Below are 473,515 nucleotides of genomic sequence, written 5' to 3'. Positions count from 1 at the left end.
TGACCTGTTAAGATATTTTTGATTGAAATAGCTTAAAAAAAAAAAACAACCTGCTGCAAATTCATCAAATGACTAGTTGCAGTTCTTTACACTCCATAAAAGGTATTACAATTTCAAACAATGCAAATTAACAAAAAGTACGTTTTTATTTTTATTTTTTTATTTTAGAGAATAAAAAAAAATAAGAATGAAAAACATGCATCAAGAGAGAAGACATCATTTGCATAATAAGGAGGAAATCCGCATACAACCACACTTGGAACGTCACTGGTTCACTATCTCGGCGGCTAACATGACCATCACGTTTTAGGAGTAATTAAAGCAGAAATCCAAGTAATTCAAAAGAATTCCGATTATTTTTCTCGTACTCTATCTTCCTCTTAATGTTCTCTTATCGCCCTCACTCAACCCTGTTCCTCCACACGACACATTCACGTCTGTCACCTCAAACCTCCACAAACACAGTCAGAGGCCAACAAAAACAGCTGAGCTCTGTCAGCAGACGTGATAACAGCCAGTGCCGCCGAGTGGGCGCAGCAAAGTGCAGAAACTGGCTTTTTCTTCTTGTGTCGGCACCAAAAGACAAGACCTCTGCTATCAGTTGTAGTGAGCCCTCAGCTGGTGCTCATCGCCCACGCAGCTCTGTCGACATTGTCACACGTTCAGCTGGAAATGAAAGGAACACTGATGCACTTTCTCTGAGCTCTGACTTCAAAAGAAAATCTGCCGCATTTTGCTTTCGCCTCCGGTTTAAACTTTTGCTCGACTCACTTAAGTGCATAGGGTTGAGGACTCTCCCGCAAAGCTGTCCATTTCATTCTCAAGGCTCAACAACTAAAAAGAACGAGTTGAATCACTACAAGATAATGGGAGTCCGTTGGGAGCTGTCCCTGGTGCTGAAATCTTCCCGAAACCGTAATTCAATGTTTTGGGTCTGACTCCAACATTTGCAGCTTTAAAGCACATACCTCAGGTAAAAAAAAAATAGCACTTGCGTTTGTAGTGTATGAATGAACCTGACGTTGAGAGCAATCTTCAGAGCAATTGACTCCATGACAGGGTTTCTTTACTTTTACCCCGTTATGTAGATTTTTACAGAAGGGACTGCACGTTATCTTTTCCCATCGTCAACACGTGTGTTTATGTTCAACCAGTCTCCATGTTTTTTTTCCTGCATAAAAAACGGCAGTCCTTCAAATTTCCTCTGGAATGTAGACAATTGCATGGCTGCTGGGAATAGCTTGCACAATACTGCCCCCTGAAGGCAGTATGGCCACATTGCAACAAGAACCGCAAGGCAATCAGACGACAGATACGCAAAATTTGAAAGGGGAATTAGACAGATGTATTGTCCCTTTCCAAAACAATAGTTTTTTCCTGTGTAATAAAAGCTTTGTTTTTAACTAAATAGGCAAAGATTACACATTGAGCCAGTAAATTTGAGAGTAAATGAAGTTGTTACTATACATAGTCGCTGTTTAGTTTATGGGAAAAAATTCATTTGGAGAACCTATCCACTGTCATTTCTTGAAATAGCGGCCTATTCACCGTTTTGCGCTCATCTTGCGACACCTTGGTGCCAATGAACTAGGTGGAAGTGAGCAGAGGAGCTTCATATATAGTACAGGGGAGAGGTTAAAAAAATCTAAATGGTGGTTGTAAGTGGTGGGCAACTGCACACATGGACAATGTGGTGTGTCAATATGCAAAAGGGCTCAACAACAATTATCAAATTAGTTGACAATTTGAATAGTCGACATGTCGTATATCAATATTGTTCATTATTTGGTTCATGATATGGTTCATTATTGTGTTTTCTCTGAAAAATGTGCTGTCTGCCGCTGGCTGTATGCAACCCACATGCACAGAAGTGGTGTCATCTGGATCGTCCATGATATAAAACTGAAGCATTGTGGGTAATTGAGTTTCATGGCTAACCTGTGTTAGCGTTAGCAACAGAGTCCGAAAGTCCAGATACATTTCACAAAATTACTCAGTATGGTGTAACGTGACACGTCCTTTTCTTAGCAGCACAGCAGTGATAAACGAGCACCTAAAAAGCAGCACGTTGTGGGTGATACTCATTTCTGTGTCGTTGGAAACTAGCTAAAGTTAGCACAATCAGGGTTCCATGTGCGTCTGATCATGGAACAACACACGCATGTCCTGTTGAGTTAATATTTGCAGCATCTAATGTGGATTATGGCAGCATTAATCAGATAACTCACGTTTATTAAAAAACGAAACACACTTTCTGTTTACCAACAATAGAAGAGCAAAAGCACGTGTTACCTCTTGGCCACTCTCGAGCTCGATCGCGCACGGGGTAATGCTTTTATGAACTCGGACATCTTGGTCCTCAAAGTAACAAACACAACATGACCTATTTGTCACAGGACCTTTACCGATACACAAAAGACAAACTAACTAGATCGTTAGAATATACTTTTTTTATTAACAGTGCTAAAAAATTATGTTCCCCCTAATCTTCAATGTTTTTTTTTCAGTCCAGGTGCATGCCAGTTGGAATGTTTAGACCAAATTATGCAAACTGGAGAAGCGAGACAAAATGTTTTGAATAAAGGGTAATTGAAAACAAAATGAAAAACCAATACAAGTTTTTATTTTAGTTTACTTTAGCACAGTGCATTTCACTAATTTTACTCAAATGATTTCACTCCATACAAAAAAAGGATTGGCGCCCAAGTAGAGTGAAACGTTTTTAAGTATTTGTTTTTTTTATTTATCCACAGATAGTTTCAGTATTCAAGTAACTCAGCATATTTTATAGTTTTTGGTTAGATTAATGCACTAAACATTTAGAGCTCATAATTTTAAGGCTACACTATTGCCTTCAATTTAAGTTGCTCCCATCATTTATAAACACGTGAGAAAGGCTGGTGAAAGCTGCTAAGTTTAATCAAAGTTGAATGTACTATCCTCTTAATCGTCTATATTCATGTTTCACCTGAACGAATTCTAGCTTTAAGCAACAAACAATGTCTATTCTCATCAGTTCAAGTTATTTCAGTGATGATTGTGGATTTTTCATTCTTTAACAAAAGCCTGCCTGTGCTGTGTGTGCACAGGAAAGAACACTACCTAACAGCAGGCTCAGACACATTGTGGTCGCTTGGCTAAAAAGCAAAATCTCAAGACATTTGTGCTGCCCAATGCGAAGAGACAAACTAAAAAGTAAGATAAGAAAAAGAGTCCGGCTATAAATACTACTGGACATTTGTGAAAGAAAGTAAAACATCTGCAGGAGGCACCCTTCAAAACTTGAGGCAGTTGGAGTCTTTTGCTTTTGACTATTGGGCCAAAATATCGGTCAAGACATGCTAAAATGCTTACTGAGAGTTACAAAAGCCATTTGAGTGCAGACATTTCCTGAAAAGCAAGTAAATATTAAGTCACAGGCACCATCATTCCTGTCAGAGTCAGAATCTGTCCTGAGTATTTTCAAGGTAATTCTGTTGGTGGGACATAAAAATAAAACTGCTTCATTTTCCTTGGTTCATTTTCAGTAAACTTTTATTTATTATTAGTTTTGTCAGTGTCAAGATATTTTGTGATCATTGTGGTTATTCATTTCTGTTTTGTGGAGTGCCATGAGAGATTTTTACCATGTAAAGTGAGTTAAAATGGCTCAGTGAAGGTTAGGAAACAGCACACAAGGTTAAACAGCAAAAACACACTTATGGCACATTTGGCTTGCGTACGGGACACAGGGAAACCATGCGCATGACATTCCTCAGAAGGGAGCACGGCTTTAAGTCCTCCAGTGGGAAAACCACATGCTTCAAGATTTCGTTTTCGAGCTGTTCTAGGTGAGCCTGGGAATACTGCAATGAACCGGACGAAGCTACGGAATTGTGAAAACTGGCATCGGGTACAGAGTCACTGTCAGACACGCTCAAGTCGTGGTCATCCGACATTGGACGAGCATGAGTCCCATTACACGCGGACGCCGTCACCTTTCCAGTGGTGCGTCGCCACGGCGTTAGGCAGTCGCCGGTGTTCTGCAGGATTTTCAAAGGGCTGAAATTGCTCTGGCTGAGTTGACTGAATGGCACCCGTTGCGCTGTCAAAAGCTCTTCCGGAACGGTGTGCACGAGGTTGAACTTCCATGTGTCCAAGGTTTCTCTGCGGCTTTCGTAAGGGGTTAGCTCCTCGCTGGATTCTGCCAGGTTGGAATCAACACCATCTAAGTCCATCTCCTCTTCCTGAGAAGAAGAAGAAGAAGAAGAAGAAGAAGAAGAAGAAGAAGAAGAATCATGATCCAGACACTCCCTGGGTTTCTTGCTTGAACTCCCAGGAGAGCTAAACACCACTCCTTTAGGCACAAGCGGTCGGACATATCGACGCCGAAGCTTGGCTGATGATTTTTGATAGTTTTCCGGCAGCCTCCTCATGTACTGTTGCACCGATTCAGGCACCAGGACTTCGTGCCTTTTGCTGGGTAATAAGGTGCAGAGGCTTGCTGGGATGCCGTTGCCAACAATGGGCAATAGGGATGAAGGTTTGAGTCCAGAGACAAAGTCCACCAGCTCTTGATAAGACGAGTGGTCCGAGTAGGGCACCACGTGGAGTTTGGGGTGGAAGAGGGTGAGAGGCCTGCTGGTGGGATAGATGGCCAAAGTGGGTTGTTCGCGGTTCCACTGGCACATGGCGGCAAAAGAGATCTCTCTCTGCTCCACAACGCGGATACGACCAACATCTGGTTCCGTGGCAAAGACGTCGGGCAGCCCGAGCACTTGGAGGGTCTCCATCCTGTCGAAACTCACCTCGATCCAGGTTTGAAACTCCATAGCCAGTTCCACCAACAGAGACTCCTTACCAAGGGTATAGAGACCTACAAGAAAGCAGAAGATCGCAACACACTTGGTCACTAGACCTTAGGGCCGGACAATTCATCGAGTCGAACAATTTATTTGAGTTTAGGGCTGCAGCTATTGAATATATTTAAAACCGAGTATTTTAATGATTATCGTATTAAATAATCAAATAAAAATAGACTGTGCTTCATGAAATGCGCTACATAAATAAATTTGTACTGTATTGTATTAAACAATACCACCACACAATAGCAAAACATTTATGTGAGGTGCATCTGGCTGTTGACTGGCTAACTGTGTGTGACCTGGCAGTCTGTGTGGGTAAATAATCCCTGCGAAGCATCCAGGCAAAAATTTTGCGATGACCTTTTTTGCACTCCATTTATTTGATTGATTGTTTCAAGGTTGCATACCTTTCAATGGAATTTATGAGAATGAAAGGTACATACCAATAATATACCAAATTGAAGTCAGGGTCCTAATAGGACATTTGAATACGGTGGGGGAAAAATACATTTTGATCTTGATTCCGTCTAACAACAACCAGATTTCATGCAAGTAGTCAAGTAACCATTCTATTCCTGATAGCACTGCTTACCGAAGGGCTATTGAGGCCACGCCGCCTACATACAGTATACTGTGCATTCCCCCGTTCTATGGAGAGATTGTCACTAGTATTTATATTAGATTTCTGTTATTTTCATTGAATATTTTTAATGGCTTTCATTATTATTTGTGGATAGGAAAGGGTGCAATTTTGTTCATTTTTGATTAGGATGGAACGAGGGAGTGAACGAGTCAATGGTGTTCAGTCAGTGCGCCAGAAAATTTTTGAAATTGTGTTCTTGTTTGGTATTGGGAGAAATAAACCAAATCACAGAAGGGGTAAATAACATCACTGCCATTTGCTTTTTAAATAAGAATTTAAACAATTCTAATGACTAAATGATTTGTGGCATTGAAAGAAGCAGTGTAAAAAAGTTACCCAAGACAACACGGTGGTCCGGGTGGCTGCGGATGATTTCCTTGATTTGTTGTGTGGCTTGCTTTCTTGAGGGGATGCTGCGGTTGGGGTCACAGTTGGTGTTGTCCAAGTACAGGACATCGATCGTGGCGTTGGTCGCCAAGCACAGCTCACGCAGCATTGATGGGGAATATCTGAAGTCACCTGAAATTTTGAAGGAGGGGATGATTAAAAATGCACCAGACAAACACTTTTTTGTGCGTCTCTGTGTTATACAGATGAAACCATACAAAAATTTCATAGCACGATCACGCCAAAAATTCCCGATATTACTTCCATCCATTATCTAAGCCGCTTCTCCTCACGAAGGTCGCGACGTCGCAGAGCCTATCCCAGCTGTCTTTGTGCAGTAGGCAGAGTACACCCTGAACTGGTTGCCAGCCAATCACAGGAAATACAAATGTTAAGCGCCACCAATGCTAATTTAGAATGGACAGTTGGATTTCTTTGCCCAAAAACACACCAAGACGTGACGATGGCGGGAATGAGAGCGAACCTGAAGTACTCGCGTTGCCACCCCTTCCTATAAACACTGATGTCGAGCTGCACACTGAAGTAAGCATTCACGCTTGGAGGGTGAGCTGCAGGAGCTATGGAGCACATGGAGCAAAACCAGTATTAAGACAGGTGGGTAACTCTGCTTTATGAGCTCTTTAGTTGCAATAGTTACCTGTCTAGGCATAAATGTTTTACTTCATTGCCCAGCTTAGTTAGTGCTCATATTTATCAGTCCATATCAATAGTGTTGGGCCAATACCTTAAAAATGGTAATTTTTCAGGGGACCCCAAAAATGTCAAGTTTGTTCAACAATTAGAACTGCACACATACAAACAACAGCACAAATCTCAGTCAAGTTTTTCATTTGATCTCTGTTGCATACCTGTAATATTGTAAGCAGTGAAATCTGATGATTAATTATAAAGGAAAGATAATAATTATTTAATAACCGTTTGGACATACCTTTGGAACATACGTTCTGAGAACCACCCCAATACGAACTCTTCCATACGCAAATACACAATACAGTTGCATTCCTAGTGTGCTGAGACACTCACCGGTGTAAAGTATGGTGCCAAAGTAACCCTCGAAGAGGAACATGACTGCGCCTGGACAGTGGTTGGCGTCGATCAGTGTGACCGTCATGTTTTCTTTGCCAATATCATCCAGGGGCAGGAGGTATGAGTCACCCAGCTCCAATGGGTGGATCCACTTCTCCTTCACCTACACACAAGAAAAAAATAACAGCAGGATTAACAATAATAAACTAATAACCACAATAATCTTTCAGTGGATATAAAAAGTGTACACGCCCATGCTCATATGTTGGGTTGCGATAAACGTGCCTATACACACACACACACACACACACACACAGGCGAAATGCTGGGTTTTAATGATGTAAAAAAAAATTAGACCAAGATAAATAATTTCAAAACTTAGTGAACCATTTTTGACCCAGAATCTCTGCAACTCAACAAACAATACTTTCAGAAGGGAGGTAAATATAAACGACTTAGATTATATGATTGCTTAAGTATGCACACCCGCTTCAAACTGGGGAAGTGCTTGTGTTGAAAACACACAAATTACATTCAAACTTGTGTGAAATGGAAATTAGCATAAACCTGCCACCATTTAAAATGCCTCAGACGAACTTCAAATATAGTTCAACTGTTCTAGTATGTGTTCTCTTCGATTGTTATTGTCAAGAGATCTTAAAGCACAGTTCTGTTTTTTTAACGTATAAGTAAGGAGATGAACACAAAAGACTTGAAATATACAGTAGAACACAATGAATATCAATGTTGACCCGCAAAGCTGCACACATCTGCAATTGCACACTTCTCACACCCTTTCAGCACACATTAAATGTAGTCAGCATATAGAAATTGTCAAACCTGAACTATAACGGCATTTTCATATTCACCTCATCCAACGTTTATTTGGCACATATGGTTGATGGAGTGGGAATAACAATGTGTTGTTAAAAAAAAAAAAGTTAAAGTATGGAAGAATTTCAGACTGAAATGTGTACCACGTTGTGCATTCATTGTCACTAGGTTCAGTTTACCTAGCCTTGGGTCTTATAGGTGGCTTCTTTACTGAAATATCAATGTTGATTTACCTTATTAATATTACCCCTGCGATATTGGTCTCTGTTATATGACTACTGTCAAGTCGTGGCTTGTGTATGACCACGGTGACAACTGCAGTTAAGTCATCACACTTATTGCTCCTCTCCAAAATTGTTAGAAAGATTGTCAACCTAACGACAGCCAGGTTTGCATTGTCTCAACGTTATGTGGGGAAGTGAGATCCGCCCCTAAAAGGAGCTAATTTCATCATGGCAATTTTTTTATTAAAGCTTTGCACAAACAAATCATTAAGAGGCATGGTAACTGTTTTAAATTTGGGATGGGTGGATTGTTAAGCGTCTCATTTAAAGCAAGTACTTAAGCCCACGTGTGACCACCATCCATCATAAATGAAAGAGATTCCTCACCTGCAGCTTGACTTTGAGCAACGAAGCGGTTACCGGGGAGCAGTAAATCGGTCGGTCCGTCCATGTGGACGTCAGACCGACTGTGTGGTCGCTGTGCATGTGCGACAAGAAGAAGAGCCTGCTCTCTGGACATCTGCGAACATGCCAGAAGTCTACGGCCAGAGGAGTGTTGGCGATGATCTTGCCATTGGACATCGTCCCATCCGACGTTGCAGGCGCACCCTGCCGTTAAACGAGTAAAAATCGTTTGTGATCACTCGCTTACTGGTCTCGGGTCATGTAGTGGCTCGTTTGAGGCCTGGTGGGCTAATTATGTCTAGTTTCGCGGCGCCATGTTTTAGCGTCCTGAAAATGTTCAATGAAAGGCCCAGTAGAAAAGCAAACGACTGATTTCTCCCTTCGGTCAAGGCACCAAGCAATCTCTTCCCGCGCCACGATATTTTCAATTTAGCTTCAACGTCACGCCCCTTCGCTCCCACAAGACCGTCGTCTTTTGATTGCGTCACCAAGCATTTCACGCTTACAGAAAGAAATACTCGATTTCAAAGAAATAATGGACAGATAAGCAAGGATTAATTCACCTTTTAAACAAATTATTTTTTATTTACTATCCTCACGTGTTAAATGAAAAAGAACACCGTCGGCTCTAAATTACGTTAGCCTTACGTCACATCCAGGTGTCGACTCATGCGGCATCCAATTCTTACATAATCTGAAAACAGAGCACGCTGGCAACTTTGTAGTGGTTTGCTGGGCTACATTATGATTGTTTATAATCGGCGTGTTTTTCGCGTTCTGAAAATGTTCCGCAAAAGGCTCATTAAGAAAAGTGAGCCGGTTTACTTTTTCAAAACATTCGAAACTGTTTGCCACCACCAGCGCCATGTTTTTCTTCTTCTTCGTCTATTTATAGGCGGGTGAGGACTGATGCACAAAGCGCATTACCGCCACCTACCGTGCCGGAGTCTGGGTCAGCGTTCACTTGCTGCTTTCACATATTTGACAGTAGCAATTAAAAAAAAAGATCCATGTTTCCCAAACGAAATTATCGATCCATTTAATCCTGTATACCCTAATCTTAATATATATATAATTATTTGTTTTTAATATTTCCACTGACTCACTACATTCATCCCACCCACCTTTTGCTAAAGCTTATATCTATGGTGCCCTGTACGGCCGCCGCACCAAAATTACTTTAATTCCCCTTAAACTATATTCGTTATGTAGGTTTACTGTACCCTGGCCTCACTTATGCCAAGATACACTCTTAACCCTTGACCATTAGTAAGTGCTTGTTTCGCTGTTTTTTTAATGATTTTATTGTCCACACGATGGCAGTAGATGAGAAGGCAAGATATGTAGGGCGGTTGCTTTATTTATTTATTTATTTATGTTCGTATCAGACAGAATGACAACGTAGCTGTTTTCATTATTTAATATCTTGGCTCTATTTTCATAGTGTTTTTCTTGGCACTATGCTATGCATAATAAATTACAATCTTTGAGATTACTGATTCAATTGTAGTTTCCTTTTCAAGAATATGTTTAAAATATAATACAGTACACGGGTGTTTTAAAACTGTATTTTAATTGTATATGTGTGAAGATTGAATCTCGATTTGCACAGTCTTCAGTTCTTTTCTAAAGAGAGGGAGAGGAAAGGTAGTCCAAAATACGTATTTTCAATTTCGTTAGTTGGAGCGGAGGTTACAACCAAATGGGGGCGTTACTATGGTGACGGCACCTCACAGTAGTCGCCCCCCCCGCTCCCTTTTACAGTTACTTCCACAGGACTACTCACATGTGAGGATTACACCTGCCACTTTCTCTCTTACTGCAGCGCGTGTCTCCTGCTTCTGCCCCCAAAGCACATGCATCACCGCCAGCTTTACTGCTAATTATTTGACTCGCACTCCACACTGCACTCACACAAGAGGATGGCGTGGGGAGCGCGGGGGTTTGGAAGCTTGTTACCGTTCACATCTAAGACTTGCTGAGAAGCCATACGGAGCAGCCGGGTGCCATTTAGATTAGCAGCACACCGAGTGCGGTCTTGCGCTGTAGTCGGTGGAGAAATGATGATGAAATGGGGATATAGTTGGAGGAGTAATCAGGCATAACTGCACTGTATTCTTTAGTTGGTCACGCATCATTTCCTTTAACTACAAAAATAAAAGAAACAAATACTTGCAGCTTCTGCTTTTTGAAAGAAAGGAGGTGAAAATTGGACATTATAGGAACTGTTGTGTTTTCGAAAATAAAAAAGGGTGGTGACTTAATCAAAGTAATTTTCCCATTGAAATTAATTGAAAACACACACACACACGCACACGCACGCACACGCCCACCCCCACACACCCACACACGCACACACACAGAAAACTATCAGTTTTACCGTTTAGCTGCAAATCATTTGGGTTCTCCTTTCGGACACACTCACCAGCAATATGGGCGATGGGTACGTTCCCCAAGTCTTGAGTGATTTTTTTTTTTTTAATAAATTAATATTATGCAAGTAAAATTTAATCCCAAACTCTCCTTGTAAAAATTGCTTTAGTGAATGTCGCTGCAATTTCTTTTCAGTGTAGTTTACTTCTTTTTAGAGTAAAATGAATTCTGCGAATTCTTTTGTCAGCGATGACAGAACATTGAAATTGGATTTGTCTTAGAACATAGAGAATCATTAATAGGAGGGTGTTCTCTGTATGATTATTTTTGAACTATTGACTTCATCCATGATGAGAATAATGAGTGCATGCTGATAAGCGTGTCAATGCTTGAATGGGAAAGATGCTGAGGTCAGACCTGCCTGCCTCCTCGCTATTACATTTGCATGCAGAACCGAAGAAGCAGAAGCGCTGTCAGACAGCAGCGGTGACAGCAAAGCAAATGGCTCCTGTCACTATTCTTCATGCCGTTCGCAGCTGCCTTCCTCTTTGATGTAATGACAAGCAACGAGAACCGACGATTTGTCAGACTTTTGGATTGTTCTATATTCCGCTTGATTTCTAGAGCTTCCGTTGTTGGAAGCCGACATGCTTTTTTTAGACTAAACCGAGGGGAGCTAGATTAGAAAAGCAGAATGTTGACAACGTTGTCATGACTTTTTTGACCACTCTTGGAATGATTTTTCAAAAATTATCAAGAAACTTCAATTCACTCGAAGAAGCAAGCAACACGAGCAGCATGTCAATTGTGCTAAAAACTGCCAACGAAATGATTTATGCGTTGCAAAAGAAGTGATTTAGCCTCATGTTGGAAACTTGGAGGTACAGTACTTGTAGAAATCTATGTGTGTGTTTCTATGTGTGTGAATTTATTTTCAGGCCATGACTCAGCTGTACATTCAATTGCTTTCCTTTAAATATAATCCTCCCATGCTGCTGTACATCGATCTTGGATGAATGACGAGCAGATTATACGTATTAGCGCCATTCATCCGAGCCAACACATTGCCATGCTCAGAGGTGATGGCAGCTTTATTTCCCTTCAGGGATAATGCAGCGGTGCTGTTTGCACGCTCCTTGTCGAGATATTTATGGGCATGTGTGAGAAGCCAAAGATGTCCCTCGGGGGTGAAGAGCTCGTTGCCGGGTAGAACGTGCTGGTGGAAGATGGATTTCTCACTCGTCCTCCTGCCATCTCTCTGTCATTCACTTATTGTTGCCTTCAGCGGCTTTCTGCTGACCAAACTCAATCCAAACAGGGCCACAAAATACTCGGCGCTACGTTTGATTTGATTAGACCCAGTTGTTTAGCCGTTGAGAAGTGACATATAAGAGGAAGCGGGCTACGTGATACATCACAGCACCGCATCGCTTTCAGCGTGAAGTGTGACTAATTGAGTTAAGAAAGAACCAGGCTGAGGTTCCGCACCAATAAGTATGTTGTTTATCTTGGAGCTGACAAAAGTGCGAATGTTGATTTAAAACCTTTTTTAGGGCTTTTAAGCCACATTTGATTGCTAAATCGGGCAGTTGCTCGTATTATTCTACATTGGTTTAATAAATGAAGCAGTTATTTTTAATTATACAAGAATAAAGGTTGCTCATTTTTAAAGAAACACCAAGCAAGGTTTTTCAACCTTTATGAATTATTTCATAACTCCTCTGATGAAGGATCAAGTTACAACTGCTTGAATGGTACGTTTGTCATGGACTGCATCACTTTTACTGGCATTAAGCAACTTTGAGGAAGGAGGCAGGAACCCTGCCGCATAAAATATGACCAATGTGCTGACTGCCTCACATCATACGTCACTTCCACCATTCCCCAGCCGTAATCATTTCTAACGTCTTCATGCGATTGCCGGTGACAAGATAGAAGCTGAAAAAACACCGACAATAAATTGTATTTCATTTACTCCTTCTATTTCAACAGAGTCAATAATAATTTTGATTTAATGTTTAATTTTACTGGAGCCAAACATTATAAACATCATCTTATTTGAATTCAAAGCCAATTCATTTTTTATTTTACCGAACCAGTTTTTAACAAATTGAATTCAATTTTCAAAGTAGTCAGAAGCGGCTTGAGATTTTCTCCACAACAATATAATGTTGTGTATCATCAGCCTATAGGATTTTTAAAGTACTTTAGATCACAGATATAGTATATATATATATATATATGTATATCACATGAACAATTTGGAACCAAGCAGAGACCCTTGGGGAACCCCGTGAGTTATCTGCAATTGGTTTAATTTTACGTGGTTTAATTGCACATACTGATTTCTATCTAGGTAACTTTTTATCCATTTATATGCCAAACCACTTATACCATATCCCTCTATTTATCCATTAATATATTATGATGAATATTATGAAGCTTTTTTTTTTTAGGTCAATGACAATCCCAATAGTAAATTCTTTTTAATTCTTCCACAAGTTCCATTACTGCCATAGAGGTGGATGTTTTTTCTCCGAAATCATATTTTGCCTCTTAAAAGATTTTGCTTTTCACTTAAGTTATCGAATCCGCAGGAAAAAAAGTTTTTCGAGAATTTTTGAGAACTGTTTCAGCAGTGATAATGGTCTATGGTTTGTGAACAGATGTTCATCTCCACGTCATTCTGTCACAGACAGACACCTGTTTTGCTAGTGAATGACTAATAATGGGAAAGTTAAAAAACTCTATGGACTATGCGTGAATGGAAATGGTTTTTCATCCATCACTGGAATTGTCACTAACCGTCTCAGTACTGTCAGACTTTCTCAGTCCGTCACTGTCGGTCTGCTGTTTTTTTTCGTGGGTGTGAATATGCACCCGTGTTGAGTGGACTACATTGACAATAGGTTTACCTAAGTCAGGGGTGGGCAAACTTTTTGATTGGTGGGCTACAATGTGTTCTAAAATTTCACAGAAGGGCCGAACCAGGAGCAGATGGATGGATTGTTTCGGTAACCTCACCTCATCGGAGGAAAAAAAGACATTTAATTTTAAATGAAAGTGAACCAAAGCATTGCAACAATATATATGTCTTTGACACACCACAGTATTTAGAAAATAAAACAATAAGGTTTATTCATTTAATTTTTTTCAAATTCGGCGGGCCGGATTAAAACGCAGAACGGGCTGCATGTGGCCCCCGGGCCTTAGTTTGCCCACGCCTGATCTGAGTCCCCTTGTGTTATGTGTCTCATTTCCAGATACATTTTCAGGAATAATCCCCCACCAAAAAAAAAGTTTTGGCTGTTTAATTTCACACTTGACAGGTGTGTAGGCGCTCCAGAAACTAAACAATTTCTATGCAAGACATTCAAAAGTCCCCTTTAATAGTACCCGGAGGGCCTGGAATTGTGTAAATTGAAACACAATGTAATATCATGTAATATGCGTTAAAAGCACTGCAGAAAAAAATAATTTTAATGTTGGACATGGAGCGCAAAGTTCTATTTAAGGGATTTCATCGACAAGTGTATGTCCGTATCAGGGGGCGATACAGTACACTTAACAGTGATGAAATGGACTATGCATAATGGATCACAAAGGCCCAACAGAGCATGCTCCACAGGGCTGAGATATGCTTCAGCATTGCCATGTGCATGACAAATGATGTGCATTATGCATGTGTGGAACTGGAAAGCAAATGGCAGCATTTAGAGCAGGGCAGCTGCACGAAGTCCTCACATTGCTGGCCGCCCTTTCCTGCATCACGCAGGCCTTGAAATATTGCCCGGTTGGGATGTTACTGGGTTAAGGTGCTGCTGCTGGGGTGGGTGAGAAGGTTCATTCGCTGGAAGCGACCTCCATGTGAGTTAGCGTCAGGCAGCAGTAGGGGGTGAAAATGGCCAAATTTGGTTTTACGCTGTTTCAGGCAACTTGAGGACATGCATGCGCTCAAGCTCAGCAGCGCCAGAGTCAATTCATCTTGCTATGTTTGGTTTTTATTTTTTTGTGGTTAGCTGGACATAAATAGTATACACAAATGCAGAATTTCCGTGATGTCAAAAGAGTCCAAGATAATTAATTTCAAAACTGTTTCAACGTTAATGTGGTCTATCACCTGTGCAACTCAATAAAAAAAATTGCAACGTGTTTGAGAAAGTAATAGGTGACTTAAATAAAAGAAGTGGCTTTGTTCACAATCCAACTCATGTTAAAATAGAAGTCAGCATGCACATCCTACCATTTAAAGTGTCTCTGAATATTCCCAAATATATTTCCGAGGTTGTAATATTTTTTTCCCCTGACATTTTTCCTGCTCTCTTGCAGAAGCCTGAAGCTTTTTAGCTGACATGGATTGCTCGTTCTAACTGCTTAGAATTCCCTCCACCTTGTCTCGGGCTCCAGTTCCAGCTGAAGAAAAACAGCCCTGAAGTAAAAGGCTCCCAGAACTATGCTTCACTGCAAGGATGCTTTTCTTTTGATGATGATGAGCAATGTTGTTTGTTGCAAACATATCTTTCAGGATTATCGCCAAAGAGTTCAACCTTGGGATAATCGGACAATGACGAACCTTCTCAAACACATAAGTGAAAACGTGTTCATCAAAGCAAACAGAGAAGAACTCGTTTCCAAAAGCTCAATCGTAGCAAATATTTTATCACCCCTCATGACTATTTTTCGGGAAAAGCAACTTGTGAGTTGAATAGCTGCTAAGAAACATACAACGTGAGCGTAATAATTTTTTACATTTTTTGTGCGTATGACAGGAAAGGAAGCTTGGTGGAAGGCAATTCCTAGAAGCGGGGTGAAAAGGAAACTCATGATTTTGAGAAAAAGAAAAATGAGGCAATTTTTGTCGTTTTCCCATTAAACGAGTATGTTCATCGCATACAAGGGCCGATTTGTGGGCCGGACTAAAATCAACTTCCGGCCTTTGTTTTTAATTTGTCACCCCTCGCCCCAAAAATGGGAGGATCGTTCCACCCCGTGATGGACTGCCCAACTCTGTCTACTGGCATGTCAATCATGCAAAAGCAAAAATAAAGTAATGAAATTTGAAAAATGGAATAAAAATGATGCGCCACTCACTTAGACGACATGGGATGAGCTCGTGCTCAGCTGCCAGTAGATTTGAAAATGAGGGAGGCGAGAGAGTGTGGTCAAGATTGAGTGTTATCGTAGTACATGAGCGATAAATTGTGTCCTGTTGCAACTCCGTTTAGGATGAGATAGCTGGGAGCTATTTTAAATGAGTGATGGCCCAAATAAAACAAGCAAACTCCGATGAGCCTTTTCTTTTTTTTCACGAACCAACTTCTTGAGGACGTATATGATTAACACAAATTTGGATTCCAACCATGCAGCGGAAAGTGATTGATGCTTCTTCATGCTGCTCCAGTTGGGCTGACATAAAAGACGCTTCTTAGTCTTTTTTTCTCGAGGATGCTGCTTCCCGCAACTCTTCTGTTGTGATTTCCAACCCCTTTTCATCTGCCTTTGAGCTTTTGTTGCCTTTAAAACCACTCGGTCCTGTGTGCTGTCTGCAAGGTTGCGTTAGGAAGATTACATGTACGTGAAATATTCGGCAAGGTTCTTCAAAGTCTGGATTCCATGGCAGGTGATGTGCTGGTCACTTGTAAAGGGACAGAGCGGAAACTTGCTATCTGTTATTCAGGGAATTGACTTTCCCATCCAGCAACTATTTTAATAAGCTACTTTTGTTCTCTCTGTGCTGCAAATGTCTTCAGTTGCTTTTTTGATGATGTTTTGATTTTGCCCTGTGCATGATATGTTCTCTAATTAAAGTTGCCTTGCTTTGCCTTGCCTGGGAATTGAGCTTGAGGTCACTATTTTACACGTAACCTAAAGACACAATTTGTTTAAAAAAATAAAATAAAATATTCCAACATATATAATCAAACAAATGTGACACACACACTAGTTACACAAACACACATTTTGACAAGGATTAACATCCTTATAACTTTATTAATTGTAATTCACAAAGGTATTGCGCTACGCAGCATTCTAAGAACCGTCATAGAAACAATAGATAAAGTGATGACGCCTTAGCCGACGATAGGGAACACTCCGTCTGTTTCTACCTAATGGTTCATATTGTGTAACCTCAATGTGAAATGTCCCGGATGAAGCTTCTGAGAAATCTGGAAGTGTTCTTCTGGACCATATCCCTCCCAGTCCACGATGTAGTGAAATTCCCAACCTTGGCACTCAACCGCCAAGATCTTGTTCACTGTGAATCTCACGTGACCATCGCTAATTTAGAAGGGAGGGGGGGTTTGCGTAGAGGTCTGAGTTCACCGAATGACATTTGTAACGAGGGCTATAGCCCTAATATGACCACAGTGGGGTTAACGACTTTCTCAATCTCAAAAGGTCCGATAAAGCGTGGGGTGATTTTACATGATTCAGTCTGAAGGGAAAGGTCACTGGCGGAGAGCCAGACTCGTTGCCCAGGGCGGTATTAGTGGGTGGGGGATCCATGGAGGTCCACTAGACGTTCATGAGGGAATGTCACCAAAACAAGCCCAGAGTGGGGTAGCGAGCACCCTTAAAAGATTCCTTTGAATTTTCCTTGGTGAAATCAGCGCTTCAAAAACATGGCGCCCTAGTGCACTTTGGAAATCGGCCTTGTTCAGGCTACTATTATTATTATTATTATCCATCCATCCATCCATCTTCTGTACCGCTTCTCCTCACTAGGGTTGCGGGGGATGCTGGAGCTTTTCCCAGCTATCTTCGGGCAGTAGGCGGTGGACACCCTGAACTGGTTGCCATCCAATCGCAGGGCACACAGAGACGAACAATTGTTATTATTATTAATATTATTATTATTATTATTATTATTATTAGTTGTTGTTACAGTATTATATTTTTCAATGAAGTCAGATCTTCAAGTTCGACTGTCCATTCATCAGCAGCATTCAAGTTTTTCCCCTCTATCAGAACATAATAATAATAACTTGGTTACTTTTTTTTTTGTAAGAAAACGCAGACTGGCCAGTCATGTCACAGCACAGAACACAAGAGAGTTCTGTCGAATTCAAAGATTAAACTTCTGAAACTGGATGTATATTGAGTTAATTCCTTGTGTTTTCTGTGGTAGTGGTGTGAATGGAAAAGGCTCTTTATTTCCTCTTATGGCCACTTTTCTGCACTCCAAGGACATGCTGGCATGTAATACTAATGGACGGTCTGCAAGGGATCAATTTCAGTGTGTCGGAAGTGCAGGAAAACGGCCGCTTGTGGGGAGAAGTGACAGAGGCAGCTCATCCTATATTCTTTAATGTCGTCTGCAGACAGAGGAAAGATATGTAATCAGCACAATGTGTTGTACATTACTGCTGGACCTTGAATTTCACGATGGCACATTCTATACGAGGGGTGGGCGAAGTTTTGTGCCTCAGGGCCACGTTTGATTTCGTAAATGGACAGATGGGTCAGCTCATTTCAAGACAAAGAGGGGGCGGGGGATTAAAATAAGTTTTATTGTAAAATGCAGTGAAAAGTCCAAGTCACATCATTTGATTTCACGAACCGACAGTTTGAAACCACACAGCAACCACAAAGCAAAGTGCTGCTCCGCTTTTCAATGCCATGACTGCCGACACTTGGTCAGAGTGCTAAAAGCACACAACATCAGTGATTTCCGATAATGAGGAGAACCAGAAGGCCTTTGGCATTCTGATTACCTGTCTGCTTTCACAGACTACTACAGCACGTTAATATACTGCCTAATCCTTTAATACCGGAACAGAGCACATGGGGATCGTTCCAAATACAGACTTAGAAAAATTAACGATAAAAATAGACAGTGTGTATACAGTTACAAGAACGTGTGAATGAATCATTTGAAATGACACAGCAGGTTTGAGTTTTCTTTTCACAAGAAACAGTCCTCATTTTAGAACTTGCATGAGGTTTCAAAGGCTCAGTGTCACTCAAGCCTTTGCTTGGTGATCATCAGTTTGCGGTAAGACACATTATCTAGAAATGGAGAATGTTCAGCATTGTTGCTACTCTACCGAGAAGTGTTTGCCTTGTAAAGATGACTAAAGAGTGCAGCACAGAATGCTCAATGAGGTGGAGAAGAATCCTTGCGTCAGCGAAATCCATTTTCCATCCTGCACTTTGATCTTTTTGCGTTCTGTTCAGTAACAATATGGAATATTCATATTTGCATAAACATATGTTGTCTTTTGTCGTGATTTCAGTTAAGACCCAATCACGTTTTAAGATGAAATCCAGGTCATTCTCATTATTTTTCACATACTTTCCGATTTCACATCCAAACTCTAAAGCACATGCAGCGTCTGAGTGAACAGCAGGCTCTTTGGTTTACACAGGTGGCACTAAAGTCCTTGTCTTCTTTGACTGAGTTTTAAATGATTGGTGTTGTTTACATTCTTCCATCCTCCAGCTGTTCTTCTACTACTCATTTCCTCATGTGAGTCTTGCACAAGGCCTGTTGCAAAAAAGGATTCTCATTTGCACTCTTGCTGTACCAGATGTTACATTGAACGCCTGGATTTGGACTGCAAGGCAAAAAGAAAAAGTGGCTTTTATTTCCATACATGCAAATACATGCTGAAGAAAAATAAATAATCTTGTGATGAGAATATCTTTTTTTTTTTTTCAAACATTAAATGCATAAATGCCATGATTTAAACCATAACTGTCGGTTCCATAGCCCATGACACGCTTTGAGCTAGTTAAATGTTTAATAATTAAAAAAGCAATTCCCCAAAGCATTGCTTATATTTATGACTAATCATTTCAATCAATACACCAGAGGTGTGCGCATCAGTAAATTTTGAAGTCTGTAATCGCTCATCATCAGTCCTTCTCTCTCACTGTAATTATTGTTTTAACCACGCGTCCGTCAGCGCTAAATTACAGTCTCTCACCGCAATTTTAGGACCATCAGTAAAAAAGATGACAAAGTTCACAAAATTAACAGCAGTGCTCGGCCCATCAGTGAATTTTGAATGGTGTTCATTTGTTGTCCAAGTATTGCGCGACATGCAGGTGCAGCCCAAGCAGACACACTGCCCAATAAAGTTTAAAACACACGCACATGCACACAGCGGGGGGAGGTGGGTGAAATAAAAACAATATGGGACAATGTCATTGCGGTCTGAGGGACTGAAAAGTATCCTTGTACAACACAGCTAGCTTCATTTAGTCGCCAGTCTGAATAGCGATGTTCCATTTATTTATATATATTTTATTTCTGTCGGTAGAGAAGGCGCCACTGCTCTGCTTGACTCGAAGCAACCCCGGCGTAATCACCCACGTGGACAAACACATGAAACATTGTTAGTTGTCAGCGAAACGGGAGTCCGTCAGTCATTCACTGACCTTACGCTACTTAGTTGTTTATGTGCATCTTGCGAGAGTCTCCTTAAACAAAGTCAACGGATTATTGAGGATGGTGTTTGTTGCGAAGGATGTAGAAGTCATTTAATATCTGGCAAGTACACTTGATTTCAACTGCGGCTCATTTGGACAAATTGAATTTCTGAAACTTGCTCAAAATCGTGGCTTTGATCCACCATGGTGTGCAATTTCTGGCATGATTCCTTCAGTGATTTATTCTTGTGTTTTTTTTTTATGATAGACATATCCACAATGTTCATTTGGTGAAACTGAATGGGGCATTTTGTTTCAGATTTTTTGAAAATCCTCAAACGGGATAATTCAACTGTGACACCTTGCTCTCCCAACATTTAATGGCGTAGGCAAATAAGAAATTAGGCAATTTTGCATCCTCCATCCGTCCAGGACGGAGGTGGCCAAGTCCGGTCTTCGAGAGCCCTTTGACAAGCTTTGCAGAAGCCTGATAATGATCCTGAGTCCGTTATTGGAGGAGGGAAACATCTAGGAGCTCTCGAGGGTCAAACTTGGGGACCCAAGGTCTCGGACATGCATTGAGCCCTCACTATCAATAGCAAAAATCCACAAATAAATTACTTTTTGCAAATAATTTTTTTCAAACTATCCCATATTATTGGCAAACAGTTTATTTTTAAATCTACTAGCTCACGTATTCACTTTTTTTTTTTTACCTGATCCTCTGCTTATTCCTTCTTTTTTTCTGATATTTTCATGGCAATGATAAGGGCGTGTCAATGACTTTCACTTCGCAGTTCGCTCGGTCTCGATCGCTTCTGAATAGCGGAGTTCCACAAGATGGGGGCAACATACTTAAAAGGGAGAAGACCATAAAGCATCAACACCATACAGTTCATACAACATTAACACAATCATGAACTCATGTTATAAAGGAGTAGTTACATTTTTAAACTCAAATAAACCACCTTCACATGAGGTCCATTCATAGTATTAGCTAGCTTTCACTTTCACTTGTATGTGAATTCAAGGGCCACCAACACAACAGTGTAATGTAAAAATGCAGACCAAAAAAAAAAACAAAATGCAATATATGTGAAATACCAAACGACAAACTGCAAATATGCAGGGGTTCACTACGTAGCGTGTTGCACTGCAGATTTTGTTCAATTAGTGGGTATTGTTTAAGATCCACTTTGCATATTCTGAAAAGACATTATTTGTCTCCGTTAACGATGCCAATTCGTCCCCTAATGGGTTATTGACAGTTAGTGTTTGTTGTCGTGAAGGGGAAGGTAACCAGGGGTAACCAGGGCTTCACTCCTTCCAATTCAAAGGCCAATACACAAACACCTGAGCCAGGCTGCTTCTTGCTGATGCATTCTGGGTATAAAAAAAAAAATTGAACATTTTTTTTTTAACAATGTTCAGTCTTCCGTGCCTAAGCCAAGCTGTGTTTAAACAGTGCTCATGCATTATCCTGTGCCAACATTTACAGATTTCCATGTGTAATTAAAATCCCCGTTCCACTGCATGGACTTATTTGGATCATCACAGCTGCGCTTGGCTTTGTTCGCCTCAGTAGTTGCAGGAAACCGCTCTGATGTCATTTACGCGTCGTTTCAATCGAATGAAAACATTGTAGGACAAGTTTTTCATCAGTGTTCAAATGCCCTGTTGAACAATTTGGAGAAGTACACCCCAAACATAAAGTTTGGAAGTCACTGGTGGTGTCGTGGCACATTTGCCAGACTGGTGTGTGAGCAGCGTGGGATCGGTTCCCACTCAGTGACAACGGTGTCCGTGTGTGTCCTGTGACTGGCTGCCGACCAGTTCAGGGTGTAGTGTCCCTTTCGCCCAAAGTTAACTGGGTCAGGCTCCTGCACTTCCAATCCACAATCATTAATTATGTTAAATTTAAAGAAGTAAAAGTTTAAAAAAATTTCAGTTAAAGCTACAAACGGAGATAAACGGGCTCTCCCTTTTTCATGGACATTAATTGAAATGACCATCAAACTGTGACACCATGCCCAATCCACATTAAAGGCAAATCTTGGCATTTTAGTGTCACCCATCTGTCTGGTCTACTTGCTTCCAATTGGGGCTCATTTGGGCCATTTGCCTAGTAAGAGTTTATCAAAGAACACTTTTTGGAATTTGTCCAAGATGGTGGCTTAAACCAAAATGGCAGACTTCCTGTTCACCTTTGTGCATGGATCTTGCAGACTATTGCTTTCAACGCGTCATGATGGACATGTCTGCCCAATTTTGTTCTGATTGGTGAAACTGGGGCTCATATATGTGTGTGTGTGTTTTGAACTTTGGCTGCCAGGCTTCTCCCGCATTAAATAGCTCCTCAGGCAATTTAGTTTTCCATCAATGTCAGATTTTGCTCACTCTGAGCATTCAGGTTCCACTTAAACATATTTCAAAAGTGGACTATTTATCATCCCAGTCTTTGTTTTAACTCTGAAGTCAGGTCAAATTTAGTTACGGTAATTGATCCGAGTAGTTAAGGTGAACAAGCCAGCTGAAATGAAATGAGCAGCACTTGGCAGACTGCCATCTTGTTGTACCACCGAGGCCAACCAAGTAAGCACCTCCACGGGTCAAATGGAGTAAATAATGGATGGCCTGGACTGCCAGCTACAAAGAGGAAGTCTTCTTAATGGAAAACTTTTTACGAAACACTAGAAGCACGAAACAGGATAAAGTGACAAAAAGCAAGGAGAACTGAATGAGTCTCAGTGGGGAGAGGTTGGTTTGGAATAAATATTTTATTCCTCTCCGTCCACTCTGCTGCTTTTCACATCTTCCTGTTCCAGATCATATTTTTCTTTGCCGAGGTTTTCTAATCTGGATGACCAATGTTTGCAAAGTATCGCATGTAGCAGTTATTCATGTTTCTATCTATTCTATTTCTATTCTATTAACTCGTCAGTTTAATGTTTATTCCAGTAACAGTTGCTACATGTTCTTGTTTTTCAGTTCAAGTTTCTGTCTGTATTATTCTGTTTTTCTTTGATGCCTTGAATGTATGTCACTAAGCTCTCTCTCTTTCTGCACCTTTGTCGCAGCATCCCGTGCTGGAGAAAACAACTGCGTAGCAAGGAAGTAAACAAGCAAACTGGATCAAAAGACAAAAATTGGTCCCTACCGTTAAACTACACCAGGGTTCCTCAGACGTTTTGGATTCAGAGACCCTATAGGACAGGGGTGGGCAAACTTTTTGATTGGTGGGCCACAATGGGTTCTAATATTTGACAGAGGGGCCGGACCAGGAGCAGAGTGTTTTGGTAACCTCTCCTCATTGGAGAAAAAAAAAATACATTTAATTTTAAATGAAAATAAACCAAAACACTAAAACAAAATATCTGTGTTTGATATACCAGAGTATTTAGGAAATAAAACATTAACAAGGTACAATCATTACATTTTTTTCAAGTTTGGCTGGCCAGATTAAAACGTTTAACGGGCCACATGTAGCCCCCAGGCCGAAGTTTGCCCATGCCTGCTATAGGAGATATGTTTTATCAATGACCTTGCATATTCCAAACGATAATGAAACAAAACGACCATGTGTACACATAAATGCGACTGGAATTAAAAATCTGCACATTTTTTAGGAAAAACTCTCAATGTTTCGAGAGCAAATTCATATGATTAACACAGAAATACAAGTTGTAGTAATAGGAGAATAATCATATTTAAGAAAAACAAAAAAACAACAACAGAATTATGTTGCATCTTTGCCAGGAAAAAAATTTGCATTTTGAACAAGAAAGAATGAAGTTGTATTTTTCACAAATAGTGACAACATTATGATATTACATTCAAAGTTTTAACAAGTGAATTTCAAAAACTTTACGCTTATAGTATTTCAGCCTTTAATATGAAAATATGCCTATAATTGTAATTGCTTGTAGGTGTTGTCTCTGCTCGCGTGAAGCACATTGAGTTGCCTTGTGTGTGAAATGTGATATATTTGCCTTGCCTTACCTTTCTTCTCTTTAAAAATGGGACTTTTCTCAACAACAACTTTCTTCCTGCAAAAACATGCCTAAAGAAATATCATCCTGGGATGTCAGGTTTATAGTGTATATAAGAAATCTACATCCCCTTTTCGAATGCCAGTTTTTAATGATAAAAAAAAAATAACAGCAAGATAAATCCACTCAAACCTTTTCCACCATTAATAGGAGCTTTAAGCTGCTCCTCTGAGACCTTTCCTGGCCTCAGCTGCATCACTTTTGTCTTGGAGAGTCGCCTGGCTTACAAAAATGGATGCGTGTGCGTGTACAACAGGGAAACATAACGGCGATAATGACTCACCATCGCTGCCTCGTTTCCCTCATCTAGATTGTAGCCACTGCGACCAGTTGCATCTTGTCTCCTTTGTGTTTTAGGTTTCATACAGACACATGTGCGCAAACTTTGAAGCTCACGGGCGAAATTTGATCATTCAAATGGACAGATGGATCAGTTCATTTCCTATGGACATTCCAAAAACAGTGGGCGGACCAGATACATTGCTGTAAGTGTTTTAGCACAAGTGTCCACATGAGGTGTTGATGGAGGTCCGTACTTAAAATCAGTGGCACGGTTCAGTGGTGCCTCCAGATATGAGTATCTCAAAACCGGAAATGGACATAGTATGGCCAAAATCAAGTCCCAAGTGCGGGAGAGGCGGCTGTGATAAATGTCCAGAAGGGAGGGAGAGACATGGATGACCTTTTCAGCTGTTCTCATCATAAAAGGTTCTCTAATTTAGTGCATTTCATTGAAGCGCAGTCAGACAGATTCGGAGCTCCGCGGACGTGCATGGTGGACCTCATGGTATTTTAGTCATAATATGAAACCAGCGTGGGCCAATCCTTCTGAATCATTGAAGAAATCACTTCAGTTACTGAATTAGAATTATTACCATCTTAAAAATATTATAATAGCAGCGCCTTCAATATTGTGTGGGGGTCACACACGGGCGCTCAATCTGAGGTGCGAAGCGGACTCCAATTTCCTACGTCACACACACAGCTGACCACATCATCCAAAAGGGGAGATTACAGTTTGCGTGCCAATGTCATGCGTAAACTCCAGTGAATCTAATTTCTGTTTCCGCATGTCTAGCATGGCGTACTCAGCCGCGGGCGACCTACCACCCTGATTTTGATGCAAATTACGAATGCGGAGATGATTGGTAGGGAAAAAAACATTATGTTCCATCACACTATGGCTCACAAAGGTGCAAACGCCCCACTACAACCATTTTTACCAGCAAAGTTGTGCAAAATACCAAAAGAAAATGAGTTAACGAGTTCCAAAAGAAGAGTCTGATTCCAGTCTCAAGTATTTAGTGGTCGAGATGTATCACAAAATAGTGACTTAAGGTGCACACGGGGCAGAGTCGGAGGGTGTCCCCATCTCTGCTTAAAACACTCGTATCTCAAATCGACTTTTCTCATTGAAATGAATAGAAATGCAATTATCTGTTACAGCCTCCTTCAAAACCCCAATAAAATGTTTGTGTTTTTTTTAAACAAGTAAAATAAAACTGTATGATCTTGTACTTATAATGAAAACAGAGCAATAATATAATTATATAGAATGTAAAGAATTAAGTGACACTGGGAGCAATATTGTCATATAGGCAAATGAAGAAAAGTCACAGCGACGTTCAGTTTCTCAATAAGTTTTAATAATTGTTGATGTTTTTTTTTTCTGCATATGATTGTGAATATTATGATATCTGTCAAAATGTCTTTTTCCACAGTTTGTGTTTAAATATCCATTACTTTAAAGGGCTATAACGCCACCAGTCTCGATGCTAATCATTAGCCAGCCATTGGCTTTTTCAATTACATTGCTCGATAGGCATTTATAGATTAAAGAACCAGCGGGGCTCTCGTTTGCCAATCCATCCATCCATCCATGTATTTTCCAAATTGCTTCTCCTGTTCAGGCTTACAGGGAGCTTGAGTCTATCCAAGCTGACATCTGGCGATAGACTGCACCCGGAATGGTCAACAGTCAGTCACAGGCCACATATAGTGACAGACAACCGTTCACAATCCCAATCACAGCCAGTGGCCCTACTTTGCTCACCCATGGTCTAATACCTCAGAGTGATGATTGCTGTTTGATTGTTATTTCTGGAAGCAAGCATTCAAATTCAACATCTGAGTGGAAGGCACTTGATGACATGAATAATTAATGAGTGCTCATGCTGTTCTCAAAATAGGTTGCTCTAGACATGGCAGTTGTGATATTGGCTATTGGATTGCATCTCATGTTGCTCAAATCGATACCTGACAAACCATCATCCGTTAGGGGAGGAAGCAGACACACAAAAATGAAATAATCAAATAAACACTACAGCACGGCCAAATGTAGCTTCTGAACCCTACCAGTGCGATGACGAGCATACGGTTCCTTAAAAAAATATTTTGCCTTAAATAAGACAAAATGTATATTAAAATTATTAACATCTGGTGTTAACAAAAAGGCTTGTATCTTGAGTGCCAGCAGTCTTGCAAGTGTCTAATTAAACAACCCAGTCAATATTTTGTTATAGCTTTGGACCATTTCTGTTATGGATGGCCTTAGAGCCAGAGAATGAATGGATCACCACACAGACTTAAGGGTTTGAGAGCAGTGACACCGGCTTTATTCAGACCAGTCAATTTGAGCACAAAAAGAACAATAACACAAAACATCATCGCAAGAGCAAAAAAATACACACTAACTAATAATAGTGGACTGAGCCACGAAAGAAAGTAGGGAACAACCAAGGGATCCAAAAGACTATTTACAAAAACTAAAAAAAAAGCAGTTAAAAGAAACACATTAAGTACTCCTGGTACGTGGACTAGTATTAAAACAGAAACACAAAATCACTGGAATGAATCCAATTGACACTACATGAGCAAATGCAGGATTGTCAAGCAGCATGCAGCAGGGCAGCACGCAAAACGCAGCACTACAAGAAAAGCACTCCGACACCTTCCTTTGCTTGGGGCTGAACCTAAATACTATACACTGCTGATTAGCACTAGGTGGATCTAACTCAGCGGTGTCAAACTCATTTTTGTGGATGGGCCAGATCATACTTATGGTTTCCCTCAGAGGGCTGTTATGACGTTACCGCGTACCGAAGCAAACTGATGGGTTAGCGAGTTTTGAAATCAGAAGCCAGGAAGTAATTGTTTGTTCAACAATTTATTTTAAAGGGGGAGTATTGCTAACAAATGAACGACAATATCTCAGATCTCAATGTTGTTAAAAGCGAAATAAATGTGTTAGAAACAGGAAGTTGACACACATGATTTCCCCTTTGCGGGCCACATAAAATCAGGTCGCGGGCCAGATTTGGCCCCCGGGCCTTGAGTTTGACACCTGTGATCTAACTGATTGCAAATGCTGCCGCTTTGTGACTCCGCCCACCACTCAACCAGGATCGACTGTGGGTGGAGAGAACACATTAAGCATGAGGCAAACAAAACCGGACATGACACTTTTTTAAAAATGTCTCTGTGGGAGCAATTTGCTAATTTACATAATATTCCCCCCACCCTGAATTTGAAAAAGACACAGTTTGCCTTCTACAATAGTTGGCCTAAGAATAGAATAGAATAGAATAGAATAGAAGACGATGTGTAAAGAGACACACGTATATTCTGCAACTGTTAACCTTCCTGGTATGTTGATTTCGGAATAGCAGTCAGTCTGATCCGGGGCATATGGAATATTATTACTTATATATAAAGTACTCATTTTTTGTTTTGTTCGTCAAAACGGAAAAAATCAGCACCCTGAATCAGCCTAATGCAATTAGTTCCTGCGCCAAAGTGAACATTTTTTATTTTTTTTGCATACCTGCCGGCGGATACAATCGAACCTCCTGCTGCAAAAGTGACGAAAGCTCTACAGTACATGATTTCAGAAACCTCTCTGTCACTCACCTCCTACAAAAACATATCAAGGAAATTTCATGTTTAATGTCAAGCATGGGCTGACTTTTTCCACCACCTCAATTACACAATTACTTTGCAGTGATTCAAATGGCGCGAGGCAGAATGAAGCAGAATCCGTTTGGTGATTTGCTGATCGCTTCCTGAGATTCAGAAATGAGAAATGTGGGTGGCTAATTTGTTTGAACAGGATGAAGTGAAGTTGACATCCGAAATTAAAAAAAAAAAAAAAAAAGCTCAAAATGACTTTGTCTTAATGCGAGGATTTTGAAAGTAAACTTTGTAAAAAGACAAACTAAATCAGAGCTGCAAGATGCTATCAGTGCCACAGGAAAATTCCCTTGTACGGAATTCTGCTGAGCTGCAGCATCAGCCTGCGATAAAACGACAAAAAAGTTCTGGGGCAAATTATTGAATCCTGCTTTTTTCCGTCCAGTCCTCCAAAATTCTGAATGTATATCCCACTCTGCCAACTTTATGAAATCGTTTTCAGAAGCCAACTGCCTGCCGACGATGGCATAGACACAGCGGACCCACCCGAGATGCTTAATTTGCTCATCATGGGCCGGATTTACTCAGATCCCAAATAGCGGAAGCTAAATTGCATTTTCACTCCCTCTACCAGATGCACATGTAGTTGTTGGCAACGGGTGTAAAAGTGATAGAATTTGTCATGTTTAGGAAGGTTTTGTACTTTGATGGAAATTTAGGGAAGAAGCAAACAAGAAACCTATTGGTGCGATCATTTTGCGCAATCCAGGAACCACATAAAAGTAATGTTTTGTTTCATATTGATCTATGTTGCGTCGACTTTTTAGATTCAAGTTTTCCTGCAATTTTCCCCTGTGCCTTTTTTGTCCCCATGTCTTGTCTTGCTCGTTAGGTTTTTTTGGTCCACCTTGTTCACATCAGCCTGGTCCCTGAAGTCCACCTATCAGCTCCCGCCAGGTGCACCTCGTTGTCTCTGTTTGCTTCTATTAAGTTGCCTGGTTTCTTTTCGTCTGTGTCGGTTCATTGTTTCTTTGGCATGTCGTGCATCAGTCACGACGCTCAGAGTATTTTCTTGTTGCCCATTGTGGTGAAAGGTGAGTTTATTTCCCATTTTGGTTTGTTACTTTAATTATTTGGATTTATGTTCTATTAATGTTTTTGATTGTTCCAAAATGCCTTGTTTCCTGTTTTTTCTTTTCTTTTTTTTTTTTTTTAATTTAAACAACTTTTTGGGAGATTACTCCTTCTTCCCAGTCTTACCTCCCTTCTTGCCTGCACTTGGGTCATCCACACTCCAACACGCACACCTCAAACCGTGACCCATATAACTCACCCCAAGTGAATGGAAATTGGGTCTATCTGCCTATTGAAAAATTGAAAATCTTCTCTGGGGGAAGACCGCCAGCATTTGTCACAGTGCGCTGAAATACAAGGAACGACAGAGTGTGAAGGAGTTTTGTCATAGGTGATACAGATGTGTGACTCCTTTTTGTGACGGGCTTCAAGACAGCCTTGAGGTTATCCTTTAAGTTTCTAAATTAAATAAGAGGTCATTTAGGCCCGTCCCCTCCTCTTCCTGGTTATGTACAGCAGTTGTTTGCAACTGCCTTTCAGACGCAATATTTGAAGATGGAGTGCAATTAATCGCAGGTTTCATATATCACACTGCGTGCGCAAAATTTATTTATTTGCATCTACTCTTCCCAGGATGCACAAAATGAACGGCAATTTACCCCATTATGCAGACGCGATAGGTATGCCAAGTGAATCGCACAGTTAGACCTTCTCTCATGTTCATATCGTTTCAATTTTGCACACAAAGGGTTAAATCCTATGTATGCTCTGGCTTGTCCCCCCAGATTTGTTTGTAAAGGTTATCTACTGTTTGTCATCAGTATGCATGGAAGCAAAAATCAAGACGTCCTGCCCTTGGTTAATGGCGAGAAGGTTACCAATGCTCCTTTAGAGCAAATTGATGGAGAACCTTGACCTTGACTTGCATTATTCATGAGTGTTGACAACAGGAGCACTTCTCAACACCATGATGTATTTCAAATGGGGATTAAAGGAAGAGAGTACAAATGGGACGAGGATCCTTCAATTGCAGCTCGAGAAAGAATAATAGATGGAATAAGGTTTATTTCATTTGTGAAGCCGTTAATGGATTTGAATGCGTGCTTATAGATTCGTCATCTGTGAAATCAGTAAGTCAAAAATGTTGGGGACTCACGCATGCAACAGAAATGCAGCCAGAGTTGGTTGGAGCAATTCAAATATAATGTCTACGTGTGCTGTTTCTCTATGTAATCTATGCGTCCTCTGGGATGACTGGCAATCCATAAAACGCCTCATAGATCTTCTTTGCTTGTCTCTGCGGGGCAGAAGTGTGGCTCCAAATTGTTCACATTTACAGTCTTTATCTATTTTGTTTACCTTTAATGTTGAAAGTAGGACAATGGCAATTGTTTTAGCGTTTGGCAAAATGTCTGCTGCATGCACCACATACACAGATCCCCAACATTAATTGAATGTATGAAATGCTGACTTCAATGAGTGAAAATGCGTGCAATGTTTTTACGAGTGCTCACTTTTTGTGCTTCCCTGAGTGTAAGCTGCTTGCTCTTGCCCCACTCATCATGGGGAAAAAAAGCAATTCTTGGTATTGGTCTCGCACAAAGTGGCCATGGGGACCACTTGCTCATTTTTGCGACTTTCTGGTGAATGTGCTGTAATCCTCATACACGTTCTCAAGATGCCAGGGAACTATTTGAATTAGTGAACACATGCATAACGTGTTTTTTTTTTTTTTTTTTTTTTTTTAAGGGCAAAGGAGTGCACGCACCTTTGATAGTAACTAGTAAATAAGACTAAGTCACATATTCCTTTCCTGCGTCCGATACATGTCCTGATATCTTGATCCTGCACTCCAGTACATTTTCTTGCCTTTTTTTTTTTTTGCAATTTAATATGCATTTCGATAAAATCCTGCACTGCTGCCTCGACTATGCGTATGACCACAAAGTTTTAGCCAAAACCTGCACTATGCCATTTAAATTGAATTACTGAAAAGTGCATAGACAAAAGTATGTACATTATAATATCATGCAGTTCATTTTCGCATCTATGTCTTAAGAGCACCACATGAGAATCTAAATGCCGTAATTAAATATTCATCTCAAAGCGTCATTATATGGGAAATGATCAATGTTGTAGTACATTATGGATTGAATCTTGAGCTTCTCCCATGCCTCCAAAGGCGCTCTTGTGATTTTGAGCGTGAAATATTTCGCAAGGGATTCGTTTGCCAGCATTTGTTACCTGACCTGGTAGGTAAAGTGACTCTATAGCTAATGTTTCATCTGTTTTGTTATTCCTCTCTGTAGGTGCACAGTGACCTGTGTGCGGTCAGAGCTGGTATGAAGTCAATGCTTTTCAAGGAAATGACCTCTCCTGGGATGTTTGTCCACTTAAGCCTTACATGTCAACTGCCACATGAGGTGCACCGTCAAACTAAACATTCAGTCCATCCATCCATCCTTTATCTGAACCGCTTCTCCTCACGTGGGCTGCGGGTAGCAGTAGGCAGGATACACCCTGAACTCGTTGCCAGCCCATCGCAGGATACCGGAAATTCCCCATTGTCATTAAGAAACATCTTTTCAAGTGAGTTCAGGAGAAGAGGCAGCAACAAACACAATCGTAAAAAATACAAAATATTACAAACACATTATGACAAACAAGGGCAGATTGTAGAGTTTGTCTCATATGCTCTGTTTGGTGTTAAAAAAAATTTAATCAATTAACGTCCATCCATTTTGTGGCATTTTCCTGCATAAGGAGCAGAGTAAAAAAAAAAAAAGATCTCTCACCCAAATCCGTATGAGCACAAAATCAATCAATCAACCATCCATCCATTACCTGAGCTGCTGATGCAGTCAATCAAAAAACTGGAAATTGGCTCTTGTTGGGTGGTCAGAAGGAAGGCTTAGAACTAGTGATGGGTAGATGAGGCATCCTGTATCGTTTCGACACAGTGACACACTATATTGACACTGTGTTGACACTGTGTTGCTGAATACTGACACCTGGTGGACTTGCAGGAAACATTTGACAGGGTCATCTGACACTGATCTGTCAAACTAATTTTATCCAATTCCATTGATTAGGCATTTGCGTTTACATTATTTTTACATACACGCAATTTCATAAAAAAATCTTTGATATTCGAGACGCAGTTGATAAATTAAGTGAACATCTGTCTGAATGCCCAAGTAAAAGTGTTGTGAATGACAATGGACTTAAAAAAAATTCGTTTCTCCAGCGTTTTGTTATTCAGTCTATTTCTTTTTTTTTTTTAGGCACAACGGTGTGCACAACGCCAGTGTGGCGAATATAAATAGGTGAAGGAACGTTGCCTCCATGGACTTCCAGTATAAGAGCGGGTCTTCCGTACGTGCGACGTGTCCTGCTGACATATAGCGCTGCACCTCTGAGTGCGCATCAACAGTGACGTCTTCCATCTTGCGGATCTTTAACGCAAAGTAACGCGCCAATAACTCGATGCTTGTTTTGAGCGTCCATCCTGTTGACAGATGCGCTTCCTTATGAACACAGTTTGGCGCGCGGCCGCTGTGTCGACACGGTTCCGGTAGTGGTCACGTGACTTTCTTAAAGCGGTACGCGCACCGACACGGGGTTTGCCCTGGAAGCTCGGCGCGCGCATCGACGCCTCTGTGTCGCTGGACCCATCACTACTTAGGACGTTCCTGGTCCGGTGGGTGCGATGTTGCTCAGCCAAGCATGATGCTCTGGGCCGTTCAGTGTGGGCTTTAAGGACCTCGTTGGCGCCACCTGATAGTTCTGAGAGCCCTGCTACCAAAACCATCTATTCTGGCGACCAGAGTCTTGTTTAAAGGACATGTTTCTGAGCCATACAGCAGGATGAAGAGTATGGCAGAATAGTAAATCCAGGAGCTTCGTCTTGCGTGAGATGGCGTGGTGCAGTCAGAGTGGTTTCCAAAGAGAGTGCGGAGATGATGCTGCCAGGCCTGTTCTGCAAATAATCTCTGGTTTTAGATCCCCATTGTCTGCCACTAAGGACCCCCGATACACGTAGCTCTTGACACTATCTACAATGTTTTTGCCAAGCTGTGGGAAGGAAGTTTGGTTCAGTTCGCTTGGTCGGCAATTTTCTCGGACTCTCCACTGGAATCAGCGCATCTCTCGGCTGGCTGTAAGATGTGCTAAGCAGGATGGTGTCGCCAACAAACTCCAGGTCGATCATGTGGGAGCTGCAGAAGGACACTCCAGGGACCCGCTCACATACCCTGAACTTGAGATTGTCATTGATAGAGTTGAAGAGGTCGGGAGCGGCCACGCAGCCCTGGCAAACGCCCCTGGAGATGGGCAACTTGTCAGAGTCTCTGCTGTTAACTCAGACACGGCGCTCTGCATTGCTCCATTGAGAGGACCGAAAGCAACAAATACTTTTGTGACAGAAGGCAACTTTCAGAGTAATTAAGGCACAAATATATGAAGGTATTTGTCCCAATATTGCCTAATAAATTAGCGAGTCTGTCAGTGGCGCTTCGAAATGGTCAGAGCAGGCCATCCTACTCGAGAGTATAATTGTGGTGACTGGACACTTACGGTTTGTAATTAAGCACCAAGAAGCGTTTTAAAGAGGTGTTTTAAATATAAACCGCCCAATTAAACAGCAGTATTCCTATCTAGAAGAATATCCAAAATCCTAAACAGATAAAAATGTTTCAGCAACAAGATGCTTTTTTCCAGCATGTTTCAAAAAAAAAAAAAAAAAAGGCCAGTTTTAGTTTGAGCTACTTCATAAGATTTTCTACAACCCCTGGCAAAAATTATGGAATCATCAGTCCATCTCGGAGGATTTTCATTGAGTTGTTTAATTTTGTAGAAAAAAACAGACATGACACAAAACTAAAGTCATTTCAAATGGCAACTTTCTGGCAAAACTATGGAAATGAATATGAAATCACGAAAATTCAAAACAATGACAAAAGGTCATTTCAACACACCACAGGGACTTTATTACACCACCTCTGTTTTTTTACAACAGGCAGCTTCAGAGGCATGGACTCAATGTCAGGTAAAAATTACTCTTCATCAATCTGGTTCCAAGTTTCTCTGATTGCTTTTGCTCAACCAACTTTGCAGGTTGGAGCCTTGTCATTGACTTTTTTCTTCAATTTCCATCAACGATTTTCAATTGGATTGAGATCCGGACTATTTGTAAGCCATGACATTGAGCTCACGTGTCATGGCATGTTTTGACCGTTTTTGCTCTATGGCTGCATCATCATCAGCATCATATTGAAAAATAATTTCACATTGACTGCTCTTTCCTTCCCATTTGTTTCTCATTTGTTTTGCAGTGCATTTTCTGTTGTCAAGGCATTGCTTTAAGTTTTCTGTCTCTACTCTTTCTGATCGCTTCCTTGGTCTAGGCAAACAGCCAACATATTTTGCAACATTGTGTGATGATTCTGTGATCTGTGAGTTAACATATATAATAGTTACGGAAGCAACACTTATAGTCTTCCATTCATGACTGTTTGTCTTCTTGTACAACTGCCATGACACTGAAACACTTTGGACAAAATTCCTCACGGCCTCTTTTTTTAGCCCGTCAACCAGTGAAATGTTCCGAGACTTTGCCTCACGGGGTAGCACAAAGTCAGGTGCGTCCGCTACATTGTGTGCAACGGAATCAATTCCTCTCCATGAATATGCAAATAGAGCTGCAAGATGCCACTGGCTGTTTCCTGGACGATGTCAGCTTTAAAAACGTCGAGGCTGTCAGCAGAGTCGACACTGACTGGCACTGAGGCAAAGAGTGGCCTGTCTGGATGTGCTGCAGGAAATATACATATTTCTATCTTGAAAATAATTACCTTTTTTTTTCTAGAACATCTGTCGCAATTTTTGCTCAAGATATGGTCATTTTTAACGATGGTTTGATAGATGTCTTTTTTTCAAGCAAGCATTTAATGTGAATTCAGCACAGCCACTGAAAGTGTTTACATGCATCACTACACATCACTCGCTCATGTTTCCGCCAACAGGAAATGAAATGGAAGCATATTAGTTCCCACATTGATGTCGGTTTCCATAGAAACATAGTCCCACATGGCACGTGGTGGATGATGAAGACCAAGGAATGTAGAGCAAAACAACAACTGACACTGAGCACGACGCAAGCTCTGGAACTCACCTGAATAAATTGCTCATAAATATGCAAAGCCATGAAGCAATCATCTCAGGAAACCTAACCTAACCTTATAGCATGCACAGCTGTACTTAATATTGTGGGTCCACATTTGGGCTTTTGTCATTTTAACGACGCGCTGTCTGGAACACGCAGTTTTGAACTTCACATACCAGCATGTGCTGTGGAGTTCATTTGAAATGCTTTCTATTCCAGCGCCGGCAAGCAACATCAAAGTCAGCTCAGTCGGTCAGACCGGAACGTAGAAACTTCACTTCCACTGTTTTGACCCACTTTACCTTAACCACTGCTATATTTTGACATTTGCTACACACAATTTAGTAATATGGATAGCATTCATATTGCTCATAAGTCACATTGTATTGTTGATAACACAATCAATACAGGACACGCTGCTTCCTCATCGTCACTGGAATCTCTCTCTCTCTCTCTCTCTCTCTCTCTCTCTCTCTCTCTACCACTTGCTGTATCCCTCCTTTTATTCTCTCTCTCTCTCTCTCTCTCTCTCTCTACTGTCCTCGCTCTCTCTGTCCCTCCATCCCTCTTCCTTTCTCTCAGTCCCCTTTTTATTGTGCCCTCTATCACTCTCTCTCCGTTGCTCTTTGTTTCTATCTCGCCCTCTATTGTACTCTTCCTATTCTTTTTATTTCTTTAGCTCCCTCTCTCCTTTCTTATTGCTCTTTCTCTCTCTTTATTGCTCCCTCAATCTCTATCACCTACTTTTATCTCTGCACCTTGTGTTTTCCTCCCTTTGCCCCTCACTATTGTCACTCTTTCTCTCTTGCTCACTTTATACCACTCTTTGCCTCCATCTCTCCCCTTTCTCTACGCTGCCTCTCCTCTTTCTTTCCCAGAATTCACCGCACCTTCCTTTCCTACCTCCCTCTATGGCTCTCTTTCGCTTCAGCTCTCCTTTCCTCCATGAACATGGGGATTTAGCTTTATAGATGTTTTAATTATCCTATTCCCTGAACTGAAAATAGTCTTAAACATGTTTCTGCAATAATAGGCACTGAATATAATTGTATGCAGTCCCAGCACATTTGCAACCAGTCAGCACCAAGTGTTGAACTGTCGGGTCACGTGGAGGTTGAAGAAAAGCAGGACCCAAAGAAAGCAGGGAAGCGAGGCAGGGGAAACTTAAAGGGTATTCAATTGATGAAAATAAAAGGCAAACAAGAAAATTGGAAAAAACTAAAATGTGTAAAGGTGCAAATCAACAGTGACCAACAAAACACAACGACTTGACAAAGCTTAACTAAACTGGGCGAGACAGGCAGGAAGAAAGAAAAACGGACATGGACATGTGCAAGAACGACTGACAAGGGCGATGCACCAACAAGAACTGAACGAAAACAGGGAACTAAATACAAACAAATTGACGAGACAACGAGGAGCACCTGGACAAGAGACAGCGGGTTGAAAGGATCTGAGTAAACGAACGCAGGTGGACACAATAAACATGACGAGACGGAAGACACAGGAACACAAGGCAAAACATTAAACTTAAGTTGAAAACCTAAAGATCCAAAAAGACATGACATGAGCGAGTTACTTCACTAAAATGTACGTATTATATAACTAATTATTGTCCGTATCATCTTGTACGACTTTGACTGCACAAAGAGTCATGTCATGCCTTCTGTCTGTTTGATTGCTTTTCCTAGTAAGCTGTGCTTTCTTGAATATCAAATTAGAGGCGTAAGATTGTTTTCCTCATACATCTGTTCAAATATTGGGGGTAAAAATGTCAAATGTTTCCTTTAAGATTTGCTGAGAAATCGTCAGGCATGTTGCAGGAAATGGCTCAATTTCACTTGAATGATCTGACAATAATTAATTTCTAAAAAAATGAATCTTTGGTCATCTCACCATGCCAGTGATTAGTGACTGGCAGAACAACAAAATTCTTTTCCACCGAATTGCAGATGGCATGTTGCTATTTATTCAGCAGAATAATAGCTTTGTTTTCAACAGGCCACAATTTCACACCAAGTACATTTGTATTTCATTTCAGTGTACGTATACATATATGTATATACGCACATATATGTGCTTTTTATGACATTTTATTTTGCACCTTAAACGATTTTTCCCAAATAAAACATTTGACATGGCTCAATACAGGATGGGAAATAGTAGATATAGTACAACTCTGAGTAATAAGACACTTGGTCATTTGATAACCAGGCCTGTCTGTGAACTTCATGGGCGGTCTCTGAGGACATCCAGGTCAGACAGCAGCCGCCTTTATTAGATCTGACACAGACTTTCCCTCTCCTTTAGGGAAACTGTTTAGCCATCTCAAACAAGAGTGGTCGCTCTCGAAAAGAAGAATTATCATCAGGGACACTCGGCAAACAGAAACAACATGAGATGAAAAGCCTCATCGCTCATCGGGCCGCGGATGGAGATGCCTTGTGTGCTAGGTCACTTGAGCAGTTTGTCAGCATACGGGCAGGACCAAGAAATTCGTAGTGAGGACATTTTATAGAATGATGTTTTTATCAGTGTGATATTTGGCAATGGAAGAAGGAGCATTGGGATTTGAAAACTTCCCTGGGGGAATATATTTTGTCGCAAAATAATTGAGGGAAGGGGAAAAATCCACTTTACGGAAAAATTAAAAAAGTATGGGCAGCCCAGTGAGTGAGTGGTTAGCACAGCTGCCTCGTGGTCAATTTGAATCTGAGCTTTGCAAAAGTGTTAACATAATAATATGATGAAGTGATTCTACTGCACATTTATGTGATTTTCCCAGTCATAGCGGCCCTCTGAGGGAAACCAAAACTACGTGATGAGCCACAATGAAAATGAGTTTGACACCTCTGACTTAGCACATTACTGAAAGTCAAAGTTGTCATTTGTAAGCTGGAAAATCCTTATGCTGACTTAAATGCTTGGGAAAAGTAATAGATTGTGTCGTTAAAAATGGCAATAAACAGAGTTGTGGTCTGCGTTGCCAGATGGATGCACCAGAACATCTCGCCCGATCCTGACCTACAATGTATACAATACACACACACACACACACACCCCGTCCCCAATATGTGGCTTATACAAACACACCTACGCTCACACACGCATGCACACACACAATTAGCCATGCAGCACATCCATCTTCGCAACAGAGGGTGCTCTGATAGCCAACCAAAAGCATTTCACTCAATCACAACTGCAGCAGCCGCCGATAAGCTTTTTCTTCAAGACCGTGTGAAGTGAATACAGAGATTTGTTTCTAAATACGTTACACATGTTTGAAAAATAATAACTGAAAATGTGCAAAGCCTGAGCACTATGTAGTACTCATTTGCGGAAATAGAACATAAAACTGTTTTTCACTATTTCAGTTTTCCTGATTTTTTGGGGGGGGCCAAGGCTAAAACAGACACACTTGGGCATCACGACTCCCTCACCGTAAAAGAACTTGAGCGACTTCATTTGCATCGCAATTATCTGGTGAAACTGCCATGTGCATTTAGAAATCGGCATCTTCCCTTCAGATAGTCCCGTTAGCGTTGACGCTTTACAGTGTCTCGTCATTGGCCGAGAGTAAGCGCACGTCACTTAGAGAAAGTTAAATGTGCGAGGAGGGGGAGATTTTTCACACTGCTGTGAGCGCTTTAGAGCGCTTCGTTGTCACGACATGGAAAAGCCCCACGGCGAACCTGTCCTCTAGCCACCGGCGGTGGGCTTTAAATAGATATATTTTTGCTGCTCAAACATTTAGTTATGTGTAGCGTGCGAAAGATGCTACAAGAAAAAGCATCCAGTGAACATGCCCACAGTGCCGACAACACTCTTCTATGTGGTGTGTCAACTTTGTAAGACATTTCATTTTTACTTTCCAGGGATCTTAGAAAGGGACTGTGTGTAGAATTCAGTGTCTCCTAGTGGTGAACTAATAGAATGCAACGACCTAATTTCTAAGCACGTGCCTTGAAGCGTGCGCTCCACTGTGCCTCAGAAAGACCACACTTCGCAGGCCTACCTCTAATTACTTCAGCAGAGGTGCAAGAAAAATGTCATGGCAAACGACTTCTAGTATTCCCTCAAGTGACGTGGTAAGCGAATTGCATTTGTTACACATGCTGTAGTCATTGATCCAGCAATCCATCAGGCGATAGTCTCCTTTGGGTCTCTGTCGAGAGACATCTCAATGTCCAGTACAGGCGCCTCCGATCTAATATAATATAATATGTAAATTGATGTGATAGAACATATTTTTTTTCATGATAGTGAATACAATCCAGCTTTATTATTGAAAATAATAATTGTTATTTTTTTGAAATATCAAAATGTTGTACACACTGTCCTTTTAAAGCATCCAGCAGGTAAAAAGTAAGGCATTTAATAAAATAAACAAAGTAGCGTATATAAAATTACTGAACATTTATTTTAAATTGTATTTAAAATTACATTTAAAAGTGAATGAATTATATATGATGTTGTTGTGATTCCTTAAGTCTTTTTTTTTTTTGAGATTCACTTTTCTCTTCAAGTACTGAGCTGTTTGAGAACAAGTAGCTCCTCGCCTAGTTGCGATGCCCTCTCACTCCCAGGAACGAAAGCCATGGCACATGTTGTCGACGTAAACCGCGGCTCATTTTTGTGAGACAGAACCGCCACTCCATAGCTGTAAGATTTGATTTCATTTCTATCCATTCTCAACTTAACACAACTGTATTTATAGAACTTTGATGATTTTGATCAAAGAATGTGAAAGAGCATAATTTTTTAACACTCCTAGGAAATCTTACATTGTGGGGGGGGGGGGGGCAATTCCCTTTTCAAGTTTGTCCAGGTTTTTAATCATTTGGATCACAACTGTTTATTGAGTGTCACACTGGCGTTGGGTTAACATAGAACAAACTGCATGTTGTATGTCCAAATGCAACCAGAAAGTCAACCAATGTGACATGTTGGAAACCTTTGGAGGGTATTTTATAAAAGGTGATTCCCCACAGTGGCTTTTGGTCTCGTCCACTCCAAGATGGAAAGCAAAGCCAAACCGCAGACTCCTTCATGCAGCTGCGCCCACGTCGTCTAACGCCAGCACTGAAAGCGATGACTTTGCAGAAAACGCAGAGCCGCTGAAATGTTCCGCTCTATCCCCCCCATCAACACATCTATAAAAATACAAATAAAAATGACAGCATTAAGTGCTACTCAGGTATATATACACATCCCCACCTGCACCCTGAGGATGACTCCCGCAGATGTTTTAAACAGGAAACAGCCTGTCTGCTATTAGGCCCACAAGCTGAAATTGTGTCAGTAAACATGTGAAGTCCATTCAGGAGGGGAGGGGGGAGTGATGGGTTATTCTTGACGGCCTCGCTACAGTATATGACATATATATATATATATATATATATATATATATATACAAATTTTATTTAAAAAAATGTAACTCATTACTTTTCTAATGTGATACCCCCAACACCGACTGCATCTAACATCTGCCTTGAAACGATTTTTTTATCCAAGCTGAATGGTGTCCTCATCCCGGTGTGAGGACCTTATGGTTGCTTTCTTCCTTCATTCGAGCACATTGGCTTAACCTCCATGGCTCATGCTGAGCACTCACGCGGCTGTGCAGATGGGTCGTGTCTTCAGACTGCTGTCCTGTCCCCACAAGCACCACAGACAAAATATGGCCTTAATTCCTGAGTGGAAAGATGGAGGCAAGTTAGTGATTCAATTGCTATATGTTGACCAGTTTATTGTCTTTTGCCCTTCCAGAAAAGGTCTGTAATGGCTTGCTGAAAACTTAGTTTATAAGAAATGGCAAACGTATTCACACACACACACTTGGGTGTAACTATAGATGGTGAAAGAAGAAATGCAACTTTTTTGCTTAAGTCGGAGTAAAATCAGCAAAGACACTTGACTGTACTTTGTACAAAAGTCCAAATGAATTCTTACTGTCAATTACATACAATTCCCGTTTTTGATAACTTGACACATTGGCACCCGGGCAAAATTTAATCCTTGTAGCTGTCCTTCATCTTAATGAACAGGTGACATTTTTTTTTATCCTGGTGCTTCCATTTTTTTCCCATCCTTTTCCGTCCAAGACATCAGGTTTGTTTTTTCTTTCTGTAGCTTTGGACTGTCATGAACATTGTCTTGAGATTGAGGACTTGTTTTTTTTTCTGCTTTGTGTCCTGAAGCTCCACTTTGCAATGTTAGAGAACTTGTTTCTCCCCAGGACCGCTTCTTTCAATTTGGTGTGACAAAGGGTTTGCTAATAGTTTTGTAACAGGGAAAAAAAATATTAAAGACTCCAACATTGGCTTAACCACACTGGGTTGTATTTAGTATTAGTAAGCAATGAAAGTATATTTACAACATTTAGTCACAATATAAAAATATGTTGTTTTTATTGATTACATTCTTTGTTGCATCACCCAGATCAAATCTCCTAGTGTTCATCCAAAGGTTGAGAAGGCTGCTTTTGCTTTCGCTTTCAGTCAACTGAATCCACCCCCTCGGCACGTCACTGCCCCATAATACATAAGTGAGCAGAGGTAATGTCGACCCTGTCACGGTTGCCAATGCCGCCCTCGGGTGCAATTGAACTCTGAACCTCAGTATGTCAACGCAAGACGTTGCTGCCACGCGAGTGTACCTGAGACAATGGCAGCTTAAGGGTCACTGTGTGTTCTTTTAGATGTGACACAATGGTTGAGGTGGGCGTGTCATTGAAAATGCTGCTCCCTGATGGTCAAAGTCAGACTCATAAAAATGGCTCCTCCTACACGGGATTGTTAAAGATGCTGCTTGGAAGCCTCCATCACAGAGGGGCTGGATTTCAAGTCTTGATTCTCTGCAGGGTTCAGTGTTGGCCATTTGTGTCCGACTTCACATTTTTATAGTCGTAGTTTCTAAAAGAGGATTTTTGATGGCCTAGTTAAGCATGCATACGAATTACATTTTAATTTAAAAAGTGGAAGCTCCCTCTGCTTATAGAAAAAATAAAATCTGCTCTGGTGGTACCTTGTGATACAAGGGACCCATTTTACAGTTTTTTTTTTTTTTTTTAGATACAAGTTGTCAGTGGATGAATTCTTTGTCTGGGCTTGCCAGCAAAAAAAGATAAATGGAATGCAAGGAAATGGAATGTCCTGTTTGGTGTCAGTAAAATTGACTTATCTCACTTTACAACAAACAGCAGTTTTGCGTGGTCATTTCGCATCTCCGGTTTGTCTTGGATACCTGCTTCCGCACTTTGACTAACCAAAATGGCTGACTTCCAGTTTCACTTAAGAGCGCATGTGTAGTTGAGACATTTTGTTTGTCTTGTTATGGTAGACATGTCCACACAATTTTGTGTGGATTCATGAAACGGGTGTCGAGGGCTGTTTTTTTTTCTTTTTAATGTTCTAGGAAGTGCTACTGTGTGAGATTTTCAGGTTGCAATGTGAGAGACCCCTAAACTACATGAACGTTCACGAGTATCACATTTATTAGCATCCCAAAGGCCATTCATTGCATTTTTGATAAAGCTAATGTAAGATATCATTAAGCTGTGCAGGTGTGCCTTTATCTGCGTTATTTGTTGTCCTCTCCCCTTATCGACGCCGTTAGCAAGAGTACAAGGTCCAAATCTCTGCACTCCTCTGTTAAAGACGTATCGGTCCCACGAAGGATGCCGCTTGGCTTTGACCATGCTGGCAAATCGAACGTGGCTGTGATCGCTGAATTTCTGCCTTTTGTTCCGCAAAATCCCCTTGTGATGACTACGATACGTTTTTGGTAAGCAAATTGTAAAAATAGTTTTAAATCACCACAGCGGTACCTTAATTTCTCAGTTGAATTTGTTCATGACGAAGCTAAGTGTACTTGTGTTACAAATCAATTTTATACCCATTGAAATGAATTGCCATTAATAGTACAAATCAAAACACCATCATTTTCAGTCGGGCCAGACCAGTATGGATTCATTTAGGCTGATGCATATTCTGATATTTGGCGGAATGAAATACAAATAATTGAGTATGCCGCATCTTTAATTAGAGAAGAAGAAAAAAATCTTAAATTACAGACATAAAATAGGGCCAGAAACAGCTGCCTTTTTTTTTGTTACAGATCATATTTATCATGTAAGTCATAAAGGAAAATGTGATTTTTCAAAAACTGCTAAATCATTGTTCCACTGTCCCTGCGAAAATACGCTTTCTATTTTGTCTGAAAAAGTATTAATGATTAATCTTTGCTTTATTACTGTTGGACATCAATGAATACATTTTTAAATGATCTGTAGTTAACAATCCGATATAGGCAATTATTATGAGGATATTCTTGACTCAGCCCAACATCGAACACGTGTGAATGGAAGGTGAACAGCGTGTAAGGGAAACTGACACCGTTTCCCACGTTCGAATTTTGGGACGATGTACCGATAGCCTATCAAGTAGTCAGTAGTGAATTCGGACGAGGTTTGTACCCACAAAATATTATTACTTGTAAGCAACAACACGAAAGCAGTGGGGGTCGGAAGAAAATGATGTGCGTGTTGGCGCACCCGCACGCAGTTGGACGGCTTCTCGCGTAGCCTTACTTGCTGAAAGCTCCTCTTTTGTTCAGTCGCGGAGTCCCCCCAGCCCCCACCCACCACTTCCATGCTCTTGTCCCGCGCGCATGCACGGCGAAAATGATGCTCCTCTCCTCCTCTTTTCTGAAGGAGGTGCAGCCAAGTGGAAGCAGCGCGCATCGGCGCCGGGGACGCACGAACCTCCGCACCTGCCCCCGGACACACTGAGAAAAAATACGCGTGTGTCAAACTCAAGAGGGATTTTTTTCATTTTTTTTTTCTTGGGTTGTTTCCTCCCCCGACGTGATCCTCTTCAAGGATGCCCGGAGCACTGCTGTCCTCCCGGTCCCTCTACATCGGCATGGAGGTGGCGATCGCGGTGGCTTCCGTGGTGGGCAACGTGATGGTGGTGTGGGCGGTGAGGATCAACAAATCCCTGCGGGACACCACCTTCTGTTTCATCGTGTCGCTAGCGTTGGCCGACATCGCGGTGGGGGCTCTGGTCATCCCGCTGGCCATCACCATCAGCATCGGGCTGCAGACGCACTTCTTCAGCTGCTTGATGGTCGCCTGCACTGTTCTGGTTCTCACGCAAAGTTCCATCCTGGCGCTGCTCGCCATTGCCATTGACCGATACCTGAGAGTCAAGATCCCCACCAGGTAACACTGTACTATAGGATCAATATTGTCCCTGGGGGCTACATGTGCTACATTTACTCTAAAATGGTGTGCTAACATAATGCCGCAAAATAAAAGAGACAAAGATGCAGGGCAAACTTTGGTGCTCAAGGCATGAAAGCCGAGCCTAATTGCAACATTTCCTTTCGCTTCAGGCGAGGTGTGCACAAATGTCAGAAGGCTGCATTTACAACCGCACGTCCAAGCTAATGCTTTCCATTAAATGTTTTTATCCTATTTTGTCACGATGGTGTCTTAATTGTACATTCCAGAGATACATAGCCCATATGATTGTGCGTGTATTCTTAGAGCACATGAAACAATATCTGGATCAATATCAGAACGTCGAAGTGCCTTTGCTGATGTCATCAAGATAACTTGGTCATCATGTAAATGTAGCAGAATAATAAAACTCTGAGGTCTTATTACTGAATAAGTGGCCAAACAATGACAAGGCGAATTAAATATTCTTAAAGTATATTTTCTTAATTGCCTACCATTTCCTTTAATGTTTACTGCACTTGCAGTTTCCTCCAGGTACTCCGGTTTCTTCCCACATTCCAAAAGCATGCATGGCAGGTTGATTGGAAACTCTAAATTGCCCCTCGGTAAGCCCGTCTCTGTGTGCCCCGCGATTGGCTGGCAACCAGTTCAGGGTGTTCCCCGCCTACTGCTCGAAGATAGCTGGGATAGGCTCCAGCACCCCCCGTGATCCTAGTGAGGAGAAGTGGTACAGATAATGTATATATATATATATATATATATATATATATATATATATATATATATACATATATATATATATATATATATATATATGTATATATATATATATATATTCTTTTGCTCTGCGATCTAAGTTGTTGTTCCTCATTCACTTTGTGTACAGCCTCACGATGTTGGACTTGTGGATTTGGAACCCTACGTGCATTGTAAGGAACTTTCTGGTCTTGATATCAGCATCTCTTCCAGTTGCCAGGGAAATATATCAGCAAGGTATCTGATTACTGGCAAGGCATAGGTCGTAATCTTATCCTTGCCGTGTTGCGGAATATTCCGGATCTGCCTCACCCTATGTAGATATTTGGTACTGGCTACCTTCCACGATGCCCCCTCATGATTGCTATTTGCCTGTGGAATGCCAAGTCATTTGTAGCTGTCCTGCATATCTGCTATGATGCCTTCAGGTAGTGCAATCCCTTCAGTTGAGACCGTCTTCCCTCACTTTGACATCATTCGCCCCCACTTATCAAATGCGAATGAAATTCGGATTTCATTTCTGTATATCCTTAAGGGGTAAATCAGGGAGTTGATGTAACGCTTGTCCTTAGCATACAGATGGATGTCATCCATGTCGAGGAGGTGGCTAATTGTTGCCTCCACTTTTGAACCGGTACCCAAAAATCATTCCGGGTTATGATCTGACTGCTTGACATCAGTGCTACGCTTATGCTTCCTCTCTGTTGGCTCCTGCAGGTACAAGCAGGTGGTGACGCCCCGACGAGCGGGCGTGGCCGTGGTGGTGTGCTGGACGGTGGCTTTTGTGGTGGGCCTCACTCCCATGCTGGGCTGGAACAACCTCGGGCGTCTGCAGCAGAACGGTTCCATCGGCTCCGACTTGGTCATCACCTGCCAGTTCGAGAACGTCATTAGCATGGACTACATGGTCTACTTTAATTTTTTCGGCTGGGTGCTGCCACCCCTCGTGTTCATGCTGCTGATTTACGCCGAGATCTTCTATATGATCCACAAGCAACTCAACAGCAAGAAGCTAACCGGCAGCCACACCGACCCCAACAAGTACTACGACAAGGAGCTTAATCTGGCCAAATCCTTGGCGCTGGTCCTCTTTCTCTTTGCCGTCAGCTGGCTGCCCCTACACATCATCAACTGCGTGACGCTCTTCTGCCCCGACTGCCAGAAACCCATCGTCCTCCTCTACATCGCCATCCTGCTCACCCACGGCAACTCTGCCGTCAACCCCATCGTCTACGCCTTCCGCATCAAGAAGTTCCGCTTGGCCTTCCGCAAGATCTGGCAGCAGTATTTCTGCTGCAAGGACACTCCGGCTCTGGAGATCCAGCCCAGTGACAGGAAGTGGCAAAGCGTCAATCCCGAGCTGGGTCGGGTGTTGGCCCCGAGGCAGGAGGGCGGCCGGATGCCTGACGCCCTGCAGCCTCAGAAGGAGAGCAGTGAACCCCTGCAGCTGAAAGAACACCCGCCCTTATTGGAGCAGAATGCCATTTAACACGAGGAATGCAGCCTTTTGGGAGTTAACCGTCAAAGCACAAGAATCCTGGGGCTGAATGTGGTCCAATGAGGGGCACCACCTCACATTAGGTATTCCTGGGAGGTGACCAAGACTGTCCTTCCAAACCGTAGCAAAAGGACTAGGCTTCACTCAGAAGGAGCGCGCTGATATGAACCCTAAGACCATGACGTCAGAGGTACTTCTGGGTGACAAAATCTCAAGCGATTGAGAAAACAGGGTAAATGGCTTGAATTATGATTTTAGCCTTATTTTAATCGCTGTAGCATAAATGTGTGAAGTGTCAGTCATAAAGAAGACGTTACATGAGATGAACAACTTAAAAGGGAGACGCAATGGTGGAACTCGATTTAAAAATAGACCTGGTAGAAACTGGCAACTCGACTGACTTCTGTTTCTCAGATAACTGGTGCAAATGTGCTTTTTTGACAGAGGAATTGCTCACTCTGTAAGAGCTGATGTTAGCTAGCAACTTCGTCATGATTTTTTGCCACATTACGCAAGGACTACCCAATCAAACATTTTTACATATCTGGGAAAAATTGCAATCCTTAAACCTGATGACGAAGTTTAGACGTGGATACTCCATCATCAGGCAGTCTTGCCATCTTCTCTGTACAACAATTTACAACCGAAACTTGATTTATCCTCTTCACAGTTTACGGTGGATTCATTTTGATTATCCTTTTGAAGGACTTTCATTTTCCATCGACAATATCTGAACCTTTTGGGGTTTATCCGGGAGTGTAACGAGTTTATTAGAATCGTAATCGCTACAATACAACTAAATTTGTGAATGAAATTCATCTTTCTCAGATCAATGTAGCGGTATCACATTTCTGCCACACGCATATGCCCTGGCGCCTACGTTTACAAAAAAAAAAAATGTCTATGAACTTGCAATAATTTAATATTATGACAGTGAGCTGGTGACAGTTGTAGTGTGGTACAAGTGACACCTCACAGAATAAATTTAAAAAATGCTTATTTTCAGGGAAAACAGTTTTATTGGTACTGTAAATTATTTTTTGTTTGATAAAAAAAATTGTTGTAATGTTTTGAGAATTAACACATTTTTTCAAGAACAAAGATACCTTTATTCGGGAAAAAATTTTTTTTGTTCTTGAAAAGAATACAATTTTCATCCTTTTGTTCTAAAGAAAATTATTTCTTAATTTTTTTCTTTTATTATTATTTTTTTTTCTGATCACTTGCTTTTTTGATATTTCACAATCATATCAGAGCTTTTAATTGGGCCAAAGCTAGGGTAATGAGAAGTACTTTTATTATGTTTGTTTTTCTGGCATGCCGGCCTCCATATTTTATTGCCACAACATAATATATTGCAAAATATTTTCCAGCCTTCCGTGTGGACCATAATTTGAGAACCACTGGCGTAAGAGACAGGAAGCTTAAAGCCGTTTACTCCATTTTGTCTGCGTCGTTTGGTGTAGAACATGGAAATGTATGTGAATCAAGAGGAACGAAATCAAGAGGGAATGTTGTTTTTCTGTCTAAACGGCTGGATTTACACTGCATCTATCATGTGGAACAATTCGGCTTTGCATCAACGCAGAGAAAATGCAAATCAGACATCCTCAGGGTTGAAGAGACGTTTACATCGACTGAACACCCGAAGCAGAGGCCCTCGCGCCCGTGACGGACGTTAGCATTTCAGCGCCCACACTTTTGCCTAACGGGTGTCAAACCAGTGAAAATGGAAGTTTTGTTGTGACTCAGTCCGGGTGTAATTATTTTTGAGAATTGTTGGAAATTAAAAGACCCTGCGAAATGAAAAGAGAGATTTGTTTTCTAAATCGCATATTTGACAATTGCTGACTTGCAAAGACCCAGAACTAAGTAGAACTGAATTGTGGGGCGACTGTGTTCGACAGATTTTCACCATTTCAGCTCGAGGCTTTAAGCCAGGGCTGTCCAACTTCAGTCCTCCAACACACCTGATTTAAATGATCAGCTCATCAGCAAGCTCTTCAGAAGCCTGATAATGATCCTGATCGTTTCAATCAGGTGTGTTGGAGGAGGCAAGCATCTAAGTCATGCAGAAAAAGGGCCCCCGAGGACATGCGTTGGACGCGTCTGCTTTCAGGGATATAGTTTCACGCCGCCAACATTTGACGTTCATTTGGAGGATTGGTCTTGAAAAAGGGGGTGTGGTTGTTTACCTCTGCTCGCAGGCTTAATTATTGTTCACTTGATCGTCCTCGCTGCTCAAATTGGCTGGTGTAGTTATTCAGGACTTGAAAGCACACTGAACTGCTGTGTAAATCCAGCCTTTTATCGCTGTTTTGACGCTTTAATACGTGAATGTAGTGAGTGTAAATACCACATGAGGGCAGCTCAGCTGGGATCTCGTGACATTTTCAGGGTCTTCATTGCACAACAGCAACGCACAGTTTGCGGCGCAACGGGGCAATATTTGGCACAAAGACGTGTATGTGCGGAATCAAGTTCTCATCCCCCCTCATGGTCGCTGATGAAGTTGAGATGAACGACCTTCAACACACAGATAGTGCACCATCCTCTCCCTCCTTCCCCCCCAGACAAACTTTAATGTGGATATATGGGTAAAAATGTCCTCTGTATCAGTTTCCTTCTGGAATTTAAACATAAAACAAAGACCCATTTGAAAGAACATTGTAATGTAGTGTCATAGAAAGAGACTGACAGTAACTGTAATTTATTTTGTACGTCGTTATTTTATTTATTTCATTTTTTTCAAGAAAGACTTCAACCATTTTGTTTGGTGAATGTTCAATTTATTAGAACGAAAAACCTTCAGTCATGTGCACCTCCCAATGTGGGAATCCCTGAATTCTAAGAAGTGGAGGGATGCAGTTTGAAGCCAGTTTCCTCTGCTTCTAGGAAGACTGTATGAGATCTTGGAGTGTGGCTGTGGGGAGGTTTGGCCTGCCATCTTTGTTCTGTTCTAGTATGTGAGACCTTGAACCACAACCAAGGTTAGCCTTGAACAAAGAAGTGAACCCCAGCCTTTATAAAAGCCTAGATTTTTTTTAAGAGTGGTGGAAGTTGCTAATAAGCTACAGTGTGTAGATATTAAACTGCTTGCAATATATGTAGAGTGGTGCCTTGAGATATGAGCTAACGAACGTTTTTGATGAGAGACAAAAATGTTCGCAGATTTCTAAGTTACCCCACTGTCATCCTAAGCATATAACAAAGAGAATTAAATTATGTATTTAAAACAAACACTCCTTTGGCTGAAGTCTGCTTAATGCAAAACGCCATAAATAGGCTAACAAATAGTTCCTATATGGTGGTGTTATAACCAGAGATGGGAAACTCAAGTCATATATCTCTCTTATCTCAAGTCAAACTCGAGTTGTTATTTTTAGGACTCGCAACTTGCTTGCAAAAAAATTCTGAGAAACCTAGCTTGGAACTTGGCATTTCATTGACTTGACTTAGCTTAGACTTGAACGACATGACTCGACAAGTCATCTTTTTAATTTGAGATCTGCATTTTAACACAGTTTGCAAAACACGCTCCCCTCCAGTTACTTTCCGAACGCAACCTGTCAGGGATGGCTGCAGGACCTCTGGTTATAAGGCTTTTCTTTTTTTTTTTTTTTTTTTTAAGAGCAACTGGAATGAACAGCATTCCCATTCATTATAATACAGAATGATTAGAGAAGACCAGTGTTTTGAGTGTGATCACAGATCAAATTTCACTTCTATTTCAGGGCACCACAGTATATAAAAAAAAAAGGTTTAGCGAACTCCTGGCCATTAGTGTTTCTTTTTTTGTGCTATAGTCCTGCTGACGTTAATGCTAAAGTCCTGGCTATTAGTTGGTAGTAATTGTGTCATAGAAGTATTGTTGAAGTGATAATTTTTGACTGAGGGGGTAGGATCACAGATGACAACGTACATTTTGGCCACATAAGCCATGCTCCGGTACCCCCCCCAAAAAAACATTAATTTAACCATGCGGCCGGGTCCCAAATATGGACCAGTTGTTGGTGGCCACAGGCGTAACATACTAATGTAGACAATTCTACACATTTGAGGTGGGAGTCAATAACTTGGGGGCTGTACATCATTGTTTTTGGGGGGGTTTCTGCCACCAAATGTTTGTAATTTCCTGTAGGTGCCACAAGATGGCAGTAAAGCACTTCCCATGTTAGACAAAGCTATGTCCTGACTAAATGAAACTCCTCTTCTCAGTTCAACGTAGATGCTCTTAACCAAGATGCTACCAGATGGCGGCAAAGCAATATTTTTCTCTCAGACATGATTTTGCTCGGTCGGTTCCCCGCTTAAAAGTTTGCAAATAGGCAAAGTTGCGAATGGCTAACTATGCGGGGGGTTCACTGTATTATGTTGAAAACGCTAAAACGTCCAATGACGCCTTGAAACACGACTGACCTAACAATGTGACTCACTGGTGGGATGTGGCGGTCATTTGAGTTCCATCCCCACCCAAGAAAATACCTCCAACCCAGTCATGTTCTGGTGCTGACTTGATCAGGGATTGCAGCGCGCCTCAATGGACCTTTGCTTTGCGCATCCTGGGGACATCAAATGTCTTTCTTCCTCAAAAAGACTTAACTGTACAATCATCCAAAAGGACAAGCGGAAAGCATTAAGAACCGGATCTCAATAATGGAGGAAGAGGTGTATCCTAATGACTTTTGTCTTCATCGTGCCACCGGATGATTGTGGGAGTGTCTTTACTACTCTGTAAGATTACTATTTTGCATCAAGTTTCATTAAATTACATTCAATAACACTGGCAAAAAAAAAAAAAAGAGATCAAAAATCCACGCGTGACTACTGTCGTTTATTTTCATGGGACTTGGTTGAGGTTACCAGGCACCAATAACTGCTGATCACCACAGAGGCTTGCCTGGTGCGTAGGTTATTTCACATTTTCCCCTATTTTAATTTTACAGAAAATCTAATAATTTCAAGCAGAAAATAACAAAATGAAACGCAGTAATACAAATGCTACATTCAAACCTTGGAGAATGAAATAAAGTTTGAATTAAGGACACAAAGGACTATAAGGGCATCAGTATGTGTTGCCCTTTGAGAACATCGGTTCTACAACTTTTACAAGTTCTGCATTGTTGAATTATTGCAAGCCACTGTAACATTATGCACAGTTTGAACATGAACACTGCTTTACCGGAATGTAAAGAAAAATAAGTATGTTGAGGAGTCATTAAAAATAAAATAGTATTAGTATTGTATGTTTAGTGTTGCCCATGGACAAATAAATTGTACCATGAAAATATTTAAAACAAACATTTGTTGACGATTAAATGCACATATATTGTACTAAAAAGTTAAATACAACTAAACTGTACGAAGTATTTGGGTCATAATTCTTTTAACAGAAGAGGAAGCCCACAAACCATTTTGAAAACCCCTGGAGTGATCAAACAGAAGAAACGGAATTTGTCCACTCGTGAGCTGACAGCTAGGCTGGGTGAAGATCCACCATTTTAAAGTGACTAGAGAGAAGTACTTCACTGCCAAAGGTAAGAAGAGCTGCAGTTCACAGGTGTCAAACTCCGGTCCAGGAGGGCCGCTTTCCTGCATGGTTTCCATCTTTCCCGACTGTAACACACCTGATTCAAATGAGCAGGGTATTTATCAGGCTTCTTCAGAACTTGCTGATGAGCTGATCATTTGAATCAGGTGTGTTGAGGCCCGGAGAGATTGAAAGCTGACACAGATGATAGACTAGCATTAGCTAGCATTAGCTAACAGCAGGCATGTACTCGAATATTCAGCAAATTTGTCAACGTGGGGAAAAGGGGGGTGTCTGTTTGGCAGTGTGTAGTTGGGTGTCTTGGTGGCGAAGTGCTGCTTCCGCCTGGGAAAATTGATGACATTCGCCTTATGGGTAAAATTATATTATATATACGTATAAACACCGTATCGCCCAAGCTTTACCCAGTCGCCATGGTAACGAAAGCCTAAGTTCCATGAGACACAACCAGAGTTCCAAGTGGTCTTTGCAGAACTTTTATTTAGACACTTGGGGACCAGGACGGAGAATCAAAGTCAAGCCGGTTCACTATTCATTCCTTGTCTTTTGTTTGCAGTGCATCCTCGGGTGCTGAGGTGTAATTACCCCTCAAGTTTTCCTATGAAGCTCCTGCAGTGCTGTCACACTTCATCATTAGCAGCTTTGCATCACACGGCTTTGGATGCCTTGATTCGTTCCCTATTATTTTGTGAATGCTTCAAGATTCCAAGTGGAGAAACCAGAGTGCAATGTAATTCTTGCTTTGCTTTGTGGATGCCAACATAATGTAACATATGAAAAGATAAAAGGCCATTAGTGATACAAAGCACACAAAAATACAAAGGATGTATTACTATTACTAAAACAACAGAATATACCTAGATTTGGAACCAGTTCATCACAACCAAGCCCCCTCAGAAGAGAGAGGAGAAGCAGCAGTGAAATAGGAAAGAAATCCAGATCTATCTATTAAATTTCGATGTATGTGTTTTATTGGATCAGATTACAATTACTGAGTTATTCCAATTTCAACAGAGCTGCAGGTTAGTGCAAACTGGAGATACATTGCAGCAATCAATGCGCTCCATCGATAATATGTTTATTTTTACATCACTATTGAAGCAGTGGAGTTATTGTTATCATGCTGCCGTGGTTTCCTGGACAGATACCGATGGTGGATATCAAGTTCACGTGATAAAAGTAAACCTTTCGAAGGTGGCGTTTCGTGTTTGTAACCTTGCCTTGCAACTGCCCTTTGGGCTCATGTGGGTGTGGCCATCATCAAACCTTTATCAAAGTAACATTTTAACATCTATGTAACATACCGTCATGGTGAAATTGTCTTTTTATTGCCAAGGTAAAGCATTACTTCTTGTGTGTACACAAATACTGTGACATTTATGTCACACAAAGTAGCTTCCCTTGACGAGCACGTTGACCCACCGCAAGCCACTGATCAGGTGTCATGAATATTTAAGAGTGTTGTGTCCGTGGATCCACTACGTAGCGTGACTACATTGCTCTAATGGATGTCATGGCAGGAAAACTACACGGGGTCTTTGGCCTGGGTGATGTTTCCGGTTTCACAAAATCTTCTCTAATCTATAATCTGCTCTAATCCATTTCTGATTTCAAAAAGTGAGTGAGTGAGTGACTGAATGAATGAATGAATGAGTGACTGATATTAAAGTTACGGTGAGAATGGGTTAAATAATGTTTGCTATTAGATTACGAGTTAAAATTTATATGGGGCATTTGCAAATTTAAAACATTAAATAATAATTCTAATAAATAAATAAAAACATTTTTGAGAACAAAAAGAAGGCCAGCGTAAGAGGTTTTGCCACTTATGATTAAGAGTTATTTAAATTGTTCTCAACTTTAAAATGGATCAGTTTGAGCCAAAAGTTAACAGAAGGCTCAAAGAGTGTTTTCCTTTATCACATACCTGCATGCTCTTTTTTTTCAATTGCCAGTCAGCCAAACTCACCTCGTTAGCCAGCCACAGTGCTCACCTGAGTGCACATGTGCTTCAAATCAGTAATCAACCGCTATCTTTGTTGGATGCTTCTTCCACTGTCATGACAAGACTCTCCAGATGTCTTCCTTGGATTGTTCTCCAGTTTTTGACTGTCTGTTTCTGGCTTTCCTTCCTCGTCATTTTACAGGTAATCCCTAGGGCCAGATGGATCGGGATTTTTTTTTAACCTGTTCTGATATTTGGCAGCATACATTTCTGCTCACTGATTAATTGTTTGATTGGTTAAGACAAGTGATGGGTAGATGAGGCATCCTGTATCGTTTTGACACAGTGACACTGTGTTGACACTGTGTTGCTGAATACTGACACCTGGTGGACTTGCAGGAAACATTTGACAGGGTCATCTGACACTGATCTGTCAAACTAATTTTATCCAATTCCATTGATTAGCGACGTGATGTGTTTTTATATATCCTATTTCGTATTACTTTCCATCGCACTAATTATTCTCTTATCTAATTCATATATTTAACTGAATTATTGTTGTATTGCACTGGAGAGGGGAGCTCTCTAATCTCGTTGCACACTTGAGTACAATGACAAAGGGATTTCTGATTCTGATTAGGCATTTGCTTTCACATTATTTTTACATACACGCAATTTCATAAAAAAAAATCTTTGATATTCGAGACGCAGTTGATAAATTAAGAGAACATCTGTCTGAATGCCCAAGTAAAAGTGTTGTGAATGACAATGGACTCATTGTAATTAAAGATTTTTATTCCAAAAAATTAGTTTCTCCAGCGTTTTGTTATTCAGTCTATTTCTTTTTTTGAGGCAATTTCCCCCGCCTTTGAGAAAATCCTCTCACAAGGCACTGAAGAGGCCGGTGTGCACAACGCCAGTGTGGCTAATATAAATAGGTGAGGGAACGTTGCCTCCATGGACTTCCAGTATAAGAGCGGGTCTTCCGTACGTGCGACGTGTCCTGCTGACATATAGCGCTGCACCTCTGAGTGCGCATCAACAGTGACGTCTTCCATCTTGCGGATCTTTAACGCAAAGTAACGCGCCAATAACTCGATGCTTGTTTTGAGCGTCCATCCTGTTGACAGATGCGCTTCCTTATGAACACAGTTTGGCGCGCGACCGCTGTGTCGACACGATTCTGGTAGTGGTCACGTGACTTTCTCAAAGCAGTACGCGCACCGACACGGGGTTTGCCCTGGAAGCTCGGCGCGCGCATCGACGCCTCGGTGTCGTTGGACCCATCACTACTGTTCTGATATTTGGCAGAATACATTTCTGCTCACTGATTAATTGTTTGATTGGTTAAGACATATTTTGGATTACGTAATTTATTTTGCGACTAGACTTAAAATAAATATATTATCGACAGATAATTTGACTGTTTTAAAATTTTTTGGTTTTAGAATTGGTTCAATTTACAAAAGCCCTATCTTATCTCAATGTGTATTTGTGTTTTTTTAAAAAAAAATGTTGCCAATGCAATCGGCCGGCTGATTAAAGGGGGAGTCAACTAAATACTAATTCATTGTACTTTGTGCTCATTGTACAAACATCACGACCAAACCCAGAAAATACGTTTTGCGGCACCACTCTATCATTATGTACAAGTTCCACCTTTAAGTTACTGATTCTGATTTTGCCTACCACGAGGGGAAGCCCTTGTACCGCGTGTGGTACACATACCACACTTTGCGACCGACCTACTGCCTCAACACGTTGCTTTTTATTTGAGTTTTTATGATGGGTTCGGCTGTATTATTCCAAATAGCTCTCAATAGGAAATGCTGTTTGTAAAGTGGCTCAGCCTTTACGCATGTATGTCAACGTCTAGGCAGTTAATCCTGGACTGGCATAGTTTTAACATGTCATCCCACTGAGAAGCAATCAATGATTAAAAAAAAAACAAAAAACGAGGCCATCGAGGCTGACAGCCCGTTTGTCGCATCTCATCTTATGTGTAACGTGAAAACCTGGCACTGACTGACACTAATGATCCATCTGATTAGCATAAAAACAAGTGAGAGTCACATTTGCATTCGATGGAAAATGCCGATACGGTGAAGTCGACTAACGTTAGGCATCATAATTACAGTTAATGAACACTTGAACTCGTTCTGTTTTCTGTGCCCAGGTCGCTACTCTGGATTTCGCCAAATAAATTTGAGAGTGAATTTGAGTGCTTGTTTGTCTATTGTATCTGTATGTGTCCTGACATTGGCTGGCGACTAGTCTTTTTTTTTTATTATTTAGTGAATTATAGAGGTGCAGCGATTAATCGGCATCTTATCGTTTTAGCAAATTCATCAAAAATAATTTTTGAAAATTGATTCATCTTTAAGGCACATTAAATGGTCCAAATCTTCAGAATTTTCAGCCTCTCAAGATTTAGTATTCACATATTTCTGTAGTCCTCCACGAAAGGAGACTGATTAGCTCTGTGTTTTATTGAAATAAGACGTTTGCAAAACATTGTTTTTACTTTGGAAAACAATAATCAAAATTTTTGCCTGTTTTTCCGACATGTTATGGACCAAAATCTGATTAATCGAATAATGACAAAATAATCGACAAATTAATCTCATTATTTTCAGTAGCAAGTCTATTTAATAGCAAATCCCTGGTTATTCAATATTTTTCCCCAATGCATTTGTAATGACCATTAATTATTAGTAGATTTTCAATATTTGCAAGCTGTCCCCCATGACGAGCGATGGTCCAAAACGGGATCGAATGAATAAAGGAAGCCTTACCCTAGACGTAAAGATCTGCTTCAAACATCAGGTCAAAAAATGACCTACTATTTTTCGAACTGAGTGGTTCACCCCTGTGGACTGACTCATTAAAATTCACATTTGATCACCACTTGGTGATTTAATGCGTGACCTCTTGATGCTTTAAATGTTTATATATGTTGTACTTTTAATCATGTAAAACACATTGAGCTATCTTGTGTATGAAATGTCTATATTATAAATATACAGGCTGCCATGCCACTTTTGCTCATTCGTAAATCCGTCTCACCATGCGTGAATCACATCACACGTCACCGTTCTAAAACACAGCTTCTCAGCGGGGTCGTGACCCATTTTGGCATCTGGTAAAAAATATAATAACATGCATTTGTCATCTGAACAGTACAATGGTGTACCAAGTTCCCACAAAGAACATACAATATTGGGTAAGCGTCCGGAAATAATACTCTCTTGTGTTCCTGTCACTAGCTAGTCTGTAAAAAACACAGTGCCGCTCAGCTTTTGGCTAGCAAACATCACAGCTAGCAATTGGTGGTATGTTAAACTCATTTGAAACAGTGTTCCAAAATGGAACCAATTGTACATATATTTTCAGAGGCGATTTTGAAACAAACAAAAAAAGGTTTATTGTTCTGAACATCTATAAACTGGATCACAACGTACGTTGTAACACTAGGATGACAAGACTATGGTGACAGATATGCGAACCACTGGTCTAAATGACCCCCTGACTTGAGCTTTTGACCAGTTTATTGTTGGTTGGGCGGGCATTAGGACCATGCCTCTCACCCAGCAGGCATCCCGTTTGGGGGCGTATTCATGTGAATGTTTTTTGGCGCGAATTTGTGATCGTGCAGTATTCTGTTGTTGGCAGTCTTGCAATAAAGACCCGTTCACAGTCAGTCGTGTGTGCTCATTTCAACTGCCACATGGTCTTCATTTGCCCTGCCACTGACTTGTGATCAGTCCAGTGTGTGCACCCTTCATGCAAGATCAATCGGCATCGGCTCCAACTCACCTGGTGGAATTGGATGGATGGGAGCGTTATCTTTTTTTTTCTCTTTTTTAAATCATACAGAAAAGTGCGTCTTTTCGTCACATAGTGAGATAAAACGGGGATGAAAGTAGAGTATGTGTCAGTCATTACCTCGCCTGACTGCTTAGAAGCTAGTGCCACCTGCTGGTCAATTGTGTCACACAATAAAACATGACATCATGCTGTTTTGTACTGCAAGTCACATGTTACACTTCGACGTTGACAACTCAGTCAAGAGAATTATACTTAGTTAAAATTAAACATAAATTAAAAATAATAATCATTAATAGATAAATTTGAGGGCATTATTATTGAAAAATGTCATTTGCATTTGATAAGGATGACTAAAAAAACCTTCAAGTTGGTAGCTGAGAGGTAAACTAAAACCATGTTATAGACCGGGCCATGTTTTATTTCTTTATTTCTTTATTTTGATTTATGACTCTAGAGGCAAAAAAAAATGCCTCCATCAAATTGATCCAGGAACATTATTGCTGTTAAACTATTTTAAAATGTCCACATTATAGAAGTTGATCAAAGCACTCAGATGGCATTAATAAAGTTGATATTTAGTTACATATTCCGTTACTAATACTAAATAAATAAATGTAAATATCTACAAATGTTGTTGTGTAACATTGAAAAAAACTTTTCTCATTCAAAATATCATCTAATTGTTATATTTAGGCCCCTTAGGTCTTTACGTGCCGCCAACAGGAAGTACGGTGGCCTTTAAGGGAAATCAGCCACATGCATAGTGAGTTAGTTGGTATTTATGTCGTCTGGAACACATCACAAAATTGAGATTCTCTGTATTCGGATGCAACAAATTCAAAAGTGACTTTTATATCATGTCCCTTTTAAGTCTGCTATTAAATATCCCGTAAATGTTCAGCAAATAGACCGCCGCCCAGCTTCTGCACTGCATGCATCACTTAGCAGCGCGGCGACACTCAGGAGGAGTCATAGACGGATGCATGACCGCAAAAACGCTAATGTCAGGATTCAAGCAAGAAAATGACACGCTGTGTACACAGTGGTCCATCAACTTTTTCACCCGCAAGAGAAACGTTGCATTTATCCTGAGTTCCCCCCAGCATGGCTTGCATATTGCCAACAGAGTCGCCAAACACACATTAGTGGGAGGCATACAGTATGTGCCTGCCTCAACAAGTGCTGCAGCCACTGACTCACTTCCCCTCTGCTATCAGCTGTTTGCCCTTGATCAACACAGGGAAATTCCCATGCCTTATTCTTATTTCGCGAAGGCGTTGAAAAAAACCTGCCAAATTGACTCACGACGTTGGAGGCCACTGCTGTTGTCGCTGTTCCTCGGCTCAATGAGTAGGCAAGATGGTTTCATATATTGTTTTGCACACCAGTTCCGCCAACAAAATTAAAAGTGGCTGGTGATGTTTATCATATTATGACGTACATAAAAAGTCTCAAAGACCCATGCCATAAATAGAATGGGAAATCAGCCATTTTGGCGTGAAGGAACCAGTTTGGGCAAATTCCAACAATATTCCCCCGTGGGAAGATTTGGAAAATCAGCCCTTTACCCCAGTTTCACAGATGAACACTGAGTCTATTATTACACAACACACCAAAAAGTCTCTTGGAACCATAATCAAAACTACAGAGAAAGTCATCCATTTTGTTTTGAACCATCCAATTTAATTGTGCCCCCTAGAAAGTTTTATAATATCAGCCACTGCCACCAGTTGCACCGAGTGACATGAAATTGGGTGGGCATGTTTTTCATAAATGGATGCAAAAAAAGTCAGAGGCTCCATGGCAACTTTGAAGAGGAAACCAGCCATTTTGAGTGAATTCCAGAGCTTCTACTTTGGTGAGCGCATTTGTTAGAAGACCCAATGAGAAGCAAATACATGATACAGATGTGTGATGGCCCGAAGGTGAGTGGAGCATGGCTTTAAATTTTGAGGATCAGCTGGGGGATTGTGCATGACAAAGGGGGTCCAGCTTCTTAATAATTCAAACACAAATGTTTTTATTTAAGCAGAAGAAAAGAAATAAATAAAAAATAACAGACATTTTCAGTGACACGCGCACTTTTGAAGAACAGTGTCTGTATACAAACAGTTCTTTGTGGTGGACAGAAATGTAGAAAATATTAAAGGCCTAGTAGTTGTTCTGTTTTAAACACAATAAAATGACTTTGTACATGGAATGTTGCCTCAGTGATGCTGCCACTGCTTTGTGGTTGTCCTTTGGAGGCGAGGGGGTGACGCGCCCATAAAGGCGACCCCTCATGACTGGCAGTAATAAGCTCCTAAGCATGACCGTCAAACAACAGGCCGTCCGTAAAGTCAACACGCCTCCCTGGAGTTGATGTGAACGTCGGCTCTCGCCACAGCAGACGTACTTGGCGCGTGTGGCTGCCAGCCAAAGCCACACTCGGCTTCCCGCCGCTATTTATAGCAACGTGTACATTTTGGAAATCGAGTCAAATACTGTATAAAGGAGGACCTAACAAAGTTACGCAGCAGAGCCTCTGTAGATGCTTTCAAGCTGGGGTCAATGTTGTTTAGTATTTTTGTCCTGTGAAGGTCTGGCGACCGGTCCCAGGTGTGATTTAAAGTGGCCCTTCAAATCACAGCAATGAATGGCCGTCTATGTACGCGGGACGCTTTGATTCCTTGGCTCAATCCAAGCATAACAAAGCAATCCAAGCCTCCGAGGTTTGGCTCAGTGTGTTGAGTAAATGTGCACACGTACACACCCATACGCTAACTTTTCGGTCATATTCCACCAACTGTGTATGTCATGTTGTCCATGGTGTTTTGCGTGTTTTATGCGTGTGTGAGTGAAATGTGGAGTTTCCCCAACTTTCTCGAATTCAAGTGTCTACTCCAAGTGGGGCCTCAATCTGTCTGTTCCATGACACGAGTCACACTTAAATCAAAATAAAATTTCTTATTGATTTGAATTTTATTTGAAAGAATTAATCCCGAGCACACCATTCACCATCATAAAACCTTTATTAACTGTACAGGCAGCGATATAAATTTTTCACATTAGTTGTTTACCGGGAGGGATTGAAAGTAGCTGAGTATTTTCAAACACAGACCTTTACATAAATATTCGTTGCAATTTTTTCCGAGTTTTTTTTTTTTTGTATTTATGAATTTTTACAACAAATGGATATGAGAAGGGGGCGGCACGGTCGACGACTGGTTAGCACGATGGCCTCGCAGTGCAGAGGTGGTGGGTTCTCCGGCCTTCCTGTGTGGAGTTTGCATATTTTCCCCGTGCCTGCGTGGGTTTTCTCCGGGTACTCCGGTTTCCTCCCACATTCCTAAAACATGCATGGCAGGATGATTGGACACTTCAAATTGTCCCGAGGTGTGAGTGAGAGCGCGAATGGTTGTTCGTCTCTGTGTTGCCTGTGATTGGCTGGCGACCAGTTCAGGGGAGTCCCCTGCCTGCTGCCCGAAGATAACTGGGATAGGCTCCAGCATGCCGTGACCCTAGTGAGGAGAACAGACCATGGATGGATATGAGAAGTAAGCGTTTTGCATGAGGTTTCACTTAAAATTTGATATGGGCATCATAATTCACTTCCATCTTCTTGAGAGGCCAAAATTCCCAGAGGAACTCTTTTGGGATTGAAGACATTTCATTTCCTGTTGAAACTATCGCCGTAAAGTACCTTGTTTGGAGCCGAGCAAGTCTCTATGTTTAATGCGGGCATGAAAAATAAGGCCTGATGCACTATCATACATCTCATATTTGATTGGAAAGCAATATTTTGCATTTCGGTTTTGCTCACCAGTGGTTTACTCCAGGGGAACATGAGTCACAAGTGTGCTGCCCAATGAAAACCGTCTCACTCACGGATTTATTCTTGTCAAACTGGAGGATTTATGACTCATGACACAACGTCGGCCATACCAACGATACTAAAGTGCACTGTGTGGTTTACGCCCAATTTATGGCCGCTTACCCTCGGCCAAAAAAAAAAAAAATCATGTTTTCATTGCTGTTTGTCTGTGAGTGGGATTATTCACAAAATACTTAACCAGGGTAAACACCCCCCAAAACGTCATATTTTGCTTCGGATTGGGACACGTTGTAGACTGCCGTCGTTGTTTCCATGCATTTTGGGCATGTGAGGGCATGCCAGTTGTTTCAGGTGTTCAACAGTGATACTGGAAGTGGGTCATTTGAAAAGCCATCAATCATGATTTGAATGCAGGCGCCATGTTCAGTTCAAGTGGAGGCCTTTTTATTTGCATAGCAGCGTTTCACAACAAAAGTTTTCTGAAGGCACGTTCAAAATGGAGCCAGTCTAGAATCTGCTTTAAAGAACCGGGTGATCCCCGAATGAGAAGCCACTCGTCCAAAGAGCCCAGGAAAAACTCAAACCTCTAATGACCAAATATTCAGTGTGGAGTGACCGTCTGTTTTAAGATTGTCTTTATCTCTCCATTGTTCGTCTTTAACCAGGTACGGCAATTGAGAGCAGTTTCTCATTTATATTGCAAACCTGGGAGCAATTTCAAATTCAATATCCTGTCCAAGGAAACTTCAGCAATGGGCAGTCTGAGTCGTTATTGGAAGCCTTCGGTCACTTGACGACCCGCTCTAGCAACTCAGCCACAGCCACCCCATTATATGAGAGTATAATCTTGGCCGCTTGTCCTGCAGCTCACATTCAGGGTCAGCCATCATTATGTGGAGCAACAATTGTTTTTTTTTTCTTCCCCAGATCCTCGAAGACTTCTTTACAACAAGGTGCCAAAATAAACTTGTAGCGACTAGTATGAGAGTCATAAAAATGAATTCAAGAACATGAAACCTGGCTCAAGTCGGCCATTTTTATTTACAGGTGTACTCATTTTTTTTTGCCAGAGGTTTGACTTGTTATACATGATAGCAAGGTGTTTTTTTGTGTTTTTTTTTTTTTTGTCATGAAATGATATTTACAAAAATGTGAGGGTATCGGGGAGAGACCGAGACAAGCAAGATCACCTAAAAGCCAAATGGTCAGCAGAGCTGCAGTGGCTCGTTTATGAAGTGCTGCCACCACCAGAGAAAATCCAATCCGGTTTTTGCGGGTTCTCTTTTTTCTTCACACTCCATGCTAGTAGTGGCCCTCGCCTACAGTCGCTATTGTGCAAGGCGGTGGGGTGAGCAATGGCTGTTTTTGCATGTATCAAGAACCCCCCCCCCTTTCAAAACAGAGTGATTTCATACGGGGTGTTCCAAGTGGATGTCAAGTGTGCTGTCATTTTTTATCCTTTGTGGATTTTGAATGAAAAAAATGTCTTTCATTAAGCCCTGGGCGCTCTTTTATAATGTGAACAAATATGCATAAAAACTCTTTATTGGTAAGAAGTCTGTCTTTGAAGACATATTATAAATGACAAATGTAGGGGTTGTAACCTCGTATATTTTTGTAGTCGACTATAATGTGATGAAAGTCGAGACAAGTCAATTCATCGTTGACGTCATTTATTGATTTATTTTTTTGGTAGTATAGTCGACTCATCCATTAGTTAATCCAATCACTTAATCGTCCAACAAAACAAGTATTATAGCAAACAAAGACAGAATGTACTGGAAGGCAAGAAGAAATGTTTCCCCGAACACAAAGTCAGCATGTGAAATAGCAAACGGGCTAATATTGGCTCCACATCAAACCCAGTTATGCTGGTGCGTGCGTGCGTGTGTGCGTGCGTGCGTTTGAGTGGCTATGTTGGTCCCTGATTCCCACCACAAATTCAGCATGATGAAAAAGGCATTGCTGAGGAAGACCGTTTGCAAACAGGAAGTGACTTTGGCCTTCTTTCAGTGCTTCATAGAAACACAGCAGAACAATTTTCTAGCCAACTAAGTGTGAACACAGTAGACGTGAGGATGAAAACCATGACCATTTATTTTGGTAGTGGGAATGGTGAGAGTACAAAGTCAACCGTTTTGTTTTCTTCATTTGGCGTATCTGTTGTTGCTCTGTCGGGCTTGGTCTGATTAATATTAGTCACTGTTGACAATAAGCAACTTTTTGGACCCCTCGGGAAGATTCTTTTTGATAACTGCAAAGTAATAGCTGCTCAGGAATGGCCCACATGAGCACGATCATTGGCTCATATGTAACATTATTTTGAATTATGTCATTTTCATTTGCTTTTTGTAGAGGTGATGGGTGAAAAACAATGATTATAATCTGAAATCGGATGTCTTATTTAATCGGCCCTATTTCATGCACGTAAATGGATCGGATTTTGCCCACAAGGCTTTTGAGGAACTAACCCCTCTGCCGTGACACTATCCAGCTCTGTTATGACCTGGTTGTCCGCCTACCGCTATGTGCATGTGTGTGTTATGACTGAAGCCAAATTTAGGAAGAATGCCCTGGAATTTGTATTTGTCTTTTTCAAGCTTGCGTTTCAGACGTATTTTGGGGAGCTGAAAGGCAAAATCCAGATGACTTTGTTGACATGGAGCCGCATTCATTAAGCCTTTGACGCCGCGTCAAATTAGAGTCAGATGTTTTTTAAAGCAGGGCCCGCCTTGCGTGGATGCTGCACGTTGCCACATATAAACCAAAACTGTCCCTGCCGAAGCGGAACCAGTATGATGAATAACAAAGAGCTCAAGATGGAACTGAAAAGTTCTTAGCCTATTATGATTCAAGCCTTGACGCAATTTGAATTCAAGTAAAATCTTTTTTTAAATTTTTTTTTTTGGGGGGGGGGGAAGTGACCCAAGGACTCCTCCAAAACAACAAAATACATTTCTAAGCAGAACGCTTAGCTGCAAAAGAAAATAAGTGGAAAGGTAGTTGTGCCCTTGAGAACGGAGTCATATGTGTTACTGTTTCCTCAAAATTGTCAGCCATGAATCGTTTTCAAACTAAAAGGAAACAATAAAATTATAGAATAATGTTGGATAAATTATATAATCATGTTAATAATCTTTTGCTACTCGCGTCCTTTCCAGCCAGACACAAAACAAAGCCTAGTAAAACATCACTCCAATGAATCAGATCATTAAAGGCAAACAAATCACAACACAAGATTTCGTCACCCATGCTGTTTTCCTGGTGAGCAATCACGAAGGAGAAGTACTGAACGAGTGAAGATGATGACATTTTTCAGCCGTGCGAACAATCTTTTATAACAGGCTGATGAGTGACGCTCGAGTACTGTGTCCAAATGAGAGATCAACCGCACCAGGAAATTGAAATATAAGGAAGGATATCACGCCCATCCAACCACAACCATGATACGCTTTTCTCACAGGACATTGCAGGTACACTTGTTCTTACCATATAAGGTCACAACTTCATGCAGGAATGCTTCAAATGTTAAAAGCACAATTTGGAGTTCCAAGAAAATCTCTGTGAAAATAGGCCCTAAAGTCACTGAATACAGAGAAAGGTGAAAAATCATTATCAAAGTGCTTTCACATTTTTTTAAGTTATATTGCGTTAGCATACCAACTATTAGCATTTTAATGATTTGCGCATTCATACAAAGTTTGGAATACGGGCAAAGATGAACGACTGGCAGGAGAGCATTTGTTACTTTGGTTCATATTGTGCTTTACCAACTGTTAGTATTTTAATAGTGTGACAATGAGGTAAACAAAATGAAAAATGTAAACCCATTAACATTTGGTCACAACATTTTTTGTTTTATAACTAGAACATTACTATTATTAATAGCCTTTTAGCAAGTCTCATTGGAGCCAGTACCTAAAAATAGGACAAAATGCACTTTCATGACTTGGGATGCTATCATGCTTTCAAGCATGCTATATGTCATCAGATCAATTGTTGGCCTTTTAGCGATGGAGCCATTTTCATTGTGCAGTAAACCCAGTTTTTTTAAATCTAATAAAAAAGAAAATACTCCCATAACTGCAGATTGTCCCAATATATGATTCCCAAGAGCATATATAAATATATTCTGTAGTTTTTAATCCCTTTCACACCGACAACTGCATTTTAATGTATTCTTTTAAAGGATGAGCAACTGTGCAATGAACCAGGACCAGGAGCAGATGGACAGAGTGTTTTGGTAACATCAACTTCAGCGGAAAAAAAAAATACATTTAATTCTAGATGAAAGTGAACAAAAGCATTACAACCCAATATATGTCTTTGAAAAACAACAGTATTTAGAAAATAAAACATTAACAAGGTTTGTTCATTTAATTTTTTTCAAGTTCGGCGGGCCGGATTAAAATGTTTAACGGGCCACATGTGGCCCCCGGGCCGCAGTTTGCCCACGCCTGTCCTCACGCAAAGAATCACACTAGTGCCATCTGATAATATGAACATTCACCCAAAATTATGAATAACTTTACGTCCTGAAAAAAAAAAAAAAATTACTCGTGTGTATTTTCATTGCTCCTCTGACAGTGACAACATTCAGTTCTATATCATATGACCTATGGACTAAGTGTTCACGTGGGGTCCACTGACATATGGCTGCAGTACCCTTGAGCAAGACACAAATATCCCGGGAGTTTCAGCAGCCCCTTGCTCCAGTCTGTGTCCCTAACTGAGTTTTGTTGACGGAAGAGAGATCAAATTCCGACGACTCGCTTTGTTTTCTTCACTTTAGTGTCAGCTCTTCTGCATTTAGTTTTGAAGTTGCAAAAATAATTCATGTCAATGTTTTGATGTTGAAGCGGCACCACAGAACGACGGCTAGATGGAGAGCTCAAAGATGTCAGCGGTGCACTCAAAGGGAAAATGTCATCTGCTGCTTTGGTGAGTCATACTTTTGTACACACGCTTGGATGCGAACACAACAACAGTTCGGCAGTAAAAACAGTGGTGCATGGACTGGTCACCAGTCAACAACTGGGCAGCAATAAACAGAAGACTGGTCACCAGTCAATGTCAGGATACATGCAGACAAGCAAGCTTAATAACCACCCATGGTTTATTTCTTCAGTTTATCATGCAAGAGTCCAGGTTTGAACACGGAAGACCTTGACTGAGAGGCAGACGTTCTCACCACTAGCCCACCATGCTGCCCCATCGTGCAGAAAGAGTGAAAAAATATTACAAAAAGTCTTTCTTTCGACCAAATGAGGTAAGTGTGTTGTGGCAGCTTGTGTCACTCTGGTGAGGAAGTCAGGGGACATGTTGCATCAATGTAATGATGAAGCTCATCGTTACAAATGATTTACGCAGAAAGAGGAAGGATTGCATGAGTTATCTGTAAGACATGAAAAAAAAAAAAAACATTAGCCCATGCAAACAAATCAACAAATGTTGTTTTGGAATATTTGACAAATTTGATTTTGGTTGATCTTAGTTTTAACATTTCTCTTTTCCTATCCAACTTTAGCTCAGTCGGAAATTCATTTCTATTTATGAAAAAAGCGAAGTGAATTTAAAAAAAAATCACGACTTGTGATCCGGACGTGGCATGATAAATGTCTTCTTATAATCGGACAAAAAATGTTTCTGGGAAATGAAAGTGTGTCAGAGGGGCACAATTTGCGTGCCCTCACACACATACACACTATATCAGGCGCCGGCAAACTACGGCCTGGGGGCCACATGCGGCCCATTAAACGTTTTAATCCGGCCCGCCGAACTTGAAAAAAAAATTAAATGAACAAACCTTGTTCATGTTTTATTTACTAAATATTGTGGTTTTTCAAAGACATATATATTGTTGTAATGCTTTTGTTCACTTTCATTTAGATTAAATGTTTTTATTTTCCCCGATTTCTCCTGGTCCGGCCCCTTTGTCTAATTTTAGAACGCATTGTGGCCCGCCCGCCAATCAAAAAGTTTGCCCACCCCTAAGCTATATTGTTATAATTGCTTCTTGATGGTATTTATTAACAGTATTAATCGTCTTAGTCTAATGCCACTGTTACATCATATGTCAAATCAGCAAGTGATACACTCATGACACAATTTACCACCATTTGAGAGGCTTGGCACAAAGTTAAGGGGGCACAGCCCCCCTGATGTTCACCAGGAACGTCACTGGAAAAGAACGGAAAATGATGTCCATTAAATTTGGTTTTGTTCAACTTTAATCATGTGTAACCAATATACGTATGATAGTTTTCAGTGTAGTTGTCCGCAAGGGTCCACTTACTACTCCTAACAAATGCCATCCTCTTATGTTGTTGTCGTAAAGTCAAATGTGAATATTTTGGAAATTCCCTCTGGAGTCAATTGAACTGATAGCATGTGTTCAGTGCTTGGAGTGGGAGGGTTGTGGTTGCTTGAGGGAGGAGAATGAGGTCAAGTGACTAAGAAGCAAAGTTGCATAAAAAGCGCAGCAAATCTAAACAAGGACACAAGAGCGGCAAGACGCCAACAAGAGGACGCTCGACGGATTGCGCATTTCAAACTAGATTTTTTTTTTTTCCACACAGACGGCAGACAGCTTGGCCATGAGATCCTGCACTTTGCTCGTGTGTCTGCTCTGGGGCTTCAGCACCGTGAGGGAAGGATGGAGCCTTCCCCTCAAGTCGGTCCATGTCACGTTTCCAGGAGACATCATCAAAAATATGACTGATATGGAGCTGGCGCAAGTGAGTAGCAGATGGTGCTTGTTGTCTTGATAAGAGAGCTTTCACAAAGCTGTCAAGCTGTGGAGGGAAGTGGAAGTGGAAACTCATCACCTGGCGCTTGGACTGAGCAATCTGGGCATAAAATCAAATCTCACATTTATTTTTCCACAAAAACCTTATTTTTAATTTAAAATAATTGTTTTCTCCTTACAGAAAAATCAAATGACTACTGTGTTATACAAAAGACTTTTTACTTTTTGTCCCTCTCTTTTGGGATTTGCATTGGAGAAAAACAAATGGAAATGTTGGATTTTCAACTATTTCCAAATTGAGCCATCCAACCGCAAGGCTCAGCTTGTCCGTGTGGAAGAGTAAGACTAAATTTGCACCTCCTCCAGCTCTGTCACACTCTTGTGCAGGTGAAGCAAAGCACTTTTGGCAAACTATTTGCTGCTTGGACGGCAAGGCAAGGAAAGTATATTTATATAGTACTCAGGTAAAAATATGGAACAGATACAGAGGCAACGGAATAACTTTCAGAAACAATTGAAATAGAGATAACATGAAAAGCATTAAAACAAAACACTAACATGACCAAAAGAATTTTGAAATTGCAAAATGACAGCAAGGACTAGTTTGTGAAAAGAAAAAAAAAACTTATGAAAAAAGCAGCAGTGAACAATAAACGTCAAGCACATAACTAGGAGTATTTTTTTTAATTAAAACTGCTTTAGAATGGGTACCGTGTCTTCGGCAATGTTGACTGATATTAACTCAGTGATTGTTTTCCACCAGGCTCATTCCTTGTCGTACAAGCAAATGTGAATGTTCTTTGTTTCTTAGCAGATTTTAACTATCTAGTCTCATTTTATAGCATTCTGTAGGGGTCAGAAAAGTTGCTGAGTCGTCAATACTTATTGCGCTTTCTTCAACAAGCTCTTTTTTTTCTTAGCCACGTTTTTAGTGTAAGCCGTGCACGTCAGTGCAGATGCACTTTGAACTACAACAACTGCTTGAAGAAAATCAATGAAATAATACAAAGCAATAAAAAAAAAAAATGTCTCGAGAGAGAGAGTGCATTCAATGCACACAACCCTTTGCATTTTTTTTTACTTTTCTTCTTGTATTTTTATATAACAGCAGTGCCTTGAAATAAGAGTGACCCGAATCGCGAGTTTTTTTTTATGCGTGTCCATTGTATTGAAGCAAAAAAAAATTTTTTTTCAAAAACCATTAATTTTCCTTACCTTCCATTTAGTGAAGTCACTACTGTATGTTTTTGTATATTACAATTTTTATTAGAAATGAGCTATTTTCTATTTCTATCCATAATTTCAATTTTTTTCCTTTTACAAGAAAACTGTTGGTGTTTTCCTTTGGACTGGAATAGATTAATGACATTTCCATTCATTTCAGCATTCCTTTCATTTAGTTTTTGATGATAACAGTCCGAAGGAAGTATAAAATTCTAATATTGTACTTTTTTTCTATTGGTTGTCTATGAGTTAAAAGAAAATTGTCCTGACATATAACCTGCAATTAATCGCTAAAATGGATGAATCACCACTTGGACTCGTTCCACAGAGTTACCTGACCAAGTTTGGCTACATGGAGAACCTGAAGCGCAGCGGCTTCCAGTCCATGGTGTCCACCACCAAGGCCCTGAAGAAGATGCAGCATCATATGGGTCTGGAGGAAACGGGTCAACTGGACTCGGCCACCCTGGAGGCCATGAAGCAGCCGCGCTGTGGCCTTCCCGACGTGGCTAACTACAAAACATTCGACGGAGACCTCAAATGGGACCACAATGATGTCACTTACAGGTGAGTCGAGGGACCGCTGTGGATGAACACTTGGGCTTCCGTGCTGCTCTTTTTAGAATGTTGTTCATGATAGTACTTGGAGAGAAGTTTTTTTGAGGTGGTAGTGGAGGTACTCGGATACTATAAATGTAGACTTCCTTTGTCTAAAGTATAACCATATTTGTTGAATCCACTGAGAGAAAAGTCGTGTTCTATTTCCACAACAGGATCTTGAACTACTCTCCAGATTTGGACATCTCCGTGACTGATGAAGCATTTGCCAGAGCTTTCAAAGTTTGGAGTGACGTCACCCCGCTGACGTTCACTCGCCTCTACGAAGGGACGGCGGACATCATGGTGTCGTTTGGAAAAGGCGGTACGTGACACAGGATGACACTGGCTGCAGCTTTGGGGGAATTACGGGATAAATTGTTGGTCAGATTTGTATTCATTGCAATAATCGGAGGTGGGTAAAGTATGAGTAGCAGGCTACGTTTGTCAGTTCTTTACCCCAGCTCACTGAATACTTTCATGATCGAGAGTCCTGGAATAGAGCCTGTCAATATAAGGACACACGGTATATAGACAAACAGTGGGCTCGTCTCCATCCAAAGTTTTGCCAAAACATAACTGGTGCGACAAGGAAAGCAGAAATGTGTCATTTAAGATGGTTAAACATGCAACGGGTCACATTGACAAAAAAAAAAAAATGACATTCCAGACCACGGAGACCCTTACCCCTTTGACGGCAAGGATGGCCTCTTGGCACACGCATACCCCCCCGGGAAGGGGATACAGGGAGATGCCCACTTTGATGACGATGAAAACTGGACGCTGGGAAAAGGAGCAGGTAGTTGTCGGCTTACCTGTGTGGCCTCACTCTGTTGCCACTCTCGTCTGAATTTCACTCTCTCCTGTCTCCCAAAAGTGGTGAAGACTCGCTTTGGGAATGCCGAGGGTGACTTTTGTCGCTTCCCCTTCACTTTTGAGGGGAAATCCTACACGACTTGCACCACTGACGGCCGCACGGACAACCTCCCGTGGTGCGCCACCACTTCGGATTTTGGCCGGGACAAAAAATATGGCTTCTGTCCCAGTGAACGTGAGTTTGACAATCTGGTAGTTTGATATTTGGAATCCAAGATGATGCAAAACACATGCGCTCACCCACATTGTTCCTTCCAAAATGGCAGTTCTGTACACTTTTGGAGGGAACGCCGACGCCGCCCCCTGCGTCTTCCCGTTCGTCTTCCAGGGGACGGAGTACAGCAGCTGCACCACGGAGGGCCGTGAAGACAGCTACCGCTGGTGTGCTACTACAGACAACTTCGACCAGGATAAGACATACGGATTCTGTCCCAGTCGAGGTGTGTGTCGATTTGAGCAAATCTGTTTTTTGGGGTGAAAACTTAATTTTAAGGCCATGTCACCAAACCTTATGTCACGTCTTACTGATGTTTGTGTCTCCTCTTGAGCAGACACTGCCGTATCCGGTGGCAACGCAGAGGGAGAGCCGTGTCACTTCCCGTTTACCTTCCAGGGTCGGGAATACGACGCGTGCTCCAGCGAGGGCCGTAGTGACGGCAAGCTGTGGTGCGCCACCACCGCCAGCTACGACGACGACAGCAAATGGGGCTTCTGTCGTGATCAAGGTGAGGAATTAAAGCACTTTTTTTTTCACAATTTAATACATCATCATCAATCATGTTTGAACATCTTTGAGGTTTGGAGTTCAAATCTCAGCTCAAAATACGCAAAGAATAGAGAAATGCCACACACACACCGGCCTACGGGTACTTGTATTACTCTTAGAATTGTGCATCTCTCCATTTAAAGACGATCCGGTTTGGTTAAATCAATTCAATTTTCCGATTAAAAACTTTTTTCGTTACACCCATAATTACTCGAGTTGAAATCTTTCAATTCAATTCAAACGTTTCAATTTGGAGGCCAGTTATGTTTTATGCAAATGAGTCACTGTTAATCCCGCCTCTCCGTTCTACGGCGGCCAATGGGCAACTATTTGGATAGAACACGTTAGAAGCTCCCTTTTTTTAATCATTAGTTGTTTCCTCCACAAACCTTGCAGGTTACAGCCTGTTCCTGGTGGCCGCTCACGAGTTTGGACACGCGCTTGGTCTGGATCACTCCAACATTCGACAGGCACTCATGTACCCAATGTACACTTACGTGGAGAACTTCTCCCTGCACAAAGACGACATTGCGGGCATTCAGTATCTCTACGGTAAGGCACCATCTAAGAATGTTTATCATTCAAAATGTTGTATTATCTCTCGATTGAAATACGTGCTATCGTTTTCAGGCCGCAGGCAAGGCCCAGATCCCACACCCCCTAGGCCCACCACCACCACCACGACCCCAGTTGTCCCAACTACCACAACCCCAACACCTGTCGACCCGACAACCAAAGACGTTTGCAAAATCAACAACTTTGACAGCATCACCGTCATTAAAAAGCATTTATATTTCTTCAGTGACGGGTAAGAAAAACAACCTGGTGTCACATTTGAGTCACGCCAGTGACACATGTGCTCATGTCTTCATGTGTTTTGCTCATTAGGTATTACTGGAAGAAATCCAGCAGCGGTAATAATGGCGAGGTCAAAGGTCCATTCCGAGTTTCTGAGCGCTGGCCAGCACTGCCGAAAATCATCGACGCTGCCTTTGAAGATCTGCTCACTGGGAAACTGTACTTCTTCTCTGGTATGTGAGCTAAGACACAAAGATGAACTAACATCGACCTTATCTGGGATATCAATTCAAATTTTCAGACCGATTTGGTGAGATGGCATCACAAAACATGTCCATTTAAACAATTAATGGCCTTTTTAGGACGCCAGTTCTGGGTGTACACGGGACAGAGCGTTCTGGGCCCACGCAGCATCGAGAAGCTTGGTCTCCCAGCCAGCGTGAGGACGGTACAAGGAGCGCTGCAGAAGGGAAAATACAAAGTTCTGCTTTTCAGTGGAGAGAAATATTGGAGGTGAGTCATAAAGTTGACCCAACTTTAAAACTATTATTAGAGTTATTACTATTATCCTTACTATAATTGTTGTTGTGTGTCAAATACAGGCTCGATTTGAAGACGCAGATGGTTGAAAGGGGCTACCCACGATACATACACAACGCCTTTGGCGGCGTGCCCAGTGAGCCTCACGATGTTTTCCAGTTCAACGGTAAATGCCATGCTCACTTAAAAGCGGTGATTGGCGTCTAGTGGTCAATGTTGCACGTTGCTACGCACTACTTACTCAGTTAAATGTGCCTCACTGTTACAGACAAACACATTTTAATAGATTTGAATGTGTCTTTGTGTGACAATAATAATTGTCTTTGAATAGGTTTAATCAAATCTCCTGTCATCTAAACAAATTTGTTTTTATAATATATTATTTAAATGGTTTTCACTTTTGAAATTAGTCGTACTCAACTAATGAATTCGCTTTCAAACGGTTTAATTGAGATTACCATTTAAATCTTCTTTTAAAATGGTCTTAATGCACTTCAAAACTAATTTCAATCTAGTTTATAACGGTTCTTAATCACATTTCATCTTCTTTTAAGTGTGCCTTTTATACAATGAAACTTGTTTTACCCTGATCTGAAACCTGTAGAATCTATTTTCAAACAAGTCTTAAACCACATTGAAACTAGTTTTAATCTACTTTGAAAAAATTAGTCTACTCTGAATCTGGTTTGGATGTAGTTCAGGGCAAGTTATTTTCTTTACTCCAAACTACTTTCAACGTACTTTAACATGGTTTTGTCTACTATAAGATAAATTAAATACAGTTAAGGTTTGTCTTGACCTCCTTTGAAAGTAGTTTAAAAAATATTACTCTAATCCAAACCAATCAAAAGAAAATTTCTAAAATATTCTGTAACAGGTTTCAATCTATATCTGGATCTGATTTTCTGAATGTTTTATTCTGTATTTATTTTGTATGTTACACTACTGATTAAAGAATTGTAAACCTTGCTTTCTAATGTTTCAATTGAAACGTGTGTGCTTTAGGTTACACCTACTTCTACTGGGACCGCTTCTACTGGCGCATGACGCCTAGCAAGCAAGTGGACCGCGTGGGCTACGTCAAATACGACCTGCTGACATGCTCCGACTCATGAAGCGTGTGCGCGCTCTCTGGGGATTGGATCGGAACGCGCTTGGAATCAGGGAGAGCGTAAATCAGCATTTACGTGCAGAGCCTGATGACTTCCTGGATTATTCTTGGGCGGTCCGTTGCTGGTGTGACACAACATTGCATTGGTCCTTAAACGCATGTAAACAGCACAGCCCTCGATGTGATCATATGTGAAATTACTACATAATAATGGCCAGCATCGGAGGCCAATCATTTAAGACCCTGTTTGGGTCAAATTCCAGGTTGTTTGAATAATTTATACAGCAAGTGTCTGACAGGTGCAGACCTTTAACAGTATTTGATTGTTTTGCCATCTATAGTATTATATAATATTTAGTTTTTTTAAGAGTGGTCTTTCTTTGTTTAATGGCTTTGAAGCCAGTATTTGCACTGAATTACAATGCATGGCTCTTTTACTTTAAATTATTTTTGTGTTTTCTTAACTTTGCATTCAATAAACATTCAGCTCAACACCAAAAGTGATATTAATTCTTCATTTCGTTATGAAACGGTTTCATCAGGGTTTTGTTTTTTTTGTCACTTTTGCTTGTTTGAGGGGGATTGTACTGAATTGTCAAATTAAAAAGCAAATACTGTGTTTTCCAGACTACAACTCACTTTGGAGTGTAAATCGAACCGGCTCAAAAATGCATAATGTGCTTGAAAAAACATACACAAGTCGCACTGGAGGATAAGTTGCATTTGTTGGGGGTAATTCATTTTACAAAATAGTACAAGTCGCTCCAGAGTATAAATCGCAGCCAACCTAAGAAAAAAAAGCGACTTAGTGTTGAAAATATGGTAAATCAAAACGTCTGAACAACTTTGTTTTCAACTTATTAACAAATAACATTTGTGATGCAAAGATTAATTTACAAGATTCACCTGAACTTGATGCCATGACTAAAACAGATCCTAATTTACTTTCAAACAAACTTGACAAGTACTTTCAAACTTGTTTTTATCTACTTTTAAACTTGCCTTGAGCTACTGACTTTGAAAGTCGTTTATTTTCTCTTTATCTTTAATTTCAAAGTATCTCAAAATAAATGATTTAATTGTTGATTCATTCATGTGTGTGTCCTATAAGGAAATGGGACAGTGCTTCAGCCTATCTCATCTGATTTCAAGCAAATGCCAGATTAGACCATGAACTGGTCGCCAGACAGTCGCAGGGCACACACAGACACCATCACTGAGTGGGAGTTGACTGCACACAAGTCAGGCGAGTGGACCACAACACCACTAATTTAGTCAATCGTCAATTAAATCTTAGCCGGTGTTCACTTGTGCTGCATTGCCATCTTGTGGCATAACCTCATCCTGCACGTCAGTTCAAATTGATTTTCACAAGGCAGGATGACACGAAACATCGAGTACGGCAAAAATGCTTTAGTTAGAGATTTGTGAGGCTCCACGTGAACAATAAACAAAAAACATTTGTATTATTGGAACAGACAAAAAAGATGAAAATGGCTCATGTGAGTGATTAAATTGGGTATACAACTGAAGATAAACAAGTGCAACTTAATTAATATATTCAACTACTGTATCTTAATTCATATTAATTTATATAGCACTTTCACAAATTATTAAAAAAAAGTCTTGAAAGAACGTTTTTTTTCTATTCTCCTAAGTGACACCCTTATAACAATTTACACAATCCTTTACATAATCAGTCCACGTGGTGGCGGCAATGCATTTTAAAGATGCTTTCAACTAAGCACTACTGAAGAAGAACAGGTGCAGTAGAAGTACAAATCTAGACGACGGCCGAATGATTCTTCTTAATCTTGATGTAGCAATCTGATAAGGACAAGCGACATCTCATATGGACATCAAAACAGGCAAAACACCTCAGAGTCCATCAGCACACTCTTCTTCCTGCTACTGAAACTCACGTACACTCTGACCTTAATCCCTTTGATGCCCAAAGTACACTTTCGCATATCTTGAGTTTTGCTTTTTGTTTTTTCCCTGTCTTGGATTTAGAAGGGGAATATGTTCAATGTCGATTAAGCAATGAAAGTGTTTTTGTTGTTGTTGTTGTTGCTGGTGGTATTTTTTTAAATTAGGTTCGACATTAATATTGTGTTTTTAATAAGATAGGTTATCTTATTTAAAAAGAAATGGATGACGCAGAAACACGTTTTTCGCCGAAACGTCCACTGAGTGGCAGCATTAAACAGCCGTTTGGAAATGCTGTCACACTCGGACCATTCGGAAACTCAGAGAGTTGATCAAACGTGCTGTTCGTTTATTCGGTGTCCAAAAAAGGAGTGTCGGGGAGACATTTAAGCGCTCCAACTGAGGTTAGGGTTCGTCTAATGCGTCAGACAGTCCAGATGGAAACAGTTCAAGCACTGGAGAGGAGCAAGATCTGCTCTTTGCCAACACGCACGCACACACACACAAACATATTGTGGTGTCAGGTGTGTAATTTCCCAGTGTGTGGACTGTTTCAAGTACACTTGAACGTCTCACAGCTGTTGCGACTCATAGTAATAAAGTGGCCGGAAATGGTCATAAAAGACATCCTGTGTCTCTCCATATTGATAAGAGCCACAGTTTATTTTGTTGTATTAGTTACTTTAGTCCGCGTGGAGGCACATATATGAGCAAATGACAGCTGAAATAGCGCAAAAGTGCAACTTTTTCATTTTTGGTCAGTCTAGTAGTGCATTCGTGCGTTGCGTTCAAATTGAAGGACGTAAAAGGCTGATGGCGGTACGACGTGAAGGTTACGCAACACTGCTGCCTTCTAGTGGACAAGTATTTTTAAATGCCGTCGCTGTATGCCGCTGACATTTGGTTCGTTGTCATCCTCATGGTTCGGAGGACATGATACAGAGAAACCTTGTATATTTTCTGTTACCTTTTGAAAAACGAATCTGTTTTTTCTTGCAACAAAAGTATTGCTTGAGACCAGACAATAAATGCTATTGCTCTGGCGCCATCCTGCGGCACCTCTGTGCCAGGAAAATATTTTGAAGTGAGTTTTACGTTGAGTTTATTTGGACAAAATGAATGCTTTACTGCCATCACGTGTCATCTTGGTGCTGGGGAGGGATGCTGAAGTGAATTCATGTGAGTAATTTGGACAAAAGTAGTGCATTGCGTATGATGATCATGTGGCATCTTGTTGTTGAGAAACTATATACTGAAGTTAATCGAGTAGCTGCATTTAGGCCAGGGGTGTCTAACTCATTTTTGTGGACGGGCCACATCATAGGTATGGTTCCCCTCAGAGGGCCGTCATGACTGTGAACCCATACAAATGTGTTATCATGTTACGTTATCACATACACACAACAAATTGATGGAAAGCCAGTCAGTAATTCTTCAATTTATTTTAAATGGGGGGGGGGGAGTGACGGTAACAAATAGATGGCAATATAATAATAATAATAATAATAATAATATTCCCTTTATTAGTCCCACAATGGGGAAATTCCAGATTCGAACCCAGGCCTCCTGGGGAGACTGGGTCCGGAACGCGGCGCCTTAGACCACTCGGCCATCCTGGCAGCCATATCTCACATCTCAATGTTGTTAAAAGCAAAGAAAGTGTGCTAGAAACAGGAAGTTGACACATGATTTACCGTGGCGGGCCGTATAAAATGAGATTGGGGGCCAGATCTGGCCCCCGGGCCTTGAGTTTGACACATGTGATTTAGACAAACGTTCTTGGTGTCAGACTATGTCAGAGTTTGGTTGAGGAGCTTCATTTGGTTAGTTAGTGCTTTGCTGACATCTTCAGACTGCTGTGTTGAGGATCAAAAATTGTGTTTTGCTGCCACATTGCAGTCTATTAGCTGTTTGAAACATTTTTGAACATGGTTCGGTATGCATCGCTGTGAATAGAAGGTGAAAGGGAATCCGGTCTAATTTAAAGGTAGATGCGTGCATCACATATTAAATAAATTATTATAATGTGTGTAATTATTGCATATGTTAATTATACTTAAATTGTGTCCAACATGACTTGTTCCGTTAAGGGAGTGGTTGCATGGCGAGCCAGCAGTCAAAGAGTTAAAGCTGAGCCTGTTTGTCAAGCTGCGTGGCGTCTGGTCGCTGTGGGAGGAAGAAGCGCATCGCATCAGCAGCGATTGCCTGTCGGAAAACTGGCGCACATCTGCTCCAACTGTTGAATGTCTCCAAGTTGCACAAGCCCGAGGTTTCAAACGAAGAGGAAAAGGAAGGGGATCCGAGGTTTCGCAAGGCGCGCCGATCACGCGCCAGGTGCGGTCGGCGCGCAGGACTTAAAGTGAGCTGAGCTCGGTGGGCAAACAAGTGGTTTCGCTGCGCTTCGGAGCTGCGATGAGGGCGCGCGAGCTGTTTTGACACAAGGAGCAGCCTGTCATCATCCATCGCGCCGATTTGACGATGATCAGCTCCGTGTGCGTTTCGTCTTACCGAGGACGCAAGTCCGGCAACAAGCCTCCGTCCAAATCATGCCTGAAGGAGGACATGTCCAGAGGCGAAGACTCGGATAAGATCATCATCAACGTGGGCGGCACCCGGCACGAGACCTACAAGAGCACCCTGCGCACCTTGCCGGGCACCCGCCTGGCGTGGCTGGCCCACCCGGAGCCGCAGGCGGGCTCCGAGGACTCGTGCAACTCGCCGCCGCCCAGCAGCAGCGCCGGTGGGGAGTTGTTCTTTGACCGCCACCCGGGCATTTTCGCCTACGTGCTCAACTACTACCGCACGGGCAAGCTGCACTGCCCGGCCGACGTGTGCGGGCCGCTCTTTGAGGAGGAGCTGGCCTTCTGGGGCATCGACGAGACGGACGTGGAGCCGTGCTGCTGGATGACTTATCGGCAGCACCGCGATGCCGAGGAGGCCCTGGAGACCTTTGAGCCGCCCGAGCCGGACGACAACGCCGATGACGACGGCGACACGCCGCGCCGCTTCGGCATCGAGGAGTGCCCGGACAGGTCCAGGGGCTGCTGCGAAGTTTGGCAGCCCAAGATCTGGGCCCTGTTTGACGACCCCTACTCGTCTAAAGCGGCCAGGGTGAGTTTGGGGAGAGGCACATGTTGCTGAACAACAGGTAGTTTTGCTTTCTCAGGATCAGCAATAATGATAACGACCATTTGTAATTCTGTTATAAGAACTATTTTCTCAAGTAAAACACTTTTCTTTTTTTTTTTTTTTTGATCCGACTTTAGAACTTTACCTAAATCAAAATAGGCAGCCTTAATTATATAGTATATCTTATTATAGGTCTCATGTTGCTCAAACAACAGATGCAACTTTTGTTTGACAAGAACAGCAATGTCTCATGGTCAATTTGACCTGAGGTAGGTGCAATTATCCAAAAATGTCAATTAATAGGAATTATAATACCAGCTAACATTGTTTATATCTCATTATTAATCCTATTATAAGATGTTTAATATCAGGGGAAAGTTATTATTATTATTACCGTTTCTTCACTTTTAAATTTTGTCTTGGTTTTAAATTTGGTTTGTTTTAGTCGCGATGCACAGATATGGGAGCTTGTCAATCAGTCACTCTGTCAGGCGTTTTTATCTCCCGGGGCAAAGGCGGGGCTTGACCGGTATGTGTGGAGGCTGAGGGGAAAAAATTATTTTTTTATGGTTTCCCAGTTCTCATGTTTTTTTTCACTAAAGTATGATAAACACAACAAGTATGTACGCAAGTGTGGAACTGTCAACATGGAGTAATTTGGTTTGAACACATTTGCATAGTATGTTTGAATGCTTTGATAAAATATAAAAATGTTAAAATCAGCATTTTTCCCATAATACCACAATATTGACTTGCGCATGCGCAAGTAAAGAAAAAAAACAGAAGCTGTTTTTAGTATTTATCCTTCATAATTCCAATATGTTCGGAAATTACAACTATTAGTATTTTCATTGGTTTCATTATGATGTCAGTAGTGCATAATTTCTGTTCAGCATTCCCATAATACCATGGGCTAATGACATGCGGATGAGCAAGTCAATGCCCTGTGGCATTATGGGAAATATTCTATTTTTTAATTTTTTTTAATTTTAGCATTTAACCTACATTTTATCAATACATTCGGACTTGTCTAGAAACACGTTTAAATATGTACTAACTCTAACCTACTGCGCAAGTAACTGAAAGATTCACGCTACCACTCCCTGATCGATCGCTTGATTGATCGATCGATCGGTCGATTGATTGATTGATTGATGAGAGGGACGACAGAGTTCTGACGGGGCTATAGTATATGTAGTGCTATGCATTTTGTGCACATGTGCAAGATGTTTTGTTTCCAACTCCCCCTTTTAAATAAATGAAAAATAGTTCATCATTTACTGGCTTCTGATTTCAAAACGAGCTGTCCATCAATTTATTGTGTATATGTGATCATTTAAGGCAATATTTAATACATTGGGTTCACAGTCATAGGGCAACCATATTTACAATGTGGCCCACAACAAGAATCAGTTTGACACCCGTGGTCTATATGCACCCTGCTGTTGACTGGTGACCCGTCTGATGATGTGTTCTGACTCCTGACATAAGCAGGTGATTAGTCCAGGCTATAACCCACCTGTCGCCCCAAAGTCCGCAAAGACTTTTCCCTAATGAGGATAAGTGCGTTTGAAAATGGATGGAAGGAAAATATTTAATTATTTCTATTTTTTTTAATCCTTGTGATATTGAGAAAAAAACATATCAAAAATAGATGAGGAGCTTTTTTTAAAATGTGAAAAGCAAATTGCGCAATATGTCTCCTTTACCGCTGGCTTGAGCTGAGCTTCGGCTGTCATAATTTTATTAGCGGATTCAGCAAAAAGGAAACAGTGATTTTAGAGTGCAGAGAAAAGGCTCAAGTTCTTGTTGCACTTTTATGGTGGATACATTCTTGTGTAAGTAGCATTTAATGTGCACGCTAATGGCAGAAGAGCTATGCAAGCTTTAAGTGGACTTCTTCTTCGTCAGCAACCTTGAACTTGTTCACATTTTGGGCGTCGCCTTTTAAAGCCCAATGATACAGAAAAAAGAACGTTGGATGACATATAAGCAAATGATTTCATATTAAAATCACAAATGAAAAAACGTTTACCTTTAAACAAAAAATGACACGTATACTGTGTGTCAGCTTGCGAGAAGCTAACATGAAGTCGACATACGCAATCATCAGTCCGTGTACCAACTGTGTCGCATATTTACACCATATTTAATGGCCTCTGTACCTCTAATGTAGCATACAGTAAGTACATCTTGTGACTAGAGTGATGTACTTTTGATGTTTGACAAGAAGGAGCCCTGAGTGCACACGGCGACTGGCACGTTACGTTCTCAGGCTTGCCGCCAAATATTTGTCACTTGTGCTCAAAAGCTACAGTGATGCGAATAGGGTATTCATATTGTATCTGCGATTTGAACGCAGCAAGTGTATGTTGAAGCACTTCTGCATCAGATCACAAGCCCAGCAGACAAATGGAAAGAGCTCTGTGTGTGTGTATGTGTGTGAGTGTGTGCGTGTGTTTGAGTGTGTGGTGGCAACAACGCTCCACGGTGGTCATCCTAATAAATCTCTTCAACATGTTTAAAGTTTCCACGGGTGAAGTTGTGATCACTCTCTCTCTTTCACTCACACGTACACACATCTGCACACAGCAGACCCGCGGTCAGGGGAGGCGGGCCTCACCTACACTTGCAGAGTAAAAAAAAAAACAGATATAATAATCACTACATATAATTCCATTTCAGTTCTCTGATCGGCACTTTATATATTTTTTTCTTTTGATATCCAATAATGGCAATAACTCAATCATTAGAATGGCTGAATTTGCATATTTTCTGCTGAACTAGCCGTGTGAGACCGGAGGTGGGGCAGCAAGCAGCCAGCCTCACTTTAGATTGTTCGAGAAATAGCATGGTTTCCAATATAATGTTTTCAGACACATCATGATAAAAATGGGCATTTTGATTTTCCATAGCCAGACTGATGTACTTCAAATTTTGTGACATATTTAGTTTTCCTGATTGCTTATTACTAAAGCCAAAGTGCGACAGGAGGCAGAAAGGATTCTGCCTCCACTTCATAATCTTGATTTGGAAGGACTTTCATCGAAAAGTTACAAAAATACCTCAATTGACAATAAAACAAATAATCCCAAATTTAAAAAAAAACTTTCACTTATTCAGTTGTTGAACGTTGTGAACTTCAAATATTGCAGTATTATTATGAAACCGTTTCAAACTAGATTATATTTCCATATAGGCCTAAATTCACTTTTGTTTTTGTCACGTTTAGCAATTGCTTAGCACACATTTGCACACTTTACCTAACTTGACTCGAAAGCGGTGGTAGCATTTCGTCCTAAAAGGGAGATGAGTTGCTACACGATGTGTAAACACATTCATGGAATACACACACACAAACACACACACACACAGTAGACCTATTTATCCAGCTGTGGGATTATTTATTTAGCGATGACGATATAATTTGTTTAACCTTTTAGTAAACAATCAAGACAGGCTGCTTACGATGTAAAGGCAAACGCATCCATTCAGTCTTCTGACTGTCCGCCATATTGTTCATTGAAAAAGGGTCGGTCTGACTTTGTTTCTCATTGTTTGCATGATGTTACACACTGATTGGCAGTGTTCGCTTTCCTCACTGTATGACTAATAATATAGTTGGACCGGAGAAAAGTATGATGTAATAATCAAATGTGCACCTCTAACACAACATGTTTATGTTATATGTAATTGTCCACCCACCTTTTGACCATGACGTCACACGTAATTCACCAGCTGTATACAAATCCTCCCATGTCATTTGGCTAAGTCATAGTGATGGAGAAAAAATGGTTTGAATGAATGAACAGTTGTAGCTTTCTTCTCTAACCAAAATACAATTCATATTTTATGTTTTAACAAGTGACTTGATTCAAAAATAGAGGTGGTTGAAATTGTGACATTAATCATCGAGCCCATATCTCAAGAGATCTGGCTAATAAATGGACTTTTCTGTGTTTTGTATTAATGACACAAACATGCTTTTCGGAGGTGAAAATAGACGACTGATTTTAGGAAGCAGGCTAGACATTACATTTGGCAAACGCAACTTGCCTCAAGATTCTCAAGCCTGTACATGCATGAAAAGTGCTTGCATTAGTGAGAATTTTTTTCCCCGAATATATTTATAGTCCCTATGATGAGGCAACATTCAATTCAGTGAATTCCTGCCTGTAATTCACAAAAGAAAAAAATATCCCATTAAATTCAAGACAAAGTTTTTAACTTTCAAAATTCACGGAATTTTGCAACCCTGGTGGGAGTCAGTCACTCTCTGCCACCTGGAAGTACCCTGGCCAGCGGCATTTTCTGAACCCCTTAGGGTTTCCAGGTGAGAAGGACCATGGAGCCCCCTCCCCAAACCCCATAGTTTATATGGACCAATATTTTCCGTCACGACCTTTCACCTGTAGTCAGCTGGGAGCCTGTTCAGGATTAGTGGATATAATGGCATATCGGTCATCACTTAAGAACCACTCTGAACGTCAATAGTATGCTTAAATATATGAGAAAAATCTATATGAAAAATTGGACCTAAAAAAAATTCAAACAAATAATTCTCAAAAATATAACTCATTTACTGCCATTGACGTCAAAGATCTTTTTTTTTTTTTTTTAACTGGGCTGGTAGTGAATGAGTTAAACGTTAAATACAACTGAACTGGATAAGTGATATTTTGGCAAACCAGACGTGCTACTATTGTATTTGCTGCATCTCTGACCCTTCCCTCTATTATTTTCAAAGATTCTGAACTCTAATCTGATGTTTTCTCACCAGGGAGTGGCGCTAGCGTCCCTATTCTTCATCCTGGTTTCCATCACCACCTTCTGCCTGGAGACCCATGAGGCCTTCAATGAGCTCCAGAACCGCACGGAGGTGGTGCTGGTGGGCAACGTGACACGATCCGAGGAGCGCTTGGAAATGGTGACCAAGCCCGTCCTCACCTTGGTGGAGGGCGTGTGCGTGCTGTGGTTTACTTTTGAGTTCCTGGTGCGGATTGCGTGCTGCCCGGACAAGCTGCTCTTTGTCAAGAACTCGCTGAACATCATCGACTTTGTTGCCATCCTGCCGTTCTACTTGGAGATGGGTCTGAGCGGTCTGTCGTCCAAGGCGGCCAACGACGTCCTGGGTTTCCTGCGCGTGGTCCGCTTCGTGCGCATCCTTCGGATCTTCAAGCTGACCCGGCACTTTGTGGGTCTACGTGTGCTCGGTCACACGCTAAGGGCGAGCATCAACGAGTTCCTGCTGCTCATCATCTTCTTGGCTTTGGGAGTTCTTATCTTTGCCACCATGATTTACTACGCCGAGCGGATTGGAGCCAGCCCGCACGACCCCACAGGCGCCCACCATACTCACTTCAAGAACATCCCCATCAGCTTCTGGTGGGCCGTGGTGACCATGACCACACTTGGCTACGGAGACATGTACCCGCAGACGTGGCTGGGCATGATGGTGGGGGCCTTGTGCGCCTTGGCTGGGGTGCTGACCATTGCCATGCCCGTGCCGGTCATCGTCAACAACTTTGGGATGTACTACTCACTGGCCATGGCTAAACAGAAGTTGCCCAAGAAAAAGAATAAACACAACCCCAATCCCGAGGCTCAGACCGACTCGGCGTCCCTCGGGAAGTCGGATAGCAACTCGTGCAGGGAAAGCACTCAGAGCGACACGTTTCCTCTGGCGGCCGACGACAGCCGAGCAGGTCAGACCGCCGCTCTCCGTGAGGAGGTGTGCAGATATCATATTTTTCAGCGCACCGGATTATTAGGCACAATATCTTCCCAGTCAATCTGACATTGAAATTGTTCAATGTCATTCAAGAGGAGAAGTGAAGGGCTTCCTCCCCCTGTCGAAAATACGTCACTTGTCAATCTGGTGACCGGTGGTTGTGTTTTTACTCCCTCTCGGTGTTACAGACCGCAATGATATTTTCCCACATTGTAATATTGAAAGAGCGCCGCTCGTGTTCCGTCTGGCCACAATATTAGGCTAGTAAGACTGCATTTCCCAAAACTCATAGATACAGAAGTAGGAAGTCATTCTAGTCCCAGTATGACAAACGCTTAAGCACGCTAGTGATTAGAAGCGTGAGAGTAAATAAGAGGAAATTTTAATTAAGGACGACAAACTGAAAGCTTACATGGAACGCTGCTAACGATCATTATATATATGATCTAAATATGCTACCTTAAAGGTGCATTGTAAATTACATAGACGCACCGAACATTAAATCTTACTTATGGTAGCCATATTGTCGACGTGAAAAAAAACATGAAATAAGACAAATATTGTACAGAGTAGGTGTACTAACATTTACAGAAGCTGTTACATGACTCCATTTTCATTTTCATTAGAGGTGTACAAACCATTAAACATAAAATAAATTCAGTATGATTTTAAAATATAATCAAATTAGATCAATTGTTGAACACCGACAGAGAGTTTCACCGACCATGCAAATGAGAAGTAAATATAAGATAGTAAAAGTGCACAAATATGACATCAATATGCTACATAGAAGTGTTCTCAATATGTTGCAGAAAGACATTTGCTCTCAGACAGGTCTCATGCAATACTCACTTGTTGTCGGGCCCCGCGTGGGCAGTGGCTAAAAGCATTGGCATTCATCTTTTTTTTTTTTTTTTTTTTTGTGGTGCTGTCAGACTCCAAACAGAACGGCGACGCAAACGTGGCTCTTTCCGAGGAGGAAGGCTGCAGCCTGACCCAGCCGTTGTCCCCGAGTGAAAAATGGTCCCTTCGCTGCCCCCGGGGAAGAGATCGGACTAAGAAAGAAGCCACCTGCTTTTTGCTCACCCCTGGAGAGCCCAGCGTCCACTATGGTGAATTACTGCACCACACAGCACAAATCCTGAGAGGTGATACAAGAATCACCTTCATATTTCACATCAGATTATCGTTGTGACACACTAAAACTCCACAAACATTTGGTCTATCAGGGGTGTCAAGATCCAGTCCTGGAGGGCCGCTTTCCTGCATGCTTTCAATCTCTCCCGGCTGCAACCCACCTGATTCAAATGATCAGCTCATCAGCAAGCTCTGAAGAAGCCTGATAAGTATCCTGCTCATTTGAATCAGGTGGGTTGCAGCTGGGAGAGATGGAAAACATGCAGGACACCGGCCCTCGAGGACTGGAGTTTGACACCCCTGGACTCTAAATTGTTAACAAGAGGTCATGGAAATTTCATGAAAATACACAGCATTTGAGGCAAACAGACCATTACATACTGGGTTCTATTGCGTGGGTGGATGTTGTATGGCTGCGGAGGCACATTAGACCCGATGTGTATAATTTCGCAGATACACGCATGCCAGCGAGAGGGAGGGCTGCGGTGCTGTGGGAGTGGTCGCACCTGACTTCACTCATGCCCAGTCAACTCAGCTCCTTTTCTTTCACTTTAAATGCATTGTGACAGTTGTGCACTAGCGTCTCGATATGGTGCTTTGTAGTGGGTACTGACAGACTGACCTGTTACCCCCAATCATTTGTGTGCCCTCACCATAACTCCGTGCAATGATTTATAAAATATCGCACAATAATCAAGACTGTTCCGTTGTTAAATTTGGTCCAAGCAGGCATAATGTTTTGATGAACTTTCTGCCACCAAATTCAATTGTCACTCAGCCATGCGCATCTCCAAAACATTCCTTCTGCTGTGCCGGCCTGACCAATTTACTGGAGACTATTCTGCCAAATTGGCAAAAAGAGAACCTTGCGCTGATATAAAAATCCGTATCCACCGACATTGGTGCCACAGCACAAATGCTCTGTCAATGAAAATAGACCCAATCCTCTAAAATGTTACAGTGGAGGTGCACAAACTATTACTTAAGGTTGAATCATTTTGCACGAGAGCTGCAAAGATCATTATTTATGTTCTTGAATGTAACACGAGAGGTGCACGTATCATTAAATAATGCATAAATATTGTACACAAGAGGTGCTCAGACCATTAAATGCATCGTGTTGGCAATCCAATAAAAAGTCGGTACTGAAGTGCTTTCCCCACTTCCCTCCCCCCAAAAATGCTCGTGGGTAGAAGCTTTATATTTGGCTACCACTGCAGACTTTCCCAGCTCCAGCCGGACCACTCGACACAGTCCGCCAAGTCATTTCACTGCAAAACTGTACTTGGTCGAGATAATTTTCCTCGTGAAGCTCATTAAATTGTTAAGGAAAATCAACAACACACAAATGGTCATTTACTGTCATTTGACTCTGGTGAGACTTCTTAAGTTCCAAAAGATTTTTTTTCCCTATTTGTCTTTACCCTTATAGCTTATTACAGAGTCAATGCTTTCTAAAAGCAATAATAAAAAAAGACCTCCGTGACATATTTGTCATAAACATGCTCACAAGCAAAAGCCACCGAAAGCAGAGCAATAGCACAACATCTGACAACTCAATCTTAGCGAGAGGGAGGAGGGGCTAATTCAATTCTGAGCCATGTGCGCGCCGTCCATGATCCCCATTATAGTCAGTGTTGAGAGTAACGCGCTACAAAAGTAATACAATTATGACGCCATTTCTGAGAGAGCTATTCATCCAACTATTTTCTTGTCGTTATTCAGGGCTTGATTAATAATTGTTGGAGAACATGCAAATTCCACAAAGGAAGAAGCGTAGCCAGAATCGAACCCTGCACCTCTGAACTGTGACGAGGACATGCTAACCAATCATCCTCCGTGCCCCCCTCAAATAAATATGTATTACTAAAATATTTTTAGAATGAATTATAATTACTAATGCACCAAAGTATTTAAGAAAATAAAGACTGTATTATATTTATTAGTAAATTTGTCTATTTTATTATTTATTTATTTTATTGTTGAATTGACTAACCAATTGGTCAAACTTGTTTTTTTAAAACCAAGATAAGGACTAAGTCATTCTTAGATGAGGTAAAAAAAAACTGCGAGTAAAATACTGTCGTTTTATTTTCATAATTTAATACAAATTCAGAAAACTTGTTTTGCGTTATTAATAAGAATCTAATTACAATAAATTCAACTATGTAAAAAAAATCTAGCAAAATGCGGAATGTAATTCTAAAAATATTTGAGTTTGTTCAAAAGGTTTTAACTCATTAATTTAATTTCAATAAACTAATAAATTATTTAGTTTTGTTTAAAAACCTGTCAGAGGCGTAGGGTTTGGTCCTGGGCACTGGACTTCCTGTGCGGAGTTTTCATGTTCTCCCGTGCCTGGGTGGGTTTTCTCCTGGTGCTCAAGTTTCCTCGCAACTTCCAAAAACATGCATGTTAGGTTAATGGTACACTCTTAATTGCCTCTACGTGTGAGTGTGAGCGCAGATGGTGGTTTGTCAATGTGTGCCCTGTGATTGGCTTGCAACCAGTTCAGGGTGTACCCCGCCTACTGGACAAAGACAGCTGGGATAGGCACCAGCATGCCCGCGACCGAGGAGAAGCAGCTCAGATAATGGATGGATGGACGAAATGTTTAAAAATGGGTTTTAAATGAATATTGATTGACCAAATTTTACAACAAAAAAATATATACAATGATTGCTCCGGATATTACAGGCTTCTACATAATCCTAAAGATTGGTGGACTGGTTTAATGTTTCAAAATTTCATTTTTTTATATTTACAGGAAGTCAGTTAACCAATTATTTAAAAATAAAATTAATAACAAACTGAAAAAAGGACAAAGATAAATCAAGGCAAGAAATAAAGGATGACACAATAATGCCCAGTAGGCTGGATTAAAGGACAGAGTAGAGCTGTTTGTGGGCTGTGGGTCAAACCTTGGAATTGGAATTGTGGAATTGTGTAAACGCGCACAAAAGCCAACCTGTTGTTGGCTGAAAGAAGCTCTTATTATTTGTGTGAATGGACAACCGACCATCTTGTTTCCTAACAAAAGACATCATGGCTGGCGTGCTCTCGAGTGTTGCTAAGAGCCGCGCCAACCTCAACGACTTTCCATATCCTCAAGCGACCACGCTCGCATGATTGCCACTAAAAGGTCTTCATTAACAGAATTGAGGGGAAATGCTGCCTTTTAGATTCATTTCTATCATTTTTCCACAGCTGCTGACTAAAGGGCAAAATCCTTCTCAATCTGTCATTGTGTTTTTGATTTCTTGTTTCTATGCTGTTACATCTTAGCATATATTTGCTGTCATGTTAGCATTTCATCAAGTAAAATTAAAACACATTTTGTTGTCTTTATGCATTTTAGCACGTGCCATTTACTACAATTTTTGTCCTTGTGTTGCTATCTTGATACATGTTAGCGAGCAATTTGTTAGCATTTTACCAAGTACCAGTAAACTTTTTTTGTTCTTGTGTTGCTATCTTGCTATGTTTCAGTTTAACATTTTTAGCAATTTTTTCAAGTTGACCTACTATTTAAAATAGAACCCGACTGTAATACATGAGCAACCTAATCAATCTGTGTGGGGCACTTTTTGTACAAAGGTTGCTATCTTATTAGCATACCATTTGTTAGCAGTTTATAGTTTTATCAAGGACGATATGACATATTTTTGTGCTCATGTTCCCATCTTCCTGCGTGTTAGCATACCATTAGGACACAGGTTAGCATTTTGTGACGTACCACTGAGTAATATTTTTTTATACTTATGTTGCAATCTATCTACATATTAGCGTAACATCTCCAAGCCGGCTAGCATTTGCTGTAGTACCATTAAAAAAAAACGTTTTGTTCTTTTGTTATCATTTGTTTGCGTTTAATCAACTTTAACTTGAATGGAGCCCGACTACACAACATGACTACCGTAACACTTTCTGTTGCCAGGTTGTTATCTTGGTACATGTTAGCATATCGTTTGTGAGCATTATGTCAAATTTTCTTTGCACTGCTGTATTATCTGACTACAAGGTATGATCTAAAACCCTTATCAATCTACGTTAGTATAAGTCTTTATTTTTCTTTTTTATGCTGAACCGCTATGTTAGCCCAGCATTTATGAGCTGTCTTGCTCAAATATGTTCTTTTTTTTGTCCTAACAGAGACTTGTAAAGACAAGAAGGCAACCCCTGCAAACTGCACTAAACCGGATGTCACCTCACTAACTGGATGCTGATTAATTTGGATAAAGGGAAAATAAAGCATGTACTCAACACCCTCCCTCCCGGCCCATTTCTGAAGGATTCTCGATTCAATTCTTCAGGTTTTTGTTCCCCACCATACATACTAAGGTGAATATGAGTTGCATCTTTTACCATGTAAATAGCATGTATTGCATGATCTAGTGTTATATGAGCTGGTCATTATTTTAGTAATGTAGCAACTTTTGAATTTAATAGTACATGCTACATTTATGTTTTCCTACCTCTGCTTTCGTCTTTTTTGTTTTTTTTAACTATGCAGCTATTTTCCCCATATGGATTACAGCAATTCTCAATACATCATCTATGACTGCAACGACAACAACTCAAAATACAAACAATAAATCAAATGCAATACTGTTTTGAATTCAACGTAGTGACGCTGCCCAGTGCTGTGCTGTGATTGGCCAGTGAGCGTTTTTGTACAGCGTGTCAGTAACTGTGAACTAGGTTTAGCTGAAAGTATGGTTTTATCTTTAGGGTTTAAGGTTAGGATTAGGGAATACCGTTGTTGTCATGCGCAACGCAGCATTTGTAAAGTCATCCCCTTTTTACACTTTGATTTGACTCAAGAAAAAAAAAACTAATGTGGTGCAATATTGTTTGCCTTTGACATTCACTGTACCAACGCTGGTTGAGTCAGGACCAAATGTGTACTCATGCGGCAGAAAATAGCAACCCCAAGGTTGGATTCACACTGCATGTTTCAAGTTCAGTGACAATTCTCATGTTTTGCATGCAAGTGGCAACAATGCAAGGCAATGCGTCATGGCAACGTAAAAAGAGAAGAAAAAAAGAATTGATTATTTTCCAATCAGAATCAGGCATCTTTACGTTGGATAATACTAATGAACACATTGAGATCAACCGAATATAAATCCAATTTATCACATAAGCATCAACATCTAAATATAGTCATAATACAATGGGTAAAAAAGTCTACACACCCCAGTTCAAATTCCATTTTTTGTGATGTAAAAATTTGATCAAGATAACAAATTTCAGAACTATGCATTTTTATTACTTTCTTCCATGTTGTAACTGCCCAGTTTTAGATGCCATTTATTTCATATGTTCCGTCACTGCAAACAGTCATACGGGACACTGAATAACCTGAATCACCAAATAACGCAAAAAAAAAAAAAAAAAAGATAAGACATGCATTGAAGCAATGTGGTGTAAATCCAGCCTTTGCGTCCATTCGTACGCTCGTTCCATTGCAGTCCTCCCGACGGGTAATGCAGCTGGAGTTTGCGCTGCTACGCAATTGGATTACTTCCTGTGTCGAAACCAGCTGTTGTTGACAATTGCATTACACATTGTATACAGTAGTCCTCCTCACAGTCTACCATAGTGGCCTTATGTTTATTACAAGTTCATTTCAATCCATTGTTTATAATAAGCACTGTTGTACTCTTTGTACAGTATGTAGCGCAGTCCCATATTCTTTATCTTTTTTGTTATTCTTTATATATGACACATGTATGTACCATGAATGAAGAATGTATAATTTTGATAATGACAAAAAAAGCACATCTGTTGTTGTACGGCGCGCGTGTGTGTGTGGGTGTGCGCGGATATTGTAGTCTTGTGTGTCTATGCACATATGAACTAAATAGACTCCCCTTTAAGCGCAGTGTCGCATTTCAAAATAAAAGGAATGTTTTCTTTCCGTATGGCATCAAATGAATGTTGTCATTTTTTTTCAGCAGACACACACATCTATGGCGATACAGTGGTGCTTTGAGACCGAATCTATCTTACTTATTCTATCGTATCCCTTTGAAATGAATGAAAATGCAATGGAATCTGTTCCAGACCCCCCGAAGAAAATTACGAAAATTTGCACGTTGCAGTTTGTATTGTGCTGTATAAAAACACACACCTGAGCATGTGGGATTGTGCAGCGAATGTGTAGAAGGTGTCCGGAGGACATCGCCATGGAGATTTGAAATTGCAGGCAACACTAATTACTGCTCACACGCAATCGGACAAATCATGGTCTCATTTCAAACCTGAAGCCACAAAGCAGCAATGAATACGTTTCCTCTCAATTCATTTGATAATGTCACTAAATTAATTTAGAGGACGTCTAATCTGTTTTCTTACCGACATGTGGCGGTGTAATTCATGCAAGTGTGTGTGTGCGTGCGCACACTTTAGTACAATACAATACGATTAATACAATGGAGATGAATGCCATTTGGCATCAGCAGAGCACAGGGAGTGAGTGTGGCTTTTGTCTTGTGCTGCTTCATGAGTTTTGAATCAAAAGATAAGATGGCATTTACATGCTACAAGCTGAGTTACCGTTTTTCTTTTTTTTTTATTTGCTTTGAAGCCGTTTAATTGATCACAGTTTAAGGCTGAAAATGTTTACCAATCAAAGCAAAATGAAAAAAAAAAATAATTCCACCTTTGTGAAAATTGTTTCATATCGTGTTCACAACATCCACTGTGCTCATTTGTTATATTAGCGGAGCGGACAGGACAACCTTTTGTGTGAATTTCCCGAGCCTCCGTCCACATGGCTGTCTATCGATCATCTCATCCAACCATTTATGATGCTCCCTTTCATCTGTCATCCACCCATCCACTCATCATCCATGGACCGATCAAACATCATCCATCTATTATGCTTGCATCCATCAATCATCATCTATGTATCATCCATCCATTCATCCATCCAAGATAGAGTGAGGACTTTGTGTTCACTCTAGTTTTTGCAAAACTATGTCCTCGAAGTGGCACCTTTGTCACATTCCGTGTTGTGATTGTCCCATTGGGACTTCGTTTCTTGAATGAAATGTATAGCGAAATGAGAATAATAGTGTCGTTTTAGTATCTAAATTATAAAAGAAAGCAGCCGCTCCCAAATGACAGGGATGATTCTTAAAATCAGAGCTCAGGAAGACGAGCAGGAAGAGGAAGAGGATTGCGCGAGGGCTTGAACTGTCAACCTTGATTACGCTCTCTTATTGTTTTACCCTCTTTTCACAGCTTTGTGCTTTTCTTCCCGGTTGACGGTTGTCATGACGATAGGGAACACAGTTTCCATGGTGAGGGGCTCAGCCCGAGCCGCGGCGCCGTTCGCTCCATGAGTGTCACGCCGCTTGTGAAAAAAGGACCATTATGACTTCTCCTGAATTTTTTTCCCCTTTATGGCTTCATGAGGAGAGGATTCAAAGCAGCCGTTCTCAAGTCACAATAATAACATGCATCTGTCCATTTTCCATAAAGAGCACTTAAAGACCGACATTGGACTTGTCACCAGTCAATGTCACGGCACATGTAGATGAACAAAAGACTGGTCGCCAGTCAGGCAAACCAATATTCTGGACCCGGGGGGGCATTCTCCTAGTACCCACTTGACAGCGTACATGTTTTGTGCACAACACACGCTGGTTGCCAATCAATTTCAATTTGGATCATTTCTTGAACAGAAATGACATTCTTAATGTCAAACAGCTTTAGCAGTGTTCACAATGAGAGCAGCCTCCAAAATCTGACGTCTCACACACACTCCACTCATACAGCAACAAATATCAAGCCTACAGTGCTGTAAGTAAAGTTTCACAACTACAATAACACATTCACTGGTCGTGGTTGTCGCACTCCATCTTCTGGCCACCATCCTCATCCCCCTGACAGTTAGGCTGAAGATTTTTGTCCTCATTGCAGCAGATATTTTCCGTTGCCATGCAGAGAGGGAAGAACGCATAAATGCCTCAACACATCCCGAACGCTGATCGCCAGGGACCGTCATTTCTGAGCCTGATTTTCATACAGGTCCACCTCCAAGCGAAAAAAATAAAATAATAAAATAATTTCTGCCAAGCCAATTGAGAAAAACTGTCATAGCATGCAAGATAAATAACAAGGTTTTATCAACGTCAATCAAAAGTGAACCGTGATTCAAAGCGCTATTAGGGCGATGTCTCCTCCTTTCAACCATCTTGTGGTTTATTAAAGGTTCTATTTAGTGATAACACCCCTGACACACACACACACGCGCGCACACACACACGCAAAATGCTGCTCCACTTTAATCTGTAATCAAACACGCGTTTAATACCAGCGGGGCAAACAAAATCAACATAGTTCACAACAGGCTGCAAGCATGCTGCCAGAGTACTTCACAATGAGCTAAAAAGCCCGTTGACCATCATAACAAGTGAAGGCAAAATCAAAAAAGAAAATAAATCAATGTGGCTGTGTGAGTGGTAATGGAGATGTAACGATCTGAATTATTCCTCACTGGACATTTAACCGAAAGGGAGCTCCCCACCACCGCCACCACAAAAGCATCATATGCTGTTTGGAAGGCTAATGGACGCCTCTTCCCGTGTGTGTACGTGTGTGTGTGTGTCTGTGTGTGTGTTGTTTCATTGCATGATGGCTTTAGCATCGGCATTTAGCACTACCCATGTGTGTACCAGTTTGGTGTACATCCTAATAAGGGGACATTACTGTGTCTGTCTGTCCGTCTATTTATCAGTGGAGTATCTCTGTCTGTTTTTTAGGACAAAAAGGAAAAGCGATGACACGATCTTCATTCTGGAATCATTTGGAAAGTATGCACATCTGGATTATGGGACGTGGAATTTAGAATGACGCGCTTGCATGTTTTCCAAAAGCTCATTTCTAATGGTACAAGTGGAAAAAGCCAGACTAGAAATCAAAGGAGCAAACACCCATGCAGTTTAAATTAAAGAAAATGAAAAAAAAAAAAAAATCCAATTAAATATAAACATGTTGCCCGTAATGCAGTGGCACCCCGCATACTTGCAGCACCTGCGGATTCACAGATTTTTGTTTCAATATTTTTTTAATTTATTTATTTATTTATTATACTTATTTGACTTTTTTTGTTCTGGAAAAATCGACATTTTTCACAAAAAGTATATTTGGGAGGTGCATCATGTCCTAGTGTAGCAGCCGTACTTAGCGACCTTCTATGCATGCGCCGCAGTTCATGCAGGAGCTGCAAATTGCGCAAATAATGGAACCATAATTGCCGTCGACAGGAAGAATGAGCCAGAGTTTTTTCTTTACTGCTACTTTATTGATGTTTTAATAATTTTTTTTAGCTACAAAACTGTCTAAACAACTACAGGTGGTGCCTGGTTTGATGACGCAGATCCCACAAAGTGGCGCAAGTTGACGATGTACTGCAACAGGCATGGTCCCAATTCTGCTATTTTTGTACGATTGTAACATGGACTTTTGAACACTACCTGCACTTACACTTCAATGAGGACTGTAAAGTGTAGTGTGGGTATTAGGATTGGGCCTTAGAATGACATGCAGGACAAAAACAGTACTATGTTTTTAAAATTTTGAGTGAGGTAATTTTTGTGATCAAATGCATAAAATGAGTTTTTGCATGTTGGTTTGCTGCTCAGAAGTGTCATGCCATCCTTGAATGGTAATCTTGATCCGCAAGAGCCCTTTGCACTCTGAAAAAAGTCACAGTATGTGGTTGCTTTCTGATTGTTCAAATTTTGGTATTATTGTTGAAGGCTGTACATTTTATACATGCACGTATCATGAAGAATGTACGCTAAAAAATTAGATATATTAATTAGATATATTATGATACTGTGATATACGTTGGTGCGATTAAAAAACAAAACAAAACAAAAAAAACTTGCATTTTGTCCATATTTAAAACAGAATTTTTGTAATACATTGAGTTAGCAAGTGTGGCTCACCAATAAAATTGTGTAATAAATTGTGGTTCCCATTTAAGTTGCCTATCTCAAAGGGATACATTTGACTGCTGTTGAGGCACTTATGCCTCAACAAGTTATAATACTGCTGTGATGCACTGAAGTTGAATACAAAAGGATTCTGCTGAGCTCTTGGCCACCATTTAGTGAAGTCTTATTAGCGAGCACCAAGGCGGCCTTCTGTCGAGAGAGAGCAAGAGAGCGCTCGGCCATTACGAGTGAGCCAGCAAATAAACCGACCATTAGCACGCACATTTTCCTCTGCCTCTGAAGTCCCTGAAATAGTACCTCGTCCATTTGGACGCTCACTTCCTGACACGTTGAAAGGAATCAATTAAAAACGGATAAGGCACATGAACAGCTCATGAATATTAATCAGCTCTATTTGGGTTCTGTCAGGAACTCCTCTTGATCTGCAGAAAACTGGAAAAACTGCAACTTCCTTTCACCATAACTCTTGTTCAGTCTACCATCATGAACAGTGACAGGAGTTACATAGCATTTACAAAAGTTGCAACCACACCAACTACGGTAGTGCCAAATACTGTGGCTCCTTGAGATTCGAGTGACACTACTTTTGAGTTTTTCCATGATGCAAGTTGATGAGTTGATTGTTTTGTCTTAAATTGTGTGCTAAACACTATTATAAGATATGAGTTTTGTATGATGCGATGAACTCAACTTCACAACAAGCATCAGTTTGGCAGCTAGCTTAATGCTAATACACAATGTAAAAGACCATATATGGGCGAATGAAGGGAATTTGTGTCACAGAATAATAACCCTTTAATGAATCGATGTTTGAACACAAATACAATATAAAAATTTACATAGGCATATATTTTTTATCCTCGGCACAAAACTGAAATGTTCACAATCACATTTTTTACAGGCCCCAAACCAGGGCTCATATTGCTAGCTAAACTGACGTTAGCTTACCTGTCTGTGAGTTGTATAATGATGAAGGAAGTTTGACATTGTCGTCATTGTCTTCATTCCGTTGAGGTATAAAAAGGACCTATTTTTGCCAACACCATCAACAAAATAATCCATTCATTGAAATTAATGACCCTCAGATTTGCTTTTATCGTTTGGTCGCCAATTCACACCAACAAGTGACACGGACTGGGTTGCAAGGTTGGTGTGAACGAAACAAAAAAAAAATATCTATTTTGATCTATTTAATCTACAATAACTAATCTCTTTTCTTTCTTGCTTTCCTTCCCCAAAAAAAGCAAACCATGTCAATATGCAGATTTTAAACTATAAACAAGATGACCTTTCAGGTCATATAAGGTTTTGGGAATAGCACCCTGAGTCTTGCTTCAGTCATATGAGTCGAGTTCCCCATCTCTGCACAATTTTTTCTGAATAACTTGTAAGTAACATAATTTTTTTAATGAGTAATGGATTATATTGGGGAAGTAACTTTCCCAATGTTAATAATGAAGTCCAATCAGAACAATGCAGGCTTAAAGAAGGACTACAACATGACTGCTTATGACCTTTGGTCCATTGGCGCAATCATCTTTGGGGCCATTAAACTGCGAATGCATTAATAATAAGACCCACCCCGCCCTCCATCCTCACCCCCGCACAACCACTGTCAGTCCCAACCATTTTTACCACAGGTGGGTGGGAAATCAGTCAGGTGCCAAGCCAACGCTGTTCAGCAAGGAATGATCTACTGTACTAACTTCAGCCGCACTATAGAGACCACGTTCTTGTTAAATATTTAAAACGGCTTCCTAAATGCAGCTCAATCAACTAACCACCGTCATCCCATCCGTGTGCCTTTAGTAGTCGAACTTGAAAAATGTTGGCATAAATACTGCAAGGTATGATGGACTATAATAATATGTGACCCACCACAGTGACTCAAATTTAAAAAATGTGCTTCTGGCATAATAAAAAAAGAGAGAATGATCTCAGCAATAATAAATTGGCCTCAAAGTTCAGAGGTGCAGTGTTTGATTACGGCTCCGGCCTTCCTGCGTGGAGTTTGCATGTTCTCCCTGTGCTGGCGTGGGTTTTCTCCGGGTAGTCCAGTTTCCTCCCTCATTCCAAAACATGCATGGGAGGTTAAAGGGGCACTCTAAATTGCCCCTAGGTGTGAATGTGAGTGCGAGTGGTTGTTCGTCTTTGAGTGCCCTGTGATTGGCTGGCAACTCGTTCAGGCTGTACCCCACCTGCCTCCCAAAGACAGCTGGGATAGGCTCCAGCATGCCCGCAATGATGGATGGATGAACCAAAAAAAATGAAAATGTGAATTATTTTCATTTGAACAAAAATTTTGAAAAATTAAAATAGATTTTTTGGGGGGGATAAAATATTCCAATGTAATTCAACAATTAAAATGATGTAAAGCGGATCCTTTTGGTATTAGTTGTCCCACACAAGCATGAAACGGCGGGGGAAGTTTCCAGCAGTTCATTTTTGTCACTTTCTTTATCCGCGATGTGGTTTGCTGCCACAAGGCAGGTTATGGCCAACGCAGCAGCGGTGCAAAATTCTTGCATGTTCCTAAACAAGCCTCGTAGGCACAGCAGTTCTTCTGCTCTGCTCCTCAGTCGGAAAATTCCTTGTAGAAAACACAATATGGATGATCAGCATCAAACCTGGAAAGTCAAACTTATGATCCACGATGAGTTTTAACGACGCAATTTCTTCACAAGCTGTTCATGTTTAGTTTAAGTCCGTCCATTTGGTTTGGCTGGATAGGGTGTGGTGGGCGGTTGGCGCTTTAAAAGAAGATGAAGGACAGGGACAGAGGACAATTATTTTTATGATTCAGGTCGGAGGGACGATGACAGAAAGGAGACAAAGGGCAGCGGACAAATTGGCAAAATAAGGGAAAGTACCTGTCAGGTTTATCTCACCCAACACCTACAAGAAAATAAAATTTTTATGAATAAGGCCGGTGGGTCGAGGCCGAAGCGGTACCTAGGTCGCGGCCGGAGGGCGGGGGACTGATCGGCATAAAAAGCTTAAGTGCCCAGCTCTGGAAAAAAAAAAACACAAAAGATTGACAACGCTTTTTTGTTTTCTCAAAAGGAGAATGTATAGACTGTTAGCAGTTCTACCACCTTCTGAAACAGTCTATCCGTTGCCCCTTGTATCTGTTTCCTTCGGGAAATCCCTAAATTACAATCACAATCATGATAAGGGAAAAACATGAGGGGTTATGAAACTGACACTTGGTTAGGTGTTAATGCGCTAAGCAGTTTTGTGGTTTCTTTTCCCAGCGCGTCTGGGTATCGGTTCTTCTTTGCGCTTCCTGCAGTTGGTTGCAGGATAAAGTCAACTGTCGGATCGGCGGCAGGTCAACGAGAGAACTTCCTTTTCTTAGTAAACGAGCAGGAGCAGTTCACCAACATACTAACAGTAATCAAAATACTAATGTAAGCTAAGCAAATAAATGATATACGCAGTTTTCATTGAAAAGGCAGACAATGGAATTATCATCTTCAGAAAACATGTTGCGAATCATGCAATTTAATTTGGGACACATAAAAGTAAAGACATTTTCGCATTTTAAGTTTAAAAAAGAATTGCCTCAGTATATTTTCTTTTCTTTTCTTTGAAACAATTGCTACAGTTTGAATGATCACAACTAACTTTAATTCCAATACTCAAATCCAGATGTGTTCTTTTTCTGCTTGTGGTTTGCCTACTTTCTGGTTACCTTTGCATATTTACTGCAATATGATCGTGTAACGCATCAGCTTGGCCGTGCTGCATGGCTCAGGTAGAGTGCACGGTTGTCCCCCACCTCAAAAGTTAGAAGTTCAATTTTTAGTCCATGTTCACCTCAATTTTAATGAGTAATTTAGTTGAAGTAAACTTTATTCCGTTTCTGGAAGTAAATTTTGCCAAAATCTGTCATCCCAATGTACCAATTCAAGCAATGTCATATTCTTACCATACATTTATTGGGTCGAGGTTGTTTTTTTCCAGTGTTAGTGTGGGGGTGGTGGGAACCTTGACTACGAGCTGACCGGCGTCTCACACCGGTCGTTCCATCCAAGGCGCTTGCTCCCCGGCCAAAGAAGGAAAATGTGGAGCAATATTTATGGGTCATGGACAAAAACATTAAATCCAAGTAGATGACTGATGTTCATTTTAGCAGCTCCTGTCTGGACTCCATCCCTGGCACAAGTCGTCAGAGTGAAGTAAGGGCGACAAATGTGATGGGTTCTAAAAATTGGAAGTAGCCTATATTTCTTTATTTATAAATGAGTAATCGATAGATAGATAGATGGATCAATGCTTTGCTTACTCAGGGCATGAAGAGGGAGGCATGGCACATAAAGTGTGGAAAAGTAAACATTGATTGGAGGATGAGCCGCTTTGCAGCTGCTCTCATCCCACCATCTGCTCATGAGCGTGGCTTGAAACATTTGAAATGATTTTTTCACATCATGTCGTCCTAATAATTGACAAATAAGCGTTTTATACTCTCATCATGTACTGACTGACCGTCAAACGCAGCTTTCCCCGTCAACACGCCTCCCATTCAGATGCAAATGCAATTTCTTTGATTGGTTTTCTCTCAAAGCTGACTGCGAAAGAAAGCTTGGCTTCGCTGTGAATAAGCAGATGCGTATGCTGAAGGACGTCATTGTTAATGAAACAAAAGAGTTTTGTGAAACATTAACCCTAGTTTGAAACCCCAATCCCGCACGAACTACCTTGATGGTTTCAATTTGTGTCAACTTTGTAATTTTGGTCATGAAACATTGATTGTATCCAAACAACATTGCAATGCACTTACCTGGTTGCGACTGTGCTCGCTGTTGTAGATCTGTATTGATTTTATAAAATATTTATTGATCTAATTTATTTTTTTTTACTTTAAGAAGAATCCCTCCTGTGGGTTCAATAAATGTTGAAATGTTCATGTCATGTTTAGTTGTATAATGTTGACTCGCATAACATTATACAACCTGTATTGTCTGCTTACGGGAAGTTCGACGCCGGAGCACCTCAAACGTACAACAGAGGAAGAAAGCGAATCTTCTTTATTATCATGAACATGAACATTTTCATGAAATGTGTCCATTTTGTACAGCAACCCTAACACAAACCGCAGCTCTCAGTTGCGTATCAGGTTATATTAGTTAAAGCAATTTGACACTTTATTGATTTGAGGACAGCCTACAGGAATGGAACCAGATTAAATCCACTGCTCAGCAAAAGTGAGAGTGCAAAAGGCGTGTATCTGGTAATGAGACGAGGGTTCAGTTCGGTGTTGTGTGTGAGTGCTGAACACCCTGACCTATGTCACAGCTGTCTACAGGCCATAAGTCGATTACTGCTTTTAATCTGCTACGTTGTTGGACAATTAGACCCATGAAAAAAAAGTCAATTTATAGTATGAAGTCTCTTCTGCCTGGCTTAATAAGTAGTCTCAAAATGGTTACTAATGGAGTTCATGATGTTTAAACAATGTTTATCTGGACTACTTCTGGGTTTCACACACTTTGGGATAAACAGAACCCGGGTCAAATTGACACAATTGCTGTTTCTGAGAAATGAACACGACGGGAGGATTTATTGCATTTAATAAAAAATGCCATTAAGAGACCCGTTGACCAACCATTATGTGGGTTGCTACCTTTAGTTCTGAGAGGATGCTATATCAAGAAATTGGAAAAGGAAAAAAAAACTTTACATAACTATTAATATTTACTTGCGATGAAGAGAATTTTTTGCTATTCTTTCAATTTGCTCCCTTTATTATTCTGTGAAGATCCATGGTTTTCCCGTGTTAATAAGGCCAAGGCCACATAAACAAGTGTGATTGTTATGCCACATGCAGCTTTGAGTGTAACCGTTTTGACAACACAAAAACATGATTGTTATGGCATTCACTGCTTTGGGAGATATTGTTTTACTACACAATGTGATTCTTTTGCACTCATCAATTTGCGAGTGATTGTTCTGATAATACAAAAGTGACTAATATGGCATACATAGCTTTTTTGATTACCGAGGTGTCTATGATTGTTAGGCACATATGAGTGTGAGTGGCTGTTTTGACTCCATGTTCATGTGATTGTTATGCCACATACATTATCTTTGTAATTGTCTTGACGACACGAGCATGTGATTGTTGTGAAGATTGAAGTGAAAGTGCAGATTAAAATGGGGGTACAAACATTGGAAATTATATACATATGAGTAAATGAAGTACATGATTTAAAAAAAAAAACAAATGCATTTAATTCAATATGAAAAGGTCCTAAAATTAACAGAAAATGTAATTGAACACATTTTTAAAAATAACGAAATACATAATTGGGGGAAAAAAAATTAAAATAATCACACCCTAATCATAAATAAAAAAATACATAACAATAAGACAATACATAAATACATTTTTAAAAATCATTAAAGTAACAAATTAATCATGAATAAAATAGATTGAAAATTAATGACATAAATACATCAATTGGAAAAGTCCTGAAATGAATCACTCAAAATAAAAAGCTTGTAAACCTTTCAACACAAGTTACATTCCTAAAAATTGCAAACATGAACATCCCAAAACAATGAGACCACAACAATGACTTTTTAATCAAAGCGATCCTTTTATTTTTCATACACGCTTGTACAGTTCGGCTCTCCCAAAAATAAGAGATAATCTAAACTTTCTATCTCACTGATACTTTCTTATTGTTGCCAGTGTGAAACCCAAACACGCTGATCGCTTACACATCACGAGTGTACGTCTCGTGAACACACTACTGCACTTCAACACCACAAAAACCGACACAAATTGGACACAATTTACTGTACGCCCAGACACACAGTCACACACACACACACACACGCAATCACACAGACACACACTGACAGGCAGCGAAGCGACAGTAAATGATCTACTGTACATCAAAAAATAGTTGAAAATATACAATTATTATTTACAGCTCAAGTTTACACTGATACACATTGCAAATTGATCAAAATGTACATCGAGATTTACAGTTTTAATACAATAAATAGAAGAACTATGCTTTGCTCACATCAAGACTAAACCGTCCAGTTGATTAATTTTCGCTTTCGCTAAGACGCGCACCACACTTACAGAGAACCCCCCATTCAGGGGATTTAGGGACAGAGGGACCTGCTGTGAATAGCAGAAACTATAATAACATTTCTAAAACACTTATTTCAGTCAAATTCAGGTGAAGTGCAAAGACGGTGGTGCAGGTGTGACTGCTTCATAAAACATAAAACTATCAATGACTACTTTCCAAAAAGCCATTTTCTAACCATTTGGGACTTCTACTGAAATCTTTCATCACAATGCTGTTTGCAGTGAGATGGCACTTCATTGGTAGCGACTTGATGAGAAGGAGCACGACATTTTGGCAGGGTTCCAGAAAGAAAACAAAAATATGGAGAGGTCAATAGGTGAATGTGTGTCAATAGAGGGCTTCACTCTAGCGAATAATTGTTTTCCGACTAGCTTTACATAAAAGGCCAATACAAAAATTGCAACTATGAGCCTTTTGCTAGCCCCGTTAGCTTAGCGCCACAGCTAATGCCAATGGGGCCTCATGAGTGGTGACTAACATTAGCATGTTGGTTATAAAAGCTGACAAACAGCGTATTGTTATTTTATATTCAGTGCTGTAGTTCATTTTGAGCAGCTGCTGGTTCATTTTTGAGAGATTCAAATGACAAGGCTAGCTTTAGCCAAAGCCTGCATTAATTAAAAAAAAAAAATCCCCAAATAAATCATGAAATAAGCCACTGAATTCAATGGAGTACCAAGCATCGGCCTTTCTGTTCAATGCCGCGCCATGATTGGTCGCTCTGCCTTTTGGGGGTGTGGCTTAGCGAAAGCTCAATTGAAGCTATAGATATGGCTCAAAACGCAATACAAATTTACCACAAACAACACAACAGACAAGACGAACAGATCCTGGAGTAGAAACTGTAGGCATAAGCATGGACAAAAGTACTGAGACAGCTCCATATTCAATCAATCAGTTAATCAGAGTTTGGCACTTTTGACCATACGCTGTAATGTGCCAAGAGTGGAAACTGTGCAGAATGGTGGTAAAATACTTAGAGTGGATACAAAATATTGTGCATCACATTTGAACAACCAAGACGTCAACAACGTTTTCATATGTTCATTGTGAATTCATTTAGCATTCGTTTTTTGTTTTTTTGTTTTCCCCTTTTTCAATAGGCAATCAAAAGTCAAGTGTCAGGTAAAACGCTAGATAACATTTGAAACACATTTGTCCTTGATACAAAATGGCTGATGGATCATCTGATGGTTTGTCGTCATGGTCCAGACTGATTGTGGTGACTAGCAAGCTAATGGATCTTCACTAATGCTCTTCACGAATCATCAAGGTCTAATAAACCAGAGCAGTTAAATGTTCCAATCAAATTCAATCCATTGTATTTTTGATTGGAGGTCCAGATTATTGTGCCTAGCAAACCAAATGATTTCAGTGTGCTTTCAGCCTTGTTCCTCGGGCCAAGACGAACAGCTGACATGATCTATCTGTTTCTTTACCTAATTCATTCTGACTGGCTGGCTGGCCGGTCGGTTGATTGGTTGGTCATATTTTTAGCTCGCCGGCTGCTGGAGCTCATCGCTCAGCAGCAAGACGCAGCTGCTGCTTTGTGCTCACGCAAATGTGCTTTTGCTCAAATGTGCTTGGTCTCATATAGACGACATGATGACGTCATGTTAAACTTTTCCTTATACAGGTGACTCTCAAAGTTGGGTAGCTCTCTAGTGGTTTGCAAAAGCACCATAGCCGAAGAGCCGTTCAGTTGCATTTCACTTTTAAGTTTAAGAAATTTGTATTGAATTAAAACAAACCTTTTTTAAACATTAATTTAGGTAAAAAATGTTATTCAAATTTCATGTGCAATACAATGTAATTATAAAAGCAAAGGTTTTTGATTGTTTTCCCAATATTTAAGTGTAGTTGTAGATAATAAAACTATAGATAATATTACATTGGGTTACAACAATATTGAATATGATTTTTCAGAATAAACTGCTTGCTTTTAAGGAAAGCTTTCGCTTAGATTAATATTGGTGGAATTTGGAGAGCTTCATGTTTTTTTTAGGTGGCGCCTTATGTAAAATGTTTGAAAACCACTGAGTACTTTATACGAACAACTGCATACACTCAAACAGTGGCCTCGTCTCTACTCAATCTCCAAAAACGTGTCTGAGAACAAGCCCTTGTGAATTTTGCACTGATGTGATGGTCAATTCACGTAACAACTCGGCAGCAAGGCCAACATTTGACATTTTAGAACAAGGGACACTACACCGAAGCGCTATCATGTTGGCCAAAAAAGAAGCAGTACTGCAATGTTAGCATAGATTAGCATTAGCTAACGGTGTAAAATTTGATAGCCAGGAGATACTAAAAGGTTTAGTGACGTTATCGATGTTTGGGGCTTGGTGATGGTGCTACCTCCACCACTGAAAATATTATATTTTTAAAATATATTTAAAACATTATAACAAAGGCCAATTTGCTGCACTTGCTCTGCCACAATGGTAACAAACGCATAAGCAGCTCAAAACAGATTAATTTCAGCAAGACATGAAATAGATTTGTGAAGTATGCAATAATTGTTGATCATTGTTTTTTGTTTTTTTTGGGGGGGGGTTATCTCGACTAACCATCTTATTATTTGTCAATTGAACAAAAGTGTCTTTTTTAATAGGACACATATAAAGAGGAGATTGATGTGCTATAACTGCATGTTGATTATTTTGGACGAAATATGACGACATTCATTCACTCCGATTAGCAGATTTTACAAACATTCAATATGGGAGACGTAGACGGAAGCAACTGAAGGATATCATCAAGATCATCATCATCATCATCTTTAAGTAGGAGCTATCGTAAGGCAACAAGACACCTGATCACTCTCAAACTTTGGACCTCCAGAGAGGCCACGTGAAGGCTGCTTTGCTCGCCAGCAGAGACATCTAGTGGTCACAATTGGTTATTGCAACGAAAAGCACAGCAAGCTTCATTGTCCGAAGTACTCTACTCCCCAAAACGTATAGATATTTAGTTTCCGATTGAAATTTGACAATCAACATACAACGAACTATAAACAGATTATATTTTGAATGCACCTGCCCAGTTGTTGAATTTTTCTATGATTTCAGCACAGCTGCAAAAAAATGTGAATTTTGCCATTCAACTCCTTGTTCGGGAACAGTAATTTGTGCAAAATGTACTGAAGCCTATTGTTAGTCGTGTGCATTCAAAAGTTGAGAGAAGGTTAAATTAGGTTCCCCTGCCTTTGAAGGTTATAGTTCAGCTTGGTGTAATCCAAAAGCCAAAATTGTTGTCAGTACTGTAGATTTCCATATTCATTTCCAATCCCAGATCAAATCCATCACCTAATCAGCCTTCTTCCACTGCCCAATCACTTGTGGTCTGGACAACTGCAATTAAGTACAAGGTGCGAAGCAAGGTGCCTGGACAGAACTCCAGCACCCGCAGCATCATGCACTTTCACAGACTCCCCAGAAAGTTCCGAAAGTCCTCAAAATTCAAAATCACACTAACTATTCAATTGCAAGTTCAAGTGGCGATCAAGGCGCTTCCTGTAGTAGACTACAAGATTGCAAACATTGGCATTAAGGTTTGAGAGGTTATATGGGTCAAGATCCTATATAACAGGTTCTAGTGGTGATCAAGAAGGTTCTGTTTTTTTAAAACAAGCTTGTGAAGTCCAGATTTTTGAATGTGACAGGCCTCTGGAACACTCTCCCTGCTAAAATGTTCACAAACACAAACAAATAAAAGCTTCCTGGGGACCCTTGAAACGTTCTGTAAAACATCTGCGCTATTCTTATTTACGGAAGGAGTCAGTGATGCTGAATCAAATTGAGTAAAGCGTCTCATCTATTGCCGAGCAAAGAGGTGCGCAGGCGACAACACGCTCCTGATGTGCATGGTATCTAAGCGCGTTGCCAAAGCGGCACCTGGGCAACACGGCTCTATTTTTACACGACGAGGGTTCACCAGGGTCTCTCTCACACAAAAGACAAAAGTCACACCTCTAATTCCCACACCTAGCCAATCAAACAGAAACCCCCGCACATCATTAAATGCATAAGGGGTGCGGGGGGAGCCTTGTCGAGTGTATGGTGTCATGAAAGAGAAGTAGGAAAAGGATACATAATATGGAAAATTGAATTTTGAATGTCTTCCATAAAAATACTTGCTGTGTCGAGAGTACTTTGTCAGTAATATTCGCGCATATTGTTTGATGGGATGTTGTACTGTCACTAATCTTTTAATTAACTTCATGAAGAGAAGGTTCTTAAGAGAGACGGTTGAAATATTGATATAGTGATATTAATTTTATGATTAAAATTTTTTTTACAGGAACATTGGTAGCATAATTTGGGATTCAGGTTGATGAGTTAACAATAGCATAGCATCATTTGACGTATAATAAACATGGCCTATCTTGCAGCAGACAAATCTAATAATAATATTGATAATAATACCACAATTTATTTTATATCTACACTGAAGGTGTGCTTTTTGAACCGATTCTCGCCCTCCAGTTGGTTAAAAATGCCGCCGTTCACATCTTCACTGCAACACGTAAGAGGGAGCACATGACTCTAATTCTGATCTACTTCCTCTGGCTGCCTGTGCACTCAAGAGTCCATTTTCAGATTCTATTTTTTTGTTTTGAAATCTAAAAATAGTCTTGCACTACCTTACTTTGTTGAGCTCTTCCTTCCCTACACTCTTGCTTGGTGCCGGAAGGGCTGGAATGTTCTCCTAATTCCATTTGGATTGTCTGGCGTTTAACACAACGTGAGACTTGAGGTCTTAGCTTAGTGTCTTATTTATTTATGATTTTAACTTTGTCAATGATTTATGTTTTGGGATTTTGTTGTGTTCAAATTGACTTACAAGATATGCTCCATTTTTCTTTAAAAAAAACTTTTAGCTGTGGTTGTTTTTAAACTGTGTCAATAAAATTGAGTTGAGATTCAATTGATGCCATCCAAAATTGACATTAATTCTAAAATAAGAGAACAAAACGTGTCCAAAACTTGGGGAAAAAAATGTGTCATACGACGATCAAGCGTTGGAGCTCTGTTTTGTGCTCTGCCGTGATTGGCCAGTCTGTGTTTCTGGGGTGTGGCTCACAGAAAAGTCACATATGGATACATGAGAAGCAATTCTTCAGCATGTCTTTCTGTAAAGTATTAATCATGTAAATGTAAAACCTTGTGACTGAGATTGTGCTCTTTTCCACATTATTGTTAAGTATTATTATTATGATCCGGCCCCCTTGGACCACTGTACAGTATTAATTATTATTCTTCCGACAAATGAGCCGCCGTTTTGGAAATTAAAAAATATTTGTGCGTACGTAGTGTGTGTATCCTTTGGAAAATGTAGGTCAGTATTTTAGGGACTCCAACATAACTCCCCAAAACTCACTTAGTAGCGTCGGATAGGGGAAAAAAAACAACCTCCCGGCACCAGTTTGGGCATGTCTCATGGACCCATTCCCTGAACGGGACTGGACGGTGGCCGGTTGGTTCGTAGCAACCTTTTTGAGCTAATTCCAAGGCTCGTACTTTGACATCAAAATAAGACCCAATTGAAGCGCCACCATTTTTGGTCGAGGTCTTCTCATGCAGGTTGAGTCAAAGTTTGATAATTGGCCAAGACAAAGGGCATGGGACGGCCCCTTCATTGCTGCTTACAGCTTTAATTCGTATTTCTATTCAGGACATAAAGCTAATGAGCAGTGGACATATCTGGACCTGATCCACTGGATGGGTAAAGGTGGGATGAAAACAAAATTGTAAATGGGACCTCTTTGCAAAACGCAATGAGCTCGGCGCATTATAGCTCAGACTCCGGTGAGCCGATGTTCTGGTAGCCCGTCTTGGTGCTGGTGCCGTAGTTAGTGTTGGTCATCTCTTGCGTGCCGCCGGGCCCCAGGTAGGCGCGTTGGGCCGGCGCGGGGGAGGGCGCCTGCCGGGGGTTCTTGCTGAGGATGAAGCGTTGCTCGTCCTGCTCCTCCAGGTTGGACATGTCCTTCATCATGCCTTTGCGGTAGGACACGGACAGCTTGTTGGAACCATCCGAGAGCAGATTGAAGTGACGAGCTACGAAGACCACGGGCAAGGGTAACATGGCCACCACGATGAGAGAGTAGGCCATGGCAGAAGCCCAAGGAGGGTAGCTGAGGAAACGCTCGGAGCCCTGAACAGGTGGAGAAAAAGAGTGACTTAGATTGTACGGAGCAACCACGCCGCCTTCCTGCACAGTAAATTCAAGAGTTCCACTTTGTGTGGGCAATTGTCCTGGAATAAATGGGATACTTTTGTGTAAAATTCAAGCCTATACCTCTGACTCCACCCAGGCGTTGTAGCCGGCGGGGCTGATGACCATCTCGATGACAGTAGCCACGATGAGCAGCACCAGAACGGCTGGTGACACGTACCTCCACATGTAGTAATAGAAAGAGTACGGCCGGAAGCCCAACATGTCCTCAAGGTCCTGCATGAACCTGCAAGGCGAAGCAATCGGCGGGAAAGTTGGAGACGGAGCAACAAATTTTCTGTTGGAAAGTTGGAAATATATGGGCTGAGATATGTGCCTCCAGAAACTGAATTGAAATCATTTATATTTTAATTTTAATCGCTAAAATTGAACAATTGCATTGCTTTTGTATTCGTTTGTAAGTGAAGTCTAATGAACTTGAACTTGAATTTAAAATTAAGAGATATATTTCAGTTTCTCTAAAACTGTATTTGATTCTAATTGAAAATTCAATTTTGTTTGTTTTTTTTTTCAATACAAATTTCGTTTTCGCAATACAGACAACCATGTACTCCAAACTGGTCGACTGTTATTTAGCCATGGGGCACCTTTTGGTTCCGTATATCCAGGCCACAGAGATGTTCTCCAGGATCACCACCACCGTGAGCGGCAAGCCCGCCGAGTAGTCATCAAACATGGTGACAAAGTAGTTTCCTGAGCGCTGCACAAACAGCAGACCCAACAGGAAGGCTATGACACAGCAAACCACTGAGGGACACAAACAGGCGGTCAGAACTTTGACCAATTTGAATTTGTTGAAGAGGAAAAAAAAAAAAGGAAAAAAAAAGCTCACCGCAGAGGATCTCTTTGCGTATCTTGAAGGCATCGAGGATGGGTGTGGTGATGCCCGTCATGGTACCGATCATGCTTCCCAGGCCCAAATTAATGAGCATGAAGAAGAACATGACTGACCATAAGGGACTGGCCGGAAAGTGCGTCATGGCTTCTGTGAAGGCGATGAAGGCCAGACCGGTTCCCTGCACCGCCTGCATGAAGATGACGATAATGATGTCATCAACATCTACGACTGTTACGTTGTGCCCATTTAATGAGAACAAGCTTTAGTCTTGACTTGAACAAAAGTCGACAAATGTGATCATTTTATGCATTTTTGTCACAACCATTAAAAGCTCACTTTTCATGTTGGACCCTCCCAGATGCCGATCCAATTAATTGATGTGTCACGGCAAGCGCGCGGTGCATGTCACGCAAAATGTTGGATTAGTCTCTATTTGGTTCTGAATGTCGAGTTGTTGAATGCCTTGTGGGACACGGGGTTGCGGCCCAGCCCAAAATCATGAACAATGCCAAATGGTTTCAATAATATTATAAGAAATAATAATAATAATAAATAAAACCGCTAAAATAACAATTTTACATAATTGCTTGATGAATTGGTTTTAAGATGTTTAATCAAGTAAAGTTGGAGAATGTGCGGTCATTACTGCTTTCGATTTATATGAAAGTCACCCTCGGAGGAAGAATTTGGAGACCACCTGCTCTAGAAAATGGAAGGATGGGACGTCTCCTTCAAAGAAAGTGTCCCTCACCTTGTTGAGTTCGTCCTCCAGCACACAAGGATCGAGGCCCAGCTCAGCAAAGTTTTCCTCTTTGACCGTCTTAATGACCCCGTACATTTCCGCATAGTCTTGCGTGGTCAGATGCGAGAAGTTGATGTGAGGAGGAATGAGCTCTTTGCTCAGCACGCTAGTGTTGAGGTACACCAAGATCTTTTCCGCATTCCTGCACATGAATAGGAATTAAAACAATGTCCAAACGTAAAAAAATTCATAAAAATATGCTGCGCGCAAGTGTTTGTGTCTAAATAAAGAGACAAAGCGAAACAATGGCAGGGGCGACGGCATACTCACTCCACGACACACTTTTCGTTCATGATGTTCGCCTTGAAGCCAAGGACGGCAAACACGACCAGCGTGGCCAGGATGGATGTGACAAAGTTGATGATGGAGACCAACGCGGCATCAAAGTGGCAATTGTTGTCCCGCTTGTTATAGCTGGAGAAGGCGATGACGCCGCCGAAGCCGAGGCCCAATGCAAAAAAGACCTGCGTGGCCGCCTCTCGCCAAACCTGCGGCTCCAGCATCTTCTCCAGCTGAAATTTCACACGCCATATTTGTCACAACTTCTCACAGCATTTAACTTCCATGTCTCATGATTTCGGACTCTGTGAAACGCTTACAAAGTTGCAGTGCTACCAAAAAGGGGACACTGATCCATCTTTTCGGTTTATGCTCATTTGAGTCATGGCTTCTCCAAGCTGATCTGGGCCGAGAGGGGGCGTATACCCTGGACGAATCACCAGTATCAGGGCAAGCTTCTGTTTGGTCGCAGATCAATGGTAGGCCACCTAGAGGCCCGTCTCAGTACTGCCACTTCCACCCTTGTGCGCCCCAATTGCACGTTCCCATCATGGGTGCGGGTGAGTAGGGTGTCCCATTTCTCCAAAGTGCTCTGTCACCCCGTCCCTTTTGCACCCCTGTTCCACACTTCAGCAGAACCTGAGTCCATGATCTCGCAGCCAAAGGATATTACCCACAATTCATTGCAGATTTGATGAATTTTTGGTTATCCCAGAATCTTGTCAGTCTTTTTGTTTGAATTAAACTGTTCCATATTTGCATTCCTGCCTCACTGCGTTTAGATCCTCTTCCACGTCGAATCGTGAGAGTTTACGAACATTGGAGTAAACGGAATAGTGTTAATAGCTTCTTTTACTAACAATGTTCTAGTAATGTTCAGATAAGGCGTCGATGGGTAGTGATGGGAAAATGAAGCTTCAAATTTGCTTCATGAACCAGCTGTTGTATTTTTGAGTCCTGTAGATGGCACTGTTGGTTTAAATAAAGGGTTTTAAAAATGGCAAGTCAGTGTGCTTTCAGCCCAATGTTGAACAGAGAGTGTCATCTACTGGAGTTCAAAAATACTACAACTGGTTCAAGAAGCAAATTTGAAGCTTTATTTACCCATCACTTGTGTTGGGGCTGGCGCACTGCATGACACAGATCCGTCTCCAAAACCACCGAATTTTACCATACTAAGAAATATGCTGCGGTGTTTTTGAACGATTGATTGACTTGCCTCTTTGTATTGCTATACCTCCACGTTTTAAAGTCCCACAGGTGGCGCCTCACCTTTGGTGTAAACATGTGTGCGATGCCATCCACTGCGCCCTTCAGCAGCAAACCTCTCACCAGGAAGCAGAAGAGGACCACGTAAGGGAAGAGAGAGCTGAAGTACATCACCTGAAGGAGACACGGAAGTCACATTGGACGGAGTTGCTATGGAGATACACGCACACACAGATACAATCGCATGGATTGAATGCTCTCATGGTCGGTGATTGGGAAAGCAGGACGCGGCGTCACATCGAAGAACGGAGTGTGCCACCCTCTGTTCTTTAATCGAGCCTAACAACCATTTATATTATCAGCAGTCGTACACTTGTATTTTGTAGGTTTTGTTGTCTCGGACTTGCTGCTGAAAGCCGTCCATCCGAGCACTGGCGCAAGCCCGGTGTCCTTCCCATGACGCGTGGTTGTGAGGAGAAGCAGCTTGGATGATGGACGGATGGGTAAAAGTTGTGCATAAATTTACTTAAAGTAAACTTTATTTGAAAATGTACATTTTTAAATAATTAAATACTTGGTTAGTGATGTATAATTACATGCAGAATAATTTTTAAAATGAGCATGAAAATTAAACTGGCTGTTCGAAATGGTTGATTAATGCATTTGCCCCAACAGTAGAATTTTGTCATTTGGTTTGTTTTCTTGGCTGTTGTTGAAAATAATGGAAAAAAACACTATAAAAATGAGCATGCAATATTAGTTGACTATTACAAGTCACTGTTAAATTTATATCTTTATTTATATCGTGCCCCATGAGCGCAACACATTTTCTAAGCCTGTCATAGAGGAAGAGCGGTTGACAGTTGAGGCTGCAAGACGTGAGTCAAACAAGCCTTCTGCCTTTGGGGACTCATCCTGATGATAATGATTAGATTATGTTTTTTAAAAAGTGCTCATGCCATTTATGATGGGCTCTGTGGATGCTGCACTGAGGTGGACGACTGGCTCATTACTAGATGGAGATGACTGCATACTGTCACATTTTCCATCAATTTGCTTGATTCCATTGCGAGTTAATTAATGAACACTCATGTAATTAATTATTATTATTAAGAGTCCACATTCACATATGACTACAGCAAGATTTCCTTTTTTTCCATTTTAACTTTTTTTTTCTTCCATTTTTGTGGGAAAACATGATGTGAATGCATGACGGACGGGACCATGCTACTAAGATGTCCGTCTTTGACACTCAACTGAAGCGCAGCACTTAATCAAAATGTTGAAAAAGCTTTGAAATAAATCATTACTGTGTAACATTGTGAAATGGTGAGAAGTTCTGTGAAATTGAAAGAGTCCACGCGACACAGAATAAAGGGATCAGAATATATTACTCCAGTCCGATACTGGTCTGTAAATCACTGAACGGTTAAGGCCCTGAATGCATTAGATAAATACACAATGCTTCTTCCCATTAAAATTTTTCTAAAAATTTTTAAAATACCCTTTTCCAAACTGTTATTCTTGCCACGTTCGTTGTTTTCGTAATTTGAGGAAGCTACTTTTTATTTCTTTACTTAAATGTCATTAACTATTTTCTTTGTTAATGCTTTGAAATGTTGTACTTTTATTACTTGTAACATACGTATGAGCTCATTAATGTTACATAAACTCTGCTCTCCATTGTAAGACGCCTTGCCTTGAGGCTAAAGATAACCGCTCTCCAATTGTCACAATGCAGAGCTAATTTGATATGTCAGAGCCAGCCAGAGAGAGGTTTAACCACTTGAAATGAGGTTGCTGAGAATATTGAAAATGCAGTTGTCATAAACGTAATAATTGACACTCGCTTCTTACGTTTATCACTATTATATACATATACGCGTGCACACACGTGTAAAACACATGAGAAGCTGGTGCAGAAACTGACCACAAAGCACGGCAAACTGAGTATTAAAAAAAACCAAATTATTGTCTATTTTAAATTATAATATTAATTTATATCTTATTATATGTTAGTAATAACTTTCTGAGTTATAACTTTATGAAACATTTTGGTAGCTAAAAAAATTTGTCAAATTACAAAAACTGTTAAACATGCTTAAAGGCATTTAAACAAAGTCAAGTGGTGACATTATTCTTATTTATTTATTTTTTTTCAAAATTTTGACACCATTTTCTCCCTATTTTTTCTCCAAATGAATTCAAATGTTGGGTATTGGACTCCTTGACTATTATTAATTGGTATCAGTATCGGTCTTATATATATATATATATATATATATATATATATATATATATATATATATATATTTATATTTGTTTGAAATATGTTTAAGAAAAAAATCTTCCGTGCCATTTGAGCCAATCAAAAGGAAGAAGAAAGTTATTTCGGGAAAAGAGTGAATGAATGGTGAGTAGCACACCTTCCCAGACGACTGGATGCCCTTGATGACAGCCAAGCACACCAAGATCCAAGCCACCAGCAGGGAGAGAGTCATCTTCCAGTTGAGGCCGCCCGTGTCGTCGATGCTGCTGGTGATGTTGAGGGTCTGACGGTACCAAAAGTAAGTTGTGGCCGAACTCTTCTCGCACTCAGGCTCCACGACTGGAACAAACAAATAAACGTGGCAGTCTTTCAGGCAGGCTAAGCATTTTTTTAGAAAAAATCAAGACAGTCTTTCAAGACTCCACTTAAACATCAGCACTTTTCCTTTGATAAAATAAAGACAATCTGTTTCGACCGGACTTATTTAATTGCTGTATGGCAAAATTAACATTTGAGTCGACAAAATAGTCATTAAATATACAACATTTAAATCTCTTTTGTTTTTTGTCAGTTTTACAGTAAACCGGGAGTGTCAAATAAACAGCTTGAAGCAAACACACTCGGCTTCCTATTTGGAGATCTGTGCATCTTTTTTAAAACATTATTTTTCATTCGGTATCTCGACAGTGATATCACAAATTGCAGCTAGGTTTTGTATTCAACACCATAAACGGAGGTTTATTGTATATGTCTAGTTCTGCTTGAAACACATTTTTTTTTTCATTTTTGTTTTGGTCACTTACTGGCTTGGGTTCCGTTGATTTGGACCGGGCATTCGGCCCACGGGAGCGGGTACTGGAAGGACTGGAAGAAGTAGAAGATGCTCCATCCGATGATCACGTTGTAGTAGAGGCCCACAAAGCCGCAAACCTGCCACGGAGTAAACAGCAGCGCATTTGTATCATGTGTCGCACAGAAACTAATGGGATCACCTGACTCTTTATGGATCGACACAGAACAGCAAGATCAATTTGAACAAATATAAAACAAATACACATTAACCTGGGTGATCAAAACTAAATCTCAGGTCGGGCAGAATTCTTGACTCAATTTTAGTCAAATTTCTAAATATGCTCCTATTCTATTTATTTGTATTTATTTATTAATATGCCACACAACCTATTGAATTTCATTCTCCCGCACACCAAAAAGAGTCACATGATGAATAATACAAAAACTCTCGTACTAACAGAAGAAACTGTCATACGCACTTCCCCAAGAAAGAACAATGACCAAAAAACTACCACTCACATCAAAACTGTCACCCACCAAGAATCCTTTCATGTGCACCAAAATACATTTGTCAAAATAATAAAAAAAAATACTTTCTCTAAACTTGTACCAATGCCAGCTAGCCAGGCAGTTTGCCAGTCCTGCTAACTGACAGCGTTAAAAAAACAAAAAAACATTTTCCATCATGTTGCGCACACACACGCACACACACTAATATAATACATACAGGGGAGGTATACAATGAAACGAAAAGAACAAATACAATACATATAAGGGAAAGACACGTGTGTGATTGTGACGGTGTATGCGGTTTCATCAAATTTGTCCTGTGAAATCTCGTGGGGCAGGAGATGCTGACTCTATGTCACATTAACTCTGAGTGCCAATGAATTATTGAGCTGTTTGCTCTCAGCAGCCCTGGGTGAGGCGCTATTTATAACTGCCCAATGAGTCAACGACGTGCACCCCACTCAGCCTCACCAAGGTCAGATCTGTCTCCTTCCTCCCTGTTAGCCAAGATGAATGGAGTCTCTTTTTTCGCACAAAAAATAGCAAGCAACCTGTGCCCTTTTTTTTTTGGTGAAACATTTGTGTAAGAGTTTTTTGAAAGATGAGAACATTTTACATATGAGAGGAGTTTTGGGGTGTTAGTTGATGAATTGAGTTTTTGAGGAGAGTGGTCTGTGATTATAAGAGGTTTTCGTGTTAGTGGGAGGCTTTTTCGCAAGCCTGACTTTTTTCTTTTCAATGTTTGTGAGACAGGCCTGAAGCCCAGGGGCCTACGGTAGTATCGGCAAGTGGGCGTCGTCAGTCCGTCATCAAGTTTCCGTCAGTATTTTAGGCCAAGAGTGCACTATATTCCTATTTACCGAAATTGATGAATCGCATAAATCAGTGCATGTGCTGATCTGTTTGTCAATGTTGAAAAATTGAAAAATTAGTCGAGCATCTCAGTAAGAGTTGGTGAGGGGGGTTTGAGAGGTTGTGGACTGCATGTGAAAGAAATTTGTACGCGTGTGAGAGACTTTTGAGTGTGAGATTTTCCTGCAAGTGTGAAAGGGAAATGTTATTTCTGGTGTATACTACAAACTCCTACTGGGTAATTTATCCAAACAAGAAGGCCCAATGGTTTTTTTTTTTTTGTAAGATTTATGTCAAATGCTAAAATATGTATATCTCGGGGCGCCAATCATTTGAGCCCTGATTGCTGACTCATTGAACAGATGAGTGAGATAAGAAGATGCGAGGAAGCTACTGAGCGAGTTTATGCTGCAGGCTGCAACTTTCCCTTGTCGCTAAGGCAACCGAGCGCATTCACTAGATCCTCGTGATTGTCCAACTCCAACTGTGATCCCAGCAGGAAGTCAAAAAGATGAACAATGAGAGGAGGCCATTTATTTCCTTAGTCATTGACGCAAGAATGTGTGAGTTTAAATTCAAAACTACATCTGAATTTCCCCTACATATAATTATAAATCAACCGTGCTTCTGTCCTTCACAACACAAACTAAAAAGCCTATTGAAGGTTATAGGTGTTTTATTTTGGATTTAATTAGTATTACTTGGGAGCATTTTGACACAATAATGTTTCCGCTTTTATCCATTCCATGAAGAAGGTCATACAGTTACCATCAGACTAGAGACCCCAATGCCTCCCAGGCGGGGGTACACGTAATTCCACACGCCAATGCTGCCGCGTCTGATCCTCTGACCGACAGCCAGCTCCAGGAAGAACAGTGGGATGCCGATGAGGAGGAGGAGGATGAAGTAGGGCACCAGGTAGGCACCTACGAAACAGGAGAGAACAATGTGGTGCGGTGGAATTTCATGCCATGTTTAATTTTGCTGCAAAAACAGTGTGCATATTTATTTATTCAGTTTGCATTTCATCTACAGGTACGTAAGAAATTACACATATATATATATATATACCATTTTGTTTCGGAAGTCCAAATGGGATCTGGACCTCAAAACAACGACCAAAATCACATTCAATGGTTCACCTACCTCCACCATTCTTTTGGCACAGGTATGGGAACCTCCAGACGTTCCCGAGGCCCACCGAGAACCCCACCTGCGCCAGGATGTACTCCAGCTTGTTGTTCCAGGCGGGCCTCCCATCCTCAGCGTCGGGGTCAGGGGAGGGCAGAAGGGCTCGTACTGGGGCGGTGGAGCCCGGACTGAGCCCCATGCTCATCTGACTGCTCTTGTAGTCCATGGGGTGTTCCAGAGACAGCAGGTCGGCCACGGACTCGGTGACCGGCTCACTGCTGTGCTCCAGCTGGGTTACTCGGGTGTTGTTTGGCATGATTGGGCACACGCGTGGGAGCTCGAGCCAAGGAGGCTGCACGTGGGCGGGTCAAGTGAGGGGTGGGGACTGGCAGGTGTCTGGTTGGGAGCTTAAGAGGCAGTGGAAAGAAGTTGTGCTTCTGCAAAGACAAAATGGTTGGAGAGTCAGGCTGTCTGCACTGATGGTCTTTCTCAAGTCTCAACAAACTACAAAAGATGCGTACAGTAAAAACGTTGTCATTTTGAATTCTTTGGATTCTGCCATTCACAAATCTTTTTCAGAAAATATCCTTTATTTGCAGAAAACTTGCCTCGTCGCTGTCCAGTGAATTATTTTGGTTTGTTTTTAACACTATTTGGGTTTCCGCATTACAGGCATCTCATTAAAGTGATTTTTTTTTAATTACAATATTGGACATAAGTGTTTTTGACACATCAGCTATGATATGCATTTTATGCAGGCTACAATAAATGTTTTTCCTTTGGCGCCACCTAGTGGCGTCTTGCTGAATTCATTGGAGTTCCTTCATTTGCGTGAGATTCTTTTACTGTTTTGTTAGCAGTCCATGAATGCACCTCTGCAGGCGAAGCCAAAGTAAAAGTTATAGAGCATTTTCTTTTTTCTCCTCTATAATTTATACTACTTTATTTATAAGTGTGCAAATGCCAAAATGTGTATTTTAATGAGACAATTATTTGTATACAACATAAAAAAGTCACTTTGACTTCTCGTAAATGGGGTGCAAATATCAGAATTGTCCTCTGTCGTGCAAAAAAACAGTCGTACCACTGCAGCTCGGAGTCACTAATCCACTTCATTACAGCAGCCAGTTCCCTCTCAGTGCAGCTTATTATTGCAAAGTTGAGTCATGTGACAATCATGGGCAGCTGGACAGCGTTTATTTGTGAGACGACCCATCTGACGCAATCCTAAACAAAGTCATGCGAGTACTATCAAGACAGCGAATAGATCGTGAAAACAAAAACACATTGTGCAAACCTACCAAAACAAAAGCAAGGCCCTCAAGTTAATTAGCCGTCACCTCCAAAACTCAAAAACTCCTCACCACAGTTAAATAATCCTCAAATCCCCCAACCGGAGTAACTAATTGTTTGAAACACCTATCAGAATTCATGTTGCAATTAAGTGTGTGCATATTTCGAAGCCCCAACACCATTTAATGAAACATTGCTGTCATGGCACGTTTAATTAGCGTTTAATAATGCACCAGAACGAGGACTACATCTCAATGAATGACTTGTTGTCTTTATTGTCATTGTAATAAAACAAAATTGAAGTGCATGATAAAAACCACATCATAATACAAAAAGGCTGCTCCAAAGGCCTACCGACTGTGTTTCATCAAGCCAACAGCAACAGAGCAATGGAAAAATCATACACACATCAAACATTTTTTTTTGTTTGGCATAAGAGACAAGCTAACCAAACGGTGGCGAACAAATTGGAAGCTTTACATAGAAATTTCTGGGAATTAACAGTTAAGGGTGATTTTATGAAAAACAATCACTTTCAAGCACAAATTTAAGCATTTTATTTTGGCATAAGCAGACACTTTTTCAATTATTATTATTTTTTAGTCACATTACCACTGTAGCTGCATGAAGTCTGGTTGTGAAGATCATAATAAAATATATTTTCCCAATTTCTATATAAGTTCCCTAAGAACCAAACTTCAATGTTTTAAATTTGATAACATTTGTTTATTCCTGTAAATGTATGTTAATTGTAATGAAAATAAAAAAATAAATAAAAAAAAGAAAGAAAATTCCATCATCTCCAACTATCATGACACTTAAAACACACTGGGCAAAAGCATTTGGACACCATTAGAGTTTTTTTCTATTTTCAAACTTCCTGACCATTCGTCTCAAACCACCATTGTCCATCTGGAGAAAAAAAAGTCACGCAAAAAGCCTCAGAAAGCTAAATTAAAAAAAAAAAAATAAAATACAAATCAAAAGCAGAGCACATGGAGCAAATCCTTTGTTGTTTGGTTGAAACGATATTCAGTGATCTGAAGCGGAAATGGTCGAAAAAAATTAATAACCTCACTGAGCTATAGTGCGTCCTCATCACTGCTGCCTGAAAGACGCCATGAAAGGATTTGACTCATCAGAAACACTCAGCATGGCTGCCATCAATGTGCTGCTTAAATATTACATGAAAACATTGTGAGACAATGAGACGACTGTGCAAAAGGCTCAGATAAATCTCACAGTCACAATGCATAATGCAGCTTGATTGGGGACGGCCAAACTACTGCTGCAGCGCAACACTCCAAACCAAAGGAGTTCCACAAAAAGTCACAGGTGAATGTGAATCAAATGAATGTTTTCAAAAGACAATTTCTAAGAGTTTCCAGGTATCTCAATAATATGTCTATATCGTCCTTTAGTCAAAACATCCCAAGGATAAAAAAAAAAAAAGACATTTTTACAGCATTGCTTTTTTCAACACGGTGAAATTAGCTTGATTTATTGTTTTTCAAGCTAGCAAAGGTTAAGTTAGCTGGTAACTGAAAGAATTTAGTCACTCAGATGATTTAATTGCATTATTTTACAATACAATGGATGACGTCCAAAGTCTGGGATCATTTCACACTTCAAAAAAAAGAAGATAATGTGCAATGTGTGGACTAGTACATAGAACAAACTAACATACCACAACAGCCCGCCTACGATTACCAACACAAAGTTGAACATTAGATAATTTGATGAAGCCAACGACCAGCTAGTTTCGAATGTACAATACTTTATACAAAATCAACCACAAGTGGTCAAGGATCGGCACAGCTGCCAGTCCACTCTCTCAATGGCTTTATTGAACAAATGGGAACAAAATAAACATATGAAAGCAGACACAAGCGCAAAGGCAGTTTGACATCAATTTCAGTTGACAGCAGTGGGCGATAGTGGACAAAATGGCTTCCCCCCCCAAAAAAAGATGAAAATGGATGGATTCATCTGCTCATTTCCTATTCCACGAATGCAATATTCATCTGAATACCATGTTTAGGCTAGTGGAACACAACAACAACATATTCTAACAATTATTTAGTTCTCCTTTAACAGACACACACACACACTCAAAGACACCATTATTGAACCTGAGACAAACAATAATACCTGCACTTCACATGCACATTTTATTGTTAAATAATGCAAAATCATTTTTTAGCCAAAAGAATCGATGGGATTGTGAGTAGAATAATTGATTCTCGACATATTTAATGATTGAACCCTCACTGGTCAGATGATGCTAATCTGTGCTATCGCTGCAGCCTTGCTTATCGTTTCCCATTAACGTCATAGTTTCAACCAAAGTGCCTTTTTTTTCACTCTGGCACTTCCTCCAGCCTAGCTGCCAAGTCATTGGATGAGAAACTTGGTGTTGGCTTTGTTACTGTTAATTACCCCACATTTCAGTAACAGTGGTAAGAAGATGCAGCAGCAGGGCGCGCTTACAGGCACATTTTCAGAATTTCTCATGTAACTAAAGACTGACTTGGTTGCTTTATTTCACACATGATGCGTAGGCAAACACCAAAGATGGACAATCTTTGTATATAAAGTTTTTGGTTGGTTTTTTTTTTTTACATATAACGTCCCCTTGAAATTATAAGGACTGAATACTGCTGCCAACCGAGCAGACGAGCAGCCCACCCGTTGAGGCCCCACCGGTATCACGCACGTGGCATTCCTCACAAGCCCTTAAAACCCAGCAGTCACGACACCAAGCAGCAGTACTGACCTTTTTACAAAACATGGAGGCGCACACTGAACAAGATCTGCGTTGCTTTACCCCACTGATGCTAACAAGCAGGGGAAAGTGGGGAGCGATTCGTGGAATGAGAATTAAAATATTTATATCTGTTTGAATGTTTTTACATTTGAATTTAAATACTAATTTGCTTGCCTCAATAAAAAGAGTTACTCAGATACAGTGTTCCCTTGCCACGTCACGCTTCACTCTTGCAGCTATAGTGCTTTTCCAAAATATTCAGCAAAAAAAAAAAAACGGAAAAAAATATTTTGATACTTGACAAAGCCATGAATTCTGCAGAATTTTATGTAAATGCAAATCTATTTTCATATCCTCACAAGCTTTGTGAAAATAGTTTTCTTTTACTTTGCTATTGGCAAATGAAATAAATAAATAGGATGAGTGAGTAAAAAGTGGATGGCTTAAGAATAGCCAAGTGCATCTGCAGATTTAAACCCTATAGAGCATGTATTATACTCGCCAAAGTGTAACTGCCTACATATCAAATCAAGCAGCTGAAGGAGACTGTGCAAGAAAGGAATCGCAAAAAGAACACATTTGCAATGTAACTAATATTTGGAATAAAGCTAAAAAACAAAAAAAATCCACTATAGTCTGATGCATGTAGGTCAAACTGGTGGGCGGATTGATCCAAATATCAATACGTACTGACAAAGTGCATGTGTTCTCAGTTTCATCTTTGAACAAGAGACTTTGGGGATTGTGTAATTATTTGTTTATTTTGTATGGTTTTCATCACATGTTCAAAAACATGTGAGAACAGCACCCTCGTGTTTTCAAGGGTGCGCTAACACAGACAGAACGGCCTTGACACACATCCTAAATCATTTTCATCATTTGTTGTCACATGACCAACCGGAAATTATGTGACAAAGGCACTACAACTGATGTAACATATACCATGAAAACCGCAAAACAACTGTGTCCTCCAAAGTCAAGCAAAGCATGAAAGCACCGGTTCAAGCGGTTTCTCTCACGGTCCATGTCTGTTGGACTTTCTTCTAGTCTGGTTGCTAGGCAATGGCTCATCCGGCAAAATGGAGATGCAGCCTCAGCGGTCGCCTGTTTCTCCTCTCGCCATCGCAAACAGACTCGACATCCACTTGAGGGGAGGGATGCAAATCTGGAGGTGGCGAGGGGGTCTGGCACACGCTGTGGCAGGGGCGGAGGTGATTGTTGTGCTGCCTGTCGTGATGACGCTCAAGCAAAGCGGCCAGCAAAGGCAGAGTGACACATTCCCTCGGGTCACATTTCAAGGGATGCTCTGCTGGTTTAGCAAATGCACCCAAATTGCCACTTGCAAACTCACCTACTCTCATTTTTATTTTCTGTAGAAAATGTCGTATAAGTTAGACAAAATGCAACCATACATTCATCCAGCGCAAATGCCCTGCTACTTCTAAGCTGCCATGTTAGCTCAGGAGAAGCTCTTGTTTGCCACCGGCTGATAGCCTTGACTCTAGAAGAGGTCCAACAGGCATGCCATGCACCACTTTTCAAGATGACTTGGCACTTCGGTTAGGAGGAAATCCACCATTTTCAAGCAACAGCTAGCCTACACAGTGTGAAACATTATCAGGTCAAAACCAGAAGATAAGCAGAGCTGCAACTGGAACTATTAAAAATTCCATTCATTTTTGATACCACATTACCAAAAAATACAAAATATGCCACCTTTAAAGCAGACTCTTTCAATTTTAATGAGTTTTACATGATGTACAATGATGAACAGAATGAAGAATTTCCGCCAAAATTTATTGTTTTAGAACTTAATGTGCGCTTTGCCAGACAAAAAAATAACAGAATGGTCGCAGAAATTCAGGGCACCTACAAACGGTGCTCAGGAGCCTGACGACCATCAGGAATTTCAGGAAAATATATGCATTTTGGTTGGCTGGTGTATTTACGTCAAGCTGATGTGTACAGAGCATCAAAAAGATCAACCATTATTGATAGGTTTAGATGAATAACGCTCAAAATACTGACTATTACAATAGCAAGAACATGTTGATTTTATTTTCATTATTTATGAAATTTATGCTGGCCCACTGAGGCCAGCAAGCATCACTGAGCTTCAGGTGGCCCGACACATTCACAAAGTGGTTCTGGGCCTGCGGGCCGCAGCTAATGTAGAACCCTGCATACATATTTTTTGAAAGTGGGAGGAAGCCAGGGTACCTGGAGAAAACCCCACACAAACGTCGCACCGCAATCCAAGAGCCAAGATTCAAACCCTCAACCTAGTTGTGCTAACCACTCCTCTAAGTGGCACATGATGTAACAGAAAGATTCTGTTTTTGGCGGCGGATGGAGTCATGGAATTTAAATTTTAGTGGTGCACTTGATTGATCGATTGATTGATTCCCATAAATTGAGTTAGGAGCTTAATCACAGAATGAATTCAACTCGTAAGTCAAGGTATCTCTCTCACACTCTCTCACTATATATATATATATATATATATATATAAATATATATATATATATATATATATATATATATATATATATATATATATATATATATATATATATATATATATATGTATGCCAAAACACACGTAGAGACAACCTCAACATGCGAGTCCTATAACGCATGGCCATCTGCCCTCTATTAACGTGTGAAGGTCACATGCATGTATGAGTCACCAAAGCGCGGCAAAAGGTGCCTATAGCTGCTCCATCTTGCCCGGTGAGGAGGAGACATTGAAGCGATCGCAGACGACGTTTCAAGACGCGCGCCAGGTGTGAGGGGATAAAAATGGAAGTGTCCGGTGTAGTACGTGTAGAGGTGCGCCACACAACGACGATTAGCACATAAAATGGAAGGTTAGGATGACGCACGTACCTCGGGTGGGTTTTAGGGGTGTTACGATGCGACTCGGAGGCTCTTCATGGGTGAGGCGCGGCGGCGTCCGTGTGCTGCATCCCGGCCACGCTCACGGGTGGGCGCGCGACACGCGAAAAGTGCGCGTGGAACATCTACAAGAACATCGAAGAGGAGGAGCTGCGCCGCGCTGACTGCTGAGCTCTTTGCTGCTTTCCACGTGCTTGTGCGCAAATCCCCCCCCCCCCCCGACATTGGATGGTCACAGAAGAAAGGGGGAAAACATTACTATGGCAAGTCACGACGATGCGTGACGCAGGTTTGACTCATCCGCTAATGTGCTCGCGTCAGCAGACGAGGTGAACAACAAACACACAGCTAACTCCCAAAAACAGTTTGTTGGTAAACATTTGGATTGTCATTAATTCATTCATTGAGCTGCAAAAATTCAGAGAAAAATAATGTAAAATAATTATAATTTTGTCCATTTTTTAGGTCGATGTAAAATGACCATTATTGTTTACTGACAACACATGCAAATAAAAAAATAAAAATGGTCAAAATACCCAACCATGTTTTCTAGTTCAACTTCTTCGTAGGCATGAATGTGAGTGTGAATGGTCAGTTTGTCTGCATGTGCCCTACAATTGGCTGGCAACGACCAGTTCAGAGTGCACCGTCGCCCAAAAATCAGCTGGGATAGACTCCAGCTCACCGGTGATTCGAGTGAGTATTAAGCACCAGACGAAATGGATGGATGGTCTCAGGGGCTTTTTTTTCAATCTAACCTTTTGGGGTCATTGTCAAATTCAACATCATGCTCCACATATGTTAGACCGATGGAATGTCACACTTAGGGACAATTAGTCTGTATACGTATACACACGCACCCAAACAAAATTGTTCCCGTTCGGTTTCACTTGTGATTCATTGAAACTTTCAATGCGTCGGGTAATTATGGACTGCCATCAACCCAATTTCGATTGATTAAAGTAGGCTAATTTCTGTAACTTCGATGACCATGATTCATGATTTCCAACTGTCACCATCATGTCACCTTTATTAGCTGTACTGGCAATGTTTAAAGTGACATTTGAACAGTTGCCGGACATGTTGTACAAAAGCACAAGTTAAACAATCAAATAAACTAACTGTAATGAAGAAGTCTATAAATGCTTCAGCGCTGCTTCATGTCAAACATTGGATGTTAATTCCGTTGATGCAGGCCGAAATGAGGTCTACGAGTTGTTACATGAGTGAAACTGAATGTGTAATTATTTGTCATAAATGGAGCATTTAAAGATGCTAATTTGACGCATCAATCTAAATATTGGAGGCTCCTATATGATTTCTTTGAGGCGGCGATTGTGGTTTTTATAGCCATCCAATTCCATCAAACAAATGGAAAGGACATTTTCTTACACACGCTTGCACTCTCACAAAACACACACAAACGTACTGCGTCATCCTACAACAAGTATGCGCAGTGTGTTTCCTGTCTCCTTCAATCCACTCATGTGACTCACTTTCTAAGGGCTGACTGCTGGGATCAGTTTCCATAGCAACCACAGCTCATATGATGGCTATTCACCCTGTGAATGTTGCGTGCGTGTTTCTTTTTGTTCACCCCCCCAACACTCACATGCACGCACACACACTGCTTGGCTGTGAATGGGTCACTGTACCATTGTCTTTTATCAAATATTTTCTCAGCCACTAAAATCAGCCGGACACCAACTAAGACAACGTAGATGTTACATCCAATCAAAATGTCAGGTTATATCACACAATCATTCAAACGGAAAAAAAGAAAACGGATGACATTTGCGAGTGTCAAGTGAGATCCAGCCCAGCGTCGCCAAGCTGTACAAATGTACGGAGGCACCTTGACTTCTGTAGATAATTTATTAAAAATGAAAAATGGTTAAAATACCAAAAAGGGACAATGCCCCCAATTTAGCCCAAGATAGAAAAACATCTGGAGCCATCACTGATTAACTGTATGAGTTTTTTCAAATTAGATTAGAATATTTTTGAATGATGCAATTCTCTGAAATAAGGCACTGGAATATCTTGCTTCTCTGGATCATCGTCATCAGTGCTCCCTCTTTCACGTTCCTCCATGTCATATGAGATCGCAAAATCTCAATCAATCAAGAGATCAAACTTACATTACATCTGCAGAAGTTTGAAAAAAAGTAGCGAGCCTATTAAAAATAGTAAAAAAAATGAACATACCGATATGTGTTTTCAAAGTAAAAAGTCATCAAAAAAATACAAATATTCACGTAAAGCAAAGACATCTGAAAAATCTACTTTGGTGCGATAATTAAGTATTTTTCCAGCATTTCTTTCCACCACTGTGTGCGCGTGTGTGTCTGTGTGTGTGTGTGTTTGTGCTGTATTTTCTCTCCTCTCATGACGCTGTACAGTCTCCATCTGCAAAGGCAGGTTGCCAGGTCACAAATTAAACAAGCTGACGAGCACCCAGGGGCCAAAACCCGATCCATTTCTCGAGGGGCGTCTGTCTGTGTGCAGCTGAGCTCCACTGGTCCTCGCCTTCTCATTAGAGAACATGATCACAAAAACAAACTAAATTTACTGCATTATCCTTCAAATTAAAAGGCTTACAGGTGATTTGATTTTGAAAAATAAACTGGAAGTGACGTGAGCGCAAACATGCACGTGTAACGAACACTGGCTAACTTCAACTACCAACCCAGTGTTAAACTTAGCTCCACCCCGACTTACCAAGATCTTAGTCTCTCATTTGAGGTGTATAACTTCAATACTTCCTTGACACTATTTTCCTACAAGACAGAGCTTTGGTGCCATCTTGTGGCATTTTAGGGTGTTTCAGAAGAGCACAAATACACAAAAAAAGTTTGTCAGTAAATGAGTAAGGATAGGTTTCACAGAAAAAAAATAATAGTTGAGAAATTACTGAAATGTACCCAAAATTATCATCCCAAAACTATTTTTATTTAATTTCACTCATCTCACAATGTCATCCTTAAAAATGAATGACATAAAAAATATTTCATTTAATAAATAAAAAATAATGAAAAAAATACCAATTACTGCTTTCCTATTCGGCACATTTAATATTTTTCCATATATATCACATAGACTCTATTTTCACTGACGTTAAGCAGCTTGTCGTTAGCAACTGAGATGTTAACTTCCATCACTACCAATAGCAATTCAGATCTTTCTCTGCATCATCTTGAGAAGTTTACCACCCTGCTTTCTATGAGCTGTCTGTACTAGAATCTTCAATCTTACTGCAGTTTTCTGTAAAGCTGTTAATTGAAGGCCAATGCTTACTATTCCGCTGACATGTCATCTCAGAAGTAGGAGGGCATCTTTTGGCATTCCAGGGCCTTACAGAAAGAACACAAGCAGTATAGGTAAATGTTGCAGCAAATAGACAAAGGTCAGCCTGCTCAGAAAGGTCAATCGCTGAATTTGTCGACGACGGGTTGCACTGCATGTGAGCTGCATGCGAGTGCATACGGAGTCTGGGGAAGCTACTCTAAATAGATTAGACAATATGTCCTGTAATCAGATTATATTCATTTCGTCACTCGTTAGTCATCAGCTGCTGTGATGCAAATGCAGTGATGCTTTCAGCATGCGTCAAGGCACCTGCACCCGAGATCCTCCGGGAGCCGCCATTTCCAGATTGTTTCTGCGAATGATGAGAGAGTGATATATTTTCTTGAACATCCAGATGAATATTGTAATACATGCATTGGGCCGCTAATCCACGAGAGAGCAGTGAATCATATACCAGATGGCGTTGCAGCAATGCTGAAAGATGGCCACAATAAAAGCACCTGTGTGAATTATTGTAGTCTTGAGACAATGTTACTTGCTGTAGAAAAAGTAATACATGAAAATAATAATTATGTGAAATATCAAATAGCTCGTAAGCACCCCCTAAAAAATTTTTTTTCTCCTGTGCACCCTACTTTATGACCAATTTACGCAGTGAATACAAAAGATAAAATGAGTTTCGAACCCTCTTTTCTTGGCCTGATTTTTTTTATTGTTAAAATATATTGTTTTATGACAGAAAATGTTTAAATATTAGTCATTATGCTTTTTCCTTCGGCGGGAAAACGACTTTTCTGTCCATTTTTTTTCGTACTTTAGTCTCCACAAGGTTAATCTCTCGTAACATTGTCTGAGCAGTGGATGCCAGTTTTAGCGACTGGTGGGGCCTGCAATTGAAGTTAAGACGGCGACTGCTTGGAGTTACCATTGGAGAGGAAGATCCCTACATATGTACTCAAATGGTTACACATAATAGCTGGAGTGAGGAGAACGGTGTTCCTATTCCACCATATGTGTTGGTCCTGAGTGTTTGAAATCCAAGATGGAGGGGAGGGAATGAGAGGGTGTGTGAGTGTTTGTCTGGGGATGTAACAGTGTCTCCCAGGATACCTAATACTTTGCATGCTCCAGGGCTGGCGAGAAGAAAAAGAGCACAATTAGATTAGATATCCAAATAGGCCGGGTATTTGTTTTAATCAGTCTGGTGACACAGGGAGAGCTTGAAAGCATGAAGTCCACAAGCAGGCCCGAAGAGAGGAGAAGCCACAAGAGATGCTCAGAGGAGGCAGACGGTGAAAGGGAGAGATGGGCGAGGGCAGCCGGGGTGATTGGTCCCCGGGCTATGGCTGTATAATGGAGGCTGTCTATGGGCGGGGGCGGGGCCAGTATTCCTTCAAGAGTTCACTGTCAGGTCTTCAAATCAAGGGCAGCCTGGTCACTTCCACCCGACAAAGCAGCATTGATTACAATTACCTTTACACATGCACAACACCGTAATCAGATCACTTTGAGAACAGAAAGCTTGGATTTAAAAATGAATATATGTATTTCTATTTCCGTTGGCTCATTTCGTTTGACTTCTTTAAAACTGGAGTCTTTGCTGGTGCTTCTGATCATTTAAAGAACAGATGCCATCTAGTTAATAAATTACTGCCCACTAGTGGATCAACTGCACATTGCATGTATTTCACAGCATGTCCAGCAGGCGTGCCCAAGTCCAGGCCTCAAGAGCCCCTCTCCAGTCTGTTTTAGGTGCATCTCTATTCCAACGAGGCTGATTGAAATGATCAGCCCATTATCAATGTTTGGAAAAGGCTTATGCCTATCCTGACGATTTGAATCAGGTGTGTTGTAGTAGAGATGGAGCCATAGCAGGCTCGATGAGGGATCTCGAGGACCGGACTTGGGCACGCCTGGAGTACAGTCATCAAATTTTTCATGAAAATTAAAATCACTCTAATGATGCTGAGGCCTAAAAAAATCTCAGGTATCACGTATGATACTTTTGGCAGTATATTTACAATCTGCCTGAGTAATTAAATACAAATCTTCTCCCAGTTCAAGCAGTATAATCCAGTCCAGTATATTTTTTTTTTCCTAATTTTACTTCATTAAAAATGGTGATAGACTTTCTAGAACACGGGTCGCTAGCATTGTGTCTGAATGTGGACACTAGATTATCCCACGGGGCTGTTCTGAAAATAGCATAACCTTGATGAGATATTGTGATTTCCAAGGAATGTTGTATGAGTGATTATTTTTTTTGAAAATGCAAGAGATTTATAGAAATTGATTGTCATATATCATAAAATCAAAAAGTAAACATTTCTAGGATCAAAAAGTAAAATGGAAAACATGGTCAGTGTCGCGACATAGATTATTAAAATTAATTAATAACAATGATTTACAATTAAAGGTAATTTTAGCAAAATTATTTCAGCTGTGTGTTTATCAAAATAGTAGCACTCTCAGTTTCTAAAACGTTGACACCAGTTCTAGAAAGTAAAAGTGGAAAAATGAAGGTCCGTAATTCCAGAGTTACTCTCACAGCCACAACAGAAATTTCAATTTGTATTACAATGATCAGAGAACAATTCAGTCGATAAAATATGAGTACATCTGAACATTTCAATATGATGAGTGAGTTACAGAAGTGTGCGTGGACCAGTGTTACAGTCATTTCTATGAAAGACTTTAGCTAGCGTGTGTGAGAGAACTAGCACTAATGTGTGAGAGCATTTAGTGTGTGAGAGCATTATGTGTTGTGTGTGAACACATTTCAGCATTGTTAGACAGTGTTTCAGTTGTGTGTGAGGGCATTTCAGTCGTGAATGTGCGAAAAAGAAACTTTTTCATACATCTCTCCATTTCAGCTTTAAAAGTGCACATCTGTGCAACAGAAAAGTCATTGATTTAGCCGGTGCCTCCAACATACCTGTTGAAATGTGATTTACAGCTGGCATTCTGTCTCTACCAAACACAAGCAAGCAGAGAGAACATGAAAGTTCCACCCATGAAGGCCAGAGCCAAAAAGTCGATCTGTATACTTCAGAACTACCAGGCTGTTTAAAATGTCGGAGGTACAGTATAGGACTGATGTGTCTGATGGAAGTTTTTCTCAAGAATCCAACAGGGTACATTCAAATTTCCGCAGCTGCTTTCTATTGCTCGATATGCAGAGTCCTTCCAAACAGTTTATTTTCTATCCTCCACTTTAGCCTCAAGGTTGTTTGCTTTTTCCTCTTTATAAACAGCCCCTATTCTCACATGTTCTTTCTTGGTGGAAATGCACTCCGTCTAATTCGTTATGCTGCTCTGTTATTCCCCCGGCGGAGACATGCCACTCGCACTCAGATGTGTAAAAGAGTATGGCGCGCGGCTTCACGCCTGTGGAAGTGACTTGAAGTGACAGAAAAATAAAACAAATAACTCACAGTCATCCGTCTGGCATATGAAGCGGAAAAGATCCACTCGATGTCCTTCACTCTCACTCTGGGTGAAGGGCAACATTATGACCAAAGTCTGGGTGGCTGTTCGGAGGCGAGGTGGGGTCACGCTCTGCATGCCCGGGCCCTCGGGGCACCCACCAGTAGCAGGATGAGCTTGAGCATCCGCTGGGAGGATGACCCCAGATCTCTGCCTCCCATGGGCTTTGGATTGTACAGCTGTACCATATTGGAGCGTAACAAAGTTCTGCACGGCACATTTGCATGTGGGGAGACAATGGATCTATCTATCTATCTATCTATCACGAATTATTAACTGTAAAAAAACAGATCAATTTTATTTCCATGAAAATCACAATGTCCCATCATCTGTGAGTTTTTTTTTTTGTTTTTTTTTGTTTTTTTTTTTTTTACAGGACTTCCGGCTGCTCACATGGTACTCGGTCCCGAGGGACACAATCTTGGTGACCCCTGGTGTATGGTACTCCATTTTTGGTCATTAAAACGTATTCTAAATCATTTCAAAATAATGTACTTCTGTTTTATTGCTGCAATATATACAACCAAACTAATTTAAGGAAGTAGGTAAGTAAAAGCATTTATAGTTGCATTTATACAACTATATGTCTACAAATATTTATTTCTTACTTTTTCATATTGTCCGAGGTATGTGTTTCAAATGTCTTACACTATGAAGTTTCATTCAATAAAATAATTCAGTCGTTTGAAATAGTCATTATTTTTGATAAATATAATAAATGATGCTGACGATTTGGAAATGGAATGAAACAGACTGATTTTAATTCCCTTAAAACATTTGTGAACAGAGGGTTGGTATGTATTTTCAATAGCAGGAAATATGATTTTTTGACAAATTGGTCACGTAATATTAGTTCATTTGTGGCTAAAATTTGTCAACAAATAGTTCATGTAATTTAATTAATTTTAGTCCATCCGATTAAATGCCTCCTAATTTATTAAACCAGCGTGATTGTGGGGGCTACTCGCTTTCATGTGGGCTAAATTTGTTTTTCATTTATGAACAAACAAAACATTTGACGTGAAACCAAAGGCTTAAATTTGACAAAATAAACGTGCTATTTTTGACCAACTATATCCAACTAAGGAGAACGGCCCGTCGCCATTTGTTCCTCCCGCATTGTTGCTTGTTTGCTTGAAACCCCCGACGCGTGCACAAAGCGACTCATTGCCAAGTTTTTGTAAATGTCTGTTTGCAGAGTCCTGGTGTGTTTCCCGAGCAAGGCTGTCCTGCATTTTGGGCCAAAGAAGAGCAACTGCCTTCGGGTCAACGTTATCCAACGAGACGACGTACCGAGTTCTCCTCTGGCTCCTTCCCCAGTGTTGACGTCTCTCGGCCGGCTTCCGTGTCAAGCAGGGCGCCTGCTGTTCCGGTAATTGATTTAAAACAACATCTCTGTGAGCACACGTGCTGTTGTTTAACATCACGATATTCCTCTGCTTATTTTCATTCATTTATTTCTGTTAAGTCACGCAACAGGTTAATTCCAAAGGATGATGCGATTGGCTGGCAACCAGACCAGGATGTATACTGCCTAAGTTTTATTTTATTGCATTGTATTACGAAGAGTCCTGTTGTATTTTTTTGGGCATATATTTTTCTTTTAATTGGTTAATTTAATATTTTGAATTATAATAAAAGTTATGTTGTAATTGTTTTTTTTCCCGCATCAAATATCAGTTATTTGATTTATTTAAAATAATAAAATGAAAAAATATTCAAATAAGCAATATTACATGCAAACTTATTTTGCAATTGTATTAAATAATTATGATTTAATTTATAAAAAGAATAGTGAGTTAATTTGCATACACAGTTAACACTTTTTCACCTTACCTAGGAATGACATTGAAAGAAAATCTAATATGGACTTTGAGCTCAAAAGTCTTCCCACCCCTGAACTAGACAGTATTTCTACAAGCTGAATCAGGTTTAGACAATTACAAAAATTGTGAATTTTGCTATCGTTAGTCCAAATATATCTACAAGCAACAAGATAGTTTGGTATGTCAATGTCAAATGTCCAAATGTTTAAAAAGCTCGGAAAAGATGGCATTTTGGGTCCAGTTCGAAGCATGTCTGACTTTGCGTCAACACAGGTTCCTCTGACCCGCCTTTTCTGTGACACCCCACGCATGTGAGGTGACACAGAGGACAGCCCCTGTCCTGCTTCCCCCAGAAAACCAGCTTAATCTTCCCAAAACGCACCCCTCTAACCGACTAACCCCGGGGTCACCGGCTGTCAATCAGTGCCTCAGCTGCTTGTGAGGCTTCTGGATGTGGCGTAGAAGATGTGAAGAAGGTCTCTTGAGAGAATCCCCTGGCTCTGGGTCTGGGACCATCTCTGTGCATTCATGGCGGCTAATTCAATTAGTCATCCTTCTCTTATTCTAATGCAAACCTCAGGTTGAATTGCCACCCTGTATATGTGAAAGGAAAGGCCCCGGGCCACGATGGCCAGACAAAGATGGGTCAGCTGTACCAAGTATAGAGATCTTGTTCATGCAAGCTTACAGCTGCATTTATCTAGCAGGTTGCACTCATTGTTGCTCGGGTGGGAATCACAAAACTCATGGGTAAAAATATAGATATGATTACAAATCATCACTGTCTCCTAATGTGAAAATACATGAGGGCATTTTTTATTATAATACAGATTCATTTATTGCTTGTGTTTTTTAAAAACAAAATTTTGGAAAGGACCTTAAAAAATAATTGCATATTAAAAAATAATCACAAGATTGAGGGGGAAAATAAATAAATAAATATATTAGTGCTGTCAAGTGATTCATTTTTTTAACTAATTAATCACGAAAAATTCCATGATTAATCACCATTAATCACATTTTTCAACTACTATTTTTCGCAAAGCTTGTAACAGATATTTACTTGAATAATATCTTGTAATTGATGCAAAATCTCCAAATATGAAGTATATTTAATTCAGAGACTGTTCTAATAGTTTTCTTGGATTCTTGAATACAATCTAAATGGAGACATCTTAACAGGCATTTTTCTTCGAAACATTTCCCAAAACTGCCCACAAGCGCCACACTCTAGCAGTGTTGGTTTGCAAGGCCCAGTGGTAACATCAACTATATATATGTATATATATATATATATATATATATACATATATATATATATATATACTTCAAAAATAATTTGCATACTTTACCAATATTGTGCCATATTAGCTGCACATCTTTAGCACGTCTCAGAACAAAACACCGCATTCAAGTTCCCACTGGGCCTTGCAAACCAACACTGCTGGAGTGTGTCGCTTGCGGGCAGTTTTGAAAAATGTTTTGAAGAAAAATGCCTGTAAAGTTGTCTCCATTTATATCGTATTATAGAATCAAAGAAAGCTATTACAACAGTCTTTGAATTAAATGTACTTCATATTTGGTGATTTTGCATCAATTCCAAGATATTGTTCAAGTAAATATCTGTAACAGGCTTTGCAAAAAATAGTACTTGAAAAATGTGATTAATCGCGATTAATCATGGAATTTTTTTGTGATTAATTAGTTTAAAAAATTAATTGATTTGACTCTTGTTCGATCGATGACAATGTTCAATTACAATAAATCATAAAAGGCAATTGGCTATTTTGTTTTTGGTGGTGTTTTTTTTATTTGTTTCTCCACAGATTATAATTGAATTTAATTTTAATGGAAGAGGTTATTTAGTAATTAAATTTGGAATTTTCTGGGAATTAATCATGAGGATTTTATGTTCTTTTTTTCAAAGAAAGAGATGCAGCAAATAATTGAATCTACATTAATTTCATTCTATTTTCAATGATTGTGAACCAAGTAACTGTCATATTGATTTCACATATCTGGGAATCGTCAAAAATATCAATAAAATGCAGTTTCATGTAAAATGGTATCAACATTTATTTTTGGGGTGTGGTCTGTGTGCACACGCGTCACATCACAAATGGGTTGCGTTCACGTTAGAAGTCTTTTTTATCATGTGAACGAGTACATAAAAAGATCGGATTTAACAAAAAAAAAAAAACCTGAATTGGGCACCATGCGCTGCAATGTGAAAGTTGCCTACTGCGTGGTATGAGTATAACTACAAAAGTACACTTTTCTACCATACAAACAATATAGTATATAATCTTAGTATGATACATGCTATACAAATTTGACAGCCACAACATTGATATTTGATTCAGTTGTACTGACGCCTCGATTGACAGTTGCTGTAGCTGTACACTCACCAGATATGCCAACTTCCTCGCTCCCCATTCTCCATGCTTGCTCCTTTTTATACCGCAATTATATTGTTCTATTGTCTACATTGTTTTTATTTCACCACGCTGTGTGTCCGTAAGAAGTAAAAAAAGCAACACTACAAGGTAGTTGCATGAATAGCCAGCTGAAGCTCGCTGCTAGCTAGCTAGCGACTCGAGTCTTGACCTCAGACTACCCGCAAGAGGTGTGGTGAGAGACGCACGTGCGCACAGCCAAGCGGAACATTTTGGGACCGCGGTTGACTCTCAGTTTTGCAAAGAGTTTTGATATGGTACGATTTGCAAATTTTGTCTCCCAAACTGGGATGAAAAAAACACTCATTTCGTGCTTTGTTATATATTATAAAATTTACACATTTTCTAATTAAACCAATGGTAATAAAGCACTTCACAGAACTATGAAGTATAATTAATTTTACAAATGAGAAATAAAGGATTATAGTTGTTCAGGTTACTGTAAAAAGAAGTTTGTAAACAAGAAATGCTGCAATATTTGTCTTTATTAAATGTGACGCTTGGATATTTCAACAAGAATCATAGAAATTGATGCACAACATTTGCTTTCAGGCCCACACAAAATGCATGTGATCTGACTGGCCAGATATGGGCACCAGGCCAGAGTTTAACACCTGAGCCGTATAGTAAAGCAAAGTAACATGATACATTTTATTGATATTTTTTTTTACATGAGGAGAAACAAATAGAAGCGAGGCAGGCTTGGGAAGGATGTTGTCCGAAAGAAACGGGCCCGCATGTGAGGTGCTGCAGGGTCACCTTTAGCCACGCAGCTTGTGCCCAGAGCGTAGGGGGTGTCTACACCGGGAAGCTCAACAGGCTGAACTGATTTCCTGTGCGGGGTCACACTTCGGACATACTTGGAAGATATGACGGGGAACATGGAGGAGGTTGGGCTTTGCCATACATTTGCCGATTTTGTCAAGTTGATGATTTCTTTTTGTTTTTTTTGGTGCAGCATTCATGCTTGAAAGTGTTGCCAAATTCTGACCTCTTAAGAGTGCAACATTTTTTAAAGGCACTAATAACTTTAATCCCTTCTACAATAGTGTCAAAATGAGCAAATAATTTCCACTTCGATTTTGCTTTTGAGAAGAAATTAACCTGGTGGAAGACGGCATTGCCAATGTTTCGGTGCCCATTTATTCTGTATGTTACAAGACAGTGAGAAAACAGTGTAAGGGATCCATGCCATTTAATGTAAGTTAAACCATAAAAGAAAGAAATAAAATCCCAGAATTGGAAAAAGTGAGTGGGCCAAATCCTAAAAATCAGCAACTGGACAGAAAAATAAAATCTGAGATTTTATTTGAAAGCAAATTCTTCCAGCCACAAAGTGTTTGAGTAGTTGTGTGATATAACAGTCCGACTTTAAGGTTCTTATTTGAAGCCGTTAGTCATTAACCCCACATCATTTTGTTGCCCTTTTGCCTGAAGATCTTTGATATGAACGCCGATGGATTCCCAAATTGAATCAAATGGGGCTTACCGGGCTTCTCAGCCCAAATGGACCTCCTGTTTACACACTTGTCCATCAGCTGAGTGGTGGCGTACGGCCTCACGTATCCGGTGAGATATGTTGAGACGTCTGCGAGAGCAACCGTGCCGAGGCCTCGGTAAGTGCGCCGTGTTTGGACAAACTTTGTCCAGATTGCAGATAATATGTCAGAAAATCAGTCGGCTTTTATGTGGTAAGCTTGTTGTGTATCTTCAGGCCAAGATGCAAAGTAAAATGGCTTTTATTGTTATTATTATTTTGAATTTAAACATGCCCCTCAACTTTAGGCCTTTGAGTGAAAAATATTTGGACCAAGAAAAATCAATCAGGAGGAGGAATAGTATCGCCTATAAATGAAGGAAAATATGATCAGCAGTAAAATGTTTCCTTTAGTTGTTTATTGTGCACAGCAACTGGTTAAAAATGTTATTTCTAGGAAATAAAACTCATGTGGTTTATGATTATCATGACTCTTATTATGACCATGTTATTTTTCACAATCATTTAATTGGTTCTTTAAGTTCAAGTGTTAAGTTAGTCTCATTTCTTCTTTATTAAAAGTGTAAAAGTTTTGTTTTGAGGAATATTTGCAAATTATTGTTTGTTAAATGTGCTTTGTGTTTGCAATCAAGAAGGAAAACGTGCTTATTTGATGCTGGGGTGGGGTTAGTAAAATAGTAATATTGTTGACTTACAAGGTTCTTTGACAAACAAGGCCAAGCAGACACTTATACAATAAGAACGGGTGATTGAGCAAAATGAATAAAAAAAGGACAACATGAAACATTAAAATATCTTGAATGGTTCCCTTGAAAGGTGACGTGAAGATAAAAGGTATTATGAATAAGAATAACAGAGGAATCAGAAAATCGTGGATCGAATCATAAAATTTTGGGGATGAGAAATTGAGTTCGTAAATTGTCACGATTGAAAGAGTTGAACAGTTTGCAGATTAAATTGGAAAGATGGCTGGGAACCTTTCCGTTGTTTTGTTGAACATCTCATTCATTTAAAGTGTCTTTGGGGAAATGTGTGATTGTACAAAAATGGTCATTGCATTTGTTGAATTAATCTTGTGAATGGTTTGAAAAGGTGGGGAAACGTGGAGGGAGATAAAAACAGACCAGAGCTTTTATTTTGGGGAGTGCAGAAAGACATGCGAACGCTCGACAGCATTTTTTTTTCGATAAACACACGATTCACCTGGATATGATAATGTGTTTGAAAAGAGGCCCGTGTAGTCAAACATGACTGTTGTTCGGTCCCATTTTGGAGACCGTGGCCATCACGTCATCTGAAGTGGGAATTAAATGCCAAATTGGAGAGACAGAACGCACGTGTGATTGAATATTTAGTGCATTATATCATACGTGTGCACGCGCACACACAAACACACACAGTTTCACGGCTTTTAGTGTGTGATCACTTAAATCCCACCCACCCACTTACTCAAAGTTTTTGGGAAAAAAAAAAGAGGAACTTGCTCTGGCGTCCTCAGCCTCCCCGCGAGCGAGCAGTCGTTGGATGCAAGATGGAGACAGAGCCGTGTTTGTCTTTCAGGCGGACGCCGCCAACTTCTACGGCCCCGACCCTGAGCAGCTCCCCGTCGCAGGGCTCCTTCCTGCCGTGCAACGAGCTGCGCAAAAGCGGCGCTTCACACCGCCCCGGTGCTGCGGTGCGCGGCGGGGGGGACGCGTACTCTGCAACCGCCGTGCTGCACCGCAACTTCGGAGACTTCTCGCCGAATCCCCCCGACTCGCCGCCGGAGAAACACGGCAAGTTCTTGGAGAGCTTAAATCAGGAGCACAAGGCCAGCGCTATAAGCGGCAAGGCCCCCTTCTACAACCAAAGTAAGTTGGCATTATTGAGTCGTATTCCTTTTTTCCCCATTCTCATCGCAATAGCTTGGAAATCATGCTTACAAACTTTAAAAAAAAAAACATTTTCACCCAGGTGAGATAAGATGTCATTCTAAACCTGGTAATGCAGTATATTTTTTTTGGGAAGCATCCACAACTCCTTCAATTCTGAAGCAACAGCAATGTCCAAATTAATGTACAATTAAAGTACGCCACTGGTTCAGACAGTTTAGTTTTTGGGAAAGTGAATGGGAATAAGAGAACCTGCAAAAGTCAATTAAGGTTTCACAATGTATCTAATTTTTTTAATGCACAAAATGAGTTTTTTCTTCTTCTGTCTCCATCATGCACAAGCTGCAGATGAACATGAGAGCTTGCATAAAAGTCAAATGAGTTCATCTAAATTATAAATAATAAAGCCACAAAAGGAGACATTTTACTTCTGTCTGCACCGAGGACATATTTCGGATAAACAAGAAAACTTTCAAACCAATTCAATAAGGCCCCAAAGTGAGATTTCACTTCTATGTCTCCAAATCTCGTTGCACACTTGAGTACAATGACAATAAAGGGATTTCTATTCTATTCTATTAAGCACAAACTGAGTTTGAACAGGACAACTTGTACAAAAGCTTAATCAATTAATTATTCTAAATTGGTAATTTGACATAATAAGACACATGACTTGTATGTCTTCATTGAACACAAACTGAGGACAGACTGGACAACTTTATAAAAGACAAAACGATTTCAAGAAAACCACAATGTGAGACGTTTCCCTTCTACATCAACAATTATAAGATGAACAGGACAACTTGTAAAAAAATAAAATACAAATTAAATTGTCCCACAAAATTAGACATTTCACTTAACCAGCTGGGGAAGAACAGAACCCGTGTCAGAAATTACAAAGGACTTGACTACTCGTACTGTCGTTTTTGTTCCCTTTTATCTGTAATTGACATTTTAGAATGTGTACCATATCGAAAATCAGTGCAAACACGTTTTAAGGATAAAATGCTGCTGGAATGATCGTTAAATTTTCCACTTTACAATTTGACTTTGTTTACTGGTTAAATCTCAAATTGAATCTTGTAATATGTTGGCGTTGTTTTTTTTTTTTTAACCTTGCAATAAATTTCAATTTATACTCATCATGTTAAAACCTTATTCTCATCCATCCATCCATTATCTGTATCGCTTCTCATCATAAGGGTCGCGGGGCATGCTGGAGCCTATCTTCAGGCAGTAGAAGTAGCTATCTTCAGGGCGCACCCTGAACTGGTTGCCAGCCAATCGCAGCCTTATTTTCATAATGTCCTTATTTTGTGTGGTTCTTATATGTATGCTGTACGGAACTGAGAAAAAAGGCTTATTTGTCTTACAAATGGATCATAACCCCCACATAGTTCCCTCAACAGAAATTAAAGACATTAAATGTTCCATTTTTTGAAAAATACAAATTTCTCTCATCATTTTATTGCTTATTTTCCAATTACTGTGTGTTTTTTGCATTCGACAAAATTAGTCACATCAGCTATAAATATGTGTATCGAAGCCGGATCACACTAATGCAAGGTATTTCGTCGAAATGTATAGCTATAATTTCATAACATTTAGTCTGATGTGTGTGTACACAAAGGAAATAATGTCCTCCGGTGTTGCCGTTTGTACTTATCGCTCACAATAATATACAACAATGTTATTCAATTCACTGGCAATGCAAGCAAATGACTCCTCCCCACCCTGTATTTACGGTAGTCAAAATAAGTGTCTCCTGTATCACAATGTTTTAATAAGACATTGTGTATTTGTCCATTCCAAAAACATTTATTCACACGTTGGAAAATTCTGACTTGTAGTACGTGCTCCTAATGGTCTAACGTTTGGCCAAGGTTGCTTTGCCTCATCTGTACAACTATGCATGCGGAAAAAAGCGTGAGGGAGTTGGAGGGGATGCCGCATTACTTTATGGCAACAAAGATATGGACCAGTCGAGCTTTCATTTACTTAGGTTTGCGTTTACAACCTGTACATAGACAGGGGGGGGGGAAGCACTTCTGTATGTTCTGTAAGGAAGAAAAATGGTCGGGAAAACAAAAAAAACAAGTAAAATTTATTGGCTGTTCATTCATTTGTTTCAATAAGTGAAGATGGGAAATATTTTTTGTGGAAAAAGAAAATATGACATTTTGCTGTTCCTTTCAGGCTATAAGAGTGTATGTTCTGAACTACTCTGTTTTGACAAGAGTTCATGGGCCTCCTGTCTTGTTTGCTCGTATGTTATTATCTTTTGTCACCAAAAAATAGCTTCTTTTTTTTAACTAATTAAATTCTTTAAAATAGTATTCCTGAAAAAAGATAATAAAACACAATTCCTCGCTGGGAAAAAAACAGCAAGACAGAAGAACTAACAAAAAAAGTTATTAAAAAAATTGATATGACTAAATATAAATAAATAAATAAAACTTTAAATACGTTTTGATAGTTTTCATCCATCATACTGTTGTATTTTACAGTACCGGTAAATGTATGCTGCTATCAGTTGGCTACTTCGAGGAGAAAACTGTAAATGTAATTTCACAAGACTTTTTTTTTTTTCAAAAGTATCTCATGTTTAATGTGTCAACCAAAAGTGTCCTCTTTCTCAGAGTGTCTTGTGCACTTTTCTTCCACAGTGTTTCACATAACTGTCCCATGATAAGTGATGCTATGAAGAGCTACGATATACATCGTAAGAAAACTTGGTCAGCTTCCAAATAAATAAATTCCCCTTTTTTTTTTTTTTTAAATGAACATTTCACGATGACCGCAGTAGTGCAGGTGAGATGTGTCCAATTATTGTTGTCATTGTTGCCCAGCTAAATGGTTGAGGAAAACACATTGGCTCAATGGAAGGGGAATATTTATGTTGTGAAACGCGACATGAAGTTGGAAATGAAGGCTGCGACCAAATTGAATTAAGAGGCAAACTCGAGTTGAGGACAGCCTGCAGATAAATGCAGGCGGGTTTTGTTTTGCAGCTCAGGGAAATGAATTTGTTTCATGTGGTAAGGCAGAAAATACTGCAACACAAAATTGCGATCGTGCAAGATAGGGTTTTAAGATACAAAAAAAAATAATTAATTTCCCCCTTTTGCTGATAGAAAAAGCAAATGACAATTGACAACTTTTTTTCTTTTTTTGTTCCCTATCTGGAATTTTCTTTTTTTTTTTTCCTTCATTTTTTTTTGGGGGGGGGGGGCTTTTTTCCCCTCACCATTCCCAGCAACTTACATCAACTTTTACAGAAATAATGGATTTTACAATTAAAAGAGATTTGAAAATAAGTGTGTCATCAAAGATGTCATTTTTCTCCAAACATGTATCCAAAAACGTGACTTTAATCATTAAACGTTTGAAATGTACAACATTTTACCATCCTAAAATGAGCCGTCAAACCTCGGGCTCATCTTTTGTGGTTATCGATGAATCGCCCGGGCATATCACAATATTGTTTAGTTTTCTCTCAAGATAAAGTATCTACATTATTATTAACTCAACCAAAAATAATGTTTATATTTAATTATCGAGGGGCGGATGGGCTAAAACTCTTTGGGTGCATGTCGTATTAACACAAACAAACGTCCGATCGTGCTGCATGTCCAGAAACATTTCATTTTTTTTCAAACAGCATCAATTGCAACTAAAGTTCTCCGTAAATCAGATCAATTTTCCACTCTTCTCCAAATCAAAACACAATGCAAGGAACACGGTCAAAAAAAATGATATGCCTCTGCCAAGTCACACACCTGTCACTCATTACTTGGAGCTTTAACCTTTTCTGGGGCATATGCACCAACATGTTTAAGAATCTAAGAATTGCATTTCAAAAAAGAAAAAATTGAATATAGCTACAACAATTATTTCTGATGATGTATTGCATATCGAACGAGCTTTCAGGTTTTCATCCATATTCTAAGCCGCTTCTCCTCACGAGGGTGGCGGGCGTGATGGAGCCTATCCCTGCTGTCAGCGGGGGACACCCTCAACTGGTTGCCAACCAATTGCAGGGCACACAAAGACAAACAATCATCCTTACAATCACACCTAGGGACAATTTAGAGGGGGTCAATCAACCTAATATTGTGTTGCCATTGCTATCATCTCCAAAATTGTGACCTTGCAATCGTTTCACAGTTCCTTTGTGATTCCGATCCCCTGCTAGGTACGTATCATCCAATGAGATCTAATATCAAATTCATTGCTTTTGCGCTAACAATACCATCCATTAATCAGGCGTCTCAAACTAGTGGCCTGCAGCCTGCATGATGATATTTTGCAGCACCTTACAACATTAATTTCTGTTCTTTTTTTTATTATTGTAAAACAACAAGTTACTGTGAGAAAGAAAAATAAACAAACCAAAATCTATGAATGCTGTGAATAGAATTCAGAGATATCCAATCAAGGTGTTGTGTCAAACTAGGGTGACATGAGAGATCATCAGCGGTGTGGTTGCAAAGGGTCCAATTTCACAAAATTTGCGTGAAAATGAGCGTTCATCAATTACAATTGCTAGCGGCTTCTAGTGACAGGCAGAACAATGAAATGCTCTTTTATGAGTTGCCATTGTCACAGTTGAATCAGTTACGGCCGTATAAGAGGTCCAGATTTTATATTTAGTCCCCATTTTTTTACTAAAATGAGATGAGATCCAATTATAGTATTCATACTATTTGTGCCATTTTTGTTTGCCGGTGTATAGTGAGATTTCTTTCTTTTTTATGTAAAATGTGCAACTTGACTTAAACATTACGTAGATGAGGAGGTGGGGAGATGACATTTATGCGTTTGAAAAACTAATGAATGCAAATTGTAATGATAGTGGGCTTAATAATAGCAATATTTATTAAGTTATGCTGTTGATTATATAATAGAGTAAAATAAAAAGGTGCACAAATGTTTGACAAAAAAACCACACAAAATAATGAGTTTTGTTTTTGGTTTGTTTTTTGCACGCCTCAGTCCGTGAGAAAGGCGCTCTCAAAAGCCTGGGCTACTCCAGCTTGGGCGCCGACTGCTTCGGCAAGCTGAAGGAGGCGGGTGGCGGGCTGTCCGCCGGCGACTCCATCGCTGACTCCATCGACCTGTCGGGCAAGAACAAGAAGCGGCGCAATCGCACCACATTCAGCACATTCCAACTGGAGGAGCTGGAGAAGGTCTTTCAGAAGACGCACTACCCGGACGTCTACGCTCGCGAACAGCTGGCCCTGAGGACCGAACTCACGGAGGCCCGAGTACAGGTGTGTTCCATTTTTGAAAAAAAACAACAAAAAAAACAGACATGTTTTTCATACATAAAACTCTTTAAGTCTTGTATTTCACTTTCTAGAGGCAAACCGAGGATTTTATTTCCTGGGATTTCATTCATTTCACCAGATACCAAACAAGCTTTAAAAGCAGGAAAATATATTTTTCTTCACAGCTAATGTATAAATATCTGCCTAAAAAAAATTCAAATAGTCAACACAATTCTGAACAAATTAATTATGTTAAATTTTTCTTAAATTGACTCTTTAATTGGCACCGCTGGGCTGGCCGATGTGTTTGTTGTCCACGAGTAAGGCCGCAACTTCTCCATCTTTCTCAGGTTTTTTTCTCCGTCAAGGGAGCATGTTCCTCGGGTCAGACGTTTCCAACATGGATAAATGACTCCTTTCCGACATATAAATGAGCCTCTTGTCTTTGGCAGTGTTCAGTGCCATCGACTCTGTGATTGCCTACAACCGGCTTCCTTTCTTGTCAGACAGAAAACAATGTGGAAATGATTCTGCTGTCTTCTTTTTCAGTATATTCTTTTTATCAGAATTAAAACCCATAAGCAATTTTTTTTAATTACTTATTGCAATTAGAAAAGCCCATAATTTGTCAGTACTCACTGTGATTTCGTAAACTTTATCCACTCTGTTTGCAGTCATGTTGTTAGTTGTAAGCAGTGCAAGTCAGCAGAGACACGATTTGAACTGCTTTAAAAAGGAAACGATTTGAACAAGAAAATTGTCCTGATTAACGCAATAATTGAATAATTCAGGCCTGGGGCCACGATGGCACTGTCGAGCCACCACGTACCTTACAGAACCTGGCCCCTGTGGGCCAGTAGACATTGCATAAGTATGATGATGAAATCAACACATTCTTGCTTTTTTATATGCAAAACAACTTGACTACACAGAAATAATATCTTCTTAAAGTCCTAAATGAATCCGTATAAAGAAGTCACTGAAACATGTCATCTTACCCCATGAATATATGGGCCAGTACTGATTCTGAAAGTCCCACCACCGCATGGTTGATTGTGGCCCAAAAGGGCCGCCACTCTAAAAGGCTTAATGTCTTTGTCATGGCTTTAAAATCATAATTGCCCAGCCCAAGCACACAGGGAAAAGGAAAACCACATTCAATGACTACATTTACACACACAAAGGAATCAGGTTACGCACATTGTTTGATCCGTCCGCCTTTTCACACAATCCCACATTGTTTATGGATCTTGGTTGAATTTGGTCACTACTAGCTAACTGGTGATGGTGATGACTTTACAACTCTTTACAGCTTGCACAAAGTTTTTAATCAAATGAGATCTGCCATGGTTAAGAAGCAATCCATCCAGCCATTGATTCCACCGCATATCTTGTTAAGGGTCGCGTGATGCTGGAGCGTATCCCGGCAGACTTTAGGCAAGACGAACACTACGACCTGAAATGGTCGTCAGTCAGTCAGTTGCAGGGGCACATACAGAGACCGGCAAACCGTCAGACTTGCATTCGTATCGTCACTGAGTGGGAAGTGAATCCACATCGACTGCACCCATCTCAGTGGAATGAACTACTACATCATCAGTATCTAGTCCTAGAACGAACATAGTGTAATTATGCTTCGATAGTGTACAATTTTTTTTATTTATGAATAATAACTCCGAATGGGACTTCTATTGCACATGACCTTGAGAGAAATTAGAAGCATTAAAATACTAAAATGGAAATGTGCTAATAATAGTTGCAGATTCTATGGTCCCATTTGAACAACGACTGCAAATTGAGAGGTACAAATGATTATTTTAAATAAGATGTATGTTAATATGCATAATATTGATTGTACATATACCGGTAGGTTTGGTTTCAGAACCGTAGAGCCAAGTGGAGGAAGCGGGAACGCTATGGGAAGATTCAGGAAGTCCGCAACCACTTCACCTCTGCCTATGATATTTCCCTCCTCCCACGCCATGACACCTACCAGGTACGGTTCAAATCATCTGATTCATCTTGTTGAGTTTTTCAATCATTTAAACGTTAGCCTGAGAAAATGCACCAGCATGATAAACGGACATGCTGTACTGTGGGTAACCCGATAATGACGTTCTACACATTACACCCGCACATCCCAACAAACACCTGCAATGTCTAAACTACAGCCAAAGCATAAACTCAACAAAAATGTTGGTAAGTAAACTTTAGTTATATTGCACAGGTCATTGAATTCAAAGTGCTTTGCAATATCGTGCGCATACAGAAATGGCAAAAATAAGAAAACAAAAATGAACAAATCAAGAAATGATAAAACTTGGTTGCTAATTTGTCAGTGCACATACAGACAAACAATGAATTGGTCACCTGCCAATCAACCAGTTGCAAATACCGTATGGACCAGAGGTCAGCAACCTTTTTGAAACAGTGAGCTACTTGTGCACTGATTAATGTGAATGGCGACAGATGAAACCTGATGGTCATAAAAAAACGCGGGGAGACGGGATGGGCAAACTTGGCTGGCCATGATTGCCTTGGATGCAGAGCAAGATCTTTCAAATGTCAAAACGCTTGCAACGGAAGCCACGTTGCAGATGAGAAAACTAGACGGCCCAAGTGCAGATATAGAATGGCGTCAATGTAACAATACCGGACACTTATGTTCAATAGTCATTATGGTGCTCCGTGTTTCCTGTGTGCGCAACTTGGCCATGTGGGGACGGGATAATACAGACATGGGGATATACTGAACAAGGACACAGAGGTGACGTCACACCTCCTCACCAGTAATAATAGTTGTACTTTGCCAAGAATAAAGCATATATGGCGTTTACTGTTATATCTTCTGTCTACATGAGTTGCTCCAACATTTGTGTTCAATTATCTATTACTTAATGCAAGTGTAATAACACAGCTTATGCTATTCATGAGCACACTCTATGGCATGTACATGTTTGCATTAAACGATTGGACTTAAAGGCTAGGTGTGTGTGTGTGTGCGCATGTGTGTGTGCGTCTGATACCCAGATGCAGGGCAATCTGTGGCCGGCGGCTTCAGGAGTCGTCGGTGGTGCATCAGCTCCTGGCTGTGTCCTTGGACCCGAATCCTTACCCTCCTCCTGCATGGGTGCTTACACTCACCCACACAGCAACCTGCAGGGCTTCATGGGCATCCCCTCGTCCCCCAGCCACACCCACCACCACCACCACGCTTCACACCATCCGGCCATCAACGGCCTGTACTCCCTCCACAGCTTCCCCAGCGTGGAGGCTCCGGATAACGACTACAAGCCGACGGGCCTGATGGCACTGCGAATGAAAGCCAAAGAGCCAGGCAGCCTTCTCTCGTGGCCGACCTGACGGCCATGTTGCCTGTCAACTTCCCCACCGCCCCCACATCCTCCCCGCAGAATCAGGCCACTGACGGAGCCTTAAAATATTACATTCCTGCCGTGTATAAAGTGAACCGCTGATATTCGCAGGGGTTAGGGACTAAGCCCCGCAGCAAATAGTGAAACTCAAAGATTAATTGGATATCAGTACAAAACACTTTTATGTGATTTCAAACTCATCAGCAATCAAAACACGCTTTTTTTTTGTAGGAGAAATGCAACAAAAGTACTGGTGTGTATGTGGCTAATTCACAGCCTGTAAAAATACCAGGCGCTAAGGTTCTGTTAGCCATCGAATTACATTTTTGACTTTGTGAGACATATATGTACCAGGGAAGGGCGCTTTTGCCTACTACTACTATGTTGAAATCGGTTTACACGAAGCCCAGAAAAATATGCTAATTTTCAGCAAATACATAATAGTGAGGTTCCAGAGAAAAATCGAAATTAGATACATTTTCAATTATGGTATTTCCACTGTATACTGTCCACACAGTTGCAAGCGTACACACCCCTCTTAATGTTTCACTTGGAGACATCTCGGTTGAAAAATCATGAAGGCAAATCAAAGCATGAGTTGGACTTGGATCCCAAAAAAATAGAATCTTAATAAATGTTTCTGATTCATTGCAGTTATCACATTAATGAGACCAAAGGACATGGTAGCAACGGCTTTAATTATTATTGTTTTATTTCTTGTTTGATGTATGTGGTGCATTATAGCATGACCCAAAATAAAGGCTTGGTCTGTCTACATCAGCTGCCTTGTGTTGAATAGATGTAGAAAAAAATAACAGAGCGTATTGTTTGTACAATTAGTGATAAAACAGCAAACAGTTAACCCTTCATCTTCCTCCAAATATACTCTACAATATCATTCGATATTTCGCTAATAATGACAAACATAATTGTAAATACTGTACATTGTACTCACAAATCCAGGTTGTCTGAGTATTTCTTGAAAAGTCTGCTTTGAAAATTCATTCGTAACTGTGTGTGAAATTCGGCCTCCTCTTTCACCCATTGTGCACATTCGCTAGACTGTTAAGCGCAACCAATCAGTGGATGGAAAAACACCCACAACACCCCAAACCAGCGTGAAACCAAGAGTGGTGAATCGGAAATCAGATTTTTTTTTCTTTTTTTAATGCTTTCGCAATGGGTCATGTGTAATGGCCAAGCACTCTGGATTGTGAAGGCAGTATTACATTTGTATGGAAACATGTGGATTCGGAAAAAGTCTTATTGGACAAAAAACATCAAACATACACACTCAGTTGGGCAGCCATGACACATGCTATGAAATAACTGTTAGAAACAAATGAATAGAATTTCATCTATTTTATAAATTGCGTCGTCTAATGGTGTTTAGGTCCAGCTGAGAGGGCCTCGCTGGCCCGGAATCCACACCACCGGTGCCTAGCCTGCTTTAGAAACTAAATTTGTGGTTAGGTATTTACTTATTGGATAGCTGTTAGTGACATGAAAGGGCTTGATGGCGTCCATGATGGCAGCGTGCGTTAGCAGCCACTTTCCCCAGTTACACTAACATGTGTTTCCAATAGAAATGCTCTTCCGCATACACGCCGCTTCAAATTGCAGCCCGTGGGCCCTGGCTGGGGGAGCAGGACGGCAGCTCTTAACTGCAGCTACGTTAGACCCCACGGCCCCTCAGCCCCTTCTGATTAAATCCGAGATTGAGTGGAGGAGATAAGAAGACTTGTCAGTAGGGATAAGGGATTGAAGAGATGGCCATCTGAAAAAAAAGCTAAAGAATGGTGGCGTGAGTCTGGTTTATTTTGACACAGGATTCTCGGAAAAGCCAACATGATGTGTCTTTAAATAACAATAAATAATGTGCTTAATTTCTCCACTCAACAGTATTTATAAAGAACTTTAAGACAACCAATGCTGTTTACAAAGTGCTTTACAAAAGTAAGTCATACAACAATAAATGATACAATTAATACTGAAGACAGTAAAAAACACAAAAACAGTCAAACCAAAACCAAGTCTGATGCAGTGTAAAAAGCCCCAAAATTATAATAACAATTTGTTTTAACACATGATTTAAAGACGGGAAGCAAGTGGACTTGCCCGACATTTAGCAGGAGGTTGAGACCATGTAAGATTTGTAAACGAAAAATAGAATCTTAAAAAAAAATTGTCAGTCCAATTTAAAATCACTGTCTAGTTTTAGACCCAAGTTTGAGACTGGTGGCTTCAAATAAGGAGCTTGGGAGCCCAAGTCAGCAGGAATAGCAAGTACAAGGGACACCAGGTCCAAACATCATATCTGTTTTGTTTTCATTTAAATTCAAGAAATTAAGTGCCATCCAGGACATGACTTCCTCCAGACAGTACCAAAGTGCCCTCAATGGAAAAGTGACTTTTTTGCTCAACCGGACATCAATCTGACAGTCATACGCATAGCAGTGGAAGGAAATACAGTGTTTCCTTAAGATGGAACCCAAAGGGCAGCAGAGACAATGAAAAGAGCCAAGGGAAGCAGTGTGGGACTCAGAACAACTAAGGCGAACACAAAAAGTTCTGTCAGCCAAAAAGGACGTAAACCACTCAATGGCGCTACCACTAATGCCCACCTGGTGCTGCAAATGAGCCAACAGACTGTGATCCACCATCAAATGCTACAGTGAAATCCAACTAAAGTGTCGTTTGCCAGGAGGATGTCATTAAAAACTCGTAACAGCGATGACTCTGTACTATGCATCATCTTGAGACCTGACTGGAAAACCTCCATGACGTTATGTTCATCCAAGAAGTATTTTAGGTCTAAGTATGATGAACTGCATGTGTACCACTTTTTTCCCGATTTTTTTAAACGAAAGCCAGCTTGGAAATGGGTCTAAAATTTGACAGTAGCTCTTAATGTTTGGCCAAAAAGTAGTATCAATGCAACACCAACAATAATAATAATAATAATAATAATTATAATAATAATAATAATAATGTTATAAATTATGTTACGTTCATGATTTATTTTGGAGAACAGAACTGTACTATGACCCCAAATGAGGACACTTATGTTGCTAATTATTTTATGTGCTCAAGTCTTTATAATTAAGGTAATAATTTATTTCTTTTTTATCTTTATTTTAACAATATTTCTAATAGTTCTAGAGATGCCTCAACAAATGGATGATTCAAAGTTTGATGGCACGCACTCTGTTTCAAGTCTTTTGTTTGTTTTTTATTCAAAAGTGCTTTATAATTGCGCTGACTGCGGCGTACTTCGTTGAAAAAAAAACATTTCTCTAATTGAAAAGGGGATGAGAACCTCTGGTCTCGAATGTATTTCAGCTGGGACACTGCCATCGTGTGGTAAAAAACGAGCACTGCCCCTCCTGCAGTGCCATATTGCAACATTAATTTAGAGCAGTGTGGGCAAACTACGGCCCAGGGGCCACATGCGGCCCGTTAAACTTTTAATCCGGCCCGCCAAACTAACGAATTAAATGAATAAACAATGTTAATGTTTTATTTTCTAAATAGTGTGGTGTGTCAAATAGAGATATTTTGTTGTAATGCTTTTGATTATTTTAATTTAAAATTGAATGTATTTTATTTCTCTGATGAGGTGAGGTTACCAAAACACTCCAGCCAACTGCTCCTGGTCCGGCCCCTCTGTCAAATTTTAGAACCCATTTTAGCCCACCAATCAAGAGGACCAATTTCAGATAGGAGCTTTATGCACTGTCCACAAACGAAAGAAAGGGATTGTTAAATATAATTTAATTGCAATAAATAATCATGAAATTCCACTGACGAATGCAAATCATTCATTGAGTCAGTGATATCTGTGAAAGACATATTTATTTTGCATTTATAGTATATTTTTCTGCTTTATTTTATGTTGACGTAGACTAGTATAAGACGCTTATCATTTTTGCTTCGTATGATTTTGATTGACGTTCGCGTTCATGTCTTCCGCCCACTTTTCCGACCAATCACGTGTCGGGAGGCGGGGCAGGAATCAACTCTTGACAAAATGGCGACCGTTGTTGTCTTGCCGCAGGGTCAGTGAATAACACGAATATCTTTCGACAAAATTCTGCGGTCACACGCAGGATTGTCGCAACCAAAAGCCCCAGGCGCCCAAAGGGTCGGCTGCGCGTGGACCGAAATGAAAGGTAAAGAGCGGTCGCCGCTGAAAAAACGCTCCCGGGCCTTGGACGACATTCGCGATCGGGGAGGATGCCACCCGAGCAGCAAGAAAATGGGCTCGCTGTCCCTGTCCGGCGGGAGTAACAATAATGGCAAAAGTGACGGCGGGTCGACGAGGAGGAGTCTGCTCGGCGACAAACGGGACCGGGACTTCGAAGGACACGGTCGGCTCGGTAACAACCACAGCTGTCAGCCTGGCGCCGTCGGCTCCTTAAGCAAGAACCACAGCAGTCTGAGCCTCTCGTTGGATTTGGCCGCGGCGAGGAGCACGTCGCGCGGGGAGCAGCGCCTGCCTGCTCTCACCGTCGAGGGTGAGTACAAAACCCTGAAAATCAGCGACCTGGGCAGCCAGTTGAGCGACGAGGACGTCGAGGACGGACTTTTTCACGAATTCAAAAAATTCGGTGACGTGAGCGTCAAGCTGAGCCGCAGCAACGACGAGCGGATCGCCTTCGTCAACTTTCGGAAGCCGGAGGACGCCCGGGCGGCCAAGCACGCCAGGGGCCGGCTGGTGCTTTACGACAGGCCGCTGAAAATAGAGGCGGTGTACATTAACCGCAGGAGGAGCCGCTCGCCGGTCGAGAGAGACCTCTATGGCGCTGCGCCGAGCCACAGACACTTGCAGAGGCCCCTGTCGCCCTCCGGCCTGGGATACAGAGACTACCGCCTGCAGCAGCTTGCCTTGGGTCGGCTGCCCCCTCCACCCCCGCCACCCCTGCCCCGGGAGCTGGAGCGGGACCGTGAATTTGCGCTCTTCGAGGCCCGGGCCCGGCCGTCTTTCATCGCAGACCGGGCTGCCTTCCGCGAGGAGGATTTTGTATCGCCAGAGGACGACCAAAGAGCCAACCGTACCTTGTTTCTGGGCAACCTGGACACAGAGGTCACTGAGGCTGACCTGAGGAGAGCCTTCAACAGGTTTGGCGTCATCACAGAGGTGGACATCAAGCGGCCCATACGGGACCAGACCAGCACTTATGGCTTTTTGAAATTTGAGAATTTGGACATGGCTCACCGTGCTAAGCTCAGCATGTCTGGCAAAATAGTGGGCTGCAACCCCATCAAGATAGGCTACGGAAAAGCCACGCCCACGACACGTCTGTGGGTGGGGGGCCTTGGACACTGGGTGCCCTTGGCCGCCCTCGCCAGAGAATTTGATCGTTTTGGCACCATCAGGACTATAGACTACAGGAAGGGGGACACCTGGGCCTATATTCAGTATGAAAGTCTGGATGCAGCGCAGGCGGCTTGCACGCACATGCGGGGCTTCCCTCTGGGTGGCCCCGAGAGGAGACTCCGAGTGGACTTTGCTGACACGGAGCATCGTTACCAGCAGAACTTTTTGCAACCTCTCCCGATCACCCCCTTTGACATGGTGACTGAGTCATTTGTCCACCGTACTGCACCGGAGCCTCTAAGAGTCAGAGAACGGACTCCCCCGCCGCTTCACTTCAGGGACAGGGAGCTCTTTCCTGGCGCTGAGTGGCCTAATCCTGCGGCTCTCCGAGAGCGTGTGCGGGCCTCCCCCTTCGAGCCCCTCGAACACTTGGAACGCGATCGGCGGGCACGCGAGCCTTGGTCTCTGGAGCGGGAGCTACACGGGCGAGACGTGCATGGGCGAGAGCCTGCACGCAAGCGGCGCCTCATGGAGGATGGGCGCCACCTCGACCACTCGCCCGAGAGCTCTGACAGGACAGTAAGGCGTCGGCGCCCTTCTCCGGACGGCAGCCCTGGAGGCAGCAGCAGAGACGGGGGGCGATTCAGCGATTCTGAGCGCCCTCCGCGGGGCAACAGACCTTCCCCTGCACGAGAGCGCCATGGCAGCCTGGAGCGAGGCGGGACCGAGCGGAGACTCAAGGGCCTCTCTGACAAGGGTCTGTCAGGCGGCAACTTTTCACTAACCATAGAGCGTAAACGGAAATCCGGTGATGGCGGCAAAGGGCCGTCGAAGAGAGAACGCTCCGATGGGTCCTCCAGAGGTGCACCCCCCTCCAAATCGGATGGCACCAAGCTGCCTCTGGCCTGGCAGGGAATGCTCCTGCTCAAAAACAGCAACTTCCCGGCCAACATGCACCTGCTACAGGGCGACCACAGCGTCGCCAGCAACCTGCTCGCGGACGGCACCACCGGCAAGCAGGTGTTCGAGCTCAAGATCACTCAACGACTCCGCCTGGACCAGCCCAAGCTCGACGAGGTCTCCCGACGCATCAAGGCGGCGGGCCCCGGGGGCTACGCCGTTCTCATGGCCGTTCCCGGCACCGCTGAGGATTCGTCATCCGACCCAGCTGTCTCCACCCAGCGGCCACTCCGTAACCTGGTGTCCTACCTCAACCAAAAGCAGGCGGCGGGCGTCATCGGCCTGCCCGTGGGCGGGAGCCGTGATAAGGACACCGCGGGGGTTCTCCATGCTTTCCCTCCCTGTGATTTCTCCCAGCAGTTCTTGGATTCCTCTGCCAAAGCTCTGGCCAAAAGCGAAGAAGACTATCTGGTCATGATTATTGTGCGAGTTGTATCTTAAAAGAAACAGCAATGCAAACAAACAGCTAATGAGTCAGAGAGTGTTAAAAAAAAAAGAAAATAACATCAACTGCTGTATTCCAGTAACCATTGCATGCCGTGTGTTTTGCATTTTGGGCTACACTAGTATGGTTCTTGGATGTTATTTGTTGCCATGTTATCCACTAAAACCGCAGGTGGCTCCTTTCCCCCACTACAAACAAAAAAGGCGTGCAATTTCCTCAAATTTGCTGGGGTTTCAAATCCTAAACAAACATTCGGAATACTTTATTTGTTTCAGAGGAGAGTACACAAATTGGAGCCATGCAAGAAGTGGACACAATAACATCTCTAAAACAAATGTGACTTGTAGATAACTAGCTAAATTATTCCAAATGAACTAAATCTTAAGTGATCTGGCCTGCACATGTTGTTATTGTGTCTAATGCTCCACACAAAGGGCACTGTGTCATTTCAATCCCGGGATGAAGAACGAGTGAATGCAAAAGTATGCGCATATTCTACAATTTCAATTCTGTTACAAAAAAGAAGGGAAAAAAAAGGAATTTGCTACAATAATACAACAATCATTCGTGTCATGCTGCCTCTCCCCACAGTGCCACCTTTCCTTGAACTTTTTTTTAATTTATTTTTTTTATGTTCAACCAAGGAGCAATTGTGTAATGACACACAGAGGATGACGGGTGGCGCACTGGGGCGGGGTTGTGACATGTTTGACGTTCTGGTACTTTTGGGTAACCTTTTTTTCCTTGTTCAAGAATTGACAAACATTTGTTTGTGTGCAATCTCAATGTTAGACCACAGCCAGGCCAGAAGACCACATACATTACGAATACTCGTTTGTGGAAGTCTGCTTTTACCAAGATGGTAATGATGATGGGCGTCCTCGGTTTAATCTTAATTCGTACGTGCGTGCGTTGTCGTATGAATACTAACTGACACTAAGGCAATAGTCAAGCCAAAACATGCCACTGCACTGTACGCCACTCAATTTTGTAAGCTCTTAATTGCCGTCTGTATTGTAATTCAGGTATTTGGCATTTTAGAGAGAATGGACCCACGAACTGTAATTTGGTTTATTGATACAGCTTTTAAGAAAAATTAAGAAACTGCTGCAATATGGCCAGTTTATCAGATTTTCATTTTTATTCATATATGTTTGAGTTAAATTATTGTTTTGTTTATTTTAGCATATCTAACAACTGATCTGTGAAGTCTCAAATTGCAAATATTCACAATATGCAGTTTGTTTGTTTTGGGTTTTTTTTTGCTCTTAATTTTTGTTCAAAGCTGTATATACAATATTGTGATTTCAATACCGAGCCCCTCAAACCTTTCTAATAAGTCAATGATTACACTTGCCTGAAGTTTAATTGCAGTCTGTTCCTGAATCCTCCCTGGCACATTAGTTTTTCAGGAACAATCAGTAATATTCCTGGGTCAAGTTTAATCATTCAAAGGTGTCAGAAATGTAAAATGAATCAGTGGTTCCAGGGGGAGAATTCACACTTGTTCTTAAACGTAAAACTGCATTCTTTAAAATGGGTCAAAGTGACCTTCGAGCTGACAGGTGGGCTTAACCTGCAGATAGTCTGATGAGGACTTATTTGATGGCAACAAACTCAAGCAAGCGCTTATTATTACCATTATTTTTATTGTCTTGGTGAAGACAGACAAACTCATGAGCGGCATGAGTTGTCATGTTGGTGCTCTCACAATAACAAATACTAATTTGTTTTTGTTCCATGTTTTAGTTGGATGTTTTTGTTTTGTTTAATAGGACTGGCTGTGTAGTCTATGGAGCAGGGGAAAAAAGAGAAAAAAAAATAGTGTTTACATTTTGACTGAAATAACAAAATGGTCCTTAAAACAACCAGTAAGTAGGGCTGTGTCATTTTATTTCATAATTACGTTTTGAATTGACACTTTAAGAAATCTATAACGTGACACCGAGGCCTACTTATTGTACCTGTTTGTACAGTGTATAAAAAGTCTACACCCCCGTATTCAAATGCAATTTTTGTCTGATAAATGGCACCAAGTTTAATCTTTTCAAATGTTTTTTTGTACCATTATCATCACCTGTAACCAGTACAATTAAAATTAATCTTTTTTGTCTTAGTTTAAGATAAAATGTAAAAAAAAAATATATTTAGTTGTACATTGTCGATAATGGTAAAAAAGAAAATTGAAAAGATATATATTGGTCTCATTTAACTTATTATTTTTTGCATTACACCCGCTTGGCATTTCAACTGAGATGTGTAGACTTTTTATACGCACTGTATGTGTGAAATCACCGCTGCTCTGAAATGTATTGACGCACGAGGACTCCACCCTCAACGACGACCACGACGGGTTTAAGTTGTGTAGCCCCCCCCCACACACAGCTCTGCGCCGTTTGCTGACTTCCGTGTAACGTTTGTACGCGCCGATGTCACGGGGGGAAGAAGGAAAGCGAGCTGTTGACATACTCGCAAAAAAAGTGCATCAATAAATTGTTCATTTGAAGGAGAAAGCTTCCAAGTTTCTTGGATGGAAGTGAATTGAGGAAAACGAGGAAATGCTTGTGTTTCCCAGGAAGCTGAAGTGAAATATTCGGAGAGAGGGAGGGCGCGAGAGAAAGAGAAGAAAAAAAGGGAGCCCACTCGCTGTTTTGCATAGAGTTTGCACAACGTAAATTACTTCCAGCGAGCACGGAGGAGCCGCAAAGCCGCCGGGCAGGAGTCCACACCAAGCATTCCTCTTGGGTGATTCCTGTCAAGTTGCCATAGCGACCCCTGAGGCCTGGCCCTGTCAGGGGTGCTTTGTGTGGTTTTGCTTGAGGAGGAGGATGTTCCGCCGTGGGAATATTATTTGCAACAACAAGCTCCATCCTCCTCCTCGTCTTCGTCTGCTGTTTTTTTTTTCCTGTGACGCCCCCGGAAGGAATCCATACTGAGGAACCCTGCAAACACACTCCCCCCACCTCCAAGCCCTCCATCTTAGTCGTGTTAGCGTGTAAAGAAGAAGGAGTCAAGATGGAGCCCATGTGGAGGATCTTAACGCCATCCATCCGTCTGTCCGGTCATCTTCTCTGCTTGGATGCTGGGGTGAGTACGAAGGAGGACAACAAGGCTGCCCTGCTAGCTCTGTATCACTAGCTCAGGCAGCAGCGGTAAGTAGTGCAGTGGTTGTCATGGTAACGCATCCCACGACACATGCACAATCTCAAGAAATCCAAAATAAGGTCTACAAATTATTATAATGCTCACCTTTGATTGGTGACGTGGCAAACGTTCAAACGGGCCATTTTCACACGGATTCTGAGAATTGTGTTTCGCAACCTTTATTGAGCCAAGGCACGAATAGTCAATCACTTTCATTCGAGGTTCAAGCATAGACAAGCAAGATAAACAATACATGCAATAACATACAAACGCCTAGATACACCAAATAAGTACAAAATATTTACTTGCATACTGCAATAGGATCACGAAAGGAATCTGGCAGATAAATGTGTGCGTTACCTTTCGTAGTATGGCCGGCAAAAGGTTTGTAATAGTGTCCCTGGATCTCAATAGTAAACTGTCAGGAGACAGAACTATGGGGGTTTGTATGTGACAAATAAAGCAAATTTTAAGATAAGAAAACATCATGAGTAAAAAATAACATTTTCTTATAATCTGAAAACTATTAATGATGTAAATCCCTAAATTTTAATTAAAAATACAGTATTGTCATCTAGAAAATATAATCTAGTTGTCAGATGTTTTTGTCTCTTAATTAGTTTGAGAGCTGTATAAAAAAAACAATCTAAGATTAAAAAAAACTTTTGGCTCATTTTTTGCACTTGTGCTGCTTGGGCCTGCAAGGTCCACTTGCTCAGTGCAAAAAGAACCGAAAGGCATGACATCACAGTTTCCGCGCGCCACTGGAAAGAAGACAACCAAAGCAATAGGATACAGAACGAGCCGGACAAAGTTCCATACAAGTGTTGCCAATTCGAGAAATGCATGGCAGCGCAGGCTATCTATATTTGGGATGTGACACAGTGACATCAAGTCTACGGCAGGGATCGGCAACCTAGGGCCCACAGGCTGCGTGTATAAGGACTGCTGTTTCAAAACAAACATTTCAAATCCAAACCACCCCTCTTTAAATGATTCCCTATGCAATCCAACACACTTTCCCAGCATTCTCTGCCACACATTCATGCATATGAATGATCGTACGCCACTTCTTCGTAACGGCCATTTTGTTGTCATCCCCGTCATCTTGATGAATACATGTCAGTGTCCATTAATCAAACGTGAGCTAGGTACATTTTCAGCCCTCATGACGAACATAGAAACAAAAACCCCAACATACAATACGATAACAAAACACGTTTGTGTGTGTTTCTTTTGTCAGGCTCCCATGAGAGGAGGTTGCTTCGTCCACAGGCCACTGAATGCACCACCAATGCCGGTCTGCTGTAAGTAATCTTTTTGTTTTACTCTTAAAGTATGTTTGTTTGTTTTTTTACCCCTGTGTGTGTACAAAATAAATTCTTATATACTTCTGGGTGGCAAAAACTCTGATTGCACCACTAGTAAACACTTTCTAAAATTCGGCAGAGTGATTGAGAAAAAGAAAATGGCTTTAATGATGATTTTAGCTGTTCTTTATCTACCGCCTTTGTTTGAAAGTGTGATGGGTCAAGCTGCGGCGTAATTTACATTTCAATGGGTACGTTGATTCAAAAATAGATGTGGTGGAAATTCAGACATTGTCAAAATCATCATTGAGAAATTAGCTCATTAATTTGCTATTCGAATTAAGAGCACTGATACACTCGTGATGGCTGGACAGACTGACCAAAGGTTTTATACATACCTGTGAAAAAAATGATCAAAAACCCTATGATGGAGGTTTTGTTCCCAGTCTTGCCAATCTTAAAAAAAAAAAAAAAACATTTTGTGGTATATCTGTTGTCACAACACCAAACACTTTGTTTGCATCATCATTTTCAGTGTAGCTTAGTGATTGGCAATCACTTTTCTGCTACCCAGAAGTACACTTGTGCCTGTTATGAACAAACATGAAAAAGTCTACATCACTGCTTGTATTGTATCTGAAATAATTTCAATAAAAAATTGAATTCAATTCAACATTGTCCTGATTCATTCGCGTTGGAATAAAACACACAAGAACAGTCACTTGTCAGTTTTATTTCAGCTGGCGTGTGTGCCTTTAAAAATGAACCAACAAAAACAACAGAATACCCTTGATTGGTTAAAAGCACAAAGTTTTCTACACTCTCGATCAGTTAGCCAGAATAAAACACAGTTGAAATCAACTGTGAAGCAAAAGAAAATGCTATCAACATAATAAGCAAATAAATCCCAATCAAACGCAACATAAAACGCTTTAGAAAATGCGGCTTGGCCCTTGAACGCAACTCGTGAGAAAGAGAGGGGGGGGGCTTTTGTACATTGTGACTGCTGCGGTGATTGCAACAGCAACACAAAAAGGCTTCAGGGCTCAGTGCAGCATTGTGCAAGTGACTTGAGGGGGAAGAACAAGAACTCATTGAGCTGACATTCTTGTAGTAGGAGCCCTCGTCTGCCACTAGAGGGGGGTGTAACAAAACCTATAGTATGTAAAAATAATAGGAAGACCAGTAATAATGTTTCTCACATGTCTTTGGCTGACATCACATGAAGTAGTGCTGTAGTGTTTTCGCTAAGGCAAACGGTGTTGAAAAAGCAAAGTACAAAAACAGCCCGAACGAAGTCTTGCATAATAATCCCAAGCGTTGCCATTCGATGACATCTCACCTCGAGACAACTCGCAGTCATTGCGGAAATAAAGCTCAAAAGCTGAGCCTTTGACCTAATGAATATGTGTGCGTGTATGCGCGCGCGTGCGTGTGCGCATGTGAATGCGTGTGTCCGTACGCGAGCGAGGTAGGCCGAGAAGTGGTGCTGATGCTGCAAAGTGGCGTCATTGTAAAGATCAATATTGTTGTCAAAAATGTAGAAGAAGACATCAGGAACACAGGTTACAATCGCTTGCGACGCACATTCGAATAAAAGGATCAAAGCGAATTAATTAACACTCACCTAGCGGCCAATTTTGCTGTGGGGACATAACTACCACTATTGGTTGAGATTTTTGGGCTCTTTTTCAGCTGCTCCTTTTAAAAATAAGGTTCTGACGGCGGACGTAAAGCTTCTGATGCTCAAGGGAGGAAAAAGCGACGCAAGAGTAAAGAAAAACAAAGAAATATGTCTTCTAGTCACCACCTAGACGTACAATCATCCATGCATCCATTTCCTGTTACGCTTATCCTTTTTAGGGTTAGCAGGAGTCCCATCTGACTTCGGTTGGGAAGCATCCTGGACTGTTCATTGCCAAATACCGTGCATGTAAAGAAAAGTATTTACACTCCCATTAAGTAGCGTACACTGACACCTTAGGGCAGGGGTGGGCAAACTGTTTGATTGGCGGGCCAAAATGGGTTTTAAAATTTGACAGAGGGGCCGGGCCAGGAGCAGATGGATGGAGTGTTTTGGTCACCTCACCTCATCGGAGAAAGAAAAAAAAACCATTTAATTTTAAATGAAAGTGAACAAAAGCATGACAACAATATATGTCTTTGACATTCCACAGTATTTAAAAAATAAAACATGAACAAGGTTTATTCATTAAAATTTTTTTCACGATCAGCGGGCCGGATTAAAACGTTTAACGGGCCGCATGTGGCCCCCGGACCGTAGTTTGCCCACGTCTGCCTTAAAACATCTAACATGCATGTTTTTGGATTGCACGATAAAACTCAGAGTATCTGGAGCTGGAGCCAGATTTAAAGATAAAAGATTTGAAAAATTGAAAGGGTGAATTTTCAATTTAAAAAAATGGCCAAAAGATCTGCTGGAGCCAGAAAACAAAAAAAAAATTGAAGTCATTATTGCTGGAAAAAAATGTTTTGCAAAGTTCACTCCATGATTATACATAAGAGTGTCAGTCCATATGTGCGCTTGGCATCAGCCCACAGTTCGATGATGGACTCTATGGTGGTTTTGTGGCTGCATGTCTTAAAAACTCGGGTGAAAAGAGGGGCGGAGCTGTTGGGGAAGATGCCAGTCCGACCTGGCACACCCAAACGTATTGTGAGCGTCTGCTGGGAACATCTAGCAGTTTCTTGTCAGAAGGAGTTTCAACTCCAAGTCCTATTAGGCTTTTTATCCTTTGGGACTCTGGAGGCAGCTGATTTGAAAACACGAAACTTCAGCTTTAGTGGGCATTGAGGTAAACGCAAATGTGTGGTAGGATTTTGGTGGCCAAAATGAATTTTCTCTACAGGGTGTCCGGGCTCTCGGTCAACCGAGAGGAACTTCCCATCTTTAGGTTGCTGCGTTCGCATCTTGACCCCAGATAAGCGGAAGAAAATGAATGGATGGATTAATTAAACTGACCCCTTTTGAAGTTTAAAAAAAATATAGAAAAATATTGTTAAAATATAAATAAAAACAGGTTGTTACTTTTGCTGGGGATTTTTTTTAAATGTAAAAAACAATGGGGTTACATTTCTGCTGGAGTTTTTTTTTTTCCCCCCCACACATTCTATCTGTGGGTAAACGGACACATGTCGGTGTATGTAAAACTTATGTATACACCATTGCAGCCTGCAGCCCATTGTGTCTGTCCACGTTGTCATGCAGCATGTTCCAATGTGGCCCCAAAGTGCTTCATTGCGTGCGTAACATCTTTTTAACGGCGTGTGCTTGTGGTGAAAAGCAAGTTTTTGCATAGCTTATTTTCAACAAGGCAAGAGTCGGCTATAATGTATGTTGCTACTATCCATAATGTGCTGGATGTCATGTGCCTCTGATACAAACGAGGGATTATATAATATACTATATTTCTATACACTATAATTTTGGCTTTTCGACATTCTGTCCATCAGTCTTATGAATCCTTGGGGGATGCTTGAAGGACAGAAGGGCTACACGGGGGCCCGACCATGCTGGGTGGCTCTTACACGACGCCATTGTGCGGGCGGTCTGGGGCGAAGCAGCCGTTGGTCCTGCAGCCGCTCTGCGCCGTCTTGGCCCGGCTCGCTTTGCTCTGCCGGGCTTTCCAGCGTTGGGCCAGCGGCTCCATGAAGAGCGACAGGGAGGAGAGCAAGTAGCAGAGGCCCGCCAGGTAGAAGGAGCAGTCGTAGGTCTGCGTGTAGTCATACAGGAAACCTGGCCATAGAAATTAAAAGAAAAAAAGAAATCACATTCAATCGTCAGCAGTGCCATTTTTTGGGGGGTGCAAAAATACATTAATGTATTTGGTCAAGGAACCCGGAAGAGAAATTATGAAGCAGATGCGCTCAAAATAATACCTGCATGCACCTCACATGAATATTTTGCGATGGTTTGATGTTTAAAGTGTTAAAATATATATAAATAATGAAAAAACAAGTGGTTTCAAGCAGAGTGTGGATGATAAGTGACTAATAATTCTTAATTTCACATCATTTATGTTTTCGGGCTCAAGAATATGAACGAGCTTTCACTAAGACATGTTGTCACTAAGCGGAATTCATGAAGCACAACACATTCAAGAGGTTGGCATACGCACATCAGCTGACTGCCCGAGAAAGGTAGAAAATGAGGGCAAGAAAAACAGCACTATTGACAATCAGTCATGGCCAAAAAGGCCAGCCAACATTTACCTGCATTTCCATCAATACAGCAAGGCCCATCCCGTTCTTTAAGTCAACACACACTGCATTTACATTATTTTGAAGATCCTTGCTGCATTTTATCCACTTAAATTTGGTAAACTAAAATGAATTTTTAGATCTAAATATTGTAAGAAATAATTTGTTAAGAACTTGCATTCGTTATAAATAATAGCAACATGGAAAATGGATTATTATTGAAAAGGAACTATTTTACATAGTTCACACCCACATTTTTACAGTTTTTTTTTTTTTTTTTTTTAAGAATGAGCTGGCCTGTTCTAAAAATCAAATATGACCGTTAAGTGACAAGTTTGCCCTGCCCAACTCTCTGGAGACAACGCAGAGTAAACAGCGCGGTCAGGCATGTGCAAACAAGAATCTGCTTCAAGTTCGTTGTCTGTCAAACGGTAAGGTCATTTTCTTGATGAGATGCGCACGATTTACATACTGCCCCTGAAGGAGTCATTCGTTACATTTCAACTGGCGTGTGGGCCTGATTGGCTGGCTGACACGAAAGAAACTTCTTGGTGGCTGTAAATATATATATATATATATATATATATGCATTTATTATATCTATATTTTTTTAATGGACTGGTTACCAGACAGCGAGGATGTGGGAGAGGTCTGTTGAGTGACTTACCTGCCAGAGGAGGACCTGTAAGGCAGCCCAAGCCCACAAAGAACATGGAGAAGCCCATGGAGTTGTTGAGTTTTTCTGCCCCCACCAGATCCACCTGCAGGGAAGGAACAGCCAAAAAGATACGTGACTTCACCTTAAGGAGCAGCAATTTTTAAACACTCATACAGTTGATAAATGTTCTCAAATTCACTTTACATCATTCCCTTGAGGACATTTGATATATTGTAATGTTTATTTTAGTTGTAGTAGTATAAAGATGGGCAGGACAGCGGCTGACTGGTTCACACGTTCAGAGGTGCGAGGTTCGCCTTCCTGATCAGAGATTGCATGTTCTCCCCGTGCCTGCGTGGGTTTTCTTCGGGTACTCCGGTGTCCGCCCACATTCCAAAAACATGCATATTAGGTTGATTGAACTCGCTAAATGGTCCCTAGGTGTGATCATAAGCGCGGATGGTTGTTTGTCTTTGTGTGCCCTGCAATTGGTAGTCAACCAGTTGAGACCCCGCCTACTGCCTGAAGACAACTGGGATAGGCTCCAGCACGCCCGCCACCCTTGTGAGGAGAAGCAGATCAGATAACGGATGGATGGATAGTATTAAGATGATGGATGACACATGCTGCAATGTGGCTACTTCATATTGACAAAGTTCAAAAGTTGCTAAATCGCAGCATGTGCGTGAATCAGGCAGATTAGAAGCTTTGATAATGAACCCGTGCATGATAACTTTCTCCATGCTAAGCTGATAATGGTCTGAACATGGCGCCTATTTCGGACTTCTTGTCACTTCATTGTAAACGTGCACAGTAGCGTGGCATTTAATCTTTCAACAGTCGACAAGTGAAATTCCTTAATTCCATTCGCCCTGCACTCTGTACACAACATATTTTTGTTGAGATTATTGTAGGACGACAAGACTTAACCAGTTTTGTCGACTGACATGGATTTTGGTGGGCATGCCTATCATAACATACACACCCAAAAGTCTCTAAGACCCGCGGCTGAAAATTGAAGATGGCCCTTTTAGCTTGAAAGAGCCATTTGAGTGAAATTCAGAGCTTGTAATTGAAATCTCCGAGTCGAGGATGAGATTCTGCCCCAAGTGGAGGACTTCAAGTATGCTGGGGTTTTGTTCACGAGTGAGGGGAGATTGGAGCGCGAGATTGACTGACAGGTCAGTGCAGCCACCGCGACCCAACTCCGGAAAAGCGGCAGATAATGGATGGATGGCTAACACTCCACATGTTTCCAAAGTTGCTGTCTTACCAGAACAGGTAGCAGCAGAGCCATATAACCGCCACAAAAGATGGCAAAGAAGATGGCGTAGACCATGAGCAGGATGTAGGAGGTGGCCAGTGGAGAGAGCAGGTTGACCAGGCCGCAGAGGATCAGGTAAGCCTTGTGGTAGTGATACTTGTGGAACAGATTCCGGTCTGTCACCCAGCCCGAGGCCAGCTGGGCGATGGTCTCTGTGATGCCTGCAAAAAAAAAAACAAAAAAAAAATGAAAGCGATTTTGAACTGCACAAAAGGCACTGAAGATCAAATTATATCATATGAAACATCAAATTCGTATTTGACAACTGTACAACATCAGGTTATGCGTCGTATCAAAACACATGGATATAGGCTATGCGTGAAGATTAGAATTGTGGATAAGATAAGCCGTACGAGAGGCTCCAGACATCGCTTGACTGATTCCCGCGTGAATTTTTTAGGCAGCCAAGCTGACAGGACCGTAGTGGCGGCAGTTTATTAATTAATATCCTCTGCAGCTTTCCATATTGCACACAACAGAAACCAGAATTTTAAGTGTCCTTGCTCAACCCCAAATAAAGTTCAGAAGTTCTAGTAGGTTTGAACTTTATTCTGTATTTGTTGCTTTTTAGCAGACGCCTGGAGGTCTTGTGAATATGCTGAGCTGTTTGTAATTCTCTCTTTCAGATAAATGTGAAAAACGTGTTATGTTACAATGAAACCAAAGTTGATTTTTTTGGTCATAATTTCAAGACGTTTGGCACAAAGAGAACGCTACTCATGCCTTATCTGTTGATCCCGATTTCTGCTTTTTAAATGGCAAATGTTCTGCCTGGGAATCACGGGAAAGCAGATACTGCTATTGTTATCTGTTTTTTGTAAAGTGTCTTGGAGTGTCTAGAAAAGTGCTCCATAAATTGGATGAATTATTATTATTATTTTTATAATCACCGGGAATGATAAAGCAGACTCGCTAAATTAAGGTGACAACAGGATATCGTGGTTGAACTTGATATACAACGCAGGAAGTGACTTGTCTACCAGAATAGACCCCTCCTCGATCGATTTCTATTTTTTATTTGTTTATTTTTTTTGGAGCCGTCACACAAAAGCATTCAAAAATAAAGAGTGATGTCATAGCTGCTCTTCATCCGACCATTGCTGTAAGCCATGTGCTACCGTCGAGAGTGATTGAGTGCAGTTCGTTTGATGACTCAGCAGATATGCGGCCGCAGTGCACAATCTGCAGCCTGTGGTATCGGCTGTTGCAGAGATAGCTTCGAGCTCGATGGATCAATGAAGGCGACACGTTGCATACACAGCAGCTGCATCGGAGAGATGGAATAACAAAACAGGAGACTGGGGCTGGGCGACGTTTTGTGCAAACGGCGGATGGGCCAGTCACCATCAAGCAGTTCAACGTTTATTTCATGTGATGAATCATTTCAAAAAATAACTATCGATATGTGCCTTGACATGGCGTGGCGACCAATCTTGTCTTGGCTCATGGGCCAGCTCGGTTCCTAACGTGTCAAAAGAGCGATGTAAAAGACTGTTGTTACATAACGAACGTCTGCAGCGAGGTCACAGAGGATTGGCAAGGCAGCTGTGTCGTGTTTACGTTTCTTCGTCGCCGTGTCCCGACCCGAGATGTTGTTGCGGTGCGTCTCCAGCTTTCACCCGCACGTTTGTTTGTGTGCTTTGGCCGCGGCGGGTTGGCGCCCGCCCGCAGTGCTTCCTGTTCAAACTGGGATGAAATACATACAAGCGCCGCTTTAAATTGATCGTAATTGGGACTCTTCGTAGGCATGAGGCGCGGAACTCGGAGGAAAGATCGGTGGCTTATGGAAGGGGTGTGAAGCATCAGAAAATTTGCATCACCATGCAAGGCATTAAAAAAATGAAGAGTGCTAAAATGGATTAGATCCTACTGGAGGAAAGGAGCTACTTTATCACCTTTGGAACTTTAGAGTCTGATTGAATCACCAAAGGTCAGTCCGTGGACCTTGTTCAGTCTTTCTATGCTTCCCATGTTGGCTCTCATGGCGATGCAGATAACACACGGTTACATTTATCAATGTCCCCAAATGGCAGAAGTTCAATTAACGCGTTGTGTCACTGTCTAGAGCAAGGGTGGGCAAACTTTTTGATTGGCGAGCCACAATGGGTGCTAAAATTTGACAGAAGGGCCGAACCAGGAGCAGATGGATGGAGTGTTTTGGTAACCTCACCTCATCAGAGAAATAAAATACATTCAATTTTAAATTTAAATGAACAAAAGCATTCAAACAAAATATATTTCTTTGAAAAACCACAGTATTTAGAAAATAAAACATTAACAAGGTTTATTTAGAATTTTTTTCAAGTTCGGCGGGCCGGATTAAAACGTTTAACGGACCGCATGTGGCCACCAGGTCGTAGTTTGCCCACGCCTGGTCTAGAGCAAATTAACAACGAGTCGAGTCTGATCCCCACTCATCGGAAAATTGGCGAGTCGTCATTTTTGCGCAGAAGGCAATGGTTTAGTTCGGGGGGTTTGTGAATTTAGTGGACACATTACGCTTCACTTGCCTTTTCTGGATCGCCCCGGGCGCAACTGCCAATTAGTTTTCAAAACGTAGATTACATCATGGCCTAACTCTGTGTGCTGGTGATCGAACGCGATTTCGGTGGAGATCATCAAAGCGCAGGCAGACAAATTCAGCAACGCCGCGAATGTGTGCGCTGGACGTCAAAGGATTTCATTCATAATTATGACACCAGTGTGGGACAATTCCTCTGACAGCCTGAAAAATATATCCAGAAAGAATTGTTTCATGCCTGAAGCAGACCAGGTGACGCTTGTCCACGCTTTTATCTCTTGACTTGATTATTGTAAAAATTTTCTGACTGGACTGCCTCCCATTAAGCAGCTCATTCAGAACGCTGCAGCTCGGGTTATGACCAGAACAAAGAAATCAGAACATATTATGCCAATCCCAAAGACTGGCCTCGACCCTCCAGCCTTATTCATAAAAATTGTCGGCCCCCGACATAAAAAGTTTGGGGTAGGGTGCATAGCATCAAAAAACTAGAATAGGACGCAAGGCATGAAAAGGTTGAAGGGTGAATTGAGGCAAGGCATCAAAGAATTAGGAATGATATGAGGTGAGGCATCAAAAGGTGTCCTTCCTGCCGCTCCCCTCCCTGACGAATGTGCAATCACGAGATGAAAGCTGGACATAATAAGTGTCCGCTGTTGGTTTTTCCCAGCTTGGCCGAGGAACTTGGCTGCATCGTCGGCTCCGCCGGCCAGCCTCTTTTGTGCATGCTGCCGCCTCAGTGCTCTTCAGCAAAGTGTCTGCCGCTTGGCCTCGCACGAAGCGAGCGAGCCCCACTCGTTACCAGCAACTTTCCTCATCCCGACGTTGCTTAGCGACTAGCAGCTAACTCAAAAGGGGCTTGAGGCACCGGCCCAACCGGACCTTCCTTCTATTGAGTGAATGTGCCTCTATGACAACCGTCGGGGAGGGGGGAGAAAAGAGGGCCCAGCAGGATGCAGGGATGTCGCTTTTGTGGCGCGGGTGGCACTCCGTCACTCTCATTACGAGCGCACATGAGCTCCGAACGTGACAGGACAAACAGACCACAATCAAAAGAGTCGGGTGCTCGTCACACACTACAGTCATTCCCAACTACTGCGCCATGAGAATTCATCAGGTGTGTCATTTGTCTGAATTTCAGTTGGTCTCAGCTCTTCTTTAAAAATATACATTTCTATCTGATTTTTTCATTTATTTATCTAGGTTAGTCCGACAAGTTGTTGTATTTGTTGAGTTTCTTTTTTCCAAGTTCATACTGTGTCCCCTCTTAAAGAAGCAAAATTTGAGCATTTTTCCCGCCTCCGCCTTCTTCCGGTTTACCTTTTTATTTTTTCCTTTCAAAATATGGCGACGCTGACGCGAGCAACTACCAGTCTTCCTGTACTGTCTCCCTCTGATGGTCAATGATTTTTTTTTCCCACAAGTTTCTTGGACAGATTGCGACATTTGTTTATTCTGTTGCTCCGTGCTTCTGTGCATGTGTCACGGCAGTAAAATCAATCGATCAATCAATCAAAGTTCAGTGCTTAAGAAATGTGCTCCACATGTGAATTAATTGCTTGTGTTTATTGGAAATGACATGGTAGGATGACCTTGAAAAAAATAAGATCGAGATTAAGTAATTCCAGAAACGGCCAACTGGAATCAAAGCAAAGTAATTCAACATCATACAAAGCATGAAAAGCTCGACAAAGTCATCATACATGTACGAGCGAGTTGCTCAGGATGCCGAAAATGTTGTGCCCCAACGACCGGACATGGAGTGGAGACGGGGGAGAATGGTATGATATGTGGGCTGCGGTCATTAGCCTTAATTATTATTTGAAATTCGATGCTGTGCCGTGTTGTAAATTAGTCATGATGTTGGTCGGTCCATTTATTCTGCTAGAGAGCACACGACAAAGTCGGTTGGTGTCCTGCATCGTCAAATTAGCAATTTTGGCACATTTTGGTTGTACTAGTAATACTGTATATTTAATAAATGATCAAATGCATGTGAATTCACAGTAACTTGTCTTGTGATTGGCACATTTGCAAGAGGACATGTGTGGCATGTTCATTCATCAAACTAATTCGAAGACGCCACACATTTTCCAAATTGATTGTATCACACCTTTTGCAAACCCTTTAGCATGATCAAATCGCTTGAGAAAACACAATAACAATTGCAAAGAGCAGCTCACCGGACAATCAATAATGCGGTACAATGGCTGACTGGCGAGAGGCCACTCGGCCTTCTTTAAATGACGTCACTCGTCAACAATTACCGTATTTTCCGGAGTATAAGCCGCTACTTTGTTCCGAGATTTGGAACCGTGCGGCTAATACAATAGTGCAGCTTTTCTGTGGATTTTTCTTTCACGAGTAGAGGCGCTCTATAGTTCAGAAAATACGCTCAATAAAATGCGATTTTTTTTCTCTTGGGTCTGTTCTGTTTTAATTAGCAAAGTTGTTGCCATGTTAAAAGGCACTGTTTTAACAATCTGTTGTGCATTCACAGTACAAAATCGATCTGTATGCATGCAGTAAACAACTCGTTTTTTTTTTCAGCATAGAAAACTGCGGCTTATAGCCTGCTGCGGCTTGTATATCTTTTTTTTTGTTTTGTTTTTTTGGTCTTTAACTCGATGGCAGAAAGTACATTTAACAAGTATGGCGATCTGTTCTATTAAAAAGGACGAGATTTCCCACTTTACATTCTCTTTAATTCTGTTTTTATATTTTTACAGTACCAATTTTTTTTATTACACTTTTTTCTGTATGAGTATTTCAGTATTTCACTTTTTCCTCATATTGTTGTTGTTGTATTCTGCAATTTTTTAAATGTGAATATTTATTCCAAAAGTAAACGACTTGTATTTTCTGAAATATGCATCATTTAAATTGTTTGCTTTTTTGAACAAAAAATTTAAAATTCTCCTCACACTGCAGAGGTTGTGGGTTTCAATCAAGCCTTCCTGTGTGGAGTTTGCATGTTCTCCCAGTGCCTCTGTGGGTTTTCTCCGGGTACTCCGCTTTCCTTCCACATTCCATAAACATGCATGGCAGGTTATCTGAACACTCTAAATTGTCCTTTTTATTTTAAAATATTTGCCCATTTATACAGTATATTGTTTTCAGCAATACATTTAACCCTCACCGATTCCCAAAGCACAATGCCTACTATTTTTACATTTTTGCTATGTACAGCGAGTCTGACATTGTCAACTTGGTGGTCGGGGTGTGTGTGTTTTAGGATTGACCTCACATAAAATCATTATTTTGCCGGACACTTTGCACATTCAAACTACAGTGGTGGAGAAAAAGACAAAATCACCATTTCACCATAGTTTTGTTTTTTTGTCAAGTTGCTCGCCTAATTGACAGAAGGATTTACAAGTAGTGGAACCCAGCTACTTTTATTGATCTTAATAGGAAGTGTAGTTTTGTAAATGGAAGTTTAACAGAAACACTTGCGGTTGGACCAGGGAGTTGCAGTGCAACAGCAGTTGTGTTGTTGCTTCGTGAGGCTGGTGTGCGTCATGCGTTCACTCTATTGATTTCCTGCCTGCAGCTTAAGAGAGTTATGATTCCATGTGTGCTCAGCTCAAAAAGTGCCTTGGAAGAAGCACATGTTTATTACAAGGCAAATGTAAGGATTGACGTGACTGCACCTTTCAGGACGTGACCTTTGATTTTTTTTTTTTTTAAACAGACGTGAAAGTTAAAATGTAAAATATGTCAAATAATATATTTGAAAGGGCGGCACGGTGGATGTCTGATTAGCACGATGGCCTCACAGTTCAGAGGTGCGGGGTTCGATTCGGCTCTGGCCTTCCTGCGTGGAGTTTTCCCCACGCCTGTGTGGGTTTTCTCCGGGTACTCCAGTTTCCTCCCACATTCCAAAAACATGCATGGTAAGTTGACTGAACACTCCAAACTGTCCCTAGGTGTGATTGAAAGTGTGAACCTTTTTTTTGTCTGTGTGCTACTCTGGCAACCATTTGAGGGTGTACCCTGCCTACTGCCCGAAGACAGCTGGGATGGGCTCCAGCATGCCCGTGACCCAAGTGAAGAGAAACGGCTCGATGGATGGATATAGTTTAATAATGAAATAAGAGTAATTAACCCAACAATTGGCTGGCAACCAGTTCAGGGTATATTCCCGCGTACTGCCTGAAGACAGACTGGATAGGCTCCAGCATGCTCGCGACACTCGTGAGGAGAAGCGGCTCAAATAATGGATGCATAAAAGTAATTAATTCTATTTTTTAATGCTTTTGTTTATAATTAATCAAATTATCTAATTAAATTATTTAACCACGTTAATTTTGTTTTACTCTTATTTATTTTTATTATTTATTCTGAATTGATTGACCAGATGTTTAATGAGTATTGAAAAAAATAATTAATACATCTTAATTAACCAATTTTAAGAAGCTAAAGAAAAGATGGACGCAATATCATAGAACTCTTGATAATGTAAACGGACGGTGGACTGTCTGGATTCAGCGACCGTTTGTCTATCAGTGTAGTGATGATTCAAGTTTGATTTGCCCCATGACCACACTTGTAACTTAACTCATCACTGAAATGATTGTTGCAGCCTTTTCCAAAAATATTTTTAATGTTTATTAAATATGATAAAAAGCAATACGTAAGATTGGACTGTAATGAGCGATTTCAATAGAATGTAAGGAATGAAACCAGATTGGTGTATATTTCTTGTCAATTCAAAAGGGCATTGTTTTGCTCCCTCAGGTGTGCGCACCTTGGCTACTTGAAGGCAGAAAAGAGAAATACTGAGATCCTGCACACGGAGTCAATCTCAGCTCCTCAATAAGCAACAGTAATATTAATCATTATTTGCAGAGGATAAAGAATATATGCCTGTCTACATATGTTGCTCCACCGTTTGTGTTCAAATGTCCGTTGCTATCACAGTGATAACTGTGACACCAATGCTGTTCGTTAGCTCGTCGACAGGGTTCTGGGCGTTTATGGACTTGATTAAAACTCCAGCTCACTCACAAGCCGAATGAGGAAAAGGCCTATATAGAATGGATGGATGGAGCCAATGATTGACTCTGGCGACTGAAAGACAGACAGGAACATGGCGTTCATGATCATGCATCCTCGTTGAATAGTTAACAGCGGAGCATGTTGAGGAGGCGCCCTTGAAGAATGAATGCGTGCAACTGGTCCCAATGCACATGTTGTTTTCACAAAATAGTGTGAGCGTGAACCCACCCGCCCTGACCACTAGACCAAAGTTCAGCTTTTATGTAAGCGCATTCATTGCATAATACTGCAGCGTCTGAGCAGCTCACGAATAATTCATGGCCACCAAGTTGATGGGGGACTTGATGAAGTCGTTCTTGTAGCGCCTACTTCCAGCACATAAACGTCAACTGTACACCTTTTCAATGCTGCTCATCCTTTTCTATCTGATGACGCAATTGAGTCTGTGTGTTCACATCACTGGAGAAGCGTTATCAAGTTCGTTATCGTGATTAACACACGTGTAGTAACGGCCTCGTTTCATCCCCATTGTTGAATGAAATGCGACTTCGTTGCATGTTTTGCTGTTTAAAACAATTTTTTAAAAATGAGGCCAAGTTCTCGCTTGAAGATGTTTCTCACCGCTCCCCGTTGGAGTTTACTGTCAAATTAAAAATAACATTTTGAATTGCACCTTGTGTATTTAATCATATCAAGTTTGCCTGACGAAAGATGGCTCGCGTAATGATAACACAGAATGAGAAATGCCATAGAGGGGCGAACAAAAATAGCATTGATATAGCCGTAGATTGAAAATTTCTCTAGTCTCTTTGAACCGGAATGTTTCAGAAATTTGAAAAACGACTAATATTACTACATCTTAGTTGTAAAGTATTTTTTTCTGTGTACCATCACTGAATATATGTATAGTATAGTCTCGGTCTTTATGGATTATATTTCTCCCTGATGGACAAGACACACACCAGATACATGATGCCTGTTGAAATAATGGCTTAAATGATGATTCAAAAACTGATTAATTATTTCCATGATATAAAATCATGCTGTTACTCTATGGCCTAGTGATGTCACGGGCCGAAGTCGAGGTCGTGTCTTACAAGATTTTTTTTTCTAGATTTTTAAATATTTTGGGTTGGGGTTGTTTGTTTTTTCTTTTCCTCTCCATTTACCTTTTTTATACAGTTGGTGAAATTTGTGGTGACAGTTTGGACTATTTAAATTAATTTAGTTCAAGATACAAGTTTTTTTGAAGGTGGACCAAATAAATATTGGTCAGGAGGTAGCGAAAGGATAGACCATAGGTCACAGGATACTTCATAGAATGAGAGTGACTGCCGCTGACTTGAACTGAAACACTGACAAAAACATGTTTTGGGGGCTGCCCTGCCAAATATAGGCCCTACCCCGAAAAAGGTTGTTTTATTTTTTTGTTCTCTTTTTGAGCCAACCTCAGCATGTCTGGCTGCCAGCTCATGCAGCCAGAAGCCATTTTCACACTGAGTCAGATATGTCGATGATGATGTCATTAACAACCGTTATTGTGCTTAGTCAGTCCAAATCCATACCACACGCCAGATTTATAACATCTATGGTGAAATTCCGATTTAAGTGAGCAGTGAGAAGAAAGAATGTTCAGTTTGGGTCTTACCTGCCACAGAGATGATAAAGGACGCATCCATGGGGTCGATGCCGAGGGTTCTGGCTCGGGCAGACAGGTGGAAGTAGGGGATGAAGTATGCCAGCTGGCTGAAGATCACAGACCACGTGTAGATGCAAAAGAACGGGTCCTTGAGTAAGGAAAAATCGAGTACTTTGGCTTTCGGGGGGCTCTCCTCACTTGACATGCCGGCATGGACGGAGGGAACTCCAACCGGTGTGGACCCATTCGTGGTGCCGTTGCGCTCCAGGGAGCCATCGTCAGTGGGCTTACACAGACCCACGTCTTGGTGGATCTCGTGGCCATTGAGAACCAGTCTGTTCAGTTCAAGGTTCTCCAACTGCTCCTTGGTTCCCTGAGTGCAATCCAGCTCCTCAAGAGGAGGATGAGGAGGGGATGGAAGTGAGTCCGATTTGGAGATGCCGTTGGATAAATGCGAGGAGCCATTCTGGCAACTTTTGCTGTTGTCCTTCTCTGAGGAACTCTTAAGGGACGCGGCTGGGCTCTTTTGGCTGGGGGAAGCGCAGCTGGGTGAGATGGGGGGTTTCACTTGGATGGGGCGCAGGAGCATCCCGGTGGCCACCAGGTTGAGCATCAGGCCACCAAGGATCAGCAATGCGCCTGCCGGCCACACACGGAGGTGCCAAAATGCCAAATATAGCCAATACGTTGAAATCAATACAATGCATTTGTACCGCCTACCTTGCCAAGCATATTGGTCCAAAAGCAGCTGAGTGAACGGAGCCAGGGCGAATGTCAAACCCATGCCAGAGCGTCCAATTGAATACGCCGTCGCTAACCTCTTCCGGAAGTAGAGTGCCGTGACCACGGAGAAGGATTGGTACAGTAGTGCGAAACCAATTCCTGCATGGAGGAAACTTACTGAGCATTGGTTCTCAAAACCTGCAAGCTGTAGTTTTGGGATCTGCTAAATAATTTGCAATAAATGATTATGTTGTATCATTATTGTTTTTTTGTTTTTTTTTTACATGCACACATAGTAGTAATTTTTAAGAGGGGGTCCCAGAGTCATGACAAAAATCCACAGGAGGATATTTACTGCTCACCTACGATGACTCCCATGCTGATGTAAAGAAACGCCACGCTGTTGGCAAAAATACTAATGAGGAAGCCGCCGCTGACCAGCAAGGCCCCCGTAATGGACGTCACCCTGGTTCCTAACTTGGCGCAGGCCACCGAGGCGATGGGCGCTGATGGGTGACAGCAAAGAGAGGAAGCGTGAAGAGACAGGCACACACACAAAACGCCTGACGAAACAATCACAGCACAGGACACATTTCGGGATTTTTTTTTAATATAGTTTAACGCTTTTCAAATTTCTTTTGTTTTATTTCTTTCTTTAACCTTCAGAACAGATAAGTTTGACATACACAATTGTAATCGTTGGATATTTCATGGAAAATGCAGTCTGACTGAATGAGTGTTGAGAGGTTACAGATGGGGAGAAACGACAGAACAGAGGAAAAAAAAAAGGGAACAGCACAAGACACACCCTGTCAGGAAGTGATGCGACACATAGTATGCATGACAGGACAAGACAAGATGGTGCTGTCAAACCTCCAGAGAGACGCAAACTGGACATGATGGAACCGATCCAGCTGATGCTTTCTGCTGTGCCCCCAAACTCGTCTTGGAATGCCAAGAAGAAGATCCCAAAGGTCTTCAATGTTCCCATCACCAGGACGTTAACCTAGAAACCAAACGAAAATGAGAGAAAGAGCACAGAAAGGTGCTGTTTTTGCTCCGCCTTCCACTTTTTCTTGTTGTTTCAATGCTTTTCCGATCGTTCATCTCCACATTACCAGGAAGCAATGCAGCACTATGAGCCAGCCCCATCCCCCATCTGGCGGCTCCTCGTACTCCTCGTCCTTTTTCGTGGCGATATCGTCCTTCCTGAAGAGCTTCATGGCTGCCCTGCCAGGAGGGAACAAAACAAGTGGACTTTAAATTTGTGAAATTTAAAATGCAGACTAATCTTAAGCAATATTGAGATGTACAGGTAAGTTAAATCGTTTCAAAAGGGTTTTTTTTTACAACCTAATCATTTTAGTTGGACTTAGTTCCTCTGGCACATTTCTACACATCGGCTAGTCAAGAACCTCTCGTCTTTTTGGTTTCTTGCATGAATTTCGACGGTGTCCCAGTTCACATTGATTCTGAGTCCTTTTTGTGCTCTTTTTCAGGCCGAGGCTCGAAATCAGGGGGGCGCAAACATTTTGATTGGCGGGCCACAGTGGGTTTTAAAATTTGACAGAGAGATGGATGGAGTGTTTTGGTAACCTCACCTCATCGGAGAAAAAAAAAATACATTTAATTCTAAATGAAAGTGAACAAAAGCATTACAACAAAATATATGTCTTTGACACACCACAGTATTTAGAAAATAAAACATTTCCAAGCTTAATTCATTTCATTTTTTTCAAGTTCGGCGGGCCGGATTAAAACATTTAATGGGCCGCATGTGGCCCCCAGGCCGTAGTTTGCCCACACCGGCTCTAAATAATGCGCCTTTGCATTGCAGTTTGCGAGGGAAAATGTATTTTGCGCCTCATTCATACATATATAAGCAGCTGGCGAGCCACAGCTTCAGGTGGCTTCTAGTGCACCAAAACACATAGTGGAGTTGCTCCTAAATCAGTAATCATCGACTACGTGGTGCCGAATAAGCGACATTTCTGACAGGTGTCATACTCTCGAAGGGATGACGAGAAAAGATGAAGAAGCCATGCTAAATGCTAATCTAATCTAAAATTGACACGGCTAGTGCGCAATAAATTGCTTGGGTGATTCTTTACATTTTTCACACTTGTCTGACTGCAACTGTGGTAAAACATCAACATGAAACTCTGAAAAGCAAAATATCAGGGAAATTAATAAATTGGATTCTGGAGAGAAAATCTTAAAGTCTAACTTACTTCAGTTACGGTGTACATCAGCCAGGTGGAATGGCCTAATTCATCAGAAATTTCAGTTGTTGTTTTTTTTTTTACTACGTTTGAGTTCCACACAAATGTACTCAAAATTACATTACAGCATAATTTTTTTGTAATCAATTTAGCGTTGCTTCTATAAAACAAAAATACAGTTTGATGCTATACATAATGTGAATTTTATAAATAAAAATTGTTGATTCTATAAAGAAAAATAAAATAAGACTATTTTTTCAATCATTATATTGTCATATTTTTTTTAATAAAACCCTTATCACAGTTCTGTGGGTTAACCCAAAAAAATAAATTCTTTGCAATCTTATAGCGTTAATCCTCAAATTAAGTCACTGATTTGTAAATCTGTTCCGCAAAGGGAATTAAAATGTTTCGAAAGTTGAGGTCCTTCTTAAATGCTCTTTTCCAGTTGGTTCTTGGTGGGCCTTGTTTTATTTTCCCATCTTGGGGTGTTCGAGTCATTGCTGTTTTTGAATTTGTAGCAGTCCCAAGATGTTTCCTGCTAATTTAAGGTGACGGATTGTGATTATTTTGTGGAGTGCTCTGACGTTAGCTATTTGCAGCATCGCTTCATTTATTACATGATCTCTGTAACACACTTTCAATATTCTTCAAAGGTATCGGTGGTGTGTTCGTAGTGGAAGCAACACTTGTGCTCACTCCTCATCACTCTTGGCCATCATCTATCATGACGCAGGAGAAATGATGCACAAAGCTAAAGACATGTCAAAACTCACAAAGTTAATCCTGTCCCATACCGAAGATGGTTTGAGGATTGTTCTATGTCACCGAGGCTATGACAGATGTGTCGAGTCTGCGTGAAATACAGCAGAAAACGATTCCTCCTGTCCCGCTTGAGAAATAGAACAGTAACTATTAAACTGAAGTATTTGTAAGGAGAGCCATCGGATCTTCATTCCGAGAAAACGTTTTTGTTTCTATTTTGACAGATGATGGTGATACAAGGTCCAAAATAACACAAAGCAGCTCGTGATGGATACACATGGTCAAAAACGGTGACGTTCTCTCGAGTCCTCATCCCTAAAGTTGACTTATTGCAACTTTCACTGCGAAGGAGTTTTAACGTCAAGACATAAAGTCCAAAGTTGCGAATCAATAATACCTGCCTTGGGACCTCTCACACAACCGATAACGCGCACGCAGCCGCCGGAGGAAGGTCTGCAGCTCAGCAGCAGATGATCATCTGCAACTTCTCAGTGGGGAAGCTATACATAAACGCAATGCTGTTGACAGAGAGTCAGATATTTGCTCCAATTCCAAAGATAACAGCGCCAATACATTATGGCCGCCGTACACAGTGGGCCAGACCACAAAAATGAACAACCAGGCTTGCTCATCAGACGATCTGGCGTCGCAGTATCGTCCGCGCCAATAAAAGTCTGACGGTCCCACGTGGACTGTTAGTGTTTTTTGCCTTGTTTTGCAGCTTGCTGAGTCCCACCCATTACCCTGTAGGCTTGCCTTGCTTGCTCCTCACATCTGCCTTTCATCAGCCCTGCCCTGTCATTCAGCAGTCCCTTTTAGACACATTACACAACAATGACATTTAAAAAAAAAAAAAAAAAAAAAAGGGGCCCTGAATTATGCAGCTTTTACTTCACGGACATGGCGTACTGCCGCCTCACTGTGGGATTTTTACAAGTCTTTCTGTAACACGTGTGACGTGTAACACAATAGTGCTGGAATGCACAATGAGCTGCAGTGGTGTGAGCAAAAACCTCACAATGACCTTGGGATTGCATCTTTTCGCTCTGTAACAGGAGTATCCTTGCATACTGTAATACGAAACAGGATTTCAACAAGAAATTCCTGCTCCTCAGGTCCACTCTCCTGGTCCCAACACTACTAAATAATACATGTGATAAATTCAAGCCAATGGCAATCAATTAAAGGAGAGTTTGCAATTTTCTAGAAAATCATATTTTGTTACATTTTTATTTTTTAAAACCGTTGGAATTACATAAGTGCATGAATAAAGTGATGTGTTTAAAAAAAATAGTTGCCCTGTCTGGCCACAATACCCAAGAAAAAAAACAACTGAGAAGGTTTCAATCATGCTTGTGCATTCACAGGCACACATTGAGCTACAGGAACTATTGCTGAAACTATGGCGGAATATCCAGCACAGCCGCGTCTTTTTGCCATTAACGGCATATGACTAGCAGACAAAAACGGAGAGAAGGGACCTCAGGCATCCGACGGGATTTAGAAATGGGATGGAATTTGCAATATTTCTGCTTGACAGGTAAGATTAGTACGTCGTTTTAATCAGGGGTTTGCTGGACATTGGTCATTTTGGGAAAATGTGTTGGCTTTCCCGAAATGTTGGCCGGTTGAACCACGTGAAACTGATGCATTTTAAGGGTCTTCATTAAATGGTCGTGTTGGCACGTCACGATGAAGAAGTTTTCCCCCAGTCCAAAAAATAAGGTGGTTTATTTTATCTGCCCAGCCTTGTTAGCAGAATTGTAAGCAGAACTTTCTGGTGATAAATTGTAAACAGAAAAAAATATTGACTCTCGAAGTGGGTCAACGTTTGAACATTCCGCAGGAACGTGCTTTCTTCGAGCCACCCACATGTTTAAAGTTGTTACATTTATTTTACAAAAAATGTGGGCTGCTTGGTTATAATTGAACTAATTATAAAACATGACATATAACATGTTTTTAAAATAAACAATTTCTTATGGTTTACATAATTTATTTATTTATTTATTTAAACGCATCTGTAAACCATCTGTCACATGATTAAAAATCAAATGTAGCCCATGAGCACAAATGTTTCCACAACCCCGATGTAGACTTTTATTTTGGACTCTGGAATGAATGATTCCAAATGTTATTGATCTCTATGGGGAAATTTTGTTTGGAAGGTCAAGCAAATGGAAGCCATGGAATGCATTGTGTTGGAACTTTAAGGCAGCACTGTATCTTGTTTAGAGTTAGTGGCCTGACTCAATATAAGTGACTTGTATAAGAAAGCGAGACGCCTTTAGGCAGAGAGCGCAGAGCGGATTAAAAGAGGAATGAATTGGACCAGTGTACCGCTGGGGAAATATTTGCCTCCCATGTGCTTTTCATAAGTTGTCCGCCGAGCATGCCTGAGTGCATATTTGGGAATGTGCCGAGGGTCTGCGGGTTCGAGCGACGGGGGTTGTCGAACGGCACCTCGCGGCGAGGGTTTAACCGCCTCGTGTTTGGGCACGCTTCCACGAGGACGTACAACACGCCCACACTCCTGCTTCAATAGTTTACACATGATGGACGGCCCCTGGCCACTTCATTAGGTACACCTGTACACCCTAAACAGGTCATTTTTAAACTATTTAGATTTTTTTACTCTTTCAAGATTCCCCCATGATCCTTCAAAGGCGCACATTATTGCGGCAACCTGGGAAAATGTCTTCATACAGTTTTTGTTTCCAACTCCCCCATAAACACTGTCTGACTTGGACTGTTTTACTAATTGAAGATTCCGCGCCATGACCCTTCAAAGTCCAGCTGGTGCATCTTTCTGCGGGAAAATGTCTAAATGTGGCGGTAATACAGACAAATGTTTCACTGTTGCCCACGTCGCATAAAAAATACTCCCATTTATGACACGGACAGTTTCACAATTGGACAAAAAATGGACACCATTACCACCATTGTCCTTAACTTGATAAGAGACACCTTGCACTTATGATGCAAATGGTCTTTACTATCATCAAATATTGTTCAAAAACACAAAATCTTTTCGTGAACATGGCATACTTTTTAGAGGAACAATTTGTAATTATTCACATGTTAACATCCAACTGCATGTTTTTCCTACCGTCTTGCCACACATCTCAATTAGTGCTGTCAAGCGATTACATTTTTGTAACTAATTAATCGCAAAAGATTCCATAATTATTTGCGGTAAATCGCATTTTTCTACTACAATTTTTTTGTGAAGCTTTTAACGGGTATTTACTTGAAAAATATCTTGTAATTAATGTACAATCACCAAATATCAATTTAATATATATTTTCAGATATATTTTAAATCAAAGACTGTTCTAATACCTTTCTGCGATCCTTGAATACGATCTGAATGGAGTCATCTTTACAGGATTTTTTCTTAGAAACAATTCAAAAAAATTATACAGTACTTTGATGTAAGCACCACACTGCAGCATTGATGGTTTGCAAGGCCCAGTGGTAACTTAAGCAGGGTGTTTTGTTCTGAGATGATGCGCTAATGATGTACAGCTAATATGGCATCGTGTTTGAATTTGGCTTTTGGAAGATATGCAAATTAATTTTGAAGTTAATAAAACTGAGTTAATTGATCTAAAATGTTTAATTGCGTAAATTATTTTAAAATTAATCTTTAGGTAACGCTTTCATTTCGACAGCCCTAATAAATATGTATAAATATATATCCTGCAATATAAGGCATTTTAGTTTTGTGGCGTCTCAGTCTGAGAGCAAGATCAGAGCGTTTGTTTCCAGTCTGAGTACAGTCCTGGCATTCCTAATTTTAACCTTGTGATGGCCAGACACTGTACTTGTCATGAGGCGTAAATGAATGACTTCTTTTACTCAATGCTTGTTAAGCTCCCAAAAAAGTTCACTTCTAAAGTCCCAGCGTTGCGAATAATTTACTAGAAAAATCATGATGATTACCTGTTACAGGTTAAAGGTTTTGGTAAAGAGACACTTATATTGTTTTAGAACACGTTACTTTCAAAAGGTTACGCATTTTGGAATGAACACAATTGCATAAATAAGCACAATGTCAAGCTATGAGGATTGTGCAGCTGTATCTCATGTTGAGGCCAGACAGTGTTTTGGTGTTTGCGGGTGCTATTAAAAAACTCCACGTCGGAGGTTTGGACTAACTCAACCCAAACCACGGCTCACGTTACAGGGCGAGGGTCTCTTCAGTGTGTTCTCGCATATGATTTCACAATCCTCCAAAAGGGGATGCGACCATTTCTTTACCTTGACGTCAGCCAAGCGTCTCCCCGGCCTGAAATGTTAACCCTAGCCTCCCGTTTTAAGTGGGCCAGATCGCCTCAGAATTTAACTTTGGTCAACTGTTTTTCTTACTTTGCTCGTATGGTCTCGGCCACACTTTGACATGAAGTTTCAACCCGCTTTTTGCCTGCCATCTTTTTAAACATAAATACAGCGGAGTGCCGTACATAAAGTGCCTTTCAGGACCCGCTGTCATACAGCCAGATTTTTTTCTTAGCAGCAATCTTCACGGGTCACTGTGACCCACGGTTTGTTTGGTCATTTAAAAAAAACATATTCATTACATGAAGATGTGCTGACATGCATATTAGTCAATCTCCCACACTTTTTTTTACGAAAATAATTTATATGTAATGCCCAGTTAGCAAGCTGACTGGGTACCGGTTAACAAAAACATTTCACATTTCTGAAAGGTGCCCTGCGATTGGCTGGCAACCAGTTCAGGGTCTACCCTGCCTACTGCCCGAAGACAGCTGGGATAGGCTGCAGCACCCCCCGCGACCCTTGTGAAGAGAAGCAGCTTAGCTAACGGATGGATAGATAGCAACTAGCCACTGTTTCGGCCTCCATTGAAGAAAGATAAAAATGATGGTATTACTGTGACTGATAAAAATTGTAGAGTTTCTAAAAAAAAGGGGCAGCTTCTCGAGAATGACAGGGTGGACAACTATTCATTGTTCAGCTGTTCATTGTGATCATGAAAACAGAATATGCATGATCAAAATGACTTGTTTTATCAAATAACTTGTTGTGTAAAACTCAACCAACTAATTTAATTGAATTTATTTAATGAGTTTAAGTTCATTTTAAAAGTGCGGTATGTGGGATATACCAAAGTAATGCACCTTGTACATGCATTTAAAAAAAATTTATAAAATGAAGCAAACATATTTTAAGAAACTGCAAATCTCAGAGTCTCATTATTCTGCTACATTTTTATGATAGATGACTGATTCTGATCACCATTCTACAGTCTCATCGTCTCGACTGGTACAGACTTTACATTTGGTTGTGGACACATATGATCAAGTTTTTTTTTTTTTTGACGCCCTGGAGGTAAGGGAACAAAACTCCCGATGTGTCATTATATAAGTTGCACTCTAAGCCGAACTGTCTTTTTTTTTTTTTTGCTGGACCTCATATACCCTGCCTTGTGCTAGCATACACAAACGAATCTATTAGTTTTGTTATTCCAGCTGTCAGAAGGATTATGGCAAAGCAAACAATAACGAAGCAAATTGCATAGACCACTATGAGCTAATACGAGGGAAAGCGCCAATTGAAACCATGGAATAGAAACTATATACGATACGTTTTGGATGCTAACAAACAGGAATTAAACCTTTGACACCATGCTCCACCGATATGTGATATGATACGGATATTGACAGAACTCCGAATTGTTGCACTTTGGGAGTGCTCCAATTCCAAAGTTAGGGTAGTGTGAGCGCATTTTTCACAATTATTAAAGAATACGTAAAATAACTAAATCAAATCACTAAAGCTAAAATTCACCCCAAAATTCTGTAACGGAATATAATAAATAGCGCTTTTCTACCTTCGATACTCAAAGGGCTTTAACAATGATTCCTCATTTACCTACTGATGTGATGACGCAGCATCAAGGGCAACTGGTGGTTCAGTATCTTGCTCAAGGAGACTTTGACATGGTGACAAGGGTTGGGAATTGAACGCACAACCTTTGGTTTGGGAGACAATTACTTTACCACTGAGCTGCTACTGAGCCATGCCAGACCCGAAAATAGAATAAGAATTCTTAAAAAAAAAAATAAATAAATAAAAATTATAGACACATACACATATGTATATATATTTTTTTTTTTAAGTAAAACTAATACCAAAACAAATTTCAACTCAACAAATATGTTAAAAAATAATAATAAAAATGAACTCCTGAAACTAATACAAATGAGAATTCTAAACAAAATAAGAAATAACTCGAATGAAAAAATCCTATTATAAAAAACTAGTATAACCCTGGCACTTAGACACTCATTTGGCAGCAACACATAAAGTGGGTTTAATGGTGGTTAGCACCTGCAGCTACTGTACATTGTCTGCTAATTATCATTTCCCCGCTTAGATGCTCTGTGATTTTTCTCCTGGTTCACCCTGAAGGATTTTGCTTTCATCATGGAAGTAACCAATGTTGGGTGTCAGGGGGAACTGAGTGTCATGGGGGGTGGTAGTGGGGGATGAGGTGTGTGTGTGGGTGTGTGTGTGTGGGGGGGGGGGGGTGTGGGGACCAGGTCCACTGTTCACATTCTGCGCTCAATATATGACACGCTGGCAGTTGAGGCTCCACTCATAAATTGATGCTTTTTTGGGGATCTCTCGCAACTGTAGCTCAGCATATGAAGCATACTACAACGCTACGACACTAATACACTACAACACCACTGCATTATGACGCAACTACACTATAATACACACGACAGACACTACAACACCAGATCACAACATTACCACACGATGACACCGTACAACATTTTCACTACAACACTACAACACCACAAAACAACAATACAGCACCACACTCCATCACTACAATACTAAAATACCACGATTGCACGTTACAATTCCAAGAAACTCCTCAACTAAAACACTATTACACGATGGCTCTTCTACACTCTAAAACTATTATGCTACTACAATACAACACTACTGGGATGAAACACTACTGCACTACTACATTCCAACAGTATGACTCCACAACACTATGACACTATGACCCAGCAATACTTTACAATATTATGATACGGCAACACAACTACCTTTGAAATTATGACACTGACTCTACAACACTCCCACACTATGACACTACGAAGCAACAACACTATGAAACTATTACACAAACACTGCAGCATAATCGCATTGGCAATCGATGGCTGTGTAAAAAGTCACAGTGTCCGACTTCTGAAGGCCGCATTTTTGTCACTTCCGGGGCAACTCGACCGCATCTGGTTTCCAAATTCGAAAAGGGCAATTCACAGGCTGGGTCTTTTGACGTCGTCAAGTATTCTTCCTCATGCAGCCTCTGTGGATTTTCAATTTGGACAGGCTAATTGTAAATTTAGACACCACGTGCAGTCGAGTCATGCCGAAAGTAGCGTCATGCGACCAAAAATGCGGCCTTCGGAGGACCTCGGCTGTGCATTTGAACACACACTGACACTAGAAGACGACTACACTATGAAACTACAACACAACTACATCATTAAACTACAGACACTGACACTGAAACCCAACTACACAATGAAACTATGACACAACAAGATTTTGACGCTACACAACTACAATAGAAGTATACTGCATTACATTATTGCTTTTAGCAGTTGTGTTTTCTTTGAAGGAGACAAAATCGGAGTGAGAAACACGCAGGATTAGTTTGACAAGTAGGAAGTCAACTTTCTGGACTGTCCTCTCATTTGCAAACAGAATTCTTTACAGGTGTTTTGGTACTGTCTGGCTCACTACTTCTGTCCTGTCATGTACCATTGCAACTTGTCACATCATTCCTCACAGTATGTCAATGTGGCACAGTTTAAAAGGGAATGACCCACCAACCAAACAAGAGAGTTTTTTTTTTTAAAGGGCAAAAAGAAAATAGTTTCACCTGTTGTGCTGGTTTGCTTTGGAACGAAGGTCAAAAGTCATCTTCTCTGCGCGACATTCTCAGCTCGAGCGCTTCAGACTTGACACCTGCAGCAAAATAATGAAGCAAGTTTAACATGTCACAAATATCATGCCGACAATGGTAATGCTGTTGGCTTCCTTCAGGTAAGCGTATGGACAGTACATAGCCCACAGAGGTAGAGGCGATATAAAATCTGGGCTGGGACGCCAAATTGGCTCTGTGAAAAAGCGTAGTACTTTGATGAAATTTACCAGATTGAAGCAGAAGAAGTTGATAAAGTCCAGTCAGGAGTGTTAAAATCATTTCTAAGCGGCAAACTGTTGAAACTGAGGAAAGCGTGGTGAAAATGCAAAAAATAAAAAAACGTGAAGATGAATTCGGTAACAAGAATAACGGCGTTTTATTTTATTATTTTACTGCATTATATTTTTAATGCAATATATTTTTCATTAAGATACTCCATATGGCACTACCAATTATATTTGTAAAGTAGGTTTTTCAACGGATAGATGCGGAAAAAAGTCTCACCCAGCTCATCTGTGAAATTCAAGCTCTGACATAACTGTACTGACCAACAAACGGCAGTCAATGGTGCCGTTGTATCTCTTTGGATTTGAGATCATGTCGGCTTGACAAATTTACCAAGTACATTTGGGGCACCCAAAAACCTTAATGGGTCAATTTTATCTGCTGCATGTTTTAAGAGACACTTCGATGATCTTAACATTGGCACTTATATAATAGGTTTGCGTGCCAAAATGACGTTAGTACTAAAATGCTACCCCTTAAAAGACTCTGTAGTGATTTAAGGTTTTTTTTTCATGTGATGAGATTTACAACAAATTATCACGTCCCCTTTTGGAGCTCGGCTAGTTATTTTTTTCCGGTTTCAGGGTCTACTTAACAGCAGGGAGAAGCTATGAATAGTCAGTGAATTAGCTGTGAATGTTGCTTGAATTGTGAGTTCTGTTGTCCAAAACAGTGATCAAAAGCCACCAAAATTCAAATGCACATTACTGCTTTTTTTCCAGTTCAACTGGTGAAAGTGGAAAAGCGTTCTGCACAATAGTTTGGATTTATTGACATCAAACTTAAGATCATGTGATCATCTCACATAATCAAAAATACGGTGCACTTATTACCTTATTTCTCCAAAATGAATTGATAAAAAAGAAAATGATAACTGATTTCAGTATGCTGATCAAAAAAAAACATAAACTGAGCTTGTTAGTGAAAAATGGGCCATCTTGGCTGGAAAGATACTTTAAAACTCCAAAACCTTCATGGGTCAGTTTTTGCATGTTTAAAACCCACAAAAATGTTAACAGATCATATTGACCTACTGGCTAGATATCCATACATCTTCTGTACCGCTTCTCCTCACTAGGGTCGCGGGGGTGCTGGAGCCTATCCCAGCTATCTTCAGGCAGTAGGCGGGGGACACCCTGAACTGGTTGCCAGCCAATTGCAGGGCACACAAAGACGAACAACCATCCGCGCTCACACTCATACCTAGGGGCAATTTAGAGTGTTCAAACTGCCTACAATGCATGTTTTTGGAATGTGGGAGGAAACCGGAGTACCCGGAGGAAACCCACGCAGGCACGGGGAGAACATGCAAACTCCACACAGGATGGCCTCACTGTGAGGCCATCGTGCTAACCAGTCTTCCACCGTGCCGCCCTCTGGCTAGATATTTAACACCGAAACATGTTAATGGGTAAATTTGACTCATGTTTTTTTTTTTGTGATAAATATGCAACCAAAATATGAATGGTCAATTTTACTGGTTGTATGTTTAAAATGAAATGTTAACGGATAGATTTGATCTATTGCATGCTTAAAACCCCCAAAAATGTCAACAGGTCAAATTTACTCCCTGTACGTTTAACACGGAAATGTTAGCGGGTCAATACCCATTGCATTTTTAGAACAAATAAATGTTAATGTTTGAATTTTTGTAAAAAAAAAAAATTAAATACTGTTGGTGTTTTGGGACATTTAGAACATAATAACGGCTTTTCTATTCATTTCAGTAGAGAAAGTCGATCTGAGATACGAGTAGTCTCAGGTATGGCAGCGGCACGAAATCAATTCGTGACTCAAGGCACCACTCGCTGCACATTGCTGCAGACTTGCAGTGCAGTGCAAAGCAGACATTACTGTGCTGAGGAAGGGAGCGATTACAGTCTATAGTGAACGCCGAGTTTGAGCGCTTTACACGCAAGACGCATTATTATCGCACGGGGTGCGAAAAGGGGGGCTTACCTCATGCAGTAGCTGCCAGTTGTTATCTCCGGAGCGCAGCCGGGTTGCATGGTGGTAGCGTCGGTGTGGTGCCCCCTCTACTCACAGCCGTCCTCTTCTTCCTCCCAGCGGACGCAGAGTGACACTTAGTCAGCGCATGTCATCGTCATCTGCAGGCCACCTGTGAGGAGAGCGAACGAGGGTGAGAGGGGGGGGGGGGGCGTCGAGGAGAGGGCGGGGGGGAGACGCACTTTTAAAGCCAGAAATAACTTATTATATTTTTAGAAAAGCCAAAGCAAATAGTCGATAGTCGTGTGAAAAGAAGATTATAGAGAGAATTAAGGAACCCCAAACCTGCAAGGCGCGCCATTGGGGACTCTTCTACTCCTGCGGCCATAACTTTGCACTTTTGGAGATTGGGGGCCTGGGGAGAAGGGTGTAGTGGTGGTGTTGGGGCTCTGCCTCGTGCCCGGGATCTTGCTTGTACCTCTACACACGGCGGCCGCGTCCACTCTGCATCCTCTGACCTTCTGTTCCAAGACTGCGAGCTTGCAAGTCAATCAGAGGGGCCGGGGGAGGGGGGACTGGATGGAGGGTGATTTGGCAACATGGGGCTGAAGTGGGGTTGGTTTAGCGGCACTCGTTCACGTGATAGAGACACCACAGATTGGTCGTATTTAAACCTTCCGATCCCCGTTTATTATTATTATTATTATTATTATTATTATTACTATTATTATTATTATTATTATTATTATTATCATCATCATCATCATCATCATCATTATTATTATTACAATTTGACCTCATCCTAGAACCGTCACTGTTGATAGAAGTAATTTAGAATTAATTCTAAATAAATTTGAGTGGCGTCTGAGCACCCATACATACAACTTGAGACCACCAACTGGCCGCCGGCGGTGTAGCAGGCGGCCAAAGGATTGTGACAGCTGCGGTTCATCTGTTCCAACCTCCTAAAAACGAAATGACATTTTTTGTATTTTTTTATGCACTATATAATATTGCAATATATAAAAAAACGCATCGTCATGATTTAATTGAAAGGAATATAAAGAGTGAAATAGTTTCTTAGCCATTTTCTTACTTCATGCAATGGATACTGTGCTACAACTTCAGGTGTCCACGCCTTGGTCAACAGGCGGAAGTATAAATGCTGATATAAAACACCTATACATATAATGTACAGCCTGTCACAAGTTACCCCTCCGGAAACAACAGTAATATTAGTCAATATTTGGTTCCTCTCAACCGACACAGCAAAAGTGACGCAAAAAAATTCAAAGACACATTTGAATGGGTCGCAGTCTATTGTCTCTCTTTTACAAAAGGCTACCGAAAGAAATCATTTAGTGCATCCAGCACTCGAACTCGTCCCACCGAGGATCGAGTGAAGTGAGGTTTGACTAAAAATACATTTGCAAAGCCAAGTTGCATGTCATCCGATACATTTTGCATAACAGAACGGAACAGACTTAAAGGGACACTTATATTATCTTCAAATTGGCACCTATATATTAGGTTTGAATGTAAAAATGAAATCAGCACTAAAATCCCCACCCCAAAAGACTCTGTTGTTTGTGTGTGTTTGTGTGTGTGTGATGAGATTTACACGAATTGGCACGCCACTTTTTGGAGATAGGCTTATTTGTTTTTCCGGTCACAGCGTCAACATCACAGCACGGAGACTAGCGTTGTAATATTGATTGCTTAGTCAGTTCTGTCGTCTAAAACGGCGACCGATCGCCATCAAAATGCAAATGCACATTACTACTCGTGTCCACTTCAACCTGTGAAAGTATAAAAGCTTTCCATTGGAGAGTTTGTAATCGGTCCCTTCAATGACTCACAGTATGGGGAGAACGGAAGGGGGCGTGGCCATATTTCTCATTAAAAGGAGGCGCTTCAAATCCTCACTTATTTCCTAATTTCTCCAAAATTAATGGATAAAAAAGAAAATGATAACTAATTCCAGTTTCCTGTTAAAAATAAATGTACGCAAACTGAGTTATTGAAAAATGGGCCATCTTGGCTGGACAGATACTTGAACTAATCTTTGATGTTGAATTTGACAGTAAACTTCAACTGGGTATGACGATAAACACCCTAAAAGATATCTTCTGACAAACTTCTGCTTATCGGGTGTTGAATTCAACGCCCCCAAACAGCGGCAATATCTGAAAATATAAAATTACTGCAGTATATTTTAATTAAGAAAAAAATAATAATACGTAGTATGTTCAATAGGTTAAGCTCGTCGTTACAGCTAAGGTTGTTTAAAATTGCTCAAGCAATAAAATAGTTAACAAATTAAATTTAGTGGGAAAAATAATATTCTTTTGCTTTTGACTCAACATGAGACTGTCACTGTTCTGCTATTATTCTGCTATCTATTTTAAATGTGTTTGTGTTTTAATTTGTGTTCTAATTACCTGCTAATTTATATGACGGCATATTGAAAGCACTGTTTTGCAGCTCCAGCTGTTGTGAAATGCACTATATAAATAAAATTGTATTGTATATATATTTTTAATGTCATTACACAAACGCTTATAACTTCTGCTTAGTCGCCAATAACACCGAAATGAGAATGTTGATTTTCTTTTTTGTATTATCCCTAGTGTTAAAAAAAAAAAATAATTAATTAATTTAAAAAAAAAGCTATATTATGTTTTTTTAACCATGCTAAGCAGACAGATGCACTTTCAAGTCTTTATGTCCAATGATGACTTCAAAAATGACACGTGTCATGATCAAGGTTATAATTCTGAAAGAAGGCGCATCCTCGTAACTGCACTTCTGTACATATCATGAAAATAATTACAGAATTACACACTCAAGGGGACAAACAAATATGTTTGGGACAGACAAACATTGCAGGATTTTCTGTACAGTTTCTTTTCAAGTTGTTTTCAGGAGGAAATCTTGTGAACGGCAACAGTGACAGTCCCATGACTCCTCACCAAAATATTCCTAAAATATACACAGGAAGAAAGCACAAATGCATATTTTTTTTTAAATCATCCTGGTAACAGCGCAATGTAAAGCATTGCAATTCACTATACATTTAGAACATGATAAATATTTAGTCTAAATGTCACGACTCAAAATGCATCATGACAGACATTTATTAAATAAAACAAACATGAAAACACTGGACAAAATTCTGTTCTAGGGGCACCACAAATGTTATTAAAGATTCCAAAAAGTAAACATCACTGGAAATTGAGGGAGTTGCCACTAGGTGGCAGTTTAGCCACACAAACAAAATTCAATCCATGTTGCAGTTCATACACTTTTATTCATCCACATCTCCAAAAGGCTGATGCTCGCAAAGAAGTTCAATCATTTGTGTCAGTCATTTCAGACAGACTAACAAAATTAGTGCTGGCGCTCACCCGGAGTCGGACTCCAGGCATACGGTGGGCGTGTCCGTCGGGTCTCTGGTGAGAGCAGCAGCCTGTTTAGCCAAAACCGACACCACACCCCCATGCTCATCTGACAGCGAACCGCGGCCTGATTGGGGGTCAAGGAAAGGCAACAAATGTCGACAACACATCAGTCAGAAATACACAACTGGAACACTCTAACACATTATTCTTACTTCAAAGCTTGTATATACTATTAAATGCTCTCACACAATAGAGCTGGACGATATAAAATACATTATATGTAGAAGACGATATATCGCAAAGGCAGTAAAAAGTCTATCATGTCACTTCTCTAATAATGTCTATCATCATTTGTCATCTGCATTGCCACCTACAACGGTAAAATAAGAGGTTTCATTTAAGGGGAAAAGCTTTCCTTTAGCTTTTGACTCAACATGAGACTCTCCCTGTTCTGCTGTTCTTCTGGAATCTATTGTAAATGTGTTTGTGTTTTAATTTGTGTTCTTATTACCTGCTAATTTATGTTACACCATATGGAAAGCGCTTTGTTACAGCTCCATCTGTTGTGAAATGCGCGATAAAAATAAAATTGTATTGATTGGTTGGCAACCAATTCAGGGTGGACCCCGCCTACGGCCCGAAGACAGCTGGGAAAGGCTCCAGCACCCAACTGTTTATTTTCTACTCGCACACAAATCAAAAACAATCTTACATTGACTCATGATTTTTTTCAGTCTCATTCAAAACAAGTACTCACACAATATGATTTTTTCCACTATCTCTCACACACGCGCACACACCCCCACACGCGCGCACACCCCCACACACAGACGCACACACAGTACTAGGGCTGAGCGATAATTCAGTATGTATAGTGATTGACACGTGACCGATATCAATGGAAAATGCCGTTGCAAAACATTTTTCGATCGAAAGAAAAAAAATTAATAAATCAGAGCAAACCCGACCCCAGAATTGCGCATGTCGTAGGCAGCATGCAGCCGCCTCCAAACACAGGTAAACCAATGAAGAAGCTGCCACATCGTTAATTTAGCCCAGTGCTTCTCAAATTGTTGGGGGGGGGGGCTGGAGGGGCATGGAACAATGCTGAGGGGGGGTGCGTGTGACCATGTGGAACATGTTTTTTTCTCGCCGTACTACAATAAAGTGTTATTGCACATCCACTCCAGTAGTTGGCAGTGGAGCTCTCCTTGCCCATTGAGCGCAGCGAGTATTAACTCTACGGTGTAGGTTTGTTTCGCAACGAAAATGCTATTAATTAAAGTTGCGGCAGAGAGTGGGTGGTGGGGGTGCAATTTTTTTTTCTTCTTGGTGGGGGGCGTAACAAAATAATTGAGAAGCATTGCGTTAACCTCTTATTAACTGTTAAGTATTGTGTTAAAACATATTAATCTAAAGCCAGCCCTTTTCTCCAGTTTGTTATTTTCAATAGTATAAAAAAATGAAAGAAAATTCAATATAAATAGGTATCGATCTATTGGAAATACTTATAATGTCATATAATTTTCAGTCATATTGCCCAGGTCTGCACTGTGCAGTTTTTTTTTGTACTCACACATGTAACTGACTTGTTTTTGCTCATATTCAATACTGAAACGTTTATACTTTTACACTGAAATTGTTCTCACACTGCTCACTTCATTTCGCTCTCATTCAGCACAGAAATGTTTCCCTTTTCGAATCAAAAAGTTACCATTTTTTTTAGAATAATGAACTAGTGACGTATTTAGTGAAATACACTTTGGGATTTCATGATATGTGTTCGGTACTTTATGTGACAGTTGTTTTGGCAATGGTGTGCTCGAAGAAGTTCGATAACCCAGCCTTAAGTTATACAAGTTCCTGGAAAAATCTGAAATCTATTTTTGAGCTGAGCCGAGAAAAAAATGACTTGTGACATGAAAGTTGACTTACATGCCAGGTTGTGTCCTTGCTCGTCCGTACAAAGAACCCCAACCACTGCTGGATTCTTCATGCTGCGAACCAAGCGGCGGAAGAGAATAAATAAAAATGATGTTTTCTTGCGTAAATACTAAACATACAAAACCAGAGAGGGACTATTAATGTCTTACGTGTCGTCGAGGTGTTGCTCCAGTGTAGATTCCATTGCAATGAATCAAATAAGAGAAATATGGAAGAAAATTGGGCGACTTGTTGATATTTTGTTGCTTTTCCGGTGAGAAGTCAGCTGACTGCAGGTCACGTGCTCAACACTACGAATCGCCACGCGGGCTGAAGAAAATGAAGAAACGCGTTTTAACAAAGGTCAGCACAACCACGACCGCAAACGAACAACACGAAAATGGAAAAAATATTTCCAAATGTTATGGTGCAAATACTGTTCCTGCTGCAGAATGTATGCACAATATACATGTTCTAAATATTAGACTGTTAAACGTACTCACACCACGGGTTAATATATGAATGGACGAGTGCTGCATTCGAGGAAAGTCGGAAGTCGGACGAGGAAATGTGCTCAAGAACGCTCGTTTAAATTGGGAGGCCCGTTGCGAAGTCGGGTGGAAAAAAGGATTCCAAGTTAACCAAGCGATTTCAATGTGATGTCACTCGACAATGGCGACGCGAGGGAGACACAGACCGTGAATGGCAAAACATAAGTGGCAAGATAATAAACAAACATAGCTTTAGTTATTTATCTTTCAAATTAATTTCGAGATTCAAACTTATTTTATGTAACACGTTATTTTGTACTAGGGACGATCCAGGAAGTACTAGTTGGATTGTCGCAGTGTCTAAAGCAGTCCCATTGTTTTGTCATTGATATGGACAAATGTCAGCCGTCTTTCAGGAGGGCTCCCTTCACATCCGACCCTTGGCAATTGCCTACAACAGGTTGAATAAGAGTCATATTCTATTACAGTATAGTGACTCTCAAAGTATGGTACTCTACACTTGTGCTATGTGGGGCCTTTCTTGTAGTATTCAAAATAATCACTGAATTAAAAAATAATAATTTAAAAGACGAGATACAATCTATCATTAAAATGAAGCTTGGAGCTTGCTTAAATGCTTTTTTCCCCATAAATTCAGCACAGTACATTTTTTTTACCTTTTAAATATGGTACATTTTGCAATTATGTTGTATTTACTTTTAGCGACAATATATTTGTATTTAATTGTTAAGAACTACCTTTTTTGGAACATTTATTTAAGTAAGATTTAGAAATTTTACCTGCAATACATTTAATTTAACCATTAATTAAAGAGTGTTTTACTTTCCAATCTTTAAGATCAGCGTCAATATTCAAACAGTACATAATGTTACAGTGGCTAACAATAATACTGTTTTAAACATACATTACAGCAATAAAACCATTGCCTTACCATATTTGTAATTGGTTATGATGGTAGAATTTGAAGAGCTATGATTTTTTGGGGGGTAGGGGAAGTCCTACTATGTGAAAAAAGTTTGAGCACCACTTCTCTAAGACATCCTCATGAAAATGTCGAACTATTGCTCACATGAGGCATTGTATTGATCATAAGATATGACGTAAATGTGATGGGCATAAACCCAGAGCGTTTTATTTGTATAGCATTATTTTGATGGATTCTGATGATTAGTCAGCCCTAAGACAGGCGAGCCTCAGAGGCGGCGCTGCTGACGGGGCAGAAATAACTCGATATGATTATGTGCCTGGTACATTGGATGAATCCATCAGCGGAACTGCGGCAGGTTTGCATCCTAATAATGCTCATGAAACCTATACACTCAATCAAAACCAGACACACACACACACACTCACACACTTCCTCTGTGACATAGCGTTGTTTGGTTGCATGCAGCCACATCCCAACCTTGCAAAATCAACCAAAAGAGTCAAATCCCAAATGGAGATTGGACCCATAATTTGGTGGTATGCGGACTGAAATTCATGGCTAAAATAATGTGATGACATAAGTGTGCACACCCTCTTACAACTGGAGTGTGGCTGTGTTCAGAATTAACCACTCACATTCAAACTGACGTTAAATGGAAGTTGGCACACACCTATCTCCATTTCAAATGATTCTGATTCAGCCCAAATAAAGTTCTGATTTTCTAGTAGGCTTTTGATGATTTTTTTTTTGTTTGTCTTTGAGCAGAAGCCCGAATATTTTGTGCTAACACTGACTGCTATTTTGAGATGTTCATGATTCCCTCGAGTTTGTCGGAGGCCCCAACTGAAGAAAAGCAGCCCAGAAGCATGATGTTTGCCACCACCATGCTTCACTGTTGCATTCGTGATGAGCAGTAATGTCCCAAATGTACCTTGTGAATTATGGGCAAGAAGATCAACCGTGGCAGATTTTGTTCAAATCTGGTGAAATCATGTTTGGAAATTCACGGTAGTTTGATGTAGAAATCAATGTTAATTAACACAGAAGTTTAAGCTTTCTAATTTAAAGAGAAACTTGATATCATGACAAGCCTATGTAAACATCTGAACTTTATTTTGGGGTGAATCAGAGGCATTTTAAACGGCGGCATGTGTTTGCTGACCCCATTTAACGTCTTTGAATGTGATTGGCTCAATCTGAACACAGCCACATCCGATTTATAAGAGAGTGCGCACACTTGTGCAACCACTTTATCTCTGGTGTCTATTTTCACTTCACCTCTTAAAAACATTTTGAAAATAAATTCAATTAAATTCCACAGTTTATTTGATAGGCACAGTTTTCTTCCCACCTCAAAACCTTGGTATTTGAACAGGGGTGTGTAGACTTTATTTGTAGAACTTTCCCATATTTATTCCAGTTTTCTTTGAATCAGCTGAGTCACAGAAACAGACGTTTGAAAACCTCACGCAAGAAGCAAAGACCAAGGAACCTCCGTCCAGCAGCTTGTGGATTTAATGCATTTAATGAATCGGCCGTGGGGGTACCTCACACAGGGAGTGGGTGGGAGGTGATCTGAAGTGAGGTGAGGGAGCCCGAGTGGATAAAGCGAGCCGGTAGGGCAGCGTGAGTGACTGCGGGAAAGCTTCACAAGAGGATCTATTGTCATCATGAGCTTCCAAGTGGTGCTGCTGTCTTTCCTCCTTGCATCTGTGAGCTGGTCCAGAGGAGCCGTCATCACAGGAGTGAGTTATTAACATATTTATTATTTTTATGTTTATTTCAGATTGGTATGTTTTTGAAAATCTGTTAAATTGATTGGCAGTTGTTATCATTCAAACTCTTATAATTGTTGACAAGAATGTCATTCTAAAGTTATTTTTCAAACTTTTAATGGCCAGAAATGTCCCTGCACAAAGATTTTCACTAGTTTTAAATTGCAGCTTTGCGATGCGTAGGCTGTTTCTCATATTGTTTAATGTGCTTTTTCCATGAAAACTAAAGCAAATGCATCTTATTCATTACTGGTTTAATTACAACGGTTGTGAAACACTTCTTCATTTGTGACTGCATGAATGTATTATACTGCCGCCCTAGTGGCCATGTCGCACACACCAGCATGAGCCGCAATGAATTTATAATGATAAAGATGCACAAACTGTATATTTACATTTACGATACATATTCATAAATGGCAATATTAGCAGGCGTGGGCAAACTATGGCCCGGGGGCCACATGCGGCCCATTTTAATCCGGCCCACCAAACTTGAAAAAAAATTTAATGAATAAAGCTTGTTAATGTGACTGTAGAAAAAACTCAAAATTTCAAGGCAACAAACCAAATTTGGAGTTGGGCAGTACAACACAAATTATTGGATTAAAATGGCTTTCCCACATTTCACAACAAAGAAATAAGAATTTACAGACCTAATTGTCCTATGTATTGTACCCAACTTAAAAGTATGAGTAAAAACAACTTAACAAATGGTCTTGGAACAAATAAAAACTTTTTTTTTGTACTATCGAACAATGTAGCCATTAATATAAAAATGATGACTATTTAAATTTTTTAATGTTCCAACTTAAACAACTGTTTTAGCCCCCCAAAATACAAGTTGTGTTTTTTTAGTAGCATTACTGTTGGCAGAGAGTAACTACGCAGCAGTAGTATCGCGTCCAACTATTTTCAGGATCAGCAAACCAGAATTTCTGTATTGACAGAGGAATAACTACACACAACCTGTCTCGTCTGACAGTGTGGAAGAAGTGAAGACTTTATTATGAGGCGACAAAGGATGAAAGGAACGTTACATCATAAGCATGCATGTAACAAAGTATGACATCATAAACATATACCTAACAAAGTAAGGACTTTGAGAGCACATCTTTCACAATTACTAACTACGATCCTTTACTCCACCTGAAAAAATGAATTAATTATTGGATACATTTGTCAGGCAATCCTGGTTTTGTTCATTGACAGGCAAATCCATACTTAAACTCTATGCTGTCCTACATTGGTGCAAATTTGTCAACTTTATTCAAGCGCAATCACCATGCCCATGATATTTATCCACTAGAATTATTTGATCCGCTTCAGCACAAACTAAAGCCAAGCTCATGTGCTGTATTCCAATGCAAAAGATGTCTTGCGATATAAAGTGAAAAGTGATTATGCATGACAGCGTGGAGACCACATCCTCCTCCTCCTTCACATCCACCGGAGGGAACGATATCCTGGCTGGAATTGATAGCCGCTTGTAAATAGATCAGAGCGATGAAACAGTACAAAATGTGCGTGGGCGCATGGAAGTCCAAATGCAATTCCACCAAAACAGCTTTCATCATGTCATGGAGAGAAGATAGAGAGTTCTAGAGTACTGGAGCCCAAAAAGAGAATGCGCTCGAAACCGCTACCTTCTTCTTTTCACCTTCTTACATTAATTGTCTGTATCAAATTGTGAACGGTGGATCGAAGTATATTTATACATAAGAAATGGATGATTGCTCCTTAATTAAAGTTTGACACGCCTGATTTAGAGTCTCCAATGAATTTAAGATGCACATTTTAGGAATGTGGGAGGAAACCAGAGTATAGGAGCAAATCATGCAAATTTTGGGAGCCATAATTTATCAAAATAAAATACAACCCCTTCTTGGTTGTCTTTTTTTCACTGTGGTTGAGAGTGGATTAATGACTACTCATCCATTATCTGAGCTGCTTTTCCTTCCGGAGCCAAACCCTGCACCTCTCGACTGTGAGGCGGACAAGCTAACGAGTCATCCACCCATGCCGCATGACTCTTTATCTGAATTTTTTTTAAATGCAAAAGATCAATACAAAAAATTCATAAAAATGTTCCTAAAGGAATGTGTTGAGAGTCCAAATGTATGTAAGGCATTTTAACTGTTTATATGTTGAATTTGAGTCACAATTGCTTCAAAATACATGCTAGAGCGAGGGCACGATTAAAGAAGCATTTGGCATTTGTGAGTGACTAAGGTGTGTCGCCTACAGGCTTGCGAGCGAGACTTGCAGTGTGGCTTGGGTCTGTGCTGTGCTGTCAGTCTGTGGCTGAGGGGCCTGAGGATGTGCGTCCCGAGGGGTACGGAAGGTGACCTATGCCACCCGCTGAGCCACAAGGTGGGACATGCAAACATCCACATCATGTAACGTATTTAATAATTGCCGCACATCATTCTGTTTTTTTGGGGGGTTTTTCCCTGAGGGCGCGGGGGTTATTGGGTTGCAATTTGACCCATTTCGCAGGATAGCAATTCAGTAAATTGAGACAAAAGTTTTGGAATAAAGAAAAAAAAAGTAGAATAATTTCGGTGTCACAGTGAAGCACCGGTTAGCACATTCGCCTCAGAGTTCAGAGGCGCCGGGTTTGATTCCAGGCTCCAGCCTTACTGTGTGGAGTTTGCGTGATCTCCCCTAAAATGTTCTCTAAAAAAATTAGTCCAGCCACCTTTTTAATCAAAGTATTTCTTATTATATGTATTTATTTTTTTATTTGATGATTTTCTAATTACAGTAGAGTCATTAAATAAATGCAATTGTTTTAAATGCATTTTTTATTCATATTTTGATGAATTGTAATTCTAATCTTTAATACTATTTTTAATTTTTTGTAAATCAATCAAAAAATAAGGCCAGCAGACAAATTAGAACGGTATTATTTCTTGGATTTATTTTTTAGATGAGCCGCCAGTAAGTGCAGAGGTCATTGATAGTCGGCGGCGACAAATCATCACTGAATGAAGAGCTGTTCACCCTTCCTCCTTTCTTGCCCCTGCGCAGGTTCCCTATCCGGGCAAACGGCAGCACCACACATGCCCCTGCCTCCCCCATTTGGTGTGCACCCGCTATGCTGGAAGCAAGTACAGATGCACCGAAGACTACAAGAACATAGAATTTCAATAAAGAGCCAGATGGATCCTTTGAAAGACTTTTGGGGATGAAAAACACATCCAGGTGATTCTGTATTTAATGCAGTGTTGGGAAAAATATGACCCGTCCATCCATTTTCCAAATCCAAAATGTTACGTCAGTTGGACAATAAATGTCACATGCCAAAGGGAATCACGTGGCCGTGCACCAAAAACAAGTTACGGAAAGGACGTCAGGCATTTTCAAGCGTTTTGTGACTCATTAATGTATTTGTTGTACTGAATGTTGTTAATTACTGACACTGCTGTTGCCATTAAAAGATGTGATGACACGCTCAAGACCAGTTGTCGCTCGATTTACTTTTACATCATTCACATTTACATCTCTTGAATGGCCAACGTACTTATCAAACATAACATTGAGAATAAGTTTAAAATGAGCTACTTTTTATATTTTGTTGATATGCCCTAAAGCTGTGTGTGTCTTAATATCCACTCAAGCTTTACCCTGCCTACAGTCCGAAAACAGATGGGATATGCTCCGGCATGTCCACGACCCTTGTGAGGAAAAGCGGTTCGGTTAAGAGATGGATGGATGACTTATGTTAAGTTATAGAAAATCACATATAGGTGAATTGCAAGTTTTGACTGCAAAGATGCACAGGTTCACTTTTTGGTATGTATATTAGTGCGGCATAATCCGATGTTTGTATTGTGAAAATAATCCCATTCAAAGCTATGTGTAGCAGATCAATCACACCCTTTTGTAGTAAAAAAAAAAAATCAAAAGTTATTGCAACACTCATTGTCAAAACAATCACCGTCAATGCTACATACCTGTGACATTAAAATCACACAATTGTGCTGTCAAAACAATCATTGTGAAAGCTACCAAATGGTCTAACAATCACACCCTCGTGTCATTAAACAGTCATTCTCAACATGTGGTTTAACAATCAAACGCTCACGTAGCTCTCAAAATGATGTGCGGCATAACAATCAGCGGTAGGAGATTGGACAAGAAAGGGTCACTCCATTTGTGTCATGGTGTCATGCAATGTGGCGGCTTTTATCAATGTTGGCAAAATGTGATTTTTATCTTGCTTGTCGTTGCTGCACTCAAATGTCAGATTTAACGCTCAATCCAGTATAAAACCTTCTGGGATTTTGAAAGACAAGCAAAAGCGTGGACTAAGAGGAAAATATCAAGCGGCCTCCTTTGAGTCTGCGACCAGACGGAGCCTCAAAAGAAGCAAAAAGATGACACGATAGCGGACCGTAGACTGTGAAAAGGTCTCAGAGTGAAAAATAAGAGCACAAATGAAATCTTTAGCCTTTATGCTGGAATTAGCCTGCTAAAGTCAATTCATCCAAAAAATTTTAGCCTCAAACTAAGTCAGATATGAGATAAACTTAAATAAAAACAGAATAGTGGTAAAGTGAAAACATGCCTCAAAACACACACAAACATGTTCATGGCAAGTGATTTTTGTGTTGATTGATGGCAGTTAATTTGAGTAGTTGAGGCCCTATTATTAATCAAATGATTGTTTATCTGGTTTTCATGAACCAATTTCTGGGGGAAAAAATGCTAAACGAATGCAACAAATATTACAAGTCTCTTGATGAACGCTATCAGAAACCAACGCTGGTGATGCTATTAATTAAAGATGAGCTGCGCTAACACTTTGGGTCAATTAGCCGCACTTTGGGGAAATGTTAAGGTAACAAAGAATTGACTTGGTTGTTTAAATTCACACTTGGTGGGTTGGTGCTCAACCTCTTGGATTCAATACATTCAAAAGTCAATTTTACATATAATGATCTCGTTAAAACTACACAATTTCAAGTCCTAGCTTTGCTCCTTGCGGTTACTCCAAGCAACCACACTCACTGGTGGACGGCCAATACGGAGTACTCCACTCCATCCGCATCAGGTGCTCCTGTGGCGTCTGACTCGGTTCGGAAATCGACCGTCGTGTAGATGACGCTGGATGTCTCCTAGGAGCGCAGACAAACAATGAGCTTGTTCCATGTTCTTGTTTTTTTTAAAGGGAAATAAAAGTGAGTCAGTGGGATTGTGTTCCTCTTTTAACACCTACTGTAGCCTCTTCTTTAGCTGACTTTGGACGAGTTTTTCCACATGTGTCTACAATGAAAAATGCAGTGGATTCATACAATCCCCCAGCAATTTGAGTACCTAACAGCTGACTTGACTCGTCTTTAAGACTGGTGACTGTCGTTGTGGTGTTTATATTGTCGTCACAAACTGTTGTTACTGACGTCACAATACAACATTGTCCTGAAATCAAGTTAAGGATGTTTAAAAAAAATGACTTAATTACACTGATATTTTATTACACGTCGGCTATTGCCAGTGTTAGTTAGCTGCTCCAGCGGTAGTGGCTAACAACACCAACGACTCGCAGCTAATTGCTGAGCAGGTGCCCCATATAAGCTAGCAAGAGCCGTCGGAATACTTTTCAGGACAGTAGCGTATAATACAACATAGACGAAAATAGCTCTGCACATTTTTAATTCTGTTACCCATACACAGTTGACTTACTCAAATGCACTGTTTAAACCAGCAAAATTGCTCGTCTACTGTGGTTGGAGAGAGATTTGTCTAAAATCTCACGATGGTTTCTAGAGGAAAATAGTGTGTTGCAAATCACTGTTTTATTTTAAGGAAAAAGTTGATCTTTTAAAAACTTAAAACTAGTCGGTCGTTCATTTTTAAGGGGAAATGTATTTTTTTTCTGTGTTTAGAATTGTTCTTTAACGAAGAAAAATATGTATTTTTTATTTTTTATCTGAATACTTGATGATTCAAATTCACAGTAGGATAATCCCCTTTTTTTTTTAACTGATTTTGTCGAATGTCAGCCGGTTTTGGGTCAGGCCTTCCATTGTGAAGTTCACACGTTCCCATCTTTTCTTTTCTTTTTCCCACTCACATTACAAAAAAATGTTAGCATGTTAGCATCAGTGAAGATGACAGACATTTTATTGATTGATTTGACGATTGATTGAACTGACCAATCAATGCTTTATCCATATGTGTTATGTGATTGGCTGGCAATTGGCACATTGTTCGTCTACATGTGCCCTGGCACTGGCTGGCTTGATCAAACTGGTTGGTGACTGCTGGTCGCCAGTCAAAATCATAGACAGTGCATATAGACAAATAATGGATTGGTCGCCAGCCAATATCGAGACAAATTAGCATTCCCATTCAAAGTCATAACATTTAGAGTCATTTGAAATTATGGAAATGATATTAAACACAAAGCTTACCCAAGTGTTTGTGTTTGGTCTTGCCTCTCAAGCAAAATGCTCCAATTACTGAGGCAACAACAACAATGATCACAGTGATAGCGGCGAGCGTGCCAGAAGTCCAAAGAGTTCTGCTTTTAAAAGGGACAAAGCATCCATCTGGTTAGAATGACTATTAATAAAACACACAGATGTGAAAGTAAAAAGACAAGTACTGTACATACGTGAAAGGCTTAGTGGTCTCCTGCGCCACTTCAGTGCCGGTCCACTCCGGGCTCTGAGTTCTGGTCAAAAGGGGGACCCGGGGCCATTCGTCCTTGGCATCTGGGGTCCCTGACAAGAACATGAATATATAGCTCATCAACATGTCGAGAAAGAACTGAACCAACTTGGGCACCCGAACTGTATATGATGTGAATTCAAGCCAATAGTGAAAAAAAGTGCTCCACTAGCGGATATATGCAACCATCACGCCCCACTTCTTTGTCCCGTCTCTAAATTCCCCACAACATTCAGCACATTTTTTAAGGAGAAAAAAAATAACAGAATGATTTGTAGGGTATATCTGCTACTCCAAAGGCAACAAGCTTTTGTTATAATTTTCAGCTCAGGTCAATAGTAATCAATCACTTTCTGCCATCTAAAAGCACCTCTATAGTTTACAATCATCATGAAAATGTATCTGGAGTGAAAGCTTACCAAAGACATAAAATTGATGATCCGCAAAAATGTAGATGGGAGTGCCCAGCAGCACACATCTGTAGTAGCCTCCATCTCCCGTCCGTGCCCGAGCCACTTTGAACTCAATCCAGCTGTTAGTCTCCGTGAAGCTCACTCTTCCTCTCAGGAAGTTGGCAGTGTAGCCCGTGCTGTCCAGGAGAGTTTGACACCCACTCGGGGACACCTTGCAGCATGACTTGATGTGTCCTCTGTAAAGCGGCGGGAACTCAAGTCTCAAGGAAATGTCGTCAAACTCTTCCACCATTTTCAGGCCGATGGAGCCGGGAATGTCTAGGGAATAAGTGATACGAGTCAAAAAGCAGAGAACAACAGAAAACAGCAACAATGTCCCAGCCTTACCTAATAAAAGAAAGACAACAAATGGCAGCTTCATTTTAAGTGCCATATTACAGGAACAATTGTGTCTTTTTCCTCTTCTCTTTTGTCTTTGCAAACAGAAAAAGCAAGTTCTCCATTTAGTTGAGCAGCACAGCAACTACAAAGACTTCCCTTATAAGCATTTAGTCAGATTTAAAGGGAACATGGGACCATTTAATGTGTTGGGTCCAAATTGTTCTATTGGAAATTTCATATTTGATGTTGTGTTACTGGTATAAGTGTCTTACTTTCGATGTCTGTGTTTTGAAAATGTGTGAATACAAATGTAAGTCTGAGACCTCTTCTTGGCCAGAGGACCTTCGAGACAATGTCCCAATTTTCTGTCCTCTTTCTACATGGTACACCCAGTGGGAATCTAGGTTCACCGGACAATTACATTTGTACATTAATGCCAAAAGGTAAGCGGAGCTGCAGTGTTTTTGTATGCCCAGATTAGCATTAGCTTCTAATTAGTCGGACATAAAGTTCGGTTCTGTTTGGTATTGTGTCCGACGCATGCGCAAATCACATAATTGGGCAGTGTGGTGATGAAGTGCTGCCACTCACAGTGAAAATACAATCCAGGCTTTTTTGGTCTCTACTCCCCTATTCTTCAAATTCTGGGCTGCCACATTCCTTGACCAAAGAATTTCAGAGCCTTTAGTAGACACCTGGGAGCTTTTTATTTCACATTCCTTAAAACTATTAAAATTCTTTAAAATCTTATGTTATGCATCCTTATACAGTACAAGCTTAATAAAAAAACACAAATACATCTCAATTCGTTGCAATGGGAAAAGTTGATCAAATCAGTTCATCAGAAATAATGACATGATTAAAAAGAAAACCATGATTGCATATGTCCAGCACTGTGAAGAAATAGACAACTGCAAAATGATCAGTTTCTCCATTTTTGCTAATTTTAGGTTTCTTTGAGTAGAATTATTAGCATGACTTTCAAATTCCAAATGTAAATGTTAATATTTGCAGAAAATGAAAAATGTTAAAACACCAAAATTTTTTTTTAATTTATTTTGGGCTTTCTTTTCCCAGAGCTGTATAGTCTCAAATCAATGTAACAAAACGTCTCCTTAATCTAAAGAAAATGTTTTATTTGGCGTCAGCAATTAGCTTATTTAACACTTGAGATTCACCAGAAGAAAAAAAAAGGAATCAAAGCTATGTACAACTTTTTCTATAAACATTTTTTTGGCATTCTAAAAATGAATAAACTTAATAAATAGATGAGTCATTTTTCTCCCCCAAAAGAAAACATTCATTAAATCTGCTCCGTATACTTTGCAAATCCTTCTTGGGGGACAACAATGTCGAGCTCATTTAAATGAAGATGAACTGCTTGATAAAGCAGCTAAGTGGCGCTGTAGAGCTACTCGACTGTGAAGGTGATGACGTCATAGTGGACGCCTTGCTGCTGCTGCTGTAGTTGCTCCAGCTGCTCGGGCGTTGCTTCTGTATAGACCTCTTGGATCTTGATCTGCGTCTGCGCCTGCGCCTGCGCCTGCGCCTGAGCCATCACCGCCGCGTCTGCCACTGCTACAATGGTGGAAAAATGCATCGCACTTAAATCTGGACCGCCATTAGTCACAACTTAAGTTAGTTAGATTTAGTTGTGGGGCTCATTAGAGTGTGCAGGTGTTTTTAATGTTGAGGCTCGAGGCACACAGCTAGGAGTAAATCAATAAATCCGTCCAATTAGAGTGCAGACCTGTGACAGCAGTTTGGGCAGCGGCCTCCAGGTCTTGCTGTTCTGAGGCAGCAGCGGGCAGGTACTGGATCGGACTGTCAGTGCTGACTGCTATCTAAAAAGAGATAAAAGGAAGGAAGCACCGTTGTTGTAATGAAACCAGCTGTTGTGCTACAGGTTATATTGGCCAGGACAAACATGCATAACTTAAAGATTTGATCTAATTTTTTTTCAAGTTTTCAAATTTATCCTGCTAGCCATCATTTTATTGAATTTCCATAGAGTATGTGAATATTTGCAGAAGAGTTCAAATCTAAATGAGAAAGATTTTAATAATTAAATTATAATGAATTCTCATTTTTAATTCAATAAATGGTAGATAATGTACAGTAAACTCATTCACTGCCAGTGACGGATAAAGACGTCAAAGGTGAAATGAGTATTTTTTAGCAGGTTTGTTTCATTATTTATAATAAATGGGTGAATGGATTTTACAACCTAATATATTTTTTTAATCATTTATTATCTTTTATTAATATTTTTAAATAACTGATTATGGTAATAAACACATTTGAAAATGATTATTTCCATTATTTAAGTAGAGAAATTAGTCCAATATAAATGAATGAATTTTAATGTACTGGTTTTAGAGGGGAAATAGTAAACAAATTTAACAAATATACAAAAATATGTCACATTGATATGTTTGGCAGTTTTTACACCACATGCCCTTTCCGATGTAGTGGTACTTGCAAGGTATAGTATAAATGGTCTTGCTTAGTGACCAATCCGGAAGTTCGAGGCTTGAATTTTAACCCCCCACTCCCGTGTCCAAAATTACTCGATTATATCCGGAGGAATAATCAACAGGATAATCCATTCTAAAAAGAGTCAAACATGCCAGCCCTACTTGAAATTTTTCGGGAGTGATTACGATTACGGGGCCTTAAGTGGCCCAACCCTGCTTTATCGTGTCACCTGCTGCTCCTGCAGAAAGACTCCTTCATGCTCGTACTGGATGATCTGACCTTCTGGTATCTGAGGGACATTAGCAGAAGGTAAGCCTCACGTCCATCACGCACAACCCTCGGTCAACCGTGACAGGCACTTACCTCAATGTGATTGCCTTCTGCTAGCACCACATACTCCTGCGGGAATAAGTGCTGCACCCCATCCTGGGAGATGATGTACTGCACCTGAACACAGCACCAGGTGTCCAGTCAAAATTGAGATTATCACTTGGACACAGAAAAATACTTTTGCACTGCCATTACATCATATCTTATCCTCTCAATCGCTTCCAGGGTGTGTAAGAAGACATACAAATCAATGTTGAATAAGAAATTTTGAGTTGCTAACACTGGGGTATGCTAAGGAGACAAATTTAGCAGTTACAGAGACGTATTCATGACAATGTGAATGAGTGTTAATTTTCCATTCATTTTTTTCAGTGCTTGTCCACATGAGGACAGTGATGAGCTTGTGTTTATCCCTGTTGACTTTGGATGGGAGGTAGTGTATATCTAGAATTGGTCGCACATATATGCAAACAACGGACTGGTCACCAGCCAATGTCAGGTCGCATACAGACAAATGAGAGACTGTTTGCCGGAGGACATCAGGGATCGCGCTACAAAGGGGAGAAGGGGTGCTTGAGCCCCATTGGAAATCTGTGTGGCACCATTTAAGGCCCTCCAGTGTTTTATTTATAATGATAATAATTATTTTTATAATTATTTTGAATAATAATTTATGATATAATTTATAATTGATATCCTAAAATATATTTAGAAATTATTTTCTCAGAACCCCCATCGGTCAAGCCCCCCTTTCAGCCTGGGAGAGCAAAAAAAAAAAAAAATTGAGAGATTGGGAGAAGAGAAATCAAGAGAGAAAGGGAGAGAGACAAAGAGAAAGAGAGAACCACCACTGAGGAATACATAGTGACACTAGAAACATGGTAAACTAACTTTATCCAGAAAAAGAATCCAGATATTTCTGGACGTTAACTTGCACGCGAATTCAACTTGTTTGAGAGTATGTTAGCGTCTGTACTGCCAGGAAGCGTTCAGAGTCAAGTGGAAGATGTCCAGCTCTTCATTTCAGTAACCTGATTGTCTCCCGTCATGAGGTGTTGGACCGTCTGCCCATCAATGGTGGTGATCTGCTGGATGTACGCGCCTTCCTCCTGACGGTCGCAAACAAAGATGTTGTCATACGATGCGCAGCTTTGAGTGAATACTTGGTTGCGCTACCTGGTCTATTTGAGACTGATCTGGAGCCACAATGATGTGCTCTTGACCTAGAGCCTGCAGCTGATCTGGACTGATGACTGTCTGGTGGCCCTGCAGGGCTGCAATGCACATCAATGTTTTTAGGGCACATGTGACTGAAAACGGACATTTAAATATGTAGTATGCAAATAGTTGTGTGTCTTGCGTGTCCACTTATGTCTTACACTGCAGCGTGGCCAGTGCCTCCTCATCACTGTTGACTATGATGGTCTGCTGGGACGTGGCAGCGCGGGTCTTGCGCGTGGTGGTCTGTTCCTGGTTGTGGAGACGTTCCATGTGGAACTTGAGGTGGCCGTTGCGATTGAAGCTGGGAAAACATGCTCATCAGATGACAATAATAAAGTAAGGTGAGACAAGACAATTTATTGTCTTGAATCAATTCATTTGGATGTTGTTTTTTTTTTTTTAAATCATTTTTTTGCAGCTTTAGAAAATTAAAGAATCCCATCCCCATGCACCAAAGTAGCGAAAAATTCCCTTTGTGTTTTTGCATACTTAGCCTGTACTATTTGGCAACCATTTGAACGTTAGGATAATTGTATAGCTTTGTGACCAATCATGTGATCGCATGGCAATATCCCTAGTCTAAATTGAAATCATTTTCTCCATACACACCAAACCACTGCTTTGTTCCTACCTTTGATTACAAAGTTTGCAACCAAATGGCTTTTCGTTGGTGTGTGTCAGCAGGTGTCTACGCAGGTCCTTCTTGTTTTTGGAGGCGAAGCTGCAGCTGGAGCACTTATGAGGCCGCAAGTACGAGTGCAGTTCCATGTGAACCTGAATCAAACAAAGACCCATTATGTAAGTTAGCATTTTGTAGTTACCCAAAGTGCATTCGGAAACATCTGCTGTGAACTCCAAAATTCCCCAGCTTAACCTCCCAGGGAGATTCGTTAGAAACTCTCAGGAAATGTACTGGAAATGTTCAACCCACCAACAGGTTGAAGCAAGTGAGCCAAATTTATCTCACTGAAGTTTGTCCAAGAGTGTTTGACATACAATTTGCAGATTTAGGCCCATGTGCGTATTTGGATATAGCAACAAAACCTTCTGTACCAACCTTAACCTCAGGCCAGGATCTTGAGGTAAAGTCACAGTCTGGACACTTAAAGGTGTTGGGATCCACGTGTGCCCGCTTGTGGTTTTCCATGTCTGAGCGGCCGTGGAAAGACTCCATGCATATGCGACAGGAGAACTTTTTGGCGTTGACACTGGGCGTGCTCGCCGCAGAGGGAGAGGCAGGAGCTTCGCTGCTTAGCTAAGAGCAAACGCAAACGTACAACTGTAAGACATACTCAATGTGAACTCGTCTTTGTGAAAAAACAATGCTGTTACCTCCACTTGTTGTAGAACACCATCGGCCAACCCAGAAGCTAAGTAGAACTTGTCACTTTTTGGGCTTTGCGCCTCGGACACTTCTGCAGCTTGAACCTGGGTCTTCTTCTCATTGCTACAAAAAAATGATATACTCATTATAAAATGCATCATTTCATGAATTATTTGCACAAAACATTATTTTGGTTGTAGCTATGTGGGCATGGCGGCAGTTGGGAAATTCAGGAAATGTCCCAAACAGCTGGTCCAGCCATCATGTGCAACTAGTGTATATATTTTCAAAATAAGTAAATCCAAAACTGAGAAACAGAGGAAAACTTTCAAATATCATGTTTTATGATGTATAGTGAGACTGGTACGAGAGCTTTAAGAACATGAAATTGCACATGGGAGACCAGGGGCGTATTCTACACAGGCTTTTACCGTAATTCTAATAATGGTGTTAAATAATTATTATTGATAATAATAAATTGATAATATTGTTGATAATTGAATAATATTCAATCATTATTGCTCCAATTATTGTAACTGTGTGACTAATTTTTCAATAGTCTCACTTTAGGACAACTTTTAAAATCTCAACTTTTGGGAATTTCAGGAGTTTACCTGTCAAAAATACATGTGGTAGGCATGTCTATCATGAGCAGACCCACGTATAAATCTTACAAAGTCATGCCCGAAAAGACACAGGATTTTTTTTGATTTGCAGTCACTCCATTACCTGCACACAGCGCTTTGGACTTCTTCGGTCACTTGCTCCACCACACTGAACTCCCCTTCGTCCGTGTAGGTTTCCATGGCGATTTCTCCCGTCTCTGCCTCAAATGCCTGCTGCAAAACAGTGTCGCCGTTCTCGGAAACGTGGACAGTGACGACCTTGTGGGCCTGTCCCGGTGCCGCTGACACAGCGCTCCACGTTTCCTTCTCAAGAGCTTTGACTTCTGTACTGCCGTCTGACTTGAGCACGGCCACCTGCGGAGTACAATCAGCATCGGGTTGGTGAATGATTTTTATTTTCAGAAGTAAAGTTGCCATTTGAGCACTTTCACTAACTTGTAAGGAGTCTCCAACCAACTCCCGGGCGTTGCTCATATTAAGCAGCAGGCTCAGGGCATTCTGGGCGGAGAGCTCACTGGATTCAGCTAGGGAGCAGACGCAAACATTGCTTTCAGTTTTTCTCTTCAGTAGCGTGACCAACATGAAGTTACTTCATTTGTTCCTTGGTAGGTAAAATTAACTCTCCTGTTTTGTGGCGGGTCAAATTCACCCATTCTTTGTTTTAGCACAGTGGCACCGTGGTTAGCGCGTCTGCGTCATGCATTCAATCTCAATAGTTCGATTTCAGTAGTTCTCTATGAAAGCATCATCTCTGTATTGAATCATAAGAATCAATTTGCAAACATCTGCCTTTACTTTGAAAAACAATCTTTTCTGAATCTTTATTGATTTGTGGAGGTGAATTCTCTGCGCTGTCAATTTGAAATAATGTCGTATAATAAAGGGATGGTGATTCCAATTTTTTTTTTTTATCTGATTCGTCAACAAAATAAAACAACAGAGAAATCAATTATTAAAGTAATTCCGGCGCCCATTCCAACATTTGACTATGTGCAGCCCTCCCTGACATTGGCCGACAACCAGTCCAATGTATACCCTATGAGTCACCCAGTCAGCTCACCGACAGTCCTCATGAGGACAAACAAACAAATGAATGCTGAAAAGGAAATGTTTGGCGTTAAATCTATACGATGAAAATTGCTCATCTCACATATTTGTTTGCAAAAGAACATGGCGTGCATTTTTTCAGTGAGCCATGGACTGTGAGAAGTGAAACAAGTATAATAATAAGTTTCCTCAACGTGTCCAACCTTGTTCATAGATGATGGTGGTGTTTCCCAGTGCATCCTGGGACACTGAAGCATTCCCCATCCCCTGTATAGCCTCAAGAGCAATAGGGTCCACTGAAACCTGACAGAAGAGAAAACATAAATGAATTGTTGTCCATTTCCCTCATGACTTAAAATCAAAGGTAACGTGGTCACTTGGACTCACGATAGCATTTGGCACAACTTGCGCGCCATCCTCGTCTTGCTGTTTTTGCTCCTCGACATGCTGCAGGGTAAAAAACGGCTTGCGACGTGTCTTGGTCTCCGTCGCCGGGTGAGAAACAGACCACTCCTCGAAAGCTTCCGGATGGCGACACTGCACATGTAGCCGAAGATTCTTGCGGTGTTTGGTCCCGAAGTGACACATGGAGCAGGCAAAGGGCTTGTCTCCTAAATCCAAAACATATTTGGAGCAAAGTCCAAATGACTGTGGGTCCAAATGTTCACTCACTTATTGTCTGTTTACATGTAATGTAAACATATACACATCTTATTTCTATTGTAACCCATTAAATAGAACCCATTAATTTTACATTTGAAATACATGATAAAATATGATGTAAATATGATACATGAGAGGTGCATGAATCACTAAATGCATAAAATGTTGAAAGTGACTTTATATTTATCATGGTCTGTCCACCATTTAATGAAGTTCACATCATCTTTCATGATCCTTCTTGCAATGGTACATATTTACATCGAACTGACCTGTATGTTTAATTGCCAGATGTGACACGAGGAAGTCCTCTTTGGAGGTAGTGTATTTACAGTGGTCACATTTGAAAGGTCGGTCACTGGTGTGGGATAGCTGGTGGTTGAGAAGCAACTTCTTGTTGGCGCAAGTGTAGTCACAAAATTCGCACTTGAACCTGATGAATACACACTCTGGCTTAGTCCCGACACGCTGAGCAAAACCTATGTAGAAATTGTTGACGTCGTGTGAAAAAAAAAAAAAAAATTCCTTAAGAAAACTGAGGATGTTTATAAGTCACCGTAAAACTTTTGAATGGCCGCGTACAGAATATATAAAAAGTTAAACAGAAATTGTCAAATTGAATGCTAGTGTATACAGACCGTTCATGGTGAAAAATTAATTTGTAATCTTTTTAAAATATGTATCACCTTGTATATAAAAAAATAAGAGGTATACAAAACGTTTGTTACTGACGTGCTGTCTCCCACACTCTGAAGGTGTGTCAGGAGGTGCATTTTGAATGTGTAGCGCTTCTTGAAGGATTTGCCACACTGAAAGAACAGATAGAAAGAATCAGATTACATGTTTAAAATTGGACTTCAAAAACCTGAGCAGTGCCAACTGTGCATTAATGGCCACTATGCTACATTTGGCCGTTGCTAACTAGCTACGATGACATTTTGACTAGCCGAACCTTATCACACATGTGCGGCTTCTCGGCGCTGTGGGTTTTCAAGTGCTGAGTCAGCCTCTTCTGCATGGGGTAAACTTTGTGACAGACAGGACACGGGAACTGGGTTACCGTCACCACCGTCTAAAAGCAAAGGACAAAATTTGACTCATCAAGGGTTCAAAAATGGACTGCTGCCATTTTGCTTAACGTGATGGAAAATTGACTGTTGTGTATTTGGAGCACCTGCCCAGCCATCAAGCGTAAAATGAAACAACCAGGTCAAGTTTTAGGTCATTCCGCTGCAGTCACGTCAAAAACATTGCAAAACATTCGATCATTTGTGTCGCTTCAGAAGCCAATCCACTGTAAAATAATGCTAATTTGCACTAAAATTGCAGCTCAGCTTACCATTTGGACTTGACATAAGAGTGCTTGACTACGGCCCCACCTACAGTATATGCCACATCATTGGCAAATAAACTTTGTGTGGGAGCAGAATTATCATCATTGAGCCAAATGAATAAATCCAAAACTATTTTGGGAATGGTTGACTTGGTTGTGTAATTTCACACTTGATATGTGAAAAGTCAAAAGTCTTTACATATTAAGGCCCCTTAAATGGCAAGTACTTACCACTTCTGTCTTTTTTTTCCTGGTGGGTGCAATGATAAATACAGTTAGAAATTGTCAAACACATTTTCATGTATGGCATTCTGTCAACCAGGGGTGAGCAAACTTTAGTTCTCAAGCCAACTCATTTCAAGATGAGATTAAAATTTGTCAAAACATAGTTTAATAAATATACCCCTGTTTTAATTATAATTAATTAATCCATAATTGAATGAATTTATGAATACAAAAGTATAATATGTTTATGTGTAATCTGTCTAGAAATGGATGGAAATAGTTTTTATTTGTTTCCCCTAGTTATTTTTAAATTTCATAATTTACAAAAATAAATACTTAATCAATGCAATAAATGGTACATAATTAATTAATTTTACTTAACCAGATTTAGGGGAGATAAACGACTAAAATAATGAAACTCTTATGACAGGACTCTTGAAAATGTAAATGCTTTGCCAATCCCTGGTGCACACTGATCGACGAACCTTACTTTTCTTTGTTGTGAACCGCAGAGTGACGAATGACATCTTTCCTGTAAACACTCGAGTAATCGCACTTCTCACACTTGAAAGGCTTCGTACCTTCATGGTTGAACATGTGTTCCTGCAAAACGCATACACACACACACACACACGTAAGCAACGTTACACGCACAAAAACAGCGCTGAGCAACTGCAGACCTTTAGTGAGGACCAGCGCTTGCAGTGGTAGTTGCACTGGAGGCATTTGAAGAGCTCCGGCTCGTTGCCCTCGTGGGAGTCCACGTGGAAGCGAAGATCTTCCTGCGTGAGGAAGCGCGAGCCGCAGATCCAGCAGCTGTGAGGCCTCAGGAGCGGCTTGAGGGATTTGTAGTAGCGACTAAAAGAGGAAATTTTGCGTGAACAGTGGGGATGTTAAACGTATTATTCAGGAAGTGCAATTAATCAATGTTATTGATTATCGCAAATCAATTTTATTTTGTCTATCAAGTTTTTTTTTTTTTTTAATAATCAATTTGTTAGGCGGGGTCTTCCATAGTTCAGAGTGCATCCCCGCTGATGTGCGCTGTTTACACTAACAACATGGTTACAAACAGAAAATCTAATTTACATAAGCGCAGTTAGTGTTGCTAAACCAGGCGATTAGGTTGACGCATTGAGCCACATTGAGCAATTATTTATCAAAAGAAAAAAAATGGAAATTTGAATTCCCGCCAAGACACATACAACAGAATAGAAATCATTTTCACATTATTTTACGAAAGGTAAAAAAAGTAATCAAAGTCATGACATGGTGCCCATTTAGTTGTGCAAAAGCAGACAAACTTTTTTTTTTTTAATCTATTAGAGTTGTTAATTTAAAGGCCATACCGCCCAGCTCAACATCAATGGTTAATTTTATACTCTTGTGATAGTTCATGTGTAAAAAGAAATAAATAAATAAATATTTAAATAATAATAATAATAGGCAGCACGACTGGTTAGCCCGATGGTGCATCGGGCGTGGGTTCGATTCTGGCTCTAGCATTCCTGTGCGGAGTTTGCATGTTCTCCCCGTGCCTGCGTGCGTTTCCTCCGGGTGTTCCAGTTTTCTCCCACATTCCAAAAACATGTATGGTAGGTTGATTGGACACTCTAAATTGCCCCTAGGTATGAACGTGAGTGTGAATGGTTGTTCGTCTCTGTCTGCCCTGCGAGTGGCTGGCAACCAGTTCAGGGTGTCCCCCGCCTACTGCCCGAAGACTGCTGGAATAGGATCCAGTACGCCCGCGACCGTCGTGAGGAGAAGCAGCTTTGATAAAGGATGGAATAAATAAAAATGTTTATCAGCCCTCCTCATTTGTCATTTAAGTGAAAGAGAAACAAGTAGTTTGTTTTCAAAAGGCTAATAATAAGAATGGTTACATTCTCTTCATATTTGAATCACTACAAAGTTTAAATGTTCTTTCAACCACTTTCAGTGCAGTTGATTAAAGATTTGGTGACAGTTTGGACTCTGGAATAAATTATTCAAAATGTAGTTGAGCTTTCAAGGTCAAAGAAATGAAAGTTTAACAAGTGTCAGGAATGGGTGGATTTAGAATTGCTGCCCACCCTAGCACTCAGGTGTCATTGCTGGGTCAACATTGTTGGTCCATTGTTTGGCGTTGCATAAACTGAAGACTTGACAACGTACCGACAGACAACATGAATGTCTGCATAAATTGTGTCCTGAGAAACTGCATTCACCACGTGTCGGTCCCAGTTATAAACGTAAGATTGCTGCATATTAATCCTTCAATAAGGGCAGCGAAAGACTTTAATTGATTTCCAATAATTTTTGTATCCCAGAAATTCCACACAAAAATGTGGAATTTATTTACGTTTGTTTCTCCTTTCGGCTGAAAACCAGATCGAATGACAGCTCAAAATGGAAAAAAAGAGAAATGGCGCTTACTTGCGACTTAAATGCTTCTTGTACTTTTTGCGAAGGAAGCACTTGGAGGGGCGGCCTCGTTTCCTCTCAAAGAATTCTCCTTGCTGCGAGTTGGACGAGGGGTCTTTGTTCTCTGAGTCGGACTGGCTCACCACCACCTCCACCTCATCCCCGTTGATTGCCGAAGCGCTGCCGTCATTGTCCAAGCCCGAAGAGCTCGCCTCATCCGCTGCGCGTGGGTCGGCATTCACTCTTGGCTTCTTCGCTAAACTCTCCGCCTCTAAAGGAAGGGATCAACACAATGTAAACGAATGGGGTCACGTGAGTTTGCTAAAACCAATTTCAGGACTTGAAATTCGGCTCCAACTTCAGAAAGACTTGACTTGATATATGACTACCGTTACTCAAGTAATTCCCTGACTCGACTTGCTTGATTTTTGCCACAGTTACATCAAGGACATGCGTGAATATTAATCACACATCTTTGGGAAACGGACCACCCACCTTGGCTGTCATCTTCTTCCAGAAGATAGTATTTCCTCGGACGGCCAACTCTACGCTGAGGACGAGCTTGAGAGGAGGAAGAGATGGGAGGAGTTTGTTTTTTCAAAATGGCAGGTAGTCTACCACGAGAGTCCTCTTCAGCTGGGTTGTAGTTACTGTCCTCTGAGGAACAAATGAGAAGGGATGAAATTACAGATGAAACAATGATTGCATCTATGTTCATAATTATTGCAAAGATCATGATGTTGTAAAAATAAATATAAACACCACAGATACACTCCAAAACCAAATTATCATTTCAGAAGCCCTCTGTACTATTTGAAACCAAAAGTGTGTCTGGTGACCAGTCCAGGATACACAGAGCTGCTCTCACCCAAAATGAAGATCAAGTTAAGGTTCCCAAATCAACCCTGACCCCAACACTGACCTTCAGAATCATCAATTGCGCCAGCATCTGGAACTTGGTCTTCCTGATCCTCATCCTCTTGCGCTTGATGAGATGCGGATACCTTCGCCTTTGTTGCTCGCCACTCCTCCGCCGCCTCCTTCTTCTCTGGGTCTGCCTCCTGAGGAGCCGGCACGGCGATTTTGGGAGGTCGGCCACGTTTGCGCTTCGTTTGGAAACCCCCTGAACACAGAACAGTTGTAGTCAATTAACATAACATAAAAACATAAAATAAACCACTCCTAAATGCCAGTCTTTAATGAAAATATGTTTTAGATGGTAAATTGTATATGTTATTGTTATTGAGGAATCAAGTGGATGTCGTAAGTAAATACAGAGAAGTTCCCAAGACTGCCTGGTGGCGTAGTAGTCCATTCTAGAGGGACAAACCAGGGATCAAATCTCAGTTGTTGAGTTTTTGGAAGACATTTTCTCACAGGTACGTCTAAAACCACATGTTGCTGGAGGTACAGAGAACCAAGCGCAGCCTTAGGGGGGGGGGCGGGTTGCGCCTTTTCTGTTGCTGGTCCTTCCCTATGGAATGAGCTCCCATTAAATGTGAGGCATGCCCCCTCTCTGTCCACCTTTAAAACTCGTTCGAAGACACATTTTTATTCTTTAGCTTTCGACTCAACATGAGACTGTCGCTGTTTCTGCTGTTCTTCTGGTATCTATCGTTTGTGTTTTAATTTGTGTTCAAATTTCCCGCGAATTTATATTACACCGAATGGAAAGTGCTTTGCAGCTGTTGTGAAAAGCGCCAAATAAATGAAGTTGTATTTTATTGTATAAAACATTTGACTGTGTTCTTGAGTAAATTAGCAAAACATTATGGCGATCTTAATAACGGCAGCTCCTAAGCACGCTATTTCATTTGACTGTCAAAAGAGCATACCTGGGTATTCAATTTGAACAATGGAAAAGTCAATCAGTCATTCAATTACCATGTAAACTGTCTGAATTTTCACCTTGCCGTTAGCTAGCAGTGGGTCTCGTGCGACATCGTCTTTCTGACTAACTCCAGCAGTAAAAACTTGTCAAGTCATGTGAAAAGTTCTTTTGAAGATATTCAACCATGCTAACCTACCTGCCGGTTTGAAGTGTTTGTCCCTCATGTGGTTAATCAGCGTGTCTTTGGAGACACTCTTATACGGACACATTTTGCACTTGAACTGCTGCACAATCACAATTTCCATCATTTCCTCCAGCTCAGCCAGGTTGGGCGGCCGATCTCCGGAGCCTTCAGCCACAGCCGACGCGTCCACTTCCTGACCTGGGGTGGCTTCCTCCTGCCGAGCGTCAGAGCAATGCGGTGCCGCGGCGGGCTTGCTGTTGGACGTGTAGGTGCCACTGCTGCTGATGTAGAGCCCTGGTTGGCTCTGGCTGCACTCCGCCGCCTCTGGGACCCCCCCTGAATCTGCCGTGTCGGCGACAGCGTGGTCTGACGAGGAGCTGTCGTCCGTATAGAGGGACACGTCGGGGCCATTGCTGTTCTCCGTGTAACAAAAATGTTGGGGTTGCCGCTGAGGCTGATCGGGATCCTGGTTCTGCTCGTCGTCATCGTCGTCACCTGCCCGGTAACGGGAACACTCGGGTTGCTCTGAATCGGCAGCGGCAACATCGGCATACTCGGCGGTGTACTGCCGGCTCGTGTGTGTCTTGTGATCCGCGCTGCTGTCGATGTAGGCGCGCGAATGATGTGGCTGCTCTCCATCATCCACGGCGCACAGATACCCGGCACTACACTCCACCACGTAGTTCCCCCGGCTGGTGGCGTTTGAATCCGCCCTGCTGCATTCAACATATCCGGGCAGGTCCTGGTCGCTGTTGTCGCCACTGTAGTCGGGGAATCCTGACTGGGAGCGCGTCTGGTCAGGTTCTTCAGAACACTCCGCGTAGGAAGGTGAAGACTCCCCTGTTTGGTCTGGGCCATCTGCACTGCAGTCCATGTACTGGGAAGGGTGAGAGTGTTGGGGCTGATCAGGATGACTGCTGCTGTCTTCTGGGTAGCCAGAGTGTCCGGGCTGGTCGGGCTCCTGGCTCCTCTGCATGTCTCCCTGGTCCAGGCAGGTGGATGTGGGACCCTCGGAAAGGGCCTCGATGGCTATACGATTGGACAAGGCCGATGAGGACATATGGGATACCACAGGAGCACCTAAAGAAGACGGACATATGAAAACCAGATCGAATGACAGCGGATGTGCTGTTCAAATTAGTTTGCACATCTTTGCATGGTTGCTACATATGGCTTGACTGTTGCAGTTTGAGGGAATGACAACCAAACTGTGGCCATTAATGATAAGTTTGCCTAAACTTTCTCCCCGACCGCCTGAGGGCCCCACAGACTACTGATACTTTTAAACGGGATCTTAAGCCTTTTCTTGCTACCAAAGCTTTCTATAGACCATTCCTTTCTGTCTTTCTTCTTTTTGAAAATATATTTTACTCTTTGGGCAATGATTCGGAAAAAAAGGTCTTGTGTACTGGAAACACAGGAATTGGTACACTGTTACACTATTTTTACAATATTTAATATTATTATTTTTTACACTATCCATTGCGCTTTTGGCTCGCTCTCAATACATGAAATGTTTTTGAATGTGTTTGTATTATTTTAACATGTAAAGACCTTCAAATTTAAGTTCCATAAATGCTATAAAAGCATGTTTAGGGAGTACTTAAATTAGGCATTTCTATATTGAACATTTCACTTAATGCAGGGCCGGTCTAGAACATAACCCCCGTGATGGAGGTTGATTTACACTTTCTCTATTGAATCTTTTAATTTAGGGGTGTCAAAACCTTTTCTTCCACGAGCCGCATAGTGAAAAATCTAAGGGTTCAAAGGCCACTGATATTCTTCATCTTTAATTGATTTACAGTAAAATGCTGAAAATTAATCTATCCATGTAGGTAAATATACGCTATGCTATTATATCGTTTTTAAATAGCATCATTAGTATTTATCTAAAAAAACATTTAAGCAACAGAGGAAAAGTCTAGATTTTTTCTGGATTTTGGGGCTGCTTGTGGCCCTCTGTCGTACTTGAGTAGAGCCTGCCCCTGACATGACAAAAGAAGAATCACAAGACAAAACTGCTGAGGGAGTGGAGGAAATCATCGCAATTAACGCTCTAACTGAATATTATTTATTCATCTGGACATTATGATAAGACAATTTACTATTTTAGTAATTCTGTAAATCTACAAAAGCTCTATGTAGTTTAACCAATGTATTATTAGTAGAGGTAATAATATGAGTAGTAGGCAAGGGTGTCACACAAAAACAGATGCGTGATACGGGCCGTGTCAATTGTTAAATTATATTATATGCCACGGGTGGCGAAATTACAGATGGTGTGCTGTAAATATCCAATAGGATGGGATTTGAACACCCTTGTTTTAAAGGATCCGTGGACATACACACTATTAACACATAATATCTGCACCTTGTAGTATGAGATATTGAGTTGGTTCTGCATCTCTGTCTTCTGCACTGGTTACGTCTATGCACCCTTTGGGGGAAAGTAGTGGAAAAAAAAAAAACATATTTGCCTTTTCTAGCAACCCAAACAAAACAATTTAATTTGTCCAGTCTGTGGTAAGATAGAAACGTTGAGATACCATTCATGATGTCAGGGCCGATGGTGGACTCGATGATCTTATCGATGGCTGAGCCCAGGTCGGATGAGGTAGAGGCAGTGGAGTCGGACACCATCATGGCTCCTTCAGACGCGGCTGCGCTGGAGTGAACGAGCACTTGGGCCGACTCCGACACCAGCACCGATTGAGTCACCGTGGACACGCTGGAAACGCTGGTGGACTGGGCAACCGAGGAGGAGTCCGGGAGGTGAACTGAGGACACTCGAACGTCCGTGCTGGAGCTGGTCTCGGGGATGAAGACCTTGACAAGTATACAGGTGACGTCATCGGTTAGTAAGCTCAACACACAGAGAAAGTATATTAGGGTTTGTTTTCTCATTCTAAAACTGTTCCAAGATGTTTCTATATAAATCGTTGACATTCTTTGGTTAGAATCAATGCAGGACAAAGAATTACAGTATATTTATCACCCTTTTGCCGTACTTCAGCCAGTTCTGTCTGAGTTTAATGAGTTAGTGGATGGACTTTTGTTACCATGCAAACCAGGGGGAGGATTAAAGTGTTGCAGCTAAGCAAAAGGTTTCTTGTTTTCAAACAGCAAAGAATGTGAAGAGCACAGAAAGCAAGATTTTCACTTGTGGAGCCGAGCAGCCCAGTTTTTGGAAATGAGAGTAGCGTGGTGTTTCCCAACATTTATTAAGCCAAGGCACATAAAATGTAAAGAAATGACATGTGGTTATTGGTACTGAATTATAAATAGTCGTAGTGGGTTTCATTATTAATATTAGTTGCTTGTGTTTCCATAGTCTAATAGTACTGTAATTGTGTGTGTTTTAGTTATTGTGCATCATTTTAATTTTTTTACATTTGTACATGTACAGTACTTTCAATGTGTTGTGTAGTGACCCTCTGTCCGTTTATCACTTTTGATTTAGTTTTGCTTTCACTACTAGTTATTGGACTTATAAATAAAGTACTGCTGTCAAGTGATTATTAACTAATTAATCACAAAAAATTCCATGATTAATCATGATTAATCACATTTTTCAACTACTATATTTTGCGAAGCTTATAACAGATATTTACTTGAATAATATCTTGGAATTGATGCAAAATCACCAAATATGAAATATATTTAATTCAAAGACCGTTCTAGTAGCTTTCTTGGATTCTTGAAAACGATCTAAATGGAGACATCTTTGCAGACATTTATTTTCGAAACATTTCTCACAACTGCCCACAAGCGCCCACCAGCAGTGTTGGTTTGCAAGGCCCAGTGGTAACTTGAACACAGTGTTTTGTTCGGAGACGTGCTAAAGACAGCTAATATGGCACAATATTGGCAAAGTATGCAAATTATTTTTCAAGAAAATCAAACTGAGTTAAAATATCTAACTGAGTTACATTTTTTGGGGATTAATCACCTGAGTTAATGCTTTAATTTTGACAGCCCTAAAATAAAGTTGTATTGTATTGTAATGTAGTCAATACATGAACAGATTATACAACATTGCAACAACACAATTGAAAGCAACAAGTGCAAATCCAAACATTTTTCCCAAAAAGCTACTCAATTCAATGTAGTGTCTCACAAGCAACACGGAGAGAACATGCAAATTTCACACAGAAGTTACGATTCAAACCCAGAACCTCTGAAAGTGAGAGGCAGAAATTCTTAAATTCTCACCCATCGTGGTTCCCCTGATGAAATTATTTGCAATATCTTACCACAAATCCCTCTGAGCTCTGTCCAACATGACAATCAGACTCAGGAGGTTGTGCGTGAGAGGAGGCAGCGTCGCTGCTGTCAGCCGACATGGCCTCGGACGACTCCATGCCCATGCCACTTTCCGACGGCTCCTCCATGCCAGAGGGGCCTGCATCGCTGCTGCTTTCCACCTCATTCTCCTCGGAATCCATCAGTACTGTACAAGAAAGTATGAGATCAGTTTCTGCACAGGCAAGTAATAATAGTCCTAATTAATAAAAATATGGGTACTGCAAATGTTTGCGAGCCTGGCTTTTTCTGATGGTATGTTGCAATCCGAATTATGGTAAACAATTCCTTCATGTGAGGGTATCACCTTCACAAACATAATGATGCTGTTTGGATTGACCCTGACAGGACATTATCATTCTAAAAATATTATTTTTAATATGTGGGTCGGGCGAATAACCCCATAATTATTACCTCAATTTGCACGAGTCCAAATATTAGAAACAAAGAGTCCCTTTGTGATTACAGAGATTTCATATAAATTGTTCAGAAAATGTGATCTTATGGTTATAAAAATCACAATAGACAAACATGGCACACAAAATCAAATTTATGCTGTCGTGCTTTTATTGGAAACACGTAAACATTCATAGTGCACAGTGGGGAAAAGTATGAGAGTCCAAAGCTAAATGACTTCTTGAGTAAATCAAAGATGGGAGCCCGCAAATCCATTCAATGTGATGAGATTGGCGGGCTTGGTTTAAGTTGCCCTGCCTTTTAAAAATATTTTTTTCTTTAAATCCAGTACATTATATTGAAGTGCAGTTTTGTGGAATGTAACTTAAGAGCAATATATTCTCAAATTAATCTTTGAGGACTGTTTGTAAGAGTTGCTAACTTTTTGGGGGGATAAAAACCTGACCGGTTTTGATAAACAATTGGGCCGAACCACTTTAATGTTGGTCATGATGGTAGTACTTGGAGAGCCAAGTGCTTTTTTTTTTTAGGTGGCACATGGTGTAATAGTCTGAAACCCACTGAATTAAAGCGTTTGTCATCGTGTTTCTGTGGTAAGGGAAGCACAACCATGGACATTGTGCAGGAGTTTCACTGCACAGGTAACGTTAAGTCGTTGACGAATCTTTGAGGGTTTTTTTAAAAAGGCAATGACAACACAACAAATAGATAAAATTGATATGTTGGGAGTTTAACGACTCATTGGACTCCAACTTGGCTCGACTTCCTTGTCTATTTCATAGTCAGCATTAACCTCGTACACCGTTTAGGGGTGATGTTCAAACAATATACAGTAATGCCCAACTACAGTTAAAGGCTGTCAGACATTAACTCAACCGAACACATTTTCCGGACTCGACAAAGTGCGCGTTTGGGCACAACAATAGCCAAAACTGGAGTATTGTTCTTAAGTACTTTAGCACGCAGTAGCTTATGGCCTAGCTGCCCTTGATCCTGCCTGCGCTGCGTCGCCATTTTCCAACAGGCGGACGTCTTTTTACATCAGGCATTCTCGGAAGCTCAACTGGGGACCTCGAGGGCCTCAAGCCGTGCCAGACCGCCCAAATGCTCTCCCTGAACAAAATAAAAATACGTAACCTACCTAGCGAATGTTTGTTATTTTTTTCTTACCGTTTATTTGCGACCGGATACGTGTCCTTACGCGTAACGGCGCTAAATAGTACAGGCATCGGTAAGAGGTAATTGTGGCATCATTCTAGTCGGGCGCCATGAGAATCTCCTCACTTCCTGTTCGTGCGGACAGATCTTATTTATTGTTTCTATCAAACCCATTCGTATCACATATACTGACATACTAACAAATTTAGGTGATTGATAGTTACACAATGCAAGCTGTTTTGTTTGCGTTTGATGATTATTAAGGGTATTATTTTAAGTAAACCGACGCACTATTGCTTTTAGTCCGAGGCGTATCACGCCCGTTCGCGCGGAGGGGTTTGTGTCGTTTTGCCGACGTCGCCCCCCTCCCCCAGCCAGTCGCTGAGCTAATTTTAGAAAACGAATCGAAACCTTTGAAAGCACACTTTGTGTGACTTATTTGAATTTGTGTGACTTATTTGAATTTGTCGCATCTGTTTAGTTTTTGTAATGTTGTGTTATGGATTAACACTAGAGGCTGCATCTAAAGTTAGGTCCCAAAGGGAGTAAGTCTTTTCTTGCACTCGTTAGGATGAACAAGGAACTGAACATGAATTTTTCGTCCGTCTAAAGACGACATCCTGGACTGGTCTCTAGTCAGTTAGAGCACATGAACAAACAGGGGACTGATAGCCAATGAAGCTACAGCCGTCACATCAAAGTGGTTCCTCCACTTTGGAACTCCGCCCAGTCACGCTTCCAAGTCATTGGCTAACATACTGTGTGTGAGGACGTTTTTATGATAATTAATTAGTTCTCTGAATTGAAGCTTGAAATCGCAGAAAAAACATAGGCGTGGTGTTTGTCAATTTGGCGAATCAATATGAGCATAATTTTACGATACTGATATATAGCAAATACAACACCCCTTGAGTGACGTGAAATGGAGCAATTAAGCTACTGCAATGCCTTAGCATGTGGGCAAGGAGAGTCATAGTCGCTGATGCACATGTAGATATTGATTTAAAATACACAAACATAAAATGAGAACATTCGCAAAGAGCTACACTATGCCACAAGACACGTCCAGAAACGTACATGAAGAATAACAACCTCCTTTCTGATGTCCCTCACTTGGCCACGCCCCTTAAAGGCAAGTTCACCACTACAGGTTCTTTTTTTAAATTATTTTTTAAGGGTTTTAAGCAACACAGTGCTATCATACTTTATTTTATTTTTTTTTTAATTTAAAAGAGGTTATTTAGGGTTTTAATGAATTAATGGCATTTTGATTCATCTAAATACAAACAAATACAACTTTATTTATAGAGCGCATTTCACAACAGCTGAAACTGTAACTAAGCGCTTTCCATATGGGGGGATACTGATTTGAAAGTCTCTGTTTCATTCAGGTTCATAATTGTTGTTTCACAGTAATGCTAAGTAGCTAGCTAGCTAGCTATGACGTGTTAAAAACATTCAGATTCAGTACATGAGGTCGGCGGCACCCCCGCTTGGATCCGAGGTTTTTCCCCGGAACATAGGGAAGTTCATCCCCGCCAGTCGGATCACCGCCGCGTTGAGCATGTGCAAGAAGAAAACAAGGAGGAAGATCCAGAAGCAAATGTCAAAGCGCTCGGCGTGCGTCTGGAACACAAAGGTCATTTCCTCAAAGTTGGCGATGCGCTCCGACAGACGCTCAATCTTCACCTCGGATGCAAACAGAACCACGACCAGGAAGCTGCATACACCTGAAGGAGGCGGAGTCCAAAGACGAATGGCAGTTTTAACACAATGTCTGAAAATTATTTATTTACCACAAATAATACCAATTTTAATGATGCCACGTGTCATTTTTGTCTTTAATGGATGCATAAAAATCCTAAATCAGCTTAAAATAGCTGCTTCAGACCAGCATTGCTGACTTCCTGTGTTTTTTTACGCATGGCTTCTTGAGACTTTTTGTGGGTGTATTCATGATTCACAAGCCTACTAAATATGATGCCGGTAAAACCGTACATAACTAATGATCTAAATAATACTTTTAAAATGAATAGTGTGTGTTAGTGTCTTGACATTATTACAGTAATAGCTTTTATTGGTATTGTGGCATTTTCTGTCACGTTTGTAAATGTCACTGTACTTTTTAAAGAAAATCGCAAATCAAATCAAAATTGCACTATCTGTCAGAAAAATCGTAGTACAATTTTTTCTTAAAATCGTTCAGGCCTAGTTGTGTGTTTAGCCACCAAAAGCTAATTGCTGCCCTGAGCAGTGCTATTAATTTACCAATAAATATTATATATCAATTTCGGAGAAGGGTGAAGTGAAGACACACACCAAGTCACTAGATGACAATATTAACTTAGTCAACTTGAATGCGTAGAACTATAATAATCATAATTGCTCACAGCAGATGGACGTCCACAAGTAAAGTCCCAGAGGGCCGTGCAGCGTCTCGTAAGGACGACCAAAAGCGTTGAAGAAGAAGAAGCCACTGGACACGGATGAGAAGATGATCAGTGCGCTGCAGAAGAAGATGATGGTCACGTGGAGACCTGCTGGGATGGCATCCAGCAACTCTGAAAAAACTGTTGCACAAAAATTACACAACTTTACACATATAATGGGGACATTTAAAGATTCAATAAAGACATTTGCAGACAGAGAGGGCACATAAACAGTAAGGACATGATTAAAGACACACAATTGGGAACATTAGTGTGGAGACCTGATAGGTTTAGTGAACTGTGAGGCACAGCAAACAAGCAGCGAAGCAGAAACGCGAAAGGCCATTGAGAACTTTTTAGTGCTGGATCACTGCTCTCTTATAAATTGAGACAATAAACTTGCCTAACTGTCCACTCGTGTCCACAAGTTGTCCTCTTGTCAAGTATGAAGCGAGCAAGACAAAATACCAAGCTTCTTTGAAACTAAGCAAGGACTTTCACAAATAAAAATATGGTCATGAAATTGCATTTCATCCATTTTCTACACTCTGTTACACAATTACAAAAACATTATATGTAAATGATATCAATGTCTTAATGTCAACAAGTTTTTGAATAATTGAAGAAGCCTCTGCTGTCATTTATTATTGATGAGGTGAAACTTTATCACGGACGTGTTTAACACTGAAATACAAACATATACATACAGTGTGCGGTACACATGTAGGTCATACATACGGTATATAAAATACAGTACATCATCGCTGTTCTGTGAAAAACACTGTCCATTGTTTACCTTTTTTTTATTTTATGTTAATGGAGTTTCCGCATAACAGACTTCTCATAAGACAATTAAAAAAAAAAATGACAAAATTGGACATCCGTGTTTTTCCACAGGACAGCAACCACATGTACATGAGCATCACAATATATAAGAATGTGTAAAATTAAAGTTCATGAAAACCTGATTTACTCCCTCAAGATATTATACGTCTAAGCAATCCAAATTATTTTTTGAGCAGCAATTGGCCTTCTGAAAAGTTTATATGTTTGAGAATCTATGGGTCATTCCAGAAATAGTGGAAAATGTAGGCACCAATGTTTCTGTGAAATAGACCATTTATTATGTAAGAAAACATGGTAACAAAGCCTCATATAATGACATAAATTACAAAAATTTTTAGGAGATATTTAATATGTTGTATCATATATTTTGCTGTTTGGCACAACTCTGTTACTAATACCCAGGTATCTACAAAATATATATGACGAAATAACATTACATTTTATGTGAATGCAAATTTAGTTTTCGTTTTACTATAATTACCATGACAAGGTTGCTTCGCAATGCTACTATTAAAGATTTTTTGCCAAGACTACTGTACTTGCTAGTCGTGTTAGTTATGCAAATTGGTCAAGAAGAAACTTAAAAATTAGGCTATATAATGGTATATAAATAAACCCCTGATATGTCCTTATCTGAACACGAGTTACAGATTGCATTGGTTTGAGTGTCACTACATTATTGTTCTAAAAAAAAAAAAATCGAAATAGATTTCACTTTTCTTATTAGTTTGACGACGTCATGTCTCCTGATTCATATAGCTCACTTTTAATTTGTCTTTCTTTATAAAAAAAAAAGACATACAAAGCTGGTTTTGTGTAAATTATAAGAAGAGATGCAAACAAAATCAAACCCCAAAAACATTATTTAAAACTGCTGTTGAACATTTTATGCACGTTGCTCAAAGACAAAAAAAACGGGGGGGGGGGGCGGTTATCATTAGCTCTACATTTGTCATCGAATGTTATGAATAAATTTTAAACTCATTAGCATGAATTACGTGAAATTTAATAGGGAACAAAAATGTCTTCATGTTCTGGGATGACCCATAAGCAATATATACAATGTTAAATGTACTCTTATTATTTACGCATATTACTTGAAAATCGTGAGGTCCGACCGCCCAAGCCGCAACTCTTGACTCTCTCTCCGTGGAACAGTCCATAGGCAAGTCGTCCCACGAACTTGTCGAGTTCGTTACCGGTGGCGTTGACAAGGTCTGCTCCGGTTCTGCACAGGACAAACCCGTCCAGCCAGCGAGGAAGTCCGGCGCACACCGCGGCTGCCAGCGCGCAGGACGCCGCCAGCGCGCCGCCGATGCTCAGCAGAAGACGCTTGTGTCGCCGCGCGGCTGCCATGGTCGCCCTGCCGCTCCACCAACCCTCCCTCCAATCCCACCGCGTCTCCATGGCGACCGCGCCGCTCCTGGCCAGGGGCGGAGCCAGAGAATATTCCGAGGGTTGGCTTGTGTGACCCAAGAGGTCATGCAGTGATAAAAAACAATATATTGATTAAAAAAAGCCTCAGATAAATCGACATTTATTTAAAAAAAAAAAAAAAAAAAAGGAAACAAAGGGACACTTGATTGGGCTGAACATTTGCATTTATATAATATGGGTGGGACGATTCACTTACCTCCCTGATTCGATTCAAATCATAATACTAGTGTGACGATTAGATTTATATAGAGATTGTTGATTATACTGCGATTTGCAATTCAATATCACGGTCACTGCTATTCTATTTTTCTCAAACAATATATTGTTCTCTTATTACAAACTAGTGGGTATACATTCCGTGTAGGGGCCGAGCATCACAGTCTGCGGTCTGTTGGTCAGAAAGTCTTTAATCCAGGTGCGTGTGAGGGCTGGGAGGCCGAGAATGTCCAGTTTGGTGATGAGGATGTCTGGGATGATTGTGTTGAATGCCGAATGCTGTTGTCCACAAAGAGCATCCTGGCATAGCTCTGCTCTTTCTCCAGGTGGCCCAACACAACATGCAGAGCAGTGTCGATGGCGTCCTCAGTGGATCTGTTAGCTCGGTGTGCAAATTGATAGGGGTCCAGTGTGGAAGGAAGGCAATTATTCTGTTACGGCATTTGGCTTGGGCCAACCTACATCTCCACTCCCCTTTCTTTCTGTGTCTGACACTTGTATCTTTGTTTGCAAAAGTAAATGGACTAGTTGCCCATTCGTTCCTCGTTGGTGGACTGGTTTCCCGTTCGTTCCTAATGCCCTGCCCAATCATCTCCACCTGTTGCAGCTGGGACTAATAAAAGGGTCTCTATTCTGCTGCTCGAGGCAGCTGCGACTTAAAAGAACAGCATGGACCATTTTTGTGACACGTGTTTCTTGTGTTTTGTGATATTCTGTCAAATATAAGACACTAGTCATTTGTCAACTTTTTTGTGAACTTGTTTCAGACCTTTTGTGGATGACCAATTTAGGCAGAGGTCCTCAATCGTGCTGCGTAAGGGCTGTCCTTGCTGCTGCTACACACCTGATTCAAATAATGAGTCTCTGATCATTTGAATCAGGTGTAGTGCAGCAGCAAGAGATGAGACAAATCTCAGACACATCCTCCTCACAGTTTTGAGGTTGGGAATTAAAATCTGAGCTCCATGCTTGTTGGCATTGGCTTACTAGTTACTTCGACTTCCTCTCACCTTCTAAAAAACGTAGTTGGGTTCATTGACGACTCGAAATTAGTGGTCCTTAATCTTGTTGGAAGTACTGAACAACGCATGTTTCATGCATGCATTGATTGAACCCTTTAAAATTGGGAAAAAAATGAAATTTCACATTTAAAACAAGTATGTGTTTTATTAGCACAAAAAACGAACCACACATCAGGTGCACACAATCACTGTATTCAAACGTCAAAATCAACAAAACATGAATTTCACATAAAAAAAAAGACCTCAATGAAAATTTACTGCAAATGAACGTGACTTTTACTGTTGCCACTCTCATATTATTTTTGCAACAAAGTCTTCCAGCCAATGAAAGAAGGTAAGGATCAGCTGCGAGTGGCATTCCGGTCCACCCTATCCATGGTGGTCCTGATCCAGCTCAGGAAGTTACCCAGGCGTGTGAAGATGCCATATTTTCCCCTGGTGGCGCAACCCTCACCCCAGCTAACCACGCCTGTCAGGAACCAGGTTCCCCGGTAGTGGACGACAAAGGGACCGCCACTGTCTCCGCTGCATGCGTCCATGGCGGCGTCCACGTAGCCTGCGCAGAACATGTTGTCTGTGATTGCCTGCAAGGGGAGAGCGCAGGCTATCAGCATGCTGCTAATAACTGTAGTATAACACGAATGTTCACCTGCTCTGTAGACTTTGTGCAGACATGTTGGTTGACCACCGGGAGTGCCACCTTCCTGAGGAATCGAGATGATCGCCGCAGATATTGGGTAGCCCCCCATCCTGTCACCAGCCCTCGGTTGTCCTCCTGACCAGACACATCAAGCAAAAAGACAATTAAACACTGTATAGTTAAAGGTGAAAAACTTCCATCAAATCTCGTAATTCCGTCTAAAGAAAGTCCATTATCTTAATGCTAACACTTAAAGGGAAAGGCCATATAGGGGCTAACAGAAATTAGCATTGATGTTACGGTGATTAGAAACCTTCAGGCAACTGCAAAAGCTAATACTGAGCAATATTTGTAAGTCTATATGGATATTTTATATTCACATTCAACCTTTTTTTTCCCCAAATAAGTTGCCCTATCTGCCGTCTTTTTAAAAAAAATTAAACGTGGCCATTAGGCCACCAAAGTCAAGCATGCTGATGTGCGCTCACCTTCAGCAGGTATTTGGACAGGTGCGGGTCCGGCAAGCAGACAGGGATGGCCGTGGGCCCCCTGACGATGGACCGGGCGAGGTAGAGCAGAGCCACGTCACTGTCCATAGTGAATTCATGGAAGTGAGGATGAAGCAGAACTTCCTTGACTGGAATATTCTGCTCGCCGGGATCATGACGTTGCTTGTCGTAGTCTCCTTCACGTGCAACAGACAACACACATAGCTTGAATATAGCTAACATCTCGCAAACACATTATTTAAAAATAACTAACCTGTGCCTAACACATAGCGTCCCTGATGTAAAAAAAAAATCCAGAATCGACCGGCACGGATTATTTGCTGGGATAACCTGGTTAATGCTGGTTTGTGCTGGTATTACTGGTGCACCAGCATGGCACTGATGATCCACCAACATGGTTTGCTGGTGAACCAGCATGAGATGGCAATGAACAGCGGCATGGAATGTGAAACAGGAACAACCCTGATCATTTGAATGACTATTTCTTGTTTATAATAGAGTATATTCAACATTTTGTTTCTCTTTAAGATTTATTCATCCAGGTAAAGGCACCAAATGAGAACAAATTGAAATTCACATGTCGTGATTTTATCTTTAATTGTACTTTTCATTTTTAAGTAAAGGAATCTGGCACCTATCTACACCAGCAAGGCCAGCATGCTATTCACAAGTGAACAGCATAAACCAGTACGGGTCTTGCAGGTGTCAACTGTCAACAGATACTAGCATGGGCTTTCGTTGGCTTTAGCACCAGGTGCTTCTACTCAACGATCTACTATGGCTTTTTTTCTGGACCTGGATTTGCCACCTCTGTAAGTAAGTATCTTAGAGTTCGGTAATACTGTGGCTAGCACATATTTTAAATATCTAACCTGTGGCTAAGACGTAGCCTAACTCCAGCTAATAGCTGGCTAACACATATTTCAAAATATAGTGAATACTGTTGCTCACACAGTCAGTATGGCTAACATTGTGGCTAACATGTAGCCTAAATACAGCTAACGTGCCTAACAGATATTTTTGAAAAAAATGTAACAGTTGCTAACACACAGCCTAAATATAACGAACACTGTGGCTAACACGTGATAACACCACTGATGACATGTTGGGGTCCATCATAACAGCCTAATGTGTCCGCTTATGTTAATGCAACATGCTAATATTAGCATAAATGTGTCATGTGACCTATGGTAACATGATGAGCGGTCTGCTGGAAGCAGTGCGCGGCCGAGATCACCCAGCGATCTGAAACCAGCGTTCCTCCACAGAATCCGTAACCATCAGCACGGTGAATGAGAACCTGAAGGCAGCACAGATTGGGAGTAAGTCACAAACTGTAATTCAGAAGTACAGCTCAAGTTTTAACCTTCAAATTTTAAGCAAGTCCTTAGTCATTAAGGCAAAAATCAAGTGAATTGAGTCATTACTTGAACTAAGCCAGTCATAAGTCAAATATGGAACAATATATAACAATATATGGAAACTAAAAGCTTCCCATCCCAACTTAATACTTTCAGTCATAGAAACGAAACACTTTCCATCCTGGAGACAAAACTCTTCCACTTCCAAAAAACTTAATGCTTTCCCTCCTGGAAACGGAAAGTTTCTGATTCCTCAAACAGAACCCTTCCCCTTTCAGAAACAGAACACTTTCCATTACTGAAACGTAGAGCGGGGCAGTCCATCCCGGGGCCGGAATTGTCCGGCCTGGCAGGATGCCCGTTTTTGGAAGTGACAATTTTTATGAATAAGGCCGGCGGGTCGAGGCCGAAAGGGTACCCAGGTCGCCACTGGAGAGCAAGAGGGACTGACCAATAAAAAAGGGTCAAGTGCCTAGAAATGGAATGGAGGCAGAAATCTTTTTATCCCGAAAACTGATCTCTTCCCCATCCGTAAAAGGAACTCTTAACCATTTGGAAAACTCAACTCTTCTCATCCGGAAAAAGTAATTCTTCCTATCCAAACTGAATTCTTCCCACCCAAATGGAACGCTTCCCTTCTACGAGACAGAACTCTTCGCATGCGGGGAAACGGAATTGTTCAAATCCCTGGAAACGCTTCCTATCTCACGGGTCCTCACCTGCCAGGGGCTTCCTCCCAGTCTCTCCAAGGCTCCTCCCACAACGCGAGGATTGATTGTCTCATCTGTATGTTGTGTCCAATTGAAGCGGACGCCATGGTCATTATCCAAGATGTTAATTTCTCTGGTGACGTTGGCGTCGTCCAAGATGGCATCCATTTCCACGGTGAAATTGCCATCATCCCAGATGATGTCGGTTTCTGCGGTAAAGTTGGAGTCATCGGAGAGCTTCCAGAGGGCACGACCTCGCTGTAACACTGCCGCCTGCTGGATGCCGCAGGGAAAGGCCACTGAGCACATGCAGAAGACAAACCATAGTTTTATTGTGTGTGCTTTCGTGAGTGTCTAACAGAGCGTGTGCGTTTGTGGGGTTTGTGCATGTCTGCCTTCCTGTTTGTGTTGTCATTTTTTGTTTTTCTGCGTTTGTTTGTGTGCATATTTCTTGGCCACAGTAAGTGTTGTCTTTGATGTGGCGGTACCTGTCTTGGAACAACTTCGTCCATCAGACTCTAGCTTGAAGCCGTTAGCACATCCACACTGAACACCAGCGCCCCCTGGCAGGTCTGTGCAGTACTGCAAGCAGCCGCCATTTCTATAGGTACACGATGACACCTCTACAGGCATACAAACATAATACACTTTGACACTTTCACACACACGCGCATATTTACACATAAATGCAAACATACCCCCCACACACACACACTCCCACCCCCACACACTTTTACACACCAGGGATGCGATAGTTCTCGGTCGCTCGTTGTTTTTATTCCAGGGATCATCACACTTTGTGCGTGTGTGTTGTTTCTTTTATCTGTTTATTTTTTTTCTTGATATGGCTGCATGTCTGTTTGTGCGGCGCCTTTGTGTGACGTAGAAATTATGTTCTCGGCGCGGTAGGCGGGCCAATGAGGGATGGGCTGCGCCCACGTGGGTTGGCCATGCATACTGACGAGAACTTAGTTAGTGACGGCCTGACGATGCCCACCTCAGATATGCATGGGACAATACACCCTTGTGGACTGCATTTTATTTTTCAGTTTTGCATTGCCAATGTGTACTGTGTGTGCCTGTTGTGCAACCACCCACTCCCAGTTCTAACTGTATCTGGCTTTAAAATGCAACTCAGGGATGTGGTGAAACAGAAATAGTATTTGAGATCTGACAAGTTGAAGAGGCATTGGCTTCATTCAAATATATTGTGTGGATTCGTTTTAGTTTTACCATTAAATAAAATGACAAAATGACTGAAAAGTGCAGACAGACAATTTATAGTCTGCAAGCATTACTAAAACATGTTCAGTATTTTTTTTAGGAAACACAAGCAAAAAATATGATGTTGCTTCTCCTGAGTACGTATCCAAGTAGTGTTTTGAGAAAGAATTTTAAGTGAGGAAAACAAGTTTAGTTAATATGGACCTGTTACCTGTACCATCCCAGCCCTTGTAAATTCAAATTGTGCAGACACAGACATGCTAGTGTTAGTGGAAAGAGGTGAGTAGGCAAGGCGAGCAGCCGCCATGGTTACCCAAGTGGCAGGTGCTGCCGTGGTAACGGGGCGGGCACAGGCACAGGAACTCTTCCCGCTCCAGCATGCACTTCCCACCATTCAGGCACGGATTGGTCGCACACGGATTCAAGTCTGCAGAAGCACAGCTTGCTCTTTACCATCATGTAACCTCATTCCTTCCTGTTCACTAATTTGCTTCCTGCTTCGGGGTGGACTCACTTATGTACCGGAACCAGAACTCCAGCTGGGAAGTGACAGCAGAGTACAGCAGCAAATCATAACAGCATCAAGAGAGAAGAAAGCGGCTCTCACCGTCTTCTCCTGTGACTGGAAAATCTCAGCGGCCTCCTCCTGTGAGCAACGTTCTTCGTAGCATTCCCGCTCCAGGTCACCGGGAAACATCTCCTCCAACATCTGGGAATTTGCTCGGCGCCTCCTACTGGCTGAGCGCAGGATTTGCCCGGCCGAGTCGCGATGCAGGAACACTGCGGCGGCAGACGTTGGCATTAGCATTTAGCAACCATGGGCGGCCAGGTGAGCCTCACCTGTGCTCTCCACCAGGGCGGCGCTGAGCAACAGTAGTGTGGTTGTCGTGGCGACAGATGTCAACATGTCTGGAAAGGAGCACATGCAGGACACCAGTGAGGTCACCTTGCTGGTGTTAGCAGCACTCCTGGCAGGACCCATCCGATTATTTTTCATTGGCGGTAGATTTAAATGACCCTGTAAACTGTGGTGCCTGAACCCTGACACTTGCTCTTCCAAGATCACTTTTTAACAAAACCAGGCAGGCTTACGTAAATGTGCTGGCAAAATCGCGACGCTGGTTCTGAACTCACTTCATCTCACAGACCTAAAACCAGGCGTGGGCAAACTACGACCCGGGGGCCACATGCGGCCCGTTAAACGTTTTAATCCGGCCCGCCAAACTTAAAAAATTAAATGAATAAACCTTGTTAATGTTTTATTTCCTAAATACTGTGGTGTGTCAACGACATATATTCTGTTGTAAAACTTTTCTTCACATTCATTTAAAATTAAATGTTTGTTTGTTTTTTTCTCCGTTGAGGTGAGGTTACCAAAACACTCGACCCATCTGCTCCTGGTCCAGTCCCTCTGTCAAATTTTAGAACTCATTGTGGCCCGCCAATCAAAAAGTTTGCCCAACTCCGCCTAAAACGATGGGGAAAGATTTGGCTAAAATCTCACTAATATTTCTAGAGAGAAAAATAGTGTACTCCTATGCACAGTTTAAAAAAGCATTTTTTAAAAGCAAAAAATGTTATCTAAAAATTAAAACCAGTTGGCCATTTATTAAGTGAAAATGTGTTTTTCTGTCTTCTGGAGGTAAGGTAAAAAATATATTTTTTATTTTTATCCAAGTGCACATGTATAAGTAAGCCTACAGGACCATTTCCGAGGGAAAAATAACAAGGTAACAGACTCGTAAATTAAATTACTATGCTTAGCGCAGGGCCCAAAGATTATATATATATAGTATATATATTTATATTTATATATATATATAGTGTTGTCAAGTGATAAAAAATTTTAACTAATTGATCGCAAAAAAAATCCGTAATTAATTGCAATTAATCACATTTTTCCAACTAGTATTTATTGTGAAGCTTGTAACACATATTTACTTGAATATTATCATGGAATGAATGTAAAATTACCAAATATTTTGTATATTTTCAATTCAAAGACTTTTCTAAGTGCTTTGTTTGATCCTTGAATATGATTTTTACAGGCATTTTTCTTTGAAACAATTCTCGAAACGTATACACTTAGTTCTGTCCACATGCACCACGCGCCAACAGTGTTGCTTTGCAAGGACGCGTGGTAAATTGAGCATGGTGTTTTGTAATAAAACTGAGTTAAAATATTCAACTCCATAAACATTTTTGGGATTATCCCAAACACGCGTGGGAACTAACACCCACTACTTAGAAGCATTATGTTCAATATATTTATTAGATAAAATAACACATGAATGGTTACATCAACTAAGGAAATGTAAAGTAAATGTGGAATACTTTGAATACTGTATTACTATGTTAAAAGCGTATAAAAATATTAACCATAACTGCAGACCTACCTGGTGCATTGGCAGAGGACGATGATTGACAGTTGGTGTTTTTTTGGAGCTAAAATGGTGGCCCCGTTGATCGTTAACCAGAACTCAAACATTGATGTGCTTTGACATGACGTCATCGGCAAACATTAGTCAATTTGAGACTATAGATTACTATATTGTTTGAGTCAATTTTGACATTTTACAGAAATGGAAAAAAAACACCCAAAATGACATTCTTGCACCCTGAAAGTTGATATTCCCTAAAGTTGACCATAATACGCACAATTAAAATTGTGTTTTCTGCGTGCAACCAAGTTTGACTTCGGTCTTTTAAAATGTAATCAATGCACACAGATGTAAAAGACACTTTAAGAACTTTAAGACCGCTTTATTGCGGAATGGGAAATGTTTGTGAACATGGGAAGCAGCAATGTTAGAAAAATAAATAAGGGTAGAATCATCTTTTCACGCTCCACGCATGTAAACATTCACTTTGGATTTGTCACATCACCATCACAATAGCAACTCCAAGCTTTGCCATTAGCTTTTTAAAGTACTATGAAACAGACCAGGAAGTGACATCACGAAAGGGGTGGTGGGGGCTAGACAGCACGGCGAATTAAGTTGTTTTTTTCAGGCTCCAGGAAGTCATTCAGCAGTGCGTCAGTCACCTTCTGAAGCTCCGCCTCCAGCCCAGACACCTCACTGAAATGTTGCGATAGGAAGCAATCACGCACTCTGATTGGTCACTCAGTCACATGTCAGACTGACTTTCTTGAAATGAAAGCAGACAGATTATCTTCTTGTTTGAATAAAATAATGGTCCTAATTCTAAATATAGTTTAAAAAGTACATTTAACATTAACCTCGATGTACATAAATGACGGACAATGGCTGATAACACGTAATATTGAGGCACTTACTTGCTTATTCACGCACACATTGCAAATCGGGTCAATTTGTGGAGGAACTCAAACGTGTTACGTTCCCCTTCTTTAGTTGATTATCGTGACTCTTAAACTTAAGTGGCCAAAACATGCCGAATTCAAATTAAACTGCACTAACAAACTAACCACCAGAGGGTGCTGCAACTGCACAAATGGAAAACAACTTGGCATTTTTAAAATCACTGAAATAAATACTGTACCAAAATACTGTATATGTTTTGTAGATACATTAACAAAACAAATCCAAATGTAAGAATCATGTCACCTGGTTCCGGGCGCAGCGCACAGTTCAGAGTAAATTTTAATTTTGGGTTCGGTGCCGCTCGTCCGCAGCGTGGCCACGATGCCGTTCTCCAGTGTGAAGGTGATCATGTGACCACTCCTGCTCATGGGAAGTACCTGAGACGGAAAACAAGGGTAAAACTTAGTGTCAGGTGGGAAATGATAAGGAAGGAGAAAGAAGGGGAGGAAGGAGAGGAAAGGCGGAGGTGGAAGGAGAAGGAAGGAAAGGGGAGAAAGGAGAAAGAGGCAAAGGTTTAGAAGGCAGGCAGAGTTACCGAGCGTCTGTCCGCCTGGCTGCTGTCGTATCCCGTGTTGACGTCTCTCACGTGAACGACGCGTACGCCGCCGCAAGCGTCGGGATACGAGCCGCTGCCGCTGAAGTCTCTGATGCGAGCAAAGATCTGACAGATGGTGACGGCGTTGTTGCAGATGACGTAAGACGTCTGCGACATATGATAGCCGTACCTGTGCAAAGGAAGTTCCCAGGTGAGCATTACATACAGGAAGGAGATGTGCGGGCACGCAGGAAGTAGGTGTGTCAGAGAGAAGGAACTGCTGCGCCCACCCGAGAAGTATTGTAGATGTGTCACTCAATTACTTTTGTGTTCACACAGGAAGTTGATGTGTATCCAGAAAGCAAGTTGAAGCGTAAAAAAGTTGATGCAAGTTGCTCAGAAGTCAATGTCTGTTGAACACGAGTAGTTGTGTCAAACAGGTAGTACACGTGTCACAAACGAAACAGGTGTGTGATACGGGGGCGGCAGGACTCAGTGGTAGAGTGGTCGTCTCCAAACCCAGAGGTTGTGGGTTCAATCCCCAGCGCTTTGTGACCATGTCTAAGTGCCCTTGAGCAAGATACCAAACCCCCCAGTTGCTCCTGATGCGGCCCCATCAGCAGGTGAATGCAAACTCAGTGTGAAGCGCTTGGAGTCCCTAAAAAGGTGTAAAAGCCCTTCACAAGTGAAAGACCATTTACCATCGTCCACACAAGAAGTAGATGTGTCAACAGGAAGCAGGTGTGCCTCACGCAGGAAGGAGCAGTGTGTCTATACTGAAAGTGTGTAACGCAGGAAGTTAATATGCATCCACGCAGGAAGCAGGTGTGTCCTTACATGTGGTAGATGTTATGCAGCTGCTGCTGGAGACTGAGCTTCCTGTCATGGAGGTAGGCGGCCATCTCGGCCACCACGACGGCTGTGCTCACGCCGTCCTTCTCGGGAATCAGATTGCCGCACAGGAAGCCTGCATGCGCACGCATGTCACGGATCAGGTCGTGCGATGTTGGCGGCAGCGGTGGCGACGGAATAGAGGTGGTAAATACCAATAGACTCTTCAAAGGAGAACAAGACGGTCTTGCCCTCTGCAGTGAGCTCCTGAATTCTGTTCCCGATCCACTTGAAGCCAGGAAGTGTTTCCTGTTGGCAAGAAAAAGTTGATTTATTTAATTTCTGTTTTATACCGTACAACACAGTTTGTCACGGGTGTCCAAACTGGGTCCTGAAGGGCTGCTGTTGTGTCTATTATCTGTCTTCCCGCAGCAACACACCTGATACTAATGATCAGAAACGTTATCAAGCTTCTTCAAAGCTTGCTAATCAGGTGATCATTGGAACCAGGTGTGTCGCAGCAGGGAAACATGGAGATCAGGCAGGATCGAAGGTAAACATGCCTCACCTCCACACGGAATCCTTCGTGGCGGGCAAGCGCGTGAAGAATCCTGGAGGAGACGGCGGTGGTAAGCATGTAGACATCCTGCAAGTCGGCGGCGTCGCCGTGTGTGCTCTTCCATGATGACAACATCCACCACGCAAGCAAGGCTGCCAGCTCGTTTCCAGAGAAAACCTTCCACTCGCCGCTGTCGCTCAGCTCCGCCACCGCCAGACGGTCAGCGTCCGGGTCGGTCGCCAGGACCACGGTGGCGTTTTCACGCTCGGCCAGAATAAAAGACAGTTCCTGGAAATGCAAAGAGAGGAAGAAGAAGAAGAAGAAGAAGTAGAAGAAGAACAAAAAGATGGCATCTTACCAGGACAGAGTGGCCCTCCTCTGGGTTGGGCACGCGGACAGTTGGGAATTGAGGGTCGGGGTCTTTCTGCTCGGGGACAGGAATGGGCGACGAATGAAACCCGAAGGTAGCAAAGGCTCGTTGGACGAAGTCATGAGCGACGCCGTGGAAAGACGAGTGCACAAACTTGAGCGGGCATCTCGAATTCACCTCCCTGCATGGACGTGCATGACACTTGACGTCGCCCCCTCACACACTAACACAATCAGCTGTAAATGTGCTGTTGCCATAGCAACACATTTTGCACTGCAGACAATCTGCCGTGTCTATGGCAACACCTTTACCATAGCAACAACTACTGTTTCCATGACTACAAACGCAGTGGTCAACGTGCGGTTGCCATGGACATGACAGTAAATGTGGTTTCCATGGCTACACGTGCAGCTTTACAGTAAATGTCATGTTTCCATAACAACGAGAATAAATCTGCTTTTCCATAACAAGCCCTCTCACCTGTGCAAGCAGAGGTTGGTGACGGCGCGCATGAAGGCAGCGTCCACGTTCCTCAGGGGGTCACTCCTCAGCGGGCTGCACTGTGCCAGTGTGACGTCCCAGCAGGCGGCGCTCCAGGGCTCCTGATGCTCCTTCACGCACGCCATGATGGCTCTGTCGTGAGGCGCTGTCACCTGAGCGCCGTTACCCCAGTATACTTTGTACCCGTTGTCCTCTTTGGGATTGTGAGACGCAGTGATCATCACGCCCGCCGCCGCGCCCAACTCCTTGACGGCGAAGGGCTGCAATACACAACATGGCGTCATGCACACGCGTGCCACCCATGCCACAAGAAGCGACATTACATCTGCTCACCACGTACGGCGTTGGCACGTAGCTGGAGAAGAGATGCACGCTGACCTCTTTACTCAGCATCACTGCCGCTGTCAGTGACGCCAGCCTGCAAACATGCGCTGACGCCTTAATGTTACCATGGCGACACAGGCAGCTGTGCATGTACAGTTTCCATGGCAAAGTATTGTAGTACAACTGGCGTTTCCTCTGAAACAATAGTAAATGTGCTGTTTCCATGGCAACATGGCAACAGCAGGAAACATAAAGCTTCCATGGCGACAGACACTGCATGGAATTACCACTGACTGCTGCAGCCGCTCTCTGGCTGCCCCCTGGTGTCAAAGCCCACCACTACGCCTCTGCGTTCTGCATCTGGCACACACCCGAGCAGGTAGGCGCACAACCCCTGCAACACAGACACAATCATAAACATGAAAACACACACACATATATAAACAAAATACTGACCTGTGTGGATTGGATGACGGTGAGGTCGTTGATGTGGTTAAACCCCGCCCCCATTGGCGCTCTCAGTCCGGCGGTGCCAAAAGTCAACGTGGAGCAGAAGCGGTGCCGCAGCTCCGACACGCTCGCCGTCGCGGGCAAAGCAGCCGCCTGTGCCCGAGTCCACTCGTTCTGAAAAACACACAAACACAAATACATTTTACACTGTGAGTTGTGTTTGGAACCACCTTATGCATGCATGAGTGAGTGTCTGTGTGTGAGGACATGTTCAACTTGTCCATGCGTGTAAAGGTATGTGTTTGGGTGTGTGTGAGTGTATGTGGGTGTGTGTGTAAAGATTAATATAGTTAATGAAAACTATATTTTTCAAAACAAATAAATCAACTATATTGAAACTACATTCCATGTCTACTGCTCTGAAAACTAATTAAAGCAATCTATAAAAAAAAATAAAAAAAAACTTATCACAAAATAAAAACTGATAGTGAAAGATCCCCAAATATTATTAGCCTGAACCGGAGTTGAGCCAAATACAGCAAAGTAAATCTCACAACGTTGATGATTGAGTAGGATTTTTTTGTGTGTTTTTTTTTTGTTTGTTTGTTTTACACACGTTTTAAAATAAAATATGTGTCTATAGTTCGGGAATGATCCAATAGTAATTTCTAAGTACAATGTATTTACTTAAGTATGTGCATCCATGAGGTCACAGACTGCGAGTGTGTGCGTGTGTAGGGGTGTGCGTGTGCGTGCGCGCGTGCCAGCGTGCTCATTCTGTCTGTGTGCGTGTAGTCATATTCATTCATAGCATAGTGGGCGTTTGTGTCTATGCATGTACTGAGCGTGTGATCATGTTCACTTCGCGTGTGCGCAACTAACTGTATGTTATGTCATGTTAACAATGTTTAAGTTTAATCGTGAGTGTGCGTGACTAGTCTATGTTATCAAGTCCAATATGCGTGTGCATGCAATCGTGTAGGAGTGTTTATTTAAAACGTGCGTGTGTCGTCATATTCAGTAAATTGTGCGCGTGTGCGAGGTTGCTGTGATTGTGTATTGGGGGGTCAGTTACGTGTGCGGTGTCATATGATGCGTAAGGGAGGCTCCAGTTGACATTTACAGAAAAGGTTGACAAAGTTCGTGACCTAATGCTATGAGGAGAGGAGGTTAAAGCTTGATTTGATTTTCAAGGAACTTTCCAGAACGTTGTGTGCTTACAGCAAGACAAATGCAGAATGTTCCACAAAGGTTTGCACAACACGCCTTCACACGTCGTTATGGCAAACGTTCATTTACGTCCATATTGACGCGGAGGTTTAATCGATGTCATTAAAATAATCATAGGTTCTTATTGATCACGTTCAGGTGAGTGATGCGGCTTTTTCGATTTGGTCTTCGAGGTGTGTGCACGTGACAACTTTCTCCTCGTGGTTTTGTGTGAGTCAACAATGCACACGTGACTCGTGAAGGTTGTCGCTGGCACGAAAGAAGCGGTCAATCAAAGTGATTGAAAGCACCCCAGTGATTGACAGGAGGGGCGGATGGTGTTTGAGTTCAAGGCTCACCTTGTCCCAGCGCATCCAGCGCCGCAGCGCCTCGTCCACCTTCTCATCCCCGGTGCTCGGTGGCCTCTGCTCGGCCTCCGCGGCTCCGTCGTCCCGCTCAGCGTCGCCCATGTCGACTCGAGACTGGCGGGCTACGTGCCATCGTGACGACGTTACACTGGTATTGCTAAAGCTATTGCTAAGTCTTATGCTAAACTGATGAGCGACGTCAACAAAAAGTTGGATAGTCAAGTCATTTGAAGTCAGCGCGGCTTCCGGTTGTCTTCCAAAACAAAAGGCATGTCCTTCAAAGTAAGAGAAAATCTGAACCGTTATCCATACCTTGGGCACGAGCGGTTCTAGACAGTTTTACCTGGGGTGGCGAGGGTGTGGCAGGAGCTTCAGCGTTGTGCTGTAAATAATTGTGTGTACTGCCGTGAACTTTCAACGACATTACAATGTTTTGTTTTCAAAATATAATTTAGTATAGTCAGTGAGCAAGTCTTGACATACGCTAGATAGCCTCAATAAACTACCAATATCTAAAAATACTGCTGCTAACTAGCACTTTGCACTTGACAGACCATTTGAACGTATCACACAAACTACAGCAACCACAAATATAACATGGCTTACCTGTCTGTGGACTGCTTGCAATGATCAAGTTAAAATGCATTTGACTGTTTTTCTTAATTGGATGTGCTGTAGGATCATGCACCTATCAAAGAATTGAATTTGTTTCAATTGGAATATTTCCTGTGTGCAAGATAAAAAAAACATAATTAAGTATTTTGTAATAAAAAGTCAACCCCAAAAAATCTTATTTTCAAAACGACAATACACAAATCAAATTGAGGTACTGTATATCAGTCCACAGACTTTGAATTACAGTAAGTGCAGAGCATAAAACTGAGTCTTAAGTATGATGCAACAACCCTAGCGACTTAAAAGGTGGTGAAGCACAGTGGTAAACATGAGCCTATCTCAGCTTTTTTGTAATGTGTTAGAGCCAAAAATTCCAAGTTAAAGATTATTTGATAAAAACAATCAAGTTTATTCATGCGAACATTAAATATTTTGTCTTTGTGGTATATTTATAAAAAGTGGTTGAACATGATTTGCACAACATTGTATTCTGTTTTTATTTATATTTTACACAACATCCCAACTTCAACGGAATTGGGCTTGTATTTTGATTATGGATTCTTTGAAATTTCATTGGGAAGGAATATCCTCCAATTCTGAAATGGACCGTATATAAATACCATACTTGATGCATCTTAGGAAATGTAGTAAGTAGGCTTTAGATGGCTTTTCATCTCCCTACTGTCTATATGTTGTTTCAGAAAGGTACAATATTTATTTAGCATATTTTTTTTAATTCCATGTTTCAAATCAACACTCAATCAAAATATCTCCTTTAATTAGCTTTATTTGAAGATACACTCTCCTCTGCCGACAAACATCTTTTATTGCTGATTGAATGCATGTTGACAACAAATGAAGACAATCATGTTAGAAAGACAACACGCTGTTTAAGGTTATGTTACATAGGACAAATGTGTTGTTTTTTTCCAACAGGTAAGTTGATTCATGGTGGAAATTCAGACATAGTTAACATGATCACTGAAGGACTAGCTAATTAATTCACGAGAAAGCAATAAAAGAAATGAGATGTAGTCAAAAGTCTAGCATACTTGCAAAATTTGTCAAAGAGGCTAGCCTACAGTTGAGTGGTTCTTTTTGGTGACTGATTCTGCTTGACTTACATGTGCAATCTGTTCTGACATATCATCTCTCTCCATTTCACCTAATTGAGAAGGCTACGATCACTTCAGCCTGACTTTGGAAGCAGTCTTGCGATTTTCTTTCACTGCACAACAATTTGTGATATCCACTCTACTCTCACCCAGAGGTTTCCCTCATTAATTATTCATTTATTTGAAACACAAAAATAAAGACGAACCCTTTAGAGTATATCTGGCATCCCAAACACAAGAAGTTTTTGCTATCTTTTTCAGATCTGCAATAGTCATCAGCGATGCTGATCCCCCCCCCCTACCAACTGTTTGTAAACATTCTCAGTTGGCCTATCTATTCTAACCAGAAGAGTCACCACTACTCTCAGGAACTCAATGAGCTACAATAATGTAGTTGTTGGCCGGAGAGGGTAAAGAATATATGCCTGTGAGAATTGTGATTTTGTCTGTCTACATATGTTGCCCCACCATATTTACCAATATCCCTTGCTTAAATGTTTATTACACTGCAACTATCGATTTAGGTCCCTGTCTATTGCGTTTCCATTATGCATATGAGGGTTGTTCCAAGTGCAAACATGTTGGGTTGGGTTATTAATACAGAAGATTTAATCCTCAATTCGGAGTGGCATTAAATGGACAAAATAATACTTCACTATTTGCCAACTGCTGCTTATTGTGAAGTGACCCGAGTTAAGTTTTTTGCCACAATACTGATTCAAATTCTTATTTTTAAGCAGGCCAAGCAAATAGTGCAGAATTTGATTAGTTTTTATTTTTATAGGAGAAGATCAATTGCATTGTTCAAAATTAATTCTGGACTTCTCATATGGAACACTTGTCCCATAATATATTCAAATAAAATATAAATATAATTCAGTGGAATCAAACCACACAAAAAGAAAACATTGCAAGAATATAATGTACAAATGGAATGTAGAGCATAATTAAATATTTCACAGAGTGGCATTTCATTCTTACGGCCTTCATTTTTGGCACTGTGCATTAAAAAAATTAAATTAAAAAGCTGTAGCTGCTAACAGTTCATGCAAATGAGCTTTTGTTTACATATTTGACAAGACACACATGCTAGCTGATTATACAATTAATTTTTAAAGCTATGCCATTTAGGTTATATAAGTAAAATAAGTCCTCCATTTGGTATCAATTTATCAAATAAAATAGATATCTCTGTTCATTTCAGCGAAACATCAGCAGGCCTTCCGATTAATACCTGAAGACAAAATACAGCATGATTGTACACGTGTAAGATCAAACCAGCACTACATACTTTATACAGGAATACATGGTACCTGTAATAATTGGGCTTGAAGGGGCCGTTCTTGTTGAGGCCCATATACTTGGCCTGCTCATCAGAGAGCTCCGTGAGGTGAGCGTCAAAGTTGGGAAGATGCAAACTGGCCACGTACTCGTCTGCAGAGAAAAAAGTTACATCATGAATGACTACTTTCAGTATGTGTGTCTCTGGGGTAAACCATGTTTTACTTTGTCAGGTGGAGAAAACACAAGCGCGTCTTTACCCATTTTCTTAGGCAGGAGATACACGTCCTGCTTGTAGCGTCCCTCTGGAGCGTTGAACAACTCAATTAAGGCCAGAGCCTGCAAGCAAGCATTCACGAGAGAGAGAAATTGAGAGAGAGAGTTGCCTGTCAAAAACATTTCCAAGTTGTGTTGTGTGCGAAGCCCAAGACTTGACATGGAGAAAAGAAATATTGGCCATAATATACAGTGAGACCTGCGGTTCGACATTCACAGATTTTTAAAAAAAGTTTTAAACCTATCCTGACTTCTCCGTGGTTCGCTGGAAAACCGTTTTTTGTGCTAAGGCCAAAGTCATGTCGCATATTAAACTTTTGCTTTAACGCCATCTGGTGGTGCACAACTATTTTAAGATCAGGGAAGGAACATTTAAAATCAGGTTCTTTGCCACCATCTGGTGGCATCTATGGGTAATTACAGTCCAACCCTTTTTGTATAAGCGTCAATAATGCAGCGATTTTAGCTATTCGCGGCAGTGCACGTTCCCTATTGCTGTAATGTGCACAAAAAAAGGCAAATTTGTGGTCACAGAATACTAAGTAGCGGTCGCAATAAACTAAATTGTCGCCACACTATACAATTTTTGGGGTTTTCATATCAATCAATTTCATATGAATAACTTCAACTTTGAGATAAGTGAATGGCGCGCGTCTTTGTGAATTAGTGATTTACTTTATTGTCATTAGACAAGGTGCATCTCATTTGCTTATCCAAATGTCCAAGATACATAAATAGTATTTATTTGTATTTTCTGTGCAAATGTAACCTGTTTAGTGGGCAGAATTTTGTATTTCATGGCCACAAATTACAATTTTGTGTGCACTTTATATCGTGGCCATAAATTCAATTCCATGTCATGCCTGGGGCTCTGTAGCGGGTATTGAATGACAAGCAAGTGCACAAGGACCGACCTGAGTAGTCGCGGTTATGGACAACACAAAGGTGGGCACTGTGGAGCAACTCAGATTCAGCAGGCGACCCTGAGAGAGAAAACAAACAAACCAAGATGGCCGTGAATACGATGAGTAAAACTACCAGTGCAATCATTCAAAAGCAATCTCGTCAAAGAGTCATCACCTCAGCCAGAAGCACAACTCTCTTCCCATCGGGCCAGATGATGTGGTCCACCTGCGAGCGGACCCTTTCCCAGGTCAGCTCATGGCTGCGTAGACTGGCCTGCGTGACGGAATTCAGGGAGTCAGCGATGGGTCTTCATCAAGAGGATGTGGGGCAGACATGCAATCATTACCACATCAATCTCTGTGTTGGAGTGGCCCATGTTGCACACCACGCAGCCGTTCTTCATGCGATCCAGTTGCTCTCTGGTGACGACGTTCTTGTTGCCTTAAGGGCAAAAACACATGAGAAACTCAATGCTTGCAGGTCCAAGTGTCTTAATTTAACACCTCTGTCATTTTTTTGATGGTCTACATATTTCAGGGCTGGGCAAAATATGCCTGGCTAAACGTGTCCAGTCATTGACTGTAAACTCGTGCGTTGTTTGACTGTTGACCAGCAGGGCTATAATAAATTTGGAATTATCATTATGGTTATTATTTTTTTTTGTTGTTAACTATGTAGGTTTAAATAAGCTTTACATAAAACTAACACAATTTTTACAGATTGAATAAAAAAAATCGCTAAACATTGTACAGGTTAAAAGAAAACAACCCTAAAAAAACAATGTTGTGTGGGTTAAAATAAAACTACCAATTATTTTTGTCCAAGTCATATTTTAAGTCTGTGTATTTTTTTTTCGTTCGTCTTACCAGTGCAAGTGATGACTACGTCCATTTGCCGGATGACTTCGCTCAGTTTGACCACACGGAAGCCGTCCATGCTGATTGGGTGTGCGTACACAAAGATCATGGACTTAGAGAAATGCCAATAATTCCAGGACATATGATCATTTTAGACTAACAGCATGGCTTCAAACAGAGAAGAGATAATTTACATAGACAGTCAGTATTGCCAAATTAGCAACTTTTCTGACTCCTCCAGCAACTACTTTTCAAAACAGCAACTAGCACCTTTTATAGACGTGAAAAAATCAGAAGAGACTCACGACGCCTGCAGGGCGCAGATAGGGTCGATCTCGGTGATGCACACAATGGCTCCTAATGCTTTGAGAGCGGTGCAGCAGCCTTTGCCCACCTACAGCACATACAGGTGTCTCAGCACATTTATGCATGGTGGGAAAACGTTTCCATGACAGAATTGTTTTGGCGCGATCAGGTGACATCTTGGTGTCAAGAATGTTTGTTGGATTGAGTTGATGACTCATTTGGACATAAGTAATGATTTGTAACATTGCTATGTTATCATAAGGGTGGCGTCATTTACTCATGGATTTTTGCAAATTGCGACAGAGCTCGGTGCCTATCTCTCTGGAATCATGGGTGTTTACTATTCATTGTACTGAAGTTTTTTTTTTTCAAAATCAATTAACAAAAATAAAGAGACACTTTAATTCATTGATGTACACAAGGGAAAAAATGTTAATCAATGCATAATGGTATTTCATATCACCTCTCCATAACCGCACACCACGACTTGTTTGCCACCAAACATGATATCCGTGGTCCTCTTCAAGCTGGAAAAAAAAAAAGGTATACATTTCAGTGTGTTTGTTACATGGACTGGCGGTGCATTCACGCTCACCCGTCCAAGATGGATTCACGGCAGCAGTAGAGGTTGTCGAACTTCTGCTTGGTGACCGAGTCGTTCACGTTCATCGCTGGGACGCACAGCTTGCCGGCTTTCGACAGCTGGTACAGTCTGCAATGTGGCCACACAGTCAAAACTGTACAGCGGTGCTATCACCCTGGAACCCGCATCTTCCCATTGTTGCTATGACGACCGCTAGCCAAAGGCAGAGCGGCACTGTATTTGAGCAACATTTCCTAAAATGTACCCAATAGTCTGTTTTAAGTGGGAATCATTTGAATCAGATCGGAAAACATTATTGTTTACAGCAGCATTCTTGTGTCTCTATCCTTAATTCTCTTGTTTTAATCCCAATTTGCACATTATCTTTTAATTCATCTAGATCAGGGGTGGATGGAGTGTTTGGTTAACCTCACCTCATCTGAGGAAAAAAATATATTTAATTTTAAATGAAAATGAACAAAAGCATTACAACAAAATATCTGTCTTTGACACGCCACAGTATTTAGAAAATAAAACATTAACAAGGTTTATTCATTTCATTTTCTTCATATTCGGCGGGCCGGATTAAAACGTTCAATGGGCCGCATGTGGCCCTCGGGCCGTAGTTTGCCCACGCTGATCTAGATTGATGTAGGGTTCATTTCAATCTAACTATTATAGATGATTAAATTGCAAAGTCTTTTGATTTTGTTTCGCTTTTTGTAATGCGTTTGATGTTTTATGTAAAGCACGCTGAATCGTCTTGTACATGGAATGTGCTGTACAAATGAACTTGCCTTGCCTAATATTACAGCATCTTACGGAGACACGCTGAAGTGAAACGCTTCATTGTGTATTAAATGTAGTGTATGTTACTCCCTAATTCTCTGCAGTGTTTCAGTTCAACTTTTAAAAAAGCTTGCCATTCTCTGTCAAGGAGCTGAGCGACAACATTTAAAACAGGTGTTTGAGCCATAAAAATCTTAAGGATGTTCACTTCTACACCTTTCTGTGACTTTCCCAGTGTCTGTCCATCTCCTTTGCATCCTGCAAATGACACTGAGCGTCTCACCGATGAACTCCGGTGACGCTTTCCTCAACGATGCCCCGCACTTTCTTGAACACGTTGGGGTACTTCTTATAGACCCAGTGTGTCAAGTCTCCGCCGTCGTCCAAAATCTGTAAAAGATCGATTAGCGTTGAAGGTATCCTCGCTCGCTGGCGGAAAGCCGTATCATACTGTACCATATTGGCCTGCCAGCCCTCTGTGTTGACACAGCGGTCGATGCACCACCAGAAGTCGTCCTCGGTCTCTCCCTTCCAGGCAAACACAGGCACTCCTGCAGGAGCCGACGGAAAAAAAAGATGGTCAGGTTCAAATTAACCTACCAACAACTTTTGTGCAAGTTAAAATGAAACTACAAAAAAGTTGTACAACTTAAAATAAAACTATCAACAAATGTTGTGCTTTTTAAAAATGAACTACCAAACAAGGTTGTCTATGTTAAAATGAAACTACAAAAGTACGGAAGAGGATGAGGCCCATGAACGAAAAAAAGAAAAGGTTGGAAGGATTCTGACTTTTTCTCAGAATTCTGATTTTAAAGTTAGAATTTTGAGATTAAAATCAGAATTCTCACTTTAAAGTCAGAATTAAAGTCAGAATTCTCACTTTAAAGTAATAAATTCTGACTTTAATCTCGGAATTCTAACTTTAAAGTCAGAATTCTGAGAATAAAGTCAAAATCCTTCCAACCTTTTTTTTTTTTCTTCTCATTCATGGCTCTAATCCTCTTCCGTAGAAAATGAAGTCATTGCCTTGGTTAAAATAAAACCAATAAAATGGATCCTGTTAAAACAAAACTGCCTAATACAAGTTGTACTGGTTAGACTAAAACTCCAAAAATGTGTGCAGGTTAAAATAAAGCTAACATAAAAATAACATTTGAAAAAATCTTTAGCCTAAAATTTAACTACTCAAAAAGTTGCACAGGTTAAAAAAAATTCCCGGTTCCGAAAAAACAAAACAAGCAGTTGTGTTACAAGTATTGGTCAAACTAATGAAATAATAAGCATGGAGCTCCTGCTCAAACTTGGGCACCTCACCTGTCTCGGCCAGAGCGGCGGCCACCTCGTTCTGAGTGGAGTAGATGTTGCAAGCGGTCCAGCGACACTGAGCCCCCAGAGCCACCAGGGTCTCGATCAGCACCTGACAGGCAATCGGGATGAACAAAATGACCAACAGGCTGGAAGGATACAAAGAAAGTGAGCAACCTACCGCCGTTTGAGCGGTGATGTGGGTACAGCCCACCACCTTGGCCCCTGCCAGAGGCTTCTCCCCCTGAGCTCTCTTCCTCAAGGAAATGAGAGCAGACATGTCTGGAGGAAGCAAACACATAATTTGGATGCTTGTCATGTTGTGAGTAGGAATGTGGGAGGAACTCAAGTAAACTCATTTGCAATCACACCCGTCTTAGAAAAAAAAAAAAACACAAATTGTCAAAGAGTACCTTGCTCGGCAATTTCAATCTCACGGCGGCCAAACTCGGCCTGTTTGATGTTCTTCACGCAGAAGTCGCTGCTGCCCTGTGTGTTGACCTGAGCTTTGTCTCTTGGGGACGTTTCATCATCAGAGCTGTCAGTGTATGACGCAGCTGGCGAAAGAAGTTAGGAAGGAAAGAACAACAGAAGTGTGAATAAATGCATCAAAAGAGGTACTGTATGTATGATTTAACCGACACGGTGTACCTGCAAAGTATGCAGTGCTTCACTTTTTCCACATTTTGTTATATGATAGCCTTATTCTAAAAATAGATTGAATTGGCATCCAAGTTATCTATTTCTGAAAATATGCTAAGTTACATACCAGCACCCCGACAATAATTCTCCACCCATGACAAATTGACAAGTGGATGAAGCTCTGCCTCCACAAGTGAAAATGCCTTTATTGTTTCAATGATGCAAACTTTTTCCCCCTCACACTCTAAACTCCACTCCCGCGAGTAGATACTGCTTGCCCCCATCAGTGCCCTAGTTTCACCTCATGGTTGTCATGGTAACAAAATCCAGACTCACCATTGGCTCAGCTATACACAGGGAGCGGTGAACTGTGGTGCACTTGCACGAGACAGGACCACCCGCACAAAACAGGTTAATTTTACCAAGGTGTGTAAACCATTTGTACAGGTCATTTGGAGATTAGGAAAAATGAAAAAATTGTGCATGTAGAATAGTTTATCCCAGAATAAATTAAAAACCGTTGATTACGGGAGAATAACGAGATTAAGATGAAGTGTGGCACCTGAGCTGTAGCTGTCTGTGGACGACTGCGAGATGGAGCGAGAGAGGGAGCGGCGGCCAGCCTTGGTTGGATATTTGCTGAACTCTTGTTTGTCCTCTGCATTGGCAAACTGGATCTACAAGAGGAGAAAACAAGGTTGTCAGTTTTAGTTGTCACTTTTAAAGGATTTTTGTAACTCCTTTTTCATAAAAGACTCGAATGGTATCCAAGTAGTTTTGTCCATACTGTTTGAGTGCCAGTTGGGTGTCCTGCTTTTTGTTCTCACAGATCTTGAGAACATTTTCCGAAAAGAAATCCTCTCAATTGTCAATTTTGCCTTGAAAGTACACCAAATACAATAAGACAGCAAATACACAACTCCAGATTGTTTGCAAAGCCTTCTAATTCCTAAACATTCAAGAGCATAAGTCCGTCCTCTTGCGAAGATATCCACGGGACTTTAGCGCTCACTTCTTTTAAAGGTCTTCATTCACCGTGGAATGCTGTCAAATTTCCTCCTTATTTTAGATGTCCATAGAATGTGTTTGCACTAAAAACCAAGACGCAGGTCAGCAGAGTTGACACAACACGCATAAATCCGGGAGCACACCAATAACAAGGGCTTGTACTCTAACAAACTCCTTCAAAGGAATTTGCTTTAAATGGGCCCCAATTCAGAATTTTATCAGTAACGCACACTGGGGAAAAAAAACCAAAACAAAAATCAGCCCACTCATCAATTGAGAGGAAATTGGGTGGACATGTCTATCATTTAACAGGCTGTCGTCCAAGTTGGTTTGAAGCAGCCATTTTGGGTCAATTGGCTCATATTTTGACAAACTCCTACAAGGGAATTAATCCAAAATGCAAACAGTTATCGTGGATGGATAACGTTAAATTGAGAAAATGTTGGTAGTTTACGCCATCTAGTCTCGTCAAGTCTGACAAAGTTGTGATAATTCTCCACAAGGTCATACAGTTGTTAACTGTATCTGCTTTGTTGTTGGTTTTCAATCCATCTGATGTTGAAAAAAAATTATATTATCTGGAGGAGCTACAGCAAGCTTCTGATGGAATTGCAAAGCACGTCAGGAGGCTAAAATTAATGATTGTAAAAATGCGCACAAGTTCAACATACAGTCACTATTAAGATGATTAACATTTGCTATCTCTTTAAGGTCCTAGCTTACACTTCCATTCACCGTCTCTCGAAGTCATTTCAATGCAAATAGTACATCAGTGTGCATTTTCCGAAGCCGTGTGGAACACTTTGATCTGCCAGAATGGTGTAAGAACAAATCAAGTGCGCGTCTTGAAAGGTGCCTGATGATTTGGGGTTGTTAGCAGCCACTCACCCTTTCTTTGTGTGCCATCACTGCCTCTTCCCTGCCGCTACGTCCTCCGTGTGACATTTCAGCACCTGGTGGACCCAATGTTACTATGCCGGGAAAAGCCTCCCTGAAAACCCAGGTGGGAGGCAACCTTCACCTGTTATGTTCCTTTCTAATGGCCAAGGGGGAGGAGAGGGAGAGAGAGAAAGAGAGAGAGAGAGCGAAAGAGCAAGCGAGGTAAAGATAGAGAGAGACAGAAATAAAAAGAGTAAGAGTGCAATGAAGAGAGAGAATAAGCAAGAGCATTTCGTCCTCCTTTGTTGCCTTCTTTTTTTTTTGTTCTTTCTTTCTTTGCTTCATTCCATCTTCCAGTCGTTCTCATCCTCGTGTCAATCTTTTATCATTTCATTCCTTCTTTCCTGCTTTTATTTATTCCTTCCCCCTTTTTCCTTATTACATCTCTTATTTTTTCCACCCTATTTTTCCTTCCATTCATCCTCCCTTTTTATTTTGATCCTCGTTTGCCCTTTTTTCCTTCCTTTTGTTCATTCCTCTTTGCTGCCTCTCTTCTTTCCATTCTCACATTCACCCTTCATTCTTTATTTCCTTCTTCTTCTCTCATTAATTCCTTCCTAATTTTTTCCTTCCCTCCTCCCCTCTTTTGTTCCGTTATTTCTTTTCTATCCTTCTCCTGTTCTTTCTTTTATTCCTTCTCATTTGTCATTTTCCCCCTACTTTCCTTCCGTCCCCATCTTTCCTTCCTTCGTCTCTTCTTCCATTCCATTCTTCCTTCCTTCTTTATTCACTTGTCATTGCAGCCTTATTAACTTCCACCATTTTTTTAATCCATCCTAGGTCCTATCTTCTTTCATTCTTTTATTTCCTTCCTCCTCCTCTTTCTTCTAATTTCTTCTTGCTTTGCATCACCATCCTTTTCTTTCTTTCTTTTGTTCTACCATATAGAATAAGTGCTCAAATAAAGAATGGTTTGCAATATATGCATTCAAAACATTGTGCATCTATGTATCTCTGCCTTATAGCAGATCAAGTCATTAACTTGCTAATAGAAGGAAAATAGTAAATGTTATTTTTATAGGTCGCCAAATGGTGACATAATTGAGTTGAATCAGAAAACACTTTCATACTAAATGGCGCAACAGAAGCGGAATGTTACAACTACATTTTATTGGCCAGGCCTTTGTCTTCATTAAACAAACAAGTCAATCAGTTACATCTAAAAGCTTAAAAAAAAAAAAAAAAAAAGTTTTTCTTCAGACAATCACTGGCCAAGTGGCAGACTTAAGCTGGTCCTTCTGTCTGGCTGCATTAGCGACTTACTGACCCGGACGTCATCCAACAGACGGTCTTAAATCAACGCATGGGCCGTTTGACTACGTCTTAAAATAAATGCCTTGAGGCTGTTGAGTCACGGCAGATTACTCTCAAATCATGGAGTGTACGCAATGACAGTATGAGACAGACAGACAGTCGCATTCTTCCAGGACAAGGTCATGTTTTGGTAATAATGCAATGTACTAGCACCATGTGCGGCCGCATAGGTCGCCCATGCCATGAAACGCCACTGTTGATGTGACGCAAGCACAGCAGAACTTGTAATTGACCCAAAAAGCTAAGTTCATGAGTATTTCATTTATGTGTGTTTCCTCATTTCTGGGAATGCACTTTTTTAAAATGAGAACATAATTTATTGCTAATTATTTTAGCGCACCCCCAAGCTGTGACTTGCAGTACCCCGAGGGTCCGAGGACTCCAGTTTGAAAAGCACTGGGATAACATGTTCTGCTCACCTGCCAGGCAATAAGAACAACATGTGGCCTGTGTTCCAATATGAAAACATATTGGATGGTAGGAATGCTGCAGAGAGCTTATGACAACAAAGCACTTTGTTATGAATACACGCTCGAGGATCAAGTCCAACTGAGCCAGCACCCTCACCCCGGAGAAAAGCAGTGACTGTGTGAGTCAAACGTATGCTTCAAGGAGATTTGTGTTCATTTAAGGGTCTTTGTCCACAAAAAGCTATCTGGGACTGACTGAGTCCGGTCAAGCCCACACCAATGAAACACCAATGAAACACCTTATTTATTTGTTGTTTTTTTTTTTTTTTATCCTTTTGATCAAGTTGTCCAACTTTTGTGTGAGTGAGTGTTAGTCAGTGACCTTTTGTCTCCTTCCCGTGGAGCCATTATACAACATACCCAGCCGAGAAGGAGACTCACTGTATATTTGTTCATGCATCATCATTTGAATACCCTACTGTTAATACTGCAGGTCAAATTGACCTGTGAATTCTTTGGAAAAAGAAATCTACTGGGCACATTCATTTATTTTTTTTCATATATATATTTTTATTTGCATATGCTTTGGGTTACAAAATAGAATCCATCCGTGACCAAGATTGTAATTCAATTTTTCCAATTGAAATTAAGTGAAATGCCACACAGTTGTACATAATAGTGTTGGTGTGCCTTTAAGGGGCGTGGCCAAGTAAGTGCTGTCAGGAGCTACAGTCATTTGGGTTGGCATTTGACCACAGTTCAGTTTTAAAAACCAACAAGTTTTGACATGCTTAAGTCAAATAAACCGCCATTTGGGCAGCATGATGAGTGTTGAGCACATCTGCGCCACAGTTCTGAGGTTCAAGGTTTGAATCTGCACGCTGGATAAAGTTAGCTGGGGTAGGCGCCATCTTACCAGTGAACCAAGTGAGGAAAAGCAATATATACAACAACTGAATGCATATGTAGAAATTAAAAAAAGACATTCATACAGTAGGTCACATTGAAAACCTCTGCCTTAATTTGGTCCGTCTGTCAGAATGCTCACCGGCAATTGTTTTAGATGCATGTGATTGATAGATGGATGGTGCTTTAGAAATGCATGTACAGTATTTTTCCTGAAACATGAAAAGTTGAAGTGATAAAGCCAGAAATGTATTGACAATATCTTTGTAATTTAATTTATGGTTTGTTTACACTACACTTGTTTGGTAGAATGTTTTACAGTTGCAGTGAACGCTTCAAATACTGCAGGATCAAGTGTTTTGTACAGTAACAACTACTTAAAGTAGTAGATGCTGTACATAAACTGTCTCACATTTTCATTTAAATAATGGTTCAGATGCCTTTATCTTAGCGATGTTTATGTATAATAAATCTGATTTTTGTTGTAATATAGATGAATTTATTCACCCTTTTTACATATTGATCAATGGTTCAAATGTCTTTATTTTAGCAGAAGCAGAAGTTATAAGAACAAAATACTGTATAATAAATCTTATTGTATTACCGACAAATTTATTGTATGTCTTTGTTAAAAAATGCAGGGGAAAGGACCTTGAACTATCACAGTATTTATGGGAAAAAAATACTATTTTTTAAAATCTTTCAGCCGCAGTAGCATAGACTGGTCGCAAGTGAATGTCAGAGCAGAACAGACAAACAGGCCGTTGCACTCACAGTCACACTTCAGAACAACGTGTTCTTTAATCCGTATTTGAACTGTGGGAGGAAACCCCCAAGCAAGCAACTCGAACCCTCAACCCAAACGTGCCAACAACATCCGACGTGTCCCACACGTTAAGATCATAGTCGAACTCTACTGCGGCAGTACCAACTGGGCCAGGAAGCGGTCTGACCCCCCCACGACTCGTTATGCGGCGACGGCGGCGCCCCCTCCTCCTCGTCCCCGGCAGGCTAACTTGATGGCGGGTCGCCGCGTCCTTACCTTCTTGACAGACTTGAGCGTGGGGACGGCGGTGAAGGCGGCGGAGGGCATCTCCCCGACGTTCATATTCACGTCGCTGCTGTTTTTGCTCACGGTCATGGCCGAGTATTTCTCCGCCACGTTCTCGGTCTCCTTGACGTACTTGGTGCCTTGTTTGACCTCCACCATTCCATCGGACGCCGTCGAGTCGCTCATCGCATCTGCCGAGTATGGTGTCCCGTGTCGGGGAACAGGCGGTGATGGGACGAGGTTGCCGGAGGGAGGAGTGGGGAGCGAACGTGTGGGCCCACCACAAAATAACACCTATTAACTGTGTACGCGAATATTTCGCCGTTTTGTGTCTCGGTGACTTTGTTTGAAGACACTTGCTCGGTTCTAGCGGTGGCTGGGCTCGCAACGGTCCTCAGGCAGGCTGCTGCATCTCCGCGGGGAGGGGGCGATGCGCGGGAGCGGACAGGTCACCTGAGCTCTCCGCAAGGGGTGTGGGCGGTCGTCTCCATCGGTTCCGTGAAGGAAAGGGCAGTCAAAGCAACGACGACAAAGTATCCCTTATTAGACGGTGTGAGTTGCTTTCCACTATTGAGTTTGTGCGACAGTCAGAGTGTTTCCATGGTTACACAACGGAACGTTTTGGCTCAGACAGGAAGGCCGGTAATAGAGAATAGTCCCGCCGTCTTCGTCGTGATTGGTCGATTGTCATACAGCCACCTGCGCTTCCGGAAAGTGTGGGGGTGGGAGAACTGAAAGTGCCTAAATTAAATAAATAAATACTCCATGGAATGTTTCATTAAAATGTCATTAATTAATTGTTTCATTCATTTATTAAGTATTGAATTAAATAAATCAGATAAATAGATCCATCCATCCATCCATTACCTACATCGTTGGCACCATTAAATAAGTGTCATTAAGTAAATGTTTCATTTATTAATTCAATATGGGATTAAATAAATCAATGTGTCATTAATTAATTTATTATGTGTAAAAAAAAAAATACTGTTTTTAATGAACCATTTCATGGTCCACGTTGCAGCGTTTCATGAATTTATTTTACCTGTCAAACTCACGCATCAAAGTTTAGAGGGCAGGTCCTATAACACCTTAATGGTTGCGCTGCTCATCAAGTCAAGTCAAATCAATTCCAGAATAATTAATTTATGCAACCGAGTATCTAGGGAAAATATTCCGACACACTGAGTGACGTTATTGACCGCTAAATAGATTTGAATACTCAAACAAAATGACTAAACACTAGCCTTTGTTACTAGAGTCATTTAAAAGTTTAATATAGGAAACTGTATCAATGTGAAAGTGTGAAAAAGTCGTTTTCTGATTGCCATACTTACATTTCTGAATAAAATATTGAGCCCAAAGTATTAGCAAATTATGAAAAAAAAACATCTTCAACAATACATTTCCGAGGAAAAAAAACTGAAAACAATGTCTTACCACTTTAAAGAAACAAACTGACAAATTTACTGATAACCTTCCAAAAATATCCGAGAGTATGAGCAGATCCCAAACAGGTGTTCAATTGTCTTTGGGTGGGTTTCACAAATACTCAAGGTTGCTCATGAAAGTCCTCCATCATCGTCGGCACCGTGTTACCGACCACTTCAGGCCAAAGCAAAAGCCTCCACAAGATTTGAATCAGTCAGCGTTTAGCCCCGCCCACGAACTTTGTTGGGCAAGTTTGACAGATAAAATAAATTCATAAAACACTGCAACGCAGAACCATGAAATAATTAAATACAGAAATAATTCTATACAGTTTTACAAATAATCATTGGGAATTTAATTAAGTAATGACACATTGATTTAATTTCACATTTAATTAAATTAAACAATGCCGTTTATTTAATGGTGCATTTATTTGATTCCATATTTAATGAATGAATGAAACAATTAATGAATGACAATTTTAATTAACCATTTCATTGTGTATTTATTTATTTAATTTTGGCACTTTCATTCCTCCATAGGGCACTGGGTAGTAGCTTTAATCTGCTCTGCAGTGGAAGTCCATTAAAAAAAATGAAAGCTTTTGTTTGTCTTTGAATTGTGGTGCCTTAGACACAGGTGTCAAACTCCGGTCCACAAGGACCGCTTTCCTTCTTGTTTTCCATCTCTTCCATCTGTAACACACCTGATTCAAATGAACTGATCATTTGAATTAGGTGTTTAGCGCTCGCTTTTCATTTGAATCAGGTGTGTTGCAGCAGGGAGAGACGGAAAACATGTAGGAACACACTCTGCAGCAAAAGAAAAATGTCTGCCATATAAAAAATAACAGCGATTAACAATTTAAATACCAGCAACAACCACACATGTGACCTATTGCAGTTTAATTAAATAGGTGCGCAACCAATTTTTTTAATAAACAGACCATGTACAAAAAAACATTGCATCATTTGATGAGTAAAAATGTACAATTCAAACACTTGTGTAGATTTCCCTACAAACAAAAATACTAATATCGTATAAAATGTGTCCAAAAAGCTGACAAACTACTTAAGTACACTGAGAAGAGGAGACAATGATTAATATACAATATTTTCACTAAAGTTCTTTTTGTGAATGGGGGTGTCAAAGCAAAAAAAGATCACAATATATGCATTAATGAGTTCAAAGACACACACACAAAAAAAAACAAACAGTTGAATGTCATGACTCATTAGGGGCATCAAATGGAGCAGATTTGGAATAACCATAATTTAAGTCCAGAAAGAAAATAAATAGCAGGTGCTAGGTGTTTGGCTATAGCAAGCATTTCTTGAATACAGGTTTAAAAGAAAAAAAGGAGAAAAAAGAATGGACGATAAGGTGAAACCATAACTTAAGTCCGGGGGGAAAATTGTAGCCAAAAGTATAAAGACAGAGGAAGGATTTCTTCAACTTCAGACAAAAAAAAAAAAAAAAAAAAGATAAATTCCACAAAAGGGGACTGCTGCTGTTGGCCTGCTGCTAGCCAAAAGCCCAGAGTGTCAAGTAGAATAGAAGAGCTGGCAGATGGGATGAAGTGTCAACCATAGTCAAGCTACGACACTCGGATCATCTGAGCCACCGTCTCGTCGGCGGCCGCCTGTGCCGCTTCCTGCTGTTGCTGTAAAGTGAAACATAAGCTATTTATAGCACATTGGGACCAAGGCAGAAACAAGGGCATCCAAATGCTTTGACCATGAGGTTATGAAATGAAGAATAACATGAAATCATTCACTCGTGGTAACTGAACACGAGTGTTTTGGATTTGTCACATTGCGTCACTGGAGTGTCATTGCATTTCTGGGTAATCTTTTGAGCTTTGTTAATGTACCTTTACTCTAGTATCACTTTCAGGTGCTTTATACAATTGTGTCAGGTATGTATAAATGTTTGATTGGGGTGTCTGACTAATTTAGCAGATTGCTTGCCAGCAAGCGAACATCAGCTCCACAACAGGCAATCCATTAAGCGTCAACACAGCACAACTGTGCCCTTAATTCCAATCCGAACAACCGAAAGGTAAATTAAGCAGCCACTTCCTCAATTATCACATTAACAATGTTTAAATTCTCACCACTTCTATTATTGAGTTAATTTACCTGTTGAAATGTAAATTACAGCCAGTGTTCTGGGACACTTCAAAACAATTTTACCTCAAGTAACATTTTTTCTACTTGATGCTTCACACATTGAAAGTACGGCATGAGAGAAGAAGACTAAGCCGAAGCCTTGGTCAAATGACTTGCACGGTTTGTTTACTCATGATTAAATCGGAGCGCACTCCGTCTGTTGCCACCCAGAAGTACGTAATGTGGTGGTAAAAAGGTCCACTACAGGTGCCCCGTGATTGACCGGCACCTAAATCAAGAGCATGTATGCGTTTCACCCGCAGTCAGACAGGATTAACCCCAGCTTCAAACGAAATAGAAACCAAAAGCACGGAAGGACCGGTGTGCTTGTTACCTGTGCCAACGCCAACGCCATTTCTTCCTTTTCCTTGGGTGAGAAGAAACGCCCTCCATCGCCTCGCTTACGCTGCATCGCATGACGGTGGCGAGACTCATGCAAGTATTTCTGAGAGTAAAAACAAGCGCTTGCATTCAATTCATTGACTGGCACCGTTTAACCAGCACGAGGATAAGTGAGCCTTACCCTCCTCTCTTTGGGGATCTTGCCCTCGGCCTCCAGCTTGGCTCGAGCCTGCCGCCGCTTCAAAATGCGGTGGTACTGCTTGGCGTTCACATAAAGGGGTTCCTCCTCCAGCATCTCAGCGCCCGGCAGAGGAATCCGCTGCATAGTGGGTACTGCACCACCTCCCGGTACCATCTGATCCAGAATATCATATACATTCAAATTTGTTGCAGTTAGTCTGTTTTGGTCCTCAATTTTTTTTTTATATATATATAGTAGGATAGCAAAAAAATCACAGTGACTACACCCTGCACCTCTGGGCCGTGTGTCTGATTAATTGAGAACAAACACAAACGCAATAGGATGCTGAGTACCTCAACATTGGGTCTTACCATGACCATTCCACCTGCATTGACCATGTTGCCAGAGACGGGCAGGGTGACGGTCACAGTGCCTTGGCTATTGGTGGTGTTGGTGTTGGCACCTCCTGCCTGTACGATCTGGGCACCCGCCAGGCTGGCGGCGGGAATTGTGATCATTCCTAACAAATACAGATCCTCCTTTTAGACGACTCAAAAGCAGACGGCAAATAAAGAATTGACTTTCGCAATGTATCCACTGTTCTTGGTTCTTAATTTACTCGTGCCTGTTCTCTCATTACACAAAGGCCATCCTTTTTTTTTCTCCATATACATTTTCTAAGTATTTTTTTCGGAGAATTTTGCACTGCCAATTTGACGCAAATCATAAGAAGAGTGTTTAAAAAAACGTAATAAAGCTGTATTTGTGGCACTGTGATTGGCCAATCTGTGTTATGTGTTGTGTGGCTTAGTTTACCCTGCTGCAAGACGGTTCCGTCTGCGTTGACCGGCTGGTAGACAATAGTCTGTCCATCGGCTGTCTGAGCCACTTGTTGGCCTTGCACGCTGATTTGCTGACCCTGTGGGGGTGGGAAAAAACTCAGTATTTGCGGTGAATTAGATTTTAGCCAGTACATTAGACAAAGTCTGCCTTACAGAGTCATAGATCTCCGATATGTCTAATAGCCTTTTGATTTGACCATTTATGACTCACACACTTGCTGTTCACCATGGCAATTCGTGCAAGCCTATGGGAAATAATTTTTAGACTGGAATCGAGTTAGAATTTCCCACGCTCTTTCTGCACATGTGACGTCCTGCACGTTCTCGTCATTGTCTCACAGCGTCACAACCAGAGCTATTATTTCGCCATAATGGATTCTACATCTGCTCAGAAGAGACGGCACTTTAGCACGCCCCAGAGACCCACAGTTTCTCAGAGGAAGGCAAAAAAAAAAAGGGGGGAAACGCTATTTACGTCTATAACTACTGTTCTATGAATCCCGAATGACCGCCAGGAGGCGGTGCTTAAAGCACTGAATGTTCCCTGCGCATGTGCAAAGGGCACATTTGGTGCTTTCTTCACAGAATGCCCCAGAAGCTGATGCATTATTATTGTTAGAATTGTTACCCTTAATTAAGTGAGTGATTTCAACTACAGTGTTCCAAGAGGAAGCAAGTGTACCGCAAATCTTTATCCTTTGTGGATTTTGATACAACACCTGGTTCTGTCCAGCGGTGATGGCCGTTTGGGGTTGCTGGATGATGATCTGCTGAGGCTGGCCCTGCTGACCTTGGAGTTGCAGAGTCTGACCACCTTGCAGCTGGATCTGACCTGGCTGCACCAGCTGGATCTACAAACGCACACAATGCATCAGTACCCCAAATGCAAACGCATCCCAAGCGAGTTTCATGCCTGACCTGTTGTAGTCCCTGAGTTCCGGACACGGGAACCTGCATTATGGTCTGGCCTTGGCCCCCTGACATGGCCTGCACCATGATGGGCTGTCCGGATGACGTAATGAGCTGCCCACCGCTCACCTGGACCATCAGTGGCTGCCCCTGCACCTGCATTAGAGGACCACCAATGTCATAGCAGCACGGCAAGCTTCAGTTATTTTACATGAAGGATAGACTCTTTTTGTCTTTTATCCCAGGAATACGTTCTTTTTTTTTTAAATGTACAGTCACTCCTCGCCATTTGGCTTAGAATACCCTTCCAAAATGTTTGCTATTAACGGCAGGTCTTGGTCATTGACTCCTTGCCAATAGCGAGTGTTGACTGTTTGGCAAACACTTAAGAGCAAAAACGGCTTGACACATGACACATAAACCAATGAGTGCGCACAGGCCAGTGGCTACTTGTGATGAAATGATAAGAAAATGGCATATATCGACGAATGAGAAAAATGAGCATGGTTACAAACGTTATTACCATTTTTAAAAAAGAAAGCCCTGGATTTGCATATGAGAGTGGGACAACACAAATATTATGTTATTGTATTATACAAACATAATCGATCTTTTCATTGGCCAAGTTGAGTCTTTGTTCTTCTTGATGATGCTTTTTCTGTGTTGTAACAGACCACAGTAAATGAATCAAACCTAAAGGGAATACTCGTGTGTTTTCAAACGCGTTACCTTGCCATTCCGTCAGAACATTAGAACTCCAAGAGAGACCATATAAGACATATTATATATCGTCTTAGTTTAAAGTGCATAGCTGGAATTTTGTGACATCTATAGACAATTTGAAATCCCCCTTCAGGTGAGGGAATCTATTAGTTTCAGATTTTGACTTTTCTAAAGCTGGATTCTTTCCCTACAGACCAGTCGTGGGCAAACTAAGGCTCGGGGGCCACATGCGGCGCATTAAACGTTTTAATCTGGCCTGCCGAACTTGAAAAAAAAATCAATAAATGAATAAACCTTGTTAATGTTTCATTTTCTAAGTACTTTGGTTCTTCAAGACATATATATTGTTGTAATGCTTTTGTTCACTTTCATTTAAAATTAAATGTATTTTTTTTTCTCCGATGAGGTGAGGTTACCAAAACATTCCATCCATCTGCTCCTGGTCCGGCCCCTCTGTAAAATTTTAGAATCCATTGTGGCCCGCCAATCAAAAAGTTTGCCCACCCCTGCTATAGACCACGAGGAGCGGCGGTTCACTGTGTTCTGAAATGTTAGCACATTTTATCAGTAAAGCGTTTCATCCCTAGTGGAAAACGAAAAATTAAAGAACTGAATGAAAGTTTCTGCTGTCTGGACTAGCAAGTGCATGAGGACAATGAATTCATGCAAATCACTTGTGATCAGGTTGAACCAAACCCCCTTTGTTGATGTTTTCAAAGGCAACAAACAGCAGTCATGGCACAAAATGACGGCACAGGCGGGACGCCACATGAGACGCTGTGCTGAGTGAGCAGCATGCAGGGACGTCGCACAGCTGGGAGACGCATGCCGCAGGTCCGATGCTTCATGAAAATACAAACAATCTGCCACCGACTGTTGCATGCAAACGGATATGACTCCAAATTTACTACATGGCATTGTTCGGCTGTTATTTGGTCTTTCAAACTCAGATGATTTTTTTTTTTTTTTCATCGAAAAAAAAAAGTTTGACTTTTGCTGATTTTTGTCTGCGTTTTAATGTTCAACAAATACTAAAGGACACTATTGTGTATTATTTTTGTAAGTATTAACGGGACAAAAATGAAGCTATTTTATGAATTGTATCGATTTTTAGTTAATTGGACGATTAATCAGTTATCAGAATTTTATTCTGCCAAATAACAGAATCGGTAACAAAAAATCCCAATATTTTCTGATTAACAAAACACAGAAATATTTTTTTAAAACAACCTTTAACAGAATATTGGCATTTCCATTCATATCAATGGGGAAAGCTGATTTAAAATGCATGTGATCCGAGTTACTTGTATGGTCACAGAACAAATTTAACTCATAAGTCAAAACACCACGTAAATAAAATAAATTAACCACAATATCCGGTGGGTCTTCAAAAATGGAAAAATGCTCTATATTCCTGTTTTTGTTTATCTATAGATTTATTTATTATGCCATGGTCATAAGATCCCTAACAGCAAATAAGGAGTCATATACGACGAGGCTTATTCCACTGATACAGAGCGGCCAAGACACCACTACCTGGAGTGTCTGCACCTGCTGGCCCGAGGCCGTCACCACGGGCGCTTCCGTTTGCAGCTGCACAGCCGTCACTGTGCCCTGGGCCTGTAGGCAAGGCACCATAATGCAACCTCACAAAAACAAACACAGTCATGGCCACCTTCGAAGTGGAACCACCGGAATTGTAATTAAAATTCCATAACTAAATTAATCCTGCTATTCTACTGAACAGAACTGTTTCGACCGATAAAATGTCCCATAAACCAGTTATGCCAGCAAATATTTTTCAACATCGATGTCCAAAAAACATGGCGTTTTGCCTGCTTCAGCATTGTGAACGACATAGACCTGAGCCAACAGGAGCATGTGGCAATAAAATGAGGCTTATTTTTTAGTCAGTGCTGTTAATATGTACAAAAACAACACCAAACTTCCCAGAGAATTACCATATTGTGGCATTTGGATATTGTTGCATCCTAAGACACAATACTTTCCAGAATAAGCCGCTACTTTTTTTCCCCACACTTTGAACCAAACAGCTTTTAATGTGATGCGGGTTTCTTAGGAAGTTTTATTGACACGCTGCCGCTAATAGATTTACCGATATTCTCGTTACATCTGACCAATGACCTGCAAAGGATTGCAGGCTTGATTTAGTTTTCGTGAGTAAGGGTTATGCCACCAAATAGTGAATGTTATTCACTTGAAGTTTATTTAATAATGTCTGGTGCAAAAATTGACCTTGCCGTTCCAATACTTTTGGAGGGGGTTGAAGTGCCACCGCCATGTTGTCAGATTTGAGTGCCTTGGGGGTTAGTTGATTGCTGACCGTTAAAGTCTGCTTCTGGTGCGAGCTTCCCTTGAGACGAGACTCACCTGTTGTTGGATCTGTCCATTGGCAGTCTGCACTACGATCTGCTCTCCAGTCGCCGTGGTGGCAGCCGTGTACTGCTCCATTTCCGCGTAACCAACACGCCGTTCTGTAACAGAAACGCACACAGTCAGTGAGATCAGGCAGAATTTTACACAGGTATTCATAGGATTACTTTATGCTTATATTTTTTTCCACATTTTATCATTTTGGATTTTTTTCCATTGTGGTACTATATGTATATGAAGACATACACACTGTATAATAATTGTTTTATACAACTATGACAATTTGCAATGGTGAAGTGTAACAAATCTTAATCATAATTGAATTTTGTGGAACTTGAATAAAACAGTGGTAAACAGTACATGATGGTAAAAACAATCTGCAAAATGGCCAATGATTGAAGGGCCATAATTAGCCATTTTAAACGGTTTGGCTACAGAAAGTTGTTTTGATGACATAAGGAAGTCTTCACATAAAGGAGCCTGTAGTGACAAACAACGGAGAGATATTCTTCACAAGCCTGTACACTAAAAGGAGGGAACTGGGTTCAAGGGGATGATAAACGTGAAAGGGTTAAAGGAAAGTAGCTTGCTGCTTGCTGTGTGTACAATCAGTTTTGTGTGGAGGAAAAAGAAGGAAAACTTGCCTTTCGTCTCATTATTTACCGCATCTCCACAAGCCATTTGAAAAAAATATATATTGCAATAACATTATGTAAATATTTTTTAATATAGAAATGTTACAGTGATAGAGATGCAAATGCTATCCTATTTGAAATGTTACTTTATATAGACAAAACGTTTTTCCCCACCAAATACTATTTGTAATTGTATATCCAATGTGAAAATATTGAAATGCTCCTTAATTGAGAAAAAAGCGTTTCATGGCAAAATGCGCTTTAAAAAACCCTGCATATATTTCGAGTTTCTGTCAGCGAATTTACACCCAAAAAAAAGATCAATGACGCAAATTATTAATGGTGAAATACTTTCTTTAATTCATGAAAAATCTAAAACTGTAGTGGATATTTACAAATGAATCATGTACTGTATATAAGACAATAGCAATTAGTTTAAACCATGTTAATGGAAACTATAGTTCAACACTCGAAAACAATGTGATAACGATTTCTAAGACCTTTTTAAGGCAGATTCGAGTTTTATTTGCATCATTTTTAAGGCCGTGCCACAAAAAATATGAAGAAAATAATTATAAGACCAAGAGGCAAGGCCTGAATTTGGATTATAAAGCAGAAGCACTTGTGAAGTTTTGCATTGCATTCGCACACAAATAAACAATTTCGATCATGTAGACACAGCATGTTGTTTTGATAGCAAGGCTACATGGCGCCTACGCTAACCCAACAAGGGGATGGGGAGGTAAATTGCGCTCAAATTGGGGTTTCGTTGAGCAGCATCCATTTGAGAGGATTAGATCCGGAGCGGCCCTGGAAGTCACTTCCACTCGTCTGCAATAGTTGGCCAAAGCCGTGAAGGGCGGTGAATGGAGCCATTTTCCACCGTCCCTTTGTTCGAGATAGCAAGCTAAGCAGTTAGCTCGCCCGACCGATCATGTCGCCCAAATTTGCTCGAAGGCCCCGAAACGTGCCACCGCCATTCGATTTTTGTGCACTTTGTCGGGTTAGTAATTTGGTTGGTCCGCGGCAAACCAATCCGTGCTGACAGCTACCCAATGCCTTCAATCGGCTCTCCCTTACCGTGTAGTCGCCGCTGTCCGGTTTCCCTCTGATTGGCTCCAGTACAGCTCGCTAAAGCCCAATCAACAAAGTGAGCGAACAAAATGGCCGCAAATGAAGCAACCCCGTTCGGGGGGAGGAGGAAGGGAGGAGGAAACGTGGGAAGGAGGTGGTGCTGTATCGCCAGGCGCCCGGCAGATGTCGCAATCCACATACAAGAATTTTGCGTTGAGATTCGGTTGTGGTGGATGGGTGGAATCTCTTCACTCCAATGGTGGTGAAACTTTTCAATTTTAGTCGACTAGTTTGATTCTAACAATAGATTCGTTTCTCAAATCACCATTGCACAGTTAAATGAATTGATGTGCAATTAATCCCTTGCAGCACACATACATGAACCCCAAAAATGTTAGGTTATTTTGGTTATTTTAACAGCAGGTGACCATCTCCAGACCACCTATGGTATTTCAAACCGAATCACGTGGGCCCTGTCCGTCCCTCGTCGGAGACAGCCAATCAGCGCCGAGAATATATTTTGTCACAAGCAGGCGTCGCACACGCAGACATGCGGAGCCATATGAAGAAAAATAAAATAAAATAAAAACACACTGTGGAGGTGGTTGAAATAAAAACAATATGGGGCACATGCTATTGAGGTCTATGGGAGTGTAAGGAATATAAGATTGTTTTTTTGTCTTTAATTTATTGGGTTGCGTGTCAGGTGTGCGGCACCTGCGTGTGACGTGGTACCGGTAAATCCTTAGTCGACATTTGGCTGACTCGGACCGACTGGGCGGACCTGAAATACTGAAGAGAACTCATGACATACAAAAGCACTGACGAATGCCCACCTCTGAAGAATAGCACGCTACAGCATGCAATCCAAAACAAAAACTCACAGAATCTAAATAATTATGTCTTCATCATCTTTTCATAAGCATTCACATTGGCTATGCAGAGTCGGTGCACAACATTCTCCATGTAGTGCACAATTAAGGTGTTATGCCATTTTGTAGAGATGTCCAAATGTCCAAAGGAAATTGTAGTGCTCTCAAAATTACCCACAATGCACTTAGAAAAGCAGTAAGCGTCGCTGGTCACTCACCAGGTTAAAATATATAATGCATTGCGAACAAGAAAATAACATGGGGTAAGCGATTCAGTAACCACCGCGGATATAATTACTTATTTTTACTTAATTGAAAATATGTACGACAAAGCAAATATATTAAAGTCACATAAATAGTCGGCGATCTTAATGCGCTGCTGCGTCATGGAAGATACAGTGGTCACGCAATATGCGAGGAGGCAATATATAGTGCGGACTATATAGTGAATAAGGGGTTAGTGGATAACGTTCGATACGTATTGGTACATCTCAATCGTGTTGCTTCTTCTGGTGTGTAAACCTTAACCACCAGGGTTCATAATACTATACACTTTTATTAACTGAAGGACTTGGGTGAAAAACACCTTTTGTTAAGTCGTCTCTCAAATGATGTTTTTATGGGGGGGTCGTTTTTATTGCATGTATTTGAAAGACATTATCACTTACTTTATTTAAATGCGCTGTGGTATGGTTTTTCGTGTATTCTGTCGATATAAGAAAGATAGTTTTGCTTTCATAATATTTCTCTTTTTTATTCCCATGAAGGGCAGGGCTGTTGTCAGGTGACTTCGCTACTTCCGTTGCGCATATGTCATTTGTCCAAATCCACTTGCCGTAAAAAGCCCGGAAATGGTTCCACAAGCGCATGAATGTTATTTCCTGAGAAAAGGATATCGGTGAACAGTGTCAATACACGAAACCTGTCGTCTGCTGATCGGCGAGCAGGATCACATTTCTTCACATTTCCCAACCAACAAGACTCCCAAGTCTGCGACCCACGTCCGTCATGGCCGCCGGACTTCTCTGTGTGCTCCCCAGGTGGGTTCGCGCAGTAGCGACCCCATCAGTGTGCCTCCTCAAAACGGCGGCGTTGCATCCTTCCTCGGCGTTTTGCCGGTATGCCAGCAGCAGTAGACGGGTGCGAAATGCACGCGGAGAACAGATGAGAGGTCACAGGGAAGAAGAAGAAGACTGCATCATGGAGGAGGTAGAGGACAAACTCAACGCTTTGCTGGAGTAAGTTTAGTTCCGAAATGTCACGTTTGCCACTAGTAATGATTAGTTATATTACAATTTACACTACAGCATTTTAACATGGCTAAAAGTTCAATAAAAGTGAGTTTGTTTGATTTAGGCCCTTTAATGCAAAACAACCCGTTCTAGTATATGAAATGAAGATTTAGTTTATTTTTTTTGTTTTGGAGGGGATAGTTTGACCCACAGCGTAATCGTAGGATGAATTGCTTACTTTACAGAATCAGTATTTGGTCTAACAATTTAAATTTGTTTGTTTTTGCCAGAGAAAGTATGAAAAAGCGGAAGATGATCAAATACAGCATCATGCACAAGAGAATGACACCATCAGGTGCTCCAGAGAGGACCTTGACTTGGGAGGCCATGGAGACCATCAGGTAAGCTCTATGGTGAGGTCGCTTACTTGGTTAAATAGCAAGAGGCAGCCGAGTGATTGCTAGCACAGAAGACACATACCCCAAAGGTTCCCGGATGTCAAAGGTTCCTGGATCCCTGAGGCTCCTGGATCTTTTAAGTTCCTGGACTCCACAGATTTCTGGACCACAAAAGTTGCTGGACTTCTAGGGATCCTGAATGTGATAGGGAGTCACACAGTGCTTTCCACCTGAGATTGGCAGAGCTACGGCTAGCCTAACTGCAAAGTTACTGGCATCGCTTCTAATATAATGGATCGTGTTTCAGGTATCTAAAGCGAGAGCATCCAGACGAGTGGACGGTTGAGCATCTGGCTGAAGGCTTCTCAGTGAGCCCCGCAGTGATACGAAGGGTGGTCCGCACCAAGTTTATCCCGACACCTCACAGGAAAGTAGAGCAGGACGCCAAGGTAAGGTTGCACAATTCTGCGAATTTTCAAAGTTGTAAACTTTGCATGTGAATTAACAGGAGCTGTTAGGAATGTAATGTAGTTGTGGAAAGGATATTTTTGCATAATTCTTATTTAAACAACCAGAATTCTTACAGCGGTAACTTGACTTACAAGTGCCCAAACTTGAATATTTCATTTATTTGGTCAACTTTTCAATTCTCTTTTATGGGAAGTTGGATATTTGCCCTATTCCCCAGTTTAACATCACTAAATAAAATATTGACCACTTTGCAATCCTTCATAAAGGTGATGTCCAGGCTTCAGCATCCAGCGTTGCCTTCTGGTGAGGCCGGGACAGAGCGAGGCCGGCCAGTTCTGCAGGCAGCTCACTCGCCACGCCACTTGTTGCCTCCCGGAAACTCAGAAGTCGCTTTGGTTCCCATGGCTGTACATACGGATGAACCCTCCACTAAACTTTCCGCTCTTGTTACCGTGCCACTGATGCCGCCAAGATTCCAAAAAGATGCCGCAGCAACAACAACAACAATGTGGCCGGGACAGGACGGCTCAGCTGGTGGCGATCCGTCAGAGGCGGAAGACGAGATGTGGGATGGACAAGTGTTTTCTGAGGAAGATGTCGATGAGTTAAGGGACACGAAGCCTGCGCCAGTGCAACGAGTAGGGAATGAATTATTTGATGACAAAGGCCACTTTTTGTACAGAATTTGATAAGCACTGGAGGAACAGACTTGTATGTAGTTTGTCCAATAAAAGCAAAGTGAAATATAGTACTGGATTTCTACATTCCATATTAAATGCCTCAAATTCAGATTAGATTCTTTTTCTTTAATATAAGTCAGGTGACCCCTGCCTGTGAATTTGATAAGTTTTACGAGACAAAAAAAAAGTCAACCGGGAGTCTCAAGTAGAGCAAGAATAGAAATTTATTGGCAAACCCAAAGATAAAATTGCCTGAAATGATACAAACAGCAGATACAAATATTGCATATTTACAATGAACCCTTATTAAATTATACATCACCTTAGCTGGTATTTCTAGATATTTTTTTCAAATAAGACCCACACCACATTAACTGCACTCTGAACGTGCTAATAACAAATAAATAGAAAAAATGTATGAAAGAAGAAGTGCAAATATCTCAAGAGGATGGAATAAAGAACAATTAAATGGGGCAAATTACGTAACATTATTTAAACATGTTTACAAATAATTGGGTGTCCGGAGTGTCTGCCCATCCATCAACCATCAAACAACCGAGTCGATCTGACGTTAGCTGATTATTTCCGAATGTGCCTTTGAGTGAGCCCTTTGAAAATTAGCTGGAGTGTGATGTCACAGTGTGACTTATTTAAATAATTCCACAATTGATGAATTTTGTTGGAATATCAGAGCGCTGTAACTGAGATACCTGAAAAGTATTTTAAAATTGTGGAAAGATATGTGCATAGTAGTCTCCTGTACAACTTCACAGTTAAGTCAATTGTATCAGTAGTACCAAGATTTGAGTTTGAAGTATAAACATACAACAAAGGTAAAAGGAAAACAAACTTATTTACACATCTGTGTCTGTCAACCTGGCTCGGCTTACAAAATTTCCATCATTCAAGTACTCATGTCTCTCACGACACAAAATTTATGGTCAAGAACCCAACTAGTGTTGTATCTACGAATAAGCTGCATAGCAATTTATCCCACATTTTTCAGTACAAAACTTGAACTTATTACAAACAAGCTTGTGATTATGATTTAACTTTTAGTTTTGTGCTGTTAAAACTGCAAGTACAGTCCTGCTTCAAGTTAGAGTACAGTAAAAGTTGGACAATTTGACAGGACTCAACCCACATCAGAAAACTTTGATTTGAACCGTCCATCAGCCTGGTATGTTGTTGCTGCGTTTGTTTTTCCTGCGCCAGTGACCCTTTTTATGCAAAATTGTTTGCCACTTGCGATCACGAAATTGAGTCTTTCATGGTCGTTAAGTTTTAACGTTTTAGTCTCCTGTTCAGCTACAGTTTCCGAGCTCCAATGTTTTTTGCACATCTTGGTTTAGGTTCCTGGACTGCAATAGCTCCTGTCCATCTACAGCTTCTGGACCCCGAAAGGTTTTGGACACCTCAGGAAAGGTTCTTTAATTGCAGAGGTTTCTGGAGTACAAAGTCTCCAGAATGTCTAAGGTTCTTGGACCCCATTGGGATTTGCACTTCTTTTTGGACGTGGAAGGTAAGGTTCCTGAACTGTAAAGGCTCTGGGGTGTCCAGGGTTTTTGCAACCCAATGTTTTTGGGACATTTGAGGTAAGTCTTCCTGGACCACAAAGATTACTGGACTCAAGGATTTAACAGTCCACTGATTGTCTACACGTGCCCAGCGATCGAATGTCGACCAGTTCAGGTCATACCATGCCTCTCGCACAGTCAGCTGGAATAGTCTCCAGATCACCCGAATGTGACCCTTATAAGGATAACCTAACTTCTTTTGAAAATAAACTTGGATAATTGATCGCTATTGGAAGTGTTAAGGGTTAGTTGTCCAACTTGAAGACATCACTGTAGGGACATTAAATATTGTCTTGAGTGGTTTGCATCCTTCATTTATCACGTTCAACAGCTGTAGCTATTTTGCACCGCGGTAGCTTATTGCATGCATGGATATTAGGACATACATTTTATTGCTATCAGATGGATGCTTGGAGTTGTGCTTTTTACGTCAAGGGGCGGAGATTTTTATGTGTTTCCTTCCAAACTAATTTCTCTTCACTTCTGAGCATGTACATTCGTTAGAGTTGGGGAGGGGACAGCTGAGTGACACCAGATCAAAGTTCAAGCCAAAGAAAGAAGTAGCGCAATGGAAGGCGCGTCTGGTTGCCAGAGGGCGAGGCCAGGAACTCCTTTGGAATGATTGACAGATCTCCGGCTGCTACTGCAACAAATCCTGCAATACAAAATGGGAGACAAATTAGAGATCCAACAAAAAGAAAATTTCATATCAAGATTATTATGGCCAATGCCGGGTCTAGGCTGGGGCAAGAGGGTGCCTGCCCCCCTCTAATAAATGTTATCCCTCCCAGAATATATTTCACATATTTCTATTATCTCATTCTTCTCTCCTCTGCTCCAGTTCTTACTATTTTCATGTCTTTCTTGCCCCCAAATAAAATAAAATGTATCAAGTTGTTTCTCTTGTCATGTTTCCGCTCCATCTCCCCTTTTCACTCTGCTGAGAGTATCGGTCTGTTGCCAGCTCACTGTGAGGGATAGCCGTTTGAAGCACAAGGCCCCCTCAAAATTTGTGTCTGCTCCCTCATGATTAGGACCCAAATGATCACATGACTAAAATAAATATGAACTAAAACTAAATTACATCTGTTCATAAAAAATGGAAAAAACGAAAAAGATAGGTCAATGTGATTCACTGACATATGGATTTTTTTGTGGTTCCATTTTTATAGAATCAGCAATTTGTTAATCGACACAAAGCAAGCCAACCTCGTCCGAGTCATCATGAAAGTCGATCTTTCCGTTGACTGCATGGTTGCTGTCTAGCTGGTCATCCAGCGTGTCGTCCACACCCTCCGCCGCGTATTCATTAGCGTGTTGCTGCAGCACAGAATATCTGTGGACCAGAAACCTGCGGGGAACAGAAGTCACACATTTCAGATCTGTCACAACAAATTGGTTGCTAGTCAATGTCAAGGCACACATTGGTAAACGACACAAATGTAAATATATTAGCCTGGCAGCAACATGAGTGACTAAAGATGACAGAAAAGATGCATAGATGTTCTCTCCATGTAAATATTATGCACCTATTCTCACTTACTGTATTTGACATGCATCACACACACGCACGCACGCACACGCATACAGTACACAACTTCCATTTCCCTAAGAGGAGGGTTAATTAGGTGGGAAAAGCATTCAAACCTGCCACCGCAGACGTATTTCTTGATGAAGACAACTCCGGCAGCGACGCTCAGTAGCATGATTATTATCGTTATGACAATAGCTGCTGACGTAGAGGAGTTGCCTTTTTTCTGTGTAAAAAAAACAAAAAAACAAAACAAAACTGAAGATTGATCTCTTAGTCCAACATGACAATTGAGAGCTGTAAAAAAAAAAAATCTAGGCAACAGAAACAACAAAAAAACGTGGGGATGGGGGGGAAGAGGAAGGAAGAAAAATAGAGAATGAATAAAGAAATGACAAAATAAATAAGTAAATAAAACAAGAAAAAAAGGAAGAAAAAAAACAAAGAAAGCTAAAACTGGTACTAACCTTGGGCTCCGGGCCCAGCAAATCACTCACACAGTGCTTGCTCAGGTCAATTTCTTCACGTTGAGGAATTGTACCTCCTTTACATTTATCACCAGGTATTTTCCTGTAGCTGTGGAGATAAAGTTCATTAATTAAATTTTTTACCACAGTGTATTTGTCAGGTATTCAGATCAAATATGGTCACAAATATTGCCACAAACAACAACAACAAAAATTCGTCAAAACATTTTAGTATTTGTAATAACTTACTCAAAATTTACAAACAACCATCCACATATCAAATACAGGCACTGTAGAACAATCTACAAACTCGAAGTGCAAATAAGTGCAGTTCACTGTTTAAAAAAAAACATCTCCTGCAATTTCAAACCAGAAACAATGCTGATTGAAATGAATTCTAGTGAGGTTTTTACCCTTGGGTCCGCAGCTGTTCCTCTCTGCCGTGCAGACAGAACTCCAACACATGGCCTTTCATGTCCGGCTCCTCCACACACTCTGAGCTGTTCTCTTTGCGGTAAAATCCAAAGTCACTGCGTCAACAAGGAAAAGACAAACAAAAACAATAACAATGATTTACAATTATTAATATTAATTGCATGACTATTTTGAGTTTCTGGTGCCCACTGGTGAGAGTAAATAGTTTGTTACCTTGATATAAGAGTTTTTGATGCATAACACTTGCAATTCAAATCACTTATATGTCACATCCCATTCAAGTGAACGAAAATACCATCAATCTGTTCCAGCACCCCCAAAATCATCACCAAGTTTTTGTAACATGTTTTTTAAATGAGAAAAATAGCACTATATAGTATTGTACAGTATAAAAACCTGCAGTCATAACTTCATAGGGTTGCGCGGAAAGTACCATGACACCAAGCCATACAAAAAAAAAAAAGGCAGGCATTAGTTTATTTATTGATGTTATAGTGTCAGTGTTCTATATATTTTAGATATTAAGTCATGGATGGCAGAGAACATTCAGCTCAATCAGGACAAAACAGAGGTTTTAGTTATCAGCCCTGAAGGTCAGAGATAGAAACTTTTACCAAAACTACAAGATTTTAAACCCTCATAATATGTTGCGAAGAACCATAGGAATCATTTTTGACTCTGAGCTCTGTTTTATTCCTCATATTAAAAATATACCCAAGTTTTTGTTTTGGCCGTGACCTTACCTAGAATGGTGACGAGTAACATGCCGACGTCAAAATAATGCGATCATGTACTATAAAGTTAATGTGTCTGACTGACTACTGTCAGAATGAATGAATGCTAGCTTATGATATAGCAAAGGTATGTTTTGACATGCCTGCACCCAATAATACGGTGCACTCTATGAACGTGTTAAATACAGAAATAGCCCCCGCAACAGAGACTGCACCCTATGGTCGTGAAAATAAGCGTGGAACTGCCAATGTGGAGTCAACATTAGAACACATTTGGTAAAGTCGTTTAAAGGTAATGGTACAACGAAGGCTTAAGGCTAGAAATTTTTTTTCACATAATGCTTCAGGGTATTGTCTTGCGCAATTGCAAACATTTCAGCTTGACTGACGCATTGTCGCACAGCACCTCTGCGTTCCCTCTGCAACACATTCCGCACACAGAAATTGTCTCTCATGATTGGTCGGTTTAGTCACATGCTCTGATGACATACTCAGCTTTTCCAGGCGAGGTTCCTCAATACTAATGGAACGACTTTAATATCTAGCTCCTCATGAAACACATCAACCCATTAACTTTTTGAGTATGAAACAAAGACAACAGGCCATTTAAGGCAATCGCCAAATATTTTTCAGACTATTCCATGACATTTCTTATAGCTGTGCAATAACACATTCATTAATATTTCAACACTAAATGTAAATTAATCCTGAGAATGAACCAACACTTTCAACGTAAGTAGTCATTGGGTCTTCGGTCTTACCAAAGGAAGTCATCCAAAGTGCACGGGCAAGGCGTCGCCTCCGTGCTGACCAAATAATCTCGTCCGTTCCAGCAAACAGAATCCTTGCGGAGACGCAGGAACGTTTCCTTGTAGCCCAGAATGCAGCCGTTGCTGGCGTCGCTGATGTTATCCGAGTGTGACAACCACTGCACGTAATCGGCGTCCACACCTACAGAGAAAGTCAACATGCCTTATTGTCCGGTCAGAGAGGGCCGAATGGAGCGTCTGCTCTCCACAAAGAACTTGAGGTAGCAAACGTAGCATGAGTTGAAATGCAACAAATACTTTAGAACAGTGGTCCCCAGTCACTGGGCTGCAGGCCACTTTGGACCGGGCCACAGTGGGTCGTACAGATTAAAAAAACAAACAAACAAAAAAACTTTGCAGTACGTCCGGTTAATTTATTAGTCGAGGCTAAAAAATATTTAATTTTGAAAATGTTTATTGTAATATCAACAAAATTCTCCAGTTTTTTTGTTTCTCCATCACGCGCGGTATAGTTGTTCTGTGATGTCTGTTACGTTGACCATATTAAGGAATGTAAAAATACACGGTGGATTTGTCCGCGGCAGAAAAAAGGTTGGGGACCACCAATTTACAATATTTTTCCTTTTTTCGCCATTTTTGACTGAATGTGTGCGCCACATCCAGTCTCTCGTTGGAAGTAGGAGAACACTGCTTTTCTATTGGTCAATGCTGGAGAACCAATCAAAGGATAACGGTGGGCATGTCACACTATGCCGCAAGACATACACAATTTCTGCCATGCCTGACTTTCTTCGTGGTGGTCGTGAAGCGTCCTAGATGTCAAACGACTAATGGTTGAGTATGTCACACTTCATAGGCTGCAATAAGTCAAGACAACTCAAAATCGGCGATGTGACACGTCTGTTGGTCCAAAATTGGGTTGTATTTGTGTTGTCTGATGCAAGTATTAGGTCAACGCTGCAGTTAGATCAAAAAAGACAAGACACACATAGGCCCCAGTGTCATTGGCCAGGCGGATATCATTAAAAACTCATAGCAGGGCTGACTTTCTGCTATAATTCTTTCGCAAAACCGTGCTCCTTAAAGTCCGTATCTCACTGAGCCACGAGCGCTTGCACACATAGCAAATGTTGGTTTCTCATCAGGGTTCTTAAAAAGGTTGCAAACAGTTTTTTCTTGTCACAACGAAATTTGGAAGATGTGCAAAATTTCCTTAATTATGCTTTATACAATCAGTTTATAAGTTGTTGTATCACGTTTTTCTGTTTACATTTAGCTATGTATATATATATATATATATATATATATATATATATATATATAAGCAGTGTATGGTAAATAGTTTATTTTAATTGTTGTTCATTTGATAGATTCAGCGCTCTTATGCTCAGGTTAGGGGGGCAAAAACTGCTTAATGAACGTAACAAATATACAAGACTCTTGATGTAAATACTGGGTGGGTTATATTGAAGAACGGAGCTCAGTACACCCCCACCCTTATGTTGCCGGCGGTACCGCTGCTCCATATTATTCCCACTTACAATCTCTGGTGAGGATATCCCGGAAGTCGATGGTCGTGGAGACCCAGGGCTGGCTCAAGATGCTGTTTCTGTATCCCCAGATGCTGACATTCATGGAGCGGGCACCGGGTTCCGACGCCAGGCCCGTGAAGAAGATGGGCTCCTTGGTGAATGTGTATGCGTGCCAGCACTGTCCCTCATCTGTAGAGAACCTGTCAAGATATCCAAGAGTCAACAAATTCAGAAAACAAAATCAAAGTATAAAAGTTAATCTTTTGTTAGCTACTTGATTCCCACAATGTGTCTGAGTGGAGACCTTTTCAAATTTGATCAAAGCAGGCAAATTTATTGGGTTGCTCATATACATAATCCCACCCCAGCACTCACTTTGTCAACCCACAATTTGACAGCTAGGCTGGGTTCAGAGATACGTCACTTTTAACTCACTGACTACGTTTATGTGCCGCCAATATTTGGGCTAAGGTTAAAAACAAAAATAATTAACAGATGAAAAATAATGATTAGCTGCACCCCAAGCATATAAGTATGTGGTATGGTAAGCAGTAGAAACCGTGTGTTGCGATCATGAGAAAAGATAATGCACTAAATAGAGTAAAAAAAAAGCCACTGATGTGCAGCTCAAGCCAGGTGGTGAATCAGTGTCGCTCACGGCACACTTCTTGCTTGGCTATCTGGAAATAAATGATTGGTTTGCCATCAGCAGCCCTTTTCCAGTTTGGAAAGGGGGTGGGTGTTTATGAGCTGCACGCTTCAGCCTACTCCTTTTGATCATTGTTACTGTGATACTAGTTTTCAATTGTATTTTCGGAGTATTAAAACTTACTTGCGCAATAAAGATGATGATGATGATGTTTTTGTTGTTATACAGTTTGAGGAGTCACAAAAACAAGAAATGTTAGGGTCAAAGTTATTGTTCTGCTTTGTCTTATTATCTTCATTCTTTTTGTAGCTTCAAATAGAGAATCCCTAGCGTTTGAATCGAGAATCCCGATCAAACACTAGTTACATGATTGAAAATTCAATACTAACATGGCAGTCGCACAATCATTTACATGTGTTTTGGTGATGTGCCCACTGTATGTCTCCTCAGAGTCTAGGCTGCATAAGAGTAACAGTAACACTTACTTGATCTTGTCGATTGGTTCACCCGGGCTGTCCTCCACAGCCACAAGCAGCCCACCTGAGTCCAGAATGGCATAATGATGCGGGCCATCCAGAGCCTTCATCCACGTGTAGCCTCCATCATCAGAAACAAACACATCAGGGGTCATCACCGAGATGGTGTGGCCGACCCTCCCTGCAAAAATTTGGGCATAGATGTCCACTTACAGTGAGACTTTACTAATTTTGCCATTTTCAGCACCAGTGTCCAGAAATTACAAATGTGTCACGGAGATTGATTTGAAAATGTAATTACCATGAGCTAATATTAAGCCCACAGCGTTTGGTTCGCTCAGGGGCAGCATGGGGACGTTGAGCTTCATAGCCTTACTGTATGATGCATAGATGTGGAAACTGCACTGTTCAAACAGAGACAACGTAGCATTTAATACATGTGCAGTGGTATCTCCAAAGTCCACCACAACCGATGTAATTAACAAACGCTAATGTCATGTCATGATATATATATATGTCTTAAAACAGCTGACAGTGCATTTTATCCAAAGGTCCTTGTTGATGTTATTGTGCAAAGCAAAAGTTAAACCATGATTACTTGCGGTGACAGTGCTTTTTCTTCATTGGTTTAAAAGTGCATTAATCCACTAGGATTGTACCTTTGGCTAAAATGCACCGTGGGATTCTAGTTAAGGTCAGCCAATTTTAGGATACAAATGAATACTTTAGTTATTCACCAATGTTCTGTCGTAATTATCCGCTGCTGGTTTTATGGATCACATTCTCTATTTTTAATGAATAATGAAAAAAAAAACAAGTCAACCTCGACTTCACAGTTTTTCACTATTCACATTAACTGCGAAAAACGAGAGATTACTGTAGGTCAATTTGATCATCAAATATCATGGGGATTCCTCAAATGGTGATCAAGGATTTTAAACCACCCCCATTAGTTGTTGTTAAATGTCCTTGTTCAATGTTATATTTTTCATGAAAATATTAGTCAAATGCCAATTGGAACAAATTTTTTGGGGAGTCTGAACTTCAAGATATGAGTGAAGTATAAAGCCCATGTGTTTATTGTCACTTGCTATATTTCTCTGCTCACCTCTTCCGGGTGCTTGGCTGTTGAGTAACACTCGTCATTTGCAGGCGTATGCAAGGGACTCCACTCGCCTCCCATGTCACGGGTCACCATAGACTTCACTGACCCATCTGGAACAACACAACAGCTTTCATTTTACTTACTGAATTACTTAATTATGGCTGGGCCATATGGCTTTAAAAATCTGTATATATTTTTAAGAAATAATTTTCATAACATATTCTTCATATGAAGTTAGATGAAAAAAATTCTCAACTGTACTCTCATATGCCTTTTATTCTGAAAAATACGTTCATTCTCTTAAATAACAAGGTTAGAGTATTTAAAAAGAATTCCTCATATAAACGAGGGTACGGGATCTCATATTTAAGTGATAATTCATCACAATCATATCAGAGCTTTTAATTGGCTCAAATCTAAGGTAAGGAGTTTTAACTGCTCTAGCAGAGGTGGGCATGTGAGTCCGTCAGTCGTCCTTTCGTTATTATTTCAGGCCAACCGAGTCCATCCGCTAATGTTTACAATAACCAATCGGCGTCGAGAATATTCTTACGACATCACACATGGGCGCAGCACGAATTGACTTCGAGTTTAAAAAAAATAAATAAATTGTAAATAGCATTAAATACATTCTTGACATCAATTGGCTGTCGTTGATGGTGACAGACTTGGCCAGCCTGAAATATTGACAGAAGGACAACTGACGGACTGATGTGTGTTTTAATATATATATATATACACAATACAATACAATTCAATTTTATTTATATAGCGCATCTCACAACAGATGGAACTGTAACAAAGCACTTTCCATATGTGGTGTAATATATATCCAGGTATGCACATTTTAAAATCATATGACATAATTTGTTAATTGTTTTGCAGACCCCATCAAGCCATGGCTCACGGACCCTTGTTTGAGAACCACTGTCCTCTAACACACGTGCAGAACTACCTTTATCCATGACAGTGGTGATAAAAACACCTCGCAGGGAGGTGATGTTGGTGAAATCAGTCTCGGCCCCTGTGGTTACGTAAAGATGGCGTTCCAGTGACTTGGAGAAGACGGTGCCCCGGTCATCTGACACGTAAATCGTGCCAATGCCATCATCTGAGGAAACATATCAAGATAGTATCATGTTCTAAAGATAAAGGTGGCAGATTATCGGACAGACCTTCTGGCTCGTCGACATGCATGAACACCATTTCATTGCTCGCTCCCAAGATGGAGTAGAACTGATTGGGACCGATGGTTGGTAACTGGGCCATGTTCCATGTATCGCCCTGGTCCACTGACACGTGCATCATCCTCTGAGTGTCCTGCAAGAAACACCAGAGCCAATTGAGAGGTCTGTCTTCCCCCATCAAATTGCCTCATTCTGGAAGATGTGCGGCTTTGCCACAGGAACAATATATATACATAGCGTTTCAGAATAATGCTTATCCATGACGGAATTCATAATTTTAAATGGGTAAAAATAGCGAAAGCTTGTGGCCAAAATGGAGCACCTTTGCATGTCTGCCACATTCAAATAATGAATTTGATCCCAATCATTCTCTGTGTTCTCTTTCATGTCTTCCACTAATTTCCTCTTCAACATTATTTTTTTTAAATATTTCTTTCAAGCTGGGTTTGAGCTCAAATGCGTTCTTGAAAAAGAACAGCACAACGAGCCAAGATAACACGAATAGAATTACTGATCTTCGTTCCCCGTTCATTGCAAACAACTTTGCTTCACTCTAGTTTGTAATTTATTGTTTGCAATATTTATTACTCCATCCTATACTCCATCCTATGGCTCATTTGGTTTAAATTATTCAGGTTTTTTTTAGTAATCAAAATTCATATAATGACAAATAACAGTCGAATTTATTGATTTTTTCAGATTTTATTGATAAATAAATGAACATTGATTGGCAAAAGTAACAGAAAAAAATACCAAGATAATTGAGGAGCTTCGGGGCATAGAATCGCTGAAGGGGAAAACGCAATGAGAGGACCTGCAGGTGTGTAAACGCCGCATTATGCATTTTTACTGATGCAAACATAACTGATCACAGCAATTCTGCACATTAGAAAGGCCCAGTCCTCAGTGCACACTGTTAGTATATCGGCTGCTTACTGTGCTGAGGTTTGCACACCACACATCAATAAACAATATTGGGAGAAAGTATTTTTTCCCTTCTCAGTGAGGTGTTATTATTGTACTCTCATTTCCTTGGAACACAAAAACCGGACTGTTGAGTAATGCAGAAATTACAATATAAAAACAACTAAAAAATGCGACCATTATCATCCGACCCAATCTTGCACAAGGTTCAAAAGCACGCGTCTACTATCCACTGAATTGAAAGTTGTGCGCTTCAACCACTGCGTCAAACATTAGCCCTGCTACAAAATGTCCCAGCATCTTCTTTCGTAATGAATTCCAGGAGTGTGTAGTGTGAAACATTTGCACAGCCAAACTATCTCTAACTAAATTAAGTGCTACTATAACACTTTACAAACTGTAGTTTCCAAACTAAAATATCTTTGTCCAAACAATTAGCTGCTTATGACCATCACAAAACACATACACACTTATGCGCCCATACACTCAGAAGTATCTCCCAAAACGGTCCCGTGGTACAAATGCCAGTGAGGTTTTGGAGGTCATTGCAACAAATATGCGATAAGCAGATCAGCAGGGGTTCCTCCAAAGCGATGTGACAAGGACTTGCCAGACCCTCCGCTGATCAACAGACTCCCAAAAAGGGACATTCTTTGTCACCCAGAGGACTTCAGCAGACACTGGTTGCGTAGTCACGCTGCCGTCAACGCAGACAATTTGACATCCCCCAAAGCTGTGTCAGTGGGGGGGTCAGCTTCCACCAACTTGGCAGACTGGCCAAAGACTGACCCCTAGCGGTCTACATGCAAACTGCAGCAACAAGTTTTCTATGCAGGATTATCTACCCACACTGCATTGAAATGAAATCTATTTGAATGTATGCCTGTGTACCAAAGGAATATAGTCACAATTTGTATTCAGCGTTTATGTGCAATCCATTATTGAAACATTTTTAAGGACATTTTAATGTTTAAACTGTGCATACAGCCCATTACTCTAGTGTATTTTCATGTTGGCCATGATGGTGGAACCTAGAGTGCAGTATTTCTTTTAAGTGATAACCACCGTCCAACACAATCTAATGTTGTTAGGGCATGTCGGCAAATGTTGATCATCTTTCCAAGAATTCAACACCAAAATGCGTCTGCGAAGGCCCATTAATTATTATTATTTTGGATCTTACTGAGGTGGCACGGTGACCGACTGGTTAGCATGTTCGCCTCACAGTATAGAGGTGCAGGGTTTGATTCCGGCTCCGGCCTCCCTGTGTGGGGTTTGCATGTCTCCCTGGTTTTCTTCGGGTACTCCAGTTTCCTCCCACATTCCAAAAACATGCATGGTATGTTGATTGAACACTCCAAATTGTCCCGAGGTGTGAGTGCGAGAGCGGATGGGTGTTTGTCTACGTGTGCCCTGCGATTGGCTGCCAACCAGTTGAGGGTGTACCCAGCCTACCACCCGAAGACAGCTCGGATAGGCTCCAGCACGCCTGCGATGGATGATTCGACTCATGATGCGTCCAATGACTGTCCAATTCATGTTGCCTCATACACAATTTCACAAATGTGACAGCATGTTGCTTCTACTTTGCCACAAACCAACCTTGCCCGTCATCACAGAAGCAAACAGGAAGCGACCGCCGAGGCCGAAGGAGAAAATCTTGGTAGCAATGGTCTTTATGGTTTCCCCAAAATCATTCGTCCTCCTGATCTCCAGGGCTCCGCGGGCCTCTGAATAACACAAGAGGGCAAATTAGTCATGAAAATTGCATGCTCGTAACATCTGATAGCAGTGAGGCATTAATGAAGTGTTAAATCATTGACAGTTTGGAACACTTACTGCAGGATCCATTGCGATTGGTTGTAAAAAAGATGGCATTGTCCGCCCCCCTGGAATTAAAGTAGGCATAGTCTTTTAATTAAGTACGATGAACAAAAGTGGGTTGCAGCAAGGGAGGAACAATGGTTCCGGGTTTATTTCGAATGATAGAACACATAAATATTTGTTTTCGATTTTGGCTGTTTGTACAACATTTTTAATACTCACAGCATTAAATTACATGCTTGAAATCTAAGATCCTCAACTGTCAATGTTACTAAGGCAACAGGCAAACATACAAGGAAGTGCCTCTGGAACAACAAGACAAGTCTGCTTGCCAAGCGGCTTTTACTGCATAGGTGGAGCAACAAGGAAAAGACTCAGGGGAATTGATGTGAACTTGTTTGTCTCACGCTAGTAATGAGAGACATCAAGTTGGATTAACTCGGGCCATGAACTACATTTTATATATCAACAGCTCAATGAAAGGAAGAGTGTTCAGGATTCAGTGAATAGAATATCACTTTAGAACATTTTTATTACTGCCTCATCAAAATGAACAGAAAGTTAAAGTTAACATATTATGGAGGACTTTTATATCCCAGCAGTTTGAGTGCCTTGCCACCCATCAAGTAAGAAATTGAACAACTATATAAATGTTTTGTTAGCTGGCTAGTTCCGAAAATGTATCTGCAAGCGAACATTTTGAATATAAATTCCAGAGCTGGGCACTTGACCCGTTTTTGCCGGTCAGTCACCCACCATCCAGCCTTATTCACAAAATTTGTCACCTCCCACCCCAAAAATGGGCGGCCGGCCGGACAATTTCTCTGCAGACGCCCAAGCGAATATCAGCTATGTTCAAGTAATGGACACATTTCTTTGCATATAAATTTAGTATCGCAAATGATCACAGGAAACAATGCTATGGTTAAATTACTGTCTCTAAAATGATGTCAAAATGATTTAAAGGAGACATCCTAAACATAGTCTCCAAAATTTTAGAGTTCCCAGGCTTGACAAGTTCACAGAACATTGGAGTACATGCCGCTACTTATCAGACACTAACGCTGATAATACTGTTAGCGTGGTGGCCATCAGGATTCTCGGGAGGTTTCCTGAACGGCCGTCCACTTCTGTATTGTTCTGTGGATGTAACTCATGCCCAGTTGAAGCAGAAACTATGCTTTTGCCTCTCTCCCCATGCATCTACAAATAGCGGTATAGTCTACATTTACATTAGAGATCCTAAGATTTTGTATTGTAGGTAAATGTCAAAATGTCAAAAATGTAGTTTGTGTTGAATAATCAGAACGACTGAATACAAGTGTTTTTGTAACATATAATGTACCCAATCATGAACTTATGTATGGTGTTGATGCTTTGCTGATTATTCTTTCTCTGTGTGGTCTGTGGTCAATAAATAACAGCAACAGAATACCACTAAGTATTCTTCAACTCTGTAACTTGCCAGAGTGAACATTTGGAACTCCCAGAGACATCACATAGCCCCCCCTTTTATCATCCTGTCCATTTTAAGTGCTTTACAAAAGAGGAGAGGTCAATTACTCGCGTTTGGATTCTTTTTTTTTGCTATCTGCGGCAGAGCTTATTTCACGTGAATAGCAGCACTTCACTGTATGACCACTTTAATACTCAGGTTTGTTGACAAGAGGTTGGTCTCTCACCATTTCACCATGCAGACCATGTCATGGATCTTTTTCCAATTGGAGCCAAAATCTTGCGTCAGCCACAGCTCTTTCTGAGGAGAAAAAATATATAAATTGAACGAATGTGCAGTGGAGCCGTTCAGCTTCACAGAGCTGAACCTGAAAAAACTAAGACGATGTTAATAAATGTACTGTGTCAACACTTGATTGATTATTGACACGCGGTCTTAACTCCAGTTATTGCCACAATAAAAAGAGAAGCGTAAGAATGTAGGTCAGATGTCCGAAATTAAGCAGGCATTAGGTCCAATTTAATCCAATGCATCTTGCATGATATATTCTGCATATTTTTCGCAAAATTTCAAAGGGCTCACAGTTTTTATTTTTTGCATAATATGTCACCCTTTATACCAGGTAACCATTCTCTGCTTACTTTGTTACTGAGGCCCAGTAGCACGTTGGAATTTTCCGGATTGTAGGTGATGACCGAGTGCGGGTTGAAGGGCAGCTCCTGGTGGGTGAAACTCTTCCCAAAGTCGCTTGAGACAAAGATTCTAGAGCGGTGACCACCGGACACCTCGCCAGTTAAGATTACCTACCAAAGTGTGGGGCGAAATCCAGACTGACAAATCCAAAAAGATTTCACACCAGCAAACAATATGTGCACTTCACTCACTTTGCCAGAGTTCTCAGGTCCGGTAGCAATGCCAAACTCTGATTGGATGAAGGTATTGTTGATGAGGTCGGTGACATCCAGGAAGGACTTACCGTAGTCCTCACTGAAAGAAATCAAGTCACCGTCAAATTCGGACATCATCATTTTACCGTGTCTGACAGCTCTACAAATACCTTCGATAGAGTTTGGACTGTCCTAATTTGAGCATGAAGAAGGGAACCTGAAATGTGGTCAAGGCTAGGATGACCTGCCACAAGAAAGAAACAGCACGGATTGGGGTTGGATGATTCATCCATTATTATTAATCATAAACTGTAAAAGGTGTATAAATTACATACAGTCCAAAAATAAATCATTAGTATAGGTGATATGACACTCACCCCCGTACCATCTCCAACCCAGGCCAGTGACACTGATCCACTCAGGTCAGTGAAAGTATGCTAGAAAGAAAGAAATAAAGCACATTATGAGAACAAAACACATCAAAGAATGAATGGACAGTAACAGGCCCCCAAATCCCCGTTTCTATAGCGAATCCTACCAAGATGAATCATAAGACAATGACACACTCCATTTTGTGTACATAAAGTATTCGGGTTAAGTTGAGCAGTGATGTCAAATATTCCTCACAAGCCACTATTGAACACACACGCTCAAGGTTGCCTAGGGGAATTGCGTAGGGCATGGGGTTGCTTGAAAATAGATTTTTTTTATTATTTAGTTGTATGGCTTATTGGTCAATTTAAAGGTGGAAAAGGTTTTGAAAATTATTTATCTAAGGCTCATTTATTCACCATTCATTTATTTTATCACAAAATCTGCCATTTGAATGGGGGTGTGTAATGTAATTAACATCCACCTTAAGTAGGTTTTCCCCTTCAGCTCAATCATGTAATTTTGTTCAGGTGAGGCAAGGCAAACTACATTTTTGTAGCTTGGTAGCAATAGGAAGTACTGAACACAGATCAAATGCTTCCAACATGAGGATAAGTGACTGCTTTTGAAACATTTAAATGGGAACCACGACTGTTGGATGTCCATCCATCCATCCATCCATCCATCATCTGTACCGCTTCTCCTCACTAGGGGGGTGCTGGAGCCTATCCCAGCTATCTTCGGGCAGTAGGCGGGGGACACCCTGAACTGGTTGCCAGCCAATTGCAGGGCACACATAGACGAACAACCATCCGCACTCACACTCATACCTAGGGGCAATTTCGAGTGTTCAATCGGCCTGCCATGCATGTTTTTGGAATGTGGGAGGAAACCGGAGTACCCACGCAGGCACGGGGAGAACATGCAAACTCCACACAGGATGGCCGGAGCTGGGATTGAACCCACGCCCGATGCTGTCTCTCACAGTGAGGCCATCGTGCTAACCAGTCGGCCACCGTGCCGCCCCTGTTGGATGTCTTTTAACAGAAAAAAATAAGACAAACTAATAACTAGCACACAGCTGGTCACAAGGCCACTTCCTTGTGCTCCTCTCTTGTCGAGCAGATAGTTTAGAGCAAGGGTCACCAATATGGAGCCCGTGGGCACCAGGTAGCCCCTGAGAACCACAAAAGTAGCCAACAGGCTTGTTCTAAAAATAGTTCACCAGTGATGGAACATTGTGATTTTCTAGGAAGGGAGCAGAAGCCCTCAAATGTATTGAAATAAAATATTATTTTGAGAAATCATTAAAAAGATGATTATTATTAATTATTAGTAATAATAACAACATCATTCAAGATCATTTGAGTAAATGTTTTATTTCAGGAGTGTATATCTAACTGGTAGCACTTCGCATTATTCGGTAGCCAAGAAATAGCTCTCAACATCAATAGGTTTGGTGGCCCCGAGTTTAAAGCAAAATACGCAATGCAGATTGTTGGAACACAAAAAAACAATCGAACACTGAGGAGGTTAAACAGGTTGGAAGCTGCTGAGCGAGTACAGCGAGTTACACTTGCACAGTTACGCACTTTCGGTGCAATTGGTGAGATGAAACCCTCTGCAAATTCATAAAAATGTAGATGTGTTTCACATAACAGGGTGACACAGGAGTGGATTTTCACTCCCGATTAATACCACTCTGTCCCAAAATTCTGTTCAGACCGACAGTTAAAAAAAAAAAAAAAAAAATTTAAATTCCCACTCTTGTCCTGCTCCCGTTCAGAATGACTCCCCCTTGTGTACCGCTCTCATTATGGTGGTTTCCTAAATTAAAATGGCTGTGCATCTGTCCAAGATTTTTTTTCCCTACTGGATAATCCCGCTCCGGTCTGCTCCCATAACATTTTTATTTTGTACCACCCCAACCCAGTGATTATAAAGTAAAATTGACTCTCATCCCGTGAGACTCATTTTGGACTCCGGAAAAAATGTCAACCTCTACTACACACCAACAAAGCGTGATCCTAATTATTCCTTGAAACCTTACTGTTTCAAGAGCAACAAATAGGAGCGTGCAAATAGGAACGTAGCACAACAGGAAGCTAGACCGACAAGCAAGTGCTTTGTGCCACATCATTGTTGTAGCGGAAGATTTCAGAACACTGACATTCAGTACTTTTGCAGACAACAGACCACGACCTGAATGAGCAAAACACGAGACGTTTCAACAGTTTGTATGGCAAGAAAATAAAAGTTGCAAAAAAAGTGTTGAAATAAAAGTTTTGTGCGTCACCATTGTGGCATCTGTAAACAATGACTGTGCAACCCGTTTTGTGTGGGGAGATAATTGCCCAGAGAGTTTTACTATTTGCTCAATCCCAATCTCCACCATTAGTGAGGGTTCATTGTAGCAATATCTATTTATTTGTTCCATATACAATACAACCACCATTTTAAGGTTAATTAGTAGCTGAAATCGAGGTGCACTAACTTAAACATTGGTGAAGTGAGACAATATTGCCGTAGCGATATTTTGTCCCACCTGCAAAGTTTTGCACCTGACTTGCAGTCGCCATTTTCAGGCCAATTAGTGTAACTGCTATTTGACACATTTTGCTTGATTGATACGGTACAGTCATTTAGTTCAACCCAGGGCAGACAAAGCAGCTGTTTAGGGCTCCCTGGCCACTGGACAACCCCCAATCTGAACATGAACGAATTTCTCGATGGAAAACAAGAAGGATGTCCGTGGTTGTTCACTGACGAGAGGACGATTCCTGACTATAACACGTGGTGAAAAGGCAAACTTCAAAATAAACCTTAGCATACCAAAGAATACATGAACATCAACACTTTAGTTCGCTTTTATTTTGAAGTTGTTTCTGGCAGAACGTGGTCTTGAGTCCACTCTTGACTCGTTGTAGGGGCCAATTTGTACCGCCGACACAAATGAAACTGTTACCAACAATATCAACACTATGACCTCGTGAAATCATATTCATTTGCTGATTAAGGATGCAAAAAAAAGAAACAAACATTACAATTAGGCTGACAGTCAAGTCTCAGAGAGACACAATGAAATCATGGGCTGTCACTTGTATACCACTTTTCTACTAATCAAAGCACCAAATTATCTCATCTATCTACTGATGACATACCATCAGGAGCAACTGGGGGGTTTCTGTATTTTGCTCATGGATATTTAGACATGGACACAATTGCTGGGGATCAAACCCACAGCCTGTGGGTTGGGATACACCCACTCTACCAATGAGCCATGCCGCCCATGACATTATCACATAGCGCAGTGTCCGCTCCCCTCATTTGCAAAATAAATTGAAACGGGGAGATTTTTTTTTGTGCATTTTTACTTAATTTGCTTAAAAATGTCAATGTTTAGACTACTTAAGTAGTGAAAGTTGGGATGAGAAGTTATATTATTCTGCGGTGCAAAATTTGACGAATATGTGAAATCTGGGTGTATGACTTGCATGCACTTTCATGGGTTGCACAGTACACTGTGACTCAATGATATGACACAAATATGGGCCCCTTTGCATTATTTTATTCAGTGCCCACAAATGACCTGGACCTGGCCTGGTCCAACGTATAGTATTTAGCATCTGCATTCTAGTCACCGTTTAAGGGGCCAATTAGTTTAAATTTACATGGCTGCATAGCTGCTATTTTACATAATTTGCCCCACATGTACAGCTCTGTAAATGCAACCCAGTCGCCATTTTAATGTACATGGCCTTATCTTCCATTTTAAACATTTTGCTGTATTGACATTGTAGGATATGTCGCAAAACCATATATGTTGTCAACCCTAATAGTTCTGCACCTGCCATCCGGCCGCCATTTTAAAGCATTTATGTACCTGCCGACTTGGGGCATCCAAAGTGTAACTGGAGCGCGACTGGTAACTTACGCGGTGCGTGTTGTTGTCCAACTTGGTCTGATATCCTTGGAGAGCGTCGCAAGACGTGTCCGGCGGGGCGCTCCTTTTCCTCACGATGTGACGATAAGCGACAGCCGAGGACCTCTTGAAACCGTTCGAATCTCGAAAAAGACCCCGTCCGGACTCTTTGTTGAGGAAATCCTCACTGGCTGTCAGAGTTAAGAGGGAAAACAGCAGGAAGCAGCGTAGCGAAAGTCCCATCCTTGTCGCCACTGCAGAAAAAAAATTAAGAATTTTGAAAATAAATTAATAAATAAATAAATTGTATATTGAATATTCACCGATCTAATTGAAGGTCGCTGCGGGCTTTGGTGGTGCGAATGACATCAACAAAACACAAACGCCGCTGACAGCAATAATTTCACGATTTTAAATCCGACAGAAAGACCTTCAAATCCAGAAATTAATGTAATAAATATATATACATATATAATAACTGACAGTGAAAGTCTAAGAGCTGGGAATGGTCCACTTGACACCAAGCGGACAGGCAGTACTGTACCTTTTAGCTCTGTACCGCCGCGCACCGAGAAGTGATGACCTAATTGGCTGGCATTTCATGTGGCTCCACCCATATTCTCAATTTGATTGGTTGTTATCTGGATTGAGGGCGTTTCTATTACGTGGACGTAACAATGGATAATGCTGTCAAGGGGCTTCCAGGGTAGGTTGAGAGCAGAGCTGTCATGTGTATAAAATAAACTAAAACCCATTAACTATTAAACTGTTAAAGGAACATTTCTAATACGTTCCCCTTCAACACACGACATCGACTCTTTTAACGTCATTCTACTGTGACCTGTTTCAATTGCAAATTTAATTTTAAATATCAAATATGGTGACATCGTCATTGAATGGTTAACACATCCCCCTCACAAACCTGATTTGTGGGGTTCGAAACTGGACTCTGGCCTGTTTTTGTGGCGTTTGCATGATCTTCTCATGCTTGTGTGGGTTTTTTGCAGGTACTCGAGCTTCCTCCCACATTCCAAAAACATAACAGTTCCGTTGATAAATTAAAGATACCTCGGATTGGCTCAATTAACCGTTTTGGACAACTAAGCGTGCCCTCGGGTCACATTGACCCAGTTACATTATAATCAAGGTCATAGGAGTCCCATTATTGTCAGTTTTTTGTTGGGGGGCGAGGGGCAACATGGTAACCATTACTGGATTCAAATTCTGATTTAAAAAAAAAACACTGCACTGATTGTGAATGCTCATGTCATTAAATGTGTGCATGTGACGATGGGGCAGAGAGTTTGCACAAACCCATGACTGTTGGTCATGTGTGTGGCAGGGTATCAAATATGCTCTACTTCATGTTTTATTATTAACTAATAATAATAATTATAACATAAAAGTAATGTCTTTTTTAGTATCTGATATTGCAGTGGAAGGACACCTCAAATGTGCCTCAGAGGATAAATGCAAGTATTTGTTAAGGAAGGAGGGGAGGAGCAGATCATGTGCTCCCTGGCCAAGTTATTTGATTATGCTCTTGTTTACTCGCTGGGCGGCAAAACCAGTCTGACACGTTGCCATCATGCACCACAGCGACAAATGCCAAAATTTAAAAGTGGCAGAACAAGTTTGCTGAATTTTAAGGCTTCACAAACAGCAGCCTTTGCGTGCCTCACATATCAATGCACTAGTTTACCTTTCTTAACAAACACATTAATAGTGGTCATGTGTTGAACGCAGTCTGAATCCCAGTGGAGTCAAGCTTCAGCCTGAATTTTATGTGATTTAGGCTGCGAATCTGCTAATTTCTCTCTCTCTCTCTCTCTCTCTCTCTCTCTCTCTCTCTCTCTCTCTCTATATATATATATATATATATATATATATATATATATATATATATATATATATATATATATATATGATGGCAGAGGTTTCAATGTACCTGTGTATCCACCATCATCGCCTTTATTTCTCAAAGTGTAGGCAAATCTTTTGAGTATTTTTGTTATTGGTTGGGAAACACTTCTGTACGGTGTGGTGCTAGGTGATATGGCCTTAAAATAAAACCTTTGACATCCAATTTCCATTTTAATTGTTTTTGTCCCTCCTTCACTTATAGAAAAAGCAAACGGCGATGACATAATTCAAAACAAGTTTGAGCTTTGTTTTCACCCTTGTGGGATTTGCTTTATTGCTTGCATTTTGAGAATTCTTCCGCAAATTACAAGGTATCTCAAACAACTTGTATTCAGATGACCTCCAGAGTTATTATTCTCGATTTATCCATTATCTGCACCTTCTCCTCACGAGGGTCATGCCGGTGCTTGAGCCTATCCCAGCTGTCTTCGGGCAGTAGGCGGGGCACACCCTTAACTGGTTGCTAGCCAATTGCAGGGCACACAAAGACAAACAAACATCTGCACTCACACTCACACCTTGGTGCAATTTAGAGAGACCAATCAATTGCTGTGCGTGTTTTGAGTATGTGGGAGGAAACCAGAGCAACCAGAGGTAACCCACAACATGCAAACTCCACACAGGAAGGCTAGAATCAAACCCTGCACCTCTGCAACGTGAGGCCATCGTGCTAACCACTGCCTCACCTTGCGGACGTTTATTATTATTAATAATAATAATAATGCCTTTATTAGTCCCACAATGGGGAAATTCGAGATTCGAACCCAGGCCTCCTGGGGAGACTGGGTCCTGAACGCGGCGCCTTAGACCACTCGGCCATCCTGGCAGCCTCGGCCATCCATCCATTATTCAACTAATTCTGATTTTTGTACGCTTTGGTTGAATGACTCGAATTTGCTACATCCAATATGGAGAAAATGTCAACATCGGACGTATGAACCATGGACTAATATAAGAATAGATACGTTGGAGTTATGAACGCATACTTTTCCAAGAGCGCATCTTGACGCGTAAAACGAATCCAACTGGAGTTCTAGGCATTAAAACGCCCTTCTGCAACATGATTGGCTGCTGGGCAGGCAGATTACGCGAGCGTGTCACTGCCGAGAACACCAGTGGGCCTTGACACATTAACTTCCGTACACGTCACGGATCACGTGTTTGCCACTCTCCCTCTGACTGGAGTTAAGGAAAAAGTTTTGACTAGTTCACAGGAGCCGAATCGAAACCAGTGTTAAACATTTAGGACGGAAAAAGAGTCACTGAAACCATTTCCAGTGGGGAAACGATGGAGTCTGTTGCCCAGGTAACAATACAACACACACCAAACACTTTAATTACAATTAACGCTCTTTCAAAGACTGTCTTTGTAACAAGTAGCTTCTCCACTTGTTTCCAATTATCTCTCGATATCGTCTCTTAGAAAGTGTTATCTTCAACATTTACTCTCGACTTGGGTCCCCTCAAAGAGCCGTTGGCGTTCATCCGGTTGCTCGAATGGGTAAGTTTGGTCGTAGCCATATGGTTAGATGAGCCGTCTCGTGATTCCGTTTTTCTCGCTAGCGACAAAATGAGCTCGCAAATTGATTCAGTTGCTCGTCTTAAAGAATGACTTTGAAGCCATTTTATGAGCTGAAAGCACCACCCAATTGGTGCAGGAATGACGTTTATAAGTTGTCTACTTCCGTGATTCCATGCACTTAATAGCTGGCTAAATGTCTGTTAGCATGCTAAGCTGAAAAACAACACTATGACATCCATCCGATACAGTTACATAGATTGTTAATTCAGCCTTTTATTGGGCGTGGCTCTTGCATAAATTCTGCCTAGCCACAAGCCGAACAATTCTTGTAGAGAGAGTGCATGTTTTTAAACGTTTTTGTTTTCCGAGTACAGTGGACCACCGCTATTCACGGGGGAAAGGTACCAGGTTGGTCCGTGAATAGTAAACTAGTAAATGTATTAAACAAAAATATTTACTGTAAATCTGCCAAATGTTTTAAGGAATGGGGTAAACATCCTTCCAGTACCATTTTCCACAAAATATAGAGTTAAAAACATTTTGACATACTATGGACGCGTTTAGTAAATATTGTGTGTGTGTGGGGGGGGGGGGCTCTCTGTAGGTGTCGAGCCACCAGTATGCGGGGGCTCAATAATTAATTGCATTTGCAATATATTCGTAAAATGCTAAAATACAATTTGCTAAACGCAAATGCTTCTATTTGACCGGACAGAGCAGGGAGAGATGCCAAAGCTAGAATTAAAGACTGATGCACTATGCGCATAATTTTGCATGACTTTTCCATGTCATGAGATGAGGCCTTGATGCGTGTATCTAACATGTTTGATCTGTTCTATTTTGTGATTAAAAAAAGAAAAATATACTTTTGGTCGGTATTTATGACCAGCACAAGTTTGTTAAATAACTAACTGTGTGATTGTGATTGCAGGTGTTCACAATATTTGCCTTTGCCACAACCGGGGGCTTCAGCGGTACAACCAGCGTCAACGTCCAGTGTCCTGGCAGTCAGATTCAAGAAATCCATGCGCACTTTGACTACCCGTTTAGGTGAGCATTCTTTTATTTATTTTTTTGCAGCGATTCATATTTTAAGCAGTTTAAATCGATTTTAAATAGATTTTCGATTAATCGTTATGCCCCTAACAATTATAATAGCAATAATAGAATTAGAATATCGTGTTTGGACTAGTAGGAACATAGTGCAAAGATATCAGTTTTTTTTACTTTAAGGTGACCTTTTTTTTTTTTTTTATGTATTTTTGTGACATTTTTATTTTGGGATATTCCATGAGAATTTGCTAATGAAAAATGTGTGCCAAATGAAGTGTGTGCAACCAGTTTCTTTTCTGAGTTCATACAGGTTGATGGACCATCCATATGATGTTCCCACTTGTGTTGCCAATGAAACCAAGCCCGTGGTGTACTACCTGACTGGAGATTTTGCATCGTCGGCGCAGTTTTATGTGTGCATCGGCGTGTTGGCGTTTCTGTACAGCACCGCCTCGCTCGTCATCTATTTGGGCTTCCAGCATCTGTATAGAGGAACTAGTCGTGGACCAATTGTGGTACGTTCGTATGGGTTCACCAAATTTCTCACTTATGGTAAATATTTTCATGGGTAAACCTATAGTAATTAAAGGTAACTTCAAATAAAGAATATAATTTTTTCATTGGATATTTTTTTTTTTAAACCAACTCAGTTTTACTGATTCCACGATGTAAAAAAAAAAAAAACATTTTCAGCAGAATTAGCCATTTCTCTTAAAATTCTATCATAACCATAGTGCAACATTATTATCAGAATAAGTTCTTTTTATGCATTAAAACAATGCAGTCACACTACCTTGCATGCCAGCTGCCTGGCTTGATTCATTCACGTTTGTTGGTTTGTGACGCCGCTTGAGTGTTCCCGTTACATTTCACTCTGCATTTGGAGATGCTATAAACGGCAACCGTCTTGTCAAGACAATGTCCATTCTTGCTCGATCCAAACTGATTCCACACAAACTAATGCATTGAGGCATCTTAAAAATCTACCCTTCCTCGTCACCCTTATATGTGTTGTGTGCTTGCCACAAATCTTCGCTGCTGACTGGAGCCTGAGGGAAAAAAAAAAGAATAAAAGTTGATTAAAAAATAACATTCAAACAAAATAAAACAATATTAGGAATGATGAGTAGAATTTTTTCTTAATTATGTTAATTAAATTGATCAATAACTTGTAAAAAAGTATGTTGCACCCCTAGCACCTCAATGTTCAGCCATGATCCTGTTTGTGATATTTTCCTACTTCGATTTGGTGGCTTTTCAAAATTACCTTTGTCAGTGAGACCTAAATCATATTTGTAATAACTTATTCCAATCAAACCTTCCACAACAGGCAATGTTTTAAATAAGATTCATAGATTTTTCAATACCACTTTTTCTCACTGGGAATCGCAAGTCATACAAGTATGAGCAGAAGTTAAGCATTTTGGTCCATTAGAAAGAATAAAACACTCTTTCTATGAGACATATTGATCTTAATATATTCAGAATATAAAGGGGCCTTTTACGTGAAAGTGACCTATCAATTGTCAAATAAAACCAAGTCGGTTCTTAGATTTCACAGCATGTTTTTTTTTTTCCACATTTAATGCTATAGCCTTATTCCAGAATATTTTCCCATTTATTTTGCTCACAAAAATGACATAAATTTATTTATTTGAGTTTTTTTTAGGTTTTTGCAAATTTATAAAATAAAACAATGGAAGCTTTGTAACTTCACACATGCAGGAAAGCAAGCTGGGGAAATGCTAGCATTAGATGGCCAGTGTGAAAGAGGCTTCACAGAGCAGCGTAAATGAAAGGTCGGCCTTTCTTGGCACTCCACGCTGCTCCTCCATGCTGTTCGGAAACACACAAAGTATGACCATATATACATATATTAGTGCTGTCAAGTGATTACATTGTTGAACTAACTAATCGCAAAAAAATCCTGTATTAATTGCAATTAATCACCTTTTTCAACTATTACGTGTATTTTAAATCAAAGACTGTTCTAATGGCTTTCTTCGATCCTTGAATACAATCTAAACTGAGTCAGCTTTATTTTGGTATTTTTCTTCGAAAAGGGGATCCACTACCCCGGTCTGCCAATCCAGAGGCACCGTCTCTAACCACCTCGGTGACCTCAACCCCAGAGATAGTAAAGCCCACCTCAGACAACCGCAGACTCTGCATCCTCATGGGAATGCATGTCTGTGGAATTGAGGTCTTGGAAGTATTCTTTCCGCACGTCCCAACGTCCTGTGTTGAGGTCAGCTGCACCCCATCCCACTAGTGTTGACGGTGCACTGCTGCCCCCTCTTGAGACGCCGGATGGGGGACCAGAATTTCTTCAAAGTTATTCTCGCCGATCTCGTCCCATGCCTGAGTTTTTGCTTCAGTGACCTCCAGAGCCACATTCCGCTTGGCGAGCTGATGTCTGTCTCCTGCGTCCGAGTCCCACAAGCCTAATAGGCCCGATAGGTCTCTCTTTGCAGCTTGACAGCATCCCTTACCGCCGGCGTTTACCAACAGGTTCGGGAGTTGTCGCCTCGACAGACACCGACCACCTTACGGCCACAGCTCCAATCGGCCGCCACAACAATGGAGGCACAGAACATGGTCCATACAGACTCAGTGTTTGCCACCCCTCTCGGGATGTGGGTTAAGTCCTGAGCTGACACAATCGCAGTCGATCATCGAACTGCGGCTCAGGGTGTCCTTGTGCCAAGGGTTCGTTATGGAGAGTCAGTGAGGAACAGAACACCGCTTGCGTTCTGATCAGATACTCATTCTATTACACTTACAGGTGAACAAAATTTGACCATCTCTCAACTCTCAAATGCATATATTTCATATATCTATGAAGGCACAACTACTGTATTATCATTGTGTTAAGATACATTTTAGAAACTGGGAAGGTGGGGATTCACAATCACAATTTGCAAAGCGTTTTTACTTTGAATTTTAAATTATTTCAAATCCGTACTGTGTCTTATGTCCAGTCAGAATTGTAAACAGCCACAACAGCAGTGAAACTTTGTACTTCGTGTACTTAAAATGACTTAAATGTGGCCTCTTAAATAGCCACCAAAAATGATGAAACGATTCTTTTGTTTGAAAAAGGACCTGCTGTTGACTGCAGCCTTCGCGTTTATGTGGCTGGCTTCCTCCTCCGCTTGGGCCAAAGGCTTGTCTGACGTGAAGTGGGCCACCAGTCCTTCCACCATTCTGTCTTTCATCACCATGTGCAAGGATGTCAACATCAAGTGTACGGCTGGTGCAACACCTCACATGGGCCGACTCAACGCCTCGGTGGTAAGTTCACATCTGTTACATGCAGTATATATTGTACGCCAATACCTGAAAATTTGAACGTGGTTCATACTTGTAATGCACACGTAAAGCACATAACACCTATGCCATACAAACAGGACCAAAGTGAGATGTACTTCTGTTTTGTGGGCTGGATAAATATTGAGTGAAGTGTACTTGTGGATGACTTTTGAGGCACATCACTCACATTCTGATTGTGCGTGACCCTTTCCATCACAAAGCACTGGCTAACTGAGTGACTTCTGGTGGCGTACAAAAGGAGTATGGGTCCCATGTGCCCTTTCCTAAAAATAAACAGTTTTTAAGTTGTTAATGTTTAATTGTTGTTGTTGTTTAAACCAGTTGGTGTTTAAACAAATATAAGCATTTGCATGTTGTTCCCTTACTGCAATGGTTCTCACCCTATTTTGTCTTGTGTACCCCCAAAACCGTGAGTGCAACCTCAATCATAGATATTCATGATTCAAAAGTAGAACGTAATGCAATTGATGAAATGAAAATATTTTTCCTCCTTCTCCTAAATTTGTAACATTTAATTCTCAGGCATAGTCTTATTTTTAACTTTATAACATCTCCCACAAAAAAATTAGCTCCTTTGAATAAGTCCCCTTTAAACAGGCGTTTATAATTCAATGTCAAACAAAATACTTAATAAAGAATATTCAGACCCACTATAGCAGTTTCACTTTCCTTTCTTCAGTCATTGACTGGATTACATGCAGCTGTTAGGATTTCGGCCCAGATGTGTCACTGGTTATTGTCGGAAATTAGTTGTAGTGCGCGCTTAGCATTTCTTTTTTATAGGCTTATGAAATGACCTTGGAAATAAAATTTTAAATGTTTCCATGTACCCCTCGCATTGGGCTTGTGAACCCCTCGGGGTATGCGTACCCCTGTTTAGGAAACACTTGCTTACTGTACCAAATGAACCGACATCTTAATGATTAAACAGTTCTGCGTAAGGGAAACTGTACTCTAATTATGAAGATGAAAATTCTACACTTCTCGCTTACTGGCATCCTTTTTGTGAAGTATCACAAAAAGCCAAATAAAAACAAAATAGAATGAAGTCTACTCTCATTTTCATTCTTCTTCTCTTCGTGTGTCTGCAGATTTTTGGTTTCCTTAATGTCATCTTGTGGGGTGGCAACTGTTGGTTCATTTACAAGGAAACTCCTTTCCACAAGTCGGCCGAACCACCTGCTGCAGATGCTGAGGGTGCTGCCCGGCCATCTTAACTTCTCATTCTGTAATTGTTTTCGCGGTATGTCTGCTTGTCATGGAGCGACAAAGTGTTGAAGAACGGCTGCAGATTCGAAGGTATGCTGTTCTTAGGCTAAATATTTACACTGAAAGTTGAAGTGCCCCATTCCCATTTCGTGCCTTTATCCAGTGTTTTTGACTCCTCATGATGACCAAAGTTTGACGCCATGCTCCTCCGAATAAGATGTCGTCAAAATTTTGCATTGACCATCTGTCCAGGTTACCTATTTCCAGCTGGGGCTCGTTCGGGCCAATTTTTTTGTCAAACAGATTTCAGGGGCTCCAAGTTTCCAAGGGTTGCGACGGAGTACTTTTGAATCATTTGGTATAAATGCAGCCTTTTCGACTACGCTGTTTTCAAGATTAACGCAAAACTTCGAAATTGGTTTGTGAGATCATTAGTTTGTATATTAAAAGTAGAATATTTAAAACCTAGAATAACCGAGGCCCTTATTGCATATGTTTTTGTAGGTGTGGACTCTTTATAGTAATAATAATTAATAATAATAGTGATAATAATAATATTGGTGCTGCACTTGAATTGCTCTTATCGAATTGCCAAAACACTTCTTTAAGAATTGTGTTTCCCGGTACAATCTTCGAGTGAAGGAATTAGTGTTCAAATTTGTTTCATTTGGTTACCAAAATGAGACTTGAAGTGTGAATGCTTTTTTTTTTTTATTGTGTTTTCCCTCTGTCTCTCTACATCGCATCACTCTGCTTTTCTCATGGTTCTTGTTTATTGATCTAATTCTTGAGTTGTTTTTTTTAAACATTTGTTTACACATTAAACTGTGGCAGATGACTTTTCTCATCTCTTAGTCTTGACTTGTCATTGTGACGGTCCAGTAAGATTTCAGTGGCTGAAGCAATGTCTTTTGACTAATAAAATCTGCTTTGTTACAAAATGGACTGTGCAATTCATATCGTCATCTGCCTTTGTGCTGGCTACACTGTCCACAAAACATTTGTTCATTGTATATATCTGCCTTGTTTTAATAATAAATCCAAGTGTCTAATATAAAGTGTAGAACAACTATACGAACGCACCTGTAGAACAACTGATTTTCTGCGACTTTATGGCATTTCTGTGCACTAGTAGAATGACTGCAGTGTACTAACAAGTATGTTGTTACTAGTGGGGAAAACCTGTGCACTAGTTGACATCTGTGTTCTACTAATGCACTACATGCCAGCTAGCGTGAGTTTTACACAGACACTAATAGTACTAGTTACTAGCTCATGCCATACCACCATTACTAGACCCATTACTTCTAATACACCCACTACTACGAGTACAACAAGCACTACTAGGGCCACTACTATCACTAGCACCGCTACTACGACCATTAATACCACAACTGCTCATTACCACAACTCTTTAGAAATGTTTACAAAAGCCTGATAACGATCCTGATGATTTAAAGATGTATCTAAAACAGGCTGGCATGGGGGTTCTCGAGGACCGGACTTGGGGACACCTGACGGAGATTGTACCGAGTCGTAACTGTGAGTGTTAATGGTTGTTGGTCTTTGTGTGCCCTGCTGGCAAGTCCGGGATGTACCCCGCCTACTGCCCGAAGACGGCTGGGACAGGCTCTGGGATGCCCGCGACCCTTATGAGGAGAAGCAGTTTGGATAATGAATGGATGGGTAGTTGATGAGTGTAGTGGGGACATGGGTGATACACTACACATTCTTGTGCGTTAGGTGGCGGTACGCATCTAAACGTGTTTTCCAATCTACTCACACTTGAAAGAAAAAGCCATAATGGCCGCAAAGGGAGGCCGATGTTTTATAAATCTCGATAGTTTTATCGGACTAAATTGGACTTGTTGGGTGAACGGGGTAGATACATTTGACGGTGAGTCGCACATCCCGTCCTGAAAATCCTCCCCCATTATCGTTGCCATCGGTTCGACCTCGCCGAATCCTGTTTTGCGTGTTTGGAACTGGGGAGCAGCGGCATTTAAAAGTAACCCAAACAAAAAGACGCTGGGTCCTAGTGCGGGAATTTCAAACTACTTTTCTTGTGCTAAACCTTTCGTTTGTAATCGTTTTTCTACTTACTTCTAATCATAACACGTAATTTGCGTACTTTTTAAAAATAGTGTTTTTAATGGAATACTCCAAAATGTCATTAGGTGTGAGCGTGAACGGTTGTTCGTGTACGTGTGCCCTGCGATTGGCTGGCAACCCGTTCAGGGTGTACCCCTTCTACTGCCGGACGGGCTCCAGCACCACCGCGCGACCGTTTTGAGGCTGAGTGGCTTGCATGGATGGATAGATTACATCGCTAAAAAAAAAACTACTATAATGTAGTGTAGTGTGTTCTCGTTGGTCTTGCCAGTTGCCCCACTCGTAGTTGATGAGACCAGGGCCAAAACAAAACCATGCTGGTCTATACTGTTTTTTCAGCAAGAAAGTCCCATTTTAAAATGATGAAACCAGGAAAGTGATTTCATGCCAATGGTGCATGTATCTTATTTCTTAGGCAGGTCTGCATTTTTTGCGCATAAGTCACAGTGGCTCTTTCCCTAAGACTAGTGGCAGCCTCAACATCAAACAACAGAGAAGCCACATGAGAACAACACTCCCCCCAAAACCTGCAAAAAAAAATAGTATCTTGGAGGAGATATCCACAACAATCCAGGGCCTTAAACTAGGCTTCTGGTAGCCATCATGGAAAAACACACACATTGCTAACCGGACACAACCTGTCACATGCTTCATTTCCACACACGAGTCGGCACACAATTTCTTGTCAAAAGACTTTTTGTTTGATGTGATCTGTAAGAAGTGAATATTCGGTACTCTGTTGATTGTCATTGATTGACGTGTTGTACCGTATGTGTGAATGTTTTGGTAATTGGTGGATTGACTGACGCTGTTTAATCTTGCACCTAGTTGAGACGTGTTCCCAAGGCAGCAGCAAGTATGGAAGAAGTCGTGAGAGCGTGAGCCTCTGCAAAGAAGGTAATACAAGGAAGAAGTTCCACTTGGAGTTAAAGCATCTCCCAATCAAGCAGAAGAGAAATCACAAAAACAACAAGTTTGCCACTGTAGTGTGGTGACCACATAAACTATACCAATAACACTTTTTTTACATTCTCTTTTGTTTTATCAATACTAGTATTTCTACAATACAGTGCAACATTGTAGTGATTTTTGAAGACTTTGTTAAACTGGAAAAACTTGATTAGGTATACTCTGCAATTCAAGTGAGTTACAAGGTTGATAACAGAGAAATCAAATTCTTGAAAGTTCATTCCTCAAGACCACCGTATTCCTAGGCCACATGAGCCTTTTCCTGAAATATGGGCTCAATTTGCGGTATGAACAGGAACCGGCATTTTGTTTACATGGTAACTACTAATGTTGCAGGGTCGGACAAAGATGTACAGTCACATGTTTAGCTACTTTCTAAAGCCTGTCACCTCAGACAGTAAGGCCATGATTAATCTCCAAAACTATGAGCCATTTCAGTCCGTTATACAGTAATAAAGCAGGTTGCGTTTCATAAAAAAAAAAAAAATGTCTGAAATTAGAATTTATTGTAATTATGTAATGTAAACGCGACACAAAAATAGCCCAATTGTCTGATTTCACCAAAATATCCCAATTGAGCCTCAAGACCTGCCGTCTGGACGTAGCCTTTGTTCTCATATCAATCTCACTACTTCTCATCTTTAATGCTCTGAAAAACAAAAGGAACAAAAAGGAAAGAATTTCAATAAAAAAGAATCACAAATGGCTCACTGATACTTCCGGTGGCATACAGCAAGTTGCCGTCATAATTGTTTCTATACGGTGGATACGATGTTGAAGCTGCTAGCAAGAAATGAACTAGCTTCACTTCACAACTTGGGCGTTTTTTGCATTTGTGTGTTTTCTCCTCTCCAGACATGCACATATATGGCGAGTGTCCCTCCCATGATGACTTCTACCTGGTGGTGTGCGGCCACTGTGGCCATGTAGTGAAGCCGCAAGCCTTTCAGCGACACTGTGAGAGGCGACATGGCCTCCTAACGAAGACATGCGGGCAGGGGCACGACTTGGCCCCTCAGCCACGGCCTCACTCCTGCTGCCCCGTCAACCTTTCCCTTTCTGGGGTGGACGATGTACATCTGGCAGGAAAGACTTTAAGCTCACGCGCTACCTCGCCTGTCCACCAACACACGCCTGTGAAGGCCCAAAAGGAAGCTGGGAGGTAAATGAAATAAATCCAGATGAGCACTTTTAAAAAGAGTGAGTAGACATTTTTGTGCAAATAACAGAGGACAGGATTGAATAAAAATCAAGAATTGGCAAATTCACAAATGCGCAATTTGAGTTTAGGACCGAGCTCAAACACGACTAGCGAAAACCTGTGAGTATATGATGTCCCGCTAACATGTTTATCAAATTTATATTAATTATATTGATAGTTTTTAACTCAAACTAGGATCCCAAATTATTTACATTTATTTCAAACCCAACTTACAATTTTCCCCTTAAAATAAATGGTTTACAGTGGATCTGATCTGTATCTGCATCGCAGTTGTGTGACTGCTGAAGAGCAAAATTCCCTAATTTAGATATTCCCTTTGAAATATTATTCCAACTTCAAATGTCACATTCTCCATTTTAACAACTGCAGCGTTTCAGTTCAGGGTCATCTCTTCATGATCAAACTCAATTTCTACAGCAATTGCTCTCTCTAATTTATTGTTTCTATTTTGTGCGACTTTCCCTCTCTCTTTCTGCAGTTTCGCTTCAGCGATGAACCCTCCCCTTCTTCTCACGTCTGCTTCCGCACTTCTGAGCGGGTGTGCTCCATCTCAGCCCCCCGCTCTTGTTTGTCCCACTTCCTCCACTTTTTCGCCTTCGAAGAGACCCCCTACGCTCGCAGCCGAGCACTCATCAAATGACTCTCCCACTCCCCCTTTGGAGGGAACAATAACCCACAGCCGGATTTGCACAAACACCAAAAGTAAGTCTGGTTATCTTCCCTTGCTGCTTTTCTGTCTGTCCATATGAGGACGCCTTTTGAAAAATGCAACGGCTTGGCACCTGTAAAAGTCCCCCTCCCTGTTATGTTGCAGTTGAAATTGATTGTTTTTGTCAAAATGATGACTGCTTTGTGTTGTATTTTCCCTGTCAGAGCAAGAATGTAACCTGAAAAATCAAAGCTGTGCTCCAGATCCAGGGAAGAAGCCACCATGCAAGCAAACATTTATTCTAGCCTTTTTTTTTTTTTTTTTTTTTGGCACCGCTGTCGCCATGTGTACGTATTAATGCTGTTCTTCAGACTGACGGCGTCTCTGTGGCTGTGAAGCGACACACTGCAGGTCGAGACCTGGAGCAGCATCATTTGGACGCTCATATGGAGAAAATATCTAACTTGAGAAACTGCCACATTCTCAGGTATGCAGAGGAGGAATATTATATATTTGAAAGCCTTCCCATGTGTCTTAGAAAGTAATGAAAGGTTTTTAGCATTTTCACCACTAGAAACATTTTTTTTTGGGGGGGGGGGTTCTGTTTCATTGCTCATCATAATGACTGGGCGGAGCTAGTGTGTTGCGACATGAGCGCTGCCGCTAGCCAGAGTGTGAAGGAAAAAAAGTGAGTGTCAAGATTCACCCGAGGCAGCACTTTGTCATCAAGTTGCTGAATTACGTTTGTTCGTTTGTACAACCGTTCCGTGCATGTGACGCATGCCGAGGCCACATAGGCAAAAGCAAATACGTCCGCCTTCATTACGACAACTTTGCCCAACTTTCAAGTCGCTGTGGCTTATCAAAAGCTAAGACTGATAGCGCTGTTAGCCTGTGCTAACGCTGCAGCTCTGCTTACCATTTGGGTTTGACATGACTGAAATGGTTCCTGGATCTCAAAGTTTCGTAGACCTGAAAAGGGCCTGCATCCCGAACCTTTTTGGATGTGCCAGTGCTGCACAGGCCTTCTCCCAGCCGAGCTGCAAAGTCATTGGCAGGGAAACTCAGTTTGGTGGCGGGATGATGTAAATTGATCAATTTGTGACATTAAACTGTAGAAGTCCAATCAACCACAAAAATAACACATTTTCCTCATCTTTGTACCGCCAGGACTTCGTCACAAATCTTTCCAGAAGCCGAGGCAGATGGCTCCGTCAATGTGGACGTCCAAACCCCGTACCCCTTCAACCAGGGCTTACCCTCCAGCGATGAAAACGACGATGAGCGGGAGTACGCTGCTGACCTTCCTACCACGGCTTGGCACCCCAAACCTCTTGGTGTGAGTAACAAAAAGATTTGATAACTTTTTGCACATTTAGTGAAGGGACTAAAAGAGCGTTACAAGACTCTGTAAAGCAAAATAAAATACTGGACGTCTTTTAAATTTGATACATAACAGAGTAGAACATTGTTTACCCAGGAAAATTTGGATGATTGAAAAAAGTGGATAAGTATATGAAAGGAGGCTTCAAAATTGTAAAAATTAGCATTGTATACATGCACTATAAAATGGTAACTTGTGTCAAAATGTAATTAGGAAGCTCACGTTGGAAAGTAATACGGTACTAAGGACTATAATCGTAAAATGCAATACAACTTTATTAAATAGCGCATTTCACAGCAGCTGGAGCTGTAACAAAGCACTTGCCATATGCTGTAATATAAATTAGCGGGAAATTAGAACACAAATTAAATAAGTATATAAGCCTACTTGCAGTCATTGGGTTTAAATTGCGTGCACAACTAAAATCTAGTGCAAAACAAGAAAAAAAAAAGCCTCAAAATGTTGAACATGTCGTCATTGCCAAGCATGGCACCTGATAACAGTGGGATGGGCGGATCAATCCCAGGGAGAGACTGTTGGCGCTGCCCCCAGACATCAGTAACAATTTATACATGAAGCCCTGTCTTAGTTGTTTATAAAAATAGACTTTGTAAAATGTTCACTCAAGGGGTGGAGTTATGGGTTTTCCACCCTCCATCAATGTGGCTCTCGATGAAGTCAAACCATCTTCAGGTAAAAATGACGTAGTGAGGCGAAGGGGGAAATCGTGCTTACTGCATCATTTGGCTGCAAAACTCAAATGGTGAAAAACGTTTTTATTGCTGTGGGTCCACACTTCATCATTTCATAGTTCTCAGTCTAATGTTTTCTTCATATAATCTTCATATATTTAGAAACAAATTTGGGATTTGACTTCACAGGGACGTCAAAGGTTACCAATTATGCATTTTTTGCGATTCAAAATATTTTTCAGGTGTGTTACTAGCATGTCTGTGACACCTTTTTGTAAAAATACACAAATGATAAAAGCTGGAATATTATACAACAGCATATTCTTTTTTGCCATTATGGAATTAGCACCTCACAAATCTGTCTAAAAGCCTTTTTACACCGCAATTGATTTTCTTCGTGATCACCACGGCGCAGGGTGACTCCGGCGCTCCTGTGCAATCTTGCCCATATTTGGAACTGGTTGCTTTGCAACTTACCTGGAAGTAGCAGGCACGCTTTTGCCACTGGTTGGTATATTGCTTTTGGCACGCTGTAATCCTTCCACCAACCTCTCCCAAGTTACATTTTTTTAGGCACTTTAGGCACGCAAATGCCTGCCTTGGCTTGACGTGGCGTTCCATCGTCAAGCCTTTACAGCACATACACAATGAACGGGTTCGTAGACAGTGCTAAATGCAGCGTGAAAAGGCCTTTATGCAGCGAGCTGGAATTCATCCCTTCCTACTTACTGTTGGGACAATGGTAAGCCCGCTTCTGTTAAAATGACAACCAGTGGGTTTCGCATTAGCAACTTAGCTGAGCATTACGAGCCGATGATGGTAACTCTCTACTTTTGACTTTGAAAATAGTTCTTTTGCTGTGGAACATGATCATCAACAATGAAGCATCAAGACCTGATTTGATTATTGACTTTGTTTCTGCAGTTATGCACTTTTGGCTGCCGCACGCTAGGATGCAGCCTCTTCACTTTTGACAGACGCCTGCACCACCTCCGCTTTGCCCTTGCTGCCATGTTGGAGCGTCATGTTAGTGCGCACCTGCGGAAGTGAGTCACAAACACATTTTCCGTGAACGGCAGTACTCAAAAGTTGGACCACAGTATGTTGCTTGGCTATTCCATGAATATGATCTGATATGATTTCATGTTAATTCCAGGAAAATACCTCAAGCCTCATCAACTCTCAGGTCACATCACATCTCCGTTTCTTCAGTCAAGAGAGGTCCCGGACGCGCCCTCTGCCTTGCGACTGCTACCTCACATTGTTCGCAGCTGAAAAGCACATCTCAGGGTACCAAAGTGCCAAAGGCAGCCAGTTGTCACGCCTCTGTTGAGAAAAAGTTGCATTGTCCTCTTGGCTCGGGCTCAAACTGCAAGCCTCATGGACAAAAGCGAAAAGGCGACAGTGACTCACAAGCTCTCAAGTATCAACATTTTGGCCGCCTTCCTTGCACCGACTGCATCTCTTGGACGGGAGACGGTGTCAGTAATGGAAAGAGGTCTAAAAGAGTAAGTATACGATACTTGTATGTTTATGTGTTCGCTAAGATTCCTGACATGCTGTTTCTTAGGTGCAGCAATGGTAATTTACCCAGCGTGTGTTTAATTATCAGTTTATTACACATTAACGACTGTATTGTACGTTTACACTAATCCAGCCAAGAAAGCATTTTATATCCCCAAAAAATAGTTTCAACGTTTTATTTGTTTTACTTTGTCCAGTACAGATGCTTGTGAGTGCGGCTTATTTGGGCCAGTTCTGCATTAGTTCATCAAAGTTTGAGCTCACCCAAAGTTTTTGCTTCAAACATCATGGATGACTTGCTGTTCAGTTTCAGACATGCGTCCTTGAGACTTTTTTCGGCATTGTGGAATGATAGATATGACCACACAGTTTCCTGTTGATTGATGAAACTGGCATTGGGGACTGATTTTCTTTCTCATTTTCCAGTCCCGTTTTTCGTGGAATTTGGACCCCAAAACTGCTGCTTCAAGCCAAAATGACTCCCTATTAAATTTCGGGCATGGGTCACTGAGATCCTTTTTTAGCTTTCTGTTACGCTACATACACTAAGTCCATCCAATTTCTATTGAATTTGTAAATGCTGTTCGGATGTTGGAGGTTAATTTTTAATATTCCTGAGCCAGAAATATGATTGCAGTTCCTGTCGAACAAACATTATAGGTGGGTTAATTGAACAGTATGTTTATTGTGATTATCATATCATATCAAAGACTGAGTGTGTTTGTGTATTCTTCACTGCAGGTGCTAAAGACGACGGAAAGAAGCTGAAGCCAGTCACGAATGGTTTGGATGTTTCTTTACTTTCTGACTGTACGCAATGATCATAGTTACTTCTTGTTACAAAGATGTCTACAGTCCACCTGAAAGTTATTTGCAGTAGTTAAGAGAAATTCAACATTAGTAGACACACCCTCAACACTTTCCATTCGTAATGTTTTAAGGCCAAAGTATAATACTACCAACTATGACCTTAAATCACATTCCTATCATTTCAAACTCTTCTTACAACTTTGCCTTTGAAGAAATGTCTGGCAACAATTCGAATGACAAGTAACAGCTAGGAGGAACACAAACCAACTAAAAGACAAATGGGAAAATACACAAGTACACAAATTAAAGATACCAGACTTCATGTATTTTTTTCAGAAAAATTAGTAATTGGGCTCGGGTTGACTGCATTTTCTTTATCTCTCAGCAAATAAACACAAGAATACCTCAACAACATTAACAAATTAAAGTTATTTACTTAAAAATTGAAATAAAGGATATGCCTTTTTTTTTCCCGGAAAATAAATAAAATGTTATTGTTGAATAAAATCCTAATTTTCCACACTTGACAAATGTGTCTGCTGCTTTCACTGTGATCAAACTCCTCAGTTTATGGATATTGGGATACCATTTTTGCATGAACCCAAAATGCACTTGAACGTCTATCGGTGAGCTTGATTTTCATAGAATTTTTGTACGTATTAGAAAGGCACAAATGTAGATGTCCTAGGAAATTTTCAGGGTTGAAATTCCTTTTATACTTTTTGCCTTTCAAATCCTTGCTTGTGAACACAGATTCAAAAGTTTATCCAAGACAAAATCAAGTCCCCCTGTGAAGGTCATAGTGCATTTTTAGGTTTATCCTTAAGTTTTAACTACATACAAATGTTTGTAAATGTCTGAGTATATCCAAACATATACATATGTTTCACAGCAGTGAATAAATTACCCAGTACTACTTTTAATTAGGGCTGTCAAAATTAAAGCGTTAACTCAAGATTAATTTTTTTTTAAATTAACGCGATTAAATATTTTAACTACGTTAACTGAGTTTCATTTTTTTTTAAACATTAATTTACATAAAATGGAAAGCCAAATTCCAAATTAGCTGTCCTTCTTTTGCACACGATCTCAGAACAAAACACTTTGCTTGAGTTACCACTGGGCCTTGCAAACCAACACTGCTGGAGTGTGGTGCTTACTACTACTTTTATGTTTAAGATCATAAAACAAATGTAAAGATCAGACCAAGATGACCTAAGTAAACATACAATGTAGTTTTAAATGGTGATTTGATTTAAGGGGAAAAGAAACTACCTGACCCTGTGTGGAAAATCATGAATTGACTGTAGCTAATCACATGTTCACTGATCCCATCCATCCCTGAATGCCTCCACACCTGTACAGTCAAGAAATCACATTTGAACCTCCCTGACAAATTTAAGTGGGTCAAAAGACCACAAAAAGCTGCAACCAAATGCCACGATCCAAATTAAGTCAAGAACAGAAGGCAAATAAATAATTGACATCTGTCAATCTGGAAATGGTCACAAAGTCATTCTTAAAGCTCTTGGACTCCAGCGAACCACAGTGAGAGCCACAATCCCCAAATTAAGAAAGCATGAAACAGTGATGAACCTTCCAGCTTACAGCACAGGTATTAACTCAAGAACACGACGACGTCTGATCCAGGAGGTCACAAAGAAACCCCGGACGCTTAAAGAACTGCTTTTTTCGCTTGGTTAAGGTCAGTGTTCATGACTGAACAATGAAGAGGAGGCTGGACAAAAATGATATCCATGGCAGAGTTCTAGGGCAAAAACCACGACAGGCCAAAAAAGAACACAAAGGCCCGTCTTATTTTGCAATATACATCTAAATGATTCCCAAGACTTTTGAGAGAAAATTCTATGGACTGACAAAACAAAAGTTGAACTTCTTTGAAGGTGTGTGTCTTATTACGTTTGGCATAAATCTAACGCAGCATTTCAGAAAGAGAACATCATACCAACAAGTCAAACATGGTGGTGGTGGTGTGATGGGCTGGGGCTGTTTTGCTACTTCAGGACATGGACCACTTGCTTCGATTGATAAAATCATGAATTCTACTCTTTACCAGAAATTCGTGAGGGAGAATGGGCATCAGTTTGCAACTTCAAGCTGAAAACACATCAGCAAGTCAACTTTTGAATGGCTTGAAAAAACAAAATGGTTTTGGAGTGGCCAAAGTCCAGACAAAAATCACATCAAAATGCTGTGGTATAATCTTGAGAAGTCCATTCGTGGTGGAAAACCCTTTAATGGTGCCGATTTAAAAGCCATTCTGCCAAGGAAGAGTGGGCCAAAAAATCTCCACAGAGATGTGAAAGACTCATTGAAATTCTTGATTTTGTTTGGGCCATGTTAGTTTAGACGATTCCCCCCCCTTCATCAATAATAAAAATCATCATTAAAAAAAAGATATGAAACTTATGTAGACCAACACTTAAATGTGTTTGGTGATGGGAAACATTTAAGTGGACCAAGATGCGGAAAATTAAAAAAAACAGGAAATCGGGAAGAGGGCAAACACCTTTTCACACCGCTGTACACATGCACTGTTTACGCACACTCTTGATCTAACAATATATTCGTATCCATCCATGCGTAGGATGGCAGGCCCTCTACACAATTTCGACTGCTGCATCCGTGTTAAATGTGTTCTCATCTAACGATGCGGGTGCTAGTTCCGACATTGGAGGTGCTACATTATGTGATCATGGCGAGTTGGGCTTCCTTTTCGCTCCCACTCAGGAGAGGTGCCTGGAATATTCTGCCAATTTCACCTTCAAAGCACCTTCAGAGGCACTAACCCCGCCAGAATGCAATTTGTGTGGGACAAACATAAAGCTTAGATGTATTATACAGGTGAATTCTTAACAGTGGCTTAAACTTTTATTTAATTATTTTTAAATCAGAATCAGGGGGTTAGGTTCAGCAACAGGTGGATGTTTTTTCCTGAAGCGTCATAGCTATAAATGGCAAGACACAGTATAGTGAAATCCCTCTTGAGCAAGCTTTTAAAGATCAAATTAACAAAAGATAAATTAGCTTTTTTAAATCAGTCAAAAACATACATTTAGGGTTATTCAAATTTCCTTTTGACCATTTATTTTTGCAAGTAAGTATAGTTATTTTATTTTTGTTTAGTTGTTTTAATTTCCTGGCAGCACGGTGGCCCGACTGCTTAGCACGATAGACTCACAGTGAGAGACAGCATCGCTTGTGGGTTCAATCCCGGCTCTTGCCTTCCTGTGTGGAGTTTGCATGTTCTCCCCGTGCCTGCGTGGGTTTCCTCCGGGTCCTCCGGTTTCCTCCCACATTCCAAAAACATGCATGGCAGGTTGATTGGACACTCTAAATTGCCCCTAGGTATGAGTGTGAGCGCGGATGGTTGTTCGTTTCTGTGTGCCCTTGCGATTGGCTGGCAACCAGTTCAGGGTGTTCCCCGCCTACTGCCCGAAAACAGCTGGGATAGGCTCCAGCACCCTCCGAGACCCTAGTGAGGGGAAGCGGTACAGATGATGGATGGATGGATGTTTGCATTTCCTACATTTAGTCAGTGTTGATGTTACAGTGGCCTATTGTAATGATAAATATACTTTTTAGAAATAAAACTTCTGCCTTATTTTTAATGAGCACGATATAATAGTCATATATTTTGCCAGGATGGCCGAGTGGTCTAAGGCGCCGCGTTCAGGATCCAGTCTCCCCAGGAGGCCTGGGTTCGAATCTCGAATTTCCCCATTGTGGGACTAATAAAGGGCAAATTATTATTATTATTATTATATTTTGTATATCATTCTATTAATAAAATCATGTAGGCTATTATCTGGAGGACTCAGCATGCCTAAAAACTACAAGCATGTAAATCATTGTAAAATGTATGACAGGGCTCCCCGACAAAAAAATAGGAAATAAATAAATAATCTTCACTCAATAGCGCGGCCTGGTAAGTTTAGAAACAATAAGCACCCTTTTACGCGTTTTAATATTCACCACGAGATGTGCCCTGACTGACTTGAGACATTTTAAAGTCATTAGTTTTATATTGATTTCTCTGAAACAAATTGATCAAATTGAAAATACAAGCTAATATAATTTTCCTGTTTAAAAAAAGACATCAATTTAAATGTGATTTGTTGAAAAATGGATCATCCGGGCTGGATGAGCCCCTGGAGCGCTAAACAAGTACAAATGGATATTTGGAGCATCAAATACACCATCCGAGTATATCATCGATGCTCTCGGACTCGACACGGACAAAATGGAACTGAGCCGTGACACGTGTGAGTCATCAATGACATCCCATAATGTTTTTTTTCCTCATGAGTCACGCTATAACAACAACACTACGACACTTTACCAAATGCCACTATTCAGTGACCACTCATAAGGGAAATGAGGATAGTAGAACGTCTGGATTGGTTGACAACCAATGTCAGACCAAAGAGAGTGCATATAAAAAGTCTACACACCCTGAAAACAGCGGCCAACTTATTTATTTTATTTTATTTTATTTTTTTTTTTAGAGATGCAAGTAAACATTTCTCGATTTTTTTTTTAGATATGTGATATAGTCATATACAGTATTTAGTAATATTTATGAATGAAGGATTAAGTTCTGAAACAGGTGGAATTTCTTTCCTCAAATATAACAATTACAGTGCATGGTATTGTGCAAGTTTTTATAGGTCAAACTTTAAAAATTAAAATATCTAAAAAAGTTGATGTGGTAGAAAAAAAGACAGTTTTAGATCAGCATCGAAAGTCTGTTTAGGGACTAATTATAAAATGTGATCTTTTCAAAATGGAAAGTAAATATAAACAACTGTGGCTGTGTTCAGAATGAACCAGTCGCTTCCAAACTCTTGTTAAACGAGAGCCAGCATACACCCGTCACCACTTAAAGTGCCTATGATTAAACCCATGTAAAATTCTGATGTTCTAGTAGGCTTTTCTCATCATTTTTGGAGTCGGTAGCACAAGCCTATAAATATTAACTATACCATGCAACACTGTGAAGACAATTATCATCTAGTTCAGAAAAAAAACAATGACAACACAACAGTGTCATCATCCAGAATTGGACTTACCTCCAAAATTGGTGAAAAGCTGAAAATCAAAATGGTCAGGAAGGCTGCCAAGAGACCAAAGCTTCAGGATTGTTTGAGGCCTTTGTTAAGGTGAGGAGGAATTATAAAAAGTTCTTAATATCAGTCAGTGTTAGGTCAAAACCTCCAAAAGGTGGAGATGAAGCGGAATGATTAAAGATTCATCTTGAAAAATGTCTGCATTTTTTTTAGCTCTACGAGTTATCACATTTAAGGTGGGAAGGTTTGAAATTATTCAGTTTGTTTTTATTTTTCACGGCGCAAGAACCTGGCATTTGAACACGGGTGTGTATATTTTTTTTCCCCCTTACTGCTTATGATACAAAGAAGGGACTGGATGACAACAAATGTCAGGAGGACGACTTTCAAACCCCACACCGGAGGGCCCAAGCCCAGATTCAAACTTCTGCAAGACAGACATACTAACCCTTATTCCACAAAGCTAATTAAAGCGTTGAGAGTCAACAATATTCAATAATCAATATAATTTTTTGTTGTTTCCATTCCCACTTTTTATGTTCCTCCACTTTTTCAAACCGCACTCCGCTCATCAACTTCTTGTACCATGAGTTGATTTCCAGATGCAAAGTGTTTTTGTCCATTTGAAATGTTTTACTTTCATTAAATTGAATGCAAAAGTTGTGTTTGTTAAAGTGCGTCAACTCGGTGAACATTTCCTGAATCCTTGTTGCTTCAATATCATGAATGATGATTTCCGTTCAGAAGCATCGGTGCGAAATACATTCACATCACAAGTCAGGAAAAGCGCTTCCCTGTATTCAATATTTATTTGCTGGAGGTTATGTCTTGTTTTAGTCACATAAGGCTTACAAAGCGTAGTTATACAGAGTAAAATGTATGAACAATGACTCTATGCATGACTACAAAAGGATATGCTGCTCAGCTCTGTTTTGGCCAGCCATCACCTTATATTGATGCTACACTTTTCTCTGAAAAATGTCTGATGGATCCACTTAGTCTAGATTTACATTGCAGGTCCAGTGGCCCAATTCTCACTTTAATGCCCATATTCCATATGATTGTTTGTACATCCACAAAAAACAACACACAAATCGCACTTAATAATAACAATACAAGCATCAACGCCAGGCAGTGACAGCACGGAAGTAAGTGATAATACAGAAATAATACAAACATTACATAATAGCATTTGGTTGGCCTGTGCTGCGTCTTCTCCGCCACTGATTTGAATGACGAGAATTTCCACTTTATACTATTTTTTTCCCTCATTTTGTCATTGACACATCTCTAATGTAGCATACCGTGGCACCTTGAGATAGTCATTCTATTTAAACATTAATTTCAAATCTTCTTTTCACATTGAACGGAATGTCGAGCTATTCACCTTTTCCAGCCTCGCAAACAACCCAACAAAAATGTGTATCATGGAATTAAGGAATATTGCACACTATATTTACTATTTAAACATAATAATTGCAGATTGCACGTCATAATTAATTGCTGCGCTTCTAGTGTGCGCGACTTGGCCACCAGGTGGCAGTAGAATAAAGTAATTTTCGCGGTTTTTAACAGTTGATAATGAAAACATGCTCGTGGGTCATGCTATATTGCCTGCCTACATATTTTGAAGCAACATTTCTGGTCTAATATTATTTGCTGAATGTACTGGGTATTCATCAGCCCAATTATGAACTTATGCATTGGGTTAGCATTAAGCTAGCGGAAGGCAACGTTGTCTGTTTGTAGTGCACTACAAACGATGGCTCAGCTCTAAAAAGAAAACCATGTAACTTGTCTCACTCATATCTCAAGGCACCACTGTATTTGCATCATATTCAATCTTCTACAAACTGCAAATGTAGATATTTAAACCATATTTGATGTTCCATACACCTTAAATGTAGCATACAATATTCATATTATATTTAATGTTCCTATACTGTACTTCTCTAATGTAGAATATTTACATCATTTTTAATTCCTTAAATTTTGCAGTGGGTGTTTTTCAACAGACACAGGTTTGTAGTATGTCAACAATGTATGTAAAGTGATGTCATAAAGCTTGCATTGATGTGGCATATACCACATGTATCAGATTCCCGGTCTGAGGCTATCCGATTTCCGTTTTTTTCCCCCCTCAAGGCTGCCATGGCGCATATTCAAGCGGTCACTTGAGAGGATGACATGAGAATTGGTGTGCAATGCAAATCCAGCCTTCTCACCTATTCTTGCATCTCCTATGATGACTCAAGGTGGCGGCAGCCAATCTGTCCCCAATACTGGATTAAACGTACAGTGTTCCCCCACGTATTCACAATTTGCTACTTGCAATTTCACAGCTTCGCGGATTTTGGGGGAACCAAGCCTCTATTTGCAGTTTTTGTGTTCAGGCTAAATCTCTGTCTAATTAAGTATTGTTTGCTTCTATCTGGCAGCATCTTTATACCATGGAACTATGTTGAAGTACGTTGAGGAGCTTCATGTTGAGTTTTTGCGGCCTCTCATGGTAACTTGGTGCAAAGAAAATATTTTGATATAAGAAGGAGCTTTCTCCACTGTAGTGCTTTGTCGGCATCTCGTGACATCTGCAGGCAATTACAGTGGTACCTTGCATTCGGAGTTTAATTCATTCCATGATAAAGCTTGTCAATCACTTCACTCATGTATCAAGTCAATGATCCCCATTGGAATGAGATAAAATATCACTAATCCATTCCAGCCCCCCGAAATCGGTTTAATAAACATACTGGGTGTGTAAACGATAATTGGAAAATGCAAAATCGGTTTGAATTTAAAAGATGCGAGTGCAAAATGTACCGTCCTTGGATCATATCGCACACCATGTATTGAGATATGTATTGATTTGTCTTCTAATGGAAGCGATGCACACCTCAAAAACATATTCAAAGCAAATATAAACAAACTGGTTTTATAATGTGTAACTAAGCCCAAAGTCACACATTGTCGAATTCAAGTGTTGACCTGCGTTGACCTCCTCCAGTTAGTCATTTACTCTGCGTTTAGTTCAGTGTTAGTGTCAGCTTAATGCTCCTTGTGAGTGTTCTCATTTTGTACTATTTGTTATGTTCAATAAGCAGCGAAAAGCGCATCAGCAACTGTCCTGTTGTTCCCACTTAACTCGAGTGCCGAGTTTTTGCGTTTGGTGAATAACTTTCATTTTGATGATTTTTGTTATATGTGGCAGGGCTTGAGGGGAACACTGTACTTATGCTACTGCATGTTGTAGGCGAGAAGCAATTGCGAATGGTGTAATATAATCTCTCACATTCTAACCTGAGTGTCTGTGTAGATCCTCAGGCATCCAGGTCATGGTCATCTGCAAACATTAAACTGCGGCAACTGGACTCTGCTCGGTCAACGACCCAGCAGAGTCCAGTTGTCTCCAGTTGCAACTACCGAAAAGTCCAGTCGTCTTGACCACATCCTGAGACTTCCACTCCTTCGTCCTTCACAGTATGTCAATCATTAAGTGCTACACATTAGAATGCTGGAAAAAAAAACAGTCCTGCTTGTTGTTCCTCCGCGTCCTCCTCGCTGTCCCTTCTCAAACCATCATGGGAGTGTCCGAGAAGACGGAGCTGATGGACTCCGCTACGGACTTCTTCCTGGTTCCTTTCATCAGCGCGCGAGCCTCCGCGTCCAACTCCTCGTCATCCTGGTCTCCGTTGGGGTTCAGCTTGCCGTTCTGGCCCCGCGCTTCCTTGGCGTCTGTGAAGCCCACGTGTTTGTTGAGCGCCGAGGCGTCCCCCCCATGTGTGGGCGTCACGCTGAGCACGGACGAGCGGATGCTGTCATCACCCCGGGCTTTGCCCTTGCCGGGGCAGCAGACGCAGCGGCATGGCGTCAGGTAGAGGTAGACCAGAACCAGGACCACGCTGGCCAGGCAACCCACCAAGGTGGTGTACGCTGTGTTGAGGGTGTCGCCGCTGCCGTGCATGGTGAAGTTGTGGACCTTCAGCACCACATAGATCGTCTCGTTGAAGGCCTCGCTGGTGGCGAAGCAGGTGTAGGTTCCAGAGTCCTCTGACCGGACTGGACTGACTCGTAGGCTGCCGTCCGGCATGGCTTTGGCCGTCTGGTTACCGTCTGGAATCAGCTCAGAAGGACCGGGGAGCGTCCAGGTCTTCAGCATGTTCCGATGCTTCGTGTCGCAGCCCAGGATGAGTGTTTGCTCCAGAAAGGCTTCCTCTTCCGCCTCCTTGAAGGTACTACAGTTCATGCTGTCGCCGCTCAGGTCAAACACGTCCACCTGAATCTTCTGTGGGCCCGGCAGGACGCAAGTGAAATCGTCTCTGAAGTCCACGACGGAGTTGAGCTTGCGGAGGTCCCAGTGGGCGACCAGTGTGTAGAGGTCACAGTGACAAGGCAGCGGGTTGTTGTGGAAATAGAGGCCATTTTTTAACCAGGCGGGCAACATTTGCATTTCGTCCAGAGGAAGCTTTATAATCTTGTTGGACGACACATCCAGCAGACTGAGCTTCTCCAGACGGGACTTCTCTCTGATGAGCTCCACGGGGAATCGGGAGATTTGGTTGTGGCTCAGGTAGAGCTTCTGGATGTTGAGCGTGGTGATGAAAGCCGAGTGGTCGAGCCGGGTGATTTTGTTGTTGTACAACAGGAGAACTTCCAGGTTAACCAGCGGCTCAAAGACAAACTCATCCAGCTGCTGCAGGCTATTGGAGGACAGGTCCAGATAGCGCAGATGCTTCACGTTTACGAAGGCCTCTGAAGACAGGAAAAGCAAACTGTTGTGGCTCAGTAGCAGGTTGCGAAGTTTCGGGAGCTTCACTGGGGTCCAGTCCGACTTCAGCTTCGCAATGTCATTGTAGCTGAGATCCAGGATGGCGGTGTAGAGCGGCAGCCCCGTCGGTACGCTGCTCAGGTTCATCTTGGAGCAGCTCAGGATGTTGGAGGCGCAGATGCAGGGCGCCACCGACGCCCCTCCTGCAGGCCACAGGAGGCCCAGGCACATGGCCAAGGACAGGGCCCATTGCAAGCAATCGCTCCGGGGCAGCCATTTTCTGCTGGACGGCTGAGACATGCTGGCTGACTGCCAATTGATTTCTACACGGGAAAACTGGACAGTGGTCTCAATCGCAGAAAGCAGTCTCTTGAGAAATCTGGGACATTGCTTAGCGGGGCTGAAAGGGTTAGAAGCAAACAGAATAATAATAATTAGAGCTAGCTCTGTTTAAGTGGTGTTGAAAACCTTAAAACTAATTGCATTTTATTGCAGAAAAATATTCTCATACTGCAAATTGTACTGATGTGTATTTTTTAGTGAGTTCCATTTAAAACCTGTGGCAAGGACTAAAGAAGTGAGTGCACAGTATTAATATCTGGGGTGCTAATAATTATAGAATGCATAGTTTGATGTAAATTATTTTTTTCTTAATGAGGGTTTTCCCATTGAATAAATGCACTTGAATTAAAGGATGGATTTTTCTCATTTAAAAAGAATTGTCCTATAAAAAAATAAAAAAAAATTTGCTAGAAGCTAACGAGCCCATCTTAACCAGGGGTACTAATGGTGATGGAGGGCTCTTAGAATAAATATAGTACACCCGCATTTTATTGTATATGTTACAGTTAAAGATAATCAGAGCTAAGTTTGTTTTGATCAGCTAACCAGACACACATAACACATAATAGCATGTCATCTAAAGCAAAAACTAACTAAAATTGATTTACATTCCAGTAACTGTAATTTCAGTAAAACTAAAATACAATTAGTCCTCAAATACAGTGCAATTTTCTTTATGTTTATGTTTCTTTTCATTTAATTAGAAAGGATTAATTCAGATGTGTTTATCAGGTGCCTGGGTAATTGTGTAAGTAAACAAAGCAAAGATTTGACAAATGAAAGGTCTCAAAATGTGAATTGTTGTTGGTTGAGCTGGATGAATAAAATCACCTGTTTTTCTTAAAAAATGTAGAGCTACCCCCATGAATAAATGCTCTGTTTCTCAAAAATGTGTGTGGCTAAATTATCTTGCAATTTAGAAATGATCCTCAAACAGTGACGACAAACATAGATTAAATAAAAATTAAAACGTAAAAACGAGTGAAATAAATCAGATTTTGGATTAATTAATAACATAAAAAAAAGAAGCATCACGTTTTCAAGCAATATTTATAAGTAGTTCCCGTAACTGCACAGTAATCTTTCCAATGCTCCTTGGGAGAAAAACACGTCCTCCATTCATCTTGTCCTTCCATTGAAAGCGCGTCGGGTCACGTGCTTCATCGCGCACATCCGTTCGTTCATTATTTAGACTTCGAAGAACCCCCCCCCCCACACACACACACACACACTCTCACGACTTTTACCCTCATCATACACAAATTAAATTTGTGCTGCACCATTGTGAGGTCTTCCATTGAGGAAGAAAACAAGCACGATGGAGACGCTTACCTTCATCATTGAAGCCCCCCCAGCCCGTCTGCTGTCGTAGCATGCAGATGCCCCCCCCACCCCGCTCGAGATATCCTTGCCAATGTTATTGTGCCGCTGCGGTTCTGGTTTATGACGCGTTTGCGCCAAAGGAAGTCCGAGCCGCAAGACTGAGGATGAGGAGGATGAGGATGCACGGCGCATGCGCACACGCGATCGCACGGGCAGCCTTTTCTCATCAACAAAACACACAAGGAGGTGGTAAAATACTCACACTGTGGTAGGAGTACATGTCTTAATAAATAAATGAAACAAATCAATAAAGCGTACAAATAGAAGTATTGATTCAACTACTTAAAGGGACATTTACTCGGGCTTTACATTTGACACTTTTATAACAGGTATGTGTGTAAAAAAATAGTACTAAAATATACTCCCATAAAAGACTGTTGTGATTGAAAGGCTTTTTGGGGGGATTACATTAAGACGAATTGGCATGCCCCCTTTTGGAGCTCGGCTTGTTATTTTTTTTCCGGTCTTGGTATTTGATAAAAACACACCATTTGGCTAATATCAAAATATTGCTATTACCTGTTGGTATATTAAAGTGAGGGGAGTCCATTCATTTCAGAAAAAAATGTGACCCCCCCCCCCCATTTTGATGCATTTATAGGCAGTTGGGTGTCATTTATTCACAAATTGTCATGATTCATGTGGATAATGTAGTTTTGAACAATAGTGTTTAAGAATCTCTTGGAAAGGCTTGTCTTTAAAGGGCCCCTCCAGATAGAACCCTCAAATGATTGCTTCGAATCAAAATGGGCTGACCTGTTCGTTACCAGGCATGGCACATTCAGACTTTTTGGTGGGTCTCCTCATAATAATTTACACTCACCCATCTATCTAGTCCGTGGTTTAATTTGACAATCTGACAAAATGACAGTCTTTTCGGATATAACTTATTAAGACTTTTTTGTTGGGTCTACCCATGCCAGACAGACTGCCCAATGGTATGTTTCCAAGTGAAAGTGGACTCGGGGGTTGGATTTTTAAAACCAAAGGTTAGAAAAAAAACTCTCAAAATGGTGGCAAATGTTGACCGGGAAGTAAAGTGAAGAACGCTAATGATGCTCATTCAACGGAAGCGCATGTCTGAACTCGGTGCCCGGGCGCCTCTGGCGAGACGGATTGAAAGTGATTCATGCTGGATGTTGTTGCCAGGCAACCGCCCGCCTGTGGCCTTTCCTCTGCCGTTTAGCTCTGAGGTGGTCTTCCATCAGAATCATTTTCACATTACGTACTCCCAAATCGCTATCAAGTGCTTATGACATGACTCCATTATACAATACTGTTATAACTTGATAAAATAAAATGTAAAGTATTACATAAATGTTTATTATTATTATTCAACATTGTGTGGCTGCCCCCCCTAGTCGGGTGAATGCCCGGGGCTATTGGACATTGCCACACATCTCAAGAGGGATTCTCCAAAATTCCTGACCGACGTAGTCTTCAGGGCCTCAATGATCTGTGCGCTGTTGCAGTACATTTTTGAATACGTTCTCATTTTAAAAACATGCGTATGATTAAAAAGTGGTAACAACGTGGCCCAACCTGTATAGTAATGACATGTATCTCGCTCATATTTAAAGACATTTTTTTCATACATCCGAGTAAGGTTAGAAAGCGCGTGTTCATATGTGGCCCTCGAGGGCAGTAATGATGAAAAATTGTGGCCCCTTCCACCCTTGTCCTAACTTTATGGCCAGCATGCCATTTCATCTACCTGCCGAAAAATTGTCATCGCCTTTGCTGTGGCTGCGTCGGCCCTCAGGTGGATGTCCCGGGTCACGGCTCCGCTGAATCACCCTCTGCATGCATGAGTGAGGGACAAGCTGTGACACCCAACCCTGACTGAGATCGTAAAAGTGGGCGGGAGTATCTGGCTTTCTCAGTGATGTCATCCACTTGATTAATCATTAAGCGCAGCGAGCATCCTTGACACTTAAAATGCTGCTTACCCGATAGGACTGGATCATATTTCACAAATGATGTCAGATGCAATGGAGACACAATGAGTAGGGAACACCATGACAAATAAATAAATGTGTGATGCAGGTGTCTTGTTGAGGCTCGTTTGTTGAGTGATTGCAAGCATCTTTTGGTAACCAAAACACTTATTTCAAATTGATACACTAGCGTACTTGACTTGTCATTTGAAAACTGCACACAGGCTCTCACACATGGACGAATGATCCCATGCCCGGAGGACCTTGAGTTGTTCTCATTCCTTCCTGCAGGGGGAGACATTGGCTAACGCATTCTCATCCATCGTGTTCTCAATTGGTTTATTTTTCTTGATGGCCATTTATTCATCTATCATCTGATCCGCTTCTCCTCACGAGGGTGGCGGGGGTGCTGGAGCCTATCCTAGCCATCTTTGCTCAGTAGGCAGAGTACACACTGGATTGGTGGCCAGCCTGTCACATGATAACACCTTTCCGTTATGATTCCATCAAAAGACGCTTGCACAAATCATGCTGAAAGAAACCTGAACACATTGTTGAATGATAGCTTCATTTATCAGTCAACCTATTTGAAATGGAACCATTTGAAGATGAGTGATCACATGATCGCCACGACAACAGCGAGGATTGGTCAGAGAATGCCCTGTAAAGAAAACACACCACACCATTTTTCTACCTTTTGACTGAAGCACGAATGTTTTTAAAACATTTATGCTTCAACGTGAGTGTTGATTGTACCTTCATCCCTCAACGTGCCCTGAATTTACTGCGTTCTGTCAGGCTCAAACTTGCTCTTTCCGTTCTGATTCTGCTCGATAGATTTGTGAGACAGCTGAGTAGCCTGGACGACACCCTGCCGGACAACAAGCGTCAGGATTGGAGACGACGTGATCACATGTGAACATCACCGCCTTCTTACCTTGAAGCTCCTCTTCCTCTTCTGGATGTTCTGCTCTGGCTGGAAGAGGATGACGTACGCTTTGGGAATGTAAAGCATCCCGAGGGAGACGGACGCACTGAGAGTCATGGACACGGTCAAAGTCGCCGTCTGGATGAACATCTGCAGGGAGGACACAGTCTTTGAAGGCCAGACTGGAATCTAGATGACAATATTCTGCTATTTTTTTTCTTTTTACAAGAAACACAATTTTTCTAAAAAATTTATAGTTTAACTGCAAATGTAAAGTTGAACTCATCTGAACTGTACGTGGTGAGATTCTCTGATGTACCACTAGAGAGAGACTTTTTCAATACATATACATATTACGTCAGAAATGATCTATTAAAGGTGATCTTATCTTATCGAATAAAAGTCTTTTAATACATTTGTGACATTTTTGTTTGATGTGGGATAGGAAATTTTTTTCATTTAAAGTATGCACCATGGCCTAGTAAACAAGTCTAAAATCAGCATTCATCTGATTACCAGTTTTGGACTAGAAACAATCTTGAATCAAGTTAATTCTGAGTCTTATTTATATTTGAAGTTGTTGTTTCTTTTCTCACAGACAGATTATTAGTAATGGTCTGTCTCTGATTAAAGAACCAACAACTTCAGAAACAATCTTGATTCCATAATTACATCCTGCATCATATTATAATTCTAATCTGTACAATACCAGATGGTGTTCTTAGATGACTTCAACACTTCGTTCTAAAGTCCATTAACGTCGGCTTTGCTGACCTCAGACTAACCAAAAATAAACAAATTTAAAAAGAAGAAAGCACTTACAAGGAAGAAGAAAACCTGAATCTCAAAAGTCACAATTGAGCGAGTTCTAATCCATGGCCTCCATTCTGCCACTAGATGGCGACAACGGACTTCACAACATCTGGACACGCTTCAGTTGGTTCCCTTGCAGTGAAAATGTTTACATCTGGTGTGTTTTGAACTGGCTTTTTCTTTTTTGATGCAGCTCTTTTGCTATTACTTTTTTTCTAACTATTACTCCGAAGAAAATGGGTGCTCAGAAGAAGACGTGGCCCATGTGCAATGAATTAAAAGCTTGGAATCTTAAAAATACGAGTGAGGTGTGCATGGAAGTCAACATGGCAAATCAGTGCGTTCATCAAAATGTGCACTCAACAGTACTGTATTCAATGTATAAGGCAGAATTTAATATTTGTTCTCCACATAACATGCAAATGCAGAAAATGCGAGCGCAACTGTTTTTTTTAACATATTTGGTATTTGAGTAATCCAAATGTAATGAAATGTATTCAAGTCACATTACTTCAGTATTATGGTACTTGAATTACATTACTACTTACGTTTTTTAACAGGTTACTAGTAACACAACATTGTGTGAGTTTATCCATCAGCAAGACAAAGTTTTGTGAAAGAGTCAAATGTCCTGCCTCCATATTTTTATTATCATAAGCATTAATGGACCAAACGTTATTTTATTAATTGTTTGGATTTTTAATCAAGCAGTCGATAAATCAGTAATCAGAATTTTATTCTGCTAAATATAGAAAGCCACCTCAGCCTAAAGAAAATCCATATCGGTCAGGCCTCGTTCGCGCTTCTGCCCCACAATTGTGAGCTCATTCTTGTTGCTGTCTGGTGTCAGTTCTTACCTTTTCTGTGGATTGGGCTGTCCCGAAGAAGATCGGTACGAAGGCCAGCCAGACGATGCAGGTGGTGTACATGGTGAAGCCGATGGGCTTTGCCTCGTTAAAAGTCTCAGGGACTCCGCGGCTTTTTATGGCGTACACGGTGCACGTCACCTAGCAACACAAATGTAGCGGGTCACACAGTCGCTCTGCTCTGTGTGTGTGTTGGGGTGTGTGTGTGTTTGTGTGTTGGTTGGCCTCTTACCATGAGCACAATACTGTAGGCGAGGCAGCAGATGATTGACAGGTCTGACATGTCACACTTGAGAATTCCTCTGGCCAAGTCAGGGTTTGGGGGACGGAGCTCCTCGTAGTCAACAATGGTGTGAGGCGGCACCACGGCGAACCACACAAACACTCCAAAGACCTGACACACACGCACACACACACACATACTTCATATTTCTGTGGAGCTTGTCCGTCACCCTGGTCAGGCTTATCCACCAAACTGAATGACGGCAACGCGATCGACTAGTAATCGACTAACTAATCAATTGACTGAGCAACCAACTAACGAACCAAATGTCCAATCCATTGATCCATCAACCAAATTATTTACCAATCTACCAAACCAACCAACCAAATGACTAATCAACTAACAGCCAAATTATTGACCAACCAACTTCTCGATTGACCAGCGAACCTTCAATTGAATAAATAAACAAAGTCAATCAAAAAAGTCTAACAAACCAATTAATTGACTAATCTAGCTGTTTGTAACCAGGCAGGTGAACGAACGGATGCTATGCAAAACATTTATTCACCAGTGACACTTGGCAACAACAACCGCACAATAAATGCGACGCCGGCAGAAACAGGAAGTGGCGTTCTAACCTGGACCGAGACCAGCACGGAGGTGATGAGCAGTTGCGAGGTGGGGCTGATGAACTTGGGCGGCGTCACGGAGCGCTTGCCCTGTTCGAAGATGCGATAGATGCGGTTGGTTTTGGTCAACATGGCAGAATACGTGATGGCCATGCCCAGGCCCAGCAAGAGGCGGCGGAATGCACACACGACCACGCCGGGCTCGGCAATCATCAGGAACGTGATCAAGTAGATCAAGAAGATCCCTGAGAGAGGACAGGTGAGCGCATCACAAAGTCATGCATTGGCTTTAGTAAGTCCGATTTTATTTGCAGGTTGAATGTTTCCTCTAATTTTCCATGTATTTTCAGAAGCTGAGTCCTAATTTGCCCTCTGAGCAGCTGTGATGTCATTTTCATTCGACAGCAAGCGGCCCCTCCGATGGATGAAAACGGATGGATTTTATCTCACCAACCTGTCAGTAAAACGTAGCTGAGCTCCCGTCCAGAAGCTCTGACAATGGGCGTGTCGTTAAATCGGACAAAGGTGACGACGACGGTGCAGGTCGTCAGGATTCCGAGCATGGAAAGGGACGCAGGCACCAGGGCCCAGGGCGAGTTCCATTCGAGTTTTATGATAGGCGTCGGGCGACAGGCGGTTCTGTTCGGGACCGGCCGCATGTCCGACGGACACGTCTCACAGGTGAACTGGTCCAATTGGTACTGGTAGCCATCACAGAGCTGGAGACATTGGACAAGGAAGTGAGAGTACTTTCAAGTATCGGTTACACTTTATTTAAAGTTTGTTCATAAGACTGTCATAAACATGACATGACACGGACATGAATGAATCCTGATGGCAGATGTTATTAAGTGTCTTTCAGTAAATGATGTCACTTTTGATACATTGCTCAATGGCAACTTGCAACACTTTTCACTTTTTCAATCTCTTTGGATATTTTAATGTTACCTCACTCTTATATCGCAGGCGTCGTGCCGAAACCTACTATACTATGAGTGAGGGTGTTATTTTTACAAATTATTGACCAATGTAAAGTGTTGGAAGTGGCTCGCTCTCTTTCACGATACAGTTAATGGTTGAACAAACATGCCGTTTTGGGTGTCCCTTGCAAAGTGATATTTTAGAGCAGGCATCACCAAATGGCGGACCGCGATCCGATGGTTCGGACCGGACCCATGACCGCTCTACGATGAATTTTTTTCAGAGCGCATTCGCAAACGTTGGCGCTGCAATTCTCGGAAATACGGAAAAGGCGTCACTGATTTGAGCCAATCAAATCTTTTGTTTACGATCCACTGCCAATTGCGCAGCAGACCGGAAGAGAGGGCTGCTGACAGTATGCCTTGCTAAAAAGTTAGCGAGGTCGATGCGTCTTGTTTTAAATGAATGGTCGGAGAAATTTAGTTTCGTTCTGGCTGCAGCCGATTCAAAACCAGTGTGCATCATGTGCTACGAAACCGTCGCAACATTGCGAAGCGCCACTACGAAACAAAGCACCGCCCTTTTGTGCACAGTTATCCGCTGAAGTTTGAGGTGAGCGCACGCAAAAACATCGAACTTCGAGTGCAGTACAACAGATTTTTACGTTTTCGTTTACATCCCAGCGGCATGCAAACGAATATTCAGTAAAAGTATCATGGATTTTGGGGAAACATAAAAAAACGTTCATGTGATGGGGAAGTTGTGAAGGAGTGCTTAAATGCGGTTGCACAAACATTATTTAAAGGAAAACACAAAGCCCAGATGTGTGAAATAATCTACCAAATCCCAATAGCCCTGACTCCGTTCCAACCCAGATTTAAGTCACTGGCAGGGCAGTCACAAACTCATTTTTCTCATTAAGAGAAGTTAAAAAAAATATTCAAAAGAAAAGGTGGTGTCAAAGCTCATTTTGAATTATTTTTTCATGAGGACAGCCATTTTTATTGATTGTGTACTGAACATGTTGACCTGTTTTACTTGAATAATTAGCCGTTTTTTTTAGGCTGATAACTCTTTGATTTGATAAAAAAAAGGTAAAAGATGTTTACTCAATGCTTAGCACTTGATATATTATATATATAGGAGATATTTGACTGTTTTTTTTCTGAAAGTGGCAAACGTAAGTTCCTGGAGCCACATTTTCTTGAATGTGAAATAAACGCCTTATATTTGTTTGACTGGCAAAGGTGTTTAATGGGAACATTGCTAAATATTTAGTATATAAGTGCGCTCTGTTGAAAATGACTAAATATTGAAACTAAAAATGTAAACATACGCTAGACATTAAGGGAAGTCGGACTTTGGGTCGGACCTTTTAATTGGAAGAAATTTTCTGTGACTTTTAATTGAATACCTCTGTTTTAGGGGTACGAGGGGTCGGCCCGAGGGGGCCAGTGACATGCAGACAGGGTTTTACCTCACAGTGCCAACAACAGGGGACTCCCTTGACCATCTTTTTCCTCTCTCCTGGTTTACAGGGGAAACTGCAAATGGAGTCTGGAAGTGACTTATCTCCTCCAGACCACTGCATCTCCTCCAGCTGACACACACACACACACATATTGGCATCTCACACGGTCACATGGTAGGCCACGTACGCTCGAGATGGATCGGGGCCTTACGTTGAGACGCAGGTTGTTGGTCCACTGGCCAATGACGTGGTAGCCAGGGTGACTGTGATTGGTCATCTGGAACTGGAAGATGTCGTAACGGCCGGGAGCGTCTCCGTTCTCGTTGAACAAGACGCTGGTGCCTGCACTTCCTGTTTGGGAAAAAACACGCACCCCCTTGTGACCGTGCGGCCACCCTCGCAACTCGTCAACTTTGCTGTGTGTGTGAATGGAGAGACCGATGTTCACATTGCGTGAATATGTTTCATTGGATGTAAACGGCCAAGCAGATGCCGTAATCTGACCGTTGAAGTTGACGTCTCGGATGTAGCTGAGCAAGGAGCGTCCCTCCACGGGGTCCATGGCGCCGCACACACCGCCGTCGGATTGGTCGCCACAGAGCTGTTGCTGCATGCTGTGTAGGGCGTAGGCCACGGCATACACGGCATCAATCACAAACTGGACCTTGCCCTCCTGCTCATATGGAGAGTCCCAGCCGATTCTCTCCTGGCCTGCAGAGCGAAAGACACAAAAGGTATTGGAATGGTTCTGCTAGTGCATAATTAAACCTTATTAGGTGTAAACTATTTTTCTTTTTCTTAATTTGTTTCTTCTTTATCCTCACTTAATAGGACAATGTTGGCATACTACACACTACAAATGCTGAGCTGTTTTCCTAACCCTCAATATAGGGATTGCGATTTAACATGCGATTATTTTTTTCCCAGGTCCTCTTCCCATATAATATTCAACAAACACGAACAATAAATTCACTTTTATATATGCAACATCCACTGGGATTTGAGCGCACCTGTACATTTTTTCTTGCCAGGATCCACTTCCACTCCTGGCCGAGTGAGTTTACAGCGGAAGTCGTCTTCCCAGAACTCATTGAACCAAATATTTCTGCGGTTGTTCTCCAGAGAGCGAGACATGAAGTACTGATCAAAGCCTGGAAAACACACACACACACACACACACACACACACAAGTGCAGTACATACACATAAGCAGCATTCATTTCGGTCGACTTATATACATGTTTTGAGTTATGAACATGGTCAAGGAACAAATTAAACTCGTATGTCAAGGCACCACTGTATACAGTCTACGCACAGACAACACACGCACAGAGGACAGACACACACAACACACACACACACACACACGCACACCCCAACTGCATGTTCTTACGGTCTATGGATGCCCGTTTGGGCAGTATGGTGACGGCCCCCTCGGCGACGTCCTCCAGCTCCATGACGGGCGAGCTCTTCGCCCCCCAGCTATCAGAGCCCACAAACAGGAAGTGTCCTGTCAGGTTGGCACGCTTGGCCGCCTCCAGGACCTGTCTGTCACAAACAAAGGGGCCCGGTTAGGAGCCCTGAGGACAGGACCGATTCGGCGGCAAGCAGTTACTTGATGTCATCCTCGTTGGCAAAGATGATGACGCCCCTGGCGTTGCTGGTCTCCATTAAACGATTGACAATCTTGTCAAACTCGCCGTCTGTCGGCTCGCGGGGAATCTTCACCGATTGGGCGATACATACACCACCTGGGACAGATGGTTGATGGCTATTACGTTGTAATAAGATAAGACAATTATAATTTTGCATGTGTGTCAATGAAAAGCCAGATGTTTAGCTGATGTGCGTATGTGAATGGACAGGCAGTGTCACTGTTGAAGGGAGCTACAAGCTTCAAAGAGAGACGCCATTTTACCAGCCTCTCTTGAGATCTGCACAAAGGCGTCCACTCCACTCTCGCCATAGTTTCCCTCGGAGGCCAACGTGGACACGTAGTTCCAGCCCAAAGCTTTGACGATGTCCAGCATGGCCTGCGCCTGGTACGAGTCCGGTGGGACCACTCGGGAGAAGAAGTCATAGCGGTTGTTGTCGCTCAGTTCCGGAGCGGTCGACGCGTAGCTCACCTGAGGGATCTGAGTGACCGGCAGAACGCATCAACAACCAATCCAGATTGGAAAGAAAAATGCTAAAATTGTGTGTGTGTGTGTATGTGTTCATGATTTATATTATGCAAGCAAATAGACAAATGTTTAGATTATATATGTGAATAGAGCACGATTTGTCATTATAATTAGTTTATATTACATTTTGACTATTATTTTAATTCAGTTTGTCAGTTTCTGGAGAAGGTTTGTTCATTTTTATTAAAGAGTTTCAAATACAAATTTTACTTTAAATTGTTTTGTTAGTTTTTGTTAACTGTAACAACCTTGGAATGGATGCACAGCGTGTGTGTGCGTGTGTGTGTTTGAATGACAGATGGTTACATTGTGTATGTGAATGGACAGACATGATATCTACAAAGACAAGGACAAACGGCAGTCAAAAGGATTAAAGTTGTGCAACAGCCAAAATGTGTGTCACGCTTCAATCAAGGGAGTAACAATCACATTAGGACACAGTATGCGTGTGTGTGCGTCTGTCGGGGTGTGTGTGTGTGTGTGATGGCAGATTAATAAAAAGCAACATTTCATGGCAGCAAAATGAGATGAGCAGAAGGTTACCATGGTGACAATGTTGACATGTTCATGTTATTCTGTTATCATTGTTGTATTATTTCCTATTAAGGCCATCCTTTAAGTTTCATCGGTTTGCTTATGTGTCAGTCCCGCCTACTTTGACTGCAATGCTCTTTGACCGGCCCCCGTGCATACACACATGCGCGCGCATGCACACACACCCACACGCACACACAGAGTTATTAAAAACATTAAAATCAGCAGTGAGGCAGACACTAATTGTTTCCAAATTAATCCAGCATGTGCAGACAGTTGGTCTGCGGTTTCCCATAAAAATAGAAAGCCACACACACACACCCACACACACAAAATTGCTTCCGTTAACCAACATGTACAGTTTGATAATGCATTTGTGTGTGTATAAATTAAAAACAAATGTGTGTAAAAATAATGAAATAAATAAATCGATTCATTGATAACTAATTGAAAATCAAATTAATAGATAACGATTTTGATAATCAACTAATTGTTGCATCGTTTAATATTTATCAAAAATGTATTTAAGAACATCGGTGATTAAAATTCGGTGTTGACCAAAGTCATTCGGTGAGTCGATGGAATAATCGATTCTAATATTTGATAGAGACAGTCCTACTGGCAATCTTCCCAGGTTGTCAGCTGCAACAAGTGGAGGACGAAAAGCAGCACGACGATGCGGCTTACCTCAAAGAGCCGCAGAATGTTGGCCACCATGATGGAAACGGAGCTTGCCGAGGCGCCAATCACCGCCACCACCCGCTCGGGCTTTCGGATAACGGGCGGCCGCCCGTCGGAGCAGCGGATGTCGGATGTGTCCTTCTGGATGAGCGCCTGCACGAAGGTCAACGACTGCTCCAGGGCGTACGTGTCCCGGGAGCACGTGTCCAGGATGCGGACGCCCAGTGTGATGTTGGGCAGCAGCGAGGGGTCACCGTTGATCTGGTCCAGCGCGTACAACATGGCCTCCATGCGGTGGATGCCCTTCTCCTTCTTCAGCTCGCCGCAAGGCAGGCCATGGGGTCCGCGGGCATGGATGGGGAACAGGCCACCCAGGGTGATGTCGCCCGGGATCTTGATGGAGTGGGGGTGGAAATGTTGGTGGGAAGCCCACACTCGGACTGAGAGATCCAAGAGGAGGATGACTGCCAATGTCATTCTGATTCTGTGAAGCTCACTTGACTATCTTCATCCTGCCCGTGTGTGGTGCCTGAGACCAATCGATACCTTCATCAGTCAATCCGAGATTTGAAAGGAAATACAGTAATCCTCCCTTGATTGTTGGTTTCAATTCCATACATTTTTTGGTACCGTTTGAAACTATTTTGTTCTGCTGCTCATTTATTTTAGGTGTGATGGCACTGTTGGCCACTAGATGGCAACATACTGGTTTGTTTGGCACTACATTTGAAAGAAGAAGATTGAAAACAAGAAGTATTTCAGCTCAGCCAAGTTTTTGCTGAAAATTATTGTGTCAAATCGTGTTCAATCCTGCTTTTTATGCAACAGCTGGAGGTTAATTTTAAAATGTGCATCTTTGGGCATGATTATATATTGTGAGATGATTAATTAGTATGGAATGAACAGAATTTCTTTGCTGTAAACAGAGTGATTTGTACACTGCTTAAGATTTTTGTGTTCTTGCGCGCTCTCAATGTATTTTGTGTTTAAATGGGTTTGTCTTATTTTAAAAGTGTGTATAAAAACCTACAGAAAAATTAAGTTCCATAAATGCTAAAAAAATATGCCGCGGGAGTGTTGTAATAGGGTACTATACTACATCGCAGAATTCAAATCTTGTGAAGGTGGTCGGGAACGTAAACCCTCACGTTAGAAGAGGGATTATTGTCCTGCAAAAACTGAGAATAACTGAGACCGCCCACCCAAAAGGCTTTTGATTGCCAGAATATGCATGATGTGATGCTCCTCAATCCAGCACCTTGCCTGCAAGATGCCATGTCTGAATTTCTTATCAACTCATCAGTCAAAATATAAGTTACAGCCAGTTTCATCTCACTTCCAAAACCATTTGGCTCACCTAACATTTTCTTTTTAAACAACACGTTCAACATTTCAAGGACGATGGATGGGAAGTAGACTAAGATCATTCAAGAGATTCACACTGTTTTCTCTGTCACTCTCCCTGAAGGTTTTCCTTACTAGTAGTGTCAGATCACTTGTCCTTTTGTCACCCGGAAGTATGTGTGACGTCAAGGTGAAAAGGTCCATTGCACTCACCGACGGCCACACCAATGTCCCGCTTTAACATTGAAACAGTGAAAGGTTTTTGCAGTACTGCGATAGCTGCTTCCGATGCAACAGGGACAGCAAGCGATTCCAATTCACACAGCTGCCCCACAAGCTCATAAGCTGGGAATCTGCCCGGTCTAAGCAATTTTCCTTCACATGTTCCTGTTTAAACTAAAGATGTACAATATACCATACTCATATTGAAATTTCACCCTCTAGTTTATTTTTATTTTAATTATTGAAATGAAAAAGTGCACTTTAAATTGACGATGAAATGTCGCCCTGCCCCCACTCCACCTGCTGTGATAGTACGATCAGGATTATTGTCTAAATTTGATCCTCATGAATGAAACAACACTGGACCGACATCAGATGACCAATGAACAATAAAATAAATTATTATAAACAATGAAAATAATAAATAACCACATGTTAAAAATGTGTTATAATAAATAAAGAACCTTACTCACGCAGGAAGTGCCTCCTCCCGGGTGGGGGGCTCATGTCCTGGCTGCCCCACTGAAGAGGTTCTGGTCTGGTCAAGATCACCTGGCGGCTGGGGATTTTTTCCACTTCATAACAGACGCTCCAATCAGCTGTGTGTGCGTGTGCGTGTGTGTGAGTATAGGACTCGTGGAGGATCGCAGTCTTTGGTTGACACTGACCTCTAGTGGTGAAGGGAATGCCAATGAACAATTCTCACCATACAAAAGCATTCTTTGTGACAGGCTTTTAGCAGAGAAAAAAAAGGAGTGTGTTGTAAGATGTCAATATAAAAACGGAATAAAAGAGAAGGTAAAGAAATAATGGGTCTATTAAGCCAGAAGTTTCACACACACACAGTAGTTGTGGTGCTGAAGTGGCTTGAAGGGGCACGGGCAGGTGAGCGACGACATCGGGAGCATTGACACACTCCAGCGCCGTTTGTCCAAATAAGTCAGTGTGATTATCTTTTCCGTGCTTCTTGAGTGTTCTCATTTTGTATTTGTGTTTGACCGGTTCAGTAAACGGATGAAGGTGCATCGGAGGGACTGCCTTTTTCCGTTTTCTACTTCATTCGAGCGGCAGTGTAATTTATTTGGGGCTTGCAACACAAAGCTTAAAAAAATAAATATATAAATAAATTAGAAAAAAAATAACTTCCCTTTTTTTCAACGACTTGTATAGCGATTCTCGTCTGATTTGTTCATTTACGACTTCAGATTTGCAAATACGTATATAAATCGTGTTTACATTCAATTGAATCTTGACTAACGCACCCAAGGCCGGACGCACGCTCCTGACAACACACAAGAATGAGCCGCAGCATTGAGAATAAATAAAAACTTTTAATATTTGGTGGTGTAAATATATTGCGAGTACAACACGAGAAGAAGACGCTGGAAGAACGACAACGAGTCCCATCATGCATTGCGCTATATTGCAGAGAGCTTTGGTGTCATTTACCGAAGACGCAGAGAAAACAGAATCTGATTTGAAAATATTAAATAAAAAAATAAGAGTCCTTGACAGGAGTAAAACATGACAGGAGACTGCAAAATAAAAGGTTTCCCTTCTTGTGCAAATGAAAAAAGTTTGCCGACAATTCTGTTTTCTCTGCTTTTCTCAATAACAAATGAAAATGTAAACTCAGCCAACAATACTACATTCAACAGTCACATGATCAAGTTGGCTCAGCCCATGTCGCATTCACATTTTTTTTTTTTGTGAAGGCAAATCTTTTTCAGCCATGAGCGAAAATATTCCTTCTGATCAGCACCGATTAAACACAGCCCATTTCCTGAAGCTACAAGTCCATATAAATAATCGTCTTCAGAAAAATACAAACAAACACAGCAATCTAATGTTGGTGTTGGACATTCTGCGAGCTGATTGGACCGTTTGGGAGAAAAAGTCAAGGTTGACTTGCTGACGCCACCCAATCGGAGACGTGTGATGATGTCACACCTTTGCGTCAAATGTGTTGGAGTCGGTTGATTAGGGACACCCTAGTAAGAATCTGAAACAGCGATGGGCAAAGTATGTACAGTACCAGACAAGTTCTTCATTCCGGCCAACAGAGCATTTACATAAATCAAGAGTCCAAAAATATTTGTTTTATACATTTAACTCTTTCTAAAATCTATTTTTTATCTTAGTATATCATGTACTTATTGCTGACAATAAAATTTTAGTTTATTGTACATACACACTTAACATTTCTTTTAAATACCATTAAATAATTGGTGAATTCATTATAATTAAATGAACCATGAAGAATCAAATGGAAACAATGAGAATGAATTGGTATTTTCTTATTAAAATAAACTATTTTACATACATTTGAACACATGTCCCTTGAACACAAACATTTGCCCAGCCCTGATCGAGAAGCTCCAGCGACACGCTAGCTAACGCGAAATTCAAGCCTGTTTACACCGCAGCCACGTGGGATCTTCAGTCGGTTTCAAAAGTGACATTTGCATGTCTTGTATCTAAATTGTTGTGTGTCTAGAGTGCTCGCCCACCCATTACGTGTGAAATTAAACAACTTAAACCTAATCAATCTTTGTGTGAGCTTTCCATCCCCCCAATGTGTCTGAGGACATTTATTGAGGGCAAACAAAACTTTTCTATCTACAATTAGAGAGTGTGCACTGGTAAGTATGGGGAAAATGCGAACCATATGAGGAAGTGGTTCAGTAAGATATAGTGGAATGGAGAAAAAATGATTTTGCTGTGGGGTACACAGTGGGTCGTCACTGTTGCTTGAACGGTTTGTGAAGTGCTGCCATTGTTTATTTGTTCACACACAGACACCTAATCAAACGTGGCTGAGGAGCTAAAAGAATGCAAATAAAATTTTCTATTCTAGTGATGTCAGGAGCCATTCATGCACTCAAGACAAATCAAGCTTGATATATCAACAATTTTGTGCATTTGTGGCTGGCGGTGTGAACAAGCGTTTAGTTGCCGCGGTGACAAAAATAAGCAGACCAAAGAGGGCTTTTCGAGGTGTCCCTAATCAACAGGACAGACAAGTCAATCATGTGGTTATTTATAGTAATAAACACAGACGTTGCTCCACAGTCACGCGCACAAACATGGCTTCCGGAAGAACGCATCACGTCCCGTTACTATTCCTGTGCAAACATGTTGCTCCAGCTGTGGCCAAACACTCCAACACCGTGTGATGTCATCAATGAGGCGACCGGAACGTGAAACTGACCTCAGAGGAGATGTGATGTTCATAAAAATGGAAGACCTGTTGCCATGGACACAATGTCCTGTCTCCGGATTGGTCGTTCATTCACTATGGCGTCTGCATGCAAACCTTTGCGTCACTGGCCAATATCAGAAGAGGAGACTCCGCCTCCTAGTCAGACTGTTTACTGATGGAAGAAAAAACGAATAATACTTACTTTTTGTCATTTCTAAAGAGAAAATACAAGTCTGAACAGATATTTGACATTCAAGTCAGTAAGTCCCAACCACAGTAGAGTGCCATGAGAGAAGATGAGGTGTGCCGGGGGAAAATCATCCAATTTACGAGTGCACATATTTGTTAGCCCAATAATAACGCTACTGAATACAGTCGTTTATGAAACTTGGTTCACGTGTACATGCTAGAGGCGATGCATTGTGTTGATACTTTGTGTATTGTTCTTTGTCTTTATAAATTCATGAAAATTATGTGTTACATAGAGACAGGTGGGCGGGGGACCCAGAAGAGAAGGCAGCGGCAGTTAGGACTAACTAAAACTAACTATCATTTGGACAAAAATGTTCTTCAATTTCGTCTTTGGCAATTAATTAAATACAGTCGCCTTTGGGGTTGATTTTAAAGTTATTTATTTCTAACTAACTGCACGGTCGTTATGCACAAGACGAGACGGTCGAACAGTCGTCAGGGAGTTGTAGTCCTCTTAATGTGTGTCGCACAGAAGCGACGTCATCAAGCACCAGCCAATAAAAAAGAGCCAGCAGATGACGTCCCTCCTAGGAGACGTGGTTGTGTGTGGCTCTTTGGCTCGAATGGCTTTCTTCACACAAGTAAAACACTAATATCTTTAAAAATCAAAACTAATACTAAAAAGGACTAAAACTAAACATGTTGTTGAAAAAAGTAAAGTGAATAAAAACTAACAAAGCTGCCCTGAAAATTAATTCAACTAATTAAAATTCCCAAACTATAATAACAATGGTGCCCTCGGCTAGAAACATGCACGTCATAGAAAACGTTTTGCTTCTGAAATTGGAGGGAATGAAGCCCCAGTTGAATAAGCAAGCAATATGCTCCCTTCGTGTGGTTGACGTCACTGGACTGACAGGTGCGTTATAATTACAGTTGGCCCAATCTTTTCTTGCGAATGACTGAGCAATGCAGAGAAGCTCCTTTTATAGCCAATCATTGCACCCAACAGCTCCCAATTAGCATCTTCGCTTGTGGGATGTTCCAAACAGGTGAAGAGCATTCTTCAACTTTTTTTACACTTGTCCGTGCTTTTTTGGAACATGTTACAGCCATAAAATTCAAATTTTTTGAATATTTGGGCGGTGCTGTGGACGACTGGTTTACATGTCTGCTTCACAGTACAGAAGTTGAGGGTTCGAATCCCGCCCCGGCCTTCCTGTGTGTAGTTTGTATGTTCTTCCCATGCTTGTGTGGGTCCACTTGTTTCCTCCCACGTTCCAAAGACATGCATGGTAGGTTGATTGGACACTCTAAATTGCCCCTAGGTATGAGTGTGAGCGTCGATGCTTGTTTGTATATATATGTGTGCCCTGTGATTGGCTGGCAACCAGTTCAGGGTGTTACCCCGCCTACTGCCCAAAGTCAGCGGGAATAGGCTCCAGCATGCCGGGCGATCCTCGTGAGGTTAAGTGGTTCAGATGATGGATGACGTTTATCGATTTGAGCATGAAATATCTTGTCTTTGTCGTGTATGTAATTAAATATAGGTTGAACATAATTTTCAAATCATTGCTTAACATAGTGTTTCAACTCCCTTGGAATTGGGTTTGTATATTGCACAGTAAGAGTAGGGAAAAACTGATCTAAAGCAGTTTTTTTTTTTTTACCAAGGTTTTGATCAAAGTCAAGATTTAGGCTATAAAGGTTGCAAAGAATTGGGGTTCTCCTGTTCTCACTTACTATGTGTACAATACATAAGACCTACGTGCATATGTGCGCTACCTTGATCTGCTGATCTCACTGTTTCTCGTTCCAGTTGAATCTCCGGCAGAGAAAAGATGGAGGTCGCTGGAATAAACATCAGAGTGAGACATCCTCTCTTATCGCAAAGACAAGCAGTAAGTTCTTCTGGGTCATATGAATGGGTCATATTCTAACAACTACTGTTGCTTACTATTTATTTTAATAGTAAAACGTGATCAAGTCTCTTCTAACAATTCATACACAAATAAATTAGAGCATGCATCATTCTCGCTGATATTATATCGGGCATTACTCCAGGTCGCAATACCGGTATCGGATCGGAAGTGAAAAAAGTTGTATTGGGACACCCTTAAAAAGTAGTGTGGTGGTCGAGGTCATGTCATTGTCCTAGTAGTATAGTCGCAGTTCTGTCGCAGTAGTAGTTAAGTAGCAATAGTTGTGGTGTGATCATCTCAATAGTATTCAAGTAGTTATTGACGTTTTGTAGAAGTAGTATTGGCTTTGTAGTAACATAGTAATTATTGTGTAGTTGTGGTAATAGTAATGCAGTAATAGTTCTGGTAGAATTGCTGTAATGTGTACTTACTGTCAGGAAGTGCGCAAACTCTGTTTCCAAGGTTACTGAAGTAGCAATGAGTCATAGCCTCAGCTGCTGAAGTTCTTTTCTTTCCTTCAAACTAAACAAGCATGACAACAGGACAATAAACTTACTCATATATTTCAATGCACAAACACAATTTGTCCACACGTATGACTGTATTGTGCGTGTGCATGAGGTGTTCACGGACCTGCAAGAACTTTGACAACAGCTGGACGCCATTGCTGTTGAGCCTGAAAAGAAACACAAACTCACTCAGTTATAGTATGATCATGTTGTGTGCAACTCTGAGCACATTAGTGATTGTGCCAGCACACCATACATTAATTGGAAGTTGTGCAGTCATAATAGTAGAGCGGTACATTGACTGGCTAGTGGCCCAACTTTCAAGTTTTTCAAGTTGTAAGCCATTGATAGATTGCCTTTTTTAAAAATGAAAATGGCAAAAAATATTTGTAAGACATTTTTTTCCTTTATAGTGCTGTACACACAGGTATGTAGTTGTGTAAGTTGTAATAGTGGTGTTACCGGGGTGTGTGATCGCCAAGGTTCTCCGGGGGATACTGAGGATAATTTGCTGCCACAAATTCCTCATTAGAACTGATTCCTGGCCAGCACTCTTCAGTTGGTGTTCCTGTGACATGCACACACGGTGTCAACATGTATTTGTGTCAAATCTGATCAAGTGTATCAAAAGTTTGGTTCTGACCCAACAACTTGAAGATGAAGTGAAGTTCCTCCTCCACAGTGGAACCAGGAAACAATGGCCGACCTGTTGTCATCTCATACAAGATACACCCCACACCCCTACACATGGCCATGCATACACGCGCACACACACACACACGCATACGTGAGTCGAAGGTCCACATAAACGAGAGACAAATTTGTGTTGTCAAGGTAACAAACCACATGTCAATGTGAGTGGAGTAGTCGGTGCTGCCCAGAAGGATGTCTGGTGGGCGGTACCAAAGGGTTACCACCTCGTTAGAGTAGGTCTTGGTCGGGATTGACTTGGCCCGGGCCAGACCTGCAACACCAAATCATACTTATAACTAGATCCACACAAAGAATGCAACTACAAGGGGAACCACTAGAACTACATGGACCAACATTGGAACCATGTGGACAAAAACTAGAACCACATGAATTATGAATACAATCACATGGAGGCCCACTACAACCACATAAATAACCTCTAGAACAGGCGTGGGCAAACTACGGCCCGTGGGCCACATGTTAAACGTTTAATCCGACCCGCCGAACTTGAAAAAAAAAACAAAATAAATGAATAAACCTTGTTAATGTTTTATTTTCTAAATACTGTAGACATATATATTGTTGTTATGCTTTTGTTCACCTTAATTTAAAATTAAATGTATTTTCTTTCTCCGATGAGGTGAGGTTACCAAACACAAAACACTAGAACCATGTGGACAATCACATAGAGAACAACGACAACCTCATGGAAAACCATTCGAGAAGCACATGGACAAAGACCACAAGTTCTCACCGAAGTCAGCCAGTTTGAGTTCTCCTCGCTCATTGATTAGCAGGTTTTGGGGCTTGAGGTCTCGATGGAGAACTTTCCGGCGGTGACAGTAGGCCAAACCACGCAGTAACTGAAAGAGGAAAAGCTGAGAGACAACACAGCTCCGTCACATCAACATCTTCGCGGGTTCAAAGTGTACTCGTGTAAATGGTTTCAACGAAAAAGGACAAGAGGATGACGCACTTGGACATTGTGCATGTGGATGACGTTGCCGCAGTCGTCCAGGTATTGTTTCAAATCTTTGTCCTAAAACACACAAATACACTCATTGAGGCACAAGACCAGGTGAAAATATTTACGTAAATAATTGTTTGTGTCTCACCAGGTACTCAAAGACCAGTGTGAGGGACTTCTGTGTGTGGATGATGTCATGGAGCGTCACAATGTTGGCATGTTTCAGGTCCTTCAGTAGAGACACTAAAGCAGACAAACGGGACATGCGTCACTGAATGTGTTTCCATTTTTTTTTTTTATTTAAACAATGTTTTTTTTAGAAGCTTTCTTAGTACTTTTTGATGTAAAGGTAATTTGTGTATTGAGTAAATTAAAACAGTTGTTGATGTGACAAGGGTTCATGACTGACTATATGCTAGATGCACAGTGTTGATGCTGTATGATACTTTGCCACCATCTTGTGGAATCTATACCAACTTACAAAGCCCTTTTGGGGTGGGGCGTCAATTATTTGCAGATTGTCGCTATTCAAAGCAGCTCTTAGTGCCACTTTAGATACTATGCCATTATAGAGAAAAAAAAAAGATTTTGATTTAAAGTCACATTGCATAGGCCTAGTTCACTAACAACGTCGATGCACATCACACATGGGACGTCCACAAGCACCTTCTCTGATAGCAGTACACGGAGCTCCTTCTTCATGCTCCAGACGGATTTCCTTCAAAGCCACCAAGTTGTCTGTCAGTTTACTGCGGCCTTTGTAAACTGTCGCATAGGTGCCCTAGACACACATGTCAAAGACAGACAGGTCACAGGCAGCAGACATGAAAATAAGTGAGAGACGTGCAACGCTTCGGACCTCTCCCAGTTTGTCTAGTTTGATGTAAGTCTCCAGTTTGCCGAAGCCAATCTCTGACTGCATACAAAAAGCACAAGGGAGGATTTATGGTGACAACAAATGTAAACGTCCACAGTCACAACACAGCAGAGACAGACCAGAGAGACCCTACGCAGCCGCCTGCTAATTGGCTGCTCAAACAGAGCTGGACCAATCACGTTGCACTTCTCCAGGTAGCCATCTGGGAGACGAATGTCCGCAGGCAATGACAAACGTTTGTTGATGTCCTGAGAAACACACAAGAAACAGGAAAACAGTCAGCATGTACATTTGTGGATTTAAGTTTCAGTGTAATATGTAAATTGAGATAGCAAAATGTAAATTGATAGTTCAATTGTTGAATTGGCACTTTTGACTCAAGCTATTCAATGGCTACCATGTTCGGTCTACTACTATGATGAATCAGGGTGAATTGCGGGCATTGCGACAAAGTTAGTGGCTAATTGTATTCAAAAAGCCCCACTTCTTAAGAGAAAGGAGAACAAATAAAGATACATTTTCACTTTTGGAGGCAGCACTTTATCATAGGGCTGGGCGATAAACCGAAAATTTACCGTTACCGAAATGTATTACAATGACCGACATCATTTTGCCCATGTCGGTAAATTCGGTGTCTAAAAAAAGAAAAAAGAAAAAGAAGTCTTTTCTGTCTGTGGCGATGTTAATGCCCCTTTAAGACGGCTACAGCGCATGTCGTCACGTGACTCCACCCTTCTGAACAAGAATGTAAACAAGATGCGTTCGTAGCTGACGATTCAAATTCAGAAGCGGCTGACACGGCTGAAGACGAAGTAACGTTAGTTGAAATTGTTCCTGTCGCGCTTGTCCCGAAAAGAAATTCGACATGTCGTTTGGAAATGTTTTGGGTTCCATAAAGACGATTTTAAGCAAAAGAACATGAACTACAAAGTGCATCGTAAGAACCAAAACAGCGCGTCCAACCTTTTCTTTTTCACCACCCACAACACAACCATGCTGTTGACTTGGAGCTTGTGCTAAAAGTTCAAAGTGAGGAGCAAGTTTGGACAAGTAACAACAGCCCATAACGGAGGCGACACCATACGAGAGAACGTCTCAGAGGTGGACGCGATAGCCGAGCACATACCTCTAAAGATAGAGCTCCTCTAGTTTACAGTGGAGCGCACAGGATTGAAACGCCTCATGAAAGTAGCCGACAAAAGGTACGAAAATATTTGTTGCAAACCGTACTTCCCGATATGGACAACATCGGGATGGGAGCGGAGACATGTCGAGCATTTAGCATCCACATCCGACTTGTGGTCGAGTCGTTTGAGCCTGAATGTGCACTACATAGACGGCAAGTGGCGGCATTTTCTTGATGAAGCACACTTGTTTACTTGGCACTGGCATTCCATTGACATTTGTTTCATTCTATTTAGCATTTTGTTTACGGGTGACTAGCTCCTTTGCACATGGCATTATTTATATTGTTTACAAGATACCTTTACACAAATCTAGGCCTTTGCAAATGGCATTACAGCATCTCGGCACAATCTATTTGCAGAAAAAGATTTTGTGAGAGGTACCCCTTTTCTCCTGTTCTTTGTGACATTGTTCAAATCATGCAAAGCAAGCTATTTGGAATGTTTATACAAATGGTTTTTGTACTTTTATTTTTCACTAAAAGTAACAGTTGGTCAATAAAAAACAGTTAATATGCATTTCCTGCATTTATTTTGATTTTGGTCCTCAGGGGGAATTTATCGTGCATTTATCGTTATCGAGGTAAAATTGCCCAATTTACCGCGATATTGATTTGAGGTCATATCGCCCAGCCCTACTTTATCACCAAACCAAGTAAAGCTGAATATGAATGCTTCTTTGTCTAGATCAGTGCTTCTAAAATGGTGGGGCGAGCACCCTTGGGGGGGCGCAGTGAGATGCGAGGGAACAAGCTTTTTTCCCACCGTACTACAATAAAGTGTAATTGCATATCCACTCCAGTAGTTGGCAGTGGCGCTCCCCTTGCCCACAGAGCGCAGCGAGTATTAACGCTACGGTGTCGGTTTGTTTTGCAACGAAAATGCTATTATTTATAGTTGCGGTGGAGAGTGGCTGATGGTGGGCGGGCGGGAAGTTTTCTTCTTGGGGGGACGTAACAGAAAATAATTGAGAAGCACTGGTCTAGATCTGCCAAGGCATATGCACAAGCCTTATTATTATTATTAATACGACATAATTCAAAGTGTTCTCATTTGTTGTTTGATATTGGCAGAACAAAGGTAATGCTGAGATTCACATCACATTAAAAACTGCAAACTCATTCAGTGTGCAACTGCACATTGTAGCTGGATATCAGGAAAAGAAAGTATCATGTGGTACCTTGCAAAAACAAAGTGTTACCAACTGAATTTATATAGCGCTTTCAAAACAGCTGCAGCTGTAACAAAGCATTTCACAAAACAACCAAAAATACTCCCATGAAAGCAAGTTACAAAACCAACAATTTTTCTCCCCATTCCTACATATTCTTTGTTGTTTAAAGGGATTACAGATGAGAAAGGAGGTCCGTATGAAAGCTATTAAAACGTCTGCTTACCTCAGTGGATATCTTCTTGGTCCTCAGTCGAACTCGGACTGGACTCTGGACATCGTCCGAAGAGGACGTGGGCTCATTTTCTCCGTCAGAGCTCATCTTGACATCCTCATGTACAATCTCTGCTTGGGCACAGGACGGTAGGAAGGTGTGTGAGAACACATGGCGAGGAAATGTGCACAGGCCTGGGTAAATACATTTTATCGATGTTTTTTAATTTACTTTTCAGAACAATGCATTTTAGTGGCTTCCGTAATTCAAAGCACAGACTCGCTGCCGTACACTGCTTGCACTAAAAACACGGAGGAGGTACTGTAGTTTACAGAAGCAGTCAGTGCAGCCAACTTAGCAATTTTGTCACGACATTTAAAGTGAAAGACAAGCTCAAATATGTTGGTGGTTTAAGCATTAATCAGTCGAATCTTAAATAGACACCATGAATGGAATTGTTTCCACATAGTTTTTGCCCATTGGAAAGCAATAACAGAGGCATTGAATACAAAAGATGGCAATTTGATGGCTGGTTGCATGTTAAATTGCTGACTATATAAAATGTAAACACGATCCTTCGTAAATGAACATCTATGCTTTTACAAAAGAGACAAGATCTTATTTCATATTATCTTAAAGGGAAAAACATTGATTGTTTCAGACAATGTAAATCAAAGTTAGTGCTGGAGGGGAAAAACATTTTTCGGGTAAAGAGTGTTTTGTAGTTGGAAAAAGAAAGCAAAATCACAAAATGGAACAAAAATCATTACACTTTGATTGTCAATTGCTTTTTCTATAAACAAAGGGGAAAGAATTACAAGAAGGATTTTTTTTTGGGGGGGGGGAATGGGCAATTTTATTTAAGGCCATTGTTGGCCAACCCAAACACGCAGAAGACCTACCCAATCGGCTGCTGTGGTTCAAGTATGAGCTCAGACTGCGTCCGAGACCTCGTGGCCGGCGGCTGTACGACTGGAAAAGAGACTGAACTGATGAAGAGGACCCTCTGACTTTCACTCCCCCCGATGCAGGACGAAGTGTGCCGGCCTCTGAGAGGTTACAACAAAAAAAAAAGAATGGAAAGACTTTACTGTCATTCTATGGGGAAGATACGACATAACTGGGGTGCAATGCCATGTTTGTGATACAAAAATAAAAAATAGAATTAAAAAAAACAATCATTATTATTTTTTTTTGTTATTGTGCGTCATTGCTGGTTTATTCATTCTGGTCACAGGATGTTACGAGCGAGTACTACCTGAGTCACTGTGTGATGTAATGTCTTGGTGGTCGGTCAGTGTCCGCTCTCCTCCCCCAGCCCCTCCCCTCCCCAGGGTGAGCGACAGCTGTCGTTTGATCTTCCTCATCCTCTCCATGAGGGGGGGCCGCGAAGCTGAGTGGGGCGGGGCAGCCAGCGTGGGCGACGCACCTGCGCACAGGAAGTCAACGTTTCATTAGCCGGTTTCTCCTCGAGACCACATTTGTCCTGCCAAGAGGATATCAAAATCTGGATGCCACTTAACTTCCTGAATTTCAATGAAAAGAAGACAGAGGTCATGGTGTTCGGTCCCAGTGGCCCTTCTACTCTCAATCCTGTTGTCCTTGGCCCCTGACATCTTATCTAAAGCCAACAGTCTCAAACTTGGGTTTCAAACTGGATAGTGATTTTAAGTTAGAGCAGGAAATCAGTGCTGTTGTTCGATCCATCTTTTTTCATCTTAGGCAGCAGACTAAAGTGAAGCCCTTTCTTTCCCAGCAGCACTTAGAAACAGTAATCCATGCATTCGTTACATCTAGGCTAGATTACTGCACTGCCCTTTACTTCGGAGTCAGGCAGTCCTCGCTCAAGCGCCTCCAACTGGTCCAAAATGCTGCCGCTCGCCTTCTAACTGGCGCTCGGAAGACAGATCACATCACCCCAAATTTAGCGTCTCTTCACTGGCTCCCAGTGCACTTTTGAGTTCACTTTAAAATACTTCTGTTCGTCTTCAAATCTTTAAATGGCCTCGCCCCAGCGTACCTCTCTGAGCTTCTCCACCCCTACGCACCTGCCCATTGCCTCAGGTTTGTTGACCAAATGCTGCTGGAGGTACGGAGGACTTGGCTGAGCCTCAGGCTGGATTGTGCCTTTTCTGTTGCTGGTCCTTCCCTATGGAATGAGCTCCCATTAAATGTGAGGCATGCCCCCTCTATGTCCATTTTTAAAACCCATTTGAAGAAACATTATTCTTTAGTTTTCGACTCAACATGAGACTGTCGCTGTTCTGCTATTATTTTGGCATGTATTGTAAATGTGTTTAAGTGTTTTAATTTGTGTTCTAATTACCTGCTAATTTATTTGGCAGCATTTGGGTAGCGCTTTGTTACAGCTCCAGCTGTTGTGAAATGCACTATATAAATAAAATCGTATTGTATTGTATTATTATGGTTTGCTCACATGTAGCCCAATAGCAATTAAAGTAACGAAAGGCCGAATGAAAGGGGTTTTACGTCCTGCCCTGTATTCAGGTGCTATTTCTCAGGAGGACTGCGAAAATGCTAACTATTAGTACACGAACATACAGCACTATAGCAATGTGAACAATTAAAGCACTACAGTTGTTAAATCAGGGTGTTATATTTTGCCCATTTATTTGTATTCAACCCTGAGTGTATGTATATGTATGTATGTATATATGTGATTATATATATATATATATATATATATATATATAGTGGACTAAATAGCACACTCATTAGTGAGATTAAAAATAGTTTTGCAAGACTGGTCCGGTACGCGGTTATTTACGTCATGAACATACCGAAACTAGGTCAGCGAATACCACTTCCGTAATACATATACAGTACAACACAATAGAACTTTATTCACATTGGCGCATTTCACAACAGGAGCTGTATAAAAGCATTTTACATATGGTGTAATATATTGAACAAATATATTAAAGTACATTTTGGTTTAAGATGGTTCCATTCGACAAAACGAATACAAACAAAACACTTAATGATTAAGTTCCGAGTTGATTTGTTGCTCTAAGATATTTTCGCGCCACAGCTCAAACACCCCGGAAACGGAAAACCTTTTTTCTGTTACAGCGCACGGGCGCAATGCCTCCTGGGATGTAGTTGATAATCTTACTGAGCTTCTCTTCTTTGCAAAATGCATTGTGGGACGCTTCAAGGGCAGTACACAGGGGACTATTTATGATCATTACATACTCACACAGCACTACAAAATGGCGATTTCACAATAATAACGTAAGAATTTCAAACAGAGCCAGCTTGTTGTTGGCAGCTGTTAGCAAGCGATGGTGTCGTCTCACTTCCCGGCGGTTCTAGGGACACGACTATGCCAAGGTTTTGGTAGCGCCCACCGAGTTAGATGGGGTGGGGAGCCGTCTATTTGCTGCAACTCGAGCCTTCTAAATGGAGGCGGACCGGAGTGATCCCCGTGTTGTCCACCGCCACTCGGTTAACATCGGGTCATCTTCCGCTTTCTCGACTAGCCTTTCGTGAACACGGCGGCGGGTTACTCACCGGGAGGCCCGGTCCCGGTGTCGCCCGGCTTGTCTTTGGCTCGGTTCAGCGTGACTGTGTGGAGGATTTTTCCTTCTCCCAGTAATCTGCCGCCATGTTGTTCCTTCGCACATCAGTGACGTCACGCCCCCTCCCAACGTCTTGCGCGCGCGCACATTATCTTATCTTGTCTCATGTACTGTACTACAATGCTTGTAAACCTTTTACAAATACATTGAAACAAATAAAACACATACACAAATTTAATCCAATCCATTATTCTGTGAAAAAAATCTCACATTCATGTGACCCCTCTACCCAGTCACCTTTAACCGGGCAAAAACTGATTTTACCACCAGAAAACAAAGCCAGGGGCCTAAACATTAAGGGGAGTATCTGTCCGTGCACGTTTTTGCCATTGTTTTCAGTTGAAGTCGCTCAATTTTCTGCCATGTGGAAATATCCTGGCTCTGAATAATTACAAACATCATAAAAAGGTTTATAAGGCTACATTATATGCTTTGCCATATTAGCAACTGCGCTACCCAGATCTTGTACCGTAGGTGGTCTATGGGGTTTCCAGTGTAATATGTGGGGCTTCACTGTATTGGCTAGTTAATGAGTTATTACCTCTCTCGCCACATGGCAAGCAGGGCATGTCTTCCATACCTTTGATATCCATCTTAAGGCCCATATACTAGTACATTGTTTGTAGCAGGTTATTCATCTAGATTAGCATTTTAGTTACCTCTCCACTATTATGAAATGACAGCACTTTACACATAATCATTGCGGATTTAAACAATTGTGTGTGCTGTACATTTTGTGTCACACCATTGTTCCTTTGCCAGCTGCTAAGACTGTTTGGAGTTAAATATCTTGGCCAACAAGGAGACGTTTGATTGGCTTTTGAGCTGGTGGAGGCGGTCCTTTTCCCGTTGCTTCTGGCTGCCAGAGCCCATCATTGTCATCATTGTCTTTTTACTCTTCTTTTTCTTCGCTTGGATCTCCTCCTCCGTCTGGCGTTGTGTGAAGTCCCACGTTCGCTCTTCGACCTGACAACGACATTACAGCGTGAATATGTAGGATGTCATGGGGTTGACTTTCAGTGATAAAGAGAGATGGCAAGAGGGAGAAAGAGACAACAAAAATGTGAAAGACACGAAAAAACAAAAATTTAAGCCCATCTGCGCAGGTCCGTTAGGGAGGCGGGACAACCAGCTGTCAAAGTCTTGTCGACTGAAACATTATGTAGAAGGGTGTTTGTTCTCTGCTCAAAAAGGAGAAAATTTTTTTTTAAAAGAGAGACTATAGACCTGACTCTGAATGGTGTGAAAAGGGCAGTAGTGGTTTGTCTATTCTCCAAAATGAACTTGGGGTAAGGAATTTGTTTAATGACACCACATTTGCTAATCAGCTACTCGCTTTGTAGTTATCAAACATAGCATGAGTTGAAATGCTCCATGTACTTTACAATATTTCCCCGTTAGTTGAAGTAATTCTTTTAATCACTTTTTTGTTTATCTTTGCGCCCTTAGTCCAGTCTCTGATTATAAGTAAAAGGGCACTGTCTTTCTATTGGTCAATACCGAAGAACCACTTGAAGAACGACGGGGGACATATCACACTGTGCGGCAAGACGACCAATCAATGTGTGTGTCACACTACATGGGCTACGATGCGTCAAGACAATCCAAAATCAGCTAAATCAGAGACACTAAATTTGTCTGCAACATGTCTGTTCGGTCAAAATCAGGCTATATTTGTGTAGTCTGACCTTGATACGTGAGCGTAAAACAGAACAAGAGAGAACGACAGCTAAAAGAGGAAAATAAATGAACCAAAACAAAACATGAACAAAGAGCAAAAATAAAATGGGAGACCGAGGGGGGAAAGGGCAACAGATAGAATAATGGAAAATAAGAGTTAACAAGAGAGAAGAAATTACAGGGAAAGAAAAAGAAAAAATTAAAGAGAAAAAAAGGAACCGGGAAATAGGGTGAAAGAAAGGACAAGAGGGAGAAAAAAAGCTTCAATGAAAGTGAAAAAGATAAAAGGATTGTGCGACAGAGTGAGGAAAGTGAAGGAAAAAAATCAAATGAGGAAAAAAAGAGGAAGAAAGAGCAAGAGAGCAAGACAGACAACAGAACGAAAGAAAAAGAGAAGACAGAGAGACCGCAAGAAGCAGAAAGACAGATAGATGTGAAAGAATTAAGAAAGAAAAAAAGAGCGCAAAAGAAAGACAGTAAGTAAAAAAATAAAAGCAGTAAAAAGAAAAAAAAAGAAAACGGGAGCGCGAGTGAGTGCAAAACAGAAAGGGGAAAAAAGAGAGCCCTTCTCTTTGTCTTTCTCTCTCTCTCTCTGTCTATCTCTCTCACATCCGTGTGTTTCTCCATTTGTGCGCAGGCTAGAAACTCACGTGCTGCTGTGCGTCCGTCTTCTTCCGCTTCTCTTTGTCCATCCGAGCACTCTTGTCTACGTTGTCTAGGTAGAAGTTAGTTTCACGCTTGGCCTGCGACACTTCGGTGCGGAGACGCTGTTGAAGAACCATCTGCTCGTAGGCCAGCCGCTCGCTCAGGTTTGTCCACTGGAACCTGTGCAAGTACTGCCACGCCAAAGACTTCCTATTAGCTACCTATTACCTATGATGAATAGCGTATTTTCCACCTACCTTGATACACCAGAGGTCGGAGACGAACGTCTGGCGTTTTCGCGTTGCCATCGGCGTGTTGTGAAGAGACGCCGCCACGCGCTTGGCCACGCGCTTATCACGGAACTCTACCCAGCCCTCGGTGAAGGACCTACTCCTGGAGCCTGAGCGCTTCTTTCTCGACCTCACCTGGCCATCTGCACCGCCGCCAACATAACAGAGTCAGATGAAGAAGACCACAAAAATGACAACGCTAAACAGTTAACAACAGGAAACTATGGAGAAGGTTGAGAGTCTGTACTAAAGTGAATTAAAGTGAGCGATATGACTGAATGGATGAGAAGACCTTTTGAAGATCCTTCCACTGACCAATGTGAGAACAAAAAAAAACCAAACTGTTAGAAAACTGAAGTTGTTAACATTCAACCTTCAGCTGCTGCAACCAAAGCGAGTGACGTTGCTGTGATTGTAAAATTTCAGCCTCCCTGCATCCTCACACTGGTCATTTAATTTTAGTCATGTTCCTCTCTCATATACTAAAAAATGTACCTATGTTAGAGTGAAATGTGAGGGACTAAAAACCCTGGACCTCCTGTATGCCAATGTGAGTTACCTTGAGGGAATAAGTACACAACTTCATACACTTTGAGACCTACAAGGTGCTGGTGGAACAGCAGGCGACCAAACATTAAGACAATTCCATCTAAAGGCACAGGTGAGGCGCTGCAGGAGTGTGTTCACGTTACAAATTGTTTTTGTTTCTAAACAGCTCAATTTTTATGAAAAGTTGTATTTTATATACTTTACTAATCACGGTTTTATATATGCTAACTTCAAGATGGCGTACAGTGCGCTGGTGTGTTCAGGGACTAATTAATTGTTCAAATCAGTACATCATTGAGCCCTACCTTCAGGTTGCAGGAAGATTCGTCCGATCTCGCCGTAAACGGACAAAAGATTTCTCATGTGTTTGGGTCGGAACCTTGGAGGAATGTGACCCAGGTACAGAATTCCTGGAACACACTTTTTTTCAGAGGAAGTCTTAGCCACCCCTTTAAGAGTCAGCTTTTTCCGCTTTTCTTCTTTTTGAGTTAAGAGCTTCCCATCCTCCTTCTCCTCTTCTTCTTGAGTTGTGGTCTTCTTAACCGCCTCCGCCTGCTCTTCTTCTCGAGTAGAATTATTATTTTCCTCATCTTCTGTTGCTGTAGTCTTCGTTACCTCCTCTTCCTCTTCAGCTGACATCACCCTCCCTTCTTCCCCTTCTAATTGAGCCGTCGTCGTCTTCATCTTCCCCTTGCCAATCTCTGTTCACTAGAAATGAACATATTTATATTAAAAATAAACCACGACTCCTCAAATAGATGGCATATAGCTGCTAAAGTGACGTTTTCCTTCTTGTGATATCGAACATTCTTGTAACTACGTTCACTTAAAACAAAAACTATATACAGTGGTTGTCATGTCAAAACTTAAAAAATATCGCAAATGAAACATTCTATTAATTTCACATAGGTATTAATATCACGTTAATATTTTACGTGTTGTGTAGTCTCTGTGTGCAATTAAAATGTTTTAAATGTTTTAAAGAATAGGAAACATTAACCAGCACAGGAAAAAAACAGATCTCATTCCTGGGTGTAAAACCAATGCTAAGACATTGTCGACATTGTTAAATGTGTTCAGTAACGTCTCAAAAAATGTTAGGTTGGGTTTTTGTGAAAAACAATAAAAATACACTTGCCTAGTAACCAAAAATCCAAATAGAATCACCGTGAAAATTCCTCCCGTTCACGTGAAAATGAGGTCGCATGGTAGTGACGACAACAGCGACACGAACCAACTTCCTGTTAAAGCACGCCATTTCGTATTAAAAGCAAATCATGTTTGTAAGAGTTGACGCTTAATAAAAATGTGTTATCATGTAAGACATTTTATTTTGACAATACTTTTTTCATATTTACTTGTGATTTTGAACTTGGTTGAGCTCAGACATGCTCTGAAAAAAACTAAAATTCACCCTTATTGTTTCAGTAGAAAGATGTACGCTTCCTCCATATGAACGTATGAGTAAGTGCTAAAACACTAAAAACAGTTGTGTACTGAATATTTAAAAATGAACAAGACTTAATGCTTTTTCATTTTACTTTATTCGCTTATGTTTTGTACTGTGAAGATAGTGATTGTAATGCAAACTGCGTCAGCGGTACTTTTATTTATGTTATCATAGGAAGTAAGATGCCGTCGCTACTTACACGAGCCTGCAAACTCGCGGTAATGTTCAATTCCATTCTTCATTAATTTGATTTGGAAGCAGGCTTGATTCAAAACGGAGGATGATATATTTTTTTTTTTACAGGAGTTTGTATAGTGGGATGGCAGGACTAATGTCGTAGTGGTACATTTTGGGCGCTTGAAGCTAACGTTTAGCATCAAACAAGATGCAGAGACCGGTGTCCACTCTCCGCCTGAGTCCGCAGATCAAAGTCAAAGTCCTCAACGCCGGTTTTCAGATGCTCGATGACGTCATGGAAGTCAGCGCGCTCGAGCTTAGTCGAGGTACATTTTCGTTTGATTTGTGCAACATGGCGAAAGACTTAAGGCTGGGCCATATGGCCTTAAATACACCTGCAATTTTTTCCTCAATTACATGGCCCATTCACCTACAAAAAAGCAAAAATGACGCTTTGTTCTCCTTAAGAAATGAATCTTTTCAAGCTTTAAAACTATTTTCGCCCTAGCAAGTTTGTGAAAATAATGCACAACTGAAAATAATGTGTCACCCTTATGTAAGGGTTCCTACCAAAATCATTATCACAAAATGTACACAGTTGCTAACCTTTCCTGCAAGCTGAATTCTCACAGTATTTGTGATTCACAAAACCCCAAGAATCCACCCTTTTTGATTTTTTTTTCATTTTGCAATCCAAACCGTTAATTGTGGTAAAATCACAGTGGCTGCACAATATTGTTGCGTAGCGCTCCTCTGTGTGATCAACAGCTGAACTAATACACAAACACTGAACTGTCAGACTTTACAAGGCTTCATCCCTCTTGTCTCGATCCCGCCAATTTCCTCCGATGATGCGGACCAATTACAAAGCAACAGCATTTTTGGGTTTAGTAGGTGTGACTGACGAAAACTTCTCGGTTGATTTAAAAACCAACGTCAGGTTGTTTAAGACGCCTTTTATCGCACATTTCCGTATATTGCAAAAACGACAACTATCACTTCACGCCATGATTCCATCTGTGGCAGTCTTTGGAATGACAGGTCTCAGCTGCTAAAAACAAGGCTTTAATTGGCATTACGGCTGCAACTAACAATTACCCAATTAAAAACCAAGACATTATTCCAAATTACTGTGCAGAAAACGCACAAACAAAACAATTGATGATTGAGCTCCTGGTTTGGTCAGGCACGTCAGAAAATAGAAAAAAATAATAATATAATTGTTTTCCAAAGTAAAAGCAAATGTTTTACTTTGATTCAATCTAAATATTATTAGTTTGCTTTCATGGACAACTCCAAAAGCTGGACAGTTGAATAGCTGAAATTCAGAGCTTTTGAACAATGTTAAATTAAAAATAGTATAGTAATGATTCATTGATGATTAAAAATAATTAGTGATTAATAATCGTTAAACAATTAGTTGTTTAATCGTTGTACCTCTAATTGACATTAAAATATCTAAAATCAACCTTTCAAAAGTCTTAAATATGCTAACGCATGATAAATAGGAGTCACGTGGTATCATCACACAATCCCGACAGTGGAACGAACATAACAGTGATGTGGTTTTAGTCGGATGCACGCCATCTAACAACATGGGACATTGTGTAGTTGGTCATAAATTTATTTCAAATGGAATAACAAGGTCTTGAATTGAACTTTCTTAAAGCTGTAGGAACCTTGAATGTAACGCAAAGAGCCTTGGAAAAATAGTTCAAAATGTGATTCAGCTTGCACACCACATACACAAATAAATAAAAAAAACAACTAATGAGTAATAAAGCACTATGGTTGTCTGGCGACGAGTCCAGGGTCGCTTGCCTGTGCCCCAAGAAGAGCAGGGATAGAATCCAACTCAGCTGGGATCGTAATGAGCAACGAGCATGATAGAGAATGGATAGATGGTATTAAAGCATTCTAAGAACATTAAAGCAAAATGACTTAAGACCTGAAGATTCTTTGTTGCAGAGGCAGGCCTGAGCCAAGAGGAGGCGCTGGAGGTGCTCCAGGCTGCGAGGAAGGAGGGAGGAGCTGATGGAGGAGGAGGTGACGGAGCTTCTTTGACTGCACTGGACCTTTTGCAGAAGGAAGAGGCACAAAACCGCATTGTGACGTTCTCGTCACGACTGGACGCTGCGCTCGGTGGAGGGATACCTGTCGGGAAAATCACGGAGATCTGTGGAGCACCGGGAGTGGGAAAAACACAACTTTGGTGAGAGAGAGACGTACACACCCGAGTAGTAATCACTATAAATTTCTGTAGCGCCTTTCAAAGTGGCCTTAATGGAGACAGTTACAACAATGGCAGATGATGTGACACGCATATGGCATCAGTCTACAGCTGGCTGTGGATGTTCAGGTGCCTCCTTGTTTCGGCGGTCTGGGAGGTCAGGTGATCTTCATCGACACCGAGGGAAGCTTTGTAGTTCAAAGAGTGGTGGACCTTGCCGCCGCCGCCGTCCGCCATTGCAGCTTACTGGCTGAGGACGCTGAGCAACGAGACGCCGCGTCTGCCTTCACCGTGGAAACTATCCTGTCCAACATCTTCTTGGTAAAGTGACACTCGCCACCTGCCCAGGAGGTGTTGGGGCCTCACCTCACTTATCAACGAGTATGTGGGATTCTTATTAGAAGTAAGAAAAATGGTTTATGACTAAAACAAAAACTCTATTTATTTTAGATTAATCAAACTGTGTGTATGCACACCTGTAGGACATATTCCTTTACTGAGTCACAGTTCCTCTGAATGTGCGCTTATGGATGCCACCATCTACATTCCCAAATCTAACCAAATATGGTCAATGCAAAACACCACATGAATATTAATGAATTATGCTGGCCAGTGCTTTGTGAATCATGACAACAAGTGAAAACAAAAGTAAGAAACATTTTTCACAGCTGAAAAGTAACTGCTTATCAACGTAGTGGAGACAAGGAGTGGAATATTGTTTGGTGGCTTTGGCAGCATCCAAATAAATCAAGACAAGGAGGACAAAAGCACCGCTTGAACGTAGATGAAGACAAAAACACTCACAAGACGCATGAAGCAGATAATCGCACGATACTAACATTGTGAGTCATTTACTCATATTGAAGATATTTCTGTGCCACAATGCATCATGGGTCTGCTTTTCTAGTGACTATTAGTTGTGTACTACCTTTCAAGATGATACATCGAGTGGTACTATGTACGGTACTCTGTTATCCACTACACATTTGAAGAGCATTAACGAATGCCCTACTCAGGCTACAGTAAAGCGGCAATATATGGTGTAGTGAATAAGGAGTGATTCCTAATGGCCAAGCTGATGATTATCAGGTGAAGGGCGTCATCATGCATTAACGTCCCCTCTTGGTGTGCCTCAGGTGCGTTGCCATGACTATGTGGAGCTCCTGGCCGAGATCTACCTACTGCCCGACTTCTTGTCTCATCACCGAAAGGTGCGTCTACTGGTGATTGACAGCATCGCCTTTCCCTTCCGTCAGTACTTTAACGAGCTGCGGACACAACGGACCCGCCTGCTCAACGGCCTGGCCCAGCAGCTCATTTCCATGGCAACCAAGCATGAAATGGCGGTGGTCCTGAGCAACCAGATGACCACACGGCTACAGGGTGGGCAATCTCAGCTGGTCCCGGCGCTGGGGGAGAGCTGGGGCCACGCACCCACCCTAAGACTCCTCCTGCAGTGGGCAGGTTCACAAAGGCAGGCGACCATCTTTAAGTCTCCAGATTGTGAGGAAGTGACGCTTAACTATCAAATCACAATGGATGGCTTCAGGGACGACGACCAATCAGAGCAGCCGCCAAGTAAACGCCCCCGAACACTCACAGACTAAGCGTGTGCCTGCTAGAACAAACTACAGCAGCTCTTATTGTAATTGAAGCTGCCATCCAGGGTTGATCAAGCGAGACAACCAATCAAACGAGCATTTATTTGTAAATATGACTTTTGTCTCCATTAAATATATGTAAAAAGGTGCCAGAAGTCTATAAAGACCCTTTAACGACTCACAACTAGAGTGGTAACCTGGGAAAGGAATATGGATGTAATGATATCTAAATCTCATGGTTTGGTTTTATCATGGTATTAAATTCATGGCAGGAGCACACTGGATTCACCTTTTCCCTTTATTTTTTTCTCTAAAGACTGACCAAGTGACTAGAGACTATTGAGACAATCCAATTCATCTGCGAATAACAACAGGACATTTTGTGAAAAATCTCCAGAAAGCCTAACATGTCAGTGGTCAGTGGAAGCAACCTTGAATGGTTAAAATCCTATTTGGCTGACAGAACTTCTTGTAGCCTTGGTTGCTCAGAGTCCCTCGCTGCTCCACTTTCATATGGTGTTCCACAGGGTTCCATTCTGGGGCTTCTGCTGTTTTGTGTATCTGCTCCTTTTGGCTTCCATCTTAAGGAAACACAATATTTCCTTCCATTGCTATGCGGATGACTGTCAGATCTATGTCCCAGTGAGAAAAATAGATGTTTTCTTATTGAGGCCACTTTTGTCCAGGCTGGAGAAAATCAAGACCTGGATGGCACTGGATTTCTTGGATTCCAATGAAAATAAAACAGAAGTTATGGTGTTTGTGGTCTTAGTGGCCCCTTGTATTTCCCATCCTGCTGACTTGGGCCTCCTGTGTCCTCATTTAAAGCCAACAGTCTCAAACTTGGGTAGTGTTAAATCCATCGTTTTTCATCTTAGAGGCAGCTAGCTAAGGTAAAGTTTCTCATTTCCCAGCAGAACGTGGAAACAGTAATTAATGCCTTCGCCACATCTCGGCTGGATTACTTGCACTTCATTTTGGAGTCAGCCAATCCTCCATTAAATGTCTCGAGTTAGCTCAACATGCTGTTGCGCCTCTTGACTGGCAGTTGTAGAAGGGAGCACATAACTCATAATCTGGCTTCCTTTCACTGGTTCCCTGTACATTTTAGAGTTGTTTTTAAGATTATATTATTTGTTTTCAAATCTTTAAATAGTCTCGTCCCACCATACTTCTCTGAGCTCATCCACCCTTGCGCTCGCTGCCTCAGGTCTGTGGACCACACGCTAGAGTCTAGGCTTTTAAAAAAGTCCAAGTCTGTATAAACTCAAGTTGCTCTTTGAGAAATTTCATGTCTCCAATGTGTTTTAGAGCGTGAAAGTGAAATTTCAAAACAATAACACAATGCAATTTTGGTTGAAATTATCTTGTAGATGTAGATGACATGCCCACCTTTAACGTGAAAGTCTTCAACTTCCTGTGGTGGAATTAGTGGTGTTGCTAAACGCCACTGTGCTCCTTGATCCAGCTGCGATATCGGGTCACTCGTGTGTAGATGCCTGGTTTGTTTCTGCGAGCACAGCCATCGCCCCAGCTCACCACACCAGCCAGGAAGACCCGCCCACTGGGGTTGATGACAGACAGCGGACCCCCGGAGTCACCCTGACGAGAGTCAAAGATGAAATGAGATTGTTAAAATAACGATAAAGACTCTTGAGACAGTTCAACGACTCTGGAAAGACTCAGGTCTGTCAAGACTATCGAGAGCCGTCTTGAAAAGTTTGGTTAACGTTTCCAAAGGTACTGTAGAACGGGTCACCAACCTTTTTGAAATTGACAGCTACGTCTTGAGTACTGATTAACACGAAGGGCTACCAGATAGGGACTTAAGTAATACATTTTGCGGGGTAAATCGTCTCATTGTCATTTTACCCGCTAGCTAGTCTCTACAATTGAACCAATTGGGTCATGTTCTACAATGTTGACCTTTGACTAATAGTATTTTTTTATTTTTAGAAATTGTCATTTCCAAACTTACACCAATGCAAATGTGATTTAAACAGAAAAGCAACAAAAGTTTTTATACATCAGATTTGGAAAAGATCCTTGAAAACACTCATTTCACATGTGCTCACATTTTATAGATATAAGTTGTAGAGTTTTTAGTCACAGCCTAGGCTCAGACAGATTTTACAAAGACTGAATTGTGTAGGGTCGTGATTTACAAGACTACAACAAGATTCTTCAGGCATATTTTCCACAATACAACATTTTTCCATCATGCTCAGTTATGCTTTCGCCCGTGTTTCCTGTTTTTCTGTGCCTCTGTTGTGATTGTTTGCAAAGTTTACGGTTTTAGAGCTCATCTCTTGGTTGTTAGTTGTCACTTCACTGCAAAAACTCAGAAAATTATCCCACAAGTCTCAAAAGACTCTAACTTTTAGACTCTTCAAAAAGTCAATTCTGTTGACTCCTCCTAGTCTCAAAAGATGGCGCAAAACTCTGAAGGCTGTTTAAAAAGTCAAATAAGTCTCAAGACTCTTCTTTTAAGTCTTAAATGATGCTTTAGGAATTTCAGTTAGTCTCTAAAGTACATATTTTCATTCAAGACTTTTCACCTGGCAGGCATCCACGCCACCTTTGAGGACACCAGCACACATCATTCCATCCGTCACCCCATTGTTCATGACACGGTTGCACACCGAATTGTTGATGATGCCAACTTTGGCTTTCTGCAGGACGCTCCTTGACGCACCTTTCAAGTGACACAAGGACGCCGTTAAAGCATTTACTGTCAACTTTCTTTTCGTGGGACTAAAATGTAACATCAGTTTGCCCACCTCCTTCTCTGTTGGCGCCCCAGCCTGTTATCCAAGCTTCCTGGCCGGCAGGGAAGTGGTGCGCGGGAGAGGGCAGGCAGATGGGCCAGATGTGCTGGTTGAGCGGCACGTCTGAGTCCAGCTCCATCAGCGCCACATCGTTGTCGAAAGTGAGCTGGTCGAAGTCGCGGTGGGCCACGATCCGCATCACCTTCCTCCTCATCGTCCACTCGTTCGTGCGACTCAGCACGTGCTGGCCCAGAAGAGCATCCCATTGGTCGGCCTGCGAGTGCCTGCGACACAAAACCATTTGTGATTGGTCGTCTAGTAAGCCCACTCCCCGCCTCTTTCAATTTGAGGAGTTGCACACTTTGCTTAAGACTCTTTGGAAAGTTCAACCTGACAAGTTTATAAAATCCAACAATTTCAAAGCCTGTTCCACAACTTTAAAGACATTTAAACCCATAAATAGTCCAACTAGACCGCAAACGCCACACAGCAGTTGTAGTTGATCCCCCGCTCGTACCTGACTGATCCCTTATCCTGAACGCAGTGGGCGGCGGTCAGCAGCCATCGGCTACTTATCATGGACGCACCACATGCGTGACCCTGGCCCACCAACTGAAGGCTGACCATCCACGGCCATTCGCCCTCTTGCGACGCTTCTCCACCAACAATGCGAGAGCTTTGGTATGGCCGTAAACCGCATTCTGAAAAAAGAATCATCACTTGTGCTATGTTTGTTTTTCCAGGAATAGCTATCATGTAGGTAATTTGACCTGTTATCCAAAAGGCGCAGAACTGAAGGGTGAACAAACGAGGGTAAGCGGTATAGAAAAAAAAAAAATGGATGGCGGAAGATAAGACAACTCTTCTTAACTGGGACGAAATTACCTGGCTGATTTGAAACCAAGAGAAATCCTGAGGATATGTGTTTAAACTTTAGAACTTGAAATGAATACAAATATTTATGTATTAAGCCAGGCTAGAATAAACTTCATGCCAGGAAACTACTTTGCATTGGTATTTCAATTTGGTCAATTTGACGCGTAACATATAGACAATGAATAGCATGTGTGCATGTGAGATGGACGTACGACAATCTTCCTCATCAGACGCATCCTCGCAGTCATCCTCGCCGTCACACTCAGGATTGACTTTGTCCAGGCAGTGTCCATTTCTGCAGCGAAAACTGGAGTCAGGACACGTCGTCATGGCGACGGCTGTGGGTCATCACAAACATGTTAGTGGTGCAATAGTCGACCTGACAATGTTTTGGTCTAATAGTTTTGACACCAATTCCTCCTTTCAGCACAAATGTCTTGCTTTGAACTAAATGTCTTGTTTCCACTTGAAATTGTTGTTTTGACAATAGCATGAAGATCTGGTTCTGACACAAATTTAATTTGAGCAGAAATGTCCTATTTCCATAAATGGGCGGACAAATGTGTGGATTTTTCTAATGAATGAAAAGGTATTAATGCGACACAAAGCATTCACACATTTTTCGCATTTGAACTCATCAGATCCGTCGATGCAGTCATCTTTGCCATTGCACACTGCCGTCGGCAAGACGCAGCGACCGTTCCTGCAGCGGAATACGTTTGGAGCACAGGCGCCTGCCAAAAAAAAAGACAGAGGAGGTCAAATTGTCTAAAAAAATAACATGAGCACAGTCCACATCTTGGAGCACAAACTCCTGACTGACACTCCGCCTAGTCTCATTAGTTCAATTGCAATTACAAGCACAAATATGCACTTTTAATTATCATATATTACATCCACATTTCAAAAGTTTTTTCATACATTACAATTAAATTGTCCCATAAAGTTGGTCAATCCTTGTTTTCAGTCAAAAGAAGTTAACCACTTCACTTTAGTTACAGTCAGTAATGCAACCGTGCAGAGAACGACTGGGAAGGTATTGACAGAGCTATACTGTCACCTTGTGGTCTTTTTCAGGTTTTGCTGGAAATAATAGGTGTGTCGTGCAGTGGTTCTCAAACCTCTAACAAGCATGTATCACATACGTACACCAAACACCAGCTAAAAAATTTCAAGGTTTTATTCCTAAAATGTGCATTAACAAATATTATTGTATATCATTGAAACCAGCTGGGATAGGCTCCAGTACCCGCTGCCACCCTAGTGAGGAGAAGCGGTACAGATAATGGATGGAGGGATATCATTGTAACCTTATGTACTGTTTCAACAACAACAGTGCACTAAAAGATTTGAAAATGAATTGTGTTTCAATCATCTAATTAAAATGTATTGTACGTGGGTCATCTCATTCAATGATGAGGTATGAAATAAATATTGTAAAATGTCCAGTGGGTAAAAATATGTAAAATTGTTCATTTGAAATCAAAATGATCCATTGTGATTTTTTAAAATATGATATTATGAACAGAAACTTACTGCAGTCTTCCTCATCGCTGGCATCGCCGCAGTCGTCCACACCGTCACAGCTCACACGAGAGTCCACGCACAGGTCATTGGTGCAGCGGAACCTTCCTGGACAAGCTGTTCCAAAACAAACCATAACACAAAAGAAAATATCAGAGGTGCATATAGTGGGGTGGCCAGAAGTGCATACACATGTGTACTTTATACTTTACCCTTGCTTGTAAGTCGCTCTATAACTGAGAAGTCAATGTTTAGCATACCATCCACAGTCAGGATTTCAGGAAATAAAATGTGCACATATCTGGAATCCAGAGCCTTTAGGAACTCAGGACGGATCTCATCTATCCTCTTGGCCTTGCCACCTCAGTGACCTCAACCCCAGAGAAAGGAGAGCCCACATCAAAGTCCCTGGATTCTGCTTCCTCAAAGTGTGTCAGTGGAATTCAGGCGGTCTTTGACGTTTTCTCCCCACCGACTCACAACACAAGCCAAAAGGGCCTGATAGGACTCATTATTCAGCTAGATGGAAGCCCTTACAGCTGCTAGGCCACCAGCAGGTTCGGCAATTGCCGCCATCACAGAAACCGACCCCCTTAGAGCCACGGCCCTCAATCAGCTGCGTCGACAGTGCCGGCTTGGATTATGGTCCACTTGGACCCAATGTCCCCGGCCCTCCCCAGGGCGCGGGTGAAATTCTGCCAGAGGTGGGAGTTGAAACTCCCTTTGACAGGGGACTCTGACAGCCGTTCCCAGCAGACCCTCACAATATTTTTGGATCTACCAAGCCGGAGCAGCATCTTCCCACAACATCGGAGCCAACACAGAACCAGGAGGTGATCAGTTGACAGTTCCACCCCTCTCTTCACCGGAGTGTCCAAAACATGCGCCCACAAATATGATGATATTACAACAGAGTCGATCATCGAACTGCAGCCTAGGGTGTCCTGGTGCCAAGTGCATATGCGGATACCCTTATGTTTGAACTTGGTGTTCCTTAAGGACGATGCAAGACACACAAGCACAGAAGTCCAATAACAAAACATCACACTGGTTCTTATCGAGGGGGTTGTTCCTCCCAATCATGCTCTTCCGGGTCTCACTATCATTGCCCATGTGAACATTAAATTCACCCAGCAAAACAATGGAGTCCCCAGAAGGAGCACACTCCAGCACGCCTTCCAAAGACTACAAAATAGGTGGGTACTCTAAACTATTGTTTGGTGCATAAGCACAAATAACAGTCAGGACCTGCCCCTCCACCCAAAAGTGGAGGGAGGATACCCTCACGTCTACCGGAGTGAACCCCAATGTACAGGTGCAAAGCTGAGGGGCAATAAGTATGCCAACACCTGTTCTGCGTTTGTCACCGTGGGCAACTACAGAGTCCGACTATATCTAGCCCACGGCGTGGGAAATTACGGTCCACAATGGCTTGTATCATGGATGTCTCCCTGGTCCAAGACACCTGATTCAGATGATCAGATCCTGATTTGATCATCAGATGTGTTGGAGCAGGGACACACAAGACACCCATGATTGTATAAATCAATAAAATGTAAATGTATATTAGCGGTACAGGACCTAAATCTGATACATCACAGGTGAAAATGGTACATAAGAGATGTACGGACCATTGAAGTGCAACATGATCACACAACAAGTAGTGAAAAAGGCTTTACTGTCACTCGGGATGAAGGCCTCGAAGGTGGCGGAGAAACCCTGGTGCACGTACGACCAATCCGAGTTGAACTTGACAGTCATCAGGTTGTTTCTGCTGGCCACTGCTGTATTTTCCACTTTTGCACCGCACAGCCTGTGATGCAATGATGTCTTAGCATGCATGGATCATTAACTCTGGTGTGATTATGCTACTTTAGAATATGATGCAAATATGGTACAAAGAGGCATGAGGTGTGAATACGGCACATTATACAGGATATTAAACATGATGTAAATATCCTACAATAGAGGGGTACGTACCATTGAATAAGAAAGTATTTTCTGTCTTCAATGAATATAAATGCAGTAATATTACATATTGTATGCATCACAAGAAAAAAAAGCATGCAAATATGTACTATATGGGAATTGGGCTTGCAATGTATCACACAGGAACAAAAACCAGAAGAAAATAACCTCCGGCCGTTGACTTCCACATAATCCCCTGAACATTCATTGGAGTCATTCCCAACATAGAACTTGCTGAACTTGACTTTGACCAACTTGCCCTTCGCCACCTGAAAAAAAAGACGAGCAGAATTCCCCCTTCAACTTTTGAAAATTTGCTCCACTCCGTTTGCAGCAAAATTGGGTTCATGCGATGAACTACTGAAGCTGCTAAAACATCCTGACAAACTCAAAGGATTAATCGCTCAGGCCTATGATGGTGGTCTAATGACGAAGAGCAGAAACTGGCCTGGATGTTCCACACGCAGGAAGTCCGAGGAGGGTAGTTTGATGGGAAGTACGGTGAAGAGAAGATGCCCACGTCACCGCTCAGAGTTCCCCCACAATCTGCTGGCAGCATGTTCGTTAAAAGCAACATTCTGAACATGTGACGTTAAAAATTAAAAACTGTCATGCTCCCACCTGTTGGCGTCAGAGAGACCTGCGAAAAGTTGGCTATGAAGCCTGGAAAGTTCTTTTCCTCGTTGGTAACCAGCGTCAGCAACATGACGTTCCCCGATGACACGAAGGACAGCGAATGGCGAGGGAAGCCACAATGTCTGAAAACGCGTACACTTCGGTGAGGTTTCGACAGAAAAGGTTCTCGGACGGGAAGAGGATGGAAACACAGATGTAAGGACTCAAGTTGTAACGATGGAGCTTGTGAAAATGGAAGGTAAGATTGAAGTCACAAAAATGAAGAGAGTAAACATCATGAAAGTAGAAAGTAACGACTGAAATCGTATAAAGATGGAGACTGGCAAACTGGATAATGTAAACACTTAAGTCGTAAAGATTCAGATCATGAAAATGGATGAAGTAAAGATGGAACTCAAAAAGATTTAAGTCTAGAGCAGGTATGATGTAAACATTTCGGTCATAAAAGTTATAAAGACATAGACCATGAAAATGGATCACTAAAGTCGTAAAGTCGGAGAGCCCAAAAATAGATGACGTAAAGATGGAAGTCATAAAAAAGGAAAACATTAAACTGTGTGACTTAAAAAGCTGAAGACAAAGTTGGAAAATCATGAAAATAGATGCCGTAATATCATAAAGATGAAACTCGTGAAATTGAGTGATGTAAAGCTTTAAGTGAGTCAGATGGAGATCGTAAAAGAGGGGATGCCTGAAGTTATAAAGACGAAGGTTGTAAAGGTGGCGATTGTGAAAATGAATGACGTGATAACTAAAGTAAGAAAGATGGAAATTGTAAAAACGGATGATGTTAAAATTGAAGTGATAAAGATGAATGTTGAAAGGATGGAGATCATGAAAATGTTTGACATAAAGACTTAAGTCCAAAAGATGGAGAGACTCACTCGGCGATGGCGGTCTGCTCGATGGGCGCTAACGAATCGTAAATCTTGACAAAGTCGTGTTGGCAGTCATTCTCCAGAATCAGCTTTTGGAAGTCCAGTCGCACGCGGTGGGCAGCGTCCGCTCTCAAGCGCCACTGCAGGTAGATGTTGGACGGGTACGAAGAATCAGGGAAACCCGGCGACTGAATGACTCCGCCCTCTCGGACATGCACGTTAAAGGACTTCTTGACTGGAAACCAGCAGGTTGTGACCTTGTTATTTACACCAAATATCACCTTAAAACTTAATAGCTTGACCAAAAACAAAAACGAAAAAAAATTCTAAATTGCTCGTTCTCATAAGTGTTGCTCTCGGTTGAGCAGGAGCCTATCACAGCTGAATTTGTCCGCGAGGCTGAGTACAAACTTGCCTAGTCGCCAATCAATGAAGCATAAAGACAAACAAATTGGGGGACAATGGCATAATTCACTTAGACAAACAATGGGTGGCGACAAAAAAATATATATATATTTATATATATATATATATATATAAAAAAAAATCTTATTCTTACCTAGTAAGGATGATGATGTCATGCGTGGATCGATGGCTGCACACAAAAATGACACATTTTTAACATGGATGTCCCAGCTGATTGACCGCTACCTAAGATGGCAACAACCAATTTCTTGATTGACAGTTGACTGGTGCGGAAAGGCCGACCTCGCGTCACAACGGCGTCAACGTTGAGCGAGTGCTGCGGTTTCAGAAGCACTCTCCCTTGCCGACTTTGATGACTTCCTGCTTCTGTTTGCAGCGACTGGACGGCGACGTCCACAGAGGCCTGCTGGGGCACGGGGACACCAAACTCGGAGCGGTAGTATGCCGTCACAGAATCATCACCGCCATCGCTACAACAGAGGAAAGATGGTGGTTGATATAACATGACATTTGATCCACTTGGGGCAGGGCAGCCCAAAACAGTTCATGCCTGAAAACTGAGATCAATTGTAATCTAAAATCCTGAGCACAGCACTACTCATGGCCACTTAGACCGCTGAAAATATTAGAACGATCACCCCAACTATTTGGATTTTATGGATGTTAAGCCTTTCCCTCTCTTTAGGCGCTTACTATCGAGAAAAAGCTTGATGTCGCTTAATGTCCCAAAACTACAACCACTCCAACGGCTAAAAAAAACTATTTAAAAAGCTCACCCCACTATTTTTAATATTATAGTTAAGTGTTTTCCTCACAACAGAAAAAGCTTAACATCGCTTGATGTCAGAAAATTGCGATCAATCCTCACCCAAAGGTGTTAATTGTACATAAAAAAATAATTAAGTTATCATATAATATTAACTTTTTCCAGCTGAAAAAAGAAATTAATATAAAGTATTCCTTTTAAGCGTTTTAGATACTTGAAACTGGAAGCACTTGACCCACCTGAAGGCTTCGACCGACGAGCGTTGGAAGTATTTGCCCAATGCTGCATTCGTGTCGTACATCACTTTTAGCTGCAAAATAAAATGTTTGCGTTAGCCAGAGTTGATGCTGATGCTTTGGGGCTGCGTCGCCACTTACCTGCTGGTTGACAAGAGACGCCATCTTGACAAATGGCTTGCTGCCAGGGTCCTCGTAGGCCGGCAGGAAGCTCTGGTTGGCGATGGACATGGATCCCACATAGATGCGCGTCACGGCCACATTGCGGTGCACTGGCGACAGAATAATACATACATGCTCGGGTTACAAGAATTTGGGATTTTTCTTTGATATAGTTTTGAATTTTGTTTTTCAAATTCAGTTAATTTTATTTAGGTTTTAGTGTGAAGTTGGTCAATATTTATTTTTTTAAATGCTCCATTCGTTTAGTTCATTTTTTTAGTATTATTTTTTTTTCTAAATGGATGTAGTATTTGTGATGTGCAAGATAAAAGAAAAAGATCACAGAATATTGTGTAACGAAGTAAAGTAAATTACAATTCTCAAACGACTGTTCGAGCTTCTTTCTTCTGTATGCTCGTGCAGTAAAACCAAAATTAATACATTCAAAATAAACCGCGAAAGCGTATGTATCAAATCAATTGACAACGGCCAATACAAAGGCCAGTTTGGCTAAATTTACATTTTAAGTTCATAAAACTATTGAAATGTAACTAAACTGTAGTTATGGTTAGTTTTTATTTTTAAATGCTCTCTCAAATTTATTACAAAAATGTTTTTTTCAATTTTACTTTGAGTTATTTTGTTTGTTACCTTGGTTTATGCCGATGGACAAAACACACTAACTACACACCAATAAAGGTTATATAAAAAAATAATAATAATTAAAAAAGGCATCCCCCTTACGGTGGAAGTGCCACACAAGCAGTCCCGTCAGCAACGACAGAGCGGCGGCTGCTATCACCAGGCCGACGCCAACCCACAACCTCCTGTGACGCGTTGGCCTCTTCTCCACCTTTTTGGCATCAGGGGCAGGCAGAAACTGAAGCGTGGCATCTAAGTCTAGATCCTGATGGAAAGGAAATACATAATGGGCGTTATGTATTAAGGGTACAGAAAAAAACTAACTGTATTCCATCACTGTTTCAGAAAAAAAAACAAGATTACAGGTACATTTAATAAAAATATGGATTATTTTTTCAGAATTACATTTTTAATTTGGGGGAGAAAGAACGCACAGCCGAGTCCTCGCCCCTTTGCAAAACTTGCTGGCCAAACAAGACTAAGTGGATAACTGTTTGTTTCACATATAGGCGTTTGTTGGCCAACAATTAAATGAGCAAACTTCAGCATGGTGCACAAGTGATTACTGTCTCTTTCACATTTCTTGTGCTTTGGATTTGAATTGTGGGTGCTCATGCTTTTTCCAGCATTCCAACCATGCATATTAAGCAGTTATTAAACAGAAAAAAGTAATGAGTAATATATAAAAAAATAAATAAATAAACATTGTACCGATTAGTTGTTTTGTTCAATTAATTTATTTTAACAGCAATCAAAAAGTAATTATATGTATTCACGTTATATTACTTTATTTAAAAAAAATATATATATATATATATATATATTTTATTTTTTTTTCCTACCAAATAACTATGTATTTATTTACCAGTCTGATGCACACTCGCACAAAAAATTCGGGCCACATGTTGGGGAGGGGGGCATCATCTGACTTTTTATCCAGCCCTGTACATGTCGAACCGGTTGGTTCGGTGTTGACGTCACTCACTTGTCTCAGGTTGAACTTCTGCCCCGTGTCCAGCGGATCCATGATGACGTCACAGTTCTTACTGCGGTCTCTCTCCAGGTCACTGGGCTCAAACCACGTGCGCGTGCTCCTCCATTGCAATCAGATAAGTGCGCGCGTGCGTACGTGCGATTGAGAGAGAGAAGGAGAGAGAGAGAGAGAGAGAGAGAGAGAGAGGGAGAGAGAGAAAGACACCGAGAACGATTCAAAAGCTTCTGAGAAAAGAAAAACGGAAAGTTGGTCTAAAAAGGTTGGCGAGGGGGAACAAGATACTGCGCGGGGTTTTAGTCCCTCCCGCCCTTTTACAAATATATATAAAAGCAAGAAGTAAAAGAAAAGTAAAGTATTGGTCCTTCCAGTCGACGAAGCTACTCTACTCCCACGATGCACTGCGCGGCATCCTCACCTGTGCTGGGCGTGGCTTGTATGACTGAGGGGCTGTGGCCTCGGCATTTGGCCACTTCTCATAGGTTACTTCTTTGGCGGCGGGAAAAAATGCGGAGAGGGAGATCTATTTTGTTTAAGAAAAAAAATTGCTGATCTTAATTCTCAGATGCAGTACCTGCTTAAGACCATGCTGGCATTATGTAAATCAACTCGGAAACTGAATAAAGGTGTTTTTCTGAAAAAAAAAAAAAAAAAAAAAAAAGAGGCATAGAAGTTTTTCGTCATGTCATTTATTGGGTGTCATGAATATACATATCTGTGCTTTAATCATTTTTTTCATCATTTATTATTAATAATTTGCTCACTGAACCTCTTCATTGCCCATTTTTGTTGAAATGTTCACGCTAATATTAGCACTGATTAGCATTAGTCAGGTAAAGTTAGCTGATGGCGCAGATCTCTTGGACTGTGTGTCCTTGGATGTTGCTACTACTTCCTGTGTGAGGAACAAACTGCATAAATTTGCATTTCTCCTCACTAATGGTAGCCTTACTTTTAGCAAAGCGTGTTGAGAATTTGCAGAATTGTTAGCCCATTCTTGGCATGGCCACCTTAGATTGTGGGGTGCTAAAGCGCATCATTCGCTACTAACATTAGTTGTTGGTGTGGCCATCATTAATGGTCATGCTATTTTTTGTGAGAGGTGTAATCACACAGGAAGTATCAAGATGACAGTCAGAAAGATTGTCTGTATAATCGATTTGATGCTAAACTCATCTTAAATTAGCATCAATGTCACTAACATTAGCATGGTTCAACTTTTATTGATGTGCGTGTCAGAAGAGGTCCAGTGAACAAAAAGTGCGTTGAGATCAAATACCTATAACGGTATCCATGCATAGGAGTGACGTCTCTCAGCATTCCAGCCGGAACATTCCTGAATGATGCCACATCTCTGTGGTTGAATGACAACAAAAATCATAAGAAAGTTATCATGCAAAATAAGAAAGGACATTTTCCCCTTCGTTGTATTTTTCTGTTTTCAAATACGCTGGCTAAATTTGAAGTCTTGAGAGGCTCATGCACGGACCAGGTTGCGATGTCCAGACATTTTTTCCCCCTTACATTTTAGGGCGAGGGGGTTGATTGACAGGTGCAGGTAAATGTTTATGATACAAAATATGTTACAATTTGTGCTTGGTCACACACTCACACACACTCGCATCTGAGTGGCCGGGGACAAAATTGAGCAATGTCAAAGTGGCCATGTGCACAAGCAGCACTAATGTTTAAGCTAGCAGGCGGTCAGGTTAAGCTTCAGTTTTCTTCCATCGCGACAAAGAATTTCATGATCAAGAATTAACATTCTAAACAGTGTCAATTCATTTGAAAAATATCACTGATTAGACTGTGATTGGCTGGCGACCCGTCCATTGTGAGTCTATAATGTTCCCTGACAGTAGCTGGTGTTCCCTGACCGCCAGTCAATGTCAGGGCACGTACTTTATAGACCAACATATGTCTGGAGTCCGGACACAAGCACTCCCATTGATATTCACACCTATGGACAATTTCTGCATCTTCAATGATGCTAACATGTTTTTAGAATGTGGGAGGAAAAATGCATGCAAGCACAGCAACAATATGAAGACTACACAAGACGATTGGAGCCAAAATTCAAATCCAAAAACTGTGAGGCAGATGTACTAGCCAGTACGCAACCGTGCTGTTAATAAATAATCTAAACAAATTGCTACACATGACATGTTTATTTATTCTAGTGTCTTTGTTTGTTTTCATTTGTTAAATGTAATCCCGTTAGCATGATAAGACGCTCATTGCTGTACGGTGGAAGAAAGCTGACTTTGGAATTTTTGCTCCATTTGTCGACTAGTTTTGTTTATGTCAAACACGCCTCACACGGACATTTCATCCTATTATTGATTATTGACGATTACTTCCAACTTTGCGATTAATTCCCGCTTTGCATATTTGGATGTCCACATTCATCATCAGCTGAGGACAAATCCGGAAGAACACTGTGCATGGTTTTTAGGTCTTCAACCCAAAATCCTCGGCCAGCTGCAAACCGTCAGCAGCGATGGGCATCAGGCAGGCAGGCAGGCAAGAAGAGGAGGGGGACGCATGGATCAGGCCCTGGCAGAGGTTACAAGGAGGAAATCTTGACGGCGTCAGGGGTGTAGGCGGTGGCGCGGGTATTGCGCAGGATGCCCCCCGGGATGCCAGCGGGTGAGGGCGGCAGGCTCTCGTCGGGCGTGTTGGCAGGCGGCGTGGGAATGCTAATGATGGCGGCGCTGAAGTCTTGCTCGCCACAGTTCAGCTTGAGGTTAATCTGAGCGTTTAGGCTGGAACGACTGAAACACAAACGTGTTGACATTGCGTGTGAATGCTGAAGAGTTGACGCTGAACTGATGTACAGATTTCATTCATTCATCCATTATGGAAGGAGCACGTAAATATGTAAAATATGTCATAATTTGAAAAAATGTAAAAAAAAATTAAATTATTATTTAATATCCACAATAAAACCAGCTTGTTACAATTTGTGCTTGGTCACACAATTTTCAACCGAGTAAAAACCATCGCATTTTCAAACTTTTAGCTCATTCAGGAATTGTATCAACTATTATGATCTTCCAATAATTCAATTTTCACAATAAAGCTGAACCTTTTCAAGGCGGGATTGGTTTGAATCAATCCAAAAATGAGAGGTAAATTGTAAAATGTGGTATAAGGGCTAAATACTTCCCAGTCCACAATTTTGCAAATGTTTGGTCATGTGAATGACTTTAATAAGTTGAGAAATGGGGAAGACATGGATTGCAAAACCAGTAAGGTGATTGCTTCGGGGTGTAGAATGTGAACATGCTTCAATATTTCCACAACAACAGAAATGTTATTGGTTGATGTTTTATGGTGTGCAATGCTTTACGTCTGTGGTGGGCCAGGTGTGCCCTTTCCATGCAGCGTGTCAAGCTCCTGCACGCTGCCGCGGCTCACGGACACGGTGGAGTTGGCCAGCCGCATGGCCGCTCGCCTTCGGACCCGGCGGGGGCAACAGCCCGTTGAGTGGTTTAGCGCCCCCTGCTGGCTGGACGTGGAGGTGCTGCGGCTGGTCCGGAAGCCCACCGAATCGGTTATGCACAGCTCACTGTAGTTAAGCTCGTCCGTGAACTCGTGGTTCTAGGGAGAGAAATTGCAGCATGATTGACACTGCAAAACTCCTCCCAACACACACCGCTTACATGACAGCTCCTGGGTTTCCACTCCTGTTCTGTCCTAAACCATCCTGTGCTGTGCTATTTGCTACTTGTCACATCACTTCTTCATATGATGTTGAACCACCTGCCACACTCCTCCTGTCCCGTCCTATTCTGTTTGCTATTCATCTGATTCCTTCCTCACAGGGTATAGGATTGCTTGGCTTAACATTCCTGTCCTGTCCTATGATGTCATATTAGCTACCCGTCACATTCTTTTCTCAGAGGGTGTAGCATTGCCTTCCTTACTGATCCTGGCCTGACCTATCCTATTTGCTATTTGTCACATACATGATCATCCTCACAGGGGTTGTCTGACTTGTGCAGTCCCATTACATTACTTCCTCACATGCTGTAGCAATGTCTACCTCATTGCTTTTGTCGGATTTTGTCAGATTTTTCAACTTCCTCACAAGGTGTGGCATGACTTGGCACTTCTGTCCTATACCATTATGCTGTATTGCTACTTATACTCATACCTTCCTCACAGCATGCAGCAGCGAAGGCACTAACTGGTTTATTGTTCCTGCCAAGTCTAGTCGTGCAGTATTTTGGACTCATCTGATGATCCTTTCCTTGCAGAGTGTAGCATTATCTGAATTACCACTCCTGTCCCATTCTGTCCTGTCATAATACGACTCTTCCTTAAAGAGTGTAGTAGTTATTGCCTGGCTTCCTGCCTCTATCCTGTACTATCATATTTGCTGCTCCTCACATAGTCCATATTCGGTTCTTGTCACATCCCCTTCTTACACTGACTGCAATCATCTTAAAAGAAAGATTCTTCTAAATTCTGATTTCAGAAATGACCACCATTGGCTACCACATAGCTCTGCTATGAATGTTGGTAGGTTGAGTTTGATCTCTATTTTGTAAATGGATTAACGGTCTGCTCCCTATAAATTGTGGGCCAGTCCCTTGAGGTAAATTGGAGAAAAATAATTAAATAGCACTGCGTCTGCCACAAAAGGCAAAGGCCCCATGTTGGCCAGTCCAGCTCTGGAATATTAAACAATAAAACTAAACAACTTTATTTATATAGCGCATTTAACAACACCGGGAGCTGTAACAAAGTGCCTTTCCATATGATGTCATATAAATTAGTAGGAAATTAAGATGAGGTGGCTAAAACTTGACTTCATTATTTTTTTTAATTGGCTATTTCATCAGGTTAAATTGTAAATCTTTTTCAAACGTGTCTTTCAAATGAATGCCGTAAATATTGTTTGATTTCTGGCACTGAACGTGCGTGTGGATGTTGTATTCGCAACCCGGAAAAATCGCAAGCAACGACACCTGCAACGCTTGTTACCTTGAGCTTTTTAGAGGCCACTAAGATGAGCAAAAACAAATATGGTGAAGACTCGGTGGAACTCTCCTTAAAAATCCAGGCTGAATTGAATCCTCACGTACATGAACAGATCTTAAATATATCATTTGCACATACTTCTTGGAGACTGCTTGGGTTTTCTACCCAAACTGCGTGACTCTGAACTGCATCGTATTTCCCCGAATTAAGAACCAACATAAAACATCCCATGCTATCGTGACTCAGACTGCCTTTGCTTCTCGTTGAGTGAGCATCACCCTGTGCGTTCATCTGAGGCATTTCTTAATAATCAATTTTTTTGTCCTGGTTTACTGTGTGTGACTGCTCAATAATCCACCTTGGGAACAAACAAAGTTCCGAAAGTGCCAGACTTTTAATAAGGGGGAGAAACGCGATAGAATTCAAGAAGGAATTTAGAGCAATGTACGTTGGATTTACATGAACATTAATTCTTATAGTAAATATTGCTTCAATTTTCAAACGGTTCAGTTTACCGCAGATTTTTTCCAACACTGAAAAACAAGTTGGTAAAAAGAGAGCATTCAGAAAGCGGTACATAAAAAAAAAAAACACACGCACATTGTCGAAGTTAACTGTGATCCACAAGCCTCACAACACTTTTTTTGTGTTACTGACTCACATTCTATACACATTTCAAAACATGACAATGATTAAGAGTACTCCACTGACCGTTGTCTTCTCCAAACAGTGAAGAAGGTGATGATGTTGATGTTCGAATGCCGACTTGTTCCTTACGCACAGAGCGCCGCTGTCACTGTCCCGGTCCTGCACATGCGCGCGCGCACACATTCATAAAATCAGAAAGTGTGCAGCGTGACAATCTGCAATGTGGGGTTGTAAAAGTACACAGTAAATTTCTTGAAAATATTTGACTCGAAAAGGACTATATTTGGTCCGAGTAAACGATGTAAAATTTGAGCGTAAAATATTCAGGATAAAATGATACATTTTACGCTGAATATTTAACGCGAAAGTTTGACTCTTTCTACTGGAATCAAATATAGTCTTTTTAGAGACAAATATTTTCAAGAAATTTACTGTGTACTATACATATTACTGTATGTTGTGCTTTTATCATTTGGTGTTGGATCAAACTTCCCACTGTCTCACAAACACAAAAAACATTTTTTCACAACATCCTACAAACACGAATTATGTGTGTTGTGTTCATTTTATGCGTCTGTTGTGCGTGCACGTGTCTCACCCCAAGGGCTCGGTCTTCTTTGTACTGCAGGAAGGCGTTTGTAGTTCCTTTCTTTGCCATGCGGATCCGAGCCAAACGCACTTTCTGTAAAACAGATTTGTTATTAATAGTGTGGTGGTGACTTCTTTTGCAAACACCCTGGAGTTAGGCATGGAAGTAAAATCGTGTATTGAGAGAAGTGTAGTTAGTTTAGTAATAGTGTAATTAAATAAGAGTTAGAATACTGAATACTGTAGATTGAGTAAGAAGTAGAGTTGGTGTAGTGAGTTACGGTATGTTATGTAGTTAGTGAAGTGCACGCAGTAGCAGCGGCAAAAACTCTTCTTGTGAAATTTACTTAGAATTTCTGATTGAAAAACCTTTACTAGAATTTTTCAAGAAAATATCACTCCCCATTTTTCTGTCAATTAATATATTTCACAGTGAAGAGATTTTTATCCATTCTGAAGGTTTACTGCCGTTCTGGTGGCCGGGGGAGGCAATTGTGAGGCAACTCAATCGGAGGAAAAAGAATGTGACTCTGAAAAGAATAATCCAACAATTTGACTGTAATTGTTGATTCTTTTCAAATGATTGAAATCTGGCAGGAATGTTAACAACACTCCCTTCTGTGGTGGGTCAACTTTCCAAGACATTTATTTTAACTTTACCTTTCATATAGAGTCCTTGAAATGATCATTAAACTTTGATGCTCCACCCACATAGACAGGATGTCAAATTCTCTCATACAAAGTAAAAATATTTTGAGTAAAATTGATTCTGAATAGATTACAGTATCTTACGGACTATAAGACGCTACTTTTTTCCTAGATTTTGAACCATGCGGCTAATTCTACGGTGCAGCTTGTCTGTGGATTTTTCTTTCACCGGTAGGGGCGCTCTATAGTTCAGAAAATACCCTAAATAAATCTTGATTTTTTTTTTTTTTTTGTCTTGGATCTGTTCTGTTTTAATTAGCAATGTTGTAGCGATGTGAAAAGGCTCTACAGTACAAAATCGTTCTGTACATGCAGCAAACAACTAATTTTTTCCAACATAGAAAACTGCGGCTTACAGTCTGGTCCGACTTGTATGTTGACCATAATGAACACAAGGACGTGATTGTGTTGACTTTGTGGTTTTCTGGTGATCTGACCTGCTGCGCTCGCATCTTGTCTGCACGCTGGTTCTGGTGGTAGATCCGACTGAAGTTGGACACGATGACGGGTACGGGGAGGGCGATGACCAGCACGCCACTCAGTGAGCAGATGGAGCCGAAAATCTTTCCGGCTATGGTGTTGGGGACCATGTCGCCGTAACTGCAGAGACGCAAAGGTTGATAGGTGAACTGTTGCTTCAACCAGTGTCATGTCACATGATGTCATTCTCATGTCGTATGATGTCACCGGTTGGCACATCATTCTTATGTCACCTGATATCACCTGATGCCATCCTGTTATCAGAGGTCATCCTTCTGCCACATGACGTCATTACATAATCACCTGAAGTCATCCTCCTGTGACACGTCATCTTCATGCCAAATGATGTCTTCTTATGTCACATGTCACATCATCCTCACGTGTATGTCACCTATTGTCACCCTCAAATCAAATGTCATCCTCCTGTCACATGATGTCACCTGATGTCATACTCATGTAATTATCATGTCATATGTAATCCTCGTGTCAATATCATGTCATATAATGTCATCCTTATATGGTACAAACACACGCACGCTCGCACATGCTCACACATGCACACACAACTTCAAAGGAGAGGGTGCCGGTTGGTCAGACGTCAGGACAAATAAAGGTTTTACATGAGTGGGAGGTCCCAGAAGGACCAGGTCATCCCGGTTCTACTGTTTAAATATTTCATGATTGGATTATGTCATCCTGCACTCAACACGGAGGGAAACTCTGAGGAGGGAACGTTCTAGAAGAACGACAACAACGCTAAAAATTAAAAGATGTTGGAGAGTTAAATGGTCGCCATGACAACCGTCAGACAAACCGACACATGACCCTGACGGGCAACCATCTAGTAGATAAGGACTAGCACAAGGACACAAGAGGAGACAAGGAAATAAGGAAATCAGGACATAAGGAGACAAGGCGAGGAGGATGTGAGAACAGGGAGAAAAGGGCGGAATGTTGCAAAAATCTTTTAATGGATCTGAAAGCAAACATGCTGATTCCAGATCAGGCTTGATACAAAAAAAAATAGGTAAAAGAAAAACTCCATTAGTGGTGAGCTGACCAATCAGACTCTCGGGCTGATGCTTGTCAGCCAATCATGATTCAGCGCAGGCAGCCAATGCTAATTGATTTATGGTACACTCCACTCAGCTGAGACAAAAAGTCCTCCTGCATGCTGCAGACTGGACGGACCAAATAGTTGCTGACTTCCACTTTCAAGCTTTTTTATGTTGGATGGTTATCTCGCTCTCATCTCTCACACGAGTTGACTCTCTGGGCTCTCTTATCATGCTCTATTAGCTCTTGTTTTGTATTTGACGGTAGGCTGTCATGGTGCAGTTGAATCTCCAGGTTCTCATTCTCTGTGCTCTCGTTTCATATTTGGCTGTCAATTTCCATTTGACTCTCAGAAATGGGAAATCTAGGTCTAGAAAGTAAATCCTTATCACAGTTTAGCCACAGGTGCTTCGGCTCAATCGAAGCTCATTTTGTAGTTGACTCTCAAAGTTCTCTACCAGCTGAAAAATATATCCAGACTGAAGGGCTGGATGCGCCAAGCAGACCAGGAGAAACTTATCCAAGCTATTATCTCCAGTAGACTTGATTGTAACAACCTTCTGACTGGATTCCCCCAAAAGAGCATCAAACAGCTGCAGCTCATTCAGAACGCTGCAGCTTGAGTTCTGACTACAACGAAGAGATTGGAACATAGTACTACAGTCTTTATACCGGCTTCCAGCCAGATGTAGAAAAGATGCAAGTGGTCTATAAATCAATGAATGTTTTTATTTATGAATGAATAAATAAATAAATAAATAAATAAAATTTTGTTTTCAGGTCAAGAAAATAAATGGTCCTAAGTGACTCCTGGGGGGTGGGGCAGTGCTCGACATAGACAGACATCAGTGTTACTGGGGGGCACTGATGAAAAATTGCGGCTCTCCCCAGCATTTAAGTTGCCCACCCCTGGACTGAATCCTCATTTTGGCTCTCATTTCGGAGTTCACGCTAGGCTATCCTGTTGTGGTTGCCTCAGTAGGCTCTCATGTCTCGTTGACTATGTAGTCGAGGTTCACCGTCTCGGTTCTCATATTGCAGTGTACTCTCGGATCTTATGTCGAAATGAAAAACCTTTTTTCAGCCATAGACTGGTTTATAGACATTTGGTGGCCCGGCAACCATCTACCAACGTTGGGTCAGGGGGGTGCATCGGATTTTTATTTTTTATTTTTTTGAAGGCGCAGTTGACGGACATTTTATGCTCAAACAAAAATAGAAGAACATTGATGGCGGACATATATGATATGCTTCAATGTATTCACCAACAAACGTTCTTTGATGGTGTTGAATGACAGTCATGCTTCGCTAAAACAATATTAAAGGATAGTGGACGTACAATATACGTCTATATCTTTGCTGCTGTAACACTTCAAATTTCCCCATTGTGGGACTAATAAAGGACATCTTTATCTTTATCTTTATATACAATTTGCTCCAATGCATACACCCACAATAGTTCATCAATGGATGGGTGGTTTGGTGGAGGTGGGCTGTGCGGGCCGTTACAAAGTGCCCCCTGGAGTGGTATCAGCCCACAGATTGGGGACCACTGTCATAATGGACTCCATAGTTGACTCTCTAAGCTCTCATGCCGTAGATGACTCTCTCGGGTTTCATGCCTTAAGCCTTAAGGCCTTAGTCACATTACACTTGCAGTGCGCTCCCATCACGACACGATGCAGGAAACGTGCCCATATTTGGAAGTGCTGACGGAACTGCCTACAAGAAGTAAACAGGGAGGCTTTTCCCGCTGGTTTAGACAAGGAATGGCAAGATCTGCTGTCAATGTTACAAAAGAAAGGCAAAAACGGGTTATGGGTGCATCCTATACTAATGGATCAGCAGCTGCTTGGACAGTTTAATCTGATTTGTGAGCTATAGATGCACCAAGACGGCTTCATAGTATTATTTCAGGCTGAGCAGGGAGCAGTTTAAAAGCCTCCTGCAGAGAGTTGGCCCAAGCCTCACCGCATCCGAGGCCCCGCCCCCTCAGCGCATACACGATGAATGGCTTCGTCGATGGCACACTGCAAAGTGCAAGCATGAAAATGACTCTCGAGTCATACTGTAGTTTACTGTCTTGGCTCTCATGTCGTGGTGGACTCTAGTCACACTTAACTCTTGGCATTGAAAGAGTTGTAGTAAATTTTGTCATTTTGTGGTCAATGTCCTCGTGGTGGTGGGTCATACGGAAGACAGTATCGAGTGTTTGTTGATAATTTACAGTGCAGCTGAAAGACTGGTGGAGTCCTCGTCTTCCTCGTCCTCCTCGTTTTTCGTCCTCTTCGATCTTCCCCCTCCTCTGTCGGAACCATGTTTAATTGATGTGATGATGAAAGTTGCAGGAGGAAGGATGCTGGTTCCGTGTTTTCTCCGTGTCTGCTGAAAATGTGACTCTCTCTCTCACCAGTAGCATTTCAATATACTTCGCCAGTATTGTCCTACACCGTCTCTATTGGTATATTTTGGTCAATACTCCTTCCAAAACGACATACTGCAGTATATAAAATTCAACTCATGTACCTTTATTTGTTAATATATTCATAAAAAGTATGCTTCACTTCATACTAGTCAGATATATAATCTGCATTTACTTTTTACAACAGTGCAAATAAAATAATCCGAGTACTGTATACTTATTTTACAAATGTACACAGTAATACTACACGCGAGTACTCAGTAACAAACTAGTACATACATGTAGAAACACTGCTACGCTTGAACACAGAGTAACACGCGCACATTAGTGTACAGTAATACGTACTACTCACTAAGACTCACGGCCACACACACACACTGAGACAATATTATTAGCTACAATAAAATTCACGACCACGTGTACACAGCAGTGTTGCCACGTTGACCTTAAAAAAGAAACTTGTTCATTTACTGATTGCTTGACTTTAAAAGTAAATTAGTTACTGTCGTGGTGACTTTAAAAGGTCAAGTTACACAAGTTACTTTATTAGTTACATTCAACAGATGGCGACAACTACATAAACTCCCTGAAATTGACAAGCCGTATTTTTAACACTGACGTTTAACAATAGTTTCTTTTTAATTAAAAATAAAACAGACATTTTGACTTAACCTAAGTAATTATTTTTATAAATGCGTCTATTAATATCACTTAACATAAACAGACTACTTGTTTTAATTTAAACAAAAAAAGCCTTTGAGGGCTTCACTTAACAAAGATGTTTTTTTTTGTTTTTTTTAAGACAGTCTGATTAGGCCCGACATATTTAACCGTTTATATTGTCGTGGCAAAACGTAATATTTATGTACATTCTTTATTATGATTCAATTTGGGGACCCCAATATGGTCATACAGCCAAGTAGGTCTTTCTCTTTAAGCTTGAATGTGCTGCTATCCATATTTCTTGGTTTTGTTTTCAATTTTGGGGTCAAAGTAACTAACTGCAACTGATTACTCCCCTGAGAGAAACAACACGTTGAGTTGGTTGTTACAGGAAAAATGTGATGATATAGTGTAACGGGTTACTGGCATAACTGGTACACTTACTTGTAAACAGCACAGATGGACATTCCGTCAGTCTGTCACTGACAGATGCCCGTGTTGCTCACAATATAGATAATACACCATTTAACAACGTGAAGACCCACGGCCATTCGTCCAAAGCGAAGTACAAATCTGTTTTATGACTAAATTTAGTATGCGCACGTGAGTAGGAAATTGGACAGATAATGAGTTTTAAGTAATGTTTATGAATTATGAATCCTCTGGCGTTGGTCTCTCGTCTCACGTTTCCTTTGAGGGGGCGGGGTGGACGTAGGCTTAAATGCAAGGACAGAAGAGCTTCAAAAGGACGATGACAAACAGTGACGAGGGGGTATTATTTTTATGAATTAGGACAGAGTTGTAGGGACGGAAGGGAGCCCAGGTCGCGGACGCAGGATGGACCGGAAGAATCACCGCTCTTGGCCTTTGTACAGGCTTGAGTGACTTTGGTATTTTTAGGTCTTCTGATTGGTTGACCTGAATAGTCTTGTAATGTGTACTCAATAACCTTGCAATATGATGAATGGCTGACTGGAAAGATTGAATGTCGCTATTATGGGGTGGAAATTGAAGTCATCGCTGAAGGCACTGGTCCGAAATGCACCACACAAACACACACTACTACACGCGTCTACAATACACTCACTGCTACACACACAGTTCCACGAACCCTAACGACTCCTCCATTCAGTAACATTTAATACTAACAACGTGTTTACAGTAACACTCACTAGTAACAGCAACACTCCTGCTAAACAGCAACTTATTAGTTAGAGTCACACTTACAGTACTTCTACACACAGCAATACTCACACTACTGCACACGAGTACACGGTAACAGTCACAACTGCTCGAGAGAGCAGAATAACACACGCTAACTCAGAACACATTATCCATCCATGCATCCATTTTCTTGTGCATATTTGGGGTCAGGTCGTGATGTCAGCAGCTTTAGCAGGGAAGCCCAGACTTCCAGAACCCCAGCCACAAGTCTCTCCAGCATGTCCTGGGTCGTCCCCGCGTCCGAACAATATTAGAACTCGTCATAAATGGTCTGTGGGGTGTTCTTTGTCTGGGCCCTCACTTTGGGCCTGTTTGCCGTGGGTGACCCTGACAGAAGCTTAAAAGCCCCTGACAATTTAGCTCCGAGGAACATTGGAACAAACAAACAAACCCCTCCACAGTAAGGTGGTGGCTCACACAGGGGATGAACCAAAAAAAAAAAAAGAGATGAATACAAAGTGGAAGTGGATATGAAAGTCTGTGTCTATATTCAGCTTCTCCGCTTATTTATAGAGCACACTTAAAATAAAATCTCACCATCTATCTATCTATCTATCTAGCGAGTTTTCTAGAAGCTGCAAACTATAAGTTGTTCGTCGCGGTCGTCATCATTGCGGTGGCGGCCAGTGGAGCAGAGCAATAAAAAGACGAGATGATGAGAAGAAAGGCGAGCGGATGCAGAGTGCCTGTGACAACAAAGTCAGCAAACACTGAGGGGAAAAAAACAACAAGACTTGGACAAAAAGAAGCGCCTGTGATTACTTCTCTTAAAGTCAAAGTACAACAGCTGCTCTAAGAAGGGTCTGGGCGTCAAACCCGAGATCTTTCCAATGCAAGACACCTGGGGCCCTATTTCCATTCCCAGCGCAAGCCTAAATGTGTACATGGGAGGAGTTTTCTTTTTTCTTTCTTTTGCTCGACTTTGGACAGGTAGAATCGGGCATAGGAGGGCATTTGCGCCGTTGTGGGATGGAACAATGTTTTTTTTTCCTGGGCAGTCGTAGCGGCATCACTCATTTGTATTAAAATCAGGAAGGTCGGGGTGCATACCATGCCTGATTTTGCGGAAAAATAAATAGACTCAACGAGGTGGGTGCATGACATTAGCTAGTGAACTACAAGATCTCCCCTTGCGGATTTTATAGTCGGCCCATAAGTGACATAGGCAATTGAAGACCTCCTAAAAAGCGCGGACGGTACAATTTTTTTCTGCTCTTTTTTTCTTTTACCCTTTGCTGCAGACCAAGGTAGAACTGGTCTAAGCGATATGCTAGCGCATCCGCCATATTGGATATGGCTTTTGTACTAGCCATAAAATCGGCAAATTAAATTCGCTAAATTGAGTTAGAATGACATAATACGATCAAAAACATCAATTTGGTTTTAATCATATTCTTGAGGTCTTCCTTGATGATACCACTCCAATGAGGCATCGTTTGTTGGGTATTATTAATGCATTTTATGTACCCCCCTTCGGACTGGGCTGTGGTGACGGGTCTGTGCGGGAATGAGTCAATCGCCCTCCATAAAAAAGAAAAAGTCAACAAATTGCCAGTCAATCTGGTGACCAACAATGGTTGTGTTGGCAGCTAAATGTTCACACTTAAACAGTTGTGAACAATTTAAAAAAGTTACTCCCAGCTGGTGTTGATAGCAGGCTGTGTTGTAGGCCTCCCCAAGCAGGAAGGAGGAAAAATAATCCGTTAGCCTCTCTGGCTTTTTGTTTGTTTGTTTTTTATTTTCAGAGTGGGGCAGACTCGTGAGAAGCAAGACAGAAGCCCCTTAAAAGGCCGAAAACAGACGCGGACAGAGGACGATCGTTTATATGAATAAGGACGGTGTTCCCGGGTCTTGAACGGAGGACCGCCCGTTCCTAAACAGCTAAAACGTCAAATGGCTGTTTCGTTTATCTAAAATGCATTTTCACATTCGTCCCATCAAAACCAACATTCTGTGACTCACAACATCAAACCACAACCAGTTATGACTCCCTTTGCCACACGATTCCAGATGGACACATGCTGTGACGCAGGCCATCAAAGACACGCTGTGAAACGCAACACTTAACTTGTAACAACTCCCTTTGACACACTGCGACAAAGTCCTGCCCTTCGTACTGTCACTTACTTCAAAAACCATTATGACACAATTTTAAACAGGCTATTCCAGATGACGACTTGACACAAAGAAATCAAGGACACCCTGTTATGGCTCGCTTCGACACACAACTGCTAAGTATATAAACACTATGACTCACTACATTAAACAAAATCCTTAGAGCTGCCACAAGATGATGGCAAAGCACTACTTTTGTCTCAAAGAAGCTCCTCAACTCACGTCATCATATTGCCATAGGATTGTGGCAAAGCGCTACTTTTGTCTAATTGAAGTTTCCTAACTCACAACAAAGCTGGCAAAGCACTACTTGCGTCTGAAATTTTGCTCCGGAACTCATTTCATCGTAGCTTCTAGGCACCAAAACGACACAAAATGGCAGCAGAGCACTATATTGGCCGAAATGAAGCTTTCTCAACTTCCTTGGCTCTGCGATGCAACAAAGTAAGGAAGAATATACTATTTGCATAAATGTCATAAAAGTTCCTGAACTCACGTTATGTAGTTCCTAGGCACCCAAAGGACACAAGGTGAAAAGAGCTACTTTGTCTAAATTGAAGCTCTTCAACTCATGTCGACAGTTCCTCTGCACTGAGATGCTACTTGTTGGCGACAGAGTACTACTTTTGTCTAAGCTCCACAAATCACTTCAACATAGTTCCTTGGTACAGTGATACCACACGATGGTGGCAAAGCACTACATTTAGCCTAAAATTAAGCTTCTTAACTCAATTCAACACTGTGACTCACTTTGATGTTCTAATCACACCAATCATAGACAACAACAACATGTTCCGACACACTGCAATGAAGGATGACGCACTGTGACTCACTCCAGCTCATGACTGCTTACTGTGATTCACTACTACTGCATGGCTGAAAGCGTGTGTTTGTCCATCCGTGACAACACACATTGGTTAAGAGACCATGACCATTGTTACACACGCTTACTGTATATGTGTGGGCGGCGGCAGGATGAGGATTGGTCGCCACGCTTGAGCAGCACGGCGTGGGAGGCGCTCTCAGCAAGAGACACAAACACAAGGCAAACTCGTGCACGGTCGCTATGGCGACACGCAAGCAAACGAAGGGAGGAAAAGAGGGGAGACTCACCCCAGTGTTGTCATGGTAACAATGGTGTACCAGAAAGAGGCCGGGATGGAGGTGAAGGTGGAGCCCTTGGTCCCCTTCTCGGCATAGAACATGACGGTGGCGAAGATGATGATGGCCATGGTGAGCGAAAAGAGCAGGAAGCCCAGCTCCGAGGCGCAGCTCTTGAGCGTGTAGCCCAGAATCCTCAGACCCTGCGAGTGACGCGAGAACTTGAAGATCCGGAAGACGCGGAAGACCCTCAGCGTGACGAAGGCCCCGCTCACGTCCTCGTTCTCGGGCATGACCAGGCCGATGTAGTAGGGCATGATGGCCACCACGTCAATGACCGACATGACCGAGCGCATGAACTTGCAGCGACTGGGCGCGGCGAACAGACGCATCAGGTACTCGAATGTGAAGATGAGCACGCACGCCGTATCCATGCAGAAGAATGCCAGATTGTATTTCTCGCCACACGGGAGGTCCTTGACACTCCCCTTCAGGGGCCGGCAGGGCACAGTCTCCACCACGTTGGCGATGACTGACACGGCGATGAAGAAGCCCGTCACGTAGTAGAAGACCAGCGCCATGGTGGACGTGTGTGGGTTCTCGAATGCTCGCCACAGACGCTCTCTGGGGGTGCTATGCGGAGGCAGGGGTGCGTCCATCGCTTCGTTAGCTTCCGTGTCCTCGGCCAGACGCTCTTGGTTCTCCTTTTTCCGGTCTCGATATTCCTTAAAAGTAGAGAAGGGGAAAATGATCCACTTCCGGTTGTGCTCATTAATTTACAGACCCCAAAATTTATGAACACAACGGCACACACTATAGTACGGGCAGGGACGGAGCCCAGCCACAAAAGGCAAGGAAGCAATTGACGCCACTCCTGAAAAGCTTTAGAATTGACGCAAAGCATTACTTTTGCCTAAAGTGAAGCTCCTCAACTCGCTACGACATAGTTCCTTGGCACTAAGGTGCCACAAGATGGTAACAAACCACTACGTGCATCGAAATGAAACGCCATAATACAATTCAACATGATTCCGTGATGATGTCAAAGCACTACTTTTGTCTAATGGTATCTTCTCAACTCACTTAAACATAGATCACAAGATCATGCATTACTTTTGTATAAATGAAGCTCCTAGTGCCTTGGCATCAAGATGCCAGAAGAGGGCAGCAAAGTATTTTTGTCCAAATAAAGCTCTCAAGTTCAACATTGTTTCTTTGCGCAATAGTGGTGGCGAATCACTAATTATGTTTAGAATGAAGCTACCCACCTCATTTCAACATAGTTCCGAGATGGCACACAATGGCGGCGATGCACCACTTTTTTCTAAATAAAGCTCCTCAATTCACATCGACATTGTTCCTTGGCACTAAGGTGCCATGAGATGGCATCGCTTAAGGCCCGTGGTTCTCAGACCTTTAACAAATTGCTTACCTCCATGCAACAATCACCGATGATTTCGGGCACGATTCCGTAGAAGGCCAACTCCTCGTCAAAGGCCTGGATGCATTCGTGTCGCGGGTAGTGCAACTTCCCGGTGCGATAGAAATTGAGGATATGGCGGAACATTTCCGGATCCCTGTCGAAGAAGTACTCCTGAGTATCGTCGTTGTAGAAGAACTCCTTTTCCGAGGAGCCTAGCAGCGTATCGGGATAGCGGTCCAGTGTATTCTTCCATGTCTAAACAAAGAAAGAAAGAAAGAAATGAGTGAGTGGTGACGATGTGGTTTGGTCACAAGTTTGGTTTGGGTTGAGGGGTCGCGTTAGAGATTGGATTAGATCAAATATATATATATACATACACACACACACAAACACATATATATACATACATACATACGTACATATATATATATATATATATATATATATATATATATATATATATATATATATATATACATATATATATATATAGAGAGAGTATATATATAGAGTATATATATATATATATATATATATATATATATATATACATATATATATATATATATATATATATAGAGCGAGAGAGAGAGAGAGAGATACAGCCTAATTTCCGGGTTGTGGCCTCTTTTTTTTTTTTTTTTTTTAATCTCATAGGAAAATTCTAAATTGGACAACTTCTAAGAAACATTGACATGGCATTTTGTAATCTACATGTGATAAAGCTTTTAAAATAATTTCTGGTCTTTTGTGCTTAGTTAATAGGTGGTTAATAAAATGTGCATTATGGTCAGTTTAATTGGGAAACTGCATGTGTGATGACAGTGTAATCTAACTTTATTATTAGTTATTAATAAAATGTAATATTAATCAGAATATGGTTTTTAGACTAGTGGTGCTTCATGGAATATATTATTGTAAAGATTCTTTTTTTTTTTTTTTTTTTTTACAATTTCACTTCTCCTTTAATGGGCAGGGTAATGGCTAGAGTTCGTTTTAGGGTTACGACCATCATTGGAGCCCTTTACCTGAAAGCGGACCCCGCTGACATTGACATAGAGAATTTCGTCTGATCTGGACGAGTTGTCCACAGGAGGTTTGGGCATGGTCTTCTTGGCCAGCGGCAGCCAGCCCACGGCTGCCGCCCGTGCAAATGGCAGCCATGTGGCCACGCCAGCCGCCATGTTGCATCAAATCCACTCGGACTTGGGGGTGGAGGGTATGTCACTGACCCTGCCCTGACTTCCTGGTAAGGCGGGGTCTTGTCATGTTGATGAGGGGGAGGGGCAGAGGGAGGGAGGGGGACCAATCACTGCTGGGCATCACGCCATTAAAAAAAAATTGCAAGAAGTGTAGATGACACTCAGGTGAAGAAGAACAACAACTAAGTTGCTGTTCAGATCCAAATGTACGTGTGTGTGTGGGTGTGTGTGCGCGCGTGTGTGTATTGCCACGTCGCAGTCTTTTTAAATTGTGATGATGCTGATGAAGTTGCAAGCTCAACACAATCTCCTCCTCCTCCTCTAAGTGTTTCTCGGCTTCATCTGCAGCTCCACGTCGCCACCGCCCTCTTCTTCGCTTGTCCTAACTTCCTGTTGCCGCTCCCCGCTCTCATTGGCTGAGCAGCAGCGGCTTAGCGTCCATGTTTGGTTGTTCTGTCAGATGGAGGGAAAAAAATAGGGACAAAGTGAGAAGGAACAGAGACATGGAAGAAAAGGATGGAGGCCTCAGGGGGAAGGCTTTCAAAAAATCTACAGTAATGTGATTACTGACTCTGCGTGTGTGTGTGCGTGTGTGTGTGGGCGTGCGTGGGTGTGTGTGTGAGAGAGAGAGAGAGAGCGTGTGAAGGTGTGTGGTTGTGTGTGTGTGCACACGCACGTGAGAGCAGCTAGTCAGAAGAGTCCAGTCAGGCTGAAAGTTTGATTCATAATTCATGAACACACTTTTGACTTGTGCTGTGTGTGTGTTGGGGAGAGAGACTTGAAACTCTAACCCAAGCCCAACACCACCACAAAGACGAAGGCATGAAGACAGAAGTTTGCAGAAGACCGAAGCATATAGTCATCCATCCATCCATTCATTATTTCTCCTCACAAGGGTCGCGGGGGGTGCTGGAGCCTATCCCAGCTATCGTCGGGCAGTAGGCGGGGGACACCCTGAACTGGTTGCCAGCCAATCGCAAGGCACATATAGACGAACAACCTTCCGTGCTCACACTCACACCTAGGGGCAAATTCAGAGCGTCCAATCCACCTGCCATGCATGTTTTTGGGAGGTGGGAGGAAACCGGAGTTCACGGAAAAACCCCATGAAGGCATGGGGAGAACATGCAAGCTCCACACAGGAAGGCCGGAGCCGGAATCAATCCTATGACCTTTGCACTGAGAGGCCATTGTGCTAACCAGCATATAGTCAGAAGCACTTTAAAGACTGAAGCATGAGGACAGAAGTATAAATATCACTGAAATGTGGACTGAAGCATGTGGAAGTCTATGCATGAAGCCAAAAACATGTAGAAGCACGAATCATGTAGAAGACTAAGACATGTAGACACAAGCATGTACACAGAAGCATTAAGACATACGCATAGAAAACTGAAACAAAGGATCGTGAAGACACAAGCATGCATAAAACAGGAGCATGACAACATTAGCATGTTGAGACAGAAACATGTTAAAGACTGAAGCATGAAGATAGACACACGTAGACAGAAGCCTGTTGACTGAATGTAGAAGACAGAAACGGAGTGTAGACTGAAGCATTTTAGATAGAAGCATGTAGAAAACAGAAACACGTCCGGAATTGACTTGGACGGACTCGCAGTCAGACTCACATAGATTCCCACTGACACCGACAGCCTCACATGCGAGGAACTGAAGATAGAAACCCTTAAAAACTCACTCTAAGTCATTAAACGGACTCATACAGACTTATACGGACTTGTATAGACTCAAACCAACTCGTACTGAGTCACGTTGACTAGTCAAGTCTCAGACGGATTCATACAGACTGACAGAGACTCTCAAAGTGTTAGGACTCCTGGCCCTGCACCTTTAGCCCCTCCCCTTTTGTGTGTGTGCGGGTGTCTTTCAGGGCTGACGAGACTGTGGTGCTGGGACCAGGTGCAAGCAATTACCATCAAGAGTATTTAAGACGGCCCCTCGCTCCAACTCGTCGCCAGATCAACGCTCTCACTTCTGAGTTTTGACATCCAGCCAGTTGGCCTCGTGTTCCCGGCAAGTGTTATCGAATCTTCACCTTGCCTTGTTCCCGGTGTTCCGCAGATTGACCCCTCTGATTCCTTTCTTTGATCTGTGACTTCTCTCACCGGGCTTCAAACACCTGCTGCAGCTTTTGCTAAAACTATCACCTTTTTCCGACCAATTCATCTGCCTCTGTGCTCTTGGGTCCTCCGCACAGCCACCGACCTAACACAAAGCCTCTCATGACTCATCAAAACTGGCTCGTACATGCAGACTCAGACTGACTTGTATAGATTCACGTTGACTTGTATAGACTCAGACTAACTCAAAAAGAAACACCCTTGTACTCACAAACCCGCAGCGATCTATACTGACTGAAAAAGACCCACACTGACTCAAATAGACTCACACTTGCTGACTTATTCACTGACTTGCCTCACACTGGCATATATATTGACAACTTGATGGGATTGACACACACTGACTCGCCAAAACAGACTTTTGAAAACCCACACTGACTCACTCTTATGGTTTTACGCCGACTTGCGTAGTTGCCTACTTGCTGACTCGTCTGGACACTAACTCGTGCAGACTCAGGCCCGCTGCACACGGAGGAAGGCGACCCATCAATGGTGAACTTTTGTTTGTGCCCGTGTCTGTATAGACTCACACACACTGACTCAAATTGACAATTACTAACTCTGAAGGCTCACACCCACTCGAATAGATTTACAGGATATTCACTGACCTGTGCACCAACTGTACACAATTAAGCTGACTTGCACTGACGTGCATTGACGCAAACGGACTCCTATAAATTTAAACTTACTAATGCAGACTCACATTCATTACTTCACTATTATCAACAAAATCTTAAAGACTCACACTGACTTGCATAGAATTGCATTCCTTGAGTCGCATAGATTCAAACTGAGAAAATGATTGTAGACTTTGTTCTTCCTGAACTGAGTTGAACGAATCAGCTGAACATAGTACTTGACTCAGTGGTATACTCAATGTGACTCAAGAACAAAATGTTATGACTCAAGGAACTTTTCTTACTTCCAAAAAGGTCATTTCCAACCTAGCGTAAACTACAGGGGCAGCTGTAGGTGAGTGTTCAATTAATAACGTATGTGTGTGTGTTCCTGCACTCACAAACACAAATGTAAACACACCAATGTTCATCACTAATTTATACAACTTGTTTATGTCACACACACACGCACGTGTTGTGTTCTATTCACTTCACTTCTAAGATGTTGGTCATCATCCTGCAGCTGCTGCTCAATTTCTATTCTATTCTGTTCTGTTCTATTCTATTCTGGGTATCAGTGAATGTGGAGCACATCTCATCCTACTTACCTCTGCTGCTTCTGACGCCCTACACCAGGAAGAGGAGGAGGAGGATGAAGATGATGATGAAGAAGAAGAAGAAGTTTCCGGATGAAAAGAGGAGGGGGAGTGATGAAGAAAAGATGAAGATGGACGACTCTTCTTTTACGTTCTCGGGCTGTCGTGCTCTGCCGCGGCGGCAACAAGCACATCTGCTGTCATCCTCTCTCGCTTTCTGTCTCTCCTCCACTCACACACACAGACACGCACACACACGCGCACACGCAGACACAAGTTGAGGCTCCACCTCCAGTGGCTCGCTCGACCCTCCCTCTCTTTGTAGTTGTTGTCATTTCTCCCTTCCTCTTTTCGTCAACATACATGCACACTTGCACAAATGAACTCGGATGTGCTATGTTCGTACGTTCACATTAATTCACACGCACGTACGCTCACACACCCATAAGTACATGGGTGCGCACACGCGCATGCACGCGCACACACATGCCAACTAAAACTCACACGCGCATGCACGGAATAACACGCGAGCACGTACACGCACAGCAGACACATTTAGGTCATCACTTATGATCACTTTCGTTCGCCATGTTGATATCTACTTGACTGTCCTCATCATCATCGCGGTGTCATCATGTGTTAAGGGCGCACTGGTTTGCATAATAAAACAGTAAGACAGTTACTGGGAATCAAACCTTCGAGCAAAATTGCACACGCACACTCAATAATGAATGCCACGGCGCGCGGGTCAGCTGTCATTTTGCCTACGTCGCACCCGCATCATCAAAGTTTCATGACTGAAAGTTACGGCATCAGCACTTTGCCACATGTCCACTAGGGGGCACTGTGCCAGGGGCCCCGCATGGTCCAATTGACCCTTGGATGACCTGAACAGACTTTTGAAGATTCACACCGACTTTTAGAGACTCCTATTGAGACCCGCTGAATCGGCAAAACTCAATCTGACTCATGTGAGCTCATACTCAAGACTAAAACTGAAAAATACAGACTCACATTCACTGACTCAAACTGTCCTGAATACACTCACACTAACCCATAAAGACAACAAGATTTGCACAGATTCAAATCGGCTTACTAAAGATATAAAAGACAGCCAGAGAAAAGCTTGGATAAGATGATCCAGACTTGCCTGCACTGAAGAGAACAACAGTAATAAATGCAACAGAGAAAAGTAAATAATAAAAGGATAAAAAATAATATAAAGCCATGTTAACATTAAGGCAGACGTCGACACTTTTATGAGTTTTTTTTACCCTCAGGAGGACGCACAGACAGCGGCAGGCAGCAGAAGAGAAAAACCACCACTACCGCCATAATGATGAAGACACTTTAGACCATAAACAGTTGAGGCCTACCAAAGTCTAAGCCAAATCGAGTCTTCATTTTTTGGCCAACTTGAGTGCAAGTCCACGAGAGGATTGACATAACATTCCAGACCCTCAACAGTCTTCTTCGTATGCAAAAGTAAAAATTTGTCTGAAAAAGAAATACTCAAGTACAAATACTCGAAAAACCGACTTAAATTGAGTGGTACAATCCTGGTAGATTAATGCACTTTTAAACCCATGAAAAATAAGCACTGTCGCCGGAAGTAATCATGGCTTCACTTTTGCTTTGCACAATAACATCAACAAAGCACTGAAGCCACAAAACGTCAAGCATGAAGTGGCAAGGGAGCACTGTAACCCTATGTCGATCTGGGATATGATGTTCTAAAAAGGATTTGTCTTTGCTGATTGATCTGTCCCCTTTGACCCATAACAAGATAAGTAGAAATAATAATAATAGTCAATTAGAGCGGCAGTAATTGAGCAAATGCCCTGAATGGACGTGACAGGGCTGAGGACGAACCGCATGAAGGTCGCATCGATCGTCAGCTGAGTCCGAGTCCGCCTTATAAATAATGCATCAGGACGACCAAGAGGAGTTGCGTCTGGAAGTCAAACACAAGCACTTGGAGCATAATCATGTCATTAAAGTACCTATTTATTGTTATTATGACTATTATTACACTGTATAATGTAGTCGCCATATGCGTTAATGTTGAGCATCTAAAGTCACTCGCACGCACACCTAGGGCCAATTTAGAGTGTCTCATTAACCGACCATGCGTGTCTTTATAATGTGGAAGGGAACCGAAGACTGCAACTACGTGTCTGCAAGTGTAGTGGTTCAGCTGACTGGTCAAATAACTGATAGTGTAGTGGGCCACTTGGACGGAGACCAGCGCTGTTACTGTAGCAGTTCACTTGACTCTAGTTGCGTCACTGGTAGTGTTTCACTTGTATCAGGCGAGTGCAGCTATAGTGTCGTGCTGCGCTTGACTGCGACAGTGTCCCTGCTCATGTCGTAGTTCACTTGGAGCCATTGATTGTGTAGTGGGCTAGTGGCTCCATCTGCCAACCATCAATCGCGGGAGGTGGGAACAACCTCTGCAAGACAGGAAAGTAGTGTGGGTGCCGTCATGTGATCACACCAGCGCTTCTTCAATTACAGCCGCCAAAACACACACACCCCAACACACACATGTACACACCCTCTCCCACTCAGGCTAAAAACAAACGTAAAGGCTCTCATTACAGGCAGATCAATACTTCTCAGGCGGGGTGTGTGTGTGAGCGTGTGCGTGGAGATGACGACGTTTTGATGCCGTGTCCTCTTTCCTATTCAATGGCAAAGTGTGTTTTTAGTAGCTCATGAAGATGAAACTGGCGATGATGTGCGCACACACATACACACTCACACACACACATTCTATATTTAGCCGGGCGCTGCAAGAGAAAACTCGTGAATTTTTTAAACTTTGGACGCCGACTTCCTCTGTTGGCTGCCAGACGTTGGGATCGCCGTGGTAACCCTTCCCTTCGCCAACCCAGTGACATCATCACCATCTTTACTATGAACTGTCACAGTGGCCATTTTTGAAGGCCTCTTTTGGAATTGCTGTTGGTCGCTATTTGATAACTTTCCAGGGGGCGCTACTCTGTGACTTTTGAGAGGTCGTGCTCATCTACCCCTATAAAAATAAACTTTGCTGTCGGTTGATTAGGTGCCAAAACAATAAATTCCATGTCAGTCTTGAACCGCCCGGTGATTCATGCCAGAATAATCCGAATAAAAGGACAAAATAATATGCACTTGTTGTGTAAATGATGGGAGTGTAGCTGTTAATAAAAATGATCCCTAAATATTATTTAAAATAACAACTTGAGCAACACCTAAAATGGCCTCTCCCCGTTTTGTTCCTCCCTCTAGATGACCAACATAATTATCAAACTCAGCATTAAATCATGATTTGTACACACCTTTGCTGATGCATGTAGTTTGTAGCAGTTAAAACATTTTTGTCGCAGGTATTTTAAAAAGTTGGGATTATGTAATCATGCTTTTGAGCCATCTAGACTCTAGATGTCTCAAAGGCATAATTACATTACATCTAGAAAAAAGCTACATGACCCAGCAGAAATGTCATCATTCATATTTTTCCTTTCCAATTAAACCAACACAACCGTGTTGAACCTGAAAAAGACACTGATATGAAACTCATTTTTTATTATATCACCATGTTCTTGACCAGTTAGCATAGCAGCTAACACAACTAGAACGTACTCTTCAGCAAAAACACTAACATTAGTATTGATTAACAACCCTGTTACACTAGCTAGAGTAAAACTAAAATTAAATGAGTACTCAAATAATATATAACTTTCTCATTTAAATGTAAAGGATTTAATCAGCAATGTTTGGGGTGCCAAAGTATCATAAAAATGTGGTGAAAAATAGAAAAATATTAGCCAAACAAACGAAACAATTAATGTGTACTGTTGATGGTTGAACTTAAAATGGTACTCCAATTTCTTAATAAATTCTGAATAAGATTGGATATAATGAGCGAGCTACCGTGAAAAAAAAAAAATAAATAACTGCTTGATCAATATTGATAAACAAATAGCCCAAGTCCAGAAAAAAAAGTTAGTTAACAGTTTGAAAGTTGTAAAGGTTAATGACATCACTGAACCATTATGAGTATTTTGTGAAGTGTAGCTTACCCCATGAGCTTGGCTTTAATTAAAAGCGCACCCAATTAACCCTCAACCAATCAGACGCTGCTGGGCCACGAGGAGCGCTCACCTCCGCAATCTCGTACTCTCGGCAGAAGAGGAAATCGTGGACGGTTAATTAGTGTCATATCCCCGCAGACGTCTGCCTCCAAACTTTGTGACTTTTTACTCTGAAAGCGAGTGATGGAGGTGGAGTCACATTCCCCGGTAAAGAAGAAACTTTTTCACTCGAAGTGATTGGAGACTGGCCACCATCGGTTGAGAATTTTTGCATTTCTCCATCTTGAGAACTTGTAGCTTGCTCGCTAGCTGACATCACACCAATGAAAAATATGCATTGCAAAGTTATGTGTCATCTTCAACACCACATATTGTGTACAGGGTTGCCGGAGCCTATCCCAGCTGACTTTGGGCAAAGGGCGGACCACACTCTGAGCTGGATGCCAGCCAGTCGCAGGGCACACACAAACACCATCAGTGAGCAGGAAGTGATGCCACACTGCCTGCACACAAGTCAGCCGAGTGTACCGCCACACCATCAGTGATCCCATTATTGCAAAATCAATGTTTTATATAATAACAAATATTAACAGCAACATTATCTGACTTCCCATAACAGACCATTCATTTATACATCACAAAAAGTTTTGACCTTAATAAGTAGGTGCCCTGTGACTGTTGGACAAAAGATGCATGGGCCAGCCGAGCCAGGCAGTTGGACTGCTCATTTTATGAGCATTGAAAATGTCAATTAAGGATTCTGTTTACATACATGTTTTGACAAAATGATTTAATATATACACACACACAGCGAGAGAGAGAGAGAGACGTGCAGATGTGTGAAGAAGCAATTGAGAGCCAAAATAAGTATCACAAGTTGCATTTGATTTGAGGAAAGGGATAAAATAAATACAGCCATCACTACAGTGCGACCCCGGTCCAAGATCATCGATAAATTTGCCTCGTGTGACAAGAGACCGAGAAAGGTTCCAGTACGATGCGCTCTAGCATCCTTTGCGGCAATAAGGATGTAAATAGCATTTAAAATACATGTTTAGTGTCAAATATTTCTTCGGTCAAAAAACGGAGAGAGCGAGAACGAAACTATAGTTTTTTGCTTGTTTAAACCCCAAAATATTGGAACCTAAGTCCTGAGCAACGTTATTTTCAGTTGATAGATGTGAAAAACTGGATGCCTTCCTGGCGAGGTGTTCCGTGCATGTCGCACCGACAAGAGGCCCCGGGGACCAGACGTGGGCTTTCGTCCGTCTGTGAATTCTCATCAGTATTTCGGGCTCGTCAAGTTGGTCCAAATCAGCCAAACGGCATCGAGAAAGGACTTAACTGTACCACATCACATGCATGTTCTGCAAGCAGCCCAAAATAAAAAATAAAACATTTTTTAATGCCTTTCAGTCACATAGACCTCAACGACGTGTCACCAATCATGTGGGTGTGTTGGCGTGTTTTTTTTTTCCATTTTCTTTTTTGTCTTTATTTGGCTGCGTGTCTGCTTGTGCGGTGCCTGTGTGTGACGTGCAAATATAGGGACGGACTGGGCCCAGGTGGGTTGGTCTGAAATACTGACGGGAACTTGGACTGACGATGCCCACCTCTGACTCTGACGATGTCACCCAGCTGGTCTGGCAGCTTTGGGATCCCTCCGGAAGAATTAGAAGATGTGGTTTTGGCTAGGGAGGGGGAAAGTCTGGGCTTCCCTGCTGAAGCTGCTGCCTGCGCGACCCGACCCTCGATAAGCGGTAGATAATGGATGGATGCTGTAGAAAGAATGCCACTTGACGCTTTGTTCGCTGCTGCAGCGACGCAGTGGAAGAAGAGGCAGCAGCAGCAGAAAGTCTTTCGTGTCAAGGCAAAACAAGCTTGGTCGTATTTTGTTTCCCAACTTGTGTTAAATAAACACACAATAGAAGATCAGATAAAAGTTTGTTTTATGTTTCTCAATATCCAATTTTGAAAGAAAAAAAACAAGCAATAGCGTGTTTTGTTCAATGGAGACATCAACACTGCCGTCTAGCGGACGGACGAGGGACTGAGTGTCTGAGATCTGGGTGAGAAAACCTTGAAAAAGCATGTGACGTTTTTCTGCTGATCCACACGTACACAACCAACACTCCACAAGCAGAATAAAATATTTGCAAATCATACGTCATGATTAATGCACAAACAACAAGAACAACCACAAGGAAACTACGCATATATTTGTGGATCTGAAAAATGTGAAAATCGCAGATATATTTGATTTTGAGACAAATCTCTCCTCATAGTTGTAAGCCCTTTTAAATGCATGGTGGGGGAATTGAGAACACAGTAGGACCTGAAATAAGTATTTTCCACGAAAAACTGGGATTGGCTGCTCCAAAAAAAAAAGAGCGAGAGAGAGCAAGTTCTTTACTTGTTCCTACTCCCTTTTGAACATGGAAACTGTGCTTATGATTATTTGTCTTTCCTTTTAAATATTTTACTTCAGAATAAACACATCTTTGCTATCGTCTTATATCTTCAATCAATCAATCAAAAAAAATCAATCAATCTCAACTTTTGCCATTCATTAAATCGTTGAGTCTTTTTCCTATTTTGCTCGACCTTAATCTCACTTGACCGGCTGCCCTCAGGCACGGAAATCTTGGTACACAGCGTACAAATATGACATCACAAGTTAAGGGAATACAGCGGGGGAGAGGTACTCACGCAGAAGCCGTATGTCACTGAGTAATATTTTAGCCACACCCTGAAAAATCAGGCTGAATTCAAAAACTAAATCCCAGAATTGACAATACAAGGTCTTTATGGCCAAACTGACAACTGTAAATGAATAAAATTGTATTGTATTGTAGCCAGGACGGTTGGATACCAGGAATTATACCATGTCTCACAAAGAGGTTAACTGCAGCTCAGTGCTGCCAATGACGCAACGGTACAATTGTGATTTTCCACTCAATTTATTATGCACTGTGATAGAAATCATCTGTTTCCTATTTAATTTCAGATCAGTTTCTTTCCAAGGCCCAGAACATACAGAACCCGAGATCCCCGGGAAAACGGCAGAGCCAAAAATGTGAAATTATGAGTCCAGGAAATAGTCAAGGGCCATGTAGTGTTTACGAGTGAAGGCAACACAGATGGCAAACACTCGTTTTCTTTTATAAATACGATCTGATACAGTAAGCAGGACATCGACTGAGCCCAACAACAATTAAGACAATTCCATTTACAGGTGCAATAGTGAACAGTTTGGAAACAAAAGACAAATAATAACAAAATGATAAAAATAAGATAATCAGTTCTTTTCAATATATATATATATATATATATTCATATTCCACTCACATTCATATTTTTGATTAGACGTAAAAAACTGCAACACATGCCCTGGCAAATAGTCGCAGCTACAAACCAAAAGACTGGATGAAATTTGGGATTTCCTGGTCCATGGCCAGGGCGTAGACACAGCCCGACATGACATGAAGGCATGAGGTGATATGACCGTAGACACCAGATACCTCAAATAGGGATTTTTCTTTTCATATACTGTACGAGGCAAAAGGGGCGGGGTGTGTATAATCTGAAGTGTTTATTTGCAATGGAGGTTGTAGGCAGGCTCAAGTGGAACCTAATCATGAATGTATGATTTAATTACAGTACATTCGTTAAGAACAACGATGAGCTGAACATTTCCGTACCCTGCATGCTTTGGATGCATGGATGGAGACATTCCATCATAGCCTGGATGGCCTAAATCAGTGATTCCCAAGCTTTATTGAGCCGAGGCACATATTTTCAATTTGAAAAAAAAAAAAAATCACACGGCACGCCACCAAACAAAAATGTTGCAAAACGTGGATACACGAGTCAATTATATACTTTTTGCAATCTAAAAGAAGATCATTTATTTGTTCCATCTGTCCCTGGCATAGATGAACATAGATGGATTATTTGTAATAAATAAATAATTTTCTGAGCAATTAAGTGAAATTTGATAATTTCCTGCTGCACATCTTAAGAGCTCTCACAGTAACAACACTAATTTGCCTCGGCCCACTGGTTGGGAATCACTGGCCTAAATAACGTCCTTGGCCCGCAAGAAGTCAGTCCCAGGCAATAGTCTAGCCTGGTCTTCCATCTGAGGTGAATGATATTTTTGAGAATGGACGGGTGACTCAAGAAGTAGTCTCAACCGGAGGCAGCTGAACTGCCGTCAGGAGCTGGTTCTTTACTGAGACGGACTAATTCCTGGGACAAAACCTCCAGGTCCTGGAAAAAAGACAGACAGACGTGTCTTCTGTTGCTTGGGTGTGGGGTGCAAAGTGCAGTGTTTTTTTTATTGATTGTTTTCTAAACAAGGCATTCTGATTGGTAATATTTCGATTGTGGAATATCAATTGTTTTCTAAGTTTGATCGTGAGAAGTTTGCAAGCCGAGTCGTGATTGGTCGTTGTCGTATGACATTTTCAAGTTAACAACAAGCAGCAAAATGTCGTACCGCACTTTGAGAATCAATAATCTAGCGGGTTCGCGTTAGAGTAGCGTCGAATGCTAACGTTATCACGCGAGTTGGCGCGAGTGCTTCATCCAATGTGTTGGACTTTACCTTGTGAAGGTGCATGTTCTTGGTCAGCTGCTCCTCCAACATGTTCTGCAGCTTCTTGTTCATCTCGCGGAGGTTCTCGTCCCCAGACTTGACCAGGTCCCTCAAGACGGAACCCAGACCTCCTCGGTCCACCTGAGAAGCTGCGTGTCCGCCCGCCGCGCCGCCTGACACGTCTGAGCATAGCAGGGAAGGAGACGCACAGTGAGGACACCAGCAATATCTCTTGACACCGTAAATATGAGGTGGTCCACCCTGTACATCGTTTTTATATACTTGATTACATCATTGGTTCATTCATTTATGGTAACCAGGCGAAATAAAAATAAAAAAGTACACACTATATATTTTTTGATAATTAAATGGTGACTTGATTTATTGTAAATACAAATTTTACTTTTCATTTGATAGAACAATAAATTGAATTATGGTTAATACTACAGTAAAAATAATAAACATACAATTTTACACCATTTGTAGAACGTTTATTTGACTTTTACTTTCATTGTAAACGATATAATAGTAAAATTAAATAAATTAATTATTAACAGCTTTTGACATTTATCTCTTAGGAAATAGTTGGCCTATTGTAAATAGGAAAATAAAAATATTAGTAACAATGTTTTACAATAAATCATTTAAACCATTTCTATTTTATTAGTTAATTAGTGCATTGATCTTTTGTAAATGTGAAAAATATTAGTCAAACAAAATCTACATTTTTGCTATTAAATACTTGGTTAATTGATCATTTGTAAGTAATATAAAGAGATATACGTGAACATAATTAAAAGTTGCACTTTTTTTACCTATTTGATTAAATAATTGGTTGATTTGATTATAAACGAAATTAAAATATTAGGTAAAAAAAGTTTATACATGTTTTATTTATTATGATTGAATCATAAGTTAACTGACATTGTAAAACAAACATTTTTAATTAAACTATAAATCATGACATGAAAAAAAGAGGATCAGTTATTTGAATGTCATTAATTATTTTGTTCAGCAATGAACTGCTTAATTATAATTCATTCCAAATATTACATTTCAACAATAATTTAAACAACTTTTCATATGCATTTGAACTATTATTGCAGATGTGTTGGCCGGTGGTCACCTATGCGGCTGTCCATGACGTAAGTCTCGATGATGGCGCTCTTCCGGCAGATGTCCTCGGCCATGGAGGAGCAGCTCACCTCCAGATGTTTTACCTGCCAAAACATCAGTGGTCAGTCACATGACAGGACCGGCGACCAATGAAGAGGCCGGTAGCGCACACACAAGCAGATTTGTACCTTGACACCATATTAAATGAGGAAAAATGGAGCGATGAGTGGGAGAAGATTTTCTGGAGACGACTAGATTTTAGCAGGTCGCCAAAGTGTTTTTGGATGAGAAGCTTCAATTGAGACTACAACCTCCTCTCGAGACTAAAAACCTCTCGAGATGAGAACCTAATCTCTGGACTAAAATCGTCACCTTGTTGAAACTAGTAGCTCTAGAGCATAGGTGTCAAACTATACATGCTTTCAATCTCTCCCGGCCGCAACACACCTGATTCAAATGATCAGCTCATCAGCAAGCTCTGAAGAAGCCTGATAAGTATCCTGCTCATTTGAATCAGGTGTCTTACGGGAGAGATGGCAAACATGCAGCAAATTGGCCCTCGAGGACCGGAGTTTGACACCTGTGCTCTGGACACAAGGCCCCTTCCACGAGACTACAACCTGATCTCGGCACGAGAACTTTTACTTTGGACAACACCATTCTCTTGGGACTCGTACTTCTCTTAGGACGGCAAACTTCACTTGGAACTATAACCTTTCAGAAAATAGGACTTCCCTTTCGGCTATGACGAGTACCCTTTCTTGGCACTATCGAACATTCTCTTGGGATGGGACTAATACCTACTATCAGGACTAAAACCTCTCGGGACGTGAACCTTATACTTGAGCCTTCAGTTTTACACTAGACAATTGTCTCAGGACAAGCACATGCTCTTGTGACTAAAACTTTTACTTGGGACTACAAGCTTTCCTTGATATAAAAATCTTATTTCGTGATTAAAACCAATTTGGGCTTGACTCTTCTCTCTGGCCCAGAAATTTTTCTCTGGACTATGACGTTGGCTTGGGAAAAACAAATAACTTTTCAGTTTTTTTTTCAGACAAGTACTTATCTTGGGACTAGAAGGGGTGTGGGCTGTATTTGTACCTTCCGTTGGGTCCTCGTTGGCCCCCATCCAGCATGTTTCACATGTCTCCTTCCTCCAACACACTTAATTCAAATGATCAGCTCATCAGAATCCTAATAACAATCCTGATCATTCTATTGGGTCTCTAGTGGACGCACTGACATATGCCATATGCCCGCAATTGACCAATTCACGATATATGCTGTGAAAATGTATTTCAGTACATTAATGGCGGAACTGAACCTTTTCCTCCAGCATCCACTTCTCCTGCTGGACCTCAGCCAGCCTCTGGAACAGTTCACCCAGCTCATCGTCGGACAGCTCAGCGGCGCGCTGACACTGAGGACTTCCTCCTACCGACTGGTGAAAAGTAGAGACAGTTAAAAAAAAAAGTGCCTTCTACACCACTAAACAAGTTGGGCCCATGCGATCCACCTTGTTCTGACCGCCGCTCTGGCTTTCCTTCATCATGTCTCGGTAGGAGAAAGATGAGACTGAGGACGAGTCTCCTGTCTGTTGAGCGCGACTGGGACTGTTGATCTCAGACAAGACCAGCTCCTCAAGGCCTGTGGGAAGTGGAAGGCACCACTTTGTGTTCGTTAATTGGCTTCATTTCAAGGAGCAAACTGATTGCTATTACTGTCAACATGAAACGCTGTTGTGGGGGTCTAGCGATCAAGACGCAGCTCCATTTAAAGTATACCAAATGTACATGCACTGCATGAATAGAGACAACTTTATTGGCGAGAAGTCTAAAACATTATCCTTCTTTTGTCTTTCTTGTCATTGTTTGGTTCTTAATGGACTCTACAGGATTTTGGTTCAGGCCATCGTGGCGGGACATTGCAGCATATGCAGCAGTTTTACCTTCTCCTGGACAGTCATTACCTTCTTCTTGAAATGAGCATGGCAGTAGGCTGGCACGTTAGAGGGGCGCAGAAAGAGCACAAAATCTGCCTATTTGTGGCAACAGGTGACATTTCCAGCCAAAACTTGTAGTTAGTTCCAATAGAAAAATTGACCAGTAGGTGACTTTGCCAATGCCGAGGGGTTATTGTACGCCTACACATGCCCATGCCAGGTTTAAGTCATTGCCAAAAATCTAACCCATTTCTGTAGACAACAATGTCCGAATGAATGACGCTGATTGCCGATTGATTGCTCTGTTTTAAAGTAAAAAAAAAAAATACAAAAAGAACAAAGCGCTGTAATAATAGTCAAATGCACTGCCTTTAATTCATCTTTGTTGTAAGCATGAAGGGACCAAAAATATGTTATTTTATTTATGAATACATTGTTTAAATGAATTGGACATTGGAATTTTATTCTGCCAAATGTTGGAATCGCCATCAGTCTAAAGAAATAAATAAATAAATAAAAAAAAGATATCGGTCAGGCCTTAGCCCAACTTCAAAAGTCTGATTGTCAGCTTTGTCCAATGTCCAGAAATGCTCTTGAAACATTTATCTATCCTTATAGATTATACATGGTACTGTGTGTGTGCGTGCGGGAAACTAAGCGCTGTATGAAATATTTAAGAGAAGGTTACAGAATAAGGCAGAAGCTCCTGATGAGTTCACTTGATGCTGCTGATCTTTTGGATTCTTTGCTCACTGAACACATTCTTGTTCATAGCCCACAAATGCGGGCAGCGTCAAAGTTTTGACAGAATCTCAAGTCGTCGCTGAGGAAAAGCTGGTGTGAGGACGCGTTCATTGCTGCTTGCAGCTTTAATTAAGCGATTGTGAGGTATTCAGATTGGTACCTGTTCTGCTCTTGCTGTTGGTTAGGATTTCTTGAAGTCGCTCCTGCAGTTTGTCTGCTCGCTTCCTTTCCAGCTGCAACTGTCTCTTTAAGTCCTTCAGCTATAAACACAAACGCATATAAAGACATAAATCTACAGTTATTTACTTTTTTGCTTAAGCACCAGTGGGTCTCCCTCATTTGTTTTTACCCGCCGACACCCGTGTACATCAAAGTCTGCACTTCTGCCGACCTCCTCGACAACACAAAGCCGCGTTAATGCTTCACAAAAGGTAACAACTGTGGTTACATCATATTCGTAAACGCTTTTCTACTCCTGTCTCCAAGCCATGAATGATGACTAAGCAGTGTAATCAGCGGATATTGAAATGCATGCAAACTTAACTTTGTAGCTGACACACTTCTTTCTGCAATGAAGCATTACACTATAAATTTTTAACACAGCAGGCCCACTGACATGTATCCAACTGAATTATTTTCAGACGATATTGTCAAAAAAAAAAAAAAAAACATCCTGACTTTCATTCTTGAGATGACCTAATGCTGCATGCCTCCCACATAGGACAGAAGATTAACTAACTTCAAGTGAGTTAATCGTGCATAAAACGATAACAGAAGTGAGAAAATTCCAATAGTATGGATTTGTGAAAAGAAAATCTTGCACACACGCCAAGAAATACTATAAGATACAGTGCATCTGGAAAGTATTTCACTTTTCCCATTTTATGTTTTGCCTTATCCCAAAATGGGTGCCGTGTGTAGAATTAGAGGAATAAAATGTGTGTATTCAATTTTGGAATAAGCTTATGACATAAAACGTGGAAAAAGTAAAGCGCAGTGAAGACTTTATGGATGCACCGCGTCATCACAGTCCAAACAAAAGCTTGCATCTGCAAATATTGGGAAGTCTTTTTTTGTTATAACGCTGTTGGCTTTTTCTCTCATCCGTCTTATCGCGCACACAAGCGCGCACATGCTCACACAAACAACTAAGCTCACCGCTGCACTTCCTTTCTTCTCTAAAATCCGCTGTCCATCCACTGTGTCTTTGATCTCCTGTAGAAACAGAAGTCACATTCTCAGAGAAACAGTTTGGTGTTTTTGCGTATTTTCAATGAAACTATTTTGCAATGTGACAATCACTGATTCCGTATGATAGAGTCCTGATGTTTTGCCAACGACAATTTCAAGGTACAAAAATTAAGCGATAATGTATAAACTAGAAAGAAAATAAGGAAGGATACAATATGATGCTTTATGCATATATTGTGCACGCAGCCCGCTGATGCTGACCTGTTTGAGTTTGACAATGGCGCCGTGGTGTTCGTCTCGCTGATTCTGGACTTCTATCAGCTGCCCGTGGACTGCTTCCGCCTCGGCCTGCTTAGCCTGAGATGTGCATACATAACAACATATGGTATAGAATGCCATGATAAAGTATTTCCCCCCTTTCTGATTTGTATCACACGCTTCCGATTATTAAGCCAATTTTGATAGCTTAAAAAGACACCAACAAGTAAATGCAAAAAAAAATTCTAAATGATTTTATTATTTAAGGAGAAAAAAAAAAAATCTAAACTACACGTCCCATTTTGTCTGTTACCTGTAGATCAAGTGTGTGTTGGTCTTGAAGCGTTTTGACAGCTTCCTGATGGTCCAGTGTCAACTTGTCAGCGTTTTCCTGCTCACACAGATACGCACGCATGCACGCACGCACGCACACACAGATTCACACAGCGAAAATTAATACAGAGAACCCATTTATTTTAGGGGATAAGTTCTCAACCCACCCACAAGAGCAACAATTTGGTGGGGGACACTTTTACCCGTTCCACATGCTTTAAACACATTTAAGTTGATCAAGATGCACAAACGTATTAAAACTTTAAACAAATTTTAAAGGTATCTGAATAAAAAAAATACAAGCATAAACTGCAGAGAAAATAGTGTATGTATTGTAGTGCCTGTGTTGTATCCAATCGTGCGCCTTTTAGAGGCGGAGCCAGATGAGGTAGCATGTGACATCCGCCTGTGCAAGTGTCAGGGAGTGAGCTGTCGGTGACAAGAAATCCTGTGTGACTGCTAACTGTGTTTGAAGTTCACTGTTCTCCCAACATAAATAGCTCACTGTGGCTCTCATTTCCCATTCGAGGGCTTTTACAGTAAGCATGTAAGTATAGAATATATATTTCAGGATTGTTGCTAATTATTAAAATCAGATTAAAGAAGGTACACAATATTATCCTAAATACCCACCTGGGCCTCGTTAAGACGTCGTTCAAACCATCCTTTGGTTTCTTCCATTGACTGCAGCTGACTGAGAAGATCTTGCACTTTGGTCTGAAGACTTTCCAACTCTTTGCAACGAGCCTGACACGCAAAATATCTCGTTATATTGACGTCAAATATTTTTCTTCTTCTTCATGTTCACCTTCTCGTCTCTGAGCTGTTGTCGGATGTCATCCTCTGAGCGATTTTTCTCTTCGTGAAGACCTCGCAGTTCTTTCTCATAGCGGGCCCTCACGCCAAGGACCTGCAGGACACAACAGAAAGGAAAGCGAGGACACATTCAATTTGTGAGAAATATGTATTACAATGATTTGAAATGAGGGCGTAAAGAGCACATTTTCAAAGTCTCAACCATATAGTGTAAGATTTTTGCAATAAACTTTATGGGATGCAACAACGGTACTGGTCTGGCTCACCTCCTTTTCATGCTGCAGTTTGAGATCGGACAGCGCCTCCTTGTGATTAGACGTCTCCTGGTTTAGTTGAATGGCCATATTGTCTAACATAGTCTTCCTCTTCTCTGCCGTCTGCATACAATCATACACCAAACAGTACACATAACTGGTATAGTGTTGTCACAATAGCCACATTTTTAACCTTGATACTATACCGGTATAAAATACCTTGATAGCAGTATGATTCGATACCACGGCAAAAACTTCAAAGATCAGTAAAAAGCAGCCTAATAACTGAATGCTAAACAACTTGAAAACACTATAAGAATAGGAATAAAAATACATTTAAAACATTTTCAAATAATTTATTAATTTTATTTATATACAGTATTGCATAAAAGTATTAGGGCACCAAAATATTTGTTGTTTATTAGTTCGGCATTTGAGCAGTACTCATTTAACGTTTGACATCCCAACCACTGGCAAAACTTGCAAAATGGAGGATGGAAGCTCAGTGATTTCATTAAGCAAGCAGATGGACCATTGATTGTAATGAATTCAAATAGCAAGTGATTTCACAACATCATGTTTTCTTGTCAACTTTGACCTTTTGACCTCATCAACAGTCAACTTTAATCAATATTTTGAGCCAATAAAAACTGATTATCCAACTCCTTCACTATGAACCAAGGCTGTCGCAAGGTTCATGGACAGAATTTCATAGAGTTTGAGTGCTTTCGCAGATTTATTTTATCCCTCCCCCCCACTTTGGGAATGACGTTATGTCATTTTTTGCCGGCTAAAATTTACAGTACGATACAACTGCCAGTACTTGGTGCAACACTAATCTGGTATTATAAAATTCAATGGTATGTGTTTGTGTGCATATGTGTATACCTTCTTGCTCTCCTCCAACTCCCTCAGCAGCTTCTCCTTTTCTTGTCCTTCTTCTGTTAACTGCTCCAACAACTTCCTGTTTGCAAAACTTGACTCCTGAAAGAGGGGGAGACAGTCAAGGACACAAGGAAGGTGACAGCCTGCATTAATACAGTTGCAAGAAGATGGTGGAGATGTCAACAGACCTAGATCAATGTGACATGTGAGATGTTGATAAAAGCGGCCATAACGTTTCGTGTTCTCTATTCTCAAGACGTTTTGTTCAATGTCAACCATGCCATGCATAAAATACCTCTCGGAAGACCACCAAGTAAAAATTACTAACTTGCATATTGCAAGACAGATGGAGAACGTTACCAACAGTTTTGCTACTCTCCCTCTGAGCATTGTTTTTTAATAAATAAAAATGAATTTGCCAACACTGTTCATATTTTATGATGCTGCCAGAATGGACTGTGGGATGATTAAATGAGAAATATAATTTAACTCAATCAGAGACACTGTTTTAAACGTAATCAATAAAATAAAGTGGGAATGGCACAAGTGTCAGGGTCTCATAAAACTCATCAAGGTCACCTGTAGCTGTGAGTCCAGGTCATCCCTCTGGGCCAAAAGCTTTTCCTGCTCTGCTCGGCTCTGCTGCAGTTCGGCCGCCTGCACCTCCTGCTGCTCGCGCAGCAAGTTGACCTCCTGCATCTTGCTCGTCTGAATCTGTAACCAATGGTTAGACCTGATAATGTGCTTGTCTCTTTGGTTGACAAAGTGATGTGACATCTAGAGGATATTTTGAGCCTTGCTCACAGCAGACAAGCACAACAAGAACTTTTAAGAAGCAGATGCAGGACAGAATATGAAGCTGGAAACATGCCAAGCAGCAATGAGGTATTGCCGTGTATTTTCATCTCATCATCTTCATGGTTTGGGCGATAGGATCTTCTCATTGCTTTTTTTTTTTTAATTGTTGTTTTTCTTCCCCTTAGTTTATAAATTGCAAATACCGCGGGTTCACTGGATTACTTATATATATATATATATATGTTTTTTTTTTTTTGCATGTTCCTGATGTAAATTACCTGTTCTAGAGCAGCTAAGTTCGTCCTCAGAGCATCGTTCTCCTGCAGGATGTTGTCCACCTGTTCCTGACTCACCGCGCTCTGACTTGCTACCTGCAGTGTCAGCGCATCACCGGGAGAGCGCAGCACAGAGGCAAAGGCAGAAAAAATGAAGGGCGGGCGTAGGGGGGTACACCAGTAAAGAGAATGTAGGAAAAACAGCAGAATATCCGATATGGTGGAAACAGCTGAACAGAAGAAGAAGTGCTGTGGCACTGGTGGACTTGACAAAACAAATCATCTAACCTGATCTTTGAGAGCGTTCACAACCAGCTGGTGTTCTTTGTCGCTGCTCTGAAACTTCTCTCTCAACTCTGCTGTAACCTACCACAGCAGAAAAAAACAACTTGTATTACCCTTAGTATCGTAAAGATTACAATAGTCACCATGTTGAAAGCCAAACATTGCCCTCAGACCTGATTTGCTGCTGCCAAGTCTGACTGAAGCTTCTGGATTCGTGTGTTCATTAACTTGATCTCCTCCTCTTTTCTCTGGTTGATCTCCTCAATCTTTGTCCTGTAGACAAGTTTGCCACAAGTTCACAGGTGACGTGTGTCAGACTCATCAGAGTGGACCGTGTTGCTCTGACCTGCTATCATTGTACAGAACCTCCTTCTCGGCCTGAAGACGCTGGAAACTGTAACATGCAACAAAAACGTTTCAAACTGTAAGAGCTGCAAGAATCAATCAAAACAAAGGAAAAGAGTTTTGAGTCTGCTGCATGCACCTCATACACAGATCTGCACGCTAATTGACAAGTATAATTTGCCGACTTGGTGATGAAGAGCTAACTCGACCAGTGGAAATACAATAAATAATCCATGTCGTCTTTGTGCTGGTTCACACTCTTTTATTAGCCCCCCCCCCCTCCTAACAGGCGAATTTACTTCAATGAGAAAGAAATGTAAAATGTGCTGTGATTCTTAATCCTTAGTGTATTTTAAATTACAAAAACAAATGATAAATAGATCTCCTTTCATAAAAACAACCAACTTAGATCAAACAACTTACCTTTCCTGTTTTTTCTTTAACTTGTCAGACAGCTGAAAGACAAATGGTGCATCATTCCAGGATCAGTCCAAAAATGTGCGATACATCTGTGACAGATTGAGATTTACCTTCGACAATTCATCCTGCAGTTTGGATAGTTCAGCCTCTTTGGTCACCTGCACATTGATTTTGCAAAGAATTGAAGTCAAATGACAACAGCTATCATATTTACTCACATGAGGAAGCACTCACTAGGGGTGGGATCGATAGGTTTTTTTTGACATATCATGTGTCATATTCAAAAGATTTTGCATCGATTCAGAGGTATTAATAATCTATAATTAAAGTTTAAAAAAATACTAAAGCCATTGTTATCGGTCTACATAAATAGCACTTACGTGCGCTCATACATCAGGCGCCTGTGTCGAGGCTGAGCTAATACGTAATAAAAGGACATAACCAGATGGCGGAAAAAGTCTGTCATCCATGTTTAAATACATTGTTAAATAAAAGCAGGGTTTAAGTTACACAGTAATTACAGTAATTACAAAGTAAGTACAATAACACAGTCAATCAGATGCGACATATTGCACTTTCAACTATTAAAATACAGGTTACTCTAGTTCAGATTAAGTTTAAATATGTTTTTGTAAAATTTTATTGTACACAAATATAGAAGTTTCAGACATTTGTTTCAGCAAATGCAGCTATTGACACTTTTTAAATTTTGTGTTAAGACACTTGTAAACCAGGTTGCCTTGCAACTTTAATAAAAGTCAATGTGTGAAATATAAATCCTTGCTTACTTAAATTCTGCAATTGTTTTAAAAAAAAGGTACCAGTGTTTTACATTGACTATAAAATGAAAGCCAATGTAGTGATGGACTGGAATCAAATCGAATCGTGAGGTACTCATAGATTCCCTCCCCTAGCACTTACTAAGAGATGATTTATGTTGACAGGTAAACATCAGGTGTGTCAATGACAGCTGAATGACAGGTAAGTGTTTGTGTGTGTGTGCGCCGCGTGCCTGGGTGCGCATGTATATGTGTGTACCTCTAGGTGGCGCAGTTGCTCCCTCAGCAGCCTCTTCTCCTCGTGCTGGGTGTTCAGGGCGACCTCCAGCTCTGCTCCAAAGCAGTGAGTTATTGGACACAGAGCAGCCGACCAGCCTAGCGCTGATTGCTTAGCTACAATCTCCTCTACGCTCTTCTCTGACAGGCCTAAAGGGGGCGCCGCACACAGCAGGGGCAGTCTGCCAGTTAGTGTGCCAGACACACCAATAAACCATTTACACCATCGAAGGTTGGGATGTTTCAGCCCACATGTACAGTGGGGCTACCTTTGAGGGCATCACTTGTGGTCGTGATAGTGCAGTGGTACTGTAGCAGTAATGTTCTGGCAGTGGTATAGTAAAGCTGAATAAAATAATACTAAATAGTACCAGAATAACACTATAACATTTTTTTGTGACTCGCCAGTCTGAAATCGTATAGCCATACAGCCACTGCTGATGGATCTGTTGGCCTTTTAGCACCACAGTGTATTTGAATAAAGCTACGTTATGTGTTCTAGCCACTCTACAGTCTAATAACTTGTGACTATCACGGGGTGTAATTAAATAATACAAACATTCTCACCATGTAACGGCGTTTGTTCCAGCTGAGCTTTGTTCTGCAAAAAGGAAGGAAACAAATTCATCTCCAAAGTAACTTAAGAGCAAGTTGACTCAGACGGTGTCTGCCAATCACCTGCAGCTCACTCACACTGCCTCCATCTGTTGCGGGCTCCTCCCCTTTGCCGTTGACATCAGACACACCGTTGGCGCCCGATGACTGGTCTGGCTGCGAGGTAGGGTTTTGGTCGCCATGACAAAGCGCTGATCTCGGCTGCTCGACATTACAGTGCTCCTGAAGTGCTGCAGGGCAACATCGCAAATCATAAGGACCTCCAGAGTGACTTTTTTTTCTCACAATTTTAAAAGAGTTCCCTGGTGTCTCACATAGTTTTTGTCAAAATTACCTAAGGGTTAACACACAGGAAACAATGAGAATATTGAATTATGTAATAAATAATGGCTTTAAAAATAGAAACTATTGAATCTTTTATAACAGATAAAATAACAGATAATTGTATTTATAAATTACAGACAAATATCATGACGTCAACAATTGCCCAAAATTCTAGGAAAACTATTTTCACAAAGACAATCTTTTAACCGATCTTTTAAGCGATAACCAACAACAAGTGAAAACATTTAAGAAAAGAATCCAGAAGACATTTCCATAACATGTCCCCCTTCAACTGTGCGTAAGAGTGGCTCAACAAACAAACCTCGCAGTTTCTTCAGAAGCGTGGTGTTTTCAGCCTGGAGGCGCAGCATTTCTTCATCAGTAGGACTGGAGATGGAATTGGGCTTCGGCTCCGAAGCTGTTGACCCGCCCTCTTCCTTAAGGTGCTGATTTTCCTGTTCCAGCTGCTCGATTTGCATACACAACTGGAACCGACCAGAAAATTGGAATGCCAACTCTACACTCATTAGCGTTTATCTGTTTGCGGTCAACGCGGGTGGTACCTTGGATAGTTCGGCCATGAGCGTGCTGTTCTGCAGTCGAAAGTCTTCTTCCTGACTGTGAAGTTTCCCCTGAAGCATCTCATTCTCGCTCAGCAGCGCTTCCACTTCCTGCAGAGGGGTTACTTTGACTTCAGTGGTACCTAATTAATTGGCCGGTGAGTGTGGAAATGTTGTGCTACTCCTCTAGTATAGTAGTGCAACCGATATGGTAATTTTTGTGTAGCACTATTAAGCTACTGTTATAGAGGTGTCGTGTTACATGCTGCTGTTGTGTTGTAGTGTTGTATACATTTTGTGACACCATTCAAGTAGTGTGTTACTGATGTAGTCGTGTTGTGCCACTGCTGTTGTAGTGTTGCTGTACTCTTATGCTACTCTTGTCGTGGAGTTGTGTATTACTGTTGTAATAGTGTTTTAGTGTCACGCTACAGGCGTAGTAGTGGTAAGGGACTGTTATGTCACTGTAGAATTAGTGTTGTGCCCCTGCTAGAGTGGTGTTGAGGTACTATCATAGTAGTCCTACTTTTGTACAGTGCTATCGATATGCTATGATTCTTTGCTTTAGTAGTGTGCTGTGTTTTGTGCTATTGCTGTCAGAGTATTGTTTGACTACAGTGTACAGTTGTGACACTGCATTAGTGTTACTGTTGCAGTCATGTTGTGATAATGTTGTAGTAGTGTAGCTGTACTGTTATACTACTGTTGTAGTGGAGTTGTGCAACTGTTACCGTACTGCTATGGTGATGCAGAAGTCTTGTGAGTATTCCAGGAGTGTTGTGTGACTGTTGTTGTAGTCTGATGTTACTTTTGTAGCACAGTGGCGTAACTGTAATAGTCGTTTTAAGCTATGTGCTAGTGTTGTGTTACTGCTGTCTAGTGCAGTTTTCGTGTTGTCCAAGTACAGTAGTGGTTATAGGACTGTTATGCTACTGTTGTAATAGTACCGTGCTACCAGTACAGTACTGTGGAGCTGGGGTATATCTGTGTTACTACTGTTATATTGTGCTACTATATTTCACTATTGTGGTATGCACTGCTATTGTTGTATCGTAGTGTTGTATTAAAGTTGTGACACTGTGGTCATTTGTTACTGTTGTGGTAGCGTCGCTGAACCCCCACATATCAGCATATTGCAGATTTTTGTTTTAAACATATCATTCCTTAATTGCTGAAACACACACCTATTTGCCAGTTTGTGTTCAAGCCAGAGCTATGGCTAATTGAAAAAATAATATGCTTTGGCACCCTCTTGTAGCATCTATAGGCAATTACAAACCTTTTAGAATGGGCGTCAATTAGTCTCGAAAAGCAGAGGTTCATTCTGGTATGGTAGTGCCGCGAAAGGGGGTCAACCACTAGAGGGGGTACTGGTAACCATGGTAACAAGCAAGAGAACCACTCACCTGGGCTCTTTTGCTCTTATTCAGAGCCTACGGACAGAAAAGCACCAAAAAATGGTTTTAAACAAAACTGATAATAATAGTACATCAATAATAACAATTGTATATATAGAGTTACCTTCTGTACTTTGACAAAATCTCTTTCCAACACCACATTTTTCTGACGCAGGGTGGTCAGCTCTGGAAAAACACACCATGAGCATCATCATCATCATCATCATCATCGTGTCATATGCACAAAACAGAAGCGGTTTTGTTCACCAGCGGAGTTCTTCCTCAGCTCATCTGACAGCTGATAGTTGTGTGTCCTCAACTCCAGCAGCTGAGCCTGTGCGACACAAACGAACACGTCATGCGAAGTCATGTGATTAGCATCGAGCTACTTTGCAGCCCTACCGTACAATTCCTTTTTAAATACCCAACCTGCAATTCCTTCAACACTTCCGTTTATCGGGGATATTCCGTGCAAATGCGAGTTAATATGACTGCACTCTGGCAGGAAAGGGGCAGAGGTTGAGTGCTTTCGTCATGCGGATGTTTGTTGATGTTGACAAGGCTAACACAGGCAGCAGTTTTGACCGTGCTCGCCAGATTGTTTAAATCTTGTAACACTTTTCTTTATGGTTAACAACAAAGACAACATGAATGCAGCCTTGCGTGTGTCATGGAGTTGCTAGGCTAAGCTAACTACACAAGGGTTGTGCCACCCCAATGGGCTAACATTAGTTAGTTAGCATCCAAAACATTAACCTGGCGGCTTTGGGACTAAGTCAACAGCGTCGACCACAACACGGTGCAACGTGACACGGGCGTGCCTACGTGTGCTCTTACCTGCATACGGTGGAACTCCTCCTCTGAAAGCGCCTGCGACATGATGCTGACGGCTAGCGGCTCGCCAGGCTACGCTAATGGAAAGGGGAGACCGACGAGCTAGCAGCAGAGATGGGGCGAGCGAGCGACCCGAGGAGAGAGATCCCACTCGGACGCTTCTTCCCAAGCACGACATTCACCCGTCAGCGTGTATGACGTCATCGTTTATTTTTCATGCACTAAAACTCACAAGACTTTGCACACTCATTGGTACGGGAGTATTTTTACGTGATTTAAAGTCGTCGTGCATAATTAGAAAAAAATGGTTTCTAGCTCCATGTAAAGTGGAAACACAAAATCCTATCCCGGTACATTTCACCGAGGCCAATGGAAATTTGGCGGCACGTGTGGCACCGAGGCGTAAAAGGAAGTAGCAGCCATATGCTAAAATGTGTAGAAAATTAGCTAATTCTTTTGAAACTCAAATTTTGGCCAATATTTTCACATTTACAAGGGTCACAATTTTGCGCCCTTAGAGGGCTCATCCGATTGACTTCAAATTTGGGCTGTACCATCTCAAGAAATGGGACAGCAACAGGGGGGGAAATTTCGAGTCTTCCAAATACTTTAAATATGACTGGGGCGTGGCATCAAATGTTATGTTTCATAATGCTGCCTCAATGGTGATGCCTCAAAAGAGGAAATGCTGAATAACTTGGATGACTTTATCAAATTAAACTCAGGACCTGAACAACAGCACAACAACAAAATAAATTAAAAAGCTATTATTTGTATCACTTTTCACTGTGAAGTCTCACTAAGTCTATAGATAGTTAAAATACAAACACATTATAGGATTTCTGTACTGTGTGGTCTTTTTTTTCTGTGACGATATAGTGCAACTCAAAACAATCGCATCTCAAATCATCTTCTGCCATTAATCCATTCCAACCCAATCTAAAAAAAAAAAATCAACAACAAATATTGTACCATAATTTGTATTTTATTGAGGAAAACTAGCTCGTTATGGATCATATGAACGTCTTTCTTTATATTACCCAAAGTGCTGTGTGTGTACGTGCATGTGTGTATGTACGGCAGGGTGGATAAATGTTAATTATTAAATTAGCCATCATGTGCTTCAGTAATCTAACAACCATTCATGTGTGGTGGTTACCAAAGTTACGTACACCAGCTGTTCTCTGGCCATCGCATGACAAGCGTTGCATGAAATGCAATGTTTGTCCAGTCCTGATTGGTTAACTGGCATGGTGGGAAAATGTAAATGGTGACATCACCCACAAAAGAGGAAGTCAAACTTCCTCAATGTAAATCAGACTGTCGGAGAGAAGTGAATTTCCTGTTTGCCTGGACTTCACTTTTAATCTTTGTGAACGACAGGCATAGAGAACGCAATCAACTCAAAGGTTGGGGCATTTTTTTATTTTTGCGTTGATTTATTTGTGTGTGGTGTGAAGGTGACATGCACACGCTCTGTGGCCTGTTAGTGCTATAAATGAGGAGGAAAAGAACAGGGAAAGCGGTGACAGGTAAAAAAGGTTGCTAACGAGGAAAGAACAACATACAGAAGGAAAGAGGTGCCAATTGAAGAAGGAAAGAAGCGAGAAGCAAACAAGGCAGAAGAAAACGGGTAACAAGAAACAATGAAAAATTACAAAGAATGAATGAGGTGAGACATGAACAATGAAAAAGTTGCAAAAGAAAGAAAGACAAATATTCGGTAGGAAGAAGGAGACAAGTGAAAAAGAAAAGAAGGATAGCAAGAAAGAGGTGGCAATTATACAAGGCAACAAATAAACAATTAATAAAATAAGGAAAAAAGTGGCCAAGGAAAGAGATAAATATCAACAAGGAAAAAACATTAGGCAGGAAAAAGGCAACGAGGAGCCACAGAAGGGGTGAGAAATAAAACGGGGAGAGAAAAACAGTAAGGAGAATGGTGCAAAGAAGGAAAGAAGAACATAACAGGAGAAAAATGTGACAAATTGACAAGGAAAGTGGTGACAAGGAAAAAAATAACAAAATGAAGACAATCGGGCCCTTGAAGCATTCACTACTCACACCCTAAAAAGATTGATGAGTAAACATGAGGTAAAGGAAGCAATCCAACTTCTTTAGCTTCAGCATTGGTGACCAGTTGTCTCCCTGCAGATCTGCAACATTCATGACAACATGAGTGAGGTGACGTACGCCGTCGTAAACAAGCCTAAAGCGCAACCACTATCTGAAAACAGGTACACATGTCTTACTTTTTCCTTTCTCCTCACTTTCTTTATATTTCCTTGCCCCCCTATGTTCTTCTTTCCTTGTCAACTTGTCACCACTGTCCTTGTTTTTGTGTCACAGCTTTCCTACCTTCCATCTTCCTTCCCTCTTTCCTTCCTTATGCGCATCCCTCCTTCTTTACATCCTTGCTTTCTTCCTTTCTTGTTATTCTTTCCTTGTCCACTTGTCACTGCTTTCATTTCTCTGTTTTCTTTCCTTGTTTATCTATCTTCTCTTTACATTTATATTTGTTGTTTTTTTTTTCATTTACTTGTCACCTCTTTGCTTCATTGTTCTTAATGCCTCCGCTTTCTTTGTTTAGTTTTCACCTCTCTTTTCTTTCTCCTTTGTTATCGTGACAATGTGATGTTGCCACCGTGCCATTCTTTCCTTTTCACTTGCCTCCACTTTCTTCCTTCACTTGTCTCCTCCTTCCTTTCTTCCTTTTATCCTTCATTGTTTGCTCCTAGCTTTCGCCATGTTATCCTTGTTTACTTGTCACCACTATGCTTGTCTTTTCTTAATTCCTTCATTTGTTGCGCCCGTTCCTTACTTTACTTCCTATAGATCCCCTCTTAGACCCTTTCTTAAATTCTTCTTTCCTTGTTAATTATCCCCTCTACCCTTGTCAATTTGTCACATCTTCCTTGGTCATTTGTTATTGCTATCCTACATTCTTTACTTAATCCCCCCCATTCCTTAATGTCTCATTTACTTCTCACCACTTTCTTTGTTCACTTGCCACTGGTTTCCTTCTTTACGTTCTTCTTTTCTCGTTCACTTGTCACCTTAACCTGCTTCCTTCCTTTCTTATTTTCTTCTTTAGTTGTCATTCACTCTTTGCCTCTTTTCTCTTTTCCTTTTTTGGGCGTTCGCTAGAAATCTGCACAGCTCCCATCACTATGACAACGATCCACCGACGACAAAAGTGCCGTTGTACAGCGTGGTCGGACCTCCAGAGGGCGCTGTGAGCTCGGCTCGCTCTGCCAAACGGACCGCGGGATTAGCGGGATTAACGGTCAACGATTGTGAGGAGCAGGTGTCAGGTTTGCAAGGTGTAATTCTCATTAATGGTTCTTTGTTCCATTGAAAGACACCTCACAATTCAAAGTTATTATTATTATACTATTATTATTATTATTATATTATTCTTTTTTTTTATTATTTCTCCTGATTTTGATGTTTTTACTCTTAGTTTTCAGATAATTCACACCATTCAAGAAAATTAATATTCACTTAATAATAATACTACTACTACTACTACTACTACTTCTACTACTACTACTACTACTACTACTACTACTAATAATAATAATAATAATAATAATAATAATAATAATAATACACTCTCCTTCCAGGCACACACGACGATTACGAAGATTTGTCTACCTCGGTGACTGAAATGAATGACACCTATGTGCGTGACGTCATCGGTCAGTGGATATCCACTTTAAATGTTTCCCGAGTTTGCTAAAATGTGATAAATGATTAAATAAGCGATTAGTGAACAAGGCGAGAAGTGAGTGTGAAATAGTTGATAAGTAAACAAGGAAAGAATTGACAAGAGCACAAAGGAGAGAGGAGGGGAAAGTGATCAAGGGCAGAAGAACAAAAGGAAGAGGTGACAACTGAACAAGAAGTCACGTGAACAAAGAGGTGACAATTGAGCAAGGAAAGCGATGGAAGTACAGAAAGTGATGACAAGTGAACAAGGTAAGAACATAATGTGTCTTTGTAAGATAAAAGTGAGTAAGAAGAATACAAGGAAGGAAAGAGGTACAGCAACAAGTGAGCAAAGAAAAAGGTAGAGCGTGACAAGGAAAGAAGCTATAATGCCAAAGATATATGCTAATGTAGAATGGTGTGTTGTGTGTATTTCTGCTATTATGTACTGCACACTAATTTAATTTGAATTGTTGTAGAATTTAATTACCGGGTACAGAAGCCAAGAGGACCCAGACCGCCACCTGCTGGCTGGACATGACAGGCGTCATTAGGCACATATGAACATGTTCAGAATATATCATGTTCGTTTGTTCTTGTCTAAAATAAAACACATTTTCTAAATCATGTCTGATACATGAACATTAATTTAGAGGAGCATTTGATCTGTTATTTTAGCAAATAGCCCCCGAACATAGAGGAACATGAATCTTTATTGTTTATTCAGGAGCCCCTAAAACATACAGGAGCAAGCGTTACCACTCCCTGAACATTGAGGAGCCTTTAGAGTTTTAGCTCTGCTAGGCCAGAACATGGAGAAACATTCATCTTCTTAGTTTAGCAAATAGTTTATGAATATGGAGCAGTCTTTAGCGTCTTAATTCACAGGTCGTCCCTGAACATAGAGGGGCCTTTAGTGTCGTATTTAGCAACTAGCTGCGCAACAGGATTTTGGCCGCTTGTCTGAACAAGGCCAAATCCAATATGGACACTTGCTAAAAACTCAGATATAAAAATCAATTAAAAAATCACACATGTCTGCAGTCTGGATGCAGCTTTTTTTAAAAAAAAATACATATATTTAACCTCTATTTATCCAGGCATCTTCTCAATTGTGAATGCACGAACGAGTTGCCATGTAGCTGTGGGTCCAATCAAAATCATCCCTTTTTACTACAGTCTTACTGTTGCTAATTGGTGGAAATCTGCCTATCTGAAGGGTAAACTGTGGAGCAAAAAACTTGCATGCTAGGGAATCAGAACTGTCACATGCTCAATATTTTAATGGTTTCTTTAAAACAAGGGGTGGCGCAACTAACATGTCCACTCAATTTACCCCACTCTCCCCAACAAGGCAAAATAGCCCCCTGAGAGATGGATACAAATGGGAGTTAGGGTGGGGGTAGATGGTCTGCTGCCACATCCTCTCAAGCTCTGTCCACACTTGAAGCTGGCATTATCTTTTCCCCCATTCTTCGGCCGGGGTCCCCACGGTGGCAGGCGAAGCTCTTAACCACTTAGACACGGCCTCCCTCTTGTAGTTTAGTAACCAGTGTCTAAGCATAGAGGAACATCCAGAATATCCTAGTTAGCATTTTTTCCACTGTCTAAAAAGGAATATTTGGCATTTTAGCTTTGTTACCCTTCCTTGAACATAGAGGAGCCTTTATGATTTTAGCTTAGCAACTAGCCTCTAAACATAGAGCGTTTTTGTCTTGGCAAACAGTCCCCCGAACGTTCTTCTAAACTTAGCAAATAGCTAATAAATATTGAGCCGCCTTTAGCATTTATATTAGCAACTATCCCCATAAGCAGAGGTGGGCATTTACACCTGTTGTGGAAGGTCCGTCTATGATGGACTCGCTTGCGGTCTAACAATTGAGTGAAACTTTGCAACACTGACAGAATAAGCACAGACAGAAACAATCTTTGGCTGTTCCCCGCATCGGCAAGAAATCGAAAAGCAAAAACGAGAAGCTGTTTTGGGATGAGAAGCAGGAAGAGGAACAGTAATATGATTTAAATGTGTATATATATATATATATATATATATATATATATATATATATATATAGTGTTAAGTGGTTTAAACTGTTTCTAAATTAATAAAATTGTGTGCTGCTACTTTTGTAATTTTTTTTAACCTGACATCCTAAAATAGCTGCGACAAAATGCAATTTAGCAATGAAGGATCCACGTTGATAATAATGATGACAGACTGTGCTAACCAGAAATAATGATAGAGTGATGATGAGTGACTTCTGGTTTCACTGGTGAACAGAGGAGCCCCGAGCATATTAGCATAACAACAAACCTTTAGCATAGAGAAACATTGACGTTCTTAGCTCAACATGCAACCTTGAACATAGAGGAACATCCATCCTTTTAGCTTAGCAATTACTTGTACGTACAAGAATATTCTGAATCTTAGCATAATAACAACTACTGAACATGACATTTGCGTAACAAATTTTACCCACACAATAAACAACATACACAACTATACTTTGTGAATCATTTTGCATGTTAGCAATCACACTGAAGCGCATGTAGCAGGCTAGCGTTTTAGCCTGTCCACCGTGCTACCCGTTTAATGTCTTAGTTTAGCAACAAGCTGCAGTCTAAACAAAAATGCAGAGAGAAGCAGAAGTGAGACTGACACAACGAGCGATGAGTGATTCAATTTCACATGATGATGTGATTTAGAAAGCAGAGCTTGTTGCTAGGCAACAGAGCAGCTCCCCTTTCAAGTTTCCCCTTCCTTCTTGTTGTATTTTTTTAAACAATCAGGTCAAAGTGAAGCTCATAGGTAACCATGGCAACAACCTCATCATCACCATTGCCCAGCCTCTGTCCCTCCCGCTCCGTCACGGTTTGGAGGCGGTCTTGAAAGGTGTCCACGTTGCAAAGGAAGTAGCCGTCCTCGTTTCCATGTCATTTCCTGCTTCTTCCAACCACAGAATCAAACATTCCTCATCTGCGGTTCTTTTTTCCTGGCCATCTTTTTTGTCTTCTCTCCTTCTTTCCCTCTCAGCCTGCTTCTGTGTGAGTGTGTGTGTGTGTGTGTGCATGTATTGGGGTGTGCATGCATGTGTGTGAAAAGTGGAAAAAGATGAAAACATCAAGTAAAGAAATTGCAGGGGGAGACGTGGTGGAATGATTACAGGCTTCAGTGTTCAAACCTTAAAAGTCAGCAGACGTTATTTTGGGCCTGGGCCTCCGCTGAGGAATGCTGCTGGTTCTGCTGGCTCACACCCTGCAACCACGTGATCAATCAGTCCTCACTCATGAGGAGGCTGTTGTCATAGTAATCAGCAACCCCCCCCATGCTCACGTACTAATTTCATTATCTTTGCAGAAACCTGAAGACCAGTCAATTCTATACGTTTTGGACTTTGGCATAACTCGGAAAGATCCAAGATATGCCTGAGTCAGCAGTCCACTCTGAAATATGGAGAGGGTGGTTTGGATCTGGCCAAGACGCAGTCATGGTTTCCAAGCCTGCATTAAAGTCAAGAGGTTGTGACTTTGAATCTTAGCCCATGAGTCGTGCAGCTTGCTTCCATAAACATTTGATCATATTAGTGTTACTGTATGAGTCTTCATTGGTGAAAGTATGAAAGTGAATGCTTGTCTGACTTCATGTGCACCTTTTTTCACCATTTCCCGCCCACCGATGACCAGTCTAATGTTTGTCCAATAGAGAAACCTTTAGCATCTTAATTAGCAATTCGCCTCCGAACATAACGGAACATTTAGCGCCTTAAGTATCAACTAACCCTGGATAAAGAAGATCCTTTAACACCTTAATTTAGCAAATAAACAAACCCCCCTTCCCACAAAGTATAGAGGGACATTAATCTTCTAAGCTTTGCAAGTAGCTGATGAATATGGAACGGACTTTAGGATCTTAATTAGCAACTAGCCTCTGAATATTGATGAGCATTTAGCCTCTTAGCTTACTTTAGTTAAGAACGACTAAATTGTCAATAGGTGTGAATTTGGTGTCAATGCGTGTCTGTCTTACACACACCTTAACATTTCTTGGTGATCAATCCATTATTTGTCCATACATGCCTTGTCACTGGTCCAATTTTTTCTAGAATGGCACTGATTGGCTGCTGACGAGTCCATTGTTTGTCTATTTGTGTGACGTCTGCTTCTTCAGACCAAAGTAAGCAACAATATGTTCCACATCATGCAGTGTTGGACTGGATCCGGAAGATGTTTCCGTAGGAGCGTTGAAGGGAATTTGGTTAGTGTGTGAATCATTGTTTGTCAAAAATACTAAATGTCTCACAATAAAGCCATAATGGAATTAATTGAAGAATTAAATTCAGTAAAATAGATTAAAAGAAACCCGATTATAGAACTTAGTTATTTTCAGTGGTCAAGCAACAACGTTTTGGAGGATATTCACTTAGAAATAATTGTAATTGCAACAATAAGGAATTCTATCAAAATGAAGGAATTCTACAATAACTGACATATGTGAAGCAAACTATTCATGCAGGTGAATACAAAGAAAAGTGATTTCTCTGCCTAGGTCTAGTTAGTACCCGAGCAGCAATGACAGTAATCGACAGATTTAAGTGACAGAAATGAAAATGCCTTTGCCGGTAAAAGCATTTAGCGTAACATCTCTGCTGATTCACACAAATACACAAGTAAGAGCTTTGTAATAAAACATCTTCATTGCTTGTATGTAGTATAGAACTGAGATTCACAAGAAAATCTCCATAAAGTTTACTCAGGCAGGCATCAATGACAGTGCAGTTTATTTGATCCTTCGTAAAATTTGTGTGCATTTTAATGACAATATCATATCCCCCTTCAAAAGGCAGTTTGACATAATTTCCGTATACCTACCCATTTTCTGGACTGCTTATCCTGTTCAGGATTATGGGCAAGTGGAGAACTATGCCATCTGATATATGGCAAAAGGCAGACAACACCTTCGACTGGTCACCACTGTAAGGGACACTTGGACTGGCGGCACATTGGCATGTCCTAATGACATTGCTACTAAAATCCCCCGCCCCGACTCTTGAGTGATTTGAGGGCTTTTTTGGGACGAGATTGTATGACAAATGTGCATGCCGCCTTTTGGAGCTTGGCTTCTTATTTTTTCCGTCTCAGCTGTCTAAGTCACAGCAGAGAGGCAAGCACTGGAATAATGCTTGGTTTGTCATGTTGTGTTGTCTGAAACGGTGAACAGTTACCACCAAAATTCAAATGCAATAACTATTCCTGTCAAATTCAACCGATGAAAATTGAAAATAAACGTGTTCTGCACATTTTTTTTGATTAAATGTGAGTTCATATATGCAAAAAAACCTCCACAAAAAAAAAAAGAAAAAAACATTCCGGTCGCTTCTTCACTTACTCAGGCTGAAGTGGACCGGAGCATGAATGCGCACACGAAACCCAGTGGCAACTGGTTGTAGTTTTTGGACATTTAGCTAAGATAAAGTTTTGTTAAATCTCAGGAGGCACCCAGCCCTGACGGCTAACTGTAGTCGCTGTGGCGGTGTTAAAAGTAAGAGCACTGCTCAGGGCAGAAAGTAGCTTTCGGACACTAAACAGACGATGTTAGCGGAACAAAATCATATTCTTATCGTACAAACATGTGGCTCAACACTGTTGGGTACGTTTGCATCCGGCACAGCTGGTATGGCGCTACTTTTAGTGCCCGCTTCGGGAGCCTCACTTTGTGAATTTCATGAGTGTTACGACCGGCTCTGCTAGGTAAGGAGGGAAGTAACATAGACCACGTTGTAAAATGGTTTGGAGTGACTTTACAATTTATTTTTAGTGAAGAAAAGAGGTAGGTTTTGAACAAATGAGCTTAACCAAAAGGTATTAACCACCTTCACAAATGTGTACAAGTAAACACTAACAAGTGTCTCCAAATTTACGAAAGTCCATGCAAGAGACACAAATAGCGCAAGCGAGGCGAACTGAACTCTTAAGTCCCAGCTGTCCTGAGCAGCAGAACCGAGGTACTTTTATTGGTCCCAGCTGCACAGGTGGTGCTCGTTGATAGGGCGGTCCATTAGTAACGCGCGGGAAAGCAGTCCACGAACGAGGAATGAGCAGGAAACCAGACCAACGATGAGGAAGAGGCAGGATACTAGTCCATTTACTTTAGTACGAAAGGGTGGAAGAGTTAACACAAGACACAAGGGCGTGGCCTTGTAGGTGGGCCCTAGCCAAGGGCCGTAACAACTTGGTGAAATTTCAAAGTTGCAGATTGAAAACTCCAGCATGCCAGCACACAACCCTAGTGAAAATATGCAGTCCAAAAAATGGATGGATGGATGGATTGAAATCTCAGCGCACCAAAGCTCCAGTGAGGAAGCTGACTCCATAGCCGAATATGGCTGTATTCGACGTTTTTTCGGATGAGTGGTCAAAACGTAGCCACTGAGAGGCCTTGGTGAAAAAAAGTATGTCGAACTAACGCTTCTGGATTAAATTCTAATAAATAATGCCCTGCAAACAATTAGCCTTACAAGGAGGCTCTAGGAACGCATTGTGTTTGCGTCTTGGCAAACGGTCTTTCACTTCAAAAGCACCCACCTAAACAATGATGTGGCATGTACCTACTCATGACAAAGCAGGATACTTCAACATGGTCACAATGGCCGGAGATCCAACCCACACCCTCTAGGTTGGGAAATGAGCACTCTCCCTCTGAGTCACGCCGCCCCCCTTATCATTGATTTATTAAAGAAAACGGACAAGACATGACATGATCACTCATATTGAAGTCAGCCATGGAAAAGCGAATTGTTTTGGGATATTTTCAGAGGTTGAAGTGGCCTTAAGTAGACACGCCATATACATTTTGGGTCCAGTTCGGTCCTGTTATTTTGACATTTTTAGTGACATATTTGGAATGAAATTCAAATGAACAAATTGTTATTGGTCCTTTGTGTGACTCTCACCAACACGTGTAGGGATGAGAGGGAAGTGTTGCTATATTTCTTATTTCTTGTAGGTCTTGTATTTCTTATGGTCATTACTTTTGAATTGATTTAGCCAAAAATTAGATAAAATTGAAAATGAGTGCTATAATCATTTTCCTGATTAAAAAAAACACGCCAATTGAGCTTGTTGTTGAAAAATGCACACCATCTCGGCTGGCAGATTCCTTTAATCTCAGGGCACAGATGACAACCACTCGCTCTCACATTCATGAGAACTAAACTTTTTTGTTTGCATTTTGACTGTCTGGAAAACCTCGATATAGCTTACAGCCACTAGGGGGCATATTTGACACGCTGTACGGGAACTGCTATGATATGTTGTCATGTGTAGGTTTCTGTCTTTGGTGACAGCATTCACACTTTTAATGAAGCTCTTTTGTTCCTGCGCGTGTTCATCCGTTTTCATATCCCCACGCCAGTGTTTAATGGTCTGTTTATGTGTGATGAAATAGTGTGTGTGTCGTCCATGTTTTTTTTTTCTCCATTTAAAGTGCTGCACCAATCTCTCTCTCCCTTTCGCTCCCTGTCTCCACATCTGCTTAAAGAGGAGAAAAACAGCAGAATCTGGATGGAGCGTACCAGTCACCAGCAGTTTTGGGGGGAGTCCTCTCGAAAAGTGTCGTTTTAAATCAAATATGACTTTACATTACGTAACGTATAATTTATTCGACGCAAAAAACGCTATACAGAATGGCAAATTTCTTTATATGGAACATGAAAAAGTAAATCGCTAGAGAGGTCCCAGAAAAATGATTTACCACACCTCGAATAAGGCGAGGGGTGGTACAGTCCAGATGGCTGGCGCACACACACATACACACTCTGAGCCCAGCCGAGCCAAAGCAGGTTGAGTGTGAACGAGCAGACTGGTCGTCGCTGTCTATCTTTCTCCTCCGGATTATCCGCCCTGTTGTCGTCGGTACCGGTACCAGAACCCGCGCAGAAGTTTCGCGGTCGACCTCTGCCTGTACCGTCTGGTCTCGTGCTGCCTTCATGAAAGGAGAAAGGGACACGAGACACTTTGGATTCACGAGCTAACCGGACCTCCTTCACCCCCACCCTCCCCTCCTGTCTGCTTCCAGGTACGTCCGCTAGCTCATGCTGGTGGTTGTGGTTGGGGGGGGATCGGGGAGGGGGGCGTGGGGGTTTTGCGTTGAATGACCGTGTCTCGCTTCCACGCGCGAACACGCGCGCATTCACGGTCATCTCGTGCTGTGTTTCTGTGCGCCTTTTTCACCATTCCCAGTCCATTGGACTGGGAAGCCGAGCGGGGGGTGGTGGTGGGGGGTGTCGAATGTGAGGGGGAGGGGGTCTGATCAACCCAGGTGGGGCTGCTCGGTTTGACCCACGACACGAGGAACGTTGGTGTCCTTTTGCTTGGTGGGAGAAGGGGTACCCCCTCCTATTAAAAAAAAGGGAGGAGGTTAAAGAAGCCATTAATGCGCGTCCGTGTGTTGGGATAAAAGTGGGGGAGGTATGTGTGTGGGGGGGTGTGTGTGTGCGGTGGGGGTGGTGGGCCCAGAGGGTGTGTGTGTGTGGGGGGGGGGGGGGGGGTCCTCCAAGCAGAGGGACTCCAGACACTGATCCATTAAAGAACAAAGGGGGGGTCGCGGGGTTGGGGGGAGTCCAAGGCTTGGTCCGTGTTTGTCATTCCACCTCCATGTGCTGCTGGAGGGGAGGGGATTGTTGCGGCTTATCAGCGATCGATAAAGTCACGTCACATCGGATTGAAGTGTTGAATGAAAGCCGATTGCGCTGTGAAAGGACCCTCTGATCAGCCAGTAGATCAATCAATCAATCAGTCAGCGAGTCCACTTCGTGACAATCGATAAAGTGACTGATCACATCTGACGTCATCATCAGCGATGCATTGAGCTCAAGAAAAAGCCATTTCTGTTTATCCATGCATGGATGGTCTTCGTGGGAACGTTGTATGATGCATGATGTCACCGTATTAGTTATGAATAGTAACTACAGTCTAATCATTGTTACTGTTAAGTGTCCATAGTTCATTATATTTTTCCCACTTGTTTTCAAAATGTAAGTCATATTGATGTTGGATTGACATCAGATGCCCACTGGGAATCCCTCAAGGGGAAATTCAATTTACACTGCCACACACAATCATTCAGTAAGGTTTCTCTGACTGATAAGTGAAATAATAAAATTGATGAAAATGATCGTCTCTTTTAGCCATGTGTTTGCAAGCCATTGTTGATTGTGCTCGGATGTGCTGTGAAAAAATTATCCAACTTCACTCCAAAAATGTTTTATTTACCTCAAATAATGGATAAATGTTCATTTATTAATGCCAGCCAGGCACGTTGACAGGTAGAATATGAAATTCTCTTCAACCACTTAGCACTGTCCCCGGTAAAATTTTTGCCTTTGGCAAATGAAGGTTGGAAATATACTGAGTCAGATACATGTTCTGTATTGTACACTACATATACAGTACTTATTTACTTCCACTATACTACAAAGTATATATGCTCATGCTATATAATACAATACATACTGCATGTAAATTTATATAAATTACATATAAAATTGTAGTTACAGTGTAGTAGGCATTACTATAGTTTGTAATGTATGGATCTCGACACGAAACATAATGTGTATAAATGTACTCATTAGGGGTGTACATCTTTCCACAATGGATGATTTGATGTTTCTCAATACATAAAAGTCCAGGAACAATTGTAACAATTCAATTTGTTACAATTCAGTGGGATTACGGGTCAATTAATATGAGACAGCTGTAGCTTGAGTCATGTTTATTCATAAAAAGTGACAATGATTATTTATCTAATAACATGACAAATATCTAAAACATTTAAATAAAATGCGTCATAATCACCAGAGATGCTCGTTATTTATAGACAAAATCCATCTTCTTTGCTAGCTGTTAGGTAAAATCAGAGCTAGTTAGTTAGTTGTTGCTCTCGAAGTACCAAATATATCATTTATTCATTTGTTGTGCAGTTAAAAAAAGTCTGCCTTCAAAAAAATTTGTAGTCATGTCCGTCAGTCACCAGTTTTACCTAATTAGGGAATATCCCTTTCGCGTAGCTCTGAACCAATTAGAATGGAAAAATTCTTGCCATCACCCTGAGTCTTCTCGCTGGCTCTGTTCATTGAATGTGAAATCCGATTGGTTGAGGTTGGGTAAAAAAAAAAAATAGTACCAACCTTTTCTATTTTGTCCATTTGGCATGAGCAAGCTATCCTTAGTCTGAAGGACTGGGAAGATTAGATTAATATGGAAACACGTCGAAGCTAAAATCTGATTGGACAACAAATAAATGAACAAACAAATGACTGGAAATTGCGCAGCCAAGACCCACGCTGTGACATGAAAACAAAAGAGTGTTGAAATAAATGAATACCGTTTTATGGAAGCTATAAATGTAGGTCAGTGCTTTTTTTTAAGTGTTTATTTCAATAGAGAGAGACTTTGAAGGCCTTCTTTGGCAGTGCACCCCACTGTCATTCTGCCACCAAAAGGTAACCTGGCACTTATTGCTTATTGTTTACAAAAGTTTTGTCAAATGTTCTTTTTAGGCTTGTTTAAACCTGTAGGCTTCCTTCCCTGAATTTGTTTGTTTGTTTGTTTGTGTGTGTGCCTGTGTGTAATTTCATGATGTCATCTGAGTAATAATGAGATTTCCTCTGTCTGCACTCTGGAATATGTTTCTCATCATGTTATTATGGGAAAGATGGGACTGCATCGTTATTATTTTATAATGATAGTGTGTTTTTGCGTTCCGAGACCTAAACTGAGCACAAGTTACAGGTGGCTGGGGTCAAAGTTCATCTTGTTGAATGCTTATTGTCAGTGCTGTGAGGCTTGCAACATTTCATACACGCAGACACACACACACACACACACACACACACACCCACACACACTCAATATACATACAGAAGACAGGATGTGCTGAACAACTGAAAGGAAACAATCACTTGGCCCTTTTCTTTTCCGCTTTTGATGACCCTTGGCCTGCAGCAGTCGGGACCATGTGTGTCTATGTGTGTGAGACAGCTTCATTATTAAAGGACACATTGTGCATTTTTCACAATTTCTTCTGAACATGTCTGTGATATGGTTTTGTCTAAATACACGGATTATGAATTATTGACAAATCTTTCCAACATACAGTAATCTCCCACATATTTGTGATAAACAAATTCACATTTTTTCCTGTGGAACTTAGCCCCCTTATTTTTGCTGAAAAACTCACCTGTTCACAGTTTTTGTGCTCTTTCTGAGATGCCACCAAAAGCCCTCTCTAAATAGAAACGTGTCAAGGAATTAGGGTAATGTTGTAAGAAATTATATCGCAGTTTTGGAATCATAGTTTGTGGTTTCAGTTATTAATAAAAACATTTAATGTGGGGATTTCTGGAAGTGGCGCAGTGGAAACCTCTTTAGGACAATGGCCTCTCAGTGCAGAGGTCGTGGGTTTGAGTTCGGCGCCGGCCTTCCTTTGTGAAGTGCATGTTCTTCCCGTGCCTGCGTGGGTTTTCTCCGGGTATTCCGTTTTCCTCCTACATTCCAAAAACATGCATGTCAGGTTGATTGGACACTCTAAATTGCCGTTAGGTATGAGTGTGAGAGCGGATAGTTGTTTGTGTTATGTGTTCCCTGTGATTGGCTGGCAACCAGTTCAGGGTGTATCTCGCCTACTGCCCGAAGATAGCTGGGATAGGCTCCTGCACCCCCGCGCCCCTTGTGAGGAGAAGCGGTATAGATAATGGATGGTTTTCTGGTAGTTTTTTCACAATTTGCGGCAGGGTTTGGTCCCAATATCGCGCCAATGGTAAAATTGTCTTCTTTTAAGTGCAGAGATGTCTCATGCAGTGAGTCACACCAATTAAAAATGAAATATGCGTATATAGCCAATTCACAACGGAAGTTATGTCAAGGCACATTACACATTGAGCAGGTCAAGAATCACGCTTCTAGTACATTCAAGAAAACCAACAAAATCCCACATGAGCAAGCACTTGGCAATAGAGGCAAGGGAAAAACTCCCTCTGAGGAAAACTTGAGAACGCTGAACTCAGGCTCTGTGGGGCGACCGTCTGTCTCGCCTGGTTGGGTTAAGATGGAGAGGCAGAGTTCAAATACAGATGGACGAGAGAACAATGGGCACCACGACAGCCATAGTAACAACACTAATAGTCCCATGAAGAGCCCCCAGTCATTCCCCATACCGTACCACATCCTGCTGGGCCAATGGCGAGCCCGGCTGTCTTTGGGTTGACAACCAGCGAGTTGATGCCGTTTGTCTTCCGTCTCCTTTGCCTCGTTTGGTGGCGAGTGTGCGGCTGACGGCTGCTTTGTTTCTATTAGTGGAAGCATAGCCAAGAATGTGGAAAACAGGCGAGCAGTCTGGTGACGCAAAGAGACATCGCTAAACTCAAGCATCCCACTTAACCCTACCCGTAGCAATCAAGTAATTGTCGCATTTCTTATCTTTAATGAGCTAACCCCCCCCCCCCCCCCCCCCCCCACACGGACTCTTTGAGTGCCCAGAAAGAATCAGTTGCAATATCACTTGGGAACGCCTTCATCACCTTGTTGTGAGGGTGCTTATCATGGTAAATAGCCCCACTGGTTGGTAAGCGTGGGCTCACTCATTGTTAACGTTTCAAAAATAATGCAGTTAGAAATAAAAAAAAGATTGACTCAGGTGTTTAATGTTACGCTTGCCAGCCACTGCAGACAACACAACTGTTTTTATGCAAATGGAAAAAGTCAATTTTCCATAGATAGATAGACAAATAGTCTTTTATTGAAATGTTTGAAAATGCCAGTAAATCGTTCCCCCCTAACAAAAATCTTTTTTCAAAATAAAAAATAAAAAAGCAGTTTATGATATCCATCCATCCATTATCTGTACCGCTTCTCCTCACTAGGGGTGCCAGGCGTGTGCAAGGACCTTTGGAAGGACAGGTGCTCAAAGTTGAAAGGGGTCACATGAACCTTTTTTTTTTTTTTTGTGGAAACTAAATATAACATGCGCAAAATTTGTGGTTATTCTACATAAATTTGCACTTCCCTCTGAACATTTGGTTCAGCAAATTGACAGATACTTTAATGAAAATGAGGCGAGGATGGAATCGGGATACAGTAGTAATAAGATTGCATTTTCTTTTGGGCTGCTAATCAGCTGCGAAGACCTTGTTGTGGCCACAAAAAATAATTTCTGGAACACCGTCGATGTTTGAGGTTTTGTTTTGTGGAGCTGTTTTTTATTTGTTGTCAGTGAACCGCAGACAATGTTTACATTCAGTCAATATTCAGGTTAAGTTCAAAATTCGGATTTCTGGAACATTCGGGATAATCCATTTACATGCTTGGATGGACAGAATTACTCTCATATGCAGCATATGGACATCCCGATCGAAACCGCGACGTAACATAACATAACGATAACGTCACAATGTGAATAGTGACATTACTTTTCACTTTGTCCAGATTATATTCATATTACTCACCAAAGGAATAAAACAGTCAGTTTTCTCCTCACCACACCAAAATTTAAAAATACAATTGTATACCATTTGCCTTAAACCTTTGACAGAAAGACATAGCAGTTCTTCAAAATAACATTATATAAACAATGCGTAATTTGCTTGACTGATTTGTTTTACGGTGAAGAAGTGGCATCACAGCGCTTACAAGTACTTCTTATAGTCAAAAGAACAAACATCCTTGGGAGAGAGCATGCACAGAACACAATAGCGGCATACCGGTTGTGTTTGTATGACCGTATATTCAGGTTAGACAAGAGACAATTTGGGTTTTTAAAAATATATCACATAGCTATTAGCATACTTATTCTGTACATTGTGTGTCTTATTTGCTGACCTGAATGACTCCTTTGGTCGCCGATGCTATAGCAACAGTTGCCAGGCCTGCCAGAAAGTGAGAGCCATATTAAAAAAAAAAAAATCTTTTTAAAAGTTTTTGCTTCAATAATGGCCAAAATGACATGATTCATTATCCACTATTATGAAACAGTCTTGTGTTAAGGAGCCATAATGAGCAAATACACAAATACATATAAGAACTTTCACAAAATAATTAGTTACTATGATTTTTCGAACTAAATAATACAATTAAAAATGAAAATGAATGGTTCTTTTTTTGTTTTTGTTTTATTTATTTTTTTGTTAAAGGACCTGGTTTGTTTGTTGCTGTTTAAAAAAAAAATAAACAAAGGTGGCCCTTGAGCACAAACATTTGCTCGGGCCACCACTGGAGTAAAGAATAAATAACAGATGCAGAAACAAAAAAAGCGATCAAGCTCTTTCTCTTAACTAGTGCTCTAGTTATCATCATCATCATCATCACAGTTGCGATGCTTAGTGGTTAATGAGATGGAATCCACCTCCACGTCACCTTAATATAGTTTTAGTCCAGCACAGCAGTCATGGCAGCACACAACCACGCACACACTCACACACACTGAGGCCAAAGAAGCAGTGAAAGATCAGCACATTAACTAATTAGCCTGCCGGGCTGAGGGGGGACACCAGAGAGGAGGGGGTCGACAGATGGACTTGTGTGTGTGTTTCTTGAAGTGCTCTTCAATTTCATTGACCATCCATCAACTTGCAAACTTAGACTTGTTATTTTTGTATGCATTTACCTCCAGTGCGGACATTTTTAGAGTCATATTCCACCAACACAACAACAACAAATGTTCAGATGTAAAACAGGCATTAAAGGTAAACAGTAAGGCAAATTTAGTTAAATCTCAACTTTTTTTTCCCCCTGCAAAAATGCAAGTTTCTGATTTTAATAGGGTTCCCTCTTCTGGTGTTTCTCCATTACAATAAATAACAAGTAGTTTGAATATTTTTTTCAACTAGGGCTGCACGATATTTGGAAAAACTGCAGTTGCGATTTTTGGGTAGGCTGCTTTGTAAATTGCGATATTGAAACTAGAAAATTTCTCAAATAGCTCTGTTTGGGAAGACTTTGCTTTGTTTATTATACAGCTCTGGGATGGCCACTTGAGAGAAATGCGTGCGCCACTGCATTTTATACCTTTTGTCGAGCGTCGAGTTTCGTGACGGCGTCGAGTTGCTTTCGCCCCGTGAAAAGTTCTTGCATTCGTGATTTGTCAATGCTGTTTGGACTTCTTATCATAAGGTGCTATAATAAAGGCGTCTGTCATTGTTTTTTTGATCAGATGGTTTTACATCGGGTCCCACTAATGAGTCTGAATTGGTTATATGGGGGCTCGTAATAGCGATTCAAATGGTCGGACAGGTTTGTTGTATTACCTCGTGTTGCAACAACGGCGAGGCCCTGTCGGCAGAGGGTTTTTTGTGTGTTGTATATTCCTTTTTCTGGTCGAAATAACTCCATATTTCGGATGTTAACTTTCTTTTGGGAACTAAATCTACCGCCGCTTCTGCTCCCGTCTCCTCCTCCTGTTTTCAGGGCAGACTGCAGTGGCTGTGAGAGTGGTGGCGGGGGTGCGGAGGGCACGTTGACTAATTAGCAGGGGGGGTGAGCAAGACGGTCTGTGTAGTCTCTACAATGTATAGCATAGCGTAGCGTGCTGCTTTTATGAAACAAACCAAAAGTCACATGTCCTACGATGTGACTATTGCGCATGCGCACATCGCAATCGTGATGTTCAAACGGCATATCGTGCAGGCTTAGTATCAACTCCCACATAAATAGTAGAAAGTTCTTTCTCTTGGAACATCGCAAACTGCATGGATGTAGTTCAATGACTGCTTTCACAACATACACAGTAACTGAGCATCATGTCTTGGGAAATGTTCAATGCCATTGACTGCGATTGCCGCTTTTCTTGACATACACAAGGCAATGTGAAAATGATCCCACTTGCAGTGAAGGTAGCACTTCACCAAATTAAAACAATTCTTAATCCTTAATTAATTATATTTGCAATGTTTTGCGATGGGTGGCACGGTGGATGACTGGTTAGCACTATGATCTCACAGTGTGGAGGTCGTGGGATCTATTCTGGTTCCGGCCTTTCTTTGTGAAGTTTGCATGTTCTCCCCATGCCTGCGTGGGTTTTCTCCGGGTACTGCGGTTTCCTCCGCATTCCGAAAACCTGCATGGTACGTTGATTGAACACTCTAAATTGGCCATAGGTTTGAGCGTGAGAGAGGATAGTTGTTCTTCTATGTGTGCCCTGTGATTGGCTGGCAACCAGTTCAGGGTCTACCCTGCCTCCTGCCCAAAGACAGCTGCGATAGGCTCCAGCATCCACTGCGACCATCGTGAGGAGAAGCGGAACAGAAGATGGATGGATGGATGTTAAGCGACTTTTTGTGTTGTTTTGGGGGATTTGAGAGGACTCTGAGACCCTTCCAGGTCTGCACTGTCAGTGAAGCCACCTCTAGCTAATTTAACCAGTCCCTTTTACCTCAGACAGTATGTCCCTTTTATGTCGCAGTTATTTAAATCTGTCCAATTAATGCAGCTGAAAAAAAGACCTAAATGATAAAAAAAAAAAAAAAAAAAAATAGTCATTAAAGCAAATGTAGTCGCCAATGTTTTCTGGGGGTCCTTGTGCGGTATAGAAATGTCAAAAGCTAACAGTAATGAGCTTGTGCTCACCCTTCCGCTAATGAGTGCAAATCAAAAAACAGAGTTGTATTAGTTAGCGCACTGTTTTTCAAAGGTTTCAGGGGAATTTTCTTTGCAAATGCACACAGAGCTGTTTGAAGGGCTGTAATCTTCCTCTGCAGAGGTCTCGGATGTTTTTGGAATCTGCTGGGGCCACTGGCCCAGTTTGGGAGTCGCAGCTCAGAGAGCTCCGATTACCACAGGGGCAAAATCATTGCCTCTTCGTACTTTCCACTTGTTCTGGAGCTCCTCCTTCAGCCGGCGTTCACTCCCTCGATCACAACTATTGCATTTTTCCTTCTTAAAACTGAGGCAGAGTGACTACCAGTCATATTATTCACTCAAAACAAATGTCACCAATAGTACATATTATCTTGTCTCATTTTACTCAATAATGACCTTACTTAGTTTCTGGATCTGTTTCGATGAACCCAAAGCTGTTATTCTGTTGCATAAATGGCAGTGGGAGAAATTGTTCATTGTTCTGTCCTATCTGTTTGTTGCTGGCATAGATAGATGAACCACGATATTTGTAGGAAATACCGATAATAGTTTTTGGACCAATGAAGTAAAGTTGGATAATTTCCAACATTATACTTTATGAACCCTCACAATCACTACTCTAAACTAATCTTGTTTTTTTTTTTTTTTTGCAGTCATGACCTGTTGACCCTCTTCATCCACTTGTGGACAACTCCTCCTTCCTTTCCCGTCTTGTCCATCTCCCACCATGCTTCCCTCTCCCGTCCCCATCCTCTCGCTCCTCCTGCTCTCCTGGCCCCTCCTCCTCCTCTGTGCTCCGGCTGCACCGCCTCCCTCCCTGGTGGCGGGAGTTGGCCGAGCGGCGTACCGGGTGTTTGACACCTCCCTCAGCCACCTTACCGTCCACAAGAGGACAGGCGAGGTTTTCGTCGGAGCTGTGAACCGAGTCCTCAAGCTGTCGGCTAATCTGACCGAAATGAGGAGTCACATGACTGGACCGGTGGAGGACAACGCCAAGTGTTACCCCCCACCTAGCGTCAGAGCCTGCGCTCACCGGTCCGTCTCACCCTAATTGCCGCAACTGTCAGTCTGTTTGTCTGTGTGTCTGCTTACCTTTATGTGTCTCCAGCCTGGACTCTTTGGACAACGTGAACAAGCTCCTGTTGGTTGACTACACTGGTAACAGGCTGGTGGCGTGCGGATCCATCTGGCAGGGCGTGTGCCAGTTTCTCCGACTGGAGGACCTCTTCAAACTGGGGGAGCCTCACCACCGCAAGGAGCACTACTTGTCTGGTGCCAGAGAGGCTGATGGAATGGCAGGTAGGCGTGGCTTCTCACACCTCCTTTACTCTAGCAGCTGTCCATACGCTGCTCAGGTTTTGAAGGGACGAGTGTCATGATGACCAGCTCAAAAGAATTGACAATACAAGGGAGATGACAGTCAGAAGTGAAGGAGTGACCAAACTGCATGAAATGATAGTGAGATGAGTTGTCAGCACAGCACGGTGGAACGGTGGTGAGCTCAACTGTCCACACAGTTCTGAGGTTGAGGGTTTGAATCCAGCCTACGGCCTTCCTGTGTGGTTTTGTTTCCATGTTTTGTGGTTCTCCCGCTTCATCCCATATTCCAAAACCATGCATGTTAGGCCCATTGAAGACTCTAAATTGGGAATGTGAATATGAATAGTTTTTTGTCTATATGTGCCCAGCAATGTCTAAATGTGTCCAGGGTGTATCCTTCGAAATCATCTGGTATAGGCTCCCGCTTACCCGCAAACCTAATGAGGATAAGCGGTATAGGAAATTGATTCATGGATGAATTAATTGTCATTAAATCAGGCGGTGACATCAGTAGGTCCGGTCACATTGGCAGATAATAGTAACATACTGTAATTCACGCCTGAAGGTCAGCTAAGCTTGGCTTTTCCATGGTAACCATAAACCCTCTGTGCAGGCGTGGTTGTTGGCGACGATGACTGGACCAATGACCCCAAGAGAAAGAAAACAGTGAAGGGTGGCAGCCGCCTATTCATCGGCGCCGCCATCGACGGAAAGTCGGAGTACTTCCCGACGCTGTCCAGCAGGAAGCTAGTGACCGATGAGGAGAGCGTTAACATGTTCTCGCTGGTCTACCAGGACGAGTTTGTGTCATCGCAGATCAAGATCCCATCAGACACGCTGTCCCTCTACCCGGCCTTCGACATCTACTATGTCTACGGCTTCTCCAGCCGCACTTACGTTTACTTCCTGACGCTGCAGCTGGACACACAGCTGACACAGATGGACGCCGGTGGAGAGAAGTTTTTCACCTCCAAGATCGTGAGGATGTGTTCCAACGACACAGAGTTCTACTCCTACGTGGAATTCCCTCTAGGATGCACCAAGGACGGTGTGGAGTATCGATTGGTCCAGGCCGCCTACAAACAGAAACCGGGACGACGCCTGGCTCAGGCGCTGGGACTGTCGGAGGACGACGATGTCCTGTTTGTTATCTTCTCTCAGGTGATTTATTTCAGTGCTTTTCAAAGTGGCCTTTGTGATCTCTCTCTTGTGGTGCTCAGTTTGTTCATTGTGGTGAAATTCTTAGCAATACTGTTCGAAATTGTCGCATCTCAAAAGCCATCTTACAACAAACATGCATTGGGTGTATTTTACCATTTTCAGTACCATACAATTGCATTGAAATGTTTGCATTTTTAAAACTGTTATTAATTCGGCATCACCTCTAATATGATTGACACCTTGGCAGTCATGCTGACTGATTGGTTGTTATTCCTCTGGTGGAATGGTTTATTTAAAATCAAATTAAAGGTACCAGATGGGTCCAGAGAGGGCAAATTTTTTTCAATGAACATTTTACAAATGTACTACTGTCAGGTTACTCTGTCAGTTTACCCAAATATTACAAAATAGTTTATGGGAAACTTTAAACTCCCCTTTAAACTTAAAGAACATTTTTTTTAATGATTTATTTTGGTACAATTGCTAAGTAATATTTTCGTGCGATACATTTTCACTTAATAATTAAGTACAGTTTTATTAATTGAGTATATTTTTGATGAACACTTAGGCCTATTACGCTACTGCATTTTAAAAGTTGGCCATGGCAGTGGTACTTGGAGAGATTTTTGACTTTTTTGATTTCCTTAGTCATGATCCAGAGGATGTCGCTCCATTTAACTGGCCGCTCTCCTGTGTGTGTGTATGTGCGTGCATGTGTGTTGTACAGGGTCAGAAAAACCGCTCAAATCCCCCCAGAGAGACGCTCCTGTGTCTGTTCACTCTGCATGACATCAACCTGGCCATGAGAGAGAGAATACGCTCCTGCTACCGCGGGGAGGGCCGCCTCTCATTGCCATGGTTACTCAACAAGGAGCTGCCCTGCATCCATACAGTGAGTCACGTCACATCTGATCTACACCCCCGCACTCACTGGATATATTACAGGTGTATACTTATTTACAGTAAAAGAGACAAAAAATCTGAGGCGTCATAATAAAAGCTTGCTGACATCCTTGCGGGAAACTCAACCTGTAACATATCTAGCCAGCTTTTGTGGTGTTCCATTCGTGGAGTCAGCACTTAACAACCAGGCTGCCAAATTATACATTTGTTTGCAAATGTATAATTACATTGCAGCCCTGTTTACTGTTTGGTGTTCACGCAAAGGTTGCTACCAAATGAAGTCACTCGAAAGTGAAGGTTCCACGACCAGACTAGGTGCAACTAGGTGTGGTGGCGCTATTGTGAAAATTAACATGTAACATGTAGAACGGCTCATCTACAGACCAGTGGCAGGCTGTGCATTTGATACTTTGGCCTTCAGTGGGGATTTACCTGCCTTAATCACCCTATTCGTACCACCGTTGCTACGTCACATATAATAGGAACCGTTATTACCATAGAAAAACATAATATTTAAATATGGTGGGAACAGTTTCTTGTCTGACCAACTAATTAGAAGAGAGAAAAATGCTGACATTGTGAGCCACCTATCTGGCCCTGTGAATGTTGAATGTAAATGGTTAAAGAACATTCAAATGATTAGCTCATCTGCTTGCTTTGCAGAAGCCTGATAACAATCCTGATCATTTGAATCAGGTGTGTTGGAGGAGGGAAGCATCTAATAGAGTGATTCTCAACCAGTGTGCTGTGGCACATTTTAGTGTGCCATGAGAGAGCATCTGGTGTGCCGCGAAAAATGACCAAATGTTATTTTGTCCCCAAAAATATTTTCCAATTAAAAATAAGCATTTATGTTCATTTATCTATGACAACCACATATAGTAACGGGAAAAAAATAATCAAATGCTCTTCAACTATGTCAGAGCAAATCTTATATGTCCACTCTTTCTGAATTTATTTTTCCAATGTGAACTATGTGTCTTGGCTCAATCAAGGTTGAAAAACGTGCAGGAAAGCATCCCTCAAGGACCGAATTTGGACACCCCTGATATAGAGACTGAAATCTGATTGGATTAAAAAAAAAATACATCCACATACTGTATGTACTGGAAGGAGTGTAGCCAAAAGAAACGCTATTAAACGGAGTGAATAGACTGTTGGGACTACATGAATACAATTTTCATGGGAAAAATACATTTAGGTTGTGAATCTTAAGCCTAGTAATTTTTCTTATTTTTTCTGAAAACAATAAAAAAAAAACACACACAACTTCTTCAACAAACAAAAACACCCGGGATACATTGATTCAAACTTTCTAGATTACCATGACCATCCAGGTCATGCTTGACCACAGATAACCCAATCCCCCTCCCCCTATCCCCTCCACAAGCACAATGGTATTTTTCATTGAAACTGTGGCAGTAAGTTAAAAAGTTATTCTTTTGGTTTAACAAAAAAATAAATAAATAAAAAAAAAAAGGACAGTGATTCTGATGGTGTTTAGGCCAAGAAAGAATTCCTTGCTGGAACATACTGTCTTATAAACAACTCTATTTGGAAATAGCAAAAACAAAAGATTGACTAAGTAGTTTAATTTGGCACTTGCTTGGTGAGCAGGCACTCCAAACACACAATTCGTTGTCTACACCAAATTCAAAAGTCACTTCTACATCATGTGTCCCCATTTTGAAAGCCATTGTGTTTCATTAAGCAGTTGTTGTTTTTGTTAGCCGAAGCAGATTGGCGATTACTTCTGTGGCCTGGTATTGAATCAGCCCCTGGGGGGTCTGCGGGTCATCGAAGGAAGTCCGTTGTTCGAGGACCGCACAGAGGGCATGGGAGCTGTGGCTGCCTACACGTATGGCGAGCACACAGTGGTTTTTGTGGGGACACGCAGCGGCCAGCTGAAGAAGGTGAGTGCATCTTCGGAGATTATAATGTTGATGCATTTGATGTTTCCAACTCCAACCACACTAGTGACAAGGGCTGAGTGATATGGCCTTGAAATAACACAATAATAATCACGTTGTTTTTGTTTCTGGGATTTGCTTTAGTTCTGCTAATACCAAACAAGCTTTGAAACAGTTTATTTTCTCCTTCTTTTTTTTTTAAACTAACATTAACTAGCATTAACATTAACAACATCAACTACTGTAATTCAATAGTGCCTTGAGATACAAGTAAACCGACTCCCAGGTTTTTGGCAATATGGACCATCATTCAGATTATTATTATTTTTTTTTTATGTGGGTCCTGTTTGGTGGTAGTGAGCTCAAGTCCGCTCACCTTACAGCAAGCAGCAAATTTGAAATAGTGAACAAATCTTCAAAAATTGGCGTCAAGATTTTTTAATGATGCTTAAAGTCAGTTAGCTTAATGCTAACTCATAATGGGAAACACCATAGACTGGCTAACAAATACTATCTATGTGGCGTTTGAATGCTTTAAGGAATGCCTTGAACATAAAAAATGCAGCAACTCTCATAGACAGACAAGATTGCATTGTTCAGAGGCGTATATTGTCCATCCTCTCCACTTTTTTTAAAGAGTCACTTACAAGAGCGATGGAAACTCAGACGTTTGTCTGCATGATTGAATTGATTTATTGCTCAGTAGTCGCACTCACTTGGTGGAAATTTATTAATCATGATGCACAAACTATTTATTTCTTTACATTTTATTCAATTATTATAATAATATGTTTTTATAAGGTACAATATTACAATATGGCATTTTTCTTATTAAAACATTACTAAAATGTTTTTTTTTTTTCGGGAGAGGATTCTGGAATGGATTTGACATTTCTATTCAATTCAGTGGGTAAAGATGATTTGAGATGAGTTTTTGAGTTGCACACATAGTCTAATGAAACTCATATTTCAAGGCACCACTGACATGTATTTTTTTTTATTTATAAAACAATTGCTAGAGGTGTCAGAAAATTCACTAAATTGTCTTTTGTAATCCCTTGTAAACGCATTTGTTTGCAGCCGTGTTGTTAGTGCAAGCAGTGCACATCAGTGGTTTGAACTACGTGAGCTGCCAAGAAAAACATAAATGAAAGAATAAATCGTCCTGACAAATAAAATCGATTACTACTTTTTAGTTACAAAATGGAGCAGTGGATAAGTTCTCTTTTCATTATGTGAGAAATCTAAAATTATATCCCTCATCCACACCCAGTGTTTGAAAAATCCACAAGACGTGACTGTACGTGCTGTGTGTGCAGCTCCCATTTCCTGTGTGTGCAGATGCACAAATCAAATACAGTGCCCCCCTTACACATGCACACGCACCCCCACGCACGCACACACACACACACATCATGATGTCAAGCCAAGGAGACTGGGGTGCATGGGGGCTGTTACATGCTAGACCGTAATAGAGTAAATCTACTTGATGGACAGATAGTGAGAGGACTTGCACTCGACTGTCAGCTGATTGGCTCAGAGAGAGTGTGTGTAAGTGCGTGTGCGTGCATGTGTGTGAGTGTGCACACTCATCTTTTCAAAACAAACAGCACAGGGTAGAGAGGAGACACGCTGTACTGACCACACACACACTCACACGCACACGCACACACCCGCATGTGCAGCTGAAGGCTAACTGAGGTAAAATATTTCATGTAATTCTTAATTGATTGTTATACAACACCAGCATTTTAATGTGACTGTCATGGTCATGGACTGTCATGGACTACATATGACATGCGCCTGAAGGTTGTTGGTTGCTAACAAATGTTTACCCAGCAGTGTGAGTGTGTTTGTGCCCTGGGCAGCAATTTTTAAAATCCATAAACATTGTACCCAGGGACACACATGCAAACACACCCCGCCATGAAAGTACGTGTGGTCTGAATAGAAAACTAAGCATATCATAGGGTGGGTGTGTTTGGGTGTGTGTGTGTGTGTGTGTGGTCAGTGGGTTGACACACCCAGTCTAAATGTGAACATGGGAGGAAACCCAGTGTGTGACTGCCACACGCTAGTATCGCGGATGGCGTCACCGCTCTAATGTAGCAAGCTGCTAGCCTGGCAGCTGCACAGTGCCGCTGGGCCAATGGTGTTAGTGGCGAGGGTAGCCTCGGGTGGAAACAGACATACAAAAGGAAGCTACTTGTGACATTCCTAGGCTCGAAATAATTTCTTTGTGGAGAAGTTTTGCAAAACATTGACTTAATTTGCAGAGGAATTTTCTAATTTAGCGATTTTTGTGACACATTTTTTTTTTGCCGGTTAATCCCAGGGACTTGAAACAAACTTTTTTATTGATCTATTTTTTATTAATAAAAAAAAATAGGACAATAATAAATGAACAATTGATTTCATTTTTCATTAAATCAACTGTTTTTATTTCTTAGATTAACATTGTGTTTAGCAGCAAACTGTATTTTCTTGTCTACAAGCGTACAGTAACTCATTTCTGGTTTCCGCTTCACTTCAGCAAGTGGATGTTCTCTTCACAGCCCATTTATTAATTTGCCTGCTATTTTGCTGTGCAAAGTTGGATGTTCTCAATCACGCCAGCACTGAGAACACCCACATATGTGGACTGACCAACAGCATAGATTTGTGGAAATCATATGGAATTTACCAAAAGTGAAAAATGAGGATTTAGTTTATCACCTGCAATATGTACCCGAACATGGATTTATGACCAATCAATTAGTTTTCCCCATATGTCCTCTGACTTTGACTGAGGACCAGGCCATTTGGTGTTTCATCGTGTGCTCTGACATTGACTGGCACCCAGCCCATCGTTTTTCTATATGGGCGACCATTCCATTATTTGACTGTATGTGCTCCACATTGGCTGGCGACCATTCCAGCGTTAACCCCGCCTCTTGCTCAAAGTCAGCTGCGATAGGCTCCAGCGACACTAATGAGTCCTAGCGCTCTAGAAAATGGATGGTTGGATGAATGGAATTGTTGTTATCATGATTGTGTTGTGCGTGTGTGTGTGTGTGTGTGCGTTTGTATTTTTGACAGAAACTTCTTTGTGTCTAACATTGTGTTTCCTGCTTCCATTGTGTGTTTTTGTTTGCAAGAGACCATGTCTCAGCAAGTGTATAACTTAGCGTTTCTTGAATTCCCTGCTGAAACACACATACACTCACACAAACACTGAGAAGGATTAATTATTATGCTGTCGCCATGGAGACGATGGAGGAATTAGTGGAGGTGTCAGTGAAGACTCCTCACATTGGATCATGTTCTGTCTCTCCATACGTTAGCATAGTAATGATGACGTTGGTGACAGTGGTGGCTGTCAGGTCAACTTTTTGCTGGACTCAACACGCCGAAAACCTCACAAATGATCGCAATTTTGTGTATCCTGGTAAAAAATTTACAGATTCTAGCGGTCATTGAACCGATGGCATGGCACACAGTAGAAAGAAAGTTACAGGAGAAAAAAATAAGCCCCCAACATCAGTATGACCGGCTGACACGAAATTGGGTGCCCATGTCTATCACAACGAACAAGTCTCAAGGAAACACGCGAGAAATTGAACAAGAAGTCAGCCATTTTGATTAGAAGTTGCCATGTTTGGAGAATTCCAGGAATCATATTTAACTATAAAAAAGGGGGTGAGACAGAATGTTATTATTTTTTTTTTTAATCCAGTTTTATATTCTTTGCCCCACGACATAACAATTAAATTGTCAGCTCTCTCATAGCAGTTATGTGTTGGACTGGGATGACAAACAACTTCACAAAAGGTGGTGTTGCCATTAGAGTGTTTCTAGACAAAAGTGCTTCCTGCTTACTTATTAGAAATTTGATGCAAACAAACAAAAATGATATATTTGTTGTGTGACTGGAGGGTAGAAAGCATCAGTTGGTGGTCTCGCTATTATCCATTGTGTGTGCGGATGTGTGTGAGTGGGTCTGTGTGTGTTAGGGGGATGGGAATGGGCTAATAAGCTTAACAGTCCCCCCCCCCCTACCCCACCATGTCACCCCTCACTGGCCTTCCTCCTTCTCGTCTTCCTCCCTCAGGCTCTGATGGCTCAATGAACAATGTGTAGTGTGTGTATGTCAGCAAAATGCTCAGACAGACACACACAGAATTCCTTGTTTATATCCATCCATGTTTTTCTTATGTGGTTATCATGACAACCATGAATGGTGTGTTGTTTTTCTAATTACTTTAGAGAAATTACAGACTTATCATAAATGTATGTACTTGTGTTTTCAAATGTGGGGGGAAATGCCATTTAAAGCTCCTGTTGTCAATTGATTTATGCTGTAGCTCTCCCAGTAATATGAATAATTTTCCCCCAAAGAATTCCCCCCCATTTTTTATTTATTTATTTTATTTTTTGACTTTTTCACTTCTTTCGAGTATCACCCTCGGGAGGCGGCCATTTTGCCACTTGCTGCTGACTCGAAAATGACATGACAGTTGCTCAGGGCTCAGGTAATGACCAATCCCAGCTCAGCTTGCGAACGCCACTTGGCCGAACTCCGAAAACAGGTGAGCCATGATTGGTTGTTACCGGAGTCCTGAGCAACTGTGATTTTATTTTCAATCAGCAGCAAGCGGCATGAGCTAGACAAAATCGGTTGGATTTTACTACCTAATTCATATTCGATAATGCAATATTAATCAAAATATATTTATGTAGGCAAGTGGGCATGTAGTCAATATTGTTGTAAATATATATATTTTTTAATTTAACGTTCCCTTTAACCAAACCACATCAATTTCGCCTTAGAATGGTCCACTAATGCTAACAATTGATGCAAAAATTTGAAACAGGATAACGAAACTAGCATCAATGTCTTGGTAATTATACAGAATATGGCACAAAAAAGCAATACCGCAACACACGCAGACAAAGCATACAGTACAGCAACACTAATATTCTTTATCCTTCCTTGGATAAGACTCACATTGCAACATTCAGTAATTGAGACGGTTGTCTTCTACACTGGCACACACTTTGGGTCTCCCTCAACATTGAGCACCACCTTGAGGTCAAGTGTGACATAACCGCCGGCCCACATTCATGCGCACCCACACCTGTGCAACCCAATCAAGGTTCGAAATAAGCAATTTTGCGTCAGAGTTTGTGGGGCAAAATTTGCATTTTGCGCTCATCAAAACACTTTGAATAACAAAACTGACAACCAACCGCTGGGATGTTCCCAAAAAGCTTGGCTGGGATGGACGCATGCGCGTTTAAGCGGAGCAACACGGCAGTAGCACGGTGCTACTTAAGATGCAATAGCTAGCTAGCAACAACCTTCAGCTGGTTACCAGTCCGATGAAACACTTTGTGGAGTCGGTCCTAAATCCGTAATCATCTCCTCCGTGGCAGCGAATAAGCTACCTTACTGACAAGAATCATTCTCGCGAAGGGGTGACGTGGAAAGACGGATAAGCTGGGCTAATTACTAAACTAACCTAAGAATGAAACCACTTGTGCGTTTAAGTGATCAAGTATACTTTTCACAGACGTCTGACTGGAACTGTGTTTAAAAAAAAAAGTGTCTGGGAGTGGGGGTTGGAGTTATCATGACATCACAGCACATAAGATGGAGGCCGCGCGCACACACACACACACACGCACACACTTTTTCAGGGTTAACGGTTATTGTTCACATATTAGTGCGTGCACGTTTTTTTGAGCGTGTGTGCTTAGGGTTTGAGTCACAGCCACAGGTGAAAGGTCACCACTTCCTGAATCACTCCCTTCTTCTTCTTGCATGGCTGTGGTGTTGCTTGGGGCTGGGGGCATATCGGGTGGCAACTCCAGTGTCATGTCAGCTGCGTTGTGGAATTTAAACAACATCTGCATGTTCACTACCAGCCATGGTGTGTTGAGCATGTTTGCGTGTGCGCGTGCATGTGTTTGGTGTGTCTCTGTGTGTGTGCTTGTGTTTTCATGTGTGTGGGGGTGCGCACGAGTGTGTATGGTTCTTGTCTGCTGCAGTGTCCTACTTTTGAGTCTCCTCCTCCTCTGATTCCATACTGTTCTCTATCTGTGTGTGTTTTTGCATGTGTGTGTGTGTGTGTGTCTGCGTCTGGGGGGGATTCATCAACTCAAATTAAGACCAAATACACGACAAGCAGACAGCTCATTAACACACTGACAACTCCACACTCTCCTTCCTCTTGTCCTCTTACCTGCTTCCCTCCTTTCAGCCCCCCCCCCCCCCCCCCCGCCCCACACTAAAGCCCCACCTGACACGCACCCCACACCCCTCTTCCTCATCAGTCTTGTTTTTTTGGGTCACACTCAGACGAGGTATGTGGAGCTTCTGAGTGTGCATAACACGGTTCATTTTACTGTACTGTGATATCCTGATACACACAGACCGATACACGCAGTACATAAAATAAAAATGATGTCAGTTTTACATACATGGGACAGGGATGTCGAAAGCTTTTCGTTCGAGGGCCACATAGAGAAAAATCGAAGAGTGCAAGGGCCACTTTGACATTGTCCGATTTAATTAAACATTCTAAAACCAATCAATCAAACCATTATTATGTATTATAGTGATTTTGGGGTGGTCCAGAGCCCTGCAAATCATTTCCACATTCAGAACCATAGCAAGGGTAATCACTAATACGAGGGCAATTGTTAAAGCAGTGTTAACTTGATGATCTGAGTCAATATTCGTGTCACATCATCACAAATTAGACCTTGACAGAAAGTGGCGGAAAACATTTTGCTTCTGAAACTGAATTATTTTAATTGATGAGTTACTATAAAGAGGAATTGTGTTCTTACTTTTAATTGTAGTTTCTTTATCTAGAAAAGCTCTACACGTTGAATTTATTAGTAGTAATAGTTGTCAGGTGTGTTGCATCAAAGGGAGATGTGGGTGCCTCCACTTTTCAGCAGACTCTCCGAATAGCAGGCTGGCACTGTCAATTTTTTTTTTTATATATATATTCGCTGGAGGCCGCTAGAAAATGAACAGCGGGCCGCAAATTGCCCCTGTGCCGTAGTTAAAACACCACTTTTCTAATAAAACAAAAACACATTGTCAGAATTTGACTGCATGTCTCCTGAAGTAGAGAAAAAGCTGTTATAATGATGCATGAACATTTTATGGAACACCTGCAATGATAAACAAAAATAGCAGTCATTTACAATGCTGGGTATTTTGCGGTCAAAAGTTGACAGTATCTAATTTACAAATTTTCTTTTCCCCTTCTTTTTCTTGTAAAAAGTCCATTCTCACTGTTAAAAATCATTTGCAGTACAATAAGTACAGGATGTATTTATATACACACTACATACACAATCATATAGCACTTTATTAGACTGCTTCTTAATTGAATATTTTTGCCACAGTTTTATGCATGAAATTACATTTTTAATGCAAAATATTATTGTCACCCGTGCAGAAATAATATTTATTGACTTTAGCAGGGGACTGCACATCCAAACCAATATGTAAAATGAGAGAGCCTGTCTGTCGTGCTACCCAGCCGGTCATTGTCAGTGAACATATAGTAGACAAACAATGCCAGTCAATCGCAGAGCATTTGAATGTAATGCTTACTAAATTTTAGAATTTGTGTATGTGTTTAAGATCCGCGTAGATGGACTCCCACCACCGTCCCACAATGCTTTGCTGTACGAGAGTGTAACAGTGGTGGAAGGAAAGCCCATCCTGAGAGACATGATGTTCAGTCCGGACCACCTCTACATCTACCTGCTCAGTGACAGACAGGTTTGCATGCACACGCAGAAGCGCAACGACACACATGTACACTCACTCGTCTGACATGTTCTACCATGTTGTTGTTGTTGTTGTCTCAGGTGACCAGACTTCCTGTGGAGACATGCGAGCAGTATCAGTCTTGTTCTGATTGTTTATCTTCAGGAGACCCTCACTGTGGATGGTGTGTCCTCTACAACAAGTAAGACATCCCACTATGTTATCATACTATTTCTAGAGGATTTTTTTTGTCCATGTAATATAAAAGGGATACATCTTTTTCATCATCAACAATTGTAATCGCGTCTATAACATGTCAGGGTAAAAAACAAACAAATTCAGGTGAAGAATCCTGTAATCTCATTAATTGTTGCACCCCCCCCCTTCCCCAAATTGTTTTTTGTTTGTAGTCTTTTTTTTTTTATATACAGTGGACCATCACTTTTTATTTGCGGGAGTTAGGGAATATGCTGGCCCACAAATAGTGAAAATAAGATGAATTGGTGGGGGTTGTATTGTGGAAATAATTGTATTTTTTAAAAATATATTTAGATTTTTTTTTATTAGTTATTTATTTATTTATGTATTTTTATTTATCTATTTATTTATTTATTTATTTTTTAAACGCTGATGAAATATGCATTTTCCAAGAACAAAAGAACAGTGGTTGGCTCCCACCAATCCCCTGCCTCTTAAAAAATAAAAGAAAAAAGAAATGTAAAAATAGATTTAAAAATGTTGAAAAAAACTGTGAATAGATAAATAAAATTCTTCCATTTAAAGATGAGCCATAGGTTCTCAATGGGTTTGAGGTCAGGGGATAGATAGATAGATAGATATGTAAAAAAGATGAAAACTATGTGGCTGCTGGATTTGCTGCAAATAACTGATGCTTGCTTCTGATTGGCATGGATTTTCTGCTGCGCATGTGTGTGAAGGTCATTTATAGAAACATTAATGATGCCACATGGGAACACACACTCACACACACAGTTTGTGGGCCTCTTTGATGTTGAGAGTCCAGGTGGAGACATTTCCTCTTTGCTGTAACATCAATCAAGTTGGCCTTCAAAATTAAAGAGCCCTTCTCTGTGCTCATGAAGAAAAATGGCTGCGCTCATTCAGGCTTCAGCATGTTTGCCATCACTTCAAAATGTGATGCTGAGTACAAAATTGCAACGTTGCTGAAGTGTGCTGTTCTGCAAAATCTATGATTATTCCGGAATAGTGCGAATGGAAATGTGGCATTTGTGCTGAGTCACTTGGTGGAGGAGTTTGTTCAGCTAGGATTGCTGGAAATATGGTGAACCCTTGCTATTCGCGGAGGATAGAGATCGAGCATTGCAGTGAATAACGTCAAACCACAATTATTTGATGCTTCCCCAAATAGGAGGTTGTTATTAATTACCTATAGATGGCCAAAAAGGGCAGCAAAGCACTTAAAATGGAGCGCATCATAAAAGAAGAGCGCACACTAGTATTCCACTCAGATTGATTTTGTAATAATCGGCAAACACCATGCATCTACTTTGTAGAATGTACACAACCATGAACTCGTGTTACATAAATGACTCTATTCCGAAATAAAATTCAAAATAAACAAACCAACCTTTATTGAGGCTGATCATCAGTATTCGTCAGCATATTAGCCTAAATAATATTCAAACGCAACTTGATGTGACCTCTCACATACGGCAAAAAAATATGTCCCCTAGCATGTGGCACAAACAGTATACAATGTTCCCTTGCTACTTCCCAGTTCCATTATCGCGGATTTGTGACCATAACTCCATCTATTAGAGTTTTACCTCGCTATTTTATTTATTGCTATTCTTCTTATTTTTAAGTCGGGCCAGTCAAGATTTTTATTTATTTTTTTTTTTTTTTGATGCATTCAAAAATTCACTATGGCGCCGGTGCGCTTTTCTGAGACCGAGTGTGTTCGGACAGGCAGAGCGCGCTCCCCTCTCATTAATTTCCAAATGTTCTAAATCAATCAACGGCTCGTGCTTGAACTGTTTCCATCTGGACCGCCTGACGCGCTTGTGCACCATGTTCCCAGATGGAGTGCCTACAACGCGCACCGCCACTCTGTTTTTGGTCCACTCTAATAACCGAACAGCACAACAACGATCTGAGTTTCCTAATGGTTGGAGTGAAGTACATTCTGAGAAACCTACTTCAGCGTTCCACAGAAGAGTTTTTCAACTAGGTTGTCCAGTCAAACCGTCATTAATCGTAATCATGTCATATGCTCCCTTCAGATGTTCCAGAATGGAAGCATGTGAGAAATGGCAGGAGCCTCAACACTTCAACACCAAGCTAGACCAGTGTGTCAACATCTCCGTTACCCCCAGCAACATGTCCGTCACCGCCCCGGCAACGCAGGTACGTCGCATCATAGTCATCAAATATACATAGACCCTTCCTTGTGCGGTTTGGCCGATTGCTGTAATACGCCAGCGCGCCAACCATGTTCGACGTGGCAAATTTGCTCTATAAATTCAAGACTGAATTTCAGAAAGCAACAATCCACTGAATGTTTCTGATTCATTCATCGATTTATGGAACCAGATGGGCACCGGAAACAACATACAGTGGTACTTTATTTTACATTCTCTTTTATTTTTGAGAATAATGGAATTTAATTCATTGACAAACTTGGTTATCAAATAAATTCAACTCCGAAGTGAAGGTACCACTGTATGTCACTTTTAATCGGATAATTATGAATATCGACTCGTCATTTTTACTTTAAGAATTTATGTAGATGTAGTAAATATAAATGTATACACATACGGTTTTTATGGTTTTCCTATGTGTCCATGAGGATAACCAGTTAAATCTTTTGAGTTTAGTCAATCCTCAGTAAATCCTGTTCACCGGATTCAGCAGATCTTGAAATGTAGACGTGACATGCCATGACACTTTTAATAAAGTGCACCAATGTTTACAGTCACCTGATTTTTATATTCAGTGATTGATAGAACTTTAACGTCTAATAATGTCAACGAGTGTAGAGTGACTATTAGTGCAGTGGTCCCTTCTAACTGCTCTGTCTTGCGTAGTATGAAAAAAGTGATCTAAGCAACTCAAAACTGTCAGAGTTGTAACTTTGTGGCAATATAATGAAATAAGAATAACTTCTTTGTTTGGAGGCTGGGAATTCCCAGTGCGATGGACATACATGACTTCACAGTATGATGCACAATGTCAGCAAATTGTCATGCGATAAATGATGTTGTGATGACCAAATAGAATCAGTGATCATTGTTCACCCTCATGAGATCTGGCTTTGCGTGTAAAACAATTATCACAGCTTGAGGTACCTTGTGTGTTTTTAATATACTTGGCCAATAAAAAATATTCAAATGATTCTGATGCAAACGATTAAGAATCTTCACCCATCGGTCTACACCGCCACATCCAATATGGCCCCCACGTACGATTCAGTACTCAAGGCGTCATATTGTATGACGTCTGTGCGTCCTGTTGCATCCTCGGTCGACGATGTCATAGAGTACGACGTTGTCTGTGTGCAGCTCATAGTACGAGTCCACCACGTGCCCGCGCTGTCGGGGGGCGTGTCCTGTGTCTTCAAGGACATCAGCGAAACCTCGGCAGAGGTGGAGGCAGACGGTCAGGTGACGTGCATGTCGCCCACGCTCAGAGACCTGCCGCTACATTCCTACGGTGACACTCACACCCACATACACACAGGAGGGGCCGTCACTGACATCATTTTGGATTTGTAATGAGAGCATTTCAGTATTGTTGGAAAATGTTTTATCTAATTGAGTGAGAGAATTTCAGTAGTGACAGCATTTCACTTGATTGTGTACGTGCTTTTCAGTAGTGTATGCAAGATTATTTTACCGTAACGTGTGTCAGCGTCAGGAGCGTGTGTAATTCTCAGGGCATTGAGTCAATCACAACTGGACTGCTCTGATTGTTCCAGATGCGATAGATTCAAATCCGTGAGATCGAAATAAACTGGATGCAGGTGAATATTCATAAGTGTGTGTGGTTGTGTAAGTGGTTCTCTTGAAAGCATGAGAGCGTTTCACTTGTTTGCGGGAGAGCATTTTAATAATCCTGAATGATGTCCATGACGGCCCCTCACACACACGCAAATATGCACTTGTTACACACGCACATGAGCTAATGCGCGCCGTTGTCTCGATAGGAGAGAAACGAGACGTCCAACTCAGTCTTCGATCCAGTGAGACAAGTCGCACTTTCATCAGCACCAACTTCACTTTCTACAACTGCTCTGTTCTCAACTCGTAAGCCTGACGTCCACTCCTCACCTCGTCCCTTTGGCCCACTGCCTGCTTGATGGAATCTTCATTTCCTGTTTGCAGGTGCACTTCCTGTGTGGGCAGCATGTTTCCATGTCACTGGTGCAAATACCGTCACATGTGCACCAACAACCTGGAGGACTGCTCCTTCCTGGAGGGACGCGTCAGCACGGACCAGGTAAAACCCTGCTTGTACTGAGCATGCTCAGTAGAGGCCCGTGTTTGCGTATGTGTGTGGGTGTGTGCGCATGTTGTCCTTTAACTCTTTGGGCGACATGAAATGAAATGCCGTCAATTCGATTGTTAGAAGAAGCTTTGTCATATTAAATCTACCTCAAAACAGAGAAAAAAAATAATCTGAATCAGAATGCCCATATTGTCATAGTAGTCAGTGTAAAACGAGATTGGAGAGCTCCCCTCTTCAGTGCTACATAACAAATAATTTAATTTAATAGATCAATTAAATGAATTTGTAAAAAAATAAATAAATATCAAATTAAATAAATAAAACATATTATGTTGCAGTTCTGCAAGGTAAGGGTAGTTGTATGTGAGAGTTCAGCATGGAAATGGCTCTGGCGAAGAAACTGTTTGGCTTTGTTTGGATGCACCTCCGGAGATGAGTTAAATTTACCGGTAGAATTGATGATGTAATGGACACACACACACACACACACACACACACACACATGCATGGAACGGTTTTGTTGTGTTCTTCAGCAGCAAAAGCAGCAAGACAGCCAAGATTCAAACAGTCGAACCTTCGGCCACTGGGCCACCCGCTCGAACAACTGAGCAAAAGCAACACCAATATGCTGCTGCTGCCCTGCTGATTGCTGGTCACGCCATTGAGACTCCTGCCGGTCGCCAGCTATCACCTGGTCCTGCTTCGCGGCTGTGGCTCAGTTCATAGAGCGGGTTGACCAGTGACCGAATGCTGTTGTGTTTTGCTTCTGCTGCTGCTGATTTCTTTTCTGTCTTTCTTTTGAGCAACGAGATAATTTGGGTCAATGCTCTGGGGGTTGGGGTTGTGATACATCTGGCAAATCCGTCATAGAAGACCATCGCTCCCAAATGAGAAGCGTTAGAGCAGGGTCTTTTGCCATAGTATTGGGGGGCGGGGGTTCAGCAGGTGGCCTGTGGATGCGCGGGCAGTCATAAATTACGTGCTCGGCAGTTTCCCCGCCCAAGCCGCATTTTCTGCAGATCGTGTCCGTAGCTCGGTCGATCTTTGCTAGCCAATATTGTAGGCTGGGGTGGTGGCCAGAACGGAGGCGGCTAAGGGTCACCTGGTCCCTCCTCTCGAGGTGTTGTTCAGCCAGACGATTTATTTTCTCTCCTCTATCAACGTAGATCCGTTGGGTGTGTTCATGGGACGCCGGGCCGCCTCTTGTCGCTCTCCGAATGGTTGCTTTAGCGGAGTCATAAGGGTGGTCGACTGTGGTTTGGTCAGCGTCCGCCCCCTGTCTCGCCTGGACGTCTGCTAACTCATTTCCGACTATACCACAGTGGCTTGGGCACCACGTGAAGGTCACTTGTCACCCTCGCTCCGAGAGCACCGATAAAACTTGAAGGATGATCTGTTCATCGTTGTCTTTGCACGGTAGGGATGGGTGAGCTGACTGAATGCGGGTCAGAGCTGAGAGGCTGTCGCTGACGATTCTGACTTTTTGGACATGTCCTTCGGCCTGTATGAATTGGAGCGCCTTAACTATTGCTTTGATCTCTGCTTGGAAGGATGAGCACCATCTGCCGGTGGGGATGGCGAAGGAGCGGAGGACTTGGGGGTCTCTGGGGTGGTCGGTGGTTACGACAATTCCACCACCGCCTGTTGCGGTACCGCTCGTTGCTGATCCATCAGTATAGAGGACCAGGTCGAAGGTGTTCCAGCCTTCCTCTAGCCGTTGTAGGGCCCACTCCTTATCGGCTTCTGCATCTCCAGACTTACTGCCGGAGATCTCGAAGATGTGTCCACCTGTCTCCAACCACGGAGGGAGAGGTTCTGGCTGTTGGGGGGGGGCAGGTATTTCCGAAGATGGATTCCCATATCTCTCCTGCCTTTTTCCGCCAGCTGCGCTTTTTCGTGCGTTGGGTGACTTTTGGGCTGCTATTTGGTGGCGTGGGTTTTCTGGGCCGTTTTGACTTTTCCAGCGCTATCACACCAAGCTGGGTTGCCCTCGTTGCTAGCTTCGGTAGGCCCGCTTCTGCTAGGATCGCCTCCACCGGGGTGGTTTTGACCTGGCCAGTGATTGCTCGGCCTGCGAAATGTTGGCAGGCTTCCAGCTTCTCCATCGTTGACGACGACACCCATGGAAGCCAGGCCGATGCAGCGTATTCGACAGATGCCCTGCCGGTTGCTATGTAGGTGGCTCTGAGGGTACGTTTATCATACCCCCACTCTGTAGTCGCCAAGCATTTCAGAGCCCCTGCCTGCCTGCGTAGCTTCCCGCCGATGGTCGCTGAATGGTGGGTGAAGGTCAACTGACGGTCATAGATGGCGCCTAGGAACTTCGGGTGTGGGTTGTACTTTAGTTGTTGGCCGTTCAGCTTTAGGTTGGGGCGCCAGCTCGCCTCATGAGTGTTGGTGGAGAAGAAGGAGCATTCCGATTTTTGGACTGAAATCTCCATTTTCCACTTTTTACTCCATTCTGCTATATGGTTTAAGGTTGATTGGAGGCGTTGTTCAGCGAGTCGTAGGCATGGTGCCTGGCTCCACACTGCCACATCGTCGGCAAAAAGGCTGATTTGGTGGGTGTCGAGGCCGGTAGTGAGGTCGTTTATGTAGAAGAGGAACAGGAGTGGCGACAACACCGACCCCTGCGGTACCCCTTGCTTCAGGACGACGGTCTTGCTCTTTTCCCCGTCGAATGTCACCCAGGTGAGTCTATTGGAGAGCCAGGCCTGTATCCACCGCACCATTTTCGTTGAAACTCCCGCTTGTTGCATCTTGAGAAGGAGCGCGTCCCGCCACACCTTATCGTAGGCTCTGGAGTAGTCAATCAGCGACAGCACCGTTCTCTGCATTGACAACCACTGGAATCCATCACTAATCTCTTGGGAGAGTCGGAGCAGCTGATCTTCAGTACTGCGGCCAGTCCGGAATCCAGCTTGTGGTCCGATGAGAGGGAGTCAAGTGGAGACCAGTCACAACGGTGGAGTAGACCCATGTGTACGATGGTGACATCTGGAGATGAGACATGGCCCGTGGCTGGGTCTTGGCGTGTGGCAAGGTTGGCATTGTTAAGAAAGCCACCCTCTGCGTCCATGATGATCTCCACCAACTGGTGCCCTCGATCATCGGGGCGGGCACTTCGGTCCCATATCTCATCATGGGCATTCATGTCCGCACAGATTATTTCATTTTCAGGGTCTTCTTCACGAACGTTAATAAGCCTCCACCTCGGGCTTCCCCTTCGACTGGTCTGTCTCTGCGGATGGTGTTATAGTTGCGCAGGATTGGGGTCTTATCGCGCGGGAGGAGGCGACTTTCTTGGATGACAATGATATCAGCGTTGTAGTTCTCAGCCAAGTCTTCGAGAAGTTGTAATTCTCTGTAGACACCGTTAGCGTTCCACTGCAGAATGATAAATTGTGGTTGGCTAATCCCGGCCGAAGTCTTATCAAAAGTCGGTTTGCAATGATCTACTGGGTCCTTCTGTGCTCCTAGTGGTCGACACCTGGCGCAGCGCCACTCAGGTGTTTGGAAGTACACATTTGCCTGGCTTCTCATGGGAGCCATGCATATAATGTGGAAGGAGCGTTCGCACGTGCTGCACACAAGTCTCCGCGCTCCTCGTCTGATTCGGCCTGTGCAGTCCGCGCACCGTGTGCCATCAAGCTGGGTTTGAGGATCAGCTCGAGTGAGGTTAGAAGTAGTAGTAATTTCATCGGTGGTCGGAGGAGGGGTAGTAGATAGGTGTGGGGACGCGTGATCATCTACTTGTATAGCTGGACCAAGACAGCAGCTCCACACTTGGCGTCCATCTCTAACCGCCTCTCTCTGGGCTCGCGGGAGTCCGGAGCAGACAAGATGGTAATCAGTGCCACAGTCACTGCACCGGGCTCTTGCTGCGTTTTTTCTGATGGCCTGCTTGCTGCTGCTGCTGCTGCTGTTTTGCTTTTTCTGGTGTCAACAGCATGAAAACGCAACAAAACCATTGTGGTGTATGTTGTAGCAGGGCACTCCGTCCATCTATGTTTACCCTAACATTGACTGTTGTTTGTCTATACATGTCCAGCCATTGACGGGTGATCAGTGCAGTTTGTCCGCTTGTCAACAAAGTCAGATGGGGATAGACTCCAGCTCACCCGCAGCTCTCATGACAGCGTGCTATATAAAATTAATTGATTGATGGATGGGAGTGTTTGTGTGTGTGTCTGGCAAGTGTGTGTCTTTGTCCCTGCGTGTGTGCGTGGAGAAGTGAAGAGTCCCTTCAAAGCATTTAAAGCATTTCTCTCCAGTCACTGCAGCATGCGCTGCTGTGGTCCACTTCCTGTGGTGCTAACGGGCTTACTGTCAGTCACAAAGCAATTAATTACTGTGTCGATGCTCTCTGAGAAAAAACTGTTAGTGTGCGTGCGTTTTTTGCAGTCACAAAGCTTAGATATGTCACCTGTTGACGATTTTTGATCATTTTTCAACTGTTAAGTTAATCACCTGTGGCAGAATCCAAACTAACAAAAGGTGTGCAATCAGGATTTCAGTGATCAAAATGATGGGATTAGCACAAATTGTCAATTATATCACTACCAAAAAAGGCAAATGTGAGTTTTATTTTAAATGTAAAATATTTGAAATCTGTCACCATATGCTTAGGGCTTAGTGTTCTTTTTTTCTCTCACAAAAATTGAATTTTCACCTGTTAGTTGCTGACACCATAGCTAATAACAGAAAACGAGCTAGCAATAGAGCTACGAGTCTCGCTAAATATGATACTCATGGTAATTACAATCTAAAACGGTAATGCTAACCGTTTAAATTGTTATTACGCCCCGGTAAACCTTTTCACCACCGCCTTTTATTTTATGTTGCAGGCTGTCAAAACTAATCAAGAAGAAGCCATTTTCACCACTTCTGTGAACTGGGAATGCTAATGCAAAAAATCAACTGCCATCTTGTTGATTGTGTGACTTTCTGTCCACAGGGCTGTCCTCAGATCCTGCCCACATCAGACATCCTGGTGCCGGCTGGTTTGGTTCGCCCAATCACATTGCGAGCGCGCAACCTGCCGCAACCTCAGTCAGGCCAGAAGAACTATGAATGTGTGTTCCATATTCAAGGAAAAGTCCAGCGCATCCCGGCAGTGCGCTTCAACTCGTCTTGCATACAATGTCAGAACACTTCGGTAAGGATTTACTGATTGCTTTATTTTAAAAGTAAATTAGATTACAAATGACATTACCATACAATACAATACAATTTCTTTTTATATAGCCCATTTTGTTAGGCAAATTCAGCTGCTGCATATTAATATAATATTAATACATACACTACGGAGTTTTCTTTTACACCAGCGAACCTGGTTAGCAGAAACAAAGATGAACACAAAAGCACAACATGAAACCTACTTAAAAGGACGCTTGATTGACGTTAACATTGGCATTTAAATAATAGGGTTGCATGTAAAAATTTCTTCATTACTAAAATGCTCCCCCCAAAGACTCCGTGTCGATTTAAGTTTTTTTTTTTTGTGTGTGTGTGATGAGAATAATTTTTTTCTGGTCTCAGTGTCTACATCACAACAGGGATGCAAGCGAGGTAATATTGCTCGCTTTGTCAGTTCTGTTGCCTATTTTCTTTTCATCTGCGAAAACAGGGCGCTGTAAACGGCCACCCGACAGTCTTCATTCAGTTCTTTATCCCTCTGTTGGTCATTGTCTTTCTGTGTCTCTTGGACTGGTTGTGTCTGTTCCAGTTACAATTCTGTCCTGTTCTTATTCGGATTCTAAAGCGACCTGTAATATTTATTATATTAATTTAGCCATTAAAAAATGGTCAGTTAAAATGTATTTTATTTGTAGTGAACGATTCTCATAAAATATTATTTTATGGTTTTCCCAACCCTGTCATGAACCTGTCCTGACTGGGCGGTCGAGAGATACAATGCCAACTTGACCATCGGAGGCCAAAGGTTTTATTTTGAAATTCAGGTGAATCCGCTTGTACCTCTATCTCAATGCTTTCTCCCATGAAGAAAAATGAAACTCCAGAAGCAGGCAAAAACGAGTGAAAAAAAACAAACATGTTTGGAAAGCTTCTTGTAAAAGGGAAACAGTCCAATAATGAGCCAGAATCAGACATTGCTGGTTGATTTGCATGCAGCAAATCCTGCTTTGCATAATATGTGGTGGCAGGCTTGCGAATGAATCAGTCAAGCCATCAAAACTGCTCGTACACATGGTGCCCAAAGAATAAAGACAAGCATATGTAGTTTTTGGAACTAAAACAAGATTACCCCGAGATGTCAGTTGCGCTGCGCCATCAACATCTACCCGTCCTTCCCCTCACCAGCTCGAAAATGATACAATAAAACGCCCCACATCCCTCACAGTCTTTCTCCGCCTGCTTCGCCTCTGACTGAGACGCCCAGTCGTCTTCTCAGCACAGTGACCTTCATTTGTCCTTGTGTCAGCAAACCGGTTGAGTAGATGTGTGTGCGTGTGTGGAAGGGGGGTTAAATTGAAGAGGAAATTGAGCATTTAGTCCAATAAAACCAAAACACTGACATTGCTGCATATTCCTCACCGAGTAGCCTATTACTGTATGTTTGTATCGCTTGTTGTGTTTTGGAAAGAAAATAATTAACATTTTGTGGGCAATTTTCTTGTTCTCTTCAACTTTATGTAATTGTACTATAAATTAATCCCTAACTGAATGATTAAATCTCTGTGTTTATGTTCGAGTTTAATTGTGAGTGAAGTTCACTCGAAATCAGATCAATGCAAGTGACTTTATTTCATACCAAAGCACAACAACCACAAGTCCTGATTAGAGATCACGCATCACTTGGTCTCTAATAAGTCTCATGAGAATGTGTGTGTGCGTGCGCATGTGTGTGTGCTGAGGACGTTCGCTGGGCTCAGCTGGCTGATTTTAATGGTAATGGAAGCATTAGGCACACGCGCACACAGAATCACTGCACAAAGAGATGGATTCAAATGCAAACAGAGTTATATCACACCAACAGAACAAAACAAAATAGAAAAACAGGAAATGGAACGCAGAGTTAATGATTTGATGCCGGCTGAAATGCGATCTAACATAGTGCGCATTGTAACAGTTGCCCGTGCAAAATTTGTGCCTCACCCCACAAAGTTCCTTTTGAAGGCGACGGCATTAAGAGCTTCCACTGTATGGTGATACAGTGGTTAGCATGTTTGCCACACCCTTAGTAAGTTCTGGCTTTGAATCTCTGCTGGTCTTCCTTTTTGGAGATTCTGTGATTGCATATATTTTTCCTCACGCATTCCGAAAACATGCGAGCATGTTAACGTCAGTTAGGTCACTAAATTGTCCCGAAGTGTAAATAAGTCAGTTGGAATGTTTTTGCTCTTTGTGCTCTGACATGAACTAATTTGTGTGTGTTCTTGTGCGGCGTAGTACTGGTACGAGGGAACGGAAGCAGCAGACCTGCCAGTGGACTTCAACATCGTCTGGGATGGAGACTTCTTCATTGACAAGCCGATGTCCATGAAAGGTAGGAAATTCCAAATCTGTCCCATGTTGATGTTGAAGAGTTTTTATTTGTCCAAGCTGATTTCCACAAATGACTTATTTTGCTGAATACACAAAGGTAATTTGTGTGCTACCGCAATTACGTCACTAACTTTATTTTACTTGGAGAACAGTGACCCTCAACCTGAAATTTTAGGGGTACAAGAGAAGATTTAGGGCTGACTTGCAAAGTATAATTCATCCCACGACTGTTGCCTCAAATTTTCCATTCGTCTGAGCAGGACTGTGCGATTAATCGAAATTCAATTACGATTATTACACGCAACAATTCCAAAATTGGCATAATCGTAAAAAACGATTGTTGTATACAGTATGTATGACAATGTTAAAATAATTTACAAGTTTGATTATTATATCATATCAGTTCTTTGGCCACTATGCTGAGGAGCACTTACCATACAATAATTTGTGAAAAATTTGTCATATTCCTAAACTATGTATCCCCTAATCCTTGTTCATGTGGCGTTGCATTCGCAGCATTGCTCTACAAGTGCGAGGCTCAACGCTCCAGCTGTGGCCAATGCCTGAAAGCACCGACTGCCTTCCAATGCGGCTGGTGCGCTGAAAGCAGGAAGTGTGTGCTGCGTCAGCACTGCACAGCGCCAGAACACAGCTGGATGCACCATGGACGCCATAACCTACGCTGCAGCCACCCACGCATCAACAAGGTAGGAGCACTCACTTACCGCCTAGGCGTCACCCAGACACCGCCACTCCATGAAAGGTTGTGACCCGCAGATTGCTCCTCTGACGGGACCTCGTGAGGGGGGGACTCGAGTGACCATCGAGGGTGAGAACCTGGGTCTGCAGGTGAAGGAGATCACGCATGTGCAGGTGGCGGGTGTTCGTTGTAACCCTGTTCCCTCGCTGTACATCAGCGCTGAGAGGTTAGTGTGACCCAAACAAACGCACCTTGTTGGATCGTCATTGCCGTGAGCTAACACCATTCACTGCGAAGTTGACATTTAACATAAATACTGTTTGTACACAGTCAATAATGACAACTAATAGGCTACTCTAGCCCATAACTGTTCTACAAATGATTATCCCCAAACTCTTGAACATTTCAAACTCTTGGTTGAGTCATTGTTTAATCTAAAAAATACAGTTAGCAACTTAAATTATTAGTATCCCTCTCCCGCTGACTCTTACCTAATTACAAAACTAACACAGCTGCTGTTAGATGTGCGTCGGTAGAACCACACAGCAACTTTCTGCCTTCTGACTTCGAAGTTTGATTGAGCGGAGATCTACTTTGATGAGGTTTCAACGTGGTTATGGCCAACAGTAATCAATTGTCTCAATTAAAGGGACTCTAAGATAAAATAAATATCATACATACTGGAGACTGTATTGAACCACAAATATTTTAAAGAAATATTTGTTTCTTCCTCATGAGCACTCAGCAAACATCACAGCCCGCATGATTAGAGCGGCGCGTCATGATTCACGCTTGTGTTTTAGGCAAGACACGGCATGTGCGTCACGTCCTGCCTCGGAGGTTTCTCCAGTGAGCGTCCTCGATTCTTTATTTATCCAACGCAAGATACATACAACACGCTGGAATTTGCTGTGTTCATGACAGAGGTGTTTTGATTGTCAAGGAAACCTGGTTGAAGCTGGGGATATTCGATGCTAGCATGCAGCTTGCCAGCCCCCACCGTTAAAAACTGACAGGCATATAGACCGACTTGTCATCATCATCATGTAAATCCCCTCAAATTAAAGCTCAAAGTCTGCAATTAAACCGCATCTTGTTCATTTAATTTCAACTCCATATGATGGTGTTTCGAGTACAAATATGACAGAAGTTCATTTCTACATGAGCTGAGCATAAATACAATTATGTGCGACCAATAAAACTTATTTAATAAATATATAAACTGTTTTCCAACCTTTGAAGCAATGACCTCTTTCACGTAAGAAAAAACGCGCGATAACACCAACAATATTCACATTGAAATAATGATCTTGTCTCACTTTAACCTCAAACATACTTACTCGGTGTGAAATATAATCACATGATGCAGGCGCTTGAATACATACAAGTGGAATCTGAGTAAAAGACACAGGACCAACCAAACTATAAAAAAAAGTGTGACTTGTAGGCCACAAAATACGTCAATCGGTATGTTAACATGTAATTGAGTTTATTTGTGACTGACATGTTTTCTATGTGCTTTTAAAATGTAGTTGACATTAGACAATTGTGAATTTCGTGTCTTAGTGTAGTTAACAGTTTATGTGCGACTGTTCTAGTTGATATTTGAGTATTCAATGTGAACTGGACATGTTATTAAGGTGACTGTCATGTGGCGTTAGGGTGACTCAAAAGTTCTGTGTGTGTACTTGCAGGGTGGTATGCGACATGGCTGAAGCGCTGCTGCCTCACTCTCCCGGCGGTGCGGTGGAATTGTGTATAGGCGTATGCAGCGCTGAGTACCGCACCATGTCCACGCAAGCGTACGCCTTTGTGGTGAGACTTTGTTCGCATGTTTTTCTCGTCATTCATTGTTGCGAGTGCCAAGCAAACTCTTGACGTGTTCTCTCTCTGTGTTTCTCTCTTGCTCTCTCTCTCTTTCTGATTCTCCATTATCCTCTCTCATTCTCACTCACTCACAGAGTCCCAGTTTGAGCAACGTTCGCCCGGAGAGAGGTCCAGTTTCCGGGGGAACCAGACTGACAGTGGCGGGTCGGAACTTGGACGCCGGTAGCAGCGTGTCAGTCTTCATCGACAAAGACGAGTGTCTGTTTGTCAAGTACGTTATGAAACCCGAAATCATTTCTCACTCAAACGGCAGTAAAAGTTGAGCATTCTTCTTGCTCGACTTATCATCCAGACGCATCAATCGGGAGGTGGTCTGCATCACTCCCGCCTCGCCGTCCGGAGTTGGCCCCGCCCCCATCCGCCTGATGATTGATAAGGCGGAAGTGACCAGCGCAGAGATCAAGTACACATATACGGAGGATCCAACCATCACCGCCATAGAACCTAACTGGTCCATCGTCAAGTAGGCCTGCACCCACTTACACTGTCCACCAATCACAGCACAGCTCTCTCACATCCCCTTTGTGTGTGCGTAGTGGGAGCACAGTGATCACAGTGACAGGAACCAACCTGCTCACCATCCAGGAGCCCAAAGTCAGAGCCAAATATGGCGGCGTGGAGACCAACAATGTAAGACCAGTCACATCTTCATTTTGTTATGATGTCACATGGTTATGACATCACATTGATATGACAAAACATTTTTTGACCAAACATGATGATGAACGCATATTGTGTAAATACATCACATAGATCACATAGTTATGTCACATTGATAAAACTTTTTCATCACTTTTTTTTAACCTTAATGGTTATGCCTTCACATGGTTATGAAAACACTTTCCATATGCTTAAGTAACATCACATGATGTCACATGGTAATGAAAACACATTATGACAACATTATTATGACATCACATTGTTATGATGTCACATGTTATAAAGCCACATGATTTTGGCATTTGTTTTTTTTGGCACGTTGTTTTAAATGCACATGGTTATAAAAACACAACAGGACATAATATTGACGTGAAAACAGTATGATGTCGCATCATTATTATGTCACATGATTGTGAAAACCAACACACTGTTCTGACAGCACATGGTTATGAGATTTACAAAAAAAAACTTTTAACATTTTTCAAATCTGAAAAGTTCTTCAAAAAGCATATGAATGGAAGACATTCCAACAAACTTAGGTTGGAGGCTGATATCTTTTAAAATTTTGACACCAATAGTTTCCCTTTCACTGAAAATAAATATTGTCTCCGAACATTGGTTACGAGCCTCCTTGCCTTCTAACGATCTGTATCAGCCCTGAAAAAAACGCATTGGTCTATCAGTAATTAAAATCCGTTGTATTGACCTAACATTTATTCGGATGTCACATGGTGAAGATGTCACATTTTCATGACACCACATGGTTATCAAGTCCCGCTTTGGTGTTTCTCCACAGTTCTGCACGGCGGTCAACGACAGCGTCATGACGTGTTTAGCTCCCGGGCTGGTCTATGGCAAACCCAACCCTCCAGAGGGGACGTTGCATGCCGACGAGTTTGGCTTCATTTTGGATCAGGTGACAACCTCGCACCAACACCAAGACGTGTCTGTTCTGATCATTAAAGTGGACATGGCATTGCAAATTAATTGGGACCACTACTCAATCTAACATAAGCCGGCCGCACTTTGGCCCAGCAGCATGTGGGGCAGGATGAGAGCTGGCGCACTGCACGCGACAATCCACAGATTGAATCATCAATTTTCAATCATATGTATTTTATTTTTTTAGCACAATTGTGATCATGTCCAACTTGACCTCGGGTAAATCAATATTATTGATGTTGTTGTTATTCATTGTTTGGTGTGATGACATTTGGGCTGTCAGGTGTCATCTCTGCTGGTGCTTAACTCCACCGCCTTCACGCACTACCCCAACCCGACCTTCGACCCCCTGGGCATCTCAGGAATCCTGGAGGTCAAGCCAGGGTCGCCCATCATCCTCAAGGTGAGAAACAACCCCACAGAAAGTCCAGATTTGGAGCATGACTTGTGTGAACCACGTTTGTGTGCAGGGGAAGAACTTGGTACCGGCTGCCCCCGGAAACAACCGTCTGAACTACACCGTTCTGATTGGCGAGTCTCCATGCTTGTTGACGGTGTCGGAACATCAGCTGCTTTGTGATTCGCCAGAGTTGACCGGAGAGCAACGTGTGCTGGTGAGCTAGACCTTCGCTCACCACAGCTCCTGATTTCAACCAATAAATCCATATTCGAGAAACAAATGAGAGGACGCGAGCGTTTATTATCATGCCTCCTGACGTCGATTGTCTGTCGCCATCAACAGTGGAAGGACAGAGCTGGACTGAAAAATGACAGAATAAATACTGACGGACTGACGTGCCCACCACTGGCTTACCCACTTACAGCAAGATGTTTGTACTACAATAATTGCAGTATTGGTTCTTCCGAGAATGCCTTTCATACGAAAGTAAAATTGGTACTGCGTGAAATCTTTGAATCGAAAATCAATCAAAGTGAATCGAAAATCAAATCACATCAGGCCTTTGCGTATCGAATCAAATCGATTTTGGAAATTTCAATCAATACCCAGCCTTACTTTCCACATTGCTTGACAGAATGAAACCATTCTGCCTATTTACAGTTCAGTCAATTCTACAACATTTCTGTTCATTGGTAACCTAACTTCCAGCTGGATTTTCCCGTAGATCCTGGTCGGAGGTTTGGAGTTCTCTCCAGGAATGCTGCACATTTATTCGGACAGCGCCCTCACACTGCCCGCTATTATCGGCATCGGCGCGGGTGGCGGCGTGCTCCTGGTAGCCATCATCGCCGTGCTGATCGCCTACAAGCGAAAGACGCGGGACGCTGACCGCACACTAAAGCGTCTTCAGCTACAGATGGACAACCTCGAGAGCAGGGTGGCGCTAGAGTGCAAAGAGGGTGCGCACACCCACACACAACCACAACACACACACACGCGTGTGCATGTTTCATATTAACGTGTGTTTGTGTAGCCTTTGCGGAGCTGCAGACCGATATTCAGGAACTGACCAACGACATGGATGGAGTGAAGATTCCCTTCTTGGAATATCGCACTTACACCATGAGAGTCATGTTCCCAGGAATAGAAGAACATCCAGTACTCAAGGAGCTGGACGTATGTCTCACGCACACACACACACACACACCCCAGCGCAGTCAGTGTTGCCATTTTATTGACTTGTATGACTGTTTGTATTTCAGTCTCCGGCCAACGTGGAGAAAGCCCTCCGCCTCTTTAGTCAGCTTCTCAACAACAAAATGTTCCTCCTGACGTTCATCCACACGCTGGAGGCTCAGAGGTCGTTCTCCATGCGGGACCGCGGGAATGTGGCCTCACTGCTGATGGCCGCGCTACAGGTACAACTTCGCACGCAAAACTAACGTAGCATTTGGAGCATGACTTTAGGCTTTTAGGGCTAGCGCTATGCTAACGGGCGTGGCTTTACATCAGGGTCGCATGGAGTATGCCACGGTGGTGCTCAAGCAGCTTCTGGCGGACCTTATCGAGAAGAACTTAGAGAACCGGAACCACCCCAAATTGTTGCTGAGGAGGTCAGTGAGCGACCGTTGACCCTGACCGCCCCATGTGTGGGCTACGCTCCAGCCCCCGTTTGACCTTTTAACTGTGTGTTGCAGGACAGAGTCTGTGGCTGAGAAGATGCTGACCAACTGGTTCACCTTCCTTCTGTATCGCTTCCTCAAGGTGATGGACATGCTTGTTTGATTGTTTGTGTGTGTGTGTTTTCACAAAATACTTAATAAGATGTAAACCACCCCTTTCATAGCACAACAGTGGTGATACACTAGCATCTAAAAAGGAAGCACGATGTGTCTGATGCCCGATTTAATTTCTGACATTGGGACAGTCGTGTCTGGAAGCTACTTGTAGTTAGCACACACAGGCTACCGTGTGCATCTGATGGAACGCTACACGTGATGTCCTGTTGTGGTATCTTTTGAGTGTCTACTGTACTGCACTCCTAATCCTTAAAGGTTCTTTTTTTTTCAGGAGAATGCCACATTTTGAATTTGTAGATTACATTATACTTACTGGAGAAGCAAAACAAAACGTTTTAATATTAAGGTTAAAAAAATAATTGCAAATCAATTAAAGTGTTTTTAGTGCAATTCCCTAATTTTACTCATATGATTTCAGTCCTCTCTACATTCAAAAATGGATTGGTACCCAAGAAAAGTGTAATATGTTTACAAATATTTAATTTTGCGCCGAACATCAATGCATATTGCGTTTGTGGATGGCACCTCACTAGTGCACAAAGGCATGGCATTGATTTAAAAAATATATATCTAATCGGTGTTTACGTGAATTTTTAAATCCCTTATAATATGACACGATTCACCACAATTATAATTCAGTTCACTACACTACGCCAACCACAAGATTTTAGTGGATAAGTAACTAAGTCACTAATCTAACCTAAAATGTGTTTTTCATTTTCTCTGTCAGGAGTGTGCTGGCGAGCCTCTGTTTATGCTCTACTGCGCAATCAAGCAGCAGATGGAGAAAGGGCCCATCGATGCCATCACGGGCGAAGCGCGTTATTCCCTCAGTGAAGACAAACTCATCAGGCAGCAGATTGACTACAAGCAGCTGGTAATGCACGTGCACGTATATGCTTGCACGTGCATGCAGATATGCCTCTGCCAACCATCTCACCTCCCTTTAGACAATGATGTGCATCCCTCCGGAAGGCGAGGCGGGCACGGAGGTGCCGGTCAAGGTGTTGAACTGCGACACGGTCACGCAGGTCAAAGACAAGTTGCTGGACGCCGTCTACAAGGGGATTCCCTTCTCGCAGCGACCGCAGGCTGACGATATGGACCTCGGTAAGGCTCTTGTTCATTAAGCAAACGAATATCTTAGGAGTGCCTAACATACTATACCTTACATTCAATTATGATACGATCCAATACAATACTATTAACTCTAATTACAATAAGATTCACTCCAATTTTGCTACGATTCACTCAGATCCCATTTGCTCTGATTATGATGCAGTTCCTCTTATGATATAATTCACTCTGCTTGTGATCTGATTCACTAAAATTTCACTACAATGTGCTTCACTCCAGTTCCCCAGTAGTCAACATCCTCATTGTATTGTGTGTGTGCGCGTTCAGAGTGGCGTCAAGGTCGGCTGACCAGGATAATCCTGCAGGATGAAGATGTGACCACAAAGATTGAGAGTGACTGGAAGCGACTCAACACGCTTGCTCACTATCAGGTACGTTGTTCTGTCCGTCCCCCCTGTCAGGTGACCAGGAAGTGGAACTCAGTCTTACCTCAATGCTGATGTGTTGCCAGGTAACAGACGGCTCCCTGGTGGCGCTGGTCCAGAAGCAGGTTTCTGCTTACAACATCGCCAACAGCTTCACATTCACCAGATCACTCAGCAGATATGGTAAACACACACACACACACACACACGCACAAGCATTATACTACATTGCACATACTGTATTAGGCTTTATTAGCAAGTTAGCTTCTTAGCTACCTGTCCACCTCGCTCCTGTAGTTGCTTATTCGATTTAATTCACTAGCTGGCTAATTGAATTCTACTATTAGATTATAATCGGGAGTGAATTGTACAGCGGAACCTTGAGTTACGAACGACACTTTTTACAAAGATTTGAAGTGACGCACACTTTTTTTCGAAAATATGCCTCTCATTATATGCATTCAGCATGGATGAGTGGGCAGATCAGGGTGGTGCTTCTCACGCTATTTAACCGTCATTGGCTCTGTGCAAAACTCATTGCAATGTTTTTTTTTTTCTTCTTAATTAGACCTAAGAATGATTTAAAGGCCACAGTTGTCAACACATAACCACACACACAGACAAACTAACAGCGTACTTGTGTATGCAGAATCGTTACTGCGCACATCCAGTAGTCCTGACAGTCTGAGGTCCAGAGCGCCCATGATCACGCCAGACCAGGAGACAGGTAACTGTCATTTTGCTAACAGTGAGCTTACAGCTGTACAACAGCGTGTACAGCAAGGGTCACCAACTCGGTCCTCGAGGGCGCCCATCCTGTTTGTTTTTGCTGTGTCACTCCCTCAACACGCCCGATTCAAATGAAGACCTCAGCTGAAAGCTCTGTCGTAGCCTCAAAAAAATCCTGATCATTTGATTCAAGTGTGTTGGAGGAGGGGAACGTCTAAAACATGCAGGATAAGGGCCCTCTAGGGAAGGAGTTTGGGACCCCTGGCGTATACTATATTATAGGTATACTTAATACAGGTGTAGTATGAAAGTCATAATTGGTAATTGGTGTGTTTCAGGAACTAAACTATGGCACCTGGTCAAGAACCACGAGCACAGTGACCAACGCGAAGGAGATCGTGGCAGCAAAATGGTGTCCGAAATCTACCTGACGCGCCTGTTGGCCACTAAGGTGTCACCCAAACTCCCCAGATTTGGAAGATTGTGTTCATTTCTGCACATCATTCGTACAGTTTGGAATTGGAAATTGATCGTAAGCGTATGCGTTCTCCTCCCGCCACCAGGGGACGCTGCAGAAGTTTGTGGATGACCTGTTCGAGACGGTCTTCAGCACCGCCCATCGAGGGTCTGCTCTGCCGCTGGCTATCAAATACATGTTTGACTTTCTCGACGAGCAGGCTGATAAGCGACAGATAAGCGACCCGGACGTGCGACACACCTGGAAGAGCAACTGGTAAGCATCAGCTGTTGTGAAATGTGCTATATAAATACATTTGTGTTGTACTTTATGTATGCGTGCTTTTCATTTCCATAACGTTATCATTCACTACAATGATGTTAATATTCACAACAATTTTTACATGGTTCTCTTCAGTTACGATACAATTACGACAAAACTACAATACGATTCACGTTGACTATGTCGACAGCTAGTTTTAATCAGAGACAACTTTATGGTCCCTAAATATATTTTGCCACTGATTTTTTTATTTATTGATTTAATTATTTATTTATTTTTACTATTTACTAGCGCATTATATTTTTGACATATTTTAATGTTTTTGTTTTTAGAGAGGATTTGCGGTTCAGAAAATGCATGTATGAATAAGTTTGACTTATAAATGCTTTGTAATTTATGACATTTAAGAAAAAAATTCCACATATTGCTGAAACTTAACCCTTAATTGCTAAACATTCCTAAATATGTTACTTTATTTCATATTACATTCTTGTTATTGTATTATTATGAAATCTTGATGTGCTAGAGAAATGATACGGGCAAATTTGGAATTAGCGCAAAAAGATAGTCTTGAAAAATGTATTTGTATCTTTGATTAAAAAAATTAGGTAGTAGAAATACAATTCACTCCAATAAATGTATGATTTGCGCCGATGTGATTGACTCCAATTATGATAAGATTGACCAGAATTACCATTTGATTCAAATAGGTGGGTTTACGTCAGACTTTTTTGTCATTCTGTTTGAAATCATTCCGAATGAAGATCTCTGTTCGCATGTGCTTAAATCTTCTGCAATCTGCCGTTTACATACTCCACCCTGTTAATTAGATCAGTCGTGTTACAGCCGTATGATACATGGAGAACGCTGTTAACATTATGTGATTTATCAAGACGGGAGGTCATTTGTCTATTTAGCACAGTAATTGTGATAGTTTTAAACTTTTATAGAATCAACATCTTTATATAAATGCGTTACAAGTACTTTAAAACAAGTTTTCCCATCAGAGACGAGCCCTGGGAAATCACAGCCATTTTAAAGTGCATATACGACAACGTCACTACCCATTTTCGTCGAGACAGAGCATGTGCAGCCCAAACGCAGCTTGTCTATTCTGATTTAAATGTTTACATGACGGATTCAGCCTTTCAATAATATAAAATATATCATAACGCCTTACATTTAATTAGCTCCAATTACAAGATTATGTGATTTCAGTCTAACGGATTACTGTGTGCGTGTGCAGTCTTCCTCTCAGGTTCTGGGTCAACGTCATCAAGAATCCGCAGTTTGTTTTCGACATCCACAAAAGCAGCATCACTGACGCTTGCCTGTCGGTCGTGGCTCAGACCTTCATGGATTCGTGTTCCACATCGGAACACCGACTTGGAAAAGACTCCCCGTCCAACAAGCTGCTCTACGCTAAAGACATCCCCAACTACAAGAGTTGGGTAGAGAGGTGACTAACACACGGACTAGCTCGTATAGGCCAGTAGATAATTACAAGACCGAGGTGGAGAGGAGGATAGAATGCAAGAGAGGCTCAGTGTTTTATCATGTGTCTCGCAGGTACTACAGAGACATCGCCAAAATGCCAAGCATTAGCGACCAGGACATGGATGCCTACTTGGTGGAACAGTCACGTCTGCATGGCACTGAGTTTAACACGCTAAGCGCGCTCAGTGAGCTTTTCTTCTACATCAACAAGTACAAGGAGGAGGTGAGTTCATAATAATAATAATAATACATTTTTGACGTTAGTTATTTTAATTTTATAGAAATTTACCTGGTCTGGGTCAGCTAATGAACTGACCGGTTGTATGACGGCGATGATGATGATGATGATGATGATGATGATGCAGGTTCTGACGGCGCTGGACCGCGACGCCTACTGCCGCAAACACAAACTGCGCCACAAACTGGAACAAGCCATCAACTTGATGTCAGGAAGCTGAGGAGGCAAAACCAAAACGTCCGCGAACTGGGGGAGGGAGTTTGATTTACTTTATTTTATTCTGAACTGTACCAATCAATCAATGAATTTGCTATTTATTTTCCAAGCAACGGGCTGGGCCCCATTTGTGGAATTAGCCTCGAGAGCTAAACGGGGCTACGAAAGACCCTCGATGCCATGTAAATAACCACAACCGGGAAAATGAGCTACCAGGAAGTGATCGTCCAATCACGCCACGCCTGCTGACCGACCACAGCTGTGTCCCCTCATCCCTCATTGGTCAGCCATGCTGGCCTCCGATTGGTTGGGAGAACTCTATAGTGTTTACTGCCCCCCCCCTATCCCTGACTACTCTGGACTGTGCCACCTTGCGGAACATTCCAGCGCCGGCCTCGCCCTCTTTCCAGGACGCCATGATGCCAATACTGTGCCCGGCGAACAGTGCCATGTAAAGACCAGAACCAAGACCGGAACAGACTCGGACCAAAGCCGAGATCAAAGATCAAAGCCGAAATGGACTCAACTTCAAAGACCTTGTAAAGTAGAATTAAAGAGACAAAAAAATAACGTTTACACATGGCATGGAGGGGAAGCTGCTGATTGGCTCTTCACCAGTAAGGAAGGAAAGCCACTACTGGACCAACGCCACTGTGTGCATGTACGTGCGTGTATGTGTGTGCGTCTGCGGATGTGCGTGTGTGTCTGTGTGTGTGGGAGGGAGTAATAGACTGAAAATGCTAGTTCGAGCTGTTGGGTCAGGTCTAATTAATGAACGCAGTATTTTGGGTCGGGTTTAATTACTTAAACCAACAGACTGAAAATGCTAGTTCAAGTTGTTGGATCCGATCTAATTCCTGAAATCACCAATTTGAAAATGCTAGTGCTGTTGGTTCAGGTCTAATTATTGAAATCAACAGACTGAAAATGTTAGTTCAATTTGATGGGTCAGGTCTAATAACCGAAATCAGCAGACTTGAAAATATTAGTTAATGCTGTTGGGTCTGGCCCTGTTGCTGAAAACAACAGACTGAAAATGCTAATGAGGTGGCTGTGGGGTCAGGTCTAATCACACATGCACACAAAGGTATTTATTGATGAACTTTTATTTAAATCATTGTTTACACATTATTTATTATGGGTGCCAACCAGCCAGGTGTTGATGAACTTACTGTTGTTGGCGATGAAGGGGTTTCACGGGAACGTTGGTCAGACACGCTTTATATGCGTCGCCATGCAAATGTTGCTTGTGGCGCCGCTACTATCGGCGAGGACGTGTGACTCATGACTCACTTGACCAAGAAGATTCTCCAACGATGTCATCAGAACAAAAAAAAAAAGATGGGAAAAGAAACATGTTTATTTGTGAAAACATGTTTTTATAGCATTGCCTTGTTTAATTTTTACTTTGAAATGTAACCATGACCACCATGTCCAAGTAACAGCCTGTGTCTTTTTTCTACATCGCCATTGCCTTTGTTTGACTTTGTGACATCATTACTAAAGTGTAAACTACATCTGACTCTGTCTATAACTTGGCACATTTGCTAACACTCATTGGGTTGAGGTTTGTAACATCCCAGCAGTCCAGCAAATAGACCATGCCCCGAAAAAAATGGATTCAAAGAGTGTGGTAGACAGCGGCCTTCCAGCAAATGGACAGATCAGCTGACAAACTTGGTTTTAGAATTATTGAGACATTCAAACAATCCAGCAAATGGACACAAATTAATTGCAGCAAGTCGATAGTTTTGCTCCAATGTTGGTTTTAGGTTTGAGACACACCAATAATAGAGCAAATGGATCGTATGACTTAAAGATGTTCCTATTTTTCTTTTTAATCAGTTTTGGTTCATTTTCCTCAGTAAAAGCCTGAAAATCATGATAAACAGTACGAGTATGTCGGATATAAAAGTAGT

At 41.4% G+C, this 473,515-nt stretch overlaps 31 protein-coding genes and 2 long non-coding RNA genes across 60 annotated transcripts; 14 read left to right on the top strand and 19 right to left on the bottom strand.

The window, feature by feature from the left end:
* Positions 1-3,516: 3,516 nt before the first annotated feature.
* Positions 3,517-9,252, bottom strand: dclre1b (DNA cross-link repair 1B). Its single transcript, XM_088292281.1, has 5 exons — positions 9,033-9,252; positions 8,367-8,588; positions 6,919-7,084; positions 5,824-6,006; positions 3,517-4,855 (listed from the first exon to the last, which is right to left on the bottom strand). Exons 1-5 carry the CDS (start codon positions 9,249-9,251, stop codon positions 3,699-3,701), a joined length of 1,947 nt encoding a protein of 648 aa, XP_088148407.1. The 5' UTR covers position 9,252; the 3' UTR covers positions 3,517-3,698.
* A 22,410-nt stretch (positions 9,253-31,662) lies between these two features.
* LOC148340439 (uncharacterized) lies at positions 31,663-34,769 on the top strand. The gene is made up of 3 exons (XR_015842417.1): positions 31,663-31,753; positions 34,182-34,211; positions 34,280-34,769. It is a non-coding gene; the product is annotated as an uncharacterized LOC148340439 (long non-coding RNA).
* A 9,232-nt stretch (positions 34,770-44,001) lies between these two features.
* On the top strand, positions 44,002-47,038 carry adora1b (adenosine A1 receptor b). The gene is made up of 2 exons (XM_088292005.1): positions 44,002-44,550; positions 46,045-47,038. Exons 1-2 carry the CDS (start codon positions 44,210-44,212, stop codon positions 46,814-46,816), a joined length of 1,113 nt encoding a protein of 370 aa, XP_088148131.1. The 5' UTR covers positions 44,002-44,209; the 3' UTR covers positions 46,817-47,038.
* A 21,436-nt stretch (positions 47,039-68,474) lies between these two features.
* mmp9 (matrix metallopeptidase 9) lies at positions 68,475-75,123 on the top strand. Its single transcript, XM_088290879.1, has 13 exons — positions 68,475-68,700; positions 70,264-70,502; positions 70,709-70,857; positions 71,203-71,331; positions 71,410-71,583; positions 71,675-71,848; positions 71,960-72,133; positions 72,571-72,726; positions 72,805-72,982; positions 73,063-73,205; positions 73,335-73,485; positions 73,575-73,678; positions 74,518-75,123. The coding sequence occupies exons 1-13, from the start codon at positions 68,560-68,562 to the stop codon at positions 74,625-74,627; spliced, it is 2,022 nt and encodes a 673-aa protein (XP_088147005.1). The 5' UTR covers positions 68,475-68,559; the 3' UTR covers positions 74,628-75,123.
* A 3,325-nt stretch (positions 75,124-78,448) lies between these two features.
* Positions 78,449-92,472, top strand: kcnc4 (potassium voltage-gated channel, Shaw-related subfamily, member 4). 3 transcript variants are annotated; one of them, XR_015842581.1, is made up of 5 exons: positions 78,449-78,539; positions 78,643-79,663; positions 84,462-85,412; positions 86,348-86,524; positions 90,702-92,472. XR_015842581.1 is itself a non-coding variant. In XM_088291607.1 (5 exons), the coding sequence occupies exons 2-5, from the start codon at positions 79,031-79,033 to the stop codon at positions 90,773-90,775; spliced, it is 1,809 nt and encodes a 602-aa protein (XP_088147733.1). In that variant the 5' UTR covers positions 78,449-78,539; positions 78,643-79,030; the 3' UTR covers positions 90,776-92,472. The 3 variants fall into 3 exon arrangements, 2 of the variants coding, with proteins under 2 accessions (XP_088147733.1, XP_088147732.1); XM_088291607.1 differs by having other exon boundaries at positions 84,462-85,386; XM_088291606.1 differs by lacking the exon at positions 90,702-92,472 and having other exon boundaries at positions 84,462-85,386; positions 86,348-86,607.
* A 10,629-nt stretch (positions 92,473-103,101) lies between these two features.
* Positions 103,102-125,728, bottom strand: slc6a17 (solute carrier family 6 member 17). Of its 2 annotated transcripts, XM_088289577.1 has the most exons (13): positions 125,507-125,728; positions 119,642-119,784; positions 118,573-118,994; positions 118,195-118,352; positions 116,076-116,202; positions 115,430-115,611; positions 113,067-113,177; positions 111,786-112,027; positions 111,465-111,657; positions 110,708-110,900; positions 110,463-110,622; positions 109,939-110,101; positions 103,102-109,794 (listed from the first exon to the last, which is right to left on the bottom strand). In XM_088289577.1, the coding sequence occupies exons 3-13, from the start codon at positions 118,871-118,873 to the stop codon at positions 109,432-109,434; spliced, it is 2,193 nt and encodes a 730-aa protein (XP_088145703.1). In that variant the 5' UTR covers positions 118,874-118,994; positions 119,642-119,784; positions 125,507-125,728; the 3' UTR covers positions 103,102-109,431. The 2 variants fall into 2 exon arrangements, with proteins under 2 accessions (XP_088145703.1, XP_088145702.1); XM_088289576.1 differs by lacking the exon at positions 119,642-119,784.
* Positions 125,729-139,539: 13,811 nt separating this feature from the next.
* Positions 139,540-149,290, top strand: alx3 (ALX homeobox 3). Its single transcript, XM_088291479.1, has 4 exons — positions 139,540-139,940; positions 144,957-145,234; positions 147,102-147,227; positions 148,262-149,290. Exons 1-4 carry the CDS (start codon positions 139,622-139,624, stop codon positions 148,592-148,594), a joined length of 1,056 nt encoding a protein of 351 aa, XP_088147605.1. The 5' UTR covers positions 139,540-139,621; the 3' UTR covers positions 148,595-149,290.
* A 3,300-nt stretch (positions 149,291-152,590) lies between these two features.
* Positions 152,591-160,452, top strand: rbm15 (RNA binding motif protein 15). The gene has a single exon (XM_088289533.1). The coding sequence runs from the start codon at positions 152,771-152,773 to the stop codon at positions 155,324-155,326; it is 2,556 nt and encodes an 851-aa protein (XP_088145659.1). The 5' UTR covers positions 152,591-152,770; the 3' UTR covers positions 155,327-160,452.
* Positions 160,453-160,497: 45 nt separating this feature from the next.
* slc16a4 (solute carrier family 16 member 4) lies at positions 160,498-189,624 on the bottom strand. Its single transcript, XM_088289534.1, has 11 exons — positions 189,417-189,624; positions 189,084-189,243; positions 186,795-186,880; positions 176,990-177,101; positions 176,745-176,877; positions 176,234-176,377; positions 175,869-176,030; positions 175,158-175,787; positions 165,937-166,148; positions 164,673-164,766; positions 160,498-163,541 (listed from the first exon to the last, which is right to left on the bottom strand). The coding sequence occupies exons 3-11, from the start codon at positions 186,833-186,835 to the stop codon at positions 163,330-163,332; spliced, it is 1,740 nt and encodes a 579-aa protein (XP_088145660.1). The 5' UTR covers positions 186,836-186,880; positions 189,084-189,243; positions 189,417-189,624; the 3' UTR covers positions 160,498-163,329.
* On the top strand, positions 189,160-201,153 carry prok1 (prokineticin 1). Of its 3 annotated transcripts, none has more exons than XM_088289537.1 (4): positions 189,160-189,264; positions 197,392-197,580; positions 199,855-199,980; positions 200,641-201,153. In XM_088289537.1, exons 2-4 carry the CDS (start codon positions 197,506-197,508, stop codon positions 200,761-200,763), a joined length of 324 nt encoding a protein of 107 aa, XP_088145663.1. In that variant the 5' UTR covers positions 189,160-189,264; positions 197,392-197,505; the 3' UTR covers positions 200,764-201,153. The 3 variants fall into 3 exon arrangements, with proteins under 3 accessions (XP_088145663.1, XP_088145662.1, XP_088145661.1); XM_088289536.1 differs by having other exon boundaries at positions 197,271-197,580; XM_088289535.1 differs by lacking the exon at positions 189,160-189,264 and having other exon boundaries at positions 196,589-197,580.
* On the bottom strand, positions 191,828-195,052 carry lamtor5 (late endosomal/lysosomal adaptor, MAPK and MTOR activator 5). The gene is made up of 5 exons (XM_088292317.1): positions 194,899-195,052; positions 194,566-194,725; positions 194,408-194,469; positions 192,479-192,596; positions 191,828-192,053 (listed from the first exon to the last, which is right to left on the bottom strand). The coding sequence occupies exons 2-5, from the start codon at positions 194,598-194,600 to the stop codon at positions 191,993-191,995; spliced, it is 276 nt and encodes a 91-aa protein (XP_088148443.1). The 5' UTR covers positions 194,601-194,725; positions 194,899-195,052; the 3' UTR covers positions 191,828-191,992.
* A 1,163-nt stretch (positions 201,154-202,316) lies between the features above and the next one.
* Positions 202,317-205,204, bottom strand: LOC148340429 (uncharacterized). Of its 2 annotated transcripts, none has more exons than XM_088291445.1 (6): positions 205,086-205,204; positions 204,705-205,016; positions 204,221-204,338; positions 204,018-204,139; positions 202,832-202,878; positions 202,317-202,730 (listed from the first exon to the last, which is right to left on the bottom strand). In XM_088291445.1, the coding sequence occupies exons 1-6, from the start codon at positions 205,129-205,131 to the stop codon at positions 202,620-202,622; spliced, it is 756 nt and encodes a 251-aa protein (XP_088147571.1). In that variant the 5' UTR covers positions 205,132-205,204; the 3' UTR covers positions 202,317-202,619. The 2 variants fall into 2 exon arrangements, with proteins under 2 accessions (XP_088147571.1, XP_088147570.1); XM_088291444.1 differs by having other exon boundaries at positions 202,826-202,878; positions 204,027-204,139.
* A 571-nt stretch (positions 205,205-205,775) lies between these two features.
* On the bottom strand, positions 205,776-224,757 carry LOC148340428 (zinc finger protein 335-like). 2 transcript variants are annotated; one of them, XM_088291442.1, is made up of 28 exons: positions 224,634-224,757; positions 222,998-223,194; positions 221,291-221,570; positions 221,116-221,181; positions 218,754-219,821; positions 217,649-217,849; positions 217,222-217,383; positions 216,739-216,997; positions 215,004-215,181; positions 214,814-214,926; positions 214,330-214,348; positions 213,718-213,837; positions 213,498-213,574; positions 213,038-213,198; positions 212,493-212,716; positions 212,309-212,408; positions 211,494-211,582; positions 211,162-211,412; positions 210,441-210,555; positions 210,166-210,363; positions 209,740-209,882; positions 209,267-209,409; positions 209,064-209,161; positions 208,919-208,996; positions 207,921-208,004; positions 207,787-207,846; positions 206,830-206,923; positions 205,776-206,657 (listed from the first exon to the last, which is right to left on the bottom strand). In XM_088291442.1, exons 2-28 carry the CDS (start codon positions 223,187-223,189, stop codon positions 206,491-206,493), a joined length of 4,740 nt encoding a protein of 1,579 aa, XP_088147568.1. In that variant the 5' UTR covers positions 223,190-223,194; positions 224,634-224,757; the 3' UTR covers positions 205,776-206,490. The 2 variants fall into 2 exon arrangements, with proteins under 2 accessions (XP_088147568.1, XP_088147569.1); XM_088291443.1 differs by lacking the exon at positions 221,116-221,181.
* Positions 224,758-225,606: 849 nt separating this feature from the next.
* clrn1 (clarin 1) lies at positions 225,607-229,269 on the bottom strand. Its single transcript, XM_088291394.1, has 3 exons — positions 228,994-229,269; positions 227,012-227,191; positions 225,607-226,351 (listed from the first exon to the last, which is right to left on the bottom strand). The coding sequence occupies exons 1-3, from the start codon at positions 229,250-229,252 to the stop codon at positions 226,086-226,088; spliced, it is 705 nt and encodes a 234-aa protein (XP_088147520.1). The 5' UTR covers positions 229,253-229,269; the 3' UTR covers positions 225,607-226,085.
* Positions 229,270-230,696: 1,427 nt separating this feature from the next.
* Positions 230,697-237,618, bottom strand: LOC148340426 (coagulation factor X). Of its 3 annotated transcripts, none has more exons than XM_088291252.1 (11): positions 237,412-237,618; positions 235,856-235,924; positions 235,623-235,795; positions 235,530-235,554; positions 235,329-235,442; positions 234,280-234,414; positions 233,801-234,090; positions 232,906-233,020; positions 231,700-231,896; positions 231,221-231,346; positions 230,697-231,155 (listed from the first exon to the last, which is right to left on the bottom strand). In XM_088291252.1, the coding sequence occupies exons 2-11, from the start codon at positions 235,920-235,922 to the stop codon at positions 230,913-230,915; spliced, it is 1,485 nt and encodes a 494-aa protein (XP_088147378.1). In that variant the 5' UTR covers positions 235,923-235,924; positions 237,412-237,618; the 3' UTR covers positions 230,697-230,912. The 3 variants fall into 3 exon arrangements, with proteins under 3 accessions (XP_088147378.1, XP_088147379.1, XP_088147381.1); XM_088291255.1 differs by having other exon boundaries at positions 230,903-231,127; XM_088291253.1 differs by lacking the exon at positions 234,280-234,414.
* Positions 237,619-237,763: 145 nt separating this feature from the next.
* Positions 237,764-243,752, bottom strand: pgm2l1 (phosphoglucomutase 2-like 1). Its single transcript, XM_088291251.1, has 12 exons — positions 243,498-243,752; positions 241,936-242,103; positions 241,767-241,873; positions 241,489-241,573; positions 241,135-241,415; positions 240,643-240,835; positions 240,294-240,572; positions 239,941-240,034; positions 239,732-239,861; positions 238,895-239,084; positions 238,603-238,736; positions 237,764-238,095 (listed from the first exon to the last, which is right to left on the bottom strand). Exons 1-12 carry the CDS (start codon positions 243,606-243,608, stop codon positions 237,993-237,995), a joined length of 1,875 nt encoding a protein of 624 aa, XP_088147377.1. The 5' UTR covers positions 243,609-243,752; the 3' UTR covers positions 237,764-237,992.
* Positions 243,753-244,890: 1,138 nt separating this feature from the next.
* Positions 244,891-258,400, bottom strand: ahcyl1 (adenosylhomocysteinase like 1). 2 transcript variants are annotated; one of them, XM_088289215.1, is made up of 17 exons: positions 257,804-258,400; positions 252,747-252,861; positions 251,956-252,099; positions 251,724-251,824; positions 251,552-251,654; positions 250,691-250,785; positions 250,518-250,624; positions 249,458-249,574; positions 249,326-249,389; positions 248,862-248,950; positions 248,566-248,636; positions 248,046-248,140; positions 247,874-247,972; positions 247,708-247,776; positions 246,778-246,856; positions 246,550-246,670; positions 244,891-246,470 (listed from the first exon to the last, which is right to left on the bottom strand). In XM_088289215.1, exons 1-17 carry the CDS (start codon positions 257,996-257,998, stop codon positions 246,464-246,466), a joined length of 1,671 nt encoding a protein of 556 aa, XP_088145341.1. In that variant the 5' UTR covers positions 257,999-258,400; the 3' UTR covers positions 244,891-246,463. The 2 variants fall into 2 exon arrangements, with proteins under 2 accessions (XP_088145341.1, XP_088145342.1); XM_088289216.1 differs by lacking the exon at positions 257,804-258,400 and adding an exon at positions 254,081-254,244.
* A 1,740-nt stretch (positions 258,401-260,140) lies between these two features.
* On the bottom strand, positions 260,141-268,662 carry nfyal (nuclear transcription factor Y, alpha, like). Of its 5 annotated transcripts, none has more exons than XM_088289218.1 (10): positions 268,521-268,662; positions 266,803-266,906; positions 265,945-266,031; positions 263,698-263,844; positions 263,499-263,630; positions 262,754-262,856; positions 262,291-262,457; positions 261,938-262,111; positions 261,749-261,859; positions 260,141-260,906 (listed from the first exon to the last, which is right to left on the bottom strand). In XM_088289218.1, exons 2-10 carry the CDS (start codon positions 266,881-266,883, stop codon positions 260,841-260,843), a joined length of 1,068 nt encoding a protein of 355 aa, XP_088145344.1. In that variant the 5' UTR covers positions 266,884-266,906; positions 268,521-268,662; the 3' UTR covers positions 260,141-260,840. The 5 variants fall into 5 exon arrangements, with proteins under 5 accessions (XP_088145344.1, XP_088145346.1, XP_088145345.1 ...); XM_088289220.1 differs by having other exon boundaries at positions 262,309-262,457; XM_088289219.1 differs by having other exon boundaries at positions 265,948-266,031.
* A 939-nt stretch (positions 268,663-269,601) lies between these two features.
* On the top strand, positions 269,602-272,276 carry ngrn (neugrin, neurite outgrowth associated). 2 transcript variants are annotated; one of them, XM_088290129.1, is made up of 5 exons: positions 269,602-269,649; positions 270,154-270,624; positions 270,909-271,019; positions 271,324-271,465; positions 271,754-272,276. In XM_088290129.1, the coding sequence occupies exons 2-5, from the start codon at positions 270,395-270,397 to the stop codon at positions 272,174-272,176; spliced, it is 906 nt and encodes a 301-aa protein (XP_088146255.1). In that variant the 5' UTR covers positions 269,602-269,649; positions 270,154-270,394; the 3' UTR covers positions 272,177-272,276. The 2 variants fall into 2 exon arrangements, with proteins under 2 accessions (XP_088146255.1, XP_088146254.1); XM_088290128.1 differs by lacking the exon at positions 269,602-269,649 and having other exon boundaries at positions 270,081-270,624.
* Positions 272,277-272,373: 97 nt separating this feature from the next.
* sort1b (sortilin 1b) lies at positions 272,374-292,566 on the bottom strand. Of its 3 annotated transcripts, none has more exons than XM_088290125.1 (21): positions 292,339-292,566; positions 292,028-292,269; positions 288,099-288,158; positions 287,892-287,965; positions 287,719-287,821; positions 287,476-287,637; positions 287,061-287,134; positions 285,394-285,443; positions 285,157-285,284; positions 282,619-282,763; positions 282,399-282,554; positions 281,447-281,553; positions 280,640-280,742; positions 280,348-280,519; positions 279,223-279,413; positions 277,673-277,862; positions 276,156-276,272; positions 275,743-275,851; positions 275,392-275,501; positions 274,954-275,095; positions 272,374-274,399 (listed from the first exon to the last, which is right to left on the bottom strand). In XM_088290125.1, the coding sequence occupies exons 2-21, from the start codon at positions 292,256-292,258 to the stop codon at positions 274,385-274,387; spliced, it is 2,439 nt and encodes an 812-aa protein (XP_088146251.1). In that variant the 5' UTR covers positions 292,259-292,269; positions 292,339-292,566; the 3' UTR covers positions 272,374-274,384. The 3 variants fall into 3 exon arrangements, with proteins under 3 accessions (XP_088146251.1, XP_088146252.1, XP_088146253.1); XM_088290126.1 differs by having other exon boundaries at positions 292,499-292,547; XM_088290127.1 differs by lacking the exons at positions 272,374-274,399; positions 274,954-275,095 and having other exon boundaries at positions 275,445-275,572.
* Positions 292,567-294,806: 2,240 nt separating this feature from the next.
* Positions 294,807-301,902, top strand: sypl2b (synaptophysin-like 2b). Its single transcript, XM_088291873.1, has 6 exons — positions 294,807-295,244; positions 295,362-295,439; positions 296,392-296,510; positions 296,824-297,028; positions 299,616-299,807; positions 300,938-301,902. The coding sequence occupies exons 1-6, from the start codon at positions 295,227-295,229 to the stop codon at positions 301,061-301,063; spliced, it is 738 nt and encodes a 245-aa protein (XP_088147999.1). The 5' UTR covers positions 294,807-295,226; the 3' UTR covers positions 301,064-301,902.
* Positions 301,903-302,779: 877 nt separating this feature from the next.
* LOC148340419 (ataxin-7-like protein 2) lies at positions 302,780-310,931 on the top strand. Its single transcript, XM_088291214.1, has 10 exons — positions 302,780-302,952; positions 303,996-304,064; positions 304,992-305,298; positions 305,837-306,060; positions 306,232-306,299; positions 306,370-306,494; positions 307,178-307,346; positions 309,008-309,129; positions 309,240-309,591; positions 310,349-310,931. The coding sequence occupies exons 1-10, from the start codon at positions 302,859-302,861 to the stop codon at positions 310,373-310,375; spliced, it is 1,557 nt and encodes a 518-aa protein (XP_088147340.1). The 5' UTR covers positions 302,780-302,858; the 3' UTR covers positions 310,376-310,931.
* Positions 310,932-316,284: 5,353 nt separating this feature from the next.
* amigo1 (adhesion molecule with Ig like domain 1) lies at positions 316,285-322,134 on the bottom strand. Its single transcript, XM_088291683.1, has 2 exons — positions 321,947-322,134; positions 316,285-320,672 (listed from the first exon to the last, which is right to left on the bottom strand). The coding sequence occupies exon 2, from the start codon at positions 320,570-320,572 to the stop codon at positions 319,076-319,078; it is 1,497 nt and encodes a 498-aa protein (XP_088147809.1). The 5' UTR covers positions 320,573-320,672; positions 321,947-322,134; the 3' UTR covers positions 316,285-319,075.
* Positions 322,135-323,282: 1,148 nt separating this feature from the next.
* Positions 323,283-335,349, bottom strand: LOC148340416 (metabotropic glutamate receptor 6-like). Of its 3 annotated transcripts, XM_088291718.1 has the most exons (16): positions 335,223-335,302; positions 333,190-333,712; positions 331,704-331,920; positions 331,401-331,536; positions 331,179-331,333; positions 330,796-330,936; positions 330,290-330,496; positions 329,997-330,136; positions 329,792-329,914; positions 327,848-328,112; positions 327,403-327,638; positions 326,774-326,935; positions 326,533-326,682; positions 324,872-325,012; positions 324,691-324,805; positions 323,283-324,595 (listed from the first exon to the last, which is right to left on the bottom strand). In XM_088291718.1, exons 2-15 carry the CDS (start codon positions 333,658-333,660, stop codon positions 324,716-324,718), a joined length of 2,634 nt encoding a protein of 877 aa, XP_088147844.1. In that variant the 5' UTR covers positions 333,661-333,712; positions 335,223-335,302; the 3' UTR covers positions 323,283-324,595; positions 324,691-324,715. The 3 variants fall into 3 exon arrangements, with proteins under 3 accessions (XP_088147844.1, XP_088147843.1, XP_088147842.1); XM_088291717.1 differs by having other exon boundaries at positions 329,997-330,496; positions 335,219-335,349; XM_088291716.1 differs by having other exon boundaries at positions 329,997-330,496.
* LOC148340417 (uncharacterized) lies at positions 328,764-331,149 on the top strand. Its single transcript, XR_015842589.1, has 3 exons — positions 328,764-328,926; positions 329,853-330,519; positions 330,713-331,149. It is a non-coding gene; the product is annotated as an uncharacterized LOC148340417 (long non-coding RNA).
* A 711-nt stretch (positions 335,350-336,060) lies between the features above and the next one.
* LOC148340415 (cyclin-dependent kinase 16-like) lies at positions 336,061-349,352 on the bottom strand. Of its 2 annotated transcripts, XM_088291720.1 has the most exons (17): positions 349,215-349,352; positions 346,939-347,109; positions 346,583-346,729; positions 345,693-345,811; positions 343,231-343,359; positions 343,094-343,150; positions 342,901-343,015; positions 342,383-342,477; positions 342,244-342,306; positions 342,022-342,145; positions 341,418-341,538; positions 341,218-341,315; positions 341,037-341,142; positions 340,699-340,741; positions 340,497-340,587; positions 339,929-339,994; positions 336,061-338,123 (listed from the first exon to the last, which is right to left on the bottom strand). In XM_088291720.1, exons 2-17 carry the CDS (start codon positions 347,054-347,056, stop codon positions 338,086-338,088), a joined length of 1,530 nt encoding a protein of 509 aa, XP_088147846.1. In that variant the 5' UTR covers positions 347,057-347,109; positions 349,215-349,352; the 3' UTR covers positions 336,061-338,085. The 2 variants fall into 2 exon arrangements, with proteins under 2 accessions (XP_088147846.1, XP_088147847.1); XM_088291721.1 differs by lacking the exon at positions 349,215-349,352 and having other exon boundaries at positions 336,061-338,053; positions 346,939-347,104.
* Positions 349,353-349,440: 88 nt separating this feature from the next.
* Positions 349,441-353,675, bottom strand: abt1 (activator of basal transcription 1). The gene is made up of 5 exons (XM_088291722.1): positions 353,585-353,675; positions 352,752-353,154; positions 351,865-352,040; positions 351,613-351,798; positions 349,441-350,248 (listed from the first exon to the last, which is right to left on the bottom strand). The coding sequence occupies exons 2-5, from the start codon at positions 353,128-353,130 to the stop codon at positions 350,048-350,050; spliced, it is 942 nt and encodes a 313-aa protein (XP_088147848.1). The 5' UTR covers positions 353,131-353,154; positions 353,585-353,675; the 3' UTR covers positions 349,441-350,047.
* An 87-nt stretch (positions 353,676-353,762) lies between these two features.
* On the top strand, positions 353,763-358,181 carry rad51c (RAD51 paralog C). Its single transcript, XM_088290992.1, has 5 exons — positions 353,763-354,114; positions 354,200-354,399; positions 356,042-356,285; positions 356,408-356,624; positions 357,440-358,181. The coding sequence occupies exons 2-5, from the start codon at positions 354,282-354,284 to the stop codon at positions 357,908-357,910; spliced, it is 1,050 nt and encodes a 349-aa protein (XP_088147118.1). The 5' UTR covers positions 353,763-354,114; positions 354,200-354,281; the 3' UTR covers positions 357,911-358,181.
* Positions 355,602-370,205, bottom strand: LOC148340412 (suppressor of tumorigenicity 14 protein homolog). 4 transcript variants are annotated; one of them, XM_088290989.1, is made up of 19 exons: positions 369,772-370,205; positions 368,889-369,051; positions 368,124-368,254; positions 367,986-368,056; positions 367,263-367,450; positions 367,114-367,149; positions 366,561-366,789; positions 365,662-365,798; positions 365,489-365,586; positions 365,209-365,309; positions 364,752-364,885; positions 363,085-363,189; positions 362,166-362,282; positions 361,761-361,886; positions 361,190-361,373; positions 360,685-360,956; positions 360,463-360,599; positions 359,297-359,506; positions 355,602-356,227 (listed from the first exon to the last, which is right to left on the bottom strand). In XM_088290989.1, the coding sequence occupies exons 1-18, from the start codon at positions 369,811-369,813 to the stop codon at positions 359,345-359,347; spliced, it is 2,433 nt and encodes an 810-aa protein (XP_088147115.1). In that variant the 5' UTR covers positions 369,814-370,205; the 3' UTR covers positions 355,602-356,227; positions 359,297-359,344. The 4 variants fall into 4 exon arrangements, with proteins under 4 accessions (XP_088147115.1, XP_088147117.1, XP_088147113.1 ...); XM_088290991.1 differs by having other exon boundaries at positions 355,602-356,148; XM_088290987.1 differs by having other exon boundaries at positions 355,603-356,249.
* Positions 370,206-370,446: 241 nt separating this feature from the next.
* Positions 370,447-392,010, bottom strand: kcnd1 (potassium voltage-gated channel, Shal-related subfamily, member 1). The gene is made up of 9 exons (XM_088291645.1): positions 391,763-392,010; positions 388,223-388,849; positions 387,204-387,449; positions 385,784-386,496; positions 377,148-377,310; positions 376,013-376,096; positions 375,478-375,573; positions 373,130-373,380; positions 370,447-372,551 (listed from the first exon to the last, which is right to left on the bottom strand). The coding sequence occupies exons 2-9, from the start codon at positions 388,376-388,378 to the stop codon at positions 372,344-372,346; spliced, it is 1,917 nt and encodes a 638-aa protein (XP_088147771.1). The 5' UTR covers positions 388,379-388,849; positions 391,763-392,010; the 3' UTR covers positions 370,447-372,343.
* Positions 392,011-398,773: 6,763 nt separating this feature from the next.
* gripap1 (GRIP1 associated protein 1) lies at positions 398,774-415,263 on the bottom strand. 4 transcript variants are annotated; one of them, XM_088291567.1, is made up of 30 exons: positions 414,889-415,261; positions 414,319-414,385; positions 414,176-414,237; positions 414,061-414,087; positions 412,658-412,765; positions 412,417-412,579; positions 411,834-412,000; positions 411,723-411,756; positions 411,139-411,305; positions 410,211-410,258; positions 410,104-410,135; positions 409,682-409,729; positions 409,509-409,608; positions 409,339-409,416; positions 409,054-409,146; positions 408,557-408,691; positions 407,981-408,076; positions 407,105-407,215; positions 406,831-406,932; positions 406,656-406,769; positions 406,003-406,080; positions 405,693-405,788; positions 405,399-405,455; positions 404,401-404,500; positions 403,071-403,201; positions 402,879-402,995; positions 402,656-402,718; positions 401,559-401,652; positions 400,442-400,614; positions 398,774-400,104 (listed from the first exon to the last, which is right to left on the bottom strand). In XM_088291567.1, exons 1-30 carry the CDS (start codon positions 414,928-414,930, stop codon positions 400,024-400,026), a joined length of 2,784 nt encoding a protein of 927 aa, XP_088147693.1. In that variant the 5' UTR covers positions 414,931-415,261; the 3' UTR covers positions 398,774-400,023. The 4 variants fall into 4 exon arrangements, with proteins under 4 accessions (XP_088147693.1, XP_088147696.1, XP_088147695.1 ...); XM_088291570.1 differs by having other exon boundaries at positions 411,139-411,209; positions 414,889-415,258; XM_088291569.1 differs by lacking the exon at positions 409,054-409,146 and having other exon boundaries at positions 414,889-415,263.
* Positions 415,264-416,155: 892 nt separating this feature from the next.
* Positions 416,156-419,220, top strand: LOC148340409 (uncharacterized). 2 transcript variants are annotated; one of them, XM_088291187.1, is made up of 5 exons: positions 416,156-416,294; positions 417,040-417,122; positions 418,033-418,199; positions 418,512-418,586; positions 419,076-419,220. In XM_088291187.1, exons 2-5 carry the CDS (start codon positions 417,061-417,063, stop codon positions 419,135-419,137), a joined length of 366 nt encoding a protein of 121 aa, XP_088147313.1. In that variant the 5' UTR covers positions 416,156-416,294; positions 417,040-417,060; the 3' UTR covers positions 419,138-419,220. The 2 variants fall into 2 exon arrangements, with proteins under 2 accessions (XP_088147313.1, XP_088147312.1); XM_088291186.1 differs by having other exon boundaries at positions 418,033-418,208.
* A 7,205-nt stretch (positions 419,221-426,425) lies between these two features.
* Positions 426,426-473,113, top strand: plxna3 (plexin A3). The gene is made up of 38 exons (XM_088289659.1): positions 426,426-426,670; positions 435,876-436,257; positions 436,331-436,521; positions 437,156-437,703; positions 438,431-438,595; positions 440,337-440,519; positions 448,162-448,302; positions 448,392-448,492; positions 450,555-450,678; positions 451,833-451,983; positions 452,477-452,576; positions 452,655-452,769; positions 457,736-457,936; positions 460,192-460,288; positions 460,804-460,994; positions 461,065-461,213; positions 462,682-462,802; positions 462,949-463,085; positions 463,167-463,337; positions 463,411-463,504; positions 464,331-464,450; positions 464,760-464,879; positions 464,947-465,090; positions 465,601-465,835; positions 465,910-466,052; positions 466,139-466,294; positions 466,389-466,489; positions 466,574-466,640; positions 467,406-467,552; positions 467,626-467,785; positions 468,080-468,183; positions 468,264-468,360; positions 468,827-468,904; positions 469,245-469,357; positions 469,470-469,639; positions 470,892-471,104; positions 471,215-471,365; positions 471,508-473,113. The coding sequence occupies exons 2-38, from the start codon at positions 435,950-435,952 to the stop codon at positions 471,598-471,600; spliced, it is 5,700 nt and encodes a 1,899-aa protein (XP_088145785.1). The 5' UTR covers positions 426,426-426,670; positions 435,876-435,949; the 3' UTR covers positions 471,601-473,113.
* Positions 473,114-473,515: the final 402 nt, after the last annotated feature.

This window comes from Idiotropiscis lumnitzeri, chromosome 3 (assembly GCF_059441095.1).
Source record: "Idiotropiscis lumnitzeri isolate Australia: NSW breed Sydney's pygmy pipehorse chromosome 3, RoL_Ilum_1.0, whole genome shotgun sequence".
Classification (NCBI taxonomy): Eukaryota; Metazoa; Chordata; class Actinopteri; order Syngnathiformes; family Syngnathidae; genus Idiotropiscis; species Idiotropiscis lumnitzeri.
Note: the sequence above shows the minus strand (reverse complement) of the source record. Positions and strands in the feature narration are given on the sequence as shown.

What these genes read in the sequence shown, in the direction of transcription:
- LOC148340428 (XM_088291442.1), bottom strand. Translation starts at nt 223,189, where the DNA reads ATGGATTCCGAGGAGAATGAGGTGGAAAGCAGCAGCGATGCAGGCCCC. An exon ending in GGAAGAAGATGACAGCCAAG is followed by an intron (nt 216,998 to 217,221) that starts GTGGGTGGTCCG and finishes CCCTTCCTTTAG; the next exon opens with AGGCGGAGAGTTTAGCGAAG. An exon ending in GTCCAAAGCGCTGTGTGCAG is followed by an intron (nt 210,556 to 211,161) that starts GTAATGGAGTGA and finishes ATTTTTTTGTAG; the next exon opens with CAATGAGAAGAAGACCCAGG.
- ngrn (XM_088290129.1), top strand. Translation starts at nt 270,395, where the DNA reads ATGGCCGCCGGACTTCTCTGTGTGCTCCCCAGGTGGGTTCGCGCAGTA. An exon ending in AAACTCAACGCTTTGCTGGA is followed by an intron (nt 270,625 to 270,908) that starts GTAAGTTTAGTT and finishes TGTTTTTGCCAG; the next exon opens with AGAAAGTATGAAAAAGCGGA. An exon ending in AAGTAGAGCAGGACGCCAAG is followed by an intron (nt 271,466 to 271,753) that starts GTAAGGTTGCAC and finishes TCCTTCATAAAG; the next exon opens with GTGATGTCCAGGCTTCAGCA.
- prok1 (XM_088289537.1), top strand. Translation starts at nt 197,506, where the DNA reads ATGAGCTTCCAAGTGGTGCTGCTGTCTTTCCTCCTTGCATCTGTGAGC. An exon ending in GAGGAGCCGTCATCACAGGA is followed by an intron (nt 197,581 to 199,854) that starts GTGAGTTATTAA and finishes TGTCGCCTACAG; the next exon opens with GCTTGCGAGCGAGACTTGCA. An exon ending in GCCACCCGCTGAGCCACAAG is followed by an intron (nt 199,981 to 200,640) that starts GTGGGACATGCA and finishes GCCCCTGCGCAG; the next exon opens with GTTCCCTATCCGGGCAAACG.
- LOC148340416 (XM_088291717.1), bottom strand. Translation starts at nt 333,660, where the DNA reads ATGACATTGGCAGTCATCCTCCTCTTGGATCTCTCAGTCCGAGTGTGG. An exon ending in ACATTCTGCGGCTCTTTGAG is followed by an intron (nt 331,921 to 333,189) that starts GTAAGCCGCATC and finishes CCGGTCACTCAG; the next exon opens with ATCCCTCAGGTGAGCTACGC. An exon ending in CCTGTTGTTGGCACTGTGAG is followed by an intron (nt 328,113 to 329,791) that starts GTAAAACCCTGT and finishes CAATGTCTCCAG; the next exon opens with CTCTGTGATGGCTACCAGTA.
- pgm2l1 (XM_088291251.1), bottom strand. Translation starts at nt 243,608, where the DNA reads ATGGGCGACGCTGAGCGGGACGACGGAGCCGCGGAGGCCGAGCAGAGG. An exon ending in ACCAACCTCTGCTTGCACAG is followed by an intron (nt 240,836 to 241,134) that starts GTGAGAGGGCTT and finishes ACGTCCATGCAG; the next exon opens with GGAGGTGAATTCGAGATGCC. An exon ending in ACGAAGGATTCCGTGTGGAG is followed by an intron (nt 240,035 to 240,293) that starts GTGAGGCATGTT and finishes TCTTGCCAACAG; the next exon opens with GAAACACTTCCTGGCTTCAA.
- sypl2b (XM_088291873.1), top strand. An exon ending in CACTTTGACTACCCGTTTAG is followed by an intron (nt 296,511 to 296,823) that starts GTGAGCATTCTT and finishes GAGTTCATACAG; the next exon opens with GTTGATGGACCATCCATATG. An exon ending in GCCGACTCAACGCCTCGGTG is followed by an intron (nt 299,808 to 300,937) that starts GTAAGTTCACAT and finishes GTGTGTCTGCAG; the next exon opens with ATTTTTGGTTTCCTTAATGT.
- plxna3 (XM_088289659.1), top strand. Translation starts at nt 435,950, where the DNA reads ATGCTTCCCTCTCCCGTCCCCATCCTCTCGCTCCTCCTGCTCTCCTGG. An exon ending in TGTTTGTTATCTTCTCTCAG is followed by an intron (nt 437,704 to 438,430) that starts GTGATTTATTTC and finishes TGTGTTGTACAG; the next exon opens with GGTCAGAAAAACCGCTCAAA. An exon ending in ACCTGCTCAGTGACAGACAG is followed by an intron (nt 448,303 to 448,391) that starts GTTTGCATGCAC and finishes TTGTTGTCTCAG; the next exon opens with GTGACCAGACTTCCTGTGGA.
- LOC148340415 (XM_088291721.1), bottom strand. Translation starts at nt 347,056, where the DNA reads ATGGAGAGGATGAGGAAGATCAAACGACAGCTGTCGCTCACCCTGGGG. An exon ending in CTTCATCTTCAAGTTGTTGG is followed by an intron (nt 341,143 to 341,217) that starts GTCAGAACCAAA and finishes TGCATGTCACAG; the next exon opens with GAACACCAACTGAAGAGTGC. An exon ending in AGTGAGATCAGCAGATCAAG is followed by an intron (nt 338,054 to 339,928) that starts GTAGCGCACATA and finishes GTTTGCATGCAG; the next exon opens with ACGCCATAGTGAATGAACGA.
- nfyal (XM_088289218.1), bottom strand. Translation starts at nt 266,883, where the DNA reads ATGGAGCAGTACACGGCTGCCACCACGGCGACTGGAGAGCAGATCGTA. An exon ending in AGGTGCAGACACTCCAGGTA is followed by an intron (nt 263,845 to 265,944) that starts GTGGTGTCTTGG and finishes CCTCTAATGCAG; the next exon opens with GTGCAGGGGCAGCCACTGAT. An exon ending in GAACTCAGGGACTACAACAG is followed by an intron (nt 263,631 to 263,697) that starts GTCAGGCATGAA and finishes GTGCGTTTGTAG; the next exon opens with ATCCAGCTGGTGCAGCCAGG.
- ahcyl1 (XM_088289215.1), bottom strand. Translation starts at nt 257,998, where the DNA reads ATGAGCGACTCGACGGCGTCCGATGGAATGGTGGAGGTCAAACAAGGC. An exon ending in ATCTGCGCCCTGCAGGCGTC is followed by an intron (nt 248,637 to 248,861) that starts GTGAGTCTCTTC and finishes ACACCCAATCAG; the next exon opens with CATGGACGGCTTCCGTGTGG. An exon ending in CGTAGTCATCACTTGCACTG is followed by an intron (nt 248,141 to 248,565) that starts GTAAGACGAACG and finishes TTTGCCCTTAAG; the next exon opens with GCAACAAGAACGTCGTCACC.
- adora1b (XM_088292005.1), top strand. Translation starts at nt 44,210, where the DNA reads ATGCCCGGAGCACTGCTGTCCTCCCGGTCCCTCTACATCGGCATGGAG. An exon ending in AGAGTCAAGATCCCCACCAG is followed by an intron (nt 44,551 to 46,044) that starts GTAACACTGTAC and finishes TGGCTCCTGCAG; the next exon opens with GTACAAGCAGGTGGTGACGC.
- rad51c (XM_088290992.1), top strand. Translation starts at nt 354,282, where the DNA reads ATGCAGAGACCGGTGTCCACTCTCCGCCTGAGTCCGCAGATCAAAGTC. An exon ending in GTGGGAAAAACACAACTTTG is followed by an intron (nt 356,286 to 356,407) that starts GTGAGAGAGAGA and finishes ATATGGCATCAG; the next exon opens with TCTACAGCTGGCTGTGGATG. An exon ending in TCCTGTCCAACATCTTCTTG is followed by an intron (nt 356,625 to 357,439) that starts GTAAAGTGACAC and finishes GGTGTGCCTCAG; the next exon opens with GTGCGTTGCCATGACTATGT.
- kcnc4 (XM_088291606.1), top strand. Translation starts at nt 79,031, where the DNA reads ATGATCAGCTCCGTGTGCGTTTCGTCTTACCGAGGACGCAAGTCCGGC. An exon ending in ACTCGTCTAAAGCGGCCAGG is followed by an intron (nt 79,664 to 84,461) that starts GTGAGTTTGGGG and finishes TTTTCTCACCAG; the next exon opens with GGAGTGGCGCTAGCGTCCCT. An exon ending in GGCCGACGACAGCCGAGCAG is followed by an intron (nt 85,387 to 86,347) that starts GTCAGACCGCCG and finishes TGGTGCTGTCAG; the next exon opens with ACTCCAAACAGAACGGCGAC.
- rbm15 (XM_088289533.1), top strand. Translation starts at nt 152,771, where the DNA reads ATGAAAGGTAAAGAGCGGTCGCCGCTGAAAAAACGCTCCCGGGCCTTG.
- mmp9 (XM_088290879.1), top strand. Translation starts at nt 68,560, where the DNA reads ATGAGATCCTGCACTTTGCTCGTGTGTCTGCTCTGGGGCTTCAGCACC. An exon ending in CACAATGATGTCACTTACAG is followed by an intron (nt 70,503 to 70,708) that starts GTGAGTCGAGGG and finishes TTTCCACAACAG; the next exon opens with GATCTTGAACTACTCTCCAG. An exon ending in AGTGGAGAGAAATATTGGAG is followed by an intron (nt 73,486 to 73,574) that starts GTGAGTCATAAA and finishes TGTCAAATACAG; the next exon opens with GCTCGATTTGAAGACGCAGA.
- LOC148340429 (XM_088291445.1), bottom strand. Translation starts at nt 205,131, where the DNA reads ATGGCACTTAAAATGAAGCTGCCATTTGTTGTCTTTCTTTTATTAG. An exon ending in TGTTGTCTTTCTTTTATTAG is followed by an intron (nt 205,017 to 205,085) that starts GTAAGGCTGGGA and finishes CTTATTCCCTAG; the next exon opens with ACATTCCCGGCTCCATCGGC. An exon ending in CAGCTAAAGAAGAGGCTACA is followed by an intron (nt 202,731 to 202,831) that starts GTAGGTGTTAAA and finishes CTGCGCTCCTAG; the next exon opens with GAGACATCCAGCGTCATCTA.
- alx3 (XM_088291479.1), top strand. Translation starts at nt 139,622, where the DNA reads ATGGAGACAGAGCCGTGTTTGTCTTTCAGGCGGACGCCGCCAACTTCT. An exon ending in TCACGGAGGCCCGAGTACAG is followed by an intron (nt 145,235 to 147,101) that starts GTGTGTTCCATT and finishes ATATACCGGTAG; the next exon opens with GTTTGGTTTCAGAACCGTAG. An exon ending in CACGCCATGACACCTACCAG is followed by an intron (nt 147,228 to 148,261) that starts GTACGGTTCAAA and finishes TCTGATACCCAG; the next exon opens with ATGCAGGGCAATCTGTGGCC.
- LOC148340426 (XM_088291252.1), bottom strand. Translation starts at nt 235,922, where the DNA reads ATGTTGACATCTGTCGCCACGACAACCACACTACTGTTGCTCAGCGCC. An exon ending in CGCCCTGGTGGAGAGCACAG is followed by an intron (nt 235,796 to 235,855) that starts GTGAGGCTCACC and finishes CTGCCGCCGCAG; the next exon opens with TGTTCCTGCATCGCGACTCG. An exon ending in CGGCAGCACCTGCCACTTGG is followed by an intron (nt 234,415 to 235,328) that starts GTAACCATGGCG and finishes GTATGCCTGTAG; the next exon opens with AGGTGTCATCGTGTACCTAT.
- sort1b (XM_088290125.1), bottom strand. Translation starts at nt 292,258, where the DNA reads ATGGGACTTTCGCTACGCTGCTTCCTGCTGTTTTCCCTCTTAACTCTG. An exon ending in CAGCCAAGCACCCGGAAGAG is followed by an intron (nt 280,743 to 281,446) that starts GTGAGCAGAGAA and finishes CTGTTTGAACAG; the next exon opens with TGCAGTTTCCACATCTATGC. An exon ending in GGGCTTAATATTAGCTCATG is followed by an intron (nt 280,520 to 280,639) that starts GTAATTACATTT and finishes AAATTTTTGCAG; the next exon opens with GGAGGGTCGGCCACACCATC.
- LOC148340412 (XM_088290989.1), bottom strand. Translation starts at nt 369,813, where the DNA reads ATGGATCCGCTGGACACGGGGCAGAAGTTCAACCTGAGACAA. An exon ending in GGCCTTCATCCCGAGTGACA is followed by an intron (nt 363,190 to 364,751) that starts GTAAAGCCTTTT and finishes GTTTTGGAACAG; the next exon opens with CTTGTCCAGGAAGGTTCCGC. An exon ending in CAGCGATGAGGAAGACTGCA is followed by an intron (nt 362,283 to 363,084) that starts GTAAGTTTCTGT and finishes TTTTTTTGGCAG; the next exon opens with GCGCCTGTGCTCCAAACGTA.
- abt1 (XM_088291722.1), bottom strand. Translation starts at nt 353,130, where the DNA reads ATGAAGACGACGACGGCTCAATTAGAAGGGGAAGAAGGGAGGGTGATG. An exon ending in CCGACCTCTGGTGTATCAAG is followed by an intron (nt 351,799 to 351,864) that starts GTAGGTGGAAAA and finishes TTGGCGTGGCAG; the next exon opens with TACTTGCACAGGTTCCAGTG. An exon ending in AGACGGACGCACAGCAGCAC is followed by an intron (nt 350,249 to 351,612) that starts GTGAGTTTCTAG and finishes TGTCGTTGTCAG; the next exon opens with GTCGAAGAGCGAACGTGGGA.
- gripap1 (XM_088291567.1), bottom strand. Translation starts at nt 414,930, where the DNA reads ATGTCGCAGGCGCTTTCAGAGGAGGAGTTCCACCGTATGCAG. An exon ending in GCAGTGTGAGTGAGCTGCAG is followed by an intron (nt 411,757 to 411,833) that starts GTGATTGGCAGA and finishes TCCTTTTTGCAG; the next exon opens with AACAAAGCTCAGCTGGAACA. An exon ending in ACCTGGACTCACAGCTACAG is followed by an intron (nt 408,077 to 408,556) that starts GTGACCTTGATG and finishes CCCCTCTTTCAG; the next exon opens with GAGTCAAGTTTTGCAAACAG.
- LOC148340419 (XM_088291214.1), top strand. Translation starts at nt 302,859, where the DNA reads ATGGCCGCAAAGGGAGGCCGATGTTTTATAAATCTCGATAGTTTTATC. An exon ending in CGTGAGCCTCTGCAAAGAAG is followed by an intron (nt 304,065 to 304,991) that starts GTAATACAAGGA and finishes TCTCCTCTCCAG; the next exon opens with ACATGCACATATATGGCGAG. An exon ending in GGCACCCCAAACCTCTTGGT is followed by an intron (nt 307,347 to 309,007) that starts GTGAGTAACAAA and finishes TTGTTTCTGCAG; the next exon opens with TTATGCACTTTTGGCTGCCG.
- kcnd1 (XM_088291645.1), bottom strand. Translation starts at nt 388,378, where the DNA reads ATGGCGGCTGGCGTGGCCACATGGCTGCCATTTGCACGGGCGGCAGCC. An exon ending in TCAGCGGGGTCCGCTTTCAG is followed by an intron (nt 387,450 to 388,222) that starts GTAAAGGGCTCC and finishes TTCTTTGTTTAG; the next exon opens with ACATGGAAGAATACACTGGA. An exon ending in ACAAGATGCGAGCGCAGCAG is followed by an intron (nt 376,097 to 377,147) that starts GTCAGATCACCA and finishes TCTGTTTTACAG; the next exon opens with AAAGTGCGTTTGGCTCGGAT.
- lamtor5 (XM_088292317.1), bottom strand. Translation starts at nt 194,600, where the DNA reads ATGGAATCTACACTGGAGCAACACCTCGACGACAC. An exon ending in GCAAGGACACAACCTGGCAT is followed by an intron (nt 192,597 to 194,407) that starts GTAAGTCAACTT and finishes ACCCCCAATCAG; the next exon opens with GCCGCGGTTCGCTGTCAGAT. An exon ending in TGCCTGGAGTCCGACTCCGG is followed by an intron (nt 192,054 to 192,478) that starts GTGAGCGCCAGC and finishes TGTATATTTTAG; the next exon opens with GAATATTTTGGTGAGGAGTC.
- LOC148340409 (XM_088291186.1), top strand. Translation starts at nt 417,061, where the DNA reads ATGAGTGAGGTGACGTACGCCGTCGTAAACAAGCCTAAAGCGCAACCA. An exon ending in CAACCACTATCTGAAAACAG is followed by an intron (nt 417,123 to 418,032) that starts GTACACATGTCT and finishes GGCGTTCGCTAG; the next exon opens with AAATCTGCACAGCTCCCATC. An exon ending in GCAGGTGTCAGGTTTGCAAG is followed by an intron (nt 418,209 to 418,511) that starts GTGTAATTCTCA and finishes CTCTCCTTCCAG; the next exon opens with GCACACACGACGATTACGAA.
- amigo1 (XM_088291683.1), bottom strand. Translation starts at nt 320,572, where the DNA reads ATGTCTCAGCCGTCCAGCAGAAAATGGCTGCCCCGGAGCGATTGCTTG.
- slc16a4 (XM_088289534.1), bottom strand. Translation starts at nt 186,835, where the DNA reads ATGACTTTTGACCTTCGTTCCAAAGCAAACCAGCACAACAG. An exon ending in CAGCATGGGAGTCATCGTAG is followed by an intron (nt 176,031 to 176,233) that starts GTGAGCAGTAAA and finishes TCCTCCATGCAG; the next exon opens with GAATTGGTTTCGCACTACTG. An exon ending in CTTTATCATCTCTGTGGCAG is followed by an intron (nt 166,149 to 175,157) that starts GTAAGACCCAAA and finishes TTTTTTTTGCAG; the next exon opens with GCATCACAGAGACCATCGCC.
- dclre1b (XM_088292281.1), bottom strand. Translation starts at nt 9,251, where the DNA reads ATGGCGCTGGTGGTGGCAAACAGTTTCGAATGTTTTGAAAAAGTAAAC. An exon ending in TGCTCAAAGTCAAGCTGCAG is followed by an intron (nt 7,085 to 8,366) that starts GTGAGGAATCTC and finishes TCTTGTGTGTAG; the next exon opens with GTGAAGGAGAAGTGGATCCA. An exon ending in GGACCACCGTGTTGTCTTGG is followed by an intron (nt 4,856 to 5,823) that starts GTAACTTTTTTA and finishes GCTTTCTTGTAG; the next exon opens with GTCTCTATACCCTTGGTAAG.
- slc6a17 (XM_088289577.1), bottom strand. Translation starts at nt 118,873, where the DNA reads ATGCCAAACAACACCCGAGTAACCCAGCTGGAGCACAGCAGTGAGCCG. An exon ending in CACACATGTTTACACCAAAG is followed by an intron (nt 112,028 to 113,066) that starts GTGAGGCGCCAC and finishes GTGAAATTTCAG; the next exon opens with CTGGAGAAGATGCTGGAGCC. An exon ending in ACGCAAAGAGATCCTCTGCG is followed by an intron (nt 110,623 to 110,707) that starts GTGAGCTTTTTT and finishes TGTGTCCCTCAG; the next exon opens with TGGTTTGCTGTGTCATAGCC.
- clrn1 (XM_088291394.1), bottom strand. Translation starts at nt 229,252, where the DNA reads ATGGCAGCCGCGCGGCGACACAAGCGTCTTCTGCTGAGCATCGGCGGC. An exon ending in TCGGACCTCACGATTTTCAA is followed by an intron (nt 227,192 to 228,993) that starts GTAATATGCGTA and finishes TTTGTGCAACAG; the next exon opens with TTTTTTCAGAGTTGCTGGAT. An exon ending in CTTGTGGACGTCCATCTGCT is followed by an intron (nt 226,352 to 227,011) that starts GTGAGCAATTAT and finishes CGCCTCCTTCAG; the next exon opens with GTGTATGCAGCTTCCTGGTC.